This window comes from Aphelocoma coerulescens, chromosome 9 (genome assembly GCF_041296385.1).
Source record: "Aphelocoma coerulescens isolate FSJ_1873_10779 chromosome 9, UR_Acoe_1.0, whole genome shotgun sequence".
In the NCBI taxonomy this organism is placed as follows: domain Eukaryota; kingdom Metazoa; phylum Chordata; class Aves; order Passeriformes; family Corvidae; genus Aphelocoma; species Aphelocoma coerulescens.
The window spans coordinates 10,444,032-10,886,052 of NC_091023.1; the positions used below are offsets into that span (position 1 = coordinate 10,444,032).

Genomic DNA, 442,021 nt, shown 5'->3' on the forward strand with positions numbered 1-442,021 from the left:
GTTATGACAGGTCTTTCATTAAGGAAAACTTAAACTATGTTCTCCCATGTTCCTGAACTTAAAGTTTTCTCATTTTCCTTTGAGTAGAAAATTTTGAAATGTCACTTTTTGTTCCAATTCAGTACAAAAACATACTGGAATTCATGTCTCCTCAAGCACAGCTCCCCATCATAAAACTTCTGAGTCTCAGCTAGTTCTTCTGTCTTCAGTGCCTTTGAAAATCACCCCCTGAGCTCTCTCTGATGAAATCATAAAAGCAAATGCATGCTTTTACTTTATATTCAGTCAAATACCAGATGTTTAAGCATTCTCATCATATTCAACACACAAATATCTGTTCAAAAGTTTTGTTTCACAATATTGTGAGAATTACTCTCCTTCATACAAATGCTCATATTAGAATGCTGGAAAGACAATTCGTGCATAAATAAGAGCATTTACGGCTATTTGTTGTTTGTTAATCAATGTTCATTTAGGTGTTGGTGAGTAAGGGAAGAGCAACTGACACCATCTACCTGGACTTGTGCAAAGCATTTGACACTGTTCTGCACAATATCCTTGTCTCTAAATCAGAGACACAGATTTGATGGATGGATCACTTGGTGGGTAAGGAATTGGCTGGGCAGCCACACTCACAGTGTGACCCCACCTGGAGTACTGCACCCAGCCCTGGGGTCCCTGGCCTAAGGAGGATGTGGATCTGCTGAAGCAAGTCCAGAGGAGGGCATGAAAATGCTCAGAGGGCTGGAGCTCCTCTCCTGTGAAGACAGAGTGAGAGAGATGGGGTTGCTCAGCCTGGAGATGAGGCTCTGGGGAGACCTTCTAGCACCTTAAAGGGGGCCTATAAAAAAGTTGAAGTGGGACTTCCACAAGGAGAGGATAAGGGATAATGGCCTTAAACTGAAAAATGGTAGGTTTAGATTAGATTCATTACTGTGAGGGTGATGAGTCCTTGGCACAGGCTGCCCACAGAAACTGTGGATACAGTTCCTGTGGATCCCTGGAAGTGTTCAAGGCCAGCATGGATGGGGCACTGTGTAACCTGATGTAGTGGGAAGTGTCTCTGCCCATGGCAGGGGGGTTGAAATGAAATGATCTTTAAGGTCTTTTCCAACCCAAACCATTCTATCATCATTCTTCTTGTAAAACAATTTTTATCAAGCAAATAACAGTGACCAACTATACACTACACACAATGAACGGGGAGTGAAGCCAATGTTCAACAATTTGTAACAATCTGGAAACTTATTTCCCAAAATTGATCTGTAAACAGTTAAACAACAAAGTTACAAAAAGTTGGATGTAGAGAAAACTAGTGAAAACATTTCTTCAGCCACCTTAGTCAAAAGAGCATGCAGCATAGAGGAATTAGCTCTGCCACCTCTCCCCACTACCAGGGCATGCCCTGCTGCTCAGCTGAGGAGGGGCTTTTCCACAGCTGCCTCTGGTCTACCATTGCTCCCTGGATTGTGGGAGCTGCAGGCCTGCTGAGGAACATGCCATTTGTGCTGGAAAGCATCCTAAAGCTTTTGAAATCCCAGCTGCCACAGGCTGCTCTTGGGAAAACAGGATCCATAAAATCTTGGTGCAAAATTGTGTCACTGCAAAATAACACAAAAGGGTTTTGTGCCATGGTAATCGGATCCCATCTACAGCATTCACTTTAAGACAAATAGGAAGTGATGAATGAGACTCAAATTCTTTTTGGTATGCACCAGCAGCCAAGATTTCATTAAGACAAGGGATATGGTTAAAGAATGCAGTGGCCCTGTTTTCTTTTCCCATGAGTTGTTTTGAGTGGTTCTCTCTACAGTATTTCTTTGAACTCAAACCTTTGTTTTCTGGGCAATTGGATCACACAGACTAAGGTGAAGACAGAGGCCAGGTAAGGTGCAGTATCCTCTATGTGAGCATCACCCAAGAGTGATATCCTGAGAGGGATATGACCATGACATCTCTGGGCACTCCACTCCACCTCATTGATATCCATTCCTAGAATAGTTATGCATTCTTGGCCTCACATCTTTTGGGACTCCTGAAAAGCATGGAGAGTCTGTCAGCCTTTATCAACAGATTAAGGCTCTGAGCAGTTCACAGGATTATACCCTGTCAAATACAAGAGCCATTAGCTATAATTTGTTTGCCTTCAATTCTTTAACATTCGCACACACACAAACCCTATTTTCAGGAGAGGAAACTGCAGGGATCTCCTTACACTGGGAAATCGTAAAAGAGTCAACCTGCAGGAGGCAAAGAGCAGGCAATGAGAGACAATGAGCTCATGAGCTCCTCTGCTTGAAATAACACCTGAAAAGTCTTTGGGGATAAAGAAGGGGAAGCAGAAACAGGATGTTTCTGTTGATCTTTGGAAGCCTTCCAACCTTAGCCTTTCAGCTGATTCAGATGCATCACAGGCTACTAGCTCCAGGGTTTAGCAGGGACAGAGATGCAGAAGCAAGCTGAGAGGCTCTTCGGCCCATTCTGCACTCACCTGTCTGGCGCAAGGAGAAACAGAGCACAGCCACTGCCCCACTGAGTCAGCACAGGCTCCATCTCCAGAGATCCTGGCCAAGCATCAGTGCAGCCAGTGAAGCTGAGGTCAGTGTGTCAGAAGTTAGATTGCAGCTGAGCCTCCAATATCCCATAGGAAACAAAGCAAATTTTCTAGCATTCTACAAAGAAATACACATAGCTGTCTGCACCACAAAAGCCTCAGAGGATTACTTATCACAAATCAACAAGTTCATCCCAGAGCCACAGTCAGAACAGCTTTGGGCTCAGTTGCAGCTCATTTTTGGCAACAAGTAAGTACTCATCCCTGTTTGAAAGACGCCCTCAAACACAATGTCAGTGTCACATCAAAGGTTTTGGTTGAAGCGGGAGGATAGCAAAACTTTGATGAAGACTTTCCCAAGAGTGGAATGTAGTGTAGGAAGTATTTTTGCTCCTTAGTATTTTACACACAAGAGCAGCTTGAGTCCCTGGGGAACGTAACAGTTTAAGCCATGGATTGTCACTGTATTATCAAGCCAAGCATACAGTTGCAGCAGCAAAAATGACACATACACAATCTAAAAATGTAAACTCAAAATTCAGTTGACAACCAGACCTGGTGGAATACCATATGATACTTTTAATTGTATTATGCAGCAAGTTTGACAGATTCAATAATGCCACTGTAATAAATTATTTTATTACTGAAAGAATCGTCTGTTGACATGTTGCACAAGTGGTTTTGAACCACGTAATAATATTAGACAGGACTAAAACAGTTATAATAAATCTAATTATTCTAAAACCTGGAACATTAAAGGTCACCATACCTGGCTCGTGGCAACTACATTTATTTACTTACTGTTTCTGACAACTGACTTTCAGAAACACACTAAAGGTGCTTTTGCTTTCAGAAGTGTCCTGTTATGAGAAGTAAAATGTTCATTCTCCATTAAGAGCAACATCCCAAAGACCATTAACAGTCCTTCATTGTTTAACACTAAAACCTCTTCTCCTAAAGGATGTTATGGTGCTACTTATTCACTTATACAGCAATTTTATCAATTTTTGTGCGATATTCTACTACTCACATTATTGTTTTCTAAGATGCTTCCAAAGCAGAAGTTCCCTGTGGTCTTGGAGCATTTTTGTTAGCCCCTCAGGAAGCCAAAAAATTGGAGCTCTTGGTATAGAAAATGAGATCCTATGCCCTATTAGATATGTGTTTATGTTCTGTTGGAATAATGAGATGTGCTACAAGATAGCAAAATTCTGTTCATTAGCTTGTATTTATTATCAGACTGCAGCTGCAGCCTTTGGGCTGCCTGACATACTTAAAGTGTTTTCTAATATAATAAGTACTTCGGAGAAAAACAGTGTTAGCATTATGAAGCCAAATTCTAAGACAGTTACAAAAAAAGCTACTCTTATTTACTCAGTTAACTTGCTCACAGTTGAGCTGACATTAAAAGCAGGATTTGGGCTGCATACTTAAATATATGTTAATACACAGAAAGAGTGTAGTGCCAAGCTGTCTGAAATTGCATAGACTCCCACAAGTGATCCCACACCACACAACACAATCTGTCATGTCAGGAAGACTTAACAGCACTGGTCCAATCCAGTCCAGTTGGGATTAGCCTAACCCAGAAACCTCAGCAATGCCTATAGTCAGAGCCCTTTGCTGCTGGAATGCAGCATGGCCTGACCTGGAACTTAAACCACTCCACCAGTGCTGTCCTTCTCCACTTCTAAATTCATGCAAAAGGACTCAGCTCAGGCTCATTTTCAGCAATTAATTTAGAATTGTCCTCAACTCTCAGAGGTGGGAGCTGCTTTTTTGTTGTGCAGAGTAGTCCTAGCAAATAGTGACAGTTCAAAATACAACTTCAGGAGACATCCTGTCTAGTGCTAAACTGATGTCATCACTGATTGCTACAGAAGAGTGGGTGAATCTAGTAGTTATTACAGGTATGTTAAACTTGTCACATCTGCAAATTCAATCCACCAGAAGTTAGAAAATGCCTGAAATTAGTTTGTTCAGGAAGCAAGTTTACCTGAAAGAAACAACAACAGGAATGATCACATGGTTCCAAAGGACACCATGAGCACCACACTGAGCCAAGTGCAGGGAGAGCACAGCCACAGCAATAGTTCATTGGCTGTCTTCTTTATTCACCAGCCACTGGAGGGAAGACATCAAGTGCTTTGACAATGGATCCCAACATTTTTGTGACAAGAAGTTTAACTTTCACATACAATGGATGTGTCACAAGACATGACTTTTCTATGATGACTCACAGTATCTTGTCATAGTCCCTGGTTTCTTCTTGAGTCGGGTACCACTTATTTATCCAAAATCTTGTCTCACTCTACACTGTTCAGCTTATAAACTTCTACCCCAGCTCTCTAACTCTTGCTTGTTCTCACTTATCCCTCACTCACAGTCTTCCTTGACCATGTCCTTTTCTTCTAGTTTACGCCCTGCACTCACTGGTTCCCATTTGCAGTCTCAACCTCACCTCATCAGAAGAAAACTTGCCTCATGATCCAGCCTCAGCTTTCTCATGCCTTGCACAACCCTTAAAGCCTGTTGTCTCGCCCTTGTCCTGCAAGTTCTCCTCATTTCCTATCATCTCTGCACCAGAATATATATATTTTTTTTTCTATCTGATTGGTCCCACATCTGCACAGCCAGCAGAAGTAATCACAAGAAGAAAACACAGAGCACCTGAATGCCCTGGGGTGATGCTTAGGGCAGCACTCAACCTTAGGTGAAGTCATCTGCTTCTACTGAGCAATTCTGAACCAAAATGTTTTGATATTTGGCTTTAATCAAATCTATCCTAGGTCAATGCCTTGAAGGAAAGCAAAAGCAATCCCTTATCCCAGAACCACTTCTGACTTGAAGTTCTCCTAGAAACACAAAAGTGTATCAGTAGAAGAGAAAGTAGGAAAATTCCTTTTACAGGAGTAAGTAAATACTAGGAAGGTATTTCAGCTGAAATATGATACAGACAAGGGACACTCTTCACCTTTTGCCCACACATTATTAACTTGCAAAGAATAGATTTATAACAGAATTCAGAGATTTTTCTCTCAGAGAGTCAGTTTTCAGAACAACTTCCTAAGTTGTTCCAAGATTCCCCAAGCTCCCCACATCCTGGAATGAAAAATCATAGGATGTACTTTCTCAAATGGCTTTGCCTAGAAATCAGACTTGATGCCCTTTTATTTTTCCACTACATTCAATGTATAACAAACATGCAGCATGAAAACTTTTACCCTAACAAATAATTTAATAATCTACTTGTAAGGGAGAGCTACAATGAAGAGTGTTGAACAATCTCAAATACCACTCTTGACATCAGGTCTTACAAAAAGATACAGAAAACTGCAAATGCAAGAAAAAATAGAAGCAGATACTACACAAAATCATCAGTGCTTTCTGAGCAAGTCACAAACTTCCAGTACCAGCCCCTAGACCAGCCCAATAATGCCAGGGGTGTGATGCTGCTGTGCTAAAGTGTATCCTGGATGCACAGTATGGAAAGATGCAGACACACTGATCAAGAGGGGAACCAACCTGAAAGGTTTTTTGGCCTTAGGCCCAATAAATAATACTTCACTGTGGAATTCAGCATTAAGCAATGGGTCATAGCTGCCTCACTGCTTGGAAAGGGTCAGGTTCAAAAGAAAACCACTGGCTTTGTCCATTGCCTCTTTATGTCTGACAAATGGCTGAACGTTTCCTGGAGATAGAGAGGTTGTGCCCAAATGTTAGGTATTAAAAGAGCAGAGAAACCTTGTAAGAATTAGTGGAAAGGTGAAAACGCCTGAGACATGACCACAAAAAAAAAAAAAAAACCTAGAAGAAATCAGACTAGAAGAAATCAGATACACTTATATTAACATTGAACTCATTTGAAACAATTAATTAGTATTTCAGAGAGAAAACACTCATTAAAGATTTAGCTGAGGTGTAAGAAATCACAATAGGCATGTTACAAGACCTTACCCCTCACTAGCAAAGAGCAGGTTTAATATTCCTGGTGATTTTCAGAAAAAATAAATGGGAACCAGGTGTTATTTTCGTCCTTCCAGGAGGGAAAATAACTAAAAGTTGAGTACACTGTTGTGTTTGAAAAATTATTTTCTAATCAGAGACTTTGTGTTTTGCTTGTTCACATAAAAACCTATTCATACCTCTGTATTTGAAATACCTACTATTTACTGTGCAATAATTAGTCCAAAACTTACTTTAGCCCCGGCCTCTCACCCACATATCATAATTTGTAGGGAAAAAACTTCTCAAATGCTCAGTTTCATTTTTAAAAATCTTATTCCTTTTAGGTTTTTCTGCCCATAAGCAGAAATTTGGACTGAGAAACTGATACATACATGTGTGCTACTATTTATTATTAGATTTCTTATCGTTTAACCTAGTAAGGACCAGACAGTCAAATGTCCATATACTGGTGTGCATAAAACTCCTTTGCATGTGTGGCTAACACTAAAATCCTCATTTTCAGTCCTCAAATGTAGGCAAGTGGTTGGTACAACAAAGTCAGCAAGTGCTGTTGGTGTAACAGTTAATTGAAGAGATCTAGATATTTCATATAGAAATATTTTGTATTCTGAAAGGAGGGAAGACCTGCAAAAGCAGCAATAGTTCAGTCAACAGTGTACAAGAGAGAAGGTAGACTGCAAGCATGGCTTCATCCTTCCCCTACAATATCTCTGGCCACGAACACCCGTGTGCTCTCTGAGGGGCTTCTTGTTCTGCAAATGTCTCAGGTCCTCAAGACTTCCATGTCCTTGTCTGCCCTGGGTGTCTCTGGCTCAGCCCGGGGGTTCTGCAGGGAGCAGCCCCTGCTGCCTCCACAGCCCTCAGCCTGTCCTCTCCCCTCAGATCTGTGTGCTGTTCCCATTGCCACATATGGGTGCAGAATAAAGCAAGCTTGCTGACACTTGTGTGTATGTCACTGTGATGATAGTGTGGCAGGAAACTTATCACATTCGGAATGTACTTGTGAAAATCCCAATCTCTGCATGCTGGCATTTATACATATAACATTTCAAGGAAGCCAGTTTAATTACCAAGGGGAGGTCACAGTGCTCTGGGTACAGAGGCCCTTTGTCCATGCAGAATTACACCACTTTTTGACCTTCTTTGTCTCAGATGTTACAGAGCTGCAAGAGTCTGCTATCTCATCCCTGTCACCACCATCTGGAGCCCTTTTCTTCTTTTCATGTTACTCAGGAGACCCTCTGGTATTTTTAGGAATATCAATTTATTCTTTTCCAGAAAAATATCTATGGAAGTATGCCAAAGAAACACTCCACAAACCCAGCAGATGCATTATGTGAAGACACCTTGCAGTCATTAAATGAGCTGACTACTCTAAAGCCCATCACTTCCCACTGCTTTTCACATCATCATGATTTTTTGACCTCTTAGTCTATACCCTTTAACAAGGATTTAAATACACTAAAAACAGCACAACACCCTCTGCCTGCAGTTTGCCTTAAATAAATCTTTTCTGACTTCCCACTGTAGTTTTCATTTTATTCTTTTACTCTCATTTATAATGACTCCTTGGCATCCTGTTTCCTAACAACATGCTATTAGCACTTCTGGGTTGTAATCCCCTCTTTAGCTGCCTAACCCAACGTTAGCATTAGCATCAGCGTTATCGTGTTATCGTGTAACAGAGCTGCATGAAAAATTACAACAGTTGTGCAGCAGTTACAGTGTAATTACTTAGTGCCACTCAACATGAAGTGCTGCAGCAATAGGTTGCATAACCAATTAAATTTCTGAATTCTGCTCACATGAGAAGCTTCTGAAACAATGTCACCATAGAGGTTTCTCAATCCTGTCTGCAACTGGTTTGTGCCTATGGTGTTCAAAAGGGAGCCTAAACCTGAGGTTTGCTGGTTTTTCCTACTACTCCCAATAGTAAGGAAAACACACTGCTGTGGTCTTGTGAACTGCTACAGTTATTAGAATCGATGTTAATATGGGAGAAGAGTGCTTGGGGGGAAAAAACAGTGTTAGATGAGTAAATTTACACTCCTCAGGGGTGTTCTTCAGCCTTAGACAGAGAACTCATAAGGAAAAAAGTAAATTACTTTTTCCAGCAGACTTTTATGATCATGTTACTGTTTATAAATATAAATTGTATGCAAATGAGAAATGAATAGGCACAGTAATGCCTATTCATTTGACTTGTGCAGTGTCTATGCACATCTGGAGAGCTGCTGCAACAGGCTGCTTTCATAAACAGGACAGGCTCTTTTTTGATTAACAGTGTTTTCCATTTTCCTGACATATATTTGTTAATAAATACTGTGGAATAACCAAAATGTAGCATTAATTATAACACAAATGCAATAAACTTTTGTAACCAATTTTAGTTGGCTAAGATTTAGTTATTTTCTTTACAGCTTAAAGCTGGCTACCAACTTTGCAATATGCCTATAAGATTCATATGCATCACTCATAAAACTTGAAAAACAGTATTCTTAAAAACTTGAAAAATACAAGTTACAGTTACCTTTGGAAAGGCAAGAACTCTTGTATAAAAATTTGTCAATGCCCATGCCTCTGTATTTTGCTACTAGAAGACAAACATACATACAAACAAAACAACCTATATATAAGTTTTAGAAGACGGATACAACTCAAAGTAACAGCAAGATTCTCAGGCCTCAGTTCCTTCTGAATTCTTAACCTCGGATTCCCAGTCAGTAGCAGGAATAGAGAAAATAGCGGAGATTTTACTGTCCATACCAAGTAGATGTTTGCGATCTTTCCTTTTAAATTAGCGCTTGCCTGATGCAAATTTCTGCAGCATTTCCTGGGCAACTGTCAAAGGCTATGAATTACATTCATCAACTAAAAATGTGGGGGGTTGTTTTTATGAAGTTGATTTTTCCTTTTTGCTTAGATTGGATCAGCTTCCCATTGGTCACTTGGTATAATTCATTTTTTGGTCTATAAAATTTTATAGAAGACTACAATAATAAATCAGTCTTTACCTCTAATTGATGCAATTCTGTGTTCAAGACAATAACATTAGCTCATATTTTGAGAAAAAGGAAACCACAGTCGCTGTAATGCTATCCGATGGAAAACTTTATAAATTCTTACTCACAATCTCACAGATTGCCTGCTATTACAGCTCTTTGATAAGAAGTTTGAGGCTGTTCCCTTGTTTAACTTCTGTTCTCTCCTCTTCGGGAACAGATGAGAGAGATACTTTTTTTCATTAAAATACGGGAAAGAAGTATGAAACCCAGTATCCACCAAATAAGAATTAAAATATGCACCTGTGAAGAGATGCTGAAGCCAGGGCACTCTGCAAAAGAGGCATCGGTATGACACAGACACCACAGCAGGGCAAACAAGAGCAATGTCCAAGAAACAGCAAATCTGTATTTCACTTATTCCTTGAAAAATCTCTTGTGTATTTTTGCCCATTGAAAAATTCACAGAACTACTAATACCTGTCATGGTGTGACTATTTCAAACCTTCATCCTTCCTAGGTTTTCACTACTGTTGCATGAAACATTTTCCACCAAGATACTCTTCCACATTAGTTTGGGTCTGTCCTAAAAATCAATCTCAGCTAGTGTCAGCAATGTCTGAATTGAACACTGCCATGAAGAGACCAATTATAAGAGTAAGTTAAAGTAAAAAAATATTTTTTTTTCATCCACTCAACTTCTACATCTGGGCTTTATAAGACTTGATAATTTTTTTCCAGCTTTTGTAATTACATGAGGAGTGAATCTATATGAAGTGATCTTATGACATTGTATTAGACAGTATTTTAAAAGTTATAAAATTATTACAGATAATGTTTCTATTTTGCTATATAACAGGCATAGTGTTTCTAAGGGGTTCCAAAGAACAATATGAAAATTTTACGAAGTTATGGAAGAGCCACTACTATTTGAGCTCAGGGAATTGTTTCCTGCAAGCTACCCTTGAGTTAACAACTCAAGGGCATCTCCTGCGTGCAATGTCTTTGGGCAGCCATAGGTCAGAGGGAGGTAAAAACAGTTCTCTGATTTGTTCCTACCCACAAATCTGACCACCAACCAACATTAGGAGCAGAGAGACTCATTCATGTTGAAACCTAGGTTACAACATTTATTTAGAATATTTTGCCCTTTTTGTCTGATGCCTACAAAATGTGGAACACCCCATGTTTCAGTTTGGCTTGATTTGCCATTTCTTTCCCTTTAGAGCTATTCATACCTGTGCAGAGTAGGAGTATAAAGCCTTAACAAATTAGAACTTACATTTCTCGGGAACATTTTACAGGTATAAGGTGGCAAAAACCAAGCAAACAAAAAAACCACAAAGAAAATCAGCCCCATTTGTTTTGATGAACAGTAAGAATTTTCAGAATTATACCAAAATTCAGCATTCATTGGTGCAGATAAAGATATCACTGTGTTATTGGGGCAGATTTCTGTGACTAATATTGTGATGTTAGTTTTTTGCTTCCTCTCTTCTTTGGTGCAAATATAAAAATAAATTTAAAAACACCACCAAGAAAAGCAGCTCTCACATTGAAGTGTTCAACCAGAAGCTCCCCAGAGGCTTCTGTGATGGCTCATTTATAATAAAATTCAACAAGAGCAGTTAAGTGATGCTGTTGTACAGTTTAAGTGCCTTTGCTAATTTTCCTGGCCCTGGGGGAGGGGTGGTTTGTATCATATATTTCATTTGAAGCAATATAAATTTTAGAGAGCAATCAGAAGCATTCCCTAAGGAGTTCAGGGGGACATCTGGACAAAGAACTTCCATTTATAAATATACACCGTGCATATTTTTGTAGCCACTCTTGCAATAATGTCTATACTCTCTTTCCTCCGCTTCTTATTGGAGATTCTGCTACAGACTTAAATACTAACACACACTCGTTATGGATATACATACTTGCACTGTTAACACACTTTCATATTTATGATCAAATACACATGTGAAAATGAAATTAATCTTTTATTAAGCAGACTCTGAAATAGCAACCAGTCTTCCTAACTCGGCAAACCCCACGGCTGAAAGCCACACACAGATAACAGCACCTCAGAGATAAGAAGATGAGAAGCTGAGGAGTGGTTTGCATATTTCCCAGAAGATCCATCATCTCACTGCGGGATGGTGGTGGGTTGGATACACGGTTCAGTCCCAGAGCAACCCAGCAATACTGATGATCTCAACAACTCTCACTGGTTCACCTCTTCCCAAAGCCAGGCATTCAGATTATCTAGAGCTCCCTGGTGTTCATCCAGACTGTCTGTGAACACCTCCACCAAAAAGCTGTTGAGCTGGACTCCAGCAAGCATCATATAAAAAGACATTTAACTGGGCCTTGTTGAATTGGTGCAGTTACTCATTAAAATTTATGGCCACCTTCTGTAGTAGACAAGACAATCATTCAAACAGCTGTAAAATTTACAACTGCATGAGAGATTAAACACAAGGAAAAGAGCAGGAAGTATCATAAATCATAAACACAGGTCCTTAGTGTAACACTAACAGCTAGAATCTCCATTTCCATTGACAAGGCTTAAAACCACATCAGTTTCATATTGCTGTATTTTCTTTAATGTGCTGGCTTACCCAGAAGGTAGACACCCTATGGTCCTAAGCCTAGAGGACTCTTCAGGGCAGTAATAAAAGAGGGATAGGGAAACATTTATTTGGTTCATTAACTTCAAGAGCTCTGTGTTTTTCATATTATCTAAAGTGGAATCTGGTGCCTCCCCTACACAGGATGACCACACCAAACACTGGGGCTCTGGGATGTGCATTTAAAACATAGGGAGCCCCAAAGTGTTGATGCTGCCATTGAAAGGAGAAGGACATCTGGCTCATTAGCCTGTCTCCTGTAAAAGGTTAGCAGATATTCCAGGTAAAAAGTGCTGTACATATATAGACCTAAAGAAGCTTAAATCACACAGATGAGATTACATGCACATTAAGAAGGCCCAACAGCATCCAACCAAGCACTGTGGCAGTCTGGCTGGTATCATGATTTAGACTGCTCCATGTGCTTAGGTCCATTGTAACTGCATGCAAGCAGACCTAAACAGAAGAAAACAAGACAGGAGAAGTGTTTTCTGTCCTTCAGTTAAAGGAACCCTGTAGATCAGCAGTATCCAAATATTAATATACACAGTAAATTCCACATCCTTCTCTGCTTTCCTTTTAGAACTGTGGGAAAACAGATGGACCCTCCTGCATGCCCTTTAGGTCAATAGATTTGCTGAACCAAAGAAAGAGAAAATACCAACACCCTCTAGTAGCTTTCTGTGCTTCTCCTCAGTCTGCTGTATTTTTACTTTATCCCTTTAAAGATCTATCTTAGCAAGCCTGAAATACCAAAATCTATGTATTTAAAACACACTGAAAGATGAGGGGATTGTTTATCTTTTTTTTAATACCTGAAGTGGTACTGGCCTTTTTGATTAGCCAGTGCCAGCATTTTTCTTAAGCAGCTGCAACATTTCTCTTAATCATCTCCCTTTCCCTACAGATGATACAGTGTCACAGCAGCTGAGACCAGAAGCATGAACGCTGAGATACCATGAGAACGGCTGTTCTTGCAACAGGAGTAGTGAAATGCATTCAGAAGTCACAAGAGATGTGGCAGCAACACAACATGTCCTTTTCAATTTAACAAGTTCATTGCTTTTGGAGATGGCTGTTCCAGCTTCTGGTAACTTACTGGAACTGTTTCAGTGTTGTAAAAAGTGCATGGTATCAGCCAGAATAAAGTCTCTTAATTTACTTTTTCCTTTTTGAAGTTTAACACTAACACCATTTCTGCATAAGTTGTTTTTAAAATAATTATTTTCATTAAATAATGGCAATTTGCTCACTGAAGTAACTGAGGAAACCCCTGTGTACTACAGTAAGCACTGGCTGAGGCCTCCAACATCAAATTCTATCATCCTTAAAGACCTGACCCAGCACCATTAAACATTACTGGGAATTATGCCATTGGCTTCAAAGGGAGTAGGAACAGGCCCTAAATAAGCAAAACTTCTAGTTATTACTCCAATGGGAGTAATCCTGTCAGGCCACAGAATGTGTCTACATAAGCCAAAAATTCAACAGTGCTTTCCGTACACTTCCTGTGAGTATTCTGTATTTACATATGTACAAACCACGGCGATGCATGTATCAGGTAATTGTACAGAAAGGCACAGGGGAATTCTAAGAGAGCTGGTGTATGAACCACAGACTGTTTACCTAATGGGTTCAGGGCCCTTCCCCAATATAATCCCTCCAAAATATGCATGCACAGACAGACAATTAAGTCTCACAGACCAAATTGCCACAGCATGTCACAGGAATTTTATAATTAAGCTCTGCCCATCTTCTGCCTTACTCTGATATGAAATTAATTGAAGGGGGGTAGAATTGCACAGGGTTTTTTCCCTTAGCAGTGTTATTTTGACCACTGGCTGATTTGCTGACAAGTGAGGCAGATTGTGTTTGGACCCCACTGTGTTAAGCAGAAAAGGGCAGAATAAACCCCATACCCAGATATGTGAATTGCCTTTGCAGGCTGGAACTCTGTATTACTTCAATAGTTCTCATTGCCCACACAGCGAGTCATCGCAGAACATTAAGACAGGACAAAAATCTGTAAGATTCATATCTGGTGTCTATAACTTGGGGTATTTGAACCTGGGATTTTAACCCAGTGGGAAAGCAGATTTCAGTGCTTTGGAGAGTGTTCCAGTAAGCAGCTAAAGACAGGGATGTCTAAATCACAGAATCACAGAATATGCTTACTTGGAAAGGACCCACAATGGTCATTGAATCCAACTCCCAGCACTGCGCATGACACCCCAAGAATCCCACCATGTACCTGAGAGTATTGGCTAAATGCTTTTTGAGCTCTGTCAGGCTTGGTGCTGTGACCCCTTCCCTGGGGAGCCTGTTCAGTGCCCAAACACCCTCTGGGTGAAAAACCTTTTTTTAATTTCCAACCTAAACCTCCCCTGACACAGCTTGATGCCACTCCCTCAAGTCCTGTCACTGTCACCACAGAGCAGAGATCAGTGTCTGCACCTCCTCTTCCCCTCACACGAAAGTTGTAACTGCAATGAGGTCTCTCAGCCTCCACTTCTCCAGGCTGAACAGACCAAATACCCTCAACTTCTCCCCAAGTGGCTTTTCCTCAAGGCCCTTCACCATCCTCATTGCCCTCCTTTGGATGCTCTCTAAGAGCTTTATATCTTTCTTATATGACAGTAGCCAAAACTGATCACAATACTAATAAGCATGGTTTAAGAATTACTACAACTCCTGGTTTCGTTCCATCCCCCCACCCCGCTATTATTTATGCCTCACCTTCCAACCCCAAAAGTCAACAAGGTCAGAAAGCTTTATTAAATAGGTTTTCTAAACTGCATTTAAATGCAATTTCCAGAATCTATTATGCTGAAACACTCTAAGTCTAACACACTTTTGAGAAGTTAGGCATTGCACTTTGCTTTTCTAAACCAAGTTACATTTCCTCCACTTCAACTTCCAGAAGGCTCAAAACATCTCCAGTCTTTTGAACCTTTAGCTTTTTTCTTTTATTTCACTATAAACATAGCCTTATCCTGCACAGCAAAGGAATCAAGGGTGGATTTAGGCCAGGATAAACTTTCAGAATATCTCATTGTGGATTTTTCTTTCTCATTTCAGTATTCATGACTGTATTTGAAAACCACAGATATGCAAAAGAATGACTCTTACTGGTATGAAACAGCATATTCAGGTTCAGTTTTTAACCTAAAGGAGTTCAAATCTATCTAATATGCTGAATAAGTAAACAAAATTTTCAGCAATACAGAAGAAGATATATTATACATTTGAGATTATACACCTCTGTTTGGCAGAAAACAGGCTGATTCCTCAGGGACAGAAAGAAAATGCAAGAAGCTTGAACTCCGCAGCTCAGGAGTTAAACTTCAATTAAATAATGAGGTCCAACAAAGATGATATTAGCTACTAACTCTTGAGACACCTACCACACCAAAACCCACCCTTTGCCAGAGATTCTTGTTGGATTATTGATTCAGTGAGAGTGCAATTTTTAAAGGAAATTAAATCCTGTTGAAGAAGGACAGTTCCAAAACCGGTAGATAAGGATTATTGTAAAGGGAATTGAACATTGGAAAGGGAACATGCATCCACCTTGAAGAGAAGGGATAGCACATAACTGCCTTGAAGACAAAGAAAGAGGTAGGGGAAAAGAAAATATGTTGTTTGATGTTATCCGAGACATAATGAAAGAAGTGTATTCTCAGCTGTGTTTTTAAAAACAAAGAATATGATGGACATGTGTATATACTACTCAAAGGAGAGTGCCTTCTCTCCCTCAACAAAACACTGAGGTCTCCAACCACAGCAGTTTTATTCATCAAGATCATGCTGGCTGACACAAGGATTGTACCAGCTCAAACCCCTTCCTAGCCCTAGGCACGGCCCTGGATAGATTTGCTCTGTTGGTAAGATGAAAGGTGAGGATTTCTCCCACTAACTCTCCAGATGAACTTGCTGGAGGCCTCCTGTGGCAGGAAGTCAATTTATAGACTTCTGACACACAGCAGCTGCTGTCGAAAGCTCCCCACAGCTTTCGAAGCCACACTGACCGGTTTGCTGCCATGGCCTTCCTGCTTCAAGAGGATCTTTGAAAACACAAGTTTATCCCAAGGGTTCAGAGATTTTCAGGGTTTTCTATTTTCTACATCAGAGTGCTCAAATGGAAACTGTCAAAACAAACACATCCTCTGCTCTATTAAATATTTAAATACTTGTGCTAAAGGAACAAAGCACAAGTAGTTGAAAGTTTCTGTAAGGCTTGCATAGCTTCACAAAAGTAATGAGTTTTATTACAGCTGTTTGAAGCAATTAGTTTCTGAGCAGGTTGATAGCATACTAGGAAGTTTGATTTGGCCCATTCAGTAGTTGTAAAACCAGCCCACATTTTCTTCTACTTTGAAATAGACCCATATACAGGTAAAGAATTGTTTGTCATCGGTGTATTTTACTAATAGCCTGCAGTCTGCATTTCTCCTGAGCCCCCACCATCTGGCATTTTCAGCGTACACATTTCAGTCCAGTACCACTTGCACTACATTTTCAGTGGTATCCTGCCTGCCACATTATTTCTCTTGGAACACAAGGATGCAACAAACCAAGGAATTCCAAGAGCTATTAATGGCCTTTTTCAGTTCAGCAGAAGTCAGGACAATTTTACCAGTTGGCATTTTTTTATTATTCCCATCTCAAGGAACAGCTGCTTTTCCCACCCTCTGCTGGCATCTTGCCAGGAAAACAAAGCCACGTAGTTAAGACAGATTGTCAGTAACAGACCTTAACGTGATAAGGTAATCACCAAATCAAGTCCTAAGAACAATGATAAGTAATAGGGACTGCTTTACCAGGTAAATTAAGAGGAAATCCCCCTGAAATAATATAAACCAAATTTCTAAAACACTGAGAAAGACCTATCCTGCAGGGCAGAAATTTTCCATGCAGGCATTCCCCACTATAGCTGCTATTCTCTGTGCCATTTCAATGTACCAATTAGATGAGAATCTGTTTTCTTTTCTCTGCTTGTGAAGCTGCCTTTCTAAAAGCCAGAATTTTGCTTCAAGTAAAATACTTATTCTGGACAGGCTCTTTGGAGAGCACCTTTTTCACTAAAATGCTCCTGAAGGAGCAGGGAGAACACCTTAGCACAACAGAACACAAAAATTCCTGCAGACTGACTTACAAGTCTTCTGAAAGCATCTAAGGGTCAGGTGTGGGGGTGGCATACACTGTTACACTTGACCAGGTAAATGGCCACCCAAAGCTTTCAGAGAAATACCTACGCATTTTGGCAGAGCAATTCACTAAGCGAATGCATGGTGAGAATAAACTTAAATTTATAGTTGGATACTGCATGCTAGAAACTCCTGATGCTGTAGAGACTCAACCTTTTATCATCCCAGAAAGACAATAAGGTCCTTGCAAATTCTTCTATGATCATCATCTTCACAAATGTGAAAATCTACGTTATCCACTCAGATTCCATTCTTCTATTTCCCATTGTTTTAAATCAGTTATGTCCCTTTCTCCATCACTGCTTTTGTTCCTGTCTTGGGTCACTACATTTAAAAACCAGCTCCTACAAAGAATGCAGCTACTTCTTTCCCTGGCTCTAATAATATTCTGCCACTATGAGAAAGCATATCTTTTCACCTGCAACCACTTCAGCTTCTTCACCAATGAAAATAGCTATAGTCAGTCTCTGATACTTTTGGATGAGACTTGGTTGCAGTGCTATTATCGTAATTTATTACATCCCATCCTCCCTAAATACCATTTTCCTTGCTGAAACCAAAGATCTCTTTTTCCTGGCATCTAGCAACCCTGCAGTATCTTTGCTGACATCCTGCCAAGATCTTTGCAGGTTCTCAGCAAATCTGTTAGTCTCTGCTGGGGCCAGCTGCTGTCTACAACCCTCACATATTCTGAGTTTCGTTCGATTAGAAACCCCCCTGAATATATTACATGCTTCTAACCTCAAGGGTAATCAGATGGAAAGACACTTCTGCCGACCACTGCAGAATCCTTAGCTTGCTAGCCCTGAAATTCAATTTGTATAATATCACAATGGGTGAGAAGAGATCAGGTCAGAAGAAGAAAGGAGTTTTCATCCAAGTCTTCCTCCTAAAGATTCAATCTTGGCATCATGTCCAGAGACATTTATCCCAACCTCCCAAAGAAACAGATGAAATCTCAGAAGTTGATGAGATTTGAACTGTTACCAACTTTTAAAAAAAAAGCTTCAGAGCTGTCAGCATCCCAGTTCCAATCCTTCACAGACTGCAACATATTCACATGATTCAGCATTATTTCATTACATGTCAAATTTTTTATATTTCAAGAGGGGTTTTTTGTAAAACTGGAAAGGTTGGATTGGTTGTCCTGTAGTGGCCAGCTAGGCTGCTCTAACTTCTGTGAAATAAGTCATCTACCATAGTAAGAGCATGCACTAAACCCCCAGCTGTTTGGTAAGAGAGCACTATTAGGCTGCCTGTAGCCATGAGGTGTGCTGCTGGAACACCTACTGAAAGGGGCAAAATCCAGCCCTCGAGCCCCACAGTGTGCACAGGTACACAATGTGCAGGTGCTATGAAAAGCAGTGGCTCTAGGACTAGATGAAAACTGAGCCGGACTTCAAGGGTCAGTATGGTGGATTGACATGCCAAACCTGGCAGTACAGGTTCTATATAGGAACTAGCCCAAAAGACTTCACTCTCTGCAATAACCATAAATATAAAAGAATGGGAATTTTTACAACTTAAATCTCAAAAGATTGATCCCAAATAACTGAGGAGTACTGAGGGAAAAGACACAGCTTCCAATCATATGCAGACTAAAAAGAAACAAACACCTAGGAAACAAACCCCCAACACCTAGAAAACAGGTGCTCACCTACTTCTCTAGCCACTGTCAGGGATGCTTACATACCAAAAACATGTCCCAGTCCCATGGGCTCAGGTTCAAAGGAACTGCAGGTTTGTAGCTGTTTCTGGGATCCAGTTTTAAGATGGCACACTTGTGACCTTTAAAGTGGTAATTGGCTTCAAGGTAGCATTTGGGTATGCTTTTTAACTCATTCCAGTATAAACCCATGCACTGCAATTTTTTCTTTCCCTGGATTTCAGGGCTGGGTCAGACCTCTGTGTGCCATGCTTTCTAGAAACTGGGAGCTGGCAGATCTACCTTACCTTCTGGCTATTATTGTTTTGTGAGCATTAAAAAATGAAAGAGGCCATGAACACAGCAACTGAAGGAAAAAGCAAAGCAACTGAGCTACTACCTGGAGCCTTGTGAACATGTTTGTTGCAAGAGATGGTCTTTGGCTGTTCTGGTTTAATGCCTCAGTGTGAGTTGGTGCCACACGACAGCGATGTTGATATCACTACTGACTGTCCTTATGGACTAGCAGTTACTGCACCTTCCTGTCCAGCTTGTCAGCACTTAGAGGAGTACAGGCAGGACCTTCCAGGCACACAAAGTTTTCCTCCAGTTTTGTACAAATGGAGAATTAGCAGGTGAGAATCTCAGAGAAAAACCTCACAAAAATTGCATTAATGTACCCATCTCTAGGTCTTTCAGAAACTCATTCCCTTATAGATCTGTAAATATCTTAAACCAAGAAGCAGTGTAGTTACTGATGCAAAATGCATCCTTAGCAAGCCTACCAGTAACAATGCACAAGCTTATTGCATGGCATAACAAACTGCACATCAATATGTGATCAGCAGCAGCTTTTGAGCTCTGCCCTGTAAGTGCACCCTGTGGGTGTGATGACATCATTTGTGCTAAATACCAACTGAACTCCAGACCTCCATTCTCAGCTGACCAAACAATCCCACAACAGATTGTGGGGGTATTAAAGGACAGGCACATGCTCATCCAACTCAAAAACCTTTGCTAACATGACTTCCCCTTCAATCCACATTAGTTCCAGCTAGACAGCATTTGTGTCATGGGAGAAAAACAAGTAGATTAAGGGAAAGAACTGTACCTTTCTTTAGCACTGCCATATTGATATCATGAGGGTCAATGCAAAAGCGTTCTTAATCTGATAAGTCAGGTGCAAGACTCAGTATTACTTCTGCAGAGAAACACATGTTGTCACTAGAAAATGTTTCAGCTACAATAGTGCCTCTTACCTTCAAGCATTCCACACACAATTGTATTTCTGATTGTCTAGGAAAAACTGCTTCTTCATGGTGATGATCTATTCCTAAATTAAAAAGCTCTAAGATATCTCTAGGACAAAACAAGTATGCCCAGAGAGTAATGCAAGATCTTAAAGGAATGCTGTTGAGCAAGTCTAATAACTGTCAAGAATAAATTTCACTAAATCAACAATTAACCATGAGAGCAGAATCAGAGAATCACAGAATATTCTGAGTTGGAAGGGACCCACAAGGATCATCAGTCTAGCTTTTAAGTGAATGGCCCACAGAGGGATTGAACCTGTGACCTGGGTATTATTAGCACCATGCTTACCCTCCTAGACAGATAAATATGAAGCTTGGTGACTTCATTTGAGTCTGACCACAGCAGTGGTCACTCACATCCTATTTCATAGGATGCACATGTATGTTCCCACTCAAAATTTGTTTCTATTACCTTTGACAGTATCTTTAGAAAGCAAGATATTGTATAAATTGCTGTACAGTTTGCAGATAGTTCCAATTTTTGGAGTTCAGGACATGTTCATTTACACAAAAGTGTTTAACAGTTCTGGACAGCTTCTTCTGCAGCTCTTAATCCTATATACATCCTTCACCGTGCTGCAAGGTGCACACTCTACAGCACGAAGGACATGACTCTTTACAGGGATTATCAACTCATTTGTTGGATTGATGCTTTGAACAGTGGCTACTATTTTCTGAATTTTCTTTTATAATGATAGCACTACCCTACTGGCCAGATACAAAGGACAGGTGATTAGAGGTATTTAAGCAAAAATTTTACACAAAATACATTAAGGAAGTTAATGAAGGCCTGACACTGGGGAAGGGGATAGCATTGGTATTCCATACAAGGGAATCGGTGCTCAAACAACATATTACATATTGGAGATTAACAGCAACATTGCTAAGGAAAATCCTTTTTAAGGGATAAGTCCAGGGAAATTTTTAGATTTTAGTCCAGAGCAAGCATCTTTGATATTAATTGGGATTTTTACATGTGCTAGATCCTTCACCTGGGAGAATTTCAAACATGGCAATATTTTTCTCCTCACCTCTTTTATGTATTCCTCTCAAACATTTAAGCACCTGCATTTTGTAAATTTACTCACTGGCAAAGTCCTGGCTTCATTTTTGTTCCTATGAGGTGTGACAGTTTCTTCTGGGCCTGAGTTTTTCCACTTGCTTTAGCAATATTCATAAGCTAAGTTTACACATATGCTTAGATATACCTTGGACTGGGATTTAAGAGAAACAGCTCTTGTGAATTTGCTTGCATATCCAGCACATCCAACTTCTTTCCCTGTGCTGTGATCCACTCAGAATGAAAATGCTCAAGTTTCAAATCAATTGTTTCAAAGATTTGTAAGCATATTAGGTGGATGTCAGTCACACTAATTTAAGTCCCCCTGCTGTGCAAAAGAAATTGTTCAAAAAAGTCATGCTCCCTCTCAATCACAGTGTACTATAAAGTAATCTGGCATAACCAATTCAGAAAATATCAGACCCATAACTATACAATGTGAAATGTAGTGTTAAGATGATTTTTAATTAGAATTTAAAGCTCATTTTGCAGTTACTCTACGAGACCCATTTTCATCTTTAGCCACCTAGTATTGAAAATTAAAGATTTGCCGTATGCACTATTTAATAGGTCAAACACAATGAAATTACAAATGTAGATAATAAGGGAGAATCCTTTATTCGGTGAGGAAGAAGAAATCAAATCTAGAAAAGACTACATACAGAGCAGAACTGGTTGGAAAGCTTTCATTAAAACAGGTGCCTGCCCTGTTCTCCTGCTTGACTCGCTCCCAGCTCCCTCAGCAAATTAGAAAAACACTAGAGAAAAAGCTGTTCATAAAAAGTTATCTGAGGAAAATGATATCATTTGAACTTATACAAACTATTTTATTTTCCAGTCAAAACTACTTGAAAGGAAATAAAAGATACTACTACTTGTTCTATAAAAATGAAAGTCAAATTGCTCTTAATCAACTTTCTTGAACCATTTCAAGTCCATTCTTCTCTACAATTAGAGTAAGTATGGACAAATAAGACTTTTCATTGAGCAACATTTGAGATGCTGGGTTTTACTGCAACTTAGGATATACCCATATGTCCACTTCTTTGATGAATCATAGTATTAAACTATGTTTTAAATGTGTATTTCCATTAATAAATAATTTCTTAAAAAATGTAGAAAGGGTTGAATGAGTTAAGATGAGATGCATACCAATTACTAATATAATCTGCTTGCACATTTCAGACTCATGCTCAATTTCCTTTTTGATCAGAAGGTTTTCTAACCCTGCCACTGAAAGACTTCAATAATTTGTCTGGTCACAAGGTGAAATCACACTGAAATAGTGCTTCCTAAAATCCATAAACATTTCAGGTACATGAAAAAAAATTGAAAATTTTGCTCATTTGAAGATTTTCGTTTTTCATTTTAATATAATAATAATAGCAGAATCCAAGTTTTACAGTGTAAGAAACAGGAATTCAAAAAGTGATTGCTGAAGAGTCTGTTGTGACTTGGAATGAAGCAATCATAGGAAATCTCATCTGGGGAAATGTGATAGTTCAGTTCTGTAGAAACAGTTTGAGAAACTCATATGACAAAAATTAGAATATCCACAACATGAAAGGAAACCTCCACCTTCTTTTTTTGCCCTTCCCTTCAACTGTACAGTAAAGTAAATTCATGGGAAAACCACTATTTTCATTCTTCCCTATTTGGTTCTAAATTGTATAAATAGGGTTTTTTCCACCCATTTCCCCATTCCTCAGTTCATTCCATACAACCCTTTCTTGCATCTTGGTATAAAAAGTGGAAATAAGAAAGAGAAAGGAACTAGACAAGAGAAAAAACCCTCTTCTCTGGTGAATGGCCAATGCCTCTTAGTTAGAAAAAGGTTTTAAAAGGGAATAAAGTTTTGTACCCAAAAAACAAAACTTTAGTGGGAAGGGAATCTTGCAGCTATGAAAACAGTTTTGTATCAGTGTCTCAAAACATTCAAAAGTATTTTTCCTACCAAAAAAAAAAAAAACCACACAAAAAAACCCACAAAAAACCAACAACAAAACAAAATCAAAAATACAAACAAACAAAAAAAACCCAACACAAAACAAAAGTACCCCACACCCCACCACCAAAATCCATCAGCTAAACACCAACTTTTCCCTGGCTCTCATAGCTGGGTTTGGCACTTTCACGCTCTTCTGGGAAGTGCCAACTGTAGGGATGTTACGTCTGCATCTGCACCTGCCTTTTGCAACAACTCCCAGCTGCTTCAGTGAAGAGAACAAAAGCCAATACCCAAATTCAGCCACTCAACAATCTTAACATCTAAGGATAAAACACACTCACCTTTTATGAGCTGGCACAGAGCCCGTGCACTATTTAAATTTCACTTTAGTTTGTTAGGATTTTTGCAAGGACTCTTCTGGGTCTTTCCATAGATGTGATGTCCCTCTTCCCAAGTGAGCTCCTGTACATAACTCAAGCAACCAACAACTCATAGGAAGATCTCATTTGCTCTGATTATATCAGAACATCGCTCACTTTCCTCTCTCCGAGACCATTCTAGCACTGCAACTTTGGATATAGTTACTAAATATTGAAAACACCTACGTCAGCAGACTTTTGTGGCTTTGTGCATTGACTCACATCTTTCTTCTCAATTTTCTTCCCTTTTGCAACTTTAAATGCCTGTGAGGGGAATTTTTGTCAAAGTGTGTCAGTGGCAAAATCAGGGCACCAGCTTGTTAAATAAACAATCAGCCCCCAAGCCGTTCCAGAAAAAGGAAGAGATTTCTCATGCTTACATCTTTTGTGAGCTAAGGTTTATTTAGGTTTCAAATCCCTCAAAGCAAGCATGCAATATGTAGAGCAGAAGCCCATAAGACAAACATTTTACCCCTATTGCTAACTGAGAAGGAACAAGGCTTTTAAAAACAGATCAGAATGCCAGACTTCATTAAACATCTGCCTTTCTTTTAAACTTTCTCTATTTTTCTATTGCATTCATTTGTACCTATTTTTAAAAGGTAGCTTAGCTTCCATATAAACAAGATATTAGGTAACCAATGGCTCAATGCTCACACTGCACAAAGAACATCCAACTGGAAGGAAATCCCTTCCTTTTTTATTTTTCTTTTGAGCCTAAGAACACATGGATATGATTCAAAAATAGTCTGGGCTGTATAGTTAAATGCAACTGGTTTGAAAGAGACAACAAAGAATTAGAAGAAATTCATTCTTTCTTGTTTGTTAAAACATCCAGGATCTCACACATGCTAAAGGTATTATAGATACATGCAAAGATGTAAAGGATGTTAATTTTCCATATGAATGCAAAGATTTTCAGAAGGACACAAAGAAACCTGACACCAGAAACCTTTCTTTCAGATTTGGTTAAAGAAAATGACACCTTAATGGAACGGCTGGCTGAAGTTCACAAAGCTTGAGAACAACTCTGGACCTGTTTTCAAACATTCACAGTTTCCCATTGACATTAGAGATGGGTCTGAAGTTTCTTCAAGCTGAAGGATATTCAGACCCAGGATGGAATGATAGGAGGGTCTAGATCTGAATATAGCTGCATTCAAAAGCACTTGGATCCTGACTGTGTGTAAGAGCTCCTTTTCAAATAAACCAAAGATAAGAAAGCCTACTGAACTCAGTCTAGTTAAAATGCACACGAGGTGAGTGCAACTTAAATACTCTTTGTTTTGTTATTGGAGGAAAATTAGGCTTCCATAGTGAGCCCCAGCAGAATAGCTGCATCTCTTAACCATATTCAGTGGAAGTTAATGGTGACCCATCACAATTGGGGCCCAAGTACATTATCTCATTGTCAGGAGAATAGTTTAATTTTTTTCATTTTGCAGCAAATAAAGCAAATTTCACCTTAGGTGGATTTAGTGTGCTTATAAAGGAGCAGAGAACACAAGTCATTCTACAGGAAAAGAAAGCCACATATATAATTTCATATCTTTTCCTTATTAAAGAATAGCAAGCTTTTCCAAAGGTTTCCTCAATATCTCTTGTGATGACTACCTCTATACCACATTATTTTGTGAAAAACAGAAAGAACCTTTATAAAAGGTTCACCACAATTTGTTACTGCTCAACAGGAACATAATCTGGACTTCTTGCAGTGCTATAACCCAATTTAATTTCCCTGTCAGACCACCTGATGGATGTGTCTATAGAGTTCTCAAATAGAAGATAAAACTTTTAACCACTGAAGGCAGATAGTACTTTCCCTTTCATTTGCCATCCAGGGATTCAACCATCACCTCCTCAGCAGGGCTTCACTAATTCAGTTCTCAGTTTTTTTAACAATATATTTAAGTTTTTTTCATTTAGAATTAAAACAGAAATAAAATATAAACATTTGCATAGTTGGAAATCTCTGGTCTCTGGAAATTGCAGCCTGAGCAGTATGTTATTCCTTCATTTTAACTCCCAGCAATGCTGACCTTAAATACAGCCAAGAGATGAGTATTCAGCCCAGCTGCACCAAGGCTCCAAGTGAGATGTGTGAGCTTGAAAAAGCAACAGACACATGAACTCACTAAGTTTTCCTAATATATTCCCCTTTATAAGAGTGCTAAAAATACTTCAGCTCTCAATGCTGTCTTCATCAAACTCTGAAAATGTATTAAGGCATTTTAATAACAATAGGTTTATGATTATTCTCACCTGTACCAAACATTTGTTTTTCTTAGCTTAAATGCAGGTAATAACACCCTGAGTAATGACATTATGCTATTATTTAAAAGAGAGTATTTCCAATTTGTGTAGCAGATAATTCAACCTTTTCAATTTATAAAACTAAAATTTTAGAGCAGAACTTTTCAAGAAAATTTACAATAGATTGAATAAGTTTTGATGACCAACTTGTTTCAAGGGAAACACAGCTAAAGGCAACAGATTCTAACAGAGCTGGAGTACAGAAATATCTGGATACATACATTTCACACCCAATGGTTATTAGCCACCGTTCTAATTCTGTGAATGGTGAGGAGACTTGAGAGTCAAGTATTCTATATGAAAGACAAGAAAGAGCAACAACATTCCTGCATGAGTTGTTTTAGGGCCCAGCAACACATAAACAGTCCAGAACATAGAAATTAAACTGACTTTGCCATCAATACACTGATTAGTAAAAACTCGTAAGTGACTGCAAACAGGACTAAATGCAGAGATCACCACATGAAGAGAAAAGCAAGCTCATAGACCCTTACCAGCTTAGCACACTGATTTTTAAAAGTCTGCCTCAAACCTACATACTGTCCCAAGCTTTCCTCAGTAACAAAAATCAGTAAGTAGTTTTTCTTCTTCATGAAATTAAGCCCTTTTCCCAAGGACCCACATACCCACTTAAAGGCTGATTTCCTTTTCTCCAGCCTCAGTAGGGGTATGAAAGCCAGGATAAAATTGCATATCACAGTGTTCTGCTCCTCTTCGCCTAATCCTTTTCACCACTCCAATAGCAATATTCAAACTAAATGCAGCTCAAATACCAGGGATATTTTTCTTTTTTTTAACATCCAAGCAAATGTGAAGCAACTTTGCCTTTGTCAGATCTGCATCTAGTCTTCTAAATCTAACATAACCCAGCTTTACAGATTATTCTACAGCAATTGGAATTAATTCCTAATGAGTCTGTGCAGTCCAGGATTTTCCACTGAGGGTTAGATCAGACACCACCTTTCCACCCTTTTGGATCTGTTGTTTTAATGAGACATTTGCAAATATCTTTGTGAAAAGTATAAAGCAGGCAATAGCTACTAAAACAGGATCTTTCTCACTATTTCCTCAGCAATCAAGTAACTGCCTTCTGGGAACTTTTGCAGAAACCAAAGTCATAGATACTGCATTCAGAAGTCAAGATTAAAGTTCAAAAGTAATCACACGTGTTTATATAGAAACACACTTGTTAAAGAAATAACATATTTACTCAGAAATCCTCAGCAAATGCACACTTCATGCAGAGAATATACTGAAAAATGTGTAGGAGATGCGCTGATTTTCATAACAAAGTCACAACTTCCCAGAAGTTGAGCTTTTGCTGTGCAAGTAAATAATATTCAGCCTTTATGGTGACATTTCAGTCTCTCCAACAGTATATCTGAGAGTATGTATAAGGTTTTTGTTACTCTTTTTCCCAAAGAAGAAAGAGTTCAGTGCTTTCCATACACTATTTGCTTCTCCATGGGAATATTGCCAATACAGAAGCTGGCATATCAACAGCTAGATGATCTTCCACACGTCTCTTCTTCAGTCAGAAATAACACTGAGAAGATGGTTAGGTCACTGGATTCGTTGCATTAGCAATGATGTTGCAAAATTGGAAAAGCCTTAATCGATTTAACTGACTCAATAGTTTGACCAGCAGTCAAGACTGAAAAGACTATGAAAAGACTGGAGCTGCAGAAAAGATGATAGCATTGATTAAGGTATTAAGAGTCAAGATTTATCTCTCATAACACCCAAGGGCAAAGTTTACTTCAAACAAAAAACAAAGACAGTATGAGATGACAATGTCTCAGTTTTCTAGTGTTGGCTGAATTAGGTGTGTATAACCAGTCTGCCCATAACAGCTCCATTCCCCAAAACCAGCCCTCTTTTAGTCATTTCCAAAATACTCTGTCTTCCACACCTACTGGAGGTTCCCACTCTAGCAACCCAAACTGGCACACAGTTCTCTAAAAAGATACTTCTCTCTAAGGACATCATCTCACAGCAGAAATTACACCTTACTGTTTTCCCTCTTCATCGCATATATCTTAAACCCAAATCTCTTCAGCTTCCCTCTTCATTACACATATCTTGAACCCAAATCTCTTCAGCATCCCTCATTTCAGAAGATGGGATTAAGTTCAGTACAAAATGTTTGTCCTGAATGAAGCAGGACTACATGGCAGCTTTTCATTCCATGATTGTGCTGTTTCAGAAAGTAAGAACTGCAGAACCGCATTAAGGGGTAAAGTAAAAGATTTCAATATTTTAGTTCAAACATTGACAAATACTCACTTCGAAACTATTAGGTACATCTACAATGCTATAAAAACAGTACTTGCTACCAAAAATATTATAAAAGTCTATAAATTATTTACAGATTGAATTTTGCTATCAAGTTTTCATAACCATCTGTGAAATTCCAGTCAATCTAACACACAAAACTAGAAGTTCTATTTCCACACCTTTATTTCAAAATCCAAGAATTATCATAAAGTTATTAGAGTTTAGATGTAGCAAGTTTGTATTTAGGAAAAACATATCTATTTCAGATTTGAAATGCCTGCAAAAGCAGGTTTCTGATTGTAAATAAGGACTACATTAAGCAGTTCAATATCCATCAATATACACATAATTTATTTTAATCTTTCTCACATAGCAAGTCCTGTCAAAAATTTAGCAGGTTTAACACTTAACATGGTTATTCCACAATCAACACCAAACTCACATTCATGCTTTTGCAATGCAAACAGCTATTGTAAGAAAAAGTTATGTTACAAATTACTCTAACAGCAGGAATTTACAATAGATGAACACGGGTGTCATTTATAATGCATTTGTTGCTATTAGAAAACAAATAAACATTTATAGTCTGCGCTAATTAACTTTACTGCTGAATTAGTAGTATTCCTCACTTCTTAATTAGAAGAAATACTGCAAGTATGGCATTAAAGTCAAACCCTTCAGTGCAGTAAAAGCTGACATATTTTAAAACCTCTCTCATCCTCTAAAACATATGGAGCTTTTGGAGCTACATGTACTAGGTTCAGTACTGACACCCTCCACTGTGCATAAACACGTCATGGAGCAGTTTAAGGAGGAAATGTTAGAAATAACTTACCATAGTTTGAGCACAAAACCTAAGTACAGCCATTAGCAGACCTGCCTCACCCATAATCGGAAATTCCTCCTGGTGCAAGTCTAGGAAGTCAGTATACCTAAATACCAGGGCACACTGTCCCAGCACATCTGTCCATCGAAGTGGAAATTCAGCTTGGCTATGACTATCGTCTCCATCAGCTGTCACAAAGTACGCGAAGCATTTACATCGTGCATCAATAAACATTTCACTGTTTTGTGGATCTTTTACTTTGTCTTACTGCTGCCAACCCCAGTAGTACTTTGTGGCAAACCTAAACACACATCCAGTTTGATCTCATGAGAAAAAAAACAACAAAGCAACGTGTATATCATCTTACCTTTACTGAAATCAACAGTCATGTCAGAATTGAGCCTGTGTGAAAGCAGAAAAGTATCCAACAACCGAATCTCTGAAAGACCCATTAGAATCATTCTTTTTCCTCATCTTAGTATATAGACATTTCTCAAGGTCTGGGCTGTGCTCAACATGTAGCAAAGGACCTGTCAAAAGGAAGAGAACAACATGGTGAATGAACTGTTCAGCATGTCCGTTAGAGGAAGGGTTCCTCAGCTTCCTGAATTCCCTCAGCTCTCATGAATGCCAACTAAGTCAGTAGGCAAGATAAAGAATAAATTCTGCTTTGCTCGTCTCTAGATATGCTTATTGTCTTCATCTCTTGACATAAGAGGTCATAGTTATTCATTAAAACTGTTGTTTATCTCAATTATATAGTAGTAAGAATTTCTTATAATGCCTCATTAAATGTCTGCACATCTTGGGCAGTACTCAAGGTTTGACCTAAAAGTTAATCTAAAATATCAACCAAAACAGTGTCTACTACAGCCATGAAATGTTGGCTGATAATTTTATCTTTCAGGAATCTGATGTTTAGGTCCCTGTACCATCTTATATTTGGTTTTAATTCTGTGATTTAAAGAGATCCAGTAGACTTCCTCCATGGTAACTCTATTTCTGCTGTGCTAAAAGGCAGAACGAGATTCTACCACAGACAAACACAAATGCCAGTGCTTACTGTGTCATAAAAACATTCCAGGACTGGATACCAGGCATTTTTCTTTAATTTAATTAAAGCAATACAATTTTTCTCATTCACAAGCAATCTGATTTTTTTCAGCCTACCTACTAATATATTTTTCAAACTCTATCAGTGCCACTAAATATTTTCAAGCTTTTTTTTTTTTTTTTTTTAGATGAGGAAAATCAATTACTACCAGTTTGCCAAGCACATGATTCTGTAAGTACCATTTCATGAGCACTGAAGAAAGACCATGAGGTTCAGAACATTGGCGCTAACTTCTTGCTTGCTCTCTTCTGCATCTTCAGTTTCATGCCTCGGAGAAGGATGTTGTATTAGAGCTCTAACATTAAAGTTTGCTCCATTCATTTTGGATATAATGGTTCTAGGAAGTACACCATAAGTTTGGAGGGCTTAAGTGAGACCTCAGGCCTTGAACTAACCATAAACACAGCAATTAGTGCTTCAGAACTGCATCTGTACAAATATTGCAGAGGTCCTTGTAAGTGTTGATAGAAATAGAAAAGTTTGCTTCTGAATCAGGCAAAGATGTTGCCAAGAAAAATACATGGCATTGAATATATACAAATGTGAGTGCATATAAGCATATTTTTATATGACCATCTTCAAAAGCTTAGAAAGTGTTTCACATATTAAGTTTTCTAGTGGTCTGACTGCAACATATCCACCTCCATTACATACATATCCATATCCATTACAAAAGGACACACCATTGCACTACTGCCACATTAGACAACACAATGGCTCAGAGAAGTAAACTGAGCAACTCACTCTGAGCTTGTTTATGAACTAACCATGGTTGTAAGTCTATGCAACTAATCTAGTATTTGTTGCATTACTACTGATTTGCTCAAGGGTGAGTAACTCTAGAGTCCTGTCCACATGCCTGGAAGATTGACACACACAAATAATGCTATGGACCACATGACAAAGTGAATTCAGAATTCCTTGTAGTGTTCAGCATCACAGTTCTACAGATGTTGACCCTGAGTAGCTGCAAAGAAGCTGATCAACCCTTTAATTATGGTTAACAAACCAGAGGCAGATGGGTGACCGTACAAGTGATACAAACATTCAAAATGCCCAGACACACAGAGCTGGTACCACTTGTTCCTTCCAGGAGATGGTAATCAATGCAAATCTATGCATTAGTTATGAGGTGTTTTAATTCCAATAATAAATATTTGTGATTGATGAATTTTTCCCAGCTGTTGTCTATGTAGCTCTTTAATTAGAGCATGCTGGCAGAGGCTGTTAATTCTTCATTGAGTTGCCAGCTCCATGGCATTCCACTTTCTGCAAGGCAGGGTGACAGTTGTTAGAGGGACTTGGGCGGCTGGTCAGGGGACCTGACATTTGGCAAAGGATCAACGCATTAGATGACAAACCAAATTCCATCAGCTTCCTAAAAATACTAGCAGGCTGACAAACAAAGTGCCTTAATTGCTGGTGCTACTGTCTTTGATGGACATTGGCTCTAAAAGCACAGGAACGTTACTGTTGTTCCCAGAGAAGAGGGGTGCCAGCCGACCATAAGTACCAGGAAGGAAACAAAATCAGCTGCCTTTGAAAAAAACTAAACCTGCCAAGAGCTCTGGCATTTGCTTTAAGTATTTGACCTCCTGAATCCATATGATTCCCTTGCTGGAATACTCCATCAGGGGAAGGGAATCCCTGGCTTAGGTATCATGTGACATATGCCTAACCAGGGCCTTAGAGGTGGAGATTCCCAAACAGGTACACAAAACAGGGGGAGCCTACACTATTCACTCACTGAAGCCTTTAAGGCCTGACACAAAGAATGACATTCAGAGGCCAGTAGGATGCTTATTTTCATCCACACTGTGCATCACAAGTGGCAACAGAACTGCCAGTTGTGAACACAGCTCCTGCACCACACATATCTATCCATTAAAAGCTGAGATTTCCAAACTTACGGCACACATGCCAATAGTTTTTAGATGCTGTCAAGCTCAGTAATATTCACACTGGTCACCAACAGATGAAAGCAACTTACTAACAATTCCCTGAGACAACTGGACATTTAGGATACTGACCTAAAACAGAAAGAGTTTGAAAGCTTCCTATTCTTAACCTTGGTTTTGTTTCATAGGGGCTGTTGCAGATTAGACTATTTACAGTACCAAGAGGTTCAGAATTCAGTCATTAAACTGGGTCCCTGGAATCAGTCAAAATTCATGTCACAAACAAATAAAACCCTTATTGTATTCCAGCTGCAGGGAAAAGTTACCTTGCCAGCAGCATAATCTTTGATACTGAATGACAAGTTGTACTGAATGTACAAATTCACCTATGTGCAATTGCATTCATGTTGAAAAGTTTATGAAAAATTAAATTATATCTGTTTAATAATAATTCATTTATTACTTTTAATTTCTGGGTATTTAAATCTCAATTTGACACTAGAAGTTTTTGATCTCAACTAACAAACTCAATCTCAATGGCAAAATTTATCCACCAAAGAGCTTCTTCCATTAGAAAAAAATTCTTATTCCCTTTTTCATCAGTAAACTTTTCAATTCAATTAAAAATGTTCATGATTTATTGCTTAATTATGTCATGCCAATATACAGAAAAAATACCTGTTCAAAAGGTGACTGTTTCAGCACAGGAGATTTAAACCTAATACCAGAACTACCATCATGGGTTATGGTTTTTTGCATGTGGTAAATGCTTCTACATAATGAATTAAATGAAATATTAGTCTCACCAAATCCTTACCCACCCAGGTAACTCAGACATTTTTTCCAAGGTAGTGCCATAGTCCCCTTATTTTAAAAGAAAGTAACAAATGAAAGCAAATTATACGGTTGTGAGAAAAGGCTTAGATTCTCTCTTCCTCCTTGCCCCACATCCCTAAATCTAAAAACAAGGCAAAGTTTTAACATTTGAGATTATTTTAAAGAAGGTGTTATATCCAAAGTTCTTTTTGTTGCTTAGTGGCTCAGCAGCCTAAAGGCAGCTAAAACAACATTGCTCACTACTTAGTTTCCTATTTATTTCTAACAGAGTTGCAAAAGACAAAATTCATATGATAGTGACTTTTCTTCCTAAAGAGCCTGGCAAAACCTGCAAAAACCAGCAGTGCCAAGTCTTACACCATCCTATTCAGCAGCTCTACTGGATGGCTTTGCTTGCAGCAATTCAAATTTTTCAAGCAGTGACATGGAGTTTACCCTATCATTTGTCATAATACTTTTCTAAACGACAAATGATCCATTTCACAAGGTTTGGAGAGCTTTCCCTGCAGCTCTATTACCTGGTGAACACTTCACTGAACTTACCAGAAAGTTGAGAAGACAGACAAGACAATTTTATAACCAAAGAAGACATGGCAAAGCTCTCCCTGGTTTCAACAATAGTAAGATTCTCACACAAAGCCATTTAGCATTTCATACCTGAGTATGAGTTGTACATGAAAGCAGAGCCTGACATATAAACAGTTATTCCAGACGTTTAATGTCTGCTTGCTATACTTTGTCTGCATACTTCATGTTTTTATTTATCTCAACAGCTGAGAAAAAAAGGAAAATACAGGGAGAGAACAGAGCTGGAAGAAAAAAAAAAAATAAAGAATAAAACCCCACAGAAGGAAAATGAAGGGGCCCCATTTATTTGCTGTGAGTTGATCCCCAAGAGGCAGCAGAAACCAGTTTCCAGGGCACTAATATAATAAAATATAAAGCATAACAAAGGAAACCTGTGAGTTGTGTCACACATGCTTCACAGTTTTTCAATTAAGATCACTACTTAGAGTTCATTGTCCTGACTCCCGTGTTGTCCTACATATCAGTATCTTCAGAATATAATCAGTTGTACTTAATTGTTTTGCACTTTCTCCTATATAAACTAAGAGGTTATACAATCCTGATTTTCTGAAATTACTTAGTAGATGTTATGCCATACTTAAATTGAGCCTTAATACCAAAGAAATCATCACTTAAGAATATGAAACTAAAAATCTATACTAGATAAGCAATTCCAAACATCAGAACACTTCATACTACCTCTGCAGCTCTTCACCTCCTCCATAAACACAGGTTTTGAAACTCCAACTGTAAGTCATAGGGTGATGATTATTCAGTAGAATTTGAAACAAGATCTCCCATGTCTTCTCACCTTTTAAGTCTACCTGCCTTTTAAGTCTGATCACCTCTCCAGAAACAACTGTTTTTGTCAGAACACCAAATTTTCTGCATAAACTGCTAAGTGTGTGAATGTAAAGTTTTTCTAGTAATCATTGCTCTATGAGTGTCTTGATGTTCTATTTTTCCAGTTAAAGCAGCATGTAGTGTTTTCAATAGTGCCAGCTCTCAAACAAGCCCCACTCCCCAGAGATTGAGTTACTGCTGTGTGCCACCAGCCCCAGGACAGCCTGGGGACCAGCACCTGCCCACATCCCCTTCTTATTCCACAGGCCATCACCCCTCACCTTGCCTGGGCTGGAGCTTTGAGCAGCAGAGACATCAGTTTTCCCCAGGATAGGATTTCTCATGCCACTTAGGGTCATTTTGTCACCCTGCTCAATAGCATAAGCCAGAATCGTGTCACTTGCCACATACTGATCAAATTGTACATCATTCCTCCTATCTCCTTATTTCATACCCTCACTACTCACCTAAGACAAAGCTCGTGCTGATGAAAAAAACAGAAGGACAAAAAAGTCCAAGTATGCTATCTAACACTACAGAATGGTTAGGTCTTGTAATTAGCTTCACAGATAAGGAGAGGGATAATGCATGCAGAAGTCGCTCTTGGGTTTTTAGTGTCTATCAAGAAATAAAATCAAGGTCCCAATATTTTAATTTTTAATGCAGTCAGGGCTTTCCCTACCCAGTAGCTTTGTCTCCATTGAAATGTGAAATTTCTCCTCACAAAGCACAGGATTAGAGCACTGCATAAAATTTGCAGAGAACTTCAGGGAAAAAAAAAAACAACAAAAAACAAAACAAGAACAAAAAACAAACCAACAGAAAAAGCCACTGTTCTTGCACTTCTCCTGTAACACACCAGGGACTGGAGGCAGAATTTTAGCAAGTCTTTGCACAGTAGCCATTGAAAAGCAGAGCTGAAGCCAGCTTTGGTGCTCTGACCTGGCCTTTTTCCTCCTCATTTCTAGCAGAACTATCCAGCTTTTGCTGTTTCCCAACACAATTCAGCATATTTTTAGGCAGGCTCACCTGACAGAAGATGTTCATCCATCTCAGAGTCCAGACAGCCAGGTTTTCAGAGGAAGTCCCATGGGACTATCAGGACAGCTGTTCCCTCAAGAAGTACCCTTCTGTTTTCAGTTGCCTTCCCTCTTTCAGAGTCAGATAGGAAATATCTAATAACAATCCCAAATTCTGAAGTCCCAAAGGAATGTAAAACAGCCTTTAAGGCACATTTATTAAGAATCTGAGCTAAATACCCACAGATCCAGAAACACCCTAATAACATTTGTGAGAAAATGAATTTCAGACTTAAACATAGGGGTTTTTTGTACTAGCACAAGATTCAGGAAAAAACTTTAATAAAAGCAATTACTTTTCAAATACCAAACAACAAAAATTCAGGCCAGAAACAAAGCACGAGTTCATCCATTGGGATTTAAGCACACTAAGACATCATGCGGAATCACAATTCATATTTTTAACACCTTGAGATTTACTCTAATCTTCAATTCTGGACAGAAAGGGTGAGAGAAATTCTTTTCAATCGTACTTGTGAAAGACTCCACAGATTTCAAGTGACTTCCGCATGCACAATGCAGCCCTTTCTCCACTGAGCCAAGAACCTGCTCCAGTTTCTATGTTAGGTATCACTCCCTTACCTAGCATGGAACTTTGATGCTCTGACAAGCAGTGCTTAACACAGACATGGATAACCACTTTGGCCCTAGATGCCTTCTTATATTCTCAAAGTTTGGACGAGCCCTTTCTTCCCATGGACATTACTTAAAATTGCTGAGCTTTGTGACAATCACCAGTAAACATGTGTAAAGAAAGGCAACAGCAAAGAGACTGTCAGCATATAAACCTCAATTCCTTTTGGTTCAATGGAGTTGCTTCATCCTTAAAACAGTGCAAGTGAAAACTGAATTTACTGCTCTAAAATTATCATTAAGTGGCCATTCCTATTATTCTCTATTTTCTTCAGAATAAAGCAGTATTATTATTTTGCATTGTTTCTATACACAAGTGTTCTTTCTATAGCCAAAATATTTTTTCTCTAAGAAACCATTATTATAATTTTTGCTTAATTGAGTTTTTCAATCTCTAGCTTCTAACATTACCTAAAATTACCTAAAAAACAAAAAGCTATTGGATTTTCTTGGTAGAATACAGAAACATTCTACTGAAAAGATGACAGCATCTAAAGATTCATAGTAAAAAGGAAAAAAGGAACATAGATACAAGTCAGCAAGAAAGAAAAAAGCAACAGTTATGTCTCACAATTCTCTATTATAATAGAACCTCAGTTCTAACCCCTAACAAGTGGGGATTACATGCTGCACAAACTGGCAAAATGACACCCGAACATTCACCATGTAACAGAAACATTAACATACTGGCTTTCATGCACATAATATCAAAGACTTCCAAAAAAAAGTTGCTATTCTGCTGGAAGGAAGTGATAATTCAAAAGATACAAATAAAAAATTATTTAATATAAAGAGTTTATGCAGGTTTATTAATAAAGAAAGGAGAAATAAACAATCAGAGCAATTTATACAAACACCTATGCTCACATGCATGTATACAGCCTTCTTTTAGTACCTTTTTTTTTTTCATCACTTCCCCCCCACAAGCCCCTCCTTGTTATGTGTGGTCTGAACTGTATACTTTCACCCTTGCCATGTAAGATACCAAGGCCACAAGCCAAATTCTGCTCTCCGTTACACGGATTCAACCTTTAAGGTCAGGAGATTCGTACCAGTGTAAACCAATACTAGATTTTGGCTGCCCTTATAGACCTGATTTTGGCAGGTGGACAGAACATGATTGGAAAGTTGTATTTATTTACCTCAGGAAACTGGAATTCACATCCGTCTTAAAAGAGATTTGAAAGAAGTTTTGTGGCCCAAAAAGCTAATCTCCAACAGAATTCCTCACAGCATAGAGTCACTATAAAGGAAAGTTCTTGCACAATTCATTTTTATGCCCTTAACTCTTGTTTAGAAGAGGTCCAAAAACAAACAAGCAGGATAGTGCAGAGCAGAGGCAAGGTGTAATTGTAGCAAAGGCACAGGGGTAGTGCTTGGATCCAGCACTACTTATTGTCAGCTTGGCTGCTTGTGAAGGGTTGCCATTCCCCTGTGGCTTCTGAGCACTGAATTACAGACACAATGGCAGGGAAAGGGAAGGGAGGTAAAAATAAAGTGCCCTTTGAGAATTTTTAATAATCCTAACAAAGAAATCATGCAACTTGGGAAGATGTAAATCACTTCTGAGCTGAAAAGCTTGTTATTTATGCAATATAGACAGCTCTTTCAAAATTGCCATGGAAGTCATTAGGAATACAGTTTTTAATTCAGCAACAAATGCAATATATGATGTATATAAATAAAACTTATAAAATTTGAGTGAAGACAGATTTTCAATGTCAACACACCATTAAATTGCAAGTAACAGTCAAGCTCTATGTTATCATTAGAAGGTGGGATGCTTCTTCAAATTAATACTCCTGGGAAAGGAAATAACACATATTTAAAAAGAAGCTGCTGGCCAATGCACCCTAACGGGCTTAAGATCAACCAAGGGAGGATCACTGCATTGAGGCAGAGTTACAGCAGAAACATAACATTACTTCACCAAAATTTAACACTTGGTAGCCCTACAAAAAATGGATATATGAGGCAGAAGAAGAAATAAGCCTGTATTTTAGGGAACAAGCAGCAGAGCAGAGGACGAGACCTGCAGGACAGCAACACTGTAAATGTGGCTAAGAGGAATGTGTGGAATTAACATGAGCAATTCAAAGCTTTGCTTTAAGATGCAATTGGCAGATACGCCATCCATGCCTACAGAAGTTCAGTGTTCGGAGTCATTTAAATAAAGAGCTAATTAGTAGTACTGGGATGGTGACTGTCATCCACTAAGAGAAGCATTGAGATTCAATGTCCAAGTCAAAAGATTCATGTGTCTTATGCAGATTCAATTCTATCGAGAAGGGTGGTGTGAAGTTATTTAAAGGAATTTCTGTAAGACACCTCCCTCACACTGTGGATAAGTTCTGGACGCAGATTTGCTTGGCAAGGTTTTGCACCAAGTCAGAGTCATTTAGCTTCTCAGCATCAGGGAACCTTGGTGCACTAAGAACTGTTTCAACAAGTGATCACAATGGAGCTTTTGAGTTTACTTCCATAACATTTAGGAAGCTCCTATAGCTTCAAGCCACACAGCCTACTAGACCCAGGCAAACAAGAACACTTGACAGCAGAGTCAAGCCAAAGAGCTTAGCTGGAATCAACAAGCTATTAGAGCTGACTCTACACATTTGAAAAAAATATTACATAAAGTGATATGTATCTAAGGTCACTGTGGGAGCCAGGAAGCAGTGCCAAGACATTTTTGCAGGCTTCTCCCTTCCTTGGCTTGCCCTCATTCATGGACAGAGAGCCCAGCCCAAGCCAGGGCTCAGTGGAAGCTTGTGCTGGCTTTACCCACCTCTGACGACTGTCGGGTCATGTTGCAGAGTCTCTTATATTTAGATGAACAGGTGGGCAGCCCCATATCCAATTTAATCAAGTTAACACTTTATATTTCTTCATGGTTTCCATACTCTAATTAGCTCACTGTTGCAAACTACGGGATGGGCTCCTCGAGCCTGTTTGATTTGCAAACACTATTTCTCTACAAACATTAAGATTTTTCTTCTCTTTACAGGGAGATGTTTCAATGCACAAACTTGAATGCCCATGACTTTTGTAACATCCCACGTGAAGATTTACCAGTGAAAAATGTCCCAAACTCATGTTAAAATTGACCTTTGTGTGACAGAGGAGATGAAAGTTTAGCATTACTTTTATAGAGAGAGCTTATGTGTTAATGTCATACTAAACAGTGGCATTTTCCCACTTCCTACTGGGAATTTTATGGGATTACAAACAGCTCACAGAATTATAGAATGGTTTGGGTTGGAAGGGAACTCAAAGATCAATTAGTTCCAAACCCCTTGCTAATGGAAGGGACACTTTGCACTAGACCAAGTTGTTCAAAGCCCCATCCAGCCTGGCCTCCCGAGGCTTCCAGGGATGGGGCACCCACAGCTTCTCTGGGCAACTTGTGCCAGTCTCTACCTTCACAGTAAAGGATTTCTTGCTAATATCTAACCTAAATCTACTCTGTCAGCTTAAGCCCATTAGACCTTGTCCTGTCACTGCATGGCCACATGAAAAGTCCCTCTCCAGCCCTCTTGGAAGCCCCTTTAGATACTGGAAGATTCTCTAAGTTCTCCCCAGAGCCTCATCTTCTCCAGGCTAAACAACATCTACTTTCCCAGCCTGCCTTCATAGGAGAGGTGCTCCAGCCCTCTAAGCAGCTTCCTGGTTCTCCTCTGGATCAGCTCTAACAGGTCCCCATCCTTCTTACCCATCTTCTCCCCCTCAGAGCTGGATGCAGAACTCCAGGTGGGAGCTCACAAGACAAGAGCAGCAGAATCCTCTCCCTTGATCTGCCAGTCAACACACCTTTTGATGAGGCCCAGGATGCTGGTGACCTCCTGGGCTGCACATTGCCAAGTCATCTTGACTTTCTCATCAATCAACACCCTCAAGTTCTTCCCCTCAGGGCTGCTCTCAGTCCATGCTCTACCCAGCCTCTGTTTGTACTTGGGAGTGCCCCAGCCCCGGGCCTTGTTGAACTTCAAGAGATTTTCACAGACCCACCACTCAGGCCAAAGTCCCTCTGGATGGAATCCCACCCTTCTAGCGTGTTGACCTCCAGGAATTTGTATTCAATCCTTAGAAGCAAAGACACCGTGTCCTGCAATGGAGGTCTCAACAAAGCCTAGGGAGCCCTTTTTGGCCTCCCCACTCCCTGTATCTGGAGATATGCCCTGGAGACTCTCCCCACAACACAGGAAGAATCAGAGCAGCATTCCTCAATATATTATGTCACCAGGATGGCAGAGGCCCAGGACTCTCCACCCCCAGGCAGCCAGCATGACACCTTTCACTAGCAGAGCTCCCCCAACCCACACATCTTTCTCAGAGGTCTGGAGCCAGAGCACACAGCCAGAGAGTGACAGACACTCATCTTACCTGAATGCATGACAACAGACCCACTGGGCAGCTCTGCCTCTCACCCAGGTTTCTCAGGTCCTGGTTTCTGTTAGTGCAGTCCAGCCCTGGGGTAAGTATTTACCTCATCATAATTATTGGAACAGATAAATAGAGAGAAAAATTAAGCTAGAGTAGCCTTGTCAATAAAACCAGCAAGACATCCTACTCCCTTAAGGCACACCAGTTATTTCTTTCTATTTCTATAGAAAGCAGAACTAGCTTTCTGGTCTTGGGGATTTTTTATGGCACAATCTCAGATTCACCACAGTAAGTCACTTACGAGGGTATCAAAGGTGTACATACCCTATGGGAATTCCAAAGTCTAACTGATAACTACTAATATTTTCCCTCTGATTTAAAAATCTAAGAGATTTGATCATCATAAAGTGCTGATAGAAAACCACAGGTGACAGTCTCCATTTTCACTCATGTTTTATGATAATTTAAAATAACATAGTGGTAGTAAATGTGTTCACAAAATGACATGATGAGCGGGCAACTCTTCCCATCACCCCGATGACAGGTAGGGTTAATGTCAGCAGTGTAAAGGATAATTAATCTTCTGTCAGTGCATCTGCTTCACATAATTTTACCCTAATAGTGAATATCACATATCTTTGCCAAGTTAATTTAAAGGAGTAGAAACAGAATACTGCATTCAGATGTAGTTTACTATGACCACTTCCACCCTCATTGTAGGGAGTTCTCTAAATTCATGAATTTATAGCTTTCTGGTGCTATTTTGTTCCTACAAATGTCTGAATAAATTTGGTAAATTTACTGCTTTTACTGACAGGAGCCTCCTCTGGGCCTTCTAATAAAAGATATGGCCTTTGGAACTCAGGGTAAAGAATCCAAGTTTTCGTTTGAAGTCTTTGCAGATATTTTTAAAGCAACATGCACATGGCATCCAGCTTGTTCACACAGAGAGACAGGACCTTTGCTGGAGTATAAAGATGGACAGTAAAATAGCCAGTGAAACTGATTCCTGGCATGCAAATGACCAATCTCTAACTGCTCCCACCATCCAGATGGAACTTTTCCCCTACAGGCAGAAAGGGGTTCCTTTATAAACAGCTCCATGAGAGGGAAAGGCAACTCATCCTCCTTTTTATCATACAGGCATATTGTTTAAGAGAAAACTGTAACAGAAAAGGTAGAATCCTTGGAGAAAAAAAGCCTTTGAGATGGAAAGCTCATAGACCGTCCCCAGAGAAGCTGGGAGAAGCTGCAGGGCATCCCTGATTGCTGCTGTTCCTATTTTGCAGAAAGGCACATATGAGACCCTGATGTTCTCTGTGCGATCCACAGAGCATTGGATTCCACTTGGCAACATACTTCTTTTCTGTTGTACAATTTTGCAAATACTGTAGCTAAAATAAAAAGGAGAAAAATAAACCTTTAGGAATGCAGAGTACAAAAAAGTTTAGAAGGATCAAGAGGTAAGGAATATAAGGGAGGCAATCTAATGAGGGTTGAATCTGTGTAGCTCCAGTAGCTCTGCACAGACCTAGAGAAGTAGACAAGAAAGCAAGAAATTATCATCAAGGAGCCAGAAAGAGAGCAACATGGAAAACTGCACCAAATGCAAAAGTATCACCCACTGGGTGGCCTATATCCAATTTCATGGAAAGCAGCAATCAATCAGCTTTTGACAGCAGCGCTTAATGTTACGGAGCTAAGCGGCAGATTCATAAGCAAAACGAGCTCACTGAGAAAGTGACAAACTCAAACCTTGAAGACATTAATTAAGAACAAATCTGAGAAGCATTTTCAGGGAGAAGGTCATGTTCAAAGTTGCAGTTTTGGGCATTGCTCCTGTAGGATTTAACATTGAGCCCATGAAGAATGGTGCAGACTTTAACAAGTTTTTCCATAAGTATAAACAGGTGCTGATGAGTCCAGGTCCCAGAGCAGACCTGAAACCATGCTCCCCGTGTGAGATTACTTCCACAGTTGAATATGAACACAGTCAAAATGCTTGAAAGTTCTGCCAAGTTACTCTGCCCAAACATGAAATTTTCACAGCCAAACAACACAAGATTAGCTAGCACCAGGATATAAAAATGGCCTGACTGGCTCTGGAGTTCCACAAATAGTTTAACATGCAAGAATGAAGTAAAAAAAAAAAAAATTAAAAAATAAAAATATATGCAGGTATACATCTGTTACTGAGAGTGGGAGGTAATGCAAACAAAAAGTTTGAACTTACGGAGAGAACTGCCAGATATACAAGGGAGACCAATTAAATGCTTGGAGCATTGCTACTGCAAAATGCCAGACTCAGGAAACTGAAAAACTTCTTAAGGAAATACCTGGGCATGTCACTTGGCCTTCTAGAAGCAATTCACAACAGTAAAAGCAGTTAAATACATCCAAGGGCATGTTAAGACAACAGAGTTTTCCCCCCTCAGTTTTCCAGAACATTTTAACAATTCAGATTTAATCTAGCAAGTCTCTGCTACAGCTAATATTCACATGAGTATTTTCTAAGCTAATTACTGAAACCCAGGTATTGCCAGAGCTATCAATCTATCTTTTGGGTTTTTTTAAACACATACTATCTGCTCATTTTTTCTTCCTCATCAAAGGCCAAGTTTTAATGATTTTCTGGTCCAGAAGGTAGCCTCTACATAGAAAAATTGCATTCTTCTACTTAGAAATGCACTCTGATCATTTCTACAACATACAACAAACCTCAGCAAACTTTCGTTCTAGAGCAAAGTCATGTTCTAGGTTGGAAAAAGGGTCTCCTCTATCGGTATCTGTACATAGAGGATTCTGAGACAGAAGCAGGTGAATGACCTTGACTTTCATCACTTATCAGAGGCCAATATCACCTAGCCCTACACATACAGCTGGGGACTTGATCTGGTGTGACTACACAAAGGACCAGAAGATGTGAGAGGGGAATAAATATGAGTGAAGGATATAGGTTCTTTTTGCTCAAGTCTCATGGCCAATGTTCACCTAGATTGAGGTGTATCTTTTTTTGCCACATGCAGATTAACCTGGGGAACCCTCAGACCAAGAGATGATTGGGAATTTTGAAGGCAGAGATATGTAGATAAGCACAGTTGCCATTATCCTTTTAAATATGATGAAATCTCATTTTTGAGGGGTATAAGTTTATCAATTGTGAAGATGCTTCTTCTGCAGGCACATTGTTGTACACTGATGTTCAGAGTCATTGGACATTTCTACAATCAGATTCTCTGCTTCTCAGACACACTGGCACTCTGTTGGATACTGCTAATATTTAGATGTCTCCCCTGACAGCAGTATTAGAGCACCTGGCAAACATTAATCACAGCACCCTGTGTAACTGTAAACACATTGCAGTAAGGAAATGAAGCAGAAGCAGCCCTCATCCAAACAGGAAATTCGCATTCGAGTGGTAAATTGATCCATGGTATCTCAAATCTTCAGCTAGTTCTCAAACCTTAGATTATACACCTCCTAAGCTCTTGCGTAAACCATGGTATTTTTCAATCTTGGTGAAAATAATTCCTTGTTTAACTTCACACAACAAGGACACTTTACAATGCTTTTGTACATAGAGCAAACAAGCTTTCAGAGAAAAACGTGCAAAGTGAAAATTATTTTCTTAAAATTGAAAGCATGACATACTAGGAATATTCCTGAATAATAACAATATGCCACTGTTTCCCTACCAACACACACCACTTTAGTGAAATAAACCCAGAAGTCAAATGTTTTTGTCCAATACCACCAGAACTAGAATATTATGGAAATTTCATTGATCAACAAAATAGGATGTTGATCAAACAGTTTTGCCCTTCAATTTGATACTGGGTAGAACACTTTTATCCAGAAAAAAAAAAAAAAAGGCATCTTTCATAACTGTCAGCTTTGGCCCATACATCTAGGGCAGTAAAGAGACTACTCAGTCATTCTAGAAGGAAGCAACATCTGCAGCAATTGAGATTTAGTTTTGTCTGCAGCTGAAAAAACAGGGAGAGTACATACATGAAAAAACAGTGGCAATGATCAGTAATTAAGAAACTAAATACACTTCACGAAGTAGTTTTTTTAAAAATAGGAGAGACAAAGAAAGAAATAAAAGCAATATGAATGAAGAAGAGAAGGCTGTGCACAGTAGTCTGCAATCTCACAGAGGAAGTACACTTGGCCAGACTTGCTGGAATGCACACAGAGTAACATTATTACTTGAAAACTGCATATGAGCTACCAGTGTCACCCTATTTGCAAAACAGAAGCCACAAAAATATGAGAATTGCAGCCACACTATAAACACTGCACTTTAGCAGAGCTAGACATAGATGTGCCTGGAGACTCAATAAAAAAATTAATCTAGTAAACAGCAGGGACAAAAATTCCAAGTATTTGTTACATTATTCTTTTGTTAGTAAGGATTCTAGACCAAACAAAACCCAGTATCACAAAGACAGCTCTAGAAAGATATACCTGGCATGGACAGAACAGAATTCACCATGAATCTATGATAACCACGTAAAATAAATCTTGAGGTCACTCACTGCAGGGGTTAAAAAGATATTTAGCCCTTTCTTTCTGCTATTTGTGACACAGGAAAACTCCTTAACTGAGTTGTACCCCAGGTTTCCTACACCTGCTTTCCTACACAGGAAACAAGGGAAGCAGAAATTTTCAGCTTCTTCCTCTTCTACCTAAACCAGAAAACATTACAGATAGGGTTCCACCTTACCTTTTGAACTTCTGTTTGAACCTGACATTGATATTGTCAGCCACAGACTGCTTCCTGGTCTTTGTGGAAGGTCACAAATAATCTTTAGTCTTACTACTTACACAGAAAACAACTTCAAGAACCAGGCTGCTGCCTGTAGGGAGCCTAGGATAGGCTATTTTCCACTGTCTTGCTCAAAATGTTGCTGGGTCACCAAGGCAAAAGATCTGGTTTTGCTCCATCTTCAAAAAGATTTCCCAGCATATATCAGAAATAATTTAAGGTAATTTCAGAACACAAGGAAAAAAAATCCTGCTTATAGAGGTGTCTGCACACATGGAATAACTACATTTAACCTTATTTTGTGAAGGTGGAAACCTATGTGCCTAATTTAAACCTTTATTTCACACTTTATAAATACATATCAAGTCCAAGTAGGGATAAATATCAGGATACACTCTCACTGTAATTAAAATTAGACTTTACCACTTCAAAATGCATCCTCTCAGATGCATCACATTTGCTTTAACATTCATGTGAGAATCCTAGGAGACTTGTTGTGGGCTTTTTAAACTACTATCATATGCAAATCTGGTTGATGAATAATATGAACTGACAAACTGCATACAAGATGTTGATAAGCCAAATGGGTATTTAGAGTGAAAAGGTATCTGAACTTTGTAATGCAGCCTCAGGAGTTACAGACCAAACCTTGCATATTCATGAAAATAATTATTTCACAAGGAAATTTAAAAAAAAAAATCACCTAAACAGCACATTCCAAAGGGGATGGAAATATGTTAAGAAGTTTGCTGTGATAGACAGGCAATAACTATGGCCTTAAAAGTCATGTTTTCTTTTCTGTCCTTTTAAATAATAAACTCCAAACTCCTATGACAAGAAATGCTACTTGTCCACAAAAGGAGCACAATCACCACAAGCAGCCTAAAAACATGGAGAGAAAGGATCACACCATTTCAGAGTTTCTCTTTAGTGTCCAGTGAATAGTGCCCTCTGGGTGCCCATTAGAATATTCTGTGCTACTTGTGTGGAAGCCTTAGGTGCCCAGTAGGGATCAAAGTCACTATCAATTCATTACCTACGGGATGGTCATCAACTTGCAGAAAGTAGTACTTGTTCTTGAAGCAATTACATTAGAGCACATGAAAGAGTGGACACTCCCTTCTGAGGGAGATATTTTTAGTTCTATCATATGACAAAATCAGTACCACAGGTAAAGGGTGGATTTGCAAATTACAAAGTTCCAGCTGCAGTCAGATCATCTCCCTTATTCAGCAACACATTTATTCCTGGGGTTAACCTTTAGCATGCTCAACATGCTTCACTGAATAGGAAAGACCTGCACAAGTGATAGAAAAAGTAAATGTAAGCATGCAGCAAGAGAAGCACTGCTACTGCACAGATTACTTTCAAAGTCCTAGCTTAGTCTAAGATTTTAAATCAAAGTTCCCTGAATATAACACCTGCGAAGTTATCCAGGCAAAATCTGGATAATTCTTTGGAGGAAAGGAGTCTTAGCAATATGAAGGTATAAAATTTTCAATGCATGCTCATACATTCACATGGACATACTTAAATGCAATCAGGCACTACAAACAGTTGAGAACATTCTTCAGAAAAGCAGGTGATTCCATTTCAGAAATGCTGCAAGCTTGATGCATTAGAGAAGAACTAAAGGAATATTAGAACTGACCATGAAGGTCTCTTAACTGTGATGTTTTCCACAAATGTCCAGTAAGCTTTTTACTCATTTTGTAAAGAGATGTTGGTGAATGGGCGTATTATATCCCTTAGAATAAAATGAGATGCATTAAGTCTTTAAAAGAGGTATAACAAGTAACAGAGCCTCCTATAATGGTTTAAAAAACTCTGGAATAAAAGTTTTGTTTACACCCCTTCACAGACAACAGTAAAATCTATCCATCCAACTCCAATAACATGTCCTTTTTACACAGCTCATAGGATGTGAACGCAGATTAAAGTGCTCCATGTTTTTCCACTTAGAACCACCAGTTACACTTCCTCCCTTGAACTCTGTTTTCATAATATCTGCATGCCAGGCAATGCTAAAACTTTGATACTGAGTTAGGTTTTTAAACAAAACCTCCAAACTGAAGTGCTATCCTGAAACATATCTGAATATGCATCCTGTAGGTCTTGTAAGATAAAACTTCACAGTTTAGGTAGCTGTAGGCAGGTCAAAACAAAAGCTCTGCCAAGGCTGCAAAATGACTATTTGTATTTTAGCCTAGTGCTGAACATGTGTTAAGATAACCTCTACAATATACTCTCTAACATACTTCTAGGCTTGTAGCATGATAACTCAAGCCTGAATCTCCTTCCAAACAACCATTTAGAATATATACTTTGTTTTAAACAGGAGTTCAACTGTAAGAAGACAGCAGGATTAAGCTGTAAATCTCAAGGCCACAGCTGGTAGGCTATTCTCCTCAAAACTTAGCTATACCTATGTTCACAATTCCAGCACAGTTCATGTAAATATTGGGGTTTAGGCTCCAAGGATAGAATCATACCATGTTTGTCGTGTAAGCTGCCATGAATGCCTGTGATATTACATAACCTGCAGGACAAAATCTCACCAAGATAAATGTTTGTACAAGGTAGTTAAGTAAAACCATTTTGAATGACTATTTTTGTGTAATAACAGGAATTGATAGGGGAAATCATGTACATTGAGATTAAGCTGTTTTGAGAAACTGCACCAGAACTGAATGCATATGTCTTTTGTGGAAGTCTGTCACAAAAAAAAAAAGAAAGGATTTAGAAATAATAAGTTAAAGTCACCTCAGTTCTGTAAAAATAAATTCCTCATGATAGAGGTGATATTTTATGCAAGTGTTTGTTCGATTCTAAGTGCAATAGAATTTATTTGAGGTATTTCCTAATTGGCCTTTTTACTGATTTATTCTCTATGCCTTTATTTAAAAAGAAAAAAAATCCCTGGAACAAATAGTAGGAGGCATCAGGCACACAATCACCACTGAACACCATCAGCAAGACACTGGAAAGAGCAGCGTAAAGCTAGTCCATATTAGTTCAATCAAAAGATGCCTACAAGCAATACAATGCTGTATGATGAATCAAAGTGTAATTCCATTTTGTTATTCTACCTTTCTTTGATAATTAACAGAAATAAAAATAGAATCAAGGATTTATTTACCTACTTTTGACTTAAGAAATTATTTACCTCTGATGTAAAGTGAAAAACTGTTTATCTTTTAAACAGATTAGGTGCTACATAAACAATTCCAAAAGTAACTCCTCTAAAGCCACAGCATACATTTTTCTTTTCCTCTGGTGCCTACAAGCTGACAGATGGAATGACATGTTTTGGGTCAGGGGCTTTTCCACCAAGAGAACAAGTCAATTTACATTCTCATCAAGACTTAGCAGCCTGTGTTTGAGTTTCCTTTATTCTATTGGTAAAGTATCCCACTTTAAAAAATACAGGTTTACCCTGGGTAAAGTAAATACTTGAACCTTATCACATCTTTCTTTCTAGGGCAGACTGTCCTAACCAGAAACCTCTTTGATTTACTTAATCAAGAGCATATCTTATTTGATGTTGCATAAATTCCCACCTAGATACTTAGTGAGTTCAAGTACAACTCACCCACATCAGGTGCCAAATTCACCCTTCACTTGTGCTCATGTAATGCCCCAGACAAGGGGAATGCACAGGCCTGGGGAAGGCTGTTTCCTGTGGGCTCTGGAATTATCCATGCCGGATGACAAAGGGGATAAGCAACTATAGAAAATGAAAGAAGCAAAAAAAAAAAAGGACAAGAAACAAACTCAGCTTAAAAAAATGACCACTAAGCTTGTATGCAAAAAACAAGCTAGAATAGAGAAAACATTTTCTTAGTCAAAAAAAACCCCCAAACCATTCAATGAGGTGGTGAACCTAAAAGTTATAAAGCAAGCCTGGAAAGGGTGAATTTGGCATAGAGAAGTAGCTGGCCATTATTGCAGGAAAATTTCACGTCACCAACAGGATTTCATTAATATTTGAGGGGAGAGAGCATTCAAACGTGCAGAGTTGTAGGAGTATCAGGGCACAGAAGAAACAAGTGACTCTCATTCAACAAGCAAGATACATTTCTACACACATTCAACATACTATCAGACTATCAAAGACACTTATCCTATAAAACACTCATCAAATCAAAAAGAAAATGGCCTAAAAAGTAGTGAAGGTTACTGTAAGGAAATTAAAAGGAAAATGTAAATTGGTAAATGGCTAACCAGTCTCTAGGGGCTACAGGTGGCATGAGTTATTAATTTATTCTGGGCTTCTACTATAGCACTTAAACTGGTGTTGCTACAGAGAACTTACAGGTGTTCCTGCACCAATTAGAAAGACCAATCTCCTGATTTCCTATCATACAACAATACAGGATACAGAATAAATAACCAGCAATAAAGATTTTTTTTTAAAAGGATTAAAACCAGTTGGGTAGAGGAGTTAAACCAATCTTAGAAGCAAAAAGATCTCTCAAAAAACATTCTGACTGAAGAATAAAGAAAACAACACACAGGCTAATATGCTACACTAAGGGCCACACAGTTTTGAGACACTACATACTAAAAGCATATCAACTAATGGAAGTTGATTTTGTTTTGGTTTAGGGAGTTTTTTTCCTCCAATGAAATATTTTAAGTAGGAATTCTCCTAAAATACTTGGCAAGGTCAGCAGATGATCACAGTGAAAGTATTTAAGGTAAGACCAAAGCAGAAGAAAATGATCGCCTTTTCATTGGTGCTCCCTACAGAGGCCACTGGGGGATTTTCATATCAGAAATAAGATTAAAGTTCTGCCTGACATCACTGTTATCATGTCAAGCCCTAAAAGCTCTGCTCAAAAATCACTTAATATATCAGATATGCTTTTCGTATCTACTAAAAATATGACTACAGCCAAAGGAACTGTTTAGGTACCAGGTGTGAAAGGTACTAGGCACACTAAACTATTGAGACTGCTTTCACCTTTTTGTTACCCCAAACATGCCAGTATAGCTACTTAAATTTATTTCTTAAAGACTTCATTAACACTTCAGTCAGGGGTTACAAAGTAAAGTTTAATCCTGTTTTACCAATGGAATCAGTGGGAAATTTTGCTCATTTCAAGACAACCAGACCAATCCAAGGGGCCTTGCATAGGTGCAGAAGTTTTAAGAGAATAGCAAGTCCAGGAAAATTCAGAAGCTAATCTGGTAGATGACAGTTTTTCAAGGCTGACAAGATGATGAGCACAATAGCCTGAGAAACCAAACCAACACAACTCAAATAAAATACAGCTCAATTCTTCCAGTCTTAATCGAAACACACATCCCATGGCAGACAGAATGCACAAGTCCACACATCCTTTCCCCCACCATCCCTCCTCCCAAGTCATTGGCTCCTGTAGGTGCTCCAGCCCTCACAGGCAGTGACAAACTGCATCAAACCTCCCCACGGCTTGTGAAGGGCAGTCATACAGTAATTACCCAGCAGGAAAATACAAGTCTCTAAAAAGCAAAACTGGGAAGATACAAGTAGAGTCAAAACCAAAAGTGAGCCCAGAGCACATATAAGAGAAAAATACAACATGCCTAAGTCAACCAATACAATTTATGTTGTGACCCAGAGCAGTAGCACAAGACCCTCACTCCACAAAGCCAGAGCCTGATGGTCATTGAACAGTCTGACTTCTCCCCATGAATCACAATTACAGCAACATCTGTGGTAAATGGCTAAAACCCACAGTGCTCAATAACCCTTAACACCTCTCATATTTTATTATTTTTTAATGCATGAGAGCAAAGGGGAAGGGTAACACAAATGCATTTTTTTTCAAGAAAACTTGCCTAGAGACAGTTGCTCAGAGTTTCTTGGCTTTCCCTGTAGAAAGTGATTTTCCTTTTATCTGTCAGCAGATGTTTATATCCTTGTTGCATTCTAATGCATTGAATTATTTACAAGGTAAGTTGTTTAAAGAGACCTGCTCTCATTTGCTAAACCTGAAGCCTGGGCAAGATGGTCAGTGAGTATTTGAGAGAGGGCTCCATTCTTTCCTGACATTGTCAAGATTACAGTTCAAGGACACTCTCCAAAAAACTCATCTTTCACCACTATTACCCAAATTTTAGATGTTACATTGATTTTACAGTTTTGCTTGGGCAATTTCAATTCTACACAGGACAGGGAAAATGGAAACTAGAGTTGGTTGCAGCCCATAACCCTGGCATTGCTACCAGATTACTGTGGCTTTACAGGGGAGCTGTAGCAACCCAGTTTGCTGTGCAGCTTCATGTACTTCCTCATATAATATCAAACGCTCATTAGGTATGAGCGGCCTAGTTGTATTAATTCTGACATTCATCTTCAACAACTTATCTCTCTTATATAAAATGTTAGTCATGACTGATGGAAGAAGTGAAATGGAGGAAACAGCAAAAGCAGAAGGTATCAGACCAGATGTAGATGCACCCATTCTCTTCCATTCTATCTACTCTGCATTATCTTCCAGATGTCAGACCCATAACTTTAAGTAAAAACAAGACTACTTTTTCTGCTGCTCATAATTCTATATTCATAAGAATTCATGTCCAGAGACAAAACTCACCTGACACCACTGCTGAGTTTTCCTGTGGCACTCAGTAGGTCTTTTGCTCTGAGCCAGGTACATACAGCATCCAGCAATACCTGACTTGATGATTGTCCCTGTGCAGACTGTTGGCTGACCATAGAAACTCACAGTATAAACAAAGTTCCTGCACCCACGTAGGCCACTCAAACCTGACTCTTGTTTCTCATGTCTGTAGCAAAAACTCAGTGGCACATATTTCACACTTCCATGAATTCATGTGTGAATGAGAAAACGCACTTGTGAGAACTTTCAGAGATTGTTCTATCATATTTTTATCTAAAACCTTGAGGAGCAAATCTATTGTGCAGTTTGTTAATTGGAAAGAAAAAATTCATCTACAAAATTCCTATAGGACAACCATTTATTAAGTGAATGCTAAAGCAAACACTATGTAAATATTAAGTGAAACGGGAACCACGAATACTGAAAATAAAAGAATACAAAAGCCACTGTTTTTACAGGAACATACATATTTTGTTCTGATTATGTTCTGGGCTATCCCAGCCTCTGGGGCTGTTTCACCCTCCAGCCAAGCTCCTCATCTGTCCCCAGATGCCTATTTGTCATTCCCTTTATCTCCTTTTACCTTCAAGCTTCTTGCACCATCTGACAAGGGCTCCAATGCAGTGACATTCTCCTACTTGCCCAGTCTGGTATTTGCTCAGCAGGGCAGCAGAGGTGTGTGTCCTGTCACCACACACTGCCATGGTTCAAACAATGGCTAGTGCAGGTCTAAGTATTTTTTCATTCCACTCTAGTGCTTCTTTTTAATATAATTAATCTATTCTGAGGAACGAATCCAAAGGTCTCTTGAGTTATTCCCTCAGAGCAAAGAAGGGAGCTATTCAGTGTGAAAACATTTTTAGGAGCACTGTTTATACTTACCTGTCTCAACCCAGACTTTTACTGGGATGAGTCTTCTACTGACAGTTTTGACATCATTGCTGAATCTGGGCATGAATATTGAGTCCAGCAGCCCAAAATACCATCTAGCCTGTAATTAAAGGTAGCAGAGCACAGTTCCAGCTGACTGTCAAGCCTACAGTGATCACATACATGGGAACTAATCCTATTCCTTAAAAATATTAGATGTAGCTAAAAAGTTTACTAAAAGTAAAAAAAGCCTTAGGGTATGGACTTGACATCATTCACAAAAGGGGGTAAATGTTCTAAAGCATGATCTCTTATTGCCTCTACACAGCAGAGGGGCTGTGAAGCAGGGGCCTCATACAGAGCTCCTGCAGGTTCACATTTAACAGGGTTCTCAGCCCACAGAGAGAATTTGTCTCCCAAGTGAGCAATACACAATTAGCATGAGAAATAGTAAAAACTCCAGCAATAAGGCAACTCCATGTACTGTACAGGGAACTGAATCTGTAGGCAGGGAAAGTTTTAGTGATTTTTTTTGTTGGTGGTGGTGTGTGTGTTTGGTTGGTTTGGGGTTTTTTAGTGGTAGTGCTGGTTTGTCATTAATGCACACCAAATCTGAGGATTTATTACTTAAGAGTAGCTCCAGTGCAGTACCATAACTCTCACTAAGAATACCACATATTCAAAAGGCAACAGTTTTTCCACACTGACAGTCATTTCTCAAAAGCAGCATTAGGAGCTCCTAGCAGATGACTTGTTAGATCACTGAACACAAAGGAAAAAACCGCTTCTGTTCTCTAAATATTTTACTCAGCTGCCACTGTCACTCTTCTGGAGTTACACAAGCCTCCTGAGAAGTGGCTCAGGTCTAATCCATGGAGCCTCAGACCTATGATCCCCCTTCTCCAACACATCCAAAATGCCTCAGAGGTGACTGAGGTGTTCAGTCCCTGCCTACCTACATATTTAACTTGCTTTTCTGCCTGAGGCCCTTTCTGTCGCAAAACCTATGAAAGCTTCATGTGAGTCAGAGTGGGAACAAGAGGAATGCTGTCCTTAGTTTGTATTTTCATGGTCTCCACGGGTGGTTAGGACTCAGAGCCCTTTTACTACTACTTAAAACTCTAAAATAGAAGGAGTTTTCTTCTGAAATATGTCACTTAATTCCACTGTAGGAGAGAGACTTTACTTCTTGTAAAGTGCAAATCAAAGACCCATTACATATTACCAGCAATTATATTTACTATTTATTACATACTGTGATATATCACATGAGATGTAATGTATTCCTATAACACACTATTGCTAAACAGTAAATATTGGTTTACATTGCCAGGAAGGAACATGATATACACCATAGTACTGTGTTAGTTACTATGAGAGTTGCCATCCTGAATTAGTTTGAAGGTCCATCAAGCATGGTATTGACTGACACCAGTATCAGATGTTTAAGGAGGGAGTCCCTATGGGGGCAATTATAGACTAATTTACCCATCAGGGAAATTCCTTTTTAAACTCCATCAATTGTACCCTGAGGCATAGGGATTTATATCTCATGTTTTTAATCCTTTCTAACTTAACTTTATTACACGTATAAATGCTTAACCCTTTTTCAAAGCCTACTAAGCTTATTTCTCTTAGTATAACAATTATAAATTATGCATGCCTTTCCAAACATGTAGATAAACACAACAAAAATACATGCTAAGTGGAAAATTATTAATGGGAATTGCCTAAAAATCCATGATATGTATCATGGAAAATTCAGCAAGACTGATCACTGAGAAATCTATCACAAACATTCAACTTAATGTCTTCCAGCAAACTTCTGTGGATTAGGTAAAAACTGCATGTAGAATGGCAAAGTTGAGTGTCAAACATCAAAAAAAAAAAAGGTAGTGTTTGCTATGTTCGCACCATATGAGTAAACCCATTTATGTTAGTTTCCTATGTTACAGTATCCAGTACCATCCAGCTTCTTAACACACAGTCACAGATGGAAGTTTGTTTTGTCAGACCTGTAATTCAGCGATTTCATGGAGAATAACACATGAGACTTCTGTGGAATTCAGTAAGAGACCCCGCATTCACATAGAAAGCGGAGAAAATGTCTTTGGCATCCCCCCTCAGTGGCCCCTTGACAGGAAGGCTGTACACAGCTAAAGTTTCCTGCTTGCTGCAGAGCTGCTGGAAGTGTACTGAGGTAAGGAGGCATGGGAATCAGGTCACTGTATTAACAAGCACTTTCCTAGCTAGCCTGAGGAGCTGAACAACAAAGGTTTATAAAACACAGAGGCAGAGGTCCTGCCTGCTTTGTACATATAATAGGACATGGGTCACATCATGGGATTCAGCAAGGAAAACTGCATGAGCAATAGGACTTGCCACCTGACCAAACTGAGTTCTAGAAAACTGTTATATTCAGAGCTGGAGAAAAATCTGAAACTCACATAATTAATCTAACATACATATTAAAGAAAATATTAAATAATTTTTTTTAGTTGCTTTGAAACCATACATCAACTTTCTAAGGACACAAAAGGGAGTCTGAAGTTGATTGAAACATGAGCAAATTTTCCTCCAGGTATGCAAGGCTACCAGGGTGAGGGAAGGACTTTCTGGATACAATTTAAATATATTTCAAGGAATAAAGCTCAACTGCTCTCTGACTGTTCCAATTGCCAAGTTTTTCAAATGTTTCCTCCTAATTTCCTACTTTCACACTGGGAATTTGATGGATGCACAGCTACCATTCCTAGGGGCCATTCACATCTTCTAAAGTATCCACTCTGTACAGGGCCGTTCTCTGCTCTCTTGTGCACAAACATAAAAGACAGACACCCCCTTCCCCACCCAAACCTCAGTCAATCCATACCAACATCTACTGACAGACAGGGAGGCACAGCAGAGACAGGTTGGGAAAGAGAGGCACTTCTCTCTCCTACATCTTTTGACAGTATATAAATTATTCCTGGTCTCTACCAGAGAGAGATCAGGTAGACTCCAGTCTTGTCCACAGTTCTCAGAAGCCAAAAGTTAACACAAAACTTCCCATAAAATGCCTGCCTTTCTAACACAGCACAAATAAAAACCCCTGTGTGAATAATTGATGTCATGGCTCACCGGATGAAGAACCAGAAGTATTTCACATCAGTCCCAAAACTTAGTTTATCCTAAATGTCATGCAAGATGAAAACATTTGTTTCGGCTCAAGAGACCCCTACCCCTTTTCCTACATATAAATTTGTTTGGTTTGGGATTAGGGGTTTATGTTGGATTGGGGGGAGGGACAGATGGATGGAAGTTACAACAGTCAGGGGATTTTTAATAAAAGCTAAAGAACTAAATTTTCAAAAAAAACCCAATTTGCCACTGGTTGGAACCATCACAGTTGTCACAGGAAATCCAAGTTCACATTCCCATGCTCGAGCAAGCACAGAACAATTTGAGCCCAGGTATCCTATATCATAATCCAGTATTGCATCCCAGAGTCTACAATTCCTAAGGATGGAAGGCTACATAAGCAGTATCTCACACCATCTGAGCTCTCTAATCAGCACTCCAGTCCTGACTTGCTTTTGTCCAATTGAAACCACTTCCCAGATCAGAACAGTCTAACGATAATTTCATGTGAACCAACACTGATTTTTCTAATGAACACATTAAGCAAAAACCAAAAAAATTCACCCAGTGTGAAACTAAAGCTGTAATTCTATAAACTGATGGGCATGACTTCAGAAACAACATTAGTGGAATACCAGAGGATTTCTTCTGTGGATAAGAGGTTTCAGGATAGAATGGACCATACCATCCATGACGGTGCAGCTGAACAGGGGAGAATTCAAGAAACTTGCTCACACAAGACACCTTCCCTCTGTATTAGGTACCAAAATCCTGCTTGCATTTGCTCCTCTGTGCCTGGAGAGCTACTCACTAGAAGAATCCTACTGTAGCATCACCCCCAAAGAGAAGTGCACTCCCAGGACCTGGGGGATGCACAACAGATACCAAGAGAAGCAAGGTTATGGCTACTTGAAGTGCCACAGGCAATTCCAGACACAGGCAATGTTTTGTTGTTTACCAACAGCATGCTATTCAGGTCAAAAAAGCATTTTAGATACAGCACGCTGATTTCTGACTACATTCTACCTATTTAAAACAGCTTCTGCCAGTCACAGAGAAATGAAAGGTGTCTGCTGGCAGTCCAGTACTCATTCTCTCTGAAGCAGTAAGAATATCATTTAGGAATGTCATTATTGGCAACATTTCAAAGCCACTCAGTGCCAGATTTTTTTTAATTCCATGTATAATTAAATATCTCCTTTCCATGGCTGGAGTGTAAGACGGGGGGGCAGTGCAGACAGATTCCAGTCCCTTGACTAAGGAGTCACTGGGAGGCACAATTCACCAACCCTGCTTTTCAAAAAACACAGAATAAGCCTAAACATGATTCTTTTCCTTATTTATTGTTGGTAGCAAATAGCTTATATTTTGTTACTCTAAGACTGAAGATAAAACACCTTTCCCTATAGGACAGCATCTAGCATCTGAATTCTAGTTGCTCATCCACTAAAAATATCCTTATCTTTCAAATACCTGATAAATGTTGCATTTCCCAGCAGAAAAATCCCTTTTTTCTAGTCCTAACAGGTTTCCTAGCATGGACACCACAGTCCCTTCTCAATGCTTCTTTGGTAGGCTTTCCAATTCAGTCTGCTCTGGTAGATGACCCACACTCACCACAACTCACCACATTTTACCACCTCTGAAGGTCTCTAGAGAGGTGCTGTGCACTGAACTAAGGCTCCCAAGGCAGCAATTGAGTCACAATAGACACAGAAGCAAAATCCTTCTCTAGTGACACAGAATGAGTGAAACAAAGGCAGTTCAGAGGCATTTTTATCCACTCCTTACAGAAATACCTCAACACCTTTAACCTACAATGTACGATGATCTGAAGTCATACAAGATATGCCTGCTGATATCCCAGACATAGCCTTTCACACAAAGCCAAAAGGGCTGGCTGACAAATCATAACTTTACAAATAAAAATAGTCTGAGTTAACTTTTTAGTAGGAAAGGGAAAATTTGCAACTGAAGTAGAAAGGGCAGTCAGGACATCTTCCAGAATTCTAATGAAGCAGATCAAACCTCTCCACTAAGGAAGAGGGGAACAATACCAGAAGCAGCCACAACAGCCCCAGCTCCCTTGACTGCCAAGGTAGACTTGGATTGCCCACACTGAGCAGGCACATGTAGAGCTGCCCGTGACAATGGCACACATCTGAGCCTACATGGCAACCAAACCGTGGCCAGACAGGGAGAGCTGCTGCTGGCTGTGCGCAGCACACAACACAAGGGAGCTGGGAACATGTTGCACACAAAGATGCTCACTTGCACTCATCCCTCAGCAGCACTAGAGCCAAATCCAAAGAAAGGACTTGAAGGAAAGATCTCCAAACCCTACAATGATATTTTCAACTTGAATAGAGTTTAATTTCTGTGGTAACCTACAGAAAGCATGAAGGTTCTGACTAAAGAACTGTAGACACTTTATGTAGCTAAAGACTACAACTGTTAGCAGAGACACAGCCAAAGCCCAGACAAATCCCTGCCCATTTGCACTGGAGTCAAGTGAAAAGATTGAACTGGGATTCACCCCTCATTCCCAAAAGCTGATAGTATTGGGAATCACATAGGAGAGAGTTTTCACCTGCTGTAGCACTGCCACCAGAAAGGGGAGGAGAAACATGGGTATGAGAAAGAGTCCAGTAAAAGTTCCAAAGCTCAGTACTTCTAGGAATTAAATCAGAGTGCCAAAATTGCTGGCTTGTTGGCATTCAGATCTATTACAATATCTCCCCTTCCAGGAATAACATCAAATTTTAGTGGATAGACGTGAACACTGCACTAGCACTGTCTAATAGCTTTTCATCCACAGGAACACCAGGAATTTGGGTTCATCAGGCTGTATATTTCAAAGTTAATTTCACATTCCCTCTACCTCTAGTCTGGTAATAGTCAGGTGTATTAAAATGGCTTGATTGATGTGTGATCAGCAATGTTTTCATTTTAATAGTATGGCATGCATGGTATCCTAAGTCCTATCTTAGAGCCCTCTGATCTTCTATGAAGAGAATTTTCATTTTATTGGAATTTGAAATGCAAAATACTTCTTTGGTTTCCTTCCATAAAACTGCTTCAATGCACTTAAAATTTTCAATTTATTTTTGAAGGCTTCTTCTACTTAAGTTTTAATTTAATTTTCATAGAATATTCCTTAACTTGTCCTTCAATTATAAGTGCGGATTCCACAGACTTCTCTTCTCTTAGAGTTCTTTATTCATGTTTTACATTCAAACATACATTAGAAGTTTGCCAAAATTCTAGACTGTAAGATTATCCTACTCTAAATTAATTTCTGGGACCAACCAAAAAAGAGGGACATTGGGGTTTGACCATAATCGCTAGGAATGATTTCAAGTCCAAAATACCACATCTAATTGCACTACTTCATCTCACTGTCAGCTACCTCACCTCTCTTGAACCTCTACTAAGCTGAGCAGTAAGCAAAAGTCTCAACCCTGGTAGTAGAACTCACTGAAATAATTTAACCAAAAAGCCATGAGTAAACTACAATGAATGTGCACAATTAGCACTGAAGAACAAATATTTTGGACTGGTAGTTTAAAAGAAAAGGCCAGATACATGGTCTGCAATACACAGTGAGCATCAGATGGCCCAACACCTGTTGATTTATTTCTGGCAACAAATAAGAGGGGCAGGAACCACTACAAAAGCAAAGAGATTTCTGTGCTGCTGTATGTGTAGTGGAAATGCTGCAGACTGATGTTACTTTTCAGCAATCATGTAAAGCAGAAGGCTGTTTGAGACATAGAAGAGATACTTTAAAATTGCATTTTTCAAGGGCAAATTATTGTGCTTAAAAACGCTAGAATAAGTGTTAAGTACCCTGGAATAGAGCCAGGGTACTGCTGGGCCAGCCTGATATTGCACAGAATAATACCTGGAACCTACACAAAAGAAAAAAATAAAAGAAACAGAACAGAAACGAGCAACTGGACCTAGAGAGGACTGCACTACAGCTGAAATGCCATGTACCTAGCCACTGAATGACAACTCTCAAGTCTACATTCCTCAAGAAAAAAGAAATTGAAGTTCAAAATTAATTCAAAATTTCTACCTTCCTTCACAGCACGGGTATGCAGAAAGTTTAATTAAAATAAGCTGCAAACAGCCAGAGTTTCCTTTCCATCTGATCAATTTTTCTGATTCCAGAAGAGTGGAGTCATCACAGACAAAACCCTTCATATTTCCAGTGCATCAGTGTTGCAAAGCAAGTTTCCCTCACCAACTGTAGCCACTAATCTCCATAAGGCATAAACAATTAAACTTTCATTGATTCCACTCCCATTGGCACACACAGGGAATCCAAACAGGTGAGAAGGTGAGAACAGATCCATGTCAGAAGCAGCATATGCCTCCTCACACATTACACCCCAGGCACCTGTCACAGCAGTCTTTCTTCATCTGCCATCTCCTCACAACCAGATCTACATCCAGTACAATCTGTTCACAGGAATGGATCTAGCTTAATTAAATGGACATATGAAGATGTTCATAAAGATGGAGGGATTATATTTAACATCTACATCACTGGAAACTTCCTTTGTAGCCTAATTCATCCTTCCTTTCAGACAACTGAAAACTCATTCTTAACAGAAGCTGAACATGCTAGTCATGCTCAGAAGGGGTTTTATTCTTACTTTCCACAAATAACACCTGGGCAGAGACAGGCATCAGCAGCAGCACAAAAGTTCTGTATGCCAGTACTTTTCTTCCTCATCAGAAAAGCTGCTGGGAGCATCAGGAGCAAAGGAACTAACACTGTTACACAGCTCTACTCCAGCTTCAAGGCCTAACACAAGCACATGGCTAAGTAAACTGGCTGTCTCTAATAGTCAAAAAATTAGAACAAAACACCACATTGATCATACCAATAACTAAATATACTCCAACCATTTTAATTAAAGACCCAAGCTTGCAAATTCAAGCCTTTACAACATGAATTCTCAATTTCCTGGAAGGAGGGGGGAGGGGAAAAAAAAATCACAGCTACAGAACAGCTGGATGGTCTAATTACTGCTGCATGAGCACTGATTTTGGACAAGGCTTCCAGCTTCTGCAAGTCAAACAGCACTTACAGGTGAAAAGCTAAAGCCCACTGCCCCAATATGCCAGGTAATTCCAAATGAAATAAGCCCAGCTGTTTTCTCTTTGGTTCAGTGGAAGACCAGTTCACAAATTAAATCTTTTCTTGCAAAGCAACAGCAAAGTGTAATTGATTTTGTGATGGCAGAATACAAAAAATGTTCATTAGGTAAGGGGGGGGAAGGGAAGATTTAGCTAGCAGCTGTAATATGGACAGTGTGGCTCTAGAGTTGCCTGTCTCTGTCAAATTAAAGAAGTCTCAAAAAATTATGGGAAAAAGGATCCTTGGAGAGAATTATTATACAGGGAAAGATGAAAAGGAATCTGATCATACCCCCAAACAAAATTACTCTTTTATATTTCAAATGTCACAACTTTGTCAGAAAGATCAAAACTAGAGATTAAGCACAAGCAAAAAACATTCTGGAATACTCTTGCATTTTCTACTTTTGGATCCTTAGCACCCTTAGTCCAGTAAGCAGCAAAATATGATTTATCACAACAACAGATAACCTAACAGCAAAAAATTCATTATGGAAATTTAAAAAAATTATTCAAGACCTCTTCTAAGATCTATGTGATGGTATAATGACTTTGGATTCTCCATTATCCCCCTCTCTTCCTCCCCATCAGGAGGTTAAGCAGAGAAGCCCCTACTCACTGGCAGGCAGGTCTCCATTACAGTGTAAGTCCCCACTGGTTTCATAGCTGATGTATCACTGGAAAAATTAACATAAAGAAGCAGGATTTCACCTCTGATTTCATTTCACCCTATAATTTTACACAGATTCCAGTTAACAAGGACAGGAAAAAACTGACTAAAGACATTTTCTCTGGGTGAGATTGGCACACCACACTTTAGAGTAATGAGGGCAGTAATTTTCTATTGAAGTTGTACATTAGCTGGTCTGAACATGGGCATTGATTCACCCGTTTTAAATTCACCTGAGTCATTCTTATGTCAAAGTGGTAAAAACCAAGACCAACCACATGTAAAGTCATGGGACCAAACAGTCCCTTGGTAAATGCCAAACTGCTGCCTGCTACACACCATGAGAGCAGGGCCCCTGCCTAAGGCAGGGAGCATTGGGAACTGCAGCGATGGAAAGAGTTGCTAACAGACAAGAGAGATGATAGGAGGCCCTTGGAGCTGCCCCGCAGCAGCCAGTGCAGGTGGTACAAGCAGCCTCCAGATTCTTTATCTGAAACCTAGAAGCATCTGGAAAAAGCCACATTTCAGCACTGCAGTAGAAAGGCACCATCATTCCTGCTGCTTGTCTGCAGGAATCTCCTGGGAGCGCTTCTTCCTGCGTAAACTGTAATTACAGAGGCCTAATCAGTAAAACATAACATTCCATGTTATGTTTCATCTCTTAAATGTCTACATTACTTTCAATTCCCTCTTATAATAGATCTGAGTGAATATGTAGAAACAGAATAAGTGAAAAATTTACCAAGGGCATCCCTTGAAATGGAGTGGTCTCATTTCCAAGGCCACACAGAGAAGTGAAGGGACATAATATGGTAAATGAACTACGGCTTCAGTCACCTAATACATCTGCAGCAACTGTTCTGGCACCGTGTCTGTGAGCCAACAAAGATTTTATTAAACACATTTGTATATACTACTTTCTTTAGTGACCTACACAGAGGCTACTGTGATATAGAGGCTGCATACGGATGGGAGAAAAGTTTCAATTATAGATGTTCTCACTATACTTTAAAAAAAATCCTTGTTAGTCTGTTTGCCAGTCTAATGAAGCATCTTCCATCATTTAAGAAAGCATTGTCCACAAGTGCAATACCAGCCCATCCACGGTGTGTTATGTATCACCTGTTTATATATATTCTGTATTACACTGAATCCCTGAGAACAGTCATCTCTACCATGTCTGTATGCTGCACCTTGGAAGGCAATTCCTTCCAGCACTCAAAAACAAAGCAGAAAAGGAAGCTAATATTTCTTCTGCTCCCTAATTGATATTCGCCTTTCAAACAGAGACCTCCTTTGACACATAGCAGAGGAAAGAGAATGGTGGGAATTTGAATTGAATTTATTTTTTTAAGATTTTATTTTTATCCATTTACTTATTAGGGTATTTAAGTGCTGCAAACTGAATTCAATACTCAAGCAAAATAGAAATTAGTCTTAGAGACATCATCTATATATATATATAGGGACAGACTTTTGAGAATTTATTTTTTAGCAAGTTTTTGGATAATCTGGCCATATTGCCATGATATTGTTATTTCCCACAACTTTCTCATGAGGCTGCACATTAGTCAGAGTCTTGAACCCATCTGTGGAACAACCTCTACTGCCTGAATAGATTTGAATCTACATCTTTCAGGGGAATGCTTCGATGTCTCCTATGAAGCTGTCCTATGAATGTTTAAACAGGCATTTCACACTGCTGGTACTAGAAAAATCCTTCCCTAATCAGACTTCAGGTGTCCCCTTTATTGTGGCCCCTTTATTGATGTCCCTTGCCCTTTCCCAAGCCTAAGGGAATAAAGGGGAAAATCTCAACCATGATCTCTCACCAGCCAAGGAGCCATCCTGTCAACCTGAACTGCATCTGGCAAACAGTACATCAAACTGAGCTCACCCTTAGCGATTTGCATATTTAAGTGTTTAGCTCATGTTATGCCTCTCACTACACATTCATGTTGATGTGCACTCAAGTTGACCTTTGTACTTCTGATATTGCAGAAAAAAATACCTTCAGAATTCATAATGCTCAGTACTCTGCAAGACTTAGTCAGATGACATTCAAAATATTTAGTGCTGTGATAAGACTTAGATAAGCCAGTTACCATTGTTCTTCACTCCCTATACAACATGTTTGATGATTTTTGTTTCCCCCCCAGCTTTCATTTCTTATGGAGTTCATAGCTCAAGCCCACAGAACCAGCCAAGCTTTGGCCACACAGTCAAACATGCCATGGAGCCACTGCAAAAATATCTTCCATTTCACTACACTTTGCGTCCCAGAATTTGCTGCAACCCTTCTACACAGCTCACCATGAAACAACTCATCAGGGAATAGGATAAAAAAAGGCATCCAGTAGCAGAAAAGCAACCTAGACCATCCCATCAGAGCAGTAATTTTGAGCACATCAGCATACAGAAATTCTCTTGAAGTCTTAGAAGACTCTCACGATTACTCATGAGTGAATTGCTCATAGAAAATATATCAGGAATGAGAAATTCAAATAGACCCCAGAAATCCTTTTATACCACCTCACTACTGATACATATCCAAGGCTGGGTTGGATGGGGCTTTGAGCACCCTGTCCTTGTGAAAGGTCCCTGTCCATGGCAGTAGGATTGAAGTCAGGTGGTCTTTAAGACTCCTTCCAACACAAACCATTCCATGATTCTGTGCTCCAATGCTTAGTGAGATATGAACTAACAGTTGCAATATAAAACCTAGGGAACATTCTTCTACTTGGTTTTTACATTTACACATTCATTCTGGAATTAAAAATGAAAAAGAGATTGATGTGGGATACAACCCATTTCCTTTCATCAGATTTACAAAGTTATAAAAGTGTTTACTCTCCAGGACAGCTTCACATGTGCAGGTGGAATTCTGTGCTCTGATACCTCAACAGGTTTGAGAGACATAGTCAGGAACAAACTCTGTGAATGCAAAAAAGAAACTGGCCTGTGCACATTTTGATCACAGCTTTTTTCATCAGAAGCACAGAACTGCTATTTGGTTATTGATTATTGGATACTTTTCACACTGATTACAGCTACAATCATAATGTTAGGCATGTAAAAAATAAAGTGGAGCCAGACTAATGAAAAACTGTCAAACACCAACACAAAAGTACTGAATAAAAAGTTGTGCTGAGAAATTCTTGACATAGTTCTCCTGATGCTGACTCACAATCATATCCTCCATTATATGTGTAAATATATTTACTTTGCCAATACACTGGCCACAATAACACACACAATTGGTTTTGACAGCAGCAATAGGTTTATTGGCTTTCTCCCATGATTTACAACCAGAATAACAGTCCTCACTCACTTTCTGAGGTGAAAAAAAATTCAGCTTGCTCAAGTTTATTTGAGCTGTGCTTAGCCACAAACTCTCCTTTCTCCCATTGCATCATTCCAACTACTACCAGACAGAACTTCAGATGCTTTCATTCAGCAGTTACAAATCTTTCTCTTTTTTTGAATTGTCATTTAAAGTATTAACCAAAATTTCCCTCCTAAACAGAAAAGTGAAAAGGCTCTGGCCATCATGTATCAAGAAACTAAATAATGCCTAAGCAAGTCAAGTTGCATTTGTTTTCTATTTAATTTCCTTGCTTTCCAGTGCTGCCATTGGCCAACAGGATGTACTTGAACAGGAAGAAAAAACAGAGCACGTGTTTCTGAATGTATCAAATGCATTTGAACATCATTAATTGATAACAGCTATAATTAATGTGCAAATAAACCATAGTTGAGGACACCAAAAATGTAGGAAGCAATACTAAGCATGAATTGACTCCATACCCAGTTTTTTCCATCCAAAGAAATATTAGTCGTGGGTTAGACTCATGAGGGCCCAAAATGTGAGGACCCTGACAAAGGATGCAGCAGATACCAAAGCTTATGTAAGTTTGAGGAGAAACTGCACAACTTAATGAAAGAGAAACCCCAAAAGGTAACTATAAATAGTAGAAGCCATCTCCACTTTGACAGTCTCTGAGCTGCAAACTATTGAAAAGCTATCAAGAGTGTTTAGACAAAGTATTCCCGTGTACTTTCCCTTTCTGTAAATTCTTTAGGCACCCACTTCTGGTCACTGCCATGGAAAATAAGTAGGCAAGGTGAATCTTTAGTCTGAAACTCTAACTATTCTTATGTTTATGTCCTTACAACAGCATCATTGCAGTGCAGGCTATCACAGCAATATCTTACTGTGAATGATCAAGGAGAGTAGCAGAAATATGTCAGTGTGGGCTTTAGCACAGAGTTGATTCCCAGAGTAAATTAAGAAGTGGCCAGGAGGCCAGGAAAATTTGCCAGTGCTAAACTCAGTCCTGCTGTGACTGGACATTTTCTGGCACCTCAGCTAAAATTGGTGGAATCCAGCCATAAATATGCTGAGTTTAAGAAACATAGGTCAGTAGGATGCATTTGAGGTGCCCAGCTTTGATACAATGGAAGCACAGCCTAAAACCTTATTTATGGAGCATATGCGCAAAAACGTAAAAAGCACATAGAAAACAAAAAACATGAGAGGTAGGGCTTTTTTGCTTGTGCTTTTTTTTTTAATCAAATCCCATCTTCAAAGCCAGGATTTAAGAGACTTCCCATGCATAATTTCTGGCAAGTGCACTTACAACATCTTGTTGACATTTCACAGCTATACTTCAGCAAATACTTCAGGCTGTTGGTGATTATTTATTGTTAGACATACATCTACTACCGAATATTTAACTTCAGTAAAATATTATTCCGGGTAAGGAGGCCTAAACAGGGACTACACTATAAAACACTACATGTAATTCAATATGACAAGCAGAAAACACTCAAAAATTCCCCTGTAGCTGTCTAGTGCAAGCTGCTCTACTCTGTGATCTTTTAAATCAAAATGGCCATATATAAAATTGTGTATTCCTCGGTATCAATTCCTACCCATTAACATATTTATTAGATTCAGATTTGTGAAATTAGTCAAAAGTTCAGCATTCTGCATCATTGTATGGAGCTTGATCCCACACTCTGACATGAAATCTTCTGTAAAAGAACATAGATCTATGCCAGTTACCAACATTGCCGACTATGACTAAATAAAATAAAATCATATGCCCTGGGACCCTTCACCTCTCAAGATTTTAAGTTTGACTTTTCAACCATACTGCCCTTCAATCATGTCCATAATCAAGACTTCAGGCTGCTTTCTTGGGAAAAACCTGTTCTATGTATATTTGATACTTCAAGCTGTTTCTTATGTTGCTTATTTTCAAAGTGGAAGATGATGACAACAATAAGTGGAATCATCTGAAGATGATTTACTCTCACACAGCCAAAAAAAAAAAAAGGTGACTGCAAATGTCCCTATTGCTTAAGTATTATTCATGCTGGAGGACCACTCTGGCTTTCTCCAACACAATAGAAATTGTCATTGGCACCAGTGGAAGAAGATACGGATCTCTTTTTCAAAACCTACTGACCACTGAAGTCATTACCAAACTTTCAGTTGGTGTGAACTTTGTGTTACATCTTAGAGTCAACTCCTGACAACCTGTTCTAGGTCAAATATAAATTTTGCTGGTACAAGACTGCAGACCAACATATTCCATTTCTATAATATACACCTGAATTATTCACTCCAGTTAGGCCCACTACTTACTACAATAACTGATGCTAGAATCATTTAGTAACTCAGCTTATTATGGGATAATTACCATTGCAAGGTTTGGGTAAAGAGGAATAGAGGACCAAGCACTGGAATAGATTGCCCAGAGAAAGTATAGAGTCTCCCTCACTGGAGAAATTCCAGAATGTCTGGATGCAAGCCTGTGCCATGAGCTCTAGGAAAGCCCTGCTTGAGCAGGTTGGACCAGGTGACTTGCTATAGTCCCTTCCAACCCAACCCATTCTGGGATAACTCCAGTTTTGGCTCTATAAAACTACAAATCCCAGATTGAGATGGCAGCGTCTCCTTACACCAGCTGTAGCCACAAAGTAGACAGTGGCTTCTGGAGGCTGGCAAAGTCACAATAACAACAGAAAACAACCCTGTGTGATAAGAAGCAAAGATGCTGCTGATGCTACCGCTCTGTGCCTGCTTCCATCTTCACCCTCCTGCTGCTGCCCTGGGAGATGTTGCAGCAGTAAACCAGGCTGAGGGATTCCAAAGGCACCTACCCCTATATTCCCATTGCTTCAGCTGCTCGCCAGACAGTGGCTCTCCCCTAGTTCCACAGGGTCTGACAGAACTGACAGGTTTTGACCCTTAGACAAAATTCCATTCCTGGGGCAATGCACCCTATGCAGCCTTCAGCAGCCTGCTGTCAGCCCTTTCCTAGGTGTATGTTAACTACTAGGTGCAAAATGTTAAAATGTACACCCATGCCACCCAAAGGCTTAGGCTCTTTGAGCTAAACGGCAACATTTGAAACTTGGCAAGAAGTAGCAATTTGTAGGGCACAGAACACTGCACACCATGTCCCCAAACAGCAACCCACATAAATAAAACCTATACCAAAAACTGGGGGCCTGGTGGAGGCTTTCACAACCAACCTTAAGGAATACATTTACAATTCTTGGCTGTAATTTTGTTTCTATCATGACTCCTCATAAAGACATTCCTGAAAATATGAATTTCAGAATCACCTCCTGAACTCTTAGGAAAAAAAAGACTCTATTACTACTCCACAGGCAATCTACAAAATCATTGCACATTAAGGGCTTTACTGCCTCATGGCTAAGCTAAAGCTCTTCATTCCTTGCCTTCTCATGATCCCCACATAAAACAAATGTTGACTACCAAAAATAGTCTTTGAAAACAAAAGTAACTTCAGTAGCCAAGGCATGACCATTTCTATTAGCCTTTACTGTTATTTCAGTATCTTTTAATAGACGTAATTTGTTAATTGATTAGAGACCCATGAACAGCTACAGAAAGCTGCCCTCAACTACGTGGACTTGGTTCTTTGCCATTCTTTGCCAATAGAAAAGACAACTGTGATTGAGGAGCAGGGAGTTCTCTAAGAGAGGAGAATTTTTCCATGTATGAAATTACTGGTGTTTATGCTGTGGATCCTACTCTTTGTTTTCCTACAAAAAAAATATTTTCCCTTTCTTGCACTAAATCATGCACACACTATGCGACCTGGCCTTCTTTTCAGGGAGCTGACTGCATTTGCATAAACAATAACAGTCTAATGTTTATCAAGTCATTAATTCCTCATGAAAGCATACAGCTGTATAAAGAGCCTTTTTTCCTTAGAAAAATTCAAGTGTAAGTTATTAAAAAAGAAAGCAGTTGCATGACTGTAGATATTGGAGATTAAGGATCATCAGGGCTAGCACATAAAGCAATCAAAACATGGAAAATTATGGAAAGAGACATTTTTACTGATTTGTTACTTGAATTGTGGATCAGAAATAAAATTTTATCCATAGTATTTTTAAGTGGCGTTATAAAATAGTAAACCAGTAGGAAAGTCTCAAACATATGCTCGCCTACAGCTTTAATAACAGAGTTGGTTTGGGCAAAAAATCTACCTCTACATCTTGTCAGTCTTCCCTGTATTATTATAACCTTTAAAATTCCAAAAACAGTACCATGCTAAAAGTGTACAAAAGTCCTTAAATATAAGGGATACAAAGGCTTTTAACTGTACACAGATGAAAGTCATACAACTTTTCCACAAACTTCACTCAAAATCTCTGGATTTCTCCTTCTGCAATTTTCCACCCTGGAATTTTACTTTTCTGTTAATTTTAAGTTGTTAGTAAGAGTTGAAAAAGAATTGAAAGCAAATTATGCTTCCCTTATCAATTCCCTCTCTGCTGCTGAAGGTCCTTCTCCCTTGAGTGCCTGGGAGGTGTTCCCACATACCCATTTCAAACACTAACCCATAGTATATTCATTATAGGGAGACCGTTTTGGCGTCCATAAGGCCACTGCCAACAGTCAAGTACCTCAGCATGCTGACCTGGCATTTCCAAGGTAATAGAGGCAGTTTGGGATAGAATTTGGACCCTGCCAGAAGACGACTGAGGTTATAACTCAATCAGTGCATTGCTCCAACATAAAAGGCAGGTGGAGTTACAGAAACACAGAGCAAAGGCAGAGAAAGCAAATCTTATCCTGTCAGCACCCCGCAAGGATTCAGTGGAATGTACATAGAGAAATGGGAAGTGGTCCTCTCTTACAGTTAAATAGAAAGGCTTCAAGCTTGTGCTAGAGGCATGTATCAACTCCCCACACTAGTTTCAGCTTTTCCCCTTTATCATCATGCAATAATATATGCAGTCCAGATTCTGATCGCCTTGTTGATACTGAATAGCATCCCAGGCGATGTCAATACAAAGAATTCAGTGCAATGCATCTGGAGGTGAATATGCAGCCTCCGTGGTCACTACATTGCTCTCCAAGCATTTAACTGGGTATATAAACACTATTATGGGATAAGTGCTGCAAACTTTTACTTTGATTTGGCCAACTTACTTTACAAAGGGTTCTTTTGAGTTTAATGGGGCTGTGCATGGAGTGACACTTTAAAGTCAGGACAGTAGCAGCCAATCCAGTGCAATGAATACCTTGCAATCAAATATATAACTCAAAATTCCTTAGTCTCCAGACAGTATGGAAAGTTTTAAGATAAGTGGAAAACATGGCCTTTCTTCCCTTATTTTATGAAAGGCAGTAAAGCCTCCTCTAACAGCAATGAGCCATTGCCATAAATCTAAATGGAGAAAGCCTGTTCAGTGAGCAAAGACAAAACAAGTTACTGTATATCACAGCAGAGGAAAGATCTAAAGATCAAAGGGTAAATACCATTTCCTGCAATGTGTTTTTCCAGGATACAGCTTACTCAGCTTCTAAGTTGTTCTACAGTAGAGAAAAAAAGGCTGTGAAAGGGTGGGAGAAGTGCATGTTTAGGCTCTGGTAGATAAACACCCAGACACCAAAAATAGAGCCATGCTTGTGTAGTAGAAACAATGCCTCTACTCATATGAAACGACCCCTTTATTGTTATATCCCTTCCCCCCCCCCCCCCCCCAAGCATTTAGTTTAATATATTCTTCTCTCATATTAGATCTTTAGGATCCCTGGAAGCTGAACAAATGAGAAGTGTGGCTCTGGATTCTAACTCCTAACTGCATGCCTTGTTTTGCTGTGAAGAGCAGTGCTCACATGATGGCTCCTGGTGGCCTGTGGATAAAGGCCATTTCACCAATCTATTCATAGCATGGCATATAGTTCTCTCCAATATAAGAAACATCCTGTACAACATTGTATGAGGTACAGAGAGAACACATCACAAAAGAACAGCTATAAATGCAAAAGTAATTACAATTTTGTAAGAGCTTTCTGAAAGGCTTCAAATTCCAGCTCTCAAAGTTATCAAAGACTTTCTCTTCACTGCATTATATCCTTTACCTGTATTAATGATTCCTTTCCATTACAATGCTGAAAGATTTTCCCAAGAGATTCTCACAGAGTGACTGGAAGTACTATGGATTCTCACAAAAATGCTGTGCTAGGGAAAGCAAAAGAAGCGATCTGGAGTCCTTCTCACATACTCAACAACACACCCCAGTACAGTTGCTCTGAGGGACATAGATGCCTCTCCACCGCAAAGAGAAAAGATGGGGTTGGAGTAGATGTGCTGCCACTGTGGAGAGATTAAATGCCACACTTAACAGTGCTTTCATCACACACACAGCCAGGTGCTACAACAGCTTGAGGTCAGGCATCCAGATCCTCCTTCCACAGTGCCCACATCAGCAGCATCAGGGGAGAGCCCTGAGCAGGGACTCAGAAGCAGCACCTCCTGGGGAGTGCTGAGTGGCCAGGAGGCAAAAGTCATTTTTGAAAACCATCACTCTGTTAGGACTACATAAACTGTTCTGTTTGCCAGAGGAGCCCAGTTCAGCAATGAGAAAGAAGAGCTCAGCTCAAAGACAGGAGATAGAGCAAATTAACAATAGAAACTAGCCCACTCAGGTAGGTGAAGTCTATTGTCTAAAAAATAGAGTCCTGGAAAAGCCAGTCATAGTCTCTCTCAAAAGAAAACTGATTAAAACAGTCTTGCCTTCTTTCCTATGTTTTTTTCCCCCTAGGAAGGAGAGACTCAATCTGCACTGGCCTAACACCAAACAATCAGAAAGGGCCACAGCTTGTGCTGGGCTGAGACATACACAGCAGTGTTGGTCACAATTCGGAAGTCACCGTGTAGCCACTTTTCCCACCTGGTAGGCAGAGATACCCCTGTGAGCACAGGGAAAATAATTCTTGCCATGTGGTAGGTGTGGGTGAAGTCTAGCTTTTTCAAATGGTGATTACTACAGCCAGCCCAGAGCAAAGAGAGCTTCTTTGTCTGTTTTTACCCCAAAGCAAGAACCTGAGGTTTTTCTTTGTTGTAATGCTAGGTTTAGTTTAGCAAGCTGCAGTTTTCCTGAAAGCTCAGCAGAGCTGCTTAGGGCAGTGTGACCCTGTCTCTAATCCCGTAGTCCATTTCGGACGGCTCCGCGGTTTTGCTCTGGCTAGCTATCAGCTTTACAACCAGCGATGACGCAGGAGGAGAGAAGGGTCTCCCTATAAGGTTTTAAGAAGATCTTTTAATAGTTACATCTTGTCCCAGCGACGCCCAGAGGCAAAGAGACCTCCTGATGCGGGCTCAGGGGGTTTTCCCAGGGGCGGTACATGGGCAGAGTTGGGGTACATGAACCAATGGGGAGAGCCCGAGGGAGTGGCCAGGGGCAAGGAACAGGGGGGGAAACAATGTGAGATACGAAAAGCAATGGGTAAACAGATCGCCACGTTTCTTGATTTGTTTTCCCCTGACAACTAGGGACTGCACTCCTTTTGTTCTGGAAGCTAAAGGCGGGTTTGCTATGCATTCCCCTGACAACCAAAGCTCTGTGGCAGGTTTTCCTGACTCGAGAAACAAACTACTTATTTACTTCAGTGAAGAGAGACAGCTTCAGGTGTGCCCCAGAGGGAGATATCCCCCGGTTTTGGAAAACGCTTGAGGTGGAATTTACCCTCATTTGTCAAGAGTAGCTAGCAGTGGCAGAGAGCCCTTTCTTGTCTGTTCTTCACGTTATCAACTGCCCAAACACTTAGGTATATGAGGAACCTTTCTAGGTGCTCCCCAGAGTCCTTGCAGCCAGGCAGTGCAGCTACATGGCTGCAGCTCTGCTGTCCCTGTCCTGTGATCACAGCCAACAGCCACAAGGAACAGGAGGTCTCTCCATCACCCCTACTTTCAGCAGTCCATAAGCTGATGAGCCATTTCTTTCTGTCCATGTAATGCCTCTGTCTCTAGGAGCACAAATGCACCCCTCAGACCTTACTGAGTATGTTGATGATGATGAACTGACTTCACAATTAGCCTTCCTCTATATTCAAGCCACCAATAACTTGTACCAGTATACTTAAATATAATCCATGCAGGAATCAACATTCCTTCTTAGCTTTATAGCAGCTTTCTATCCACTGATTTTCATGCAAAGATTTTGTTTTAAAGGGTCAAAACTCACCAAAACAACAACAACAACAAGGAAAAACATGGTGAAATTGAAGCTATATTGAAATGACATCAAGTAAATGAAAATTAGTAAAACACAATGACATTGTACATTGACATTAAGGTGTCTTTTTAAAATACCGCAGCTACAATCAGTTTTGGCACTGATTTTCTGTCCGAAGCCACACTTTCCCCGGCTTTATTTTAGTGACTTTTCTGAGCATTAAACAGTTCAACCACCCACTTAACTCTAAGCATGTGAGTAGTCTCACTGAAATGAAAGTTAAATGCTTTCTGAATGTGAATTATCCTTAGTTGTCCAAAAGCCATTCAAATTGTATTTAAATGTAGAGAACTTTTAAACCTGCAAAAATCTAAAAGTAAACAATTACTATCAGAGTTTATAGCAAGTACTTCAACTAGGCAATAATGTTGACACTCATTGGCTTAGCTCTTTATTTTATAGAGAAAACATATAGAAAAACTCACTCCATTTACCAATCCTTTGGGAGACTTTCATTACTGGTCTTATATAACAGCAATTGAAGATAGAAACAAAATATTATTTAACAAGGTCTTATATGACAACATAAAGAGTGACTGCTAGCTGAGTGTTGACCCAGACATGTTTCTGCCAAGGTCACTTCCCTGCCAAAATACACATCCAATAACCATACATAAATTTTATTTTTAATAAATAACCACTAAATGGTTGCATAAACAGAGTAAACTGTGGGTAAGTGTAGTTTATAATGAATACCTGTTGTAGCAACATTAACCAACATCTCACACAGGCAGACTGCAAGTCAGTGTCACCATCACCAGCTTGTTGGTTGGTGGCAAACCAAATTATGTTGGAACACACCAGTAGTTTCCCTTGGTGAGAAATCTACATCCTTGCAACATCAGCTTTCTCATTCTTGAAGTATCCCTCATATTTTTCCTTTTCAGACATTTGGCTTTGGAAAGCTTAGAATTTATAAAGGAATAGTCACTGATTTGAAAAGTCACTGCAGCAAGACTGTTCCCTACACCCTGCCCGAAATATAAACATGCTTATGTGGAGGACGTGTGGTCTGAAGTCTGAAATAGGAGCCTGAGATTTAAAAAAAAAAAGTCAGCTACCAACTCCTTGTGTGACCTTGGCCAAGCCTTTCAACACCCTTATCCTTCAGTTCCCTAACCGTGTAACTAAGAGAGGGATGCAGAGGGCTTTGTGAAGGTTATTGATTGATCACTGTTTGCAAAGCCTGCCAAGGTGCCAGTGGGAAAAAGCATAAAACTGTATGTGTTTAAAGTATCAATGCATGTTATTACATTATTATTGAAATAACAGTAAATACATTGTACAAAAAAATTAGGAGAAAGGAAAACAGTTGCAGACCAACCTGCAAAAGAGGAATCATATTTGGTACATGATGTCTGATCTTGTAGCAGCAGTCAAAGTGAGCACAAGGAGAACCTTTGCTAAGAAGGGCTCTGATACCAAAGGCTCTCAGCACCACCCAGAATTAGGCACCCTCACTCTTCTCAAGGATTTATTTGAGAGCTACCCATTTAAATCTTCACAGTGGGGACCATTCATGCAATTTTCTTCAAAAAGCTGCCTTGTAACTTTCTTGTTACAAGATCATTTTTATTTCTATGCTTTCTTCAGCCACATGTATATGTAACTAAATTCTGATTTCCCACCCATGCAAATGCAAGGGGCATTTTACACTTCTCTTAAGTACTGACACATTTATGACTGTAATTTCTCTAAAATGTCATTCAGCCAAGATTGATTATTTGCTGCATAGTGAGTAGAGGAAAGAAAGAAAGAAAGGAGCTGTCAAGCATTCTTGCTTTTTTCTTTGGGGTGGAAAAATAAGCTTATCTTTGGAAAGACAAATCCTTTTATTAAAGGATGAAACGAGCACTGAACAAATAGTACCAGGAATTCCAGTTATGCTGATACTAATAGAAGAAATAGTTAAGATGGTAGAAAAAAACCTTGTGTTTTCAAAGACTTCAAATGCATTTGTAGTAGGTGGCTCTTGACCTGGTAAGACTCCATTAATTTCCTGGGGCTTGCAGATGCATGTGGTCCCCCTTGCATGATGCACTTAATCCTTTGCCTCTCCCCCAAAAAAATTACCAGGCCATGTTTTCACTAATTTATTCCCTTTCTCAATCTTTCTCTTACGCGTTACAATAGTCATTCTTACCTCCCTGTGGCCAGTGAACTTCTCCACTGGAAATTGTCAGTATATTCTATCAACGTTTTCTGATTGGGGTACTGTAGAATTATTATATAATCAAGATTTGCAACAAGCTGCATAGAATACAAAAGTGCCTTTTCTCAAATATTTCTCTCACAAAAACAACTAACAAATAAATCCACCTCTATTCCCCATGACTCAAATAACTGCAGTAACTGTTTAGGCAGATTAACAGGATTCCTTTCATTTTTATTACTCTAATCCTTGTAAAATAATGGCCAAGGACCAGGTTCTGGTACCTTTGTTGACAGAAAATCTCATGGAAATCTGAGAAACCTCCAACTGACTTTGACAACTTGCAAAGACTATTAAATTAACCAATATCTGTGAATAACAAACCAAAACCCCAACAAATGGTTCAACACCTTTGCCACTGCTGTTAGAAAAAGTGTGCATTTATGTAAACTTACATGACTTACAGTACAGTCTCCTACAGTACAATGTGTGTGTAGTGTAATTTGACCCAGGAAAAACCACTACCTTGTAAAGCAATGCCCAAGTTCCAGCACAGTTTTGAAAGCATCTCTTTTCCACAGCAGCTCTCAAGAGTCAAGCTCCTCCAGCCCCCCGGGTTGCAGCACACCTGACCAGCTCTCCCAGCTGCTTTCAATCCCCAAATTAGAACACAGGTGGAGCTTGAGGCACTATAGCAAAACTATTTCAAATATTACAAGCTGTGTGGGTTTCAAATGCTGCCACTGGCCCTGGAGATAGCTGTTAAAACTACTAAGGACTGGGGAAAGGCTCTTGAAGGAACAAGGAAGAACATTCACATTTTCTCTTTAGAGTGCTCTTTTTCACTCTGCATATTGTTCAATCAAAACAAAAACTACCAAGTCTCAAGGTGTAATAAGCATTACACAGAGGAAAATGAGAAGATAAGCGAGCTTAATTCTAAGCTACTGCAAAGTGATTTCATACCAAACTAAGAAAAACAGAGCAAGTCTCCAAGAAAGGCCAGAGTTTATCACAGGCTGTGGTTTGGCCCAGTTGGATGACATTTTAACTCTCCATCTGAGCCTGAAACTTGGCAGATAACACAAGTTTCTTTCTCTCCTCTGTGAGGTATCCCATTTTCTCCTGAGCATTCAAACGATTTGGCCTAAAGATCACTTCGCTGTATGGACATGAACTGATGTGACAAGATAAATTACAAAAACAAACAAACAAAAAGTTTCAAATTACAAGTGAGATATGAAAACAGCACTAAAGCTGACTTACCATTAATGCTCTCCTCACAAAAAAAGTTGTTTCCTGCCCCAGCAACAGGCAACAGCACAAGGATGGAGCAGGCAGGGAACTGCAGAGGCACTGTGTGGAAAGAAAAGAAGATTCTGCATTGGATTTAAATTGGGCTCCTGAGCTCAGGGCACTTGGGGAGGCCCCAGGTGGGGCTCATCAGGGCAATCAAGGCTCTCAGGCCCTGCCCTTTGCAAACTGTTAACGGCATTGAGAAACCAGCTGTGAAACACGGGCTGAGCCCCCTCTTCAGCTCTCCCCTCAGAGCTTCCCACCACCCCCAGTTTTAAAACATTTTTTGCCTCTTTATTCCAACAGCCTTGTAATTATGCCCAATTTTGCAGGTATTGTTTTAAGCTTGACACTAACACATGAATTTGATGCTGAACATAGAATCAGTTAAAAAAAAAAGTGGGGAGATGGAAAATACCTCTTTCATCATAAAGTGCATCCCACATCAGTGGAGAGCTGTTCCCAAAGCTTTTCTGTCCTCTGGAACCAATTGGGTTATGAGGCTTTCACCAAATCCCTTCTCAAAGTGTTTCCTGATAGCCTTTTTTTTTTTTTCCTCAATTTCATAAAGGATTAATTTAGTCATAAAAATGCACCCTTCAGCCATCCAAAAGTCCTCTCTCTTCTTAATATCTGGACCTTCACAGTATGCTAGACAGTTCACATATCCTCTTTAGTCATTGTTTCCTCATTCAGATATTTCTTTTGGAAAATAAACTTGGCAGAGAGCAGAAGACAGCTCTATTACCATCAAGCCTCCAGTGACTGCAACTGGAAAAAGAAAAGCTCTTTCGTTAAGTACTTCAGTGTGCAAATAACACATTTTGGAGTTAACAGCAATCCCCAGAGAGATTCTCAGAAGCTCTGTACGTGGAAATCTCACTCCAGGACAGAGGAGGAGCTTTAACCAGCTTACGAATTGAGGAGGAAGATAGTGTTTTCTCATAACTAAAGCATGAGTTGGATCATCTGAAGCTTCTCCTTGGACATCAAACTAGTGTGTGGTCTCCTGTGCCTTTGTTTCCCTATCAAATGTATTTATGGGAATTTGGTTTCTTTTTTTTCCTCTTAGTCTTTTTTATGAGTCTCAGATTTCAACCATGGGGCAAGTAAAAATTTTGGGGGATAAGGATACCAGAAAGTTCAAAATGCCTTGCACCCTAAAAGCATCAGCTCATGCATCACATATACAGTTCAAATATTTATGGAATTAAAAATATCATCATTCTTGATGAGGAATAAGCAAAACACTTCCTAAACTCATGGAAGAAGGTCTGTCAAAAGTCTGTAGGGTGGTGGTAATATTCCAGTGTTAAATGTGAAGTAAACAGGAGACTGAAAACCGGGCAAATGATGCAATGGACTGTTTCCTTTCTCTCCATCCGGCACAGGAGCACTGATATAAGTGGTAGCTGGGCTGTGAGTAGAGTACCTCATTTGGAATCACTCCTGGTGCACATTTCAGCACCACTGTGCTAGGTTGGTATGACACTGACAGACTGGTTTAGAGATGAGAAGCCACATTTAGTTTCCCTAAAGACTAAACAGTTCCAGCAATCACAACCCTCACCAGAACCTAAACCCCAGGGTAGATTTTGTACTGAGCACCCATCCCTGCTCATTTATCACTCACTCCAGACGGGGTGTCTACCAGCCACCTTGGCTGGCATCAGTACAAAAAACCAGCTGCAGGGTTTTTGTCATGACACAAATTACACAGTGAGATCTAGATGAACTGCAAGAAATTGCAGCTGGATTTTCAAAGCTACATGGGAAGAAAACCAGAACAACTTTCTGTAAGACAAAAGGAGATTTCTCCACTCTCTATTTTCCAGGGCTAAAAAACTAGAATAGAAAGTAGTTTTGACCAAGATGAACCTTATGAGATAAAGGCACAGGGCCATACCATCCACTACCTCCAGTCTGCTTCTTGAGTTCCTGCTCCTGGTCTTTCACAGCTGAACATAGGGCCAAAATGTTTTTCAGGAACTGCAAGCTCTATGCCAGAACTGAGAAAGGCAAATTTACTGCCCAAAGGAGAAGCTCCTTGCTTGAGAAAGTATTTCAGAAAAGAGAATTCTTCCTTGACTGCCCCAGCTCCAAAATAGTCTTGGTTCAGCCAATCTTTTCTAAGCCCACACTTGTTTGATTAGAGCAGTATAAGGAAACCTAGCAAATCCATACCTCATATCCTTACTGACAGCCTTTGTGTGAGTTAAAGCAGTACAGTGCATGTAATCTGAGTCTATCTGCAGGGTATTTCCTATCACTACTGAACCATCTAATGCCATACAATGGGAGGTAGGTTGGAGCCACATGCTCAGTACAGTCTCCTTAACCACACGACAGTGACTCCTTTTCCTGTGTTACTTTACTACCGTTTGTACTGCATCCTGTAGGAGACTAGGCTTAATTTTGCAGAAATACACAATTATAAGGATGAACTGGACAAAATCTCTAATCTTTCTCTGTTCAGTTCATAAACTATCATGTGAAAAATTAGCAAAAATTGCCCTCTCTACCAAAAGGACTTTCAAGTTTAATTCAATATTGTTGTTGACCAGCCTGAAACTCACTAGCAGCCCACTATAAAGAACACTTGTAACACCTCTGCCCACACTACATCTGTCAAAAGTATTATTATCCCATAAGTTTATGTTTATACCTAATTATTTATACTAGAAGGAGAAAAGCCACCAAGAATGTCCCTCACCTTTTGGCAGATTTACAATGGGAAACTGACTTCTTTCTTCAAAGTTATGTGTAGGAAGAAACTCACTTGTCTCTGCTCTGAAATGAAAGCACACATGATTATCAGTCTAATCAATCATGCCTCTTGTATTTATCTGGTTTGGTATGGTTTGTGTTTGCATGATATTCTTTTTATTATAAAGAATTCAGACTCCTATGTGTAGTCAAAATCAGTCCATCAATGCACAAAACAATCAATAGCTTGTGTAAAGAGGCAGCAATGTTATTACTGCTCAGTGACCAGTAACACTGAGTGAATGAGGTGCAGATTCCTACAAATGCCTCCATGAAACTAGTTAGATTTACAAACATGAAAGTACAGTGGTAAGATCTTTTGAATTAGTAAGTCAGAGTAAGTTTGCTGAAATTATTCTAGTTCACAGTATGCTATGTTTTTAGCATCAGTTTTCTATATACACCTCCCTGTCCTACTACATGCAAAAAAGATGCTGCAATATGTGCCATCAGTACTAAAGGACTACTATATAAATTTTATATAAATATATTTCCACTGCCATTAGTAGAACTACAACAGCAGAAAACAAGCATAACAAAGACAAATCAAGTGCCATATGGACACAAGAAATTTTAGTGAAAATTAGCCTCTCCATCTAGACAAGATAACTGATTCATCCGTAAAGGCATTATGTACCGAAAGTAATAATTTTAATGAAGAAAGGAGGAATAAGTCTGTACATTAGAACTGAAAACAAACAGTAGTAAAAGCAGTAAATTGAGCCAATAAAGTCCAGCAAAAACATGAATCATCCAGCCCGGCAAAAAATATTTGAAAAATACTGAGGGGGAACATGCCACAGAGACCAAGATGAGACAAAGTAAACATGTCATGTAGAACAGATGCTGCAAAACAAGCACAATGGCAGAAATAATTATATGTTAATCAAAGCCTCAAGAGAAAAAAAAATCAATATATTGGCAAGTATCAAAACAGCTGCATCTGGTTTTGAACAACAGAATTTGCAAAAACCCCACCTGCAAATCCAGCCACAGAGGAGATGCAGGTACAACCTATGCCAATAACTCCTATACAGATATCTCTAGCTTGCTGACTGATAGTGTCTAACACAGCTGAGTATCTGAATTCATGAATTAAAACATTCACCTATTCATAAATAATTTCCAGGTGCATAATTTGCTGCCAGTCTCTGTATCAGAAGGGGAGTGATGAACTTCACCTTACCATGCTATACTTCCTAATTAGGAAAACCAAAGTTATCTGCCTAGACCAGAGTCAGTCTTCAATCTTCATGTGTTAGAAGAGGTTAGCAATGTTAAACATGCACAACCAAGGGAAAATTCTTGTCCAGTAATAGATGAGACCTAATCCATGAGGCCTGAGTAATACATATTTAAGTCAGGAATTACCACTCAACATGAGTAATGCCACCAAAAATGGAATTTCAGAAGAGAAAAGCATTAGAACAGTGCAAAGTATTCCCAGTTCAGTTAAAGATGTTAACAAGTGTATACGTAAATATGACATTTCAGAGGGTCTGAAATTTCAAAACACATTCAGATGGTTAGAGTTATCTACAACCTATAGTTGCCTATGATTATGAAACACAGGGAAAGCAAAATTTAAGTGCAGCAGGGAATAACTCCATTTCTTTTGTTTCTGGAAGCAGAAATTGGACTAGCCTTTAGCACTGATGCAACACTAGAATTTTAACCTGATGGAAATCAATTCTCATTTTTATAATTCTGCTGTAATGATTATGTATCCTAAACTACAAATAACAAAGTCCCCACAAACAGAAATATAGAAGACGGAGGTCTGACCCCTCTTACCTGAGAGCCTGAAAAATAATTTCCTTCCTAAAACTGATTAATTTTTACAAGAAACAATAATGAGGGAGTTTTGATCAAGCAGAAGCAGAATATACACAGCAGACAATTCCCACCAGGAATTCATGTTCCTCAGAAAATAGAAGGAATTTTTTATTTCCTGTTTTTTCTGCTATTAGAAGTCAGCCTTCCTCTCTTTTTCAGAAACCATAGAAAAATGGCTTTTGCTCAGCTGTACCTTCAGCATGGCAGAGACTCAGCCAATAAATGCAGACAGTAAGTCTCAGAGTAAGAACATAGCAAAAGACAACAATGGATGGCTCAGAGGAGGAGGGGGGAAAAGGCTGGGCCAAACATAGCAAGTTTAAAGACTGATTCTGACCCCCTAACCATAGTGGATTTGGAATACTGATAAGGGTGAAGCCAAGCAATGCACACAGCTGGAGAAAACAGCATCATGTGACCATGCTTATGCTCTCTCCACATACATGTACTTATAGGCACACATATCAACATCTTTAGAGAAAGCATTCGTGTGCATAGGATTTCATTACTGTTCCAAGCCATCTTTAGCCAAATTTTCTCAATATTAAAAAAAAAAAAAAAAAACAAACCAACAGCCAGAAAGATGCAAATCTGTCAGAGCAACCTGTAAAAAGCCAGAATCAATCCAGTAAAACAGCAAACTTTGATGTATTCAAGTGCTTTGCTGAATTAAGGTGGAAGAAAGTGTTTATGAAGCTTTCGGATCTATTCTGCTACTTTCAAATGTTGTATTTGCAACTGACTGGCATTTGAAACATCAGATCCCTATTCACACCTAGTATTATAAGTCACCTGGTAAAACACAAATAAAACTAATTAAATGCCAAGCTAATTTATTTAGTCACTTCTTGCAAGCTAAATGAAAGAACACATCTAGTGCATGAACTTGTATGTGAAAAGTCATCCCTCTGCAATAAAACATTTTTTTTAACCTCCTGAGCTGGACCCAGCTGTTTTTCATACATCTACAACAAACTTTGTGCCAAATGAACTGCTTATATATTTTTCTAAACAGCCCCACTTTACTTTTTCCAATCAGTCCAGACAGATGGCAAGTAAAGAAAACACTTTAGTGTCAATCTGGTGGAGACCGTCACTGAAGTAATTTTGCCAAGAAAAAACAGACTAAACATTAATGAGGCCAAATAGAGAAGCTTGTTTTACAGGCTGGAGGTACTAGATTTCTCTGGACTTACAGAAATTCAATAGTAGCTTTAAAGTGCTTGCAAGGAAACACTTCTCCATTTTCCTGCAGCACGTAGCAACCGTATTCTAATTGGGGTAGCAATGTTCAGTCCACACCAGCAAGAACAGGTATTACATTTCTAAAAACACTGGCAAGGAAGTGTTTATTCTCTTTTTTTTTTTTTTCCTCTTGATATACACAAAAGTTTTTGCACCCTTGCAACGATTATATTTTCCACTACAAAGAATGAACTTTGTGGAATTTGCCTATGATGTTATAAAGTCACTCCTATTGAAAGCCTTTACTGTTCAGCTTTTGAACACTATCTGAAATAATACCACATTGGTGCACAAGTGTCGACTCCAGCCTAATCTCTCTTGCACCTGCTTTTGTGCATGTATCTAATAATGCCAAGAAAAAGGAAAGAAGATTAAGGAAGATCCAGAACAAAAATTCTCTTTGACAAGGTGCTTGTTTTGACTTGTCGAGACACTACAAGATTTTTGCTTACAAGACACTATTCAAGTTTGCATTATCAAGTATGTCTTGCAAGTGAGATGCAATTCCCTCCAACTGCAGTACTTTCATTGCCTATCGCATGCTAAGACCTGATCAGATACAACAAGCACTGAAACAAAATTAGCCTGAGTGCAGAATAAAAGTCTGTGATTGCCTCAGGAGGTTTCAGAAAGGTTGGTTACATCCTTGGCATCCAGGCCTCCTCAACAATGAAAGGATCAGTTAAGCAAGAGGTACAGAATGCATAGTACAGGTTTTAAAACAGTCACTTCACTTTGAAAATTCATCACAGGAAAACTGCCATCAGTTGTCATTACTCAAACTTGGGGCTTTCTGTAGAAAACAATTTCTTTAGATGCTCTGACACTGTTTTTATTGGTAAGTTTGAGATTCTCTTTCCTATGAAGGGAAAAGGCTACTTGATAATTTGTAATTCTGTTTTTAAAATGTCTTAACTCCATGATAATAGAGTGAGCACAAAGAGTCCATGTACTATTCCCATCAATATGGCCTTCATCAGTAACTGGTGCAGCTGCTCTTGTGTCAGGAGAGACCTGTAAAGTATTTTGAACTATCAAGGCAGAATTGTGTTGAGCAGTTTCCAATGGTAAGGAAGATCCAAAGGTAAAATGGGCTCACTATATTACATTTCTCACAGCTTTCACCTTTCATTCTTCAGCACTTCTTTTGTAATGCTCTTTCCTCATCTTGTCTTTTTCAATACAATGGCTGGTAAGTATTTTCGAACAATACCTAGCCATTTTAGGATGAATTGCCAGGTTTCGTTTCCTTTCCTCTTCTGTACAGCTTAAGCAGTAGTCCAGACTTCAAGGAGGACAGCATGCTGGATGGGAAATATCTGGGCACACAAACTGCTGTGTGAGGACCCCTGTGGAGATTGTGGCAACGTCTGGTGGGAGTGTAGCTCTTTAGAAGAGTCTTAAACTATTTATGCTTAAAATTATTTTGAAGTCTAAAGAATCATGAACAGATTGAATTATTTGCCTTGACTAGCTCATTTTGGTGTTGGTTTGCCTTATTTCTCCACAAGAGTATTTAGTTTATCAGTGTATTCAACAGACACTGTAATTTCATGCCAAAGTCTAAAGAAAAAGATCTAAAGATACAGATGTAGATAAATAATCAGGGATGAGTTTAAAAGATATATCCAGAAGACAAAGCTTCAAAAGATGCTGTTAACTAGATTGCTTTGTGCTAAGGACATTCAGTAAACAGATTATCTGTAATAAGCTTATCCTGTATTAAAGCGCTAAGGAGTCGATGCTGTGATAAGACACTTTTCAAAGGCAATGAATTATAGACACACAGTCTTATGCAGGGAGCAGAGCAAGCTTTCCCTTCTCCCACAGTGCTGCTCAGTGGCTCCCTAAGTGCTGAGGAACACAGACACACTAGGTAAGTTATTCTGGGAAAAGCCGATCAAGTTAAGTATCAGAAAACTGTCAGGATAAGGAAAAAACCTCACTGCTCTCAAAGCCACCTGTAGAATTTTCTGCACTTGCACAGAGGTATGGGAAGAGCAAACCCCGTGTAAACGTTGCCTGAGAGCAGAAATGTTTTCCTGCTGATATTTCAATCTAGAATAGTGATGTAATCCTCAGACATCAATAACCATGTAAGGACAATGCCAATAACTGCAAAACTCATCCAAGAACTGCAATATGGTTTTCCTTTCACTACAATTTTAAAATCAAGATAATTAAATGACAGACCTAAAGAGGCAAAAATTACATGAAAAGAAGTTGCCAAAAAGACAAAATCAGTGAAATCTATGGCATTTACAATAATTTTTTGAACTGGGAAATGCATTAAGACTTGTGTAAGTCATGAGCAAGCTTCTAATTTTCATAGTGGAAGAGGTCACACTAGTTCTGGGGCTCTCAAGCTTTTAGTTCGCAGAGAAGTCCCTAGACATACTGCATTTGAATTCTGCATGCAGAAAGCATCATCCAATTTGTTAAAAATGTTTCTATGACTGCAGTAACAAAGTCAGCATTGATACAACATCATTTGCTGCAAGCTATAAGGAAATCATTCCATCACTTCCAGCACACACCAACGCATACTTGATTTATGAAAAGGTCAGGGAGCCAAGAAATTCTCAAACCAGTGAAAAACATGTGAACTAATCAGAAGGATGTCTAGCTAATAAAAGAAGATGCTGAAAGAGCAGTAGACAGGCACAATAAAGAAAGGAGGCTGGTAAACAGAAAGATTTGGGAAAGTTGAGACAATTACCCGCTAAGAAGTAAATTCTTGAGTCATGTTACAAATCAGCATGTCCTACCAAATCTAAGTAGGAATGTGCCAATTAGCAGAGCAAACATTCCAGTTCTGAGCATATCTGCCTGCAATGGCCTATCTTGAAGGTTAAACTACAAGGTTCGAGCCGTGGACTCAGACAGTGATACCAGGGCTCCAACCAATTTTCAGGGTATCTTTTCAGAGTCTGATTAGGCACACAGCTCTAATGATGGCTGAGAGATTGGCTGTCATGCAAAGTGGTAAAAAACAGCCTAGTGTTTCCGTAAGTTTTCACTATGTATTTTTCCACCCTCCGGAATAAGCATGTTTGCTAAACACAAACCATGTAACCTTGTTGTCGTGGATAATGCATTAATTATACAGTTCTACAATTAGCAGCTTCAACTTAAAAATAAAAAAAAAGTTCACAGGTTTGCAGGCTGTCACAAGAAAAATCCACAAAGTGTTTTTTTCTGTTTACTTAATTTGCTTGTGAAGTTGCTGTGGAAAGAGAAAAATAATGATGCATAGAAAAAAAAAGTCCTCCAGAGAATCCAGCCATTGATTAAAAAAATGTTAATTAAGAATGCCTTCAGAATGATATCTAATTTTGCATACAGGGAAAAAAGCATCTAAGAGAGAATTAAAGGCAAGTCCCATGATATAGATGCTTTGGTTTGGATTAAACTGCTAAAAGCCTCAGACTTTAAATGCCATAGAAAAAAAAATACCCTACATATACCAGAGGGAGTATTAGCACTGTAAGGAAAAAACTCTATGCAATGTGATAGTTAATAATTGCAAAGACAGTGGAAATAAAAAGTTTAATAAATCACTTTTCCTCCAATGTTTTTGCCTTTAAGAGTTCTCTGCTTTTCAGCAAAGCCCTTATTTAAATTTCAACTGCAGTATAACAAATCTTTATTCTGCAAGTTTCACTGTCTGGCAAGTTGTTGGAGAATGAAATCTTGATCTATAAATTAACTCAAAATCTACACATCTAAAAGTACAGCACATGCCCTCAGGCATTTAACTCCCATAGGCGGTAGGTCAGACCTAATTGTTGCCACCATATTCTTTACACTGAGCACAGTCAGGACAATATGAATCCCCTTCCCCATAAAGGGAATAGATCAATAAAGACTATCAAGATCCATGAGCTGACTGATTACCCAGAGTGTAAGGGAAGGATGAACATGCTGACACATATAGAAAGTAGATTCACATTTGCGAGTGCATGCAAAAGATCCATATGGGCAGATAAGTACAAGCTGAGAGTGTTTGAACAGAATTCCACTGCTCTCCCAAATCTTTCATGAACACAGGACTGTAACAAGAAGATTAATAGCCTCCTGCAAACATTGGTTACCACACAACACACCATGCTGACAATCCATACACATTGCACAAGCAAAAAAGGAAATGGCTGATGTAGAACACATTCCAAGGGTTTCATATTTGTGGAATTTCTCTTTTGCGTTAGGCAATTCCTTTATTTCAGTAATTCACAAAGAGGTTACACATGCATCCTGAAAGGGCAGACTCAGCCAAAACAAAATGCTCAAGTGAGCATCTTTATTTAGCATTATAGATATAAAAACATCTCCAACCATGACAGCATATGCTCACCATCAAGGAGAAATGTGCCCCAGATTTTTTTCTTCCTAAAAAGTGGGCAACATAGCCACAGAGAGGGCTGGCCAATGAAACTGTGCATATATTTCCTCAACACTGGTTTCTGTGGAAATCCTATCAGCAGCTCTGTCTGGTTTCTCCCAGTGATTCATCACCATGCTGGCCCAGGAGGCCAGAATGATGTAAACTAATCTGGAACTTTCAAGGAAGCATAAGGAGCATTGGCACAAAGCTCTCATCAAATTTCATTTATTAGCTAACTCATTTAGAACCCTCCAAAATCCCCAACATAAACTTTATATTTTAAGAACAGGTAAACGTTGCCTGCTGACCATTAACTACTGCCAAAATAACAATTGCCGCCTCTGCTAATTTTCCTTTTGGGGGTATCAGTGGCCTCTGGGGAAGCAACCAAACAGAGATGCTAATATTGTTTATAAAGCCTGGGAGCAGCCAAGCCAAGCCCTTTGAATACAAATAACCCTAAACTTTGAGCTCAGAAAAAGAATAAAAGTCAGATTTTATTTTCAGTTCTAGATCCTTCCTTTAGTGAGCTGAGCACAAACCAGATCCAATTGTCTTTCCTTTTACTAGCAGCAGATCCTGCTGTAGCAGCAGGGCCCTGCTGAGAGAAAAGTGAGGGTCCAGAATTTGTGCAAGTTTCTGCCTTTGAGGATTTGATTTCTCATACTCATACAGTAACTTAGCAGATCTACTGATAGGTATAAACATTTCTTATTATGGCATTTAAGGAAGTGAGAAGAAAACTGTTAAGATAGAGGGTGCCTTTATCTGAGGCGCATAGGAAATACAGTCTTTGCACTTCACAGGAATGTAGCTGAAATACTCTTGTAAGGGGGAAGAAAGTGGAAATTTCCAAACTCCATGTGCAAAAATGTCAAAATAGAAACATTTTGGGGTTAACTCTCATTGCAGACACATTCTTTTTCAGTATTTTGGATATATAAAGAACATTTCAGTGAAAGCTCAGCCAGTATAAAATCCTTCAGTACTGCCACAATACTAATGATTTTCCAAGCACCCAAACTAAAAATACTTGATTTTTTTTTTTCAAATTACCATTGCCCATTCTTTCTCACTGAGAACTATGAAACAGAGGCCTAAGTCTCCAGATTCTGCTGCTAATTAGTTGTGGGCATAAAAAAAATTCATTTTGAACATATGACAACACTAGGAAGAGGGATCACATTCATAAAAATTCCAAGTATGCTAAACTTTAAAAAAAAAAAATCAGACTTTAAAAATATCAGTAAGGAAGAAGTTTAGAGTATGAAAACCAGACTTTTTTTCCTCAGTTGAGATCTTCAGATCTTCAAAGAATATTTTATAATGCTACTTGTGCTATAAATTCTTTTACTGCCCCTCATCACATGTGTTACCTCATCTATATTGTTATACTAGCAGAGATACAACCATAGCTTACAATAATCCCTGTACACCTTAGGACAGGATACTTTCAAGTAAGCAATTCTTCATGGTTTAAATATATACGTAGAAAACAATCTTAAAACTCCTTCTCAATTCTGTATTAGTTCTTTCTCTTCATTCAAACATCTAAGAATAGCATACAGGATAAAGAGATTCAAATGTATGCAAATGTATATATACATATTTACACAAATACAGCTGAGGTTGAATAGATATGATCCAGCAGAATGGATAGGAAACAAAATATAGTTGCCAGCTTCCCCTACAGTAATAGTTTCCAATGACAGGGGAAAAACATGAACTAGTGCCATCATCGCCAAATGGTGAGCATTGTTTCTGGTCATATGACCCTGAAAACTCTTTTTTCAGTGCCAGGACACTCACTGCACTGATATCAGTATCAAGTTTCATGTTATTTAAGGAATTGCTTGTCTTTTAGAAGAAAAATGAAATATTAATTTTTTTAAGTGGTGTGTTTTTACAGTGTTGCTCATTAAGTTCATTCTTTTGGTTGCCTTCCCAGGGGCACAAGGGACTACACCAGCTAAGAGCACAACAGGAATTACCAAGGCTTGATCATGGCTTACATGATGTCCTGATAGCATAGGAAAGATCCAGATCAGAAATTGTCTAATACTTAGAAAGACACCACTGCTCTCACTCTGTGAAAATCCCACACACATCTGCCACAGGCTTACTTGCTGGTATCCCTCACAACACCAGCAGCTTTGTTTTGTTTTCTTCTGCATTTCATTCCTTTACTGCTGCTTTTCAGATGGGCCATCTAGGGGATCCCTTCTTTACCACTCTTATTATGCTTCTAAAGCCATTCTGAAATCACTCATTCTGGAGTCAAAATGATTCAGATAGAGTCTTTTTTTATTATTATTATTTCTAAATTGTTTACCTAAACAACAAAAGCCATTGCCTCTAAGATCCATTGCTCTGTGGAGTATATCATGCAGTATAGCTCATCTCAGATACATATGAGAGATCTTCTCACACGCTTGGTCCATGACTGCGGAAACTCATGTGCCAATAGGCAAAATAAAGGAAATAACAAACCACTAGCTGCTTAGTAATTTTTAAATGAAAATCCATGATTGAAAGGAGGATAAATATTTGCATCCCCCGTTCTCCTCATTCCCCTGCTTACCTTCTCCCAAACCTCAGCAAATTTTTCACAAGCAGAAACAGCAGTGATGCTAATTCTGTGAGCATGAACACACTGAGTCAGCAAAACATAGTACAAAACCTCTTTCTTCTCCATGTTGTTTAGAATCAAACAAAGGAGAAGGAGGCATGTGTCCTTTCCAAAGGACACCTTCTGTTAGCAGTAAACAATGCTCTTAATATTAAACAAAGCTACTGAAGAACAAAAAGAAGTAACTGTTTATATACCTCTCAGCAAAGAGGTAGAAGCATGAGGCAAAAAGATGCCATTCCCTCTTTCCCAGAAACAGATCCTGCCCTTTCTGTGCTTTGCTAGCCAAGCCCACAGGTCTCTGCTGCTGGCTCTCTTGTCACACACAGGAACGATGTATGGCAGATGAAAGGAGGTCACTGCATGTGATTTTCCAGGACACTGAAGGACTGCTCTGCCCCTAAGGAGTCTGTCCACAGTGCCAGGACCGACTGATGGGACTCAGCTTTGCCTGAGGCACTTGAACAACACGACCCTTTGGCCATCGCAGCCAGTTGGTCAAAACCCCTCGAACTGGGAGAAGTGAGGCAATGGTGCCTCTCAGAGGGGCAGCAGCAGCATCCCCTCGGTTTCTTTGCTGGGATAACTGTGGCTTTACAAGGTGTCATCTTGTGTTGCAAAAGGGCTTCAGACAGCCTGGGCACATGGTGAACTCTAGAACCCATCCTTGCTATTAGAAAGCACAGGGTCATCAGTTAACACACACAAAAAATACGGGAAATTTGAGAGAAAGGACACAACAAGACTGTGTGCTGCAACTGGGAAAGTTGTAAATTCTTTCCTTAAACTGCTTTTTCCAAAGAAGCCAACAGCTTTGCTCTGCCCTCAACACACCTCCTAACAGGCCTGCTCTGTGGCAAAGAGAAGCTGCTTTTAATCACAGGACTCCGGAGTTTTAATGCCCCATGAGAAACAACACTAACTGATTTTCAAACCTATGAAAGAAAATTGAGGCAGGAGTCACCTTCCCCCACAAGTCCCACTACAAAATCCTGCATGTGGGAAATGAAATAAAGCATTAAGGAAATTAAATTATATTGAAAAGTTGAAATAAAAGAACTGAAGTGACCATGAAATGGTGGAATTCAAGATCCCTGGGGAAGTGAGGAGGGCACACAGCAAGCTCCCTGTCCTGAACTTCAGGAGAGCAAACTTCACACTCTTTAGGAATCCGCCTAGTAAGAGTACCACAGAAAAAAGCCCTGTAGGGAAGAGAGGCCCAAGAAAGCTGGTTAATATTCAATAATCACCTCTTCCAAACTCAGGAGGGAGGCATCCCAAGAAAGAGGAAGTCAGGTAAAAATGCCAGGTCTGTGTGGACAAACAAGGAGCTCCTGGACAAACTCAAACACAAAAAGGAAGTCTGCAGAGGGTGGAAACAAGGACAGGTGGCCTGGAAGGATTACAAAGAAATTGTCCAAGCAGCCAGGGACTTTTAAAAAATATTACACACCGTAAGTACTCCTTGTAAGCTCCAAAGCACCAGAGAGCCATCACTAAGATTACACCAGAAATGCAGTATAGAATCACATGGAAAATTAATATTTATTGTAAATCCTGTTGTGACAAAAACATCTTTCCATGTTCTCTAATCCTTTTTACAGTCCCCCAGCACATGTCCTGACAACCTTTGGGGCACACTAGAGCACAAGTATTTCCCAGTGTTACAACACCACTTTACAGTTCCCTGTTTAGACTGTAAATATAATTTTGTTGATGCTGCATGAGCTGCATTTTAAGGCTACAGATTTCTGGGTATTGACACATACTTAATCACATGTTAAATCAGACAGTTGCATGCTCCCATCTGTGCCGCAGAAGATTCTAATCTTTCTTGGGTAGGTAACAGTTTTATCTGACAAATATTTTCAGAACACAGCAGCTGAGCTACCATTTATTACCATTTCCCAAGAGGGATTTGACCTTAGGACCTCATGACATTCTGCAGCAGGTGCTATTTCTACACATGCTGCTTCAGTCGTGAACAGTGTTACAGAACTGACTTTTCTAAGAGAAATATACCTTGCTATGTTTCTAAAATCATAGAAATGCTATTGGAAGATATATCTGTCAATTTTAAATCAGTGTATTTAAGAGGTCAGTGAATATTATAGCACTACATGTTTTCATTTATTTCAAAGCACAAGCGTATGCAATAATTTTCAAGGAATAGAAAAGCATCCAAGGAATCAAAAAGCAGATATTAAAGTCAAGCATACTAATGCTAGGGTGAGAGGAGCAGGAATCGGGACACATCAGCCTTGCTTTCTAGTGGGGTTTTTATGACTGCAGTATCAATGACCTTGATGACAGAGAAGAGCAGTACTGAGGCACTACTATATACACAACAATCCCAGATTAGACTTTCTGTGGGACACAAGTTATTTACATGGAAAATCCAACATTTAATCTCTCTCCCTCAGCTTCCTCAGGTGTGAAGCTGGCATAATAGGTATTTAATTTCTTATCTATCTCCAGAATGTGTTCAGTAATGCTAAAAAAAGGAAAATGTCATGAGTTTTAGCAAAGAAAAACTATTTAATTCCTCTCTCCCTGACCGATAGCTCTACCCAGTTCTGACCCTCACACTTCTGTCTCCTTACTCATTCATTGAAATCCCACCAGATTATATTTTAGAACAGTTTATATTTCAACTGGACAGTATAAACATTTAATTATTGTCACCCAGTGACAACAATCTCTTGTACTGGAGTTCTAGTGTCTGTAATGCATTTTCTGAAATAATATATAACTGCTTTTCAGACGTAAACTTTCTACCTCCTGCTCTTTTTAGGCCAGAACTTGTAGTTCCTGGGCAAAACTCCCACTGGAAGATTATGCATTTCCTATGTACGTCAGTTGGTTGATACCAGCTCCCATGTTGGGAATTAATAGTGCACTGTGTCTGCTGGGCCTAAACTCTTCACTGAGCAATGTAAGGCTCTACTGGGTATGACAGCAGGTTCAGTTCGCAATTTCCTGTATTTCCTAAGTGCATCTGGGCCACAATTGTATCACAAACTGTCTCTTTTCTGGTTAGAATCTGGTTTTGGTTTTTTTTTACACCTAGAGTTACAGCCTTAGTAAGTACAAGTTGGTGCAGAGAAGTCAGTGAAAATATTAATAAAGATATAACTCAAAACATTAGCCCTCCCTTTCTTTTCCTTTTTGTAAAAAAAAAAAGCTTCAGCCAGAGATGGACAGTTAGATCATTATTAACTAATATCAGCTAGCCCAACAACTTCTTGTTCATGTACTACTTGTTCCTTGTTTTTAAGGGTGAGACAACAGGGTAGTATTTTTACATTTCATATAAACATTCCCTGAACAGGGGTGGAAGCTTGAAGTCACTTTTCATTCCTGATAAATTCAAAAAGCAGCACAACATCTGACTGACTATCTCAAACCTGTTTTCCAGGGATACAATTAAATGGTGTTGAAAAGTCACATCAGTAGGAATTACTAGGTACTTTAGACTTTGGAGTTCTTGAGTTTGATCCAAAGGCTGTCCTTGACTTCCATACTATTTACACTGGATTTCTCATGAAGAGTATGAACAAGGATTCAGGAACCCAAATTTAAACATCTCTGCTCTTTAAAGTCTTGGGCTATGTCTTTCCCTTAATCCATTTCTCTTTGCTTACAGAGCTGGTGTGAAAACCTTATGGCATGTCTACACTATACAATGCAGAAATCCCTGCACCAGCTGGTGTGAGTACCCAGCATAGCACCATGCTGAGCCATTAGCCTGGGTCCTGGGAGTAGTATAGATATATTAGCATGGCATTACGCCCAGGCTAATGAGCTCAGGCTAGCTCTGCATTATACTGCTTTGATCCAGAACTAGCTCCTCTGCAGCTCACACATCCCCTCACTGCACAGAGCACACTTGTCTCTGCACCACTGAATGTTATCTGCTCCACACATCACAGGCCTGCTCCTGCAGACCCACTGCTGTTTGAGAGCCGTGCCTGTCTGAATTCTAAACACTCCAGTATGCAAAAAATGTCTGCTCCTAAACTGAAACTTATTTATCTATCCACATATTGCAATCCACAAATAAACACAGTACCTGCATCTCGCCACATTTCCTATTCAATACTGACTACATCACATGCTTATATTGTGACTGAAACATGGAGTTTTAAATGAATCCCAGTAATCATCTGTTAGCTCTTTTGCCTTTAGTTTTGTGTGGCAAGGCAAGAATTCTGCATTTTAGTTTCATCACCCAGGTCTAAACATTGCTTCTTAAACTAAAACTTATATATTCTCTCTCTCTTGGCAGAAGCTCATCTCTTGAATAGAAGGGAGTAGATCACTGAAATAGAAAAAAATGTCATTGGCAAGACAGGTTGACTGACAGCCACTGCAATTAACTAAAAGATTTCAACTGCAATGTATTTCTGTGTCATGGGCAACAGTAATGATTAGAGGGACATGCACATATATGTATGTAACTGTATTTGTTACTTAGCAGTTATACCATGTCATCACTCTTAAGAGATTTCTTTCTTCCTGCTTACCTATTCCAAACGACCAAACATACGTCTTTGATCTGCCTGAAAGGATAAGTATCTTACCAAGGGTATGAGCACATGAATAGCTAAGTAAAGCTCCTGACACAGCAGAATGAATTTGCACACACCTAAGACAAAGGCTAAATGCTGAAATAGAACAATCAGAATAAAAAAACACTGAAACGAGCAAACTTGTAATTACCAACAGGAGCAACATCCTTTCCTCATCAATCCTCAGGCATGCTTATATTAAGCCATAAAGGGTTAGACAATTCTGGAGGGATAGTCTTTCAGGGTTTTTTTGTTTAATGCTTTAGAGCTAAATCATGCTTTCCTTTCCCAGGGGTGCACAAGACAAAGAAGAGGCCAGATGGAGCCCTCTTCCCCTCCCCACCACACCTGGGCAGGGGCCAGCCTCAGCACAGTGCCCAGGGGAGTGTGTGGAGCTCTGGCAGCCCCAGCAGCTCCCAGCCGGGCCAGGGGCTCAGCTCTTCGTCACCTACAGGCAGGGATGGCAGCGGGGGCAAATGTTCCCTCTATTGCAGGGCCCTGCGTCAGAGCACCTCCACTCTCACTGCAGCGCTTAGCACATCCAAGGGGGCCTCAATCCATCCCCTCGGAAGCACTGACATCCTTGCATGCTGCAGGCAGCCGCTATCCGGCTAAATCTCCAGAGCTAGTCCTGCCTCCAGGCACAAACACCGAGCCACAGCAGAGCCAGACGGGCTGTGCCAAGGGAGGACAATAACCTGAGCTCCCGGAGCAGCACTGGCTGCTGCCTGCCGTGCTACCCAGGGATGGGCTGCAGGTTGCCAGCAGGACACTTCAGAGGTGCAGCCAGCAGCTGGAAGCACTTCAGAGGCATACCCTGGGAGATAGAGACGGCACTTGCAAGGGAAACACACGAGACGAGCTTCCAGGGCTGCAGAACAGCTCCCTGGAGCCCTAATAAACAAACCAATTTAGGTTTATTCTGCTCCACGGCGCAGCTGCAGAAGCAGCAGCACACTGCAGGGCTGACAGGAGCAACAGGGACTCGGCGCCGGGGGTGCAGCATCCCCCTCCCACCACAGCTTGGCTGCAGTGGCAAAGGTGCTCTGCAAAGTTCCCTGGCTCCCAGAGCCAGCCCTGCACTCGTAATCATGACGGAGCACACGTGAGGGATCATACATGGAAGCGAACAACACAGGTAACGGGTCAAACCACATTAATGAGGAGACCACCCTGAAGCACAGCAACAAGGCCTGCCCTTGGCAGGGGCGCGCAGAACATGGCACTGCCCAGAGCGGGCAGGAACAGCAGCCACTACACCACATCACATGGCACTTCAAGGCGACACACCTGCTCCCCAAGCAGAACCAGCCAGACCCAGTGCCTGCTGCAGAGAGCCCTGGCAACTCCTGAGGCCCTTCAGGACCACCAGAAGCATTGTGGTCAAAGTACAAATGTGATCAGCTCTCAGGAGGAGAAAGGTTTCTTACAGCAATCAGCTGCAACCTGACTTAAGAAGAAACCAAAAAATATGGAGAAAAATAAAGGCAAAGGTAGAAAGGGCTGCAATATCTTATGTCATTGATTGTATTCTCTCATTTTGTTTTGTTTTCATGGTACATAATGGAGACACTACTTTAAGCCAAAAGAGAATCTCAAGTCAGTGCTGATTGTAAGACAATAAAGACACCCTGTAACTCTGCCCTCACTTTAGCCCTAATTTCACGAACCATGTTATTCTCAGCACAGTAAAATGGCTGAGGCCAAGTTACTCAGTGCAACTAGTCTCTCTGGTGCAGAAAAGGCTACAGCTATTCTCCAGATTCTATCTTTCTCAGGGGAGTACTTCAGGAACACTATATTTTACATCTAAAGCAGAGCAGGGCTAACATACACTTTTCCTTGGGAGAAAAAATCCTGTAATAGTCACTGGAGTGTGCACCAGCAAGAACCAGCACCTCACATCACAGCGATAAAATGCCCACTGCTGCAGTGCACTGCAGCACTGGCAGAGTCTGGAGGGTGGTCACCCCAGGGCTTTTATAAAGACCCTATTTGACTGTTCATTTCTCTAGAGAGGATGAGGATGTTCCATAGGCACTTTCAAGGACAACTAAGCCTAGAGTACAAAACACATCACAGGAGAACCTGGGAGGGAGCAATAGATCTCCAGCTTGACACATGTTGGAAAGAGTTCCCATCTGTATGGCAAATTGCTCAGTCCTCTTGAGTTGTATTCAAGTATTTTCTTCACACTGCCACAGCATGAATTTCACCTATATGGAGCTCATTACGTATTTTGCATGGGCATACTTAATGCCTTCTTCCCTTTCTGTCTCCTAATACCTTCCCACCTTTAACAAAAGTTTAGCATCTGTATAGCCTTTATATTCTGTGCAGACACTAAGGACAGGAGCCCAGCACACTGCACCGCACCTCTCAGGTGTGTCCCCCACACAACAACCACACTGCCTACATTCCTACACAACTCCAAGGCTGCAGCCCTGCTGAAGGTGAGCAGATCCCACTGCTGTCAGCCACAGCTTCTGAAGCTCTGCACCTTTATCTGGGCCTATGCTCACTGAACGGAGTCTGACAGTCAGCCAACCCATCAGTATTTCTGAAGGCTTCCCCCAGCCAGTGGCTAAGCCAGTCCCCATGAAAGGAGCTGCTGATGTGCAATTTGCAGAGGAGGAAGCATTTCAGAAACACAGTGTGTTGTGGGACAGACCTCTGCCCACTCTACCAAATCACATGCCATCTTCATATGCACAATACAAGAGCACATTTGACTGTTAAGAGGTTTTGGGGGAAGGAGACTAACATAAAAAGGATAAAATTCTGCCCACCCAGCATTCACTGAGAAGGGCTTTGTCCATTGCTGTGATTATTTGTGAAAATTCAAAATAAATCTGTTTTCTTGGTGGTAACAGCATCATCATCATTTCCTGTCCCCTTTCCCAAAAACCCTTAATAGCAAAGGTATTTCACAGGCAAACATTTCTTTTTAAAAGGCAGAGCTCATCTTATTTTAGAATCCACCATCTATGCCAAGACTTCACACTGTGCTGAATGCATTACAACATCTACCAAAAGTGCAAAATACATTTTAAAAATGGTCAGGCAATACGCTGAATAGTTGTGGTTTCTGAACACTTGCCAGTTTTAGTTAGAGGAGGTTTTTTTACCCTGTGTAACTTATGGGGGCACATTGAGAAAGATATGTGTAAAGTGTTCTTGCAATCTATTATATCACAGCAAGGAGATTTGCAAATGCCTTTTTTCACTGAAGCACAACACATCCAGAACAACCCCTGTATTTCCCTTCCCGTCATGTGGTGTTACTCCTTTTCAACATGAAATACCATATAAATAAAGTACTTTTGCTAGTTACAAACACCAAAGTCTAGAATACAAGTATCTGGTTATCTGTGGGAATAGAATGCTGTTACAACCAGGGTAAAAGTTACTAATTTTTCCTTAATTTTAAAACCAAGATAAATTAGCCCCTCAAAAAGAAAAATAGTAAGAATCACAATGTGCAAAATCTTAGCCTATGATGAGTCAGATTAATGAATGACTTGCTTGCTAGAACTGCTTGTGAGTACAATACTGCAAGAACCAACCAGACAGAGGATGCAGGATTTAGGACTCATATCCAGATCATATGAAAACATGATCTGAACCTTTACCAAATATCAGCATAATCCTGATTTGAGTTCGCAGATATGTTGGGATGATTCTTTTCCCATTACACTTTAGTTATGGGCACTTCTGGTGAAAAAAGAGGAGACAGAAAAGCCAACAAACCAGCAGGCAGCCTTTGTGAAAGAGACTGAAACAGGATCAGGGTTCTCCCTAAGGAGAGGAAAATAGCTGCAGATGAGTCAAGTAAGAGAGAAATGTAGACAAAAGCGGAAGGCAGCTTTTTAAAAGCCCAGCAACAAGAACTACTGGAACCCTGATTTCATTAAGCAGGTCAGAAACGACAGATCAGAGGGTGCGAAGCCAGAGATAGTTGGTCATTTTCTAAGTTGTTTTTCAAAAGAAAATGCCAATTAGTCAAAACCAAAGCTTTTGGCAGGAATATAAACACTAAGTTTGTCTGGAACATTTTCTTGGGTACAAGATGGCATTTCTGCTCATAGAAATCACATCCCAAAAGCCAGTGCCCTGGAATAGCACTTCAATCCCTACACCAAAGGTGAGGGAGTCCCAGGCTAACAGTGACCCTGGACAGTGAGTCTACCTGACCTCACACAAGCAGTCTGTGGATGCACCAGCCCAGAGAACTTCATTGTGCACCCAAATTAATAAACCCACCTGCTCTTCTGATGTACCTGGATCATTTTCACCAAACAGACTCACACCAACCCTGTCTACTGTCTCTGCATCTTCCAGGAGGAACTACCTTGAGTGTGTCTGTACCCAAATCACACCCAAGCCATGCCATTGTCATGGGTGAACTATAGGTCCAAAAAAATCCACACATCTTAATATCACTAATGGTTTTGCTTAAATTTTGTCACTTCATTTTGACATGTAACTAAAATGCAAATTATATTCATATATTCCCTTATCCACAAAAAATTCATTCAAATCCATATAAACAAAAATTATAAAGCTGAAGAAAACATTTTCTCATGACTGAAAAAGAAAACCAAGATGAGGGTTTACTTCATTTCCTTATTCAACATTTTGTTCAAACCCACATATTCATGTGAACACTTCACAGGCACTGGTTATACCAACACTCTGTTCAGCAATGGAAAGATGTCCCATCTGAGCTCTACAAGTTAAAATGTAGTCCGTGGCCATGCAACAGATATGTCTTTAACTTCTCTGCATATTTTTATTTTCTCTGTGGTTTTCAATTTCTATTTTATCTCTCCTTCCAGTTGTCCAGAGAGTTCTACTAACAAACTTTATGAAGTTCCTGTGAAAAGGAGACAGGCACTGTTCCTAGGAAAGAGGAGATTGCATGTTAGTTCAGTTCCAAAAATGGCTCCAGGTGCATAAAAACACCTCAGGAAACATTTGGTGTGTGTATAGAGAACAAACACCTGCAGATTTCTACCTTAGTTACTCAAAAGTGCCTGGCTCCCATGATTCTCCAACAGGTAAAATTCCTGAGGATTCATGTGCTCTGAGCTGATTTCAGGTTTTGGAACAACAACTGCATCAGCCACTTTCTTATGTATAGAAACAAATACAGCTACTAATTTTGAGAACAGTATTACTCACTCCTGAAACTGAGCATGCTGGTTATTTACAGCACAATTTACAGCTTGACCATTAGTCAGCTGTTAAATTTTGCCTCGTGATAAAAGGTTTAGATCTGCTTCCTGAACAAATATGATCAAGCTTGCAAAAAGTGAAAGCAGATGGGAAGTTTTATTGCAAAATTACTGCAGAAACAAAAAAGGAAAAAAATCAATGGTGAAATATTGATGAAAATAAAATTCAGATGGAATGAGATAATGTGCAAATCACTTGGTGAAAAATACATCTCCAAATATGATTTAAGAGACATTTCAGTTCCATGGTTACACATTTAATTTTCCAAACCATGAAATGTTCCATTATTGCAATAGCTTTGATTGGCTATGATTCTGCCAGCAAAACTACTACAGAATTGTTATAATGATAAATTTTGCTGCAAGAAAAGGCTATTATATAAGAATGACTCTTTCAGATATTTATAGAAAGAGTTTTTATTTATTTATTTTAAGAGGCTATAACAAGAGAGGCTGGATTGAAAACAAAGAAAGAAAGAAAATCGGGGCCAATCAATATAATGTTCTCAATTAGTCTAAGTTTTTCATATTTTAAATTGTTTCAAGGCTTCAGAAAAACACAGAAGGAATCTACAGCTTTTACTGGTATTTTTAAGATGTATGTTTTCACCTCTCTGTTATGACTGTTCACTGATTCCTTCCTTCCTTCCTTCCTTTCTGCCTCCTGTCTCCTGTCCCCACTTTTCAGTCACGGGATAGTTTGGAATTGAAAATATATTTTCCTGTTATCTTTCTCTCTATTTTCTCCATGACTATTCAGATACGACAACAATTGTCCAGAAACAAACTATAAATATATTAATATTTAGCTAGCTAGCTACTCATCCATGCTTACAGATAAACATTACATAAATGTGTGAATCTGAGGCAAAATTAATGACAAAGGTCAAGAAATACCACACAATCCCACCATAATAAGCCTCAGAAAGAGTATCCAAGTATTGTAGTAATACATTGGAAGTATAATAAAAATTTAATGTAGAGACTCATTTTCATTTAAATTTCACAAGTGTTGTGGGAAATACCTTTCATCACCATTCCTGAAACCTGAGAGCAAAACCACCACTTGGTGCTAGGAAGTTCAAGTGTAAATTTGTAAAATAAATCTTCTTTTGTCCTTTGGGGGTAAACTAGATTAGCAGACAAAAGCAGGAGAAGTAAAAATACAGCTACAAGCACATTCAGCAACAAATAAAGGCAACAGGAAGGTGCATGTTGCAAGGAGCAGTCTGGTAAAATGATGTATTCTATTCTTTTCAAATATAATAAAAAAGTTCAGAATTAAAATCCATTAGTGAGTAAGTTAATGGATTTGTGACAATCCCAGAGAACAGGCTTCATTGTGTTAAGCTCTCTATCAATCTGCTCCTGCTGGTATTTTCTATCCTCCAGGAATGACCCTACCTTCACTATCCAAAGGGAGACTCTAGCTGGCCCAGTGAAGCCCCAGTGTAGTGCCAGAAGTCAGGCATTAACCCAGCAACTATTAGTGCTCTTCCTTAACAGGCCAGGAAAAGAGAAAGCAAACACATCCTCACAGCTTTTACTGTTTTCTCCAGATTCAGGACATGTCTTAAGACACAACTGAGCATACAAAGGACCGTGTAATTGGTGGAAGTCATTGCTCTCCAGACCTGTGTCTAAATAAGTTTCCTTCTGCAACTTTCCTATTGTGGGGTGCCATGTTAAGGTGGCCACTGGTAAAAGATACTGCCAGAGCAGCAGTCCAAGAGGTCCTCATCTCACAGGACCCTGTGCCTCTGTGATAAACCACCAGATGCCTTCAGTGTACAAACACCCAGCACAGGCCTGGAGACCAGAGAGTCCTGGGGAAGTCCTGCTGCTGCTGCTTTTTCCAAGCTGCTGAGCCATCAAATTGCCACCAAATGGTCAGAGGCACAAGCCTTGGTTTCACAGCTCTGCCACTTTTCACAGGGCGCTCACTACCAGACTATGGCATGCTCACATTTGTGTCACTGTGGAGATGCTCCCACCTCCAGTACCAAACTTGCTGGACTCAGCCCATCTGTTGTTGCCTCCCTCACTTTATGGCTGTTGGGAGCCTGGACAGACAGCTTGCAGTGCCTCTCAAAACACTGTGTAGGCAACACGATGGTCTGCAGGGCCAGGACCAGATTTCTAACACCATCACCATATGTCTCCAGTCAGAGCACATAGCATCGATGTCAAGTCCAAGGAAGAGCTCTCTTGTTAGACATTTCCAGGCTCCTCTTAGGCCATTCGGACATGCTCTTATGGTTCCCACCAAGTATCCTGCAGAGTCAGGCTCTTGGCAACAAAGCCCTTGCATTCACAAGTGAATGAGCGTGGAAATTGTCTCATTAATGGCTCTGCAGACACACTGAACTACCTCAATAACAATATACTACCAGTTTTTCATCTCACAGAGGGCTTGAATAAATGAATATGCATCTCACCTCTGTACTAAAGTCACAATCTACTTGGTTGAAGTACTTAACTAAACTCCTCACTGAACATCTATTTCAACTCCACACAGAGCTGACTCAACATCCCTCTCAATGCCACACTCAGCAAGGCAATGCTGTGGGACCTTGGAGGATGACGGTGTTCTGCACTGGAGGCTTTGAGAGTAAGATGATTCAGAATGAGTGATTCCAAAAGAGCCTCTAGATTCATTCCCATCTGCCCTACTCCCACACCACACTCAATGTGTTTCTTCCCACTCACTAATAACAGCTCTTGCCTCCTACATGCTATCAACACCTGACTGTCTTTTCTCACTGCAAGAGAGTAAGTGCTTATAATGCATTCAAAGCACAATTTTGTCTGACACATTTGTTTTAACTAATTCTCTTAAGGGATTTTTTTTTCCCTGCTAGAGCTGTTTCATTTGTAGGAGCAAATAAGCCTGAATGTCTCCTGCCACATCTGCTATCCTCCCCTTATTCAATAGGCTGCTAAAGGTTACACTTCACAGAAGGGGATTGCCTTTTCCCACGCACACTGAACCTGGTGAGAAAATCATGACCAGATAGGTACCTCTCCATTCATCCCTTCATACCTATCTGATATGCTGTGGCAAGCAAACAGCTGGGAATTGATTCGTATGTGGGCAGTTCTACCTTTTCCAGCCTTGCAAACAAAATGCACCAATCTCAGGCAATACTCCACCTTGAAACACTTCCATGTCTTTCTCTTATGCTTAAGTCGTTATAGTTCTTATAGCCACCTTATAATTCAACAGACTGGCTTCAAGTGAAAAAATAAGATTGAGAGAACACAGTTAACACTCTCTCTGACCATGCTTAACAGGACACAGCCCTGCTCTCAGATGCAGAGCATGTTTTCTTTCTCAAGTAAGATCATCGTGGTGATTGGGACTCCTGGCAGCCCACAAGGGAATCTATCTAGCCAGAAGGCTTTAATGCTGGTTTAGGACTATAATGAATCAAAATGTTCTGCCAACATTGAGTTTTTTACTAAAGAAAATAAATAAATCTAGCCAGCAACATTTCTACACTGGCTCCTCTACTTTTAAAGCGTTCACTTTTCCCACCTAATGATTAAACTCAGCAAGGAAAAATGAGAGAAGATAAAGAATCTAGGTTCAAAAAATTTCAGCATATGGAATAAAAAGTTTCCAAAAGCTCAGGCTGACTAACACCGTCATGCTAGAAAAATTGAGAGAGAAATACAGGCCAGCATGAACTCTAACCTTAATATTACTGCAACTTTATCCACATATTTTACCATGGTTTCCTAAAAAATGAGGCTCACACAGTCACATAAAGCCAGCTTGTCTGTGTCTGATTATAAATTCCCTCTCCTCCAGTAACTTCTGAAGCCATTGGCCAATTTTAACCAACTTTGCCAGAGAAGCAGAGGTCTGAGAAATAAACACCTCTTATTTCTAACATGGAGACAAGAGACACCCTCTGAAGAGCAAGGCCTTACTTTTGCACTTCCACATGTTCTGGAAGTTTGGGAGCAGCTTTGTGTTATCTGTTTCCCAGAACTCTAATGGGTGGACACAATGTTGGCACAGACAGTAGCTGCAACAGGCACTCACATGACATCACATACAGGACCTTGGCTATCTCCCCTCACTTACAGGGAGACCAAAGTGAGGGACAGGAGCAAGAAGGACATTCAGTCTGGTAAGGCCAGCAAAAAACTGCCAATGATTTCATCAAGTTGGGTACAATGGGCCCTCAGCAATACAGTCAACAACTCTAAACACTTTCCAAGGCATGTCAAAGCTGCAGGGAGATACTCTTGCATCAAGCTTCTCAAAATCTGCCTTCATTTGGTTCCATGCTGTTCTGCAGCACAAAGTCAGCAAGTGCACTTTCTGAGCATGACATCTGTGCTTGCAGGAGAGGGAAGACAGCACTCCGATATACACAGGTGTTCCTGTTTAAAGCATGTGCCCAGAAAGCTGAGTGTACAAAAAGAGAAGTGCCCTTTGTGCACTCTTTTGGGAGCCAGAAGCCACATTAACAGCTGCACAATGGGAGGAGAGTAAGCAAGATCAGACAGGTCAATTAGATGCAGAAGTAAATGGGAAACCTCAGCTACAAATTTTCTGTAGAGCCTAGGTTCTGCAGGAGCACAGAAATTCACCAGTCTCACTATTTATTTGGAATTATGAAGGTTTTCCACAACCAGGATTTTCCAGCTCTCTTATAAACGGTGTACTGCACACTCTTATGAGCCAGTTGTTTCCTGCTTGGTTAAATAAGCTCACTACTTACTCTAAATTCCACATGTTTGCAATCACAATCAGCTGATCTTATCCCTGCAGAGTTTTATCAGGTGTAAGAATTAACAGACTCTACACTCCCTCAGACAAGGGAGAAGGAATACCTAGGTGAGCGCCTTCCATGCCCACCTTCCCACCACATTCCACACACTCACACACCTGTGCCAGACAGCACAGGGCAGCCAAGCCCCTTGCTGGGACCAGGGCCTCCTCCCCAGCATGGCCAGCAGAGCCCTTGCAGGTGGGACCAGAGCAGGGGAGGGTTGGCCAGGGTGCTGCCTGCACCCAGCATATGAGGGAACCACAGATGATGGCAGCACAAGTATTCCCTGGCAAGACTTCAATTCCTCCACGTTCATAATTCCCTACTGTCACTGCAGAGGTTCCCAAGGATTCTTTCTTGAGCCTTCTCAGAGGTGGCAGGGGAAGGGAGCATTTCACCTTCTTCTGCTGCCCAAATAGAGCATGTATCTACCAGCGCACCCACCACAGTTATTCTATAAGGAGCAGCTGGTAGTCTTGAAAGTCATGCCTGAATATGAAGCTACAAATCATCATGATTTTCTTAAACTGATGCTGAAGACTCAATGAAATACAAAGCTCTTGGTGCTAGACATTGTACCAAAACCAGAATGAGGGTGTCCCTGCTTTGGACTCAGGGTTGCCACAATATATTAATGTTGGCCAAGAAGATTCCTTGGAATCTGTTCAATTCCATGGGTATTTTTGGAAGTCTTACTCCTCTGCTCCTCGACTTCTTCAGTTTTACTGCCAAAGCAGGTCCTCATTCCCTTACACAAAACCTAGCTCTGCACAAGATACTCCATTCAAGACACTTCTGCAAAGCCATGACTGCCAGGCAGTTAAATCTAACCACTCCATTTAGTTGGCTGCCCACAGCAGCACGAAGCCCTACACAAAGGCTGCAAAACACTAACAACCTGCCTGCTAAATAAATTGAACTGGGTTGATCTTCAAACTCTTGTGGAAAGATCGCTTTCAGGACATGAGTAAGCTAGCATTTAAGAAGCTCAGATACTTCCACAGCATGCTGCAGTCACATCTGTAATTTCTCCCTTGCTTGCAAGAAAAAAATTGCAGAACAGGCCAGCAATCAGGCCACAAACAGTTTTTAATTCAAAGAAACAGAACTGAAACACTGAAAATACATACTGAAGTTGTAATCAATATTAAGAGTTGTGCATGCACCTCTTCCTCATTATATTGTGATTTCCCTCTCCATCCATTTATGTGCCTCTCCTAAGCCCTCCCACACTGGATACTTCCAGAATCCCTTGCTTACCAACCTGCACCTTCATTTAACCCTCACCCCTACTTCTGTCTCTCCCTGCCCCTCCATCCAGAAGTCTCCCTCCTTCCTGGAACATAGCATTGCTCCTGTTGTATTCCAGAATACCCAAGCTTTGGGTTTCCCTGTCCCTCTAAGTACACAAGACAGAGGAATTCCCCTTTCAGACTATGTACCTTTTGACTTTTGCTACCATATGAGGGAAAACACTTCTTTATCCACAACATTTCTATATAAAACAGCCCTGTGTTAATCTGGGCACAACTTTGTTCACTTGGGACACTGCCTAACCTCTCACTGGGCTGTCATATCACAGACAAGCTTTCAGACTTACTTTCCCCAAAAGCCAAAGAGGCAGATCAGGTCAGTTTTAGGACACTAAAGAGAGAGAGCCTTTGCTGGCTGTGATTCTGCCCTAATGGTTCTCTCAGTCGAGAGGCCTCCTCAGGTCATGGTGGCCATTTATAACCAGGATTTGACTTCAGTTAAAATTATGCAAATCACTTAAGTTTTGCAAAACAACAAAAAAAAATCAACACTTCGGCACAGTTTCCAGTGAAAAGACACAATGTTGTTGCAGCCTGAGACCAGTGAGAAAAGCTCCTGATGTCAGCACTACAGAGGTGGCAAACAGCATCCCCCCAGGACAAAGGCCTCCACACCTCTGGCATATTTCCTCCATGAAAATGTGCTGTAAGCTGAAGTTTCAGAACTGACACATCCCACCCTTTGTGACCCTTCACTGTTTTGCTGGCTACCTCACTGCAGTCTCATACCAGCTATGTGCCAGCAAGCGGGGTGGAAAGTACCTCTGACCACTGAGAACTGCTATTCCACACAGACTTCACACCAACACAGAACATGGCACAAGCTGCTACTGCAAACTGAGGATGGCACCTCCACAGATAAGAGCACAGAAGGGCCTCAGGAAGAGCAGTGTGCAGTTTCTGTTTTGGTAATAAATCACAGAACCACAGAACCATTTCGGTTGGAAAAGACTCTAAATAACAAGTTTGATTAGGTGTTTTTTGAAGAGACTTGCAGTGTTTTCTGCACACTTTCCTACCCTTTAAGCAAACAGACTCTATGGCCACAGAGGAAAACTCCTGAAAACTGATAGCCATGATCTCTCACCCTTACAAAATAACAACATATCAGAGCATTCCACAGTTTCTATACTTGAATAAATACATAACATAAATACAGTTGTACAGATGATTTACAAAATGTCAAATTAAGCTCCACAGGACTTCTTTGTTTTTAAATGACAGCATTTCCTTTGCAAGTAACTCTACAATAGTCAGGCTTCCAGAGCTTAGAACTCACAATTTTTCTGCCAGTTTTTTCACTCTCCAGGATCGTTTCTCTTCATATCATCAAAAGGACTGTTGCTCACTCCTGGACAATGTTATCTTTTGGGACACTGACCTGTTTTGGGCCTCTGAGTAAGGCTGAATCTTCTATGTGATAAGAAACTATCCAAACCCCTTCTGAATGTGTTGCAAGGCAGACAGGTATTTCTAAAACTGCTTAGAAAGTTCTTCCATCCTGTACATATTTCTCTAAGCAAATATTTATTTAACTGACTAAAGTATGAGAGATATAATTTTATTTAAAGACGTAATTTCAATTTCCATTTAAAACCACTTTATTAGTTCACCATTTAAGACATACTCAGATGAAGCATCATGTCAAATTGCTAGTGTAGATGCAAATGTTTTCTTCTAAAAATTGCCAAGTAACACTGATTCATAATGCAGACACATCAAATAAAGAGTGGAAGTTAGTAGTTTCAATGTTTCTGGCATGCTTTCTTAGCAACAAAACTTGTTTTATTCCAAAACCTAAAAACTGACAAGTATTTAGTCTTGGATACAATGGGATTTGTTTTTATTTTTCACACTTTTTGCATGTATGAAAGAGATTTTTTACATAGCATTTCAAAACAATAATGTCTCTTCCACAAATATCAATAGGACTGCACAAGGAAATCAGCTTTGTCTCTGAATTTATTCACAGAAGCTGTACAAACCTAGTAGAAACTCTACTCCAATATCTGAGTCTCAGTGGCTCTTCCAGCATTTCCTAGGACACCAACAGTTGTTACTACAGAACTAGAAGTCTCTTATTTTTCAGGAGATATCCCAATATAAAAGACTAACATGCTCTAATTGCTCTTGGTTGATGGATTCAGACTAGAGAAAAGCAAATGAAGAGCAAGTGAAAGCAACTGATTCCTATCACCAACTACACAAAAAGGCCAATTCATTGGACTATTCACAAGAGGAAAGAAAACAGCAGCACTGGAACAAGCATTTTCCAAGAGAATTTTAAGTCACAAAAGCCAATGATACAAGGCTCCAAAACTACAGGAGGAGATGCAGCTGATTATACTAAGGAGTTAATTTAAAATATGACAACAGCAGACAAGTTATTTATCTGAGGTTTTTTAACTCAGTACCACAAGGAATAGGAACATGGAGTATTACTCTGTCAGGAGATGTGTTAGGTCAAGAAATTTGTTAGTATTTTACATCTAAAGCCTCAGTTTGGGGGACTGCTCTCTTTGCCATCTTGTAAAGTCATGAATACAACAAAGTTCAGAACTGTACTAAAAAAACGATTTATAAAATCACAACAAGAAAATCTACTATGCGGTTTAAAAAAGAGCTAAACACCTCCACTGCAAGCATGTGCTAAACAGCAAGGTGTTAAATGGGGTCTGCTGATATTGCCAAAGTAGCAATAAAATAGTTCAAGACTCCTTTAACCTTCGTTTCTCTGAAAGAAAATACAAGGCATTTCTTAATTTCAGTGGGCATAAGGCAGGGATTGCAAACCACAAACCTGGCCTTGTAGTAAATCTTCTGAGGAAACACTGGCCCTTTTTCCCAGAAGAGCATCATTATAGTTTAGTCTCTATTCTTCTAATGTTCTGTTTTCCAAAGCTAAAGCAAGATCATCCATGAGCACCAGATGCTGAAAAAAACAGTAAATATTCTAAGAACTGATATTTGGTTGAAAAAATGACTTTAATAGAAAGTGCTTCATCCACCTCCCAGTAATACTGAAGCACTCAGTCACACTCAAAGTTGTGCAAAACCAAGGAAAAGTTGAACACTCAGTGGAAATGCTCAGTGAGAGTTCCAAATCCTGCAATGCTCAAAGGTGCTGTACGTGCAGTATGAATTAAAACCACAGATTAACTTGCTTTTCTAATGTTGAGGCTACATACACACCTTTTCCATGTGAGAGCGTCAGCTGGAGTAAACATGCATCCATTCCAGGAAGATGGATTGGACAGTTGAGCCTTGGAAACATGTGAGCCTGCAGCACAGTAATGTGAAAAAGGTGCTCTCCTGTCAATGAAATATTTTTTTCTTAAAAGAGTTCAATAAAAATGTTGACAACACCACCTACATCCCAAATAAGCTCATTCAGAACTGTTGGAATAGCTGTCCACAAAACAGTACAAAATCACCCCAAGCAGAAGCAGATGGAACTTAACTGAAACAGTGGCAAGTGCATCTTACACAGCACTTACAGCACGTTTTGCCTCAGGGTTTATATATTTGCTCACAAAATTCTACCATAAACATCTGAATGGGTTGTAAAGATACAAGGCAAACTAGATCATTTCAATCATGCCAAATTTCCCCTGCCCAATTTTGGCTCCTTTCTCTCAAATTTGCCAAATTTAGGCATTTTCTAATACCTATAGAATATAAACAAGCCTTTTTGGTAAGAAGTATTTTCTTCAAATCCCAGTCTTGGTGTTTCAAGCTATATCATTCTAAAGCCTTGTCCCTACAAAGGACTCCACACTGTATGCTGCAAGAGTTCTGCTGCTTCTTAAGAAGTTCTTAAAAATGTTTTCATTTTTTAAAACACCTTTCCTCAAATCCCAGCTTCTTTACCATGCTACTGCTCTCTCTACATTCCAGTAGAAAACTGCTCTCTCTACTCCTTTTCCAGTCATGTGGAACCTGTAACAATTAGCAGTTTCTGCTTGGCTCTGCTCTGCCTCACTCTTTAGTCCCCTGCCAGTTGCTGCTTACAAAGTAGATACCTGTCCAATGATTAAATCAGTTACTCAAAAATAAATTAAATGCTATTTTTAATGGGCATTTATTTGAGGGAAAAATATCATTTCATTCTAATATGTTTTGTTTGATGCAAAGCAAGAGCATTTTAATAAATAATTCATATCAACAGAATACAAAATTTACCGACCTAATACTTTTAGAAATATGAATACAATGAGATAAGATGTACATACACACACGTACTCAGCTGTATTGTATTTTCAGATTCCCATTATTACAATAGTCCTTATTATCTCTGATACATGGAAGTTCCTGTCTGCAACAGGGTAAAATACAGATTTCTTGCTAATGTATGTCTCAGTAAATTAGATAAGGAAAAGAACAGAGCATAACATTTACCCCTCACTCTGTAACTTGGTCAGTTATGCAAATACAAGTAACACCAAAAAGTAAAGACTTTGGAAGAATTATCATCAGCAGGTCTCTTTAATTTGGCCTCAAAAAAAAACAGGATTCATGGAGACAGATCTCCAAGGGTCAGTCTATATTTGTATATATATGTCCAGGCAAAACCTGCAATTTTTCTATATGGCTACAGTTCCCATACAATGTCCAAGAGAGAAGGTTGAAACTGAAGTAGTCCACAAATGCTCCTAGCACAAGCAAGGATCCTTGCAACCCACAAAATGCAGAAGCATTTTATAGCATTTCAAAATCACAGTGATAAAATGTTTTATTTGTGGAAGTGTAAGTCAGTCTCTGGGCACCACCTGAATTCTGATGTTGAGTAGTAAGATAAGCAGGGTTCACAGGCAAAACAAGTGTGCAGAGAAGAGTATCAGTGAACATGGGCCTGGAAACAGACTGCAGACTGAGCATGTTGCTTTGAAATCCTCAAGATGCTGCTGAGGCATGAAGCACATGCACTCTACTCCCTACCCCCAAAACAGACTCATTCCTAGTATTCATTTGGCCAATGACCTCAGTGAGAAGAGCGTTAAGTCCCTGTTGAAAATGCAGATTTGCTACAGAAACTCTATAAAAAGTAAATCAAATTACAAAAAAAAAAATCTCTAAAAAGCAAGTGTTTCTTTCATCTGTTCCTGACTTCCTTATTATTTCAGTGTTGGATGTAGAAGAGTAAATAAATCTCATTTAATATCTGTGACACAATTCCCAGCTGTGGTTTCCTCAAGTCCTTCCAAAGCAGCTTTTTGGCAAGTTAAAATGATTTGGCACAATCATAGTCACAGAAAATATATTTTATTCCTAAAAGGATTATTCAAAGTTTAACTGGCTGTAAGAGCACCACATCCACTGACACTCTCAGAAACCAGAGAGAACTGATTCTCTACTGCCTGGCATACACCCCTCACACCTTATGAAAATTTCCTCCAGTATCCTCACTTTGAAAACTGCCAGCTTTATTTCAAAACCCAAAGATACAGCAATAGGTATTGTGGCAATGCTCATGGCTGGGACACTTGTTCATGGGAACCCTCCTAAAACTCTGATTTTAAGTCTCACTTAGGCTCAACAGCCATAATTCAGCTCTGAGTTTGGACCTTCCTGTGCTGAACCCAAACCACTGCTATGGGGTGAAATCCATTAAAATCTTCCAAAAGTTTTCCCATTGAGATTGTGACACAAAAGTGTTTCCATTTCAGTATCTCCTGAATAAGAATCATTTATTTTTACAGCGCGCCTCCAGCGTTTCCCACACACTTACCAGCTGAAGAGAAAAATCCTCAACCCCATTCTGAATTTATCATCACAACACCTGCTCTCTGTCAAAGCTCACTGAGGACCCCAAACAAACCATCCTCAATGGGCCTCCAATCACTTTGCAATTTTGTGTTGCTTTTCAGCATGCCAGGCATATCCCAAACAGCCTAACCCACAACCAGATGGTCAATACACAGGGGGAGACACCCACAGACTTTAAAAACAAACAAACAAATAAATCAGAATTACCAGTATTTAGTGTCTGGTTGTGTTGCAGCATTTAGGCCAGGACCTTTAAAAAAGTGCCTGAGAGCACATTCACAATGTAGGAACCCACTCCCAACCCAGACTTTATTTCTGCCAACAGGTTGAGTGGGGAGCAGAGGGGGGGGGAATAAATCTAAAAAGCACTTCCTCTCCCCCCGTTCCACAAATACATTATTCATAAAAGCCAGGGATTTTTTTTATTACCTGGGGATTTCACTTTTATTATGTTCAAAGGACTGTTTCAGAGAGCGCTCACTCCCCTGCAGGCAAATACGCAGGGTGTTTTTACACGGCAGTATAAATTACAGTGAATATCTAAATAATACTGGCAAAACCTCAACAAAATCAAATAGCCAAAAACATTAGGGACAAATTGCCCTTGCACAATTTATTTCATTGTTTGGTGGAGCTCCACAGAGAATCTGGGGCCCCTAGTATACTGTATCTAAATTGATTTATTCTTACTATCACAGGGGAAGTCAATAAACTACTCCTTTGTATAAGTTATACGGACATTAAAATAAAATCCTAAAAGACTACACAAATGGCTATTTCTCCTCAACTCCTGAGCATCTACAAAGAGGTGAGCCACATAAAGATATATGTAGTTATTCTCATAAACTGGATTAGTAAAGACAAGGCATAACCACAGCTTAAAACAGAGAGAGAAAAAACAATGCTTTTTTTTCCCACTCTCAACAGAACATATTTCAGATGCTACCTCTGCTTGTTGTAATCACATTTCCAGTCTGAATCACAAATACTCCAGAAATCTATCTTGCTCTGAAGAGCCAAAATATTTATTTTTATTTGACCTCCTACTAGGTGCATTCATGGGAAAACAAATGGATTCTACTTGGGGCATGTCCATTTGTGCCTGTATCCCAGAAACCTGAAACCAGGCCAGCATTCTTCTGATTGAATAAAGCTGAGTTGTCTGGGTTAAATCTGTTGTCAATATGCCTCGCTTATACAGTGAAATAGTTTCTTGTTAAGCAAGACAGAGATTTACTGTAGGCAAGATATGGACTTCAAATACATCAGCATGGAAGGGAAGGACAGAAATGTATTAATTCTTCAAGAAACACTGGATAAATGTACTGTATACCTTAGCAGGAAGCTCTTTTTCTATGAATAATCATGGTCTTGAGTCAACAGACTTTGCCCACTTAAGCTATCTCTTGCATCAGAATCCAATTATAGCAAAGCCTACAGAAAACAGGTTTGGCACACTTTAATATTTTGGTATTGATCTAATTTAGCTCTGGTTTCAATTACAACAGGGAGCATTTTATCAAGAGATAGATTTTGTTTGTTGGACTCTAAATTGCTTTTTTCCTTATTGTCTCTGATCCCACTGTCTGGGTACTTTTTCCATGCTTATTGCTGCAGTTTTAGAGGTTTTACCCATTTTATTACGAACTTTTTTAAAGGAAAGACATAAAATCCAGCTTTTCTAAGTAATAAGGAGTGAACTCAATACATTTAAAAACTGGGCTGGGGTTTCTGTAGCAACCATTCCACAGTGATGCAACTGAATTTGACATCAAAGAACAAATGTATCAAGTCATCCTGCCAACTGAAACACTTGCTTTAAGAAGAATGCCTACATATATCTGGAACAAAGACGGATTATCCTAAGTAAAATGAGTATTTTATTTAGTAATATATGTATACCGTATCATCCTACTTGAGGCATCTTTTCTCCCATCAATGTGCATAACTGCCACAAAAATTAGCTGAAGTTATCCGCAGAAACTGAGGAGAATAGGCCTTTTTATTTCATTTTCAGATGTATGGAAGAATTGTCTCATTTTCCATTTAATGACATACAGAAGATATATGGAAGTAATTTTCTTTCTTCCTGCTGAATTTGGCTTTAAACTCTGCAGCTTTATGTCTTACATTCATTGAAGGGAATGTCATCTCTACAACCCAAAACAGTTACACATATTTATAAACTACATCTAAGAAATTACCCCTGGTTAACAATATGTACCTTTCAGCTACAAAGCCCAAAGCCTGACAACAGGAAAATTTTGCTGCACTGTGCTCTCCCAAAATACAAATCGCATATGTTGATAATCTGGAATGTTTGCTGAATTAAAGGAGGATTATGAAATCATATCAGTGATTAGAATCATACACTGCTGAAGGCAGATAGCTGGAGTGTTGAAATTTCTAAAAAGGAAGCTGTCAAATAGTAGGAAGCAATTTGCAATGATCCATAGCTTTGTGAATAAAATTGCAAACCTAGTGCTCTGTTAAACTCCAAGAAGTGATAAAATTTGAATTCAGGGTTTATAATTCCAAAATGAAGTCCATTTCATGGACTGCTACAATTTCTAGAAAAACATAAGAGATAAAGGAACATTACAAACTCACTGGAACCGAGACAGAGTTCCTAGTGTTTCTTCAAGCATGAAAAGGCATGACACTCAGGATAGACTGCTTTTTAAAACTCCCTGTTGGTATTGCTGGATGTGAGATACAACTGTTCAGCCCGAAAGAGAAACATGCAGTACATCCCTCTCCAGCCCGAACAGCAACAAGAACTGTGCAATTTTTTTAGCTCAAGGTAGCTTCTACCTGCAACTTCCTTCTGACATGGAAGAAGAGTACACCTGAAAATTGCAGCTTTTGCTCTTGAGACTATTTTAGAAAGAAACCAATTTCAAAATAATTCAGGTGCTTTCAAATGCCATTAAAATTAAAATAGAAATAAAAATTTATTTAGGCTGCAATATGTCAAAGGCTTTTGTATCTATATTGGAAAAATGGATGTGCTCCTGTCTAACCAGAGCACCTGCCATTGAGGCTACAGTTCTTCCAACACAGATTCCTGTCGTTAGATGTCAGGGGATCATTACTTGAAAAGAAAAAGCTCATTCTAGTAACAATGGTCGTTTGTGTACAGGCTCCTGATGAGAGACACCACTTAAAGATTCTACGCTAGTTTTAGCATTCCTGCTTCTTGAACAAGGAAACACCTTTAAATTTGACCCCAAAACTTAAGAACTCAAGCTGCAACATTGAAAATGCCTCATCTGCACATGCAAGGCTTCACCCAACAAGCAGCTCTTTCCTGAGAGCAGGAGAGCAGGTACAAGCTGTGGTGTGGGGAGGTAGCAAGAGGCCAGCAAACACTCTGCAGCCAAGGTCCTGACTCCAGTTTTACTATTATACACCAGCCCTGGAAGCTGCTTCTTTCCCAGCTGCCCATCTTCTCTGGTCTGTAGTGACTCAAGGTGGGCACTTCTCCGTAAGTGCCATTGGTGAGGGCTGGTGAACTCCTCTGGAGTCTGTCCTGGCTCACACGGAATTACCCTGGCATCAGGAACATGTCACTGCCTGTTTGTGCCCAGTCTGGCCCCCAGGCTCAGATCTGCAAGGGAAATCAGGATCCTGCTAAGTCTCAGGCAGTCCCAGAGCTGTGAAGGGGCATTCCCAGCACCTGGCTGGTTCCATTACAATTGGTGTGGTTGTATCTGTACAAGGAGGGGCTTGCCAAGTTTCCTTGAGTTCACGTTTATTGCTGCCGTGCCCCAGGTAAAGCAAACGGCAGGTAATTTGAGCATTTCTGTCCTTATTCGTTTGTGTTCCATAGGATTTCCTCGGCATAGCTGGCATTTTGGGCAGCCTGCAGCCTGCTTCATGCAGACTTTATACCCATCGCACCACCGCGGCGAGGGGCTTTTTTATTTCAAAGCAAGCCACTGAACACCACCCGACCTCCAGCCCCAGCGCGGAGGTGGCCGGTGGCAGGTCTCCAGGCCGGGCTGCGCTGGCCGGCGCCACCGGAACGGGAAAGCCCTCATCGTTCCCGATTGTTTTCCTGAATGCCTCAGCGAACAAGGGCGAGAGGAAACATCAGGACCTGGCCAGCGGCCAGCGGCTCGCTCGCGGCGGCGGCCAAGGCAAACACGCTCCGCCTGCGCCGCCTCAGCCGCGGGGTCCCGGCCCGGGGGGACGCGGCCCTTCTGTGCCGAGCGCCGCCGGCTCCTCACAGCTCCTTCGTGCCAGCCCGGGCAGGGGCAGCCGGGGGAAACTCCTCGCCCCTCAGAGGGTTGTTCCGCTTGGAACAAAACCTGCCCGCAGCCTCGGAGGTAGAAAAATAAAAGCAGTTTCCTCTCGCACAGGTGGTGTGGGGCTGGGGGAGCACCCCAGAACACACCGGGCCATGCCAGGGGAGCCGCCATGAGCCCTATTGCCCAGCTCCATCAGGATCGGATCCTGGGAAATCCTCCCACAGCAGCCACTGGCTCTTGTAGCCTGCGGCGGGAGAGGAGGACGAGGTACAGTCAGAAGTGCTGCTGACACCAGGTTGCCTTTGCCCACACACCCTCTGCCCAAGCCCAGGCAGTAGTAAGGCTGCAGGGTGCCCCATCCAGCCTCCCAAAGAGCCGTGTCCTGGTCACCGTCCAGCTGCCCATGGGGCAAAGCCGGGCTAGGATTTTGCCTTTTGAGATGGGCACGGTGGGAGCACATGTGAAAGCAGTTAACTGTGCAGTTATTTGGTCACAGAAATTTACATGCTCAGCTGCTGAAGCAGGAGGCTGTATGGTTAACTGGAGATGTTTAATAGAATCGTAGCAAGGGGTGGTGGGGCTTTTACGTCCGGCAATCTGTTCAGCTCCAGACCAGGAAACAGTGAGTTTGTACCTCTAAAGCATTCCCTTCAGAGCAGGGGCAGAGGGGTAAAATCCAACCCAGGGCAGAGGCAGGACGAGCCATGCTTTACTCTCAAATCCAGTCACCTGTGGGATCAGAACAACACACGGGACCACAGCTGACATGCTGCCAGGAGATCACTTCCTCCCACTACCATTTTCCAGGCTCCACAGGCAAAGTTTGAGAATCATCATTTTACAAGCATCAATAACTTGCAAGAAATTTTCCAGTCTCTACCAACAACATGTTTTGAGTTTGCAAGAAGCTCCATTCCAGAGACAGCTCTTTAAAAAGTAAAAATTAGGGAGATCAAGATAAGAAAATAAATACTGCTGACCTAGCATTCCTTTGCAGGGGTGAAACACAAGGCAAATCGGGCATTTCCTATTGCTCTTTGCAAACATTGCTTCTTTGGAGGCAGGATGGATGGAGCAGTGGACTAGGGCTCAGGACACTGGACTTCATTTCCAGCTGTGTCACTTACCTGCTGAGTAACCTTGGGATATTGCTGTAAAATGACACTCAAAAAATCTATGAATGAGAAGTGCTGCACAGGAACTAGGCTCTTCTGCCATCTTCCCACAGCACTGACACACAATCCTATGTCACAGCTGGCATTTCTGTCACAGCTTGCTTACAGTCCTAATCCTACAAAGAGTTCTCTGTGGAAGGACCTTCTAATAGAGCAGTTCTGTTTGCAAGAAATGAGTCCAAAAGAGATGTTTGAAGCCAGAAGGATACTTCTACCTGGATTTTTAATAGAGTTAAGATCCAGGTTACAAATTAAAATCCACAGGACCAAGAGAGCATTTCAAGTTCAGGCATATACTCTGTGGCATTGACATTATTCCCTGTATTTCTAAAGTCCCATTCACAGCAGCTGCAATAGAAAAAAACCTAGTAATGGTAGGTGATAACTAGGTCTGTTCAGTCAGACAGAAGTACCAGTCAGATTCAATTTCTGTAGACTACTGGGGTTTTATGCCATTGAGAACAATATCCATATGGTTGTAACACCAGTTTTCCATACTCTCAGGTAAAAGCTTCCCAGAAACCAAAATAAGGTGGAATCTATTTCAATCCTACCCTGTTTACATATGAGGGGACACCTATTTTCATGTAAATCCTTAGCAGAAGCCAGTGAATTGATGTGCCTGTAGGACTGAGGCCTCCATTTTAAAATCTTTAAGGGATTCTTAACTGAGCTTTATCATCAGGAGAGGATCAGTTTAACATCTGAATCTCCTAGGAGCCGTATACGTGATTTATCTGCCTGAAGGTTTAGAATCCCATGCAGCCTAGGAAACAGAACCTTGTACAGGCCATGGGACATTTATCTTACCTTAATGTTTGTTAAATACCCATTGCCAAGGTCTCTAAATATTGAGCTTCAAAAAGATTAGTCAGAAAAACCTAAGAATCACACTTATCCGATGCAGCAATATCAAATCCTTCATGATGTCTACCAGAGCGAAATAAACAAACTCTCTTGTAATAAAACCTTTTTTTATCTTGTAAAACAAATCCAAATTTTTCATAGGTTTAGAAAGTGTGGTTCTGGCCAAGGCAGATAAGTGACCAAAACAGCAACGAGGGGCTATATATACAAATATATTGCTTTGTGGATAATTTTACCTATTTGCACTAAGTTATTCATTAGCTGAACATCACTGGCGTGTAAAGACTGGCTCTAACCAAATAATGTGAACTTTTTTTTCCGTGTTTGCTGTTATCCACACATTGCGAAATTCTCATATGTATCATGAAAGACCTTATAGGCCTATATCTCAAACAGCAAGAAGTCAAAATTGTTATCAGATATGTATCTTCAGCTGCAACTTCTTCATTGTAAGAGACAATGGGTGCACTCACATTGGGTTGGTAAGTTAAACAAGCCTTTCATTCAAAAGCAAGCATTAAGACTAATATGGCTCCCAGAACACAAATTCTGAAATACATGTACTCACTGGTAAAATTCCAGGTCACAATTATTCTTTATGTAAATGTCTGTCCTGGTGGAATTTGAAGAAGCAAACACAAAGAAGGTAACACCCTGTAGGAATAGAAATGTGTTCAGTTCCTTGTTTAGGGCTTTGACAAAGAATATACTCACACACAAGGCTGAGTATCTGGATTCTGAGATCTCTGTCTCCAAAGCTGGAAGGGCACCAAACACGAGGAACCCCTTCCAGAGCACATTGCCTGGGTGGGCTGCTCCTCTGTGGAGTTCTCAAAGTCTCCTGATGCACGGCAGGCCACTATCGGTCAGCCTGTGAGATCTGAGACTCCAAGAGGCACTGGGATCATGTTCCCAAGGCAGCCATATGCCAGATGCAAGATTGTATTTTCTAGCAAGGCTGCAGCAATTCAGCAAAAATGCAAGTAATTCCAAATATTTCAGCCTCAACAGATCTGTGTTTGCAGACCTTGGCATCAGTGGAACATTTCCAGACAGTTCCACTCCCATCAGCTCCATTCGTCCCAAATCTCTGGACGATGCTACACCTCTGACACACAGGTACACATGAGATAAAGAGAACACGTTGGAATGAGGTTACTATCCAAAGCTTCAGGGGCATAAAAAATGGATGCAAATGATTAGATCAGACTTGGATCCACCTATGGTGTTCAACAGATCCTGGCTGACAGGTTCTGCTGGGAAGTGATAATAGGCAAAAGGGAAGGGAAGGGAAGGGAAGGGAAGGGAAGGGAAGGGAAGGGAAGGGGAAGGGGAAGGGGAAGGGGAAGGGGAAGGGGAAGGGGAAGGGGAAGGGGAAGGGGAAGGGGAAGGGGAAGGGGAAGGGGAAGGGGAAGGGGAAGGGGAAGGGGAAGGGAAGGGGAAAAGGCAGCTAACAGACTCCATAGTAAATTCATCCCGGGTGAGATCATGGACAAATCACCAAGGCCCTCCCTGTTTGTGGCATATCTAGAGAGATCTAAAATAAGATGATATGAAAAAGACTAAGATTGAAAGAATTTATATTTTATTTGGGGAGTAGTTACAAAAACAAAATAAACAGGCAAAGGGGCTTGTGGAGCTGCTGATCAGCTCTGCCTGTCAAATTGAAAAGGAGCTGTGGGTGTTTCCAGCTGATTTTAAGAAACATCTTTACCTTGAGGCATCAGTGTTTAGCCCCAACAGGGCATTTCAAGTGTCCCCTTAATTACCAGTATGAAAAGGAAGAGACAATGATGAGAACAGATGGGGGTTTGGTCTCACATCCCATTATGGAGCAAACTATGTAAGCCTTACTCAGGTGGGAGCATAGGCTTTAATTCTGTATATCATAGTAGAATGTGGTACAGTAAAAAAAGATGTTCCCACATTATTCTGAAATCAGAGTCTGGACTCCATTTGATATAAGACAAAAAGATGACTAAATAAACAACTTTTAAAAGATCATGAGGTAACTCTACTTCTTGTCTACTAGAAGATTAAAAGGCTGCATGTTACACTGCAAGTAGTACTGCATCTAATAAAAAGCTGTGTTGTTAGCCCACAAATACAGAGGATGGCATGGAGAAGCAATTTGTTAGACTTGCCAGAACAGGTAGCAAGGAATAGAGAGAAGGAGAGCATTCTTAACAACTGTTTGCTTCTGTCATTGCAGAAAAGGAAGAATTGCCCAAGGCAGGTATATTTCCTGGTATGGCACAGGGACTTTGATAGTCAGCTGGTAATACATTTACCAGCTATCTAGTTTTCCCAGAAGTGTCTTGACCTGAGCTGACTCATCTGTGTCCCAGGAGGCTGATTAATCATTCTGATTTATTATGCTGTGGCCTGCTAGCCATTTCAGCTCTGTTTACATTGGTTCCAGTACAATATCTTATACAGGGCAAACTACGTTCTGTATAGGCATAGTTATTTAAACTAGATTCAAAACCAAGAAGAATTTATCACCAAGCATCCAAAAAATTGAAATAAGTACAAAATGACACTCTACTGAGCAACATCTGGAAAAAAAGCTGAAACTTTAAAGGGCAGGCAGTGTTACAAGACAAGCTAATAAGCCAATTAAGCCTTATAATTATAGGCATCTTCCAATGAAATTACAAAATTCCAAGGACTGCTTGTAACCTACAAAAAACCCACATGATTATTTTTAACAAGGAAGCAATGGAGTACTGTGTTATGGGAAACAATCTCAATGCTATTGAATTAATAGCTCTTGGTGGTGAACATACTACCAACCATGCTGTGGAAACCAGCAAAAAAGCTGCTTGAAAAAGCCAGAGTGTGGGCCCATATGCCTTTGTTTGCACCAAAAACATGTTCTAAATGAAGCTCTACTCCAAAAAACATACTTGGAATGGGCATCACTGTGTCAGCTTTGTGTGATATTGTTATGATACTGTTATCATCTGCAGACAGCAGTCAAGGAAACTTCCAGTCATGAGACCTAAAGTAGACTAAGCAGAAGACTCAGCAAAGCATTAAAAAAAAAAAAAAAAAGATGGAAGGATAGCACAGCTGACAAAGAGTATTTTCCAAAAGCAATCTAAAACCCACATGCTCAGATATACAGTAGTACCTCACTAACTACAGTAGTTTGCCTAGTCCCACCAGTATTACACTTGAGATTCCACACTGCTTGTATCTTACTGATTTACACATAAATTGTGCTCAATTTATTTTATTTTTCTTGCTTTGGAAGCTCAGCTTGGGATCTCAGACTCACTCTGACAAAAATCTTTCTCCATCTCAACCCATAATAACAGTTTGTGGGACAAATAAAGACACATATCTCTGCACTGGACTACCACACTGACAGGTTCTCTGCCCAGAATTTTGTATTGGAATTGAATGGAGAAGAAGTGAATACCACACTGTTTCTCAAAGCCAGGCTCTGAACACTTCCTGTAGAATTAATAAGTAGTAGAAAGTAGTTTCTTGAGTTTCAGCAAGTTTACAATACAAAGATGGGGTATTGGATTATTGAAAAAGGAAGGTGTATGCCCAGTGGAAGCAAGTTTTTATTTTCTTAGAAGATCTTATGTTTATAAATTAATGTTTAAAGAGAAAACCAAATCACTTATTTAAAGAATGTGCCCAAAACTTTTAATCTTACACTCATTTCTGAGAGAAGTGGATTGCTTACAGTGGCCTTCACTTAAAAAAAATACTGATGCCAACAAATGCCTGCCAGCTGCGCATGAGGAACACTCTTTTAATTATACTGTACTTTGTAGTATTAGTGATGTTTTCAATAGACATCTTCAGCCACTGATAAAAAAAAGTTTGTATTTTTTCAGCTCACTCACATGAAATGGTTGTTTCAAGTGGATCTGTCATTGTGGTTTCCTGGATTTCTTCAGTCTTGTTGGAAAACTTGTAAATTCCCATGGCTGATAGTAAGCTAAGGAAGGAAATGAAAGTTAGTAAATATCACTTCAGTGGTGTAAGTCCTTTTCTGCTCTTTTTTGGCTGAGAGTACATTTCAGATTACTATCTGCTTTTACACAAACTTCAAAACAGTTCCATCTGGGAATCCATCTGTATGTCCATTTTGCACCCTCAATTGAACTCCCTACCACCAAATCAGGCTTCACTAAAGATATATACTGGTAGATTAGTATTTGGCTGAATTAAGTGAGCCTGGGCTGCTAGTTTATTTTACAGGAGTACTTGACAATGTAATACAATAAATGGATGAAGCAACGGGAAGGAAAATTACTCTTTAATATCATATTACTTCCTACAGCTACAGAGCAAAATATGTGAAAGAAACAGTAAGATAAATCAGATGATCTTTTTCCACATGCAGTGACTGGGTATTTAATATCTGCTAATTTTTAATTATATTTTTGAAATTGAAGATGTTTTATAAACTGAAAATGAAATGCATATAGAATATATTTACTACACAGAGGAATGACAGCAGATCAGCTTTCTGAAGTTATACCTGTTTTTGCACTCAGATCATGTACTAAAATTGCTTGCGCTGCTTACTACTTGTATTGCTGTAGATGAGAGCAGAATGCAGCCCAGCACAGCTGCAGAGAACATGAAATACACAACAAGGATTATTAGTTACTGACTCCAGTTTACTTTTCCAAAAGCACCTAACTGTCCCATATGCTGTAAACAATCCCATGACTCCTGGAGAACATGAATAATAGTGAAAGAATCACGCCTTCTGAACAGAAGATTCCAGATTTTGCCGCAGTTGTTCCAAGAGAAGACGTAGGAAGAAATTCTGAGTAGCATCATGCTGTTAGAAGAATATTGACACCGAGTTGACCCAGTGACAGCACTCAGAACTGATGAAGAGATTTAAATGGTGCATTCTGGTGAGGGGTTCAAAAGTCAGAAGTCATAACCCAAAATAATTGTGTATACCGGAAATTCAAACTATTTCACTCAGGGTCAGAATAATGAACTCATGGTATTAGTTGCCAGCTAAGAACATGGAAACACTGCAGTCTAAGTGGTTTGGAGACATCTTGGCACTTTTATGGAGAGAGAAGGGATTAAAGGATCTAGTGACAAAACAGAAAAGTGGGGATAAAGAAAAACTTAAGGGGGGACAAGGCTCTGAGGTCAAGTGGCATTTTCCTCTCCAAACGTCATTTCCTCTCTTTTATGTCACTCTTCCCAAAGACATCATGTCACATTGAATAAACAATCACTAAAGCTTAGATGAGGAATTGACTCCTACTGGATTGAAACACGGATGAAGCAGCACTATCTTTTCCTCTGCTCCATAACAGAAGTAGCTGCTAACCACCAAGAACAGACTTCTTTATCTATATACAACTCCATGCATTTGACCCACTCAATCTAATGCAGCACGAGGTTTTCTCGTATCAGCTTCTTACTGTAACCTTATCTTCCCCAGTCCCATCAGAATACTACAGCTGACCAGATAACAGAATTAAACTGCAATAGCCTAATGTCACAACACAACACAACTGTCTAATGTACATTTCATTGGTGACACACTTCTTCATCTGTACTACCCAAAACATTTTGCAGTATTAACATGGGCACACCATTTGCAATCAAGAAGTATATGGAGCTACTGATCAATGTTTTAAGTAACAAAGCACTAATAAAGGCACTATTTTAGACATTTTTGCTTTGTCTTGTTTTAGAAGAAAACCAGTTCCCATTAAGAGATTGCATCAGATATAAAAACATTTCAGTTGGAAACTACATGCTTATACAAAAAGGATATGTAAAAGAAGGAGCATCTTTAATTTGTCAGGTATTAAAGCAAGACTGCAATAAAAGTTCTTTCTGTTTGACTCTTCCAGAAATGGTTTCTACAAGTTAATTTTTACATTGTAGCTGCTTTCCTTTGCCTCTGTGTGAGTTGACATATACTGTACCAGTTGAGGCACAGAAGGGCTTCTCCAAGCAGCTTGGTACTGATGTGTCCCCAGGACATGTGGGATACTCAGCTGTTCTGTGGCACTAACTCACTGCATTGTGCTTTGTCCTACTTTGTTGAGTTAGGTTCTAATCTCTTAGTCTCCAATGTACCTGTAAAAACAAGATCTAAGGAGGAGGGTAGGTAGATTATGTCAGGGGTCATGCTCATAGAATTATGAATACACTGATAAAATCTTGGAACCTGACTTTTCTCAACAGCATAAACCAAATCACATTTTCCAGAGCCAGGTCCACCTGGATATATATCATCATAAAATCACCCAGCTGTTTCTTTTCTAAAAGGTGTGGGGGGATCCCTTTGCTGATGTTTTGTGGAATACGTAGTTGTGTTTTCAGCAGTAATGCTTAACTGGGTTGTCTCCAAATCTTGCTTGCTAGTGGGCTTCCTCATGGGCAGAGGCACTGAGCAGATTTTGTACCTTTCCAATCCTGAATCCCGAGGAAAGTCCCTGTGCAGGCCTGATCCATGGCAGCAGCCTGCCAGGCCAGACGGACAGAGATCCTCCAAGCACTACAGGAGAGCTCGAGTGGAGCTGATTCAGATCAGCAATGAGACAAAGCAAGAGAACATGGGGCAGGCTGCATTCAGGCAAGGGGATTTGTCCAGAGATAGCAAAGAAAAATTTCAATAGTTTTCTGAATTGCAGGGGGCCTAAATGGAGCAAATCTTTGAACTTTTGGAGCATTTGGAACATTTGCCAGTGGTTCAGTCATTTTTTACATATGGCTTAAAAAAGCTTGCGTCTTATGCATTTACATAGAAACCAGCTTTGTCAGCTCACATCCTGGGATGTGGCATTAAAGAACATTCCTCCGATTCTACCCACACAGTTCAATTTCCACAAGTCCCTCAGCTTTCAGTTACCATTAAAAACAGATGTCAAGATCTTTGCAGACTATATTATTAAATCAGGTAAACATTTGTTTGTTTTTTCTCTCTTGTCTTCTTAAAAACATTGTAGAATCACACTTTCTTAAAGCATCTCTGAAGTGCCGTAGAATTTCAGCTAACCTACATTTGCTTCTATCCAGTGTCAGTCTGACACTTCTACCTATCTCTGCTGAATCCCACAGTACTATATAATATGCCTCCAAAACTTATCTAGGTTTCATGTAATAGAGATATTTTATGTTTGGGGACTGATAAAAAGATAATTCAAACTATAATTATAAACATTTGCTCCATGTAACACTTACTCCTTACAGCATAAAGACATTTTTTCAATTTTTAATTTTGTTTTGTTAAACCTAACAAGTGGCTTCTAATTTAATGTGCAATTAATTAATTTCAAAATTAGGAGATCTTAAAGCATTGAAGCTCCCTCTTAGTTAAAAAGAACAATTAATTATAGATTAGTAATCAATTAGAAGCTATGCATTAGTAATACTTTGAATTCTGAGAGACAACAGTTATACAGAGAGAAACACATTTGTGGATGTATACTTCAGAAAAGTAGATGTAAGACAGAGTTCACCTGTCTAGAACTCTAGAACTCTACAGTCCTGATTCTAAAAAAAAATTAGACAGCCAGACAGGGACTTAGCAGGTTGAAAAAGACCAAGTAAGATCTTAATTTCCTTCTGCCTTTCCTTCCACCCTTCCTACTAGCTCCATTTTGCCATTTTGGTCCATGATTTTGTTTGCCCTGTAAAGATTTGTCTTTAACAGAACAACTCTCATGAGCATTTGTCTGTGTACAAGATCAGTGCTTAAGCAAAACAAGTCACCATCCCCTCTGAGTCCTCCCATGCCATTGTGATGTTAAAGTGATTTATAACAAAGAATTTATATCTCATTATTCAATAATGGGTGTAGTTCAGAATTCAGGTTCTATCTGGCTCCATTAATTACATGTCAACGATTTTTCTCCCCTCCTTTTCCAACAGAAAAATAAGGTGCTGCCAGAGCAGTCTGCCTGAAAGGTCCAAATGTCAGGGCAGCAGTTTTGAATCAAATGGATCTGACTCAACCAATGCGAGAATGAAAACAGCTATTAGACATTCCGTGACAAGTTGCTGTGACAGGGAAAAGCTTAGAACTGCTTTTCACCCACTTGCCTCCATGGCTTTGGCTCTGTCCTGAATGCACAAAATGCAACACCAGGAGAATAAATAACCTGTCCTGAAGCTTCTGTGGCTTTTCCTATGGCTGGCACTAAGGATTCCTCCATTACCTTCCCAGACAAGGGACTGACAAGGGCAGTTCTGCAGTTCAGAGGGAAGTTACACTGCAGCAGGGCACAGGGGGCCAGAACAGGGCTCAGACCAAGCTTCCACTGAGCAAGTTTTAAACTTGTTTAAAACTTTCAAGCTTCTGACAACCCAGCCATTTATCTGATTTCAGTACCATTTTATATTTATCTTCTACCCAGACAAGCTTTTTCTTGTCCTGGTTACATAAAATTAAATTTCAAACACAGGAATGATTTTGCTCTGCGTAGTTAAGACTACTTCTGGTTTGCTACTTCGGCCTATAAATAAAGGCCTGAAGAAGGGCTGCTTCTTACTCTTCCTGAAGGCTCAGGGATGCACCAGGAAAGCAAGCAAAACTGGAAAAATATAAAAGAAGATCCCCTCGGGGGGGGGGGGGGGGGGGGACAACAAAACAAACAATTAAAAAAACCCCAACCACCAAACATGCTGGAAATACACAGAGAGCAAAGATTCTTTAAATTCAATTGCCTAAAACTTCAAGTCATATAACTTTTCCCATACATTAAATAAGTGTCCCATAGTATTTTATTTATAGCATTTAAGGAAAGTACAACAGAGGAAGTATCCCCTGGGGGCCAATTCACCTCTTAAACATGTTCACCTTTTTCAGCATCACTTTTATCTGAAAATTTATGAGGACAACATGTACCTGACCTGCCTCCAAAGAGACCACAGTTTGCAACATATCAGGTGGCTACTTCTGAGGAGCAGGAGAGAAGGGGGGGAGCTTTTCCCCAATTCCTCTGGTACAACAGACAAACAGCCTCCAAACTTCCTAGACAACCTTCCATAGAGCAAAGAGCACAAAATGATTAGGACGTTAAAATTCTTGGAGAAGCCTGCCCCAGAAGAGGGATATTTGAAATAAGGGGCTCTGTATTCTCTCCCTCCTCCCTCAGGGACAATGACACCAGGAGGCAGGAAAGAGGCTGATTCCTCCTCAGATCTGTGTGTCTTCGCTGTAGCAACTGGTAACTAAATATTCTTGAGTTAAAACCAGAGCTGGACAGGTTATGTCCTGATAAACACAATACCGTTTGCTGTTTGGCAGTTTTGTCAGCCACTTCATATTTCATTAATACCATCGCTCACAGGCTGCCTAAGCACCAAAAAAAAAATAAATTTGAAACATTCAAATCACTTAAAGGTTTCCTGGGAAAAGTATCGGACTGCATGAGACCACCTCATGTGTCCAGAACTGCCACATGTATAAAGAAGGTCCTTAAAACATTGAAAGACTATGTCCTGTCCTCTTCCATTTGCATTTTCCTGACCTTTTCCAGCTACCTTCCTCTATTTGTATGCATCTGTTTGCCATCTGCCATTACCAAACATTCTTCCTCCATCAATGTTTGCAGTTCTCCTGCAATCTTTCAAGACTTTTGCTCTGGCCAAGCTGTCATGTTAATCTGGCTTCTCTGAAGGCACTGCTTGCAGCTAAATCTGTGCAGAAAAGCCACCAGCCTGGAAAAACACCAGGGAAGGTTCAATTAAAGACAGTACAGGAGACAAGTTTCATGTGTGACCTCTCTCCTCCTCTCCAATGATGAATCAGTCTCCTTGATCATTCCTACAGATAACAGCAAAACCAACAAATGACACAAGAGAAAAGGACTTCTCAAAGTAGGTGGTGACCTGTGCCACCAATTTCTCTATTAAAGGGATGGGTTTGTTTCTTAGTGGCACTTGTTTTCTGCTGGGGACATATCAAGGCTTGAAATTCTCAATCTGTTTCTGTTGTCAGCCATGAGATCACTCTTTAAACTTCTATTTCTGTGGTGGGATACAAGATTAAACATAAAATAATCACCAATTTACTTTTGCCACTTGAAAGGACAAAATTTCCTATTGAATATTTCTGAGATCTTTAATTTACACCTCATGCTCACAAAATATATTTTCTACTTGCTTCATTTGGGTATATTCAGGCTTTTCCAGGTTCTTTCTTTCCCTGTTCTTTTTTATCCTATAATTACCTAAGGAGAGCAACTTAACACTGTTGCCATAAAGATGAAAGCCCTAAAAGAGTGGCATGTTTAACACCTTTCAACCAATCAAAAGAGCCTGAGAAGATGAAGAGAGAGAACTCATTATCAATGCTTTTTGTTGGCATATAAGGAAAATCACCTATTGACTGTCGACCTTTAGGCTTACTTGCTTTGGTTACAAGCTTACACCACTGCTAAGCCAATGTGGTCTGAATCAAATTCCAGGTAAAACAGTCAGAATCCTTCTGCATCCTTACATGGTCTTACTGTCCCGAAGGGGACAGCCTCTATCTGCTCACCCCTACACAGATTCCCTACACTTGGCTCTGTACCCAGAGTCATAAGAAAGTCATTTCAGGAACAGTGTTCTTGGCTTCTTAAGCAAACAGTATACATTGGAATAGTTACTGCCAAGGATTAAAATAATGCCTAAGTGATTTTTTCCAGGCACTTCACAATACAGTAATTTTTTCATTCAGCAGCCTTTCATATGACACTTTTATATAAAAATGTTTACAGGAAATAGCAAACTTTCCTTTCGTTCTTCAGGTTACATGTACCCCCATAAAATGCAAATGCTGAGTGAAGTCATTGAACTACCTGACACTTAAAAATGAACACATCTAAGTATCCTGCTTTAGATCAAATAGTGGCTCCCAGCAGCTAAAGGGATATTTCAAACACTGGATAACTGATTTTTTCCCGGCCTCCAACTGCCACTTTTAATGGGGAGTTACACAGGGAATCTTTATTAGCAAAGATGGTGGGCCTTAGAGGGTCAAGCAAAGGCAGCTGCCATTTGCACTTGCGCAGTGAGATGCTCAAGCCTTTATCGTTGTGCAGACTTCTAAAATTTGAAATGAGAACTGGGGACTGTCACAGGGACAAAACACATCCAGGAACACACAGTCTTGCAGCACACCAGAGTCTATGCACTTTCTAGCAGACCTGTAGGAAAGCTGGCAACAACTGCTGGGAAATGCCAGCCAAAAACCCAGAATCTGCTTCTGCAAAGACGTTTCCAAAGAAATGGAAACGTTTCAAATCACTAAAAAACTTTCAGGATTCTCTCTCATCAGAATAGTTCAATAATGATGTAAAAATGTCAGTTGCATTCAGTTTTCCTTTTCTCCAAAGTTTTAGGAGGGTTGTTTTACCACAAGAGTAAAAGTCAAAAAGCCTCAAAACCAATTTGCAGTGAATGCATTTACCAGTAGCACATACAGAGAGAGGCACACTGAGCCTCTGGCACAACAAACATGACATTCCCAAAGCTGAACTCAGTGGACATGGACTTGTTACTCCTACAGTTTCTGTGGGAGATGCTTTGGCTATTCCTATGCTGGGCAAAAGACAACACAAGGCCCTCCAGCTGAATGCGAGTGACTCATAAAGAAGCCGAAAAGCTTTCCTAGAAAGAACGTATCATCATGTTCCTCTTTCATTCTTGGTGGAGAGATGTCAAGGCTTTGCTTCTCTTCCCTCTGTCCTTCCTTGCATATTTTTTAATCAAGTGATTATGCCACAGTCTTCTTTCCTCTCAATAAAGAGAAACATCCAATCCTTCAGCATTCTGACTGCAATCACCTGCAAAAACAATGAACAAGAACAACACAGGACATGAGGTGCTGCTTGGCCAACAAGTAGGAAGGATCCCTTCTCTTAGGCTACACTGGCTGCCCAAGGTGTGCTGTGAGTGTGGCTTTGTGCTCGTGGCTACTCCACCAGCAGCTTACTGTGCCAGGAGCACGGGTACAGCTGCTTGTGGGGCAGTGCATACTGGCTCTGGGACATGCCAGCTCAAAACCCTGCAACAGGAACAATGTTGGAGCAGGTATTTTTTACATGTGCTTTGCTAGAGGAAGAAATCAATCACAAACATACACACTGGGTACAAAGGAGCTTCAGGCTCTCTTCATGTCTTCTCCCTCACTGCCAGCTTTGGGAAGAGAGCAGTTGCTACTAAAGAAAAGGGGCTTCACATTTTGCCGTGTTCATCATCATGCTTTTTTTCCCCCTAAGGCCTTATCCCAGTTACTACGGAAGTAAACTGGCAGGCAAGAAATGCTAGCAGTTAGGAGTCCTATTGCCATAGGGCTGCTTTGTCTCCCAGAGCAAGTAGTCATTGTATTTCTGGTTTATATTTACCATCAGAGCTGCAGTCAGTCACAAAAGCTGCAGTTTCAGCCTTGCAAGGGGAACTGCAAGGGGAGATACCACAGCCCACACTGAGGTAACTTTCCAGAGGGGATGCTGATATGCTTGCTCTTGTGTTTCCCTGAGCATGCCCAGGGACAATACAAGGGTTTTGGGCAGCTAGGACACAGTCTGATTCTTCTGCACAACAAATCCAATTGACCAGCAGTATGAAGTATTAGACATTTCAAATCATCAGAATTTATCCAAAGAAAATGCTGTTTATTTGTAACACCTTGTTCCAAACCTTCCGCAGGTCAGAATCTGGACCCAGCCTGGTTTACCACTTCAAAGCTGATGATCCTAAAAATTTAAATTCAAAACCAAATTAAAAACCACCAACAATAACATTTTCTACAAATGAGAAACTCTGTTTTCCACTGCCTTGGAATGTGTTTTGTTGAATGCAAAAATGAGTATCTTGGCAAAGACAGAAGAATTTTATCACTTACTTTTTCCAGAGGAGTCCTGAAATATTTATTATGTGCATGGGATGAGCATAATGGAATTCATTCTAATGCTCCATCCAGAAGAGAGTTCATGAGAAAGTAAGAACAGGTCTTTTAATGAGTGGAACCAAGTGAAAGGTGATTGAGACTTGGCCAATTTAACTTTTCTAAAAGCTTATTCCTTTGCAGTCATTGCAAACTTCATTTCCTCACACTCAGGACACACACCTGACAATCTGACCAAACAACTCCACTGGACTTTGATGTAAGGGTGGGCCTGCAGGCAGACAAACAAATTGCTTCAGCTTACATCTCTCTTTCTGGCATTTTTGTCTTTCTTCAAGAATCAACTTGGATAAAAGCAAATCTCTTGAGAGGAAAAATATGTTTCCATTTAGTGAGGGACCATCCTTTTTCCATCCTCAGACTGAGAAAGGAGTAGCACTGAGCTCTAGGACAAGAAAAGGAATGCACAAATGTTGAACTAGCTGATGAGCAGCATTTCTGTGGGAAGGCAGGAAGAGGGGGGTTTCAAAGAAGGCATATTTTGGGTGTACAACAGGAAAATTATAACCACTTTGGAAATTATTCCCAAGAAAACTTACTGTTTAGAGGCAAAAGTCTCACTGGGGGAAGAAGAAACACTGTGGGTTACAGGAGAGATTCAGAGAAGGCAGCCAAGCTGCCTGGATTCACGGAGGCACTGTCACATAAAGCCACATATAGCCAACTGGCCTCCCAGCCTCCACTCCCAGATAGAAATAGACCTTTGGGATATAATAGGGGAGGGGGCAGACCAGAAAGGAGGAATTACCCTCCCCCTGGCCTGTGCTAGATTTGTCTGCAGGCACAAGCAGTCACGGGGTCTGTGAAGCAATAAGATAATGTGACATGTCAGAGCTTAAAAATAACATTGCTGATTGGAAAACATCAGTGTCCATTACGTGGGACAAACTCCTGGGGCTACATGCAAAAAGCTTCCAAAGTTCTCTGTGACAAGAGTCCAGATCTTGAAAGGTGGATAGCAACAGCAAATCGCTTGTGGAAAAAAGACACTTCCCAGGTTTATTCAGTCATCCAGAGGGTACTCTGAAACTGCCTGTTACCAGGCTCCAAAGCAAGGAAGCACTGAGGTCTCCAACATGTGCATTTCTACAGGTAATTAGATATTATTAAAGTGTTTCTCTATATGACAAAGGAGGTCAGGAGAGTCAGGGTGTTTGGGATTAAGTGTTTCAGGCATGGATATAGCTGAAGGAAAAGTTGCTTCTACACAACCCAAAATAAGTTGTAATAAAATAGTGTAAGGTTTCTTTGCATGTACTGAATAATGGGTAATTTCACAACTTCCAATACCCATACTTTAGACAAGCTTTTACAAACCAAATTCAATGAGTTCTGCTCAAGGGACTCTTGCAACACTGTGAAGCATGCAATATCCACAGGTATTGCAACATCTAATTGCAAAATAAAGGCTGTTTGCCTCCAAATCTCCTCATGCTCTCCTTCCAGCCAACAGTGACAATGTTACATAGAAATGATTTTCTTTTGGGTTAGTGAGTTGAATCAGCTCAATAGTCATCTGACAGGCACCCAACACACCCAAGTCAAGGAAAATAGCAGAATTGCAAGGCCAGGAGCTAAGAAGGGGAGCAAGACCTCTCCTGCCTGTAATACTGAACTGTTAGCACAGCTACTTCTGTCACTGCAGTGCTGCTCACAAGCTGTTCAGCTGTCCCATTGGTTAGAGGCAAGAGTTCTGCAGGTCACTTCTGTGCCCAGTGCTCCAATGTGGACAGGAAAACAGTGCTGCACCCACCACATGTTGTGGCCACACTTCTAAAGAGGGGGAAGCAAAATTTTTGTAAACATTTATTGGCACAGAAAAAATACCCCAATTATCTGTGAGTGACAAGCTAACAAAGGGAGTTTTTAAATACTCTGATTCAGAAATCAAGCAGAGCAGTTCACTACCACTGACTACAGAACAGCAGGCATCTTGAAACAACTCAGACAATGCAAGGTTTGCTGGTACCTCTTTCCTTTCCTCTTTGTTCCTGGCTGATCCCTGTGCTCTGATCACCTTGCACTGCACACTTCCTATTTTTCCTCTATATATTCTAGTCAACTTCTGCTTTTCCCTCAGACTTCCAGGCCAGAATTACTGGGAGGGGAGCATCACTATACCTTCTTACAGAGAGAAAAAACACAGCACTTAACCATTTTATGTGATAAAATGAGCACAGACCTTAGTGGTCAAAGGAGAAAACCAGCATCTTCCAGAAGAGTTCAGAGTGGGACCCAGCTGAAGGTCAGAGGGCTCTGGAGGGGCCCTGAGTGCATGGCTCAGTGACACAGCCAGGCTGACCTGCTGGCTGGCAGGTGCAGATGGAGGACTTCTATTCCTTCATAATGTTATTCCTCTCTCCCCTATGCCTCCTGCTCCAGGTGCCACCTGTGCAGCCCTGCCCCTTCTGTGGAGGAGCACTACTAATTATCCAGTTCAGATCATGGGCATGGCAGAACACTTCATTTCAGTTGTGAACTCTTACAAATTAAGTAGGTTGAACAAGCCATGGTGGACCACCAGAGCTGATGTGGGGAAAGCAGTGGGGAACAGGAAGGTGGGAGGAGCAGGATTGGTCCCTCTCACCTGATAAATTGAGCAGCATCATCAAACTGTGTGACTTCTTCTGGTGGAGACTGTACCAGGTCTCCCTTTGTATCTCTGCATGATTCTGTCACTGCGCACTCAGACACTCTCAAGTAAGAGTGAGAGGAAGAGGTTACCTGATCAATCAAGTATTTCCTTCAGCTGCAGTTCTTTTTCCTACAGGAAGCCCTGGCTTGTATAAACCACTCAAGAAGCAAACATCAAAGGACTCCTCTATCACTTAGTCAGGATAATAGACTGTACTTGAACTCTACCCAGTGAAGTGAAACTTCTTAAACTGAGAGCTGAAGTTTAATTTGTTATTCCTGGCAAACTGCCCAAGAGGAAATGGATCCAGGGCAGAAGTTTGTTTGTTAGATAGCAGTGAGAGATTGACACTTTTATAATAAGCCACGAAAGAAGGGAGAACAGAAAGAACTGCTGAAACTACTGATTATTATAAGATCTGCTCTTAATGCTGCATGAGTTACAAGATCTCCTTTTAGTAATTGTCAAATAATGGAAATAAGAGACCATGAAACATCAGTAAGGAAAGAGTTTGAGCAGAGATTGTGCACATGAGGTTGATTCAAAAGAATAGTAGGAAAAAGCACAAAATCAGCTGCAGCAGGTCCTTTACAGACTGGAATTCTTCACTAAAGATGAAAGGTACTGACTGCCAGTTCTGTCCACACTTTCAGTCCACTGTATGTCCGTCTGTCCATACCCTGCCCACTAGTGTCAAAAATGTGGTGCAAGGAGCTCTCAGTTGTTTGATAAGGTAGGCTACAACACAGCCAGGATCCCCCTCCAACGTGTTGTCCTGTGGCTCTGTTGCCCCTGTGCCTCAAGATACATAAGCTCATGGACCCTCTGCCCTACTGTGGCACAGCCTCAGCCACACCAAGCTTCAGAAAGCCAACAGAAAACATGGGCTGTGGTGAACAGATAGCAAAATGGTTTCCCTGCACTGAAATTCTTTGGTTTGTTTTTCAAAACAACCAACTGCACTTGACAGACACACCTTAAGCAAAAACACCACATGAACTTTACCCAGTCATCTCTCTGGTGAGCTCAATTAAGATATCATCTTCTAAATAAGAAATCTGAAGTTGCTTTTTGACTTTGGGATATATGACAGTTACCTCTTTATTATATATTAACAGTAAAAGTATTCTATGGTAACACATACCATTTTGGAATCTCCTTTAGTGTCAGTAATTTACAAGCTGCATTAAGACAGACAATTTAAACTAATGAAAGCTCCCAACAAGAGCAAAGCAGTGTATTTACCATAAATACCAAGCAGCTTCATCCCTTCAGGCAATTTTTAAAATATTTTTTTCCACTTCACTATGCCTGGAACACAGTTTAAGGAGCTGATTAGGTATATAGATTTAAGAACAACTACAAATATTAAGAAATACTACTGGGCGCATTTGGTAGTGACTCTTCCGAAGTTCCTTGCACGGATTTTGCAATGTGGAAGAATTCTAAATATTGTTATACCCCTTTCCTTGATGTTTTGTTCCTCTGGTAAAGCATTTTATTTGGAAAGGCTTTGTCTAAAGGTTAAACAGTCCCCCTGCAATCTCTGAATGAAACAGAAAGGCGCGTTTAGACATCTGGTCCCAACTGCCATTGTCCGATACCTGCCAAAACTCCCAGGCTGTGTGGACACTGGCAGCTCCCAGAGTACATCTGCCACCAAGTCCTGTCCTTCCATGGGGACAAGGCAGATGTGGATCCAGCCTCAGACCCTGCAGAGATGCAGCAGAGAGTTTTCAGCTGTTTGGACCAAGAATACTACTATAGACATTCCTGATCTTTCAAAGAATAAAAAGCAAAGCACATGGAATCATCCTGTGGATCAGCCTAAGGCCTTGAGCTGCCAAGCTGAGCCATCCTGGCTCTGCCATACACCACAAGAACAGATACAATGTGAACACTGTCCAAATATATCTCCTGTAGTTTCTGCCTGGGTCTTAGTGAGATCCTCTCTTGGGAAGGAAAGATTCATCAATAAGCACCCATCCATAATTAAGCAAATAGGCTATTGGACAAATTTAATAGCAAATACCTAAAAAATTATTTTTATACCATAAGAAGACAAAAAGAGAAACAGGAAAGCATGAAATCATATTTTGGCTTTCTGCACAGGAACCACAGAATAAATCATATGCTGTTGATACATTGCTTTCAGATTCTCACCCAATAGTTATTATGACCAAATCTACAGCAACTCTGTATGTAAAAACAGAGGAATGAGGCTGATGGAGACTGTTTGGTTCACAGAGTCAAGATAGCTGTAAACAGGTAGCATCTTTACCTTTAAATTAACAGTTTTAGCTAACTGGGCTGTCACTTTTCCAGCTGCTAACCACTAAGCATTTGCCTCCTAAGCTCAAGGAAAAAGCCTCCAGAGACTGTGAGTCTGTGAATGAAAACTGTTTTGGGTCCCATGGCAAAGAAAGTACTTTGCTCTCAAAAATAGATACATTTCTTGTGGGAAAAAACAGCCCAGCTCCTTCCTCTCCCATAGATAACAATGCAAAATGTCAGACACCTCCCAGGCTCTGTTCCCAGGAGATCAATAGCATTGCAGTCACTACTTTGGTGGGTTTTTTCCTTAAAGGTTAATTCGTATCTAATCAAAAATCGTGACCCAACAGTTCACTGCTTATGGGAGCATGAGGTGTGGAACGTAAGACTGCCAATAGTGTTGAACTGCTACAGCTGCAAAAAGCTACAGCAGGATTTGAGCACTTGGAAGACCCAAAGCTGGGGTGTGAGACAGGTAAAGATTGGAAGCAGGGAAGCAGGCAGAGCCTGTGTTCAGTGCTCAACAGTGAGAGGCTCCAAAGCAAGGGGAGCTTTCTGCTGCAAACACAAACCTGCTGGCTTGTGTTTGCAGCAGAAAGCCCATGGGATGCATTCGCTGTGTTGACAGTATGTTGTGCAGGCTGGGAGCTGCACAGTGACAGTAGAGCAATGTGGAATGAAACACTAAAGATCACATTCAAGGGTAAAAAGTGTGCCATGTGCACATTTTTAAAGCAAAGGCTTTCACCCAGAGGGTTTGGTGACTGCAGTGTACAAGCATCTGGGGCCCACACACAGTATCAGCTCTGCCAGAGCCACCAGGCCAGAGCCCTGTGCTGCTGGCTGTCACCTGCTGTAGGGCAGCAGCCAGGGGGGCTGAGCCCTGCTGGGAAGCTTCATGGAGGGTCTGACACCATTGCCCAGCAGCACTGCCACCCCTCTGTGTCACAGCACTGCAGCAGGACCCTTCTGGTCCCCTGCACTGCACCTCACACCTGTATTAACTTTGTGCTGAGATCGCAGGCAGCCACATCTAGGGCAGGGGCAGAAGCAAGGACAGATGTGAGGACACTCCCCAGAGGTGATCCCAGTCCATTATTCTCATTTCATTAGATAAATCCTACACCAAATAGCCAGGAAAAAAAAGAGAAAAAAATCCCAGATAGGCAGTTAAACTGAACCACAGGCTGTGCAGTACCACAGCAGGCTCCACAAAGCTCTTGCATTCCCAGGGGAGTAAGAAAAGGGGGAGGAAACATCACAAGAGATGACTTTGCTTACTCACATCATTGGTGCAGACACACTTGTTTACATTTGATTGGCCTCATCTAAACTTTGCTGGAGGTTGACCATAATATTTACAAGCTGAAAGAACAATTATGTAGCTGAGAGCAGCTAAATGGAACAAAACAAAACCAGAGACAGAGAAATCATGTCATTTGCTAAAGTCAAAAAAACAAACTGAGCCATCAGACCACACATCTGCCTCACGCTATATAAATTTACACCGTGGTACTATTTGTGCTGCTTTACTGCTATATGGATGTTCTTTGAGTTTATAAACACTTACAGTGCTTATGTGCTCCATGTACTTATTTGTACCATAAAAATTTATATGGAAGGATATTTCCCATGCCTCTTCTGTTTGTTTACAGAGTCCACTTTTAAAAGACCAGTATTCTTCCCTCTGGGGCCTGTTTACAGTCTGCACCTGTGATGCTTTCTTCAGTTTCAACCTCATGGGCTGTATTTCTTACATAACTGTTTTCCCTCTTTCAGACACCATTAATCATCCCTCCGTCAAAATCTTCTTCCCACACCAGGCTTTACTATACATTCCTTGCATTTTCATACCATGATGTCAGTCCAGAAAGGAACAAAGATAAGAATTGCTCAAGATTTTCCTTCAAATGATCCTGTTTCTACAAAGCTATATATAAAATAAAACCCTCATACTCACCATGGAGTTTGGAAAGGACCAGACTTGGGGATTTGTGATTTTCTAATCTTCCATGTCCTTATTTCTTGAAAATTAAATGCAAAATTATTTTGGAAAAATGAGTGCAGAAGTACAGGGACCAAAGCAAGCACAACTCAGCTTTGTAATCAATGGTAGAGCAACTAAGCAAGTATGAAAATTACACTGCAAATGTTTTGAAAATAGTTTGTCAACTATGCTTGAAAAATTATGACTTTTTTTTCACACTTTTCAATGTTTGGGAAAGTGAGATTGTTGCATGCATTTAACACCTTTTCGCCACTGCAAATGATTTAGAATAGCAAGAAGAAAAGAGTGCTGAGATGCTATTTCCATTCATTTGCATGTTTCAGAGATAGGATGGACTCCAAATTTTTAATTATCATTTTCCTTTTGTGAAAGAAAGCAAACTCTATTAAATCTGTCAAATCCCTATTCCTAGGCAAACATTCACCCTACTATGGTTTTATTGGACTCAAGAGTAGGTATCTTCCAACTAATTAAGATCTCTGCCTTTTTTTGTTGTAACACTAACACTAACACTTCCACATACCATCACAGCAAAGCATCAGAAGAGCAGTGTTGTAACATATCTGCCTGTCAAACATCACCTAAAAAAATACCCAGGCAGCTCTGTTCTTCTCTTGGAGTGAAGAAGAGAGCTGTTCAAGCAGAACAAGATTTGTTTTATTGACAGATTTTACTGTTATCTGTTACCCACCAGTGGGCTCCATTTGCAGTTTTTATCATAGAGTAATTGCTTATTAGAGACATTAGCAGGTTGTTTATTTGAAAACTATTACGCTAATAAGGAACAATCATATTAGCAAGGTGTGCTCTTTACAACTTTATTTGTTTATCCTCAGGGACTAAACTTCTGAAACCCCAAACCTTTTGTTACACACTGAAAGATTTGGAAGTAAAATGTCTGAAGTTTTTTTTTTTCATGTCTGAGAAATTTGTCCAATAATAATCAGTAGTTTTATTGCTGTCGTAAATAACAGGAGCTGCCTGTGACAGAAAGATGCTCACAGGATTGAAGGCTATTCTGTACACAACCATTTACTTGTCTGGAAAAAATATGTTGCTGCTGTATTTGCATATTTTCTTATTACAAATGTTACCATAGCTATAACATACCAACTTCAGTATATTATTAAGCCCAAAGGGAAGGAAGAAACTGAATGTAGCATAGCTTCCAAGGCTCTGGGAAAGCACCTGTTTCCCTTATCCTTTGAGCCCTAGGGGCTTTTTAACCTTGGACTCACCAATAAACTCCCTTAATGATAACCTAGATGGGATCAGTTATATTTACACATCCCAAGATTTCTAACAAACCAACAAGTACTTACAGCACATTTTCAGTCTTGCAAGAAAATGCTTTCACCATTGGCACAGCTGAATTTTTTGCTATGCTGCTGCTGTTCATTATTTTGCTGTGCTGAGGGTTATTTGTACTATATACAGTATCACTTTCAGGTAAAAAATAAGAAAGCAGTCTTGCAATGGGTAGTGCCCACAAGCAGAGTAGAGTTGCAGATTCCAACCTGACTGCATACCAAAGCAACAAGACATTATTATTTATAGTCCAGTAGCACACAGACCCAAATTTGGGATCACCCAAATGTGATTAGGTGCAATATAAACACACAGGTAAACATCCCAAACCAAGAGGTCATATGTAAAATGATGACAAAAAACCAAAACGAAACAAAAATCAGGGGGGAAAAAAATAGCAAGCAGAAAAAGAGCAAGCAAAGCACAGAGCAGGAGAAGAAAAAAAGGAAAGAACAACTTGCATGGGGACTGACCTAACACAACTCAGCTCACCTCTTGCCTGTGGCTTGCTTTGGCAGTCATCAAGAGGAGGATGTAGCTTTGGATTAAGTAATCAGACAAGTCTGTGTAAAAATGGAAACAGAATAGGCTGGATTTTGTTATGCAAATATAAAGATATTAAGCACTCTTAAGTATCATAGTGTATTTCCCATCTCCCTGTTTCTGTGTACATACAGACTTGCATGTGTGCTCATGTGTGTCTCATAATAAAGTTAATTTAATCTTATTGCAGTATAAGTAAAACGCTGAAAGAGGAGGTAACAATGCAGGGAAGCAGACATGTTGTATCAAAATCGCATGTGTCTGTGGGCTGGAGTCCAAAGCCAGCAATCCTGGTATATTTTGGAAACTTTCAGTCTTGAAATTGAGTGAGCACACCCAGATACTACCTGAACTTCCACTTCACTGACTTCATATGAGGAAAGAGGGGCAGACAGAGATGAATTCTTATACCCAAACTAAAACTTCTTGCAGTAGTCTCTGTAACTGTGTAGAGGTAAACTGTAACAGCAAAGAAAAGAGAAATACATAAAAGGCACAATGTTTTGTTCTGAAGCCTCAGTCACTCTTCAGGAAGGAGACCTATCACTTTATATAACACTTTACAAATCAGTGCTTCCTTCAAAACATGGGAGATCCTGCTTCAGTGCTGCCTTTGTGCCAGAAAAGTCTGAGTAAGGGCTCCTTCACTTCATAGCATGTGCAAAGTTCCTAGGGCTGAAAGCTCATCTCAGTATCTGTGACTGGGTGCCCTTCCAGCCAGCCCCCTTCTCTGCTGGTACTCAGCCCCCCTCAGCTAGGCCAGGGGATCCCATCTGTGCCAAAGGACTTCCCTGCATCTGGAGTGGCAGAATAAAAGCCAGTTTTAGACAGCTGAGAGCACACAAGAGCATGTGAGGTAGTCCCATACTTTAGGAGATCATTTCAGCAACCCCTTAAAACAGGCCTGTGCCCAGTAAGGGTCACCCTTTAAGTCTTTAGTGTAAATTGCAGTGCATACTCTTGTGTGTGCTTCAGCAGAATGCTGGGCTCACAACACCTGATCCAGCAGAACCAGGAGCAGGACAGTCCCTTCTGCTTATCTTTGCCTGCCCCAGATTTTGCAGGCTGCCCATCTCAACCTGCCAACACACAAGGGTGGCAACCTAGGGGTGACAGCTTTCCAACCTCTTCCTCAGGTACTTACATCAGCTGGCAGAAATTCTTCAGAGATGGCAAGAGGGCTAGATATTTACAAGTGGTGTTTATTTTTCTGGAATAGCATATGCGGCCAGCTGCATGTTCTCTTCATCAAAAAGTCTTGTGATCTGAATACCCTTAAGCCACTCTCCTGTGTCGCTTGTCCCTCTTGATCAACTTTTTTAAAAAAAAAGAACACTCTGCCACTTCATGGTGTGCTCTTACAAGCACGGTCTTGTTTGTAAGCACATAGTGGGAGTATGGGATGGCTTTGAGAGGAGCTCTCTGTTCCAGCAAGTTTATATTTGAAGGTGAATGTAATGAATGGGATCAGCCTGTTTCTCACTTGCAGCGCCGAGCCTCAGGCTAAGACAGGCAGTGCAGGGAGGCAGATTTGTGTCCAGCTGTGCTCCAACACCACGGCTTTGAGGCCCTTCTCTTGGACCCTTTCTCGCTCCAGGTCATTGGTAAGAGAACCTGCATGTGAGGTTTTTCTTGTTTCCCATCTAAAATCTACTGACTGTAGCTGTGGTCACAGTCTGACTTAGGAAGAGAGCTATGCTGGCTTCACACACAAGGGACTACAAGTGAAAAAATATCAGCAATGCCAGAGTAGACAGGAACAGATGAGCTGAGGCCTCATCATGCACCCAGAAACACCTGAGGGAAGCAAAGCCAGGCTCAGGCAGCTCCAAAGCCCTGCACTCTGTACTCCTGTCACCTCCCCTTGCAGCTGGGCTGCCTGGGCCCTACTGGTTTTGCACAGGGCGTGACAGAGGGGGACACCCCTCCACCCTGCACACTCCCCACCCACTGTGACAGCACCTCCTCACTCCTTTGTCTCACCCCAGTGCAGCTGTTGGATGGGACAGCAGTGTCCCCGGGAGATACCGTCAGTCTGGCCAGGAAGTTCCAGGTGCAGAGGGGAATGGGAGCACCACATCTCTGAACAACTTCAATGAGCAATGATGGGTCAAAATTGCCATTTTAATTCTTGCCCAGCAAAGTAAAGCCTGCACAGAATACATTGCTGAAAATAACTCTTTTTTCCTCCACTCTTTCCAATATCTTTTTTTCTTCCAGTTTTGCTTGGTTTGGTTTTTTTTTCCACTGGTTTTAGTGTCCAGCAAGAACACTAGAGGAGCAGAGAAGGTGGGGATTTTTCTCACTGTTCAAGGGGACTGAGCAGCCCCAAACCTCTCAACTCCAGTTTTGCATTACTGCCCTGCCTTCCTCCTGGGGATCAACTCAGCAGCACTGTTTGGGTTATGTGCTGGATATAGGCTGGATATAGTTCTCCTCCATTCTGCTGTTCCTGCAACTCCATTAAATTTCCACTGGGTATTTGAAAACAACATTATATATGTATATACACACAGACACATGAAACAGAGCTCTTTAAAGTTTACATCCTGGGAGGAAGCCAGAATTGATTTCTTTAAATTCAAGTAACTCCTGACTTCTGAAGGAGTTCACGTGTCTGAGAAGCAGCAGTGGAAATTTGTCTTTCAGTGCTTCTGCTTATCATTTATCAAGGTTCTGGAGTACATTCACATCTTTGTAAGGGCCTGAAGAAGCTTCACTAAAGAGCCTTTTTCCCATTAGCAGATCTGTGAAATTGTCTGAGAGACTGACATATGGGACTACAGACAGATGTACCATGTTTATTGGTCCTTGCTTCCCAGCTCCCCAGCTGCAGCACTCATCCCCAACGCAGCATCACTGCTGCTAAAGCCTTGGCATTTTATCCAATCGCTCACTTGTCACAACGCAGAATGAGTCTATGAAGCACTTATATTTTTAAGCAAACACAGGAGCTCCCAGGACTAAGGAGGGATCTGGCACAGATGAGACATGACAGTTTGGGTGATGGCCTGAGTGGTGAGAAGCTCAGGAAATGCACACACGTGAACCTGCAAATGTGCTGCTAACGTCCAAGGAAAAAAGGCTGCTGCCATAAATCACCTTGTCTGTGAAAATATTCTGAAATGACAGCATCAGCCTCTATATTTGAGAGATAAACTATCCAGTTCCTCTAGCCTCCCTCAAACTTTATCACAGACACAAAGAAAAAGGAAAGATAACAAAAAGAAATCTATCTGAGAAGCCATTTATTTTTATCAGCCTGGACCTCTGGGACACAGTTCATGCAATTTCACCTCTGTACCATTCCCCTTCTTGGAGTCATCACACTTAGGCAGTAAAATGTCTAATTTTAGTAATTGTCAAAAAATTGGCAACTCCTGTATTTCTGAAAGAGTTGAATATGGTGTTAGACTAAGCCACAATCTGGCACCCAGGTCAGGTTGGGGTTTTTTTCAAGAATTGCTTAAAGGCAGCCCCCAGAGATGGAGCACAGATACATGACTTTAACTAACTAGCACTGGAAGAAATATATTCAAAATGCATGAGGTAGTTGATAAACTTCCAGGACAGAAATGTCCTTTGCTCTTTGCATTGAGAACAAAAAGGCAGGAACACAACAAGGACATTTATATACAGTGGGTGACTGAAAGGTTGGATTTACCTTTACTTGCTTCTACTACTGCCTTTAACTGTCAGAGTTTCAGAGGAGGTGGATCCTTGTCCTGTTTTCCCAAACATCTGGGGCTCATGACTAAGAACTCTGCATGCTGTGTTGAGCAGCAGGGTGGTTTTCAATGCTCGACACCAAAATCTTCCCAGGGCAACCTCCGGCCACCACTTCTGCTTCCACCTGCCAGGAAAGTACCAGCCCTGCAGAAACTTCTGCAAACAAACTCTCTCAAACAGCAGCAGCCACAAGTGAGCATATTATAAATGGTAAAGGAGCACTGAACAGTTATTTTCTAACCAGAAAAAGGCTGCTGTCAAGTGATTTAATTTCCCTGCTAAATTGTATAGTAAAAAAGAAATTGCATGTAAAGACCACGTGACTGGGAACGAAAAGCCTCTCGTTGAAAGCTTTCATTTGCCCTTTATCACACTGTTTTGCTTCATATTCTATAAATAGCTCATGTGCACTGTTTTTCCTTTTGGCCTCATAACTATGAACTGGTTCCTCACTGGCTTTGCAGAGTCTGAAGAAAATTTCTGGAGAATGCTGTAAGCATATTTGATAGAAGCTCACAAGTGGATTAATTTCAAAACAGGATTCAGTTGGCATATTTAAAAATATATAATAATCAGAGCTGTTTGTAATAGATTCACCTCATCCTGCAGCAGAAATCAGGAATTGGAGTAGCTTGGTTTCTGCAATCTGATTTTAGTTACAGTTAGGCTGCAATTTATTTTTAGTAACAAACTGTTTCCCCGAGACAGATTTGGCTGTTCATTAGCATTGGGAGTCTTCTCTACAAAAAATATATTGTGAAATTTCCTTTTAGCTTTGACTAGGCCCACCCATTGAAACATAAACTCCATTCTGCAAAGACAGAGAAGATTTGATCATCCATCTTGTCATTGACAGATGATAAAGATTCTGAAAATAAATTGTCCCTCTTCCATAAATTTTTTACTTAGTATCAACCACAGTTTCCCTTTAAAAAGGCAGGGAAATCTGTTAATCTGCATTATGAGCTTAATGAAAAGCAGCATAATTGAAAAATTGTTGTAATGAAAGAGAGTAAAATACCAGTTGTGTTAGATTTGTGATTTTATACCACTCGACTACTTCATCAAAACATTGGCTGGGGGAATCCTCCACAGTGACTCCTCTAGATGGGTTAATTGGCAGGTTGGGATCCAAATCATTGCCTTCACCAACTGATCTTTCCAGAGTGAGTTTAATCTGCTTTGCTTCCCATTTCACCACTGGTGTCAGCCCACGCTGCTGCAGTAGCAGCCTGGTTTTACTTATTAATCAGCATTTTCCAAACCATTTTTTCTGCTACACCCATCCAGGTAACATCCAGGCACATGGACTCCTAACACTCCGATTTCCAGCATCAGAAATGCCAGCTTTGATCAGGCCAAGGGCTCCTCCAGCCTCCCTGCAGCAGGAGGAGAGCTTTTAGCCAGCCAAGGCCATGGTGTTTCATGGTTATGAACGCCTGTTCTCCAGATGTGCTTAGCTCGGCTTATTAAGGGTTACCCACAGCAAGCAGATTTACTTCAGCTCACCCCTGTGGATGATGAACATACCTCCCCTGCAGCACACCACACATCAGGAGATGGTGATCCTGACACAGAGCAACCTCTCAGAGTCACAGTCCTGCAAAGCACAGCTCCCTGCTGCACCCCACATCCTAGGGTGAAAGTAAACCTACTGCTGCAAAATATTTGCTTTACTAAAGATGAACTCTACCAGGTGCTTAAAGGAGCAAATTCAAAAACTGGCAATGCCAGAGTTCAGATGTGCCAAATGGCAGGTTTGGTGCTCTGTGGGTTTGGGGATTTTTAATTCTTTAGATCCTTTAGCCACTATTAACAAGGTGTCATGTTAGAAATTTGGTTCATTTAAATTATTTTCAAAGTAGACAAGCTATTGGAGTGGACTGCAATCTATGCCTGCCTAAAGCTTCAAGCATTACGATGTCCCGACAGTTCAAATGTTACACAGAACTTGTAAAATTCAAAGAACATTTCTTTTACCTTCTCTGAATTACCAAGGGATGTGGTATATTTCCATACAATTTTCCAGAAAAATAAATCTTTTCCCTAAGAACACTGTTTTTTATTTTAATTATGTCAACCAGTATTTTCATACCTGATAACAAGAAATAAACCCCACTTTACTTCAAAAGTATGAATACAATCTTAGCAGTTAATTGTCATGGCATTACAAAAATACCACTGAAATGGGTATGAAAATTGCTCAGAGCAATTGGTAGAGCCTTTTCATAAGCCACGGAGTGCAACAACTCCAATTCATACATGTTTACACAGAGCTTTCACATATATGGCTATGCTTGATTTTGGAAATTATGTCAACTGGAAAAACATCATTTCCTGATGTAAAGGACACAGACTTCACAGATTTTTCACTGAAATCACAGCAGTTGATTCAAAATTCTTAACCCCTTCTTGTAACTAACCTTGACTGTTTGACCCTGAGAGGTTTCGCACATAATTGCCTCTTTGAGGGAGGGGTCTGAAAACGGTGGATTTCAAAGAAAAACAGAGATCATTTTATATTTGACATTAGTGTACATGTAGGCAGTGGCAACCTTCTGCTTTGGATTTCCCTTGTTTCAGTTGCCTCCATCCCAAGTGCGCTGTTATTTGAGCAGGAATGTGGGTGCTTAGCGCGCCGGTGATGGTATCTGTACAGCACCACAAACGGCCCCGCATTCTTGGCATATTTGGTGGCCTGCATCAGCCCCGCTTGGAACAAAAGCTCTTGTTTTGGACACATCACTGCAGACTGTTGCCTGATCCAAACTGTCTGCTTCCTTCTGAACTTCTAAACAGAAACGACAGATCAGTTTGTAGTTTTTAACAGATCTAGCCTCAGAAAACATATCTGATACTGCCTTAATAGGAGCTGCCTTTTGCATCCAGGTTTGTTTTTAATTTACAGCACATTCTCCACCCAAAAGACAAAGACAATTTAGAATTAACTCTAGCTATGTGAGGATTTTACTTGAAACAAAATTCAAATATGTGCAATGAACACACATGAAAGTGCTATTTGAAGGACCATTGCAAACGCTAATTAGGAAACTGCATTCAGGACTGCACACAGCAGTTTCACTGGCATGTCTGGATATTCAGTATGGCCTCTCTGTGAAGAGCCCTAGCATCTCCTGCAAAGAAACAGCATCTCTGTCTCCCCATCCACAAGCTGCAGTGGGGTAAAGGTCAGCTCCCACGGATTCCTTGTCACAGGCAAAAGGGAACAAAAAGGTGAAAACCCCAGGCACAGGGCTGGCTACTTTCCCTACTTGCTAGGCAGACAGTTTTGGTAGGAATAGAGAGGAGCAGTTCTATTTTGAGCAGTAAATGAATAAATTTAATCCTCAACTATCAAGGCAAAGCATTCCTTCTCAGGAGAAAAAAAATCTTTGAAGAAATTGGATAGGGATATTGAAAGGACTTTTGGTCCGTCCCGGGACCCAAAGTAAGAACAACTGTCTCCATGTCCTTTCTGAGAGGTATTTCACTAACCTGCCCTTACCATCATCACATATTTCATAATCACCCAAGCAATCTTTTCCAGTACTTTCTATCCTTGATTTGGATAGTTGTTGTTTTGGGTTTTTTCCCTTTTTTTTAATGCTTTCTTTGAATCTCTTCTGCTGCAATTTAGTTTTATTAATTCCTGTTCCATCTTCTGCAGGGATAGGACTCTGTAAGGATCATACTGCTCTTCTTTACAGCAGTCTTTTCTGTATTTGAAGACTTTTGTAATTTTTCTTGTCTTTTTTTCCCTACACAATCCAAATTGTTTCAGTCTGCCTTCTGGGTTTGTTTCCTAATTGTTTGATCATTCCTACTTTGGAACCTCTCCAATCAGCCCACATCATTCTCAAATCTACCAATCATCTTGGGATGTCCTCTTGGGACATTATTACCACATATGAAACCACGTTTTCCCAGCCAGGTTTTAAAATGACATCTATTAAGCGGAGGGTTGTGTCTTTGATGCACAGTTAACTTGAGTTATTTGCACTTGAGTTAATATGTCCCCAGTCAGCCTCACGTCAGAGTCCCAGGAACAGAGAAGTGAAAGGAATCACAGGAAATCATCTCATCCATATCCCACCTCTGAGGCACAATCAAGTACCATATATCTACACTCTTTTTGATATATTCCAGCAGCAAAGTCATCATGACCTCCCTGGGCCATCTTCACATGAGAAATCCTAAATCCCCATTTACCCCTTTCTAAATCCCCAAATACCCATTTACCCACAAGTGCCTCAGTCAGTTGTGTGCCCACCTTACCACATAAAACCAGCAAAATTTGCCTTCAAGCATGTCAGGTGGGACTGTGTCCTATCTTGTCTTTGCAATAAGGTTCCACCAAATCTACTACACACAAGTACATAGTGGCATCATGATAGTTGTTTATTACATTGGCAAGGACAAGAAAGATTTTTAAAGTATCATCTAATGCTTTGTGCCATTATTCATTTTTAATACTGAATAAGTATTAAGTTTCTCTAACTTCTCCATGGCTTCCTCCCTCTCAGCTACCCTTGCATTTTCAAACAGAGGTAATGCATTTGTCTTCTTGACATCATCAGGAGACCCCACATTTCTTAGAGAGAATGGCAGATAAGTAAGCATTTGTAAATGTTTCACATTATAGGATATTGTATCAAGTCCTGCTGACTTGCATAATCTTTCTTATCTATCAAGTACACCTGACCTGTTTCTTTTTAGTCCTGTTTTTATTCAAATGAACTGGTTTAAGCATCTGGTCATAATTCACCTTTTCTGTGGTGGTTGAAAGGAGAAAGACATCAAATAGATGACCTATTATTTGCTCATTTCCATATTAAGAAATAAACTTCTACTTTCATCCAATTTGGTTACTTAAGTATTTTTTTACTATTCTTCCTTCTTCAGCAGTTGCAGTTCAGTTTAAGCCTGAGCTTTCTGACTCTCCCTTATGTGTCCCTAAAATCTGTCACACCAGTACCCCGTGAGGAGAAACACACCTTTGCCATCTTTTTCTGCCCCGTTCAGAGTGATAAGCCACGCTCACATCTCCCCCTGCCCTTTCTCTGGGACTGTCAGCCGAGAGCAGCTGCAAGCTGCCCCTGGCATGGCACACAGAGATTGGGTTACTGCACGGAATAGCCGCGTTAGCAGCTGGCAAACCGCGCTGGCTCCAGCCTGGCCTGGCTGAGCGGGCAAGACACTTGGTTCAGTGCAAACAGCACCATCCCCACCTGAAAGGCTTCTGCATTCCTAATAGAACTTGCACCTCACAACTCCTGCATGGCCAAGGCAAGAGAGCACCATGAGAAACATAAGTAAATGCTTCCCTTCAACTCTGCTGGAATGAAACAAAAGCAACAGGCAACACAGCAGAAACAGAGGCCTCGCTGCCTACTCGCATTTGAGGTCCAGGAGGGGCAAAAAGGGTAACAAAGTTTGACTCTTTGAAGATTTGGTTGCTCCTTCTCTGCTTTTCCACAAGATCCTGTGTCACGGAGGGGACACAGGAATGCTCTGAGCCCACAGAATATCTCAATCCACCTCTTAATGAGACGAAAGGTTTCAGGGAAACTCAGATGAAACATGACAAGGCATAGTAATACAGCCAGAAGGACCCTATTGATCTGCTTTACAAATGGAAAATACTTAGAAGCTAATGTAAATAGGAACGAGCTGCAAGAAATGTTCTGTAACCTTAAATTAACTACTTAAGAGCATGGCAGGCATCTTGCTGGTAGTTCTGCACTTCACTTAGCTCCTACAGTCATACAATCCTAGCAGCTTCAGTGGGAAGGAAAATGAAATCCTCCAATCCGTAGGGAAAAGTCATAGTTTATCTCTAGAAAGCATGAAGCTGCAAATCTGAAAAGATGCCAAAGTTGACAGTTAACTGCCACATACTACTGAAGTCTATTTTTCCACCTTCTTCTTAAACTCTTTCTTCCATTCCCAGGCCAGACTCGAGTTTGGAAGTCAGTGAATGAATTCCACAAGTACTACAGTTTGTGCTTTCCCCAACAGCTCAAAAGCAGAGGTATCAGATTTCACAGCCCTGTGAGGAGGCTGGCACGGCTTCAAAGCACTTCTGAAACATCTCTCACTTTATCCTGAGGAGACAATGGCCTCTTCGCAGGGACCTGCAGCAGACCTTCCCTCCAAGAGCTGATTGTGACACAGTCCCAGCTCCTGCAAAGTAACACCCACATATCGGGAATTTCACGACCTTGTGCCAAGGCAGAACTTACTTGAAAAGTCTGAACCAAATCAAACAGCATTTGCCATCTCAACATTTTTTAAAGATGTCTTGGGCCTGTCATGACTCAAAAATGGGTTGTATTCAAGTCCTATGTTGGCTTCAATGTGCTAGTCCTGGTGGAAAGCAAGTGCTTTTGGCAAGTTCTTTTAGTTACCAAAAATAGTTCTGTACTACACTATCAAAACGACATAATCTTTAATTTTTCTCTTGACTGCAATTAAATTTTAAAGAGACAAATGGATCAATTCCAGAATTTATAAAGACAGGTCTCATAAAACCTTCCTATCCTGAATTATTTCAGAGACAGCCATTTTTGAAAGTCATAATTTTCTCCTTTCTCCTTTGGTATTAAGAAAAGTCAACTTTCCTAGTTCCCTGCATAGATAAAACATGCAGGATTTTGTATATTTTTGCCAATCCATTTACAATCAAAACCTTTCACTCCATCTCAGAAATGGTTGCAAACATCAACTCCGTAGAGGCAAGGGCACGCCAGAGAAATGAATTTTTACTAGGAATAGCAAAATGAAATAAGAAATAGGAATGTTAAAAAAATACAAATAGATACATAAAAGATAAATAGATATAAATATATCAGGATCAGCAAAACTAAGTAAATACTGCACTGAGAATACCAAGCTCCAGGTCAATGGAAAATTTTAATTTATAACTGTATCATGTGCAACAGAGCTGCTGCAATTCCAAACATGACAACTGGGTGATATATGGCATTTCCCATGTTCTTATATGTCCTAGTATTTCAGTTATTAAATGACAATCTGAGAAACAGTAACACAGAGACAACTGACAATAAAGCTGGTGAAAGGATTAGTCAAAATTTGTCAAAGTGTGATGGAAACTATGGGAAGAACAAAGCATGAGCTGCATTGGTGCTTGGAAAAAAACAAAACTCAAACCACTTGAGAATTTGAATCAAGGTCAAAATGAAACACTAGACACATTCATGAGGCAAGATGGCATATATTTGGATGATCCTCAATATAAAAGCTTTCTAAGGGAAAGGGAAAGGCCAGCTGAAAGCACAGCAGTCAAGTGCTCCATCATCCCTTCTCCCTCTTCAGAACCTACTGGAACAAACTCTGTACAGGCAAGAAACATTCCCAGCATTTCTGCTCAGCCATGAAATCCTAAAGAGCAAGGAGAAACAACTGCCAAGTTTCCAAGTTTTCCAGGAAAAAGAACTTACCCTGACTACTTAATCCCCTTTCATCCTGTTAATCTGGTGCTCTGCCTCTGCACTAGTTCAGTCCAGCCCCTGGGTGACAAACTGTTCACAGGGCTTTGCTGCTGCACTGTCCTCACAGCACTGCCTCACCTGAGTGATCCATGGACAAAAATCAAGGGAAAAGACTTTTCAGCTAAATTTGCAGCTGGCTCCATTAACCTGTGCTGGCTTTTCTCTGTGGGGATGGCAAGGTTTGAGTACTGAGGAATCATTCCTGTTGTTCCCATCCACAATTGACATAACTGTATTACCAACTTCAGGTAGGTTATGAAAGTGTTGAATCTGCCTTTCAGAGCCTCAGCCCTTAAGCCACTTAAGAGGAATGAGCCGTTCTTAGGTGATGCTACTAAATTTGGGAATCTCCCACCAATACTGAATGCTAAGCTGGTGAGCCCAACATCCAGTCCATCTCTTTCCACTTCCTTTCCAATAATGTCATCATGAAACCTTTATTTTTTTCTAACTTTCAATGCTGAATGATGCTTTAGCCTAAGCTACCCAAACACTGTAAAGTCAAGAATCAGATGCATGTTCCTTGAGGCGGAACAGTCACAAAATTCAAAGGCAAAATGAAAGAAGAATGGTTGAAGATACAGTTTGTTTTCTCTAATGAGTCCTCAAAAACAGCAATGGGGGAAGCAAGGAATTATTTTAAGATAACATTTTAAAAGCAAAAAAAGTAGAATTTGAAAACATAGCACATAATAAAGATCAGCCACAAGACATAGTACATGGCATAGTACACAAGCCATGGCTGCAGTTTCAACTTATTTAAACTAAGTATGCTGTCTCTTTTCCAACGTAGGCTCTATGAGCCCATATATTGTTGAGTACACTTTTGAAACCATTCCCACTCCAGTTCAGAGATAGGCATTATGGTCAAGCCATGTTTCTAACAATAATGTTTGGTTTGGCAAGTTGTAGTGTGGTTATCTTGGCAAACAGATGCTTTAGCCTCTGCCATTTATTTAGTCCCAGTACATTCCAAATTATTTTGATGAAACTTCAAGTATGATATGAAGGGAAAGTCATAGCTAGTAAATCACCTGGAAAGATCCATAAAGGACAGGTCTTGATGGCCTCACTCTGCCAAAGAAATAACCCTGGGTTGCTGATCTGTTACAAATTGGAAATGCTTACAGTAAAAGCAGGGGTTCTTTTTATTGCAAGAAGTCAAGGAAATATATACAGCACAAAGAATAGTAATATGACCCTCCAGCAATGCTCACCCTAGAACAGAAGGATCATAACTCTGAAGAGCAGTCAGCACTTAAGTTCATAAAGTTCTCACAGCATTCCCTCTCTCTCTCTTTGTGAATTGCTATTTATGTTCATCCACATGTATGTGCACAGATACACACTTTTAAATATGTGGATTATTAAATTAAAGGCAAGAGTTCACATCAAGCAGGAGGAGAAGAGAGTTGTTTCTTTATCAGCATTATCTCACTTCAACAGAACAAAACAAAAAAACCAATGCAAACAGCAATAAAATAAAAAGAAGACATTTAAGTCCTCAAATGATGCATGAGAGTTCATGCAAACATGCTTTCCTTGTGGTGTTCTTGATAGGTTTGCTGTTCTTTAATGGTGCTGGAACAATTGCAATGCTTTTCCTTCAAATACAACTTTTTTTTCAAATAATTTACAGTATTTGTAAATTATGTAAATCACTTTCTATAGACCTGAATACCTTAAGAAGTTAGTTTCAGAAGTAGCAGCAAATGGCTTGGTTCTCAGAAATGTGCCATAACCTCAGAGCCCAATGTAAAAGACAGCATCTGTCAGTGCCTTGCACTTGTGGAAATCAGGTCAAATCCAAAAACTGCAAATAAAGATACTTTCTATGTCTGTCACATTTAAGCAATTTCCAATGATTTTACAAAAAATCTCACTTCCCTTAAAAACAATAAATAGAAAAAACTCATAGTGCTTAGTTCCAATTTCTATTCACACAGTTCTTCCCCACAAATGTTCAGATTCACCTCTCCACCTTTAACCTGTCCTCAATAAGAAACACAGACATTAAATCCTGACTTTCCATCTTCCCCCAGCCCAAACGTTGACTGCTCAAGAGTTAATAATAGCAGCAGCAAGCTGATAGAAAACTGGGAAAAGGAGAACATTGGAAAATTAATGCTTGGATTCACAGCATTATCAGAGTAGGCTGACTGACAGCTAATCTTACATACATCTATAGGAAATTTCATTATTTAATTTCTTTCACGGCACATGGAACAGGAAGTATTACACAATGACTACAGTTAAATGTAAATATATGGCCTCTTAATTTCACAGACATTCTTCAGATATCATCTAAACAGGTAAGCAGATTTATATGTATTTGTCTTTCCCAGAATAGCCATCCCTCAAACCAAACAGCAATAGAAGAGGATTACCTAATTTCCTGAGCAGTCTGCTACAGCAGCAAGAACCACACACAGACCTCACTGACATGGACAGAGGTCCAAGTGAGCTTTCACCTGCAGGAAAGCAACTCCAAACTTACCTTGGTCCAACAGAAACTGTTGAACTGTAGCCCATCTTACAGGAGTGGGCTATTGAGTCCCGGGTGAATCATTCAACATCCTCTGAAACACAAACAGTTCAACATTTCCTCCAATGGATGAATGTCCAGCTTTAAATACATCCCATAGGACATGTGCATCTGAACAGAAATGAAACCACACATTGAACCCCACACAAAACCATCACTTCATGTAATTCACTAATGAATAAATACCTGCTAAATACAGATGTTAAGGCTGTTGTGGGATAAAAATAGAACTGAGTTTTCAAGAGCAGTTAGTGACTTTTAGTTAAGCTGAAGTCATTGCTGTTGGAGCATTTACTGGTTTTACACATATACATTCATACACACAGACTTTCTCAGACAGTCACTCTGATGCTTTCCCCATTTCCTCTTTCCTTATCTTCTACAATTTCACCTAATTCTCTTTTTCCTTCTTTTTCTCTTGAATCAGAACACACCTACACCACAGTGTATTTAAGGGCCTTCAAGAAAGAAGAAACAAACACAAATAATTTGCACTACTCTCTGCACAGAGAAACAAACTGCTATGGGCACTGTCTTTTCCTTCCAGCACATCAGTTTTGTTCAACAAGCTGCACTCCAGCAAAGGACTAAAAAAACCCACATCTTAAAAACAAATTAATTAGCTTCCTACAAATTAAATTTTTCCTTTCTGTACTCCTAAAGCTTTTATCACTATTTCCTCTTTTACTCTTAACAATAAAATTGATTAAAGACAAATTACATTTCTGTAGGCATTTTGCTAAAGCTTTTGATAGAGTCCATTCCGGATGCATTATCCGATCCGATAGATCCTGCTTGGGAAGCTGCCACGGACTCCAGACAGCGTTTGAAGTGCAGTTATGCAATGGATGCCACAATGCCCGAGCAGGCAAATTATCGGGCCTTTACAAGGGAGCCTTTGGTAGATGAGCCATTCACACAGCTCCGAGCTGGGCTCTGTGCACAGAAGCTGCAGCACTCCGGGCACGGCGCGGCTCAGGGTGTGCTCACAAGCTGCTGCACAGCGACCGCAGAAGTGGTCATTGGGAGTAGTTCAAAACGCTTCACAAGAATGCTTTGATGCTATCCAGAACAGTGCTACTGGCCAGTAGCTAAACTATAATTATGCTGGCTGGATCAGAAAGTCAGGGTTGAGTTGCAAGAATTCCCTTCTTGGCTCACCCGTTCCAGACCTTGATCAAGGCCAATGTACTTTTGGGAAAGTTCAGTTCCAGTGAAAATGTAAGCCTACAGCAGAAAACCTCCTGGGTTCAGTTTTTGTTTTAAAATCTAGGTCAAGTCATTCTCATAGCAGTGGCAGACTTTCCATGCAGGTGGGGATACTCTGTACACAAGAAGGTACAAACAAAGAAATGTTTCCAAAAATCTAACCGAAGGTGTTAGAAAAAAATTTATCAATTTATTATAAGCTTTGTCTCTGGCCTGACTACCATCTGTGATGGGGATTTTGTTATGCAGTGAAACAAGAGCAAGATAGAGCTTTAAACAATTGCCTCGAGCACACAAGCCCTGTGTTTATTCCTAGGAACATATTCATAAATTATAAAACTGAAGAAGGACCACTTTGACTGTGTGGACTGCAGGAAATTACTTCGTCATGACATGTTCTGACTGCTCTGCGACCAGCCTAATTCCCACTTGTTTTGTTCAGGTACATAACCACCATGCACCTGAACAGTGGCACTGAACTCGATGTGTCAGGGATGAGTGATCAATAGCACTGAGATTTCCCACTAAGCTGGGCTGGGTGCAGCCACTGCCTGGGCCTGGCAGAGCTGTGGCATCACCCTTGCAAACACTGGTGCTCCAGGGGCGGGGCCATGGGCAGGGGCAGGACAGCACTGACCGCTGCCTGAGCCCTCCTCTGAGGTCACTTCTGTTCAGCAGACACCAGGTAAGGCCAGGCAGGACAGAACCATGTGATCAAGGTTAAATTCTGCATGCAAGCTCCACTTGGGTCACACCATTTCCGTGGGCAAAGATCACAGTTGTGGACTTTGTTAGGCTTTTCCCAATTCTTGTCATCTGTTTTTACCCCACTGCATCCCTCCATAACCACATGTCCAAGCTTGAGCCTAGCACCCAGCTTTCAGCTCCTTCAAATTCTGCTGGTGGGAGAGGGTGAGATCTATTCCCTGCTCTCTAAACTGGCTCTAAAACAGGGGATCAACAATAATTACAACTTCCAATGTGCTTATTTGCTGTGTGCCTCAGGACATTGGTTTACGGAAGCCTGTGCACAACTCTCACACCAACCCCATTATCAGACAAAAATCTTGGCAGGGAATCACGAATTTTTCCCTTCACCCCCAAAGAATCCTTATGATATTGAACTTCCTTTAAGCAGCCTCATTTTAAGTCTCACCATTTAAACAAAACACAATACAAAACAATACACTAATATCTTAGGGACTGCTTCATACGGTAAAGAATTATGTTGTTAATTCAGCCCTCTCTCAGAAATTAATGTGCTTTTTTCCTGTCTTAGGAAGTCAGCGTACCTTATTGTGTTTGTGTATTTCAGTTCACTCTGCCATACATTACCCTGATTAATTCTGGCAGTGACAAAGCTGGAGAAGTAATTTAAAATCATGATCATACAGAAGCATTGCATTTTCCTGCAGCAAAATCAGCACTCCTGTTTAACTCTCCGACCTTTCATTTCCTGTGAAGGAGCACAGGAAGCACAGGAGGTAAAACCTGTTTCTGAAGACACTGCCTTAAGAGTTCTCACAGCTTGTTTTTGAGTTATTTTCCCTCATAACAAATGAAAATGCATTCAGTATTACACCTAGAGAGACCACAGTACTGCAGTGAAACCAAACAGCTTACTACAGGTGGAATTAGACTAAAACACCAAGGCTATTCAACCAAGGACAGTCAATCTAAATTTATCATTGTCCACCTTAGAAAACAGAGAAGAAACCATGGAATGCAAATGTTAGGGATGAGAAATCTGACTTGCTTGCTGGGTAAAGTTTGCTTTGAATACGTATGTGGAAATACTGAAAACAACAAAATATGCAAAGATGACAAAGGGAGAATTTAAGCACATTGGACTTGTAATTTGTTTCCTTTGAGTTTCACTTCTTGTTTCCTTCTCATTATAGCTACTGAAATATTTTTAGAGAATAGTTATAACATAATGACAGTTATCTATATCAATTGCAAGTCATAGATGGCTTAACTCCTCTTTTTAAGAATTAGCCTTAACTATTTTCAGACTAAGCACATACTTCCTGTAACTTCCCAAAATAACATTTGGCAATCACAGGAGCTAGAAGAGCTGCTGCTTGCTGGAAAGTGACACTTGCAATGTCTACACAAAGAAATATAAATTTACTAGACAGCACCTATCTGAATGTCTGTTATGATATAATCAGTCATTGATTCTTCTGACAAGCTTCTGAAAGTCAGTTCTACTCTGCACACACACAAACCTAATAAGCAACAAAAGAACCTCAAGAAAACAAAGAAAAAACACCTCAAAAAGCCATAAATTCTTACAGGTTTGAGCACAGCTCTTCTCAAAAAAATCTCATATATTCGGCATCAATTTATAGTACCGTTATATATGCCAAACATCCTGCTTAAATAACAAGGCTGTTAAGCAAATGGACTGACAAACCCACATCACAGTTATGACATTATTTGCTTAGCAAGGATATGTGATTATTTTACAGTGATGGAAGCTTCATTAGGAAACACTTCCACTGCACAGCCAGACAGCAAGGTGTGTAACACATACTGTGGGAAAGAGACTCTGATCTGCACACCAAGTACGTTTGGGATCCCATCAAAAAGAAAGTCACATGTTCTCTGGGGTGCTGGTCTTCTGGTTTCTTGTTTCTCTTATTCTAAAGCCAGGATAAGTTTAGTACGATGCTATCTCACACTGGAAAGTTCTGCCTTTTGAATAATGTTATTACCTGTGTAACCATGTTCTAAATTGTGTTTATTTAATGATGTTTAAAAAAAAACCTAAACAAACAGTGAATTCACTTTTTATTTCAAGTGAAATCATTCCACATATCTAGTCAGGAACAAAATTACTCAAGCAGGTAAAACCCTCCCAGTATTCTATCAGGCCTTCATTTCCAGCTGAAGATCCCAGAGAAGACAAAATCTTTTGAAACCGAAATAATTATTTTATGTGGAAAAATAATCTTATTTCCCCCTCTTTTACCCTCCCCCCTCCCCACCCACATTTATGCTATAAGCCCATTTACTCACAGTAAAACTGAAGAGGCTGTGGTTTCAGGACTCATTGCCTACTATGGCAATTTCAAGTTAAGGATTTCACACTTTCCCCTGTTCTTGGGTCATTTAAGTCCAAGTCAGTTCTGCTCACAGGATGTCTCCAGAAAGTTCTGCTGGTTTGTTGTTTCACTAAGGCAGCACTGTCCCCAAAGTCAGCATATGGCAGTCAAAGAGCATTCAGGTGCTAAAAGTGCTTCACAGAAAAGAGGAAAGCAAAGGAAAAGTTCAGAAAGGCACGAGGAGCTCAATGGTAAGGTGAAGAGGTGAGGAGCTCAACAATAAGTTCCCTCCTTGAAGCATCCAAGGGAAGAGGTATTAGGAGGAAGAAAACTTGCTGACTGTGACAATAAAGGAGACTTCTGTTTTGACAGGGAGAAGAGCATTATATCTTCAAGGAAGCTTTGAAGATCTGCATTTCATAGAGCTCCAGTGCTTACAATGAGACTGCTGGAATAACAAACACAGGCTCCCCAAAGCACTTTTATGTCTGTAGAGCCATTTTTAATTTAAGGATGCACTTGCTTTAAGTTTCTGTGTTTTGTTTATAGGCTTTGTTTAGTAGAGATCACTTTGATGAACCGTTAGCGGGCATTGAACTGGTCTTCCTCAATAGCAGCAGCCTCCTGAGTCAGGGATGAGTGTGACTTCCACAAATAGTTTACAAAGAAGGGGTTTGAGAACTGCAGACTGGGCTTGAACTGCTTATTTTCTGGTGAGAACACCTTAGCTAACTGTGCAACAGTTAGAACGAAACTCAGGAGTGGAAGGGACTAAACACACAACAAAACTTTCCAGCAAGTGAGTTTTCTGACTGGGCGAGATGGCACTGAAAAGAACAGGGGAAGCACTGAGGTGGACACTGAAATCTGGGGGGACAAAAAGGCCTGGACAGTACTACTGCTCTGCAAGAACACAGTTTACCTAGCTTCCTTACCAGCACTTGTTACCCAACACTACAGGAGTTAAGTACTTCTTACTCATTACTTAATCCTCTTAACACCTTGATGAAGAAGGTAAAAATCAGTTTTGTTTTGCATACACAAAACAAATGCAATAATACCAAATGATTTATTCACATTCATAAAATGCTTTGGAAAAGGCAAAACTAAACAGCTCGCTCACGTCTCATTGTTAGCTCTAATTTTAAAAATAACACAGCAGGCAGAAGTCTCTTGATCTTTCACATCCATGCGTCACGTTCACGTTCACGCCCTTCTCCTTATCTTTCACCTCAGATGACAACCCTCGGGATTACCCACATGACTGGGAGACTGGTGATGAGCCAACAGATTACCAGGCCACTTCACACAGCCTAACAGGGAAGAAATCCAGGCAAATTGCCTCCTGGCAGATTTAGGAAACAGAATTTCAGTTTACCTTTCCCTGATCCCGCTGAGGTGGCACTGACGTGTGGCTGAAGGAGACGGACACTCTCCACCAGCGGGCTGTGTTCCCAGAGTCATGGGCATGCTGTGAAGAGGCTGAAATTAATGCAAAACATGCTACTGATAAGGGCAGGCTGTCAGAACGAGCCACATCACTGCCAGGTGGCTGAGGAAAGCCAGACTTTGTGGGAAAAGGGCGGCTGGGCAGGACCGCGGTGACTGCTGAGGCGGGGTAAGCACCCAGAGCCAGTGCACAGGCCTTGAGGCTGCTTGGGAGGAACGATAACCAAACCCACTTACTGAAACCACAGGAGCACCTGAAGACACCACTTTAGTGAGAAGACAACAGTTTTTCTCTGAAGTTAGTCACTTAAAGGACAAATAATGACTTTTTGGCCCTGCATGGGCTCAAACGCATATTTTGGACTGAGACCACAACCACGGGAACTGGAACTTACCTTATTTCCATCAGCCTTTTAAAAACAAAGCCAACCTGGCCTTGACTTCAAAAGATACAGCCTGAGGAAGAAACAGTGACACATTTGCCTTGCACCCAGCTCAGCTGACTGTAGAATCAGGATGTGCCAGAAATTCGGGGTTTGTTTTGCTCTCAAACTCCTGCCTTCATCAAATTTCCAAACAGTTTAAAGAAAAATGAACTGCTGTTTTAAATTCACAAGCTGAAGGTGAAACAGTAAATTGATAGATCGTAAAAATCATCATTTCTTCTTTCAGTTCATCTTCAAAAAGGTGGAAAAACAAAGCACTACCACTGCAATGACGAAACCAAGCAGGACAGTAGCCATGTCCACAATAACCCGAGGAGAAAACCCCTGACCTTTCAGCTTTATTGTACTTTATTGACAGTAAATAATTCACAACAAACCTGACATTTTATTCAATCTAACTAATAGTTGGTTATTACAATTAAAAAAAAAAAACAAAACAAAACAAAACAAACAACCAAACAAGATGAGGAGAGACAAGAGCTCTCATTCCCAGTCCAAGAGGGGGCCCTGGGAAAAGCCCCATGTGCAGCAGGAGGGACTTTCTCCCTGCTGACATTTCAGGAGGGTTCAGCCATGACATCCAACAGCCAAATGGTGCCAGACTGATTCTTAAATAAATAAATAAATAAAAATATAAAAGAAAGGCACAGATTGTGACAGCCATCTAAAATATACTGCAATGCCACAAGTCTTTGGATGGACAGACAGGAGTAGAGCTGTAAGGCACACTTTTCCTCTTCAAAAATTACTGGAAAAGTATCAAAGACATTATCTGGTGTTTTTAATCTTTTATCAATTCTGTACTAGCATTGCTGCTGTAATGGTTTTTCCTTGCAACATTCTTTCCCCTACAAACACTGTAAGCAAGTTCTCCAGTCAGGTCATTTTCCTCTAAATAACCAGCCCTTCAATTTCTATAGACAGAAGTAGTGTCCAAGACTGGTTGAAAAAGCAGAACCATTTTATCAAGCCATGACAACACCATAGCTCGATTTCACACTGTTCTGATTCAGTACAGTTTATCTGCCGACAGACTTTGATGTCTAGGAGAGGTATTCAACATCTGCACAAGGCAGATTGGTTTTATTTTATTTTCTTGGTGTCCATCTCCAAATAAAATTGTCAAGTATCGTAATGAGTTTTGGGGATTCCACCAAGCAAAGCCTTTCCATAGGTTGTGGAGTGTTAGGGGGATTTCCCAGCAGTTACTTTTCCATGCCCCTTCAGTAATGCGAAGTTCCAATTTTCAAACCATCTGCCAATTCAGATCAGGAATCCAGAGTGGCACAGGACCTTTTAACAAAAAACATGTCCCCAGCAAACTTCACAGAGCACAAATGGTTTGAGTTCTCCCTCCATCCTTCCCTTTTGAGGCCTTGCACCCAGCCTTACTCTGTCTTACATCAGACATGCAGAGTTCTTGGGCTGTTTTCTGTGACATCCAAGCCTGGCCACTGCAGGCACACATTAACATTCCATTATTCTGTTACTGCTATTCCAAATGTAGAACCAAAGCTTCCAACCTGAAAATATTTAAATACAGAAGTCACCATAACACCATGAGAAAAGCATGACTGCTTTCTCAAGTAATCATTGACTGGCCTCCACCTTTTACATATAAATATTCTTTCAACACACATCTGGAAATCACAGATTCCTCATTTTATCTTTTTTGAGAATAGTATCACCTTAAAGATACAAAGTAGAAGTTTTTCTACAAACTGAAAGTCCTAAACTTTTTCCCACCTTCACTTTTTTTTTTTAAATGGGCATCTGCTAAGTTCACAAACAACTCGTTTACAGTATCTTCAAAGTCACATCTCAATGGAAATACTGGTAGGCAGCAAAATACATGGTGAACTGGACAAGGGTGAATACTGTCACTTTACAGTAGTTACACTTATCTGTCGTCAATGAACTAGCCTCAAAGTTTGCAGGCTGAAAAAATCAGACAAACAAAAAAACAACCCAAACCCCCCTCCCCCCCCCAGATCATCTGCACCCAAAGATGGCTTGGAGGCCACACAGGAGACGGGCAAATATTTGCTGTGACTTCTTTATTTTCAGTATTGTTTCTTAAACTGAACTAGCTTAGGTGAATGAAGCTGCAGAACAAGCACTCCAGCAGCTCCCCAGATTGACTCAATTAGCAGTTGACATGCTGTACTTAAGCTGCTACCAAGCGCTGGAGTCAGCTAATCATTGCAGAAACACCCGCGGAGGCTGCTCTGGCTGCTGCGCTCAGCTGTGCCGCAGTTACACAACTCAAAACACGGCACACACTGATGGAACCCATTCAGGCACATTCTGCTCATTACCCAGCCGCTGAGTGAAACACAGGGCACGAAAACAGCTTCAGCTGAAAGTCAGCTGGTAGCAAGATGGACACAGTGCTTGGTTCTTAAATATACACAAAGTAAGGCTACAGCGCCAGAACATGCTTATAAAGATGGCCTGAGTTCCCTTTTTGCTTTCTGACTTTGTACTTTTACTGGAAAAAAAACTATAAACAACACTATGGAAGACATGATATTTTAAATACTAAGTAGAGAGGTTAGTATCAAATACTAGAAGGACAAAAACTTATTTAGAGTTCCACAACATACACATCAACTCAGAATCAAACTGAGCTTGAACACAGCAATCTTTGCCAAAACCCAAGTGTGTAAATGCTCCTTGTGCTCCTGGAGACTGCTTCAAATGGTTTTCCCAACCCCTCTCATTTTCAACCAATAGCACTAATAATTGCATTCAGTACAGAGTTTTTGAACACTGAAGCTGTGCCAGTAACGGAGCCAGAAACTGAACTCAAATAATAACCAGAAACTTCCACTTGAAAAAAATTAAAAGCAAAATAAACACCCGAGCATCTGAGTTTTACCAGCTGATCTAAGACTGATCCCATGTGCTCATTTTCAAACTTAAGAGAAATTACAATCTGTTCTGTGGCAGACAGTGCAAAAGAATTCATAAAAGGATAAGATAGTATAGTACTGGATTATTGAGGCATTTATGCTTTAATTTAGACAGGTTTAGTTCATAATCATCTATTTATTAAAGTTTGTAATTCATAAGAATAAAAATCTATGCAATAATCAAGAATTTTAGCTTTGGTTATGAATGTACTTTGTTGCAAAAGTCTTTTCAAAACATTTACTGAATGTAAAGCATCTTTAATTTTACTTAGGAAAAAATAATTATTAACATAAACCCTATGCACATTAACATCTTTAACAAGCTCCTTCTCTGCCCATATGTTATCGTTAAGATAACCAGATCAGCACCATCCCCCTACCATCCCTAATGACCACTGTCAATTCCTACACTTTTGTAGAATTCATGTTTTATGAACAAAATTTGCTCTTAGAGGTATAACTGTGAAATACTCCTACCAACATTAAATGTACTCACTGGTGCCTTTTAAACCTTAACAGTAGCTTCCAACGCCTCCAAACTTGTGATTTCAGTAATTGCCAGGCTCTGCAAATTACCTGGAACAATGCAAAGCTCAATGGACATTAAATGCTTTTCTATGCAAGGCACTTTAACATCAACACAGGCTAATATTTAGCAACCAAATCAACATAGTGAACATGTCATGTAATTCACTAAGCTGGAGAAGACTGGGCAAAGGGGTTGAGGGTGAGTTGTTCTTAAGTTTTTACTTCAGAATATATGCAAGCTTTCATTGCAAATAAACCCCATTTTAATAAAAGAACATAAAAAGAAGGCGTAAAATAAAATTAAAACTGGTAACTTGGAAATTTAAATACTGGTCTGATGTACATGGCTTTTTTTTTGAAGCAAGTGCTGCCTTTTTAGGTATTAATGGTTCTTTGGAAAAATCCACATCACTGCTCATCGAGGGTAACAGGTGAGCTACTCCAGATCCACTTGCCCCTTCCTACATAAAAAAGCAGCAAAGCCTCTTATCTGCTACTGCTTGGTATCAGGACCTTTGGGAGGACACTGCTCTGTCAGCAAAGGCCAAGATTTCCCAAGGCAGCACTTGGGCACGCACAAGTCCCTCTCAGGCTGCAGGCTCCCGACGCACCAGCACCCTTCACTCTGCCAGCATCACCACTGCTGCAGTTGTTCCCAGTGATCTGGAATGATTTAAGCATTCTTAAGCTACAAGTCCTTTCTTAAGTGAGTATTCTGACTTGACAGGGTCAAAGTGATTTTGTACATGCAGTAATACCAGCAAAGCTAAGGGACTGGTAGGCCTCCAGCAAAAGGAGAGGTGAAGAGCAGCTGTGCAATGGCTCCTTCATCTATACTGCAGGCAGAAGTGGACACTGCACTAACCACAGCCTAATCCCCGACATCATAAACATCTCAAGGGGAAGAAACTCCTTCTTTGAGGGTCTGACAGCCTTCCTGCAGGGAGAGCTGCTGCTGTGCCTGCCTGCCTTTTCCTGATAACAAGAATTCTTTTGAATGTGCACTGGTCCATGGAGTTTCTTCGCAGAAACAGGAGGGACCAACGGGGACCTGACATGGCTTCAAATTCAATTATCACTTCAACAACATTTTACTTGAAAATCCATGATCTCAGTATTTTTCCAGTCCCCAAAAGAATTAAGACTCTGCAAATACTATGCACAAAAGAATTTTCATCTGCATAGAACCAGTGAAGCAGAGGAGAGTCACAGAAGAATTCTTCCTTGTCGTGCCTCTTGCACTGATTTCCAGACAATCATCTGAGCCGCGCTTTTTACATTTTATGCTGAAGTCTTGCTATGGTTTCCAAGTGATTTTACATGCTGTCAACCCTTCCCCCGAATCCAGTGGATGGAGAGCTGTATCCTGAAGAGTGTCCAGAAAACTGAAACAAGGGCTTTAGTGAAATAATGCAAGGAAGCACACTCCCTACTCCACCTAATTACACTTGACTTCATTCTTAAGCTATGGTGGTCCACAGCCATTCTCAATGACAAACCATGGAAACATCACAGAAACCTGGTGGGACAATTTCAGATAATTGAGAAAAGAAAACAAGAAAAGAAAACAAAGAAGACCCAAAACCCACTACAGCAGATAAAACAGTATCTAGTTTATTACATATAGAAAGAGATTTCCAGAATTTACAAACACCCACGTTTTCATTCCAGGGAAAGAGTCAATTTAAAAAGTTCACCCTTTTTTGTTTCATTTTGCTTTGTGGTTTCCTGTTGGTTTTTTTTTGTTGTTGTTGTTTTTCTTCTTTATAATATATACAATGGAAGACTTTGATTTCTTTTTTCTGATTTTTTTTGTCAGTTCCTGTGCAATTGATGAATTAAAGTTGACACTTGTAAATACCCATGTACAGTAATGTTTGTCTTCATTGTAGTTAATACAGACTATTATTTTACAAGGAGTACAAAATTAGTTTTCTTTTGGAAAGAATTCAACTCAACATCAGGGTTATCTTACAACTGATAGTATCAGTAAATATGACTGTACAATCAAGGCCCAGGGACCAATGACTCATATTATATTATTTTCTGAATTACAATCTTAAAACAAGAATAGTACCCTACTCTATTCTTAGAAGCCTTGTTTTAAGCAGGTTCCCCACTCTGTTTACAACAGAATATAGTATACCTCAGTTCCACATCAAAAAAGATGTGCTGTAGGAAAAGTTACATTTTAATTAAAAAAGTACATGTATAAATCAAAACCTATGTTAAATATTTAATACTCTTCAACCAACATTAAGTTTTGTATGCAATAATTTACAATGATGATTTGTCATACAGGTTTTCAGCAGCAAATGAAGTTGTGTAAATGTGCTAGTAAAATACCCATTCTCACCATGATGTAGTGGTGGGCACATCAGTTCATGGGGCCAGCTAAGTCCTTATGGTAGAGGATGAAATAAGAGAGACTTGTTGTCCAGGTGTCACAGTGCTTCTGCTTGGCACAACACAGGATGTGCAGCTCAGTCAACAACTCCTGAGGTTTGTGTAAAGTAAACAAACTGAACTGGATGTATCGTACCCATTTACAGAGGAAGAGGAGGAGGAGGTGAGGTCCTAGTTGTGATAGCATGAAACATTTATAGTCTTGATACCCATGAGTTTAAAAGAAGGATTTGTTGAGGTTGTGTAGGTCATCATTCTGAAATTGAAAGAGGAAGAAAATTAGCATCGTGGGCACTTTAAAACTTTTCTGCAATTATTTCCCTCCCCCTCCTTTTTTTTTTCTCTTTAAAAGAGTTATCATCCAAACTGAAAGTGTTAGCACCTTGAAAAATTATGGCATACACAGTTGAACTGTACTCAAGCATGTGAATCCCAAAAGCATTTAAAACAGATGTTGGCAATAAAATTCAAAGCAGTCAGAAACACATTTAAAACTTGCAAGAGATTCACCTAAGCAGAAACAATTTAAGTGTCCATACTGATTAACTCTGACAAGCTCCTGTGACAAGAGAAAGGAAAGCTCCAAACACCAGCCTGCTGTTGGCGTTTTTACCAGCTACAAGAAAGATCCACTGAATGTCAGGCCCTACGAGAGGCCTTCCTGGCCACCTGCAAACAGCACAGTTTGCCTGGGAAGGATGACCAGGGAATGGAGCATTCAGGGTGCAGCATTACCATTCCCTATTTGACATACAAGTTCTAAAAAAAATTGTATGCAGAAAATCCTGGTGAAGTCCATGAATTTATCAACTTTCTGCTTCTCTCTGAGAGAGGTGCTGCAACCCCGATAATGCACAGCACAGGTTTAGTGGGGAATGAATGCCAGAAACTGCTTTTGACCCTGTCCTCCCATTTCTCAGGTGCTGGCTGCAGCCTCCCTGACCCAGCGCACAGTGCACCAGTCTGGGTCAGCAGGTCCTCTGGACTCTGCTTTTCTGCTGGTTTTCCCCAGGCAGGCTGTCAGGCCCAGGCCCTGATCAGGAGCGAGGCAGCGCCAAGCAGGATGCACTCAGGGCTGGATGGCCTCGTGTCCTGCTGGCAGCTGCTCTGGCCCCCATGGGGAGCACAGTCCCTGCTGGGGGACACAGAGCTGAGGTCACACGCTGGGGCACCAGGGCTGCCTCCCACTGCTCCTGAGGTCCTGTGGCATTGGCTGGCCACACATACAACCCTGGTGTCTCCCATTGCCCACCACCCCTGCGCCTCCCACACCACAGTCCCGGCCTCCTCTCTGCACACCACTGACATGCAGCCAGACCCACTGGGGACCGAACCATGCAGCACTGAAATGAGTACAATTTGTCTTTTAACTGGGGTTAGAGGACTACCAGCATTTACATTTCAGTAATTTTGCTAAAATCTGCTGAAGCAAGACTCATATTTTACATAAAAGTGTGTCTATTTCTATGTTCAATATTAACTGTGCTCCTGAAGAGATAGGTAAACAGTGCATTTTCCTCAGTACAAATAAAGGCTTCCCATAGACACGTTAAGTAAAAAAATTGAAAAGACCTCCTGTCCTATATTCTTTAATTGCACAAGAAACAAAATTTACTTTGTGTGATCCTTCAAGTGAAAGGAAAGCCTATCCCTGCAAATGATGTGTGGTATGCTGTGAAAACTCCCTGGAGAATTATCTCACAGATCTCTTATTTACTTTCAACTTTCTTCTGCACTCACATTGCGATCTACTGGAATGTTTCTACCCGAATATCTATACAGAGCTTCACATAGCCGTGCAGCTTTCAACTACGTTTGACCTAAAATTAGCCAGTAATGCCATACTTTATTAATAAAGACAAGCAACAAAGGAGAAATGGCTTCATTTAAATGGAGGAGCAAAGTGTGAGCAACTTGTGTGCTGCATATCCAAGGTGGGTGTTCCACACCCAGCTCCCATCCAGCAGGGCCAGAGGAACAGCTGGGTGCCCCCAGCAGGGCCCAAAGGTCTGACCTGCTCTGCACCGACAGGACAAGTGGTAGAAGGACAGCAAGAAACAGCTTTTCTACATGGCCAGACTTGATTCTGCTAAGAGATTTTAAGTACATAAATAATACATGATTTGCAGTAGCAGGGCCAAGTTCTACACCTCTTCACCAGTATTCAGGTCATCTACACTCAAATACATCATGTATTGAACAAAATGGCCTGTCCCATCCAATTCCTCACCAATTCCATCAATATGGCCAAGAAGTCATTGCAACCACCTCTGGAGGGCATTTATTCCTGGATTCCAAAGTCAGAAGAGCAGAGAAGAAAGACAGTAACAAGTCTATTGGAAAAACAAAACACTTCCTAGAGGAATTAATTAAGAAAATAAAACTGAAGAAAGCCACAGTTACAGAAACCCAAACACTTGTACATTATAGTCCTGCACATGCGCAAAAAGGGTGAGAAACCACAGAAGCCTGAAATATCCAAGAGCTGGAGACAGGATGAAGAGCCAGAATCATGTAGGACATGACCTGGTACAGGCTGAATTGCATACAAATGTCAGCTGCAGGTATGACAGGACACGGGGGCATGGAGCAGTTTCAAGCTACTTACACCTCCAGATCTTCAGAAGTACAACATGGGAATCTGTCACCCTTTCCTAAAAATGTATTAGTAGCTTTTGCTTTCTTTTAATTTTGGTAAAGAAAAAAAAAATCAACTAGGATCTTTGCTAAGGACCATCTGAAACTACTGATTGCAATTACTGGCTTTCATACCCAGTTCCTCTGACCAATCTCTTTCAATAAAACATTAATTGGGTAACCAAGAATGACAACCCACACTACTGTTACAGCACAGTGGTGCCTGTTCTGTCTGAATGCACAAAGATGTGTAGGAAACAGACAATCTGAGAACAAAGCTGCTCCTCCAAGGTCACTGGAAATACACTCAACCTATAAACCTTGGATCCATTATTTGTGCCTCATGCCCAGCCCAAAGCCCCATCCTCAGTTTTAGCATACAAATGTTCTTTGCTAGACTTCAAAAGAGTATTTCCCAAATTTTTGACAAAACAATCTGAATCTCCTCTCTCCTCATTGAACTGTTACAGTGTACTTCAAGGTGAAAGGACCTTATTTGGAAATGAAGTAATCAGCTGGATACCTCCAGCCATCACCATTTCCTTAACAACACACAAAACAGTGCAGAAGACAAGTGTTTTAATAGAGAGTGTGAGGACAGCAGTGAGCTAAGGATCATTAGAACTACTGACATCACTGTTGGCAACCAGAGAAAAGGGAAAACCTGTGTTTAATCTACTTCCTATTCACCACAAGTTTCAGCTGAAGTCCCCAATAATGCAGTTTGTGGTTGACTTTATGGAAAAAAGTTAGTGATGCAAGAAAAGTGTACTGAAACAAACAAGCATCTTTAAAAGTTACTACCAAGGTACCTCTGACAAGTAGTCTCTGCTCAACATCTGTTACAATACACATGCAGATAACACTGACACACTTTCCAGCTGGCAAAGCTTCCTTCTCAAATCTCTTAGTCCAGGATGGATACAGCACAGCGAGCTGCAGTTCCTATTACAGCTGAAATCCCATTCTTAAATCCAGTAACTAAAAATAAGTTGATATTTCATTTTATTTCCATTATTGGGGAGCTGGAGAAGAAGAGTACTTAAATTTTGAACTAAGAGCAGAGTGTCTAGACAGCTTAATATATCTTTTCTGAAGTTAAACAGAACTTTCATACATAACATAGATGTGTTGCTAAACTATACTTAAAGTGTAATCCTTACTCCTTCCTTACACTGCATTCTCTTTGAAAGTAACCAAGGAGGAAAAAATAAAACAAAGCAAACGAAAGTGAAAACTCAAGCAATATTCCAGCAAAAGGCTTTCCAGTAGCCAACATAAACTTCCATTTGCTATTAAGAGCCAATAATGTGTCTTGTCCCTAAAACACCAATAGAAATGCCCTTCCAAAGGGTCATTTAATTTCAAAACAGTCCGATAACATGAAGTTGCTGTTGAAGTTCCACGATCATTTCAGCAAATAAATGCAACTTATTTTGTCACTGATTAACACAGCAGGGTGAAACGAGATCCCAAATACCAGACCTGCTCAGCACACTGTGACACCTTTCCAGCGTCAGCTGGCATCTATTTAGGAAAGAGCTCCACAGGTGACAGAGCCAGGTCGATGAAAAGAAGATTCTTGACTGAAGAAAATGCAATTTTTTCCAAATCTACCAAATGAGGATATTTTGCAGCTCTGCCATTAACCTTGCTAATCCAAACACATTCTCCAGAACTGTACCCATCCCATCAACACCTCATTCGAAACCATGAGCTAGTTCAAGACTCCCTGTCATAGTTGCTAGTTATAAATAAAAGGTTTCAGAAGTAAATGCATTTGTTGTTTACTTTAGGATCATATAGAGCACCTTATTCTGTGTAGATTAAACAGTGACTTCCCACATAATGAACAAATCTAGCTCATAAAAAATAAAAAGCTCATTAACAAAAGCTCGAAACAAAAGGAGAGCCATTGTGAACATTCTCGGGAGGACTCATGCAGGATTCCAACAGTCGAGGTCTCCGTGCAGCCTGGGCACCCTTTGCCTGGACAGGTATAACGGGGTGTCTTTGGAAATCCGACACAAAGTAAACACATTAAGAAGTCTTGAAAAACTAATTTACGGCTCGTCTTGGTGACATCGGCATGAGTCATCAGCTAATTATAACGAAACGGTGCGCACCTACCGAATTCATCCCCGTTTCCGTGCTCCCCACACTGATGAGCACAGCCCGTGGCTGTTTACATTTTTCCTCGCATTACTAACGTGCGCACAGGCATGGGAAGTATCTCCTTCGCAGAAATTAAAAACATCGACCAAAAATTAAGCTAGCTCAAGTAACTCGTTTTCAAAGAGATGCAAATAAGCTGCAGCACTTCCCCACTCCCAGCGACGCTGAAAGAGCCAAGGAATGCAGGCAGGAACAATGGCTGCTCCAGTGTGTTAATTGCAGCCCGAGTCTAACAAAAGCTATTCCAAATAGAAGCAAACAAAGTAATTACAACATTGCTATTTAACTTGACAGGCTGTAATCTACATTTAATAGATAAGCTTTTCATTCTTGTACCCCAAAATGCCTATTTCAGCTTTCCCGTGAACGTCTTAAATGGGGAATTACTGACGATTCGGTTTCACCAAATCCTTTCCTACTAGGCAGAGTAATTGAATTTGGTGTTTCCACCCGGTTTTGTCTTCATAAAGGTCCTTCACTGCTGGAGGAAGGAACCTAAGGACCATTCACAGATGATACCGTCTTTCTGCTATTGGTTCAGGTAAAGTTCATGTATAGCACTGGGGGGAAAAGCCATCCTCACTACAGCAGAAAATTTTCCTCCTTTCCCCAGAAAGAGAAGGTGGGAAAAAACAACTATGAGACTTTAAAAATAAAATGATGACCAGAACGAGGTTTTTACATTTAAGAACCCATTTCCTGGGATGTAAGTACAGTGGGAAAGCACAAACTAAACCACACACATTCTTTGGATGAGCTTCTGCCCAACAAAGAATTAGTATGTTTGATTTCAGCTTCACAGCATGTCAACCTGATTTAAACTCAGTCAAAAGAAAACTAAACCCATCACTGAGGTCAGCAAGAAAGGCTGCCACACACAGGAAGCCAAGGACTGCCTGCCCCGAGCACCTGGCATGGGAGAGAGTGAAGCTGCGGGACGTCAAATTTGCCTAGTTCCACCAATAAAGAGGACACCAGCCATCTCTCTGCACTGGTATAAAAACATACTAGAAAAAGGAAATCACAGAGTTCCTATGTAGAAAAAATACTGAAGGGATCTCCTGTTCTATTGCACAAAATCAGTAGTAATTAGGAATTTGAACAAGACTGATGACCCAAATACTGAATTTCTGATTAAATAGTTCATCTTTTTAATTCTGGAAAAAAGAAGAAGTGAGTTTTTGGGTTTTTTGAAGACTAAAAGAAACAAGATTAAGTTTAGAAAGAAAGAATTTAAATTCAAAAGCATGTTTTGTACAGAAATTCTACAACTTTTCTTGTGGTGGCACAGCTAAGCAAGCCATAAAACAAAACAACTGTCCAGCAGTCTCAAGTTACGAAAATCCAAGATGCGGCCTGTAGATTTTTGTTTGGTTGGTTTCTATGAAACCAAAAAGGCAGAATCTTTCTCATTAAAGGTGTGACACTATAAATGAGATTCTCATGTTTGTGTCTTCCAATTTTCTAAGGACTGCAGGTCTGGATCTTTCCCTTCCTTTACTAATAGTCCATCTGAGTAATCAGCGAGTCCAGCTTACAATGAGGAAAAACCTCCCTTTGTTTCAGGACTGAAAATAATGATGTTACTATGAAGCCAGGGATCTCATGAGATCAATACTCCAAGTTCATCCCAAATCTTCTCATAATGCTCCTCTAATTCACTTGGCAGCCCTGTTTGTGTTTGATATCCTTCAGATAAACTCGCTGCTGGCCCAAGGTCTTCTCCCCTTCCCAGACCGCCATAATGAGAGTGGTATCAAACCCTAAATGTGCACTGCCTAGTTAATAGCTTCAGTCCTCACAGGGCAACACTGCTTCTGTTTTTGAGATTCAAATAAACTTCCAAATTTAACAACTGGGATCATTCATTATTTTGGAATTTGTACTGTTCAGTTCACCAAATTTGCAGAGTGTAACCCTGAAGAATTTGTGGCATTCACACCTCTCCTGATGACCCAATAACCCACACCTAGTTCAAGAAAGCACTGGTGAAGTGCACTTTGTATGGCTGTACACTTCAAAAAAAAAAACCAAAACCACAAACTATTCAGTTTCTATCTTTATCAAACATATAATCAAATATCAACAACATTAATAAGGGGAACCCAGAAACAACTTCATTGTGCAATTAGTTCTTCAAAGGAGCTTTCTTAGAACTTTTTATTTTTAAAATCAAATTACTTTCATGGCAGTTTTGAATTCAACAGAACTCACCACTGCTGGGAATCATTACAACTGCTCTCATTATAGGACAGCAGATGACCTGGGTGCCTTTAGATGCACTCACACCCCCTCAGCTTGTCAGCAATTTAAACATACACAGTTAATTTTGACCAAAACTGAGTGTGCTGAAGCTGTGCTCATATCAACTAAGTTACATCAGCAGTGGAGCTCAGCAACATAAAACACCCAGTGTAGCTACCACATAATCACAGTATTTCTCAGCTGCTGAATATCCTTATCCTTCTGTGAGTCTGTATTTCACATGCCTTTCTGGCACTCTGGGTTGGTTCCCCATTCCAGAAGCCAAACCTTACCACTTTCTCCTGTGCTTTTCTGACTCAACTTTATAATGCTCATTTTCTGCCAGATTTACTTTTCTCTGACAACATGTTAAAAACCCTACATAAATAGTCTAAACTGCCTTGAAACTGTTTTCATGATACATGTTAAATTGTGAGAGTTACAGCTTAAAGCAAGGAAGGAGTCACACCATTCAACTTTTCTGGAGCCATTTTCCTCCCAATGGACAAATAAGGGGAAAACGCAGAACAGACAGAAGAAAAATGGCATTTAGGAAGGGATACAGAAGCCCCGCGGGGGGATAACCTGGCCAGCTGACCCGCACTTTGAAATTTTGCCAGTGCAAATTAAGTAGCTAGTCTGCAGCATGTCTGGGCAGCAGCGTGGGAAGGAAGTTCTGCAGTGATTTTGGATGAAACACTTCCTCGATTCAAAACAACAGTGCATTAAATATCAAAAAAAGATTAATAAGGAGGTACTAGAAAACACATTGTGAAAAGCATGCCAAGAAAACAATGCAGGGAAGGGATAAGAACAAATGAAATATCATAAAATTGACAAAACTGTACCAAAAAGCTTGGAAAGCCAGGGTAGAAGAATCCATTATTTTGACACCATCTGCTATGCCTTAATATAAAAATTACCATACAGAAGAAAAACAAACTAGAGGTTGTGCTCCAATAAAGGGAAAGGAGAAGGCCTTTGGTAAAAAGCAAAAAGCAACAGCCAAGTTTGTTACATCTTGAAGCTGGACTAGAAAATGATAGTTTAACCACAGATTCAGTTTTTCACCAAGATACCGCCATCAGTCTGACATTAAATGCATTACATTAACTGCTTTGACACGTTGTTTTCTGCTTTGTAGACCAAGATAAGAAATCCTAGAAAACTACTGACATACAACATCATTTGTTTCAGTAAGAATACATGTTCATGTACATCCACATACATTCACAATTTATTTCTAGTAATTTGCACTCATTTGACCTGACCTTTTTACCTTCCCTCTCTGCTGTAAACTGCAAAATTTCCCTAAGAGTCACATGGCATCTTCCTCTTCCCATCACTTCACATCTGGTGTTCTGACTCCTTTGACACTTAAGCTGGTAACTGAAATTCAAAGCATCAGCCATACTCAAAAGCTGCCAACACTAAAGTGCAGTGGTTGGGGTACACGACCTACAGCCAGGTGGACAAGCACACAACCACATGCAGAAAGACCTGAAATCTAATTCTGAAATTGGTTTGATTTTACTCTGTAGTTCTACCCAAGTTACTTTGTCTTAATCTCAAGGAAAATATAAAACCCCATCTATTTTCTACAAGAAATTTTACTGTGAGGCGGAGGAAGTCGTGAAGTCTCAAACATGCACAGTCACTATAACATCTAGGGAATAATTTTTCTGCCTTAATCTTCCTGTGTCTCAGTGCCTTGCCTGTGAGCTGAGAATTGCTACCTGACAGCAGAGCTCAGACTGTGCCAGGGGCCAGACAGCAGGGCAGTAATGTCTTGACAGTGCCCACATGAAGACAGACGCAGGGCAGCATCTGGACAAGGTGCTATAAATAAAACATCAGGCCAGCCACACACTGTTGAGAATAAAAAGAACTGAAAAAGTGCCTCATTCCTGGATCACTCCTACAAACCGAAGAATACGTTCTGTGTGGGAAATGTAAGTTTCATGCTACATGGTCTGAAACTACAAGAACCCATATGCACAAGGGTGGGAGGCAAAAGTATCAATACTTACAAAAATAAATTACATTTGAGTGCAACTACATACAGCTAAGCATTAGTCCACATTAAAACAGATTTATAAAAATAAGTAAATTCTATGTGCAATAGAATTTTTAGCTGGAGAAAAAAAAAAAGACAACAAAACTCCAACATCAGAAAATAAGCCTTTACTGTTAAAGCAAGAGCTCTACCCTTCTCCTCCCACTGAATTAGCAATCAACATACCCTGGACTGCAATGGGATTAACCTCAATAACAATGCTGAGCACTTTAATGAACTCTGAGATAGTCTACTGCTAAACTATTCATTGCACCATTTAAACACTGAAAAACTTGTTTGTATGTAGATTAAGTTTTCAAAACAACTGTCAACCAATTTATTTCCAGAAACCATAGTAACAAGAAAATAGTAAATATAGGGTGATGAAAGGGCACAAAGGAAATACAATTTCATTCAAAACAATGAAGCTATCTCAAGTTTGAAGTACATGAGCAGAGGATGCAGCACCTGGCAGGCACTTGGGGAGGGGGGAGCCCTATTTGGATACAGCTGTGAATTTAATCCAAATTATAAAGACCAATTAGACAAATCAAGTCTTTTACTGCTGTTTCTTTTGAGTTTCATTCAGCAAAATCCTAAAAGCCTGAATGACTGCCAATATTATATTTTAAAGTCACTAACAGCCTAAATGGACTAACCTTCACTTGTTCAGTTGCCATGATTTCAAATGGGAAACTAATCAACAGTCACATTAGCTATTTAATTCCAACACCAATCTAGCATTATGGAACTGCATAATTACACAAGCAAAAGTCAAAGTAGGTGAAAGTTTTCTTAATCTCAGAATTTTCAGTCAGATATTTTAAACTTTAAAAAAAAAATGCCACATGAATTTTTTTCCATAAAATGAAAGTTGTTCCCAACAGTATCAGTAAGAATCTCACTAAATGATAGACACTTTATTACTGTCACCCATGAATCTTCCATGAGTTGTCAAATCCAGCATTAAGGATAACCCTTTAGAAGCTATTAGTATAAGTCAATTGAAAATTAAAAGCATATAGCAGTACAGATTAAAGGCTTAGCACACACACTAAAGGATCTGTACACAGTATCATCTATTATTAAGATGTCTTGGTTAATCAGTGACTGAAAACATCCACTAGACATTAACCTTGACAAAACATATAAAAATCCACCCTTATCATGCTGTATCACTGCACTTTGTAATCTCATAAAATGAAAAGTTCTCTCTTCTCATAACCTACCACACAAACTTGTACCACTGACCACTCAGTCCTCTTAACCATGAAAAGAATCTGTAACTAACTTGGCCTGCTGATAGTCTCAGTGATTACAAAAGTACCTGATGATACATTTGAACCTCTCCCCAAAATGGAGAGCAGGGTGGTCAGCACCCATGCTCAACCCCTGCACCCATCCCCTCATCAGCCCAGCACTGCTGGTCAGACTGCAGAGAAATTGCAGAGGGGAATAGGTCCATTAATATATATGAGAAAAATCTATAGGAAACACGGCTTCATTAGTTCCAGTTCTCACAGATCAGCTGTTTGTATAAGCAGTTTTGCTTGGAGCAGTGTTTTGTCAGTATTATTACTGTTATGTTATGCAAAGAATGTATTAAATTCTTAAATATTACATGAGATTTAATGGATTGTGTATCGCATGTGGGAGGTCAAACAAGGAGGGTAATGTTCCATGCAGCCTTATAGATGTAACTTAAAAAACAGAAGCCTGCACTATACTTCAAGGAGCAAGTGCAGACCAAACATATGCCAGAGATGGAAGAAGGCAGCCTGAAACATAGACAGAAATTATAAAATAAAATTTAAAATATAATTTAAAAAATTATCAGTAGTTGTGACAAGCAGCAGTGAAGTTTTCAAGTTTTTCATTTTACAGCTTGTTCCCTTTTAAAACAATTTCTGTTTTCAGAAGTTACCTATAAGTTCTTCCTGTATCACCCCCTTATCCAACAGAATATTGCACTGGTTCTTTAAGTTTTGTATACATTTGGAAACTCCTGCAGCTCCAGTGATAGGGACTCTGAATGTCCTTGCTACAGTAAGGGGGAGGGGGGAGCTCTATTTGGATACAGCTGTGAATTTAATCCAAATTATAAAGACCAATTGTAAGGAGGACATACAAAGAATGGCAGAGCATCCCAATTTCTGGTATCTTTTCAATCTGGTATCTTTGTGCCAGAGCCAAAAATATTCTAATTTAAGGTCCAGTTCTCTTAAATGAAGGTTTTAATTAAGATAAAGCTAGTATTTTTGTTATAAAACTTCAATTTTTATGGTCTTTGGGGGTAAAAAAAGCGCACACAGCACAGCAACTAAAGAAATCTCAGTCTATGTTATTTTGTACATCTGTTTTCCAGTAACAGCAGATTTTTCGTATTATTAAAGTTTTTCTGAAGATAAGTTTCATCATTTTAAATTGCTTAAGGAACAAAAGAAAATTCTACAAATATGTTATCATATAAAAATACATACTTTGCAGTTTAGAATTCTATCAGAAGGTATATTGCCTATCACATTGTTCTGTAACATGCATTTTCTACTTATCATATGTACAAAAGGTAAGGAGTGTAACACCACTGCCTGTAAGTGTGTGTGTATATAGAAAAAGGAGCTAAAGTATGCTATGGTAGCATTTAAAAAGTAGTTCAGTTGCATTACTGGAAAAAACAGCTCTCCAAAACCAGGACAGTTCCCTGCCTCAAAACCAAAAGCAAACACCCTCCCCCAGATTGTCAGACAAAATTTATGATTCGCAGTTCAGATTCTGAGGACTGTTAGAAATAAGAATTATCATGGAAGGGGAATGGAAAAACTAACTACGGTTATTTTCTACAGGTAACTACATCCTGTATTGGTAATGATTGTTTTTCTATTATATCTTCTCCAGTCTCAATAATTGGTATTCATCTCTCTCTAGTTACCAACTATGCGTAAGGTTTAATGGAATGTTTAATTTTAATTAAGAATCATGACAACTAGGTGTCAGGAGTTTCTGTAGCATCTGTAGGCATCTTGTTCTACAGAGACAATATGATGAAATACAATCACAGGAACTTTTTCTATGTCAAAGTCCTGGTATTTCAGCAAGAAAAAACAGCCTTTTAGACTTCCATTTTTGTCTGTGATTCTCTCCTAGCTTGAAGTCCTGGTTGCTTTGAGAAAAGCAGCATCAGGGTCTGTGGAAGCTCACATGGTGGGAGCCACAGCTTTTCGAAATAATACCTGAAGGCTAGCAAGTTCTACTGGAAATGCAACTTGGCATTTCTCAGTTACTCAAGAGTATTGACAAAACAAAGAGTGGCTTTCAGGCAAATACACCCCCTGAAATGGAGCAATTGCTTCCTTCCAAACTTCAAGGTCACTTCAAAATCTGCAAAACATCAGTACTGTCTGAAGCAGTGCTTGGAAGGGAGGAAAAAGGGATGGTGTTCTCACCTCACTGAAGATGGTTAAATTCTTTCAGCTGAAGCTTTCCAGGGAAATTCAACTGGAGGGGGACTAGTAAGAAGCATGGGAAATTTCTGCCTTAAGCACTGGAAGTTGTCAAAAATATGAGAAAATTAGATGTTCTGCTATTTTACCATGCAAAATATAGACAATACAGATATTCATATGACTTTTTAAGTGAAAAATCTTCTTGTAATATACATTTTCAAAAGAATAAGCAACTGAGCTAAAATAGCCTGAACTTCCTTATACGGCAAATGTAACAATTATTTTAAAGTTAACTCATCTTAGACCATCAGATTTTTGCTAGGACAATTTTTGCATCATTGTAAACACAGATTTTTAATAAAAAGACCCACGAACCTCCCATCTTTTTCTGTTTGTTTTATTTGCCAGGTTTCTTCCACATGGGCTTAGGAATATAGCTACACATGCTTCCATACACTTATTTTCTCTTCTGTGCTCAGATTACTTCTTTACTGCTGCTTGAAGTGTACTGTCAGCTTAGAAATTCAAGAGAGGACTAAATAACCAAATTTTTCTGCATTGTTCTTTCAGTCAGAGCAATCTTACATTAACAAAAAGTAATAATACATTCAGATATGTAAGATTTCAAAGTTGTGGATTTTAAATGTTGAACTGGCCACTACTGTTCACGATGTATTTGAGATTCAGAAAATAATAACCCAATTCATTCAACAAAGCCATGCTTCATTGAAAATTAATGGAAATATAAGAAAGGAAAACAGGGGCTTGGAAACATCCCACAGCTGCAATTTAGATGTAGTGATTAAACCAGGGAAGCACACAGATGTCTACTGACATTTTGCTTTAAAACATTCAAAGAAGAAGACTTTCTCTTCCGCTTAAGGGTTTACAAATCAGATTCAGTTACAGGAAAACAATGCTGTAATCTTCATTTACAACAAATCCTAAATTTAGTAAACAGAAGTCAGTAGTAGTAACAAACAGATTCGAGCAAAAAGAGAGGCAGTATCTGAGCTATGGGAAAGGCAGTGCAGAAAGCAGAGGCTTACCACTCCCACCCTTGGATACCAGCTGCTTCTTTGGACTGCCAGGACTCCCAGTGCAAGCATTTCTATAAGCCACTATTACTTTTCTTTCTTTTATTTAGGAAACCAATCTGCAACTATAAACTATGTTTATAAAATTGTAATCCATATTCTGTAATATGTAAACAAGTGCCCATTACTTAGAAGCCACAGATGAGCATGATATTAGATTGTAATAGAAAACAGATGCATTTTCCTTTTCCAATTGTTTACATTGCCGAAGCATCCAGTCTTTAAGATATTCTCCATACAAATCAAAACATGTTGTGCCTTAATGAAGGACAAAACAATAGTAGCTTTAAAACACTGCATTCCCTGTAATATTTTGCAAACTCAACTGCAGCCCAAGTAGACAGGGTACTCCAAGTGGTGCAGCAACTCCAGAGCTTCTGCTGTCAGGTGGCAGGGAGAAAAAGGGACATTTTACTTTACTGCAGATCACCCCTTCCACCAGCCTTGATATTGCAGTCATTTAGATGTGTGTTTTTGTGTGACCTATCCCACTTTTTGCCTCCATTTGCCACAAACCGGTTTTATTTCCTCCTCCCTCTACACACACAGGTACACACAGACTGATACACATAAGTATAGGCATATATGCACACAACACATTCGAGCACTCATACTTTGTTGATACAGGCTAGGATAAAGCCCAATTTATTTCAGCATTTCCTTCAAATATCTACAGTATGTGCTATGGTCCAGCTCCAGGTAAAAATTATATGCAGATTTATCAATTGCTAGAAAACAGTGTGCTCAAAACATGACCCAGGAGTTTGCAAAGCTCCTATCGCTCTTGTCCTGAAGCAGCCTGGAGGTTCAGCTTTTGAGAGGTAAAACAGGATACTGGAGTCACTTAACACTTAAGGGACAGCCTTTGGGTGAGCAACGGTGTTTCAGTACTGAGCTGAAAGCATTTTAAAGCACTACCTTTTGCCTTCACCTGCAACAAAACAGTGTTCAAGTACCGCTGTACCCTCCATTACAGGCATAGCCAAAAGAAGCCAGGCTAGGCAAGGAGCTAAGAAGGGGTAAACAGCTTACAAAAAGGCTCAGGTGTCTTGTGAGAATATACCTTAACTTTTATTTTCAGTGATTTTAATATTTATTTTAAAAAAATGCTTACAAAAGGCCCCAGTATACACAATACTGAAATCAAACTATGTTAACAAGCAATATTTAGCCTTCCTATGGTTTTAAACTACTCTCTGCACTTGGTGGTGGTTGTTTCTGTGAAGATCAAGTAAAGTATTGGTACCCATGTATGCCCACATAAGATAAAATACAAAAAATTAATCTTGTGTCTACACACCTATAACCCCGCCGAAGCCTCAAACCCCTCCATCTTACAGGCTATACAAACAACATGAAAACAGCAGACATTTATAAATCAGTATACCACTGGTTTACCAAGAGAGAACTCACTACCTGCTTTGACTTTGAAAAGAATTTATCTGTTCCTTAGATGAAGATACAGCAGAGAGGCCTCCCCCAGACCCTCTTCACCTGTGGATTTGGCCCCTTTTTCAGCTCAGGAAACTAACTGTACTCCTCGCCCCACAACATGCAGCTCTTTCTGCAGCTGATATTTCATTTTTAAACCTATCAGCTGGGTGGTGGGAAGGCAAAAATACTGGAATGGATTGTTTAGTTTTTAATTATATTATCATTTATGAAAAATACTGATTTATCATTTTGAAAAGCCATTACTAAGCACCTTCTATTCACAGTGCAGAGCATCTCTTAACAGGCCCTGTGCCTCATAGTTTTTTCCATCATTTCATGCATACCTTCCCTTCGGAAAAAGCAGATATTCAGGTTCAAGGCACAGACAAGCAGCAAGCCCCGGGCTACAATACCAAGTTGAAGGGGGTGGGTGTGCGCATGTGCTTGGCACACATTCCAGCAGCTGGGAGACAGCCAGACACTCCAACCCCTGCACAGCAGCTGCAGCACATCCAGTTCAGAAACCTTGCTGCACCTCCTGCACGGTCTGCTATGCACTAACAAGCATTTCTACACTCCAACTGAACAAGCATCATATAAGGGAGTGCAGCTAAGCCGGATAGCTCTTCCCAAGGAAGAATTACATCAATACTAGAAACCCATAGCACTGGAGTTTCTAATACAGTGTGTAATGATGATCTGTGGGAGGGTTCTTTTAAAAGTGAAAAAGATGGTGTTCATTCTGTTTCATGTACAACAAGATATTCATAGTAACCACATGTAATAAAGAACAAGCAAGAGTATCATACATGTCACTAATATGATAATTATGCTGCAATTTTTCTGGTTACCACAAATATGCAAACACTTCCATGAAGTGCAATAAGAGCTCTGAGTAACACTAAGAAGAAAAAAACATAAGTTCACATCACTACAAAACAAAGCATCAAGTAAGATCCGCACCAGGTAAGTACCTGACACCCAAGTATCTCAACTCTCCTGAGGAGCCCGTCTTCCTGTCATTCTCCTACATCCATTAACTGTTCCATCATATACCTGCATGTGCCAAAATCCTTGCATAAGTGTGCTTATAACCTGAATGCAACACTTCAGAGAGACAGCTATAATTACTTCAGATTTCAAAGCATATCTTACAGCCTGCTGGCACTTTTGCATGTCCCTGCACATCAGTTGGGAACCATCATCCTAGATGGATTTATTTTTGTAATTTTGGAATGACTATAGTTAACCTTGAAAGAATGCAACTGAACTGCAAATTAATAAAAAACATTTATTTTGGGGGAGAAACTTCTGACTTGCATTATATTTTGTTTCAACACCATTCACAGAATGTTTTGAAGGAATTAACTTTCACTTTTCTTTCTTTATCACCCAAAGGTTCTAGCAAGGCACTGAGAACAACTATCAGTATAAAACATCACAGCCATACAGATATATTTTCATTTTACTCAAAAAGTCCATGTCAAGCAGCTATGTCATGACACTGCTTTCTTCTGTAATTAGAAGGTACAATATTTTGGGGACAAGATGACCCCAAGTCAGGCTATGGCCCCAGCACAGGGACGGGTGTGCTCTGCAGCACAACTGTGTGGATCCCTCTCAGCAGAGCTCCCAGGAGAGCCACCATCTCCAGGTTTCACTGCCACCTGGCTGTGTGAAACTAAAGCTAGAGCCAAGCTGAGCACCAACAGGGGTGGGCTTGGGTGTCAAGACAAGTGTGTGGCCAAGTGAGAAGATGCAGAGGGAGCTTCATACCATTCTTACAGAAGTAAGGAAATAAAGGAAGTAAATTGAAGAGCTCTGCCAACAAATCTTACTGTGCAAAGCAGGTTCTGAGATGACAAAAAGACAGACGCATGTTTTTAAGTAACATGAAATGCAGGCATGCTTCCTGAGCAGTCAGCTACCCTTCTATAAGCAGCCTCAAAGCCAATTATAGCAGACAATTTGAGCTAAATATAAAAACCCACAAATCTCACAGTTTGAGATAACATCCAAGAAGGTGTTAAAGTTAACTTTTAAACTATGCAACAAGACTTCAGCCTTCTCATAATGAACATGGTAACCACGTCCGTCAAAGCACCCTGTGATTTGTGGGAATAGAAAGGCTGAAGAGATTATGTGGATACTTTGCATATTTCTCCAAGAGTAACAGATGGAATTTTTCTGCTCACAGAACTTCAGGGATGAGAACTTGACTGTGCAAAATATCAATGGCCAGACTTTAGTTTGTAGCTTCAGTAATCTCCACATGTGATCATGCTACAGTCACTCCTAACTGCAACAGCTGGATTAGTGAGGCTGTCATGGGAATACCACCATATTCGACGTGCTGTAACCAGCAGAAAACAGGGATCCAACCTGCACACAGACTTGTAGCCTTCAGAACGTCATCTTTTTATTGAAATAATTCCTCCATTCTCACCTCAAATGCACAAGTAAGCTGCCATCCTTGCACTAGCCAGAACTCAGGACCTGGTTTACTTGACAGCTTATCATACCTCTTCTCCCTTCTCAGGGAGGCTGCTCCTCCATTTGATACAACCAGACTGCATCTTTTCCGTTCATAGTAACACAGTGCAGCTGTCCCCTCTTTCTAGCTGATTTGGACCTGAATGTTTTCCACTGCTTCTCCTCCATCTCTAGCTACCCAGGAAGCTTTCCTCAGATGCTATGATATGGTCAGTTACCTCATTATCAGAGTATTTCAGACAGCCTTTGTCAACCTCTCAAAGCTAAATAGCCAAGGAAAGCTTCAAATACAGCTGCCAATAGAAATACATATATATTAGGAAGTTGGATTAAATTTCAGTTTCGTCTCTACAGGTATAGTTGTGGAAAAAACCAATTTCCATGGAAACAGAGAAACTGAACAAAGTTGCTACAGTTTTCTAGGCTGTGCTGCAGGTCTGTTCCTTCAGTAGCCATCAGGCTGTAACATTATCCCTACTCATCCATCTGCAGAACAGCAGTATGTATGCCTTAAGGAGGGACGCCACTTGAATGGCTATTGAGAGCACCAAATGCACCACTGCTGGCGTGCAGCTCACAGCTTGACTCAGCCACAGAGGAAACCCCAGCATCTTTCAGCTCCTCTTCTGCTGCATTTGTTAAATGCTCTCTCAGCAGACTCAGATGCACTTGATCAGAAGACGTTGATGTTCATCCCTGAGTACTTGTACGCAAAACAGTGCAACAGGTGGGCCCTGCACACTTCCCTGTGCTAGAGGTGGCTCCACATGTCCCTCAGAGTTTGGCCAGCCAGCACCAGTACCCTGTCCCTGCATAGACCAAGTTGCAGCAATATAGTATTTCAAGGTGTGGAGGACTATCAATGGATCAGCAAAGCAATCTAAGGAGCTTCACACTGTAAGGAGCTTTCCATAAAACAACCAAACAGGTTTGAGGAAGACTTCATTATCTACCACTTCCTTTACTCTTTACAGCTCATGATTTGTAGGAAGAAAAAAATCACCATCCTCCTCCTTCCCCTCCCCCATTATTAGAGCACCAAGATGGTTAGAAAGCAGGAAGATCAATTTCTCCAGTCACTCAGGCAGGTACATCCTAGAAAGGGACAAAAAGCAAAGGAGGTTTTCTCCATACATTTGTTTTTCCCTGTTGCACAATGTGACTAGAACCAAACCAACCAAAATCCTAATGTGTCTAAGCTCAGGTCTGCAGTGTCAGTGCTCATCATGTAAACAGCCACTCTTTCTGTATTCTTCTAGTGCTTTTTTTCCACTCACCAAGAATGGCTTTTAGATCACCTCACCAAACTCATTTAATGCAATTTAGAAGATTATTTTGATGAGTAAATACAGTGTTGACATTTAGTATTTTCAGTGTATTGGGTAGAAACACTAGACACTCTCAAAACTGAACAAAAAAAGGTAGAGAGCTGCTTGAAATAGTAAATATTAAAGACTGTTCACAGAATAGTAAATATTGACACTTTTCATGCATTTCCTAACGTAGTAAAAAAAGCATTCTCTTGGTCAAAGAAGAAAAGCTGGGGAGGCTTTTGGTTGGTTGGTTCTGAACTTATTGAGGAAGCTTTACTTTATGCACTTCTATTCAGTATTTATAAAAAAATAAAAATAAGTCCCCTTTCTTCCATAAACTGAGGCTCCTTTTCTGTATTCTAAGAAGTGTATTACTGATATTTACAGTCTCTCTTAAGGAAGGACTTCTATAATTTAGGATTAATTTACACTTTGAGCTATCAAATTTTACTGCAGTTGTGGAAAGAGAAAGTGGGGGCAGGGAAGGAAGGAGGAAGAAAGCAGAACAAGCTCTCAAAGGGCTTATACTCAGTCTTCTTCCAAGACAACTGTGCCCCAACAAGGAAAACTCAGATGTATCTATCCACATGAATAGTAACTCCTGATAGCACAGCCTTCATAGTGATGGATTCTACAGCAGCTTGACATTAGGCTATGATGAAGCTTGACAGTGTCCAGATTTAGACATAACCTGGATCTTTCCATTAAGTTTTCCTGCAGGATAAAAGACACTGTAGAACATTACATTAAAAATGGGGCATTTATTTCCCTGTTGTAAGACACTGATGGTAAAAGTAAAACAAAATGCCACCACCTTTGAAAGGAATGCCCTCACTATTTTTCAGCTTTGCAGTCTCTCCAGTCTTAACATTATGCAAAAACCTCCAAATTCTCTTTATTAACCTCTTTTATATTAAGTCCACACAAATTAAATCTAAAAACATGGATAGTAGGCCTAGGCTCACTGTCTTCCAGTTACCAGTGGTTACCACCCTACAAGGCACTGCTATACTGAAATTACCTATGTTAAGGAGGATTTAAAAAAAATTACTTGAAAATATTGTAATACTCTATCCTAATCTCTAGCAAAAGAATTACTCAAATCCTTCACATTCAATGACTCCTAGCTGTGGGTTTTGCTCTTGCTCCTGAACATTGGTAACTGTGAGGCGAGGCAGGGGCTGAATAACACCCAATTCTCAGAGCACACAGGGACATAACCAAATACCAGGGAGTGTGTCCCACTGATGAAGTAATCAAAAGAGTGTTTGGAGTCTCATTGCATAAACACCAGTGTAGCTGCTTACCACTACAACTGAAAGCTAAGTCTAAATTAATCTTATCACTAGTATCTGAGCACTGTCCCAAACTTCTCCTCGGAATCTGAGAGGAAAATTATGACCTGGATGAATCACATTCCCAGTACTTTTTCCTAGCTAGAAAGAAGGAAACTTTTTCCAGCTTATTGAGAAGTAATAGCAATGTCAGCTTGCAGCACTGATGAATTAAACAATTAGATCCAAGAGTCTCCCTTGGAGGTGCAGCTTACTGAATATACAAAAAAATAAAAGAGAGGCTTCAATGCCTTCCATCTAACCCTGCCATGAACAAGAACAGAATTTTAAGTTAATGACAAAAAGATCCCACTAAGCTTGAGAGCTCAGAAATGCAAGAAATACCCAGCTGGGTCAGACTGACGGTTCATCTAGTCCAAATTTCATCTCCAACAAGGCAGATAAGATGCTATTTAGAGAGAACCAATAGCCCATGTCCTGTGGTCCACTCCCCTCACACTCTCCCCGCTGACCATGAACTCTCCTAACCCTGTTTTGAACCTGCCTACGTGGCCTGTTTTCAAAACATCCTCTGGCTGCAAGTTGCATAAATTCACTACCTGCTATGTAAACAAACATTTTCTTCTTTCATCTGTCTTCAACTGATTCCCAACCAGTTTCACCAAGTGTCCTGTAATTCTGGTACTGCAGGGTTTCTGTCAACAAGAGCTTGGCGTTCACCTTTCCACCAGCTCATGATTTTATGTAAACCTTGAACCTGCTGTCCCTCTCAGCCACCTGCCTTCCAAATCATACCTTTTAAATGATGCAACTCCACATGAAGCAGCAATACCACCCCCTTGGACTGAGGGCTGCCCTCCCCTGTACCTCCCCTAAATTAAAGGCACTAACTCTACCTTCTTTAGATGTGGGCACAAAAACTGGACCCTGTGCTCAGAATGTGGTGAGCACAGCAGTGTTTTAAATACCAACAAAAGGTATTTTCTTGTCCTCAGTACCTTTTCCTGATGATGCAAGAGGCACACACTGCCTAGGTTTTTCTGGCTTTTTTTGGCTGCTGCTGCTCCACATTTCAGACAATAATCCTGGAGAACTGTCAATGACAACCACAAAGCCTCTTTTCCAAGTTGCAACCATCAGTTCTGAGTTCAGCATCACACAAGCATGATTTAGAATAATTTTTTCCTAACTGGAAAAAAATTCTGTTTAAAAACCTCTGTTTACCTGCTGACATTAGTCTACCACATTCTTGCCCACTGAAGTTATGTGATGGCCTTCTGGAATTCCTCTGCACTTACACAGCATCTAGCTATCCAAAAGTAACAGTACTACCATTTTTCACCAGAACTGGAATTATTCTGGGGCTGGTGCACAGTAAAAAATTGAGCTGTTGGTTTGAGTGATGTCTAGAAGCCACAGGGAAGGCAAGTGAGATCAATCAAGACCACCAGAGCTAGTTTTATCATTGTGGGAAAATTACCAGATACAGGAGATTTATCAAACACGACAAAAATTGGGTGCAAAAGAAGAAAACTTAAAACAAAACAAAACAAACCCACGCATCACACCTCCATGGCTGATGATGACAAACAAAGCCTGCAATGGATTGTCCATTGAATTGTAGACTCCATGGATTGAGCTACTTGGAACACTACTATGGAGCAAATTACATCTTGTAACACCAACTCTGGTGATACTCTAGCATGACAGACAGACATCAGGCTTCCTAATGTCATTTTGTATCTGTCAGCTATCAGCCCTCACTTTTACCTTACAATGAAAAATGACTGACACTTTATTAAGAGTTAATGTAAAATCCAAGTAACATAGGAGAAAAAAAATCATCTAATTAAAAATCATACTGAAGATTGAAGCAAGATTATTCTGCTAAAGAATCCTGTATTTGGGCAAGCTGAATCATCATAACGCCAACAGAAACTGTACAAAAACTTACCCAAATTAGAGGGCTACAACAGCTTATCACAAGAAAATTAACCAGCAACTGTAAACAAAAGCCTTAAGAACTTTTCTGATTAATGTAACATCTTTAGAAAATGAGTATTTTGGCTCAGCTGCATCCTGAGCACTGTTAAACCACCATAGAAATCATCATTTATCATGTGTGGAATTGCCAAGGGCTGTCCCCTAAAATGTACTACAGAAACTTCATATAGTAAAAGTAGCAGATCTAAAGTTTAAAAAAAATACTGGTAATTTCCATTTCTGGACATGATTGCGGTTTGCTCTGTGAAAGAAAAGAAAAAAACCAAACCCACAATATCTTTATTCAAATTCAAAAGTTAATTTAAATTAATAAAGCTCCATTCCCCTTTTTGTCAGTCAAAGGAATCAGAAAATTCTGTTCTCTTGAGTATCAATAATTTCAGACAAAAAAGATACCCAATTTTAAATATTAGTTTTATCAGATTCTGTTGTCTAGACAGTAACTTTACAAGAGAAAGATAACTTTTTTAGCTATACCTAGCAGACTTGGGACTCTGTTTCAGGTTTGCGGGCACAGACTGCTTCCTACCAAATATAAATACCACATTCGTTTTGCGTTTTTCATCTGCAACGCTGCTTGCTTTTACATTGCAAATAACAATTAGGATATCATACTTACTGAAAAAATGCCATAACTCACTGCCCTCCCCCCCCAAGAAAAAGAAACCCACTGACTTCCAGACTTCAGAGTGCAAATTAATTCAACAGGTTTGAAATCGACTTGCTCTGTCTTCCCCTAATATGTGTGTTGGGATTTTCTGAATGTTTGCTCAGCATATCTGTTTTCAGAAATACCTACTCTCTAAGAATCAGTTCTGTTTGGGATCTGGTGATAGATAGGTACTGACTTTCTTTTCCTGAAATTCTGATTGCTAAGATACTTGGTAGCAGCCCAGAGCAAGTACATTCTGGTATAAATGAAGTGTTATTTTTTGCAACTGAAAGCACTGAAGCCTAGTTTGGCATTTATCCTTCCAGCACCATAACTATATTTTACCCAGTATGAAAATATTAAAACCAGAAAACCTGTAGAAGAAGAAGAGCTACTTTTGGCTCTCAGATAAAAAAACCCCCAAGTATATAAACTCTGTGCACTGTCTCATAAGAAAAAGTTTTTTGTTTTGTTTTCTTCCAAGTCTGCCCTGTCAGTAGTAACAAAACATGCCCAGTAATGAACATGGCAAAGTCACCCTAAATACAGAGAGGCTTTTTGCCCTGGATTCACAATGACCACAGAAGCCCTTTCTGCACTACAAGACTGCCCAGTGCAGAGCTGTGAGCACACAGGCAGCTATGCAAAGTTCTTCCCAACCAGGCGTGTGCTTCTCTGTCAAATAAACCACTGCCATATTCTCCACCCATCTGTCACCAAATAGCTGGATGATAAAAAACATTTCTGGAGAGAGAAGCAAAATCAAAAAGTGTTCCACTCTTAAATGCAAGGAAAAGTATTAAGTGACTTTGCTATCAGGAATCTCTTTCCAGTGCTTTCTGGACCGAGATCCCAAATGGGAGTTACATTTCAGCTTGTCTTCTCTTTCTCCACCATCATTAGTGACCAGGTTATTTTTCTGAAGGGATAAAGGCTGTCTTTCAGTTTCACAAGCAGATGAAAAAGGTAAACCAGCCTATGGAGTAGGAGACTCAGAACAGGAGCAAATTAAAGGCTATCAAACACAGAAAGCATCAGTAAGTTTGGGGAAGAAATAAAAAACAGGAAGGATTTATGTACTAAGGAAGTTTACAAAGTAGATTTTAATGCTGTTGCAGTGAATACTTGAGGGAGAATAGCTGGAAGTGTTAAGCTGCATGGTGCTATGCATTGCAGCCTCTCCAACTTGACCAGAGAAGCAGCAGCTCAACATTCCTCAGGTATCAGGAAAGAGAATTCATCTGCATCACTGTTTCTTCACATAATGGGGTTTTATTTTACAATTCTAAACAGGCACTTGCCTCAACTTTTAAATTTAAAAAAAAATTTAACATTATTAAAGGATCCAGTTCTCTTGGGAAAACCCCCAAACATTCCTACCTATATAAATTTATATCTTTCCTTTTCCACACAATTTAATTAAGCTTTGCACTCAGAATAAGTATTTTCCATTTTTAAACAAAAGGTGCAAATAGTTCACTAAGATGAATCTGTTCTCCAACGTTTTTCCCTTCATCTTATGGATTCTTTCCCACCTTGTCCAGTTCTAGATGTTTGGTGCACTTTGATCACATCAGGCACCAGAAAACCTTAGATGCAATTTCTTAAACTAAAGAAAACAGTAAAATTTCACTGATCACCTCACATTATGTCTGCTGCCTTTCCCTGTGAAAAGAATATGTCTTAAGAGACATAACTCTTACTCTGAAACCTTAACATAGCTTTGATTTAAATTCAAGTTTTATTTTCAGCTTTTGTATGGCAAATCTATTTTCAAAACACTTTGAAACCTGTATATACAACAACTTGTTAGTGAGTTGCCAGTATACACACACTGGCTACACTAGCACAGGGTAACTCAGGTATTTGGTTCTTTATCCTGCACATGCCGAGTTTAACTTAGTGAAGCAAAGAAAGACTACTGCTACTATCGCATTTACGTTGGCATTTATAACCAGTCCTCCTCTAAATAGCAATCTGTCCCACATAAGTCAGAGGCAATAAATAATGTAATTTATAATCTGTTTAAAACAAGGCAAGGCTATGTCAAACATTACAGGTCATCTCCTCTTTCCAATTTCCTCTCTATTCATTAGAACCGTTTTGTTATCTCTAATCTGCATTTGCCTTTAAAAATGATTTTTTTTAACTTCCTCTAAACCATAGAAAACAGGAGAAAACTGACATGCTGACAAATGAAATTAAGATACTGCCTTAAAGCTGCACTTACAACTTTGATACTTCTTGCTTTGTACCTCTAACCTCAGTGGGAAAGAAATATTCATAGTCATTTTAAAGGCTTTAAAAGGTTGTCCCAGTAGCATTTGAGCTGAACACCATCCTCCTTCCCATCTTCAGAGGTCACTTTTCAGCAGCAGTCAGACTAGTTTCAAATCACAGACCAAATATCAGAATGGAAGATTTATTTACCCTCAGCTGACTAGTAGTGTTTGTGTTTTCACTTGTATATGTGCTCTATTCCCTTTGACCAGTTATTATTGAGGTTCCTTGGATTGGGACTTTCATCTAATAAGGTATCAAGTCATTAAGGAAGATGAAACACATGTTGATGACAGGTTAGTGCATCTACAATGATTATCTGTTATCCTACATCTTCTTTGAATTGGTCATGTTTGACTACAAGGTAATGAACACAGTAGAGAAGGGTAAACTTAAAACTATTTCATTCAAGAATTTTCAGCAAGACCAAACTCCACCACTCTGTCAATCCTCTAGGAGTATCTATCTCTTAGGTAAATGATAATGGTTTTATGGGTAGATCAATTCCTTTCTTAAATTCTGTGCTAATTCTACTCTCTGAACTTCTTCCCCAAGGCAAAGACATGCAGCAGACTTCCACTGGAAAACTACCCTGTCTCTTCTGCATAGCAGAGCACAGCTGTGGAATAAAAGGGTGTGCTCTCTTTGAAGTCTCATTATTAGCACTTGTATCTGGTAAATATAGCTCTCCCTCCTGCACAGCTCGAGTGATCATGCTGTCTGCTTCGATGCCTCTTGCTTGTCTGTACCAGTTGTCTGGCTGGTTCTCTCTCTCATGTGCCCCAAAGGAGGAACCTCCCAAGCTATCTGGTTTCATCATCCCTGAAATCACAGAAGTTTTAAATTTAGATGACTGTGGTCATAAAATTAAAGAATTAGAAGCTGTTTCTCTCCTCTCCAAAGTGCTCCAGTTCCAAGCTGTTTTACAGGGAGTGACCCTGTCAGCCTCACCTCTGCTGCACTGAGCAGCAGCTGCATGTGCAGCTCACTCCAGGTACACAGAGCCTTCCAACCTAACAACTGCCTAACAACCGTGGGCAGGGAAGGAGACAGATCACCTGTCATTTGTTTTGTAACAAAGCATCACTTGATGTTAAAAAAGGGTCCAATTCTTATTAAATAATACAAGATGTGCCTTTTAAGATCACCATTATTCCTAGAAACCAATTAGCAAGTAAAAACAGCAAGACAGATTACAGGGCAATGAAAGCAATCACACACACGACTCAATGTTAAAAACAGAGGGAAGAAAGCTGGTGTACACATCAAATTCCTGGTTACAACCTTCATGAAGCAGGCTTGAAAATCATCCCACTGCACTTCTGGACAAGTTTTGGCAGAAACAGCTACCAGGATGGAGGAAGGGGAGAAAGCTTAATAACTCAAGTTTGTGAACAAGGTGAGGATTATTGATTTGGGGTTTATGAAGACTTTAAATCTCGGCATGTTACGTATTCAGCCAGGACCCAGACAGTGCTGTACAGAACTGGAGTGATAAGGAGTGATAAGGAGTGATAAGGAGTGATAATGATTATTGGCATTGTTTGCACTGTGACAGCACGCAGGAGCCCAAGTCCCAGCTCAAGGCCTCACTTTCCTGGCTACTGCACAAACACAGGAAAATGACAGTCCCTGCCCCAGCAGACCTACAGTGAAAGAAAAAAAGAAACCTGTAGATAAATCAGGGCACAGGGAAGTAACATCAGAGTATTTCTCAACAGGTTGTGAGACTCATGTACAACTCACCAAAGGCCACAGACCGGCCACTTCTCATTAATAAATGACCATATGGCTGCAATTGCACAACTATTCAACATCCTTCCTACACCCACATCTGAGAACTTCCATCCAAAGGATGAAACTTCTTACCTTTAACAGACTAGTGTACGACACACAACATTAAAAGAGAGAGTGTTTGGAGTTGTGCTTGGGTATTTTCATTCCTGCTGTTCATCTCAAGCTTTAGGAAAGGAAAACATCCTTACTACTATGATGTACTGAATTATCATTTGGATGGTCAGAAGCTAAGCAGCAGGTTATAGTGGTGTGGCTTCTACAAATTCCTTCATGGCCAGAGGCCTCAGATTACAAGTTTATTGCTTTCAAACTCAGCCCACGGAGCCCACAGCAAAGGTCACCCATCAGGTATGCCACACATGAATTTTTAGGTTTCTTCTTTTTAAGTAAAAATTTCATGAACTAATTTTGGTCTTTGGGTTCTGCTTTTAATTTGGCATTTCATGAAAAGATCCCGAAAGTTTTTCTTTGAAGTTCATTATTTTTCCCCCTCCTCTTTCTAATCCTAAAATATGAGGGGAAAAAAATCTTTATTTCTTCTTCTTTGGAAGAATGTCTTAAGCTTTAATCATTTAATCATTGTTGCAAAAAAAATTAAGCCCACATCTGTTCCTAATTCTCAAATAAACAGTAAGATGGCAAAGATTTCAAATCAAAATACTTGTTTGCAGATCTGAGGAACAAAACTAGAATCTACCTTGTGGCACAAAGTGTATCTGCTTCTAGCACCTAACAGCTCAAAAAATTACTGATCTATGCCCTGCACATCCAAGTCATATGCTAGGTAAGGTAAACTACCAGTTCACCTGCTGTTGGTACTCTGACAGGCTTACAGAACAAGCCTCAGTCACTGTGTTTTTTCTCCTGCCTAACTGCTACAGAGAGTTCACAGTGACACATTTTCCAAGGAGCAAGAGTTTGTATGGTTTCATAAGCACAGAGAGAGCAGACAGAAAGCCTTTCAGGAAAGCTATTCGAGAGTAAACAGACCAAAACAACAACAAACCCCTCACCTCACTACATAATTCAGCACAATCACTCCATTTCTATTAAGAACTGGAAATCTTCTTTTAAAAAACTCAGAAAACTCTCCATAGCTGAAGGACAGCAAAATTGTTGTAGTAATTGACACTCCTAAGTAGAAATTCAGGTTTCAAACCAGAGGTGTTCAGTGCCAGTTTGGTGTCCCTGACTTAGCAGGTATGAGACAAGACCATGTAAGGAGATGCAGCCTTATGGAGCAGGGGCTGAAAGCTAAACAAGAAGTGCAGTAGCTTCTAAAAAACGCATTAGACTAACCATAAAGGATGAGATTTGGCTGCTTAACATGAAATGGGTTTATACAAAAACAAAACAAAAGAACCTTTGTGCATAAGGCTCACTTCCAGCCATTAGAAAGTTTTTATGACACTAATGCAGGAAAAAAATAAGCCCCTTCTGCTTCACACCATCATTATTGTCCTGGCCCAATAAAATAAGTTCTCTGGAAAATGAATGAAAATGTTGCAAGGAGATGATGATCACTCTTTCACGTCTACTTGAAGCCTGTACAAGCCTGTCTTGCTGTTGCCCTAAGTGTTCCCATCAACTTTACACTGCCCCACAATACACAGCATTCCCCTTTGTGCAGGCACCAGGGTCTGTAGCAACATGATTAAATCAATTGGAATTCTGATTTCTGCCCTCCCTAAGACAGGTTGCTTTTAGCCTGGATTAGGTCCCTGAGATAGCTGCCTGGCTCAGGAACACATATACCCAGGCAAAGGAGGTGTCAGCTTAGGAGCCTGAGTAAGAATCCTTCTTCAAAATGACAGTCTAAAAAGTAGCAGTGAAAGGAGGGTGTCCAAGCATGCCCAAAGCTTCCCTTGTGCAGGTACTCATGTACAAGTCCCACTCATGCTCTGAACTGACAGAGCACAAACTCTCCCTTGTCCAGAGGCTGTTCAGAGACACGGCTGTAACCACACCTGCCCCACTAACCCCTTCTTCTTCCTGGGAAGAGGAGGCCCGAAGCAGACAGCAGCTTCAGCTCAGCAACCTGATTGAACACAGGAATACACTGTCATACACTGCACCCAAAGCCATGAGGGGCTCACGGCAAGGGGGGAAATCAGCTTTAGTCAAATGAAGCTTGAGCTGATGACTGAACCTTGAATAGCTGTGCATACCTGTGGTCCACATGAGCAAAGTCACTGAACTTACCCTGGTTAAAATTAAACCCAGTTGTAAAAAAAAAAACCCAAACAACCCTGATCTGGTATGAAATGTCTCTGTGTCTTGCCCAAAGGTCTAAATGAATCTTTCACTCTATGCCATCCCTTTCATTTGCCCAGACGAGCCACTACTATGCATGGTATTGAAACACTTGTATTAAAATGCTAACTTTCTTAATTCACACTTTTTGTTTCTCTGTGCAAGTTTGTATGTAGGCCAGCCTTTAATATTTTTTTCATGCTTAATCAAAGCCTTGTGTGTGAGGACACTGCCACACAATAACGTGGTACTATTCAGCCAAATCAGAACACCCTATGTTCAGCAAACAGAAGTATATGAAACAGATTTTACAAATCTATGACATACACGTCAGAAATATTTCACAAGTGATTTTCATTTCCAATTTTTGACTCTCCTTTTTCTCTGGAAAACAATGCTCTTGACCAGACTGGCTTCAATAGCCCAAAGCGCACAACTCACTCTAATGCACGCATACACTTCTGCAGGAAAGACAGAACTAGAGCAACTAAGAGTTCAACGGCGTTCGCTATCAGCTTTTACACACTGATAAAGAACCCTTGGAAAAGAGCATTTCCACACATACAGCAGCTCTACAGCACTGCAAAGCATACCTACACCCTCTCTACCCTGAGGAAACTTCACTCCAGTGAAGTCAATGGATGTTTTGTTACCAATTGTTAAATGATAAAATACCTCCAACAGGCACTGTCCTCTTCCATGGGCTTTTTCGAAACACCCAAGCCATACCTTTGTATTTGAAAAGAGGGAAAAGAATTAAAGTTCTCTCACTTCCTCACTCAGAAAATACTCACTGCTTGGATTAGCCACTAAATTAACTTCAGCTGTACAGAAAATGACTCATTAAACAGAACAATCAAAAATTTCACTGGAGAGAAGGGGAGGAGGTAAGGAGAACTTTAACCTTCCTCGTCTCCTGCCAAATAAATGACACAGTAGTTTGAAAAAATAAGCAGAACACAGTAACACTTCTTAATAAATAAGGCTTAAAACAGAAAGCTACAGAAAACTGAAGCAAAGGAAAAAACCAAAGCCAAGCTACAGACAACTGTAGTAGCTCTTGGAGCACTTTAATGCTCCAACTGTACCTAAATACATCTGGAAACATTGCACAGAGCAGCAGAAAGGCAGAGCTGTCTTTAAGAGGTTACTTCTTAATGTAGATCATAATGTCAGAAGTTCAACAAATAGTTAAAGTTTTGTTTTTACAAACACAAATCTGCCGGACAACAGACAGATCCCAGTTTTGTAATACACCACTGGGGACAAACATGCAAGAGATTTTATAATAAAAGAACAAAATTTTTCTTACACAGACTCATCTGAATTGCTGTGAGACCAGTAGGAAATGTTTTAGGGAAACTGATGTTTCCTTCTATCCCAGTCAGTTACTTATTGAATCCTCCTATCATCACTGAATTTGACCAAGAATTTGGGGCAGAAAGGTGGGAACCCTGCCTGTTTCTCATATGACATCTTGAGTAACTATACCAGAATGTCTGGAAGACAGCTGTCTGAAGCCATTACATATATTTTTCATTTTCACCTGAAAATACTTTCCACATATAAATGATCTTATCTAAACTAGAAAGGCTAATTTGTCAGTATGGATTTGGGTTTTGGCAGAAAATGTTTGTTTGAGAAGACAACTAAGACAGCTAAACTAGCATGAATACTAAAGCAGCAAGCACAGGTTTGCTAGTAAAAGATGTCTTCTCTCAGATACAGACTACTATTTTTTCACCTGAACAAAAACAAGCCATAATTGAGAAGTCTGGGGGTTTTTAACAGCATAAATGCATTTATCCTGCACTCCCACTTCAAAGCAGCACCTCTGAGATGAGTGAGGAACCAAACCCACTTTGATAAATTCTCTCAGATTCTAACCCAGCACAACTGCAAAGGATCCCTGGGCTGAGGGGGACTGGTGCTGCAGCTGGTCAGGATGACACCTCACTAAAGGTACAGTTTCACAGCAGCCCTGCAGACATCTCAGACACAGCTCTTGCAGCTGGCAAAGGAGAACCCAGGCAGAAGCAGCAATAGTGTAGGCCAAGACAACTGTGGTTTCAAGAGCAGTGTAAGACACTAAGCACATAAGGTGCTCTACTTGAAGATTTGCTGCCTGGAAGAATATAGCAGATGAAGTTTCACAGTTGGTTTTAACCAAACTAGGAGCTAGCTCCAGTCTAGAGAAATGCTAGAGAAATTATTCCCGCCTAAATACATTCCCAAGTGCTCCCCAGGTGGTGCTAAAAACAACTCTCCAGAGGAAGACATGGTCAAGGAGACAGAAACAACAGTGTGGCCTTCCATTACTTTAAGCTGATGGTAAACCTGTGTCCCGCATTCTGCTTCTGAAGTGCATTGATTGCCCATTCTTTGTGCAGCTCTCCCTGGCCTTAATTCTGTCAGACATGAACTGAGCCTAAGGATCATAACAGAGAAAGATGCAACAATGGTTAAAGCTGCAAGTATCAGCAAAGGGTATGGAGATAAATCCAAGGAAACAGATTCCAGATAGTGATTTGTATCACTCTTGACTTCATAAAACCAAAGCAAAACCTTTCAAAAACTTACAGTGACAAATAGTAAAAAGCTTCTACAAGAGTGCATCAGTTAAAGACACAAACAGGTTGCAAAGTCCTACAAATAACAGGAGTCCTGTAATGCAAAGGCTACCATTACATGTTCAGTAGTCCTCTTTTTTCTATGCATAAAGCAATCCTGCTAATAGTATTTTGCTTTTACCTGGTCCTTCAACCCAAATGCAAATGCTGAAATGTGAATCAAATCCATGATTAACATCACAGGAGTTATTTGATAAAGGAATAAAAGTTGATGAGCTACTATAAGAAACACAGAAGTAAACAAGCTTGAAACAAGACAGATCAAACATCTTACCAATCTTCAGGAGAAGAAGTTTCAGAAGAGATTAAATAACCAAGGTAGGAGATAAATTAGACATTGAATTACAGATCATTTTGTAGTCCTTTAGAGCTACCTCATTACTATAGCTAATTAAAATTAATGGAGACTCGCTATTAATTCAAATGGAATAGTGTAGTAACAGCTTCCAGAAAAAGAAAGAAAACTGTTAAAGGGACACATTCTAAACTGAGGCATGCTGCCCTAGTCCCACCAACCTCAAGTAGGTACAGCAATTTACATCAACTGGAGATTCCTCCCCTTCCACACCAAGGTGAAAAGTAATTCATAGCCCATTCATGCAGAAGGATCATTCAAACCTTCCTCCAAAATATGCCTACACAAAACTTATGAACACGTTATATGTTAGAGGAATTTTTTTCCTCTAACAATTCTTGGCACATCAACGCTTTCCACTGCTGCAATCCCACGTTATCAGCACGAGGCTTCATTCATACCTATGTTTAAAATTTTATAACAGCCTATCAAGCTAAGAGACTATGAATCATTCAAGCCATTAAAGCCCAATTACATCAACTGAAATCTGAGCTTCCCGGCATTATTCCAATTTCTCTTTCTGCTCACTCAGCCCCTGTACCCCTTCCTACACAACTTTCCTTTCTCTAGCCTTGTGAAACTTCTCTTACAGAAGACCCAGGGGCTGGCCAATTTACACAGCATGCCTATCACTCTTATCCTTCAATACATTTAACCACCACTTTTCTGTACTTGTGGTTTTGCCCTCTCCTCTCCCCCACCCAAATTCCTATCATTTCATGGATTGTCTGCTCCTGCTCTTCTGGATCAGGCGACATCCTGTAACCAGATCTTTTCTGTGCCTACACTTCGTTTCTGCATGATCATATCAGTTCAAATACATTTAATTATCATGTAGATACTGACATTGAGCTTCACGGTGGATTAATTCAAATTAAAGTGATTAAAATAATCAAATTCAGATTAACAAATAAGGAAACTTTTTTTTTTATGTCCTTAATGGTCATTCTCAAACACCAATAACCACTAAATCATGATGATCTGCAATATAACCTTCAATTTAGCATTTAATATAGTCCCTAGTTAGACAGTGCTATTAGTGTATATTTATGCAGATTCTTGACAAGAAATTAATGACCAACACAGGTCACTATTTAGTAGCTGGTTAAATTTTATATTATGACTTTTCAAGCTCTGTTTGAATGAAAAACAGGATGAAAACAAACAAAATCCCAAAACACATAAGGAAGTTACTTAACAAAATAAATGCTGCATTTAAAGACAATTTTTTCTTTTTATAAAGCCTCATCTCTCTTTAGGAGGTGAAATTGAGTGAATTTGGCTACTGTGGAATTCAAAATTGCCGATTTTGTAGAGTTCTTTGGATTTTTTTACTAAAAAACTTAAGAAAGGAAAGCTGTTTTCCAATCTTTTCTGTTGATTTCATTCAGTTTTGAATAAACATTAGGCTACTCACACCAAAACTAAAATAAATTTCTCTGGGTATCTACTGAAGCAGCTGCTGTTCTGAAAAATGAGGTTTTAGCACTTCAAACCCCACTCATATTCACTAGAGCAATAGGCTTATTTCCTCAAAACATTCAGTAGTTACATTGAGTGAAAGTTCTGTCTTAATTTAGGTAGTATATTACAGCATATTTAGTCCTGAATACAGGTTTATTTTTGAGAAAGCAAGACAAAAATTACTTCAACCTGAAACACCCCACTTTGTCAAACTCAGCTTGCCTTCTCCAGGGATGTGCTACCACCACCTCAGGGCCAAAACAGAATTTAAAAGAAATGTAAATATTTGCTCTCTTCCTGGGAAAGCACTACATAGGGAAGAGGGAAAAAGAGGGGATGTGCATATGGGGAATTGCATTAGTATAATTAGTTTTAGCAAGCTGGTAAATGTCTGCGTAGGCAATCCCTTCACTCTGAAGGGTATTTCCTAATTAAAAATATGCACCCATTTTCCAGAGCCTTCCTACTGAAGAAACATCTCACCACTGCCGCCCAATTAGATCAAATTGGATGGCTGGCTCTTTTTGTTGTGTGCATGATAATACAAAGACTCTCCAAGTTCCTGCTCAACAAAGGCTTGTGTGAAACAGGCTTTGAAGACACAATAACATTCCTCTTGCGAGTTTCAAGCCTGGAGGCTAAAAGCACCAAGTAACTATTCATTCTTCCATCTTGAGACACATTCCTAACCTAGTTCAAAGGCCTGAAAAAACATGCCCTAGCTACATGCCTGCACACCTTCAGAAGGGCTTTTCCCTTCTATCAGAGCTTGCTCGAGAAAGAAGTTTCATACAGAAAATAATTAAATACATTTGAGAGATTTGTTTCACTTTTAAGAACTCTTAAATTTTTTAAAGGATTCAATACTGCCTTGCATGTGAATTGATCAGCTACGTTAATCCCTTGAAGAGTAAAGTTCACCATTTACATGTTTGAAGTACAATGTTCATACACAGTGCACCCGTTCTTTAACTTTTGCTCCCAAGAAGCAGCTGTGAAAGGAGGGAGTGTGCACAGCAGCTGGAAAATGAAAAGGGATGATTTGGAGCTGTTTGGCTTCCATTACTGCTCTTCTATTTAGTTTCACCTGCCTCTGTTTTGATCTCAAACTGGTAAGATAGATGTAAATCACACATGGCTATCCACCCATATCAAGATATCCAAGACATTCAAGAACATTATGCATCATGCTCACAAGACAATGATAAAGTCAACAAAATACAAGATTATTTCCAAAATACTGACAATAGAACAAATAGTAACTTTCAAGAAGAAAAAAATATTTACAGTTTTCAACATAGCTTCCTAAATAAACTAGATTCCTCTTTATACATTTTATTTTGCTGTTTCTCAGAAATCTGAATGCCATTATGTGTAAAATTAAGAAATACAAACAGTTACTAAAGAATAGGCCAGCCTAACTACAGTTACCATTTACTGGTATGGAACCAGCACACTGAAATTGGAGCAGGCAGATGAAAGTGAAGGCAGCCAAGCTGAGCTTACCTTTTTAGTAAAGCAAGATGGTTACATCTGCCCAAAGCTCCTGCAGGACCCTACCCCAGATGTGCCAGCCAGCCTGCTTTTTGGGATTCCTGAACCCCACACAGTAGAAAAAAATCTCCTTTGTTTGCAACAGTTTTCAGTACACCTAAGCTAAGGTTTCCTTACCTGTGTTTCATTTTATATATGCAATCAAGCAACTAACTATTTAGTACTCCTGCATTTCCCTTTTTTTTTTTTAAGGGAAAGAAGTATTTTTTATTTTGTAGTTTATAGTTTAATAGTGACACTATTAAGAAAAAAAAAAATCAACTGTTATCTTCAACACAGAAAAATGGACCAAATGCTAAAAATACGGTAACATAGCAAAGCATGAAGGGATGATAGAGTGTACCTGTGCTTTGCAAGCAAAGAAGTCAAAAAGAGAAACAGGGTAAATGTAGCAGGTTAAAGAGGGGCAATTTTTTCAATTTTAACAATGCACCTGTTTAAATTTCCACCTGTCTAAAATATCTTTTTGTCCTCCTAAAGATTTCAATTAGTCACGTTCACTTTCCCCAAATGAAAGTTGTTCTCCTTGAATTTACCATCATTGCAAAAAGCTGAGTATTGCTCATTTTTCCCTTCATGTAGCCATGGTACAGATCTTCATTTCCACCAAAATAAGGAATGCCTTACCTTACTGACATCTAAGAGTCATTTTGAACCCTGTGGCAAGCTGAGCTGTCCTACCTCTTTCAAGCACTGTGCAGCTGAGCTACCTGCTGTTGGTCATTTCCAGGAAACACAACTGTACTATGAAAGGAAAATCTTTGTGGATAAATTCCAAAATAAGAAAAGAAGTAAGATAACATTGTCTTACCCTCAGTTAAGTAAACAACTTGTTAGTTTATGTCCTCATTATTATGTATCATTCTGCTCCATAAATGCCACGTTTGCTCTTTTGAAGTATCAAGTAATTCAGAAATTGTGATGAGGAATTGCAGAAGAGGAATCAGTAATTACAACACCACAAACTTTTCTGAGAAAATGAAAATTAACCCCATTTTTCAGAGACCACTCAGCCAACGCCACCATCACTTACCTAGAGTGCCTGCATGAGTCAGAAGCGGAACAGCCACCATCATTTCAGCAAAGTACCCAACCTTTATTTCTCTGGGTATCACCACAGAGACCAAGTACTGTGAAAAAGCACATTGTACCATGCAGGGAAGGCTGCAGACTTTACCAGCCCTATGACATGGCAGGCGCAGCAAAGGACATGGTTGCACCTGCACCTTCTCCAGGAAAGAGAGGAGCTTCTGTATTTCTCCTATTTTAATATCTGTGTGAAGGCTCTAGCATCACAGCTGACAGTGACTCCCAAACACCTTGTCCATCACTTGCACAGGAACCATCAAACCAAACAGGGAATTACTGAAAGACCAATGTCTCCTTGCTCTAGCAATTTTCAAGGTATTTCAGCAAAGTGCCTAAGCATCACTTACTTGGACACCAGCACTCCCCTGCAGCACATGCAGAAAGCTTCCAAGCTCCAAGTTTGTCTCTGAAGCCAAAACATCTCCCCTGTCACACGTATCCTGCTCTCTAGAGATTAAAATTCTCTTTCCTAACACAGCAATCTTCTCTTCAAAATGAAGGCCAGCTGGCTGAAGATTAATTACCATCCAGTGTTTTAATCTAAAAAATTCCCTCACTGACACACATCAGCTGTCACTCGAGGTGTCTTTGCATCTCTCACACAGCACAGGAAGCCCAGGTCAGACCTGAAACAAGTCACAGCTCCAACCACGGTGTTTGAAGCTCCCCACCTCCCCTCCATTCCTTTGCAGTCACTCACAAACTGACAAAACAGAAGACCCCAGCCGAGATTTGCTGTAAGAGGAGAAACAAACTCAATCTTCTACCTCCCATGTACACTTCCTGAGGTTCTTTTACTCTCTCAATCAAGACACACAACCCTGGGCACAGCATTTACATGAATGTTACTGGTGATGTACAAGCATGCAGTATCTTGTGAGGGGGATGATGGGAGGGTTTGTTTTGGTTTGGTTTTAATGCTACAGTTCAGTGAAGTAAGGGCAGAAAGAACCCATACAATCAGACTGGCTTAGTCTCCTCCACTCCAGCTTCAAGCTCTTTATTCCTTCAGGGAACTGTGCCACTGAAGGAAAGCTCCCATACACAGACTAGTTAAGTATTTTATTGACTAGCAAATCCAGCTTATGGAGTTCCTACCCTATAGTTATGTCTTAACAAATACTTGTGCATCACACTGAAAGACAGACTGCTGAAACTAGACAGGAACCAAGGCTGCTAGGTAATTCCCATTTTTTCTATTCACACAGATTCTGTATTTCAAAGAAAGCATGTGCCCTAATGGGTTAAAAATGTCCAGCCTACACAGGCTGGAGGGGATGGGCTGAAACAGAAGAAACACAATCAATTAAAGCTGTAGATATTCCCAGACTCTACGTTCCTCCATTATATAACACATCATCAGAGAGTTCAAATGTGCAAGTACACTTCAACAGCTCTACCAGCTGTAAGTGCACACCATCCTCCTGAAGCGTGTCTTATTTGAAAATTTAACAGGTCATTTCTTCCACATACCCAGCTTCCAAAAAAATAGAATTTTACAACAGTTGACAATATGTGCACAGGTAAATCTTCTGTGATACACCACAGAGCAGTACATTTCACCTTCCAGTTCAGGTGGCTGACACCAGATCTTCTAACTAGACTCCCAAATTATTACAAGCACTTGAACACACACAAATTTCCACTGTCTCATCTACCTGATCAAAAATTACTCTGAAGAAAATACACTTCACAATTACCCAAGGTTAAATCTCTAATAATAGTCTTCAGAGAACATGACCTAGATATGTCAAACATGATCAGAAAGACATATATCAAGACATCTTTTAGTTAGTTAAGAGTGCCAAGCTTATTTAAATCTCCTTTATCTGTTCACACCTTGGCTTTTATTAAATTTCCCATCATTTCTGTAAGCAAAGAGTAAAGCTGTTAAACTTGTGAATCTTTCTTTTTTTAAGTTACCAACATCTCTCCTTTACTATCTCTATTTCATGTAGTCAAAATAATAATCATCACAATCACAATTCATCAAAGGTCCAGAATTATGTAAAACTAGAATAATGCTATTCATGTTTACAAACAGGTACTCTAACACATGAGATCATGTACAGATGACCAAAAGCCAGCTTTTAGCATTCTGACAAGTTGGGAATTTAGACATATTTGTTAGTATTAATATATTTGTGTTGCAGCTCTTACCATGAAATGAAAACCACAAGATCTGCTGTAACAAGCCACAATAGCTTTGTCATTTAAATTTTTCTTTTAAAATATATTCTTTAAATTTTTTTAAAAAGTAAGAGAATCTATACTTACTAATCCATAAAACAAATCATTAAACTAATGAACCCAAATCAAATTTATAACTGTCCAAGTAGTAGACAGTAAAGAAGAAAATGCTGGAGGTTAAAAAATCCTGTGTGAATATAGTTCTTCTTTTGTTATATGTATTTTATAAAATCAAGGGGGTTTTAATGTTAAAATTCACTCATTCTTATTTATCTTCTACTTAATTCAGATTTGTTCCTGTGGTTCATTGCTGTGGTTGTGACAGGAATACTACAAGACAAAGTAGGAAAGAAGAGCTGGAGGTAAATTCTGCTTGCCTTACTAAGCAAATCATCCTATTAAGGTCAGCAGAACATCCAAATACTAAAAAAAAAAAAAAAAAAAAAAAAAAAAAAAAAAAAAAAAAAAAAAAACATAAAATCCAATAACAAGTAAGGAACATATGTGCTTCCCAAGCAGAGTGTCCATCCCTGTAATAAAGATCAAAAGAAAAATACAGAAGTAAAAACACCTTCAGAAAACTGCAGTACCATACAAAATTAGCACCTCTAGAACAAACTCTTTGTGTATATCCAGGCTCTCCACATTTCTCTATACCCATCCTCTCAAATATCACCATCCCAATTCCCCTCACATCACAAACACCTTGCAATTCTCTCTTGCATCATCCTACCATAGTTTCTGCGTCCCCCAAGTAATTTCTCTTTCATTCCCATCTCCTTCCCATACCAGTTTCTGCAAGTGCTCCCCAGCCTGTACCTCAAGTTCCCCATTATCTCATGTCAGCAACCCCCAGTCTCTCTTCTAGTCACAGCACAGGTCCCATGAACAACTTTCCCTTCCTTTTTCCTCTCATCTCTTAAGAGTATTTCATAACTCTGCCAATCAAACACAGTAATTAGTTTTCACTGAAACTTGGCACAGAGGTTAAACCTAAAATCATATTAGTTTTGGAAAATAATATCTATTTCTCTTCCATATCACTGGACACCAAAATTATTTTTTAAAGCTTATGTGACTTTATTCACATAATAATCAGTACTGAACAGGTTCACTTTCAGAGCTTCAATAAACTAGAAAATAAAACACTTTCTTCACAAACAAGCTATTATACAGTTACTTGTTCAAAAGAATATTCAAGTACATTTACTTTCAGTACTTGCACTCATGTATTTATGACGTCATTAAAATTGTACAGTCCTAACGAATATAAAAATTTTAGCTATTATAAAGTATTCCTGAAACAATGCAACATACTGAAGATATTGGTCAAATAACATTCCTACTCCACAGCTGCTTGCTACATTTTATTTAAGAGCTGCAATTCTCTATTTACAAGTGTCATCTAAGGAATTTTATGATCTCCCTACAGTTGCTATTAAGAATCAGCATCATCCTCACCCTATAATGTCCTGTTTCATTTTCAAATTTAAACCACATTCAAAAACCAGTTCAAACATTAACTATATGTGGAAACCATGTGCTAAACATGTCCAGGTAGTACCTCATAATCATATGAATTTGTTTATAAATCATTCCATTTCAGTTTTTAAGCCAGGAAAACAGAAGAGAAACACTCAAAGCCATTAATTATAAGCTTGTGGTCTTGTTAAACAGGAGAACTGCAAATATGCAAGTATGGGGAGACACAGGTTCAATTTTGGCAAATAATTAAGTATGGGGGAAAACTGGTGTGTGCATACAGTAAGAAATGTACTGATTTGTCTACAGTAATACCCACAAAGCATAGAAAACTTACATAATATGCTGGTATTTACCTTGGTGCTGACCCAAAACTACAGAAAGTTCTGTTCTTCAGTTCTGGAAACAACATGCCCCTAGAAACTTAATTTAACTGTACAAGTCTTGTTTTGGCACCCTTGTGGGTCTCTTACAACTCAGGATATCCTATGATTTTATGAATTGCTGTTTCTGTTGTTCCACCTTAAGTTTTTAACTTGAGAAAAACCCCCACAACTATCGCAAACTATAAAAGAAATAAATTTAAAAGGCAAGCAGTGTCCCAACAAAAGTAGAACCCAAGTATATAGTACAAGAATGACGTGACTAATTTTCTGTTTACCATTGTGTATTTTCCTAAGAACCACACACGTTTAGTTCTACCCTTAGAAGTGTTTTACTTTAACAGGCGAAAGGTCTAACAACCTTGTGCTGCATTCCCATTGTACTGTTTTCCATTTTCTTACATCACCAAAAAACCCCAAAACACCCATGCAGTGGGTGAAACAGTCAGCATCAAAGCTCGAGTGAGCCAAGTTACCACTTGCTTACACTACACATATTCTATTCGGTGTTATTAGCACTTACATTCAGGAGTTCTCAGAGTCATCAACAAAATGGAAACAAAGCTTTGAAGCTTTGGAGATCAGAGTAGGATACCTGGATTCATTCTACATCCTACTACAGCATTTCCTGTTTCTCCAGAGCCAACATCTAATGGTTTCCTTTTCGGAATATTTTTTGACTATATACTCAGAACAGAAGCTATCAACGGTTCATCTTCAAAACCCCTGCTCATTTGAGGAGCCTTCTCACAGCAACCCCAAAAGCAGGATCCACAGCATATCCACAACATCTGCTCACTTGTTGTCTTGGGCTTGTGTGCAGGGTTCTGGCAGCGGGGGGCTACAGGGCTGGTTCCTCCAAGAAGCTGCTGAAAGTTTCCCCCATGTGTGACAGAGCCAGTGCCAGCCAGCTCCAAGATGGATCTGCTGCTGGCCAAGGCCAAGCCCATCACTGGCAGTGGCAGCACCTCTGGGATAATGTATTTAGGAACAGGAATAACTGCACAACTGCAGCCGGAGAAAGGAGTGAGAATATCTGAGACCACCGTGGATATCTGTGGAAACTACTCTGCAGAGGAAGTAGCAACAGAGACAACATGCAATGAACTGGCCAAAACCTCCATTCTCATACCCCTGTGCTGCTGTGGGGAGGAGGTAGAGAAATGGGGAGTAAAGCTAAGCCCAGGAAGAAGGGAGGGGTGAGGGAAAAGTGTTTTAAGATTTAGTTTTATTTCCTATTACCCTACTCTGATTTGACTGGTAATAAATAAAACTAATTTGCCCAAGCTGAGTCTTTTTTGCCCATGACAGTAACTGATGAGTCATCTCTCCCGGCCCTTATCTCGACTCACAAGCTCTTTTTGTTGTATTTTTTCCTCCCCTGTCTAGCTGAGGAGGAGAGTGATAGAGTGGCTCTGGTAGGCACCTAGTGTCTAGCCAAGGCCAGCCCACCACATCTGTGCATGCAAAACTCAAAGCAGGAGGAAAACACCTTAGGGCTACACTGCTCTCTCCCCTCAATTTTTCCATGTCATGGGCTGGTGTTACCCAGCACAACTTGGCAACTGCAGCAACATGGCCTTCCAGCTACAGCACAAAAGTCCACTCATCAGAGGATCCAAGCACCAAAGAGTCACCAGCTAGGCTAGACACACACAACAGTACCCAGTTCTCTAAAACAGAGGTAAAAGTTTAGAACTGCGCTGAAACTAACAGCAAAAAAAGAAGAGAGCTAGGGCAGGGCCAGATTTTTGGAAACAGCCAAGAATATGTGACAGGGAAGGCTGTGGGATTGGAGAGTGTAGAGGAATGCTGTGGGTGAAAGAGAGATGTTTTTCAATTAAATTTGGGAAACAACATGATTATTTCAGCCAGTATCCTTAATGTTAGAGAAATAATTATACTTGAAAGAGACTAAAAATACTTCCGAATCTAATGCCTGAACAACTTAGAGGCAGCTGGGAGGGAAGGACAGGGGAGCAGGGAAAAGGACAGTAGTCAGCTAGTTTGCATCAAAGCAGCAACAATCATTTTACCCGTTAGGAGATGAACAGCCAACATTTGGCGTCATTGTCTTGTAGACTGCAACAAGAGAAAAATCCAGAATGGATAAAACAAGAGTTATCCAGATAGTTTAAGCCTTTGGGGTGGGGTGGAAGATTGCTCTATGGAGAAAAAGAAGCACGTGCAGTCCCTTTGGCATTTCTGAGATTAAAAGTGTAAATAATATCCCATGAAAGAGATGGAAGGTAAAGCAAGAGTACTTAGTGCAGCCTTCCCCAACCCTTGTTGTGATACCTGCAGCTTCACCTTTCCCTTCCCAGCTCCAGATGTTTTCTCCTCTCTGCTGTACCTGCAAACACATGAAGTAGCTTTTCCTTCATCTTTCGCTTGCTCAGACACCAACAGGACAAACCACAACCATAACCCTCCCCACTCTCAGCTGCAGCCTGAACAGCCTCAGCTGCCAGAAGAAGCACAAGGGAAGGTGGCCAAGGAGGCACAGCCCACTCTACTGCTCGCTGGGAAAGGCAGGCAATGCTTTGGGGAACTGGAGCACCCTTACTGCATGTGAAGTTTTCAGGTGAATGGTTTAACTGAAGGTGCTCAACGACTTTTTCAGGCATATGCAAGCAGTCCCATAAATCATTCAGCTCCAGGCAGGTTTTCTTAGGAATGACATAAGGTACAACCTACATGGAACAATTCTTCTGCCAAACCTAACTTTTATGTCTAAAGCAAAAAAGGTACAAACACATGTCAAAAAATAGCTGTAAGAACAAAACATTGTTGGGTTTCTTTCCTTAGCACACTCAAGAGATGAGATAGTTGGGCTGAACTTTGCAAGGAAAGTTTCACTTTATGGCAAGAAATCCAGCCTGGGAAATAAGAGTCCCAAGGGTTAATGTCTGAGAAAGCTACAAGCAATCAACAAAGCTTTATAGTGTGTAGGGAGAAGGAACAGCCATGGCTCAAACTCCCCATATAATTACAAACTGATTCTTCCCTTGCCTCCCAGAAGAAGCTGCGCCTCCTCAATCCAATCCTAATTTTGGGAAATAAGAACCAACTTCAAACAGCAATGACTCTATTACACACTACCTTTTCACAGTGCTGCCCTTAAAAATATCTGCATAGTGTTTTTCAGCCAGTTCTTGTATCAGGTCTTCCACATCCTAATCTTTCACTGAACAGCATAATCACAGCAGGTATCTACCTAACACCACTATAGAGAGCACTGCCACAGCTTTTATGTTAAAAGTGACACACAGTTCAATTAAACAAGTTGTCCACAGCAAAATGAAAGCAGTGCATTTGGAAAAAAACTTTAAGCAAGCAGTTATGGCACTGCTCCCCACCAGACCTGCCTTCTTATACCCTTCATATATTCATTATTTACTCCCACACTGACCAAAGATCTTTTCTCATACTTACTCCCCAATCTCATCACCACACAGGTGGGAGGGAACAGTAATGCTCCCAGCTAAGTGACTTAACTGCAGAACATGTTGCATCCTCTGGCAAAAATCCCCCCCTGAAGAATTCACAATGCTGTCCTAAGCAGATACGGATTTCCAGGGTAACAAGATCCATCTGCAAAAACAGGGCTCTTACAAGCACATGCCAGAACTGAGAAAAGGTGTGGCTGTGTAAATTTGTGTACATTTGGTCACAAATAATGTATGGTGACAGCATAGTTCTGTCAGAAAGCCACAAAAATTACTCTTGTCTACCAGTTACCACTTGAACCAGACCAACAATATTTGCACTGATCTTAAGTCCTACCTTGAACTTTCAAATTAACTTGGTATTCATAGATCATGTAAGAGTAACACTTAATATTGCTTTGCTCTAATGGGCAACAGCAGTAAGTACAAAGTAGCAAATGTGAAGATACTATTTTGCTTTTGTTCAGGTTATAAGAATGCAAAACACCTAAAAATGAAAAACATATCTCAGGCATCACACCAACACCAGCCCTCAGTGTTCTCTTCAGCGAGGCCAACAGGCAACACAAATACTGAGATGATGCAAACAGTGGTATGAGATTCACCCCCTAATGTCATTGCATATATTCATAGTAACTGCTTCAACTACTGAAATTGCTGCTGCTCAGGTATGTAGGAAACTGCTAAAATTGAGTGACAAAATTTACTAGATAACTACCTGCCAGTACTTGTCTACACAAAAACAAAACACTCTTCACCTTTCATGAAAGGACTTAACACAGGGGCGCTGTACTCTATGAGCTCTTAACGAGACACATTGTTATGGGCTGCATAAAGTTCCCACTCAACAGAAACATCACACTGCTTCCAACAAGGCTCCTACTCATCTTACATGTCTGTAATCAACATGCAACAACCTGGCAGAAGTTTTTATCGAATTAAAAATTAAAAACTTCAGGAAGAAACAGAACACATCAATCAATGCCAAAAACACAGTTCATAGTGCTCATGTCTTGTACTGTTTGTAACACTGTTGTGAGTGTGGGACAGCCACACAGTATCAACTGAAACACACGTGATAGATACAATGTTCTAAACGCTTTGAAGTCTGTTTTCGAACTCAAAGAACCTTCCAACAGAATTAACGCTGGTCACAGCCCCATGAGGTAGATGCCCTTAGCCGTGCACATGTTAGCACGGTTCATTACTCTACCCTTGGCCACAAGCGGGATGATTACTGACCAAACCAGGATTACACTGGAAGTTTCCTGTTTCCAGCCCAATACTAGAGGTAACTCGCTTTCACACCCCTCTCCCACACACTTTTGAAGCACTGCTAATTCTGAAAGGTAAAAAAAAAGTGGCAACACAGTAAGCACAGTACAGTATCCCCGACTGAACAGGAGCATCCAAACCTGCTTTGGAGGCACTCTCCAGCCCGTGCAGGTGCGGGCCAGCAGCTGGACACTCGCAGACATGCTGCGTTCCTGGATGCTTCCGCTACTAAAACATGCTGCAGTGAGGCCAACGGCTCGACGAAACCACCCTAACCCGTGGCTGCCCCGGGGGACGATGCTGCCCGCCCCCCGCCCGCGGGATGGCACCGCCACGAGAAGCCTCGACCCCAGCCCCCTCCCAGCGGTCGTTCCCGAGCGGAGCCGCGCCCCGTCCCGCCCCGTCCCGGCTCACCTTCCCCGGCGGACGGCCGGCTCCTACATCTCCTCCCGCTTCTGGAAGCTGATGCTGGCGTACGCGCTCAGGTCCTCGCCGCAGTGGCCGCTCCCGCGCTGCTGGCCCGGGGGCTTCGGCGGCTGCGGCTGCTTCGCCTCGGCGGGGGCATGCGGGTGGTGATGGCGGCGGTGGCCGCAGTCCCTCACCAAGTCCAGGTCGATGTAGTTGAGCCCGTTCTCCAGGGCGGGCGCGGCCCCCGGCTCCCGGCGGGCGGCCGCCTCCCCCGCGCCAGGCCGCAGCCACACGTTCTCGAAGGAGGCCGAGCTATGCCGCTTCACCTCCTCGGCGCCCCCCGCGCCGCCGCAGGGGAAGGGTGCCCCGAGCCCGCTCACCGCTCCGCGGGCCGCGCTCGGCGTGGAGGAGAAGGTCTCGGAGCTGTGCCGCCGCCGGCCGCCCTGCGGATCGGCGCGGATCACCTTGGCACTCTGGTTGCGGCCGGGGCTGAGGCTGACGCGGGTGAAGGCGCTACCCGCGCCCAGGCCCCCCAGCAGGGAGGAGGAGCGCGGCGGCGCCGCCGCCAGCTCGGCCGGCGGCCGCGGCAGCTCCGGGGACGCCGCGGTGGCGGCCGCCGGCGGGGGCTTTTCGGGGCCGGCGCGGCCCCCCCGCACCTCGGCGTAGCCGAGCAGGCGGGCGGGCGAGCCGGGGGACGGACTGTCGGCGCAGTCCGAGCAGGAGCCCCCCCCGGCCGCGGCGCCCCCCCGCTGCATCGCCACGTAGTCCCGGCCAGGCCGGGCTGCCCGCGCGGTAGCGAAGCCGGGCGGGCAGGGGGCCCGCGGCGGGCCCGGCTCCATGTTCATGTACTCCTCGGCGGCCTCGCTGCCCGGCGGCGGCAGGGCCATGTTCAGGGCAGCCGAGGGGAAGGGCGGCTTCTCGCCGGCTATGAACTCGATGTTCACGTACTCGCCGGGGCTCTTGGGCTCCGGGGGCAGCAGCACGGGGGGCTGCTCCCGGGCCCGTGGCAGGGTGCTGGCCTTGGGGCCGCCCAGCGACAGCCGCGTGGGGCGCGCCAGGCGGCCCTTGGTCTGCACGGCCGTGTCCACCTTGCGCGGGGGCTGCGCTTGAGGCGGGGGACCGCCCTCGGGGCCGCCGCCGCCGCCCAGGCTGTCGCTGCTGGTGGAGGAGGAAGAGTCCTCGGTCGCGTAAAGGAGGCGGCTGGAGCTGAGTGCGATGCGGGGCTGAGGGCTGCCCTGCTCGGCTGCCCCCGCCGGCCTGCTGCCGCCCCGCCGGTGCACGTGCTTGAAGGAGCGTGGCAGCGAGAAGTAAGAGTAGATAGGTTTGTGGTGCGCGGCGGTGACCGCCTCCTCAACCCCCGGCTGCCCCGCAGCCCCGAAGTAGCAGTCGGGCGGAGTGCTGGTGGTGGAGCCGCTGGCTGGGGACATGTTGATATAGTCGCTGCCGCCGCAGGGGAGCTTCCCCTCGTTGCTTTCCACTGAGAGTTTTGGGTGGTGGCCGGCACCATTTGTCCAGATCTTGCCGTATCCCGCAGAGCTGTTGTCCGGGGAGTAGCTGCCACTGGGGGACATCATCATGTAGCCATTAGAGTCCACTGTGGCTGGAGGGTGGCGACCACCCCTGCCAGGGTTGATGATCTGCTGTGGGGCCGACACACTCTTAGGACTCATGGGCATATAGTCACCACCCTTGCCCCCTCCCCCCCCACTGGGCATAGGGGCTACACCAGGTGACATGGGCATGTAGCCATCATCCGTGTGCGGGGTGGGGTTGGTCCGATGATGGCCACTGTCCATGGGGTGCATCTCCAGGCACTCCTCTGGGTAGGAGTGAGTGGGCACAAAGGCTGAGTGGCGGTAGGAGGGCAGCCTGCTGCTGCCACAGGGGTAAGAAGGCAGCATCTCCGTGTACTCCTCAATGGAAGCCACAGAAGACTGCGAGGGTGTCTTCTGGTGGGAGATGGTGGGCGAAGTGCCTGCAGAGTGAGTTCGCTTCCTGAATGCCTTCTCCAAGTCGGCAACCTCCTCACTACCACCTCGAGGACAGCAGGGTGTACTAGGATAGCGGGGTTGCTGCTGAGGGTGGCAGGTACGTGGGATGAAGTGGCCGTTGGGTGCTGCCAGGCTGCAGCAAGAGGAGGTGGCCTTCCCTCCCATGCAGATGTAGTTGAGGTCTTCATCACCTCGGGCAGGGGGGGTGTGTCCCAATGAATCAGGGGTTACACTGCGAAAAGAGCTGCGAAAGTCACATGGGCTAGAACCATACTCATCAGAAGAAATAAATCCACCATCACTAGGGGAGCCAGAAACTGAAGCACTAGACCTTCGTGGAAACAGGCAGTCTGAGGTGGAGCCATGGCCACTGGTGCTGCTGGATGACAGGCTGACTGGACTGGTGGCTGAAGGAGAGCAGCGTGAGGAAGGCATTGGGATGGACCGGCTGTGGTTGAGTGGAGGATGGAGCCTGGAGTTGCCACGGTGTCTGTGTGAATGAGTCCGGTTAGCACTGGGACTAACTGGGCTACCATCCACAGAGGCAGGTCTTGACATTGTGCCTTCCCCATCACTCGATGCTCGAACCCGGAAAGAGCTGGGTTTGCCACCTGTACCTCCACCACCGGCAGGAGAAGTGGCCGTGACACTCTCGGTCCTGGACCGCCGACTGAGCCCCACTTGGCTTGGGGGAGGGTTGCTGACATGGTGCCTGCTGCGAAGGGGCACAGAGATTGGGTTGGAACAGTTTGAGGAGGACTGGCTCTTGCTGCGGGGCCGGAATTCCTCACTCATGGCTCGCATGGCCTCCAGGATAGTTTCATGCATGTTCTGTGCCACCACTGAGTCATCCACTTGCATCCAGAACTCACCAGGTCCAGTGACAGCTGAGCGTCCCACCTCAATGAAGAAGAAGTTCTCAGAGTGACCACAGCGGCGGATATTGAGCAGCTGCAGCACCACAGCAGCCGCATCTGAATTCAGCTTTACAAAGCTGATGGTCTTGTTAGTCAGGCACAGGCGGTAGATGCCAATCAGGTTCTTTGTCTGGCCTAGGCCCTTAGGCTTCAGAATTACTTGCCAAACTTCCTTAAAAGCTGGACCAGGGGCTACCTCACCATAGCTGTCCTCACCTGCTTCCCCCAGTCCTGTGCTGCTGCCTCCAAAAGTGACATCGCTGTGGTGGTGGTGGTGATGGTGATGGAGGTGGTGGTGGCCCTTGGCCCTGTTGTGCAACTGCAGTAGCGCTTGGTACCAGCTCTCTTGCTCAGGTTCGCTGTCAGCTGCAATGGCAAAGTGCTCGTCCTTGGTGTAGAGGGCCACCAGGTGCTTGTTCTTGGAGTCAGCCCGTTTGTTGATGTTGAAGCAGCTTTCTAGTGGGATGGAGCGCTTGGGGGCCCCTGACTTGTGTCTCCATTTCTTTTCATTCTCATAATACTCCAGCCGGGCAGGACCAGACTCACTGGCTGCCCTCAGCACGAAAAATCGTTTATGCATGCTCTTGGGTTTGCGCAAGTAACCCACCTTTCTGACATCTGAGAAGAAGCCCTCGTTATTATCCGTGGGGCTGGCCATGATGAGAGGCGGTGGAGCTGTTACTGCAGCTCGCAGTCTGCAAGACCCCAAAACAGCCAATCCAGCCGGGAAAGGCAACCACCTAAAATAAAATTCATGCAACAACACTTAAAAAAAAAAAAAAAAAAAAAAAAAAAAAAAAAAAAAAGGCAAAATAGCTCAGGATCCTCTTTTGAGAACGGGACGGGGGAGGGACAGAAGCCGGGTGAGAGCAGCTGTTCAGTGGCAGAGACAGCTTCCAGCACCAAATCAGAGTTTGTGTTGCTGTTTATGCCCAAATCGCGCTTAGATGGGTAAGCTCGTCCTTAAAAAGTCCAGTCCCGATCAGTCCTGACGAAAGTCTCGTCCCAAAATCAGCCGCCGGGAATGAGAAACGCATCTTCCCTTGAAGGGGTCGGGCTCCGGCGGGGCCAGGAGCGGGGCGGGCGTCCCTTTCCTCCGCTCCCTGCTCCCCTTTCTCGGCTCAAGTTTGCCTCCGCGAGCAGCGATCGCTGTTGCAGATTAAATATCCTCTCGGGGGCGGAGATTGTTTTGCGAAGTCCGGGGTTTGCACCCAAAAATACACGCTGCTTTCCCCTCTCTCGCCCTACCCCCAAAAAGAGAAAACAAATTTTTAAAAAATGCCGCCCACAATACAACCCCCCTTCCCCAAATATCAGCGCCGAGGCTGCTGCTCCCGCTTGTGCATGCGGAGGAGGCTGGCGACCCCATTCAGTCCCATCTCGTTAGGCAGAGAAAGTGCCATTTCCACACGCGGCGCAGCCCGGCAGCGGCGGGAGGGGAGGCAAGCCCGAGTGCCGAAGGAACATCCTCTCTTCCTCCTCCTCTTCATTCCAGGCGGCAGCGCCTCAGCGGCCGGCGGCACAGCCCCCTCCCGTGTCCCAGCCCACCGGGGGAGCGGGCACCGCAGCGGCGGCTCCTTCTCCGTCGGCTTCTCCTCGGAGTTTCCCGGCGCCCCGCACCAAAACAGGCGGCGGGGGCCGCGCTCGCCAGTCCAGCCCCCTCCGCCCGCCGCCGCGACTCAGGCTCACTCCAAGGAGAACAACACGTGACGGCGCCAGTGCGTGGACCATCCCCGGAGCCGCCGCCGGGCTCCCGGCCAGCGCCGCCGCTCCGCCCTCCGCCCTGCCCTCATTCAGCGCGGCCGCGGGGCCGCCGCCGCCGCGCCCCCATTGGTGCCGCCGCCTGTCCGTCACGGCGGCGGCGGCGCCCGGCCGGGCTGGGGCGCGGCGCGTAGTAAAGAGGCGTAGACGGCATTCAGCGTCGTGTTATTTATACCCGCCGCCGGCGGCCTCTGCAGTGTGGCGGCTCCTGGGCCCGGCCGGGTGGGGAGCTGCTCCCGCCTAGCCGCAGCCCTGGCCGCCGGCCTTGCTGGGAGGGGAACGGAACGGAGCGGAGCGGGGGGTGCCGCGGGTGCGGCCGCGCCCGCTCCGCCCGGGGCTCGTTCCGCTCGTGCTCAGACGCGGCCCCTGCGCTGCCAGCGCGGCCGGTCCCCAACAGGGGCCTGGCGGGACGGGGGCGCTCGGCACGGCGCTGCCTCCATGGCGGGCGAGGCCGGGCCCCAGCAGCGCTCCCCTCGGCCTGCGCAGGGTCTCGTGTCTCCCCGAGTCGCTCTGTGCTGAATTAAACAGAGCGCGCAGCGGGAGCGGCCGTGCCGGGGCTGGACGTGCCGCGCCCGCAACTCTGCCCTGGGCCCCGGGAACAAGTGCGGGAGCGCTGCGGCCGCATCCGCTGCTCAATGCTGCCCTCTGCGGGACAGCGCCCGCCCGCCCCCATCTGTTGGGGGCTGTGATTTCGGGGGGCTGGGTGGGGCTTTGGGGGTGCTTGTGGTTTTCCCTGCTGACAGTTACGATGAGTGACCCTGGACAGCCGTGGAGGACAGCGGGGCTCTAATGGCCCTGCGCTGGCACTGCCCTACCCGAGCAGACTGACTGCAGCTGGTCAGAGATGAAAGCGCCACAGAGCAGTGCTCTCATCTACTCTTCGGGTTAAAATTAAATACAAAATTACACTCTCATTTGAATTCGTGTAGGTCCAAACATGGGATAAATAAGTCAGAGGCTTTTCTAATGCATCTGCACTACAAAATTTGCTGCTGCGCAGATCATGGTCATGCAATTATTTGAGAGGAACAGTTACCTGAACAGTTGAAACACCCAGAAAGGACAACAGGCAGTAGCACAAACCACCCTTGCATATTATCTTATAGAAAACACCATAAAGCACAGAATTGTTTAAAGGTGTTTGCCAAACACAAGATGACAATTTCTAACACAAAGCAGAGTCTAGCTGGTAAGGAGTGAGAAAAAAAGACAATCCATGCTATAATAATAACCTATATCATCACCTCATTCTTTCCTCCACACCATAGCTCATCATTACAAACCCAGATATTTGTATTGAAAATAAATCTGTTATACATACCTTGAGATAAAGATTAGTACGAACCAAGTGTATTTCTATCCTCCAACAAGTAGGACAGGAAATTGCTCCCCCAGCCCACACTATGGAGCTGTGGGACAGACTTGCAGCCCCAAGGCATATTAAGATCAGCTATCATTAATGACAAGGTATGTTTTGTGAGAAAAGGGCACCATCCCCATACATCCATGGCTAAAACGTCCTGTGGCAGGAGGATAGCTCCTAAACCTCCTGTCCCTTCACAAGCATGGGAATGCATGTTTGTGCACAGAATATATGTGCTGCTTTTTTAATTAAACAATTTGCACATAGTAGGTAAGGTTATTGATATTAAATAACTTTTATTTGCTCTGCCCCATTCTTTGTCTTGTCAGGTGTTACACTGATATGCACATGTAAATGGAATGATCTCTTGATGGAGAATAACCACCATCGGATTGGTATTGTGTTGCACCAGGGAGCATGGATTTGGGGGTAAAAGCATGAGACAGTCCTATAATCATAGAATTTCTTGAGTTGGAAGATACTCATAGGGATGATCAAGGTCAAATCCCTGCTCCTCACAGGACTACCCAAAACTAAACCATATGACAAAGGGCATTGTCCAAACAACTCTTTGAACTCTGACAGACTTGGTGTCCTGACCACTTCCCTGGGGAGCCTGTTCCAGTGACTGACTGCCCTCACAGTGAAGAGCCTCTTCCTAACATCCAATCAAACTTCCCTTAACAGTTTCATTCAGTTCATACCATGTCCTAGCCACAGCTTGTGGGCAGACAGTATATTTGAATGTCTCCATTCAGCTTGGGAACATTCTCTTCAATAATAGCTGATTTTGCAGATAAAATAAAATCTGGTTGTTCTTATCTGGTTATCAAGGGGATTCAGTAAATGTTCCAGAAGTGTTTTCAAACTTTATATATAGATTCATGTCCTTTGCCCAGCAGAAATTACAGGCAATAACACACTTCCAGCATATTTTGAAAACTATTTTTTAAAGTTAGTTTGCATCATGCCAGACCACATCTTGGAATTGTTTTCTTGCGCTTTGAGTTCCAAAGTTCTGAAGTACTGTGCTTCTCTGTGAGGTACATAAGTGTGCACACCAGCACACTAAAGAGAAAAATATGCCCTTACTTTTTCTATTTAAACACTCATCCTGCTTTGACCATGAGTGACTGAGAATTCAGACTCTGTAACTAATTGCAGAGCAGTTCAAACCAAGACAATTAATTCTATGTATAAATACCTATAGCTATCACACTACATCCATGTCTCTCTATACAAGAAATTCAGCTTCAGTATACAAGAACAAAATTGAGGTTGCTTTTCTAGCAACCTATATTTCATACAACTAAGTTTCTGCAGTACCCTTTGACCATCCCCCTATTCTGAACACACACCTCAGAATATATACATATATATCTCCATATCCATTCTCTAGGAGACAACATGATTATTCGATACAGAGAAGGGAAAGGAGTATAATAGAACAGATAAGGATCAAAGTTGCTAACTTTTATCTGCCCTACTAAGTGGTTGAAAGATTAATTTAGCACGGGGTAATCTCATGAGGCATAAAGTGCTTGAGACAATTAGTTCTCACAGTGTCTCTACTGAACCTGGCAGAGCAGATCAGTTAGGACTGGGAGATAATCAAAACTTGTGTTTTGGTAATGCTCTGTTGGTGAAATGGCATCCCGGGATGGCAAATACAAGAATCCAAAAGTAACTGAAGAGGTAGTGCTGCTCTAAATTACAATGAAGGCTGGTTCCTCTTGAAGCCACCTTTACCTGTTCACATATAGATTCTCAGCCAACTGCAAAAATGAGTGAAAATAGCAGATAAGACTCAACATGCACCTTTGATACAGTAAGGAAAAAAAACACTGCTCAGTTATCTTTTCAGGTGACGGTCACAGGCTGTTGTTCGGTTTGTAATTTTCTTTTTGCCTCTGCCTTCAACTGCTTTTATGGCTCTTTTTTCCCCCCTTTCTCTCCTCAGATACATCTCTAAGCACTTTGCTCACTTTCCTATGTATCTGACTGTTCTGTTAAAAGGGTGTTAGACTTGTTATTGCAATGTTCTAGAATTTTAGGGTCCCCTAAAAAAGTCTCTCTCACAAGGATGCAAACCAAAAGGAACATTCCCCAAAGGTGAAGTTACATCACTGTGTCTCTAAAGAAAGCAGAATGACCCTTGTTTACCATCTTCATCCATTCACCTTCCAGACACAACTGATCTACAACTTTCTACCTCTGATCCCCACTCCCAGTTGCTCCTAAAATGCTTGATCTCATTTTCCACACCAAACTCTTCAGTTAAAACAAAACAACTCTATTTCAAGGCAGAATACAATGCACAACAACAACAAAAAAAGACAGGTCAGGAAATCAAAACTTTCTGAACATTATTTTCTTTCATTTCCTACTGTGTAGGAATTAAGTTGTCCAGGAGCAGGAAGAATGAGCTGCTCTGCCAGGGAAGGGAAGCCAGGTGCCAAGGGGCAGTGACCTCCCCAATTGCAGCCCACTCCTATATTGCACCCAAATAAGGTGAGCAGGGAACACTGTTGGTTTTTGGATGTAAAATTTCTCTTACATATAAATAGAATTTCCTGTATTTCAGTTTGTGGCCATTGCCTTTCGTCCTGACCCTGGGCACTATAGAGAAGAGCCCAGTTCTTTGTCCATCACACCAACACAGGTATGCTCTGAGCCTTGTCCCAGGGTTGAGCTGATTGCAATATTTAATATATTTTAAGCTCATTTGTAGTATATACTTTTCTACAAGCAACAGTAAGGATGAAATTCACATAACCCCTCCTCCAAAAATAGTGTGGCTGTCTCTAAACCAGTGAAATCATTACTTAAGTAAACAAGATGCTTAATTTTTCTGTTAAAAGGAATGGTAGTAATATCATAATTACACATTTTGTATCACTGACTTCTACTGTCATCTCTTTGAGGCAAACCAAGAACACATATGGAATGACTAATTAGAATCTTCAAATGTATTATATTATGTTGACAGCTGTATCCCACTATCACAATAATGAGAACTAGAAAAGTTCAAAGCATCTTTTCTATACTTCACTTACTAGGAATTTTTCTATCATGTATTCTCCAGTTTGTGTATAAAACACCGTTACTCATAACAGCGTTTAGATCACATTAATTATATGAAATGTTTAAGTTATGTTCTAGTGATCAAAATTAATTCATACAGATTATAATTTTTTGTACATTACTACCTCCCCATATAGCTTAATGTGTCTCTGTTTAAAGAGGCCAGAAAAGATAAAACATCATTTCTATGCTTTCCATTGGGGAATATGGATATCCCAACTGAAGTATCACTAAAACTCAGTAAGACTTTTGGATAATTCCCAGGCTACACTGATCAACCTTCAGCTCTGCCTCTATTATCTTTGTATTTCCATGCTGTAATATGTTCAAAAACTGTAGTGATGCTTCACAGATTTTTTTTTTTTTTTTGGTGCTTTAATTCTGTCTCCTTCACCAAAGACAAAATTGCCTGGAGCATGAATTTCAAAGTGCAAGTTACAGAATCTTTTATGTAGGTTTTAATAAGTTTTGTCTGTGCATTGCTTAGAGCAATGGTCTCAAGCAGTTTCTGACTGAGCAAGGGAGTTTCATAGGTCCACAGGTGTTCAATTTGGGTTTTTTACCACAGTGGCAAAGCCCACAGAGGTATGAAAATTAAAGCCAAATAGAAAGTTTTACCCATGGTTACTTGGTGACAGCAGCAGTCTCAGTCTTGCCCAGCCAGCTTTACTTCATCTTTGAGGTGTCAGTGTTTAACCCTGAATGATAGATAAAGCCAAAGGTTTAAAATAAATAAATAAATAAATAAATAAATAAAGCCTACTACTGCCCCTACTGCCATTTCACAGCTACAGAGAAAAAGGAGGAAACATGTTAATCCCTACAGGATCCCATGGGGCAGATCCTCCTGAGGCAAGAATCAGCTCCCTTTTCCCTTGCTTTGCTGCAGAGGAGTGAAGGGAACTAGGCTGTGCTAAGCCCCCCACTCCAGCTTCGTGCCATCGAGGTGGGTTACCCCGGCTCTGGGCTCCCGTCGCAAAGCACGCAGAAGGCATGCATGGCCTGGAGTCAGAGCCCCTGCCCTGGGCCATCAGGACACTGTTGTCACCAGCTGCCTTTGGTGCTGGCCTTGCACTCAGTCTGGCTTCAGGGCTGGTTACTTCTAAGCAGGATGCACTACAGGTGTTTGAACATGACTGATTCCTCAGTTGTGTTTGTCAGGAATGGGAGACTGAAAAATGGGATAACAGAGCAAAAGAGTAAGCAATGGTTTCTAGAGAAAAAGGAGTATTACTCTGGTTTTCTTCAAAGATTTTAGCAGTGGAGCTAATCTAAAGACCCAACTTATGCCCAGTGATAGTGGGCAAAATTCATTGATTTTTATCAACCTGAGAAGACATGGACTCATTTCACAAGCTCCAGCTGTGACTGAGAATTCCTTGAGCTTTCCCTTGTGTGATATGATCAAACTTAATCGTGGCCTGCTGATCATAAATGGAACATATTTCTTGGTCTCTGCTCTTTCAAAGAATTACCGAAGGTTCAAAGAGTTGCAAAAAAGCCTCCTTGCACTATGTGATGCTGGGCAATAAAATAGTGAGCTTAAATGCATGCAGTAAAAAGCAATTCTGACTTTACATATTTAGTGACATGCTCCAAGTTAGTTACAGCTACTTTTGAAGATGGTCTTGGAATTGTAAGAGCTAGCTCTTTAAAAACATCAGCTCAACACTTTTGCAGTCAAAAAGCAAGTAGCAGATTAGAAACTATCGTGTAAAGGAGAGAAAACAAAATAGAGAACAATTTTTTTTTTTCCATGTACAACCTATTGTGCATCTTGTCCTTGTTTACTGTGGAAAAAAAATTCTACTTTCTGGTCTTGGAAACAATAATAAAGAATTGGAAAAAGATAACAGTAAATGATCAAAGGTAGTGGAAACTGAGCTAGCAGGCTGAGATTTTTCAGACTGGATAAAGAGTGTCTGAGAAGACATGTGACAGGTACTTAGAAGTATCATTACTGGCATGGAGAAGGTGAAAAGGATTGATTGTTCCAATACAAAAGATAAAGAACATTTTAGTCCTTTCCTTTAGAAAGGACTAAAACTAGAAGGTTCAAAACAAAGTTACTTCTTTAATGTCAATGAACCTGTGAAATCATTGCCACAGGATGCTGTGACTTGAAAAATCAGGGTACAAATACTCAGGAAAGTCTGTCCATGCAATAGAAAGACCACAGCCAGCTCCAGGACTGCAGAAGATATAGAAGCTGGGAATATGCTCAGGGAAGCACCACTGTTTATGGATCTTATTCCTGTACATGTCTTTGTCACCAAGGAGTACCTAGATGGATCTTGGAATAATGCAGCACACATGCTTATGCTTTTAAGATTAATTCCACTTGGTCCTGTAAGAGTTCTTTGATAGCTCTTCACACTTTCCATGTCTGAATCCATAGCCTGGCTATGCTATTTAAGAAACACACAGGGTTCTACACAGTGATGTTAATTCTGCATTATTTAAACAGGAACATTTTAAGCACCTGCCAAATATCCCACTCAGTTACTGCAGTAAGAAATCCAATGATTTTTTTTTTTTTTTAAAGGCTACTGGACAGGGAATGATTCAATGACTTGCTTAGAATCCCACACCTCTCCTAAACCATACTGTCTCAACAGTTTCTGGGACAAGACCCGGAGAATATTCATATGCTCATGTGTGATGCACGCAGCACTGGGTAGTAATTTCACAATTTATACACTGGTTTTCATTACACCTTTCATGCAAAATGCCTTTGCATATTGGAATAAATCTCCCAGGAAAGGTAGTTGGGACACCTTCCATAATAAAGGACTTTTCCGGGATTGTCTAAACTGGACTCATCTTCGAATCACCTTAACTGGAAGTAGTTGTTACCAGTCTTCCTCTGTTATTGCTTCCTTTTTGCAGATTTCTGCTGAACATTTTTAACCACTACCCATTCCCATAAGGAGGCCTTACATAGGGATGAAGGTGTATGGGAAAATACTCAGGGACAAGTTACCATCCAAAGCCTGTTTTCCCCTTGATTTCTACATGCACCTGCAGCTGATTCAAGTGCGGTCGTCAGATGCAGGTTTTAAGTGAGCGCCCTTTAAATTTTAAATATAAAAACATGGCATAAGGCCACTTATGCATGTTAATTACTGTGCTTTATGTTTTAGCTCTTCTCAGTTGCCAGAAGGTTTTATCTGCATTTGGGGAGGATTTTCAGGGTGGATGGCAGGGGGGTGTGTATAAAATACTAAAAATATTTACTTTCATATTTGCCCACTGATGAGTAAGTATGCCTGTAAGCTCATACATTTTATCATGCAAAGGAAAGCACTAAAAGAATTTTAAACCAATTTTCACATTATTCAATTTTCTTCATACTTTCAGGACTCAGCATTTTCTTGACTGATGTCAGACAAAAAAGCAAATTTAGCAGATCTTAGACACAATACAATCAATTGTTTTGAGTTCTGTCTGCATGAAAGAGCAACCCAAACTAATTTCTCTTTAAGACACTACTCAAATTTTTCCTTTTCTAGGCTGCTCTGAATAGTCTAGTCAAAATCCATTAATTTCTCTCAACTTCTACCTCTACTTACTACAGGTTTGCTATTTAAAATGAAAGGCACCCTATGCATTTCAAATGTTACCACAATAATTACCACTCAACACCTGCCAAATTAGAGCAGTCATTTTTAGGGACATCGCTGAAGAAGCTGTTTTCAGCCTAATGGAAGTTAATAACTGCTACTTACCTGGAACATCACTACTATTATTGCTTAAATAAGGTCACATTTAATTAGTAAGTCATGAGCAAGAATATTCTTTAAAATGCCTGATCCTGGCTCCTGCAAGTATTTTATAGACTCAGTTGAAGGTGCAAACCAGCAGCAGGAAGGAGATCCTGCATGGACTACAGATGCTTCCCACCAGTCCTGGCAAACACTTCAGACATGTGGGCACCTCAAATGACAGCAGTCACTCAGAACTGACCACCTACCCCATAACATTTAAATGTCTTGGTCACTCCGAAGAGCTGGTTAGAAAACACTGGTATCTCAGATTAGAAATACTAATCTGATTCAAGGGACAGAATATCTGATTGTGTATTTAGCAATGGGGTTTAGGGTTTTGAATTTCAGGAAAGCCAAACAATGTGGACTATATTTCCATAAACATATGCATCAATGGGGCTGAAATCAATGGGGATCTGCTCTGTTCAATGGAGGATTTAGTAATGGTAACAGCAATTTCAAAAACAAAAGAGGAATAAAACACCACATGAAGAAATCTTAAGCTCTTCTGCCTTCTTAAAACATTATTTGTCTATTTGTAATATGTCAGATGGCTTAGAATTAGCAAGACACTGGTCCCCAAAAGCTGGTGGTTTTGCCCTGTAAGTTAAAATTTGGTTATGGGATTTGTTAGGTTGTTTGTTTTTCAATTATTGTAGAATTTTACATAGATTAAATTACTGAAATACTCAGAGTTTGGTTTATTATATGCCTAATATGTGCCAGGCTCAAAAAAAGACTGTGATAAAATAATGGGGTTTGGTTTTCATCTTCTTTCTTCCATCTGATGTGGTTTGAATTAGAGATTACTTTAGGACTATCATAAAAAAGGTCCAATTTTGTCTTTTAGGAGCAAAGCAAACAACTTGAATGTAAGCAACTAAAAGCTGTTTACCAAACCAGTATGTGTGTTTATCCCTAAATAAATCTGTCACAGGGCTGTTACATAATTTGTTTCTAGTGTACTTTGAAAAACTGCTATTTAACAGATACTGGAACTTCCTTCCAAAAATTGTCTTTTGAGATTTTTGTGAACTTAACAGAGAAATATATCCTTTCTGAATATGAAAAATAAGGAGATAGGAAACAGTCTGCCATCCCAGTACAATGTTGATCTGGCCATAAAACAGTTATTCAGCTCATTTTTTTTCCTGTAGTATCAGTTCAAACTCGTTTTCATTCATAAACTGAGGAGATCCAAATTACTGTTAATTCCAAGGCCAAGGTAAACTATTCCTGTTTACAGTGAAAATATTCCAGCAGAAAGAGTATCTATAGAAAGAAAAGGAAATACTAATTTATGCACATATGTTTATATAGAAAAGCTGTATTAGTTAAATTAAGGAAAATCTCATTGAGTAGAATGAGACAAAAGCCACTAACTGAGAACATTAGAAATCAAGCATTCACCCAGGAGTTGAATTTTTAAAATTCTGATAGCTCCTTTAGAAGACATAGACCATGTCATGTCCAATTGACAGAACCTCTAAGTTACATAACAGGGATAAAGGGCTCTGCTCTGTCTGTATGAGAGTTCTCAGGCTCTCCTCCTCCTCAGCCAGGATTGGTACTCACCCCAAGATCTGCATCTTTACAGACCCTACAGCTACAATTAAAAAAAATCTGACTAGCTGTTAGCATTGGCAGATGTAGCCACTTCTCTCAAAAATTAAGCCAAATTATGAAAACTACATGACAGCTGGTCTCCTTCATGTGAATGCTAATATTAGAAAAAACTATTTGCTGCTCCAATACTGCACACAGCATGACATAGGTAATAGAGCAGGATTTCCACCTCTTTCAGACTGCTCCTATAAACTGAAACTTAAAAAAAAATCTGCCAATTTCATTCACTTAAACTAGCTTTTTTTTTTTTCAATTTTGGATACCAAAAGCCAGACTTTTAAAGAAATGCAGGTACTTAATTCTCTTCAATTTCAAAGAGAACAAAGAAAGTTTGTTTCAAGAAAGGTTGCCCATGAAAATGCTAATAAGTCATTTGCAATGCCAAGATTAATTAATGAAATAAATTTATTTTGCTATGTACTCACATGCCAGCACACACAAGTATTAATGACATTCATACTTTTGAGTTAAATACAACATATTACTTGAGTTACTGCTATCAAGTGATTTTCTAGTGCTGACAATTATTCTGTATCTACTTGGCATGCACAGAGCTACAGCAGCTCCAGCCATTTCCCAGTCTCTGCTGACAAACAGGTCTCCACACCTATTATTCACTGCTGGCTTTCTTAACCCCTTTAATGCATTAATTCTTGAGGAGGTTTTAGTTGATTTACATAAATACATCCTCCCCTCCTATTATGTTATTACCTGCATTAGATTATTTTTTACAAAGTATTACTGGGGATTATTTGCAGCCACCAGATTCAGAGAACACTGTCCTTGCCATACAGTCCAGAAAAACAGAATTGACAGCCACCCTATTTCCATGGTCTCCCTATACAGATTGACATGCTGGTGTTTACATTCAAAGTACAGCAAGCAGCTCTTTTTACCCAAGACATGAGCCCAGCTATAGAGAGGAGGGTCTCACAGTGGGTAACATCTGCATCTGTTTTTTCTGATACAGACAGGAAGAAAACATTTATCAACTGATGGATTTAAGTAGACTGAAAGGAGCCAGTAAAGTCCAACTGTAAAATCTGGGAAAATCAGGATGGTTATTAAAGGGGAGAGAGAAGGTGGTAAAATAGATTGCTTGTATTTGTTTGATTTTCAGGGTTTCCCTTCATGTAGCCACAGTTGTTAGGAGATGTGCTGCTCAGCCCAGTACACAGAGAGGCAGGGCCACACTCTCGACTTTGCATCCTGGATTTGCAGAAATCCAGAGCTAAAGACCCACAACTCAAGAGCTGAGTTGCAGAACACAAAGCTGAGTTTTCCTCATTCTATAGAGGTTTTTATGTATGAAGCTGCAGGAGTCTTATCTTTGTTCTTTTCTTTGAGGGCTTAGTTAAAGGATCAGATTTTAAGTAGCAAATTTGAAGTAGTTCCACTTAGTTTCACACCCAAGATCTCCCCAGGTTTGCATCAGTTAGATTTATCTAGCTGCTTGGATCACTTCTGTATTTATTGTTTCATGTTACAAGTACAAAACTAGTGTAAATACCGTGAAGTAAAAAATTTGGCTTTATTTGGTACGTTTTGCACCCTCTCATTTCCTTGTTGTTATTGTCAGCATCCAGACACCTCTTCTGTGCCCATTGGCAGTTCCTCTGCCTCTCAGAGAGAAATCTTTAAGGATCATGCAACTTCCCAATTTTAATATTTTCACCAAAAAGAAAACATGAAAACACTACTAAGCATATTCCAGTTCCTACAGATTGCTACAATTGCCTTACTTATCCCCCTTTCATAGGATTAAACTATAAATACAAATATAGTTACTAGAATGATTTGTCTGGTTTTTCTGCTATTTCTAAAAATAGCACCTGGGAGATAGGAACAAATTAATTTGGAATTTCATCAGGGACAGGATACCTCTTGGGCTTTTTAAGCCTGTAAAAATTATTTAGCAGTGATGACAGATGCAAGACTGACATCTCAATACAATGAAAACCTCAATTTATCCATGCTATCAGCAAGGCTCCAGTTATTGCACAATTCTGTAGCTATGCAGTTTGTTACTGAATTGAATCCTTCCTATAGGATAGTGATTAATAATCCCTGCTTTTGTTGTTTAAAACAGATGTTCCAGGCCACAGAATGACAAAGATCAACTTAAATACATGAACAGAGAATAAATGTCTTCCTGAGTCTGCAGAAGAACCTGAAAAATTTTAATGGAGAGGTCTGCTTCCTCCTAATCACCTGAAAGGGTTGCCACGTCTGGAATGGAAAGATAAGTTACAACATTGCCCTCAGTAATTATTTCTAGATGGAAAATTCCAGCAGAAGCATCCAGCTTTTGTTCTTAACCTCCAGTCCAAAGCTGGCCATGAAGTAGAGAAAGTAATAAAAAATAATATCTCAGAGGAATTCTCATTAGGAAACAGTTTCATATTTAAGCAACTTCAAATGTCTTAACATTAATTAAGCTACTGTAGAATACCCAGTTTCTTCTGGTACATTAGAGTTCTGTAGCAAATTTGGTGTAAAACACAGGTCCAGTTTGAAAAACTACTTTAGTGTCCTAAACACATGTGCATTAAGGTCCCACAGGTGTGTGCTACAGCAGAGCACAACATCACCAACCAGCCACAGTCCCGGTCTGGGTTTGGCAGGAATTCCCCTCACTGCCTTGCTTTTAGTGGCAAAGGGAACTCTAAAACCAAAGCATAAAAAGATACATCATGCCCTCCTTCTCTGGAAGGACTGATACTGGCATCAGTCACTTCAGAAAGAGAATAAACCATCAGCTACTTTTCGGTGTATTTTTCATGGGGATTACAGCTGATAGAGTGCAATGTCTCCCCCCTTCTAGTCAGCTGGAGATTCACACAATGCTTCTTGTCCCAGCAGAGCAGTGACACAACATGGATGCCCTTCCCATGGTTTATAAATCCTGTATTTTACATCCATGACCTCTGCACATCAAGCCTCAAAGAGAAAGCACAGCCTGTATAAGTTTATACTTTGAAGACTTAAGATTTGCAAGTGAAATATATCTGTTTAGAGGTGTAAAGTCTTCACCAAAAAGTAGAGGCATCTCAGGGAACTGGAAGTTGTATCTGTGGAAGCAGCACTAAAGAGCCATTTTGTTTAATCTGTGATGACAAACTTCCTCAACAGCTGCATTCCTCAGAAATGAAGTGACCAAACTCCTGGGTGAAACTCCTGTGAGAAGACAAAATCACCCAACCCTACTGGATTGTAACTCCTCATACAGATAAAATAAGGACCACAAACTCAGGTATAAGTGTTAAAGTAATTCAACTGTGCTTTCCCACAGCAACAGTTAATAGGAATAAAGGATAGAATACAAAAGTAAGAGTGAAATAGGTGCTAAGAAATTCAGGGAGTCTAAAAACAGGCATGAGAAAAGTCTGGCCCATACATGCACCTCCCCTTGCCTTGTGAACAGGAAAGATCAGACCATTGAGTTCTGCAGTTTGAGTATCTGAGAACTGGGATATTATGCTAATAGCTGTGATGATAACATTTTATCTGGATTTCCAGGTCATTAAGGATGCCATCGAGGTCATCCACTGTAGGAACATGCAATACCCACTGAAGACACCTCACTGGAAGGTCAGATATTATTCAATCTAAGAAACAAGTGCTCTCTCTTGCATACCTGCCTAATTCAGGATGTGAGTTGCACAGTGGGGGCTGCAAAGGGCATGAGCCCACTGGCCAGCTCCTGGCTAAATCCTTTCCTACAGCTGCATGAAAGGTAAGTAGTTTCATGGGAATCAGCAATGAGTTTACTCTTGCAATATTCAGTAAATGTTGTCTCTAGTGCACAGTGTGAGAGACAGATCTGTTGCCATTGACCTTAATACTACCGATTACTGTGTGGTTTGTTGAGTAAGCACTGTGTAAGTGAGCAAGTCAGAAGCACAGCCTCTGAATAAAGATAACATTACATCAATATGGTGTTATTTTAAGCTTATATTAGCAACCCAAAAGTATTTGTTAAACTAGCAGGAACTGCTCCATGGGAAGCCCTCTATCACTCCAGTTCTAGTGCAAAAATACCCTGCAGAATAATCTCACAAGCTAAGACTGCAGAATCATAAAAGCAACATGGAACAGTTAGGGTTTGCATACACATTTTTAACCTTGTGATTCCCAGACCTTAATAGTTTTTGGGGTTTTTTTTAAGATAATTTAATTCTTTAATAATTTCTGACCATGTTTAGTTTTAGTCCACTAACACCTATGCCTTTGCTGGAACTACTGTCTCTTAAGAAGGCATCCTCTGCAAAGCCAAAAATTTTGCACTCATACAGAAGCAGGTAACCTTCATAACAGTGCTGAATTAAATAGTTCTAAGTAATTTTGCAAGAAGAAAAAAGATGTGGCAGGTTACTACTCCCAGTTTTAATTTGTATACACTAAACTAATGATCCAACATGACCTAAATGGGGAGTGCCACTTTCTATTCACCGAAAATGCAAATGGTTAAGGACCTTGAAAAGCAGTGCTCCTTGCAGAGGTCACCTCGCTGGTCTGTTATCAAAGCTCGCATAATGAAGTGGATGACACAGCCATTAACTTGCATATGGGCTTGTACATGTCAAAGCAGACCAGCTTAATCTAAAGGTGAATTCAATAATGTTATGCTGAATTGCAGTACAAAAAAAGCCTGCAAAAGCCTATGATTAAGGGTCAGCACATCTGGCTTCTGATTTGATGTCAGCTGCTAACCCTTTTTTGACCCCATCCCCTGCAGACTTTCTAACTGCCTATTACTAAGGATATTTTACAATGTCATCTTGCTGACTCTTACTGTGCACTGAGAAATACCATATATCTTCACCTTCTCTAAGTTAATTTCCAAACCTCTTCAGTACACCTGGAAAACTAACATTTAATTTCCTAAACCTGCTGTAAATTGCCATCTCACATTGGGAGATAGTGAATGAAAATTGCAGGAAAGCTTATTTTTCCTTCCAAAATAACCATTCTGTCCATTAGCCAGTGTGATCTCTCAAATTTGCATGCTTTTCATAACAGCATTGGTGACAAAAATTTATTCATGCTTAGTGTAGCTGTGTGAAACAAACAGCAGAAAAAAATTGCTTACGCTATATAGGAAATCATTCACGCCACATGAGATTTCCTACTTTACTGACTTTTATTGTTCTTCCATTTATTCATTTCCCTGTATTTGGCAGGTTGGTGTCCCATTTCTGTTGTTGATAGGCTGAGGCTTGTTTATGCTTTTGAGTAGGGCAGTCCAATTCTGCCAAAAAATAAGGACAAAGCCTGTTGAGAGGCTGCATCCTTCTGCATAAAAAAAGAAAAACCTCTCTCAACTTGGCTTTCCATTTGCATCAGAAAACAATCTGTTCATTAGAAACAGTCCATAATCTTAAATGTTTTTCTAAGCTCCATACCAACTGATTCTTGTTACAAAACAAACAAAAATTACAATTTACAAAAGTGAAAGGTAGATAATTACAGCAGAACACCCAGTTATTAGATCATTTCCAAGTACACAAAAGGAAGGAAATGAATTGTTTGTGAACACCCATATGCAATAGCAGACATTTCTCAGTGAGAATAAATGAAAAGTTTTTCAGTACAATGAACGCCCCAAGACACCACAAGAATTTACTTCACAGGAGTAAAAAAGATTCATTAATTTGATACCTAAATATTTTAGGAGCGCCAATCAGAACACACTTTGCAATTATTTGCACTCAATTTTGAGAGGAATGTGCTATAGGCTGACATACAAGAAAAAAGAATTCCACTATTTCAAACAATACACTAGCATTCATACATATTTTTTAATCTATTCAGATTTGTAAAAGCCTCAAAAAAAGAAGCTATCCAATACTTGAGTTATTACATGCATCAAGATACATAACATAAAAGAGATTTCTTTTAGAGTTTTACCAGTGATCAGCATTTCTCACTTATTTTACCCTTTCCACCACATTTAGGGAAAATGGAGCTTAATTATGGAATCTAGCAGCTGTTGCTCCATAATGCATATAAATAAAACACCAAAAGACTGCAGGGCCTCCTTTTGGGGTTACTATTTTAATGAAGCAGTATCACAGTTCTAGCTTGTTCCACCCTTTCCACAGTGCATATCAGCAGTAAATTTCATCGACTGCACGCTGCATCACTGAATTAAAGATAGAACCTACTGGGATGGAGCTGAAACCAATGTGAATTTAGAGCTATATCACATGTAGCAGGAGCTATGAGTCTTGAGCAGGGACTGGGCTCATTGCCCACATCATGGCCTTATCAAAGTATCACACAAATAATAAACAAAAAATAAAGTTCAATAACTTTGTTATCAGTATAACTAAACACAGCTTTCATAAACATATCAGGTCTGTGCCTGCAAAGCCTTATAGTGACTTTCTCCTTTATTCCTCTAAGCCAAGAAGCAAGCCTTCATTATCACTTAGAGTCCACCTGGTTCTCCAAACTGCAATTACATCACTTGTGCTGCCGTTCCACACTAGAGCAAATTTAGTCCCACTCCACTGTCATTTCTGCTAGACTGTAGCTGCCACCCAGTTTATCTGCCTCTCATTAGCAAAGCAGACCCTGGCAATATGCAAAAGGACTCCTCATATATGGCAAAGAGACAGTAAAGACATTTGATGGATGTCACACTGCCACTGATTCCTATGTCCATCTCAGCAATGCAAGCCTTCTATGAGCACCAGTAACTGTGCATGCACAGAACACACATTTCCCCTGCTTCCTGAGAGGCTGGGGTTGGCACATACAGCAATCTCATTCTGTTTGTGTGAAAGTTTCATATTTTTCCCCATTATGAGTCCCCACAGCCCAGATTGATAGTAGACCCAGCTGTCCTTTATAATTACATTTTAATGACTTAGGATGGTTGTTTGCATTTTGGCAACTTGTTTAATAGTGATGACATTTAAATTGTCACAACTAGGCTTCAAAGTTATCAATTTATTAGATGATCAGGAAACTTCACACCTATGGCAGTGAGGTTTTTTGGCTGCAAAATCAGTAATCCATCAGCACACTGGTTTATATAATGAGGGTTATTTCATAGGGATATGCCTTAGTTAATTCAGCCCTGAAAGGAATTTACTTGCACAAATTAAAAAGGTTCTGTTTACTTATTTATTACTTTAGATTGACAGATACTCTAAAAACACACATATTGTGTTTTGTGTTCTGTTGCTTTTTCATTTCAGTACATTGACTTTTTGTGCACATATCCATTTATTTCTTCTCCTTCGGCAAATGAACCTGGGATTTGCAGAATCACATATGATTCCTTCAGAGAAACACTTCTCTGATACTGCAGCAGAAGCACTCAAATATTGCATAGTTTATATTCTCAGATTTTTTTTGCTAAGTATTTCAACACCCATCCCCCAATGGTGCATCAAAACAGTTGTCCAACTCCTTATAAATGTATAAGTCATGAATAGCAGAAAAATTAACCCTGATTACCTGGTCTAAATATCAGGTTTAATCATAGTATTGTCAGCTGCCTGGCACATACCCTACACGACACTTGTTTACCCCCTATGTTCCCTACTTCCCATTTCCAACCCAATGGTTTCAAAGTCTCCCACCCAACCCTACTTGACCTGCTGTTTAGAAAAGAAACAGCATGTGGTAGGGGTAGGTAAAGGTCACAAGTTTCCTCACAAACCCACTGCTGCACAGCCTCAGCAGTGCTGGACAGGCCCTTTAGAACAAACTGGTATCCTGCCATGTCTCCAGAACTGGAGCTCAGCTCCAGGACTGGCAAGCACACTCCAGCCATTCCCATCAGTGGCACAGAGCAGCTCCCCTCACCAGGCAGGCTGACCACAGATGGTAGCTGCAAGAGGTGGTGGGGCTGCAGCCCACAAGCAACCCACGTGCTTCTGGCAGAAGAGACTGAAACTGGTCAGTTGATTCAGAAGTTACTGAGGGGAGCAGCATGCAGGTAAAATTGCCACACATTGATTTTTAGGAAATCAACTAAAACATGCTCATACACCTGATTGGTGTTTGATATCAACAGGGATATGCCAGACATCACAAAGGAAAGTAGCTCTGGCAGGGGCAGGAGGGGGACTACTGCTCGCTGCCAAGTCCTTGACGTACAAATGGCACTGCTGACAGGCACCATGCAGATGCAAGCGAACACCCCATGAGCTCCCACCTACCTCAGGGACTTGGCCCAGCATAGGGTGTGCCATATGATCTTTCCTCCAAGAGAGGACTGGCTGTAATACACAAGTAGGACAAAAAAAAAAAAAATTAATGAATGTTCTTCTCTTGACAGTTTTGACTGCCTTTTCCTCCTTATCAGTGGTATTACCTTCAAGCAAGCAATCATTAAGTAAACAGATCTCAAAGAAAAGTCATTTCAAGTACAGATTTCTTCCACTAAATTCCCTGGAGTGCCCACTCTGTAGCCCTTTGGCAAAATCCAGCATGAATTTATCTCAAGAATAGGCCAATGCTCATTAATCAAGCAAAGGCCTGGCTGAAATCCTCACAGGCGGCTGTGCAGAACGCCAAGTCACCTTGTTGTAACTGATCTAGGTACTCCGCGGTGCCAAAAGCCAGAAAGCTGCCAGAGACCATTATATTACAGATGGAAAGCCAGTAAAGAGAACAAGGAAAGTAATTTAAAAATATATTTGTCAAGCTCATTGGACACAGATCAAAATTTGAACACAGATTGTATAATCAAAATAAATGTGACAGGTAGCAGAAATACACATTAGTGAGCTGCTGAAAGAAAAAGCTTCAAATAGACTCAAGTTTTTAGAAGAGAAGGAAGAGGTCCCCAGGGCAATCCCCATGGGAATTCTTCTGACTCTGGAAAGTGGGAGGGTTCATCTAACTAATGGTTGAAAAACTTGCCCTTCTACCTAGAAAGCTGGAAGAAGCCCAGAAACCTGAACAAGTCCTAGAAAGTTAGCATAAACATCCCTGCAGATAGCTGAGGATTATCTTTATGCCGTTGTCAGTGCTCATACCTTGCCAATTGCAAGCCCTCTGCCCCGACCTCCGCTCTGTTTCCAGGGGTGGCCTTTGAAGTGTGTGATTCCTGCAGTGGAGACGGCTAGGGGAACAGGGCAGCCCGAGGCTGTGTTACTTGTTCTAGCTGGGAGCTGTGCTGGCTCTCAGCACAAGAAGAGCACGATGGGAATCCTGCTTGCTCCAGCCCCACCCAGCCCCTGGAGACAGCCTCAAACCGATCGCAAGCACCTCGCTGATTTTCTTTAAAGATTAGAAAGCTCTATCAGCAGACGACTGACAGGCAATCATCTTCAGTAAAGTAAAACATAAACTGGAGTAGTAAGACAGCAACCTGTTACAGCTCTTTGCTCAGTAAGTGCACCGTGTCAGAGCATTTCTCAGCTGCATATCACGACAAGCAGTCACGGGAGGACAGCATGAAGCCATCTCCTTCTGCTGCTCCAGGTCTGAAGGAAGGCTTCCACCTCTATTTCTTGGTCCAACAAAAAACACCACATCTGTCTTTGTCCTGAGGCAATCATCTTGGCCACAGCAGCACTATCCAAAAACAGAGATGAAAGCTGCTATTCAAAACTAAGCTAAAGACTAAGCCTTATTTCCTATACATACACATCAAAAAGCATCATCCCCAGCAGGCTCACCAGTTATTTCCACCAGCTGCTTCAGGTAGGTTCCAGTGCTCTAAAAGCAGTTTAAAAAAAATTAACCTCCCTTTTTATTGAGCTTTGAAGACCCCTGCTTCTATTTCAGATCTGAATAAAGCATTGTGCTCCTGAAAGCTTGTCTGCTTTTCCCACCTATACTAGCTCACCAAACACAATCCATTGTATTTGCCAGAAAATTCTGCTTTATCAGGTTAGAGTAAAATCTCTCCTGAGATGAACCTGAGTAACACTCAGCTACAAAATGTAAGCTCTCAGGTTTGGTGATAGTCAGTAGTTTTAAGTAGTTTGATTATAACTCATACAGTATTTTCTACACTAAGAATGCTTAAGTGCTTCAAAAACCCCATTTGTTCATCATGTATTTTAGTTTACTGCTTTCTACAGCAGCCTTGTAATTTCTACTGAACATTGTAAAAACCAATAATGAAAAAAGTGAAAGTAATGCTTCAGTAGAATTTACCAGCTTTGAATGGCCACTTTCAGATTCCCTGCCTTAAATACTGTATTTGCCCCTTCCTTACTCTGGGTTGTTCCAGGGTGAAGGGGACCCAGCCCCAAGGTACCTGAGTAAGGAGCAGGGAAGGTCCATGGGCAGCAGTTGCTTCAGCCAAGAGTCCAAAACACAAGGCAGCCCACAAGGATGAGGCAGGGCAGGAAGTCAAAACCAGGCATTGTACTTAGATGGAGCTGTTTGGAGACAGAACCAACAGCCCATAACCAGGGGATAGCTAGAAACCAGCCCTGATCCAGGCCTGCTCAGGAAAGACCACAGCCCTCGGGCTGACCTTAAATGGGGCTCTGGGCCCATGGGCAGGGGGTGTGGCTGTGGGGACCCAGATGAGGCTAGTCAGGGCCTATTAAGACCTAATTAAGGCCTATCAATGCACTCTGAGTTGTTACAGGTGCCTTCATTAGGCTTAGTTTTGTTAAATAAAACTTAATATGTTAAAGACAGCTTTAGGAAGTTGAAACCAAGCAAACAAACAAAACCCCCAAACAAATAATCAATGTCCACTTCAATATTATGGATATTATTAAAATTATTGCATACTATGTCTCCTCACTACTTCTGGGATTCAAACTTCCAAGGCAAATAAAGCTTCCCTCTTTGTATGAAAACAGAAATAAAAAGACCAAATTGTGAAGCAAATTTTTTGAAGCAGTCTTCTGCTGGTATCACCTCCTCTTCCAAATGCTTCCTCACCCCTGCCTCTGCCTCTCAGCCTCTCTGCAGGGGACAAGAGTCAGCCTAGTGAGCATATACAATGTAGGAGCAAGGTTAGCATAAAAGCCAAAAACATGCAGAGCCTGAATTCTACTCATATATCCAAAAGAAAATGTAGAGCAAGAAAAGACTTCCAAGAAGGGGCTTAAATGTAATTTCTGGTGAAATTACTGTACTGTCTTTGACAAATCCTTCTTTACAAGGAGTGCCAAATGAAGCCCTCTGGTATTGCCTCTGGATTAGCCCAACTTTGAGAGCTGGGAACCTGAGAGTACAGTAAATCGACATTTCATCTCCCTTGGGAAGGACATTACTTCCACTGTCCTGGCATCCTGCAGGTCAATGGAGCACACAAATGCCACCAGAATACTGACACATCCTTGTTATAAAGTAGTTCAAATTTCATAAAAAATTGGATCAAAACCCATGTTTCCACAACGGAAAGCATTATGTGAATGCTTTATAGAAATGGGAAATAATCACAAAATTTTCACAGCTAGAGTATTAAGAAAAATTCCCTGCCAGCAGCAGAATATACTTTAACTTCATGATTTTTATAAGCTGTGAATGATGAGATGTAAATTATGCTGCCACTGAAAAAAAAAAGAACTATATTCAACAGAATATTTTCTGCCTACAGTATTATCATGAGTAACAACTTCTTGACTCCTATTCCTGCGGTCAAGCAAAATGAAGATAAATGTTTGCATATACAACTTTTAAAATCAGCTTTAGAAGACAGAAGGTTACTCTTTTGTTACTTCATACCAAGTAACTTTTTACATTGTAGTTTGTTTCATCAGTGATGTCACGTTATATTCTCTTTGCTTTTGAAACCTTTTTTAGAAAGCCCTTCAGCTGTGTAGAAGGATTGCCTGGTACCATCTTCTTTGGCATAGTTCACACATTCATTCCCTTAACACTGCCTTTTAGTCTACTCCTTTCTCTTCCGGTTACATACAACAGCTCAGGCTTTTGAGCTTTTTCAAAATGCTTTGGCTTAACTGAAGTGTCTCATGGAGTATCTGGATAAGCAGGAGGTGGCTGATCATCTGATCAGATGCCTTTGGCTGTAAGTGTTGGGAAACCTTTTTGATCTTGGTCTGTTTCTTCCAGCCCACATTAATGAAGACACTCCTTTAGTTTCCATTTGGTTGTTTCATCTATGTCTTCTGGGAGTCTATATGAACAAATCAAGAACCTCCAGGGTATATTCCATTTTATCTTTAGAGGTTGGAGAGAAAGGATCCTATTTTTCCCTCCATTTGTCTACATTGTATTATAAAGTTACTGTGTTAGTGATGCTGGCAGCTGAACTGGAGAAAGTAAGCTGCCAGCAAAGGAGAAGTTAGTAGAGGTGGACTACATAGTAAAAACAGAGTTAATGTCAGATCAAAGACTCTGAAAGAGTAAGCCCTGAATTCATACAAAACATTCACTATCAGATCTTATTTCCATCTGTCCCTCTCAGAAGGGCTTGTCTCCACAGTTTCCAAGGCATTATGTTGTTTTCAGAACCAGAATGGCAGCAGTGGTACAACAGCTGTATATAAACTAGTAACATGTTTAAACTGATCCTTTGATCATCTGTATTTTGTTAATTTTCTGACACACTCATAATATTCGGTGTATCAAATTCTGGGTTACTGCTTCTCTCTTCTGCTGTTTGTAAGCACTGTCATGTACTGACAGTCTAGGAAAGCCACAGTTCCTTTACCATAACTACACTACGACATTCTTATATTTGCAGGCTAGTCCTAACTAGTTTCTTCAAGATTAACATAAACAGTGTTTCAAATGTGTTGCTATCAGATTCCCAGCATTAATTAGAAAAATATCCTTCAGATATGGATTTAATTTGCATCCATGAATTCATAGCAGGATGTTCCTTTGCAATTGTTACATGTTGAAAAGCCTCCGTATAAACCTCAGAAAAAGTGAGTATTCTAAGATCTGCTCTACTGCTTCTAAAACATGTTTAAACTTTGTGCTATTAAGCAAAGATCTCAATGTCACTTTTTCGTTATGAGTCAACATATGACTAAGCTGTATGTTTACACTGATAATAGCTGTATGATAAATATTTACATGGATTATATAGTTAGCAGTAAGGCGTAAGCAGTGCTAACCATATGCGTCACTCCTGTACCAAGAGTACACAGGTTATGAAAATGATGGGTTTGGTTTTTTCTTCTTTATTTTCTTTCCAAGTATTGAATTCTCTTTCTAATCAGGCCAGACATAACCAGGAAACAGAACCTATACTGTTAATAGTTGCTTAAATGGAAAGGGATATGGTCTCACATTAATTCAACCAACCTTTTATGTGTCAGGCCTTCAGTTATTCTTACCCAAGAACATTTTTCAAGTTGAGGAAAGCTGAGTAATAGCTTGCATGACACACGCATATAAAATTTAGAATTTGTCAAAAAAAAAGAAAGTTGTAATATGTGAACAGTGTTTCTCATTTCATTCAGTTTTATTGGTAAGAAAAATTAACAATTCAGACAAAAAAGTACAAGAAATCCATGAGGTGAATGGTGGCATGAGATTAAAGAAAGAGAGAAGCAGATGTTTCTTTTTTCTTCTAACAAGATATTTATTTAAGTATAAAATAATCCAGAAGATCTGGTGGGATTTTAGTAAAATTTGTGTAGAACAAGGAAAAAAACCCAACTTTTACAAACTTAATGGGTATAAAATCCCACACTTGGGTAAAGAATACAAGAATGATGGTGGGTTTTTTTTTAAACTTAGCTACATATGTGGCCCATTAATTATAGCACTAGAACACATTATTCATTTCCTTAGCTTCCCTTTGTTCCTGTGACTTGTTATCCCTGCCATATCATTAAGGATCTGAAAAGAGAGAATAGTAATATATGATTGCTCAGATTGACCGACAAAGGGAACTACAATCTTCTAGGTCCCAGAAAGGAACACAACCTCAGGACTTGTACGTCCAGTAATAAGATCAGGGCCTGTATTCAGGCAATAAATATGGCATCTTTAAGAATTATGGACTGAATTATGATTGCCTGAAAATGGAGTATACTGTTACAGGAAATAGTGCCAACTATAGTAAACCCGGTGTATGATAGAAAATCTATCAGTTCAGGCACTTTTAACTCCCACATCCTGTGATTTCTATGAATTATTATGATTAGCGTTAATTGAGGTAACAGATCTAAATGTGCCAAAAGTAAGGAGCTTAAGGTAACACGTCTAAATGGTGGCACACACTGAGCCTTGCCCGCCTCTTTTGGCTTCTGTTCATTCTTGGAAGCAAGGACTATGCTGAAGTTGCTTGTTTTGGCAAAGCCTGCTCCTTTAACTTGATCTCCACCCTATTTCTAGGAATTCATCCCCTTTCATGCCTGCCAGTCTGCTGAGCTGTGTGCTGTTTTTGGAAGGGCAGAATGCAATTTTCTTATAAATTCTATGACATACTTGTACGAGTTGCCAAAATGTTCTGTGAAACCTGAGTGCCACATAAATGACAGCAAAATCAGGCCATTTACATGTAGCTTTGGCTATGGGTTTTGTATGATTCCTTTCTAGTCCCATATTTGCACCATCAGCTTGCCAACATTTCTATGAGAACCTATTATTTCAGGCATTTATAATTTGCTCAGTGTATTCCCCACTGAATATTAGTAACAAAGCTCACAGTCTGGATATCTGTGTCAAATTTGGGGAATAATACAGTGACACCAGTGACTAGTACTCTACACAAGTGAAACTAATAGTTCTTAGCTGCTCCAGGGGAGGTTTAGGTTAGACATTAGGATGAAATTCTTCACAGAAAGGGTGATTAGACAGTGGAATGGGCTGCCCAGGGAGATGGAGTCACCGACCCTGGAGGTGTTTAACAAAAGACTGGATGTGGCACTGAGTGCCACGGTCTGTTTAACACAGTAGTGCTTAGTCGTAGATTGGATTTGATGATCTCTGAGGTCTTTTCCAACCTTGTTGATTCTGTGATTCTGAAATATCTTTATCTAACTGCTTTTAACGCTTGCAAAGAAGTCCTCGAACTACAAAACCTACAGAACTAGTTACTGTTTTGCATGTGCAGTAAAACGCTTTCAAAGGAAATCTGATTATGTATTTTAATAGTGGGCAGCGCCAGGGACCGACGCCCGCCCCGAGACACCGCCCCAGCCCTCAGCCCGCCCGCGCACAGCGCCCCTGGCGGCGCGGCGGCCCCGGCGCAGGCGCGGTGCATTTCCCGGGGCGGGGCCGGGGCCGCTCCCCTCGCCGCGGAGTGGCGGCCGCGGGTCACGTGGGGCAGCGGGAGGGCCCGGGTGCTGCTGCTGCCGGAGAACGTGAGTGCCGGGAGGGGGGGACGTTGGAGCCGCCGCCGCCACCACCTCTTCCCCGTCCCTGCGCGGCGGCTCCTCCTCCTGCCGTGCTCTCCTGTTCTGCTCTTCTGTTCTGCTCTCCTCCTCTCTTGCCCTTGCCGCCTCCTTCCGGCGGAGAGCGGCCACCCGGCCGTGAGGGGCGCGGCCCACGCCCGGGGAGGGCCGCCCTGCTGAGCCGGGGGTGCCCAGTACAAGCCCCAACAGGTGGGGTGTGGGCTGGGTCAGCTGCCCGCAAGGTGCGCTCTGTAGGAAGTTTTCCTCCGCAGAGCTTAGCTCGTTCCCCGCCGCTGCAAGGAGTGGTGGTGGGAATTACGGAAGTGAAGCGGCCTCAGAAGTCGAATCCCCAATATTTCACGGTTTCACAGCCGTTATCTTTGTACGCGTACCCACCCTCGTGCCTGTGGGACTCAGTTCTTGGGAGCGCTCTCGGTGCGCAGGAGCAGCCGGGTGTCGGGAGCCCGCGGGGCTTATCCGCAGCCACACCCGCACATGTGCTGTGCTCCTCACAGCCTCCGCAGTTTGGGTTTACTGCTTTCATTTACCCCATTTTCTAAAGCGGTATTTTTTACAAATTCTAGAAATAACTTACTAAAAAAAAAAAAAAAATCAATAACTGGCCAGAACTATATCCCTTCCTTTGTTAAAACTACGAAACAAAAAAACCTACCCGCAAAAACTGCAAATAACTTGCACCTGTATCAAAGAAGAAGCAATGGCAAGTGTATCTTGGCTGTATTTGGTAAGCTTTCTTACAGCTGTTTAAACACCGAGTTTAAGTAATTCGGGTATCTAAAAAATGTAATTAATAATACTCGAGCTGGTTTGATTTCCTGAAATAGCACAGTGATGTTCTTCCTGGAACTGTTTGTTTTTTGTTTTGTTTTTTTTTTACTGGCATAGATTGGCGGTGTTAACAACAGTAGTATAACAGTAATACTAGAAAGCATATGTTTCTGAATTGTTTGTAGGTTTAACCAATATTATTTAAAATGGATTTCTTCAAAAAGTAAGTTTCTCGTTCTTCCTTTCTGCTACACACTGCAGACAAATTTTCCCTCAAATCTACCAAGGAATGCTAAAATTGTAAAGTTGTTGTGCTTCGCACTTCTGAAGTGGAGTCAGGCAATCTTTGATGGTTTCATTTTTAATAATATTACAAAATTCTTAAGATAAAGGAGGATGCTCTTCTACGATTATACGAGTGTAACAATTGCAATCAAGTGGAAAAAACCCAAAAAACAAACCCCAACCAAAACCCAAATCCATGACCTTAATTAGAGTTAAACATCTGTGAAGTTAAAACTCACCTGTGGCCTAATCTGAAGTTCACTGTTGTTTTGATGTATTTTTATTTTAAGCTGTAACATCCCCTTACCTTTACAAGTACAGTGATATGTTAAGTATTTATGACTACTTTACTTCTTCAACTTCAATTAGTGTAGATGTATCCTGGTGTTTTGAGAGGCGGTTACTAATTATTGTCTGTTACAAGAGAGATTTGACCTAGTCCCTTGGGTTCTTTCCTGTGAAAGCTGTCTCATTTATTTTGGGATAAAGTGGCCAAAATGATTCTTGGCATGTATGGTTTAACATGTGTATATTTTATTGTGGGTGGTAATTGTTACGCCCTTCAGAACACATTTTTAGTTTTAAATTGAAGTTCTTAGTTTAAAAGCTTATTTTGTTAAGGACTTCCTCTTTTAGTGGTGGTGAAGAGGATTAAAAATCTGTAAGAGATTTTCAGTTTTCATGCTGAAGCAGATATAAGACACAGAAGAACTTCTCTATTCTAACAGAAAACTTTGAATGAAATTTAAAATGTTGCATAATAAAAAAAGACTGTGATCTAGCCATTTATGAGGTCATTTAACATTGATATTTAACTTTGTATTGTCTCAGCAAGGGAGTTATTGACTTAAATAGTTTTAAAACATTTTTATTATAGATGGGTGACTCCTCTCACCAAATTCTGAAATGCTGTGTCTTTTCAGTTCACCATTCAGTATTCCTTTGTGAAGGAAAGCCCTTTAGATGAATCCAGAAGTTGTTCTTTATGAAGTAAATAATTTTTTAATTTAAGTCAGAACCTTCTCTTTGTTATGAACTATGTAATTTACTGTACATTTCAGAGCTTTTTGTAGCTGACAGCTTGCAGCTGACCTTCTCCTTGCATACTTATTAAACAGGATGATTCATTATGTTTCAGATTTTTAGGGTTTTTTTCCTTGCATTGTTTTTTTTTTTTTTCTGTTGGGGCTTTTCCCCACCCCCTTCCAAAGTTTGAGGGCCACAGTAAAAGTGTTTACAGTTTGCTCCTGCTTCCTTTGCCCTCCTCTTTTGCCCTAAAAACAGTTTCTGTCTTTACCGGGAGAAGCCTTTGTGTCCTGAGACTCGTATCTTCACAGACAAGTAGTGTGGGCCTGTTGAGGCTTATCTGTATTGTGGAATGGTTTGTCCTTAGGATCTGATACTCACCCTTTATGTTTCAAGTGGTTTTGACATTAGTTTAGCTCTAATCTGGACGTGTAGGCTGAATGCACAATTTTTTTTCCAGAGTGTACTTGATTTTGCATAAAAATAAATCAAAATTTCGGGGTTGTTATGTCTGTTTTGGGGGAAGCAAGGGTACAGGGAGATTCTTTTCCTCTAAATTGAAATTACAGCTATAGGAAAAGAGAGTAGAACATTTCATTTTAACTGGTATTTACTAAAATATTTACTTTATTACATGAGTTTTTTAGTAATGTGAAGTCATAATATTTTATGGTTGCCAAGTGAGTGAGGGGGGTTGTCACAGTAAAAAGTTTAAATACTTTTTTACTTGGTTAGTACAAAACAAACAAACAAATTCCAAGAATATTTAGTTCAGATATTTATTTTGAGTAGGTGACAAAAATGCGGACACGTGGCAGCCTGGATGCAGGACAAATGTCCATTTCAAGTCTATTCTGGAAATTTGTACATTTTGAAGTGGGTGGCATGTTTTCAAAAAAAAGAGAAAGGAAAAAGTGCTTCATTGTTTCAAGCCTCATTCAGCTCTAATAAACAGAGTAGAGGCTGAGGAGGAATGTTCAAACAGTTAAAAGCTCTGTGTGTTTTAAGGGAGTTGCATTCCTGAAGGGTCTCAAATAACTATCTATATCTTTTTATATCTTTTTCCCTTCAACTCAAACACATAATGTGTTTTGGCTGACATTTTTGATTGCTCCCAGTAATGGGAATGCTTTATGATAACTAGCACTGTTGTAATCATGGTGGAAAGCATTCCCAGCCCTGTTCCATGATTATTGTCTGGATATGTGCTGGATGAGGGTTTCTTTTCTTGGGTCCATGGGTGTTATAAGGACTTAAATTGGAAATTTAAGAGTATCAGAAGCAGAGATGGAAGCTTTAAAACACAAGACTATATGGCAATTTGAACAAAATGGTATGGCAAGATTTTGAGGTTTCCACATAACTTGCATTTAAAGGATGTTCACTTTTAAATTCTAGCAGTTTTTGTGTCAACTGTTTTGTGATGAAAAAGATGTAACTGTGTCAGCGGTACAAGAAAAGCCAGAGGTCTGAACAGAAGACTATAAGAATATTTGGGGGTGTTGGTCTGCCTGATACCAGAGCAAGTAGTGTGGAAAAAAAGGAATGACGTTGATTAAACTTGTGATTAACTAAGGGGTTTTTTTTTTTAATGTTGACTTTAAAGTCAAAGACCGACAATATTAATTATCTGCAATGACCAGTTTACACTTTAACAGGTTGGTTCATTTAAGCTTTGTGGGGGCTACAGCTGTGGTCTCTGGAGTTAAATTGTGATCATTAGAAACTGGGTTTGGAAGGCAGTTATATGTTCAAGAGGCCTGGTATAAAGTACATTTCTGGTGTTTTCACTCTGTTTTGGACAAGGCTCAGACATTATGCAGCACCTCCATGATAGTAATGTGGGGAAAAATGCAGTGACTTTCATTGTAATGTAGCAAATACATTTTACATGCATTCTGGTTTAATGCAGTTGTTTTGAGGATAAAAAAACCCAACCAGGTTGTTTTTTTCTTCTCTTAAATTGCTATAATAAGCATGAATGTGATTTAAGGAGAAATGCAGAGACTAGAATATGTAACTATAGGAAGTGGCATTAATTAATTCTATGTGTGAACTAGCATGGAGCTACAGGCTCCTCTCACTTCAGGATAAGCAGAGAAGGTAGGCTGGCCACTACCTTGTTGTCTTTGATGTTCCACCCTATCCTGGTCTCTCAGGTCCTTTTGCTGTTACAGGGTAACATCATCCAGAGGTGCTTTCCTTCTTTTCCATGTGCTCACTGAGTTCATGAAATGCAACTGAATCAAATTATTAAGAATACTCTGAATACCTAAGTAAAAATGTTCAGTAAAGTGTTTGCAGACGTAGCAATGGTCTATAGAAATGTGAAATTTAGTAAATCCTGACAGACATAGGGGAAGGTTAAATTTTGCATCTTGAGCTGTCCTTTATAAATGTCTGGTTTTTCCTCCTGTCCTCTAGAAGAATTAGATTGTTGCTTGTTTATCTAATAAAAAAGCTGGAGAGGAATCATTTCATATGATGAATTGGAAAGGCATTTAAATAAAAAATGAATATATTATCAACTTTAACTATTTTGTGTATAGTGATAAAGAAGGTTAATGGGGTGTTGAGAATTTAGTATATATCTCAATATTTCAGGCGGTTTCATTTGAAACCTGCTGGCAAAGTTTTGAAGAGTAATTGTGTTTTGCTGGTTCTACATAACTGATACTTAAAGTGGAATAATGTGTTGTGTATCTTCAGTAGTTCTGCAAAGAAGGGGCACACTGGAGGGGAGGAGAGGCTGTGCTGTTGTTGGGCCACCTTGCAGAGTTTCCAGAAGTAAAAGTAGGACTGGCCAAGTTGGGGTAGCCTTTGGAACCTGCTTGAAATCTTGGGTCTCTTCCTGTCTTCCACAGGTGGTTCCATGCTCTGGAAACTCCACGTTCCCCTGTGCTGTGTTGTCCTGTGCAGCTTCCTCTCTTGTCAGTTCCTGTCAGAGTAACTCCCATTTCTAGCCTGATCTATTTCTGTAGCTCTCTTTAATCCCGTTTTTTACTGGCATAAATAAAGCAGAGATGAAAATTTTGTCATAACTCTTTAAATTTTATATGCAGATTTTGTATATGATTTCCTCCTATAGTTTTCTTTTCTCCATCACATACTTCTAAACTAAAGTCTTTATCCTAATCCCTAGGAAAGCAGTAACAATTTTCAAACTGCATGTAGGAGTACTTAGGTGCATCTCTGTTACTTTTTTGAAATTGTAACTTAGTTTCCAAGCTTAGCTTGTTTTGAATATTTGTAAAAGTTGGAAAAATAATCATTAAAAAAATTGAAATATGTAGCAAAGATAGGAATCCTGGAAACTGAGACTCTAGAGTAGAATTTGAAACTGGTTTTCCTTCCTGGAATTTTAATTATTGAGTGAATCAGGATTAATGAGAACATGTTTAGAACACCCAGGTACTTTATGGATTAAGTAAAGCCTGTCCAGGGATGTGAAAGAGAGGTTGCAGACTGCTTTTTCTCACAATGCTTGCCTGCATTATCTGTATAAATCTCCTTTTTTGTGTTTTATGTCAGTTTGCAAATTCTGATTTTTTTTCCTCACTTGAATTTTTGTTCTGATATATAAAAGGTCTCAGCTGGTTACCTTGATGAATTTTTTTGTGTTTAAAAAAACCTAAAAACAGTGATGAGCTTTAAAACACCCCTATATGTATATAACAAGTTACCTTCTTTCTTTCAGAATTTCCAAAACTTGCATGGTTTTGAAATTGAACAGAAGACTGGAAATCGGAATAATCTTCACTTTTATTTGAATAAGAAGTAATAATGGAACGAAGGCAGAGAGGAGTCAGTGCTGGACTGCTTTTGCTGCTTTATCAAATTTCTCAAGTTGGACTCCAGAACATTCCTTGTGTTACTCTTGGGGTACTTGTACTGAATATTTTTCTCTTCCTGAATCCTGTGAGGCCACTGTCTGAAGTGTGTCTCAGTGTAAATGAAGCTGTCCACAGAAAGAACTGGCAGCGTTTGCTGCTTGCTCCTTTCCACCACGCAGATGATTGGCATTTGTATTATAACATGATTTCCATGCTTTGGAAGGGCATAATGCTGGAAAGAAAGCTTAAGAGCATATGGTTTGCCTACATAATTGCAGTATTTTCACTACTGATTGGAGTAGTTTATATGGTGCTGGAACTCCTGCTTGTGGTAATTCTGGATGATCCTTCCTATGAAATGAATTGTGGAGTAGGTTTTTCAGGTAAGACAGAGGGTTGGTCCAATTTACATATGTAAAATTAGTATGTATAGTTGCTATATAACAATAATTGTTAATTGTAGAAAGTGGATATGTATATTATCATGTCAGTAAGGTTATCCTATTTTTCAATTTAAGGCATGTACTCTGGGTGTGAACATTATGTAATTCATTTCGTGTTCTTGTGACTGACAGGGACTTTACCTGAGAACATGAAAATATCATCATCCTGGTATAATTGTGTTTTCTATGTAATATCACTGGTTAATTGAAGTCTGAACTCTGAATTTTCTCATGTCAGTAATGCTCATCAGGTGACTTCTAGAAAAGCCTATTAGTTTAAAATTACTCGTGCCTGTCTTTGGAGAGACTCTCTTAGTTTTCCTTCTGATAGCAACATTCAAAAACCTGATTGTGTTCTTTAGGAGATCAGTTTCAAGTCAATAAACTCCTTCTCTTTACAAAAGTCTGCAGTCAAGTGGAAAAGTGGATACTGCTTTTCTGGACAAGTAGGGGATTTCCTTGCTGTCAGTGGGACCTAGCCTTAGAAGGCAAGCCCTCTTTTTCAGCTTCTAAAAAAGCTGCTTCAGCACCTCTGAGGATTCCTTGTGATATCCTGGTTGGTATGAGTTGGAACATCCTGGGAGTTGCTCTTCTGGACCTCCAGATATTTTTCTGGTCACCCCCCTTTGGTAACAAGACATGCCCAGTTCTAGTATCAGCCTTTCGGGGGGCTGTAGAGTCCCTGAGTGCAGAATCTTTCCTTGAAGGGTTCAGCTGCCTGTGCCAGCCTTGATGTGTCCATGTCAAGACTTCTACTTGTTCGTTTTTCAAAGTTTTTTTCAGACCACTGTGAGCTTTGTCTTTAGAGGAACTTTTTCGTAGCACTTCCAGTAAGTTCTCTGAATTCATTCCATCATATCAGCTGGTGGTTGCATGATAAAACAGTTGCAGTCAGTTAGATATCAATGATTATTTACTGTGGCTAAAGGTGATTTATTTACTTTTTTTTCAGAACCAAGTGATTCTGAAGTGTGTGTAAGATGATTTTCCATTAATTCAGAATTTGAACCTACTGTTGAGCTTTACACATCTTTGGTTTTCAGTAGTGGCTTTCTTCAACTCACAGAACATTTTTTGAGTTCACTAATTTAGTCAATTATTTCCACTAGAACTCCCCTTTTGAATTGTGTTTGTATAGTTTTGAATACCTGAATAGCAACAGTGAGCAGGCACACTAAAAAGCAACTTAGATTTGGCTGTTACACAAATACGTAATTTTTATATCCTTTTTTTTCAAGTCACTGAAAAGTATCACTGAAAAAACAGAACTGTTTTTCTGGCATGCAGCAGTACGCTTTGTGGTGCTTTGAAATTTCAGGGTACTTCAAATTGTTTGCATTTCTTTATTATTTGTGCACAAGTACTTTTCATGTGATTTCTTCTTGTTTGCAGGAGTCTTATTTGCTTTGAAAGTTCTAAACAACCATTATAATCCAGGAAGAGTTAGCAGTTTCCTTGGATTGCCGATATCCAGTAAATATGCTTGTTGGGTGGAGCTGGTGGCTATTCACTTAATCTCCCCAGGGTAAGTGCATTTAATATTTCAAATAAAGGAGAAGAGATTTGGGCTGTCTGGAGTAGTTTGAAATGTATCATGAAGTGTGAGTAGTGTTAGCTGGTATCCCAATGCAATGTTAGGGCTGCAGTCTGCTTTTTCCTTAAAAACCTCTACTTTGAGTACATCTCAAAATAAAAATCTGAAATACTATTCCCAGAAGGTGTAACTGAGTATTAGAGGGAAGATAACAAAAGCTGATGGACAAGGAAAAGGGATGTACTTTTTCAACGAGGTAACTAAACTACTACACCATAGTGCCAAGGGCTTCATTAGCTGAGCAGCATTCCGCTGTTTGCTTGCCATTTCTGTCCTAGCCCACTCTGGCTTAGTCACTTAAAATTTATGATAGAATTATCATCCAGAATTCTGCAAATTTTGTGCAGTGTCACTGTCCTGGTGTGCGGCTGGTCATCTCCCTCAGTTTCCTTGTGTGTTCTGTGCCAGAACAGTTCATTTGCCCCACCTCTGTGAGAGCAGGGCCTTGCTCTTCTTTGGCAGTTGATTTTTGTAATCCTATTTGCAAATCAGTTATTTTCCTGTGTAATATTTTGTAACTGTGCATCACACTGGAGAATATGTGCAAAGTAAGACACAAAACCTATGAACTAGCAAATCACAGTTTATATGCAATTTCCCACTTTTCAGAAAGATTAAAAAAAAAGAGCTCAGCAATACTGAGATGTTCCTTGTTAGATACTATGATATACAGATAGAAGATTTCCGAGAGCAGAAGGAGAATTCAAATATTGCTTAGGTTAAACACTGGTTTTATTGCTTTATGCCTGGCTGCTTGATTGACTGCAGCAAGGATTAAAGACAGAAGAATGCTCTGCCCAAATGCAGTTTTATTTGTGAGCTGCATGGCACTGTTACAAATATAAACCTGAAGCTTTCAGTGCATTAAAAACATTTTTCTGAAAAATATAAACTGTTGTTCTAGCTGAACATAGTTTTTATTTGGTGATATGTTTAACAATACTGTTTATTAGTAAAGAATAGTGAAAGAGTGTTATGTATGAAGTAAAACTGTATCACACTGTTTACGGTAGAGGAAAAACATCATTTCAGAGATTGGTGCTGTTCTTTTTCAGTAACATTACTGTAGAAATGTCTTTGGGTAGAGAGTGGATAGGAAGTCCAGAAATAATATCAAAAAATAGTTCATAATTTCATGGAATTTTAGATTGCTGCCTCATTTAAACCTCTACAGTGACCTCTGCAGAGGGCAATTTCACAGCACTTAAATGATAATGGGGGCTACAGAAAACAAGTAGTGAGCTCCAGAAATTCATGTCCTAGAAGACAACATGTTTAATTAGTAACTGCCAACTGCCTTGCAATGAACCATAGCAATTGTAGCTCTCACAGTATTGCTCTTACAAGCTCATCTGTATGCTCAGGGCAAGCTGTAGTATTTGAAGTGTATGTTTAACTGGTTCCTTTTGTAGATCAAGTTGCATAATTTAGTTTTGGATAGATAAGAGGTCAGTAATTGGGGCAGAATTCTGCCCAGTCAGAAAGCCATGCAGTAAATTTGGACCTGCCTTATTGAATGGACTGATGTAGCAGGTTCACTTGAGAATCCATAACCAATGGAAGATCCAAAAGTAATATTGAACCTATTGGAAACTTTGATTTGTGTTCTAGGAGAGGATTTAGTTTACTAGTGTTTAATTATTTTCTTTCTCATTAATGTTTTTGTTTTGGAAAAATTTTAAAGTGCATTCAGTATCCTTCTAATCTTCACCTTCCATAAAGTAAGGGTATTGAGATGTAGGCTTTGCTTAGCAGTCCTTGGGATTATTTGCTTAATGGAAGAATATATATGTGAAAAGTTACTTTCTGTTTAATCCGTGCCTCTTCCAGAACTGGGCAGATATCTGAGGTGAATCAGTATCATGTTGGAGATTTCTAGAGTAGGTGATTTTTAAGTATTTTTAATTTTCTGAGGTCAGATATTTTCCAGGTGAGGCATGCATTTTTCATAAATCTGTTCCAGAAAAATCTATTTGGAAAATTAGTCCTTATAGATACTTTATTTTGGTAACCACCTTTAACCTATAAATGTTCATATCAGCCTTTATGTGTTACTCTTATGAGAGTTGTTGGTTACTGATGAGAGAGAACTGCAACTCTCCATGGCAGGATACAAGTTTGTGGTTAAGTAGGTGGCAAAAGAGTGAATTTGGATTTGGTCTTTACCTTCCTCTAGTGACATGTGCATTTTCCTGTCTCCTTTTACCACTGATGCACAGGAGTTGTTTTGGCTTGAGCGCTGGTGCCATCATCTGTGTAACTCCTGCGGATCACTGACCTGAATGTAAAAATTGATGCAAACATTATACTTTGTACATTAAACAGAGGTTTCATTTCTACTTTATGAAGGAAAAAAGGCTCGTTTTAGCTCATATTATTTAATTTTTTTGACAGCCAGTATAAATGAGTTATTTCTAATTGCACATTGTAGGAAATTTCAACGTTTAGTGTTTTGGCTTCTGTAACTTCATAATAGAGACGAAAAATTTGCAAGTAGTGTTTACATCTGCTTAAATTCAGAAGATTTTCTCTTAATTTATGTTTAAACACAAAAGGGTTTAACTCTTTAACTTGAATGCTGAAAATTGATTTTTGAATTCATAGAGTACCCCATAGTCATGGCAATAAGTGGAGCAAATCTCCTTATTTACTATAAACGTATGTTTTTGGGTTGATTTCTCAAGAGACTCCAGAACCTTTTCATTCTGTATACAAATGGTAGTGATATTTTTAAAAGAAATTGTTAGCATGCATGGAAAAGAATTTGGATCTCAGCATTTCAATTGTTCTTTCAATTTTGAAGGCAGTGTGTGACAACGATTGCAGTGGATCTGCATTCATGCTTATCTCAGACTAATTGCAGGATTGCATTGATAAAAATGCAGTAGAAAGTACTGTGTTTGTGCTTTCACTCAGAACTGTAAATGGTTTTGGTAAGATCTACCCAGACATGACAATGTAAGTTACTTTTTAAAGCTGAAAACCAGTTTACTCATTTGGTAAGTGTTTAATTGCTGTTAGGGAAAGCATATCCTGTCCTTTAAACAAGCATTAAAATGGTCTCACCAATTAGTTTTTTCAGGATATTTGTTAAATACTTTTCTGGAAATGTATTCCTCCCAATTTAAAGGTAGTTACAAAAATACTTGGCATTATATCCTTGCAGGCAGATAATTTCTCTGTGCTTGGTCTCACTCAAGGACTTTCTCAGAGAAGTCTCAGGGACTTTCTCTTTACGACAAATTCTGCACTTTCCCTTTTGTATCCCTATGAAAAAAAGGCTCCCATTACTCACAAGATTTTTTTATTTTCTAGGACTTCTTTTGCTGGGCATCTGGCTGGGATTCTTGTTGGATTGATGTACACTATGGGACCTCTGAAAAAGATCATGCAAGCCTGTGCAGGTATATAATTTTGTTGAATTTACAAAATCTGCATAAGAAACACTTTTTAAAAAAAAATTCAGTAAGTCTTGCATATAGAAATTCAGACCATTCCAGCAAGTTTTTAGACAATTAAAGATATGTTCATTTTATTAATGCAAAAGAAAAACCTCAGTTCTTTTTCTTAAATGGGGATAAGAACAATTAAGAATAAATGTGACTTTCAGATATTTTTATGTAGAGGAATAATACTTTTTACCCTTCTTTTTAAGTATTTATTTAGAGCATAATCTTTCAACGAAAGTGTCACCTCAAATGAAGTGTGGTGAGGCCATAAATACATGCCAGAATCAAATGTTTCCATCTTGATTTCTGCTGCTTGTGTCCATTCTAATGGAAGTCTCTACAGTTTGAAAAAGGTGGTGGGATGCTTAAGAAATTGTTACTGTAATTTCTCAAGCTTTCCAACAATGCATTATTACAGCTTTTCATATTGTAGAAATACTTATTTTTTAAAAAAGGTTGTATCTTTCGACATCTTTAGTCTTAAAAATTGTTTTAAATACAGCCCTGCAAACTTTTAAATGAGCACTCCCATAAATACCAGTGTTTTAATTGGAAGTCTAAGCCCTGGCACAAGAGCTGTGCTGGGGTTGGTTGGCAGAATATTTGGCTTTTTATGACTGACTACTTTATAGGTTGAGTACTTTATTCATGATTGTTCCATCAAATTGAGCACAGATATGGTGTTTGTATAGTGGGGAATTATTTGTTCAAATGTGTGTGCTCTCTCTGGAGGTTTGTTCACAGTTTGGGTATAGTCTGTAAGTCATGTATGTTCAGCAGTTGGAAGGGATAAAAGGACACCAAAGCATCAGATTTCCTGCCTTGCTGGAGGGAACAGACGTCAGGTGTCCCATTAGTTAAAGGTTAACCTTGCCTGATTCTGTGCCATGGGGGAGCTACCTGATGACTATAGAACAGGCAAGCATCAGCTCAGCTTCCCGGGCAGCTTCAGCATCCTCCAGCCTTGGACTTGGCAAGATACAGCCCTGACTGGGTGACCTCCTCTGATCTCCTCACTAACCCTGCTCTGATTCAGAGTTGGACTGGGGACCTTCTGAGGTCCCTACCAAACTGACTTTCTCTGGGAGTCAGTGATAAACCTCATAGTACTGTTAGGAGAACCTGCCCTGCTGCTGTGTGGGTTGCTGTGTGATGGAGAGCTGCAGGTAGCTGTGTTCAGTACACAGGTCATTCTTTTTCTCCTGTGTAGCATAGCAAGAATAATGCAGTGTTGCTCCAGTCCTCAGTTTTCTGTGCATTAAACATTATTACTAATGGACACTCTCAGTGCAGAAATTTTTCATTATATGTCCTGGGGAGAATGTTACAGGTTGGTTTTTTTCTAGTCTACATAGATATTTTTTGAACATGGGACACTACTATAAAATCTGGAACAACATACAAGCTTGCAATAGTATATTCTCACACTGATGCCAAAACAATCCATAGGTACCTGTGACTGATTTTCTGCTTGTATCTTATGAAACAGGCTCTTAAAGAAAGGGTACTTTAAATTTGAATTTTGTATTCTGTGAAGAAAATATGGTTGTTCTAACAGTTTATGCATTATTTGTTTATTTAGCTGGCATTTCTTTCTTCACTGAGCCTGACAGGCCAAGGGACTATTATTCAGGTAAGTGCTCTCACCCACTTAACCAAAAGCTTATTCCAGCTTTAAAAATAGTTTTTGCTAATGATTAGAAAACCTATAGGAGAGCTATATAAATGGAAATATATATTGTATGCAAAATATTCTGCACATATATACTTGCTTAACTTATATTACTTCTCTGGGCATGTCTCACCTTTCCTCTTCAGGCAAGTGTGTGGATGGATTTTGTACAAGAGGCTTAAGCCTCGAATTAAGGTCATGACTTCCTAAAATGCTGCCTCAGGGAAATACTATCCCTTTTGCACAAGGTGTAGCAGTGGGAAAACTGTGTCTACTGTTTTGTACATGGGTAAATCTGCCCTCATCTGGCAGATTTATCTGTTCCATTCTAGGGTGGTTTTTCTCCTTCTGACAAGGATCTTCTTCCTTTGAACACTCTTTGTAAATGAAGTAATTTACATGCAAAAAGCCCCTCCTCACCAGACTGAATTTAGGCCATCTTCAGTTTATAGATGGATAGTTGGAGTACTGGCACACTGAGCAGAGCATATTTGATTCACTTCTCCTGCAGAACACTGAGTCATTGCATGTGGAGTGTACAGAAATAATAGGTGGAGTCCTTGTCTGTGAGGGCCAGGAGAGGCTGGGAGAAGGGCTCTGTGTGTTGTGTCTGTGCTAAGGGATGCATATCCTGGCATCTCTTATCTCCTGCAGTGATTTATGCTCTTTCCTAGGCATCTGCTGGAAGAACAGGATAAATACATAGTGATAACTCTCTCAAATATCTGCCAGTGTGCAGTGGCTTGTGGCTTAAAGATGTTCTCAGCAGAAAGTTTTATGGGGAATTTTGTCTTTAATAGCCTGTGGTAGATCCTTCTTTCATCAATTTGTCAAAAACACTTTGAATCGACAGGAACATTTTTAACACCTACATTGTCGCAAAAGACTCACAGTTTGTTTCCTGGTTTAGAATCTGCCATTTTTTGGTTTGGTTTGAACCTGCTAACTGCTAATTTCATTTGATACACATTAATTCTTCTTTGGAGAGGGAGGCTAAACCTTCATTCTTTGTGTACTTCCTTTCTTAGTGGTTTTTTAGGCTTCAGTCCTATACTCAGAATGGTCATCTTTTCCCTCCATTTGGAAAGTTGGAGTCTGTCCGGTTGCTTATAAATTTTTTTTTTCACACATTTGATCATTCTTACTGTTCTCTGATGTTTAGTCATGCAGGATTTTTTATTTTGTGTTATCTTTTGTAATTGAGATGTGCTTACTTTGAGCCAAGTTTATAGCTGCTTTTATTCTCCCTGATGGATTTTGTCTTCCATGATCTATCTCCAATTATATTATTACATTTAATAATTCCCACAAGCTGGATTCTGGGCCCTTGAATATTTTTGAAACATTTGTTTTGTAGTTCCTAAACAAAAGATCTTAGCCTGCTTTCCTCAACAACAGCAATGGGGATTGTTCCAACTTAAAAGTATATTTACCCAGGATTTTTATTACTCTAATTTACTCTCAAGTCAAAAACCATTTCATTTAAGGGCCAGTAAAGAAATAAAACAGAATTACTTCTGTGAAGTGAAATGAGAGGTGAACACAGCATGGGAAGCAACCACAGGTTACCTGTTCCCATGGCTGGCAATCTCAGCCCAGTTAAAGGTGTTCACCCAGCTACAGGTGCTGCCCAGCCCAGCTGCTCACAGATAGTGAACCTTCCTTCAGTATCCCAGAGTAGCAGGGTGGATGGGAACTCAAAAGATTTATATTGGAAAAAGTACTTTAATAGCAAATGAAGATAAGAATTTGTACTTGACGTTTAAACTCTGTGATCTGTTACAGCCACTGTACAAACACCAGCTGCTGAGAGCTTGGGTGGGTGTACAAGACCACCCTTGTGAAGGAGGAGCAGATAGATTCTGAATAACCATTCTGTTTGCTTTTCCAGCTCTTTTTGAGCAGGGAAAATGGAAGAGATTTCATGTAGTAGATCTGCCATGATGGAGAGGGGGAAAAAAATGATTTAGTATGCTGACAAGTAAGTCTGGGGTTTTTTGCATGTTTTCAGCAGCCCCCAAAAGCTGTTACTTTGTGTTCTTTTGGACAAAAGAGAGATGGAGAGAGTTAACCTGAATTATCCTGTCTTCCAAGTTTGCCTTTAGATATAACCATTTAATTTTTTCTTTGTACTAAATTCATTTGTCTAAAATGACTTACAACTGCAGTTAAGAAAATATGTATTTGCTATGTTCATTTCCTGTTCATATACTTTGTCTTTCATCGTATTTGCAGAAGTCTTAATGGAAGATTTAACCTTTTGCTTGATGTATGATATGTGGAATAAATTTGGCCATCTGTGAATTAAGAAAACTCGATCTAGTGTCATAGGCTAATGATGCATATCTTGATTAGTTTTTCACTCTCTGGCATTGCTGTGTTATTACTGTGTGCCTCTAAATACCAATTTAAATAGAAAAATAAATGTTTATTTCAGAACAGATTTCCTGAGACAGTACAAGGAAATAGCTTTAGAAGAAAAAAGGTTTTAAGTATATTTATATTTATTTATATTTAGTATTTAGTAGCTGAATTAGGTTTTCTCTAAGTACAGTTCATGAATAAAGTATTAAGACATTTATTTTGATTAATAGGAACACCTTGAACATGTCAATGTTACCAAACTGTGTCTTGTTTTAAAATAAAAGATTACAGCACGTACAACTTGCTGGCAGTGTGAAACATAAAAAATAGAAAAAACTACAACAATAGAACAAACCTAAAATACAGCATCCTTTTGCTTTCATCAGATAATTTCATGACTTTAGTACCAGGATTTTACACTCTTCATGCATGCAGTTTTGAAGCCTCCAGAAAATAAATTTATAGCTGAGAAAATTTTCATTCAGATTAACATAAAGCAGAGGACAGTGACAGGAGTATGTGAAGATTGCATCAGACGTGTATAGACGAAACAGCTGCATGCTGTCCCTCAGTCAGATTTCACTGCAGGTGTATGCAAAATCTCCTAATCTCAGTTGTATGTTCCAAGACAAAAAAAAATTGGAAACAGACAGAATGTGTGTGTATAATGTATACATGTATACATACATCTGTGTACACATACATGTGTATATAAAATCAATGTGGGGACATTTGCAAATACAGAGGAATATATATAATTCTATGTAGAATTTTGTGCAGTTACTCTGTTCAGTTTTTCCTGCTTTTCATGTATAACTTTCAAGACAGAGTATTGCTGGTTTTATTTGTCTAAAGGTTCTAGAGCTCAGAATATTTTTATTTACCACAATCGTTTTTAAAAAGAAATTATTTATTTGTCCTCACTTTGTCATCTGTATTTGTTATTAACCACAGAAACTTCACAAGTTTCAGCTGGAATTGATAGAAACAATGAGAGAAAACAAGACTATCATTGAAGTTAATAATCTGAAGAAAAAGGAAGTGGCCTGCTGTACTTGTTTCATGCAAAAATATTTTTCTTTCCTAAAAACTTTCCTAATTTTGAAAAACCTTTGTATAATTTTCTGTCTGTTGGAAGAAACTGGCAACCTTTCTGTACTTTGGTTCTTCAAAATCCCTTCTTCAGCTGTGTGGAAATTAAAATATCACAAAAGCTTTGTATTTTGAAAATACAAAAATGGAATAGAAAAATGAGCCTTTTCTCCATAGTTTCCCTCAGTTGAAAGGGGGACTTTTTTCCATAATTTTTCTCAGCTTAAGTTTTCTGTGCTCAGGCAAGATCAGATTGTTAACAGGAAGAGAGTCTTGCTCAATTCTCTAGCCAAGTAATTTTTTTCCCTTTTGAATCCCGTGTGTTTGGGTGGATAATGGCTTGTGCTTGTTTTTGGCCAGCTTTGCAAATGGCCAGAAGTGGTTGGTTGCCAGCAGTGCAGCAGCAGTGAGTGTGGCACTGGCGAGATCTGTGCTGTGGTGGCTTTTTGCAGGGCAGATTTAGCTGTGCGATTGCACAACATGAGCTGTATACAGCACTGCAAGAATTTGCAGGAATCTTTCCCCATGACTTCTCTAGATCCAAAGGTGACTGAAATTTATGATGACATTGGTTTAGGCACTGGGGGAAAGGGAAAGAGACGTGGGGAGAAAAAGCCTCAACCATACCTGTTTTGTAGTGATACCAGTAAGGTGTCCAAGTATTGACAACTAAATGTTAAAACGAGATGATGAAAACTGTCTTTCAATTTGTGTGAAACTTTTTAATAATAGCAATTCTGTGACACTTAGTATAACAATTGTAAAAAATTGAGATACTTGATCCACCTTTTTTCTGCTGTTCTTTTCTCTCCCGTTGCCATGCTGTGGCTTTGTAAATTAGAAGTTAATTCATGGCATATATTGTATAAATAATTGAACCCTAATAAATTTTTTCTTTCCCAAATTAAAGTAATTTGTGGAAGAAAGATAGGAAGAAGATAATATCTGATTTCACACTTCCTGAGTAGCAGTAATCTATTTTATTTTTTGATTTATTTTACAGACTATTATGGCTATTATCCAGATTATCAATACAGAGCTCCAAGGAGCTACTTTGATTATACGGGTGGGCTTACTGAAGAAGAACAGCTTGAAAGAGCAGTGCTAAACAGTCTTAATGAAAGAGGTAGGAATTTTGCTGCATTTTTATCTCCTAAGTTGTGATTCATACTGAAAGGGACTCAGGAGGGAAAACAAAATATATTCCTCATGACTTATTTTTGGACATATCTTGTAATTTTGGGAAGGAATGGGTATAAAAGGAGCTTTACTGTAAAGGATACTGACTATTTTACTGTCTTTTTAAGATGATATTTTGCATTATTTTTAACATGGCGTTTGAGAAAGAAATCCTTCAAAGCTTTTAATATTAAGCAGTTTGAGATGTTACTTGCAAGAATGAGCCATGTGTAGAGTTTTTTTTGAAACTACCAAGAGAACAGAATACAAGTAACAATGATAAGATTATGATAATATAAGTAGACGGTATGCACTTTAAAAGCCTTTATGTATCAATGTGAATCACCTGCAACTTTCATTCGTAGCCTTAAATAATCTACAACACTCCAGGCAAGTATGTATTTTTTGTCTGCTTGTTTTTGAACAAAGGTAAGTTTTGTGCTGTAAGAGAGTATGTGTCTTTTTGGAGAATGTCCTTACATGAAATGCAAGAATGAATTGCAATAGTACGACACTAGAGATTGCTGTGGCAAACCAAGTTTCACTTTTAACTTCCTTGCCAACAGCAGCATTTCTTAACACTCTGGTAGTGCCTGGTGTGAGTGCTTGTTACAGTTTTTAAGCCTCACAGGCAAGTGAAGCAGGAAGAGGTATCATTGTATATTGTTTTCAGTATAATTTGGTGTGATCAATTATATAAAGATCTTTATTTTGCACCTCTTTCTCCTACCTGCTGGAGCACTTTGGTTTGGAAAAGCAAGATTTAAGATTTGAGCTCTCAAAATACTTCCTTAAACAAGCTGTGTAAAGGTTCTGTTTGCCTATGGGCAGATGTCCCATTAACAAAGAACGTGATATAGAACATGTCATTGATCACACCTGTTTTAGGGACACAAAGGATGAGATGAAATTTAGTGTGCTAATGGGCAATTAGGATATTCTTCACTGTCAGTTGGTTTGAAAAATAATTAGCTTGAATGAGCACTATCCTTTGAACACAATACAATTTCCCTAAAGCATGAACATTCAGAGGTTCTTGCAATTACATGGATGATGAAACAGGTACTTAATGTGACAAAAAATACATAAAGTAATTTGGAATAGGTTGTAATAGCAGGTACCACAATCAATGTAGGGGTCTCTTAGTAATTTTTTCCCCCCAACTATGACATTTAAACCATCTCAGTTGCTCTGTAACTTGGACAACAGAGTACTCCAATAATTTCAATTGATCATGAATATTTTTTTCATCCTTAGTTGGACAAGTACATTTATTATGGCTTTTAGACCACAAAATGTGCCATTATGGATTTAGAATGTTGATCTGTTCTTATAAATGGCTGTGATCGTATCCTGCTAAGCTAATAAAAGAACCAATGACATAATACAGAATTTCCTGGTATCAGCTGTTGTCCACAACTGAAAACTAATTTGTATTAAGACATGCATTGAATTTAAGCTCAGTAGATACTGTTCTCTAAACTCATACATGGGTTATCTAAACCCACCCTAAAGATACAGAATTTCTATTTATTCCACATTCAGGCATTCCTGAACTGCAGATCTGTTTTTATGCAGTATCCTGGAAATTTCTATTATAATAAAAATTAGAGTCTAGTGCAAGAAAAGAATTTGCTAGGCTTGTTTAAGATCTATGGAGGCATCAACTTAAGACTATCAACTATTTTAGTGATTTAGATCTATTTGCTGAAAGGAACTGCTACTTATATTTTTTCCATTCCCAGTTGTAGTTATGTTGTTGCCTCAAACAAGAAACCATTTAAACAACATTAATTGGTTTTCTCTCCAGAGTTTGTTGGTTTAGTTTGGTTTGGGTTTTTTTTTAATTTTTATTGTTATTCTTGTAATTTTATATTGGTTTCAAATTGCAATAATTCTTCCTTTAAGAAAATAATTTTGATTTTAAAAAGTCATGGCCTCTGATATTTAAACTCCTTTTACTATGAAGCTCAAATATATGGCTGACATTTTTGTTTAATACTGGCATTACTAGCCACCCTTAATGTAACCCCAGTATAACCAAGTCTCTGATCTATTGTTTGTTTGCTGTTCTGCTCAGAAGAAATATCTTGATTAGTGTGGGATGTGGGTTTGGATTTTTGTTGTGGTGGGTGTTGGGGTTTTTGGTGAGTTGAGCTTCTCAGTGTCTGACTTTCAGTGTTAATAATGTTAAGAATCCTTTGCAAGCTCGTGTTTTTGCACAAAAGACTAAGCTTTGTAAACATGAAGCTGATAATCTTTATCGTTTGTGATTATAGCGAAATACCTACAAGTATCAGATATAGATGTTCCTCTTAAATTTTATCATGAACTGTCTATGCATTTCTTTGCTTTTAATTTAAAACTAAATAAATACCTTTCCACTCAAAAGCTTCTCGATGGCCAGGTACGGGCCAGTCAGAGTCATTTGGAGCAGTTAGGAAATACCTGAGCATCTGGCTTACCTGTTCTCTGGAAGGGTTCCCATTTCTGTTTGCTGCTACTGAGACAGGACTTTTTATTGTAGTCTTTGACATGTGCCCAGTCCATGGAAGATTGTAGTATAAGAATGGAACTTATGTGCTGAAACTGGAGAAATGCTGAATATTTTTTTCTGATCAGTGTTTATCTGTTCTTTCTGCAATTATAGAAATGCCAATCATTGCACTTGAATGTGGTGGTTTTCTGCAGAAATACCTTAGAACAGATTATGTCCTCAAATATGCAGTGCATTGTATCAGATTAAAATACATTTCATAAAGTCATATCCTAGGACTTAGGCTTTGAGAATTAGATGCAACTTTTGTGATGGGTTTCCTTTTGTTTGGTTTTTTTTGCAATTTAGACTATGGTACCCAACACACCTCTTGGAAAACCCACTGAGTAGACCTCATGTTCTAAATACCTTTCTAAAATGGCAACTGCTCTATGATCCTGATCACCAACACTTTCTTAAGCAAATTTCTGGGAAAATAAATCAATGAATTTTTATCATTGCGCATGGAAAGTTTTGGTACCAATGTAAGAAGCAGACCACTTGCAGCAAGAAGCGTAGTCAGAATTATTTTACAAATATTTAATGAATTTTCTTCTATCTGTCTCTTCATAAATACAGTGGTTGATGTGGAATAAGAGGTTTGCTGAAAATTAGAACCAAAAAACTCCCAGTTCTCTTTACAATAGTGATCAAAGTTCACCAAAAAAGTAAGATGCACTACTGAGCCTCTCACCATGGGTTTCTCTTTCAAACCAGTACCACAACCAGTTAGCACCTCTGAAATACTGTGGGGTAAAGACCAGTTCTGTAAAGCAGGTATTTTTGGAAATACTGCCTAAGTTGGCTTCCTTTGCCCTTTAGGCCACAAGTTGACAGTGACATAGTTCGTGACATAGGTTCTTGCTATTGCTACAACAGATTTAGAGATAAGAATTTATTCAGATTTTCATTATGAATTGTATACAGAATGCTGAGTACTTTTTTCTGGGAGTTCCTAACTATGCAAATACACTTGTAGGTACTGCTAGTTCTTTTGGATGGTTTCCTTCTTGCAAATGTTTCAACTGCTGAAGACAAAACAGGAGGAAAATGATAAAAATAGTTAAATCTTGGATGTAGCCAGAGATGGTTTGTGTACATACACACATTACACCTATTTTAAAGGCATGGTTTGCATATGGAGGTAGAGACCTCTTGGTGTTTTGATCCAAGACTCAGTGATACAAATGGGAGTCTTTTCTCTGACCTCAGTGGTCTCTGGAAATATTTTTTTCCCCTCAGTAACTTGAACTTGTTCATAAAGAGCAAAAGTTGTTGGTTTGGCAGGGTCACCTTGCTGGAGAGCAGCACTTCCGCTTCCCAGCTGTGGGCATCATTAGAAGGAGCTATGTGTGGGCTGCACAAAAGCATCCCTTACCCTTGGAGAAAGTGGGAGCTGCTGTGGAGTGGCTCCAGTGTGCCTTTGCATCTTCATCTGTCCATCTGGGTTTCTCAGGCTTGGCACTGGGAAAGGGATATCGTTCAGAATTCCTTTGTTGCTGTGGGTCTTTGTTAGGCAAGCAGAAATGCAGTAACGGGAAAACAAAGTGGTTTTTTATATACTAAGATTCTTGCAAATGTTGACAGACTTAGTCTGGAAATGTTTTTACTGATAAATGAAGGTCAGTGAATATTCCTATTTTTAGATTTTAATAATTTACTATTTTAACTTTGGTTTATCACTGGATTAATTATACAGATTATATATATAGTTTACATTTTTTTCATTGGGACCATTTTAAAAATTATGTTCTGAACTTTTTTTTTATGTATGACTGAATAAATCAGTCCTTTTCTAAGGAAAAGGATACCTTACCATTTGCAGCTCAACAAAATATTTCTACTACATTATGATAAATATACGGCCCACCTGAAATTCTTCTTTTAACTGAAGTTATTCATGGCTTTCTTACTACTCAGGAGAGGAATAGCTGTCAGTCTTAGCCTAGGGACTGGTTAAGTAGGATGTTTATATAGGATGTTTTGAGTTGGATAGTAAATTCCTTTCAATACTTGAGAAAGAAAGACATAATTAATTTAATGTATCAACCATTTTCAGTTAATAATGAGTTTAGCCTTGTTTTAGGTGAATTAACATCTGGAGAATTATTAAGTGGTTGGGAAGTGCAGTGAGATTATTTTATGCCATCTCTCCTCTAGGTATTTTGGTATCCAGCTAAATGGTAGCTGGAGGTAGCTGTAAAACTAATCCCCTTAATTCTTTGCAGAAGAGCATCGAGTCCAGCAGTGGTCTCTATCCTCTTACTTCTGCTTTGTAGCATTGATTATTTGTAGCAAACAGATGACCTGAATGTGCAGTAAGGTTTTGGCTTATGAGGCAATGATTGACAGTTTCTAAAAATGTTACCAATGTGCTTTTAACAATTTATTTTACTGCAAAAAGAGTTTATTTTGGTGTTACTGATACAGCAAAGATGAGTCTTTGAGGCATGATTAAAATATAAAAATCCTCAAGTATGAAGGGATTAAAGATTAAGTCTTTAGCCATCTCCTCTCCTAACCAAAACAAATTACCAGACTTTTGGGAGGGAATGGTTTTGTGTATTTCTCAATTTTACCATCTCCTTTTAAAAACGAGAGAGAGGGAAACTGTTCAAGATTGTTCTGGCTTGTTCTTGTAACCATCCAGCTGTATCTGGATTCATTGTATGTTACTTTCCTTCTAAATTCATTACCCTCAGCTACTTTCCTGCTAATTTGATTTTTCATTTGTCAGCTGTTCCAAAGCACAGCACAGAAACAGTAGTTACTTCCATTTCTCTTCTTCACCAGTTTGTTATGTTCAAGTCTGTAGATGAGGCGTATTGGCATGAGCACCAGGAAGAATAGTTTGCTTCATAGCATAACAACATTCTTTTCATACAGAAACTCAAAGGGCTGTGTTAGAAACAATAGCAAAGGCTAATGAATGTGGTATACTTGGAGCCGAGTAGGAAAAAATGGGGCAGTGATAAGTACTAAAAGCCAAATCTCTCAGACTGTATAGCATGTCTGCATTTTTCAGGGGGAAGGACAGGAAAGAATAAAAGCAGTTTTGCCATTTTATATTTTCTATTCAATTGTAGTTTGTGTGTGACTTCTAGTGAAACACAAAACAGTGAGAAGGTTGCTGTGTCTTGTGTGTCTCAGCTCTTTCTGGAAGCCTCCTACTGTTTCTAAACTATGAAAGGAGGAAAAATATCTGCACTGCCTTTCCTTAGGATTTTCTGTAAACTCAGTAAATCATAGGAGAGTTTGATTAAACCTAGACTTGACTGCTGATTGGCTGGAAGAGATGAAATGAGTAGACCAGCACTGGGCTTTCAACTCTGGCTTCTTGCTGCCCTCCAGTTTGCTGCTTCTAATTCTAAATGCATCTAAAAATACCTGGTTGGAATGAGCTGTCCAGGAAGGCTGTGGAGCCACCATCCTTGGAGGTGTTCAAGAAAAGACTGGATGTGACGCTCAGTGCCAGGGTCTGCTTGACAAGGTGGTGTTGGGTCATAGGTTGGACTTGATGATCTCAAAGGTCTTTTCCAACCTCGTTGATTATGTGGGGAAAAAAAAATATTTGGATGTTTACAAACTAAGAGAACTCCCATTTTCTCAAACGGAACACTTGAAACATTGGTATTTTTGCATTAAAAAGCAAGGCAAGTTTGGTGTGCAGTGTAGCACACTGTATGAGATCTGTAGCACCACCCAAGTGTGGGTGGGTTAGTGAACTTTAATTATATTCTGTTGTTATAACATAGTTGGCAGGGCTATGCTATTTATGGAAGAGAGAATTTATATAAAACTGGTATAAATTAAAACCAAGCAAGTATTGGAAGTTGTTACGACATTTGATCAAATGTCCAGATCAGAGCTCTCTGTTATGGTTACCTGTATGGTACTTGCTGGGTTCAAAAGAGATTACTACTGTCTTTGATTATCTTCTACAGCAAAGCCTCTACAAAAGTAAGAGTTTTTTGGAAATGAGAAGTGTGTGTTCTTTGTATGGGTATTTAAGTGTTTGTATAGTTTGGTTTTTGTAGGGATACCACATTCACTAGTGCCAGGACAGATGGTGATACTGAAAATGGTAAGCTATTCAACTGAAGTGTTCTAGATTCTTCTTTAACACAACTAATGCTGGCATGAAAAAGAAATACAGACATAGTGCTTTGTAATAGCTCTGCTATTTATTTGCTACACTGCTCTTATCTGGCAGCATCAGACCTAACTGTATATTTCTACTAGTGAGATTTTCACAGTTTGGTAGCTTGATATATTCTTTACAGAAACTGTCTTGCACATCCTATTATCTAACCTAGAAATAAGGTCATAACTTCAGAGAAGTGGAAAAATGAAGTGAGAGTGTTTGATGTAACACTTCTGTGGCATTGCATTAATACAGGTTTAATTACATCTGTTGCAATTACAGTGATTTTCTTGGTTTGGTCCAAAGTGCTTTAATTGCGAACTTAAATGACAAAAGAAACTCCTGCACAGAGTGACAGGATGGGGTCTCAGTCTTCTGTATTCACAGAACATGGTTCTAGTTCACATAAAATTAATTGTAAAATATGTAATGGAAGGGCTAATGTTTTGTTCTAAGTTTGTTGTACTATATCCTTTGGGTTTGTCTATCATCTGGTGTTGTTGCAGTTTTCCATATCCTTAAAATACAATCTTAGATTCCCTTAGTCTCTAATATTTTTTTTGCTGATGTGTTGAAAAGCCTGTGTTTATTTCTTGCACAGACGTCAGGTGGTGTCTCAGTAGTAGCAGTGGCCTAATTACCATTTCTGAACACTGTGGTTTATAAATATTTTGATAAGATAAAGGTGTTATTTCATTAATATTTTTGCTGTAATTAAGAGAAAAAAGGTGTCAGGGAACTATTTTAGGTAAGGGGATAATTTAAATATCTACATGCAGATACAAATACATGCATTTAAAACATCCAGACTTTGCTGTTCATATTGTTTGATGTAAAATAAGATCTCTTCTTGAACATAAAGTTTTTCAAAATCCATTGTCTAGCCTTTTATTTTTGGGTCAACATATAAAGGAGCATTTTTCATTTTTTTTTATGACACCTCATTCTGTTCCTAGTGATTATTAAAGCACATGTATATTTGAAGTGGTGAGCATGTTTTATGGGGACTCTGCAAGGACTTGTCTTAACTGTGTAAACAGTATCCATTTTCTTAATAAAAATTAATCTGGGATTGTATAAAGAAAAATAAATGTTTTAATGAGAACCCTTGATATTTAATTGACAATTTTACTACTGAACAGAATTTTTTTAAAAAATGCAAGTAGTTTAATTATGATGATTTAAAAATATTAAACTACAGCGTTACAATGCAGTTTTGCCCCCTGTGGGCAGGTGAAAGTTTAAGAAATGCTGAATGTTACAAAGTCTTTATTACCAATTGTTTTATTATCTTTAAAGCTAATTTGCTTATCCTTAACACTGTAATTCTGCTCAGAAGGCAGACTCTGATTTTTGCCCCTCAGCTGAGCCTGGTGTGTGTAACCGAGCCTTGCATTGTTTCTTTGCTGGATGACTTGATGTGAATGCTGGAGAGCTGATGGAATAGCCTGTCCTTGCTCCTCTTGGGGTGCCAGGGCACAGAACTGTGGGGCTTGGTGTGCTCTTGCTGCTCAGATTATTTTGCTTACAGTTTGTATGGTTGGGCTGCCATGTGTCCTTCCCTTATGAAACTGCTGCCAGATGGGGGTGGGAGTTGTGTGTACATCTGCTGTGGGTCTGCACATGTTGGACTCGGTGCTAAAAGCAAACACAAAAGCTGCTTTTGCCAGAAGCAACTGCTGAGGACACTGAAATAGTTTTAACATTCTGGAGTTTACTGTGTAAAGTAGGGATTGTGAAAAATATGAATGCTTGTTAATACTTGTTATTATTAATGGGTTAATACTTGTTAGATGTTCTTTTGGTTGTGGTTTGTTGTTTGGTTTAGTTTTGTTGTTGGGTTGTTTTTTTGGGTGGTGGTAGCTTTATTGTTTGGAGGCGTTTTCTGGTTTTGGTTTTTCTTTTTATTTGACTAAGAGCAGTTTCTGGAAGTTGTAATTGCCCTGAAACCATCATAATTGAAAACATTCAATTCCCTGTCTTCTTTCTCTTGTGATGCTTTGGCTTACAGGATATATGTGCATTTTTCTCCTATTACAGAACAAAATAACAGTTGTTTTTCATTGTGTCTTGTAGATTTTGGTGGAGGAACACACAATAATGAGCGGCGACCTTATGGGTTTTGGTTCCCACCTGAGCACTCAGAAGAGGACATAAGAAGGCAAAGGCTTCGTAGGTTTGACAGACGATGAAGTTGGCAGGTGGCGATGTAAATTGTGAAGTGCTATTCAGACTTACCAAATATTTACAGATTTATTTGTAATCTGTAATTTACAGAATAATTTATAATCATTCTTCCATTATTTTTACTACTTTTTGCAGAACTGCAGAAGATTTTGTGAGTTCAGTCTCAAAGTTGGAGCTTGAATAAGAAATGTGAGATAAGAATCAAAATATGATCTTTGGCTGTCTCCATCTTAATGCACCTTAAATGGAAGAAGACTGATGGTTTTACCAAACTGTCTTTTTTTCCTTAAATTATTTTGTATAGCTTTAAGAATTCCTTGGCTTCTTGACTGCCAACAGGTTTTCTTCATCCATTGCAGCAGAAATGTTGCATTTTCTATGTAACTCTAAAACTATGCAATTGTTCCTTACAAATCTTTCTCAGTTGTCTATGATGACCAGCTCATTTTTTGGGATTGCCATGTGAAATGACACTTGAAAAGATTGCTTTGATGACAGTGGCTGGGTCATGTGAGTCTAGGCTTAAGCTTTTGAGCAGTCTTCCAAACTGTGTGACAAATAGTTGCAGCTATCCTTCCCCTGCTGTCCCTACCAAAGAATTATTTAATACAAACATCAGTGTTGCAGTCATTCTCAAACCATATTATCTAGAGCTCGGATGTGATAAAACTGGGTTGTAACTACTTATGATTTCCTAAAGCCTTCTTAATATTTATGTTTTAAATCAAAAACTGCTGCCCTTTAAAGAGCTGAAATAACTTGTGGGGAGTTTTGTGTAAAGGTAGCTGGCTGTGCCATACCAAGCATATATTTATTTAGTAATGTACTTTTTTAAAGCATCTATTTCCCTTTCTAAGAAGGCTTGGAAATTTTATTTTGTATATGCTGTTCATGCCGCTTTAGATATTCCACTATTTCTTAAGATTTGTCTTGTTTGAAGACCAGTATCAGATCTGACAGTGTGTAGACTTGTGGAGATCATGCCTAAATACAGGCTACCTTGAATTCTTCATTTTCTAGAATTTCCTTACCCAACCAGAAGAGTTGAGAGGAGACCTGAGAGCTCAGTTGTCCCTCTGGGCACACCCTCCACACAAGGCTGTCCTGCTTGTGGCACTGCTGCCTGTTAATGTTAACTAATGAGCCTCAAGGGGTTTGGTTCCAGTACTGCCCTGAAAAATCACTCCTTGTCCAGGCATTTTATCCTCAGAATGAAAGAATTTGGGGATGTTCCTCTAAAACTTGCAGTCTTGGAGAAGTGTGATTGCAGAAGAATTATTTGGTTACTGTCTTTCGACAGAGACCTGTTGGAATCTCCACTAACCTGTGCTTTATGAAGTCTACTTTTCTATGAGGTTATATTTTGAATATAAGAAACAGTGCTGTATTTTCTCATATAGAAAAATATCCTGAAAGGAAATTTTTTACTGTGTTCTTTAAATAAATAGTATTTCCCTTTTCTGTTTGTAGCTAATGTATGTAGGGGAAGCTCTTGTTTGCTGGGAAAAGCACAATATCAGGATGCAGATTTTGGGCTTGGGGTTTTGGGACCCAGCTGACACAACTGCAGCGGACTTCAGGTACAGACAGAATGCTGATTTCTGGTGTGTTCTTGGGCTTGGCTGGTTTTGTATAGATGCAATCGCCTTAGAATAAAACAGCAGACACTTTTATAGAAGGCCAACTTTTTTATGTTCACTGAAAATAAGTCTCAAGAACCTGCATATTTTTCTCAGCAGGTAATAATTGGATGTAAATGAGAAGGATGTAGCATTGATTCCTCAGAAATCCTTTAATGCTCTGGTCAAAAGTTGCAGTGTAACATACTGTGTGTGTTAAGCTCTGATATTTTACTTATTTAAAAGCACAGGGTGAGCTGCTAGTCAGGTGAAAAAAAGACACTTAATGAAAATCAAAAACCTGATTACAATTCTATAAGCACTTGGTCTTGTAAAGTGAGCTTAGAAATACATGCCATTAAATATTCGCAAAAATTGTCAGTACTAATAAAATTTCAGTTGTTTTGCCATTTTTTTGTATACAGAATTGAAATAAATATTTTTTTAACATTTAAAGCTGTTTGGTTTTAATTGTAGTAAATAATAAGGTGTATATTTTAAATGATAGAGCTTCTGCCATGTTGTTAGAAATGAAGACTTGTAATACCAAGGGGACTAACTTTGGTTTTTTTTTAATTTAGAGGAAGTTTTGGAGTTGAGTGTTGAAAATTCTGGTGCTTAGAGTATTTGGAAGGTTTATTAACACCTGCTTGTTGCAGGTGGTTTGGACTGGATGGCCTTTAAAGGTCCCTTCAAACCCAGACTGTTCTGTGAATCCTTAGCAGGATCTTTGCCATTAAAGCCCCCATCAATGTAGGTGTCAGAGCACTGCTGCGGGCAGATGTGCTGGATGAATCCCCAGTGTGCTCTGTTGTGCTTGGTCTCTTCAAGGAGAAAAATTAAGGGCAGTTACCCAGGTGGGTGTTGGACCTTGCTTATTCTCTGGCCCTGGTCACTGCCTGGCTCCCTCAAGTAGGGGCTCTTTAAGAAAACGTAGCTTTGTATAAAATATTTCAGCATCTGCACTTTGCTTCCTTTGTTGTAGGAGCTGTGATTTCTTGAGAGTTTTTTGTATGTCCTCTAAACTCTGTGATCAGGTACCATGTAAGAAATTCCACTCCCTAATTAATCCTAATCAGCAGACTTGTTAATGGACACATTCTTGAAATTTAATGGTTGAATGACCTAACATATTACTGTTAATAAATAAGGGTTTTTCACAGCCCAGAATTAAGATGTGATGAAAGAACTGTGTTTAGCTTTTAAAATTCTTTTCCCTCTTCCATCTTGTCTTTAAGCACAGGCAAATTCTGCGTTTTTGTTTCTGTGTGCTGTTTCCCCTGGCGGCACTACTTCTCCTAAGGGGAAAAAACGCCCCTTAAAATACCACAAAACCAGTATTTGTACAGATATAGAGGGTGTAGTAGGAGATAGTGAAGGGACTGGCCACTTCAGGGTAGTTTGGCCATTTTTTTTATCCTGCAGGACTAAAGTAACTTTCTCTGGCCACCCCTTGCTCTGTTTAATTATGATACTCCTGGATGCCAAGTGTATGTATGCTGTTGATACAATAATAGAGAAATGCTGAACCTTTGAAGCTGCTGCCTGTCTCCAGGGCTGCACTCCAGAGGTGTGAGTGTGGAGATGGCACAGCACAGCAGAGTGACACCAGGAATGGATGGCTTGGGAGAGTCTGGGTCCAGCTGCCCTTCCTTCTGTTGAGAGGGGATGGGAATGGGCATTGCAGTTCATTTTCCCCTCGGATTCCATGGCTGGGGAATTGTACCCATTTTGGTTCAGCACTGAGTGACTTGAGTGTGGATCATGCTTCCACACAACAGCTGGCGAGCAGATCGTCGTGTTTGTGCTGTGGCTTCTGGAGTGTGCAGACATGAAGGACAGAAGCATTGCATGGGTTTATTATAAGCTTCTCATTGTTCCCTATATAAAAAAAATTGGCTATTTCTTATTTGTTACCAGATTTCAGAAGGCAAGAAAATATTAACACTTCTGAGCTTTCAGTCATAGGAGCTGTTTCTAAAGGAGTGTCAAGCTTTCTAAAAAGTCTTACAATAAATACTGATATCCATTTCTCTTTCAGGAGCTGGGAAAACTGGAGAAAGGCAGTTTTTCATACACATCTAATATGGTTTGGGCATTTTTGTTTATATGATGTGCTGAGATAGGCAATGTAACTGGGTTACTAAAAGAGCAGATCAAGGATACATATGACAGGATTCTTCTGCTGCACGAGAACAGTGGTAAGCCCAGCTCTCTTGTCTATTTAAAAGCAGAAATTGGCCTAACTTGCAGCAAAAGGAGTGCAAGCAAAAGATTTCTAAACATGTGGATAGTGAACTTCCCTAATAAGCTAGAGATATTCCAGAATTTCCTTCTTCTGTCTCTTTGGAGCGGGTTAAACAAGCACCCCTTCAGGGCTGTTGGGCAGGTCAGCAGCAGTAAATGTGCTTGCCTTGGTGCAGAATGTTAGAGTAGGTCTTTGGTCCTTCACCAAACGATTCTTTGCAGGGATCATTTAAGAGAGATTGGTGTGCAACCACTTCTGTGAGTCGCTGTTTTCCTTCCTTACCCATGTAACAAGTGAAAGAATGGCCCTAAATCCATACAATATTAGTGAGTATGTAATGAACTTTTTGCTGACTTTTAAAAATTATAAACTATAAATAGTTTATATTTATATAGTTTATTATATATAATTAAGTTTAACTTAATTATGTATTAAGTTCTGCAGCTGAGAAGGCTGTTGTGACATCATTTATGCAGAGATACAACCTGTCTGAGGCCAAAAGTTCAGTAACGTCTGGTACTATTTATTGCATCTAGTTCACTTTTTCACATGGATCTTAAATGTTTAGGCACAATAGAATTAAAACTTTCTAAAATACTAATTTTCTTTGTAGTTTTTAAAATCCAGTGTGCAGAGTCTAACAGACTACAGATATAACTGCCTCAGAGTAACCATTTTTAACTTTTTCACTTCACATCACAATTTAATTGATTTCTGCCTATGAGGAAGATTAAACTCCACTTCAGTGAAAGCACCCCTTAGGAGTGGTGTTTGTCATCAGTGCATGGAAGACTAAATTTGGGAAAAGATCTTGTTTTCCTTGTACTGAAACTTTGTTTTGCCAAGCTGAACCTGATGTCAGTTTGGGACTTGAGTGCTTCATTCCAAGTCTTGCTGTAAACCAACCAGGAGTACCGCACAGGGACACTACAGAGAGTCTGTAGGGGTGGTACCTTACTGCGGGTCCTCCTTTAGGACTTGGTTAGGATTTTGTTTCGCATGTTCAGCATTTCTACTTCAGTGAATCTGTGGAAAACATTTAAATATGTGGAATTTCAAACCTCACGAAGCTCAAGCCTGTCTTCTTTTGTGAAGCCGTGGGGCAGTGTGTGGTCAAGGATGAGGTGAGCTGTGCTGTGAGGTGTGTGAGCTGCCTTACATGGAGGAACTGTGTTTGTTGAACACGTTCAGTGATAAATATGGAGTTGTTTTTACTTTGTACTTCTAAAATATCACCTCTAATTGAACTTCCACTACCTTCTGGAACATCTGGATGAAGTGACTAGGAAAGGGGAAAGCTGTTAAATATGAATATGGAGCAGCATCTGTTGGAGCGCTGGTGGGGATTTTTCCTCCACCTGGCTAGTTTTCCAGATGGTTTGGGTAGACAGAATTTCAGCAACTGTTTTTGTTGTTTGGTCAGTTTAAAATGCTGATTTCTGAAATCGGATCTAGTCATGAAATAGATCCCCAATTTGATGAAGCAATTGCTTCACCCTATGGAAAGTTCTTACCAGAGCTGTCAGAATTTTTTTATTGTTTTGAAGACTAATGGGCTCTGTTCTTGCCTGACTGCTGCTTCTCACAGCTGTCTTTGGAGAGATCCTTTTTCTTGCAAGTAACTGTTTGCCATTACAGATCCTTCCCGTGGTCTTGAATGGGTGTTTTCTATCTTGCTCAGACAGTTCTAATGCAAGTCAAGCCTTAGAACAGAAATCCTCATCTGTGCAGCATTTGTCTGTGTATGGCCACTGAGTGAAGTTACAAGTTACTTAAGGATTGCTTGTAAGCCCTGGAAAGGCCGGGAGTCAGTCTGGGACATCGGTCTGAAGTGGCCATGTGGAATAACAGAAACAAATTCGCAGATGGCTGTGGTTTATGTTCTGAATTTGGATGTGGTACAAGTCAGAGCACTGCTGAGGGCTGCTGGTGTGGCCCCACACACTGTGCTGGCAGTAGTCCCTGTGTGCTGGCTCTGTGTGCCCGGAGCAGGTGTGATGCAGAGCACATTCAGTCAAGAGTGTGCTTTAAAGCTTTAGGGGGATCCTTTTCAAGCAAGTGAGCTGCCTGGGTTAATGGATAAAAGGTTTGCTTAATTTGCCTTAAATACAGGCAAAAAAATTATGGACTATAAGAATTCTGGGTTTTGACTGTTTTGGTACTACTTTTGTTTTCCTCTGGTGCTTATGAACCAGCCAAAGCAGGAAAGAGGTTTTTGGTTAAGAGTTTACTCAGGAAGTATCCCTGGACCAGTTTTGCTTAACTTGTTGCACATAATAATGTGATTTGGGAATGACCCATGCCCATGCAGGTATTCCCACAAACAGGCTGCAGCCCACAGAGGAACAATGTCAGAGCACAGGGAAAGAGTGAGAAGGAAGGTGTAGCACAGAGAAGCTACTTTGTACCTGGAATACGAGCCCCTGGAAGCTTCTGGCTACCCCCTGCCTCCCTGAAGGGACTGACTGGCACTTGCTGTGGTAACAAGGGAGCAGAGCAGGGCCTGGAGTGAGTTGACCCTTGGAAACTTGGAGGAAAGGCATGTTAAGGTTTGTCAACTTTTTCCCCAAAATAATAAATTAAATTCCCTGAGCTGAGTCTGTTTAGCCCCCAACAGTACTTGGTAAGTGATTTCCCCATCTATATTCTGACCAGTGAGTTTCTTGCTCTTTTCCTCATGTTTTCTCTCCTGTCCTGCTGTGGGGTGAAGCAGCTGGACAGATGTGTGGCTGCCAGCTGGGGCCAGCTCTCCACAGGAGCTCGACAGCTCCCAGGCAGGGGATGTTGCTTAGGTGGCAGCACATGACAAGCAGGGGCCTGGGGCAGCAAGACCTGGCCATGGCCCCTGCCCTGCTTCTGTAGGAGGCTGTGTCAGCTCACAGGCCCCAGCCAAGCACCACCTCTGTCTGGAGCTGAAGCATCTTTGGTGTCCTCTCATTCTGGTACCTGTTCTTTGCATGTGGATTGTGGACTCCAAATCCAGAAGCTCTGCTGTACACAGATGAATTTGAAGTACTCTTGAAAAATACCATTTTTACAGTACAGCACCATTATGATAAAGTGAGTGATACCTGTTGTAAGTTTTGCTTTAGTCTCTCCCTTTTGGCATGCTCTGTATAAACCAAAAGATGACATTCAAGAGATGTTTTCAGTATAGGGCTTGTGCATCTCCTTCCTTGTAATGAAAAGTACCAAATTAAGCAAAAATGGCCACATTCCCTGTGAGCAGATTAGAGTTCAGGCCATGCAGTGTTTTTCTTCCACTTGTTATCCTCTAGAAATCCTGATGCACACAGATGTGAGGGACAAGAATTTGCCACCTGCCTTGAGGATTTGCCCTGAGTTAGAGCCAGGACCGTCCCTGTGTCCTGGCCATGGTTTGCCAGGGGGATGGGCAAGCAAATCTCTTCATTGGAAATCACTGGTTCTGAATTTAATTCCCAGGCAGTTCACCCCAAATGGTTCCAATTCCTGTGACATCCAAGTGTAGCCAGCATCATTTTCTGTGTTGCTGTTAATATCCTGCATGCTGTTGAGGATAAAATTCACTTCTTCACCAGGCCTACACGAGATTCAAACTCTAGAATGCCATAGTAAGGGGAATTTGGACTTCAAGGACTAGCACAATGCCATTGCTTTTAGGAGTATTTTTACTCTAACAGTTTCAGCTATGCCTTTTCACACAATTTCATAAATAGGTTCCCTATGAATAATTTAGCAATTATTTTTTTACTTATAGTCACTGGACAAATGATTGCAGAGTTAAAGCATCTGCTTCTTTATGCTTTGATCTGTTTTACTTGCTGTGTAATATTAAGCAATTTATCTGCAATTTCATTTTAAATTAGTACAATATTTCTGACAAATGCCTTATGGAGTTAGCTGAGCATAGAACAGGAATTTACACATTTAGGAAATCTGACCTGCCTGTAGTAGCTTGAAAATACATGTCCTTTATATGTTCTTACAGACCATATGAAAAGGGAACTGGCACAGGTGCAAAAAGTCTGCATCAAAATGATACAGAAATATGACTGATTTGTGTGATGTTTTTAAACAAAAGAGCAACATGGTAGAATGCTGTGAAATGGCCTATTTAAATTATTGGTGAGGTGTTCTGTTGATGTTTTTAAGATTTTCTGTGTATTTGTTCAAGTTTAAGTGAACCCGTTTTATTCCCTTATCTTCAGCTTGTCTTATGACCGAATTTGCATTTGTTTTATTGTTTACCTCAGTGCAATTCATACCAAAAGCCCCACTTTGCTTTTCAGCAAAGCCACAGCCCCTCTCCAGCGTTTCTCACCCAAAAAGAGACTGCAAAAATGAGTGATGGGAGAGCTGGTAAGCACTGTCAGGTAAGGCTCACAAATGAGACCTCAGTGTGGAATCACCTAAATCCACTCAGGAAATGGGGCCATCACCTGAGCCATTGGTGTTTGTTCCTGTGACTGAACAGCAGCTTCAGCTCCCAGCCCCGTGGGGCTTTAGCTGAGACCTTTTTGGAAACCCAGTTTGCACTCCTTGGAGAACAGGTGACCTAAGCACTGGTGCTCCCCTCCACTTGCTACTTTCTTCCCACAGGAAGCTCCTGAGCTGCTCAGCACCTCGCAGAGTTGAGACTTTGGGGTTTATGTCAGACTGGAGAGCTGCTCTCCCCTGCTCTTGGGATGCTGCCTGAATCAGGAGGGGATGGAATTCCGGCATACAGGTCAATGGAAGGGATTCGCCCCTCCTCAGCAGAGTGACCAGAGGTGTGCCCTGTTCTAGCAGGCACTAGGACCAGAGGGAAATGTTCCCTGACACAGGTGAGAATGGGACATGCCCCAGGAGGGCTCCTGACCCTTGCTCAGGTGAAAGAGCAGAGTCAGTTGACCACCATGTCAGCACAGCACATCAGAGGTCTGGCTGGTTGTGTCAGGAGGAAGTTGCACAGTCAGATGTATTTACACTTGACTGGACTTATTCTCTGTCTGTTTTATTTTCCTCTGGCTGAGACTGGAATGTCTGTCTTTCCTGCTCTTTGAGTTTGTGTATCCAGCTTTTAAATTGGCTGATCAGCCTGTTGTACTCGTGATGGCTTCAGAGGGAGTTTGCTTTGAATTAGGACCCTTGGATGAGGATGGCAGTTTCCTTGAAAATCCTTTTGCTGTGGGCACCTCAGTGAACACAAATTGAAATGAAAAGTGCTGGAACCAGCATTCATTTCCATTCTAGTAAAATGTAGCTTATTTAACTGGTAAAAGGAGCATTTGTGGCCCTTCTGCACATGATGGATTCTCCATTTGCAGTTTGTGTTTTCAGATGTTTCCCCATGATATAAAACCATTAAATAGTTCTGGTTTTACAGCTGAATGAAGGAGGTACAAATGGGCTTTCACTTTTTCAAAAGGCGATTAGGGCTTTAGGATATGAACATTTTTACAATCAGTGCTTTAAAAAATAAAAAGCATCTTCAGAGCTATCATTCCATAAGGATCTTAATGGTAATGGTTCTTTTTTGGTGATGTATTTACAAACAAAGAAGCAAAATATGAACACAATTTATTGTCCTAACACTTCTTATATTCATCACTCAGATAAGTTCACCCACTTTATCACCATATCACTGTTTCTTTGCAATTAATGTTAGAAATTGCTTTTTTTCTTCAGCAACTTGGACTAGAGTTTAATAATTTAATGTAACTGCTCTTAGAAATTAATTGTAAATATAAATACAGGTTTTTAAGGATTTTTTAATCTCATTTTACTTTCTTACATAATCAGCTATTAAATGGATTTGCAGCTTTTTGTTGCTTATGAAAGTCCAGTTAACAGTTCTTTCACAGTCTGGTTCAGTACTGCAGTGGTAAAAGACTTTGGTCTTCATTGTTTTTATTATTGGATTATTTTTTAACAATTACATTTTTCCCTTCCCTCAGAAACAGCAAGTGCAAAGTTCCTTTAGCTTGGGAAATTCAGCTACAGGGCTTTGATATTTGTATGTTTGCACATTTCTATTGATATGGATAAATATTTATAATATGCCATATAAATGCACATATTCTTCCTGCTGTAAATGCCATTTTTAACAGGAAGTCCATTCTCTTGCACAACAGGTATGGTGTCCTTGGTATTCCCAGCCTGACTCAATCCTCCAAGCTCGCCTTGTTCCCTGTACATTACAGCAGTGGACTCCAATGTGACAGAGATTTTACTGCCTGCAGATGTGTATACATGGGTGGATGAGGCTCAACAGATCCCTCATCTTTCAGTCTCAGATATCCATTCCAGCAAAGAACAGTGCTGCACACTTCCACATGTATTCAAACATGAGCTGCTTTTTAAACCTTTAGCATGTTGCTCATCCTCACTCAAGCCTCTCTCTCTAGCTGCCTGTTTTTGGTTTGCTTCTTAGCCATGCTTCAGGCATACCTGGCATCTACTGATTTTTTTCCTCTGCTCTTGTCCTTCTTTAAGAGTCCCTGATAGGGGCGCTGGTGCAAACTGCAGCTCAGGCATCACAGTGGTCAGCCAGAAACTGTATTCATTAGCAAAGAACTGACACGTTCCCCGCTGGCCCTGGCACTCGATGAATGGTGCTGATCTGAAGTCTTCCAGGCAGCTTCCAGGTGACATAAGGGACTGTCCACCACCCTGGTCACCAGAGCCAGTGTGCTGGAAGGAACAAAGAGAGAACTTGGTAACTGTGCATCAAAAATAGGTAAATTATGTTCATCTGTCTTTTTTTCTACTTGCTTTTAACTGTGCTGGTTTTTGCAATCTTAAATTGGAGTAAGATTCTTTTGCTGGAGAAAATCTTAATTTGTTCTGTAATAAATTAATGTCAAAGTCTAGAGCCAGCTCATTTATTTTTCTGGTATTTATCAAACTGAAGAAAGGAGTAGTCTGGGTTGATTCTGAACGATGCCATTATCCAAACTGCTGCAAATGTAACTTGAGGATGGCATTGAAAAGACCTGGAGTTCTAATTCTGAAAATTATGTCTTTGTACATGAAAATCCTATTGTTTATTATAGATAAGAAGGCAAAACCTTTGTAATTTTAAGGAACGCGTATCTTAAGGCTCTGAGTACAGTATATGTAGCTACAGCCAGGTTCTGCAATTTGGAACTAACCCTTGTCTTGTTTCTTGTGAATTTTCCTCTTTAATGTTTGCTAGACATTGGATAATTTACTTTTCAGAGCTAAAAATCCTTGAACCTTTAAAATACCAAAGCTGGATGAAAGAAATGTATCTATATAATCATCCACCCACTTTCTTACCATCAAAAAAGAGTATCCTATCCAAAGGCTCCTCCAGTTCAGTGGGCAGGGAGGAATTGACTGGTCCTGGCTGTGAAGTGCCACTGCCTGTGCTGGGGCCTCGCAGACAGCACATCTGCTGATGTATGGCTGGATCTCCTCCTCGGACAGCGGTGCCATGGGCAGGGGAGCAGCGCTGGACAGCCAGTAGGACTTGTCATTGCGGCTGGCGTAGTAACACACTTGGTTGATGTTGCAGTAAGCAAATGGCATGGTACTGAACACAGGGAGGCAGGATCCAGCTAGACCTGGAAATAAAAACAAGTGATGCAAATTACTCCACTTTCTAGGTAAGTTGAAAATAGTATTCTGGCCAGTGTTGCTGTAAAACTACGTATCTTAGCAGGATTTAGATAATTCACAGATGTTAAACCTCCCAAGCCCTTTACCAAAATGGCTCCATGAAAAACAGAGACCTTTTACCAGTAAGTATCTTCCTTCCTAAACATGATGTAGTTTGTCACCATGGGAAACAGTTATGATAACAAATTTCTTAGCTGTGCCAACACTGAAAAATAAATTAGGCAAAAGGTGGCGGCTGGTTTAAAAGGAGATCAGCTATTTACAAACTCACTTGGAGCAGTGAGAAACCAAATGACAATGCTGATAAATAGAAAAATTTTTGTGAAGTATGACAAGCCGTTGCTAGCAGTGCATTAAGCTGAAATCTCAGCAGCTGTCCTACTACCTTCCAGAAAGGTTTCACAGACTCCCAAAGTGAAATAAAAGGATTGAGGGATTTTGCAGAGCCAATCCTGCAAAATTCTCATCAGGCAGACATCAGTGGGAACCAAGAAGTGACCAGTGCATATTTCTGAGGTGAACTTCTTCCAGAACTGAATTTAAAACAGTTCCATGATGGCCTATTTAGTAAGCAGTTATCACTGCACGAAGTTCTGCCTTGAACTTGGTGTGCAAAGTGTTATTTCTGTAATGCCCCCAAACCCAAGCACCTTCATTAAAGACGTTTCTACATTTCTATGCAGAAGCCACTTTTGTTTATCACTGATAATACTCCATTCCAGTACTAATGAAGGATGTGAAGCAGCCTGAGTAGGGAAAATGCCTGCAAAATCACACAGGAGACAAGGACTCTGTTCTCTTTGAATCTTACTTTTACTGCTGTTATGAGGCATTCTGTTAGCAACTGGCTCTCCTGGGGAATGCCAAACACACAGTAGTGAAAACATTCTAAAACATTACTGCTATTCTAAAAATAGCTCTTTTTATTGCTCTTTTAAACACTTCTTTTTTGTTCAGCTTATTAGGTCCTTGATCTTTCCTCCTCGGAGACTTCTCTGCCTCTTGTATAACAAGTCAACAAGAATTTAGGAAACTTTTTCTGTGCAAATTACCACCAATCAGTTCCTCAAGCTGCAAGGCAGGCAGCTTATTCAGACATCTAATTTTAGTCAGAATTGTAGAAGACAGATAAGAAATGACACAAGGCACCAAAAGGAGCTCTCTCTGGGATAAATTTGGCTTTGGCTTTTCCAAAAAACATTAGCTTCTGACTCTTAAAAGCACAGGATTCAGCTGTATACATGATGCATAATTTACTTGTAAAGCTTACTTATACTGCCCAAATGTACCTACCCAACTTAACCAGCTCTTTTTCCCAAGCTGTGTCTATAGTAAAAAAGGAGCAGATCCTCCAGGGAGTTCAGAGTGGCCAAATGAGATTTCTGACCTAGGAAAATCTCTCCAGTGACTTCAAAGACAGCCTAAAATGAGCTGAGATAAATGAAAGAAACCACTCATCTCTCCAACTTCGAGTCAAAATTAGTTAGAGATTGAAATATTTTTTCATTCGATTGCATAGCAGCAGAAAGCCATTTTAAATGGTGACAAATAGGGCAGCATAACCAAGTTCATTATCATCAGTGTAAATTAGTTTTGAGTCTGTAGAAAATAAGTAACTGGTAACTGATGGTTCTGTAGCTTGCTCCATGTGACTTGTCTTTCAAGATAACACCATATTTCCCCTTAGCTGGAGAGCAATTATGTGCAATACATACCAAGATCTTGATTATGGGCTTTCTCTTGTCCTTCCAGGTACAGCAGACTATAGCCAGTCCATAACTTTGGCATCCCCTGTGGGCAGAGTGGTTCTCTGTCTGACTGACTGTGAAGGACGAGCAAGAATCCACTTGCAGATCTAATATGGGGGCCTGGTTGTCCTGGGACACCAGTCTGGCCAGGTGGACCTTGAAGAAAGGTAAAAGGAATTTACTTGTATAACATATAGTAAAAATTCACACCAGCTGTGTGTTAAATGCTCAATAACGAGTTCCCAGGTGGATATAATACAACTTCAAGGCTGTCATGGGCAATAAAGACACAAGTAGACTTCTGTTACCCTTCTTCTGGGAGAGAAATGAACTAGATTGCCACTGAATGCTTGGCACTTGGCTTTTCTATTGTGCCTCTGTCTTGTGCTGTATGGATTAAGAAATAAACTGAAGTGGGCAATGATTTCCCAGACTTACTCAGCAGGATGAACAGAACATCTGGACTGAATTTGAATCCTTGCAGTAACAGTCGATGCCCCTTCCTCACATATGTATTAAACCCGTAATTTATTAGAGAGCAGTCACAGTTAAAATACAATTTTAATTACTGCCAGACAGTTGCCCATTAGCCCTGGCTCAGACATGCATGCCTTTTGATATAAGCTGTCTGAGCATGGGTGGTTAATTGCCTTTCTGCTTACTAATGGATGCTGAGAGAAATTTTCTTCCAACAGGTCTTGTTGTGAAATCATTCACAAATGTCACTGTCAGTGCTTTGAGAGGGGGCAAGAGGTGTCATGGAACCTCAGGCTAGAGGTGGATATATCCATGTGAGAACTGGGGAAGCAGAGAGAAAACTGAGTCTGTGCATCAGCTCCCACATCTCCCCCCCAGAGTCATGCTCCATCCTTACCTTGTGGCCCAGCGTACCCTTGCTCTCCTCTGCTCCCTTGGTCACCTGGTGGTCCAGGTGCCCCAGGTAACCCATCTTGACCTGGCAGGCCATATGATCCTTCTTCACCTTTTATGCCTAGATAAATAAAAAGTATGTGCTTTTCCTTCACAGGGCTGCATTTAAGGTTCTACATTATCCAAACACAAAGGGCCAGTCAGCGAAATGGACACCAGGGCAGGGAGGTGCAGAACTACTTCTGCTGGGAATTCTCTTCACCACTTATTCACCCTGTGACCACAGCAGTAGCTCAGACACATGACTTTGGGAATAGCAGCTCCTGATAAGGTTTTCCATCCTCTCCAGAGATCTTGTGTGATTTACAGTTGAAATCAAAGCACTCCCCAACAAACATTATCACGCAAGCCTCGTGCAGAATTGCCATCAGGATCTGTACCATGGAATGAGCAGTAACTCCTCCTGAGGCAAGCCAAGCTGTCAGCTTTGAGAACCCCATTCAGCAAAGTCTAAGAACATACAGTGAACTCTCCTTGAATTAACAGAGGTACTGGAGTACTTAGAGAACAGGGAGAGACTGCAGAACTGGACTACATCCAGTGGGGAAGGGTAAAGACATTTTTAGGCTCCTGATGGCCTCACCTTTTTGTATTTCTCACATGTCCTTGCATTTTATACATTAGCAGGGAAGGTGTGGCCATGACAGTAAAAGATACATCTCGTGTAGTGTGCAGATAATGATGGGCCTGTTCACTGGCTACTTAAAACATAAAACATAACCTGAATTGAACAAAGTTACACTTGTCAGGTATTGTTGCATTTAGAAGTGGTTTTCCTCCTTTGATAAACACCGGTTTTCAGATGAGGGTGTTTCTCTAGCACCCACCACGGTTGTTTCTCAGTAATGGTGTTTCATTCCTTGCAGATTTTGCTATTTAACCTGCAGAATGAGTAATTCAAGGTTGTCTCACAACATTCAAATTTCCCCATGTTACTTTTTACTAAGAAAACCTGAACTAGTCAAAACAATTAACAGCTTTTCTATGTGGATTGCATAGTTATTCTGCCAGAGCTTAAGCACACTGAAGGGTTTTAATAAAATCCATTGCTTTTGCCAGTATAACTTCCAGTTTGCCTTCCAAGCCAGGAGAAAATTGGATTCTCCTATCTTAATAAAGGAAAAAGCATTAATATTTCTTTATTTCTTTCATAAAACCAGTGCAAGTATGTGTATCACTGTATTGCCTGGTTTTACAGAAACACTTAATGATGTATATAATGGAAACACAGCTGTGTAACCCCAGAAATTTCTTTTAGCTGGCAAATCAACTAAGATATGTAAAACTAGAGAGCTGACTGAAAATTGCATTGTTTCCTTTAATGATAGGAATGACTGCTGCAGGGAATCTCCTGGGAGACAATAATGGATTTTTTTCTCTGGAGACACTGGATGTCTAGAGCAGCCAACACAAAAAACTTTGGTTTCCCAAGTAGGAAATACCTTACACCACAAGAGGGATTCCACCATCTAAACTGAAGACACTCTGCAGACGGGCATGCTGTATTTCTATGAAGGTGGCCTCTCTTTTGGGATCACCAGTACCAGCATTGCTCTTGCTTTCTTCTGCCAGAAGAATGTTTCAGTCTTTTATCACTTCCTTTTAAGATCTCTTTGGTCAATTTTCTTTGGTGGTAACTTTTTCATGTTCTAACAGATAAAGAGCTCTACTGTAGCCTTTTCTCTGACTTCATTGTCCTTTTAGGACTTTGGTTAGCAGAGCTTTGGGATTCATTATTGCTAAATTTTAAAGCATGCATATTTTAAACATGCTCCAAATAGGTCTAACCCAAGGGGTGGTTTGAGGCATTGCTTTACAATTTGTTGGGGAAAAAGGAAAAATACCATTTGAAGAACTTTTTTCTCAACAGTGCCTGACGCTTTTGCCCTCCCTGGCCTAGGAAAAGAGAATGTAGCGCAGGCAGGCTCAAACAGCCTGGTTCAGCTACATCATCCTCAGCATTAACCAGCCCACTATGGGTTTCTAGAGACTGTTAGTAAGTGTTTATGGAGAAGAGAGAGGGTCAAACAGAAGAAACTCTGACACTCTGACCCTTTTCTACTTGTTCTCTAAATGGCTGAAAAGAACATCCAAGCATTCAAAACATGAGCTTACCTTGGGGTCCAGGGTGGCCTACTGGCCCTGGTAATCCTGCAGAGCCATCCTCTCCTCTTTGCCCTGCGTCCCCAGGAGGCCCAGGGGTTGTAGGGCATGAATCATCTACTTTTCCTGATTCACCAGGGTCACCTGGAATGTGTAGTGGGAAAGTGGGAAGACTGGCTAATAGCTCCCATGCAAAGTATTCAAGAGTATACTTTAAGTATTTTAATCTTGAATTATTGAGTCCCACTGATTTTAATTTTACTCTTAGTCTTTTAGAGCAGTATTAACAGCATGGCAAACCAGTGTTAGCAAGTGTGTGTTAGCTGGTCTGTGATCTTTGCCCAGGTGGGCAAGAAGGCCAGTGGCATCCTGGCCTGTACCAGCAATAGTGTGGCCAGCAGGACCAGGGCAGCGACCATTCCCCTGTGCTCAGCACTGGTGAGGCTGCACCTTGAATCCTGTGTTCAGTTTTGGGCCTCTCACTGCAAGAAAGGCATTGAGGTGTTGGAGTGTGTCCAGAGAGAGGCAATGGAGCTGCAAAGTGTCTGGAGCACAAGCCTGGTGAGGAGCAGCTGGGGGAACTGGGAGTTTTTAGTCTGGAGGAGGGTCAGGAGAGACCTTATTGCTCCATTACAGTTACTTGCAAGGAGCTTGTAGAGACTCTCTCCTCCCAGGTAACAAGAGGAAATGGCCTTCAGTTTCAAGAGAGACTTATATTGGATATAAGGAAATATGTCTTCATGAGAAGGGTTGTCAAGCCCTGGAACTGTTCAGGGAAGTGGTGGAGTCACCGTCCCTGGTGTTATTGAAAAGACATGTAGATGTGGCACTTGGGGACATGGTTTAGTGGTGCCCTTGGCAGTGCTGGGTTAATGGTGGGATTTGATATCTTGAAGGTCTTTTCCAACTTAAACTATTCAGTGATTCTACATTCCATATTTGGTGTATAGCTTTAGTCTTAATGTGCCCCAACAGATCTGAGTTAAAGCCTAAAGTCTATACCTACCCAACTTCAGTGCAAACACCTTAGCACGTGGAAAACTTTGCAGTATTTTGCCTATTGTGTTGCTGCAAAACCATCAATAGGCAGGCAAAAAAACCTAGCCCATAATGGCCATTTGAAGTAATTCTAATATAAAAAAAAAAACCAAAAACCAACAGACTAGATATATTTTATATATTTTAAATTACTGGGACCTCCTGCCTGTTTGCATTTTGGATCAACATTTAGTCAGATGGAGAGTTCAGTGTTTGTAGTAATCCAGTGTTAGGATTCAAGCTTTTGCTATGATATTGGTTAGAAAGAAAAAAAAACCCAAATAAGAACTAGAAACAGATGTTCCACAAGTCTAATTAATGTCCTAGCATGAGACTTCTCAGCAGAGCATTCTCATGACATCAGTGCTGTTTATGCAAAGCATATATTAGAACTGTGTCCTAGTAGCAGTACCTACTACTCCTAGAACCATGCCAAGGATACCTTCTAATACGAGCTGAATGTTTCTATACATAAGGGAGCTCCCATGCAAAGAATAATAATCAAGAGTCATGAACTTACCTATGAAACCTGAAGGATTTGAAAAATGGAAAGCAGATTGTGGCCATTGTGGTGCAGGTGGAAGCAAGTTTCAGGCATGTAAATTAGAGTGAAGAATGGAATGAGAACTAAAATCACTTACATGAGGTGACATTAGAAACAAATAAATAGTTCAGAAACTTTCACTCAAATGAGAAATCAGTTAAGTTGACAACTGCAGGGGTCTTTTTTCTGAGATTGTTTAAATTATCTGCATGCAAGTAAACATTAGTACGATTATTATGAATAGAAAGATCACAGTTATAGTTGAATGACAATAAGAGACAGGTTCATAAGTACCTCTGGGACCTCTGGGACCAGGTCTTCCTGGAAAACCTTGGTCTCCTGGTTGTCCTGTAGCACCAGGTGGACCCTGTGGGCCATGGATCCCCATAGGGCCTGGAAATAACACCAAACATAGCTAAAATGAAGTCTGGATGCTTGAGTAACAAAAAATGCTTGGGAGGCCTCAACTCTGTTGTGTCACAGAAAGAAATGCACATTTCTTCTTTCCCTGGTCTGGATCTGACTTATAAATTAGGACTTTTCTTTTTGTAGAGATTGGAAGTGATTGGTGTAGATGGGACTTCTCTACAGTGCGTGAAAGAAGCAGAGTATGTAGATTTCTGTTTTCAAACTAAAGAATCTCTTGAAAGCCTCAAGCTATTGATATGGGTCAGATGTGAGACTCTGTTAGTTCAAACACATCTGCGTTTTCCATAGTTTCTCAAGACTCTTTAAGAGAGGTCATGGTTTGCTTATCTGGCAAAATCAAATCTTTTACTGCCTTAGGTTGGCAGGGGTGTCTTCCAACAAGCTGTTGGAAGCAGCACATGTGAATCTGTCTCTACTCTCACCTTCTACCCCAACCCCATCGTATCTGTAGGTAACCAGGCAGAGCTGTGGAATGTCCAGCCTCCACCCCTTCTGCCTGGCTGCATCTCCAATGGCAACCCCCTGGGCACAAGGCTCAGTCGCAGGGGCTGGGCATAAATGCACACAGAACTTAAAAACATCTCTGACCATACCCTTTGGGCCTTCTCTTCCTGGGCTCCCTGGAGGGCCTCTGGCTCCCTGTTGTCCTCGTGGCCCAGGATTACCTGTTGCCCCTCGAATGCCAGTATCACCTGGATCTCCTCGCACAAAGATAGTCTCTCCAGGAGGACCAGGATTCCCAGGATCACCTATGGTAAAAGAACTTTATTCTTAATGTATGCACAAAATATAAACATCTAAAAATAGCCATGTTCTGCTGGTGGGGTTTTTCTTCTTTTACTCTAGGTTTTTGGTTTTTTCTCTAGGATGTAGGACAGCCCTTGCATGTTTTTGGAAATACTAGTGTTAGCCTTTGTCCAAGGCTTTGTAAGGAAGATAATGTCAGGAATAGTTCCTAAAGTTATTTAACCTCTGTGCAAGCAGAAGGTGGCAAGGTACTGGTACATTCATTGAAACACTGTTTCTCTATATTTATATCTTATAGGTTAATTATTGTGTTGCTTAGTCTGGAGATCTGCATTTTGTCCTTGCTCTGGTGATCTACATAGAGGCATTGATGGGTTTCTTTATTCCATATGCACTTCTATACATTGTTCCACAGACAGTAACCCTGTTACTCCTAGTAGCCTCAGGGATTTTTACATGATAAAAATTGGTATTTTTAATTTTAATACCTCTGATGCCATCTAAACCAGGTAATCCTTGATCACCTGGAGGACCAGGGGAAGCACTATCAGGAGATCTTCCCATAGGTCCAGTGGGTCCAACAGGTCCTCTTCTACCTAAGGGATCACATTTAAAACAAAAAATTTTAAAAAAATCTGGGTTTTCTTTAGATTACAGACAGAAGGTAATAACTAAAAGAATGTTGACATGAGAAGTCATGGAGGTAATGTATGCTCCCACTTGTATACCAAACATACCAGTCCCCAGGCTAATGAGGCCATCTTGTCAACGTCAAAATATCTGTTGTCTTTTTAAATTTTTAATTCTCCCCATAAACTCTATGTAACCTTACAAATACATCATCACATGTTGGCACATTGCCACGGATAGCCACGTTTTCCTGAATTCCAGCAAAGGGAGAAATGGTAACAATGTAAGATGAGTGGGGACTGTGAAATGATTCTGCCTGAGGCAGGGTAAGTATTCACAGATTGTTCCTGGCAAAAGAGAGTTACACCAATTCCTAAAAACCTCAGTGGACAAGATGAATTTACTAGCCTTAAATGATTTTTTTTCCTAATCTTTAATCTGGATTTTTACACAATAAAACATTTATGCCCTTACTTGTGACAGGCAGAGTTGCAGGTTACCATCCTCTGCATAACACTTTTGAACAGTTACAGCTTGTTAACATGCGGGTTGCATTCTGTTGCCTTCTCTTTTCAACAAAAACACAAATCTAGTTTCTTCTGTCTTGCTTTTGACCCCATCCTTCCATTTACTTTCTGGTCAGTTTTCCCTTATTTGTCAAAGCTGGTCACAACCGTGGGAGGCCTCACCTGTCCTGTGTCAAGCAGTGTTAATACATCTCAGAATTAAACTTCCTCTTTTTTCCTCAACAGCACCATTCTGTTGACTCCCCCAGTTCCCAAACTAGGAACCAAACTAAGAAAAATGGTTGTGTCTTCATCTTAGAATAATTCGCCTCACCAGATTTCACCTCCTGCTATTTTTCTTCCATGTGTTATGTGACTGTAGCAAGGTCTGTCAGTGTAAAGCTGATGTCACTTCTAATCACAGAATTGCTGAGGCTTGAGTGGGCCTCTGGAGACTTTCTAGTCTAACCCTCCCCTCAAAGCAGGATCAGCTAGAGCAGGTTGCCTCAAACTGTGCAGCTGTGGTTTGAGTATCTCCAATGACAGACACTTTGTAACTTCTCCAGGCAACCTGTTCCCACGTTCAATTCCCTTCACAGGGAAAATAAAACTTTTCCTTATGTTTAAGTAGAATTTCCTGTGTGTCAGTTTGTGCCCATTACCTCTTGTCCTGTCTCTGGATGTCACTAGGAAGGAACTGTCACCATGTCCTTCCCATCGGGTACTTACACATATCAATAAACTCCCCCTGAGCCTTCTCTTCTGGAGCTAAAGCAATTCCCCCTCCCTCAGCCTCTCCTCATAGGACAGATGCTCCAGTCTCTTCCCTTTCTCAGTGGCTCTTCCTCAGACACTTGCTTTTTCCCATTTGTGTGCAATTCCTATATTACCAAGCTCTAAAATAACCACTTCAATCTTGTGAAGCAGTTCTATCTTGCACTTAGATCAGAACAGTTGATAGATTTACTCTAGTTCTGGGACTGCCGGATCTTCTGCACTCTTTTTCTTCAGGAATTTCTTCCCAAGTGGCAGCCCTACCTAGCAATTCCCTGAGGCTATTCAAGTCCATAATTTTCTATTTTCATTCTTTCCTCTCCTATAACATAAACTAGAAATTCCGGAGTCTATGTATCTACTCAGGAAACATCAGCAGGTTAAAACAGAAATGTTTTTAGGGAGAGAATCTTCTGAGTAATGTTTGTATTAACCAGAGTAAGAGCCTGTATGAGCTTAATTTCAACTCTGCAGAGCAGCACTTTGGAGAAGACCTATTCTTACCTGGAAATCCTGGGAATCCCCTTTCTCCAGGGGGGCCTGGAATAGAAATACCAGGCCATCCAGGTTCACCTCTGTCTCCTTTTGGTCCAATTTCTCCTGGGTATCCTGGGGGCCCTGTCTCACTCTGACCTTTATAAGAAAACAATTATGTACATAAAGTTTACAGCAAGTACAAATACAGATGTGCAGAACAGAAATACCAGTTGCAGATGTTCCTCCTTGCAAGGGTTGCCTAGTGCTGTTTTTCTGGTTCTCTCTTGGAAGCTGGATAGAGTTTTGTTGAATCTGGCCCTAATTCATCACTTTCAAAGAAAGTAATCTTTTTGCTTTAATGCTCTTCTTCAGGGGTTATTTTATATGGTGTCATTATTGTCTGTACCTGAAATGTAACGTGATTGCATGGTTCTAAATTTAATTTTCTACCAGCATATATCTGTAATCTTTAGATAGATTATAAGCATTGTTTTTTTAATAGTGCTTCAAAAGCACCTTTTGAAAATTGCAAATGCATTAGCATGAGTGAAATCCACGTTTCTCATAAGTTTGTGGCACAACTCCCCCGGACTTTAAATGGAGCCGGGATTTCACAAGTTTCCTTTTAATTTGTTAGTTTTATCTTTTACATATTAAAAAAAAAAAAAGAGACTTGGCTCTCCTTTGAATCATCTGCACTTAACTTTTTAATTTTATAAACAGCCCTGAAATGTTCCAACAACATTATGTGAGTAATGGAGGTTTCAAAGTTTTCCCCACAAATAACTGCAGGTGTGCCATTAGGCATATTTTAGATTCTGTTTGAGAGTTTAGTCTGAGCCTTAATGATATCTTCTGGGCAAGGCAAACATCAAAATAACATGCACCACTCCTTGCACTTTCAGTCATTTAGGAGAAGATTTTCTGTTCCAGTTATTTCTCATCTTTACCTGGAGCTCCTGCAGAACCCTTTTGACCTTTAAGCCCATCCAAGCCATCCAGTCCAGGCAGTCCAGGAAGACCTGAGAGGTGTTACAGAGGTATGATTGGGTGCCACAAGAATCTTTTACAGTCACAATTAAAAATCAAGCCTTTTTTTTTATCTGACAACACATACTGGATCAGGATGGGGTATTTGCTGAATTTGCATACTGGTAACTGAAGATGAGACCACATGGTATTGCAGTCTTTTTGAAAGGCAAATGGGAAAAATTTAAAAATAGTCATAATACAGTTTCCCATCAAAGCAATCAGAAAGCACAACTTTTAATCCTTTAGGTATTTCCATACTGCAGCTAGCAGATTATGGGCTAATCTATGGAGAACCTTGTGTCTATGGCTGGACAGCTACTGCTACATGTGCTCACTACTGCAAAGTTTGCTGTGCTACCACTTCATGGCCACTGATGGGGATGCAGACACTGCTTAAGATATCTGTAAAGCTGGAACTTCTTTGCAGCTTCCGTTCAAAATAGAAATGCAATTTTACCCAGCTGCACCAAAAAGAGGCTAAATTTTCACCTGGCTTCCCTTCTCTGGTCCTGCAGATTTCACACAGAACACTATGCTTTTTTTTGCATCACTCTATTACAAAAGTTCTTTGAACTGAACAGCACAAAGTCTTTGAAGACAACAAATCTGTAATTGAGACCTATGGTGACACATGGTGGTATATAGAGCAGCTCTGTCACTAGTGATGCTCCCTAGCACTGGCTGTTTGTGGTAGTCAGACATAACTTTTGCTTTATAAACTGTGTTTCTTTGAAAATTGCTAAAACACAATAGTTAAAGCCATAGATGGCACCTTTTTATCAATTTTTTAAAAAGTTGAACTAATCTGAGGTTGTTTGTTGTTTGCAGTGGAGGGTAAAAATATCTCCATGTCATCAGCAGTTTATAGTTCCTAAGTTGTATAGGTAAACTCAAATGTGAGAACAAACACTTCCTTAGTGCAGACAGCAGTCTGTCACCTGGTGATAGCAACAGGTCTGGCAAAACTGATGGGTCATTTGGGGACAGGTTTCAAAGAGGTTTCAGAGAGAGGAACAGATTTGGGATGCTTCTTGCTCCAGAGAGGGACACTGATCATCAAGGAGCTGAATGATACTGTCAGTACCTACTCCTGTCTCTGTTCTGCTGCTCATCTCTGCCTCCTTTCTTTCCACATCAGTTGTTCTCCCTGCCCTGCAGGTTTCTGAGTCTGGTTGCAGTGGTTTTTTTTCCACAAGTCTGAATTATCTGTGTGTCTGTCTCCTTTCCTCTGGCTCCTTCCTGGCACAGAAGATGTAGGTTCTCTGTTGGGTGCCAGTGCTCGATCCCAGCATGTCCTGCAGCTCATCAATCTGCCATACATCCAGAGCAGGGATCTTGGGAGAATTTATTGCTCTATTTAAGCACATCTGAATGGATATATTTTTTAAAGCTTATAAACTGGTCAAACTGGGCAAGGACAAATTGCTGTAGGAACAGCAACATGTATGCCCTTCATCAGCTTCTTCACCTGCCAAATTTAAATGTCCCTAGTTCAAAGATGAGAAAAATAAAAAATAAATATACATAATATTTTTAAAATTTATATTTTATAAATATTAAAAAAATAGAGTTCTCTAGTGGGCACACCAAAACTTATATAGCTTTGTTCTCAGAAACTGTTGAATTATTTTAGTTAAAATTTAACAAAGGATGAATTGGAAAAAAAAAAACAAAAACAAAACAGTGTGTAGCAAACACCAGTCTGGAAAAATTTTAAATCCAGAAGATTGTTTGAAAACCTGCAAAACATTGATAATATACTCTCTTTGTAATCCACTTCATAATATGGGATACTAGTAATGCAACCTGTAATATCTTCTGTGACCTTAATTAACTGTTCTTTAATTTTTCATGACATTCTAAGTTTCATTCCTGCTTTCTGTAGCCTTCTTGTAATTTGGACATGTTCCCATTTTAAAATTCATGTAAGAGTTGCATTTGGGGAATTTAACAGTGGTATTTTAAAATTATTATAAACTCCTAACTTATTTTGGCCCCCAGGTCACCATTTAAAACTTTTTTGATCTTTGGCTCATTCAGGCAAGATTGATGGGTTGGTTTACTTGCTTTCCAGGGAATTTCTGACACATTTGCCAACAATCCATTATAATATCAGCACTTGTAATTCTAGATTTTTGGATTGCTATAGCTCCATGTTTCTAGGTACAGCTGAATTGGCTGACCTGAGCATGAACCACTGTTTCTGTATTGTACAGCCCAATTCAGCTTCTACTCATACAGGTCATGCTGCTGATGGTCTGAGTATTACTTGCCTCATCAAGGATTACTCACACAAGTAAGGCTTGCCAGGCTAAGCCCTTAACTAGTAAAACTACTGTAATAAAGAAAATAGGATTATGCTTTGATAGATGATGTTTAACTTACATTTTTAAATCTAAAAGTTCTTTAAAATCTGAAAGTTCAGGCAAAAAACCTTTAATGTAACTGAGAACCAATGAGACTAACGAGGCCGTGTACTTAGCTATGAATTATCCATTTCATTTCTAATTCTTGCACCAGCACTTGTTGAAAACAGCACCAAGATCTATATATCCAATTGAATTGGAATACAAATACCAGTCAGTCTTCATTACTGGCTATAGTTTCAAAGGTGTTAACCTTTTTTCAGCTATGCTGGCAATACACAGAATCCTCAGCTTAGCAGGCAACTCAGTCTCTAATGAATTGCCATTTGGGACTGAACTTTTCCCTGTGCAGGACGTGTGTTAATTTGTTATGTTCCTGTGCAGGACTAGGGATAACTTCTGCACAATATACTAAAGAAGTGTCTTATGACAAGAAGGAAAGAGCCCATCAGCAATGAAGAAGTTTTTAGCAGAATAATGCTTTTTTACTTTTTTGATGCCTTTCAGACATCCCTGCCACTGCAGATCTCTGCCTTTGTTACAGCAAATATTGTTTGCAACACTGAAATGTTCTCTTGCACATTACGCACCAGCAGGGAATCTGTCATGACAGTTTAAGTCAGCACTGCTTATTTACTGCAAGCAATCATAAATTGTTTCCATTTTTCATTTGAATTTTCAGTAGTTTATAAGAAACCTTCTCAATTTTTCCTTAAGCTGAATTTGAAAAAGTGGATCTATTGTCCTCTCTAACCAGTTTTTATAGCCCCAAGTGTTACTTTACTGTGGTTTCTGTATAGGGGTCACTATTCTTCCTGTTTGGGAACTGGTTATGAAGCACACTATAACAGACACAGGATACAGAGTTGATAACTTTCTTTATGAAGTATTAATAGCTTAAAATTTCAATTCTACACATAGTAAAAGTTAATAATGTTCTCCAACAAAAACAACTGTATAGATGAACTGATGTTCAATCTAAACACAACAATCATTGTGAGAAGTGTAAATTAGGATTTGGAGGAAACACTTCTCTGTTAAATCCACAAAAATCAGTTTTGGGAGAAAACAATGCAACAAGAAAACCAATAATAAAACCAAACTGAAGTTATCACAATTTGTTAAAACAAATTTGAAAGACAAAGCTGTCATAGCAGCCTGCTGGGTTTATAGAGTAACAGTGGCACTTCATGGTGAAAATGTAGAACACAGCATAACTGAAGTGAAACAACTGAATTACTACAAACTCCATTTTATTTCCTAAGTTCTGCTATGAGTTACACCAGCTAAGCCAGACTCTGTTTCTACCCTCCTCCTTACTCATTTTAGATTGTAGCCCAATTTTCCAAAGTAGCATTTATGTTACTTCTCAAAGGTGATGGGAACTGGCCTAAGTCTTCTAGCAGCTTGAGACCACAGAGTCCAAATCAGTCACAGTTAGGCCTTTTCCATTTTCACTACTAAAAGGGTATTTATGTCTGGCACTGTCACATTACCACTAGAATGGCACTGTATATAGTGTTTACCTTTTCTGCCTTGGGATCCAGGTAACCCTTGCAATCCTGGGGGTCCCAAAATTCCATGTTTTCCTTTTTCTCCAGGTTCTCCTGGCAATCCTTGAGGACCTGTAGCTCCTGAGAGTGAAAAAAAACCCAAACCTGTGAATAGGCAATTCTATTAAATTGTTGATTTTTTTCCCCATGCTATGCAGCCCACTGTGTTAACAGCAGTACCTGAACGTGTTTGGGGATGTAGGAAGAATTGATGTATCTTGCTCTCTGAGACTGAGCAGACAATTGCTACTGTCTATAGGTACAGAAAAAACTTTCAATGCCCTCCTTCATATGATCTCTGATTTCTCCAGCCTCCTCCACAGAGATGCCTCCTCAACTGCCTTTCCTTGTTCTGTATCTCTTTTGAGCTCTTCCAAGGCACTGTTTTTTAAACTTTGGCATTACCTGGTAATCCAGGTAGCCCTGGATATCCAGGGTCACCCTTGGATCCTTGTCTTCCAGGTTGTCCTTGGATACCTGGTAAACCCTTCTCCCCTGGGAATCCACGAAGTCCTTAAAGAAAACAAAAAAAAAAAGGCAGCAATTGCTCCAGAATGGCTCAAAATGAACAGGGAGCTGAGCTCCCTCTGCTAACAAAACTGAGAGAAAATAATTTTTTAAGTTCAATTTTTTCTTCAATCAAAAAGAGGTACCTGGTAATCCTGGATCTCCTGGAGGTCCTTTCCGACCGTGCGTACCAAGCAGAAGAGTTGGGTCACCTCTCTTGCCTGTTGAGGTACAATGACTTCCATTTTATACAAGCATCCTTTCCATCCACAAAACCAAAGCTATACACTTTTTTTAAGACCAGAAAAGTCACTAATAAACAGCTATAGAAGGGGCTAAGAGAATACAAATTGAAAATTGCTTTGGCACATGCAAATTATGACAGTTCACTTTGATTGCATTTTCTCTTCTTTGATTTGACAAATTTTCCATATCAATAAAAATGGATTTATACATGGTTTTGATGGAATTTTTAAATTCTATGAAATTTGACAGGAATTTATCTTCTAAATTAGTAATACCTACTTCTAAAGGAACAAGCTGTTAAAGAATATACTGAAATGCAACTTTTGCCTTCAGGTAAGTGAGACTTGTTTCTAATTACATTCATGTTTTATGGGAAAACAGGACAGAAGTGAAAATAATTTCTTAGTTTCTTCACCATCTATCCCACATGTATCCTAACAATATTTCTCTTTTCAAAGCATATCTATATAAACTCATTACCTTTACATCCTTTGGGGCCAGTCAGTCCTGGATAGCCAGGGTTTCCTGGTAAGCCAACATCACCCTGATTTTTTAAAAAAAATAAAAATGTTTGACATAGGATATGTGTAGTAGGAATGATCTGCAGGAGCATTTGGTTCTCTTAGCAGAACTGTATCTTAAGCTCAACAGAAAAGCATGTTGCCTTTGTTACCTGTCTAACACTAGCCACCAACAAGAAACTGTAGGTTAGACTTGCTAATAATTTTGAATTTGTGCTTTTATAGCTTATTCTCATTCTTGGCTCAAACAGCTTAATTTCACCACAGATGGCTTGAATAATTTGATTTAAAGGTACCATAAAATATATATCCAATATTGTATGTTACCGAAAATTTACTATAAACATTACCCAGAAATATTGTGATGTAACAATAAAAATGTAGATTTCCTTATTTTTCCTTTTGAATAATGACCTTTAATCAGCAAATAAATTTAATAAAGCAAACCAGCAAAAGTATGTCCCTTTGCCAAGAAAACAACCGTGCTTTATGCTTCATGTAATCTCACTGTCTACCTACCCAGCATACAAGCAGTGAAGAATTGTACCTTGCATGTGATGTTTGGGTGGTTTTGTGTGTTTGTTCTTGAGCAACACTGCTTGCCTAGGTTTTGCTTGGGGCAAAGATGACTTGGTTTGTCTTGTCTGTTGCTTTGGTCACTTCACACAGCAGGATATGAAGAAGCAACTACATATTAGCTTCGTAATTGTGCTGCTGCTATGTTATGATCTCTGTGGTTGAAGACTTGATTGTGCATCTGATTTTTGCCCCCCTACTTAGTGTAGTGGAGCCTGGACTTCAACCATGTGGCAAAGAACTACATCAGAGCAGGTAGCTAAGAGAGACCCCTTCCTAACTCCCACCACAGTTCCTGCTAAAATGTAACCAAAGCACAGAGGTGTTTCCTTACGAAATTTACATTTCCTACTACACTGGCTGTCTCTTCTCAGAGGGAACATCTAGTGGGTGAGTACAATACAATCACCCTTCATCATATTTCTTAGAGGCAGGTGATAACTGCAAAGTCCAGGACACTTCACTACCATTCTGTTTACCTGGTCACCTGGTCCTCCTTGAAAACCTGTCATTCCTTGAAAGCCCTTTGGTCCAGGCAAACCCCGTGATCCTGGAAACCCCATCACTCCAGTGTCACCTTGGTCACCTGGCAGTCCTGGAACACCATTCTTCCCTGGAAATCCTCGTGTGCCTCTGAAACCAGCATTGCCTTTTTCACCTGAAGTTAATTGCAGAACAAGATAATGACCAATCAAATCAAGCCAGTGTTTGACATTTTCAATATGGCAATGTTTTCACTCTTGGTGTACTGCCTTAGTAATTATCCTGAGAAACTGTGCAGCCAGTTTAGGAATCTGTAAACATGGTGAGGTGGCTGGATGTTACTGCAGTCCTGAGTCCACACTGTGAAAACCACCAGTGATTTATATCAGAGGAGTGTATGCAGGGCTTTCTTTTATGAACTTACCTCTTTCACCTCTAAGTCCATGCTCCCCAGGAAACCCTGGGTCCCCCATTTGTCCTTTCTCAAGACGTAGGTTAACACAGCCGCTGTCTCCTGGAGGCCCCCTTTCACCTTGGAAGCAAACATATGGAATGTAAATATATCCTCAGGAGTGACGTGTCCTGAAAATCAATTTGAGTGATGACTTTCCTAATAGAGAAAGCCTTTAAATACTAATGTGGTTCTCTGTTGTTTCAGCAGGCTCACTGCTAACAGAATTTGCAATCCTTCCCTTGCTTTTTTGTTACTTCAGTCGTAACCCAGGTGATGTTAAATCAGAAGAATTAGGAAAGATTGTGAAATTATGAAAGACAGCAATTTTGAACTGCCTGGGATTGCACCTTGCAGATGATTATTCTCTTTCCTATAAAAAGTAAACAGGTTTTTAACACAGTAGTAACAAAACTAAACATAGCAGCAATATAACTACAGAGTGAAGTGGATTTTTACAAACCTTTTATTCCTATATCTCCACATTCTCCACTAGGACCAGGTAGACCCCTTTTTCCTTCTTCACCTTTTACACCAAAGATTCCCATTGGGCCTTGTATTCCTGGGAGTCCTGGGAATCCTTGGGGTCCTTGAATCCCTTTGCTTCCTGGTAATATGAAATGCTTTATTTACATGTTGAAGTCTGCTTCTACTGTTGCTGTCATATTCTAAGGAATAGTGTAAAGCAAAAGCAGGATGTTTAGGACTTCTTAAGAAATCAGCAGAACTAGAGAACCAAGAGTTGGAGCATGGCTCCAAACTTCTCTTGAAACCCAGATTCCACTGAAGCAAGGATCCTCCCCCTACCTGCTGTCAGCCCCTAGAGATTTATGCTACCCTTACTCCTAAAGCAGTTATGCCCAAAACATCATCAGATCTTGCATGTGGCTACTGGATTAGGGGGACTTCATTCTGCTCCCTGTCCCTGCACTCCTGTACCAGCTCAGGAGGCTAGTACCCAGAGAACAGCTGGTCTTACCATTAAAGACTGAGGCAAAGAAGGCATTAAGTACCTCAGCCTTCTCCTCATCCTTCGTCACTATGTTTCCCCCCTCCCATCCAATAAAGGATGGAGACTCTCCTTACCCCTCCTTTTGCTGCTAATGTATTTAGCAACATTTAGAAACATTTTTATTGTCTTTTACAACAGTAGCCAGATTGAGTTCTAGCTGGGCTTTGGCCCTTCTGATTATCTCCCTCCATAACCTTAAGACACCCTTGTCCTCCTGAGGTTCATACAGTTCCAGGTAAAACTCTGTTCAGCCCTGCTGGCTCATCTTCGGCATATGGGGATGGCCTTAAAAATTTCCTTCTTGAATAATGTTCAGCCTTCCTGGACTCATTTGCCCTTCGGGACTACCGGCCAAGGGATTGTTCACCTAAACATATTCCTCTTATTATAGCATATTACAACCACTACAAATAGTCAGGAAATAATACATAGAAATATGTCAGTGTTGTAAAACAACTAAAGCACCAGGATGCACCAAGATGCATCAAACTATTTCCATCCCTTTTTTTTTTATCGTAAGAGGAAAAACAAGGGATAGTTCTATGGTTATTGACTCTAACCTGCTGCACAGTCTTACTCTTAAAGCTGGAAAAGGAGATGGCTCCAAAGTACTTTTAACCTTAACAGCAGTAAAAAGAGCCCCCTCTACAAGAGAACTTATAGGTGAGGTGGTCTGCAGGATATTTAACATACCTGTTTCTCCTGGGAAGCCAATGAGTCCTTTATTGCCTGGAAGTCCTGGGGGACCTCGTGAGCCTGGAGGACCTGGGAGACCTCGTGAGCCCAGAGAGCCTTTGAGACCTTTGATTCCAGGTGGCCCAGCCAGGCCCCTGTCTCCCCTCTGACCTTTAAAGCCTGGTAAGCCTGAGAAAGAGAGCTTTAATCTGTGTATGTAAATGCAGGCAAAAGTTCACCAATTGTATCTAAAAAGTAGAAAGTGATAGATTTGGTATAAGTTTGAAGATTATCAAACATGGCAAAATAACTTGAAAACTTTTTTACCATGTTGGAGTCATGGCCCTGCCTAGATTTTTCAATTGGAATGTTTGTTTTCTTGTATTTCTTTAGTGACAGACAATGGAAGAGCACTGTGAAAAATCCTTACTAATTTGTGAATGTTTTTGATATATGTGTCTCCTTGCTCTTCCTAAATAACACTTCCATTCAAGAATAAGGAAGATAAAAGTATCACAGTAATGACAGGAGCTCAGTTAAGTTACTCAGGACAACAGGTAAGAGACAACTCTTTGTTTATTACTTATAGTGAACCCACTGTGATTTGGCCAGTTAAGGAACAGCATGGGATGGGAAACTGGGAAACACCTGAGATGCAGAGTCAACATTCCTTGAGTTTAAAGATATGTGCAAAACATTATGTACACCCCCAGTAATGAGCAGCCCCCATGGAAATATTTGTCATGCCAGCCACAAAAATTATGTGATGAAATCTGGCAGAAAATGTGTGCAAAGCTTAGAGCTGTGAGGCAACCTGCTGGGTGTTGTGTACCTTGAGGTCCTGGCAGGCCCATGACACCTCTGAGTCCTGGTGGCCCTGGTAAGCCTGTGACACATGGTGAGCCAGGGAAGCCTGGACAGCCTGGTGCTCCTACATCACCTTCCGGGCCTCTAAAACCTTTGGCACCTGGAAATCCTGGGGTGCCAGGCTGTCCTGGAAAAAAAACCACATTGTTAGTTCCATTACTCACTCCCACAAAATTCCCAGTTTTAATTTTGAAATGTACATGTTCAGTTACTTATCTTACTTATCCTCTAGTTTTTGCATAGTTTGTGAAAAGTGATGCTTTTCTGCAATTTGGAATTGGCTGTTGTGGAGAGCTTCCTTCTTTAAGGAACAGGAATTCAACCCTCATCTACAGGTACAGAAGATAGTTTCTGATGTGTAGGAGCAGAATTGGGAGTAGCTCACTGGCCTGCACAGGACTGGCTCAGTTCTGTAGGTGTTCCCTGCACTGAAGGATGGGTGTATCTGCTTATGGCCAGGCAAAAGGAAGACCTTTAAAAGGAGACAGCAATATCCTCTATGGGGTGGGAAGTAAATGGTGCTGTGGAGACATCTCTGCAGCAAACAGCAAAATGTAAAAACAGGGAGTACTGGTCACAGTCACCATTATGGATCCAAATGAGAAGAAGTTTTATCTGAACCAGGAGCACCTCTGCTCACATTTTGTCCTTTGAACATGTAGAAGTGTTTCATAGAAACTGGCCCATACCTTGAAGTCCAGGAATGCCTGGATTACCCCTTGCTCCTTGTGCACCAGGGGGTCCCGGCAGTCCCCTGTTGCCTGGGATTCCTGGAGGGCCATATGTGGTATCACCTGGAAGACCTTTTGGGCCATCTATGCCAGGTGGACCTGGAAGGCCATTTTTGCCATCAATTGTAGATCCTCTTTCACCTTCATCACCAGGATCACCAGCTGTGCCTCGAAAGCCTGTTGATACAATTTTAAAATTCAAATAGAACATAATTCATGAAGTGTTCAGGTTTCTTGTTTTGTTTTTTCCCCCTGAAACTGGAATATTGTAGTCCAAATTTAGCCAGATTTAAATTATCACCTTGCAAAGAAAAAAAACATCATAAATTAAATTTCATGTTTCTTATTTATAGCTAAGGATACATGAGGGTTGAAGGAGGTAATTCCTGTGGGAAGTGACAGGGGATTTTTTGTGGGCAGCATCTGTCTTGAGTACTGTCACTCTTGTCCAGTTTAGTGCCTTTGCTAAAATGACAATAACTGTTCTCAGTTTTCTGAAAATATTTCCTCTCTGGACACTGAACTATTCAATTCAATTCTACTTTACCCTACCCTATCCTACCTTTCCCTGCATGTGTGCATTACAACTTGACCAGCCGCTCTCCCAAATTAGGAAAAGCACAATTCACCTTCCGGCCCTGGGATTCCTGCTCCTGGCCTCCCTCGATGGCCTTTTTGCCCATCAAAGCCATTTGGTCCAGGATGCCCAGGGAGTCCTTTTAAACCCTTTTGTCCTGGAAATAAAAAGGAAATACATAAAAAAGCTGACAGAGTGCTAAAATGTGTGATCTAAGGATTGTATTTTAATCCCATGCAAATTGGTATACTTTGAAAACAAACTGCTTCTGACTTTTTGGGCAAGAGTCACAAACAAATGCATGGGTGCTGTTTTTCTAAATGAATGTGTTCCCCATTCCATTAATAGCAGTCTGCAAATCACCAGAGTCAATTAGAAAAAAAAGTATTTCCTACAGCATTTTAATGTTACAGGCCATCAACATTTTTAATCTAGTGAGTGACAGGTGTCAGCTCAAGTTCTTATATTCTCCTGTGCTATCCCCTGCTTCAGGAATGATGCAGATGAGCTCAGTACACTCATCCCTGTTCTTTCATGTCCGGATAAATTTTTGCTCCCACTCATAACACGGATGTCAGGGAGCTGTGTAATACCATATTAAGCAGCTTGAAAATTCACTATGTCCATTTCTTCTGAATTTTCTGGGATATTTCAAATGTCTTGGAGGCAATCACAAGCAACATTTTGCCAGTTCCTGGGTGAGTTCTTTGAATTTAAGACTAACAAGTTGAAGTAATGGTGATAAATATTGAGATTTTAGGGCTCAACTGCAAGTTGCCATGAGCAATGCAGTTTTAGAAATTACAGATTTGCAGCATATCTTTGCCTTGCAATCTCTTTTCCCTGGTATCCAGATGTACATACTCTAGGCCTTATCCAACTCCAGACATATTTTACAGACTCTCTCGAGCATTTTAATTGAGGCAGGACACAGTTTGAAGCTACCTTGATTTAATTATTTCCATGGAGGCAGCCTGCCTACCTTCTGATGCTGCAAACTGCAGCTGTCTGGCCCTTGATTTTATTAGAGTACATTCCTGTGTATTTGCCATGTTACATTTTGAAACACATATTTTGTTGAAAAACTAGAAGAGTGTAGCTTTTTTAGGATAGCTTCTTTTCTGTAATTAGCAACTTAAAAACTCCATTTCAGTTAAAATCAAAAATTGTCCTATGTATCAACATACCTTGAACACCTTTAAAGCCTGGGGGACCTGGATTTCCAGGATATGGTGACATAATACAGACAGTTTCACCTGAAGCAAGAGGGAGAAGAAATTGGCATATTTGATTTTAGATTAAATGGAGTCTGAACACTCACTGTAATATTTCTGGGGAACTACCCAACCAGATGTGCAAACATGAAGTGAATGTTTATGCACATTGTTATTTCCATATTACTGAAATACTGATGGAGGATCTAAACATATTGATACTTTCTATAGACTATTGGTAGTATTTCAAATTGTAATACAGCTGTATTTCTTAAAAACAATTTTTTTTTTTTAATTGTCATGGCAATTTGTTTTACAGTACTCTCTATTGCAAGAAAGAAACAGTATTTTCATTTCAATTCTATCTACAGCTATCAGTGTCGATTTTTTTTTGCTAAGCATTTTTTGTAACCAAAAACCAGGCCAAGCTTTAAGTATAAACTGTGTTTTCCTATAAATTAGTATTTTCACCATAAATGAATAGCACTGTATGTATACATATAGATAAACATATAGAATCATACATATTAATATAATATATAATACATATTAAACCACAATGGATAATGGATGCCACCAAACATCCAAACATGTATTTTGTTGTTTCCTTCTTAATGTAAACATTCAAAATTACCTTTCTGGCCTTTTGGACCAGGTGGCCCAACATTACCCATATCACCAAAGTCTCCGGGGCTACCTCTGGCTCCAGGAGGGCCAGGAAGCCCCAGGCCAGGCAATCCCATCTGGCCTTTTACCCCAGGAGGTCCCAGGAGCCCAGGGAATCCTTTATCACCCGGAATCGCTACTCCAGAATCGCCCTGAAATAAAAATTCTTGGTAAAAAGTAGCAAGACATAATTTCTCTTCTCTCTTTGATTATGAAAAAGCATTTTTGAGAATTATCTGGAGAAACACTCTTTCACAATGAAAAGACTACATGGATGACATTAGTATTTTTTGTTTGTGTATTTTTTGTTTCCTAATCCCACAATATTGGCATACAGTATATGCAGAGATTATAATCAGGAATGCCAAAATAAGCAATAATATATACAAGAAACTAATTTTTTAATGGATAAAAAGTTTCATAACCTCTCATAAGATAATGTGTTAATTAAAATGGAAAAAAAGTCTGGGGAAATCAAACATACCTCAGCTCCTTTTTCTCCTGGCAATCCTAGTTCCCCATCTCTGCCATCAAGACCTCTTTGGCCTGGAAATCCTGGAACCCCAGTAGGTCCTCTTTCACCTTTTAATCCTTAAAGTATTTTTTGGGAAAGAAAAAAAGTATTTGCAGTAATTTTGGCAGGTGGAGGTATTTTTGCTCAAGGAAATGCTGGGTAACCATTGATCATATCTTCATGATAATTCCCAGTACTTAAATTCACATTCCTTAATGTGGCATTTTAGGCTTAGGAAGGCAGTTTGTAGTTGGATACCTGATGGAATAACTTGGTCTCTCTGTAAAACACATGTTGACAGGCACCACATTAATGTGGCTTTTGTCCATGCTATACATAAAGTTAAAATATTTTACCATTGAAACCAGTCACAGATTTATTCTTGATTTCAGTGAAGTCAGGATATAGCAGTGCTCTATGATGCAGAATATTTGTATCAATATTCCCCAAAGGTTTTTATTTTCTTCTCTGCTTTGGTTTCTCTTGCACCAATATTTATGAAAAAGTAACTTCTGCATAAAGGACAGTAAAACTATTCTAACACAAAGATTCATTCTGCTGTGTCAAGAAATCCTTTGCAAATAAAAGCAAATGTTTTCCCCTGCTCCAACATCTGTAAAAAACCCACAGGCATCCAAAGCAAAGCTAACTTTTTATAAACAATAAGAAGGACAATCTTTTGTTTGAATAACTATTTTAGCCTTTCTAACTAAGTTGTGCCATCAGATTGCTGTAATTTATTGTTCTCTGTTTCTTTTGCTTTTGCAAATCATAACCACAACTGTGGAGAGGTTTTGATCTATTTAATTACAAGAATTCCAGTTGTGCAACTGGCGGCCTATTGTTTCTCTTGAATGCCTGGTCAGGAGTAATTTTTAGAAATAGGAGAGGAATCTGAATAGTCATTGAGATTGAGGTTTTCCCAAGAAGGATGTTAGTGGCTTAATTTGAGATAACAGCTATGATATTGGTATATGATACTTCAGGAGGTGGCTTCTGTACAATAATATTTCTTCATGATTTCACAGTATTTGTACTCTGCTTAGTCTTTGCTGTACAGACCTCTGGAAGACTCAAATTATCAACTGCATGACGTGAAAAGTCATTTGCTGGCATTAATAACATGCTGTTAAAACTGTTTTATGGCTCAATATACAGAAAAAGCCACAAAACACTGTGTTGATCTTGTGTTTAGCAAGAAGAGATGGTACCAAGAGAGCAGTTTGGATATATATGCCCTCTAGGTTTCAGTAACTTACTGAACTAATGGATTTAGTAAAGAGTAAATTAATGTTTTTCTCACACTATTGCCTAGACATTGTATAGGAAAACAAAAAGGTTAATGGTAAAATGTGTGCTTACCTTTTATTCTAACTCTTCCTGGATCACCCTTCTCTCCTTTTTCCCCATGCTGTCCAGCAGAACCAGGAGTCCCCTTATCATTGACAAAGAAAAATGAGAATGAGTTGTCAGTTATCTCCAGCAAGGAATCTCTTTTGATGATCAAAAAGAGGAGTGTGAATGGCACGTGGCCTTTCCAGCCTGATTCTGTCTGCCACATGCACAGATACACAACTGAAAGAGACTGGAATGCCAGAAGCATTGGGCCCATGGCTGTACAGATGTGGGACTGCAAACATAAGAATATGAAGAGACAAATGATTCATTAACTCTTCCCACTGCAGACTTCAACCCACAATCCACCAAGGAAGGGAATCTCTGGAGGGTGGTGACTGCTGGATGAGGCTGTCCTCCCAGAAAGGAACACAGCAGGAAGTAAGTGATGCTTATTTTTCTGAATGAAAATCCACAAAGCCATCAATACAACATTTCATCTGCCTCTTGTTAGGTACATGGTATTCTTAGATGAATACATGGCTTGACAGCTTTAGAGGGGAAAAGAAATACTCTTCTATATTTTTATGCTGATTTTTGCTTTCAGCTCTCCAAGCAGAGTGCAGTGTTCATATCATGGTTTGCCAGGGTCCAATCTTGCAACAGTACATGTGGATGAATATATTTAACCATATGAAATCTACACAGAATTAAAAGGCCACAAGGTACAAAAACTGGGGTATTATTTAGGCAGCTTCCTCTGTTATTCAAAATCTTTCCCTTAAAAATAGGTGGAATAAATACTGTTTATAATGTGACTGACAATTTTAAGTCAGGCAGGAGAAAAATGTGTATCTGAAACTAGAAGTGACTATTTGTAACAATGTCTAGATCTTCAAGTAGGCAGTGATGAGTTAGTAGTGTCTGAAAAGCAAAATGAGATATCTGGGGAGAAAAGAGAGCAGAAAAATGGAGAAAAATGCTCCATTAGACCAAAGCACTTCTGTATTGTAGTGAATTATTTCCTTCCAAAGTGATTACTTTGGCCTTGTTTCTCAATTAAGTAACCTAAGAACAGCAAAGTTCAGGACAAGCCTTCAAGCCTTACTTCAGAACAAGTGCTACAGCATACTCTCAGAAGTAACAAAAAGATCAAAATCTCACATATACCACTCAAGTAATAGTGTTTTAAGAAAAAAAAAAAAAAAGAGGAAATGTAAACCTTGTAATGAAACTATTGTAACTTGAATGAGAGCCCTTCCACCTCCTTTTCTCAGACTCACTGTGGATTTGTTTGCTTTTTTTTCTTTTGAATGAAAATATTCTGGAAACTTTTAAGCAATTCCTTATGTGAAAAAAACAGTTCTGCTATTAAAACAAAACCAAATCTCAAAAAAATAAAAGCTACCAAGAACACAAAAAAAGGCACAAAACTGCCTCTAAACACACCCCCCCAAACAACCCAAAAACCCAACCATAATGCAACAGTTACAAAGCAGGGCATATTTATCTCTTATTTTCAAAAAAAAAATCCTCTGACACACAAGAAAAGTATATTCTAAAAAAAAAAAGAAACCTTCTATTTGGCATCATTTAGCTTGCAGCATCCTCGATATACGTTCCATATGTCAGACCAGAAGTAGTAGATCGAAATCACAGCAAGAACAATAAATTATTTTATAATGTATTCCTAAAGTAGTTAGATTAAGTCATGTTTTGAATTATTGCTCACTCTGGGGAATAAGATAAACTATATGAAGCACATAAAAGAAAGTAAGTCTGTTTCCAAAAATAAAAGCTTGTTTCACTAGACTGTAATAAGCTAAAGTAGATAAAAGTTTCAGATAGTTTTCCTGGGCTCTGTCTCCACCATTAATGCCTCCTGAGTTGAGAGGTAACTTGGTGTTATTTACTGAAGCTCGTGAAAACTACTCACAGGGAGCCCTGGTGATCCCACTGCGCCAGATATGCCTGGGTCGCCCTTTTCTCCACGTCTTCCAGGGTATCCCATCTGTCCTTTCTTTCCTTGAGTACCTGGAGGTCCTTGCATGCCACGGGGACCAGGAGGACCAGCAGTACATGAGCAGAGGCCTTGACTTCCTACATGAATGTGTCAAAATTACATTGAAACAGTTGCAAAGTTAATACACAAAAAATAATGCTGTCCTTTTTCTTTTCTGTGTGAGTAGTGCACAGACCATTTTATCTCATTTTATCTCACCTTGAAAGGATTATAAGTCCCCCTTTGCAGTGCTGAGTAACTCTGCACTAACAGGACTCTGCTGACTCAGAAGCCCCAATGCCAACAGGGTGTGTAACTGCACTTTGATGGGCCTCATCCTTCAAGATGCCATAAACTTCTTGCACATTTAGATCTGACATATCTGGCAAAGGTTTCATATTCAAATTGTTGTTATCCAGGCCAACTTACCCTTCTCTCCTTTTGCACCTTTTCTTCCTGGAAGGCCTATCTGACCTTTTGCTCCAGGTTCTCCAGGGATCCCTCTGTCAGTACAGATTACACCTTTGAAAAGGCAAATTTTACAGCCAGTATAAATCAGGTTGACTTTTTCCACAACTTAGGTCATGTGTCCTCCTCTCCCTTATCTTGTTGCTCTCACGTGAAGAGTTAGAGATCTCATTAAATGCTTTATTAGTTGTTGTTTATAGATTATACTGCAATAGACAGTATGGCTAGAGTTGATGTTGACACATTGCTTCTCATTGCCACTACTAATTTTTTCTACTTAGAACTTTACTTGTTTCTTTTCTAAAGGATGCAGGTTTGGGTTTCCCCCTCAGTATTTTTAAATTCAGGTAGTATATTCTTAGAGAATTTTAATGTATGTGTTACTTTTGTGGGTTTGAATCACCCAGAATATTATGAAAATCTTGAAATCTCACTGATCAAAAGCTAGTAAGAGAAATATTTTCAACATCCCATGTAAAGTTTGAAATATCTGTCAAAATGCACTTTTCACTTCTCTGTTATTTGTAGGACAAACAAAAGCAATGGTTCTATATAACAGAACAGAATAGTGCATATAACAGAATTCTATTCTTGTTATATGAATTGCTATTGAACCTACTGGGTAGTCCAGGTAACCCTTGTCTTCCTGGCTGTCCCGGTAGGCCTGGTGGTCCAGGAAATCCTGGTCTTCCTGGTATTAATTCACCTGTTCCAGGCAAACCAGGGTCCCCTTGAAAACCTTGAGGTCCTGGTGCCCCACTTACTCCTGGCATGCCAGGCAGACCTGTAAAAAAAGAAAGGTAAACAGCCCATACAGCTTCACAGTAATGAGAGATACCAAGGAGGAAACTTCAGACCACTCAGGACTGTCCTGAAAAACACCTTCTATATAACAAAGGCTTAAATCCAAATCTTTAGGTTTTCCAGGATCCACAAGAAAAGAGGTTCCTGCTGTAGACCTTCAAATGCTTCTTTTCCTCCTTCCCTCCATTATCTCTTTTCCAGACATCCCAGTTACTCTAGCTCCTCATACGGAGCAAAGCCATCCTCAGCACTTCCCTTTATAGCTTTTTGAGATGGAGAACAGAAATTTCAAGCACAGCACTCCAGACAAAGTTTTGTCTGTGGATTTGCATGGGTTTACCATGGTAGTATTCTCCTTTGTTTTCTGTTCCTTTTCTAGTCATTTCTAATGTTCTGCTTGGATAATTTTATTTCTTTTTTTGGCTATTAAGTGCTGAGTTAATATTTTTACTGAACAGTCTTTACTGTTGGTGAATTGCATCAAGCAAGAACAAAGAACAGTTTTCTTTCAGCTGCTTTCTTTCCTTCTGGTGTATAGTTCACATTTGTCCTCTACTTCTCTTACTTCTTCCGTCGTATCCTGGTCTTCCTAGAAGGCCTGAAGGACCAATTGGTCCAACTGAGCCCATTTCACCGACAGGACCTGGAAATCCAGGATCTCCTCGAGGACCTACAGAGAATTACAAAAACATGTGAGTTGAACACTTTATGGAATTGACAGTGTATATGTAAATTAAACTGCAACCAAAATTATAATTTGAAAACTATACAAGGGTAAAATAGTTTATGAAACATTTTAAAATGTGTAACAATTTAATTTTAAGGTGGGAGGATTTGGTTACTTTTCTATGGATTCCAGCCCACTTCATAAGCACATTTTTAACTCTTCATCACTTTGTAGAAGTATCTTTGTGCTATGTATTAGAAAATGCTGAGAGAAATGTTTGCCCAAAATAAACACATGTAGCATTTAAAATAAATACGGATTTCGTGTTATGTACTTTGGCAGTGGACACAGGGAGGTCATTTCAGGATCACCTTAGTTGAAATTATCCAGATTTTTAAAAGTGTATTTTCAAAAATGCTACAAATAATAAAATTTAAAATTGCAATCACATACTAATAAAGAAAACCTGAATCAGATGTAAACAGCTCCATTAAATTGGAAAAAGAAAATATTGGCAGTAGTTCTGCTCCCTGTTGTGCTAAAGGCCTCTTTCTCTGAAGATAGTATCCACTCACACACCACGCACACGACTGAGTGTTACTTGGGTGTTAAGCATGGGGTTAAGTTGTTTGTTGTATGGACTGGAAACCATGGAAGTTTGTGGAAAAAATTTACTTTATTTTAGGGTGAGACCCCTATCTAATGGGGAGGTTCTGCTGAACTGGGGTTTTGTTGTAACTTACTTCTGGGATCACAAGAAACTTCTAGTGCTGCACTAGAAATACAATTTATGATGAGTTCTCTGTTGAAATGTTCTCACAAGACAAACTCCCCCAGTATTAGATGCAAAAGCAAAACCTTCCAGGCAGCAGACCCAGCTGTTCCCCACTGCTTCTTGCTAGGAAATAAGAACTTCCACACATCTTTTCACCGATTAGATAAGAAAGATGGGGATAAAGGGAGCTGGGACATAAAAACCCAGCCTGAGGTTTAGGGAGGAAGGTAGTAACACTGACAGGTATTCTGCTGGGCATACTAGTCCCAGGATTTTGCCCCTGCTATGCAATAGGAAGCTTGATTGTAGTCTAAAATCTGTGTGTTGTGGCAATACTGAAAATAGGAATCCTAAGTTGTGATGGGAAGGCAGGTGTTCTTATTCGCTGTCCATTATCCCGCACAGGCTTATTTTTCATTGCTTTCTTGTAAATCTGCTTAGGTCCAATAACAAGAGTCCCTCAGCTTTAGTTGTGACTGTATACACGAGGATCGTTCACACAAACATTTAATCTGACACTTGTATGTTTAACAGAGTTCCAGGGACATCAGCGGGACAAACACACAAAAACATGGCCAAACACATAAACACAGTACGTGGCCACTCGGAACGTTTTAGGATTCTGTCCCCTGCACCCCTATTGACCACTCTCACACACATTAGCAAAACACATCCTGCACTTTATACAGCACAAAGACAAGTCAAAAATAGGTGTAACCTTTTATAGGAAGCAGTGGAGTTCCAACAGCTCCAGGAGGACCTGGAGGCCCTTCTTCTCCTGGATCCCCCTGTAAATATAGTGTACTAGATGTAACTGAATATTTCAACAATGGGGAGGTATGTAAGGATGTGACACATACCACCAAGGAACTTGATTTTGACACTTTTTCAGCATTTAAAACCAAGCAAAAAGATTTAAAATAATCATTATCTTTCAGTATACCAGTGACTAAACAGTAATATACCTATCACACATATCTATTTGATTCTTCAGAACATGTGACTGCTGTATTTGATTTCATTCATTTATTGTAAAGATGACTCGACCACAGTAAAACAGTATTGATTTAATCAAGGTATTTTAACAACCAATCTGTAATTAAAAATTACAGAAATTCTATATCAGAATTAGGAAATTACTTCTATGTCAGATAAGCATAAAGAAAAACAGTTTCACAGTCTAACAGCTATTATAAATGGTAAGAGATACTCAAAGCTCTTATAACATCTGCATTAGGGAAACATAAAAGTGCTTACTAATGGTGAGGAAAATCACTTCTGCTTGGAGGATTTCTGAATTAACTTGGATTTTGATACTTAGAATTGCAAGTGAAAAGGACTTTAGGGAAGTCTTTTATGTGGCAAAATGTATTAGACCTTTTGCTTTGTAGATTAGGAATCAGCCCTCCTATTTCAGTAAATGGGAACTGAGAAAACAATCATGTCAATGTGGGAACTGCGTAGTGAAGCTGCATTCCCAGGACTGGACTCCAGGGCCTTTTAGGACACAGACAAGGAGAACTGGGACTGCAAAACTGGATACCCATGCCTCTTTCTTGGCTTTAAAAAAAAAACCTGTTGTCTCTACAGTAATTAGACAGTTCTGTCACTGCCTGCTGCCCTCTTGATCTCTGACCTGTTTCCTTTGACTGTATCTTGCAGAATGAAAAAATACCCTTGTGTCATCTTTGGTTCTTTTAAAAAGGAACATGAATTTGTCTTCCCTAATGACACAGAAGAGCCTTCTGTGTGGCAGGAAAGAAAATGTGAATCTAGCATTTTTCTTCCTCTGATAAATTTAGAAAGGATTTTGAGATTTAAAAATAATTTAATAATGATAAATAATCAAAGATTTGTACAAGAGATGTATTTGGCCCAAGTCTTATATAATTTTTGTGCTGATTTTAAAATGACACAACCAGAACACAAGAAAGAACTGAAGAGTAATGAGCCACAGTCAAACATTTCTGTTCTTGGTATCTCAAGTGAAAAATTTCAGTTGTGGTCTCTGAAAATCTGGTTTTAGGCTGTTAGGTCTAATGACCCTCTCTGGATGGCACCTGCCTATTTGCTGTGTTTTCACTGTTGGTACACTCCTACATAATGGCATATATCTGTTTGGATTATTTTGTTGACTGATACTGTTTTCTCTTCCTATAGAAATTTCAGGAGACTCAACTTGTCAACAGTTTATTAAAAAAAAAAATAGTGTTGCCAGCATCCAGCCATAGGGGTCAAAAGGTATGGCAACAATTCCTTGAAGTCCATTTTTTGTTTTTAGCAACAGTTAACACTTTTAACAGATGAAATCTACTTTCAACGCAACTGGGGTTTTTTTCTGAGTCTTTATGCAAATGCATCTTAGATTTTCTTTGAACATGTTTGTTTCAGAAAAATCTACACAAGGACAGGCTATTCCCAGGAGAAGCTTTAATCATGTTCTTGTTCCTTCAGTGCATGGGATTTTTACTGGATCATAAGCAACAGCTGGTGAGACCAGCTGAACAGTTGATGCAGTCGGGATAGATCTGCCCCTTTCAGGAATAATCAGATTTCTCCAACTGTTTCCCAAGCAAACCTAAAGCATCTGTGAAATCACTCAGGATTTTGCATATCTGTATTAGTTAACCTTTTTTTATTAAGTTGTGTCTCTACTTGATTTGATTTCTTTTGCTCTGTGCATTAGCAACTGTGATTTCATCTTTCTGATTCATTACTGCAGGACTTCAAGCTTTTCCCTAGCATAAGCTACCAACAATTAATTATTTTTTTGTTTACTGTTTGTAGTGTTAACTGATGGCTATTCAGGCTGTGGGCTAATCAATGGAGTCTGAGGAATGCACTATTCTCTTTATGAAATTACTTGTCTCAAGTTTGTTAATGATGCCCCGAACTAAAACAATTTGTACATCAGGGTGAGAACTTTTTAAGAACAAAACACTTAAGATTTGATTCTCTGTTTTGGGAGTATTGGACCACAATGAATTTTCTCTTTAAATCTGACATGCAATGTTTCAGTTTAATTAGTATCTAAATGATATCACTGTGTTGTGAAGCTGATAATAGCCAAAGGGGAGGAAAAGTAACATCTGTGGGCAATTTTTCCCTCCAGGTATGACCACATAATTGAAATCTTGGCTGAAGAAGCTGGTCTAGCATTCTCCTGGCAATCCTAACTTTGAAAGTCAGTCTGTGACTAAGCCAGATGTTTTTATTGTACTTTACTTATTTACTTCATGTGTTTGTCATTTCTCATTTGTAAGCATGCTTCTTGAAAACCTGTTTGTTGCTTTATATTTGTGTGCTTTCAACTGTGTCCTTAGATGTATACTACTTATGACAAGTTTGCACCAGCCACAGTTTACTTCTTTGTGTCGCCACAGATTATGTAGTGTGTTCTAATCTTAACCTTTCGTTTATAACAGAGGTGATTTTTATGCAGATCTCTTGAAGAAAATTTACTGGTTTATATGCAGCTTTCAAAAAAATTATTTTAGAGGGAAATAAATGCTCCTTGACTTTTGTATTCCAGAATATTTAAGCCAAGTTCATTAATGTCACAATTTTTGCAATATTTGCAATTTGTTTTTGTCCTCTGTACTGTGGTAATAACTTTGATGAGCTTTTTTAACCTTGATGTCTCTACGGATGATTCTGTCACCCACCTTCTGCACTGCAGCATTTCACTTCTCCTCTTGCTCATTCACTGCTGACCACTTGGACCCTATCCCAGGACTCCTTAGGCCTTCCCCCCTGGCTAGACTCACTGCTGCTTTACTCCCTCTAGGGTAGCATCCAGAACTGCTTTTTTCTTCTGAGTGTGCTTTAGCATTGTAGATTCCACAGGAAATATAACAGTTCCCTTCATTCAAGTCTTTGTTGTTATTTAGAATTACTGTATGATCCAGTAGTGATAATTTCATTGATTCTGAAGCCTGCAGAAGAAAATTCCATAAACTTATGTCCTGAAATGTCACTAGACTGACACCTGGGTCTTCTGAAATTATTTTAAGCATCTCTTCCACACTTTAAATATTTTCCTCTTTTACTGTTTAGCCCTGGGACGTGACACCTACACTTCTAATCCCTAACAGAAAGCAGCATGTATTGTAAAATAAAAGACAGTGAGCCAAGTAGGAAATGTTTAAACACAGCTGGTGTGAAAGAGTCCAACTTCCTTACCATTCCAGTAAACATCTTGGAACACTTACTTATGTGAACGGGTTGAACACATGCCAAGAGATTTTGGTAAATCATGCAAACAAGCCCATCTGAATGGAATTTTGCCACTCATTTGGAGCTAGTTTTCATCCTGGTTTATAGGATCATACTATTAACTAAATAGCAGCTTCCTTTGCCTCACATACCTCCCTGCAGAATGCAGCTCAACCATGAATACCTTGCAGAGTACTACAATTCATGGATTAGGTAGCTATCCTGGTATATTTACAGGTAACTATTGGCCATTGGGATTAACAATTCATATGGTATGTAAAATAGAATTCCCACTCTCACGTGCCCCAGCTAGGAATTTTCTTACATTGTTATTTACTACCACAGTGATGAGCAACTATAACCATCATGAAAACAGTAAATCTTTAAAGAAATTATGACTGTATAAAGGGAAATGGCCTGATAAGTGGGTATATTTGGGAGGAAACATTGGCACAGAGGGAAGTGGGGTGTGAATGTGTGGTCATTTTTTCACCTGTATGCCTGGATAGCCAGGTTGTCCAGGAAAACCAGCAAATCCTGTTTCACCCTGGAAAGTATCACATAAATACAATTTGATTAATCTGTAAAGACATAATTAATTGAGCAAAACCCAGTAAGGCAGTCATACAGTACTGTTATGTTATAATTGTGTCCACAGTTTGTTTCAGAGAATTCACTGGGTTCACACAAGAGGTGGTGTTTCATAGACTCTCCTGTGTTAGAAAATTCACAGCATGTACTGCCAGGTTATTCAGACAGTGGTCAGCAGATTCAGCGAAGCTGGGGCACAGAATTAGCTGGAATACATATCAGCAGACTCTGACAGACTGTCTGCTTAATGCAGCTTGGTTTGCTGCCTGCTGAATGATTCTCTTAAACTGCTGCACGGAAAGGAGCTGCGTATCAGCTCTCTTCTCTTTATATGATTTTTCAATATACTCATCCAGCCAGTACTGAAACTTTCTAGGTAGGCAGGAGTGAAAAACAAAGTGAAAAGTATTTTTGCAGATAAAATAGAGGAAAATATTTATACATTAATGTGATTTATGAATAACATGATCACTTCCTTAACTAGATTTGGGCAAGATATAGATCTATATACATACAGCTATTGTTCTTTATTCCAGTAGGATGTTGTAAGTTCGTAAGTAAAATTTAGCAGACTTAGCATCACTGGACTTTCTCAAGCCAGAAACATGAACAAAACATGCGTGCACCACAAAATTGCACAGTGTCACCATAAAAAACAAAGTTAACATGCTGCATAACTTTTCTATTATGCTGTATGTGTGTCCCACTGACTTTTCCTCCTCCTTGCAACTTCAGATTTCGTTAGCAAATTTCAGCCAAATTTAAAAGAGTGGCAGAAATTCAAAGACAGAGTTCATACAGCTTCTGTGGCAACAGGTAGCAAGGAGAAAGGAAGGAATGCAATCTGAGCTGTGAAGTATGTGGAAATTTCAAATCTGCTCAAATCCACAGAAAACAAAATCTCACTGATCCCACTGTTTAAGGAGCTGCTTATACTTTATGCCTTCATACCTTCATTCCAGGAAAACCTGCAGGTCCGTAAGAACCAGGATGACCCTAATAAAAGCAAGTAGACTGTAAGCTAAAACAGTAAAAACTTACTCAGAATTAAACCTATTCAGAATGGTGACAGTTAATGTTACACAGATAAATATTACTTGGGATATCTTCCAAAAACTTTGCAAAGCATTGTGAATAGTTTCTATGAGAAATGAACATGAATTAGAACTATAGACCAAAGCAAGCCAGTCAGGTTTTCACTTAATTTTTTTACCATATTGCATCAAGCACAGTAGCGGAATGCTGCTCCACTTCAGCACTGTTAGGCAAATCAAGCACAAGTAAAGTTGCTGTAAAAACTGCCATCAACACGTATGGAGAACATGAAAATTACTGTGCTATTCCAGAACAGCTTTGAAAAGGTCTAAGTATTTAGAGGATAACCCTACAGACTTACTTTCTTTCCAAGGAAAGTCTGTATGAGCTTATGTTTAAGTCTGAGACAGGCTAAGTCTCAGGGCAAGTCTCCTAAATACTTTATACAGGAAGCATGACAGATTAGTTTAAAAAAATCCTTAAAGTCTTTCTTGAAATTGCAAACTTAAACTGCCTAATTATAGTGAATTTTCTTACCTGCAATCCAGGGAATCCAGGAAGACCTTTTTCACCCTTTTCTCCTCTCCCAAGTATACCCTAGAACAGTCAAAATAGTTTTTTTAACCAAGATGCTCAGTGAAGTGTACCGTAAATTTTTTGTTCACATTTATTAAATGATGTATACATTATATCAATGGATCTTGTTTCATTAGCAATGCTCAGTCACTGGGGCTGACTTCACACAGCATCACCAGCAGTGCCTAAGCAGCTCCAGTTATTTCAAGAACCTGTTCTGGTCTCTTCTCTAAGCTTCATATTCTTTCAGCAGTTGAATTTGTATTTTTTTTTAAGTTCTGGGCATCATTTGAGCTGCTTCAGCTGATTTGTCTGTTCCTGCTTATGACTAACAAGTGCATGTATTATCATTTACATAGACAACTAGTACTGGCGCATGCATCTAAAGCCCATCTTTTTCAATTTAAAACTGACAGAAAAAGATTAGGTTAGTTCTCTTTTCCAGTGCCAAGTAACAGTGGACTTTCTATGATGGAAAATGAACTTCTGAAAAAATGCTAGACTTATGACTCAGAAATGTGATGTTCATTCTTCTCGTTTCTTCTCTTCTGCTACAAAGCTAAATAAGTTTTTAACATAAAGTAATTACTTTTTCTCCAATTATCCTCTGATATTTTGTGATATGGTAGCTTCCTGCCTGTGGCAGGTAGCTTCTTCCTCTGGCACATCAATGTTTAAATTGATCATGTTGACAGAAAGAAAAGAAAATGTAGAATAGACAGTAAAGAGCAACTCTTTCTCCAAGCAGGTGGCTCTGCCTTCTCTACCCTTGGGGATATCCACAATGTGAAGTTAAAATCTTTCCCTAATCTACTGTGGTAAATATACATCATGCCCCATTAAGAACACATTCAGATTATCTCTGTTTCTCTTCTTGAGGAAAAATAATCTGTAGTTGTATTTTCTTCACTGTTCCAATCCATTATGTCAACAGCCCAACTGGAAATAACACTGACCTTTTGCTGCCAGGCAACACTCGATAGGTATGTATAAAACAGACTCAGAAAGATTTTCCAAAGGGTTTTGAAATAGTTTTGCTTTCACACTGATTTAGGTGGTGATTAAATTTCACAGCAAAAAATGCTTTAGAACTTTAACATAATAACCACAGAAGGACTTTGCCAGCACCATGGAAAAAAAAAAGTCCCATTACTTACTTTGGGTCCACGTGGCCCTCTGTATCCTGTTACCCCAGGTAATCCTTTTTGGCCCTACATATAAAAGAAAAGTTTTTGTGTATTTTAATATGCAGGATATGCCTATGTGCTGGTTAACTTTTTTAAAGTCCTGGTCTGAATTAGAATTGTTAAACAGCATTTTTTAAACACTGGGTGTGTTTCTCTAGGTGTCCTAGACACAAGAAAAGCAAGACAAACATTTATATACTTATCTTTATTTCTGTTAATGCTGTCAAACCAGCATAATGACTGTGGAGGGAGATAGACCTATCTTTTCACTTGCAAGGACCTGTTGGTCAGGCTTTGTTCCTACAAACATGCATGACAGTAGTTCTTTTTTTATTTTGCTGCTCTTCTTGGTCTGATATAACTATTCACGAGCATAAATCTAAACTTTTGAGCACAGCCTCAGTCTGAATGGGGTGCATGCTGCTTACATGGCCATGATTGTGTCATGTGTTGTAGAGCAGCAAATGTCCCACTTCCCAGTAACCTGGGGAGTTTATGGCAGTTCTTTTGGTCCTTTCTCTCTTCTTCATACACCTGTATAGCAACCGTTTGAATGATCAAAGCCCAAGATCCAACATGTGAAATCTACTGGTTCCCTGAGTTGAGGCTGGAGCTGGAAATGCCAACTTCATATTTTCATTTTTGTATTTGAGGAAATCAGACTTGAGGACACAGAGGCTCCAATATGGGCTCTGTAACACAGTTTTTGTTAAAAAATAACGAGGGTTACAAACATTCTAATGTTCTAAGCCACTCAGCTGTGGCTATATTAGGTGTGATGTTGAAGAAGTACAGGCTGTCCAGGAAAGTTGTGGGTGCCCCATTCTTGGAAGTGCTCAAGGCCAGGTTGGATGAGGCTTTGAGCAACCTGGTCTAGTGGAAGGTGTCCCTGCCCATGGCAGAGGGATTGGGACTAGCTGATATTTAAGGATTCTTTCAATACAAACCATTCTATCTATGATTCTGTGATTATAAAACTTGCAATAAAAATTGACAACAAAATCACACTTCATTTTTATATTGAAAAGAGCACCCTAGAAGGGTTAGGGTTAGTTCAAAACTGTACACTGGAGTACATACAGTTACAACTGATGTGCAAAATCTAAAGTATTAGCGAGGAGCCACAAAAGAGATTCAATAGCACAGTAATCAAATTTGCCAAGATGACTGAAATACAATTTGCTAATGACAAAAAGCAAAGAAAACTAAAGCAAGGGCAGTATTTCTTTTCTGCATCAAGTTACTCTTCCCTTCAGGGAAGTAGACATGGGGTGTCCTCTCCTGAAAGCTTGTAGGATGGGTGCTGAACACAGGATTTTGCTGCAGCTGGTGTTTTCTTACAGAAAGACAGGTTTGTCTTATGCCATCCTTGCATAAATTACATCACAGAATTGTACTTGCCAAGTTGAGCACTGTAAAATACGATGAAAAATTAATACCTTTTGTCCTTTGAACAGCTGAGCTCCAGGAGGTCCAACTAACAGTGGTGACCCAGGCAGCCCAGGCAGTCCGATGTCACCCTGTAGAAGCCAAAGGAACAGCAGAGACATTCTGTTCCAAGCAGTGTTTCAGTGACACTCAGCTTGTTTTCCTTTCCTGTTTACTACAGCACTGTGTATTTCTGTACTCACCGAAAATGTACTAACTGCCTGCAGATAAAGGTTTGCACTGACATCTGTAAACTTCTTTACCATCTGCCCAGATGAGCAAGGTTGACAATCTAATCTATTCTCCTGAGTCATTAAAAATAATGTTACAGCTAAGGAAATAAATGAGAACTCCTGGCTCCTGCTCCAAATCTGCTGTGGAGATAGTAGTTACAGGACTGTCAAATGTCTTATGTGTACATACAGTCTCTCATATTCTAGACCAAAGCCTTTGAGCACAAGACTTTGGGAATGTGAAATGAAACTACTGATTTGCTATGGAAAGTTGTGTATATTAGACACTTGCACAAATTCTAAGAACTGACTGGACAAATTCATAGAAGAAAAATCAAATATTCCACATTGGTTCTATATATCCTGAGTATGCTAATATAGGTGGAGACTGGTAGAGGAACTATTTATTACGTGCTTGTCTTTTTCTTACACTCTTTCCTTGACATCTGTTCTGAACTTAGCAAGAGATGAGATTCAGGGACTGATCTGGTCCAGCCCCTGTCACTAAGAAATCACAAATGCTGTTGTGATTACCTAGGCATTATCTGTCCAGAATGTATGTAAATGCTAACTAACACTGATTGTTGCTTTTCAAAATCTTCAGAATATGCTTGATTCCTGCATACAGCTCACTAAAGGAATAATTTCTGCTCTGAATTAATTGATTCAGTAACTTGTATTACTACTTCTGTTCTAGCACAATTAGCAGGAGAGAAAGCCAAAAATGAATGGGTTCCAGGGAACCCAACAAGACTATATTATTCTTCTAATTCTGCAGCAATAATATATTTAATATTATTTGTTTTCTTACCGGCTCCCCCTTTTGTCCATCCACTCCAATCCCTGGATTTCCCTAATTGATAAAGAATATACACAGTTTCAGCATGATCAGAAAATTCTAACATTAGAGTTTATCAAGAAATGTTTCCAAAAAACTTGATAACAAACATTATGAACATTTCAAATACTTGTATAAATTATTATTTCACGAACAACTTCAGAAGTCATTACCTACCTGTTCACCTGGTAAACCAGGGTAACCTGGAATACCCTAAAAAGAGAATGAAGACAAGTTAACATGTCTGATTTAGAGACAGCTTGTTTTGAAAATTATTTCCTCTTGCCTGTAGGACCTAGAGGCAAAATTTTCTCTTGGGGTGTACCTATTCCAAAATGCAATTTACTTCACTTGGTCACTACTTTCAGGATGGCTGAACTCTGTTTTCCCCCTTTCCTGTCTCCCACAGGTGGTCTTGGGAAAAGGGATTAAGGAGAAAGCACTAGGAGCATTTCTCCATGACCACAGACTGCTGGGATGAAACATGTTCATGCAGACATGGGAAGGAACAACACATTCCTCAACTTCCAAACTCATAAGGTAAAGCAAACATTTATCTTATCAACTGCCTCAAAAGTTACTTTTAGGCTTGATTCACAATTAAGAAAAGTTCTAAAATGGGTAGACAAGAATGAATGCATATTTTAAGTCAAAGCTGTATAACTGTGGTGATCTTACAGGCAAGCCTGGATGGCCTGGGTATCCTGATGGGCCCATTGCACCTCTTGACCCTCTAGGTCCCTGGAAAAGATGGCAAAAGATCTTTTTGTGAACATAGCAAGAACTTGCCCTTTTCTACACAAAATGAGCCCCTCCAAAATGCCTCCATCCCTTGGACTCAGCCTACTGGCCACTGGATTCCACCCAGAATCTTACACCAGCTTGCACCATGCCTGAAACCTCCCTGTGACTAGAGCAGCCCAGCTCCAGTTTCTGGGTAATACCAGACAAGGCACAGTTATACATTATTAATGCATTGAGAGTACACTTTGTCAGCAATTGTGCTGCAGGTGTGGGGACTTGATACAGTTCATCAGTGAACACCTTTTTGAAGGGCATAACAAGAGGAACCCAAAGCCATAGAGTGTAATTCAGCAACAAAATTAAACTCTCTCTTCTTCTTGCATGTTCTTATGGTGAGGATATGGCAGAGTGCTACATCTTCTTGGGAGATCCTTCAGATACTGTAGAAGAAAGTGTCACATCTTGGATTTCATAGAGAAAATATTCCGTGAGTATCAGGGCATCAGCTGCTCCACACACAGCTAATGCTGGTGGGGACAGATCTGTTTCTGCTCCTTTTCAGCCAGCGTGAACTGGCCATGGGAACAGACTATACAGACTTAATGTTTCTCAGACTTTATTCTGGAATTTTGCTATTTAAGGCAGGCAGGGAGAAACTCCAATATTTCTTACCACACTAAGGAGAAAAAATTGAAAGATCTTCAAGACAAAAAGCAGGTACAGAATCCACTGACTGTACTTACGGGCATGCCAGGGGGTCCAGGATCACCTCTTTCTCCCTGTAATGACAATCGTTTAGCAAATGAACCAGCTCAAGATTTCTTGTGGGTATTTTCTAACTTTACAGATATTAAAATCCCAAACGATCTGTTATAGTTGTATATATGTTTTTAATTTCTTTTTTTTTGCACCAAGTTTTATTAACTAGCGTGGAGTAATGGAACAATTACATTTACCATATATGTTCTCCTACAACAGATGATTTTTTCACAATCATATACTTACTGGAGGTCCTTTTCCAAAACGTGAAATATACACTGAATTTCCTTTTTCTCCTTTTTGCCCCGGAATTCCCTTTAAAGAAAAAGAGTCTTTTAAAACATGATCCACTTAATGATATCCTACATTTCCATGGAGACTGTATGATAACTTCTCAGGCTGTGACTTTCTGGTGCCCCTACATCACAAGGTAATCCACTAGGATCATGAATGATCATTTTATCTAATAAAACCTTCTGTACAGTTGAGCAAACCAACCTCCCACATCTTTGGGACTCCTGCTTTGTTAAGGTGCTCCTTAGCACTTGGGTCCTTCAATTTTCTACAGTCTTCACAAATCTTGCCTTTAGTATCAATATGCCTTCTTTTTCTTTCAGGGAGGCAGTGTGTTTAAGTACTAGCCTTCTGCAGAAGTTCCTTTTGTGATTCAGAAGAATTGAGAGTGATACTGCATACAGTTAAAAAAATGAAAGTATGGACTGTATTAAATGCAAAATATTCACTATTTCCATCTATTAGGAAACCTGTTTCAGTCTATTAAAAAATCTGATACCTAAGAGCCTTGGATTTTAAAAACTAAGTTCCCATGGTACTTGCTGTGGGGTCCTTTATAAAACTCTGCTAATGGTAGCACCCTCAAAAACTCAATCTGACTCAATCTGCAGGAACAGATGATTTATTTTGCAAAATTTAATTGTAATGCTCAATTTACTGTTGAGAGCATGATATGTACATATCTGAAGAACAGATATATAAAGACGTTATTTCCAAAGTTTTTCCATTTGAAATCCAAATACAGTGGATATAATTTATGCAAGTTAACCACTTGACTAGTGAGTTCAATAAAATGGGACACTGTCAACCACTTTAAAACTGTACTGGTACAGTGTTCATGATATCCTAAACTGGCTGTCCAAATCCTGCAGTCAGAATGAAACAGGAAAGGTATTTCTCCCTGGAATGGTACAATAAAAGGAAGAATTACAGCTGCCTGCAGCTGATATAGCTACAGTAGACTGGATACAGGTTACAGGTAAACAACAGCTGCTAGGGAACACAATAAACAAATCAAAAGTTGTATTTATCTTCAGTAATTTTACATGTGGTCTCTTGTATAATAAAATATTTTCGTTAGATTCAGTTTGTTATCTTCTATGTGACTTAGGTAAGGCCTTACAAATAGAAATTACTTTCTTTATTTTCCAACAAGGCAAATGAAGTAAAGCCAATGAATATGCACACGGCATTAAATAAAATTATATAGGACAATGTTATAAATAAGAATAAGATAAAAATGTTGGCTGTAAAGTACAGTCAAGTTAGTACCTGATGCAACAAATAGATTTTAAAATAGGCAATCTGCATAGAGAGGTTGGAAGAGCATTCTTGCACACAAGAAAATATGGTTACTATGTGTTGTTTTTCTGGGTAGCTAAATTAATTTGCACTGGAATTTTAGTATGCATATCCAAGCCTACATGCCTATTGTGTCTCCCTGTTTTTGTAGGTTGCAAATACTTTTCTAGGCCTTCAAAAGAGCATGCTCCTGAAATTGGTAAGATTTGTGCTGTATTTTGTCCCATGTCTCAATTTTCCTTTATGTCATTTAGGTAATTAACATAAAGTAAAACTATTTTGAAGGTCATAGTAAGTAAGAAAATACAGGTGAAATTAGAGTTTCAGCAGAAGTAATGAGTTACTTTCAGAAGTATAACAAATGAGGTTATTAGTAAGTTTTTTATCATGTTGTGTATTTCATAGCATTTATTACAAGTCCAAGATTGAAACTGTGTATTACTCTAATTGCTTTTATCTTTAATAACATCATTACATTCTGGCACCCTCTCCACATTTTTCTAGTGGCTGAATTCAGCATTTTATTTAGCTCTCACTAAACACATTTGATTTTTCATGTAAAGTGCAGTTGTTTTTATTGTTTTACTTAGAAAATTTCAGGGAAGCTGTTAGACCAACTCATCAGCTCTTATTCATTCAGAACTAAAACTTGTTTCCACAAAAAGTCAAAGACTGGTGACTAGATCTGTTCAGCAAAATTTCTTTGGAGCTACAGTAATTTATATCCCTTACTGACATGAATCTCTTTATCTGAAGTAGTCAAGTACTGCTAACACAGCTACTTAAACATATTTAAAGTGCCTTCCATTTAACAGCAAAAATAAACACATATTAAAGTGCTAATTTCAAACATTTTAACTGTGAAATAATCTCCGCATATACAGATATATACCCAGGCAAGACTAGGAGTGCACAGAGCACATATGTGTAAAAAAGTGGTACAAAATCTTAGAGTATAACAGGACTTAGGCTTGTTGAACCTTCCACTTATTTTTAAGTTACCTCATGCATGTCCCTACTAGTAATACTTTTAAGAAATTTCAAGTACTGATGAATGGCATGGTGGTTTCAAGCTACTCCTTCTCAGCTGCTGTGGTTACATTCTGGGGAAATAAGTCAGAATTTAACTGTCAAGGCAGCTGTATGTACTTCAAGGATATAGGAGCTTATTTCACATTCAAGCTTAATCTGTTAAGGCAGTGTGTTTCACTCCCATTAACCTGAGTAAGAATGCTGGGGAATTCCCTGTGCAGCACTGTAAAACTGATGCCATAGTTTAAGAGTAATTTTAAGAGCTGTTAGCTTGGAGAGGAAATGCACGTGTACAGTGGGAATGCCTTTCACATACATAAGGACCTCTTGGTCCTATATAACCGTTTTCGCCTGGAAATCCTGGGTCTCCCCTTGAGCCATTGCAGCCATCCAAACCATGCTTGCCTCTGGGTCCTTCCCTTCCTGGGAGTCCCTGAAAGACAGTTTAATATTGATTAGAAATACACCATGATTAATGGGGAATTCTTTTTAAATTAACAGAACAGTTCAGAAACAAATGTATCTCAGATCTGAATCAGATGACATCTCAGAGTGATCCTGGTTTCATACTCTTTTGCATTAGAAATGTTTTCTCTTCTGAATAGAATTTTTTGTGGTGTAGAACAAATTATGTAAGTATTTTGTTTATTTGGGTTTTTTGATGCATAGCAAATATAACAGCTACAACACTGCTTAAGAGGACCAGACTGTGTTTTTCCCTTGAGTGAAAAAGTAATGTCTGTCTTCTCAGAGAATACAGACTCTTTGCTCTCTAGCAAAGAGTCTTTCTTGTGGCTGTAAAGCTGGAAAAAAACCACAAAAGCCATCTCAAGCAGCCTCATGTTTTTAAATCATTAGGAAAAAACAAGGAAAAATGGGACCCAGCTTGACTCAGGCACACAGTAATCACAGAGACAGTGATTTTTCTAACCTAGCAAGAGCTAACCAGTGTCCATATAAGGATTAGTTCTACTAAAAATTAGGAACTGGACGATGAAAACAATGAGATTTTTCTTGGAATGATATTCCTGTTGGAGACAAAAACGGTTTTTCACAGAATTAAAGATTTTTGTTAGGAAAAAATATTAATTTTGACTCAAAATTATTTTTTGGGGGGCAGTCTGAAAAATCATCAAGAAAGTATCCTGGTCATTTGCCTGAAATGCTTTTGTCAATTCTGCCTTTTTCCTGTCTGTAAATTCTTCATTCTAATTTGTGGACACTGTTTTTAAATTAACATTTTTTGCAAAAAAAATATACATTTTTTCGGAACACTTTTTTTGTGCCAAATTTTGGCCTTGTGACCTCTACATTATCAGACATTTTGGCAGCAGTCCCACTATCAAATGTGGACAGCTGACAAGCAGATGCTACAACACCCACTCAGCTCTTCGTTCTGTTTTCACTTTCAAAATTCAATGTTTTAACTTTGTTTGATCCATATGAAACTAGTAACATCACAGGAATTCAGTTCTAGTAGAGTATTTTGAAAAATGCTGTATCTAGATATTATTTCACCAATTTTCACACTGAAGAAGACATTCGTAAAAATATATAATCACATCCTTATAAAGATATATTTAGGACCCACTGTGCTTATTCAGTCCTTATTTAGGTTAAAATTACTGGACTCAGTGGTTGGAGTTTTCTTGCAAAAGGACTACCAGCAAAAATGAGAATGAACAAAAACCAGTGCATCATTTGAGATATTTTCAGAGATGTTAAGAATGCAACAAGGAGACCACAGTCTGTTAGAGAGCCTGAGAAAAGAAATACACTGCTTTCAAGCCTAGCTCTGACACATGCTACGTGGCCACGGGTAGTCTCTGCCTTCACTGCCCCACTCCTGCATGAACATTCTGTACCTACCTCATTGGGATTTGGTGGCATTTATTATCAATAGTAAACACAGTTTAAGTTAACCTAGTTATTTTACATTTTTGCAGAACATGTAACTCTGTGAGAGAAATTATATCAATAAGTATAAAGCCAAACAATTTAGTTAATTTATTATTCTGTTATAGGATTTGCTATTAATTTATAGGAACTGTAATTTTTATAAAGAAATATTTGTTTAATACGTACAGGAACACCATCTAAACCAGGAAATCCTGGGACTCCAGTTGGCCCCTAAAAACAGGTGATATGAAAAAACAAAGTTGATGAAGTCATTAACTCTTAAAAAGAATGAAAAACAAGAATATGTAGTACTATACAGCAAGAAACAAAAAAACAGTCTTGTTTGACATATGAATCAAAAGCCATAATTTTCAGAAATTAAGTATCTGAAAAAACTTCTATGGGCTTAGCAGAAGACTAGTGCCAATAGTTACCCATGTAACAGATGGTACAGGACAAATGTCTATTACTCAATAGCCATTCATTCTCCAAAGATTATAAAATTACAGAGAAGGGGAACTTGACTGTAACTTATAAAATATTTCTGTCCGTAATTTCACAATCCTGCTCCTGTTTTGATACTACCAGCAGCACAATTTTTGCTTACAGCATTTACATTTCAGTTGTGCTAGATACTGACATTAGTGATTTCACTCACCCTCTGAGATCAGTCAAATTAGACCATTAAAACTAATATGAAGTACTAAGACCAAGGGATTTTACAGATATGAAAAACAGGAATCTGAACTGCAATTTATACTCTCTTAATGGTAATAAAATTCTGTTTAGTGCAGTGCTTTTAAAAGCACCATACTGCTCCCTCCAGCTCTGCATTTCTACACCTTCTTTGAGGTTAAGGGGATGACACGGTATGTGACAATCAGAGTCTGTCTAGTCATCTTATTTTATGTCTTCTGACGATTCTAATTTTGCAATCCACAGCAAAAAAATCTCCTAAAATATTTTTTCAAGAATTAATTTTCTGTAATTAACTTCTGTGAGAATTTTGTGTGAGCAAGAGTATAGTCTGGCAAATGCTTTTTTGGTCATTCAGGTTCTGTTTCACTTATCAACATTTAACATTACATACTGTATACACCTAAAAGAGCTGTGTGTGGTGTTTCCTACCTTATCACCATTTTCTCCAGCTGGCCCAGGATGCCCATTCTCACCTCTCTGTCCTTTCTCCCCTGGCAGACCAGCTGGTCCTGTAGATCCCAAGGGCCCAATTGGACCTTGAGCTCCCAGCTCACCAGGCTGACCCTGAAAAGAGTCCAAAGTGAATGACTACTGCTGTAAACTCCACAGCAATTCAGAGCTGACTCTGTGGATAAAACAAGGCTTACAATGTATAAATATTCATGACTCAAAACAGCTGCTGGACAGCCTGCAGAACTGTCCCATGTGTTAGGTGCTGTAGGAACATGACCTTCAAGTTTAACAACTTGCTCAAGGGGATAATTTCTTTTCACCTTCATCAGATCTCCAAGACCACCTCTCTGAGATGCCTGGGATAAACTGCAAATCTTCCTGGCTCCACCAATATAAGTATCACCTTTTGCAAGCCTAGGACTCCAATGAGCATTGTGTTTTCCCACCAGAAAAATGAGGACTCATTTTAGACAAAGAGACTTTGTACACAATTAGAACAAATCAAGAGAGTTCCCTCTTTCAAGTCTCGATATGCCAATTATCTTAAGTTTTTCTAGCTCACATTTTTCATAATCACTCTCATATCCCAGTGCCTCATTTAAAACATGTGAAGTTTCCTGGAGAAAAAAAATAATAGTCATTAGCCAACATATTTACAAAAAGTATCAATTTTAATAGACTGTGTTAAAATGGGTTGGGAGGTTGAAGAATGTAACTTATCTAAAAAAGGCTCTAAATTGAGTATTTGTACCTTCATTACCATACAGATGATCTTCACAGATTTTATTAAGTTTTCCAAGGTAATATCTATTCTCCTGAAGCAAAATTACTTCCCATGCCAACTGGATTTTTCAGTTTATAGCACTGGTGTGGAGTTGTTTCAGATTTGTTGCAGTTTTTGTTCTGTGATGCTAAACACATATTCAATCATAGATTCAAAGTGCTGAATAAAGCAACCTTTCTAATCAGGCTTCCCATGTGAGCTGTCTACACTTCCACCCTACAAAAATCTAAGTATTTATAGGACTTTATTTCTCTTACTCATCTTTTTCATTTAATATCATTATCCTTGTTTACCTGTAACTTGTTCTGTTTCCAAACTGAAAACTGTTTTGCTTTCTTTCCAGTTTTCATTCATTAATTATAATAAAGTATTATAACTATAATTAATTATATTAGTTATATATAATATATAATCAATACATAGTTAGTAATTTATTATTGTATAGAATTATTATAATTAATTATAATACAGTATTTTAAAAGAGAGCAAAATGGATCCCCATGCATTCCTGAGAAAACCATATGGCTTTAGGACCACTTGAAGGCAGTAAAAGATATTTCAGTATTCACAGAAATAAAACACTATATCCTTATTTCTATGAATGGATTGAAGGAAAAAAAATATGGAAATGAAAGATTTTAAGAAGATATGTAGCTTCAGGAAACAAAAGAACTGAATGCTTGCTTCTCAGTGTAAACTTTTCAGCAGGCTGAATCTGTCTGGACAAAATCTTCCTTTGTGAATTACATGCAGGGACCTAAGCCTCTTTTTATTTATTTTCTAATTGTCTTTTTAAAATCACTGTGATTTGACAGTCGGACAAGAAGTGAAAAAACGTATGGTATGCATCATTCAATCAAATCAGCAAAGCAACAGAGAAGATAATTTACTACATGTTTGGACAGGAACATACTGTAGGTTTATGCCACAGTGGAAGTAGGACTGGATGATCACTGGCCCTTAAGCTATGAACAGGAACTTAGTCCAGAGGCTAGGAAGAGAAGTTCTACACTTAGAAATAAGGACTACCTGAAAAAAGAATCCTCATATGACCCATGTTCCATTTATCTTTACTTGCTCCTCTCACTTCAATCTTGATCCTGCTTCCAGAGAAGTCACTGGCAAAAATTCCAGGGCAGAATCAGCATGTTGTCTTCTCTAACAGTTACAATATTCTTGATACCAGAATTTGAGCAGTGTAAAGTATTATGCAAATTAAGGGCTCCTGGTATTAAAAGCTGATGATTCTGCATCCTTGTTAACAGTGAATGGACAGTCAGGATTCTGGGTGTTGAGTGTTTGCTTGCATGAACAGTTGCAGCCTGTCTACCAGCAGTGCCTTGCACATTCTCTGTTAGAATGAATTTATTAATTGAATTACTTTTAAGGCAGCTATTATGCCCTTTAAATACTTGACTGAAAAAAAGAACTGGACAACCATGTTAGTTAAAGCATAATTTTGAGTACAAGTGAAATGAATGAAACCAATAATAAAATACAACTGTTTGAACCATTAACTTTACTGGAAGTGGTATGGCTTTTTAGTACTCTAAACTAGCTATCACCTTGCAAATGCATCATTTGTCAACAAGAAAAGAAAAGCATAAGATGTTTTGCACTAATTTTTTCATGTCTTTGTCTTTTAATGCATTTTGTTGACAACAGGTTTCTGCACCAACTTCAAGATTTTTAATTAATAGTGTATATGCTCTGCCTTCAAGAGTTGAAAGAGAAAATTTTCAAAACATGTTATATCCTCTGGACAGTTAAGAAACATGATTTTTATTGCACTCAGAAAAAAAGCTGAGACACTGTAGGCATTCTACAGTAGTTATCATAATTAACAAATAAACACTTCCAGGACATGTAGTCCTTTAGGTTGATGAAATGTCTTCATTTGCTGCTACCCTGTGAATTTAATTGACTCCATGGTCTTCAGTGGAAGGTAGTGAAGTCATAGAACAGAGTCACTGAATTCAGAATTCACAATGGGTTTGGCAGCTGATACAACTTTAGCATGCCATGTGAAGCTGATGGATTCGCTCTCTTTCTTTCAGCTCAAAGACTGATAATGACTGGGAGCTTTGTTAAGACCAAACTGATACCATGTCATAACATCTATTATCACATCTATTATTTGTGCCCATCCAATGTGACTACCACAGCATTACAGTCTCAGGACAGCTGTAAAAATAAAGAGGATGAAGGTAGTCATGCTCATGTGGAAATGACAAATTAGCTCAGATAAAATGAACAGAATATTATGCCCGCTCTGCCATCTGATGCCAATAAATTCCTCTAGGTTTTCAGTGCCTTGTTAATTGTCTAGGTCAGGAACTACCCATGCCAAGACTACAATCTGTTATTTTAGCATATCCTGGGCTTGACCTGCAGTAAGAAATTGACTTTAGGCAAAACAAGGCTATATTTTTTTTTAATTAACTATGCTTCCCAAGACTAAGACTGCAAATACTTCAGAATCATGTAACAAAACATTTAATACTGTTTGGAAAAGGCAATGGCCAAGGTTATCTGGAATTACTTTTTTTTTGATGCCTGAGACTGAAGAGTACCTGATTTTGAGAGTGCCTTAAGCACTTAACTCTCTCAAGTACAATGTTTTAAACGAGTCTTAATTAGAAATAAAAAAACTTTGTGCTACTTGAGTGAATTCTGTCTTGCTTCTTACTATCAATAAAGTCAAAAGCATCCCAGTTATTGCCTTCAATTAGGGCAGTACCCTATGTTACAGGCTATGGAGATATACCAGTGATATGTGAAATGCACTTACCTTCTGTTCATAAGAACAAAATTGAAAATGCCCAGCAACTCCACACAGATTGTAGGCAAATAATACAGCAACCCTTTCCACTGTGGACTGGTCTCTGGCTTGTGACTGTAACCAGTCTTTCTCATTTCACCAGGAGCAGGACAGAGCAAGGAAGGAAAGTAAAGCAGTCTCTGGGCATGAGAGGAGTGCTCACAAAGGCATTTGGAGAGATGTTTTATTTTGTAATTTGCTTAGTGAGGTGGGGGCATCCACTGCTACTCTAAGCTCCACCCATGTCCTCTCCCCTTTTGGAAGAGCTGGTCAATTACAAAGCAAAGCCACAGTTCCAGGGCTTGGAGGGGTGTCCATTCTGGGAAGATTCTACTCCTCACTGTGTAAGACTGGGACCAAGCTCATTTTCACTGTAAGTCAAGGCTCAAAAAACCCCAAAACAAACCCTCTTCTAAATATAAACTTAGATTAAGATGAGATAAATCTGGAAATCATACAATTTGGCATTAAATCCAGTCTCTTGTCCTTAATAGACCAAATTAGATAATTTCTTTTTCATAGCTTTTTAGCCAAGTAAATGGAGTAATAATACTTAGAGCTTGAGTTTTCATTGAATGGTTTGGGGTGGAAGGCATCTTAAAGATCAAGTAGTTCCAAACCCCCTGCCCAGTAGAGCAGGTCACTCAAAACCCCATTGAACCTGGCCTTGAACACTTCCACAGATGGGGCAGCCACAGCTTCTGTGGGCAACCTGGGCCAGGGCCTCACCACCCTCACAGTAAAGAATTTCTTCCTCATATCCAACCTAAACCTAATCTCTTTCAGCCTGAAGCCACTATCCCTTGTCATGTCACTACAGGTACTTGTAAACAGTCTCTCTCCATCTTTCTTGTAAAGAACATCTGAACCATGCTGTAAACTACTGGAAAATTTGGCAACTTCTCATCATATTTTTCAATGATATAATATGCTACAGGAACAAAATACCTGATGAGGCAGCTTAGTATTCACGGTGATATTTCACAGAAGCAAGACAAATCATAATGAAGTGCTGAAAACATTATTCACAATGTATACTTGGGTTTGCGTTTTAACCCTGTGGGACTATGAAAAGAAGAACTATCCAATAAGCCAGTGGGTGTCACTGTTGTGTTAAACAAACTTAACAAATTATAACTTAGCACTGAAACTCTTAATTGCTAATGGCTGAAAGCAGAGAGCTACAAATAGAGCATCATAGACCACAAATAATTAACATCAGATTAGCTAATAAAATAAAATAAAATAGAGTTTTGCTCTGAACCATTTTATTAAAACAAGCCACCGATAAAAAAGAATGGTTTTGCAGAGTTTTATCTTGGTTGATGTGGAAAAGCTTGGCAATCTGCAGCATTTTCAGTACAGTAGGACAGGGGAACCAAAAGTATTAAGAAAAGAAAATGCTCAAGAACAAAAGGAGGGATAATTTAAAGAGATCAAAACTTGAAAAATTTTTAAAATGTCTAATATGAAAAATGCTAATTTACAGATGCTGTAGCTGGGCATCCTATACGAAGAACAACCTCAAAGAGACCTTACAGTGATTGGTATTATTCTCCTTACAGACTGGAGTGGTTCTGTTCCTATTCCACATTCTGGTAAGCAGGATCCATTCCCTACCACTTCAAATCCTAACTTCTGGAGTCAGAGAACTGCCTATTCCTCTGCCCAGTTTAAAAAAAAAAAAAAAAAAAAAAAAAAAAAAAAAGTGTGGTCTGCTTCAGATATAGATTTAGAGGTCTCATTTCTCTGAGTCTGTTTTACAGAAAAACATAATATGGCTCTCAGTGAATGTAAGTGAAATGCAAAAGAGATGTTACAGAAATGTATAACTGATCTCAGGAATCTTCTGCTTTAAAACTTACAACTAATGTACTGGGAAAAAAATTATCAACAGGTAAGAGGCAAATAATGGGAGAAATCTGGATTTCCTCAGATGCTAGTGTACATATATCTCTGATAGTGGATTTGAGACCAAGTAGAAGGATTTTACATATTTATTTCCTGAGTGTGTAACTTGGAGATTCAAATACAAGTACTGCATATTCCATGTGAATGACAGACTGACACTGCATACTGACATGCAAAAAAAGTGTGGTTTGATAAATGCCTCTTACTCCCCAAAACAGGCAGAATTTGCACAATTTTCACAGTTAGAACATTTAAAATATGTTTACACTGTGCTGTAAATTGAACTCACATAACCCATGGAACCTACTAAGGGAATTTGGCAACTCACAAGATCTACTGGGGAGATGTTACAAGAGAAGCAGTGCCAGAGGACTGACTTACTCACAGGTAACTTTCCTCATTCTTACCCCAGGACGGTGCATTCTTGCCCTGCAGTGACTGACTGATATCAGCTGACTTCCTAACTTACCTGTGACACCCAAGTGACTCAGCATCTCTTGTGAATGCTTACTGCTTATATCTGAAATGTCAGAAAGTGTAAAACCCTCCTCTTAGATGCTGCATTCTCCTCTACACTAGGACAAAAATAAGCCTCTTGCTTCATCTGCAAAAGAACGAACATTGGTCCTGCTGAGTTATATTTATTATTCACTTTGATCCAGGCATTTCACATGATCCCATAGAAGCCAGAGCAGGTTGGGTCATGAATAGATGCTTGCTTCCCAAATCTACTTAACTAAAAACAAAGCCAACGGAATTGAATAGGATCAAACTCTGGGGTCAGCACAGGACAGGTTTACAATCGGTCAGTGCTAACTGCAAACATTTTTTTTAACTATCTAAATTCTATTAGAGCAGCCAGCATTTTTGGAAGCCTGTGATACAACACTGCAGGAGTTTTCTAGGAAACAACTTTCCAATGCAGAAAATGAGGATGAAATGGTGGAAAGGTTTTATTATGTCTCTAATGAAAATTGAAATCACAGACTTTATGGCCTACTAAAAAGGAAGAGGGGGGAGAACAGAATCTAAAAAGTCATGTACTGGCATATATACTTTCACCAATGATGTTTTGCCTCATTTATCTGTTCTACAGTTCTGAAATCTCTAGGTATGGTACCATACAGTATGGGCAAAGAGATTTAGCAGCACATTTTAATGGTGTTCTATGGAAGAAAGAGTCCTTTTGAGTTGTGACATAAGATCAAAAGATAAACAATATAATGCAAGACTAACTCTAACAAGATTGTAATCCCAATTGAACAGAAGTCAAAATTTCATTGTGATGTGGACAATTGTAATGATATACTACCAGCAGTAGTGACTAAAATGTTTTTTCAGACAGTGATTTCTTGCTAATGAATAGGAGTGCAAATCTATTTATTGCACAGACTTACATATGGTTGAGAGAATTTAAAAGGATGGGTACACAAGCTCTTCTAAAACCCAATAGAGTGACTGATGTATAGATATAACGGTTTTATTTAAATATTTAATAGAAGTTCAGCTATTTGCTTCTACTTTTCTTTAAACTTGCCCAGTATCAATACATTCAAGTCTGGTCACTGCAGTTTCATTTTCTTATTCCCATGGTCAGCTTTTCCGTAGATAAAACCTCAGTTATCATTATCATGTCTACTTATAATGAAGAAGGCTTTTGATGTTGAAATTTAAAATATTTTCAAATGGGCAAATAGAAGGAAAAGTCGTAATACCAAAAGTTCTGAATATTTAGGCTTGTGTACTGTACAGTGCCAGAGGCTTTTAATGATCATTTATTTCTTAAACTTTCAAGACAGGATTGAGAAAGATGTAAAACTCTGAGGAACCAGACTCAGAGCAGGATTCAGACAGAAAAGCAGATAAAGCAGATGTTTTACATTCTAGGAAGCTAGCAATAAGACAAACAAATCTTTTATTTTGTAATGAGATGTCTCCACAAAAGCTCAGAGAGCTTTGCTCAGAGAGCAAAGTTAGTGTGTCAGAGTGTAAAAGCAGAACACAGCAAACTTTAAAAACCAAAAGAACTGTAGGATGAAAGACAAGATTAACTAATCCTATAGAAAATTATTCATCACCATATATTAGTATAGAAAACATGTGCAGTAATCTATGTGAAGCAGTGTTTAGTTAAGCCATATTTCATGTAGGGTCTGAAGAATACTTTTGTTTCTAGCATATGGATTAATATAATTGACTACACTAAATATATATTCATATTACATTGGAGATACTTTGCCCATTATTCATCAGGGTACATGTACATCCTTATTTCAGAGCTTTTTCAGAAAATGGTACAATTCTCAGATTTATTTTTTTTTTTGCAAATTTACATTTGCAAAACAACAATAAATTTATTTTGAAATATTTATTACACTTCTATTTGGCACTTAGGTCCAGTTCCTTGGAATTATTTAGAAATCTAACTGCAAATGCATGAATCATAGTACAGTTTACCTGTGAGGAGGATACCTTAGGAAAGAGCCAGAACAACTGCAGGAGGTGTTTATTATTGACTGATTATGGGCATGTAATTCAGAACTTCCAGGCTACTGAATGAGAACCCAAATCAGGGGAATTCCCTCTAGTTTGAAAGTCAGTTGTTTTTAAATGGCACTTCAGATCAGGTTTTTGGTATCCAAAACAGTCTATTCAGTAGCACTGAGAGACACTGCAGTGGTACCAGTCAAAATACTGTTCCTGGGATGCCCTTTGTTAGCACAGTGTTACAGAGATATACGCATCCTAGGCCTCTATTATGAAAATCCTACAGCATGGGGGACTTTCACATAGACATAATCCTGGAGGATTAGGATAGGATCCAAGGACACCAGGGCAGTGATCATGACACAGCAAAGCGTGCAGCTAACTGCAGAAGCACAGGAAGAAAAAGGTGTGTCTTGCTTTTCTGGCAACTCAGGTTGTACACAAAGAAATGGGGCATGTGGCTCTTCCAAAACTGATCCACCATGTTCAAGGTTTCTAAACCTAAACTTAACCATTAGTACTTTGGTAGAAAACAATTTTCATCACTGACAGTTTTTCAGTTGATCACCAATCAGGACATACATACATACACATATGTTTCTAACTTTTTAATATATATATGTAAGTTTTTTCCTCACACAACATTTAAATTATTTGCTATCTCTATATAGAGATGTATTCTGAGAAAGAACAGCCAAGATAAAAGTCTTCACAGGACATATTTTCATTAACAATTAGCAACATGCACAGTTACTAATTTTAGCATGTAATGTGAAAATGCCTTAGAGTTGTTTTATAATTATTCATAAGACAAAGACAATTCAGATTTTTTTAAAGTTAGTATCTTAAGTGAGTAAAATAAAAAGTCTGCAAACATTTTCAGAGTCACCTAAGCCAAACAAGAAATAACTAAGTTCTCAAAAAACTAGAGAATGGCATGGACATTCTCTCTTAACCAGCCTCTTATTAGAAAACAAGCATAGATTTCTATACTTTAAATGTATTAGGAATTACATCTGTCTAACTCCTAGAGTGATCTCATAGAATCCTTAATACAAAAAAGGCAACATAATTAGTACCAATCCAGTTTACAAAGTTCTTTACAAACAATCTTAACTTTCTTCAGTGACAGCTGTACTTGATACCAGTGAAAGAATTATGCTAGTTTGTCAGAGGTGTTTCTGTCTGAATTTTGGTTTAGTGATTTATCAACCATGTTGGTTTTCAGGAACAACAATGTGCACAAAATGAACAGTATTTACAACAGTAATTGTCATTCATTCTAATCATCACTTACCCTTGATCCTTTTTCTGGAAAGCACCGACAAACTGAACAATCCTGTCCCCCACATGGATCAATATATGCATATCCTCCCTAAAAATTATAAGTTTATGGATTTATCAATGCACAACAGACAACAATTACTTCATCAAATATTGTCAGCTGGACATATTAGCTAATTAGAGGATTTTCAAGGCTAAAGATCTCTCATCAACTTACCAAGCTGGCAAGGTAGAAGCAATAAGTAAAAGCTTATTACTGTTGCTGTAGAAGGTGGAAGATCTTAACTACAAGTTATGTTACATAACACTAAGTATTACAGCCAATGTAACTTAGGAAACCAGCTGCACCCAGAAATACATTTTAACAGAATCAGAATTTTATTTGCAATAATGTGAAATTTGTAACCCATCACATTATTTTATGAGATTGTTTAACTACAATGAAATGATAAAAGGCAAAACAAGGTGAAGGAGCAAGAAGTTCATTCAGACATAAAATCTTGAATTTAATTCTTGTCTATTAAGTGAAACAAAGTATACACATGGTGTAATTATGCATTGCCTACTATGAATTTACTTATTTCTTGTATTAAAAATTTCTGTTATTGTCCTCTTAATAGCAAAGAAGTAACTGTTTTGTTTCATCAAATTGCAATGAGAAAAAAAAATATTCAAGGGGAAATGAAAACACGACAAAATGTAAATTCACTAGATTTTCTGTGTGGTAAGTGAACATGATTTCATTATTCATTTCTATTTCCCCAAATGTAGTAATAAACACACATCATATGCACTTACAAACTTAGTTGGAATGTCCACTAAATAACATTATTTTTTCAGTAAAACTGTAAATTGTAAAAGATATTTTTAAAAATATTTTAACAAGGAAGTAAAAGATTTAAGAATAATGTAGGTAAACAAGTAAATGGTGATAAAAAAAGTATTTCCTTAGTGTGGGTTTTCATTATTATCAAGGTCAAGATTGTTTTGTTACTGGTTTTAATATCCAACAGAACACTAGAGGCTCATACTTCAATGTTTCAAGGAGTAAACACTGACAAATATTAGATAAGGAGGAAAAATTCTGTTCTATCTATAACATTTTTAAAATATCTGGAATTCCCAAACCTCAGAACAAGAGGGTATGATGGTCTCTTTCACAGACAACTTGTCTTTCACACACTGCACTTCCCATGAAATTGCTAATCCACTCCACACTAGTCTCTCACCCAGTTGTTAGAATCTTACCTCTCCTGGAATGTCAATAGAATACAAGTTTCCAAAAACAGAACTCTTACCCTTTCTTCTGATTGAACACATTTATTTTTTAAAAATATGTCCATTTTCAACATAAAATAAAAAGGCATGAGTTTGAGAATTAAAAAAAAAGCCTCTACAAAAAAGAGCTTCTAAATATTTGAAAGAATACAAAGAGGATGGACTTGAAAGAAGTTTCAGTGAGGGCATTACAAACATGAGGGTTATATGAAGGCCAGTACAGAGAAGATAATAAAGTAGATATTGAAACTATATTATATGTGAAATTTTGGCTTCAGAGTGATGGGAATGTCCATGGAAACCAGTTTAAGATCTAAGCTAACATAGAGAGCAGAGCTTGAAAGCTAGAATTGACATGTGCCCTAATGCAGAACCATCAAAGAGACTTTATGAGGAGGTAGACAGACTCAGTGAACAAGGAGGGTTTTCTACATGCAGCTTTCCAAAAGCACCTAAAGATGCCAGAATTAGAATCTAAGAAAATCCAGAGCATAAAACTGCAAAATAGATAAGCTGAGTAGCAGAAAGGAAAGTCAGAATTGCAGAAATACAGAAAGGAACATCACAGTTTCCCCACAGAACTAGAGATCATTTTGGTGCATTTGGTGTTACTTGTTTGAACTGTACCATCCTATCGCTCACCTCTCTAAAGCAAATATTGATGTCACTTACCCCATCAATTTCTTGAGTGGAAAAAACAATCAGTATCCACCTGATTTAAAAGAAAAAATTAAATTAAAACTAAACTTATGACATCAAATCTTCCCAAAAATTTAGCCTGTAGAAAGTGAGAAGTGATCAAGTGAACACACGATTAAGTCCTGTTTGGGGTGCCTATATAGTATTTTTATAAGGGGTACACACCATCAAGAAATGGCCAGCCTGTGCTGTAAATATTTGTCTTTTTGGATTTGTGAGACTGAAGACAGACACACAGGCATGAACGAGAGTACGTAAAAGTCCTTACAACTCCCCCTTGTAAACCTATTTCCAATCCCACAATTACAAAGGGCTAGAGAGGAACCATTCCAGACAGAATTCTCCATGGACACCATGAAGTGAAGTCTGAGTAGAGACGGGGATGATCTGCATCTACCCTAAAATGAGTTAGCTGGTGCTGTTTTCTTTTGCTCAGAGAGGGAAAGAGAAAGCAGAGCACAAAGCCACATTCAGAACAGCCACATGATTCCAGAGCAGCTGCTGGGGAAGCCCAGCTCCATGCTAACCATTGCTAGTGATGGATTGTAAAGTTGGAAAAAAAAAAAAAGGATAAACTAAAATTAAAAGTTAGCTCAAAAATTCTGCAGCAATACAGGAAATAAACATTGTTTTTAATTATTATTAATGCTAATATTACTTTTACTAAGAGCTAAGGTGCTTACTCATTATATGAAAAGATAAATTAGACACAGCCATAGCATACAGACTGCTGTGTACTATTCTACAGGCTACAGTGAAGCCTATTTCAAAATTACTCCAACTTTGCAAATATACTAAATTTTACTAAATGGGCATTTAGTAAAATTCCCTATTGAGATCAACTTCTGTTCTTTCTTTGTTAGTCATATGGTCAACTCTTAGAAGCACTAAGAACTGTGCCAGCAAACCCCCAATTACTCTCCCTGATTATTCATAGTTTAAACTGGAAATAATATAACCTGTATATGCTCTGATATTTACTGATAAATTCAATACTGAAAGCATTAACATGTTTTAGCCATTTATGTACATTTACTCCATATACTTTTTACACCTATGTTGCCTGCTACTCATTTTCAAATACAGATTTTACTGAAACAAAATATTTATGAAAATAATTAGTAGCAACCGAAGACAGAAGATGCTGTCCCTTGCTAAATATGAAATGAAGGACTGATTAAACAATGTGAAACTGCCAGATGATCAGCTACAGCAGTAAATGGTGGAGAAGTCTTCTGCATACCAGTGGTTCATTGTTTAATGCATCAAGTAAGTTCGTGTTGGAAGGATTTAACTTCACAGGAACACTTCAACCAGGTAGCCGATAATACTGTTGCTTTGTTCTGTGATTGTTAATAATTTAAGGCCACTTTTGCTTCAACAGACAGTCCCTGCAAATATTTATTCCCATACCAAAGTTGACCAGCTGTGAGTTATTTTTTATTTAGGAAAACACGAAGTTCTCATGAAGCTTTTGCACAAGTGAAATAGAAATCTGATTATGTTTTTCTTGATACATGGTGCTGCAGTCCCCCCTTTTTCCAGCCATATACAGCAGGCATGTGTTTACCAGATTCTCCGCCTTTTCCAAAACTCTTGCCTCCTGAAGCCAGGTAGATGTTTCCTATGTAACTGACTCAGCAGAGACTGTTAGCGGTAAATCAGTCACAAATAATGCAGAAAGAAGGCAAGAAGAGCTGCCTTGGAGAGACTCAGAATTATAGTTCCTGTTTCCTACTACTTAAATAGCATAGAGCCTGAAATTTAAGTGGTATAAACTTATAAACCGGTAATTAAACTCAAATACAGTAAATTATCACACAGGCTTATCAAATTTATGACAGGCCACAAATTATTTAACTGCTGATTTCTTATTACTGTTAAATTGATAGCTAAGAATATATCTCAGTGAATCTGGTTAAAAAATGTAGTGATCTGTAAAACTCACCAGGCAGCTGTGATAAGCCATTTAATCCGTTCAAATGAATCCTTTGTTAATGCCATTCCTGCTGATTGAGGATTTGTATATGCAGCACTTTTTTTTTCTTTAAATGGCAGGTCTTCTCTTTCCTTCTGTTCATGGATGGTCTATAAACACTGTTCCATAATGGTGTTGTTTTCCCCTCTGAACCTGTTTATATTAAAATATACATTAATAATTACTGGATAACCAAAAATAAGTCTTAACCATTTATCTGTGTTACACGGCACAGCTTTGTGTTGGCACTACATTATGTTCTTCCTATTCAAGCCACATTTTATTTTATCAGCAATCCAATTATTTCAAGGGGACTATAATGAAACTGCAGATCAACATAAAAAGGGGTACAAGATTTCAGCCTAGAAAAGATAGTCTTCATTCTGTGTTTAAAATAATGAACAAAGAGCATCTTGCATCATTATTTCATAAAAAGCTTTCATAGCCACCATTTTAGTTAAAGGCATTAAGACAAAAGATGCAACACCTATCTATAGTAAAAAACCTAATGAACCTTAGAACAAAAATCCTCAAGAAAGTATTTGCTATAGTTTTAAGACCAGATTTAGCAGCAGCAGCTTTTGCAAACTGAGCTGGACCAATCTGTGCCAGAATCTGAGCAAAGGAGGACCACTCTGAATGCAGAATAAGCCATATGCATTTTCATCTAAGAGTTCTACCCATATGTATGGACAGATGACAATCATTACCTAGAGATTTTTACCTTTATTTTTAGATCATTTTTTCTACAGATTTTACCAGGATTTAGGAAGCTGGAAGGTCTGTGTGCAGGACTGACCAGTGGCCTCCACAATCCCACACAGTCAAATTTTGCATACATAAATTGCATACATAATACATAATTTGCATACATAGTGCATCCCTAACCTATGACTTATGTCCAACAGCAGTTTTATGTGCTGCTCCAACCTTTTTGTAAACCCAAGCTTCACAAATCCAGAGACATGGCCAGGTCATGTACAAACTTTTATATCTCCCAAATGAAAAAAGAAGCTGCAATCCTTTGTAATATGGCACGTCTGGCAAATGAGTCACACTGGTTATTTCAAACTGAGGGTTTAAGAGGGGCTTCTCCTAGGTTAGCACAGATTATCACAGGCTTCTGCTTTTTAGTGCTCCAGTATTCCAAATGTGGGGAAATAATTTTGAGGAGACTGAACACTGACTAGAGTGAATGGACAGGGGTTTGCCTCCTTTGGAGAAGTCTCCTGAGTAGGCAAAGACAGTCCGCTCCTGAGCAAGGAGTAAGGATGTGAAGTGCAGCAAACTGGCTGCTCTCTGATAGCTGTTCAGGCAGCAGCCACGTGTTTGTTAAACATGTAAGGGTACAGTTCCTGAAACACTACTATATTGCTTTCTATTCTTTAGATAGTGTGGCATCTTTTTACCCAGAACTAATCTATAAATAATACTGACTCCTGTGTGTATGCACAGTATATCCAAATCCCACAGTATGAAGAAGAGACTTTGTAAGCTGCTGTGCACTAACTGGTGAATAAATAGCCTAAAGGCAGCCAATCCATGCTGCAAGATCACTCTCTACATGTATTGTACAGTACTCCATTCATCTGTCAAATTCTTACACTCTTGCTGTGCCCTAGTTCCCCATCTGTAAAAAAAGAAAAAAATAACAACATCCCTAATAAAAAAATAATATTCCAACAGCATTCCTACCTCACTGATTTTTTACATTAGTAAATTAAACAATATAAGCAAAATTGTGAGGCAATACAATATTGCAGGGACTGATTGCCTTGAATGGAAAGTCCAAGCCAGTCATAAAGTGTTAAACTTTGCAGAAATGTGTTCCTGTTGCCCACTAGCCATCTCATTATTTAATTATCAAAACAGCTTCTGAAAATTAAGAAGAAAATAAAAAGGAAAATTATATTTGGTACATTTGCTTTGTATTAGCAGTGAAAGTTTTATTTTCAGATTAAAATCCATTTTCATCCAACTGATTGACACAGTTTAAAATAATACTTAATGCATGAGTGGAAGACTTGCAACCCTCTGCTTATTATTTTGTCACAGCTATTTAAACCCCATCGTTTTCCAAACAAGTTGAAGTGTTCAGTAGCTAATACAGTAACAGAAAGAATACAAGGTGTTGTCTAGATTGATGTGTCAAATTGTCACGTTTTATGTTTTTGAAGCAATCACAACAGTTACCTCAATAAAATATACCCAGGACAGCACACTCACTGCCACCAAAGGAATAGGTTTCATATGAGATCACCAAACCTCACCTCAGCCTCAGAAAGAAGAAGGGGAAAAGCTGGCACTATAACATAATCTAGATGTTTACTTTCTAGACAAGAATTGAGAAGCAAGAAAATTTCATTCCCAGTAACTCTGCTAAAGACCGTGGAACACGAGCTATAGTTTGAGGCAGACACACAGCTACAGATATTGAGATATAAAAAATTGGAGCAGTCCTAACTGTATTCTCATTACATCCAAAGGAACCAATCATGTGCTGGGGCACTCTGCATAGAAATTGTAATAATTTCAGAGGACTGATCACCATCTTCCACTGTAGTCTCTATTGCTCTGACCTCATTGTCTCATAGACAGGTTCTGCACCTTTTGTTTCGACTTTTGTATAAACGAGTGTCTACTACCTTCTCTCTAACACCAGTACTTCTCATGTTAAATTCCACTAGTGGATACTGTTTCTTCTACATGGTCACCATCAATCTGGCCAGAAAACGGGGGAATTCTTTTCCTTTCTCTCCATACCTTGCTGTCTATACCAGCTTGCTCTCACAGATGTTGGATATTTTAGAGTCAAGTTGTTTTAACATGATTCTATGTACAAGATATTTGGTACTGAAGATAATGCTCACCTATTCCCGAGGCATGTTCTTACTAGTAGTACCAAACTTTTTGGAAAAGTAGCTTCTACTAACCAGTTTTCACAGCAGATTTCATAGGTTGACAGTATGGTCTACTGAATGGAGATCCAGCTCTACTCTTGTGCCTGTCAGAGAAGCTGTTTTACAACATTCTGTGGCTAGCTTTCTGCTCATGAAAGCCTTTAGATTTGTATTTCATGAGTACTCCTAGATGTATATACACATATAATATACTTGCTTTTGCTGTATCACTTCTAGTGCTAAAAAAACCTGTAATGTGGGATTTCCTGTACAGCATCCATGAACACTACAGACAAGGCAAAGTTGCTGTGGCTGGGACTGCCAACATGCTTTCTAAGTTTGCATCTTTTCAAAACAGCACTTTATTTGGTGAAAGGTTACCTTGAGCATGCAGCACTTCTGTCAATAACATAAATGTGGTAAACTTTACACATTGCCAACACTACATCACAATTCCATTCGCCAAAGCTTTGTATCATATTACGTGGAAACCCTGGGGAGAAACATTTCTCGCTGCTTTCCATTTATGCGGTGGGGCATAAATCCCTCTGGGAGTCTCCTCTGTCTTATTAAGAAAACGCTCGAGGGAGCGGAAAGCGTTGCTGAAGGAACTCCCGTCCGTGCCCGGGAGCGCTCCGGCAGCGGCGGGATGGCCCTGGGGGCCCCGGGTGCTGCCGCCGCCTTTCCCGGTACCGCCTCGCTCTAGCCCGCTTTCACCATGCCCTTCTCCCCGCCGGAACCCAGGGCCGACCCCGCTCGGTGCGAGCGCAACCCGTGCCTTGTTCGGGCGGTGCCCGGGGCCAGCCCCGGCCGCGCTCCCGCCGCGCAGCCCCGGCCGTTCGGGCGGCGCCCGCCACCTGCGCCCTCACGGCGGCGCGGGCGGGGGACGGAGCCAGCCGGCCGCCCGGGACACCTCCCGCTGTCCTGGGACGGGGCTGCCCCTCAGCGCGCTGCCCAGCCCCGTCCCGAGGAGCGCCAGGTGCCCCCGCCCGGGGCTGCCCGTCCGCGGCGCTCACCTCAGCTCCCAGGCGGGAAAGCCCCCGACACCTCGCTCACTCCATGCCCGCTGAGGACGGACGGACGGGCAGGTGGCGGCTGCCAGCGGTGCCCAAGGCAGGACGCGCGGGAGGGGTGAGGGGGTGGAGGAGAGGCGGGGCCGCGACGAGGGAGCGCTCAGGCGGGTGCAGAGCAGCAACCCTCAGGCCAAAACCCACGGGAGGGTGGGCGGGGGGCAGAATCGAAGTGCCCCGGGACGCCGCGCAGGCAGCGCCGAGGAGGGGGGGATGGCCGGCGGGGGCTGCCCCGGCCGCCTGGCGCCGGTGCTGCTGCTCGCCCTGCTCTGGCCGGGCCGCGCCGCGGCGGAGGTGAGTGAGCTCCGGGACGGGGCGGTGGCGGGGGGTGCCGCGGAGGCTGCGGCAGAACCTGGGGCAGAGCAGGGCTCGGCCCCCGCTCCCCGCTGCCACCGCGCTGCGTTGGCCACTGGTGAGGAAGGAAAGGTGAATGCGTGTGTTTCAAATAATGCGCCTCCTTCGCGCCAGGTACGCGCGCCCGGGCGAGGCGAGGCGAGGCGAGGCGAGGCGAGGTACATCTTACCTAGCTGCGGGGCACCGCTACCCGGACACCGCTGGCGGCCGGGGATGAGAATGGCAAAGAAGGCCCTGCGCGGGGCACTGCGTCCCCGCTGGCCTCAGGAGCTTCCCGCCCTTCCAGCTGAAGGGATGGCACGGGGTGGGATGGGGGCTCCGTCCCGCCACCCGCCCGGGAAGCGGCTGCGGAGGCCCGGCCTGCGGGCGCAGGGGATGTGGACGGCCAGGACGGAGGGGTGTGGGAGTGGATGGTCCCCGAGGAAAACACCTCCGGAGCGGCACTTGCCGTCTGGACCACCTGTGCCACCTTCATGACAAAATCATTTTACAGGTCGTCTTTCAGGCTTAATGATGAGTGTCCATCACCGTTTGGTTAACAAATTCTCCTAGATCGTGTTGTAGTCTTTCTGAGCCTTTCGCCAGTGTCTGGTTATAACGATTGGACTGTACGTTCTCAGCTGGGAGAAGTGCAGTCAGCTGTGAGGGTACACGAGTCAGTGTAGCTCTCAACATTTCTGGCAGTTACCAAACAGAAAACTGCCGGTTTCAGTAAATTTCTGGTAGCCATCAAACACATGAAACTGACAATTTTAAAATATCTGATAGATCTAAAACACAAGAAAATGCCAGTTTTAGTAAACTTCAAGTTCTTTCTCCTCTAATAGTCAACAGTGTTAATTTTCCTTGCATGTATGAGTAAAGCTCTAAAGCTATACATGAAAATCTTTACTGCCTATCAAAACATTTTGAAGTTCACCTTTATAAGGAAAAATAGTGATCTTGTACTTTGATGTTGCTAAAGCAGAGCCACGTTCTGCTATAATTATCTGAAGCAGTCTAATTAGTAATTATGTTTCTTCTAAACTCATGCAGCTATTTCACTCACCCATTCTGGGTAGAGTGCCTGGAAACAGCATAAGCACCTCACCCAATATGCTAGGTTTTTTCATGGCACTCTAAGTTGACTGGCAGTCAAGTTCAGTCATTTAACAAAGATCTAATTGTTTTATTTGTCATGGAATTAAAATACCTCTTAGTTCTTATGTAGAGCAGAGGTACCAAATCTATTTGCAAAGTATGTGTTTTCTGCAGTTGTTTCAGGCTCTATCTAGATCTGATGCTTACTGTAAAGCAAGATGTGGAAGATTAACAACTGAAGACTTGTCTCTCTCTTCTGTCCAGTTTGCTGGGTTTTTTTCCATTCTCCTCTTCCTCTGCTGATACCTGCCACCCCATGCCCTTGTTGCTCTGAAGAGGTGGATATCATCATAGGGGCTTCTGGATGGCTTTTAGCAAGCACAGGCTGTGTTCCAAGAATCCCCCCCCCCATACACAGTTTTTCTAAGCCTCTCTTCTGGCAGTTTTGTCTAAACTCCTAATTAAATATTAGTGGCTACTGTAACTGACGTGAAATAATTGATAAATAAATCATTGCATCTTGGCTAAACTGTTCATTGCAAAGAAATAGGTATAGTTAATGTTGTAAAGTTATGCTACACTTTCATATGAAAATAAATTTATGTTTGACCAGCAAGCAATACTTTTGCTGTTTGCATCAATTAAAAAATGTTTCAACATAGAAAATTTTAGGTGTAGCTTATTCCTGAAGACAGGAAAGCAAATTATTAACCTGTCCCTGCTGCTGTTTATACAGCAAATTTTAGTCCTTGTAGCTCTTCACAACTTTGTGGCACCTGCTAGGGAGTATTATTGTCTGCATTCTTGGCCACTAGCATGCTCTAATCACATCTTCTGAAAACTCAGCAGAAGTAGCATCTTCCCATGTCAAAGGCTTTTCAGCTACTTTGATGTATTCCTTGGCTTCAAATACTGGTGTTATAATTCTTCAGATTTTTCCACTGTTCATTTAAATATTTTAGAATAATACTGATCATCATCATCATCATCATTAATACGTTTTCACAGGGTACAAGATTCTTCCTGTTCTTCATATTTTTTTTCTCTCAGAAAAAAAAAGGATTTGCTTTTTCATTGCTTAGTTTTGTCTAACAGCACCTGGAACTGATAGTGTCTTGATGCAAATGTACAATTAAATTAATTCCCTTAAGTGTGTACTGTCTTTTGATACCATTTATGCACTTCTTGTATATTTTCAAATTAAACACTAATCTAAAAATGTTCCCTGAAATTTGTTGTTTCAAATGACATGTTGTTTCAATTTTTCCTAATTGGAAAAGTATCTTGCTCAAGTTCATTAGTACTGAATCCATACTGCTGCTTTGTGGCATTGATCATTTTTATGTTGGCATCATTTGTTCAGAACAGATCAGTATTTGTTCAGAACAGAGTAAGAGAGTTTCTGCTTGAGCAAGATCACTTGCTTGCACCTCATCTTACTACCACTTTTTAATTTGTATTGTAAATACTGTTGCAATGTTTGTTAGCTCACAGGATAAAATTAACTGCACCTTATTATATTTTTGCGTCCATTATGACACTTCATATTTTTCATCATGCACTGATGGCAAAGGAGGGGACATAACAAACTGGGTGACTGCAGGACTTGGGAAGATCTTGCATCCTGTTTCTCACACATGTTGTCTCTTACTAGATGCAAGGGTTCATATTTCACAATTAATTTCATTTCTTAAAAATGTTAGAATTTGCATACAAGTACTTAAAATAAGTCTTCTTTGCTTCCTAATAGCAATTTTTTTTCCCGATTATATGTGACCTATATTGCTGTCACAAGTAGATCTTAATACATCGCTCTGGAAGGAGAAAGTGTTCTAGCTCAGCCCATGGCCATCTCCAAATCTGGTAAGAATGTGATGCAGGCTGAGTTTAACCAGAAATCAAAGTGTTAGAGGCACCAAGCATCATGGTGAGAATGTTCCTTCTCTGGTAGCCTTCAAAAGCACCCAGGTTCTTTGCTGCACAAGCAGCTGAGAAGGGAAGATGTGCACCTGAATATACAAGGGAGTTTACTGAGTGTGTTAAAAAAACAAGTCCTTTGTGCAGTGCCCTCTTTGATTTGGTTAATGTGCTCCCAGCTCCAAAGTCAAGGAGGCTGTTACTCTGATAACTGGGTCCAACTGCTAGACTGTTCTGCTCCTGATTGCCTCTACATTTATTGTAATTCAGCCATCACCTCCACAGAGAAACAGGACAATGTCACAGCACTGCAGAGCAAGGCTTTTCCTACTGGGCCAAGAGAGTTAGCATAGATTAGCAGAGTTACCCTAATGTTTGTGCATCAAAATTGATGGAGTTCTGCTGGTTTACAGCACATTGCTCTGGTGGCCAAGAAATGTGAAGTATGCCTATGTGTGTGTGCTGCATCATACAACTGAAAGATGAACCTTCTTAGGTGACCTTAGTAAACACCTGTGAAAATTGAACTGTTGACACTTGATGCCTTTTCTAGAAAACCTACATGATAAATACATATTTAAGCAAAAGCCTATAATTCAAGTTATTTTGCTGGCTGGATAATACCATTAAAATTGTTAGAGTAGGCAGGCAAACACTGGTTCTTTCTTCACTGCTTTGCATTTCATAGAGATAGAACCATTTTATTTATGATCTGTGCTAGCATATCTTCTGCAATACCTAGATTTGTCGTAACAGATCTTTGAAACAAAATACTTTGCTATTAAGTGCAACCAGTATGGGATGTCCGGTCATCTGTTTTACTGTCACATTCTCACCCTACTGCCCAACAAAGTAATACTAGAAGTATGTTGGCATGGATTGCAGGAGCCTAGGAGGAAGGTGAAATACAAAAAGGCTTTTTCCTTAACTGTTTGCAGCCCCTGTCCCTCATAGTCACACTGAAAAAGTTGCATTTTGTCACACCTAATATATTTTTACTTCCATTTTCATTATTTGTCATAGCAGTTTCGTGATAGGGTACAAGTCTCACAGCTTTACAGGTTTTCCATTTTGCCTGGTTTAGTGAAGACCTTTTAGCTAGGTCTTTGTGCTGCATTTTTCCACAGATTATTTTGGAGGAAGCTGCAGGAAGAAGTGACCTTTAATTTTTTTAAATCTGTAAAATCCCAGAGCCTTTCAAATCAGGAGAAACCAAAGCCTGTGAAATAAGCTTTCTCTGAACCAGCTACTGTTGCTTTTATTGCTATTTGCACCACTTAACAGAAGATGCACACCAGGAATTTTATGAATATACAAATATACAGGCCCAAGGAGACAAAAATTATAGTGAATACCATTCCCACATTCAACATCTGGGAAGAAATACAAAACGTGCGAAGTAATGCTAACCATATTATGGTAGGTAAGCGAAAATTCACTAGTTAAATGGTGTGTATTCTTTGTTACTAGATTGCTCTTTTAAGGTGACTCTAGTAAGGAAGAGCACGGATGAATAAGCTGATTAAACACCCTTAAGAGTTCTCTACACAAAACAAAATTCTGTGGCCTGAACTGCCTAGTCTTTTTTCCTTGGTGAAAAGAAAAATATTTATTTCTGTTGTCCCCATGTCCACTTCAAGGTCAGGAGAAGAAATCAACCCCAGAAATGGAGTCTATGGCTCTGTCTTTGGAGATTTTACACATGTGAATATATCAGGAACAGTTTGGTTCCATTTCTGATAGTCCTTATCACAGTGACTTCCACTCTAGTGAGATGATTTGAACAGTAAGGTGTTGGTCATTATAAACATAAGCATCAAAATATTCTCTGGTGTAGAAGAAGAAGAAAAAGCATCATTCTCTTTGTCTAAAGAGAGCAGTTCTGTATCTTCTCTTTATAGACCAAAAGGAATTAACACACATACCACCCCCCCCCCCCCCCCCCAAAACCAGGAGATTTAAGAGCCTAAACATACAGTTTTCCAAAACTGCACACAATATGCCAACTCTACTTATATAGATACTGAGTAATTTTAGGCAACATCTACAAAATAGGCCTTAGTGGCCATCACTACAGAGCTCACAAATCATCTGAGTTTGTGAAAACTCAGTGTGTTTGTTTTTTTCTGAATTAAAACATTTTATCTGTTTTATCCTAGCGCAATGATGATGATGTGGGCAAAGTGAAGATTGCTGAGCCCTACAGTTCTCACACTTCCTAACTGTTCACTGATAGTGAGTTGGAGAGAAGGGAGAAGTTCAGTATAATTAATTGTGCTGTATCTGCTTGAAGGAAGAGTATGGTCTGCACCATGGGAGTTGCATGTGGAGCATACTCCCAATGACAGCATGGTGTATTTTCCTGAGAATAGTATGAACAGCTATGTTACAATGGTTTTTTGCAACTTCTGTTCAAACAGGCTCATTCACAGGAAAAAAAGATAGGCTGTTCAGTAAGTATATCAACAAAAAGGAGGCAAGAGATACCAGAACTTCTCTGAAAATTTTATTTCCATCTGGCTTATAGTTTTTAACCTAAGGTTTATGTTAATGCTTTTTTGTTGTTCCAGGTCTGGATACTTATGAGAGATTTGGCTAATGCTGAAAAATTGTTGTTATACAAAGTTGTTAACCAACAGATTTTTGCTGTAAAAAAGATGAGAATTTTTTTCAAAATGGTTTAAATCTCTGAAGTGAAAAAGGGGTTCACACACACGTTCCCCTTGGCGTAATAGAAAGTTGTTTAAATGTTCACATACAGAAGCTTCTTCTATTTCTCTCTACATGTAATTTAGCTTAGTTGGTTTGAAATACCGTTATAAATACATCTTCATATTACATGAACAAGCAAATCCCTTCCAAAATAGCTCATACCAGTTTAAAATTAAGGATGTAAAGTAAGGAAGTTCTTACCAAGTTCAGATAAAATGTGTTAACATCGTGTGACCACGGATTGTGTATCTGTAAGTTAAACACAAAGTCCTGCTTCTGTGAAATGTTATGTTTTACTATGATCACAAATGTTTAGGACTTCTCTCCTGCACCTCACACTGAAAGTGGTACATAACCAGTAATACAAGGCCTGTGTCACCAACAGGGCATTTTGATTCAATAGTTATTCCCTGAGCAAGGTTCCCATTACAAGAGTTTAATGGAGCTTATTCAACAACTGCACTGCCTGTAGTGGAACAGTTGTCTCCTACTGTGTCCTTGGAGACCCAGTCTCTCTGTGTTAGTTGCTCTTGACCAAGCTGTTTATTAATTAAGTTACAGGTGTATTTCTTTATAATGGAAAGTCGAAATGAAATAATTTTCATCCTGTGCTAGGTATTCAACTGGTAAGCAAAATGCTGTGAATTGTGATAGCATAGATGGCCGTTAACAGGAGTCTTCTAAGGTAGGAATGTCTGGCTGTCTTCCAGTTCACAAGTGACTACACAATGTTTCAGGGCTTGGGAATTGACATATTTTCGTTCATCTCATCATCTCCTATTTCTGCTCTATGTTGTCTATACTTATTGGAGGCTTAATAATTTGGTTTTTTTGTACTGGTCCAGCAATCACTAAAAAAACACAAAGTTCTTCGTGGTCTTTGATAATTTTAATGAATTCATGTTTGATGCTTAGAATGCATGAAAAACTTTTAGTATACAGATTCTAATTGTGAGACTGGTATTTTGTTTTGATAGCAGTGTTTTGGAGTGAGGGGAACCTCATTCTCCAGGACCTTGCATGCTCCATGGTGATTTGCAGTTGTGCAACATGAGGAATATGCTGCCAGGGTCACGTATCTATTAACCTTGTCTAGCTAGAATTCCTGACTGTGCTAATCTAGCTAAGTATTTTAATACAGGTGCATCAGAAAAAAAAAATATTTTCTTTATATAGCTTTTCTCACAGCGGGAACTTTTCTCTATAAAGCTCTGCTCTCAGATCCTCTTGTGCAGGTTAGGATAAATTTTCAAAACTGTAACCGTATCCATACTAGAAACTTTAGCTACCACCATAATGTTCTTCAGAAAGTGCAGCACTTAACATATGTGCAGCATACCTATCCCAACACGAGTCTGTAGTGTAAATAAATGGTAGAGCAAAACTTTCCACTTCCTGTATTACTCCCACCTTTATTAGATGCAATAGAAAACATGTAGTAGGGAATGAGTGAAATGGGCCTTTGAAAGTTTTGAGCATTATATTAACATCAACTGTTGGAGCAGGGTTATTCTATGTGCTCAGTTGTGATTTATAGACACAGCTGGGATGTGTAAAGTGATTGCTCTGCACTGAGACAGCCCAGGAAGAATTCAGAAATCTCCATGTGTCAGCAGTCCTTGAAAATTCGTAATCAAGACTTAAAGGAGCTGGCTCACTGATACATAATTTCCAGTTTTCTGTAATTTCTCTTAAATGCCAATACTTATTAAAAATTACTGCTCAGGATATAATTAATGAGCAGAAAGATGGAAAAGAATAAAAAGTGGCATCACAGAAAAATAGATATTATCCAGTAAGCCTTGTTCCACCTATTGATAGAGTTCTAATTTAGTGATTCTGTAAGTTAGGAGATAAAGACCTAGTGGCAGGATAGGTGAGATGCTAATAAGTATCAAGTTTAAATGAAAAATCAGTTACGCATTTTTAAAAATAAATCTGATCAGCTGTTAGAACAACCAGTGAAGGAAAGTGACAGCTTCATCACCCACTTGAGAGAAGACACCTGGGCTATTTTTACTGTCCACAGTAATTAATGGATATCTCTTGCACTGCTTTTAATTAATTTAAAAATACCTCATGTTGCACAGTCATCTTTAATTTATGTTAACCAGGATTTACTTCGGGCATCAATGGAGTTCACCCATGAAATTAAAGACCAATCAGGCCAAAAGTGCAAACTTAAGCCCCACTTCAGCCACATTACCATAGTCCTACACAATACATTTAATTTCATCTCAGCTTTCATCTGAATGTCTTTATTACTCATCCTGTGTGGTCTTGGACTGAAATATACGTAAGGAATATGATGCTTTTTTCCTGCAGCAATACATTTTGCTGCCTGTCTGTCCTGGGTGCAGTATTTTTAATACAAATATGTATTTTGAAATCATAGCTGAGTTACTCTGATCGTCTCTGGATCTGGAAAAATAAAGAAATACTCTGACTATCCTGTCATCATATATGTAATTCCAAAAAAACAGATCAATAGAGAAATACTGGATCATCCTCACTTTGGTTCTTTTTGTCTGTTCTCCACCTTCCTGCCTTTAAACCATTCCCGGTAGGACTGTGTTGCCCCAGTGTGAGTGACAGCACTCAGAACCCGGGCTAGTGACAGAATAGGAAGTCTGGCATTGCCTGCTGTTCTCCTTACATTAAGACTTTGTCACATCCTTTGGCTTATTCAGGTTTGATAACATCCCTAAATACATTCTCTGACTTTCTTCATATAACCAGTACTACTGGCAAAGTGCTAAGAATTGTGTAAGATTCTTTCCAAATTAAGTTGCCACCACTGCAGTGGCTGGAGTAGCAGTGCCATGCTCAATGTACATTAACCTTTGTATAGGTGACACGATAGTCTGTAGTATGTTATTTCTTCCTTCTTTCTGGTTCATTTCTTTGAGGAATTATGTGAAGGAGAGGACTGGAATACTTTCTAAGCCGATGGTTAAGTTAGTCTCTGAATCAGGAGCAGGAAGAGGTCAGAGCCCCACAGAATCCCATGCCATGGTGTAGGAAGGGCAATTCAGTGTTCTAGATAAGGTTGCACCCACTAAACAAAACATCAACCACTGCAGTAAATGTGCTTCAACATGTATAACTGGAATTATGTATCTGTTTATAATAATGCTGTACCTATCCCTAAAAACACTTTGGAGAAGAGCTCCTCTATAAATTACTCCAACTGCTGTGGGGTTTTAATTTTGGTTCATTGGTGAATTGATTTGGTATTCATATAGTTATCTGGCTGTATCCTTTGACCTAGATTTTAGATCAAAAATCTACTTCGTTAAATAGACGAAAGAAATGTAGATTATTATTATGAAAATCACAAAACCAAAAAACATGCAGTATACCTGTGGCTTTGGTTAATACACTTACTTATGTAGATGTTATTGTGAGAATTTTGAATAAACTGTTAATAACTAATATTCAGTTTCCTTATCATATAACCTGGCAACACCACTTTTTTTTTTATGATCCTTTGATAAAGGAGCTACAGGCATCTTGCAAGGATGTGAAAGCATCCAGCAATATAAGTGAGCAATGATTTTTTGGTTCAAAGCTCCTGTACAGAAGGCCTAATCTAATCTTACGTAAAAAATTATATGCCAAAACATTTAGTATTATCCAGCTAACCGACTGTGTAATGTTAAATCATCTTTGGTCTTTTCAGTTTAGGTTAAAGTGATATGTGTACACAAAAAGACCTAAATAGATATGAAAGCTTACTAATGGTAAATTAAACACATTCTAAGCATTCTGACTTCTTGAAGTGCAAAGGCTCTCTTTCTTTCAATCGTTTATTAACGTAGATTAATTGTATAGCATCACAAGTTTCTACATCTTCATGCATTTACCTTCACATTGGATTGTCTTTGATTATAAGATAGAAGGGTTTCTTCTGTATCTGTACACATCAAGTCTGCTGCAGATTATACCTGTTACAGAAGAGTAATTTCATGTGTTGATTTCTCTACATGTCCTGAAAACTGTGCTTTGCATACAGATACTGTAAAGAATCTGCTTCTAGTATACTTTCACAGGCAGACATAAGGTACAACTCCATGAAGGTCTATAGAATTATAATATATATCTGTGTATACATCTTGCCTTGAGCAATGACCCTTTTTATATTGATTAGCAGAACTCTACCAATAATCTATATTTTGAAGATAATGCTTTGGGATAGAAGGTACTGTCATTGAATAGGGAACAAGAAAATCAGTTGTCTTCTAAACTATTCCAAGTTTATTTGGAGATATACATCACTTTATCCTCTTGTATTGATATTTAAAGACTTAAAATATCTGTCATATAACTGACTTGATGAACTTAGATTATCCAGTGCCAGACTGATTGATGTCACCAAGAAGAAATCAGGATACAGTTTATTGTTAATTCTGCACTAGTGCTTATTCTTGTGTCTCTGGTGATATAATCATATTGATTAACATAGTAATGAAGGTAACATAGTTAGATGGTTTCTGTTTTACATGATACCTTTGTTTTCCAAATTTCTGATGCAGTACCACTTGAATTCTAGCTGTCAGATCAGCGTAAGAATTAACTATTTAATGTTTGCATCTCTTTAAAAATCTAGAAACATCAAGTAGCTGCCTATTGATCTGTCTATAAATCAGAGGCAGACACAATAATATCTTGGGGGATTTGCCTTTCATGGCCAACTGATTTTAATTTCTGCTTTATTTTGTAAATAAATGCTTAAGTATCTGCTCATTGGAGAAATGCTCCCTGCAGCTTTTTTTTAAATTGATAGATGGCATCATCTCACCTAAGTTCAGCCACCTAAAAGACAAGCGGCAACGGTCAGGAATTGTCACGTCCATAGGGAACAGCAACTACTTGCAGCATCTTTCCTCCATCATAAAAGAAACATAAAAGTTACAAATTTGAAACACTGTGTTGTAATATGAGAAACTGTACGGGTTAAGTAATTCTGTCTGCAAGATCTAACTGATACTCTTATCTGTCTCAAAAGACAATACAGAGGAATAATGAGCTCTTTGCCAATGTTGAGAATTGCCTCTTCACAAACATTTTTTTTTAAGTTATATTGTCTGTGAAATAATTACTTAGTAAAACCAGAGATCTCACTTGCCTCTCTCCAAACAACTCAATGAGAAAAATAATTGTATTACAAAGTTTGTAATTTTGTTTTACAGAACTGTGTATGCAAAGGTAAAAGTCCCTGCTTTTGTGATAGCACGAAAGGTAGTAAGGTAAGAGCAGATACATTTTCCTTTTTTAATACTAGCTTATATGCTTGGAAATTGTTAATAGATTACTTCAGTTGATACAGTGAGTGAATTTAGTGTGTGATTGTATTTTGCCAACAGCCTACAGAGAATGATTACCTTACAAAATTCTGTTAACTTGGGGACACTGTTTAACTAAGACTTTTCAACTGAATTTTTTTACTGCATTAATATGTTTACAGCACTGTATGATGTTTGAACACCAGCAGTACAACTGTCCAAAGCACCAGGTCTCTTTCACTAACTCCTAACAAATGTCATTACCTTGGCAGCAGCTCTCCTGTTACAAATTTCATAATGCCATCAAGAGTGTCATGTTCAGTGCTTCCCTCTTTCCGTCTCTGCCCACCCCTCTTTGCCAGTTCCTGAAGGAAAGCTACATACACTGGCATCAAAGAGATAAACCTCTTGTAGATCAAGCAGGGGATGAGTTTCTGGGTCCTAATCATAAACACCTTGCCAGCACTGAAGGAACAGCAAATCCATCAGCAGTAAAAGATCCACAGCTCTGCCTGTTGCCAATAGCAGCTTGGCAGAGGCTCTGAGTGGCTTTTAGACAAACCTGAATTACACAAATGCCAAAAATTCTTTGAGACTCCTGCTTGCAGTTGGAAAAACAACTGATTCACAAATGAAAGGGGCATTATTGAAGAAATCATGGTTGCAATTCAGGCAAGCCATGAACACAGAAGTTCTCATACTAGACCTTATGAACAGATTCCAGACATCTATAAAGATTTAGGGTTATGATTAGTCCCAGTGATTGGTCCCATCTGCTTTTACAAAGTTGGAGAAAATTTATCTGAAAGTAAATAGGTTCATTATTAAAATATATATTAATAAGTGAGAAAGGAGAATACTAATATTTTCAGTTAAATCTCCCTGTTTGCTTTTCATGTTACTAGCTGGTCTAACCTGACTTCATCCTAAACAGTGAAACTGAGACCAGCTGAAAAACTAGAAAAAAATAAATTGCCCACTAAAAGAGAAATATTAATAAGAATGGACACCCACAACTTGTCTTTAGCAGTTCCATGTTAAATAACTGAGCAATTTGTAGGTAAGAGTAAATAATTGTTTACACTGATGAAGTTTTTCATGCAGCTATGGAAAATCAGGACAGTGACATTAATCGACATGTGTTGGTAATTATTCAGTGTTTAGAATCCTCCAACCTGCAAATCCTCTGATCTCGTTGATCTGCTAAGAAGAAAGTGTGGCTAAAATTGCCTTTTCTGTAGAGAGGGCAGAAGCTGTCAGGAGAGCGCCGTGGTGGATTCAGACAGCACCGCGTGGCTCTTGCCATGGGCAGGCAGGCCGAGGACGTTGGTTTTCCTGTGAGCTGGTACCACACCCCCTCCAGCGGCACATTCTGGGATAGCATTCATCCTTCTGCCTTGGGACGTGGTGTATGAAACAAACCAGTTTTTCCAAAAAGCTATGCCGATTTATTATATAGATCTCACAGACACTTTATAATGCAATTCTTATTTTCATGTGTGTCAAAATATTATGGGATTACATTCTATCTTGAGAGATATAAATATATGTAACTACTAATATATAATTTTTATTTCATTCAGAAGCTATTTAAAATCTGGTGAGTTTGTGGGATTTTGAGGAGTGAGAATTGGTGCAGGGACAAGCCAAAGTATTTTGGCTTCCCAGAAACATCTCTTGGATCCTATCTTGTACATCAAATAAGACACTCAAACTTCTACACAGCAAAATTTCACATGCTTTCTATGTATAACTTTGTATAAAGCAGTAGGAAGATTGACTCTGAGAGAACTGATAAAACCCTTCTCTCTCTCCCATGTCATGCTGTGATGCAAAAGGTCTTGAACAGGCAGATCTTTACTGATGTAAAACTGCTAAATTGCCACTGCCTGAAGAGCTGAAACATCTTTTCCGTTTGTCTAAAATATAGAAATATTAACAAGGAATATGTATCAGCTGCTTTCTTAAATTTTCATGCTGTCACCTAATTTCTATACTCTGAAAAAATCTTGAGTGCTATCTTGTGTTCTGATAATTCATAATAATTATGAGCATGTGGTGCCATGGGGCCTAGGCAGCACAGAGAGGGACCACAAAAACAGGTCAGTGTCGGCAAGGGCAGTGTATCTGCCACAGCAGCAGAAAGCTAAGAGGTGCTGAAAGTAATGAGTGCCTTAGAAATAAGATATCAAAAGGAGAATTCATGGATATTTTGAGATTAATTATCTTAATGTTTACAGGGTGAAAAAGGCTTTCCTGGTGTGCCAGGTCCACCTGGTCAAAGAGGCTTTCCTGGTCCAGAAGGGCCTCCAGGACCACAGGGACCAAAGGTAGGTATGTATGTGAGACAGAGAGATACACCCAGAGAAACTACTGTGCTTGACAAAGTTAGCTATGACTGTGTAGACAATTCTGTTTTATAAAACCAAACCAAAACCTGTCTCAGAGCTTCCCGTTTGGTGAGAGATGTTGTTTGGTCACCAGCTGCAATAGTCATTTTGACTGCATCAGAGTAGAGCTGATAAGACCATGGGTTTTTGTTGTCAGTGGTCCATTGGCCAGTGCTAAAGCAGCTGGACTGAACTGCCAGAGGCAATGAACATGGGTCTAGACAGACTTTTGCAGCATAGCCTCAGTTTTTGTCTTAATATCTATTAACATCTGAAAAGAAAGTAAACAAGCTACTAGCGAGGCAAATATGAAAAATAGATTTAAGAAAATTTGAAGGGAAAGATGGTTTTTAAGATAAATCTTGGTCTGTTTAGGAAATACCTAGTTGCCTGCATGGTGCAGAGGGTGGCTTCAGTGACTTGAGCTTGCTTTCTTTCCTGTATGCCTAAACTGAGGCTGAATATGAATTTTCAATAACTCCTGCATGAGTAGAAAAAAAACTCAACAAAAAGTCATGCAGTAAAAGCGTTTTATGTGTATTTGTTTTGAGGAACAGTATTGCTGTTATCAATAAACTGGCTCTGGTGAATAAATTATTTCTGTGTAAATACGGTGTGAACTCAGCCACAATGTAAATCAGGAAGGTACTACCACAATCAGATTCTGTCTAAGACCTGCACTAATGTGGCTACGGCACTTAACTATACCTTTAAAGAAATGGGCTTTATAGTTTTCATTTGTTTAAGCATTGTTGCATTATTCTGTCCTATCTTATTTTTACAATGCTTTCTTGAAGTGATACTCATGGTAGATTTCATACACGTTGATGAGCCCTTTATCTGAACTCATTGAGGTGTTTAGTACAGCATTTCCCTTTCAGTAAAGGATAATAACTTCTGCAAGAATGGCAAAAGTAAGATAGTTTATCTAGCAAGAAGACCTCTGTTAGCCTGAATGGCATCTGTTGTAGTGTGTGCCAGTTAGCCTCTCCTATCCAACACTTCTACAGCATCTGAAATGGAATGTGGCCCATGATTTTAGAAGCTATGCTGCTCTTCACATTTTCCATTTCCTTTCTGGGAATGGTAAAATTTTCATGCTAGCACTTAGGCTCTATGTGTCTTGAAAGAATTCCAGCAGGTTCTGTCCAGACGTTGCAGTGTCACTGGGGAATTCTTTGCTGTCTTCTTTCAGCCTTGCTCTCCCATCCTGCTTAGCCCCCTTTCAGCTTGCTCCTGGTCTTCCTTTCCATGCTCAACAGTGTGGGTGAGAGTACATACATCTCATGCATCTGATCATTACACAGACATCGCCCGTATCTGGGCACCTTCCAGCTTTTTCCTCACAGGGAAGCACATCCAGGTCTCACAGTTTGACCAAATCCATAGCAACTGCATTCTCAACGTTATTTTTTTGACCAATGATGAGATATATATTTTTTTCACTACGAGGGTAAGAGGGTGGCGAGACACTGAACAGGTTCCCCATCCCTGGAAGTTCAAGGCCAAGTTGGATGAGGCTTTGAGGAACCTGTTCTAGTGGAATGGGTCCCTGCCTGTGTCAGGGAGGTTGGAACTAGAGGATCTTTGAGGTCCTTTCCAACTTGAACCATTCTTTGATTCTATGATAATCCGCTGTAAACACTGAAAGGGAGGGCAAGACACCACAATTCAGGCAAGTTGTATGAAATGTTTGTTTCCTTTATTGACTGTAATAGCCCAATCATTTATTTATTTGTATAGCTGGTTTTGTGTGCACATATTGATATTGAAAATATTGAGTGTCCTGTTGACATTTATGAGCTTTTTATCAATTGAAATGAGTTGAAAGATGTTGCTTTCCATTTGTGATCTAGGGTTCTCCAGGGCTTACAGGCTTAGTTGGACCCAAAGGTATACGAGTAAGTGTGTTTTAAACAAACATATATATTAAACGTCTTGCTAATTTCCACCTTGGTTCAATAATTTGTGAAAATAAAAGCAAAGCATTATGTATAATTTCAACGTATGGTTAAAATTTATTGCATGGTGTATGCACAAGCATTATTTATTTTTAGAACTTTTGCCCTTTTTGCTACACCTTATGTACAAGGTTATCGCTGTATGTATTTAATATTTGGGTGTGCAGTGAAAAAGTCAGACTAGAATACCATGAAGAATTGTCTGGGGTTTTTTCTGTGGACAAAACTGGTGTGTCTTACCTGTTTGTAACCATTATGCTTGGTTTACAATCATAACAGTCAAGGAAGTAATGATTTTTTTAATAGAATCATACTTGCATTAATTCTTGTTATGAATGTAATCAAAGAAAAATGGCCTGATGAGCTTTTGTTTAATATTCATAATATTATTCTCTGGTTTAATATCGTTAGGGAGTCCCAGGAATACCCGGATTTTCAGGTCCTCCAGGCCTTCCAGTAAGTAAAAATGAAACTGATTTAACCATTTCTCTCTTACTACAGTCTTTAGTGCACAATTATCCTCAGCTCAATGTGCTCACTCTAGTTTCAACATCAGCATTGTCTCTGTCAATTGGCCTAGTGATAAAAATCTTGGCATCAGCAATTCTTACTCATTGTAATGGTTTAAGAACACATTGTAATATGTCTTGTGAAACACTGCTCTAACATAAACTCTTTCAGTGTTTCTGTAGGGCAATATGAATGTGCAAAAACAAAGCTTGTGTCAATTTCGTGCTTCTTTTAGGGTGAACCAGGAACTGTTGGTCCTCCTGGGCTCCCGGGTGTTCCAGGATGCAATGGCACAAAGGTACAAACCAAGCTGAGTGTTCTGGAGAGTGCATTTGGCTGTGCTTGGGAATGGCCAAAAAGTGTTCAAAATTTTGCCCAATATACAACTTTGACTTGTTTTGCTTTGTGATTTTATCAGCTAGAAAAACTTGTATCATGGAACCAGAGGAAGGAAAAGTGCTACCTTTTTGTGCAAAATAAATACTTAAATAATACATGCCAATGGCCTTTGCTAAAAGATAATAACGTTGGGTATTTTGACAGATAATACTTTTTTCATTAAATCCAAAAGACCTAATTAGTTTCGTCCAACATGTCCTTTTGCTGAAATGGGTTATAAAGGAGGTAGTTAATTAATTTTATTTCACTTGCAGTTGGCAAGTCATAAATCCTAAAAGTAATTAAAAGAAAAGGCTTAATGTTAAGTTACAGATTTACCAGGTTTTCTTTGCTCTATGAGCATTCTGAAAGAGGGAGTCAGAATAATGCCTACTACAGAAAAGCATAGATTTCTAGTGAATCTGTAAACTAATCTGAGCAGTCTAGGATAGAAGTCAAGCTGCATAAAATGGGATGATCCTCTTCTAGCAAAATACAGTGGTCATGCACTCACAGTGCATTTAGTGTGATAGCATAAAAAACGTCTTCTGTAATCACATTTGCCAAAATCAGGCCAAATAATAAACCATAATCTGCATTAACAATCACTGTTACTACTTTCAGGGTGACCAAGGATTTCCAGGTCCTCCAGGTCGAAGAGGTGCTCCAGGCCTTCCAGTAAGTGTCTGCGAAATTCACGATTGTGTGCATTCCCATCACATAAAGCCAGTCCCTGAAGGAGTGTAAAGCCTCATGTTAGCTCATGCTGACAACACTTGAGGTATATAGATATGCCCATTTTATTAGTATGAAAACTGTGTGATAAAGAGACCCAAGTTAAAAGTAAGGCTTTATTGTCTGCATGTAGGGTCTCAACTTCTTAGTTAATGACTGCATGAAATTCATTGACTGGAGTTAGCTCTCATTGGATACTCATGAAAATTTGCCACTTACATCCCTAAAGGTGTCCAAGATATATTTAATAGATTGTAGTTTCAGTTTGTACCTAAGTATCTGTGAGAAAATAATGGGTTAATTAAGTCAATAAGAACCAGGAATTAAACCCAGAACTTCTCACTCTGGGTGCATTGCTTTAATCCTAGGATTTGGGTTTTTTTCACTGTAGAGATGTGTTTGAAAGAGATACTTTTAAACAAATGGAAAAGGAATACTGTCTGTCAACTTTCAGTGACTTCAAATCTAATAACTTCTAAATATGATCTTTACAAGCTCTGCTGATTTTATTTATTTATTCATTTATTAAGATTAGGCTTCAAAGCTGTTCTGCCTTCACTTGTAGAGTTCTACCTCTGAGAATGACGATTTTTTAACAACATGCCCTTTCTTCTTAAGTTGAAATCTGGCCCAGTAAACATGAACCTGGCTATGCACCTTTTTCATGAAAATAAATCACCTGAAGAGCACCAAGCTTAGACAATATTTAGAATGTGTTATTTCAGCACTCTTTTACTCTTCTGTTTCAATATGATTGTTCTTCTTCCTAGGGTATTGCTGGTATCAAAGGAGAGAAGGTCAGTTATTTGCATCATATTACACAAAGTGTTTATTGGTTATCAACAATTTGTGTGTGTGTTTGTTGCTCCTAACCTCTCCATTCATGGGAAACAGAAGGTTTGCCTTCCAGAGGAAGCAACCACAAAATTTGGTGCTTCCATTGTCCTAGCAGGATTCACCTCAGGTTGCAAAATGGTCTATTATTTCTTTTCCCTCAAACTACTGTTACTGCATATAATGAATTTAACACTTTCAAGCACACAAAGAACTAAGCTCCTCTCCCAAACAGTTTATGAATTCCTATGGAAATCTGCAGATGCTCTAGAGAGTATTTTATAGGGATAAAAAGTAACAAAAATAAATTGAAGACAAGGACTGTGCATGAGTAATGTAGGTATATCTGAAAAGAAGACTGCTCCTAACAGAGAACTGGAAGGCCTGCACAAGGTATATTTGGTTTAATAAACTCTTTTTAAAACTTAGAACTATCCATAGTGGACCATTTCTATCATTATGCAATTCTGATGTTAATTTCCCTACCAACTGTATTAGAGGACTTCTTGCACTACAGAGTTTACAGCATAACTTTTTATGTTTCTTTTTATTTAATTGTCCAGGGATGCCCTGCAGAAGGATATAGCCAAGAGTATGGTGAAAAAGGTGATCCTGGATTACCAGGAATGCCTGGTCTCCAGGTAACTCAAAATTAAGACGGTGAGGTAGATATGTATAAAAATATACAGTAACATGTATAAAAACATTCTATATAACATGAGTATGTAATAAATTATTTTGCATTTTACATAATTTAGGTCATTATTTATTTAATACAGATACAGTATTTTTTACAATTATGTCACTGATTTCTAAACCAAAACCAGTCAGTTTTCAGGCCAGTCAGGTTGCAGGCCATCTAATCCAACTCCTAAAATTCCCATCAAAGTTAAGACTGAACAGGTTAGACCAGCTCAACTTCTAGAGTATTAACAAAGCACAGGATGGTCCATATTTCAAGAATGAACATTAACAGGGGAAGGGCAAGGCTGAAATTTCTTCTGACTATTGGAATAAACAGAGAGCATTAAATTTAAAAGAAAATAAAAGTGTTTAATTTTCCATTTCTTTGAAAATTAAACTTTGAAGTATAGGATTTATTGCACGGAATATTTGAAGGATTGAGGGCTTATTAGAGGCATTAGTAGGACCACATGGATTATAAGTTCACATTTCTCAGGGGACTTGCATCCTCACTTGCGTAGTTTAGTTTTAGAACAGATGTTTTCGCATGTTTCAAAACATATGCCAAACGATGAAGCAATGAGGAAGAATTATACTTCTGTGTTCTCCTGACATAGGAAAAGGAAATTCAGAAGCAGAGCTGCTCCTCTGTTTCTTATTCAGTTCATTGAATTTAGTGTTGTGTTTTGCTCATAATCTTCCCAGGAGATTTATTCCTGTTTCTTTTTCAATATGCAGGGTGCCCAGGGTGCTCAAGGATATCCTGGGGAACTTGGACCACAGGGCCCTCCAGGACCTTTAGTATGAATTTATGTCTCACTTGTTACTTTGACCTTTGATTTTCCCCGAACCCTATGGAATTACACAGATACAAGTACTTGACTCTCCCAGACTTATTTGAGGTCTAGACACATGTGTATGTAAAAACTATGCTTTTCTGCACACATCTGATATTTTTTCAGTTGCTTCTGGTTATTTTTATGCATGATAATTTCTACATTTTCAGAAGCATCCCTTGTCCATGTAGGCATAAATTTTAATTTTCAAATGACTACCCATTAATTCACTTTAAATACTAATATGTATAACATTGAGAGATGCCTATGTTTGCAACTAGACTGTGTAAACAGTCTGTCAGCCACTGGTAATGACTTGCAGCTGTAAAGGTGGAAGAAAAAGTAAAAATGTGATATAAGTTCTGTGAAAGTTGGGTGCTTCAAAACACCTATATCAGAGCAGAAGATTGTAATTTTTTTACCTGAGGATTTTTTTTTTTTCCTTTTTTGTAGGGCATGCCAGGGAAACCAGGACCTCCTGGACCTAAGGTAGTCTCAGATTGGTAATAAAAATGAAAACTTCTGTTACGTGTAACATAAATTAACTCATGTTGTAGGTGTTTGTAAAATAAAAAAATAACATTGGGGATTTTTTTCAGGGTCTTATGGGACTGAAAGTAATAGGAGCCAAAGGAAGAAAGGTAATTTCATAAGAAGCTTTAAACATTATAAGTTTTGTTTCTGTTTTGTGCATTTCCTGATATGCTGTGGTGAAATTTTGGGGAAGTAGTGTGAAATGCATGTTCTCAGTATATATGTGGCAGTCTTTTGTTGAAAAATGGAAACATGGTGATGTTTAAGGTCAAAATGTTTTCACGTAAGAGTCAATGATACAAACTTCTAGGCAGAAGATTGGACACCAAAGAGAAGCCAGTAGTTAATATTTACTAACACATAGCATTAAATTAATATGTGTAATTTGTGTAGTGCTCCTGAATGCTTATCTAAGCAGATAAACACTGGTAAATATATAGCATCTGTAGTCTCACAACTTCTGTAAAATGTATTTGCAGTGTCAGCCCTTGTGATGCTAGAAAAACTCCCAGATTTTGAATAAAATTGGATAACTTCTCTTTCATGTTCTTACTTTGTATTCCATGTAATTGACAGGAATTACTACAAATGCCCACATTGTCTCTCAGCACCCCAGCCTGCAGCTGCAGGACCAATGTAGTCAATCTGAATATCCTTGCAAGAAATTAGGACATCTCATAATTATGCTAATTGACCTGCACAGATTCAGCTGTGATTTTTTTTAATGTTGTAATCGCTGCCAGGAATTGCTAGGAGTTTCCTGGAAAAAAAATTTGTGTATGGACCTGGTTATTCATTCGCAGTAGGTCAGGTGACCATGGAACATCTTGCTTCCTTACAAAAGAGTATGACACATTCTTTGCTGTTACGCTGCAAATTCATGCAAAAGCATTCCACTGGCTTAAAATCACTGGAAATTGTGGATATTGTTTCGCTGAGCTCCACAGGAAAGATTCACATTGAGAACTTTCCCTGTTCTGAAAGATCCTTAGTGAAAAAGTGCACTTCACCACTAATGTTGTCAGTGAAGGACGCGTGAAAGCTTGTTTTGTCCATTTGCACCATGATTCTGTGATCTCCTTGGAATACCCAGGCTGCAGTTTGGAGGATGTCACCAAAGATAGTTTATGTAATTTACTGATTGAAATAATTAAAAAGAGAGAAAAATTGTAATCAAGGAGATATTTTTACTTGATTTATAGTTTAAATAGTTATTAACAAACAAATAGGATTAAAAATTTTAATTGTTTCTAGAAACTTTAACAGAAATAGCATATACATTTTTATATTGATCAGCTAGGGGAAGGTTAAATCTTAAATATATGTCTTTTTTACTGGACTATAAATAGCAAGCAAAGGGAAATGTCAACTGGATTCATGGCTGAGAGTAATGACAAAAGAATATTCACTATATCAAAAGTATAGTAGTAATAATTTGAAATAACAAAAACACACTGCTTGTGATTTTCTCTATTTTTCTTTTTTCTTTCAAGGGTGACACTGGGTTAACTGGACCCCCTGGGCCCCCAGGAACTGTTATTGTGACGTTAACTGGACCAGACAACATGACGGTAGTAAAATTGTTAAACATCACATTCAGATAAGCCAGCTGACTAGGTTTTACTATGAGAGGACGTTTTCATCTTCACTGCTCTGATAACATTTCCTTTTAGTCATTCTAACATTTTTCAGACTTGTTTAATTAGATTCTAAACTTTCTTAGAGTGTCTGTGTAGAGCCAGTGTGGCTGAGACCTGTGTGCCCACGTGCACATCTGCACAATGCCAATGCAATGCTTCTTGTCTACCAGTACCCCACCTGCCGTGAATCTCTGAGTACATGTAATCACTGCTGCTTCACCAAATCCACATGGATGTTCTGATCAGAGCCACAGCTGAGTTGACCTCTGGGCCTTGTCACTGAGAATGTCAGACTCTGAGCATCCAGAGTTTCACAAAAGTTTACAACATGTTCATGTACATTTTGTAGTTTGTTTTCTCATTGTTTTTATTGAAACATGAGTAATGACAGAAAGTATTGGAAAGACAATGAATATGGGAGCAAATAGTGTGATTCAGCTTTCTTTTTAAGTATTACTTTGTGAATTAAAATTCTTGCAATGTATCCTTATATAGAAATTAAATAGCAGGAGTTGATATAATTTTAAGTATTCACTTATTAACAGAACAAGTCTTTAACCTGTTCTTGTTTCTGTTTTTCTTACGTAATTTGCATCTAATCTATGGAGTCATCCAAAGTCTCTCTCCATTATGTGCTAAAATAAAAGTGAGTTTTGCATCAAGACTGTACTGAGGAGGGAAGAGAAAGATCACAGAAGCAAGGTTCAGCTTTTAGGCACACTACCTCTCCCTGTTTAAATCAAATACAGGCCACATGGAGCACTTCCCAGCCACAGCTGTGGTGGCTTATCATGACAGAATGACAATTTTTCAGAGACATTGAGCATTAAGGCTTAGAAACCTCTCAAAACTCTTTACATAAATAGTTTGGAGCATGACTCTAACCAGGTAATAATTAAACAGTCTGTAAAATTCGGCTTTACAGTGACCTTAGGATGTGGCCCGATGGTGTACACAGTAGTGTAATCTTGCACCCACAGAGACAAGGATGGTGTAGGTAGCCACTGCATTTATGTTTTGGAAGTAACTCTAGCTCCAGTGAAGCAATTAAGGTTTATTTGGGATTTTTGCTTGTTTCTTGTTGCCATTTGTGGCGATACTTACTGCAGTCCCTTTGCATGCAGTCACAGGTAGGTTGTTTTGACCTAGCTCTATTCTGAAATGTGCAGAAACAGTTTCCTTTTCAAACGTCATAGACTTAGGCAGGAGCATTGATACAAGGTTTCTGTTTCTTAATCATTTGAGTAGAACTGTCTCTTCTCAAAGAATCTTGCTGGTGACATATGGATTTCCTCTTTGTCGAACCAGACTGTCATGGTAAGCATAGAAAAATCCAAGATACCACAGTAAGCTCTTCTTTTCTGTGTAATAGGACTTGAAAGGAGAAAAAGGAGAAAAAGGATCAAGAGGACCCCCAGGGCCAATGGGGTTTACAGTAAGTGGCCAGAAGTAAATCCCTTAAATCCAGATGTTCAGGCAGTATCACCTAGTACCTGCTACTCTTTACAGCCCAGTATTTACACTAATTATTTTAACCTTTAATGACAAGAATGTAACTAATGAATAGAATAAAATACCTATTAATAGCATTCCAACTGTATTTTTTTTAAAGATGAAAAATTATAAAATGTATGTTTAACTTAGAAAATGTGAGTTTCAAAATATGAGTATCCTCAGTGTGCTTTTGTTACAGGGGCCAGTTGGTGATTCTCAGAGTGAAAAGGGTGACCGAGGAGAACCAGGAGCACAGGTATGTGCAAATAGTTGAATACACATGTGTTAGTCCTTTCTGGAAAACAGTTTTGAACTAGTGTTGCTGTCCAGTTTTTGCCTCACTGCTACTCGGAGCAAATTTGCTTAGATTCAGAAGCTTTCTGTAGTAAACTAGACAAGAGCTGGAAGTCAAGTGACTTAAATGAGTACTTGGAGTGAAGGTCAGTTGATTGTCAGTACGCTTCCATTTTTTTTGCTATAAAGGCTCTTCTGTTGAATTTAGTAAAAAAGTGCTCTGCTAGGCATGTACTAGCTTTATAATGCAAGGGTATAAGTAGAAGAGAAAACACTGGGTTTACTTGAGGCAGCAGACTTAAATTAGTATGTTCAACCAGCAGCTGTGTGGAGACATGAAGAAAAGTTGCCTAAGAGTTATTCCATTAACAGCATAGTATATGAAAAAATAATATGTTTATTTTAAAAAGCATACATATTAAAATACAATTTACCTGATTATATCTTTTTTTGGAAGATAATTAATGGAAAGCTATTACTTTTATTCAAATGCACTTCAACTTGAAGAGAAATTACTTAATGAAAAGGAATAGGGAGTGCACTTCAAAGGTATCTGAAGCAGGGCAGTAGATGGAAAAGTGAAAACAGAAGGAAGAAGCATGTTTTGTCATTTGTCTTGTTTTCTGCAAGAACCCAATTTTTCACCAAGCTTTCTGCACTTGCCTGGCACTTTGTACTGGTGAAGTCTGGCAGAAGTAATCCTCCACAAGGAGGAGGAATGTCAATGGAATATCTTACTACCTGTTTTGTAGAGTTTTATGAATTCTAGTTGTAATTAATGAATACTTTAAAATAACCTTAATGGCTTTTTACAGCTTACACAGTTTACAGTTATGTGCACAGCATCGAATTGCTATGCTCTTTGAATGCAATATCCCCACTTTTAGGGTTTTTTTATTTTATTTTACATTTTTCCTTTGTAGGGGAAACCTGGAAAAGAAGGTGCCCCAGGTCCACCTGGCTTACCGGTAATGAAGGAAGCCTTCTAAATGTTTTCTAAGTAGTAGTCATCTGTTTATGACAATTCTATCTTCCTGTCACTGCTTTTTCTCATTGTGGAATATGTTTGAAAATGTTGATTTGCATACACTGAAACATTTCCTTAACACAGCTGGCCTTGGAACATACCATGTTCCTGTAGATTTATGTGCAGGAGACAGAGGCTCAGGTCATAGATGCTATTGCTTCTATGTCAAATAAGGACCTGTTGCTTGCTGTCTAATGAGTTTGAGACACACTCCAAGTTAAGCAAAATTAATTCTACTGAGTTTTTTTCTGGTTAGTCACATTGAAATTTTTGCAAAAGAGTTATACCTTCCCTTTAATGTAAATCGAGAAGAGAAATTACTAGCTTTTAATCACTAGAATCACAGACATTGTTTTACAAAGGAAAGTTATTGCCAGGGTCATGGCTGTCTTGGCCTGAAACAAGATGACTGATAGCTATTAAACTGTCATTTTGTCAACATATAGTTCTTAAAATATGCCATTTTAGAAATAAAATTGTCTCATTTGTGTACTAATATAAAAGCTGATGTTGTTCAAATGTGTTTCCAATGGGTTAAATATCAGTTCTTTTATTTACTTCACCTCTACTTTAACAACATCATTAGAGTAGCAGTGACCTTATAAACATCTTACCAAAGTTCTTACTGCCAGAATAGCCCATTGCACATGTATCTTACTATAACATCATCTTTGTCATGCTAAAATGACCTTCACAGACAGTCTAAACACATTCCAGTCTGACAAAGAGCACTGAATGACAGACCACAAAGCTCTACTGCCTCAAATAACAGAAAGAAAACTTTCTGTCATGACAAAGACATGTCATTGCTCTGTTCCTATTTCAGCTTTACTCACTAGCAGTGCATTCGACTGCATGAGTCTCCAAGAAGTCCCTCTCCCTTGCCTGTATTCACTTGCAGAAAGCCTTAGTCTGCACTGTTTTCCCTCCTGGTGCTGCTGACACCTCTTGAGAGCAGCACCATCCCGCAGACTGACTTGAGTTCTGGGGGAGGGTGTTGAATGTGAGAGTCTCGTACCATGTTCAGTTTCTCCCCTTCAGAAATAGTTTGCAGAGGGAGAAACAAATCAGAGACTTCTACATTTGTGCCATTCAGAGCAGCTCCCCCCTGGGACTGTTGGAGTGTGCCATAATAGAGGCAGGTTTGGATGGGACACCTGCAGCTTTTCCCTTTTCTTACAGGCATGGAGCTGTACCTCAAACTGGGTTTTTCACGGCAGTTTCTTCCCCTCAGCAAGTTGCATTCACTTTGCCATCACCATGAAAGATTAAAGCTTTACATTTTAGGTCTTGCTGATGTCAGTGCTACAAGTTTAATCCTCATAAAATTGTGTACTGTCACCTGCAGGGACAAAAGGGGGAACAGGGCAGGCCAGGACTGGCTGGAAGGCAAGGAGCTAAGGTATTGTCCAATGGTTTTTTTATTGCTTTTGAGGATGAGGATAAGGTATGTTTGGGGGTTATTATATAATTTTATGTATCACTGTGTTTCACTTGGCCTGAGAGATGACAAATAAGGATATCATGGAATAGGGAATGGATCAGCTAAAACAAACCATGTGTTTGAACTGGTGTCTGTCTATGTCTGCTGATGACTTCCTTAATTTTTTGTGTATGCAGCTGAATGGTTGTATAAGGAACAGAGACAGGAAGAACTGGTCAGGAGCAGAAGTTTTTCTTTAATGTTTTGAGCAATGTACCAAAGTAACAGTGAGTAAATGTCATTATATATATTGTTTTTAATAAACAAACCTATCTCTGTCCTCTGATGAAGGGCATGAAAGGAAACACTGGTCCACCTGGAGCTCGTGGTCGAGTAAGTGTAAATTATTTCATATATCATTTTTCTAAACCATTAGAATAATCCAAACTGTCTGCATGAGCCAATAATGGATGTCCTGTGATGCTCTAATCAAGCATGGCTTTCACAAAGTACTGATATTGCTGGGATTCTCACACAGGGGATATCTTCCTTTATATAGAATTGGATACAGGATCTGTGCCTGGTTAGACCTCACTCAGATGAAGCAATTTTGGCAGGAGATTCGACTGTCAAAGAACAGTTAACAAAAGTTCAAAGGAGTTAATATTTAAACCAATTTCTGATCACTTCCAGAACAGGTGGCATTCATTTTAAAATCCTAAGAAGACTTTTTAAAGAAAGCAAGAGTTCCTGAGTACAATTTCCCTGTCTAGTCATGCTGTTTCCCTAGTGGCTTTCTTAAAGGCCTCATGTGCACCTAATGGAAACCTTCAGCCTAAATTGTTCAAAAGAAATAGCTTTGTAAAAAGCTGAAGTGTTTGTGATATTGACAGAGTACTAAAAAAACACTGCTTCTAATAACAATTATTATGTCATTTCTGGTTGCTTGTAATTAGTAAGGTCTTGTGGTGTCAGAACATCAGAATTATGAATGAGATAAAAACACTTCTTTAATCAAATGTTCAGTGTGAGGTACTGTGCTTCTCTCTTCATTCTTGCAAATCTTTCTTTTCTCACCATCTTTCTCTTGAGATGGAGTATTATGATTATGTGGTTGGTGAAAAAGGGGATGAAGGACCCCCCGGACCTCCAGGACCAAAAGGTCAACATGGCATGCCTGGTGAGTGGGACATCAAAACTACAATTTTGTTGCAAGAACAGTCCACTCAAATGGCCTATTGCAGACTACATTTTAAGCAAACTTCTTCTGCCTTTACCAGAATATTTCCTGAACTCACATATAATTGCTGACTTGAAATGTAGCCTGAGACTTTGATTTATAGCAGTATTTCCCCTTTAAAATAATTGTCAGTATACAACAGTTGTATGAGTGGTAGATGCCCACTCAGGAAAAACCAAGTTCATATTTTAACTTTTAAGCTTAAAATGCGAAAGATCAAAGTTTGTATTCAATGGTATTGAATAGTGACTTTGCAGAGTATAGAGTGGTTTACCTCAAGTTTTTAATATCTTGATTTTTGCAGGACCACAGGGTCCTCCTGGAGCTGCCGGTAGACCAGGTATGTGCAGTGATCTAGTTCCAATAATAAAGTACATTGTTCTTCCTGTCTGTTACACTGAATCAGCTTTGTGAAATGTCAATTTCAGATGACTTTAAAAATATCTCTAAGTGGTAAAAAATTGTCACCCAAGAGCTTTGATGGGTCTAATACTTAGGTTAAAGATCATTTTAAAGTGTCTGTAGATTCTCACTGTGATTAATATATTTCAAGATAAAGGATTTGTGGGATTAACTTGGTGTGTTTGTCGGTCACTCATCCTATTGAGTACTTACTTTGCTTTGGAATTCCATTTCTTCTTTAACTCCGTTTTTGTATTTCTTCCCCTTTGGTTAGGTGTGTCAAGACCTGGTCTGAGAGGTCCCCCAGGATTTCCTGGGCCAAAAGGAACTAAAGGAGAGAAAGGACAAACTGGCTTGTGTATTGTAGGCCCTCCAGGACTGCCTGGTCTTACTGGCAGGCCTGGTTCTATTGGATTACCAGGTCCTCCTGGAGAACCAGGTACTTCTAGTTGCAGGTGTTACGGATTTTTCCAGGTAGCTCTCTCTTTTAAATCAATTGTTGAATATCTCAAGTTGGAAGGGACCCATAAGGATCAGAATACTGTCTCCAGCTCATCCCTGCAACTTTTTTCTCTCCTAGCAAGTGGGGAATTGTGTGAATAATCTGCTGATGTAATGGTTTCATGATCATTTCATTAACAGGTAGAGTAACATTTGGAACTGGCCTACCAGGACTTCCTGGAGAGCCAGGGTGTACAGGACCTCCAGGACCTCCAGGAGATACTGGCATGAAAGGTCGGTTTCAAATAACTGTCACTCAGAAGTAGATGGTACAATCCAGTAATCTTCATGGATCATCATTATATTTTTTTTTTTTTTTTAATTTACCTCAAGTCATTTGCTGAGTCAGAGTTTTAAGAACATTCATTAGGAATAGCAAGATGTCATCCTCCCCTTACATCAACTGAAAGAGTGCTGCGTGTGTCAGTGCAGTACACCAATTGTACAGAACTATGGCAGGGTGTAGACCTTCACTAGAACAAACAGTTCCTACAGATTGGTAGGGCCTGTACTCTCCTGTTGTTATGTTCATGCTGACAGTTGGTGTCTGAAAGAAGCTGCAACTTCCACCCACAGGAGCTGCTGAATCTCTTTGCCCTTTACTTGTCATTAGAATGACCCTGAGTGTTACGGAGCTCTGTTAGTTTGAAGCGTATGTCCCTTTCTTCTTTTGAGAGAATTTGGCTTATCAGTAGACTGACTGTATCCAAATTGTTTGCTAAAATTTGACTTGAAAAAAATCAAGAGGTTTAAACCAAATGTTTCTGTCCTTTCAATTAACTGTAGTCAGTTCTGATTGACTGACCACAGGTAGTTTTTTACTGTGTTGGAAGTGATCTTCCAACAAAATTAGGCCATGATTCTACCACTCCTGGCTAAAAGGTGTTAGCTATAACAAACTAAGTAGCACATTAGTTAAGCTTGAAAATTACTTGCTGTGGAGCAACTCATGATTTATTTTCATTCTAGGTGATGATGGTCGTGTGTGTACTGATTGCAGCTATATTTCGGGAATACCTGGTCTTCCTGGTTCTCCTGGACCTCGTGGTCAGGATGGCATGCCTGGTAAATTATCTTGTTCCTAATAGGATAGTAGGAGTGCAAATGATTTTGCTTCTAGCATGACAATCAGGTGCGGGCATGTGTGCAGCCTGCAGTCCTTGAACTAGCCCTGAGGTGATGGTGAGTGTGAGAGCCTGGTGCAGCTCCTTCTGCTGACATGAGCACAAGCCCTAAAGGACCTGAGCTCAGAGTGCTGATAGGCTTAGGTGCAGCCTAAAGCCAGCTCAGTCTATGATGCTGTAGTCAATGTAACAACAGAAACAATGAATTCTGGGTGCAGTTATTGGAACTTGTTAAAATCCATGTCCTTGTTTTCATTTTTCTTTAAAAAATACACTGTTTCTTTTGCAGGTAGAGAAGGAGCAACAGGTCCAAAAGGTTCTCCAGGTTCTCCAGGAACACCAGGGTTTTCAGGGGCTCAAGTAAGACTGTTTTTTCAGATTAACATTCAGATCTCACAAGAATTATTTCAGAGAAACCTCATGGTTAGTGTTATGTGCAGTGTTATACTGGGTGATCTCAACAGGTTTTTTCCTGTAGTAATGAGTGTGTCTGCATGGGAGGCAAGGCAGAGAATGTTATGTATGGTTCACACAGCTCTACATGAGCCTGGTTGCTCAGTGCAGCAAGCTGGCCCAGGCAGTGAGGCAGGTAAATACCTGTGTGATTAACCCATGCTGCATTTCATTTCATGGCGCTGAGACTGCTTGTTCTGTCTGGTATGGGTAGTCTGTAGTTAACCTTTTGTTCCTTTATGTAATTCAATAATCATGGCAGTGGCTGTAAAGCATATATGGATTTTTGTGTGCTGTGATCTTTGTCAGACTTCTTACTTCTCTTGTTTCCAGCATACTCAGGAGTTGCTAAAGCCCCAGCTGTGCAGAGAAACTTGTTTCTCATAATACACTCTTCAGGGGTGCAAAGGACAGTCCTTCCTGGGAAATGTTATGAAGAGGGAAGGCTGCCACCTGCTGCCACACACATGCCATGTGGTTGTTCTAACTTGTGCCTGTAGTAGTAATTCTTTATGGGAAAGTACAGCCAGTGCTGTCCAATTAAAAAAATCATGCACAAGTATTTGTTGTGGTGGTTGCTGTACAGATGCAGAATGAGTCTGCTAACAGGCTTGGCCAGGAGATCCCTAAGAGTTCATGAGCCCAAGGTCACTAGAGTGCAGTGTGCTTTCAGCTTGTACTAGTTTTGGGATAGTACACCCGCTTTGTAACCTGTGGGGGAGAAAAGGGATAGCGAAGTTAAGTATGAACAGAGCTATGGCACTTAGAGTGTCCCTGGAGAGATATTCCCATGTGGAGGAGAAATCTCTAACTAGGTCTTAAAGTCCTTTTTGTGCCATGGTTTTACCCATTAAATTATGCTACATTACTCCTGCTTGTAGTAGCATAAATGAAATGGTAGTCATGTCCAAAGATGTAAAGGCAGGAGAAAAAAAAAACCCAAAACCCTGTTTCATTAAAGTGTGCCATTACAGAGAATAAAGGTGAGAATAAGGAGAACCCCTCTGAGGTACTTAATTTAAAAAAAAAAAAGAAAACTTGAAAACAGATGACATACATCTAGCACTGAAATTCTTTTGATAATTCTATTCTAGGGACCTCCAGGTTTTAGAGGAGATCAAGGAAGTAAAGGATCAAAAGGCGAGCCAGGATATGTACATCCAGAAGGGCCAAAAGGTGAGCGAGGAGATCCAGGAGTCAGGGGAGACAAAGGAAGAAAAGGTTCAAGTGGATTTCTGGGAAGACCTGGCTCTAAAGGATCCAAGGGTTCTAAAGGTGAAGAGGTGGGTATGCACTGTTTGCAATTAATACCGAAGTCATGGAAACCTAAGTCAGTATTTTATCTTTTACAACAATCTGTTTAATCTATGTAGTTATTTCAATTGGATATCCCCTACCTGACTGAGGATACTGTCCTCAACTATAACCACCAATATGCATGAAAGAATGAGAGGAAATACTCTGATGTAATACCAGAGAGAGATGAGGCCACAGTAGGTACACATTGCTGAAAAACCTCAGCAGGATAGTGAGGTGTTAGTTCGGATATTTATACTGGAACATATGTTGGATTTCTATGATGGATAAGATCTTTTTAAAAAATATTTTCCTGACTACTTATAATGCTTAATAATTCAGTTTCTAAGGGTTAATCTTTGGTGAGGACTGATCATAAAACTAGAATCATTAGAGCAGAGCTCAGCAGAAACAAAAACTAACAATTATTGTTGTGTTATGTTGGCTGAGAAACTGTTAACATGATTCAGATACAGCTGTCTCTAAGCCTGACTTCACAGTATTCAAGGAGAATCAGAGCTGAGGTGGGTTAGGTTTTTTGCCAAATGTGTTTTAAAACAGAAGAAAAGTGTACAGTGCAACAACATAGGGATTGGAAAAAATCAGGCAACTGTATTTAGTTGTACTGTTTCCTCTGAATAGCCCTCTCTACGTAACCACTGATATTCAAATTTATATTCATTTAATTATAAGTAAGCCAGAGGAAAACTTTTCTCTTAAATTATCAGAGCTACTCTGTTATTGAAATAATACAAAATTATAGTCAGAGAAATGGGTATTTTGTTAAGAAAGCTGGTGTGGAAATCAAGTAATGCTTGGTATACACGTGTAATCATTAGGGATTGGCTGGATCAAAAGGAGATCGAGGACTACCTGGATTGCCTGGTAGACTTGGGCTTCCTGGAGAAATGGGGCTTCCTGGACTGCCAGGGTATGGACCACAAGGAGTAAGAGGTTTTAAAGGCTCTAAAGGAATACCGGGACCACCTGGATTACCTGGAGAAGCTGGTTTGTAACTTAGCTATTTTACTGTGTTTTACCTATGTTAAAGAGTACTTGATTAAAATTGCAGAGATAGATTGAAGTCAAAGACATAATTTATGAAACATGGCAAACCTCTCCTTGCCATGGAATTTCCACAGCATTGTCCCAGCTTTGGTTCCTCTGAAGACAATAGCAAAAGTCTTAGGGTCATAAGATAATTGAGCTTGGAAGGGACTCTGTGCATGAAGAGGGAGATGAAGTTCAGCTCAGCACAGGGACATCTATGAAATCAGACCAAGTTATTCAAGGCATTATCCAGTTGGTCCTTGAAAACCACCAAGGCCAAAGACAGCACACTGTCTCTGGGCAACGTGTTCCAGTGCTTGACTGTCCTCACTGTGGAAACAAAAGGTATTCACATATGCATCCAGTCATCATCGTTAGTGTAAACTAAGTCAGCAGGGTTAAATATGAAGGGCATCATAATTTTTGAGTGCTGGAAATGTAACAGTGTAGGTCTTTGCAAGCAAGCATAATCTGGAAGAACTCACCTGAATGGCAGATACAGTCAGGGCTGCTTAAAAATAATGCCCATTGAGTCTTTATGATATGGAGTTGCAGATTTAAGCATTTCTCAGTTGCATCATTTTTCCTTCCTTTTCTGGGTCTTCACTATACTGCAGGAGAGCTGAGAGGAAGACTGCAGGTGTCAATAAAATGATTTTACTTAATGAAGCTAGGATGTGAAGGCTTTTCAAAGTCTGCTGGAGTTTCAGAAACATGGAAACTGTAGAAGACTACATTTTTAGCCAAGGAGATTGATCACTAATATTTTTGAATGCTTGAGATTACACATTGCCAAATCATATGCCCTTGTAATATTTTATTATGTATTTGCTGAAAGGTCTGAAAGGAGAGACCAGTAGGGCAACTCCATTACCTGCATTGCCGGGACCTCAAGGACCACATGGTTTACCTGGACCCCCAGGAGTGCCTGGTGAGTACTGCACTAAATCAGTAAAACAGTTAAAATCAGAGATTGGTTAACAGTCAGGTTAACTGTAAGGCATCTTTACAGAACAATAGTCCTTAAAACTGTCCTGAACAGCACAGGAAGTTTTTTGACAGCTTTATGGTAGCTTCTGTTCTTATAGTTGCTTCTGTTTCAATCCTCATGCCTATAATGTGTGGTTTTAACCTCTCAAGAAATGGAAGATTCGTGTCTGCATGTAGCTGTTTCTAGGAGTCTGGAATTTGGCCAGGTTACATAAAAACTTAACTCACAGACTCGTCCATGCTTTGGTACTGTGAATGGAAGTAGCGTTTTAACTGCGAAAACCAGCAGTGAAGGAGAAATAGTGTCTAAATTGTAATGTAATCTACAGTTGTGTCCTTATTAATAATGATAAATTCTAACACACCTAATCTTACGAGTTGATGTTCTGTGGAAAGACAATTCACAGTTTACTTATTTTGTTTGTACAGGTAGGGTTGGAGCAAGAGGTCAGCCAGGTGATCCAGGACATTCAGGACCAACAGGTGACACAGGCTTTCCAGGACTTGGGTTTCCTGGAAACCCAGGTCCAAAAGGTAAAATACTCTTTTTGATCTTCTTTTAAAATAAAGCAAAACAAACAAACAAACAATCTCTTTTTTTTTAAGTACACCTTAAAATAATTAGCAAGTTAAAAAAATAAATCAATGAACAGACAGATAAGTATTTTTAGCAGTCTTGTAATTTACTGCCTTAAGTCTTAGAAATTCCAAGTTTGAAATATTTTGAAGTATTTCAGAGTATCAAGTATCAAAGCTGACAGTAGGGAAATATTGTAAAAGACATTGGTGCTTTCTGTAATACTGCCCAAACAGGTGCAGCTATCTCATCTGAGTGCTTAATTCAGATGGATTCTCTTTACCTGGATATGTGTTACAGAGACAGAGCTGTATAAGTGTCAGTACTTTATTTTTAATTAGTTTTGGTTATGTACAGTGCAATACCTGCTCTAGTGTACAGGTAATAGAAACCACTTTCAATACTGTAAATTTGGACATTCCTCATGCAAAGTTATAATTCCCTTTGAACACTAGAAATACTAGGAAATTCTCATAATCCTGTAAGGACAGGAGGTAACAAAAAAGCTTTTTTACAGTACTAAAACTTGTACCAAGCTGCTTGTTAAAGAGAACAATAGGGAACTGACATTAGTATGGCTTCACTTGAAAAAAAATGGTGATTTGCTTCAAATCAGTTAATTAACAAGTAGTGTTACAGTCACTTTTGAGTGAGTATGTAAGGAACAAAATGCTGTGTGTCACATCAACTCGGAAATCAAGATGCTCCCTTCAGTTCATGCAAGCTGCATTAGTGTCAGAGGCTCATAACTGCACACATACAAATACCCTTTTGTAAAATAAAGCATCTGTACTGCCATTTAATTCCTTTTGCAGGAGATAAAGGACTTGCAGGAGGCAGGGGGCCACCAGGTCGTGAAGGAAAGACTGGAGATCCAGGCCGAGCTGGAAACCTAGGACAACCAGGACAAAAGGTTTGGTTAGAAATACAGCACAGGCTTTTCCATAGGTCCCGTTCATTAAATTTGATACTGAGCAAATAAATTAAAAATTGTAAGGATTATAGGAATTCCTTTATTTCTTGACTTGTGATGCACAAACTATGAAATTAAATTCTTTCTATAAAAAGGGGCTCAAGCCAAAATTTTAGATCCAAATACAAGATTTCAGAACTCCAAGTGTTTGGCATGTTTCCCTACTTCAGCTTTCAGACTACAAGGAGGATACTGCGTTGCTTACAGCAAAAAAATTAAGGCCACAACTGCTGAAAAGATGCCTATTCAGAAATCTAATTAAGCATATATTTAATGGAGGTCATTGACAAGTGAGTATGTATTTCATTTAAGCAAGTGCTCTGTTGAATTGAAGCATGAAGAAAGTAGGTTGGAGGGAATACTGCAGCTACTCTTGCTGATTAGCAGAAGCTAATCTACTGATTCTTGACTACTCCATAATTAGGATTCAATTTTGAACACAATATTAACACATAAATGATTTGAAAACATGGCGTTTCTTTTTTTGTGTGGATTTTTTTGTGTGTGCCCATATGTCATTCTTTTGTGTGGTTTTTGACATGACAAAGGAAGTGGGTTGAGGTTGGGATTTTCGTTTCTGTTTATTTAATTATTATTTTTATTCTGTTTGTTTCTATTTAATCTGGATTTGATGCCACAGAACATCTGGATGTGAAGTGGCCTCTGTCCAAGTACAGCATTAGTGACTGGTATAAGTTCAGGTCTACTGACCTGCTTTATGAAAGTATTGATTTGCTCAAAACAACCAGCAGTTCAGTCAGCTAAAAAAACCTACTAATTCAAACTTTCCAGTCAGGGAATACACTTGGGACATTTGTGATAAAACCAGTCTTCATGGAAAACAATGTTCAGAAGAATGATTTAAAAAAGCCCCAACAACTAACTGTGTATTCTGAGATGTATCTGAGTGCTGATTTTGATCATCTAAATAAATATTATGATAAAAAAATATTACTATGGTATAAAAAGTAAAGGGAAAGTTACATTTGCACAAACTTCACCCCCACTTTCAGACAGAAGTCTGAAGCTTTTCACAGCTACAAGAAAGCATTCCAGTCCAGAAAAGACCAAATGGAGGGAAGTGTCTTGCATTGCTTAGTAGCAACTTCTTAGGGTTAGAAGACAACATTTAAAAGCTGTCTAGATGAATTCCTCAGGTGGTCAATAAGGAACATCCAGTGATCTGCTGAATTGAAGCCATTAGAAATTACAGTGTGAAAGATCCAAAGGAAATAAAGAGAATTACCCTAATAAAATAGGTCATTATTCCCACAGTAGAGAAAATATTTTGGCAGATTTGGAAAGCATAGAAGATTGTTTACATTTCTTTCTGTGTTGCAGGGTGACCCAGGCATGGTTATTCCTGGAGAGCCAGGAAGACTGGGTTCACCAGGAGGTCATGGCAGTCCTGGCTCAAAAGGTGAAGGTGGACTTCCAGGACTCCCAGGCCTACCAGGGCATCCTGGACATGATGGTGATGATGGCCTAAGAGGTAATGTTTTTAGAGATGCTCAGGGAGCACAGAAAGTTATTTTAAGAAAAGCTAAGTCAAACAATGGTCACTCAGCCTGAAACTTAATTTGGTTGTGAATCCAGTCTCATTTCTTTTAGGAAATCGTGGCTCACCTGGACTTCCTGGAGACCCAGGTTTTCCGGGGAAACCTGCTGAATGTCTTATTGGCTTGCCAGGTTTGCCAGGTGGCCAGGGAGCTACAGGCCCACCAGGTAGGACCTTCTGGCCCAAAAGTGCCATTTGGCTGGGTGAGTTTGTTTCTGCCTTCCAATGGCCTGAGGGAGCTGAAGTTGTTTCTGAATATTGCTAATAGAATGGTATGCAAGAAAATATGAGTTCATTTCAAAAATGCTCTTTCTGTAGATGGGAGGAAGCACATGCACTGATAAGATGGATTGGACAGTATAAAGAGTAATCACAAACTGACCCAAATTTCCCAGGAAAAAGGATATTTCAGTCATATCTCTCCTGTAGGACTGAACTTAGATTCTGTGGTGCAATGGGATTGATAAAGAGATAAAAGAAAGGAAGAGCTCAGCTAGGTAGGAAAACAATTTAGGGTCCCAAAAGTACCTGCCTGTACTGCATATTATTTTCTTTTTAAAAAAAACATACTCAGGTATGCAGCACATTCCTTCTCCTATATATGATCTCAGAAGGATTTTTTTTGAATTTTTTTTTAAAGAATAAATACAGAATTGGTGGCGTTTTCATGTTTGGGTGTTTCTTTTTCTTCCGAGAAAGAAAATGCTACTCTCACTTTTCTTTTCTCCTCTTTTCAAAAAACCCAACCCACAGCCCTCGTAAGATTTTCTGAATGTGTCTGCTGCCTTAGAGATCTCATGTTTAGCTTCAAACAGGCAGAGTTCAAGAAGAGTTTCATGCTTATGATGTAAAGATAGAGATGAGGTTTGTTTTTCAGACAGACTGCACTGTTTTGCACTTTTCTTAGGAGGAAGAGGTTTACAAGGTTCAAAAGGAAACCTAGGTCCTCCTGGTTTGAGTATCCCGGGAATCTATGGAAAGCCTGGGGAACCTGGATTAACAGGTCTTCAGGGAAATACGGGATTACCTGGTCCCAAGGGACAGTCTGGAAGGCCAGGAATCTCTGGTTTGCCAGGTAAGGATTCCCCAAGTATTTGTTTTGATGTAACAATTAAGTGAGTCTTTGCAGAAAGGTGTTTTGCAAAAAGGGCACAAAAATGTCATACTTTTCCAGAAGATGAAGATGCTGTTTTTCCATCAAGAGCTTTCATTTATCTTTGAGATTTTTATGGAAAACTAATAAATTATTCTTCCTTAAATGATGAGCATATCTTGAAGCTCTGTTGACTCAGTGTGGAATTTTCTGTATTGCTGAGAACAGTGTTTTACGTAGTTTTTTGTACGGTAATGTCCTTGCAGTAGGACATGAAATAGTTAATATTCAAAGCAACTCCCCCAGCACAATGGAAGTGGAAAGATTTTAGTTCTTACTCAGCATCCCTTTTCAAGCAAATAGTTAGTAATGCCATCTTCTTTTTCTTAAAAGTTCTGATCTTGAGCTGACAGAGTTGAGTCCGATCAAGCTCTGTCACTAACAAGAGCTAACTTCAAGTAAGTTAAGTGATCCCTGTAGAGTTGATTTGTTTGGGTTTTTTCTTTTAGAAATAGGTTGAAATTTGTTTTGAAGAGTAAAATAAATCAGTCATGTAATGGTTCTTATTTCTAACAAAGGTTTTTCCTTAATATCCAATCATTACACTGCAGGAAGGAGATGGTAAATACCTTTTTATATTGAGAATCTGTAAAGCTTTTGATAAACATGTAGCGCTTGACTTGGTCATGCAAACACAGACTTCTGATGGCATTTGAGGGAGTTGTTATTTCCCAGCTGGTCTTTGACTCATGATCCAGAAAGGAATGTCATTCCCATACATCTCACGACTGATCTCTCAGCCCTGTGTGGACATCTGAGATACATTTTCCTTACTGTCAGTTATTTCATTCATTGATAGGAGCTGTTGCAGCTACTAAATTCGGTAATTTGGGGGTTTTAAGTCATCATCGTGTGGTTAAAGATGGGAAAACTGGCTTGGACTGTTACAGAAATGGAGAAGAAATAAAATAAACAATTAAACACTGAAATGACAGGCATATGTGTAGTTTTCTGAAGTAATGTTCTGTTTAACTGATCAACTAACAAATATTGCTTCAATTCCGCAGGTGCAAGGGGAGATCCAGGTGTAATGGGACTGTTAGGAATTCCTGGACCCCCTGGCATGGTTGGAATACCAGGCAACCCGGGAATGAGAGGCAAGTGATCACTGTATCTGCCTTCATTATTACTTAGAATACAGGAATTTCAATGCTCAAGTTAGTCTTGTGATCCATTTTTGTGTGTATTACCACTCCCGAGAGCAGATGTTGTACTTGGAATTTCTCTGAGTCTTGGTAAATCTCTCTTCTGTATATGTGCAGTCTGCAGACTGAATGACATCATCAGATTTTTCAGCTGTTTTGACTCACCACCTTTTCTTTTCCTTTTTTTTTTTTAAGTGGCTGGTGATTTGCTAAATAAAGAGCAGACAACCTTTTTGCTGGGTTTTTTCCCATCCTGTGTGGATACCATTATTATATTTATTCAACAGACTCAAGATGATATGTTTATTCATGATAAGAAATTATTTCCATCGCTTGCCATAATCTGTACTCATGGGTGTTTTATTGATGATTGGAGCAGTTAAGATTAGTTTAGGTTGTTAATTTGGAATATATATTTACATATGTAAATTACAATTGCTCTTGAAGACTGGCATTATTTGGTTTCCTTTATTATATCATCTAGTCAGGTCTCTTCAGAAAATTTCACTCTGTTTTCTTGCAGGCTCTCCCGGTTTCCCAGGAATAAAAGGAAGGAAAGGGTTTCTTGGAGAAAAAGGCGAACCCGGTGATAAAGGTTTTCCTGGACCATCTGAGACTTTGGTTGGTATTGGGGACAAAGGAGAACGAGGTTTAAAAGGTACACATTCGTTGTTCTGTCATTAAAAACTAGTCAGGGTTGTCATCTGTTTTGCAGTTCCAGTGGACTATAAAATGTGTAATAAACTGACTCTTCTACTGAGAGTACTCACATGGTTTTGAAGTAATTATTGCTAAACACTAGAACTGCCTTCTTATTTATGGGATAGTTGGATATTACATTGAATATTCAGTTCAATTTTAACAAGTCCTTATTCCTTCAAAAAGCTCTTATTTTAATGCTAAACCAGTAATAATATGTCAATAGTACCAGGAGGCTTATATACTTATAAGCTTGTGTTTCGCTTATGTGTATTCACAGAGTGAAAATCCTATGCTCTACTTCTGTTTCATTAACTTGAAGAGTTACAAAATTTTAAGCTCTGTACAAAACTTGTATTCTAAGATGTTGTTTTTTAATATTTTTTAAATGAAACTTTGTTTTAGGAGTTCAAGGCCGTATGGGTCTAAGGGGAGAAAAAGGAGATGTTGGTGTGCAAGGTCCCCCGGGTGTTGATGGGTCTGAAGGAATGCCTGGTCTACCAGGTATGGAATGTGTATATTGAAAATTACGGTGCCATGTGGACAGGGAGATACTATTGCCCCAATGCACACCAGCTTGGCTCCAGAAGCAGTACTTCATTTTCTCTATTAACTCTCAAGCTTTCCTGAGAATTCTGAAACTGAGCAATTTCAAAAGCTGCTATTTGAAAGTCATAGCAGCTATCACCAAATGATTTTGTTTTCTTTCAAATATAGACCATTGTTTGGGATGATAAATAGAAAATAATATTTAATCCTGAATAAAAATAAAGTCTAAAAGCTGATGAAACCAATTAATAGAAATTAATATTTATAAAAAGTAAAGAGAAGTTTGAATTCTCAATATTATTAAAAATTAATTATAAAATATGAATATTACAATTGTGCACAGAAATATTTTAGGATTTTTTATTATCATTTCAGTGGCTGCCCCTAAGTGCTGTGGTCACAAACCTTAATTTTAATGTTGATACATAAGGTGTTTGTTATTTCTTGACTTTCTGAAAACAACAGTGATAATTTTATCTGTGTCTGGGGCAAAAGGCCCCATGTTGATTATCTACAAAATAGTAATATACCAAAAGAAGGTGTGTGGTGGAGGATTTTTGTATTCATGACAGCTCTAACATCCAGCTAGTGTCGAAAGCAAACATGTGAAGATGACATTTATTTCTTCATCTTGTAGGAGCCAAAGGATTTATGGGTCTTCCAGGGATTCCTGGAGGACAAGGATTCTCAGGTGCACCCGGAGAAAAAGGGGACATGGGAATTCCAGGTCATTTTCTCTCAAGCCATATTACAAATTCATAGAGCTCTCTAGAAGCATTTGCACAGGTCTGAGCCGTTACTGTGAGCACACCATGCAATACTTAGACTGGGATTTATTCTTTAGTATGCACAGACTTACCTTTACCCCAGCATTTGCCTGACTCACAGAATGCAATTCTCCCTCTCTATCTAAATTCTTTAATTTATATATTGTTACACGTAAGAACCTCTTTTTAGAAATAAAATCACTGATTAAATTACTCTAATGAAGAATTAATATCTGTATATGTAAGCAACAGCTCACAAAACATGAGGTGTGATACGCAATTATGATCCTTTTAAAAATGTTATCAGTATTGGTATTTTTCCAGGTCCAAAAGGCCAGAAAGGATCTCCAGGCTTTCCAGGACCATCAGGTGACCCTGGTCCTCCAGGCTATGGTGGCTTTCCGGGTGACAAAGGAGATCCTGGGTACCCATCAGCTGGGCCTCCAGGAGAGCCTGGTCCAAAGGTATAAAGGCAGTGGAAAAATTTTCCTATTAGGCAGAGCCTTTGAATATAGAAACAGAACAACAACATGTAAGCAAGAGCTGCAGAGTTTGCAGAAATAGATGATTTGTTAGTGGTAAGAAATAGGAAAATTCTATTGTGTCATTACTCAGGAGAAAATTTTTATTTCATTATATTTTGCTTCCTTTGTGCAAGAATTTCTTATCTATAAAGATGGAACATCTTGAAGTAACTTGCTTTCTGTAAAAGTTCATTAAGATCAAGGATGTTAAAAAGTACAGCAAAACATCATCTTAGCAAGTGCAAAAGTTTTGTAATCTAAGCTTTTACTGTTTGGTGTTGATAGTCTGGTAATATCCTTGCAGAAGATTAATTATTTTTTTCTTAGCAATATATGTTACATTCAGTATATGTTATGTTTGGTCATATGTATATATTGCAAAGAACAAACCAGTATTTTTAAGTTAGATCAATTGGATAGTTTAACTCCACATATTCTGGTGGTTGAATAACTGGAAGTCTTTTTTCCTATGAGATTACCTGAAATGCGTGGCTGAGGCTGTAAATTCCTCTATAATTCCTGTAATCTGTCTAAATTATTTGTTTATTTTCTGTATTAGCTGGGTAGCCCCAATGAGATTACTGTCAAAAAAGTCAATAGGAATTCAAGTTAAAAAATACACATTTCAGTATTTTGTATAGCTGCATATTACCTATGCATTTTGATGTTTGGATCAAAAAAATAAAATTGAAGGGAAAGCTGTGCCAGGGAAAATATCTATAAACAAGTTGGTTTGTAAAGGTTAAAAGTAGATCTTAGCTATGTCTGAAGGATCAGTGGTATTATGAGAAGACCACATCTAAGTCTGCTTTGGTTTTTGTCTGAAAATCCTAATCAAACATGATGACATGTACTTAACCTTTAAAATTGCATGTGATTTTTCTATTCTTCCATGTGATTCTTTACCTGTTTGTGTGCAACTGCTATTTCTCAGGGAGATCCAGGTCCCCCAGGAGTTTTTGGCAGCAAAGGAGAAAAAGGCTCCCAGGGTCGTCCAGGACTTATAGGAGTACCAGGACCACATGGGATCAGAGGGGAAACTGGAGGTGCAGGAATCCCAGGTATGGGGTACTTTTAGAGGGATGGTGAGCTGGTGACATGTTTCTAGAAGAAGATAATTTCTCCAACTGCGCAGGGTGCCTGGGTGGGGCACATCGATTTATATTGACTGCTGTAAGCCTCAACAGCTCCTTTGTTGTCAGGGCAGCCAGGCCAGCTTGCATCACCTGGAGAACTTTTGCAGAAAGCAGAAACAATAGCAAAGCTCTTAAACTGAGTCTGGATCTAGGGATGATGCCTTTTACCCTCTGCCACACTCTTTCTTCTTACAGGAGAGTGTGGACCCCCTGGAGATATTGGTGTTAAAGGATGTCAGGGCCACCCAGGACAGCAGGGAGTCCCAGGCCCTCCTGGTATGGTATATAGCATCTCTCCTAAATCACTGGCCTGGGTTTGGGATTTCATTTCATTGAGGCTTTGTCTACCTCCTTTTAACAGCCACTTTTTAATGTTACCGGTTCAGCTGAGGCAAAAAGTTTTAATTTTGTTTCACTACTGGAAAGCTTTTTGCCCTTTTTTTTATAAGTATATATCCAAGGGTCTCAAGATGTGATATTCACATAATTATAAGAAAGGCTTAGGTTCTTCAGATTCTACTTCCTAAAAGAGAATGATACACTAAGACATATGTAGATGAAGAGAAGAAAATTAACTGGAATAGAAAGAGGAGACAGAGTTGTAGTTGTCTTTTGCTAAAGCAAAAGAACTAAAAATATATCTCAGGGGCAGTGTGTAAATATGCAGCAACAGAGGCATGCATTGCAGGCTTTATTATGTAAAAATAGTGGGAGTGTTAAATCCACTGAAGTCCAGTGAGTTCAATACAAGCTATATGCTGCTCTATACCAACACAGCTACACCTGTCTTTGAAGTAGCTGAGTTAATTAAATTTTAATAAAGGAGAGTCAAATCTTCTCACTGCAAAATTATGGAAGTAAAAATTATATGTGGTAATTCACAGGTGCTGTTGGAGTCCCTGGAAAACATGGACTTGTTGGTGAAAGGGGTACTCAAGGTCAGGATGGTATGCCTGGTCCCCCAGGAGTAAAGGGAGAACCAGGTAACACAAGTGAAATATTTTCATTCTACCTTACAATTGTTTTTTTCTATAATATACTGAAAAGGACTATTTAGAAAGAATTACTAAGGAGCTTCTGTAGAGCCAAAGATAAGTTTATAAGTAGAAGGTTATACATTAATTTCTTTGTAATATTTGTACATGCTGTCAACAACCCAAGTGCATTATAAATGCTCTATTTTACCTGTGATGTCGTAATGTCTGCAAGAGTTGAAGTATTGCTGTTAGAAGTTCTTATGGTTTTAATCTCAGAGATAAAAAGAAACAAAATCCTTTCCAAGGAGTCTTCTGTTTTATGCAGTGTTTCCCTGCATGAATAGTGAAAGTTTCCATGACCTAGACCTTGGGTTGTGAAACCTTTCATTTAAATGTCACTCCTGTTATCAGTATTCAGACAGATTTAGTCCAACACTGAATTCTGACAGAATTTTACACTGAAAATATTTCTTTGCATATTAGTATCAAGAAGATACTGAGAAGGCATCCATGGTATTTAGAAAGTTTTTCGTATTAACTTTGAAGTAATCACTCTGAACGTATTTTCTTTGGAAGTATTTACATTTATTTTTCTATTTTTCCTAATAATGAAATTAAATGCAGATTTTTTTCTTCTGGTTTTTTTCTCTGAAAAAAGCTTATTTTAGTAGAAGGTACCTCAAATATAATTGACCAATAAGAGTTCCTCCTATAAATAAAAACTTTAAAATTTAATTTGTGTTTTTGTATAGAAGAAATGGAAATAATAAATTTTATTTTACATATAACTAAACTCTGCATTTTGATTCAGTGAATTCTGAAGAAATGTATGAAATATTACAAAACTGTGGTGTTTCCTAAAAATTATTTAGGACTTTGAGTGTAATGTGACCTAATGTTTTATAGGACCACCAGGGAGAGGGATCCCTGGCCTTCGAGGCATTCCTGGACGTACAGGTGAGTTGTCTTTTCAAAAAGCTTAATTTTTAAATCCTAGAATCATCATCAAGTGCCCTCCTGCTTTCGGATACTTGAAATGGCGCTAAGAGTGTCAGAGGAAATCAGGAGTGATTCCGTGCTTTTGATCACCGGTTTGGTCCTAAATATTAAATGTCAACAGTTGATGCTTGTAGAGTTTAGACTATTGTAAAAGGGAAATAAAGAAGCAGACTTCTGTGGTCTTGTGAAGGTGACATACACATTCTAGAGCTTTTGAAATTTTATGGTAATACATAATTTGACTAACAGAGTATGTTATTCTTATGCTCTTAGAACTTAGAGCTCTTATGAAAACAAGATCTTGCTGAATACTATGCATACTTCTAAAAAGCTGCAGTAGTTGCATTTTAATTTTGTTCATCTTCCCTTTTATATTGATAAACAGAAGGGACTCTTTCAACTTTTGAGGTTTTACATTGTATTTCTGGTGCTGGTAGAAATCCATTGATTTGCTTTACTTTTAAAAAGTAAAATAAAGCACTCTAAGATCAACTTCAGAACAATATCCTTTTGGAATAGTCTCTCATTTTGTTTCATTCATATTGATGCTTCCAGCTGGGATTTAGTTTAAAAGGATTTGTTAGTTCTGATGAAGAAAGAAGCACTTCTCTTACTTATGCATCAATAAATATTCCCTTCTATAGTCTGTTTATCCTTCTCACAAGTTTATTTCTTGGGATGAACAATCTTTGGAGTGGGAGTTTTTTATTTGTGTGGGTTTTTTTAATTTAAAAAAGCGTTGTGTACCTTGCGGTGAGTCCTGTCTTCTCACAACTATTTTGCTTTAGGGTAGCAAGGCAGCTTTGAGGACTTCTCTGTACTAAAAACAAGGGCTGAATTCCACCTCTGTGGTATAGGAAACGCATATTCTGAGTCGTCACATCACCTTACTGTCTTGACAGCCTTCCCCACATGTAATATTCACACATGTAATATTCCTGTAATATTTGCAGGAATCAAAGGGGACATGGGACTGCCTGGTTTTCCTGGACCTCCAGGTGTGAAAGGTCATCAGGGAGATCAAGGACCTGTTGGACCTCCTGGCTTAGTGGGGTTACCTGGATTTCAAGGTGCCACAGGCATGGCAATCACTGGCCAAAAAGGGAACAGAGGTATTCCTGGTGCACATGGAAGACCAGGTGTGTTTTTAGAACTCCTTATTTATCTGAAATGACATACTGATATCCAGAATTCAAGGTTGAAAGGGGTGTTGCCCCAAGAGAGTTTCATATTTAAGCAGGCCCTTTAGCAGTTAATGCAATATTACCATTGCAAACAACATGATCTCTGCAGTGGCATTTAAATAAAAATAACTCTAAGCTTTCCAGTCCACTTGACTGCATTATCTTGCTTTCTTCCCATGTGGTCTGTGGGGCAGCTGAGATCCATCTTTAACTGAGATAGCTTGAGTGGCGCTTAGGGAAATGGTTTAGTGGAGGACGTGGTAGTGTTAGGTTTACAGTTGGACTTGATGATCTTAAAGGTCTTTTCCAACATAAATGGTACTATGATTCCAGGCTTAGCTACAACTGGAGGATATTCAAAAACCTATAGTGTTAAAGACTACTGTAAGTTCTGATCTCAGATTAAATTAGCAGGCTAGGAAAAATTTGTTGATTTTTTTTTAAAAAAGTGTGTGTATTTCCTTGGGAATCACTGCGGTAGTAAACATGAGTATCATTATGGAGCCACTGAACGTTGCACTGACCTGTGTGTAATCTATGTGAAAAGTAGTCTTTACTAACTCTGATGTTTCTGTATAGGTGCTCCTGGTTTTCCAGGCCTTCCTGGTCTTTCCACTCTCAGCGTGAAAGGAAGCAAAGGTGTCAGAGGGGCGGATGGCATACCAGGGCCGAGGGGCCCAGCTGGTGACATTGGCCCTCCTGGTCCCAAAGTCAGTGAAAGGAATATTGCTTCTTACTGCTTTGATAATCTGCTCTTACCATGAAAATAATACACATTAAAAAACCCTCCAAAATCTCAAAACAAACAACAAATCCAGACAAGCATCCCCTCCCCACCATTTTCACAAAAACACCTTGTAATAGAGGAAATACCAAAATGGAGATGAGAAACAGGTTTTATGGACTTAAGTGGATCAATAAGAATTGGGTTTTTTTTAATTCCTGGTATGTCATTTCCTTGGCTGTTCTGTATTACAGGATAATATGAACAATAATATGACTATTTCTAACATGCTTGAAAGTAGAGCAGATAATTCTAGTTGCAGCATATTCTGTGAACATAAAGCTTTGAATATTCTGAAAAAAATAAAATGTGTTTCATAGTGTGGAGATGCTGCTCCTGTGTATTACTGATGTTTTCTGATTTGCAGGGAATAGAAGGTCGATCAGGCTATCCTGGTGCTAGAGGGCACCCTGGATTTCTTGGATTCCCAGGTGTAAAAGGTATTCGTAAATTTATCATGTACACTCCTGTGTGCCAAATACAATCTTTTACTTGTTGAGTTATAATAGTATTTGTGTATGAGGGGTTCTAGAGACACAAGGTTTTGCCATGAAGATCGGGTCTAAATGAAAGCATTCACTAAGAGAGTTTTCACTGAGGTACATGCTCTGGGTGTGTCCAAACTGACATGTAAGTGAGGAAGGGCTGACACATCAACAACCTCCACTTCAGACAAATTCAGAACAGTTTTGTCTTTAGTGAGTGATGAGGTGTGTAAGGACTTTGGCACTGAGTCTGCTAATTGGAAATACCCCACCACTGCTAGAAAATGTGGCTTTTCGACAGCCTCTTAGCTACAGAACTCAAGAGCATTTAATCATAATTACAGCACTGGGTCCTCTGTTTACTGTAAGAATAGTCCCAATTATAATCTAATTTACAGTTTATCAGCAGATGAACTGTTAAATATATTGGCTTAATTAATTTCATATTCCTGTGGGTTAGTTGAATCAGTAGCTGGCTACAAATCCTTTAAATTTAGATGATTTTCTAGTGACTTAAATATGGTTTAAATAAAATAGGCCTGCATTACTCCTGTATTCTCGTTTTTCAATTGCACGACTTACAGTGACACAGAATATCATTACTTGTTCAACCTACCGGTTTGTGATCCATGCTGACTATTGTGCATTTTAAATTTGTTATTGGCAAAGTCACCACACAGACAGTAATCTTACTTCCTTAAACAACAAACTAATTTCACGTACGTCAAATCTCCTGAGGTAATATTAAAAATACTTTTTAATAAAGTTTTTTGTTTCAAGCAGAACTGTGGAGCATAGTCTGAATATAAGCTCATATTTTGCACAGTGAAAAGAATTGCTTATCAAATGTCTCATCAAAAACTCTACAACTCTCTTAAAGCCTTTGGCATAACTGACAGTAGGGTTAAAGGGAGCTGAACTACACTTGAAGGCAGCACTTAAAGGCCAGAAATCCAGTGACAAAAACATGTAAGATAGAAAGGACATAGTCTAAAGCTGAGAATTTAAACTAGGTTTATGCACCAACCTTTATATAGACAGGCATGACAGTATCATCTTATAAATTGAGTGCATTCAACCTATAAATTGTACAGTTGCAGCAGAGGTGCAGAAACCCCCTTTCACATTTGAAATGAGTCTATAGGCTATGTTACCCATTGGGAACTTTGCATGGATTGTGCAGGACTCTTCAATAAGCCTCTGAAACTTTAAACCAGACAGATATGTCTTCAATCTTTTCTTTTAGGAGAGAAGGGTAATCAAGGACCCCCAGGACCACAAGGTGCAGAAGGGCCAAGGGGACCAAAGGGCCAGCATGGTAAGCAACCTTTCTCCTTCCAATACCGGCTGACTTAGGCTGATTTGTTTGTTTTGTTTTGTAGTTTGTTTTCTTTCTTTTAATGCAAAGCAATAGATCTTCATTATATTTTTGCTGCTAGGCCCACCTGGAGTCTCTGGGAAAATATACTCCATCCCAGGAAGCAAGGGTCCTCCAGGACTGCCAGGAACCCCAGGAACACCAGGTGATCAAGGAATTCAAGGGATTCCTGGACTACAAGGTGATTTTTATTTTTACCTCTATGCATGTCTGTGTGTGCTGCTTAGTAGAACATTTTGGTTTGGTGGGAGAACTTCTGCATAGAAAATTGGCATGTCTTTAAAAAAATCTCACCGTATTTAAAAATAGCTCTTTGTACCTTGTTAACACCCTAATATTTGTAACCCGTCCCATTCCACCTGCCCTCCACCCTTGCAGTGAGTGAGTATATCCCTCCAAATAAGCCTAAGCAACATAGTGGATGAAAACATTCCCCATTTTCATATAACCAGAACCATGCTCAAGATATTTGTCATTTGTTGGGGGGAGGGAATTACCACCTGTAATAGAAGTACTGGTAGATGTGCTCCAGTGGGATTGTATCTGTCCTAGTCTGAGGGTGGGAAGGAAAGGAGAGGCTGGCTTCTTCTCCATTGGCACCAGAAGTGAAGCCTGCCACAGCTGTGAGAAATGGGGAAGGAAGGAGCAGGTAGGATGAGGTGAATATGCAGTGGGTATCTGGCCACCCTTTCCAGTACCACAGCTTTGCACCCCAGGAAGGGAGCTCCTCAGCAGGGAAGGCTTGCTAGAAGGCATTTGAAAGTCTGAAAACTTAGTCTGAAAACTAAGTCTGAAAACTTAGTAAGTTCAGGCTTTTGTTCTAACACAGCTAGATTTATGTGGGGATTTTAACTTTATTTTTTAACAGTTACTAAAATCTAGAATAACTACTGCTATAAGTTTCTCGTTTTTTTGTTGATTGCAATTTAGGACCTAAAGGAGTAAAAGGTCTACCAGGAAGTTTTGGTCATCCAGGTCATCCAGGACTGCCTGGTCCAAAAGGAGACAGGGGATTTCCAGGACAAAGAGGTACAGGAAAGTGGACATCTTTGTTTGACTGGTACTACTCAATTTACAGATAAACTGTACTGCTGATTTCTGTGAATCCTTCCTCTCTCACATACTAAGATTCTGTAACATTTACCGTAGCTTTAGGGACCCCTGTAGGCACATTCTTAGCTTTTGACAGATGCATATTCACAGCTGAAATAATAATTTATAGAAATATGCCTTGACTGTGCTCTTCTGCTATTATTCACATCTGTTTAGTCACCTGAAATCTCTAGGTACCAGGGTGCCTTTTTATTACATCAAAATAGAACTAAATATTTTTATAATGTTTTTACTTTAAGCTTTTGTTGGTAAAAATGGCCATGTTTCTTTAAAATACCTCACTATTCCATGAAGCTATGCAGTGTAAAGTTACCTGAGCTAGGTCTGAAGGAGTTCCTATATCTGCAACAAATAATACCAATTTTTAAGTTGTATCTTCTTACTGGTAATTTTTTTGTTAGTTTTCAAGCAGTTTCACTAATTTAAAAGAAATGAAAATTCAAACAAAATTATAATATTTGCACACATATTTATTTCACCTCCCCAGGACAACCTGGACTGATTGGCTTTCCAGGTCTGCAGGGGTTACCTGGATCACCAGGTACTATCGCTGCTGGCCCAACAAGAAGAGGGTTTATCTTTACCCGGCATAGTCAGACAACAAAGATTCCTTCGTGCCCACATGGGACATCCCAGATCTATGTTGGCTATTCTCTGCTTTTTGTACAAGGAAATGAACGAGCACATGGACAAGATCTTGGTACTGTATTGGTAAAAAATTTCAGATTGTTTTCTCAGAGTCCAGTAATGCTAAGTTGTCATGAAACCAAATTTACAGTAAGTGTCTGAGATAAACATGGGTTTCAACCATCCATCTCCAGAGTGGCCTGGAGTCAAATCAGGAGCCATGATTTAAAAGGCACCTTTCTTTCCTGCACTCCTGTATTCCCTTGTTGATATCCTTAGAGTTTTTGAGGAGGAATTCAGTTACTTATGGATAGATGTCTAGTATAAACCTTCACAACATTTGCACAGGGCTGTCAGTAGTACCACAGGATGTTAAGGAGAATCTTGTGGGTTTTGGAGCTTAGATGGGATGCCTTAGGGTGTGAACAATGTCGCCAGAAACTTTTGTTTAAGCAGCTGAATCCCTGACACTGTGTCAAGGACTGATACCATTCAAGAAGATTGTATTATTTTAACAGACTTTGTTCTTACCCCTTGTTTATTATATAGATATTTTTGTATAAACCAGAAGCATTTTGCTTTCAGACAATTTTACTGTACAGACACTTCTTACAGTTACCAACTGTTTTAATTCTTAATTCTATAGTAGGTTGGGTGCCATCGTGTGTCTCTTCTGGTCACTGCACTAAATATAATCTATCTGTCACAAACCCCTCCTCTTTTGTCTTCTAGGAACAGCTGGTAGCTGCTTGCAGAGATTCAGCACCATGCCATTCTTGTTCTGTAGCGCCAACGATGTTTGTAGCTTTGCTTCTCGCAATGACTATTCATACTGGCTGTCCACTGCAGTGGTAATGCCACCAGACATGGCACCCATTTCTGGCAGGGCACTAGAGCCCCACATAAGCAGGTAAGAGGATTGGAATTTTAGCTCTTCTGCCCTGGAACCACAGAGGCATCATAAATTGTTTTGAGTGGCAAATCTGAGGCAAAGACCTGCCCATCTCAGCCAGTACAAGCACTGACTTCAACAGCCTGGTTTTTGTTTACTCACCTAAGTATGTCAAATATTCAGTGATACTCTCAAGAAAAGTTAGAATAAAGGTAGGGTCCCACCACAGGACCTGTTGCTGCAGAGCCAACATAAGAAAATGGCAAACGGTCCTGCTGATGGCAGGGATTTTTTTTTTTTAAAGACCCTATTATTGTGTATATCAGAGACAGACTAAAATTAAATAAAGACAGCTTTGTTATTTAGAATACAGCACAAATCAAGTTCTGGTTTCAATTCTGGATGATATACTTACTGTAGTTGGTGAAGAACATTGTAATCTGGGCTGAAGGTTCTCAGCTATGAAACACCCTTGTGCAAGTGTGGCCCTTTCTAGTTGCTTAGAACAGCTGAGAAGTATGAAGAGCAACTTAGGAGAAAAATTCTAAAAGCATGAAAGACCTAGAACGGCAAAATCCAAGATGGGAAGGCAGGCTTTGTACTCTTATCTTCTGTCCTGCCCTACCCAGTTGTTGCAATCCAGTAGCTCAGCTTCAGTTTCCTCATTTAGGAAATAAAGATTACTTTTTCTAATCTTAGCAAATAAAGGTAGAGAAGTACAGAACTTTGATCTAAACCAGAACAACATAAAGTAGTGAGCATGTGAAAAAGGTAAAATTTTGCTTGTTACTTCATTAAAAGCAGAATTCAGAACCTCAGATGTTCTGGAATTACTTCCCATCTTAAAACAGTTTTTGTCTGGTGTTGCTAGTAGAGATTGCAAATGAATTGCAAAATAAGGTATGTGGGTTACCTTCAATTTACTTATCTCCTCATTAAACACAGAAGCCTGTGTGAGTAGTAGCATTTATAGCAAGCCCTGCCATGAGGTAGCTACCATCCTAGAAGGTAGAAGCTTGTTCTGCTTTCATGTTTTCCCTCATGTCTGCACTGAGTGTATGTGCTTTCCTTCACAGGTGTGTCGTCTGTGAAGGACCTGCAATGGTAATAGCAGTTCACAGCCAAACAACTGTAGTTCCTGCATGTCCAGATGGCTGGATGTCTCTCTGGAAGGGTTTTTCTTTTGTTATGGTAAGGATATAACAACTTGAATTATTAATTTTATGTCCTCTCATTTTCATTGGTGTTTTCAGCTGTTCATAGCTCATTTGTTTCTTATGAAGTGTTAAATTTTTTTTTGCCTCTGCCAAGAAGTAGAAAATAATTCTATTATTTCTTATTCAATTCCAAAAGCATAGAAACAACTATTTTGATCTGTTCACAAAAATAGGCAGCAGAAGGAAATGCAGAAAAGATGAGAGAAGTACTAAAGGATTTTAGTCTGACAAAAATAACTGCATGCATTCACTTTCACATATTCTGCTAAGATCTAGGAAACAGATCTGGAGAGTGGAGTGGTTAAACTGGTCCTGAACACAAAAACGTAGAAATAAGTGACCAACTTATTCGTCACTCCATGCCAGCAAGTTCTTTTAAAAATCAGATCTTGGGGCGGAACTGCACAGGGAGTTAAAATAAATGCAGAACACTGTCTACAAAAGACTGCCTCAACAATTTTGATGCCATAATTAGATATGAGTGAATAAAGTTCATAATGTAACTGCAAATTGAGAACTGCTTATGGGAATAACAGTGTATTTATAATAGAGGGGATGTAGCATTTAATCTTTGTTACCCATGTTTGTGGGACGTCATAGGGATGCCAGCGACTGAAGGTAAAAGAATTTTAAATCCCTCTTTTTTTGCATAATGTAAAGTCCTTTTAGGTCTAGAGTGAAATTCTTGTTTCTCCTGCGATTTGGCCCCAAGTAATAGTAATAAACTTGGAAAAGAATGAAAGAATTTATTTAACACTTGGTTGAAACAACTTGCATGTTTCCAACATCAGCAAAGTTAGATAGCATTTTCTATCCAATTTTATACTGTTGCGAATTATTTAAGAGCTACTTCTACAAGCATTTACCAACGCCAGAGAAGGAAAATGACTTTTCTGCTTTTTGTGTTTGGAGAAGCAATCAGTGCAACAAAAATTATAAAAACACACACCCACCAATTTGGTTTATTTGTAATGTAGTTACTGTTGTCCTCGGCTGGACAGAAGCCAGCTTTCTAGTCTTTGTACTAGTTAGTTTCATGCATTTCATGGACCTGAAAAAGGCCTTTGCAGGGACTTAAGAAATGCCATAATAGCTTGAATTTTCAGAAGGCTTCTGTGCTTCATTATAAATTTTATCAAATGAATCTGCATTCATTTTGTTTTGTGCAAGATATACCACAGAACATATGGTATGTTTTAGAAAGAGATTTTTTTTTGTCTCCGGTTTGCTAAAAGCTGACAGACAAGTTCTCATAAAAATGTTTTGGTGGTTACAGTACACAAGTGCTGGCTCAGAAGCTTCTGGCCAAGCATTGGCATCTCCTGGATCTTGTCTGGAAGAATTTCGGGCCGTCCCATTCATAGAGTGCCATGGCAGGGGGACATGCAACTACTACACAAATTCCTACAGCTTCTGGTTGGCATCATTAAATCCAAGAAGAATGTTCAGGTAAACTGCAAAACCTTTGGGGGATTCCTTCGTAATTCCCCTGAGGTTAGACACCCCTCCTTGTTAGGTTCAGGGTTATTCTGTAGCACACAGATGTTTTCAATGAGACAAGGATTTCAGGGTTGTTGTCAGTAATTCCATATCCAAAGTCTCATTGTCTCTCCCTGGTTTTTAAAGAAAAAAATTGAATGTTTGGGTTTTTTCTTTTAGGAGACCTGTGTCACAGACTTTGAAAGCAGGACAACTAGAAAATATCATCAGTCGTTGTCAGGTCTGCATGAAGAGACCAATCTAAACAGTGGCCACTCTTCACAGAACATGAAACTCTGCTTTCATTACAAAGAATTGTCTAACTCTAAAGAGCTATAATTTATTAAAGTCCAGCTGCGTCTGGAAAGACAATTATAAATTGCCAGTGCAGCACTGTGGTGAGGTAGGGCAACAGTTTGACTTTTGTCTTTGGCAAATGACAAAGCACTTTGTTGGAGAAAGCTTGTAATGGCATCTGCAGGAGCTTCTGCTGAACCTTGTCATTTCTGAGCTGCATCTTCACCATAAAACTACAGCATCACCAGATCTCTCGTGAAAGATGTTAATGCTGCCTTGTGTCATGTGCTTTTCAAACGGCAAGACAAACTAAACGCTCCTGTATCAGCTTACATATGTTCAGTGTTCCAAGTGGATATCATTTAAGATGACAGTCTGACATTTATGACGGATAGGGTTCAATAGCCAATATTTTCAGTGCACTTTTAACTATATAGTGATTCACTGAGAGTTGTTTTGGTTTGGTTTTCTTGTCTAATAAACAAGTATCTCCCCATGTACCTCACCGTTCCTCTGGCTGGCAAACAGGAATACAATGTTTCTTATATCACTGCGGTGCTAATGGTGCTTGACTGGCCAGAGGGGGAATGACACCAAGCACTGGGCAGGCAGGACAGTGGTGACAGGCACTAGCTGTGTGCTCCAGAGGGACTGTGGCTAAGGGCTGACTAATTGAAAGTGTTGGAAAGTTTTCGTTAGATTCCATGGCTTTTGACACAGATCATGCTATCTTTTGAGTTCTTCAAAGTTGACAGTATTGGGCCTCTTACTATGATCACATGCTTTTGTCTCTCCTGAAGGAAAACTATTTACCATATAATTTGGGATTTTGTTAGAATTAACAATTACTGTATGGCTGAAGGGCTCCCATGGCATTAGCAGGTTATCACACCCATCAGGATGTGATTCCTAACAAAATTTATATTTCCATTTTACAATATTTCATATTTAAATATTTATCACAAATTGTATTCTGTATTTAAATATTTAGCATGCATATCTGCAAATGAAACCATTTATTCCATCCAGATAAATGTATGCATCCAGAATTTTTTAAAAGACTGATATTTAAATTGTACCATCTAAGCACTGACTTATACAAGAGAATCCAACTGTAAATGAACATAAATACTTGAAAAGCACTTTCATTTGCTCATATAAATCATATAAAATTGTAGCTCTGAGGTTTTTTTTAATATTTATAACATTGCACTTGCAAGGCTATTTAAAATTGTAATATTGACATTTAAAATGTTAATATTTTTTAATACTTGCACAATCTATCAGAATTCCAGTATTTAGTGTTACAAAAGAAGCCTAATTCATCTGAATAGTTCTGTAATTGCACCATTTTAAACGTAGGGTCTAGCAATTCAGTGAAATAACCAGGATTTCTCATTTAGATGTTTTTTTTAAGCCAGTGAAATTTTATATTGTTTCTGTTAAAATACTTGCATTGTGTTTGTCTGACTGCTTGAATTTTCAGTGTTAACCTAACTAAGAAAAGGTTTTGTCTGTGTTCCATGCCAGTATCTTACGATGAAGCTAATGTGAAGATACCATTTACATGAACTGAATGGCTATTTTAAAATTATTGTTTGCTTGAACAGTCATAGTACTTCTGTTTGCAAGTTATAATTGTGAATTTACAGGGTTTTATGAAGAATCTCTTTGCAGATGCACTACTGATAAGAAGGTATTAATGTCAAGTTAATACTTAGTGTTTCATTTGAATCGAGCCTGGGGTTGAGGTTGTTTTCCTTAAAACAATCACATACTAGATTTTTCCATAAACTCTGAAGTTTGCTTTAAATACTCAAAGATGAAGACCACACCTGTTGCTTGGGAGGTTGTTGGGGTGCTAGTGGGGTTTTTTTTCATTAAAGCTCATTGCAGTCATCCAAAGGCATTGCATACAATATAGAATCAATGACTGTGGAGACTCTCATGTAAAACTTGCTAGTAAATGCAAATGTGAGTACCTGAGGCTGAAGTCTGCTGGAAATGTGTCCCAGTAGAGGATAATATGTAAGGAGAAGGGAATGGATTGTGGCTTTAAAGTCTAAAGGTAATTTACAGAGAGTAATGTCTCATAGTATAGCATGTAACTGGAAGTTACGCCTCCTCCCCAGTTTTGGATTCCGATGCTCACTTTTTGTGTGGCCTTCAACAAGTTACGAAAGAAAGATGTTGATAAATAGCTTTTGATTTTGAGTGCTCAAACTGAGTCTTTCTTTCAAAAGCATGAAATACAACTGCAGGGACACATGTTCGTCAAGCCTGGCATAATAATACAAGCTAGACACTGGAAATCAAAGAAAAACTTGAAAAAAGTTGCTGTTAACTTCTCACTGCAGCTGCAGATCATTTTACTTCCCTACTGCTAACAGTTGTTGTGAGGATTAGTTAACTGATGTCTGTGAATGCTTTGGGAGCCTTAACTGGAAAGTGCTGATGAGGTGCAAGCTGTTAATATATTGTACTGAAAGAATGGACGCATGAGAAATTGGGAATAACGAGCAAACAGTGGGGGCTGTATCCTGCTAAATATAGCCAAATAAAAATATTTTGACTAAATAAAAGATCCATTTCCATATTGGCTTTTTTTTTTCCTTTCCAGTGCTAATGATCCTGTCCACCACCTGTGCATACCAAAAAAAAAGTTACCTGATTAAAACACAGTGGGTAGAGTTTGTCCTCAGAAAGACACTCGCTCTGACCTGGACCACACTCCAAGTTTAGTACTTGAGTGTAAATACCCAAGCTGGGTCTCTGCATGCCAGCTTTCTTCCTAGATATATTCCTACACAGGATGCTGTGATGAGCTGGGGTTTTTCTTCTTATCAGCTGGTTCAGGGCTGTTCTGGATTCAGTATGAGATTTTATACTGCTAACTGATAGTTTATATTGCTAACATGCTGATGTTTAGGTTGTTGCTCAGTAGTGTTTACTATAAGACAAGGGCTTTTCAGTGTCCCATGGTCTGCCAGTGAGAAGATGCACAGAAAGCTGGGAGGAAGTATGGCTGGGACACGTGCCCTGAACTGGCCAAAGGGCAATTCCACACCACAGAACGTCCTGTCCAGTATATGAACTGGGGAAATTACCTGGGAAGAGGAGGCTGATGGTGGATCAGGGACCAGCCTGGCATTGGTCAGCAGGGGGTGAGCAATTGTGCTGTCATCACTTGTCTTACTTGGGTTTTATCTCCTCTCCCTCTCCTGTTTATTACTACTACTACTACTACTACTACTACTACTACTACTTTGTTTCAATTATCAAACCATTCTGACCTCAACACAAGTTCTATTTTATTTTCTTTCTTGATTCTCCTCCCCATCCCATGGTGAGGTGGGATGTGGAGAGTGAGTGCTTGGTATAATCAGACTGTGAGCAGCAGAAAGAAAAAGGCACAGCTAAAATTAATATCAAGGGTTCAGCATGAAAATAAGGAAGACAAACCACGAAAACTGTGTTGTATGCAACATTGTTAAGGATGGCCTTTTAAATCACAGATCTGAAAATCAAGGATATCTGCAGAAAAATCTGCAAACTGCCAATGGAAGTTACTTGTGCAAGGAGCTGTACACAACGCAAAAAATGGAAAGAACATCCTCAGAGGAGAAGGGATACAGCCTGATGCAATTCTTTTTGAGATGGGACAGAAGACAGGGGGCATGGGCAGTCATGACCCACTAATGGTAATTCATAATGTGATAATTCACTAGAACTCCCCACTGATGTTCTTCTGGAGGATTTCCTGTGACTCAGAACAACTCAAGTGAGTTGCCTGTGACCACTGCATTTATTAACAACAGTCATTTATTCAACGGAATAAAAACAGTCACATAACTAATCTCAACATAAAATTATATATGGGGAATTACAGAAGATGGACCGTATTTCTAGTATGCTTGAAGAACCAGTTTTTAGACTGTAATTACTTCGGCATTTTCTTGTTTGATTGTTTTTATTTTAAAGATGAAATCCTCTTGATAGTTTATAAAATGTTAAAGAGGAGGTAAATTTGAGGACTCTACATGCAGACTGATGAGGATTGCCTGGTAAGATGTGCTCAGGGCACAGCTTGTGTTTCAAGGAGGCCAAATGTTAGATCATATATCTTAAGGCAACTACTGTATCATTCTCAATGTTAGACAACTTTTATTTAGTAGGAGATCATATTTCTAACCACTAGCCTCTTTAAAACAGTGCTGTTGACATTTGTGAAGAGCTGAATTAGCAAATTGCAAGCCTTGGATCAATATATGCTTCAATATATGCTTGGATCAATATATGCTGGAACTGCTACACCTGCTGACCTCCAAAACACCGTAACCATAAATACAAATACAGGGAAAGCTCTGAGGCTACTTTCTTCTCTTTAAAAAAATACCTGATATATATCTATATATATATATATATACTAGCATCTTTCATTGTATTTTCCTGTATGGAATTGGAAGGTCGAATTACACCACGAAGCAGCAGCTGCTCCTAGGTTCTCTGAGAGTCAGTTTCAGGAAGGGTCAGCGAATGGTGCCCTGGGAAGCGTTTTAGCGGCGGCGGGAGCCAGTGCTCTGCTGGTCCGAGCTGGCGTGCGCGCTGGCTGTCAGCGGTGGATGGCTGTCACCCACGCTTGGTGACAAACGTTCTGTAATGGTAACGCGGCCGCGACTGGCGTGGCCCAGGCAGGGCCTCGGCAGCCGAGAGCCGGCCAGACGCGAGGCTGAGCGAGCAGCGGGGTTGTTTCAGCGCGGCTGCCCCGGAGCAGCGGCTCAGGGCACAACGGGCTGTGACTCGGCAGACGTGCCCCGCAGTGCGCCGGCTCCTGCCGGTGCCGAGGGCTCAGCACACACCCAGACACACTCTCCACGCACGCAGCACACGCTACCCCTCCGTGTATCCGCACGGAGCGCGGCTCACCGGCCGCAGCGCGACCCCGGACAAAGCCCAGCCAGCCCGCTCCGCTCCGCGGCCGCGCCGCAGGTCACCTTGCCGGGGAGCCCAGCGCGCCTGCGCGGCGCAGACTGCCCTCACTAAAGATGGCTGCCCCCGGCTCCCTTACACGTGAGGCACCGGCGAGAGCCGCTTCCGCCCGCCTCCAGTCACGTGAGCGCGGCCCTTACGGAAGCCCGATGGCGACGCGCAGGTAGCGTTTGGCGGCTGAGCAGCGGAGCGCGGTGCGGGCGCGGTGCCGCGGTGCCTGACGCGCTCCCGGGCGGGCCGGGCTGGCAGCGCTCCCCGGTCTCTTCCTGCCGTTCGGGGTGAGTACGGAACGCCGGGGCCTCGCGGCAGCGGCCCCAGTTCCGCCTGGGGGGCTCGGCCTGTCCGCGGGGCCGCAGCCGGCCCTTCCCCGCTCTCGGAGCCGGAGCCCCTTCAGCCCGTGTGCCCCCCGCTGCCCGCAGCCGTGTGTCCGCTCAGCCCCGGCCCTCTCAGGGCCTGTCCCGCCCCGTCTCCCCGCTGCCAGCACTGCCCCTCGCCCCGATCTGGGGCCCCTCGGGCTTCGCCCCGCGGCCGGGGGCGCTGCCGGGTGTCGTGGGAGCGTTTCGGCAGCGGGACAAGCGCCTGTCCCGGGGGCTCGACCCGCCCGGGGACACTCAGGGGGCGAAGCGCCGAGGCCGCGGGGTCCCCCGTTCCCTCGGACATTACCGGCTGACCCGCCGTGATGACCCCTCCATAAAGGGAAGGAAGCACCTACACCCCCCTCTATTGCCGAATGCTCTTAATGCCGCCACAGCACAGTGAATATTTGGGTGTTTCAGAAAAATGGTTGTCAGAGTGACGTTTTTCTGTTAACGTTCTCCAGTAATTTTTTTCTTACTTAAAAAAGCCTGTTTTGTGTTAAAACCTTCTGCTGGAGTAAAGCAAACTTGAAAGAATGCAGCCTTTAGTGTTTTGTGATTATATAGCCTTGCTCGTCTGTAATAGGTACATTTTGTTGATGTCATCCCAGTGCTAGAGAAAGGGACCAGTGTATTGTGTTAAGTTCAGCACCTGTAACTGTACTTGACAGAACAGCTTTCAACGTTTAGCCTACACCTGGTGCTCCTTTCCTTCAGATTGTTCTGTTTGTGCTTTGTTAGTTTACAGCCTCTCTGATCTATATTCTGACAGTTGTAGGGCTCCAGAATAGAGTCCTTTGGGTCCTTAATTCGTATCCTTAACTTTGCTCTGGGTCTTCCTCTTCCCCTTTTTATTTGTCCAAGGATATCTGCACTCTTGCCAAGGGAACACTTTGTAGCTTACGTGCACACGAACAGAGAGAGGACCTTGAAGTAGCCACATCAGGAACAAACAGTAATGGAGCTGGAGAAACTACAGTTTGGTGTGGGTTGTAAAACCTCTTCTGATCTCAGTGTTGGCAGAGGTGTACTGTTACCAGAGCTCATCTTGTATCTGGGGCTCCACACTGTGCAGAATATTCCCCCTTGCAGCACAGATATGGCCAATGTCTGATTATGGCCAGAATGCTGCCAAACAGTCATCCCTCACATTTGTATGCATTGCTTTGTCCTCAACTCTTCCATTGACGTTCTTGTTTAGGAGAGGGAGAAGGAGATACTACTGTGTCTTTCTGAACACATAACTCACTTTCTATAACCTCTTTTTCTCTCTTGCCTTCTCCTCTGGATTTCTTCCTTCCTTTATCTCTTTCAGTTAATGCTGCTGATGCTCATTTGCACTTCAGCTGTTCTCTGTCTATTTATCCTGTATTTGTGTTTGGATTTTTATTGTCTTATCATTCTCAATTATCATGCCTCTTTACGAGATACTTAGTCCTGTAAATATCCATTTTAAAATCCTCAATCTCCCTGATTTATTATTAATACTTTCTGTAAAATGCTTTGTGTAACAAGGACATTGTAGAAAACATAACTTTGTTTTGTTCAGAAGCTTCATTAAAATGTTTGTTGCTGAGATCTCACTGGTTCTTGTTTTGCTGTTCTCTTGTGAAAAGGAGTAAAAATTGAAATCACTTTGACAGCAAATCCGGTTCTCAGTGACACAAAGTAGACAAGAGTAGAAAGATATTGAGGTGTTGTATCTGTAGGTCCTTGGCAAATACTGCTAAACAGTGACATTTAGTTTGTAAATACTTTATAAAGTGACTCTGCTGCTGCTGTCTGATTTTGTGTAGATTTTACCTTGCAGCTGGAAAGCAGTTGTTGTGCAGACTTGTGTCCAAAAGCCATGCCAAGCTGTAGGGAAGCTGTGGTGCAAACACTGCTGCAGGGCAGGGATGCTTGCTCCCTGCAACCTTCCAGGTATTTCAAAATGAGAAAGTGAGCAAGCAGGGAAACACCTTTTGTGAAGTCGTGTGAGCAATAAGTGTGCTTAAAGCTGTTGCCAGTCAATACTCTGGGTACTGTAAGTTCTTAAAATTTGGTCTTTCTCTTGACATTATGATTTTTATTAGATCTGGAAATGCTTTACTGATCACAGACAATGTTTAAAATGAAAAGCACCTTTTAGAATGTGGAAGTCTTAGAAGGCTGCATATTTTGTTCATGTCACTGGCTGATCTAGCACACATCTTGAAAGAGGGACAAATCTAGTTTGTAAAAGCAAAGGGCAGGGATGGAAAAACTCCATGTGAAAAGGTTAAAAATTTTGAAGTGACATGCTTAAGCACCTCTTGAACTGCTATAAAGTGTTTATTCTAGTGAAATGGTTTGTTTCACTTTCTTTCACTTGATACAAACAATGAGAATTAATACAGGTGGAGTAAATCTGCAGCACTTCAAGTATCTCCTTTAAAACTAATTTTTTTAAATTTTATATAGACCTTTTTTTTAAGGTTGCACAGTGACCTTTTTGCCTGCTCCCTGATCACCCGTTCTCCTACTGTGCTACAGTGACACTTTGATATTAATGAGATACTTTATTTGATCTGTGGTGATAGTAAGTCTTGCAAATAACCCTGAGGCTCCCAGGATGGACTGCCAGGTGCATCACATCTTGGATATACTCTGTGTGTATTTGTGTGTTACACGATCCAGATCCTTCTCTGTGCTTCTCTCCATTGTCTGAAGGTTATTATTCAAGGTTTTATTAATAAATGTGGAAGTATTGCTTGTGTGAGATGGTGGGAGGGAGGGTTTGTGGGCTGTCTCACCTGCCTTGTGGCTGCTCTGCACTGAGGCCTTTTGCTCTCAGAGTTCTGCACGTTCAGCTCAGCAAAGCGCACACACAGCAGCAGACGTGGCCTTGCTGCCAAAAATAGTAAAGGAATGTAGTTGCAATTTTAGTGGCAAACCCTGCCTTTTTGCCAGGATGGGTTACTTCATTTAGGGACCTACTTAAGCAACACCACTGAAAGATTTCATGCTAGAGTAAGCTGTGCTTCACATAGGCAGGTTTGCCAGGAAAGCTGTATTTGCATATTGTGTATGTCTAGAAACTTTGTTTTCTTATCCTCACCCTAAAAATAACCATCACCTCAGTGTGAGCTGTTGACAAGGGCCCAGCCATTGCCTGGATGAAAAGTTTCCCACAACCAGTTCTTCCAGCTCACTGTTTCCTCTGGGAGCCCCTTTCCAGCCCTACTCCAGATGCAGCTTCTGGGTCTCTTAACTGAGCCCATAACCATTATCTGGATCTAAGTCATCAGCAAGGGCCACTGCATGTGATCAACTTCTCCCAGCTGAGGTTCCCTTCCAGCCACCCCCTCGGTGCAGCTCTAGGATTTCTTTTTCTCTTGGCCTTAAATCTAACTTCAAACCCCCAGTTACCTTGGTCTTTGACACAGCTCCCAGCAATTGCATTAGTCAGTTTCTCACAGCCCAGTTTCTAGGAAACTCCTCCACTGCTTCATATGAGATCCCACTCCTTTTCTAGGAAAATGTATATATAAAGTATTGGCAAATTCTTTTAAGTTTAAATAAAGTCTTGGTCTCTCTCCTCCCCATCTTGTATCAGTTCTGCAAAATTAAGATTTTAATTTACAGAAAAATGTGAGAATTTTAAAGAATTGCTGCATTTGGGAAGGGTTATTAATATTCTCAGTTTTAAGCTGATTTGACAGGTTGTTGATAAGGAACTTTGTCCTTGTAGGGTGGGGTAAGATCTGGGTGACTGACAGTGAGCAGGGGGCTGCTGCCCAGACTGAGTCTTTTCTGTCATTCCCCTGCCTCAAGATGCAGTTTTTTGAGACTTCAGCCATTTTCTCAACTACCAGTATACTGGATTTGTGCAAATGAAAGTCAATAATTTAGATCTCTCACCAATCCTGAATAGATTTCCAATCAAGCCTACCAATTGTTTGATGCGTTTGTTTATGTTTCTATTTCTGCCAGCTGGTGCAGGAATAGTACCTTATCTACAGAATTTCTAGGTTGGTTTGTTTTGTCTTTTTTTTTATTTGTTATGGCTCAATTTGAGGACCCTCAATTTGAGCATTGTCTACAGCATCACTTTGTTCTTCTTTCATTGCCTGCACCTCTGAGCACTTTGTTACTGCACTTCCTATGAATTTTATTGCATAATTTCTTCCTGTAAATAAGACTCTTCAGTTAGGATCTCCTACTTCCTTGGTGATCAGAAGAAAGTGTTTCCTTTCCATACTTCCTGCTGGGTTCCTGTACTGCTCTGAGAGTTTTGGTTTCCCTTTGGCAGAATGAGTGGGGCTGCATTCCCCTCCCCGGCTGCCGAGATGGCAGAGATGAACCGGCTGCAGTACGAGATGGAATACACCGAGGGCATCAGCCAGCGCATGAGAGTCCCGGAGAAGCTCAAAGTGGCTCCTCAGAATGCTGACCTGGAGAAGGGCAGCCAGGAAGGATTTCCAAATGCCAGTGTAACTATGCAGGTTCCAGAGCGGATTGTAGTGGCAGGTATGTCTGCATTGCAGTGCAGGTGAGACCTTAAATTAGTTCCCCAGATTTCTGGATGGAAAAAATATATATTGATATGTCATTTTTAAAAGAACAACCTGTAAAATGCTTTCTGGTGTTCAAACAGTTAAAGCTCTTTAACTTGGGAAGTTTCTTAAGCTCTGAAAATGTTTTTGTGAATAGTTTTGGAGTAGCTTATAATGGAGACAGCTGATGGATTAACTATGAACAGAAGGTTTAATTGCTGATATTTCATCTTACTATGCTATTTTTGGATGGAAAAAATTAATGTTTATTGATTTACACCTAATTTTTAGCAATTAACTGTAAGCTGAAGTAACTATAACAAGTTTTGGGGATGTGCTCTATATTTGTCATCTGTAATGTGTTTGATTTTAATCAGAATGCTAATTTTGTTAAAAATCTGTCTGTTATGAGTAGACTCTATCAACATTACTTTAGTATTTGTGGTCATGGGCTTTACAGTGACAGATCCAGAACTGCTGAAGGTCTTACAGTTTGCAAAATGTGTGACATGCATATATATTTTATGCTTTGATGTTCCCAATCAAATACACCACTGATAGGACTGTGTCTTGAGTGCCCTCACTTGCAATAACAGTTGATGTGGTTCAGGGTTACTCAGGATCATTGTTCTCAGAGAAACTGCTCAAATAAGTGTCAAATAATGTGGTCTTTATGAGCACTTTAATAGTAGTTTTTAACATACAAGACCTATTAAACAAGATTATACTTGATCATTTGGCATAGGCAGGGGAGGTAACTGCTGTGATGTCCTTTTGAACTGTAGCACTGGCCCTCAGGCCTCAGAACAGTTTGCTTTCTATTGACAACTGATGTTCTTGCAGGTAATAGTGAAGACATTCCATTTTCCAGACCAGCAGACCTTGACATTCTTCAGTCTACTCCATTCAAACCACTGGCATTGAAAACTCCTCCCCGTGTTATTTCTCTTAGTGATCAACCGCTAGATTTTTTGGACCTAGAAAAACCTCCACAGCAGACACCTCAAAGTGAAGAGGCCAGTATTTATTTTGCTTTTTCCTTAGATGAGAAGCATTCTACTAAAGAAAGTGAAATGACCAATGATTTCTCTACTGTCATGCAGATCAACTTGGTGCTGACATATGTTGGGAAAATAGAAAAATATTGTTATTAGCACTACAGTTGTTCTGATTAGACTTTGAAGTGGCAGATGGCCTGGGATTGCCATGCTCAGCAAGCTTACTCACTACTTACAAAAATAAAATCATAATTAGAACTACCCAAAATACTTCTAACAAAAAAATCCATGTGCTGAAGAGAAGGCTGCAAGGTTTATTTACAGAGTACCAGAAAAAAAGTAAGATTCTTGTAATTGTATATAGTTAGACATTGTAATGTATACAGTTAAACTCTGGACTTCATAGCTAGATGATATAACACCACACAGAATTAATGAGTTTTAACAAGACCCTGAAAACCAGCTTCAAAGAATGGTATAACATTGGCATCCAAGTGAATAATGGCAATTGACAAAACATGGATAATTATTTATGAAGCTGCATATTTTATAGACTTATAAAATACAATAGAAATATGTTTATCTCTGGTGATAGGAGGTAATTCCAGAATGGTTAAGGCTGGAAGGGACCACTGGAGGTCATCTTGTCCAGCTTCCCTCAAGCAGGATCATCCTAGACCATGTTACTCACGGTTGTGTCCAGAGGGCTTTGAGCATCTCCAGAGAATATTCAAAATTCTGTTGGTTCATAGTTTTGACATCAGATCAAATGGATAGGTAACAACAGGGTTGCAGTAAGTTTGGAGCCTGATTTTACATGTACCAGCATCAGATCCTGTCATCAGTTGTTTTCTTCCTAACCACTGTGAAACCCATGGAAATGTGCCTTTATCTGAGGGCAGATCTGACTGACAAAGCTCCAGTGCACAGTGTTGTGTGCTGGAACTCTCTGGCTTTTATGTCTCTTTTCCTCCTTTGCTGCAGGTGCGCTCGGTGGGAAGGCTGAAGAGAGAGCGTTCCATGAGCGAAAACGCCACGCGGCAGAATGGGCAGCTGGCCCGCAATGATTCCATGTGAGTGCAGCCCCGCCTGCGCGGGCACTGCTGCAGCTTTGGGACACACTGCCTTTTTTCCTTACCTTCTTGCTTTTCCCAACTAATGTTTTGTATGTTGTGGCAATTACATAATTTTAACTATTATAATGCCAGCATTTTTCTTCATTTCGATGGGTTTTATTTAATGAGGTGGCTTCTTGCAGTGAATAGGTGGAAGTGTTTGTGGGCTCACAGTTGGTTTCACCAGTTACCATGAATTGTTATTTCAGGATATTTTTCAGTTTCTGAGTTGGTATAGTATTTTTCCCCCTGAACTTTCAGGAAATTGAGTTCTTTGTGCTTCAAAATGTTCCCAGTTCTCTCACTGTTGATATTACAATGATTTTCATTCATAGAATAAGAAATATTTTTATTTCCTCATAAATATTAGAATAAGTAATTTTTCTTTGGTGTCACTGTGCTTCATATATTGGAATCTCTGAGTATATACTAATCTTTTCTGACCAAAATGGCAAGGAACATTTAGAATTGGAAACTTCATCTATTGTTACCATTCAAGGTAGCAGTTCTTAGGGTGCTTTCTGAAGACATATGTCTGTAAATTTTTATTAGATATGATAGTCTTGGATTAATCATGGTTTATTCTGAGTGGCAGCATCTTTCCACCTGGAAATAACTGGTTTTGCAATGTAACACTTGGAAATCTTTTATATATGAATTTTAATATGGCTGCCATAAGGAATACTTGCCTAAGAAAAGGCTTCAGATTTAAAATTTAAAAGATGGGATTCATCTGTCCCAATGTAGACTGAGTAACACTGTCACTAAATCACCATAAAACTTAATTTTCAGTGACTAGAGGGAAATAAGTGCATAACCTAGTTAGGGTCTACCTATTTTTAGTCTAAAGTAGAGCAAGTGAATTATGTCCTAGAAATGCCTGTTTTCTTCTATTTACAGCAGGGGCACTAGGAGATACTTTGTGTGCTACAAATCTGTCCACCTGTTAGTTTGGCTAAAACAGGTGAAATGTATCCTGATGCATGTTCCACACATGATACAGTTCTCCTTCTCTTCCAGATATTTATGGAAATATTGTTTCATATCTTGCCCTTCTTATTTAATCAGACTTTCAGTTCATGCAAGTTTATAGATTGCACATGTCTAGGTGCTCAGGTCTGCAGAGTCACACACATATACTGAGCTGGCAAAACTTAGATTCCCATCTTTAAGCTCCTGATCAGCTCAGTCTCTGGGTGTTCTTTCAGCCTCCTCGGTGTCCAGGTGTCACTTACCCAGTTATGTCCTGTTGGACTGGACACACTGGAATGTCACTTCAGAATGGCTTTGTCTTGCCCATCTGGTAGCTTGGACATGGTACATGCTGGAGTAGATGGTCTTCATGTGATGGGAGCTTCTTGTGGAAACTTTCCTCCCTTTGATGCTGCCAGCTCTGCTTTGCCAGTCTTTGATGTATTGCACTTAAAAGGAAAAACAGATGGTAAAGAAATTCTTGCAATTTCTTGAAATTGCTTTACACTTGCTTCCCGTGTTAGTTTAGTCTTCCAAAAGTCATGGGCCATGCCAGCCATCTGAGAAAATAGTAAGATTAGCTCTGCCTATAGTTGCTGTCAGATTTCTCACACTTGTCTGGACTTCTTGAATCTGAAAATTCTAAATGTGTAAAATTCACCCATGTGCATTGCTGTCACTAGTTATATATAGAATTACTGGGTTTACATGGTCTGCATGTTATTTGCTGTCACAGTTTTTAAATCTACTTTCAATCCTTCAGAGGCTTAGCAATACAATAAGCACCTGGGACCTTGTAAATTTAAAAAGTCTGTGATCAAGGAACATATAACTGGCAGCTGGCATGACTCAGTTTATCATTTACAAAAGCCAGGAAATTATGACACACCTGGAGATTAGTTTTCCTCTCTTGATGCCCATGCTAGTGCTTGATAAGGTCTGTCAAATGAATCAAAATTCCAATGCCAAGCACTTTCCATTGTATCTTTTTGATTGATCCAGGATCTCTTCTCTTGCTTGTATGAAAAATAATAGCTAGATTATATTGAGCCTTCTGATCTGTATTCTCTGCTGCCCATGTGGAAGATATCCTTCTTCATTGCAGTATTCTGCACTTGCTGACCTGCAGATAATGTATTTTAGTAGAACTTCATTTTTCTCTTGTCCTCCCAAGCGCTTGTTTTCTTATGACAGAAGTTATGCTGAGTCTAGTGTTAGATCATCTGCTTTGAAATCACAGTGGTTCCTAGAAATGGCTTCTTTCTTTGTCATAATTGCTTCTTCTGATACAATATGATCAAAAAAGGAAATCACTTTGAACATGCCTATGGCACTCTGTGATGCTGAGTCTGACATTCCTCCCTCATCCGGGTTTTGTCAGTTTCCAAGTGGAGGATGTGACTTTGTACCTGGCTAATTCTCAGGAGAATGTTCTGTGGATTCAGACTGTAAAAACACCCACGTTCACAGTGGAACCTGTGTGGCTCCCAAAAATGCAGAAAAGCCAGGCCTTCTGTACTTGGTGAAAAAATAACCTCTTGGCTCTTGTTTCCTCACAATTTAAGCCCACAGGACGTAGAGTGTAAACTGCAAAAGAAAAGACAAATTTCATGTAAATCTATTCTTTGCACAACAGAAAATGTAATTGTGCACCTGTTGCCTCATTTATTTCACCTTGAAATTCCTTTACCATCTGGAAATACTAATTTTTCCAGTGATACAAAAATACAAGAAACTAGCTGTTCCTAAAGTTCTTATATGTGGTGTTGTTGGCTGAAAAAATGGTTTACTTCTGCACTAACAAATGCTGTGGGTGCTCTACCTTGACAAAAATCAGCTCTTCTTTTTTTGCTTGTGTGAAATCTGGTTCGCATCTTCAAATAGAAGAGGAAGTCCCCGTGATGGGCTGCTCAGATGCTGTGATGAGGACTCCAATGAAGAGGCACTTGGAGCACTGCCTTTTAAAACCTTTGTTGTCAAAATATGGCTACAGTTCTCAAGTTTTAATCTAGGACACTGTTGTCCTCCTTGGACAAAATATGCAGATGCACTGTGTGAAATTCCAGTGCTTGACTTACGAAGTGACAAAATTAAACATTCTGGAATAGATTGTCAGGTGCAAGTGAGAGTTGGCAGGGCTCCCTATCACAGTGTTCTTGACATGGCACAAGTAGTTGTTTCTCTTCCATTGTCTTTCTCTTCTTCTCACCCAGTTGCATGCAGAGACAGTTCTGAGGATTTTTTGGCAGCTGGGCTTCACTAAAGTCAGTAATTCTCTAATGCTCTTAGAAATCCTGGGACTAACAAGTACCTGCTGGTACAATAACTGTCTGTGCAGCAATAATGACAGCTCTCTAAATTACAATCCCTCTATTTCTAAGGATGCTTACTTAAGAGATTACAATTATTATTCAAGGTGGCACAGATCAGATACTGTCCCAAGAAATAAAATGCCACGGTTCCAGTCACCTCTTTCGACTAAGGATTGCACGTAAGCCTGAATGTTACCTGGTATATGAAAATCAAGAGTGTGTTTAATTCTGTAGCTCTCTGCAGTACTAATATTCTGACTAAGTAGCTGTAGTTTAGAATATAAAATTTGGAACAGCTACACTGAATGTGCGGTTTCTAATTTTGCTTCAGGGTTTCTCAAACTTGGCCAAATTGTTTCCCTCTGTAAAGAGCATAGGGAAAAACACCTGACAGCTAATGAAAGGGACAGTTAAATTTCAAAATAACTTTAGTTTGTTTGACTCATTGTTCTTTGGTTGGTTTTGAATAGCTGGAGAAACAAAGCTTTTCATTGGTCATTGACAGCCAATGCTGAAGGCAAGGATTCCCTTTCTGTATTGGAAGTCACCAAACTACCAAAAGTGCATGGAAAAGTGAGCAGCACTTAATTTTCATTCTGCTCCAGCCTTTTCCTTAGAATAACACATCTTTCTAGAGAGTTCAGTTTCACAGTTTGAGAAATTCTGTTCTTCATGCAAGTCATGGAGGAGAAGGTGATGGTGTGCATGTCTGTCTATGTGCTTGAATTTAAAGTAACCTTAATAAGTTGAATCTGTTTACTTCTCATTGGATACTGCCAGAACTGCAAGTCAGAGAAATATCTGAAATAAAGCCTGTGTACATCATAAATGCTTTGAGAAGGTTTAGGGGAGATTACTGCTAAACTAAAACCTCTGCATACGGCAAAAGGCAACTGTGCTCTTTATAATAATGTCTGTAATTTCATGTTGTTTGGTTTGGTTCCAAGCCCTGGAATTGACTCGTGTCTGTAATCAGGGAATAATAAACTAAGTGGCTGGAGCTGTATTTAAGAATTCTTTTCAGAAATGAGAAACAAATCTATACGTACAAGAAGACCATTTAAGTAGAAATGGCGGAGGAAATGAGGATAGCCACCATGTCTAATGATAAGTGCTCATACTACATATTAGAGAGTTGTCGTTATGGCAGAGATTTTTTTTTTCTTATGTTATCTGGGCTGATTTGTGTGTTAGGTAATTGCTTTCTATTTCTTCTTCATGGTCTCTGACATAGTCCAGAGGACTACCATATGTTTACAGGACAGTAATTTCAAGTCCTGAAAAAGGGAAATAGAAGAAAAATTTTGCTTCTCTCTCCACCCCTCTGTCATGGCCTTTGTGCCCTTCATAGAATTATTCTCATTTTGTGATTTTTCCTTACTATATACACTTTGAATTTAATCAGCACATGTAACTTAATTCTGGAACCGTACAGTCTTAGTTAAACTGGGTTTTTTTGCATTTGCTTTTTAATTTTTTAGAGTTTTTTTAGTATATACAGAAGTCTTTGTATGCAAATATCATTGCTATAGTATTTACAGTAATACCATTCTGGACAGCAGGAATTCCACAATGTCTTCTGTTTTGCAATATGTCTAAATATTATTTGCTACCTGGTTTTTTTTTAAGTTGTCTTTCACCCTATTCTGTAAATCTCTGAAGTGATGAACGGGAGAAATTACTTTTAATGTAAAACATAACTGTGAGTTCAAGCCTTAACTCTTCCCTCATTTGCCTCAATCCAGCAAATCCACAAGGATTAAAAATTCTGATAAATTCATTTTAGGCAATATTTTGAACTTGCCCCTGCTGCTTGCTATTTTTCTACTGAATATTGGCATTTCTAGTGTAATTCCAGAGTAAAATACGTGGGTGTGATGACTACCATTGATTACACAGTAGAAGTCATCATAAATATAGAAGAAAGGTGGGTTCTGCAAGTGTTGGAGAACAATAAAAGCTGTAAGGAAGCAACCAGATATTTATTGAAATGTAGCCTATGGGAGCATGAAAAGATACCTACCCTTTAGGTAATAAACAGTGACCAGTATCAGCCAAGCACCAGCTGCTGCAGTCTTTGAATGTCCCTTGAGGCCCAGGATGGCTGAACTCTGCTGTGGGTGAGGTGACATTCATGTAACATTCTTTGATTCAGCCTGTTCAATGGAACTTCCTTTCTTACTCAGCTCTGTGATCTTGCTGCCAGCCACTTGCAGAGCAGCTCTATTCAAAGTAAGAGTATCCACAGAATTCTGACCCAGCTAAAGATTAGCCAAATACCAAACCAGCTTCCAAGTACTCAGCATTAGTGTTTTATTAAAATGCCAAGGTCAAAAAGATTGACATTCTAAATCCAAAGCTGTGTAGCAAAGCACAAGTGGCAAGGAAGTGTGTTGAAATACAGGTGCTAATCTAGGAATAAAAGCTAACCCGAGGTTTAACGGGTACAGTGGCTCTCACTTGGTTTGCATGTGTGTTAATATTTACAATTAAGTTAATACAAATTAATTCCTATTAAAAAAGCATCTCATCTTTAATTAAAGTTTCCAGATTAAATCAAGATTAAGTCTTGATGTGTGCAGGAAATGTGAATAAAGTCACTTTGAATGTAAAGAAACATAAGCAAACCATAGGCAGTTTATCAAAACTAATTTCTTTCTGATAGAAAAGTTTTGTATAATCCAAATGGCCATGTTTGAATTCCAGTCCTGCATATTTAAAATATTTTTTTTTGCATCACAGTCAACAAGTTAGATCATGTAATTTGTTGTCACTGGGATGTAAATTTTTTATTATTTTTGGAATTTGTTGCAGTTTGCCTTTAAACTTGTTCATGTGCAAATCAAAATACTATCTTGATCACAGCTTCCAAAAAATTTTATTGAAAGGGTTCTGTGTGAGATGTCCTTATTGAAAAAGCCTTATTTTTTGAAAAGACATGATGTGTAGGATTTTCTTAAAATGCCAGTGCTTGTATAAACACTCCTCTCATTGATGTCAGTGGGGACTTGAACACTGACTTTGACAGGTACAGATTTAGCTGTACATGCACTCTGTAGAACTAACTTGTATAACAGATCAAAACTGTGTCCTTATTACTACTTGTGTTTGCCTCTGATGAACATATGTAAATGTAGCTCATAATCCCCACACCGCTAGAATTTGGGAGTGTTACCTTACAGTGGTGGGAGAAGGGTACACCAAAAGCAAGCAATAAGCATTTTGGAATGGGGTCTATCTGAAAAGCTTTTTTTTAATTTAAAATCTGACTTTAGTATTTCTCTCTTCGTTTACTGTGCTTGTACGAACAGTGTGACCCCATCACTGCAACAGGCTCGTGTCTGTCCTCCCAATATGTTACCTGAAGATGGAATTAATCTTTACTCTGCTCGTGGCATTTTGTCGTTTATCCAGTCTTCCACTCGTAGGGCTTACCAGCAGGTCTTGGATGTGCTGGATGAAAACCGCAGGTGATTGGTTGTCACTGATTCTGCCAGCTTCTGCTGCTTTGTTTTTCTTTTCTCCTTTTTAGTGGAGTTTGGTTTCTGTTTACAAAATGATGAGATGAAATTATTTGCTTTTGCTTTCCTTTGCTTTCACTATTCATAAGCAATTTAAATGTCCAAAATTCACATTTCAAAATGCTTTTGTTTCAAATATAGGATATTTCAAATATAGTTTTGGTTTCCTTCCAAATAAAAATCTAAATAGGAAGGGTTAGCCTGTGGCTGCAAGGGGTTTTGCTGTTTTGAGATTATCAGTGTTTTCTGCAATTAATACTTGACCCCAAACCTGCAAATTTAAAGACCTTGTCTTCTGTTTTTCTTTTGGTGAGCAATGGTGCAAATCAATAAGATTGGGTTGATGATGTCATAAATCATTAAAACAGATGTGCAGAAACAGGGTAGAATATTACAAGGCATTGTAGACTACTTTTGATAATGTGTCAAGACTTGAAACTTATGGTTTATATTGGGAATGGTTCTCTCTGGTGGCCATGCTGGATGCTGAGAGCAAGAAAGGCAGGGGACACTGAGGAGTTAGTTGCTGCTCTGATTATTGCTGTTTCTAATTTTATGGATAAGCTGACACTTGGAGAGTAATGAGCCAGAGCAAGCCTCATGGTAATCCCTGTATAGTTATTTCCATTCTCTTCAGCAGAGTTTTGCCCACTTGGTGTATCCTTGCACTGTTTGGATTTGGAATTTGGAAGCGTTCCAGGAACGGCATGTTTAACACTATAGAAACATTCATAAGGTTTAACAATGGCAATGTTCATTTACCAAAAGCAATTTTCAGTTTAGCTGTATGCCAGCACAGAAGTTCAGGTAACAACTGCACACAGTCTCTAGTGTAGGGCTAACTCAGACCTCTGCCAGGAGGTTGAATTAGGGGAAATAATTGGTAAGAACACTGGGAGGAACTGTTATTTTTCCTGCAGCCCTTCAGTGTGGCCTGTGCTAGCAAGTTCTCTGAAATTTGCCATCTGCCTCTGCTAATATCCCAGCAGCACACTTATTATTTGTAGTGTGAAGTTTAAATTATTTGCTTTCTAGTTGTTTGGGTAATGAAATGTGACTATCAAGCCAATCTTACTGTGAATGTCTGTGTGTTTGCAGTCACTTTCCAAACTGGCACCTCCTGTAGCTCACTGTGTTTGCTGACCTGACAATACATAAATGCCCATATTAACATTCCTGAATTGTAAAGAACTCCAGTCTTGCTGGCCATTGTGTTCTTAAACTGGGATGCAGAAAAACAAACAAAATCAGCTGCATAGAGTCCCTTGAAATACTGTGAGTTGGGTGCTTAACTAATGAATTATTTAATCCTATGAAATGCCAGGCTGTAGCTGTTAAAATTTTGATGCCTATCAACAGTTGGGCATCAATACTGGTTTTTTTCCTTATCAATATTAAAATTGTATGGAATGATAGATTTGTTTTGCCAAATTAAAGCTCACAGATAAGAAGAAACTGTACTATGAACAGTAGTACTTATGGATCCTGTGCCAAGAGTCCTTCTTAAAATATAGTTTGGAGCTGTAGCCCTTTTTCCAGCCTGCAGTGAAGCTAACAGGTTTTGTTCCTGGCTTCTCTTATGCATGTTCTTGCCTGCGTTTTCTTGGATTCTGGAAAACAGATCCATATACATACATACACTTTCAACTTACTTCAATTATCAGAAAATTTCTAGGACTCTGAATACTTCAAAAGCTGCATGACTCATGCTGGTTTGAGTTAATTTTTAAGGTGTTCTTGCTAACCTTCCTAGAAGGAATGGGAAACCTGTTTCTAGCCACCTATGGATAAATAGGTGCCAAAATAATGAACTTTTCAATAAGGTGAAAGTGTATTCTTTGTGGCTGGGTGTTTAGACACCCTCCATTACAGCTGGCGTGGGAATGTGAAATTTGGATGATCCACTTGCATGGCTGCAAAATATTGTTCATTTTAAATTGCTCCAAAGCTGCACTCTGTTCTTTTGCTCTGTGTAACGTGCTTTCTATCTCAAAGCCTTACCTATTTTAACATTTTATGCTTAATACTTGAAGAGGTCTTCTAAAATTAACAAGATCTGACTGTATGTTACTCACTGAAAATATTTTTAACTTGTTTTATAGCTTGTCTTTTTTTTTTCCAAACATTTTCCAATCTACTAAAACTGCTAACGGTAGGTGCTGATGGTACTGCTGCAGATAATGAGTTATGCCTAGCTCAGCCAGCACTACTCACATAAAGGGTTATTTAAATGAGCACCAATTTAATGATCGCTGTTTACTCTTGCATTTCCTTCAGCTTGGACAAGGACAATAGGTCAGTTTTGGTTTCTAGTTCTAACCATTTTTCTGTTTCAGTTTCTGTGGAATGACTGCAGGGCCTACCCCTAGTGTCCTTTAAAGACTGATCTTTTATGCTCTAGACAGCAGAAAAAAATCTGAAAACAAACCAGCCAAACAGACAAGCCCCAAAAAAGCTCCATGCATTTAAGGAGATTTTAGTGATGTGTAAATGCAGGAAAAACAGACAATTTCATAGCTGTATAGAGCTGTGTTGAAATCTGTACTTTGTCTAAATTGTTCTTTGGCTCTTGGGTCTCAGTACATTTTATTTAGGAGGAAAGAGCATGGCAATTTATTATTTCCTTTCTTTAGGATAGCCCTTTCTAAAAAGCCACTGTCCTTTTAAAATGCCAAACTTCACCCACATAATCATAACCTGAGGTTTTATAAGATCATTTTTTATCTTGAGAAAGTTAATGATGTTTTTCATTGTAGAAATAAAATGGGAAGCGAGTTAGGACCATCAAAGAGGGCTACACTTGACTCTGGCCTGGGGTAATAATAGTTCAGAAGGAAATGAGATGGGTGTGCAGATGTGAAGGAGGCTGGGAAAGGCAGCAGCTATTGCTGTACTTCATGGGGTAACTGCTGGCGGCGCTGAGACAAGCAGGAGTAGCAGTTTGAGCCAGCCACTGCCCTGTCTGTACTTCAGAAGCTCACCCAGTTCATGTCCAGAACACATCCCTTTATCCTACTGCCCATTCTTGCAGCCTTGCTGAGACTTGCAGAGGTATTTTAAAGGACAGCCAGAGGTGAACACAGCTGCTGCCTCTGCTGAGCAAAGAGTGTGTGCTGGCCCCAGTCCCCTGGCACAGGCACAGAAATGATGGAAGCTGGACCAGATTCTTGGATTGTCCATCCCTTGTTGTTTCCCTCCCAGACCATGTGTTTAGGGTTGCATCATCACTGTAGAACCAGCGGAAGACAGACCAGATTCCGTTGCTCCTTGCCTTACTTCCTGTTTGCCCACTGGTATTAAATTGTATTCCTGTGCATTCCTTTCAAGTTTGAGGTTGTTGTTGTATTTGCAGGGAGTATACATGACCTTGGAGTTATGGCTTCTTCTGATCATGCACTAATGTTTAGGATGGAATTGACAGAAGTAGCCAGAAAATTCAAAGTTCTAATGTACACCTATTTTTTTAATGTACACTTATTTTTTTAAAGAAGGCCATGCATTTAATAGCTTGCCTATATTGTGCACCCTGTATTTACCAAAAAACTTGCTGCTAATTTTGGGGTAAGGATCTCAGTTACGAGGCCACTGTGATCTATGTAATCAATTTTCTGTTGATATAAAAAACCAAGCAGGTAGAAGTGTAGAAGAGGTGGGGGAATATTGTGGTATTACTTTTGGGCCCACCTGTAATGAAATAAAATGTGAACTGTAAAGAAAAGGAAGAAACAACATGCAGCTTCTTAACAGCCTGGCTGTGTTGGGAAGTGGGATTAAAGACTGGTCTTTAATTTAAATTCCAGACTCGCACAGATCCCAGAGTGCTCTGGGTTTGCGCCTTGCTGTAGCCCTCAGCTGTCTCCCAGCCTGTGACTTTCCTTGGGAAGGGTAGTTGTAAATTAGTATTGATTAATTCTACAACAGCTGTAAAACTTTGTTTCCCAAAAGATGGCACAGAGGCTGAATTTAGAGAGCACTTGAGACCATTGTTCTCATTACACAGAATCCAAATGTTGTCCTGTGTCAGATGGTGTGGGAAATGCCTGCTGGATACTGGCACTGGCATTCACATATCTGCCAGTTAGTTACAGGTGACTTAAGTTCTCAGAGAAATTCTGTGACCTTTTCCATAGCTTGTGTGCTTGATTTCTTACTCTGTCTCAAAGTATTTAGTTGTAGCATCTGTCAGACAAGACTTTGACCAGCTGAATTCTTTCTCTGATTAGGAATACCTTTTTTTTTGATAACTTTTTTTGATACATCTTGTATGTTTAGGTAAGAACATTCTTTATGTATTGGAAATGGGGCTTGCTGTTTTGTCAAGCACGTCATGCTGGCTTAAGTGCTAGAAGAGAACATTGTGGTGTGTACTTACGGTGCTAACTAGAGTAGGACCTAGTCCCAATAAATAGTGCCTCAAGTAGCAGAGTTTGCCAAGGCTCCTAGATCCTGATCTTTTGAAGTGAGGCTGGTGGTTGTGATATTTTTGCATGGTTCTGGCTGGCTTTCAGGCCAGGCCACAGCATTCTCTCAGCAACCTTGGTACCAAAGCTCTGCCTCCTACACAAATCTGCTGGAAAGATCTTCATATGCAGATTCTCTTTGTCTTCAGTTTTATAGCCTGCAGTATACGTAGATTAAATGCATGGTACAAGTATCTCCAGTTGGCATTGGGAAAATTAAAGAGATTGAAAAAAGATTTCAGGCTCCTGCAGAGTTTGTTGCACATCTGTGATGTGGAACATTAATGCCTCATTACCAGAGGCAGTGGAAACTCGAGGTGCCAGCTTGTCAGAGGGTACTGCTGGTCCTCTCATCTGCTGTGAACTGTAGTACAGTAACTTCTCTTTGCAAACTTCATGTATATTAGAAAGTTGTAGCAGTTTAAAAAGCTCTACCTTCCTCTCCACCCAGAAAGAAAAAGGAAAAGAGCAACATTTGTAAGGATGTTCAGACATCTGCCTGAAGCCTGTAGTCACTTCTCCCTGGAGAGATCTACTTCTCTTCAGACTATTTGTGGCCCTTAGGATACCAGCCCAAGTTTTCTGAATTACATCTAGCATAAATGAATACAGGAAAGACAAATCTCCCCTTTCCCTACAGGGAGGAGAGGGTGATTAAAAGTGTTTTTATAAGTACGTGTAGTACATTTATTGATTTCCTGTTATTGTTGGGTGAGGTTTTAGATTTGGGGGGTAAAATTTTTATTTTTTAACCTGAAGTTTCCTATGATTAGCTTATAAGGCTGATAATAGTCACCTAAATTTCTATTCCAATAGTTTGTCTTCTGTAAATGAAGCTGCTTCATGAAAAATTTGCTTACATGTCTTAGCTGCAAAAACATTCAGTGTTGATTAAATTTGAATGAGAGAAATATGAAAGTGCAATTTACCAGAAAATAAATTATAGAAGGTATATTGAAACATTATTGAGTATATCTGGAAGTATTTTGATGTTCCTTTGTTCTGTGTGTTTTACCTCTTATCTCTGTTTGTCATTTCCTGGTTCTGTCTTGTGCTTTCAATCTACAAAATCCTGCTGTAGGCCAATGTTACGTGGTGGGTCAGCTGCTACCACTTCCTCTAACCCTCATCATGACAACACCAGGTAAAGAGCATTTTTTTGTTAAGTCATGATCCACTAATTCTAAAATTTGGATTTCTGTTCCCCTCTTTCCAGTGATGTTATTTTGAAACACAATGCTCATTTTTATGCTGCCTCTCAACTCTTGAGATATTTCAGGCCTTTATTCCTTCCCCATCCAAGTCACCTGCCCAGATGTCAGTTGTCTGAGATACACTGTGCTGCAGATCTCTGACTCAGGTTAATGTGTGACAGGAGGCTCTTACATTACATGAGCTGTATAGTTCCAGTATTTGCTATTAATAGGGAGCTTGCTAGAAAATTTGTCCTTACCTCACCTAATTTGGAGGTGCCTGTGATTGTTTATTGGGTGTAGCTGGAGGCCTTTTCCCTGCCATTGTCTTGGCAGATTGACATCGTGTCAGTGGAACTGGGTAAAAGATTGACACATAATGCCATCGTCAGGATAATGGAAAAATAATAGTCCCTTCACATCCATTTTTCCCATTTGCCATTTAGACTTCAGTGCTTTCATTAAAATGGAGGTTTAGATTTGTGCTTAAGTAGAAATTGGATTCAAGCAGGTGATTCTTCTCTAACTCAGGAATTCAGTTTTTTAAATGGCCCAAGAGATATCTCAAGGGGTTTCTTGCTGGTAACCCTCTTGATTTAACCCTTGGAATGGTTTGGAATTTGTAGAGCAGCAGTGATACACTGTGATGTGAGCTGGGAGGGAGGCATGTGCATCTCACTGAAACGCTGACCCTTCCTGCCTCTCACACGGGAGGGTGAGGGACAACTGTGCTGTAGAGCTGTAGGTGCATCTACTACTAATAAAAAAATAACTACAAAAAGACCCTTATCAGAAATATCTTTGGCTTTCAGAGGACCTGTAGAGCAAGGAAAACTTGATTTATATTTTTGCAGATCTGAAGGATTTCACTGTTACTGAAGTCCAGACTAGTGCAACTCTCATGTAGCAATAGCAGGTATTATTGAGAAACAAAGTATTGATGAGCAGTGATACATGGAAACGTGACAATTTGTCTGTTGGGGGAAGAGAGGCTGCTTGAGCTGAGGGCATTTAAGAGCAGTTTCTTGAAAGTGATGGAAGAACCTGCAGTGCAAAATTAGTTTCTGCACTTAAGTGCATTCTGCAAGCTCCAGGAATTCTGCTCATATTCTCGTTAGTTCAAGTTGACCATTTACTGTCATTAAATGCTAAACATTCTTTTAGGTGTATTCATTGTCAATTTGGTAGCCTTGGCATCATTTTGTTCCATTTCCTAGGCTGTTTGCAGCAGTTGTTCATGGGTCCTAATGAGAAAGGAAGTCAACGGGAGCTAATATTGGAAACAAAGGTTTTAAGATAGAAAGTGAGAAGCTCCGGGGTAGGTGGGGGATCAGGAACTGGTTTTACCTGTTAGTTGTTGGAAATTAGTCTGGTTAAGAGATAGCACTTGGATGATCAAAATGCATACCTATGTAGACTTTCTGCCACTTTTTAACTGATAATAAATGTTCTGTATTTATTTTACTTGTCCTGGAGTTGGAATAATGCTCCTTCTGAATTGCTGCATTAAGAAAACTCAGAGTGCCCTAGGAACAAACTTTCTAATGCACACAGTTCAGCAAGCAGTGAGTAACTCTGCACTGGGTTCTGTTTGCCAGATTCTCTGCCTAAAATACAGAAATTAATGTGACTGAGGTTCTTAATCTCAGTAAGTGTCCCCTTGGGACATTTAAGTAGGTACTTAAAGAAGACACTTCGCAAGTCTCTGGTTATTTCTACTCTTGCCAGGTCTCTTGCAACTTTGGCACTGTAGGTCAGGCAATGTTCAGGTTTCATGAATCAGTTAAATAACTGGAAACAGTCTTTTGAGGAACTGTGTGTCAGCAGGAAGTTTGTCTGTGTAGAGAATCTTCAAAAATATTTAAGTGTGGAGAGCAACCAACCCGAATTTAGTCAAGCACTTACCCACTTCATATGTGCTTTACACAGTTAGGATCCTATTGAAATGCAGCTCTGTAACAGCTGCAAAAAAAAATTTAATTCTTCTTTCCATCACCACCAAAATACTCATCTGCTAGAATGTTGATAAAATATGGCATGATCTGCATGGCTGAGACAACTGAACCTTCTCCTTTCTCTGATAGATATGGTCTCTCCAACTTTGATACGACGCTCGAGGGAACACCAGATGACATGACAGTTGTAGATGCTGCCTCCTTACGAAGACAGGTATGTAAAGCACAGTAGTTGACAGTATTAGGACAAAGCTGTAGTGGTAAAATGGGGAAAGAGGTTTTCTCTATGACTACAAAGGTATCCACAACAGGCAGGGCAAGGGCTCCTCTCTGTGCCCCTGCTGGACTGCCTTCACGTATCATGTATTGTTCTGGAAATCTGGAGAATCTGTCTCCGTTTCTGTTCCTAAATATTAGGGACTGTAAGATTTAGTCACTACTGACTGAAGACAGAAAGGCAAATTATCAACTGTTTAACATCCATCTGTTTGAGATACTAATTTTATGTGGTTATTTGGAAGCTTCTAGAAGGTGTGGCAACTTTCAATGAAATATTAAAAGCCTTTATTTGTTTTTAGATAATCAAACTTAATCGCCGTCTCCAGCTCCTGGAAGAAGAGAACAAAGAGCGTGCTAAGAGGGAAATGATCATGTATTCCATTACTGTAGCTTTCTGGCTACTCAATAGCTGGCTTTGGTTTCGGCGCTAGACACAGCTCTCGGAAGGATTTACTAGTTGAAAACACAAACAATTTGCAAAATTCCTTGTTTCTGTTTCGGAATTGTATGCTGTTTTATAATGAATACACTGGAAACTTCCACCACAGATAAAGGCTCTAGAATTGCAGTATTAAAGGGACACCTTGTTCAGTTATATAATGTATTTAATAGATTTGCATTGCAAATGCTGCAGTATCCCCCTTTGCATGCTTCTGTGTAAACATGGACCAGCCCATGGGGAGTCTGCTTCATGCAGTGTGACAGCCGTCTCCAGGACTAGCCACTGGAGGTTTTGTTGTGGAACGAAGAGAACAAATGAAATGGGTTTGGAAAAAAAAAAAAAAAAACAAAAACAAAGGAATAAAAAGTCATTTTTATTCTTCTGTTGTTAGATGCAATTAAACAATTGCACTAGTTTTCCTTTAGTCCAAGTAGTTTGAGGTGGGCCATAATCAAGAAGTGTGTCCTGTTTCATGAGTATGTTCCTTGTTTAAGTACATGTTCAGGTTGAATAATAAAAGGAATTCTTTGCTAACATGCAGATTGTCCAGAGGTGTGTAATATGTATTTTTTTTAGGTTTAATTTTACAGATGTTTTTCTATAAAATACATTTTTAAACAAGTCAGTCTGTGAGTGATCAACATATTATGGAGTACAAGATTTTGATGTAGTATCTTTAATAAAACTCTCTCAAAAAAAGCCCAGCCCCAAACCATTGTTTAATATAATTTTAAGAGAATTTATCTGAGATTTTATCTAAACTATTAGTCTTTGAAGTAAGTAGTGGCAGTGGCCTGAACAGCTCTAAAGCAGCAGGTGGGCATGTGACAGCCCAGTGCAGGCTGCCATCCCCTGCAGGTTCTGGTGCTGGTGTCAGGGTCAGAAATGGGGAGCCAGCCTGGAGTGCCCTGGTACCAGGATCAGTTTAAACATCCCCTGCTCAGCCTCATGATCCACCTTATTTGGTAGATATGGGCACAGGGGTGCTGAGGGAGCTCCCTGCAGGCTGGTGCCTTCATGCCCCTGAACGGCTGCAGCAGCCGCAGCCCCTTCCCCGCGGAGCACGGGACCACTCGTGCCAGCGTGCCGGAGACCGGCAGTGCCGCCGCAACGGTGTTCAGAGGGAACCTTCCATAGCACAGCTGGACCTAGCCCCCTGTGCAGAACCCTTTTTGTGCTGTAGCAGGGCACAGCGGGGTGAAGAGATGATGGATGATGCACAGCGGCTGCAGAGGAGAAGGAGCCGGAGTCTGTTTCAGCGCTGTCCTCGCTCACCCCGCAGCACTGAGGCCGCGGCACAGTGCCCGGGCTGCCCCTGCACGGTGGGACCCAGGGCGCTGCTGGGGCTTGCACGCGGGGCTCGGGGGCAGTGCCGCAGTGCCCTGGACTGGATTCCGGGAGCAGCAACATGAGGCGGCCTGAGGATTTAGGTACAAGTGCTGCAGATGTCAGCAGGAATGCTGCTCTCACCCCTTCCTGTGCTGTGGAGTCAGGGTGGGCTCAGTGTCTGGCTGTTGCGCTGCTGCACAGGCTGCTGTACCTGCTTCCTCGGCTTTTCCCATGGGACTGTGGCATATATTTTTTCTGAGCTTTGTTTTCTGTGTTCTGTGATTCCATAGGGGTGTTTGGTGTGCATGTTTTCTTACCGTGAATGTTCAAGTGTGTGCCTTTGTCTTTCAGTAAAGACGATTAAAAGGGCCAGACCTGCTTTGCACGTTTTCTGCATTTTCCTGCGTTTTATATCATGACCTTTGCACTGAGGGTGTACTGTAAGAACTCTGATGGTGCAAATGAGGGCTGAGCGATTGTACAAAGAACTGTATAGGCGACAGTCATAAATAAAGCTTCTTTTAAGTGCGTAAAACCGGACTTTTGTCTTGCACGTGGGAATGGAACTCAAAGATTTTAGAACGCCGCCACCTGAGGACCCGCCCGTGGGGCACGTTCGGCGAGTGCCGCTGCCCCGGGACCCGCTGCCAGCTGCTCGCTCACACCGCGGGGCTGCTCGGCCACACCACGGCGCTGCCGCGGCCTGAGCGCGGACGGGTGCCCAGCCTGAGGGTCCCACCCGAAACACCCCAGCGGCCCAAGCCGGAGTCCCGGCAGTGCAGCTGCCCCACTCCTGTCCTCGCTCGTGTCTCCGGGCCGGGGCTGTCCGGCGGCCGCAGAGCCCGGACCCGGTTCCGCCGCCCCGGCCGGGAGCGTTTCCGCCCGGAAGCCGAGGGGCGGAGCCGGCTCTGCCCGCACCCGCCATGGCCGCGCGGCTGCTCCTGCGGGTGGTGCGGCCGCTCCTGGCCGGCGCCGGGCTCGGCACCACTCTCAGCACCGCTCCCAGCACCGCGCTCAGCACCGCGCCGCCCCCCGAAAAGAAGCGGTGGCTCCGGGCGTACCTGGAGCTGCAGCGGCTGCAGGCACCTCCGCAGAGGCGGTAAGCGGCGAGGACGGTCGGCTCGGGGAAGGGGTGCGACGGCCCCAGAAAGGGGGTAAATCAAAATGTTTTGGCCCCGTCTGGTTACGCTGTGGAGCAGAAGAGGTTGAGCTCCGCAGGTTGGCGTAGCCCCGGTTGAACGGGGCAGGCAGACGGTGATGCGGAACCGACAGAGTCTGACCCCAGGGATTTAAATTCTGGGTTTGGTATTCAAGCTCAATTTCATTTCTCGTTCCCCTTCGAAAGGCGCGGGGCGGGTAACGCGTTCTGTTCCTGAGCTGGTTCCCTTTCCGCGCCCGCAGGTCCGAGAAGCCCAACTGGGATTACCATGCGGAGATCCAGGCCTTCAGCCACCGGCTGCAGGAAAACTTCGCTCTGGACCTTCTCAAGACTGCGTTTGTTAATCCCTGTTACATCGAAAGCGAAGAGACGAGGCGCCGGCAGCTGGGGCTGGACAAGGACGCGGTCGCTCTTCAGCTCCAGGACAACACCGGGCTTGCGGAGCGAGGGCTGCGCTTCGCCCGCGCTTACCTGGCGCAGTGCTTCGAAGGCGCCTACCCAGAGTTACCTGCAAAGGGCATAGAAGCACTTGTTAATTTTCTTACCAGTCAGGAACTTGTCTCTTATGTGGCTCAAAACCTGTCCGTACAGGACCTGGCGCTTTGCAGGGATTTTCCTGCCCCACCAGACGTGCTGCAGAGGACGTTCCTCGCCGTGATAGGAGCCCTGCTGGAAAGCAGTGGGCCCGAGAGAACCGGGATCTTTGTCAGGGTAGGTTCATTAAATGCTGGTTTGTACTTGGATGGTGAGAGATCCAGGGAGGCTGGGAGGAGTTTGACAGTACCTGTAAGAAGACAATTTAACAATGAGATCTGTTGGTTTTTGGTGGTGGCCAGCTGGGGTTTTGGGGGTTGGGGATTTTAGTGGGGGATTTTTTCATTAAGGCTGATCAAGTACATAAAATCATACACTTTTGGTTTATGATGGTGATATTTATATTTGCTGAAAGTTGCTAAGGGAAAGCATTATATTCCATGCACTGTACTATCAGATAATGAAATTATTCCATGTGAGATTTCATATGTCTTCAATTTAAAAAAACCCTGTTGTATATAAACAGGGATGAGTTCATAGTTTTGCATGTAGGAGTGCAAGCCCCTGAAGATATTTCATACAGAAATATTTCTATTAAAATTCAGTGTGACAAAGTAGTTCTAGCAGCTATTGTTGTTTCAGTCATCCTTTTCACTTATTTTAGTTTTGCAATGGAGAAGTGTTTTTTAAAATGTTCTTTCTGATACAAAACCATTGAGAGGTGTCTAAGAGCAAGGAGCAGTTTACAGACAAGAGAGTGATCCAGGCAGGTAAAAGACTCATATGTTTGCACGTTCCCTTGTATTGTCACGACTTCTCTGTTGTCACAGCTCCTCTCTCAGGCTGGAGCTGTCCCTTCCCTGGGTCTGGGGCTGACTTTGCCCTGGGCACACATCTGCCAGTGGCTAAACCACAATCAGAGACTCAAGCACTGGGATGGGGCACTGAGGCAGCTTTATCATTCATTTCAGCAATTCATTGTCTCTTCATACTGTGTTTTTATTAGGAGACACCAAAAACTCAAGCCATTAATTGTAACTTCTAAGTATTCTTGTTTAGGACTTTTTTATTCCCCAGCTGATTGGAAAAGACCTGTTTGAGATCTGGGAAGTTGTAAATCCTATGGGCTTACTGCTAGAAGAACTGACCAAGAGGAATATCTCTGCTCCAGAACCAAGAATTACCAGGCAGCTGGGAGTCAGTACGGTTCTGCCAGTCTACTTTGTTGGGTTGTACTGGTTAGTGCAATATTAATTTAAAGTTAAATGTGTTTAATTGGAGGAGAGGGGAAGAGGGAAGATGGTCTTTTACTTTTCTACTCATGCTTTTCAGTCAAGTTGTTCCAGAAAAGAAACCTGATAGTAACTTCCATATAAAATGAGCCTTTTAAGCATTGGCCACAGCTCGCTGTGGTGATACATAAACAGTCTCTGATTAAGGGCTCCAAAGGCTAAATGGGGTGTACCAAAGAACCTGGGTGTGCTTTGGGTGACCTGACACAGGAACTTTGGGAACAGCCTAACCGGGTGGCTTTGGAGGGATGACAGCTGTATCCAGGGCTTAGGCAAGCATAAAGAGACATCAAGGGAGGTGGGATGACAGAGAGAATCATTTAAGTTCCAGAGAAGCCTTTTCATTTTCAAATCAGCAGCACTGTAAACTGGGCCACAGGAGTGCCTGTGTCCAGGCAAGATTTAGGAAGTGCCAGTTGTCCCTGGTGTGCTTGTGTCAGTGCTTGTCCTGGTCTCTTTCCCGGGAGTGACATCGCTCCTGAGGGGCAGAACAGAACCCACATCACTGCTCCTTTCCTAAAGGAACTGCAGGTAAACACGTGGGAAGGCTGCCTTAACTTGCTCTGCTTTACCCTGCTTTGGTTTCTATACCTCCTAAGATGTTTTTTATAAAAAGGAAAGGAACTTTGATTATTTCTCTTTTGCCATGTGTGGTGTCCCTTCTCTGCTCCTATTTAGTGCCCATAGGTGCTTGTTAAACAGAGCTGAGCATGTAATTCATAACAGAGAGAGCTTCTCTGTCAGTCCTTTTGAAGCAGTTTGAAATGCTTCTTTATCAGAGGGGAGAAAAGACAAAAGCATTTCAGTTCCTGCTTAAGCTAACCAGAGTAATGAGTTGGCATATTTTTATCAGGGCTAACAAACTGAATGCTTTAAAGAGTCAGTGCTGTGTTAGGAACCTAAATGAACAGTGTTGTTCTTCCAGGAAATGGACACATTTCTGATCTGAGTTTCCATTATTGAATATACAATCACCATTGCAGGAAAGACCAACAGAAATGTTTCCATTGTGTGTATATAGAAATCGGTATTCACAGATGCTGGAGAATAAACCAGTCTGTTTTATTCATGGTACACAGCAGTGTTCAGGGTTTCATGATGGAAGTGGTTGTAATTTTGGTTTCTTTCCCCAAGTGATAAGAAGATCTTAGCTGAAGGCCCTGGTGAAACATTGCTGGCTGCAGAGGAGGAGGCTGCGCGTGTGGCACTGCGGAAGCTCTATGGATACACTGAGAACAGGAGACCATGGGATTACTCGAAACCCAGACAAGGATTGGCAGCTGAAAAGGCAATCAGCAGTAACTAGATGCTAAAAGACATTTCTGATTTATCTTAAAAATTGATGGCTTCCATGCTGAATACAGGTGTATTTGGAAAAGCAAAATACTGTTTGTTTTTCTGGTCTTCAGTGCTTGAAACTTCCAAATCAAATATGGTGTTAAATAAAGTCTTTTCCTTTTGCACAATGTTTAATGTTTGCGCATTTTTCTAAATGTAACAGAAGTGCCCTTATTCTGAATTTTTGCCTTTTGGCTGAGAAGTTTTTCTGTACATCACAGGAGATCATTTTTAGTGATGTTTAATAATGTGTGATAAAATCTCACTGTACAGAAAGAGGTTTCATGAGTGCTTCCTTGGAGGTTGTTTGGAGAGGACTGTTAATAAGCTGAGTTGAATTAACATATGCAACATCAGCCTTTGGATTGCATTTGGATTTGTGTGTCCTTAACCTTGTGAAAACATCAAGTGTGATGATGATCCTGACACTGTTGGGGATCCAAACTTCTGAGGTCTCACTGCTTTCCCAGAAATTTTATTTGCCATGCACATTGGTTTCTATTGTTGGAGCACACTCAGAGATTTTTAAAATTTCTAAAAATGCTTCTACTGCAAAATGAGAAATAAGGGAAAATAAGGATCGTGAAGGCCTGAATGTAAAAAATTGGAGAACATGATTTAATGATAGGCTGGAAGATAAGCTTTTTCTTTTTTCCTCCTTTTTCTCTTTTTGGTACTTATCCTGTTCAGTCCATATACTTTCATTTAAGCAGTCACATGACTGAAGTACTGGATTCAGTGAAATCAGTGTTTGTTTTGTTTGCAGCATCTGTAGCTGTTTTAATGTAATTCCAAATGAATGGAAAGACACTTAGGAATAACTCAGGTACCTGCATGATATTCCTGTTAAATGTCATAGAAACTCATCATGTCTACCAGAGGGAAACAGATGTGTGAGAACTGTGGCTCTTTTGGAACAATTTTCTTTAAAAGTGAGTGAGAGTCTATTACAAACTGGATTGAGCCCTGCAAGGAAGAAGCTGGACGTAGGACACTTGTTCAGGAAGTGTCTCCTGCTTCATCCCATCGTGAGCACTGATTGTAAAAGACACCAGGTAAATAAATGTGCCTTCACTAATAGGAGGGAGAAAATCAGGCAGGTGGCCATTCATCCAAGTTTGGTACTGCTGTCCATTGCAACACATCCTTTGCCTTTGGCCCACAAGATTTAGGGAAGGACACTTGGCAGCTAAAGGTCCTGGCTGCAGCTGTGGCTGCTGGGTAGGTCTGTGCTGTGACAGTGAGTGCTGGCTCTGTCAACCCAATGGAAACAGATTTATTGGTGTTCTCAAGCAAAAGGAGTCTCCAGCACTCAGTGCCCTGCATCTTACCCAGTGTAAAACGCTGATGTGGCTGGAGAGCAGTGAGACCTTCCTGCTGCCTGTGGCGTGGGAGGTCACACGAGTGAGAGCTGGAATACAAAAAGGAGGGCAGAAAGACCAGCCCAGCATAAAACATGCATAAAATTCCTTGTGTTAAGTGAAAAATTCCAGCTAGGCAATCTATTACCACTTACATAAGCAAAGCCAATAAAGTCACTAGATTCCAGGGGAATAACAGCAAAACGTGAAAAGATGGTAAAATTACTCATGCTATTTTTAGTTTTCAGATGAGGTTATTGCTCTTTACCTATTTTAAAAGGACAATAGTGAAGGTGGGTTTTTTTACAGCCAAAGTTACCTACTATTTTTATATACATATTTATGTATTTTGAGATAGAGAAGTAAATTTCAGTCAGTTTACCTTTAAAATAATTGAGATCTGTTTACTGTGTCTTTATAGTTTGGAATGTGGGCATAAGTCCTAGGAGAAGTGGATTACTGAATACTGTGCTGGTAAAAGCTGAGTGATACAAGATAAATCAATTTACTGTGTAAATGTATTGAGATCAAATGGAAAGACAGTTTGGGGACATGGAAAGAAAGGACTGGGTTTTTATAGAGGTGTGACTGAAAAAGGAGTTTTTATAAGAAAATGTGTCCTATATTCAAGTTTCTAAAGGTCAGAAAAGCATTTCATATGGTATCTGTGCTTTAATTTCAGACACTCAACATATATCTCAAGATTTACAGCTGTACTAGTGGGATCATTTACATACTTCAGATTACTAACTTTTTTCCTTGTTTTTTGAATCAGTAGCCATAAATCATATCTAAGTGATGTTAAAAGATTTGTAAGATCTACAGAAATCAGTATCTACAACATGTGGTGAAAATGGCAGCTCAGAAACATTGTTCATGAAATTCCATGGCAGTTTTGTCTGAAAAGTGCTTTTTGAGCTTCTTGCATTGGTGCTGAGTACAAGTGCATTTATTTCTCTCAGCAGTTGTTCCTTTCACAGTCACATTTTATTTATCTTTCAGAGAGTCAGTAGATTGAGCAGAGTGTCAATAATGACTGACAGAAAGGAATCATGACAGTTTATTCTTCCAACCCATTGAAGAACTCAATGATTATTGTTACAAAAACTACATTTGTAAACTCACTAAACAGTAGGAAAGGCTAGTAACCTAAACTTGCTTTTTCTCCAAATGTTAGATAAATCCAATGTGTGAATGGTCTTGGATTACTATGTCATCTACATCCTTTGTCTTTTTTTATTTTTTAAGTGCTGTAGAAGTAATTTTATTTTGAGAAAGATAAGAGAAGTTCTATGCCATTGGTCCCAGCTAAGTAATTGGTGAAAAACTTCTTAATATGGTTTCATACACTGTTGTTAAGTTGCTTCTATTCTCAGTTTGTGCCTCTGCTCCTGTGCCTCAGCAGTTCAGTGATGTGACTGAGCACCCAGTTCTATCTCCTTGCTTCCAACTGCAGCTTCTGGTTTCAGTAACCAAATATTTTGTTACAATTTTCTCTTAACAAAAAAAAAGTTCAGGAATAATTCTTAATTCTTACTGTGACTTAAAGGCAGGAGATGAAAACACAATCATTTCATAGTTACCTCTGTGGTAATTCAGAGTTTGAAATTGCTGGTGAAAAGTCAAAGCTTTTACTGGTTTATGACATTTATTTTTTATTTCTTATAATAATGTCTTGTGTTTTATGATAAATCAAAAACTTAAATGAGATGCTCTGGTGTTACGCTGCTATACAAAGCCATGAAGAATTCAAAACATCAAAAGATGTGTTGTCATGTTTTGCAGGGCAGAGAGAGGGGATGATGCAGTACAGACGTTAGAAGAGCCCTACTTTTTCCTTGTCCTTAAGTTCACTGAGTGCTGTAGTAACTTGAAAGAGGCTCTGAACTATTTGGGTTCTCTTACATCAGAGCTTTGAAGTTTAATATTGAAAGATGCATTTAGTGTCGAGAAGCAAACACTTCTCAACAAGGACAGATCCGTTTTATCTTTCCAAATTGATTCCCCAGATGTAATAGCACTAGTTTTGCATGTTTCCCGTTTCAGCTTGCCTAAGAAATTAAAGATCCAGTACCCACCAGTTGGTCAGTAAATAGCCCCTGTGGTAGTATGAGGCTGCAGAGTGGGAACAGCTGCTCTGTGTGACAGAGTCAGAGCATTATTGAAGGCCCTTGGTGATTCCTAAATCACAGGCACACTGCAACGCTGCTCTTTGTGGTGCACATAAAAACTGGGCTGCTCTTCTTTGGAAAAGGGTAACTCTAGGGAGAAGATAAAAATCATCATCCTTTTCTATTTTTGTGTAATAAGTGTGATGTTTCTGCCAGTCTGTCGCAGCTGTGCTGGGGACTGTGCTCTTGAACTTACAGGTTTATATTAAAACATGTTAATTTTGGACACATTAAATCTTTTGCTCCTGTTGCTCCAGCCGGGGACAATTACAGCACCTCACTTTTCTGATATGGAAATTAAAATTTATGCTTTACCTCTGGAAGTTTTCATTGCCAGTCATGCTCACTTGTGCTTTATCAGAAGAAATTTTTATTTTATTGATGTAGAGGAATTTTGCATTTAATTCCAATGAGATTAAAATTTCATTGAGTTTTGAACATGCTTGAGAGCTCCCCTTTAAGGGGCATCTCAATAGCTCTGCAGTCCTGTGTTTTCCCTTAATTAGTCTGGGATGCTTACATGAATCAGAGCAACATTTGTTTCTCTAACTTGAGTAACATTTTTAGATTAAGTGCTGCGTGACCTTTTTAGTTTAGTCCTGAAAGCACTCTTTTGGTTTAAAGCACCAAATTTTGTTACTTTATATAGGAAACCATAATTAATGCATCAGAAGGTAGGCAGGTCTATTAAAACTGTAATTTTCCATAGTAATTTAAATAACCTGGCCAATGTTTACATAGCATTTCTGAATACTAAAAATATGCAACTTGCAGAAAAAGGTTCTAAAAAATGTTTTGATATCTGCCTTCAAAGAAACTTGACACTGTTTAATGCACGTTGTTTCAGTAGACAATGGTGAGCTGTAGTCCTTTGCTCCTGGCAAGAGATTCCATAGTTTCATGATTCCCACATGTTTAGCCAAGTATTGAATCAAATCGTCAGTTTGTCAATGCCAGTGTATTTGTGGCTTTTTGTAGGCTGTACCGTGCACTTGGGTGGGGAGGAAAAGTGTCCCTGGCAATTTTTCAGCCTTAGAGAAGGGAGAAAATAAATACTTTTGACTGGTACAGGAGATCACTTTCTGAAGTTATTAAGTTTGGAAGTTTTAAAATGCTTGACTCTCGCTTCTTTGACTATTTCTAGAGAATGATGCCGCATAGCAGGTAGTAAAGGAGGATAGACCCACTGCCACGTTGAGACAGTGGTTTTGTGGGGACACATCCAGATTTGGGATGAATATCTCTGAAGTAATGCAGGGGATATTGCCAGGTCAAACAATTAAGCCAAGTGGAATAAAAAATCAGTGTGCTTTCCTCGAGGCTGAAGGAAACATATGGGTGGAGCACCACTGCCCTACATTAGACCTAAAGCTATGAGAGAAAATTCAGAGTAATTGGAGTTCAAAGACAGCATTCTGAAACCTGTTCTTGTGGAGTATCTCCTTCACAGAGACAGTTCTGCAAAATTAAGAAAATACTGTTGAAACTAAGGAAGTGTCACAGGGTTAGTCATGTAAGAGGAGGATTAACCAGGGGAAGCATTCCCACCACCAGAGGGCAAGGATTTGTCTAAAAGTTCTGGCTTGGTTATAAAAAGAATCCAGTTACTTTAGTAGTTATTTCAGTAGAACTAGGAGGCACAGCTTTATCCTCTAAGTTACTGGCAAAAGTATCCGTGCTTAGGATGACAACATAACAAAACAATTTGTGAAAATAATTCCAGCATCAGAGAATGTTTAAGAAGGAAAGGAATCCAGAAAAAAAATAGCTTCATTAGTTGAGCTTGTTGAATGTTAATGGAAATTATTCTCTTTAATTTCAAGTGATGGGGACTGGAAATGTTTATAAATTTTTTTTTTATAGTCCATCAGTAAAAATACTGTTGCCTAATCTAAAAGTGTGTCTGAAGGTTTCCTATTCCATTACACTGACCTTCTGATTGACTAATGATGGTGGCAGTGAGCTTGGGAGAGCTACTTTGATTAGGCTTTCATTACTAGGGAGCTGATGGGTTTACATTTGAATGATTCCCCTGTCATTTTCTGTTTATAATATCAGAGTACAGTTCAGTTTTTTTTCATGTTTCTTTTGCAGTAGAAATATATGTTAAATATTTCATTTCTGTCTCAAATATCATGTGATGCTATTTCAGCATATTTTCATGGCAGTTTTCAACAACCTGTGGCCACCAGGCAATGAGAAAACAATTGGAGAAGAAAAAAAAAAGGATGACATTCATATTGACACTTAGTAGATCCCTCCATGGCAATTCATTATTGCTTCTACTGCTCCTCTGAATACTTTAGAATGAACTTAGATGCCCACACCCCCCCAGTTTCACTTCAAGACCACCAGAATTGCACATTTTTTTCCCAGCTGCCCTGACAGTGTCCTGTGACTTCCGGCACAATGTCCAAGTGAGGTTTGTGAGGATTTCCTTGATTCAGGCTGTGTGCTACATGACCAGCAGGCAGACTGCTGAAGTTCATGGAAATCTAGACCAGTAACAAACTGTTGATTATTCCCAGGTTTCAGAATTAGGCCATTTATTTCATGGTTTATTTCTTTGAAAGTTTCTTATTGAATTTATTAGTTCCTAATTGTTTATTTCAACTGCCCACTGCAAGCTCGGCTGTAAGATCAAGTGTTCAGGATCATGGATCAGGTTGAATTTGGTTGATCTCATATATAAAACCAGGCTATTTTAAAATAAGTGTGAACATTTTTTTGTTGTTGTTGATTGGAGTACTATACTCATCATTTCCTAGTAACCAAAAACATCAGGGACTAGATGATAACAACAAAAATAATAAAATTTGATAAAATTTGGAATAAGCTTCAAAATTTTCCTTTAGAGAAAAACTCCCCTTGTTGCAGAAAGGATTTGTTGCTAGTGACAGTATACACCGCTGAGTTATCCAACTCTTACTAGATAGTTTTTGAAACCTGCAAGGAATAATTTTATGCTTCAAGATAATTTCCAGTTTTGAAGCCTAACAATACATCATTTAACATGAAGATGTCATTCCAAAGAGCTGTGACAAATGCTTATTTGGATTTCATTATACAAAGGGATGACACTGGCTGTCGAGAGGACCGAGGGCAATTGTGGGCGTTGCCTGGCAATGCTGAGAGACTGCAGCAAAGAAACGAAACACGTGGTGCTTCAGAGCAAAGCTGAGACTGCAGAGAGTACTCTGAACATTCACTGACTGCTTATAATGAGAAAATACAGAAAGAACTAAGCCTTTTGGCAGGTGGGTTTGAACTGTGATCTCTGTCCAGGAGTGTAAAATGAGTTTACCCTGGCAAATGCTTAGGTCAGTATCAGTGGAAACTTTTCAGTAATTACTAGGAAACCTTTCTGTGTTAATTGTTCCTTTACTTAAATTGGTTTGGTTTTGAATGATTACACTCCTAATCAGCAAAGTTGTAGTGTGCAGCCATGCACAAAGCTCCTCCATCTCCTCTATCTCCTGCCTGCACGTGTCCCCATGGCAGCTGGGCAGATATCTGTGGGCACAGAGGGATGTGCAGGGAGGGGACAAGAACCTGACGGTTTCAGAGCAGTATTTGTAAGCTGGCTATGAACACATCAAACCAGAACAATTGGAAAGTTGGACCTTAATTAATAAATCTCTGGGGGGTCTGAAACAACCACATACAAAGAGGAGCAGGATGTGAAACCTCTGTGTATTCATAAAGTGGATCTTGATAATTTAGGAAAGCTGGGGTAAACTGAGAAGAGAGATCTAAAAACATGATACTAACAGGGTTACAAACTCTAACAATTACAAGAGACTTGATTAAAAATCCTAATTTGTAAGAAATAATATGCTTCCCTAACAGCTTCTGTAGTACTTCTGTATCCATATTTGTTATTGTTATTATGATTTATTAACTGTCAGGTTCCTTCTCCCTATCAATTTTCCTTATCCATGGTAGCCTAGAGGACCTTGTTAGTGGTTTTTTTTTCCATTTGTATAAAATCTCTTGCACATCAGGAGTGTATTTCTCAAATTCCTGTGTTTATGTCAGTAAGACACTGCTATTTCTGCTGCTGTTATCCCAAATTTTTCATTCACTGTGCTGTTTCAGAGTATTTATTAATTCTCTCGCTTGTCCACAAACCAAAACAAGGTTTTGTTCTGTTCAGGCTGCAATAGTGTTCTGAACACTTACTCTTTTCCCATTTCCAAAACACAGTACACGGAATATTACTATGCACAACATGCTTTATTTATTCATTTGTTTGTGGTGGTTGTTTTGTTGTTGGATTTTTGTTGTGTTGTTTTTGGATCTTTTTTAATTTTTTTTAAACCATGTAACTAGTAAATATTAAATACTCTGGTCATATAATGAAAAATGCTTCTTTTTCATGTCAAGTCATTTTGGTTAAGTCACATGAAGATACACATTTCTCTTTTTTATCTCCTATTTAAAAAAGAATTTTTCTAATTGACAAATGCTTTCAAAATCAACCTTCTCAGTGAAATTCTCACACATTGTATCCAAGAGACATGTCTGTCATTGCCACTTCACCAGAGAATGCATTCTTGAAAGAAATCTTCATTTTGTACCAGCTGTTTGTAACTACAAGTATGGCTTGCAGTGTTAAAAACAGTTCAAGGCAAGACACTGCAGGTGCTCTTGCTGTACAGGAGAAGGTACAAGAGACCTGAATGTCAGGGAATTCATTTTTCTTCTTAAACTAGTTATTCTAAACAATTTGAAGGTTTCTTTTTGTACTTCAGAAGAAAATGACGTGGAGAGAATGTGCTAAACCAGTTCTAGGTTTAGCATTATTTTTCCCATGTATGGATTGAGATTAGGCTTCTCCTGCAGAAAACCTCCCCCAAGAGGGTATTTGTAGCTACCAGGGATTATCCATATCCACTCAATGCAACTGCAGGAGCCTGTGCTGCATTCTCTGGGGGATCTTTCTGTCTGTTGTGCATCTTGTTAGTGCTTTTACTTTTATCTGTTAATGCTCCCAATCCTAAAGCCCTTCTCACTGAAGTTTGAACAAGACAAATTCTCAAAGATTAATGGAAAAAATCTTGGTGACAACATCTCAGATTTTAAAATTACAGTAGTGAGAAACATTACACTAAAGGTCATAGAATCCGGTTTCTTTTGGTAGTTGTCCACTGAAATATTTTCTTTCAGAAACAGGGTGACTGAAAAACTTAATTTTCCTATATTCACATGACATAGATTATCTTCTGTATTCTTCCATTTGAATGTCTAACATCTAAAAGCTCTATTTCCTAAATTTCCCTCTTTTGTTATGTCCATCTCCATTGCTTTCCTCAAAGATACTGTTCTTCTTCATCCCATTTTGAGTCCAAATGAATGTTTCCTTGATGTTTAGCTATTTTGACACTTGTTATATTCATTGATTTTTGCAGTGCAGTGTACAAAACCTTGTTCATCAGGCAAGATTCAAACATTACTACATTGGAGTCACTGATTTACAATGTCAGTGTTTCAGATCATGCAGTGCATTACAGGTATTTCATAACTTGTCTTGGCAACTGTGACTCATTACACCTTTTTTCTTTCTTTTTGTCCTTTTTCATTCTTTATGTAATCAGGTTGCCTTAGAGAATTAGAAAGTTATGGACCTGTTTTCTAGATTCCAGTTATAGACACTCCTTCAGGATTACCACAAGCACTGAAAGATGTCTGCTCAAAACAGTTAGTTCTACTCTAGTGTTCTCCAAATCAGCCCTCAAGTGATGTTTATTAAAATAAATAAAATTCTAGGGAAGTATGAAGGAGAATATGTGAGTTTTATAAAGTGTGGGCAAATAAAAGAACACTGGCTGAATATGCTATTTCTCCTATCTACTTTAATATTCTTTCCATCACTGAAGATACTTGTGAAATTACCTGTAATTCTTTTTGCCCAATCTAAGGCACTTCTAAGACAGCACTAACCAATAGCAGTTTCCACAAATTAGACTGACTAATCAATAATTTAGATTCATTAGTGTAAAGGAACAAAGGCTTCTCTTCACTCCCATGGGAGCTTTAGAGAAAACAGGCAGGAAATGCTCATATCAAGTGGAAAAGGTACTGAAGAATTGAACTTCAAAATACACTGGGCTTTAAATAAAAATCTCATTTATACATCAAGAAATATCTTAAGTTTTTAAACTTTAATGTGAAAATGAAGTTGTTCCTGCTCAGAGAGCATTTCCTGGTTCAGTACTTTATGTAGCCAAATACTACAGAAGCTTTGGGGTTTAGATGTCTGTTTAGATTCTGTATCTCCCTCTTCTAATTTAGAACCAAAAGTTAAGAGTTGAACTATCTTTTCACCATTGAGTTATGTCTTTCACGTTTGTCTCCTAAAGTTGGGGTTCTTTGCATCCTTCTCAGTTTGTTCATATCAGTTCCACAACTTCTTTCTTCTACCCATGGACTCTAGGCTGCCTTGTGTATTGCTAACATTCCTGTGGGATGTTCCAGCAAAAGTAAAATATTATATGACTTACCACTATATTTCTATTGCTGTTATAGGACCAAATATGAATATATTCACTCCATGGTTTAAAGGGTTCCACTCTCCTCTAGCATGTTCCTCTGAAAGGATGCATGAAACAACCATTTGACCAAAACTTCTGTGACAGTTTACAAAGCATCATTCAGCTACAAGGTCTTACAGATTAATGATAAACCAATACAAAAAAAATCAGTAATAGAAACATTGGCACAAACTCTAAAAATAAATATACTGCAAAGATGAACTTAAAAATTAAATGCATTCACCTTGCATACAAGATATTCCTATTCCAAGATATTCCTATTCCAAGATATTTTGCCTTCACTGCAACTGTATATAAGCATGTTCTTTCCACTACCTAGTCTGTGATTACAAACTGGACTATGATCTTGGGCACTTAAGGCATGATGGAAATTCAAGAACTGTGTCAAATAAAGGGGCAAGGTTGAAATACTGAAAAGCTTTCAACATCACTGGCCAATCTAGAAAGCAGGAAGACAATCATATGGTGACTGAAAACAATTTCCTACCCCATATTACTCCAAACGAATTAGGTGTGTGTCACACAAAATAAACAGGACATTAAAAAAATACAGACCGCTAACTTGTTCATTACAAAAATCTCAAGATGATGTGACTGTGCCTTTCTCTTTATTGTGAGGCCAGTTTCTTATTCACAGCTATTAAGGGTAAGAGCAGGGCTTTCCATCATTTACTTTTTTTTACTGTGTTAATGTCATAGCAGTGGGTGGGAAATGTCCAAGGGAAATGGCATTGCAAGTAAAGATAATGTTGTAATTCAATCATATTTGTCTGACAATTTTCTTGCATTAAATTGTCCAGATTTAAATAACTGTCAGCAGGAAGTATGATTTATATAATCATTTATATGACTTTCTCCTGTTCTGATCTCTTACCAAAATGTATCTATTCATTAATAAAAAGCTACTGCTTGAATAAGGCCAGGCACAGACATACTAATTTATGCTCAGAGGATTGAATAGCGCATATCAGTGAACGTTCTGGCTGAGTTCTTTCCTAGTATTTTCAGAAAACCCTTCCTATACAAACATTGAGGTAGCAGTTTACCACCGAGCCTATATACCTAATCCCAGGATTAATTCTGTATGCCCATCAGTGGTGAAGCAAGATGGATTTAATAGCCCATTAGCCTTTCAGCATGATAATTTTCACGTCACTTATCCTGCTGGGTTAATTGCTTTAAAGTGGATATTATTGACCTCAATCTTAGTAGCAAACAGAGAATGTCTTATTCATCTCCCAAATGTACATTCTTAGGCTCTTGTTTCTTTTGGTCCTGACCATAAATGCCTTAGATTATGTGTTTGTATATTATAATTTATACCCTATTGGCCCATATTTAAGAATGTACCGAAGCAACATCTCTCAGATACTATTAACCATGACTGGAATATTAAATTCTGTTTCTTATGTAAAGAGAAATGTTGCAAGCATAAAAATATAATTGTTTTACCTCTTGTTAAGAAATTAATTTTAATGTTAAAAGCTGTAGCAGGTGCAGCAGGGATTAAGCACTTTTGGAATAAACAGCTGGCCAGTATATTTCCAACTGCAGAAGTCTGGTCATTAGAAGGAGAGAATGAAGAACAAATTTGGACAGAGAAGCTGCAGGAAAGGAAATCTGGGTTCTAGGGTAGAGAAACAGAAAATTATATAATGAAAAAGAAAATCAAGGAGTAAAATTGAAGAGTAGAGTTTTTGTTCATGTGTATTATTTGTGGATTTTTCCTTTAGTGATTTAGAGAAAACACAGGCCAGCTGCTTTGAGGGAATTAATGCTAGCTATGAGCAGCAAAAAAATAAAAAAAGCAGGAGCGGAAGAGGAGCACAAGTTATGTTATTGTTTGCGGGGAGGTGAAACAGGGCTGGAAGTTACTGTAGCCGGTTTTTAGATCTGTATATGTCAACAGTGTTACACATACAGGTATACATAGGTCCTTGGATTCCTTAAGCACTGATTCCTATGGGAAACAGGAGGGTAAGATTTAGGTACTTGATTGTAGGAACCCAAGGTTTGGAGCAGGTGTGCCCACAGACTCTGGAAGAACCCAAATCCCACAGATCTCATTTGCAACATGGTGTTTCCCCACACACTCCTGAAGTCTCATTCTGTAGTTTCCTGGGGTAAATTTGCTTTATGATATACAGAATGGGGAGGTTTGGTGTTTACAAAACCACACTTGGTGTTTCTAAACCACATCAATGTTAACATAGGTAATTTATCCACTAGTGTAAGCCTATCTTGGTTATAAGATAGCCTATAGGCTTATCAAATGCCAGAATAATGGCAGAACTGTTTCTTCACAAAAAGAAATTGGAGCCTTAAGGTTCCTACTGAACTTTCTGATTGAACTTTCTTAAACAGCGCTAGGATTTTCCCTGGGAGCTCAGTTCTACATTTTACTGACAATGACAATGTCAATGACAGTGATGTCGTTTTTATTAGCAGCTGTTCCTGTGTGACATTCACGTGAGTACAGTCGTGACACGAGCAGTCGAAGCTGCATGTTCCTGCTTCAGTTACAAACCACCTTTGACTCTGGTTGAAACAGAACCTGACTGCATGTAGCAACTCTCTGCTGCAGCAGGTGTGTGGCCAATCACTGCTCTGCAAAGGATTTTCCAGGAAAAAAACAAACTTGTTTTTTAACCTTCAGGTTTTTTTTCTAAATTTAGGTCATCTGCTTTAGGTCATTTAGGTCATTGACAAAAGTACAATGTTAGCATGTTCCGTAAAAGGCAAAATAAATGAAACCTTCTG

At 39.8% G+C, this 442,021-nt stretch overlaps 6 protein-coding genes and 1 long non-coding RNA gene across 18 annotated transcripts; 5 read left to right on the plus strand and 2 right to left on the minus strand.

Moving 5' to 3' along the window:
* Window positions 1-116,175: 116,175 nt before the first annotated feature.
* On the minus strand, window positions 116,176-235,391 carry IRS1 (insulin receptor substrate 1). 3 transcript variants are annotated; one of them, XR_011152661.1, is made up of 5 exons: window positions 235,208-235,391; window positions 210,474-214,619; window positions 121,413-121,507; window positions 118,115-118,200; window positions 116,176-116,233 (listed from the first exon to the last, which is right to left on the minus strand). XR_011152661.1 is itself a non-coding variant. In XM_069024007.1 (3 exons), exon 2 carries the CDS (start codon window positions 214,031-214,033, stop codon window positions 210,497-210,499), a length of 3,537 nt encoding a protein of 1,178 aa, XP_068880108.1. In that variant the 5' UTR covers window positions 214,034-214,619; window positions 235,208-235,391; the 3' UTR covers window positions 126,261-129,335; window positions 210,474-210,496. The 3 variants fall into 3 exon arrangements, 2 of the variants coding, with proteins under 2 accessions (XP_068880108.1, XP_068880107.1); XM_069024007.1 differs by lacking the exons at window positions 116,176-116,233; window positions 118,115-118,200; window positions 121,413-121,507 and adding an exon at window positions 126,261-129,335; XM_069024006.1 differs by lacking the exons at window positions 116,176-116,233; window positions 118,115-118,200; window positions 121,413-121,507 and adding an exon at window positions 164,203-165,271.
* Window positions 235,392-240,129: 4,738 nt separating this feature from the next.
* RHBDD1 (rhomboid domain containing 1) lies at window positions 240,130-268,888 on the plus strand. 5 transcript variants are annotated; one of them, XM_069024708.1, is made up of 8 exons: window positions 240,485-240,972; window positions 246,025-246,543; window positions 247,996-248,128; window positions 251,513-251,601; window positions 253,229-253,279; window positions 257,778-257,900; window positions 266,710-266,842; window positions 266,956-268,888. In XM_069024708.1, exons 2-7 carry the CDS (start codon window positions 246,111-246,113, stop codon window positions 266,823-266,825), a joined length of 945 nt encoding a protein of 314 aa, XP_068880809.1. In that variant the 5' UTR covers window positions 240,485-240,972; window positions 246,025-246,110; the 3' UTR covers window positions 266,826-266,842; window positions 266,956-268,888. The 5 variants fall into 5 exon arrangements, with proteins under 5 accessions (XP_068880808.1, XP_068880809.1, XP_068880810.1 ...); XM_069024709.1 differs by having other exon boundaries at window positions 266,710-266,834; XM_069024707.1 differs by lacking the exon at window positions 240,485-240,972 and adding an exon at window positions 240,130-240,197 and having other exon boundaries at window positions 266,710-268,888.
* A 7,171-nt stretch (window positions 268,889-276,059) lies between these two features.
* On the minus strand, window positions 276,060-342,806 carry COL4A4 (collagen type IV alpha 4 chain). The gene is made up of 47 exons (XM_069024023.1): window positions 342,704-342,806; window positions 338,758-338,940; window positions 336,783-336,822; window positions 334,846-334,923; window positions 325,522-325,656; window positions 324,580-324,624; window positions 322,811-322,927; window positions 320,113-320,181; window positions 319,851-319,886; window positions 319,042-319,104; window positions 318,541-318,576; window positions 318,337-318,378; window positions 317,304-317,384; window positions 315,835-315,888; window positions 314,639-314,698; window positions 314,018-314,062; window positions 312,969-313,022; window positions 308,979-309,048; window positions 307,384-307,488; window positions 306,634-306,798; window positions 305,976-306,068; window positions 305,481-305,644; window positions 303,572-303,644; window positions 302,180-302,286; window positions 301,664-301,847; window positions 301,003-301,071; window positions 299,868-299,972; window positions 299,197-299,415; window positions 298,473-298,634; window positions 297,659-297,829; window positions 296,417-296,560; window positions 295,927-296,034; window positions 295,499-295,677; window positions 294,403-294,466; window positions 293,823-293,897; window positions 293,575-293,682; window positions 293,143-293,250; window positions 289,169-289,240; window positions 288,246-288,374; window positions 286,320-286,427; window positions 285,678-285,833; window positions 284,950-285,048; window positions 283,086-283,217; window positions 280,915-281,031; window positions 280,008-280,196; window positions 277,951-278,237; window positions 276,060-277,341 (listed from the first exon to the last, which is right to left on the minus strand). Exons 2-47 carry the CDS (start codon window positions 338,811-338,813, stop codon window positions 277,078-277,080), a joined length of 5,037 nt encoding a protein of 1,678 aa, XP_068880124.1. The 5' UTR covers window positions 338,814-338,940; window positions 342,704-342,806; the 3' UTR covers window positions 276,060-277,077.
* On the plus strand, window positions 319,111-331,672 carry LOC138114515 (uncharacterized). Its single transcript, XR_011152664.1, has 3 exons — window positions 319,111-319,594; window positions 321,614-321,661; window positions 330,640-331,672. It is a non-coding gene; the product is annotated as an uncharacterized lncRNA (long non-coding RNA).
* A 145-nt stretch (window positions 342,807-342,951) lies between the features above and the next one.
* On the plus strand, window positions 342,952-398,993 carry COL4A3 (collagen type IV alpha 3 chain). The gene is made up of 52 exons (XM_069024411.1): window positions 342,952-343,051; window positions 354,013-354,069; window positions 356,346-356,435; window positions 358,352-358,396; window positions 358,868-358,912; window positions 359,202-359,264; window positions 359,969-360,022; window positions 360,850-360,876; window positions 361,477-361,554; window positions 362,336-362,398; window positions 362,887-362,922; window positions 363,033-363,074; window positions 364,461-364,538; window positions 365,980-366,042; window positions 366,301-366,357; window positions 367,319-367,363; window positions 368,771-368,824; window positions 369,197-369,238; window positions 369,938-370,025; window positions 370,390-370,425; window positions 370,762-370,926; window positions 371,130-371,222; window positions 371,958-372,053; window positions 372,402-372,472; window positions 373,660-373,848; window positions 374,701-374,869; window positions 375,750-375,842; window positions 376,331-376,435; window positions 377,294-377,391; window positions 378,793-378,943; window positions 379,063-379,176; window positions 379,917-380,084; window positions 381,170-381,259; window positions 381,831-381,965; window positions 382,412-382,510; window positions 383,193-383,282; window positions 383,647-383,786; window positions 384,781-384,907; window positions 385,178-385,258; window positions 385,867-385,965; window positions 386,866-386,916; window positions 387,912-388,097; window positions 388,722-388,852; window positions 389,294-389,366; window positions 390,658-390,729; window positions 390,851-390,970; window positions 391,720-391,818; window positions 392,390-392,602; window positions 393,262-393,439; window positions 394,498-394,612; window positions 395,915-396,087; window positions 396,298-398,993. Exons 1-52 carry the CDS (start codon window positions 342,971-342,973, stop codon window positions 396,380-396,382), a joined length of 5,013 nt encoding a protein of 1,670 aa, XP_068880512.1. The 5' UTR covers window positions 342,952-342,970; the 3' UTR covers window positions 396,383-398,993.
* A 2,535-nt stretch (window positions 398,994-401,528) lies between these two features.
* On the plus strand, window positions 401,529-423,879 carry MFF (mitochondrial fission factor). Of its 5 annotated transcripts, XM_069023820.1 has the most exons (9): window positions 401,529-401,681; window positions 406,033-406,250; window positions 407,120-407,292; window positions 408,259-408,347; window positions 411,778-411,852; window positions 414,985-415,143; window positions 420,736-420,798; window positions 422,932-423,016; window positions 423,381-423,879. In XM_069023820.1, exons 2-9 carry the CDS (start codon window positions 406,034-406,036, stop codon window positions 423,510-423,512), a joined length of 993 nt encoding a protein of 330 aa, XP_068879921.1. In that variant the 5' UTR covers window positions 401,529-401,681; window position 406,033; the 3' UTR covers window positions 423,513-423,879. The 5 variants fall into 5 exon arrangements, with proteins under 5 accessions (XP_068879921.1, XP_068879922.1, XP_068879919.1 ...); XM_069023818.1 differs by lacking the exon at window positions 414,985-415,143 and having other exon boundaries at window positions 401,598-401,681; XM_069023817.1 differs by lacking the exon at window positions 411,778-411,852 and having other exon boundaries at window positions 401,598-401,681.
* Window positions 423,880-425,748: 1,869 nt separating this feature from the next.
* MRPL44 (mitochondrial ribosomal protein L44) lies at window positions 425,749-429,305 on the plus strand. 2 transcript variants are annotated; one of them, XM_069024671.1, is made up of 4 exons: window positions 425,749-425,951; window positions 426,254-426,722; window positions 427,623-427,783; window positions 428,972-429,305. In XM_069024671.1, exons 1-4 carry the CDS (start codon window positions 425,776-425,778, stop codon window positions 429,141-429,143), a joined length of 978 nt encoding a protein of 325 aa, XP_068880772.1. In that variant the 5' UTR covers window positions 425,749-425,775; the 3' UTR covers window positions 429,144-429,305. The 2 variants fall into 2 exon arrangements, with proteins under 2 accessions (XP_068880772.1, XP_068880771.1); XM_069024670.1 differs by having other exon boundaries at window positions 425,751-425,951; window positions 427,605-427,783.
* Window positions 429,306-442,021: the final 12,716 nt, after the last annotated feature.

Coding starts and splice junctions, on each gene's coding strand:
- IRS1 (XM_069024007.1), bottom strand. CDS start 214,033: ATGGCCAGCCCCACGGATAATAACGAGGGCTTCTTCTCAGATGTCAGA.
- RHBDD1 (XM_069024707.1), top strand. CDS start 246,111: ATGGAACGAAGGCAGAGAGGAGTCAGTGCTGGACTGCTTTTGCTGCTT. Junction 248,129..251,512: donor ATTCACTTAATCTCCCCAGG/GTAAGTGCATTT, acceptor TTTATTTTCTAG/GACTTCTTTTGCTGGGCATC. Junction 251,602..253,228: donor GATCATGCAAGCCTGTGCAG/GTATATAATTTT, acceptor TTGTTTATTTAG/CTGGCATTTCTTTCTTCACT.
- COL4A4 (XM_069024023.1), bottom strand. CDS start 338,813: ATGGCATTAACAAAGGATTCATTTGAACGGATTAAATGGCTTATCACA. Junction 296,561..297,658: donor TGGCTTCCCAGGAGAAACAG/GTATGTTAAATA, acceptor TCATATTACCAG/GAAGCAAAGGGATTCAAGGA. Junction 285,049..285,677: donor AGGAAGAGAAGGCCCAAAGG/GTATGGTCAGAG, acceptor TGTTATTTCCAG/GCCCTATGGGGATCCATGGC.
- COL4A3 (XM_069024411.1), top strand. CDS start 342,971: ATGGCCGGCGGGGGCTGCCCCGGCCGCCTGGCGCCGGTGCTGCTGCTC. Junction 370,426..370,761: donor TGGAGCTGCCGGTAGACCAG/GTATGTGCAGTG, acceptor CCCTTTGGTTAG/GTGTGTCAAGACCTGGTCTG. Junction 382,511..383,192: donor AGGAATGCCTGGTCTACCAG/GTATGGAATGTG, acceptor TTCATCTTGTAG/GAGCCAAAGGATTTATGGGT.
- MFF (XM_069023820.1), top strand. CDS start 406,034: ATGAGTGGGGCTGCATTCCCCTCCCCGGCTGCCGAGATGGCAGAGATG. Junction 408,348..411,777: donor CTGGCCCGCAATGATTCCAT/GTGAGTGCAGCC, acceptor TTATTATTCAAG/GTGGCACAGATCAGATACTG. Junction 411,853..414,984: donor CTTTCGACTAAGGATTGCAC/GTAAGCCTGAAT, acceptor TTGTACGAACAG/TGTGACCCCATCACTGCAAC.
- MRPL44 (XM_069024670.1), top strand. CDS start 425,776: ATGGCCGCGCGGCTGCTCCTGCGGGTGGTGCGGCCGCTCCTGGCCGGC. Junction 425,952..426,253: donor CAGGCACCTCCGCAGAGGCG/GTAAGCGGCGAG, acceptor CCGCGCCCGCAG/GTCCGAGAAGCCCAACTGGG. Junction 426,723..427,604: donor GAACCGGGATCTTTGTCAGG/GTAGGTTCATTA, acceptor ATTCTTGTTTAG/GACTTTTTTATTCCCCAGCT.